This window comes from Gorilla gorilla, chromosome 11 (assembly GCF_029281585.2).
Source record: "Gorilla gorilla gorilla isolate KB3781 chromosome 11, NHGRI_mGorGor1-v2.1_pri, whole genome shotgun sequence".
Taxonomy (NCBI): Eukaryota; Metazoa; Chordata; class Mammalia; order Primates; family Hominidae; genus Gorilla; species Gorilla gorilla.
Window position 1 is genome coordinate 117,367,959 of NC_073235.2, and position 566,693 is coordinate 117,934,651.

Sequence of the window (566,693 nt, forward strand, 5' to 3'; positions counted from 1 at the left end):
CAACTGCCACCTTATAATTGCCAAGCCAAACAGTCAGGTGTGATGGCCAAATGAAAACCTTTTCCAGACAAAATATTTATTGATTGTATTCTTTCTTACAAACCAACTGATACACTCCATCAAAATATACATGTAAAGCAGAAAACAGCGAATCCAATAGAGAAGAAAAGCAACAGGGTTCCCAGCAATTGGGAAAGAAGGGGAGTCCCAGGATGAAGGTGAGGTGGCAGGTCTCACTGGCAGCCAGTCAAGATGGGAGTGGGAAGGCATGGGGGTGCCAGGAGAAGTATTTCCAGGAAAAAAAAATGAAACTATTCATCTACTGCCTGAATAGGTTTGTCTTGCAGAAAAAAATGTATTGTAAGACTGTGAGACTTTTTAGAAATATCAAAGCCATGGAAGATTTAGATATGAGTTCAAAAATTTAGACAAATTTGAAAAACTAAAATGAAGAAAAAGTTTACAAAAGTGCAATTATTGCAAATGACTTGGAAGAGCAATGAATATTTCCATAGTCATTGTGGTGAAAACCCCAGAAAGAGATTTAAATTACCCACTAGGAAGATGGGGAGAGGGAGACAGAAGGAATCTGAGTGCCAAAATCATCATCTACTCCAACAGGGAATCAATAGATGCTTAAAATGAATGAGTCAAGAAAATGCAGTACAGACATATTTACTAAGTAGAAGGTAAAATACCGAAAACTGTTACAGGAGTACTAAGTGTTTCTGGGCAGAAGTTGAGAGAGCTAGAGAAGGCATGCATTTTAGTCTAAATCTTTTAGCAATATTTGAATTTTTAAACTACATGCACAAATTGCTACAAAATAAAAAGATTTTAAATGCCAATAATCTGTTTTAAAAATCTCTCTGACATAAACAACCACCCTCCCTTTTTCTTCTTTGAGACAGAGTCTCCCTCTGTCACCCAGGCTGGAGGGTAGTGGCGTGATCTTGGCTCCCTGCAACCTCCGCCTCCCAGGTTCAAGGGATTCTCCTGCCTCAGCCTCCTGAGTAGCTGGGACTACAGGCATGCATCACCATGTCTGGCTAATTTTTTGTATTTTTAGTAGAGATGGGATTTCATCATGTTAGCCAGGATGGTCCTGATCTCCTGACCTCAAGATCTGCCTGCCTCAACCTCCCAAAGTGCTGGGATTACAGGTGTGAGCCACCGCCCAGCCAAAAAACAAACAAACAAACAAACAAAAAACCCTTTCTAATGACTACATCTGACTTCATAGAAAACCAGCATGAATATTAAAAAGACACATTTTTTTAGAAAGGTAGATGAAATAAATCTGGATAGATTTAACTACTGTTTAAATTATCTTCACATTAAATTTGCTAACTTAGCAAATTAAATACGGACGGCAAAAAAAATCATTTCCCATTCATGGTTTCAGCAAACTGCATTTCCTATTTCTGACTTGAATTCCTAATTAAAAAAAAAAAGGCTAATAAAATATTGATAAAATGCCATTCTCTTCTGCAAAAGACTAGAAGTACCACTCAAGAGGAATCAAACAATGTTTAGTACATAAGGTGAATATTAACTCATCCGATCCTAAGATAAATCCTAGATACCTTGCCAAAAAATACCTGATTATATCCAGAGCAAACACTGATTTGGTTCTTTTAACAAGTGAGTCATGTGTAGCAAGGTAGACTTTGTTGAAACACAGCAATACCCGCTAGCAAGAAGGTCTCCAACATGATGTTTCTCTTGGACAGGAAAAGTAGGGGCCTGCCTTGCCAAAAACAATACCTGTGCAATCATCTGTTTATTCATTTGGCTCTTCTACTAGAGTGTAGTAAGCCCATTGAGGACTGGAGCTACATCTTATTCACCTTTGTTCCTCCAGGTGAGCAACACAGTCTGATACCCAGTAGGTCCTCATAGTCAATGAATCAACATAGTACAAATTACTGGGTTAATTAGTATCAGATTCTTTCTCACCCTCTTAAAATGTAAAGCCAGATCTTTAGGAAGGAAAAGGATAAAATGCATATGTATCACTGCAAGTGAATCTTTGCATAGCAGTTTAAATAAGAGGATACTTACTGAAAAAGTCAAATGCCTAGTCTTTGTGCTTTCTGTTACATATCTGCAAAAGAAAGGTCAATAGAAAAATAATATCTCGGCCAGGCCCAGTGGCTCACACCTGTAACCCCAACACTTTGTGAGGCTGAGATAGAAGGATTGCTTGAGGCCAAGAGTTTGAGACTAGTCTGAGCAACACATGAGATTCCATCTCTACAAAAAATACAAAAGTTAGCTGGGCATGGTGGCATGCACCTGTAGTCCCAGGTACTTGGGAAGCTGAGGCAGGAGGATTGCTTGAGACTAGGAGTTCGAGGCTGTGGTGGGCTGTGATCGTGCCACTGCACTCTAGCCTGGGTGACAGCAAGACCCTGTCTAACAAAAACAAACAAACAAACAAACAAAAAAAAAAACAAAAAACTCAACAGACTTCATTTATTTTTCAGAATGTACTAATTTTATTTTAATATAAATGCCATAAGTGTTAATCCTTAGTTCTACAGCCCAGAAAATTAATCTGAATTTACTACCAGATGCCAAAATTTCAGCACTTATAGAAAAAAGGAAAGAATTATTACAAAGAGGATGGTAATGTCTTTAAGGCACATCATCTTATTCTACATCCCTTAGCTTTAGAAATGTGTGTGATGGGTAATCAGACACATTGCATACATAATATAGAGTTAGTCAAACACACATACACACACGTACGTACATACTTCTCACATCACAATAGGTGCTAAAATCAAAAATACAATTTCTGAATGGTGTGATGATGTCACAAGTAAATTCCAGCAATAAATGGTGCTAAAGCAGTAGTGACTTGAAACTGTGGCAAATGCAGGCAGAAAAATCACCTAGAGAATTTTTTTGAACCATATTCCTTCTTTCCACTCTCTTTCTCTTACCCTTTGATAGTGTTTTTTCGTTTGTTTTTACCCCTTCTATCCTCAACTAGAAGGGCGTAGCCTCCCAGTTGAAAATCACTTGTACTGAGCCACAGTTACTGACTGGAATATCATTAACTGGAAAATTACGTACTTCTAGTCTGCTGCAGAGGAAAGCAACACACACGTACACTTAAAAATTACTTGAGTTTTTAAGCATGGCTTAGTTTAGAAATGGTAAATGTATTCCAGCTGATAAACCAACTTGACCAATTAGATGTGGTTGTCTGAAACAAAAATTGAGAAAGATCTCAAGATCCTTTGCAGTCTCAAAAACAAAGTACAGTGATTAGTAATGTCTGCTGAGGTAGAGGTGGGGTTGCCCCAAGTGTGGGACAGACAGTCTTCCCTTATGCTTGTCCTAGAACAGTCCAGTAAGTTCATTCGAGTAGATATCAGATCAAAGGCTCTATTAAAGCATAACAGCAAATGCTTTAATAGCCTTAAAGACACAGGTGCCCCAGGGGGTAGTATGGGATAGAGAAAAAACACAGGCATTTGTTGTAGGTCCTGCCATTTGTGAGTAGAATGATCTTGGGTGAGTCACTAGTGAGTTCTCTGGACCAGTTTCCTCATCTTAACAAAATAACTTCTCACAAGCAAGATAATCTCTGAGGTCTCTACCAACAAGCAAACTGTTTCTCTTTTTTCTTTTTATGGTTAGTTTTTAACCCACAAGGTGTTTTTAATCACACAGGTAAAGTTTCACCAACTCATGAGAATCACAGCAGTCAGTTAAGGCTCCTTTTCTAATTTTTGTATTTTAGGTGTAACTACAGGTTATAATTTAAATATGTAGGCTATGCACCACATTCTGCAGAGATGGTAGCCATGGATACCGACTTAGCTTGACCTTTTAAAGAAACTTTGTCCCCTCCCACTCCAAATTTATTATAAAGATAATAATACTCAAGACCATCCTGGCCAACATGGTGAAACACTGTCTCTACTAAAAATACAAAAATCAGCTGGGCATGGTGGCAAGTGCCTGTAATCCCAACTACTTGGGAGGCTGAGGCAGGAGAATCGCTTGAACCCGGGAGGCGGAGGCTGCATGCAGTGAGCCATCGAACCACTGCACTCCAGCCTGGGTGAGACTGAGACTCCGTCTCAAAAAAAAAAAAAAAAAAAAAAAAAAAGATAATAATATAGTAATTGTTTCTATAATAGAAACAATCCAAATATTCAACACCAGGGATTCAGTTAAATAAATTATGATACATCTGGTTGATAGGATACTACACTTTTTGAAATTGTGTATAAGAATACTTAATTACATGGAAAAACATGGAAAATAAAAGCATACACAGGCTTTAATGCCTTAGTTATAAAACCTATATATGTGTGCTTAAATAGGGGGGAAAAAAAAAGATTCAGAATCCTATTTCCCTAAAAAGGAAAACAAATTCTCGGATCATCATGGCAGGCGGGAGGCAGGACTAGGTTGCAGCTCTGGACAGAGCAGCATGCAGAGGCTCACATCATGAATTTTAGCTCCAGGTTGACTGCAAGAACAAACCAGCAATCCGAGAAGACCCACAGACCCTCGGAAGGAAGAGAACTGCTCCTGCAGGACCCGGAGACACCCCAAATACTGTGAGTGCCCCAACTGTGGAAGTGGGAAAGGGAGACCCTCCTCTCCTGAACACACACCCCCACTGGAGAAGCTGGAAGTCTGTTTGTGGGAGAAGTTACCGACTTTACTTGGAGCTGAGTCAATTTGGACGGCCAAGGGAAATACAGGGGTAGAGGAAGCAGCAGAAAGACCCTGGGAGCTCACTGGGTCCCCAAACAGCCCATTCCTGCCTGGCTAAAACAGGGATCCATACCGAAGGCAGCCAGAGAAGCAGGGGCTAAAACTCCACAGGAAGAAGGAAACCTCCAGCAGAACGTTGTAAAAATTTGAACAGGGTGAGAAACCTCCTGGCCAGAACTTGGGGGAGGGCGCAAATCTGGTGTGCAGATGCCACAGGTGGGGATAGAACCAAACCCTTTTCTTTCCCAGCTGGGAGGCGGGTAGCCTGGGGCAGATTTTCAGGCCTGTCTAGCCCTCCACCTGGAAACAGACTCAGGGCTGTTCATCGGGGGACACAGTGGGAGTGAGACTGGACTTTCGATTTGCGTGGGAGCTGGGTGACACCTGTGACTGCCAGCTTTCCCCCACTTCCCGGACAACCTGCATGACTCAGGAGAGGCAGCTATAATCCTCCCAGGTATACAACTCCTAGGTATACGATTCCCAGTGACATGGGAATCTCATCCCCATCCCCAGCCGCAGCAAGACTTGCCCAAGGAGAGTCTGAGCTCAAACACCGGATGGTCCTACCCACCCTGGTAGCACAAAACAAAGGGCACACAATCTTGGGAGTTTTAGGGCCCTGCCCACTGCTGTTTCACCCACACATTACCACAGCTGATGCTCTCTGGAAAGTGCCACCTCCAGGCAGGAAGCCAACCAGCTCAAAAATAGAGCATTAAACCACCAATGCTAAGAACCCTCAAGGAGTCTATTGCACACACTGCCCTCCTCCCATCCGCCACCTCCACAGGAAAAGGCACTGGTATCCAAGGTAGAGAGACCCATAGACTGTTCATATCACAGGTCTCTGTGCAGACAGCCCCCAGTACCAACTGGAGCCAGGTAGACTTGCTGGGTGGCTAGACCCAGAAGAGAGACAACAATCACTGCAGCTCGGCTCACAGTGTGTCAGGAGTTGGTTCCTTCTGGTAGGTTCTTGGTCTCACTGACTTGAAGAATGAAGCTGTGGACCTTCATGGTGAGTGTTAAAGCTCTTGAAGTTGGCATGGACCCAAAGAGTGAGCAGCAGCAAGATTTACTGTGAAGAGCGAAAGAACAAAGCTTCCACAGCATGGAAGGGGACCCGAGCGGGTTGCCGCTGCTGGCTGGGGGTGGCCAGCTTTTATTCCCTTATTTGACCCCGCCCACATCCTGCTGATTGGTCCATTTCACAGAGCGCTGATTGGTCCATTTTACAGAGTGCTGACTTGCGCATTTACAATCCTTTAGCTAGGCACAGAGCGCTGATTGGTGCATTTTTACAGAGTGCTGATTGGTACATTTAGAATCCTTTAGCTAGACACAGAGTGCTGACTGGTGCATTTACAATCCTTTAGCTAGACACAGAATGCTGATTGGTGCGTTTACAATCCTCTAGCTAGACAGAAAAGTTCTCCAAGTCCCCACTTGACCCAGGAAGTCCAGCTGGCTTCATCTCTCAACAGGAAGCCACATCCACAGGAAAAGGTGGAGAGTACTACATCAAGGGAACACTCCATGGGACAAAAAAATCTGAACAGCAGCCTTCAGCCCTAGACCTTCCCTCTGACAGAGCCTACCCAAATGAGAAGGAAACAGTAAAGCAACCCTGGTAATATGACAAAGCAAGGCTCTTCAACACTCCCCCAAAAAATCACACTAGTTCACCAGCCAGGGATCCAAACTAAGAAGAAATCTCTGATTTACCTGAAAAAGAATTTAGGAGGTTAGTTATTACACTAATCAGGGAGGGACAAGAGAAAGGCAAAGCCCAATGCAAGGAAATCAAAAAAATGATACAATAAGTGGAGGGAGAACTATTCAAGGAAATAGATAGCTTAAGAAAAAATAAAAAATTCAGGAAACATTGGACACTTTTAGAAACGTGAAATGCTCTGGAAAGTCAGCAATAAGACTGAACAAGTAGAAGGAAGAAATTCAGAGCTCAAAGACAAGCTCTTCGAATTAACCCAATCCAACAAAGACAAAGGAAAAAGAATAAGAAAATATGAATAAAGCCTTCAAGAAGTCTGGGATTATGTTAAATGACAAAAGCTAAGAATAATCAGTGTTTCTAAAGAAGAAGAGAATTCTAAAAGCTTGGAAAACATATATGGGGGAATAATCAAGGAGAAATTCCCTGGCCTTGCGAGAGACCTATACATGCAAATACAAGAAGCACAAAGAATACCTGGCAAAATCATTGCAAAAAGATCTTTGCCTAGGCACACTGCCATCAGGTTATCCAAAGTTAACACAAGGAAAGAATCTTAAGAGCTGTGAGACAGAAGCACCAGGTAACCTATACAGGAAAACCTATCAGATTAACAGCAGATTTCTCAGCAAAAAACACTACAAGCTAGAAGGGATTGAGGCCCTATCTTCAGCCTCCTCAAACAAAACAATTATTAGCCAAGGATTTTCTATCCAGCGGAACTAAGCATCATATATGAAGGAAAGATACAGTCTTTTTCAGACAGACAAATACTGAGAGAATTCGCCATTACCAAGCCACCACTACAAGAACTGCCAAAAGGAGCTCTAAATCTTGAAACAAATCCTTGAAACACAGCAAAACAGAACCTCTAAAGCATAAATCACACAGGACTTATAAAACAAAATACAAATTAAAAAGCAAATACAAAAAACAAACAAAAAAAAAACAATGTGTACAGGCAACAAAGAGCATGATGAATGCAATGGTACTTCACATTTCAATACTAACATTGACTATAAAAGACCTAAATGCTCCACTTAAAAGAACCACAGAATGGATAAGAACTCACCAACCATCTATCTGCTGCTGAGACTCACCTAACACATAAGGACTCACAGAAACTTAAAGTAAAGGGGTGGAAAAAGGCACTTCATGCAAATGGACACCAAAAGCGAGCAGGGGTAGTTATTCTTATATCAGACAAAACAAATGTTAAAGCAACAGCATCTAAAAGAGACAAAGAGGGACATTATATAATGGTAAAAGGCCTTGTCCAGCAGGAAAATATCACAGTCCTAAACATATAAGCACCTAACATTGAAGCTCCCAAATTTATAAAACAATCACTAACAGACCTAAGAAATGAGATAGACAGCAACACAATAATAGTGGGGACTTCAATATTCCACTGACAGCACTAGACAGGTCATCAAGACAGAAAGTCAAAAAAGAAACAATGGATTTAAACTATACCTTGGAACAAATGGACTTAACAGGTATATACAGAACATTTCATCCAACAACCGCAGAATACACATTCTATTCAACAGTGCCTGGAATTTTCTCCAAGATAGACCATATGACAGGCCATAAAATGAGCCTCAATAAATTTAAGAAAATTGAAATTATATCAAGCACTCTCTCAGACCACACTGGAATAAAACTGGAAATGAACTCCAAAAGGAACCTTTAAAACCATGCAAATACACGGAAATTAAATAACCTGCTCCTGAAAGAGCATTGGGTCAAAAACAAAATCAAGATGGAAATTTAAAAATTCTTGAAACTGAATGACAGTAATGACACACCCTAACAAAACCTCTGGAATACAGCAAAGACAGTGCTAAGAGGAAAGTTCATAGCCCTAACTGCCTACATCAAAAAGATTGAAAGAGCAAAAAATGACATTCTAAGGTCACAGCTCAAGGAATTAGAGAAGTAAGAACAAAGCAAACCCAAACCCAACAGAAGAAAGGAAATGAGCAAGATCAGAGAAGAACTAAATGAAATTGAAACAAAACAAAACAAAAAATACAAAAGATAGATACAAAAACCAAAAAGCTGGTTTTTTGAAACGATAAATAAAGTTGATAGACCATTAGCAAAATTAACCAAGAAAAGAAGAGAGAAAATCCAAATAACCTCACTAAGAAACGAAACAGGAGATAATACAACTGACATCACTGAAACACAAAAGATCACAGAAGGCTACTAACACCTTTACACACATAAACTAGAAAGCCTAGAAGGGAGGGAGAGGTTCCTGGAAAAATACAACCCTCCTAGCTTAAATCGGGAAGAATTAGATACCCTGAACAGACCAATAACAAGCAGTGAGACTGAAATGGTAATTTAAAAATTACCAACAAAAAAAAGTCCAGGAAGATGGATTTTCAGCAGAATTCTACCATTCAAAGAATTGGTACCAATCCTTTTGACACTATTCCACAAGATAGAGAAAGAAGGAATCCTCCCTAATTCATTCCATAAGCCAACATCACCCTAATACCAAAACCAGCAAAGGACATAACCAAAAAAGAGAACTACAGACGGGTATCCTTGATGAACACATATACTAAAATCCTTAACAAAATACTAACTAACCAAATCCAACAACTTATCAAAAAGATAATCCACCATGATCAAGTGGGTTTCATACCAGGGATGCAGGGATGGTTTAACATATGCAAGTCATGATAAATGTGATACACCACATAAACAGAATTAAGAACAAAAAACACATGATCATCTCAAGAGATGCAGAAAAAGCACTCAACAAAATTCAACATCCCTTTATGATTAAAACACTCAGCAAAAATGGCATACAAGGGACACAGCTTAATGTAACAGCCAACATAATACTGAATGGGGAAAAGTTGAAAGCATTCCCTCTGAGAACTGGAACAAGACAAGGGTGCCTACTCTCACCACTGCTCTTCAACAGAGTACTGGAAGTCCTAGCCTGAGCAATCAGACAAGAGAAAGAAATAAAGGGCATCCAAATCAGCAAAGAGGAAGTTACACTGTCACTGTTTGCTGACGATATGATCATTTACCTTGAAAACCCTAAAGACTCCTCCAGAAAGCTCCTAGAACTGATAAAAGAATTCAGCAAAGTTTCTGAATACAAGATTAATGCACACAAATCAGTAGCTCTTCTATACACCAACTGCAACCAAGTGGAGAAGCAAATCAAGAACTCAACCCCTTTTACAACAGCTGAAAAAAAATAAAACACTTAAGAATATACCTAACCAAGGAGTCAAAAGACTTCTACAAGGAAAACTACAAAACACTGCTGAAAGAAATCAGACGACACGAACAAATGGAAATGCAGCCCATGCTCATGGATGGGTAGAATCAATATTGTGAAAATGACCATACTGCCAAAAGCAATCTATAAATTCAATGCAATCCGCATCAAAAAACCATCAAAAAACCATTGTGGAAGTCAGTGTGGTGATTCCTCAGGGATCTAGAACTAGAAATACCATTTGACCCAGCCATCCCATTACTGGGTATATACCCAAAGGACTATAAATCATGCTGCTATAAAGACACATGCACACGTATGTTTATTGCAGCACTATTCACAATAGCAAAGACTTGGAACCATCCCAAATGTCCAACACTGATAGACTGGATTAAGAAAATGTGGCACATATACACCATGGAATACTATGCAGCCATAAAAAATGATGAGTTCATGTCCTTTGTAGGGACATGGATGACACTGGAAATCATCATTCTCAGTAAACTATCGCAAGGACAAAAAACCAAACACCGCATGTTCTCACTCATAGGTGGGAATTGAACAATGAGATCACATGGACACAGGAAGGGGAACATCACACTCTGGGGACTGTTGTGGGGTGGGGGGAGCGGGGAGGGATAGCATTAGGAGATATACCTAATGCTAAATGACGAGTTAATGGGTGCAGCACACCAGCATGGCACATGTATACATATGTAACTAACGTGCACAATGTGCACATGTACCCTAAAACTTAAAGTATAATAATAATAAAATTAAATTTAAAAAAAACCAGCATCATTCTTCACAGAATTAGAAAAAAATAATCCTAAAATTCATATGGAACCAAAAAAGAGCCCACATAGCCAAAACAAGACTAAGCAAAAGGAACAAATCTGGAGGCATCACACTACCTGATTTCAAACTATACTATAAGGCCATAGTCACCAAAACAGGTACTGGTATAAAAAGAGACACATAGACCAATGGAACAGAATAGGGAACCCAGAAATAAACCCAAATACTTACAGCCAACTGATCTTAGACAAAGCAAACAAGAACATAAAGTGGGGAAAGGACACCCTTTTCAACAAATGGTGCTGGGATGATTGGCTAGCCACATGTAGCAGACTGAAACTAGATCCTCATCTCTTCACTTCATACAAAAATGAACTCAACATGGATTAAGGACTTAAACCTAGGGCCTGAAACTATACAAATTCTAGAAGATAACATTGGAAAACCCATTCTAGACATTGGCTTAGGCAAGGATTTCATGACTAAGAACCCAAAAGCAAATGCAATAAAAACAAAGATAAATAGCTAGGACCTAATTAAACTAAAGAGCTTTTACATGGCAACAGGAACAGTCAGCAGAGTAAATGGACATCCCACAGCACGGGAGAAAATCGTCATAATCTGTATATCTGACAAGGACTAATATCCAGAATTTACAATGAACTCAAATCAGTAAGAAAAAAAACAATCCCATCAAAAAGTGAACTAAGGACATGAATAGACAATTCTCAAAAGATACACAAATGGCCAACAAACATATGAAAAAATGCTCAACATCAGAAATGATCAGCAAATCAAAACCACAATGTGATACCACCTTGCTCCTGCAAGAATGGTCATAATCAAACAATCAAAAAACAGATGTTGGCATGCATGCAGTGAACAGGGAACACTTCTACACTGCTGGTGGGAAGGCAAACTAGTACAGCCACTATGGAAAACAGTGAAGATTCCTTAAATAACTAAAAGTAGAACTACCATTTGATCCAGCAATCCCACTACTGGGTATCTACCCAGAGGAAAAGAAGTCATTACTGGAAAAAGATACTTGCACACCCATGTTTATAGCAGCACAATTCACAATTGCAGAATCATGGAACCAACCCAAATGCTCATCAGTCAATGAGTGGATAAACTGTGGTGTGTGTATATATACATATACATATATGTGTGTGTGTGTGATGCAATACTATGCAGCCATAAAAAGCAATGAATGAAGAGCATTTGCTCTTCCAGCATTTGCTGGATGAGACTGGAGACTATTATTCTAAGTGAAGTAACTCAGGAATGGAAAACCAAACATAGTATGTTCTCATTGATATGTGGAAGCTAAACTATGAAGATGCAAAGGCATAAGAATAATACAATGGACTTTGGAGACTTGGGAGGAAGAGTGGGAGGGGGCCGAAGGATAAAGACTACAAATATGCTGCAGTGTACACTGCTCGGGTGATGGGTGCACCAAAATCTCACAAATCACAACTAATTTACTCATGTAACCCAATACCACCTGTACCCCAATAACTTATGGGGAAAGAAAAAGAGACAAGAATGTTAATAGTTGTTGTTCCTGAGTTGTGGATTAAGTCAATGTTTCCAAGGCCCAACTAAAAGAATAAATGTAAGGGGTGAGAGACAAGTGGTGAGGATGTGGTGAATGGAAGCTCATGTCCCCTGTCAACAGCATTCAATGTACTTTTAACACTATGAAGGCCACACAAAATAGTTTGTCAGTTTAATGGTCCCTGGATTTTGTGCCTGTTTTCTTCCTTGTGCTTTTGTATTCTGCAGAAATTCTTTTTGTATTTCTGAACTATGTAATATTTTTGTAAACAGATTTGTTTAAAAGCTCAAACATTTACATTAGTAAGATTCAGAAAAAGACCTTTATTTTTAGGTTACATTACCTTACACAGCAGGCAAATGAGGTGTGTTTTGACAAATTCGTGGTATTAATGAAAATATGAGTCTCACAAACTATGAACTAAGGCAGAAAAGATAAACATTCTTGTTTTAGGCCTCAAGTGGAGGTGGCGGAAGGGTTTATGATATTATGATAACTGTAGAAGCTTTGCCAGTGCTGTCCAAGGTGCCCCACTTCTGTGTGGAGGCCTAAGCAATCTTGGTATCCACAGTAAATACACTGAGGGGATGAAAGCTAAACATTTTAGTTAAATGAGCAGGAGTGGCTACATAGATGGGCAAACTTTACCAGTGCAGATGGGATGGTGAGAAGTCAGAAATAAGAAACTAGGGCCTGGCTCTGGTTGCTGTTCAGGCTAAAACCAGTAAAGTGAATACAGGAGGACACCCAGCAGTCTTGTGCATGGGATACAAGAGCCAGGATACTCAGGACTGACATAAGCTGTGCTATCAACAGTCACTTTTTCACGAGCTTGCTCACAGGGGTCCTGGAAGGCGAGTTGTGAATGCCTACAGTGTGCTAAGCACTTTCACACATCTTTATACTCAGGTGAAATGAACCGTATTCCCCCCTTTATCACTGATGATACAGGTTAGATTGTTAAAAAACCCATGTCTAACTTCAAAGCCGATTCAGGATCCTCCCTGGGGCTGGAGTATTAGTCATTAACCCTTTAAGCCTAGTCAAAGAACACGCTTTTCCCACTTCTCTCACATCACCATTCTAATAGAAACTTACAGGTATCAGAAAGTGCACCTTGTGCCTTAGAAAGCTACACAAATAATCAACAATCCCTAATTCATAAGAATGTCTGCAGCTTAATTAGCCAGGCATAAGACTATTAGTTGACTAAAAAAAAAAAAATTACAGCTCTTAAACGAAGACAACTTCTCAGTATTTATTTATTCATTTATTTAGTTTGATGTGCATATCTTTGAAAAGGGTTGTCTTATAAAGACATACATGAAGTTTACAATTTGTAGCTCAATCTATCTTCAAAGAAAATGGTGGCTTTTAGTAATTAAATAAGACAAGCATTAGTTCCTGCCATTTTAATGTGTTCAGGGTAGGAAACAGAATAGACAATTGTGACTGTAATGAGGTCCATGAACGTTTAGAATATGATTAATGCATTTTCCACACTGACCCATGGAAACAATAACAGCTAATGTGGCCCCACTCTCACCTGTGAATCGTCTTATTCCCACAGGAAACATCAAACCTCCCCAAATATCATCCTCTAGGCAGAGGTCGCTTAACTATTAAATTTACAAGGCAGGTGCAAAAAAAAATAAAAAAATAAAAAAAAAAGGTGGGGGGGGGGGACCGATGAAATAAAGGAAAAATTCTATTTACTAAAATTCAAGTAGCTAAACTACCTTTTAGGTGAAGTCAGTGAAAACCTTCACACATTGCTCATTTACCCTTATTTCAATCATTCTAATATACTTCCCATCTGGTTTCTATTTTTCAGCAAGTCAAAAGAAAAAACAATTGAGATAGATATGGTAAAGTATTAGCAGAGACAGAAAAATAGCTACAAAGTGGCAGCTGTCAAGGAAAAAGGGAAACAGTTATAAATTCAAGTAGAACTAGAAAATAGCCATGAGAATGTGGAAAAGCTACCAGCCTCTCACTTTTATAGAGACACAAAGGAATCAGTGTGTAATTGTTTCTTAATGACTATTCCAAACTATCAAAGTTATACTGTATTCGGAATAATCTAAGGTAATAAAGTATCTAGTACACTTTAGAATTATTTTTATTCAAAATTAATTAAAAAGCGTTATGTTAAAAAAGATAAGCTTTTGTTAGTTAATAGACTTCCTCACCAAGTCATGTTGAGCCTCATTCAACAGCACAGAATAAGCCAATTTTATACAAGACACAGATATATGGAAACACAAATAACTTTAATGATTTGTGGTAAAAAAGAAGGAAGCTTGAATCTATGATTGAAAAATAAAAAATAATTACATGTATATCTACACAGAAAGTACAATCGCAAGTTTCAAGAGCTTAACACAAACTAACTGCTGTCAAATATTTAACAAAAGCAAAGATGAAACTGCTTAACAGTCAGGGAAAAACAACAAAAAGAAGGGAGGGGTGATAAACCAAGAAAATGAATGACAAAAACTAAGCAAGAGACCTCAAAGGTGTCTTTACAATCAGGAATTCAGATGCAAGGAACAGACACAAACCTGTCTAAAATGTGACCTATGAGGCAAGAGAAAGTGACTTAAAAGTCCGTTACAAATAAAAAATGACAACCAAAATCCTGGAGAGTCTTAAATTATTTAATCCAGACATTATCTAACCCCTTGGATTTTTGTTTGGTGCTACGGTGCTCATCATTTTCTATCAGAATGAAATGTGGGACAAATGCATTACTGGTTGTAGACAGTGTTTCAGAGCTAATTCACCCAGCAAGGTCAGGGTCAAAAGGTTATTATTTTGTTCATATATTTCTTGATATGAAAAAACAACATGTCAAAGAAAGAATTAAAGCAAAATGTGTTTTCAAATGATAAACAGAATCTCAAACTTTCAAGTAAGTGCATCTTAAGATGTTGATGAACTTCAGAGATTCTCAGTATTTTAAAACTAGGGATATTCTATTCTGGTAGTTATCAAACTGTCCTCTTTTGTTCATGAGGAACCAAACTGGCAGGTCTCTCAGTGTCTCCTTCCCCAAGTCTTTAATTTTATAAGTATATTCAATGTCTAGGAAGGAATTATTAAAGAATTCTGCTTCTTAAAAAAATGTTTCAAAATAATCTAATGTATCCTTGTCGATTCGTGAATGAGAGCACCCAGAGCAGAGTAACCTCCCCAGATCTGGCCACTCTCAGGTGGTATCCTGCCCACTCACTGAGGCCTTGCCTATTTGATATTAGTAAGCCCTCCCCATACCTACTTCTATACTTACTGTATGGCCTTTTGTATGATCTGGAAAAAATCTGTTGTAAATCAAGTAATCACCAACTTCTGCCTCCATGCCAACCTAAAAACTTTAAAAAAAAAACTTTTCCTTTTACAAAGGAAGAAATTAAGACCTTCAAAATTATTTTACAAATACCAACAAAGTTTACCAGAAGACTGCTTCTTAATTTAAAGTAATGACGTTGGACTGACAATTTGCTAGACTGGTCAGACCTTTTAAAAAATACTAACATTAAAATGTGTTAGAGAAAATGCTCTAAGTATATATACGTATGTAGTAGATAAACAGAGTTATAAATTGATAGTTACAAGCAAATGTACAGAATAAAAATATGTACCATGAGCCTAGTGTTGATTTTTACCACACACACAAAAAAACCAATGTTAATGATTAAATCACGATTTCCTGATGATATACAAGATAAAAAACAGGGATAAAAGTGTAGAAACACACAACAAAGTAAATTATTAAGAAAAGAAATGAACACAATATAGGATAAAGACAATTGCAGATAGGAGAATTTAACACCTATGGTGGCACATTTAGACCAAATACTCTTTTTTCAATAAAGCCAAAATAAATTGTTTGATAATATTCTGTTTACTAAAAAAAAAAAAAAAAAAAAAAGGCAAGTTTTTTCACTGGTGGCAGGTATGGATTTTATTAAAGAATATTAAAAGACTCAAACAGTAATGATACCACTTGTCTATTTAACCAAGATTCTGGTGTCCTCATTAATCTTTGATACCCAATAATCTGAATAGAAAGACATGATAAATCAAAAACATGCCAATTTTGAAAAGAAAAACCTTTAAAAGCAATCCCAGCATCTAAATGGTAAACACAACATGAATTCCTAATCTGGCATTAGACTTTTTTTTTTTTGATTCAAAGACAAATATGAATGACTCTACCTATTTGTAAAAATGTGAACATTAAAAACAGTACAATGACTGGGCTCTCACAAACCGTGCAAATTCAATTTGAAATGTTCATCTGGTATAATATTCAGCTGTCAAGAGGAAGCAACTCAAAGGACATCACACAGTCTATAAACCAGCTGGAAGGAGCCTTCCAGACTTTGCCCTGCCGAACCCTCTCTGGGTGATAATTACACATATCTTCATAGATGATATACTGTGTGCAGAAGCGCTGATCAGAATCGGGTCTCGCATGGTATGCGACTGTATTGATGGTCTGAGTCACGTCACTGTCTGGCTTGGGCTTTCTACTGAGGATCTGGCCCCCACCTGCAGTGACGAGCTTAATAAGGTTGTCCTTTGGATGGTGTTTGAAGGTTCCCCACAGATAGAAGTAGCATCCATCAAACAGCTTTGGCAACTGAAATAATGAGAAAACATTTGTTAAAGGCAGATCAAAATACTGTATTCAAAAACACTGTATATGAATGAGGAAAATAAAAATACAGGTTGAGTATCCCTTACCTGAAACATTTGGACGAGAAGCATTTCAGATTCAGAAATTTTTTGGGTTTTGGAAAATCTGCATATACATGAGGTATCTTAAGGATGAGACTCAAGCCTAAACACAAAATTCGTTTGTTTCTTGTACACCTTATGCACATAGCCTGAAGTAATTTTATACAATATCTTCAGTAATTTTGTGCATGAAACAAAATTTTGACTGTGTTCTGACTGTGACCTGTCACATGAGGTCAGGTGTGGAATTTTCCACTTGTGGCATCATGTCAAAGCTCAAAAAGTTTTGGATTTTGGAGCATTTTAGATGTTGGATTAGGAATGCTCCATCTGTAACAATTATGAGCAGCTAAGAAGCTACTTAATGAGGTGCTGGGACAAGTTATATTTCAAGCATACTAACTGGATCAAGAAAAATACTTAGGCAAATAGGGGCTTCCTATTTACAATTTTTTCCCTAAGATTCAGTCACCATCTCAGTTCCTTTTCACTCTTCTAAAATTTTAGATATGCTTGGTATAAAGAAAAAAACAAAAACTATTCATCAAACTTTTTTCATCAGGATGTTTATGCTTATTTGGTGGGACTTAAAGCCTCCACAACTCCTAGCTTATTTGAAACAGGCTTCAGAGACACCAGGCTAAACATTATTAAATTACAAGAGTAACATCTTTTCCGTGGACTTTTATCCAATTCCGCCCATCCACATTCAGGTCCTTACATATTACCAACCTAAGGTCTCCAGGGCAGCCACCATGGGGGTGTGCCCTCCGGGGTTCCAGAAATGTATTCACAGGGCGCAAAAGATTATTGTGCTGAGGCTAGGGATCCAATTAGCTATGAAACATACTTCCGTATGCTCGTTGGAAATAAAAAAAAGTTTCATAATTCCCTTCTATGGAAATTTTCTTTGTCACTTCTAATATACTTATATATATCAAAAGGATAATGCGATATTATCCATTAAAGCTACAATATGTGGCCATAGAGACATATGGTAACTAAATCCAAGCAGCAGCTGTAAGTCTTCTTTCAAGCTACTTCCTGTATCTGAGATTTACCTCAGATTCTGAAAGGTTTATGGCAATGTTCAAGCTGCCAAAAATCCATTAACAGTATGAAATTATTACCTTCTGGATTTTACTGCTCATCGTGATCATCTTTCAGAATCAAGTGCTTGAAATATGCACAATTAAAATTTTAATCAGTCACCTGTAGCTGTTGAAAGGGCAGAAGAAGTTTTTCCTGATGGTGATAATAATAGTATGTCATAATAAGAACAATGAAAGTTGTATTAAAAGAAAAATACCAGCTGTTCTCTGTTGAGCCTGCTTCTGCGTGGACCTTCAGGAATTTCATACTTTTCTTCCTGTTCACATACTTTTCTTCGTAGACATGCTTTTACCCCTGACAAAAAACACAAGAATTAAAGCAAACTAAGTATCAAGTGAGCATTATATCTCTCTCATTAAAATCAAGCAATTTACCTAAGTGGTTTTTCTTCTTCATGGCAGTTTTTAAGTATTATTCTAAAATGCAAACAGAAATCTTACTTATGCCAAAACAAAACGTAATACAACTGGTTTTCCCACATAAAGAAAATATTTTAAAAAACTCTTTCTTTGGAGGATTAAGCCATAAGTTAGTACTGAACACTAACTGTAATTTTAATCTCCTTTCTGAAAAACCTAAGCCAGGATACTATTTCAGAGACAAAAAATAAAAGTCTACATTTCCACTCATAGCAATTACCCAAAATTAAGGTGAATAAAAAGTCCATGACACAATAACCTAAACTGAGCACTTACCATCTATACTGCTCATTTTGACAGTTATATGTCTAATCGTCTGTTAAACTGTAAGTGATTTGACATGAAGGAATGTGCTTTAGTCTATCTACAGCACCAAGCTCAGCTAGCCACACAAGAGGGGTTCAACAGTGCTTGCTAAAATAAACAAGCAGAGCTTGGAATAGGTTTGGCATGTGACAGGTACACAACTGAGGTTGCTAGTCTAGAGATGACTTGATTGGGCTTTGCAGGAAAAAAAAAAGCATTCTTTTGATGGCTTGAGTAAGTCTGTTCACAGCTTCAGGTTAAAAAGCAAAAGCAATAGAGACAGCTCAGCCTGGCACTGTTTAGAGTCATTCCACTGCTTGGCACCTGGGTGGGGAATCCCTAAGTAGGGCCACTGGCTGGCAGCCAGTACCAATTGTCTCGCTAGGCTCTAGAAATGAAAGGAACCCTTGGGATGCCCAGGACCAATCATGAAGGACATGGTCAGCTTCAGCTAGAGACAACATCTTGGATAATGCCTGTTCACCACCACGCGAGGGAACTGATGACATGTATATATATTTATCATGCTTCTGTTCTGATGGCATATAACTAAACTAAATTTGAGATTTGAAGTTGAAGGACTTGGCTATCCCAGTTACTTGTTCTGGAAGCTTCCTTGCCTATGGAAATAAAAAATGAAAACAATGTTTTTCACCGGGCTTCTGTGGATAAAATGCAAGAAGCATTCTAAAAACTAGATACTACAATGAATTATCTTCATCATAAAAACAAACCCTCCATACAATTTCCTATTTGTCTTTGAGGTTGTTTTGCTCAATACTTCATTTTATCACTGAGGGTAGGAACCATATATTATTCACTTATGCGTTCTTCAGAATTTCATACACTTTCCCACAGAACAGGAGTTTAATAGCAGAAGGTATCGGGAAAGTTGGAACAATAACTCAGGTATCCCCTTCACTGTCTAGTGTTGTTAACATAAAGGAACAAAAGTTTTTAAAAATTCACTATGGACACAGCATTGACAGATTGTATCCACACCAATAAAAATAAATAATTATATAGCACCTGTAAGAGTTCAGAGTTACACATAGTTTTGAATATCAAACTGTTACATCCTGTTATCACTTGATATCTAATGGCTTAAAATGATCAGAAAAAAATCTATGGCTGCATAAACATATACTTTAGATTGAGGATTAGACATATATGTTGGATATACTACAGTGTTTTGGAAACCTCTTGAAAAATGCTAGTGATAAAGTTTTGTCCAGCTGATCCCTACTTACTTCAACAGTAAATTGATTCCACACAGGAGCAGAACCACTACTCGGCATGTAAACTCTGCATATGCCTGCAAAAGGGCTCCTTTCTTGACTAAAGGGTGGCTAAGAACCAACAGTTAATCTGCTACCCAGAACTGTCCTGCGATTGCATCTAATATAAATTAAGATTCAGTTGTGTATGAGTAAAATTTCTTTTGACCTATGATGATTTTTTTTTTTTTTCTCTGAGACAGAGTCTTGCACTGTCACCCAGGCTGGAGCGCAGTGGCGCAATCTCGGCTCGCTGCAAGCTCCGCCTCCTGGGTTCACACCTTTCTCCTGCCTCAGCCTCCCAAGTAGCTGGGACTACAGGCACCCGCCACCATGCCTGGCTAATTTTTTGTACTTTTAGTAGAGACAGGCTTTCATCGTGTTAGCCAGGATGGTCTCGATCTCCTGACCTCGTGATCTGCCCACCTCAGCCTCCCAAAGCGCTGGGATTACAGGCGTGAACCACCACACCCCGCCAGCCTATAATGATTATCTTGAGAGCAAAAACTTATACTGGAGAACATAAAGAAATGCAATGTTTTCCAAGAGTGAGTAATGGTCCACTTTAGACTGACTCAGACTTTATGGCATAATCGGTTTTAAACTTTCTTCTTTATTACCCCACACTGACACAATAACAAAACTTCAACTGTTTCCAGGAGCCACATCTGGAGTAAGCGACAGAATTGAAAAAACTGGTACTTTCTGAGGGAAAAAAATGTGTTTGAGTCCTCTTTATAAAATGTTTTATTTATTCTAATCTTGTAACTTGAATTTTGAAAATACCTAGAATCAAATAACTTACGAGGTAGAAAAGACCCTGAAGAGCTAGTCCTACCTTCTTGTTTTAAAGATCTGCACAGTCAAGTGCAGAAACATAAAGTGACTTGCTAAGATCACTAATAGCAAAGTTAAAGTGAACCACTTCCTAAAGCAACAGACTTCCACTTCGGCACTCTTCCTATATCATATTTATAGGCCAAGTATCCCTTATCTGAAGTGTTTGAAACCAGAAGTGTTTTAAAATTCAATTTTGTTTTGGATTTTGGAATATTTGCATGTACATAATTAGGCATATCTTGGCAACAAGACCCAAGTCTAAAAAAGAAATTCATTTATGCTTCATATATGCTTTATGCAGGTAAAGCATATATGAAGATAATTTTATATACTATCTTTAATAATTTTGTGCATAAAACAAAGTTGTATCTGCGTTTAGACTGTGAGCCATCATGTTAGGTCATGTATGTTGTGCTGGCACTCAAATAGTTTAGTATTTTACAGCATTTTGGATTTTCAGATTAGGAATGTTCAAACTGTGTTAAACACCTATTATGTACAAGAGAAGTCATAATCTCTTCCCTAAGAAGAAAATTCCTGCTGTTTCCTGTCACTTTATTTCAATAATCTAATCCTGAACTTTCATTAATATTGTATGCTCTATCTCAGAGTGCTTAATTTTAAATGAAATTTTATTGCTTTATTTTCCTCTGTCAACAAGCAATCCACTATCAAATTTAATTTTTCAAGCACATTTAAAATTACATCCATGTTTTAAAGATATTAAGGATGCCACTGAGATAATCTCAATCATGGTATATCTAATAACAAGAAAACGCCCTACTCTTGTCCAGAAATTCTAAGAACTTCACATTACGTAAATTTCTGTTACAAAGTCAATGAAAGAAAAAAGGTTAATAGCTTATACATAGACAAACATGAGAAGATTCATTTTTCAGATTCAGCTTTTCCCTCTTTTCCTATTTAAAATGGCTAACCTTTCAAAGAATAACAAATGTGGGAGCAGATTTGATTGCCAGAAAGATAATAAAATATTCTTTTATATTTTGCATTTATATTTTGCATTTATTTCAATGTTAAAAGCAAAGATAATAGGTTTTTTGAATAAAACGTTTGAATGCAAAGTTGTTTCTGAAAATAATGGAGGACCAATATATTTTAAATATTAAAAAAATAAAATATTCTGGAATATTATATTTATATTATATTATATTTATTACATTTCTGGAATAAATATTAATGATTTACATGTATTAGTGAAGTGGTATTCAAAAATACTAATAAAGCAGGAAATAATACACAGCCAGAGTTTTAGCCATTTATAGCTCTTGTTAAACAAATATGAAATCACAATATTAAATATGAAAAGAAAAAGTAGAATATCATTAAGAAAATATGGAGTAAGTTGTTCCATTGTTACTTCTCTGGGTTTAAATTGAGTAGAACCTGAGCAGAATTTATTTCATTGTATATAAGTTTATTTTACACCTGTAAATACTATCAGACAGAACTCTCTTCTTATAAATTAATAGAGAACCATGAGAGCAGTATCATTTTATAAAAACTATGAATGCTATGTTACCTAATATTCATCCAATGAGCAAAATACTTTACTATAGATTGAACGTGTACATTGTGCAGTGCTCTGAAAACTTTAATTTTTCCATAATCTAGAATAAAATACTCATAAATCATAAGGCCTAACCAATCCAATGCTAAAAATCACACACCAATATTTTCTGGTCAAAGGAGAAAAAAAAAATTCTTAAAATACCAATTTATTCTATTCTGTTTTCTTTTTACTTTTCCAACTTTAAATGACCAAGGACACAACTGTTTGTTCTAAGAAAAGATCCTGACCAAAATTACTGTGATAACAGCTACCAAAAGTACTTGTATCCTTCCCCAAATCCAGCAAGAGTAGTATAGTCAATGCTCATTATCTACAGTAGTTATGTTCTATAAAGATGCTATGAACACCGATTAGTGAATAATGAACCACTGCTGTTAAAGGAAATACAGGGTTACTTTTCTGTGGGCCTGTGGCTCCAGCATTTCCATCAACTGATCAATACTTAACTTTGTTTTATGTATGTTTCTGTTTATACACATTATTTATTGTATACTGTTGACTCATTAAGATTAAACTTAGGGCCAGCAGTACTACAATTAAGGCCTTAACAAAGCTTATCCTACACAGTATTTAATATTTTCCCTGAAAGGCACATCACCATCTTCTTGAGCTTAGACACACAAAACAGCACTTCAGCACTGTATTATGAGGCCATTTTAAATAATAAAATCACCAACAAAAACACAAAAATGCAAAAAACATGGCATCAACAGACTGTGATAGGGCCACTTGTTGACAGCGTGAGAGCTGAAAAGAGGAGGCAAAGTATCACCTTGTTTGACCTCACCTGGGGACACACTTGTTTGTCAACTAAAGTTCTTCACTACTCTGTACATGTCTACAAAAGCACTGTGAGTATTGATTTGGGGATTACAAGAAAAATTTTAGCAAGTAAGAAAATTCACAAACACAGAATCCACAAACAATGAGGATTTACTGTTTATTACTTCCAATTCAGGGGAGGGAACTGAAATGCTAAGAAGTCAACTTGCTTAAAGCTGAATGCAGCCATTAAGTGGCAGAATGGGAATTTGAACCTAAATCTGCTTAGTTTTCTAAAGGCTGTGCATTTCACACTGAAATATAACTTAGTGGTACACAAGATAAACCTTGGGTATTATCTTAGCATGATGTGAATATGTCAAATGCTTAAAAGCTGCTTAAACTGAGTGTTCTAAGATGTTGTTTATTATAAAAGGTCAGAAGACTAACAACTGAACACTCCATCTCTCCAAAAGCAGAGGTTTGTCAAGACACTGAGTCTTTCCTGAATTGGGTCATTAATGCAAATTCAAATTCAACACTCACACTCAGGACATCTATGATTACCCATCATGTCAATCTTAATTTGTTAGTTTTATCTGTGTTTTATTTGGCTCTCAGATCTCTCTCCCCCATTTTTTTAATATAAAAGTCATATTCACCCAAGGTTGCTAAGCTGAATTTCTGAATCTTATAATTTTAAATTATCATAAATGTGCTTTGAAAATTGTTTACATATAATAAAAATTATACTCTAAAAAGGGCATAAATTTTAATAACCACTCATTGAATTAAAAACCTTTCTAATAAAGGTAATATAAATATTAACATTATTATACATTGAAAATGAGACTCAAAATTCTTGACTGGGTCAAAATACCATACTAGAAGCACTGCCAGTGTGCTGGAATTATGTCATATATTGTTTCTATATTAAAAATCAAATCAAAAACCATCAGGAATCCAGTGAAATGGTTAACTCAAATTCACTATTTTATATGTAATTTTTTTATTTTCCTCATTACATAAGCAGGTATTCCCCTTCCCAAATCTCCTTCCCAATGGTACTTACAGAGTATTCATAATTGTATCTTTAACTGCATATGGTGGCACAGAAAGCCGAGGACTGAACATTCTTATGATATCTACTGTATCGAATGAATGGCTAATGTCTAATTGCAGAATTAAGTAGGCTGTGCTTACGCCAGCTGCTTCTCCATTTTATGGGTTTATTTGACTGATTATTTACAAGAAACACATTAAAATGGCATCTATTGCTCCTGAAAACATGCTGGCATTAGTCAATCAACAGAATTTAACCTTAATAGATACTACAGTCCAGTAAGTATGGCATCAAGAAAAATGAGATGGCAGATACCAACAGAGCAGCATGGTACTTCCATGAGAAGGAGCCAGTGTAAGTCTTAATTCATTAAATATTCTGTTTCATGGGAGTTATGTAGTAAGTTTCTGTAAAGTAAGGCAAATCCAATGCTCTAGTTACAATGATTGAGTTAAACAAATATATTTCTCTAATATGCTTTTACTCCAAGCAACAATTTGCAGAATCCTGTGTCACCTAAGACTAACTAAGGAAGAATGAAAGTAGCTCTTTTTCTTTTCCTGAAAACAAAGGATGTTTCCAGGTCTACAACTACATTTGAAGGGTGGCAAAGTGTTTTGTTGAAGTTGCTGTTATAGCACAGAAAATCTCTAGAATTTTTTCAAAGCTGGGAGTGACATCTACTTCAAGCATTGCGACTCAAATGCCTACAAAAGCCAGGTAGATTACATAAATGTGTGAAGAACCTGGTGTGAGGTGGTAGGAAGCTATGGAGACTGTAACAAACATCATACCTAAATATATAAAAATTAATTATGTTAGACAAAACCACAGACACTCTATTTCCTTCAGCCCTCAGAGTCCTCAGCCTGCCGATTTGAAACTTTTGATGCTTTGTCTAATCAACCTCTTTTATAGATAAGGAAACTTAAGTCCCAAGAGATTTAAGTGGCTTTCTCAGTGACATAACTGAGATGAGAACTGAAATATCCTCCATGTCACAGATCAAGTTTTTTTGTTCATCTTTATTTTTTAGTTGGATCAATGTGCTTACTCAATCCGACATGCTAAGGTTGCCACTCTCTAACTTGTTATCTGAAACTGTGAGTTTCAGAATGATGACCTACTCCGTAGACAATACCACAGTTACAAATTCATATCAACTTCCTACTGAACCTTTTTTTTAAGACAAATCAATTGAGTTGATTTACTGAAAAGTAAATAAGAATGAAATGCTTTAAAATAAACTTTCAGCAATTCAAATGGTGATACATTATCAATGCACTGGAAGAATCTACCAGCCAAACATTACTTAATTAACCCAAGCCTAAATAATGACTAACATTTTAAGGTTTTATTTACTGAATAAAAGTTAAGCAATCTGCAGCAAGAATTCTTAACCTATTTTCCATTTAAAACACAGTTACATTTTAAGATTTAAACTATTTTATATTTGTAATAAACAGTTAATAAAGTCCATAATTATTCCATCAGTTTAGTAGAAAGATGAACTCTTCTACTTCCTTTTGAAGAAAAAAAAAGCAAAAATACAGATATAAGACCACATTTTAGTTAGCTTTCTTGGCTAATAATTTCCTTACTAAAATTACCTTGCATGAGTAAGTTTACGTAAACATAACTTTTGCATATGCCAGAATGATACATACTTGAAAATGTGTCAAGCCACTAACCTTATAAAATGTATGCTTTATTTCATCTTTGTTACTTTTCATATGTTCCTTTATAGTTGAAGGTTTTGACTGAAGCTATCACTTCGCAGAAACAAAGCGATGAACTACTTAGCTATTAAAACCAGAGATTCTTTTAGCCCAGGTGTATTCCTGATCATGTTCTCCATTTCATGTAAGCTTTCCTTTTTTCCTGAGATCTTATTAATTTTTTACATATAGGTAAGCAGCCCCATTTCTAAAGTACTGATTAACCCAAAGTCATTAAGGTAGCTCTGTCTACCTTAGCAAAGCCTGGAATTTTTGCATAATAATGAAGCTTATGAATTCCAGGGCTACAACACTTTTCTATAAAGAAACTTGTACTGTACAGAAGGTATTCTTTTATTCTAAATTGCTAATAACCACTCTCTCCTCCTACCTCATAAAAGCATATACATCAGTAGATGTATATTTCTGTTTTAGCTGCATGGACCACTGATGGTGGTCATGGATTTATATTAAGCTTACTTTTCCTATAATAAAAAAAGATAACACAAATGCAAGGAAATTAAAAAAAGGTGGGGTGTTCCTGAATCCACAGTTATACAAAAATGATGAGAGAATACAATGAAGATGGAAGAAAACTTCAAAATGGAGATCTGTTAAATGTCCAAAGGAGGAGACGATTATTAACTCTGCATGGAAAGCCATACTTAGAATTTTCTCACTCTTCAAATCCCAGAGTAGTAAACAGATCCACATTTTAAAGAATTTTTAGGCCAGACCTGGTGGCTCGCACTTGTAATCCTAGCACTCTGGGAGGGCAAAGCAGGAAGACCGCTTGAAACGAGGAGTTCAAGAACAGCCTGGGCAACAAAGTGAGATCTCTGCCTCAACTAAAAAGAAAAAAAAAAAAATTAGCCAGGCATGGTGGTGAGTGCCTGTAGTTCTAGCTACTCAGGAGGCTGAAGCAGGAGGATCACTTGAACCCAGGAGTTCATGGCTGCAGAGAGCTATGATTGCACCACTGCACTCCAGCCTGTGTGACAGAGTGAGGGAGGGGAAAAAAGGGTTGTTATTCTTCTGGAATTAATGGCTATTTGTAACTGAAATAGCTATGGGAATCAGAATTAACCACTTTTAGTCAATACAAAATATCCTAAAAAAAAAAATTAAAATACAGAATCAAATATCACTATTCTATATGAAAACAAATGTTGTAATACAATATGTCATTAGATCTAAACTAAAGATGTTTAAATTAGGGATGTGTGTCACTCAAGATAACAGTATGTAAGTAAAATAAAAATTACAGAATTTCCTTTGATTCTATTAAAAATCAACACCCAGACTGTAAAAGCAAAACAAGTGTTTTGCAAATGATTATATTTTAGACTTTTTAGTCGAGTAAACTATAACAGCACTAAACTTTAGTAAAAAGGGAAATCACAATAGGCAGCCTACAACAATGACAAAAATGAAAAAACAGTAGCATACTATCACTGCAATTTTTGGAAAACTTAAGTAAAAGAACAGAGAAATGAGTTTGAAATTTGAAACTTCCATAGCGAAAAGTGAAAGGACAATGAAATAAAGGCTGAAAATATAAAATAAAGGCTAAATGTTTCCATTTAAGATTTGAGATATCTCATTAAATACTGTCAACGGTCATTAAATTCTGGCTCCATATAAATATCATTTAGCAATTATTTATTTTTGACATGTTAGTAAAAATTCTGGCTATCAGCATATTTATATGTAGAAATATATTTCTTCACATGACAATATGTGTAATTTGCTATTTTACTTAATGCATTGAGAAGCAGGTTAAATTCTATTGCAAAAATATATTATTATATCATAAATTTTTCTTAGGCAAAACTTGGGTATCAATTCTAAGACCTTGTATTATGCATAATAATATCAAAATATCAAAATAGTCTCTCTTGTATTATGAATAATATCAAAATTGTCTGTCTCTATATAGGTATGGTTGAAAACCAAACACAGTCTAACGTCCAAAAATTCTCCTAATTATTAGAAAACTCATCCTCAGTGTTCTTTTGAAGCCAATATATTAAAAGTTCAAATTTTTATGTAAAAAATTCTGTTCTGATTAGGACAATCACCATATTCAAATGTATTTGCTGGGTATCCATTAAACAGGCATAAAAGACCTGTTGTATCAGATGGGAGGAATAAATACATGCAGGTTCTAATTTCCCTAATTAAGACCAAAGCCTTTCCCTATCCAATTAATCGTTAGAAAAGTGAAAATACTTCCAATTATTATTACAACTTGAAAATTTCAACGTATTAATTTATTCCTAGAGAACTTAAATTTTATCTAACAGGCACACACTATTTTTAAAACTGTTATAAACAAATAGCCCTCTTCAGTAACCCACCAATTTACTGCTCTTTCTTGGATTATTTTTTTACCCACATGCATGCACACATTTATATATTGTTGAAAGTGAAGATATAATTTTGATGTGTTTAAAATTTAAACAATTCTATTTTTCATAATCTTTTAGTCTTAATATTTATATTAAAAATATGCATTTTTTCCAGAGAGTATCTTCAAGCATTTCAGAATTTTCCTAATCTTTCATATGTAGGTTATATTCTCTACTTCTTGCTGTTAGAAGTAACACTGCAAATACTTTTTCTTTCATCTGTATTTCTTGCGTAGGGTAAATTCTCAGAACTGGGACTATTAGATCAAAGGATGTTATTTTTTTTTATTCTTAGACAATCTTTGGTGGAAGCCTTCTGTCAGCATAAAGTTGCCTAATCAATCTTAATTTATACGAATGTTTTGGTTTTTTTTAATAATTAGCAAAGTTTGTATAGAATAAAAGTTGCATTTAATTTTAAAATTCCATAGTACGCTCAGTATCCATTTAAAGAAGCAAACTTGTTAGAATTTGTTTGAAAAGAATTAATGTGTTAGCCTGATCATGAGGTTATTTATTAAATGATGATGTAATGATTGTCTTCTAGGGTCCATCTCTCTTCAGTTAAAACAAAAATGAAAAAACACTCAATTTAGCCCTTCCCCATCTCACAGACGTAAATCCAGTGTAAAATATCTGGCACATTCCTTCAGTAATTCCCTTAGGTACTGGTGAATTTTACAACTTCTACAGCTGCAATTTTATTTAAACTTAGATGAGAGTGGGGAAGAGAGAAAGATTATTAAAGAAAAGATGACAGCCATCTGTTCTCCCCTTCATAATGAGATAAGAAAAGAAGATGCAGAATTAAATTTCTTTTAGAAAAAAGGCTAAGACAGAAAAAAATTTTGAAAGCAGTGTACTAAAAGGTCAGTAGAAAACATTTTATCTTGGCCTAGTTTGCATCTTTAGGATACAGTTTCATCTTATTCATACTCTATGAGATTAGTAAGATGACTTATTTATATACCTTCTATTCTTTCATTCTTATCACCTCTTTAATACCAAAATCACCCTTGTATGAGGCCTGTGAGAAATTAGCACCCAGACTAGGACTAAAGTAGAGTCTCCCTCACCATTTTGATGTTGAAGGAGGGACTTTTCTTATCTATAGCTCCTATTTCTGTAAAATATAAAATAAGTATCATTCTGTAAAATATCTGTAAAAGAAATATAAGATAGACTGGATGGTCTGTAAAATTATGGCTTAGTCTCAGAATCCTCATGCTAAGTTCATTAATTATGGCACTGTAAGATACTCTGTATAAACAATGTAGGAAAATAAGAGATATTAACCAATTAAGACAGAACACTTCAACAGAAAACTTCTCATAGTTAAATTTGGACCCAATGGATCCAAATCTTTTGTATAATTCTTTTTGTCAAATGGTTTAGTTTATAAAATGAGTTGATTATCTATAGAGAAAATTACAAATAAAATTCTGCTTGAATCTATTTGGTTTATGAAAAATCCCATGAAAAGTTAATATGAAAGTTTCCTAATAGTTAATCCTGAAGTTTTGTCTACCAGCAAGTTAATGGACAGACTCAAACATGAGACCTAGTTTTAAAAAGTCATAAATCTTTAAAATTAATTTTGAAAGCTTTGGTCCACCTATCATCTTTTAATATAAATGGTTTTCAAATAGTTTTAAATAGCTCTGAAACATTTTTAAAAATCAAACTGAGCCAGGTGCAGTGATGTGCACCCGTAGTACCAGCTACTCAGAAGGCTGAAGCTGGAGGATTGCTTGAGTGACACCTTGTCTCTTAAAAAACAAAGAATCAAACTGAGATGCTTGACACTGAGAACAGTATAGAAACTATGAGAAATATATATTAGGAAAGAACTATTTGAAGGTTCTTGCCTTCTTTTTGTAAACCCAGTGACTATTTAAAGGAAGTATCTCAAACTTTGAATCTGTTTCTCTTTGTACTCTATATTAGAAAATATGACGATATGAGCTTCAGTAAGGGATTCCATCCATCCTTTATCCTAAAAGAACCATTGATATTAGAGGATGTTATTCACTACTGTCAGAATCACCAAATAGCACACTATTAAGTTAGTCCGAGTCCATCAGTGGTTCTATAAAGATGACACGGCCAAGATATTAAAGTGACAAAACCTACATTTCCCAAAGAAGGCATATTTTATGGAAATAAATCATGTAGCCTGTATATGTAACCAAATGCCACTTCAGCATATTCACAAGAACTAGACTCAAAAGTTAAGTGGTAAATGTCTTAACATTCAAAATTTCGTATGGCTTCTTTATTACCGCGACCTTACTATGATGAAAATCTATTTCTTCTTATAACCACTGGAAAGGTTTCTGGCACAGGTTTGATACAAAAGCATCCCTAATCATGAAACCATTTTAAATGAATTTCTTAAACACTGAGGCTCAATAAGACTTTCACAGATTTAAAAGGAAAAAGAAACTTCAAAACTAAGTGAGACAAATTAGTCCAATTACTTATACTTCTCAAACTCATCATAACTAGGAGGGACTAATTAATAGGGATTGATGAGAACAGATGGAGTGGCATTGCTAGTCACAGCCTCTTAGCTGGATCAGACTGCACTGGTTGAGACAAGCATCACAAGAAAAGAAGTGGTAGCTGTATTTGAAAATGACATGAATACCAATTGATGAAAGGAAACTGTTTTACAAACCAAATCAACTTCAAACTACAGATTAACTTAATAACATAATTAAGATCTTGATAAATCAGGCATTCTACCATAAAACCTTCAAAGCACAAAGCCATAAAACCATTTTTATAAACTAATTTTAATCCATCAGTTGCTTCATAAAGAGTTTCATTAAATATACCCACTGTTCTTTCTTAACATCTTATTTAAAAATAATTATAGTCACAGGAAGTTTCAAAGGAATGTACAGAGATGTCCCACGTACTTTTCCTTCAGTGTCCAATGTTAACATCTAACACCGCTATAACATAATACCAACAAATTGACTTCAATACGATCCATAGAGCTTATTCAGATTTCACTAGTTATTTATTTTTTTTTGAGATGGAGTTTCACTCTGTTGCCCAGGCTGGAGTGCAGTGGCGCCATCTCGGCTCACTGCAACCTCCACCTCCCGGGGTCAAGTGATTCTCCTGCCTCAGCCTCCCAAGTGGCTGGGATTACAGGCATGTGCCACCACGCCTGGCTGATTTTTCTATTTTTAGTAGAGAAGGGGGTTCGCCATGTTGGCCTGGCTGGTCTGCCTGCCTCGGTCGCCCAAAGTGCTAAGATTACAGGCCTGAGCTACCGTGCCTGGCCTGATTTCACTGGTTATAAATGCACTTGTTTGCGTAATTTTATCTCAGGTAGTCTTGTGTTACATGACCACCACTAACATCAAGATACGCAACTGTATTGCTCCCCACGTTCCTCCTCTGTAACCACTAATCTTTTGTAACTACTAATCTTTTGTAAACAATTAATAAACAAAAAAAGGTCAATCCACTGTTCTATGTTAGCCATAGTATCAAAAGTAGATATGTTAACTATTAAGGAGTAGAAAATAATCATGTATGAGCTTTCTTTTCATTTTAAGTCCCAAGAGAATCCAAGTAGAAATGTAAACTAGTGACAGCAGGGAAGGTGACAGGCAGCTCTGAAGGTGATGGTGGGTTGACTATCAGCAAGAAGAGGGGAACAGGTATACATTTTCAGTCGAGGTTGAGATAGCTGGTATAGTGACGCCAACTAAAGTAGTAAAAGGCAGTCAATTTCCCAACGGCTTCCTAAAAATACTGGATTAAATTAACTAAGACCAAAAGGGTGTTATGCAGGTAATCATAAAGGAAAAGCAATAAATTGCTTTCATTTCACAGACATGTCATGCAGTATATTTAAAACATGTGTTATTAAATTCAATATATCATTTAACAGTAACATGAATCGCTTAGGCTTAAAAGTGTACTATGTACTCCATTTACTTTTCATTGAAATAGTTGGTATTGTAGGAAAAAAGACTTTAAAACCAGAACATATGTATATACATTTACTAAGGACATCTAAATGACACCATAAATATGAGAAGCTTTTTCTTTTTTTCTTTTTTTTGAGACGGAGTCTCATTCTGTTGCCCAGGCTGGAGTGCAGTGGCACCATCTTGGCTTACTGCAAGCTCCACCTCCCGGGTTCACGCCATTCTCCTGCCTTAGCCTCCCAAGTAGCTGGGACTACAGGCGCCTGCCACCACGCCCGGCTAATTTTTTTGTATTTTTAGTAGAGACAGGGTTTCACCGTGTTAGCCAGGATGATCTCGATCTCCTGGCCTTGTGATCCGCCCACCTGGGCCTCCCAGAGTGCTGGGATTACAGGCTTGAGCCACCACGCCCAGCCAGAAGCTTTTCCAAAATGCAGTGACTAACCAGAGGTAAGAAAATTAACATCAAGTTCCTTAATCACAGGCATTAATAACCATGAAAAACAAAACTAGTCTAATTCATTTCTTAATTCTCTCAAATCCAACACTTACATTCAAATTTTAGAATCCAGCATCCATTGAGAATCCCAAGCATACACTTCAAAGTGCTTTGAACTGCATCACCAGGAACAACAACATGAGTTACTAAAATACAAAAAAAGCAGTAAGAGAAAGAAAGATATAAGCCAAAGTATTTCTTTGGCCTGCTTCTTATAACTCATCTATATTTTGTAACAATTTTTACACTTAAGTGTAAGACCACTTCTATTTAGTATCTAGATCTCTAACCTGGCCATCAATATGAAAAATCAGATCATAAACCATATATCTTAAAGCCATATTGGCAAACACAAATTTTTATTTTATTTTCAAATTACAGCTAAGGGATTATGACATTACACTGCACAACAATTTATTTGTCATTAGCAAAAGTCACAAATTTCCTCTTCTGAAATACTGTCTTGTCCTAAAATATATGCAAACCTTTAAACTTTACATTTCCTAACTACGTTGTTGTCTATAAGTAGTTTATTACTGAAAAAAAATTTAGATTTATTACAAGATGCAAAGTATACAGCCATCTCCCAATGGTTAAAACATATGTAAATTATCAAAGGTAGTTCTCCAAAAGGACCATCTATTTAACATTTTTTCTACCCCCCCTCCCAAAATTCAAAATCCTCACCTGTACTGTCAAACTCAGTATATTTTTTAGCCTTAAGAATTGCTGCAAGCTCACTGAGCATTTTCTGTTGTTCTGAGGACAGCCCACTGCCTATAAGTACAAGAGGTCCATCCCTACGCTGCCCAGTGTTCATCTGTTAATATAAAAGGAGATGTCACAGTGTTAAAGACATTAGACGACTAGACAAAGACATTAAACAGACTGTTACTTGATATAAGCTTGAATTTCATTACTTAGTTTACTCTAATAATTTTCAATAATTTCCATTTAATCTACACCCAGAACCTTTTAAATAATTTTTTTCTCTTTATTTTTCCCTCAAGAAAATGTCAATTGTGATAGCTCTCTATAGCCAGGGCATCTCATTTCTTCAATTTTAAACTGGGTCTCTCTAGGGTTTTACTTCATTCTGTCACCAGTAAGTCTTTTTCTTTTCCCAAGTAACTTAAAATATCCACTTAAAATCAGCAATTCCCTATTCCACCTCCACTAACTTGTCCCAACAGAGTTAAAACCAAACTTGGTCTGTTTAGTTTAAACTGACATTATCTGAAAAATCAAAGAATGCCAAGGCTTCTAGAACAGTGCTGACCTCAAAGACAGAAAACAAATTAGCATCAAAATAGTAACTCCTCAAAACTAGGAAAAGATAAAAACACACAAGTTAATTCAAAACTTAGGAGATCAGATCCATAAATAGTAAGAAGTCCATGCAGCTCACGACTAAGAAAGTAGTGCTGTAACAAAGACTAATAGTTTCACTGTAAAATCTAGACTTAGAATTCACAGAAGACAAAAAAGACAAAAATAAAGAGAAGGTAAGAGTGGACAGCATTAAAGCTGAGAAGTGAAAGACTCAAGGAAACAATATATGTCCATATATATATATTTCCATAAAAGTGTTTGTAAATGACAGAATTCAGCACTTAAAAGTTCAGCTCATCTTTCCTAGTCACTAAATTGTAAGATGATGTAACCACATCTAACGTAAACGCTATAAACCCTCCTCACATAGACCTAAAACCATTAAAAACCCTAGAAGAAAACCTAGGCAATACCATTCAGGACATAGGCATGGGCAAGGACTTCATGTCTAAAACACCAAAAGCAATGGCAACAAAAGACAAAATTGACAAATGGGATCTAATTAAACTAAAGAGCTTCTGCACAGCAAAAGAAACTACCATCAGAGTAAACAGGCAACCTACAGAATGGGAGAAAATTTTTGCAACCTACTCATCTGACAAAGGGCTAATAATATCCAGGATCTACAATGAACTCAAACAAATTTACAAGAAAAAAACAAACAACCCCATCAACAAGTGGGCGAAGGATATGAACAGACACTTCTCAAAAGAAGACATTTATGCAGCCAAAAAACACATGAAAAAATGCTCATCATCACTGGCCATCAGAGAAATGCAAATCAAAACCACAATGAGATACCATCTCACACCAGTTAGAATGGCGATCATTAAAAAGTCAGGAAACAACAGGTGTTGGAGAGGATGTGGAGAAATAGGAACACTTTTACACTGTTGGTGGGACTGTAAACTAGTTCAACCCTTGTGGAAGTCAGTGTGGCGATTCCTCAGGGATCTAGAACTAGAAATACCATTTGATCCAGCCATCCCATTACTGGTTATATACCCAAAGGATTATAAATCATGCTGCTATAAAGACACATGCACACGTATGTTTATTGCGGCACTATTCACAATAGCAAAGACTTGGAACCAACCCAAATGTCCAACAACGATAGACTGGATTAAGAAAATGTGGCACATACACACCATGGAATACTATGCAGCCATAAAAAATGATGAGTTCATGTCCTTTGTAGGGACATGGATGAAACTGGAAACCATCATTCTCAGCAAACTATTGCAAGGATAAAAAACCAAACACCGCATGTTCTCACTCATAGGTGGGAATTGAACAATGAGATCACATGGACACAGGAAGGGGAACATCACACACCGGGGACTGTTGTGGGGTGGGGGGAGGGGGGAGGGATAGCATTAGGAGATATATCTAATGCTAAATGACGAGTTAATGGGTGCAGCACACCAACATGACACATGTATACATATGTAACAAACCTGCACGTTGTGCACATGTACTCTAAAACTTAAAGTATAATAATAATAAAATAAAATAAAATAAAATAAAAAATAAAAAAAATTTAGAAAGGAAAATATTCAGTGTACCTTATGGATTGTTCAATCACTCTTTGATAATATTTAAAAACACTAGAGTATTTCAAAAATGCTTAAGTTACACAAATACCATAAAAATAGCTCTAAACAGAACACATTACTTCTCAATTTATATAACTCCACTTCAGCTACATTAGTTCTCTGCACAAAACACAAGAGTGAAAAAGATATCACTTCTAAATATAGCATATGATACTATTTCTACCAACCCAAGGAAAGCACCAAAGTGGGTCAAGTATTTTCCTATCATACTTTTAAAAATTTGCATAAAAAATAGAAACTGGCACTAATTTCTCACAGTTAAAGAGTGCTATAATAAAACATAAAGCAAACAGCTGCCAAAGCCACATGTCTGATTTGGGGTGAGGTGGTATGGGGGCTGGGGATTTGACTTGAATAAGCATAGGTCTCTGACCCATGAGGCTCAAAAGAGGTACAAAAAACACCCCAAAGGTTTAATACCCTGATTTTATAGAGATTAGATACTATGTTCATCAGCATTAAATTCAAAGGAATAATTAAATAGGGTACTTTTTCTTAGATAAAATCATTAGTTTTTCTTAAGTTCATCAAAAATGGGGTTAAAAAATCTAGAAAAAAAATTAAAAAGATAAACATGCTGCTTAAAATGAATCACAAACAGAGAAGTCTCAAAATGAAAGAATGATAAGGAGTTTTTTAAATTTTTAAAAGATTAGAGGTTGCTTCTCAAAGCAGATTTCCAACAGCCACTAAATTTTACTTAAAACACAAAAATTCTAAAGAGAAAGGAGAGAAATTCAAACCCCTTCCTTTAGGGAAGCAGTGAGCTTCCCTAAAGCAGCTCACTGGAGATCACTGATTTAAAGGGTTCCAAATGACGCTACCAAGCACTTGTGCTTGTTTCAGAGGCAAGTATGTATCATAAAGAATACTCTAATGCTCCTTCATGCATTCAGCACACACTTACTGAACACTCAGTATGTGCCAAACACTGTTCTCAATGCTAGGGCTACTATAGTAAACAAAAGAGCCAGCCCCTGCCCTCACACAGTTTATATTCTAGTTGAGAGGGGAAAACAACACAAGAAAATAAAAATACATTACATCAAATGAGAAATAGTATGGTACAACACACCAGGGGAAGGGGGTTAGACAGCACTGGGAGGTTGCTATTTACTATGCAACGGCACAGAGTCCTCTCTGCTAAGACGATGCTAGAGCTGGGTCTGAAGGGTGTGAGGAAGCTGGCCATGGGAACATCTAGTTCCTGGAAAAAAAAAAACTAAACAAGTGGTGCTGCACACCTGAAATGAGAGTATGTTTGGTGGACTCAAGACACAGTAAGGCAGCCCACGTGACTGAAAAAGAGTGAGTGAAGAAGAGACTGGTAGTGGCTGGGGGAAGGTACATTCCAGAGGTTCCATCTTTAAGGACTGCACATTAAGAAACTACCCTTTAAACCTGAAGGACTTGGTATCATCTTTTCCTTAGCCAAGTACCAACCATTAAGACAGTAAATAGTAATACTCAAAAGGCCATGTCTACATGACATGCCCAAAGTATAGGTCTCTTCCATGTAATAAAAACCCTCCTTTTCTGAAAGGCACTGCCACCCCCAGACTCCAAGAATACCATAAAGATATCTTTATTCTTGACACATTTAAAATAATCATTTTCCAGCTTTTACATAAAAGGAACATCAGCAAAGGACAACTTGGTTATGCTATGCTCTGTCAGACTTCAAGTACAAATGAAGAAAACAAGTCAATTTATAGTTGCTGAGTATGGTGGGACTGAATTGAGTACCGACCTAAGTTTTAAGAAATGTGAGTTCTAACTGGTCCATTAATAAAGAAAAAAACAACCTTTTTTTTTTAAATGGCTGGTTAACCCTGGGGCAAATCATAGCCTCTTTAGGTCTCACTTTTCTCATTTGTAAAGTGAGAAAATTAAACTGCTGATTTCTAGCTTCTCTTCCAATTCATTACCAAAACTATAGTTTGGAACAGATTTATAAGGCTGAAGTCTAAAGCAGAAGACGTAGGGTTTTCAAGATATGAAAGCAACTAGCTCATGAAAGCATCTATGAGAGTATCAAACTGTAGCTACCTTAGGCTACCTCCTTATCTTAAACAATGGCATCTACTACTACTCTTGTGAATGATCCTTGAACTCAGCTCCTCCCTATCTGTTACTTTCCCCCATCTGAGCAGTACTGGGATCTGGTGAGTCTACCAACTCTCTCTAAAACTCCTCTTCTTCTCTCCATCCCCACATAACTACCATCTATAATTCCAGTCCTAAGCATTTCAAACCTGGTCTCCACTACTGCAGCCTCCCAATCAGCCTTCAGTCTCTTCCCACTCCCAGCTAGCCTGCAGACAGTCCTATTTCAGTTATAAACACACTGAAGGTGCCCTATTAAGTCTAAACTCGTATCAGGGAATTTAAGGCTTTTCACAGTCTGGTCCCAACCTAGCCCTTTACCCTGAATCCCTCTTAAACACACGTCATACTCCTCTCACAGTAAATGCTATAGTTTCTCAAATTCCTGAGGTCCTTTATGCCTCCTTGTCTCTGAGCAGCTGTTCCTTAGATTTGGGCTGCCATTCTCACTTTGTACACCTGATTGCAGTGGGGAATGTTGGCTGTTACACTCAAAATCTATTGCTCACTTCCTCCACACTAACAGAAGCCCAGTTTTGTTCAGGTAGCCCCCCTTTCAAAGACTGACCCTATCCTCCAGCCCCAGGAGGGGCTGTCAAAATCAATTTCTGACAATAAGACACAGGTGAAGTCCACGGAAAGGCTTCAGGGAAAGACTTTAGTGTCTCTTTTTCAGTTGGCCACTGTCATATCTAGAATTGTGGCAATCATTCGACAACCATTAAAGGAAACTTCTTAGTGAGGACAAATCCCCCAAACTGAGGATGGCAAGGTAAAGAGATAGAAAGAATTTGGTTCCTTGATGCAACCACTAAGTGCTAAATTAAGCAAATGCAGAGCTATCCTGCATTGGCATTAATTCTATATAAAGTAATAAATTGTCTTCAAGCATTTGAGAAAAGGTTTTCTGTTACTGGCAGCCAACAGCATTCTATTAGACACTCTGCTAAAATGTTTACCCTGAAAGACTTAGGACACCTTCCTCTGTGAAATTCTCTGTATATATATATATATATACACATACGTGTGTGTGTGTGTATGTGTATATATATATAGATATTTTTTTTTTTTTTTTGAGACAGTCTTGTTCTGTTACCCAGGATGGAATGCAGTGGCGTGATCTCAGCTCACTGCAACCTTTACTTCCCGGGTTCAATCAATTATTGTGCCTCAGTCTCCCTAGTAGCTGGGACTACAGACGCGTACCACCACACTCGGCTAATTTTTGTATTTTTCATAGAGATGGGATGGGGTTTCACCATGTTGACCAAACAGGTCTCAGACTCCTGACCTCAAGTGATATACCCGCCCCAGCCTCCCAAAGTGCTGGGATTACAGGTGTGATCCACTGCACCTGGCCTTTCTGTGAAATTTTTCCTGACATCTCCTGTAGTTTCTACTTACTTTGATTCTACTGTATATTTTTATAGCTTATTTTACAAATTTATTACAATGTACAGTAAAAGTTTTTACATCTGAAATCCCTGCTAAGCTATGGGTTCCTAAGAAACAGGCATTCTTTCCACTTTATCTCTACCTTGTACCTCTCTCCTAAGCTCCAGACTTTCATATCCAATGATCTATTCGATATCTCCATTTGATGTTTTACAGACATCAAATTGGCACATAGAAGTATTGATTTCCTTCTCCATTGCAACAAATGGCATTACCATCTACTTCCCTGCTAAGGTCATACTTATTCCATTCTTTTCCCACACTTCATATGTAATCTAACCGAAAGTCCCGTTTAGATGCTCGCTAGTCTCCAGCAGTAACAAACTTCTTTCTAACCTTCCAACATACCAGCCTCATTCACTGAAGGGCCTATACACTGTGTCCTCCAGATAGTCATCTGGCAGGCTCCTCACTTCAACATTCAGGTTTCAATTCAAATCAGTGCTTTAAGGCTCCCCTCTGTGACCCTAGCTAAAGCAATGGCCTTGCAGAAGCCCACTACCTCCATCCAACGACACTCTACAACTTCTTCGAAGCACTCATGTCTAAGTGTCTGAAATTATTTTATTTATATTAGTTCAATGTTTACAGTTTGTCTCTTTCCTACCTCTCACCAGATGGTAAGCTCCTCCCTGAGAATAAGAGTTCTACCAGTCATATTCATTGTTTTATGAATGCTGCCTAAAATACAGAGCGGGCTCAGTAAGTATTTCTAGATGGTCGTACTGTGATTATGTCTTTGAATCCACAGTAGCTAATACTCAGGAAGTGCTCAATAATTGTTTGGTGAATGTAAGCAATCGGTCAAATGGAAATTTTTCTACTATGTTCCTTTCATAACCAATTTCAATAAAATATATAAATGTCCCAAAGCTAAATCCATACTTACTACTGAGCAATGGCTAGTTGAGGATGATTCATTCTTCTCTGGTAGCAGCAATAGCGATTTCATACTTTCATCGTCTGTATAATCGACAGGCCGCAGACCAAATATATTACTGGTAAAATAAGTGCAGATGTGTTTAAGTAAGTCAAATGTGTGACTCGACTCAATTTTTGAACATCCTTAATAATATACAATTTTAACTAAAATAAATTACTCAGAACTCACATTAGGCAAAAGAATCTAGAATCAAAAGCTGCTGAACTCAAAGGAGAAATGATGTAAAATTTCAGTTTGACATCAGATTATAGGGATTGTTTTTACTGAATATAGTATTATGAATTTTTCACAACTGTATTCTGCATTTTTATTCATATTAAAATATGGCTTCATAATCACCAATCAGTATGAGTGACAGACTTTCAAATGCCAATAAAAATCATTTACTATAGCTATTATAGGCCGTATAGTCTTTATAAACCAATAAAAAATTAGATAAATTCACAGGACAGAGATTTTGTTCTACTAGAAGGAAAATTATGCCACATAACAAACAGTTTAATAATATAGTGAACAGGGTACTTTAAAAATTAATTTAAACATGTATGCATACAATAACCTATAATAATCACAACCATCGCAGAACAAACTATTATGGCTCAGAGAGATACAAACTTCTCAGCATGTACTAATTCACAAGTCACAGAATGTTACGCTGGAAGAGATTTTAGAGATCCCAATTTGATCCTGTTCAAGATAAGAAAAAAAAGAGAGAAGAACAAGTTCCAATGGCTTAACTAAGGTCATATTCTCCTTGTTCAATTTCACTGAAATTAAATATTGCCCAGCCTAAAGTCTTTCAATTATAAGTAACTTGTTAAAACTAAAGGACTTCTGTCTACTATTCTGTTTCCTTACATATGGTTTCAGAATATGATTTAAATACACTATACCATGGCAATAAGTTTTCAAAATGAGCAATTCTTTTATAGCCTTCTATGTTTTTTTTAAAGATTATGCTATATTCATATAATGGCCACAGAAGTTCATGTGAAAATCCAATGTGGTAAATGGGACATGAAGTTATAAACATGGAATAATACTAATTCTGTAAATTGTATCAAATGTATAGAAAAAGATCTGGAAGGAAACAGAGAGAAACATTAGGGGAAGTGAAAGGTAGAAAAATGCCAATTCTGTTTGATGCTGCAGAGAGATCATGTAGATGAGGGATATAAGCATCTACTGAGTTCACAGACAAGGTCACTAATGACCTTGGTGAAAACTGTTTTGATGGCAGAGTGGGAAAAGAAAGCTAATGTATTAGAATAAGAAATGAACCACAGCAAATGTTTCTCTAATGACTGCAATTCGTGACTATCAGGTCCAGTTGCTTTCTTCTTTGGACAGTCCTGGGTAAACACTGACAAGTTTGTATTCTGACTCTTCTTTATGTCCAAGTCCAACAACCTTCCTCTGGCAACAGTCTTTCTCCAGCCAAGATATAATACAGTGGATTGCATTTCAGCTTTATAATTTAAAACAAAGTGACACATGTCACAGTATACATTTACAGCAGACAATCTCACGGTATTTTAAAAGAAACTCATCCACTATTCTTGATACTTCCTAATTCATTCTCTAAATTATTATGCTCATATACCAACTACACAATCTCCTCACACACATATACTATACATATGACAATCAAAAAATAGAAATCTGAGTTGAAGAACCAATGTTCTAGGTCTTAAACCACCAAGTGCAAAAATGAATAAACAAAACAACAACAACATATAATGGCCACATTATATGCCATTCAAAAAAAATAATAATAACTGCATAGCCATGATTGCACCATGGTACTCCAGCCTGAGCAAGAGATACTGTTTCAATGAAAAAAGAAAAAATGAGAAAAAAAAATCCATGCATACACTAGGACTTTTTGACAGAGACAAACATAGACCTTACACCTCAAAAAAATAAAATATAAGAGCCCAATCAAGTGCACTTTAATGCACAGCAACTGAATCACATTAGCATAGTTATTTTACACATATTTGAAAAAAAGTCCATGATGACAACATGAAAAACTGTTCAAGTGCTTCTCAAAGTACCACCATCAGCTAGGGAGGAATATAAACCAAAAATCAACCAGTAAAACATGGTCTAAGCCAGTAAGATGATTTTACAAAGTGACTACCAGAGTTCCAATTTACATTTAGGATCCTTACTATACAAAGCTTACTATGTCATATGGTCTTAAAACATGTGGTTTCTCTGCTTGGATTATGGATGGCTTCTGCTCACACACAATTCACTGAACTCTTAGCCCTCCTGTAACGCTGATGAACTGAATGGCACATTACAAGTGCTACAGATGGAAAGATAATCAGTTAACCTCAGTCCTGCATCATGGGAAATAGAGCCTATTAAATCCAGTCATGTTGCTTCTGCTTTGTCATGAACCATTAAAATTTGGAAGTAGACTAAGTTTACATGTGGGACGTTCAAAGACCATAGCAAGAGAAGATGGGGCATGTGTAAGATTTCTTATTATTTGGGCACAATAATGTGTGCTTTCTTCCCATTGATGTATTTTAACAGACTAACACTTTAGTTAGAGAATTAGTGTGAAAAATCAATTTAAAATACACAGAGGTGGATTTTATTCCCATTGTAAAACTAATAGGTACTACATACAGGAAAAGTTATGTTGAAACGTATCTCAGGAACTATTAACATGACTTATTACTAAATAGAGAAGTCAGTGATAAATACATTATTCTTCATCACTATACAAGGGAAGAAGACTCTTTTTTAGATTTACTACATCATGGACTCAAAATAGACACCAATAACTTGATTTGATATTTATTAGAATGGGTTACTGGGGAAGCTTATAAAATGGCTTTCTGTAAATACACTTAAATATAGTAAATTCTCTCTTTTCTAGCATGATTTAACCTAAAGTTTTACCAAACTAGGTGTTTTGGAGGGATACATAAGACTTAGAAAAACACTGTCCTTGCCTATAATCCTACTGAGGATAAACGTTCATTCAACAAACAGGTATCAAACTGATAAAGTATAAACCCAAACAAGTAATGAGGTGAAATAGAAGATAAGATTTAAATGGACTTGAGCCCAGGACTAGAAACTGGAATATGGTGGTTAACTGTTAAGGGGTCGTGTAGGGAATAAGCAACATGATTACTGAAATGGATGGAACTGATGGAAGAAAGCTTTCTATCAAACCTTCTAGGCACTGTGTGCTCATGTGTAGAAACCAAACACAGTATGAAAAACCAATGAAAAAATCAGGTATAAAGCAATGAACATTACAGACACAAAGTGTATGTTGCTGTGAAAATGGAAAGGCACATGTGTCTACTAGCTAAATGACATGGGTCAATGCAACACCAAAATATTTAAAACTATTTTGGAATATATGAAAATGTCGAGATCTTAACTGCTGAATTTACATCTAGTACACGACAGTATATTAATATCTTTTACATGTACCACTTTCGACAGTCAGTTCTTTTAATGCCTTATCAACAGACAGTCACGAATTCAGTGAATTGCAAATGATTATATGTAGATAATATACTTTACCTATACTGATATGGTTTCGATTTGTGTCCCCGCCCAAATCTCATGTCAAATTATAATTCCCAATGCTGGAGGAGGGGCCTGGTGGGAAGTGACTGGATCATGGGGGCGGATTTCCTCCTTGCTGTTCTTGTGATAGTGATTGAGTCCTCACCAGATCTGGCTGTTTAAAAGGGTGTAGCACTAATGACCAGGAAAATGCAAATCAAAACCATATTGATACCACCTTACTCCTGCAAGAATGGGCATAATTAAAAAATAAAAAAAAACAGATGTTGGCATAGATGTGGTAAACAGGGAACACTTCTACACTGTTGGTGGAAATGTAAACTAGTAAAACCACTATGGAAAACAGTGGAGATTCCTTAAAGAACTAAAAGTAGAGCTACCATTTGATCCAGCAATCCCACTACTGGGTATCTACCCAGAGGAAAAGAAGTCATGATATGAAAAAGATACATGCACTTGCATGTTTATAGCAGCACAATTTGCAACTGCAAAAACGTGGCACCAACCCAAAAGCCCATCAATCAATGAGTGGATAAAGAAACTGTGATGTATATATACAATAGAATACCACTCAGCCATAAAAAGGAATGAACTAATGGCATTCACAGCAACCTGGATGGGACTGGAGACTATTATTCTAGGTGACGTAACTCAGGAGGGAAAATCAAACATTGTACGTTCTCACTCATAAGTGGAAGCTAAGCTATGGGGATGCAAAGGCATAAGAATGACACAACAGACTTCAGGGACTCAGGGGGAAAAGGTGGGAAGGTGGTGAAGGATAAAAGAGTACAAATTGGGTTCAGTGTGTACTGCTCGGGTGATGGGTACACCACAATCTCACACATCACCACTAAAAAACTTACTTGTGTAACCAAATACCACTTGTTCCCAAAAACCTATGGAAATAAAAAAATATAATAAATAAATAAATAAAAAGGCTGTAGCACCTCCTCGCTTCTTCCTCTGCTCTGACCACGTAAGATGTGCGTGCTTCCCCTTCATCTTCCACCATGACTGTAAGTTTCCCGAGGCCCTTCCTGTATAGCCTGGGGAGCCATGAGCCAATTAAACCTCTTTTCCTTATAAATTACCCAGTCTCAGGTGTTTCACAGCAGTATGAAAAGGGACTAATACATATACTGAATCCTAAAAATTCGAAGGTTCTAATTTTTTTTCTGTTCCTTGACAACACAGTAAACTGGCAGATTTCACCAGTTTTTTTTTTCTAATGTACTCTTGCGCTATTCCTTTACCTATGATTTTAAATCATAATGTGGAAAATATGCTTTATAAAATCTTTAAAGATATGACTGGAGATTTTAAATTTTAAAATCTTGAACAGACAATCCAGGTGTTCATGTGTCATTGCTTTTTGCTATCTAAAATGTAGTACGAAATACTGGATGATTTGTTACTGATGTTGATAGATCCTATGTGAAAATGGATATATGTATTAATATATATAATGCATGATATACATATTGCATACATCAGAAGTAGCAATAATCGTTTATTTATTTAACACACATGGAATGAGTATATTTGTATAAACAAGTAGGGGGAAAAGTCACAAACTCTGTTTTGCAATTAGTTTGGAAAATAGTCATTATTCAGCAAGTACTTTGAAAAAAATGTAACAACAAACTTTTGGCACTATAGAAACAATGTCCTCACAGAACTCAGAGGAGGAAAGCAGAGAGGCACACAGAAAAGGTTATGCAGTCTGGTAAAGCTCCCCAGACCTGAAAGGGTAAGGAAGAAAAGCGGGTACACAAACAGAATAAGAATATCCTAGCAGACAGAAAAGTGTGTGAAGGACTTTAAGTGAGATAGCACTTAGAACTTTTTAGAACCACCAAAAAAAAAAAAAAGGAAAAAAGAGGGGAAAGGGAGAGTGAGAGAAAGAGAGGGAATGTACCACAGGAATATGAGGTACTCTCGAACTGTAAGCTATGGTCAGATTATATAAGAACAAAGAGGAGGTGTTAAAGAGTTGGACTTCCTCCCAAAGGCAATAAGAAACCCTGAACAGCTTCCTAAATCATTGTAAGCAGGTGGGATGGCATCAATGTAGCATGGTAGTTAAGAGTTGGGGTTACCGAATAAGACTGCGTGAACTTAAATTTCAGCCCTGCCACTCAAAAGTCTTATGACTTTACATGAATTACTTAAACCCCCTGTGCCTGTTTCCTCATTTATAAGATGGAAATAATAACACTACCTATTTTACAGGATTGTTGCCAGAATCAAATGAATACATCAAAAGCATTTAAAACAATACCTAGCATATACGAATAGCTCAATAACTGCCAGTATATTACTGTACTGGATTTGCATTTTTGGAAGACAGATACAGAATGAAGATAAGGGAACAAAATAAGTTATGTCTGGAGCATTAACCTCTTATCTTCATTTTCCCCAATTTTATGATACAATTGATGCATGTTTTTCATGATAATTTGGAAGTTTACTAAGGGAAAGTATAGAATTATGTCTTAACAACATTCTAAGAGTAGATTTTCATTTTCCCATATGGCACAATCTAAAGAGTATGAACCACATAACTCTGAAAATTCTTTTCCTAACTAGGAATCTTTCTGATCCTGAAGATGAGGAAAAGGAAGTACTTATGAAAGGGCTAAACTGTGGTGTTCAATGTTTCAGTTTTGTCCCAAAGGCCACATTCAGGATGCAGTATAACCTTTTAATATCCTTTTCCCCTCAGTAATAATATGGCAGACACCTGCCTACAATGGTGATCTGAATTCACTACACCACTAATAAAAGAGAGAAAGGAGAGATGGGCAAATTTAAACTTGTACTTGCATGTACAGACCATCCAAACTGCAAAAACATATGCAAAAAGGCGTTTTTACTAATACTAAATCTATCACGCATGACAGGATACCAAGAGAGTTCATGAATGAAACCCTTCATGAATAACTACAAAACCGCAAACACACAGATTTAATTTTTCAAGTCACTTTGCTTGCTATGGAGCAGGATAAAGCAGAGTAATTCAAACTAGCAACATGGGTTTTTAAAGCTATAAAACATAAATTATCTCTGGCAATTAATTTTTTAAAATTAACCTAGGGCAGTGGGACAATTAATAGGTCCAATGGTCCATGTAATATTTTCTACTTCAAAATTCAACATCCTTCCAAGGAAAACTGTTAATGGCAGATCAAGTACCACATTCTAAAATCCTACATATCCATTAAAAATAAAAAGAAAAGAAGCACATGTTATTCGCCACACACTCAAAATGGTTCTCATGTGACCGTAAGACCTGTGGTTCTAGCTTCACACTGGGATGTACAGAAGGCAGTGGGGAAGATAGATTACCAATGATGTTTTGAACAGTTATAAATACTCCCAGACAACAAAGATTATAAATCTTTTTTTCATGATCTAGGGTTAAAACAGAACTGACTTTCTTATTGTTTTAGCTCACAAAAGGTACTTTTTTTATGCAAAAAAAAAATTAAGGGTTAAATGACTTAATACTGTTATTTAAATGCAAGACATATAAAAACAGTAAGTTGCCAGAATATTAGAGTTAAATCAAAACAAAAGAGAAAGTCTGAAGTAGATATATGACTTTCCACTGTATATTCGAATCCTCCATAATTATACAGATTTAGGGCCCAAAAACATTGCAGTAGGAAAATTAATAAAGAGCACAGCCTCTATGGGAAAAAATAGGATTGGGAGACTTCACTGGTGAACTATAAAAGCTCGTTTATTTTAAAATTAAATAGTGAAGATGGCAAATAAAGAGTATCATTGACTTTAAATTCATACCACAATATGGTTAATTCTTAGCTATTCTGCCTTGCCTTATAAGGTTTCAAGATTTCCCTCCACCAATATTCAACAGGATGCTTTTAAATTCACTTGGCTTTGCAGCAGATAATACTCCATTCTTTTTCCTACGTCTAGTCTTCCACACACATTCAATGTCTAACTTATATGACTGAGTTGCTTACTGTCCCCACTTCCTGGGCTACAAAAAAAGCTCTCAGTTATCTTTATATTTTATATGTCACTACTGAAAAGGTAGTTCTTAAGCCTGGTCTCCAATATTTAAAGTCACATCTTACTTAGCACCATTCATGATACATTATTATTATTATTATTATTATTATTATTATTTGAGACCGAGTCTCGCTCTGTCCCCCAGGTTGGAGGGTGGTGGCACGATCTCAGCTTACTGCAACCTCCGCTTCCCAGGTTCAAACGATTCTTGTGTCTCAGCCTCCCGAGTAGCTGGGACTACAGGCACACGCCGCCACACCCGGCTAATTTTTGTATTTTTAGTAGAGATGGGGTTTCACCATGTTGGCTAGGCTAGTCTCGAACTCCTGACCTCAAGTGATCCACCCGCCTCGGCCTCCCAAAGTGTTGGGATTACAGGCATGAGGCACTGCGCCAGGCCCATAACTTATTAATAATGCCAGAACATGTATCAGGATAAAACCTGGATTACTTAGCCCTCTTATACAAGCCTTCCTCTCTCCCAGTGGCATCCGAGACTAACTCTATGGCTGGATTTTGTCTTAGTTTTTCTTCTCTCTCCTAGGGCTGCATTACAAAAATATTTACTCTTCTAATTCAAACTAATATTCTTACAGTAACAGGAAAGTTATAAAGTTAATCAAAATCACAACCTCAGATAAAACGTCAAAATAGGTAAAAGTTTTACAGTTCACAGGGACTTTTTTTTTTTTTTTTTTAGATGGAGTTTCACTCTGTCGCCCAGGCTGGAGTGCAGTGGTGCGGTCTCGGCTCACTGCAACCTCCGCCTCCCGGGTTCACACCATTCTCCTGCCTCAGCCTCCCGAGTAACTGGGACTACAGGCGCCCGCCACCACGCCCAGCTAATTTTTTGTATTTTTAGTAGAGACGGGGTTTCACCGTGTTAGCCAGGATGGTCTCAATATCCTCACTTCATGATCCACCCGCCTCGGCTTCTCAATCCACAGGGACTTTTTAAGGATGAACTTGATGGGATAAAAAGAAAAAGTCCATTTTCTCTTTAGTGTCTGTATTTTATTATGAATACACTGGTATATCAGAGTGATTACTACTAATAACAAAACTAGAGAGATCTCCAAAAATTACATAATATGTGAGTTATCAAAATAGATACTGTTATGCTAAGTTGGCAGGGGGCAGGATATTTCCAGAAGATATTCTATTCATGTTCCAGAGAAGAGGAAAAGTTAAAAAAAAAAAAAAAAAAGCATTCTGATTACTTTTTAGAAACTATGAGTATAATTTTGGTATCAAAATCTGAGGCAAAAAAATGAAAGATAAAAATCACAAATCACTCTAACTTATAATCATAAATGCAAAATTCCTAAAACCCTAGCAAATTCATGTAAAATTTGTGTTTAAATGATACACACCACCAAGTCAAGGTTATCCCAGGAATACAAGCATTATTTAATATTTTTAAATGTATTAACAACATCAATAGTCAAAAAAGCATAAGCTTTGGGAGGCTGAGGTGGGAGGATTGCTTGAGCCCAGGAGTTCAAGACCAGCTTGGGCAACACAGTGAGACCCATCTCAAAAACAAAAACGAAAAAAGTATAAGATCATCTCTGCAGAAGCTGAAAATCATTCAATAAAATAAAATACAGTCTTGTTAGAAAATAATAAAGGGAAGAAAGCTTCCACAGGGCAATAAAGAACATTAATCTTTGTATTTAATATGGATACTAGTATTGACTATAACTCTATGGGTCAGTACTTTTTTAAAAAAGGAAGAACAAAACAAGCAAGCCAACTATCATCATTATTGTATCATTCTGGAAGCACTGACAAATGCAATAAGAAATAGAAGTTAATAAATGATAATTAGATCTTTAGAATTAGGTGTTGACTGGATAGAAATGTACTAAATCAACAGCTCTCCTATATATCAAGAATAACAAATTATATTTATTAACACAATATCCAGTTTACTAGCAACAAATAATCAAATACTATACAGGTTGAGTATTGCTAATCCAAAAACCTGAAATTTGCAACACTCCAAAATTGGAAACTTTTTGAGCACCAACATGACACAACAAGTGGAAAATTCCAAACACAGTACTTAAAAAACCATTTTAATGCATAAAATTGTTTAAAATATTGTATAAAATTACCTTCAGGCTATGTGTATAAAATGTTTATGAAACATAGATAAATTTCACATTTAGTCTTGAGAACCATCCCTAAGATATCTCATTATGTATATGCAAATATTCCAAAATCTGAAAGAAATCCAAAATACTTCTGATCCCAAGCATTTTGGGCAAGGGATACTCAGTCTATACCTAGAATAACCTCAATTAATAGTTACATGCATGTGTATACCTACATACATATATATGAAACAGACTAAAAACTTTACTAAGATATATATAACAGAATGCTTAAACAAATGGAGACACGCAGCTTGGTCCTGATTACTTTTTAGAAGCTATGAGTGTAACTTTGATATCAAAATCTACCAGCAAGAAGTGAAAGATAAAATCACAAATCACTCTAACTTTTAAAATGCAAAATTCCTAAATAAAAACCTAGCAAACTGATGTATTCATTTAAAGAATAACACATGACATCAAGTTTATCAATCGACTTGATAGAAACCAACTTTATTAATCCACTGTATATACTTACCAATTTCAATCAACATCCTAATCGGTACTCCACTAGAATCTATGTACGTACCCAACTTCAAAACATCCTAATATGGTATTTTTGAAACAGCACAAAGTAATCAAACTTCATTTGAAAGAATAAATTAATAAATATGGCTAATTCTCCACCCCACCCCCCTCCCACCACTACTGTCACTACTTTGATCTGACTCTCATCACTCATTTCCTGGATTACTGGACAAACCTCTTAACTGAGTTCCCCCCCAGTGTGAAGGAGGAGGTTTTCAATTTAAAATCAGCACTCTGTTTAGCACACACAGCCTTTCAAAGACCCTGCCCATCTTCTCTGGCCTCTCATCCTCCTCCATCCTTTTATTCCACTTACATCACTAACGGAAGTTCCTAGAATGAATGAAGAAGCAGTCTGGCCTTGAGTACCTTAGCACCCATATCTTATCTTTCTCAAAATCCCATCCTCCCGTTCTATTTTTTCAAAACTTGGAGTTCTTCTTCTTCCAGAAAGCCTTCTGTGACTTCCTCTGGTCTTACTTTCAGCCCTAGTTGAGACTTTCATACTACTGTGAGCACCGTGCTATGAAGGCATACCTCACACCATTCTATAATCAGTGCTTTAACAGACTGTTCACTGTTCACTCCTACTAGAACAGAAGCAGGCAGACAACTGAGGAGATGATGAGGCAAAGGAGCAATGGAGGGACTATGAGAAGACTTAAGAAGAAAGGAAGGCATCTAAGAGAAAACTTCAACCTTGAGGTCATGAAGAACATAGCCAAAATGTTTATGCTAGAGCTAAAGGAGGCAACTTAGAAATTTACAGTAAGCAAAAAGGACTTTACTTCTTCAATCAGCCAAAGTAGCAAACCCTGAAGAGGGTCAGACAGAATGGTGTTTGCCCTTGCTGGTTCTTACCCTTCTTCCATGGGAAGAGTTTAGGCCTGGTTATTGAGAAAAGAGTTCCACCAAGAGTAAAAGAGATACAGTAAGCAGAGACAGAAAAAGTTTGTTTGCCAACTCAGATTCCAGAATTTGAGATGTTAATGGCTTATAAGGAGTAAGAGCTTCAGGAAGAAATAGAAGAATAGTAAGAATCCCATAGTCTCCATGCTCCAGACCCCCTTCCCATGATCTCCTTAAGAAATGGAGGAAAGGGCAGGAATAAATTTCATCTATTCTCACCTGTTACTACCTAATTCTAGAAGACAGTATCTAGAACATTGAGACAGCATGCACTTAAAAGTGAAGGCTATAGGAATTACTTTGGGTAGCCACAATCCCACAAAAAGTAACATGCCATGGATGCCAGTTGGGCAAAAGCTGCCAGGAACCAGTTCAACCACCTTAGAAAAGGCACAGATAAGGGAAACTTGGTTTTAGACATCTTGTCACACAGTAAAGGTAGTGGCAGAAGGAGGCAATTCCCATTTTCATGTCATCTGACCTTTTATCAAAAAAGAGGAAAAAGTATACCATAATCTTCATTCATTCAAACACTAATTCACTCTACAAACAAATGTGGATACAGACTACATTAGGCACTTGGCAGAACTAGGGAGGGCAGACATGATCCCTGGCCCATACAGCTTACAGCCTCACGAGAAGGGAGGAAACAGTAAGTCCTACGACTGGGGAGAAGTACCACATCAGGAAAGGTGGCCAAAAGGACAGGATAACCCAGGTGAAACTCAAATGAGAAACTGGCTACCAAAAACAAATATTCTAGACAATGCAAAGACATGTACAAAGGCTAGGAGGTAAAAGACCGTACATATTTTAAGGAAACAAAAATTCAGAAAAGCTGGTGCAAAAAATGCTTGAAGGAAAGGGGGAAAGGAGAAGCTGTGGAAAGACTGATGAGAACAGAGAGGAAAGTAGCACCAGACCATCCAGGGTCTTATAAACCATATTTTGGGATTTAGCCTTTATTTTAAAAACATTAAGAGGAAGCCATGGAAGGATTTTAAGCAAATAAATGACTTGGCCAGACTCGTGTTTTTCTGCAGGTGCTCTGGCTGCAGTATGGAGAGTGAATAAAGAAAAGTAACCTGAAAAGGAGGAGAACAGTCAGGAAATTTGTAAAGCCAATCAGATGAACAACAATGACTACGACATGTTTTTAAGAGGCAAAAAACACAGGAAAAAAGTATGAAGACCAATAGTCTGGAAAGGAAATTTTTAGAAACAGCTACCATACTCTTGTACCCTAGGATTAAATCTGTCCCTTCATCTGCCCTACTATCCTGTATCCAATATCAATCCCAACCTCTTGGGTGAAATAAACCCTACTTCCCAACTACTCAGCTGTATCAACCAGCTGTCCAACACAGTAGTCACTGGCACATGTGGTTAAAATAAAATACATTTTAAAATGTATTCCTTGGTAGCAACAGCTAATTTTCAAGTGTTCAATAGTAGAGGTGACTAGTGGCTACTGAATGTCCAGCATAGATATAAACATTTCCACCACCACAGAAAGGTCTACTGGACAGTGCTGAGGAACAGATATACCTAAATTTGCCACTTCACTAGGTAGTCCTACTTAAACCAACACTGAAGGCACCTGTGAAGGCGGACTCACTCACTGTCTCATGCCACTCCTTGTATATTAATAAGCCCTCACAGTGCAGTGACGAATCATAGTGTACAAACCACAAGACAGGCTCTGTGTTTTGGCTCATTAATCCTCACTATGCTCTGAAGAAATAGAAAAGCAGCAGGCATCACCCATGTTTTATAGGTGAGGACACCAAGGCACAGAAATTAACCTGCCTGAAGCTATAAAGTCAGTAATGGAGTCACAAATAAAAGCTAGATTCCCTAATGCCCTGACCAGTGCTCCATTCATTAAAGTAGTCATGGCTGATTTAAGAACCCTAGAATGAAAACTAGTCAGTTTCACCTGACCCAAGCAATAATTTGCTTTACCAAATAGCTTGCAACACATATGGGAGGGTCATATCGGTTAGGTCCTTACAAAGAAATAGGTCCAGGTATATGGAGACACACACAAACATGCACGCGTGTACACACACACACACACACAAATAAAAACCGGAAGAATATACACATTCCCTGAATTTGCCCCAATTATCTTATAACCTGTGATGAGAGATAAAAGAGATTAGACACATTTACTGAAACTAACAGCACCAAGGTATGGTACATTCTTGCATTACTAATTTGGTTTTCAATTATGTTAAATAGTTACCAATAAAAAATTACAACCTAGAAGCCCTGCATTTTATAATTCTTATTTGCATCTGTCACCATTGAAAACTTAATTTTTTTGTGCCCTTTTCAAACCTATAGAAGCAACAAGGGCAGAGACGCAATACCTGCATTTTCATTTCAACTACTTAATTAACTGAAAAGAATAAAATACTACATAGAGAGACATGAACCAAGTTACAGATTAAAGATACAAAATCTACATACAGCATTTGCTTGTGACACTCTTGACAATGCCAATTTTAAAATCCAGCTGCTGGCATTCACTAATGCATCTCTGTGTCCTGACACTGCAAAAAGTTCACCCAGAACCTCATGTGAATGATGTAAAAAATTTAAGAAATAATTCAACTGCCCCGGCCCAATATATAAATTCTTATATGCTTTACCTGTTGTAATAGTAAATACACAGAAAAAATAAAATGGGAATGAAATATTTAAAATAATTCCAAACTATCAGGAAGCATACAAAATAATTATTTCTACAATAACTGCTTATTAAAGTGTAAATCAATCTACAGAATATAAACACTAAGTAAATTTTTCCATTAAATGAAAGCTTCCAAAATTGACAATTGTTTCTGAATTAAGAAAGTAAATCTCCCCCAAATATGTCAGCACAGTTATCCCTATTGCTATCCATGGGGAATTGGATCCTCAACCCCTGTGATGTCAAAATGTGCAGCTGCTCAAGTTTCTTATAAAAGATGGCATAGTATTTACTTGTAAACTACACACATCCTCCCGTATACTTTAAATCATCTCCAGATTACTTGTAATACCTAATCGTATGAAATGCTGTATAAATATTTATACTATATTGTTTTACCTATATTACTTATTGTCATAGGGTTATTTTTTTTTCCCTTTTTAAACTTGTATTCTAGGTTTTTATTTAAGTTGTGAAGGTTTGTTATATAGGTAAACTTGTGTAACGGGGGTGTGTTGTACAGATTATTTCACCACCCAGGTATGGAGCCTAGTACCTAATAGTTACTTTTTCTGCTCCTCTCCCTCCTCCCACCCTCCACACTCAAGTAGACTCTGGTGTCTGTTGTTCCCTTCTTTGTGTTCATGAATTCTCATCATTTAGCTCTCACTTATAAGTGAGACCATGTGGTATTTGGTTTTCTGTTCATGCGTTAGCTTACTAAGGATAATGGCCTCCAGCTCCACCATGTGCCCACAAAAATACATGATCTCATTCTTTTTTGTAGTTGCATAGTATTCCATGGTATATATGTAACACGTTTTCTTTATCCGATCTGTCATTGATATTTCCCAATTATTTTTGATCTGCAGTTGGCTGAATCCTCAAGTGTAGAACCCAAGAATATGGACCAACTGTTTCATAAAGAGAAAGGGCATGAATGCTGATTATGAGTGCAGAATGTGATGATCACATCTAATTTTAGTTGTGAAAGTGAAGAAAGCCATCAACTTGACTATTAAAGTCTGCTTTATCACACACCTTGATTCAAGAATATAAGTCAATTTTAAAAATAATTTTTACGTTGAACTACTTACACAGCATTTCTGGAGGCTCCATAGGAAAGTAACAGCTTGACTATATCCACGTGCCCATTCTTGGCTGCATCGTGAAGTGGTGAGTCATTTTGATACCCGGTGGTGTTCACCAATGCCTTATGCTGGAGCAATAATTCCACTACCTTCAGGTGCCCATGATTGCAGGCTTCATGCTAATTAAATTTTTTGAAAAAGAAGTGAAAGAAGTGATAAGAAAGAGCAATGGATGACATTATAATATCACACTTTAGATAAATAAATGTAAACGTCAGGCAGTAAATTTATTGTTACCTAAATACTCAAAAACACTGTAAGTTGCTGACAGAGTGAAAGTTACTATTAATAATCTTTCAGTCAAGATCTGTGTAACTCATGAAAAAAGAAAGGCTATTCTCATTTGAGCCTTGGGTCAAGCACTTTTCTTTTTTTTAGAAGAAAATGTAGTTTTAAACCAACGGTAGCTCCTTAAATGTTCTACAATAAATGTAACACATTAAGAAAAAAAGGCTACATATTTAATAACAAGATGATACATAAAATCTGTACCAGTACATACACATATCATGCAACAAAGTAAGTATCCGTGAAGGAATGCTTTTAAGACAAGCTATTTGCTGAACCTACAAATTGCTGTATGGCTGCTGTTATTGATAAGAGAAATAACACGAGTAGGAATACAAAAAGAGCTTGCTGAATGACAGAAACGGCAACAATGGAGTGTTCAAAGATGACTTACATCCAAATCTTTCCTTATGTCTAATGAACTACAAACAATGCTGTTTTCTAATAAACCTCTGGCATTCTATACTTTTTAAGTACATCAATTTCAATTCATAATAAGTGATATCACACTCAACATCTGTAGGTCTATTTTTAGGATAAAGGAATCCAAATTAGGCACTAAACCCTCTAAATCACTAACCAATCTTTACAACTTGCCTTAGTGGCTTTGAAGAAAGAAATAAAATTAACCTTTCTTTGAAAAGGTTAGCCAGCCAGTAGAGTCCAACCAGCAAAGCGACTGATCTAGACTAAACTCTCCCAGCTTTCTTGCACCTAGCCTATTGAGAGTCTCCTAATTTCTGGGCTGAATTTCTAGTTTACAGGATGAAGGCATCTACTTCATTTGCTGACACTTCTGTGGCTGCATTCAAATCTCATGTTTGTCCTAATGTAATTGGCCTACATACCAATTGTTTCCAAGTATTTGTGTCATTCTGTTTCCAGATTATGCTTCACACTTTTATTTTTAGTAATAATAAGCAAAGACTTTTAAAAATGTTTAATGTAAGCAAAGATTTCTACTGCCTTATATATCTACAATTGGATAGGGTATAAGTGAGGCTAAGATAGACCCTCAGTGAGAATTACTTCCTTGTGATCACTTTCCTATACTCAGTTCCTCCGACCTCTTTTTGTTCCAAGAAATTTGGTTCCAGTGACATGCAGTGCTACAGAATGGAGCCTGATGTCAGCTGTAGCTGTTACCTCTAGACATTAGCTAAATTCTGCAGTACAGTACAAATGGATTCCTAAATCTAAAGGTAGTCTGTCAAAAGGTAACCAATTTCTCGCCTGTCACAAATGAAAAGCTAGAAGGAAAGTAATCATGTTCTCATACTTGATGAAAACAAGTTCTTCAGACTAAAAAGAGTGTATGTGGCAGAGGATGATATATAGACAACTACATAACTATAAACTATAAGAACTGTAAAACACAGAAAGAATGAGAATAAAAACCAGACAACTACCAATGGTGTCCATCCAGCATGGTCTTTAACATTTGGATCACTTCCATTTTGTAAAAGGTATTCAACAGACGGTATGTCGCCCTAGAAAAATGAACAAAACGGAAATTAAAAAGCATTAAGGAAAGAAAGGAAAATATTGAGTTTTTTTAAATGCTGTCTTCTTCAATATAAAGTAAAACTTAAATCGTTTTCTCTTAAGGCTACTGTTGATGAGTTAATAAATTATTAGGCCAGGTGTGGTGGCTCACGCCTGTAATCCCAACACTTTGAGAGGCCGAGGCGGGTGGATCACCTGAGTCAGGAGTTTGAGATCAGCCTGGTCAACATGGTGAAACCCCGTCTCTACTAAAAATACAAAACTAGTCGGGCATGGTGGTGCCAGCCTGTAATCCCAGCTACTTGGGAGGCTGAGGCAGGAGAATCACTTGAGCCCGGGAGGCAGAGGTTGCAGTGAGCCAAGATCATGTCACTGCACTCCAGCCTGGGCCACAGAGCAAGACTCCGTCTCAAAAAAGAAATTGTCTGCATATAAATTATTCTGAGATATCAAGAAGTACAGTCATGCTTGAATATAGACTACAAAATCTATTAGAAAGCCATATTCAAAATTCATTTCAAGGTACCAAATAAAGGACACTGGCCAAAGATCATGTGCTCATAATGAAGTTTTAAAAGCCATAATTTCATTTGTGAAAAAAACAATTTTTGAGCATTTGTAAATGGCTTCTGAGTATTGTCTAAAACAACCAAAACTGTTTAGCCCAGAAGACTACTCAGTGAAACCAAAGTTAAAAAACAGCCAAAAACTGCCATTTTATTGGCAGTTACTCCATCCTAATACATTGTTTATATTCACCTTATTTGTTCAACATTTTCTAGGAAGCAACAGTTGCTCTGTTTAAAATGGCAAAAAAAGAGATCAGTACCAACCTATTCAAATCATCCCACACAATCAGCATTAAATTTTTATCCCCCTGCTCCCCGCCCAGTTCAAGACTAAAATCACCACCCATTATCAACTAATACAACTATACGAAATAGAGCTTCTGTGATGTAGCCTTACAAGTCTTTTCTAACAAGTGGTTTTCAATTTCTCTATTTCTCTATTCCAGTACTCTGGAGAGCTATGCAACAATGTTGTAACAGTAGCAACAGTAGCACACTGATGCAACGGAGAGAGGAGGCAGATGAGGAAAAGTAAGAAATACAATAACTTTACTTTAGAAATCACAACCTTTTTAAATCAGATGAACAAGATCTGGGGAATAAGTGAATTAAAATGAGGCACAAGGCAAGGAAAATACTCTGAAGGCAGACAATATTAATTCGACTTTCATATTAAGACACTGTCAATTATTAAATAGCATTAAAATTGAAGACCCCTTCCAGTTTTGAACTTTCTGTGTCTTGTGTGTCATGATCCAACTAAATCCTACTATAAATGAGTAGACTTTTAAGGTCACTTTAAAGCTGTCTTCAAGTAAGAAAAAAAAATAGCTTCCCTCTGCTGCCAGCTTCCAGCGAAGGTAGACTGTGGCAAAGGAGTTCTGGGGAACTGGTCTCAGGTAGTCTGCCCTCCCACTCTTCTTTTTTATTCATTTTCCTAGAAGTGAGAGATAATAATCCTCCAGCTATCTAATACCAGGGTCTCTTAAATTTGGCCCTTCATGTAATGTGGAAAGATCTGACATCTATCATTTATATTTAATTACATATTACATTTTAAGTATCCATTAACTCTTAAAGCCTTTTTAAAAATCTTTAGCAGTAATATAAAAGATACTGCCCCTTTGTAAAACAATGTCAGGCTTTAGGAAAAAGGAGGCATTTATGCAGCGGGATGAAGGTAAAAATTTTCTTGAAATTACATTATTATCACCACTCACTGCAAATGTAACTAATCAGTTCTTTTAGGATAACAGGGCAGGGTACAGTACCTAAGTCCATGAAGATAAAGCAAAAATAACTAGCAGAGCATACTCTCAAAAAAGACTGAATAAAAAGCTATAGACAGAAGTTACATGCATAATATTGTGTTCAATGAGTTTCGTGAGTGCTTCTTTAGTGAATAAATCTCTCCCCACCCACCCCCTCTCCCAATACTTTTTTCTGAAATTTTTTTCCTCTGTTGGTTTGATAATGCAGAAATCACTAATTCTCCTAAATATAATATTTGATTTTTTTTTCTTTTTAAAAAATTTTGCTGGCCGGACACGGTGGCTCACACCTATAATCCCAGCACTTTGGGAGGCTGAGGCAGGCAAATCATGAGGTCAGGAGTTTGAGATCAGCCTAGCCAACATGGTGAAATCCCGTCTCTCCTAAAAACACAAAAATTAGCCAGGCATGGTGGCGCACACCTGTAATCCTAGCTACTCAGGAGGCTGAGACAGGAGAACTGCTTGAACCCAAGAGGCAGAGGTTGCAGTGAGTTGAGATCACGCCACTGCACTCCAGCCTGGGCGACAGAGCGAGACTCTACCTCAGAAAAAAAAAAAAATGCTTTTTATATCTAATTGTCTCTGTTTCTGTGCTCTGGGCTGTTTCTCAAATCTTCAGTTTTCTAAAAAAGTAAATTATCATGCAACATACATTTTCATATTCCTAAATTAACAAAATGACCTTAAATGCTCAATGGGTCTAAAAGGATTGTAGGTTTCAAATTAATTACCCCAGTTTCAAGAAAAAAAAAAAAAAGGGCAACATTTTCCCAGATTTCTTAACAGTGCAAATTCTACTTCTAGAGCAAGTTATCATGTATTTAGCAACTGGAGTGCAATGGCATGATCATAGCTCACTGTAACTTCAAGCTCCTGGGCCCAAGCAATTCTCCTGCCTCAGCCTCCTGAGTAGTAGCTAGGCATACATCACCATGCCCGGCTAATTTTTTTTTATTGTTTTGTAGAGATGGGGGTCTCACTATGTTGCCCAAACTAATGGACTCAAGCAATCTCCTGCCTTAGCTTCCAAAATTATTGGGATTACAGGTGTGAGCCCCTGCAACTTTTGCTTTATATTCATAACAGTTACAAATGAATGCAGGAATATCTGCCAAGATACAAATTTGATTTTTTTTCCAAAACAATCCTATAACAAGTGAGCAGATAAACTGCCAGAACCACACACATTCCCTATCTTTAACATGAAAGTACTCACACACAAAAACCTTCTCAAAGATTTCCCCATTCTAATTCTACATGGTAATGCAAAAAAAAAATATTAAAGAAGCTTAAAAAATAATATAAACAGAATTGTGAAATGGAAGAGTCTCAAGGGAATAGTCAAACAGAAACGGAGTGACAATTTAAAGAATACGAGTAGACTCTCTTTTAAGGTTGTTAGACAGTTGCTATTTTTCTTTCATGTCACCTCTTCATATTATCAAAGTGTCTTCTGTTAACATTCTCCCCACCCCCGAACTGTATAGCTGATTAGCAAACGGCTTGCTTTTTATAACCAATCTGCTTTCTCCTCTCTAGTACTTGAAAGTTTTGTCATATTTTCATCTTTCTACTTCATGTAAATGTAATGTCATGCACATAAATAAAATTATGATAATTAGATAGAGTCTACAGTAACTGGAATAGCTTGAACTGATATGAAGTAGCCAGGAAATAAATTAAGTTTTGATTCTGGCTTCTTTAAATTACTTTCAAGTACTCACTTTTGGGCTCCTCACAACTTGAAAGAATAATTGAACTTTTCTTAAACCATAGCAAAAATAATTTATCTAAGGAAAGTATTTGCCAAGGCTTATTAAAAATTTTAAATGAATTTGGTATTTTCAAGTAATACACTGAAGGCTGAAAATAAGTGTGTGTGTGTGTCCCACTGAATCTTTTATTGCTAATCTTTCAATCAAAGGAAAGATCCTTCACACATTTGTACATATTGCAGATCCACACATATGCCAGCAATATAAATTAACTTTCCAAAAACACACATAAAAACAAAACTTTTCCTTATTATAAATGTTAGCTCTTCTAAAATACCATTAATAAACATATTCATAAAAACAATACAGAACATTACAATTAAGTATAAGACAAATGACTTGCCTAGCATGGTTAAGCCTTTCCATGTAAATGAACTGACCAGGAACCAAAGACTTCCCTTCTTGGCAATTAGATGCCATTAAAACAAACAAACAAAAATGAACCATCTGGAATGAAGCTCTAAAATGTTAAATATTTCTCTAGCTTCTTAGAATTTACTGAATAAAATACAGGCATATCTCGGAGATACTGTCAGTTCAGTTCCAGATCACTGCGATAAAGCAAATATTGCAATAAAACAAGTCACACGAATCTGGTTTCCCAGCACATATAAAAGTTATATGTGCACTATACTGTAGTCTACTAAGTGTGCAATAGCATTATGTTTTTTAAAAAAAATGAACAGAACTTAATTGAAAATAACTTTATTGCTAAAAAATGGTGACAATCGTTTTGCTGGTGGATGGTCTTGCCTTGATGCTGCTGGCTGCTGACTGAGCAAGCAGGTAGTTGCTCAAGGTTTGGGTGGTTGTGACAGTTTCTTAAATCAGGACAATAAAGTATGCCACATCCACTGACATTTCATGAAAGATTTATCTGTAGCATGTGACGCTGTTTGGTAGCATTTTATCTGCATAGAACTTCTCTCAAGATTGGAGCCAATCCTCTCAAACCCTGCTGCTGTTTTATCAACTAAGATGATATAATTTTCTAAATCCTTTGTTGTCATTTCAACAGCGTTCACAACATCTTCACCAGAAGTAGATTCCATCTGCAGAAACCACTTTCTTTCTCATCTATAACAAACAATGCCTCATCCATTGAAGTTTGATCATGAGGCTGCAGCAATTCAGTTACGTCTTCAGGCTCCACTTCTAATTCTAGTTATCTTGCTATTTCTACTACATCTATAGTTACTTTCTCCACTTAAGTTCTGAACCTCTCAAAGTCATCCATGAAAACTGTAATCAACTCTTTTCCAAACTACTGTTAATGTTAACATTTGGACATCCTCCCATGAATCATCAATGATATTAATGGCATCTAGAATGGTGAGTCATTTCCAGAATCATCTGTGGAATCCCCATCTACAACAGCTATAGCCTTACAAAATGCATTTTTTTAAGTAACAAGACTTGAAAGTAAAAGTTACTCCTTGATCCATGGGCTACAGAATTGATATTTTGTTGGGAGACATGAAAACAGCATTAATGTCCTTATCTTCATCAGAACACTTGGGTGACTAGGTGGCACTGTCAATTAGTAATATTTTGAATATCTTTCCTGAACAGTAGGTCTCAACAGCGGGCTTAAAATATTTAGCAAACCACGCTGTCAAGATGTGCTCTCACCCAGGCTTTGTTGTTCCAAATGGTAAATGAGCATTGGCTTCCACTTCAAGTCACCAGCTGCATTAGCCCCTAACAAGAAAGCCTGTCCTTTGAAGCCAGGCATTGACTTCTCCTTTCTAGCTATGACAGACACAGATGGCATATTCTTCCAACAAAAGGCTGTTTCAACTTCACTGAAATCTGTTGTTTAGTGTGCCACTCTCATAATTATCTTGGCTAGATCTTCTGGATAACCTGCTGCAGTTTCTCCATCAGCACCTGCTGTTTCAACTTGCATTGTTATATTATGGAGACAGCTTTTTTCCTTCAACTTCATGAACCAACCTCTGCTAGCTTCCAACTTTTCTTCTGCAGCTTCCTCACCTCTCTCAGCCTTCACAGAATTGAAGAGATTTAGGATCTTGCTCTGGAGTAGGGTTTTGCTTAAGGAAACGTGGTTGGTTTGATAATCTATCCAGACCATTCCAACTCTCCTCATATCAGCAATAAGGCGGTTATGCTTTCTTCTCATCTCATTTGTGTATTCAACAGGGTAGCACTTCTAAATTCCTTAAAGAACTTTTTCTTTGCATTCACAAATTGGCTGTTTGGCAAGAGACCCAGCTTTTGGCCTATATCAACTTTCAACATGTCTTCCTCACTCATCATTTCTAGCTTCTTATATAAAGTAAGAGATGAGTGACTCTTCCTTCCACTTGAAAACTCAGAGGACATTGTAGGGTTGTTAGTTTACCTAAATTCAATATTCTTGTGTCCCAGGAAACAGGGATTCAAAGGGAGAGAGATGTGAGAATTCTCAGTAAGTAGAATAGTCGGAAAAGACATTTATCAATTAAGTTTGCCATGTTACATGGCCAGGGTTTGTGGTGCCCCAAAGCAATTACAATAGTTACATCAAAGACCACTGATCACAAATCACCGTAACAGATACAACAGTAGTGAAAATATCTGAAATATTGTGAGAATTACCAAAATGTGACACAGAGACACACTGAGCATATGCTGTTGGAAAAACAGCACTGACAGACTCGCTCAATGCAGGATTGTCAAAAAACACAAAAACAAAACTCTCTGCAAAGCACAAAAAAGTGAAGTGCAATTAAATGAGGTATGCCTGTAATTCAGCAGATAATTCTGATAACCTGGTCAATGGCACAATAAGTTACTGGTATTACAAAAGCAGACTTATACATACGTGGTGAGTGACAGAGGAGAAAAATAGATACTGACTCCAGGAGGTGTTTTAGAAATTAAACTCTTGAAAATATCACATATGCCAAGGCTGCTTTTGTTTCCTTTGCTACCTTCTCATGAAGCTACTATGAAGGATACATAATTTCACATACAATATAACATGACTGTGTTCAAGTATAATAAACTACAAAGTTAAACTCTAAATGAGACTCCTCACAAGGGATCTTCTCTCTCTCCAGGGGATCTTCATCACCTTTGTTATGTTCTAAGCATACCATGCCTTGTAAGTTGCATTCAAAACATTATCTATTATGTCTACATCACTAATAAATCATGGCATGCCAGCTTCAAGCCATTCTTCTATTCCACAGTAAGTCATTGCTGTGGTATAAATTATGAGTAATCATTGCCATTTTAAGAATTTGTGCTAGAGAACTTGGTAGGGGGGTGTGGGGGAAGAAAAGGGGAACGTCAGTATGGCACAAATTCTCAAGCAAAGCTGACATAATAGAAAATAAAAAATTTTCTCTATATCCTTAGTATTTTGTTTTCTATTGGGTTGGTGCAAAAGTAATTGTGGTAATAAATCAGAAGAATAAATAATGAGTATCTTAGTTTCTACTTAGGCACAAAGCTTTCTCATAAACTCTCCCATTCATGACACAGTGTTCTCAATAGCAGTTTAACATAGGTGATGCAGACATTCAAATAGGAACATGAGTTATGAAGATATTCAAATAGGAAGAGGGGTATAAAAAAGACTTACTGATAGGAGAGCAGAGAAATGATAATTTTGATTTCGGTCAGATTACTCTGGCTGTTACATAGAGAACTGACTGCAGGAAATACAAAGGGAAGTTAGGAAGCTACTTCAGTGGTGCGGTCAAAAAATTACGACCTCCAAAAATGTCCACACACGAATAATCCCCAGAACCTGTGACTATGTTACCTTACGTGGTGAAAGGGACACTGCAATGTAATTAAGTGGACACACCTTGAGATGGGGAGATTATTCCACATTTCTCAAGTAGCCCAATTTAATCATATGAATTCTTAAAACCAGAGGGTCTTTCTGGCTATGTCAGAAAGATAAGATGTGAGAAGGACTCAATCTGCTGCTGCTGGATTTGAAGATGAAGAGGACCACGAACTAAAGGAATGTGACAGTCTCTAGAACCTGGAAACAACCCTCAGCTGAAAACCAGCAAGAAATCTGGATCTCAGTCTTACCACAAGAACTATGAAGTCCCTGCCAACCATCCAAGCAAAAATGAAATGGGTCTTTCCTGGAACCTCCTGAAAACAGCTGACAACATGATTTTAGCGTGATGAGACCCATACTAGACTTCAGGTGTACAGAACTGTAAGAAAATTAATTTGCATTGCTTTGAATCACTAACTTTGTGGTAGTTTGTTTTGGCAGCAATAGAAAACTAATGCAAGTGGTAGGGGCAAGAAAAGAGAAGTAGCTGCCAGTAGGGTGGTATCTATGGAAAGGTTATGGCCAATGATGATGCCCAGAGGTAGTTTGGGGCAAGGTATTATACGATGTTCATTAATAATGTTTCCAAGCTCAGAAATCAATCAGTAAAGCCCTACCTGCAGTGGGGAAAGGTAACTAGTGCAGGAGAACAAACTCCTGCTGGGTTCTCTGTCCTCGGTGCATACACCAAGGATGCTCAGCACAAACATGTGCTCAAACTGTAGAAACTGCAAGTTTACCAACATGCTTAAGAAACAATACAATGCAAGTCTAAATAACTTTAGAGCCACTTGAAATCCTTTTCTGAAGTAGGTGGGTACAAAACATAAATAATCACCACCAAAAAAGATGCATTATCTTTTGACAGCACAAAACCTGGTCCTTCCCCTTATTTGCTTTGGCTGCCTTAAAGGTCACCAAAACTAAATTCACTCCAGCTGCAGTAACTCTTTCCTCTTTACCAACTCCTTATTCCATTTTATAGTAGCGTTAACTTTAGAGCCACTTCAAATCCTTTTCTGAGGCAGGTGGGTGCAAAATATAAATAAGATAGCAGAATTGCAATATGTGTACACATAGATTTATTCATTCTTGGCTGCAAATGAGAAAATTAGGATAGGAATGAAATGAAAACTGTTTCTAAAAAGATTGGCCAGGTATGGTGGCTCATGCCTGTAATCCCAAGACTTTGGGAGGCCGAGGAGGACAGATCACCTGAGGTGAGGAGTTCGAGACCAGCCTGGCCAACATGGTGAAACTCCGTCTCTACTAAAAATATAAAAAGTAGCCTGGCGTGATGGCAGGTGCCTGTAATCCCAGCTACTCGGGAAGCTGAAGCAGAAGAATTGCTTGAACCCAGAAGGCGGAGGTTGCAGTGAGCTGAGATTGTGCCACTGCACTCCAGCCTGGGTGACAGAGCAAGACTCTGTCCCCCGCCCCTCCCCCCACCCCCAAAAAAGAAAAAATATATAAATATATGTAAATATATTTATATAAGCAAATCTGATTTTAAGGATATGTCTATTAAAATAAAGCTAAGGCGAGAGGCATACATTCAACTCATAAAAAAATTTAAAAGGACACTATTAATTGGTGATTTTAAAAACAATAAAAATTAACGTTTAAAAAATGTACCATAACATAATCTGACAACTGGTGACAATAATTGCATTTAATAATTAAGTTCAAGGAAATAAAAATGGATTTAATAATTCCGGCAAAACTCTAAGTAAACTGACAAAACTCATATGAAGTAATCTTGAACGTATTAATAGAGAAAATTCACCCAGACAGGAGCATGCCATCATTTTATCCTGACTTAATATTCTATTACGGTTTCTTCACATGCCTAAACCAAGAGTAGGCAAACTATAGCCTATGGGCCAGTCACCCAATTTTGTACATAAGTTTTATTAGTTTGCATATTGTCTATGGCTACTTTTGCACTAAGAAGGCAGAGCTGAACAGCTATGATAGAGATTTCACGGCCTGCAAAGATGAAAACGTTTACTCTAACTGCCCCTTTAAGAAAGAACTTACAAAACTCTGGCCTAGACCCTAGGGATCCTCATTAATAAAGATAAATTATTCTTATGGTTAGAAGAAAAAGTCGCCACCAATATAAGTAAATGCTTGCCTGATAGTCCAAAAATTTCCCAGAAAGCAAAATATATAAATTACTATGTATTAGCCAGCAAAATGAACAAAAATAATCATTACACTAGCTACTTATGTCTTTAACTTTATGTTTACAATAGCTTATATGTACATATAATATACATATATATAACAAAGATGACAAAAAATGTCTAATATATAACAAAGATGACAAAAAATGTCTAATTTTGTAAGTCAGGCTTTGCAAACATCAAACTAAAACACAACCAGAGCCAAGTGCAAAAATTCAACATGTCCAAAGGATATGTGGTCATGTTGTAAGGTCCCTGCCTCACTGGTATCAGAAATAGAGTACAGTCATCCCTCAGTTATCTGTGGGGGATTGGTTCCAGAATCCCAGCAGATACCAAAATCCACAGATTCCTCATATAAAATGATGTATTTGCAAATAACCTACACAGATCCTCCAGTATACTTTAAATCATCTCTAAATTACTTATAATACCTAATACAATATAAATGCTATGTAGATAGTTGTTATAGATATTTTTTAATTTGCATTTTTTATTGTGTATTGTTATTGGCTTTTCTCCCAAATATTTTTGATTCGCAGTTGGTTGAACCCATAAACATAGAATGCACAGATACACAGAGCTGACTGTATTCCTCATTAATCTGGAAGAAAAGCAAGGAAAACAAACCAGCAGCAGCTGGGATAAGCTCAGTTTATGCTATTCCCTTTCTCCACACAGAAATACGGGAATCTTTGGACCACACTCAATGTCTACTCCATGTTCTTCTCAAATGTTTTATGTTGCCCACCAGCCTCATGTTTGTGGGCCTCCAAGTGGTTCCTCCCAGGTGTCCCAAAGTTCTCTACCCAACCAGAAGACAAAAGGATTTCCTGGGTGAATTGACTATGTACAGTCGCTGAGACTGCATAAAAGCTATCCTAATTTAGTACTAAGGTCTACCATATCATACTTTCCTAACACTTGCATGAAATCACAGAGCAAAGCTTATAAAGCTATGGTGCCTACTGCTCTATTTCACATGTAGTGTTTGTGTCAATTTCAAAGATTAACCACTGCCAAGTGTTCAGAAAACAGGCCAGGTTCCATAAAACGCTGCCACATCTTAGGTGTTGAGGCAATAATTAAAGAGAATGAACGTCAATGAACAGGTCAGTAAAAGGAACGGCTGATTGTAGCGCAAAAAGCAGCTCCTTTGTGGTGAACTGGAGGAGCCATTTCTGATAGTCAAATGTCCCGGTCATTGGAGAAATGTACAGACCACATCTTTCAACCTTCCAAATTTTGGTTGAATTTGGACGGTAAATATGGGCTTTTTTACTAAGTAAACATTGTTGCCTGTAATAACTTAGCAATTGTCTACATTCATAAAGCATGAAGACAGGTAAACAAAATGATAAAAACTGAAGGTAAAATAGACAAAAGCAAAAGCACTTGGCAAAATAAAAGCTGAAATATTCAAATATTGGTTTTCTCCTACAAGATCATGCTGCCCAGACTCAGGGGCCACTGCTCCAACTGAAGTAGAGATGCTCTCCCTGTGAATCTGGCTTCTCTGGTTCAGAGGAAGTATCATGTCTGTGAAAGGTTAATTATCCTAGTAATCCTATGCCATTTTTCACAAACTCCAAAGAAATTGCTTTATAGTTGGCCTCATTCTGAGATGGTATTTCAAAGTAAGCATCCTACCTTAATAGAAGCAATATGGAGCAAAGTCTCTCCTCTATGATTTCTTTTCACAGCCATATTGGGCAACAGCTTCATTGCTGAGGGACTAGACATCACTCGCCTGTAACTTGAACTACTTAATGTAGAAGGTGGTGTACCTGGTGAAAGACTAATGAATTCATCGGACATGTTACTGTTTTTCCTCCCTGATGTATCACCAACTTTACGTTTGCATGAAGGTGGTGAAGAACATTCAGGCAACGGTATATTTTCTGAGGGCACCGTTTGCTTAACAAAATCTCCACTGGTGCTCAGAATGCTGGTTCTACATCTCTTAGAAATGGGACTGGAAAGTCTATTGTGATGGCCACGTTTTCCATTATTTTCTAATGGCAAAGATTTCTTAGATGTAAGATAATTTTTGCAGACCTTCTCAGGAGTCACTACTTCATTCCTGCTCTTAGGGTCTGGAGACTCTATTTGCTCAGCCAATGGTAAAGAGACTTCAGTTAAACTTCCAAAACATTCAGATTCTGTCAAGGAGCCACTTGCTAGTAAGTCTATTTCACCATTTATCGGAGGACTGGAGATAACAGATGGTTGGCTACAGAAGGATACCAGCTTTTGCTTAGATTCCTCTTTGGAGTCAAATTCACCATCTTCTTTTTCTGCCTCTAAATTCCATTTTTGATTGATTTCAGCCAAAGTTTTCTTTTTTTGCTTTTTTCCAGATCTTGCAGAAGCCTTTTTAGCCGTCTCAGAAACATCTGCAGGAGGACTTGGGGAAACAAATTCATATGAGTCTTGCTGAGCACTTGCATCTTTTTTTATTGCAGGCTGGGTTTGCACTGAAGCTTTACTCACAACATATCTGACTTTCTTACTTCGAGGGCTAAACCACATTTTAATTGAATTCTTCTTGTTTCCTGCATCATTAAACAAACTTTTCCTAGGTTTATCTTCTTTCAAATCTGACAGAAAAAAAGAAAAAGAAATCTGTTACATGAAATTTATTGCTCCCACATGGAGCTCCCGAAGAATTTTGTTTACAGTTCCCCTAAAGTGTATCATCTTTTAATTATGTACTTCTTTCTCAGCTCCTAGAGTGTGAACTCTTTGATGGCAGATATTCACTCATTCAATACTTACTGAATCCGACTTTGTGCCATATCCTAGACACTGAAGATATAGCAGAGAACAAAACATGAAACTTATATTCCAAATATAGTACCCAAAAAAACCCATAAAATACAAATCTAACAGAATGTATAAGTTCTGTTTGCTAAGAATTACAAAATACTTATTAAAGAATTCTACACAAATGGAGAGATATACCATGTTCATGAACTATAACAATATTGTTAAGATGCCAATTGTTCCAAACAGATTTACAGATATAACAAATCCCAATGTAATTTCCAGTAGGCTTGTTTGTAAAACTCGACAAGCAATTATAAAATTTACACGGAAAAAGAAAGGTACAATTTGAAAGGCAAAAGACTTAGAATGACCAACATAATACTGAAGAACTGAAGTTGGAGGACTCATACTATATGATTTCAAGACGTATCTCTGACAAAATGAATAAAGGGGATTAAAGACAATAGTCATGACCCTTTAGGTATCATCTAATATTAACGTCAAGCTGTATAACCAAAGATTAGTAAGAATAAATGAACAATAACTACATATTCAAACATAATCTCTTAAGCAAAATAAAATAAACTACATACACATTATATGTTTTCACTTACATCAAATATAAAACAGCCAAAACTAATTTAATGTGTTAAGTCAGAATAGTAGTTGGTTACCCCTATAGGGAAAAGTAGTGACTGAAAGGGAGCACAAGAGGGGCTTCCAGAGTATTGTTTTTGTTCTGGGTGAGTTCAGTTTGTGCAAATTCATTAAACTATATGGTTAGAAAATATATATTTTTTCTACATATATATATATATAATACTTTTTAAAAATTTGAAAAATATAGATTTATAATAAGAATTTAAACACAAAGATTCCATTGAGGGTAGACAGAATATACAAAGATTAAGCAGAGTTTTTAAAAAGAAAAAAAATTGTCTCTATGTACACAAAGTGCCAGATTTTGTGAGAGATACTCTTCTTTACAATCACCTGCTACTTTAGTTAAGGTCATCAAGGAAGACATCAAGGAGAAGTTGATTTTTGAGCTGAGAAGTAAATGATGTAAAGGAAGCAGTCCTGTGGATCTCACATCCAATGCAGAAAAGGGATACAATGTTTTATATTGTAGAATTATCACTCTGACTGCCATATGGAGGAGGAACTTTGGAAAGAAAAGAGTAGAAACAACAGCCAATTATGTGGCTATCATCCAAGAGGAAATATATTGGCTCTGACAAGTGTTACAGTAATAGAAATGGTAAAAAGCATTCTAAAAGATCACAAGTTACCTAGACCAAGAGGCAAGAGCAAGATGATAAAATGTTCAAAAGCCCAATAGCAGAGAGCATATAAAGTTGTTCCTCCATATTATCAGGGGACTGGTTCGAGAACTCCCTTGGATACCAAAATACCCATACACTCAATTCCTGTACTCACTCCTGGAGAAGCAGAGTGTAGAAAAAGTCAGCCCTCTGTATACTTGGGTTTTGCATTCCATGAATACTGTATTTTCCATCTGCATTTGACCAAAAAAAATCTGTATATAAGTGGACCCATGCAGCTCAAGCCTATGTTATTCAAGGGGCAACTATAATAAATTTAAGGAACTAAAGGATGGCCAGTATACCTCACTTACAGAGACCACAGAAGAAAGTGATTTTTAAAGAAAATGTGGCACATATACACCATGGAATACTATGCAGCCATAAAAAAGAACGACTTCATGTCCTTTGCAGGGACATGGATAACGCTGGAAGCCATCATTCTCAGCAAACTAACACAGGAACAGAAAACCAAAAACCACATCTTCTCATTTATAAGTGGAAGTTAAACAATGGGAAGACATGGACACAGGGAGGAGAACATCGCACACCAGGGCCTGTCAGGGGGTGGGGGACAAGGGGAGTGAGAGCATTAGGACAAATACCTAATGCATGTGGGTCTTAAAACCTAGAAGACGGGTTGATAGGTGCAGCAAACCATCGTGACACAGATATATAGACCAATGGAACAGAACAGAGCCCTCAGAAATAATGCCACACATCTACAACCATCTGATTTTTGACAAACCTAACAAAACAAGCAATGGGGAAAGGATTCCCTATTTAATAAATGATGTTGGGAAAACTGGCTAGCCATATGCAGAAAACTGAAACTCGACCCCTTCCTTACACCTTATATAAAAATTAACTCAACATGGATTAAAGACTTAAACATAAGACCTAAAACCATAAAAATGCTAGAAGAAAATCTAGGCAATACCATTCAGGACATGGGCATGGGCAAAGACTTCAAGACTAAAACAATGTCCTGAAGTCTTTTACTGCAATGGCAGTAAAAGCCAAAATTGACAAATCGGATCTAATTAAACTAAAGACCTTCTGCACAGCAAAAGAAACTATCATCAGAGTGAAGAGGCAACCTACAGAATGGGAGAAAAATTTTTGCAATCTATACATCTGACAAAGGACTAATATCCAGAATCTACAAAGAACTTAAACAAATTTACAAGAAAAAACCAACCCCATCAAAAAGTGGGCGAAGGATATAAACAGATACTTCTCAAAAGAAGACATTTATGTGGCCAACAAACACGAAAAAAGCTCATCATCATCATTAGACAAATGCAAATCAAAAACCACAATGAGATATCATCTCCCGCCAGTTAGAATGGCGATCATTAAAAAGTCATGGAAACAACAGATGCTGGAGAGGATGTGGAGAAATAGAAACACATTTACACTGTTGGTGGGGGTGTAAATTAGTTCAACCATTGTGGAAGACAGTGTGGCGATTCCTCAAGGATCTAGGACCAGAAATACCATTTGACCCAGCAATCTCATTACTGGGTATATACCCAAAGGATTATAACTCATTCTACTATAAAGACACATGCACATGTATGTTTATTGTAGCACTGTTCACAATAGCAAAGACTTGGAACCAACCCAAATGCCCATCAATGACAGACTGGATAAAGAAAATGTGGCACATATACACCATGGAATACTATACACCCATAAAAAGGATGAGTTCATGTACTTTGCAGGGACATGGATGAAGCTGGAAACCATCATTCTCAGCAAACTAACACAGGAACAGAAAACCAAACACTGCATGTTCTCACTCATAAGTGGGAGGTGAACAATGAGAACACATGGACAGAGGGAGGGGAATATCACACACTGGGGCCTGTCCGATGGAGCGGGGTCAGGGGAGGGATAGCATTAGGAGAAATACCTAATGTAGATGACAGGTTGATGGGTGCAGCAAACCACCATGGCACGTGCAAACCTATGTAACAAACCTGCATGTTCTGCACATGTATCCCAGAAATTAAAGTATAGTTTAAAAAAAAAAAAAAAAAAAGCCATTTGTTCTTTCCATAGAAGCCTTTTCTTCCCTCTACCTCTTCCCCTTAATTTAGGTTTATAAACTCCCATTTTTACCTGTTTGGAGAGTCACATTTTTCTGTGAACTCACATGTATATTCATAAATAAAAATCTATCTTTTCTCTTGCTAATCGTTTTACAGTTTAATTCACAGGCCTCCATACAATGAACCTAAGAGTGTAGAGGAAAAGTTTTTCTTCATTGACAAATCATACAAGTCATCCACTTTTCTGATTTTGACGATCAACTACCTTCAAGTTGTCTTATGTTGTTTTTGTCTTTGGGATATTCATTTTCTTCAAGAAAAAAAAAAAATTGCCTTAAAATTCTCTCCCACCCCATGAAAACATAGGTAAAATCAACCCAGCCCAGCCCAGAACAGTGGTGAGCACATGAATAGACAGTACTCAGTAAGTACTAGTGAATAAATTATTTGATATTCTCTTAAATCTTTCCAAATGTTTATGTAAGAGATGTGAGAATTAATTTGAATAGCTAGAAGAAAACTTGAAAATAATTTAGTCTAATTCTTTCATTTTAACAATGAAGGACTAAAGTTAAAACAAAAAGAAGGAAGGAGTCCCCTAACTCCCAATCTGGCGCTCTATCTCTCCACACAAACTGGATTAGCAAAAGGTAATTTCAGGCCCAGAAAAAAAAAGAAAGAAAGAAAGAAAAAGAAGAACATTAGAAACGGAGGAAAGTTGGAAAAATAACAATAATCTGTTAAGATTAAAAACAATAATTAACAAATGATTTCATGCTGCCTCACAAACATTCTCCTAATTAACATAGACAATCTCCTCTGACCAACCAGGCTTCTTACAATATGTTTTGTTATTCCTATTTTAAAAAGAAAGAGAAGAGAGAGAGACAAAGAGAGAAAAAGAAACTACCCAAATTTTGTTTTCCTCCTTAAAAGTCACTCTTCATTCAAATCGAAAAGAACTCTGCATAAAACTTTACCTATATTACAGAACCAAAGAAAACTTTTAATGGAATGGAGTTCTAAACCTAAGGTACTTTAAGAAGAAAACCAGCGGCCACTAGTCTTATTCCTAAGGGATATAACATCCACCATATAGGAAATAAACATCTGATGTTATAAGGTGTTCAATCACATTTTCAAATGGTGATTATTCTTGAGAACTTTTAATACTTAAGAGATACAACATTATTTTCATTTTCTTACGTTTTGGGGAATAAATTTCTTTTCAACATTCTAATGTCTTTATTAGCAAAAGAAAAGTACATCATCGATTATTTTTCATTTCCTTTTAGTCATTTTTTATTCACATAGAACAGCTTGTTTTATTGTTTTACCAGCTTAAAATTATTAATACACCAGAAGATTGTTAATGATCATCTCAATTCTTTCAAGTTCAAAACTGCTTCTTCTGCCTATTCTTTCACCTCATATTTCTTGAGTACAAAAGTCCTATCTTTAAAAATATATTTACCTGGTAAAAGAACCTTAAACAGGTAACAAGAAATGGGAAACAGGCTTTGAAAAATAAAATAATTAGTACTTAACTCTAGAAATTTCAGACATGGTCCCTCTCTAGCAAAAGAGTAAAGATTTTCTACTCCGAAGTGTACCATCACTTCCTGCAGATGAAATGGAAGCACTACATTGAAAAGGCAGTAAAATGATAAACCTACTGAAGGCAGGAGTATATATATGAATAAGGGCAGATTCTCCTACATAAACTTTTAAATATCATAGCTGAACATGACCTGGTTCACAAAGTGTTATTAAGACAGGATCTTGGAAAGTATCAGAATGACGTATCCATTCACATAGAGACTTTATGTCTAGATTCAACAAGGTCTTTTCTTTGCAGTGGTAAGTAGATTTCAAAACCAAGTCACTTCTGATATAATCTCAAGTCTATAGGAAAGGTCAAAATGAAATGTTACCAGGATTACTTTTCAAGAAAGACTCAGGATTACAAAGACATAAAGGTTAATCCTCTGATAGTCTGTAATAACTTGTATTTGATTTTTTTTTAATTATTTTAAACACAGATGACATTTTCAATTAAAACCATGTCAAACCCTGAGGTTCTCAATGTTTGAAAAACTTTAAAAATGTAGAATTGAGCTTTTAAAGGAAAATTAAGGCTTATATATAGCAGCAACATACTCAATTGACTAAAAAACCTCAATATAAAAAGAAGAAATTTCATACTCAGGTGTACATATTTCCTACCTTATAAATGAGTAAATGAAGATAATATACTCAATGTAATTGATATGAACACAATTTTACTATTCATCTGGTAATAATAACTTTACTCAAGAAGATTTTAATTATGTATCTTGCATAACTAAGCAAGGAGTACAACAAAGATGACTGTATATTCTGAATTTTATTAGATATTCTGAATATCTAAGATAATATTCTAAGATAAAACTGTAAAAAGCAAAACACTATTGCTGGAACATAAATCACATTATTAACAGCTACCAACAATTTTTATGGGTGAATGCTTCTCAGCATGATAAATCATCATATTCATTTCATGAAGAAAAATACTGGTCCTTCCTCTGCACAGAAAATTCCTTAATGATAATATTTAAAAGAATTCTATTCTCTGAATTTCAGAGTATATCACAAAATACTGAGGAACAGAGATGCATGTGTTACTAAGGAGCCGCTTGGCCAAGTTTTTTCTTAAAATTTAATAATCAACTATAGAAAAAAGAGGCAATTAGAAAATGTGATTTAGCTATCATTAATCTACATCAAAGGATTATAATCATGTACATTGTGTGCCTTTCAAGTTATTCTCTATTATAGGTTTCACAACAGAAGTTGAGAAATCTCTTTGACGAACCAGTCCCTTATTAAAAATCAAACGAAAGTCCTTTGCTACCATCTGTGCAACATTAACGCCTTCACTGAAGAATGATTATTTTGTAAGTTAGGAAGCATTTAGTTCTATTTAAGAAAAACAACAGCAACACAGCTATTCAAACATTCATCTTCCTCTATTATAAAAAAGTCATAGCATATATGAAACACTATGTAATCGTTACAGAAAGACAAGCATCTCTCTCTAAAGCAGAAAATAGAAAAGGAAATTGTAATACTATAAAAGCATAATCAAAGTATTTTTTTTTTTTAATGTCACCAACACCGACATGTTTCACAGAACCTGACCAGCACCTGCAAGGTCTGACTTAATATGATAGGGTTGAAGAGAAAATAAAAACTTTTAAATTTAACTCCATTAGTAAAAAGAAGATTATGTTATAAAGGATAAGGTAAAATTATCCATAAATGGTTGTCAGCAAAATTTGACAATCTCCTCTTTAAAGTACACTGAACCAAGAAAAATCTGTTCAAGTATTTAGAAGCTCATTTTAGAAATATTACTACAAATTAGGCTTCTTTATCTCCAGTATACCATACACTGTGTCCATGATTTGACAAGTTCTTCCTAATTGCCCACCTTAATTACAGTAATTATATATATTATAGTAAATGCAAGTAACAAGGTTCATTTGAAAGATAAATTGTGAACTACAGGGTTTTTAAAAGAGAAAATGTGAGAGATGTTCACCATTCCACTTAATTCATCATCTTCTACACATGACCATTTAACAGAATCATACAATTTTGGAGTGACAGCTTAGGAATCACTTAATCTAATACCCTTATCCTAATGAGATCATTTTCCAATCTCCTTATTATTATAAAGAAGACCAACTGTCATTTGTCCCCAACTATCAGTTCCTGGTATATAGTTTACCTTCTAAACTTTTAGTTCTAGAAGTACTTACTAGATAATCAATTACCACAAAGGTACTGCATAAAATACACTGAACAGACAAACTATAAAGAAACAAAGGGAAATGTTCCAGAAAAAAATCTCAAATGCCCTTCAAGGCTAGTTTGTTTTGGGAAGAATTTGGGATGAAAAGTTGGGGGTCTATACAACTTATATTAAAGTAGAAAAAGCTCTACACCATGGAATTTAGAGATCTGGACAGAAGGTTATAATTCAGTATGTTTATACTCTAAATTTATTGTCATTTCCTATCAAAGTAGCAAAGAAAGATATTACCATTATAATTTTTTAAGAAGGCCTATGAATGCATAGATGTTATCATTATGAAATGAAATTATTTAAACCAAATCCTAAGAATGTATTTTAAAATTATTTTAATTAGGTCAGGCACAATTAGCTCATGCCTGTAATCCCAGCACTTTGGGAGGTCGAGGTGGGAGAATCATTTAAGCCAGGAGTTCAGGACCAGCCTGGGCAACACAGCAAGACCCTATCTCTTCTAAAAAAAAAAAAAAAATTAATTGGCAGGGTATGTGGTGGTGAGTGCCTGTAGTCGTAGCTACTTGGGAGGCTGAAGTGGGAGGATCTCTTGAACCCAGGAGTTCAAGGCTTCAGTGAGCCATGATGGCCCCACTGCACTCCATCCTGGGCAACAGAGCAAGACACTGTCTGTCTCAAAATAAATAAATGATTTTAATTAAGTTTAGTCTCTAGCATATAAATTAGCACTGCCAATTTTTATCCAACTCAATTCAACAAACATAATGAATACCTACACTTCTAACCAAAAAGTTGTGTAAAATAGAAAAACAGTAAGAAATTTACAACATAACTGCCCTGTGTAGCCTGGGTCCTCAGTTTCCTTACCTACAGAATAACGGGATTAAAGATGACCTTCGTGTTCCTAAATTTCGGATTATGTGTTATCTAAACAGTGAACTTCAACTCAGTTTAATATAAGTAACGTTGAAGGCAGCAGTGCTTAAGTCTGGTAAGGACTAAAATAATTATTCCTAATTATAATAAGGAAAACAAACACAAAATGGCCTTTGGGAAATTAATCAGTAGAATTACCTCTCCAATCTCCAACTCTACTTAGATGAGAAAGACCGCATTCTTAAAGGCCTCAGAAACTTGTTCTAAACTCAATTTTCCTAAATATCTTTAATGATGAAATATGAAGAAAGCATTTCATATTCCATAGTCCTCCAAATATAAATGATTCAAACATCACTAGCTAGAATAAAATTTCTGGAAAGGAGTCTATCTTACTCTTTTTTGCACCCCTATGGTATGCCATAACTGACAACGGTAAATCCATCAAGGGTTACCCTGCTCTCCATTTATCATCATTAAAAATGTTATATTGTTATAAATTGTGTTCCTCCCCCACCAAAATTCACATGTTGAGGTCCTAACCCCCCAGTAACTTAGAATGTGACTTTACTTGGAAATAAGGTCATTGCAGATGTAACCAGCTAAAATGAAGTGATACTGGAGTAGGGTGGACCCCTAACGCAATATGACTCCTGTCCTTTAAAAAGGGGGCGATTTGACACAAACAAGGAGAAAACCATGTTAACATAATGATGGCCATCTACAAGACAAGGAGACTGGCCTAAAACAGGTTCTGTCTCACAGACCTCAACAAAGAACCAACCTTGCATACACTTTCATCTCAGACTTCTAGTGTCTGGAATTGTGAGACAATAAATTTCTGTTGTTTAAGCCACTCAGTTTGTGATACTTTGTTACAGCAGTTCTAGCAAAGGAATACATTACTATACAGCAACTGGTGAAGAACCAAATCAAAATATCATCATAGCCACAAATCCCAAAGTAGCACTCCAAATTTCAATGCAAAGCCAATAATCCGAACAGACCACACACTCCTAAGAATCTAACAAAAGTCACTTTCACACAAACATGAACAGTTTTTATACTGCACAATTAACTCAAGAAGCTCACTGATCCCTTACCCACTTCAACTCTGAACACTGCCAAAGGTGCATGGGCCCTTGATTAAGAACCCCTGCACTGACCCTTGGTATCTACGTGGGGAGAGAAAGCTAGATCACACACCAATCTCTTTTAACTAGAAAATAAACATTGTCAGTACTGTCTTTAAATAAGAAGAGTTCAGATGAACTAATGACAGAATTTTTCTTCAGTGTGTTCTTAAAAAGGTTTACAACTACAATATCATTTTTAAAAAAGGGCAACTTTTAAAAATGTGTGTGTATAGTTACATCTGAAAGTAAGAAAAACTTCTGCACTACAGCACATTTTATCATAAAAGAATGGAGTTGAATACAGTGATGCAGATAACTAGCTGAAGGACAATTTTCATAGGTATAAAGTGATGTAAGTTCTAATTCTTAAAAATATGGACCTGTGGTAAGACTCAAAGTTTTTGCCACATTTCTTTATTTTGTATAATCAACTTCATCTTTAGCTGACAATAAGACATCATGGCAGGATTCTAAGAACAAAAGATTTAAAAACAGAAATCTAACAATTTTATATGAGCATTATCAATCATCCATGGCATCCTGCCAGTCAAGAACAGGTTCTTCTACAAACACACACTAAAATAGCATGATCTGGTCAATAAAAAGACAACTCTAATATCCAATTATGAAGATACAAAACATTTTACTTTCTTTCCATAGTTAATTAGTTCTCAGCAGAAAGCACAATGGAAAGATACATAGTTAATACACAGAGTCTAAGGACAATTTGAAAAACGTTAACCCCCACTTAAATAGAAAAGAAAATGAATATTAGATTTCTGCTCTTTCAAAATGTGCTCATCTAATTAATTCAGTCTAGAAAAGTGATCCACGGAAAAATGTCGTATTCTATCTTGGGAAAGTGTATTTAAGTGAGTTAAGTGCTATTAAGGCCAAAATCACTATTCCATATATATTCTGCAGAAGTTATCATAAATGTAAAAAGCAGGCAGTGTAAAGCAGCAAAAAAGTTCCTGGATTTACAGTCAGAAATGGGCTTTATTTCTCCAGCTTCTAGTACTAACTACACATGCGGCTGTAGGCAAGGTTATTTCACCTCTCTGGACCTTGATTTCTCAACTATAAAATAAGGGGGTTAGACTTTAATTATCTCTATGGTTCCCATCATTTCTCAAAATGATCTTCCAAAAAACCACCGGGTGTGTCACATGCATGTACCAGGGAGGCTGAGGTGGGGGGAATTCCTTGAGTGCAGGAGTTCAAGTCCAGCTTGGACAACAGAGAGAGAGACTCAATGGCTATTAAAAAAAAAAAAAAAAAAAAACCTACAGATTTTAAAATCTGAAATACGTATTCCAGAACCCCAGATAGATGTTTTATATACTTTATGAATATGAATTCATCAGTTTTTAACTGATGAATTTAACTAAGAGAGATAGGGATAGTTCTTACCTGACAGCTCATTGTCATGTAGCAAATTTCGAAGCTTACTACAAAGTTGAATCATGCTGTCCAGTTGTCTATTTATCTTCAAGTCTTGTATCCAGGCCGGGGTGTAACACACTGGACATCCAGTTCCAATGCAGTCACTTACACAATTACTTTAAAATAATTAAAAAAAAAAAAAAAAGCAACCCGTTCAGCAGAATTTAATTCCAAAAACTAAACAGTTTGAACAGAAATAAATGGAGCAGAGGTTATTCTAACATACAATGGTCAATTGTAATATCCTTGTTAAATACTGTTTTAAAGAGTAAAATACATCAAATCTAAGGTTGCTCATGTAATTTGCTATGAAGAGACTTTACTTAGCCTGATATTAGTCTGCATAATTTTCCCTACAAATAAATCTGTAGCTTCTAAAGGTTACAGAGATGTAACAGAAAGATAGAATGCCTAATGCATAGCAGTCGTGCATCCTAACTTTTTCTATCTTAACATTCCATGAAAATACCCAAAACTACTGCAGAGACTGGGAAAGACCTTTTGTTTTGTTTTGGGACTAGTATCTCAAGGCTTTAAAGTAGCTTTTGGGAAAAGATCTTTGACTTTTTCAGACAATTTTAAAACCTGTAGACTCAATTACCTGGGTTATCTAAGGACTAAAGTTTCAGAGTTAGAAGAGTTTTTCTAATTTTGGGGTTTATAGACCTTTTGCAAATCTGATGAAAATCTATACATACTCATGTAAAAAGAGGGATTCACGATCCCCCCCCACAAGCCCATCTGTGAATTCCAGAATAAGAATTCTATAAATCTCCTCCTTCATTGGCCTCACCAGATGGGTTCCAGTAGGACTGAGTAAGTAATGTAACAGTTGAAAAGCCACATCTTCCCCAAGCACCACAGGACATTCCTTGTTACAGGACCCAATCCTCTGTAGGCAGAGAGGATTCTGACTCAATATGAACCATCTTCAGACAAAACCTATGCCATTTCTAATTTTTGTATCCTTGGCTTCTAGCATGATTCCTGACAGAATGTAACTCAAAAAAAAATTGTAAAATGAATCTGTAACCCATACCAGAGCTGGAAGAGACTTTTGGGACCATCTAATTCAAAAAATGTCACTGGGGTCAATAAATGTCAACTTTCTTTAGCAAAGGATCTTCTGTACATTTGTTTGCTAGTAGTTAAGAACTCTAACTTGGAACCCCAACACAAAAAAATATGCAAAACTGATTACTCATGCAATTTAAATCACTTGTGCAATACTTAATTATCAGTAAAATACAATCTGAAATCAACTCATCAAGAACTACCACCTCATTTTTGGATGAAGAAAATGAGATCCAGTTATTTAAGTTACTTGTCCAGCACTGCACTAGTACTCAGATCAGACTAGTATTTTATATTTCTATAACATTTTATAAATTATTCCCAAATTATTTTATATACATTAATTCGGAATTCTGAAAAAAATGTCATTTTTCAGTGGATCTGTATAGCTCAGTGAGTATTTCTCAAATGACCCGTGTGTGATGTCATAAAATCATGCTGAGTAAAAGATAAATTCAAAGTACTAGATAAACCAATGAAATTTCACGTAACAGAGTATAAAAATTTATTGATATAGTTTCAGATTCCACACTGTGATGAACCTAAAGAAAACAGCACTTGTTGGCCAGGCATGGTGATTCATTCCTGTAATCTCAGCACTTTGGGAGGCCGAGACAGGAGAATTGCTTGAGCCCAGGAGTTCAAGACCATCATGGGCAACATGGCAAAACCTTGTCTCTACAAAAAACTACAAAAATTAGCCAGGCGTGGTGGGGCACACCTGTAGTCTCAGCTACTCAGAAAGTGAGATTGGATGATCACCCGAGCCGAGAAGTTGAGGCTGTAGTGAGCCATGATCGCCCCACTGCACTCCAGCCTGGGTGACAGAGTGAGACTCTTGTCTTCACAAAAAAATAAAAATAAAAAAGCACTTGTCAAGTTTTGGTGTAGTATTAAAGAAGAATAGCCACAATTATCTAAAAAAGCTACTGAAAATATTTCAATACTTCTTCCAACTACAATTATGTATAAAGCCAGATTTTCTTCAATCAAAAAAATATCACAGTAGACTGAATATATAAGTTGAGAATGTAGCTGTTTTCCATTCAGCAAGACAGAGATTTGCAAAAATGTACAACAGTGCCACTCTATTTTTTTCTTTGATTTGTTAAAATTGTTATTTTTCCTTACAAAGTGTTATTTGTGTTTGTATTAATGGGTTTATTATTTTTAAATTAATTCTTTTTTTAAAAAGTCTCAGTTTTGTACGGTAAATGCATGAACACACAAAAGCTCTTTATGGTTCTCAATTCTGAAGAATGCAAAGTGGTCTGAGACCAAAATGTCTGAGCACCCCTGCCACATGTCTTAAATTGTATCTTAGAGAGTAGATGAATTACTTTTATCAGTTGAACTGAGCTATGTCAAAATCATTTTAAAACCTCACTGCTGAGCAGTTTTAACTCAAAATCTGCATGAATAAAAACAGCTACCATAATTTTTGGCATTATATAATCAAAAGAAATCAAAACTGCACTGAATGAACTCTTTCCTATGTTCATGTCATATACACATAATCATTTTCTCTTTTAAGATGTTCTCGTGTCTCAAATCTTTTATTGGTTGTTTTAAGTCACAGAGTCCTTTAGAATCTGATTAAACGTATGGATCCCCCACCCCACCACACACACAAACCAACTTTGCATAAAACGTCATGGAGTTCATTATGCTCTAGCAGCTTTGTGACTGACCTATTGTATACAGTGAGCAAACCCATCATCCGTCAGCTGAAACAAAATACATCTGCTTGCTACAGAGTGGGGACAGGGAGTGGGCATCATTTCGTAAGCAGATCCATGGGAGGCGTTTTGGAGGCAGTGACATTTCAGCTGATATATAACTGGTAAAAAGTAAGCCTCACAGAAATCTGGCATAAGTACATTTCACGTGGAAGAAATAGCAAGTGTCAAAGTCCTGGGGCGGGAGTGAATTTGGTGTATTCAATGAGCTAAAAGGAGAAGTGCTGGAACAGTGTGAGCCAGAGGTAAATGATGTCCAAGAGGAAGACAGGTTCTAGGTCCCATACAGGGTTTTGCAGACCAGAGGGCAGTGGATTTTATTTTAACTGCAATACGAACCCACTAAAGAGTTTAAGCAGGGTAATGATATGGATATTATCGTGATTTTTCAAAGATCACTGTCAAGAATGTAGAAAATGAGGAAGGGGTGATGATGCCAAAAAGGGAAGACCAGCTATGAACCTATCACAATAGTATGAGCAGAGATAATACAATGATGGCTTGGAACAAACCATAAACTGTAGAGAATTCAGAAAAAAGGTGAAAAAATTCAAGATTCAGGACACATTTTGAGGCAGAACTGACAGAACTTAGTGATGTGGGATAAGCAACCTAGCAGTAACTGGTACCATTTACTGTGATGAAGATTACCCAGGCAGGAAAAGGCTGAAGAGGAGGATGATCAAGAGGTCAGCTCTGAACACACCAACTTTAAAATGCCTTTTCGTTCATCATCCAAACAGATGTATCTGGTAGGCAACAGGTTCCATCTCCTACCCCCCATCCTCCTGCTGGATATCCCTCATATAACAGATCTGTTTTTCCAGGAACAAAATTGGGACCCAAAACATAGCTGCCTCCCAGACAACCTTAGCCCTTGAATACACAAGGTTATTTTCATATATGCTCAAATTTCCAAATGTATTTGTTCATGCCAGACAGTAACATACTCATAACTGGAAATAATTAAAAGATTAATTCAAAGGAGACTATATTTTCCCTGTCTCATAGGCAATTAAACTAAGACACTTAATCTCTCAACTGATTTCTCCTGAACAAGAAATAAGAGATAAAAATCTAATCTTCTGACCTACAAGCCAGGGCCGTCACATGGATATAATTTCACAATAACTGTTATGCACTGAATTGTGTCCCCCAAAAAGATGTTTGAGTCTTCACCCCTCAGTTACTGTGAATGTGACCTAATTTGGAAAAAGAGGCTCTAGACGATCAAGTTAAGATGAGAACATTAGGGTGAGCCCTTAATATAAGTGGTATTCGTATGAAAAGAGGAAATTTGACACAGAGAGAAGCAAGCACTCAAGGAAGAATGCCAGGTGTACATGAAAGCAAAGACCAGAGTGATGCATCTCCAAGTCAAGGAACAGCAAAGATTGCTAGGGGAAAGGCAAGGAGCAGATTCTCCCTCACAGCCCACAGAAGGAACCAACCCTGTCATCATCTTGATCTTAGACTCCTAGCCTACAGAACTAGAGAGACAATACATTTCCGTTGTTCTAAGCCACCCAGTTTTTGGTTCTTTGCTATGGCAGCCTTAGGAAACTAATATAATAACTGTAAGACCTATACTTTCACAATTTTGAGTCTAGATTCAAAGTTTAACTGGAAAATTTAAAAACATCTATTTGAATTATATAAAAGGTATTAATTTTTTTCCTCCAATTTGGCAAAGCTGTCTACTAAGCTTTGTAACTTGGACAAGTCATCCTCTTTGAGCTTTGGTTTTCTTATTTGTAAATTAAGACACAGTTTTAAAGATCAAACTAAGATAACGTACAGTAGGTTACTTTGCAGACTTTGAAAGTTACACAAACATCAAGTACCATTATTATCAACAAGATTACATGATTGTTATCTAGTAAAAAATACAGTTGTACTATATACATCAAACCATAATTACTTACCTACAGAAGATGTGCTCACATCCTCCTAAACACACAGGCTCTCTCAGAATGTTAGTACTGTTTGAAGAAATTAAAACAATCAAGATTTGAGTCATCGTTAGATAAACATCTCACACCCAATATTTCATCCAAGGCCCAACACTACCATATTTCTCACTTTCTCAAAGCAGAAGGTATTAAAGATGCATTCATTTGAAAGGCTGTTACTCCCTGGTTAAATATTATACCATAACATACCTGCTGATTTTAAATAGTAACTACCAAACTGGGTACAAGTTGTAATACATTTTAAAATGTATTTTCTAGAAAGTTGGAGAAAGGAACAATTTTGTTCAAGTATCTCTAAACCTCTTAAGACAAAACCAACTACTGGCTGCTTCTTTCAACTACTAACGTGTATCTTCCCCTTATGATTCAAAGTGTAAACCATATACCTCAAAATGTGACCCACACGTAGAATGACCATATAACGTATCATCCAAATGAGAAAACTTCTGAGAGTGAAGAGGAGTGATAATTGAATAGGATGCTGGGACAACAGGAATAAACCAGGACTGCCCCAGACAAACCAGGATATCTACTCATTTTGACCATAAGAATCCAAGGTTTCCTAATTAAAAAAAACATGTGTTTCTTACTACTGTAAAGTAGCCATCAATTTTTCACAGATATATTGTGAAAAATGCAGCCATTCTTTCAGTTCACAGAAAGTTAATTGTTCTTTAAGCAAATGTAAACAGAAACCATCAGATTAGCAGTCTGTCTGCTGACAGAATGAAGTTCCCTGCAGTGAGTGAGCAAAGAGACACAGAAACAAAATATTTCTAATACTGTCCATCAAAATACCTGCTACATTTGTTAATCCTAACAAGGTAATGATACTAATAAATACACACCAAGACATTATACTCAATGGATGTAATGTACCCAGAGAAGTAAAGCCTTTTAAATGACGAGCACTTTTTGTGCTTGGTTTATTATACTAACTCTAAAACCTTTACATATTTACACCATTATTATTAAATTACCTCTGTACACATACCACATATCAATAAAAACAATTCTTCACATTTCTTGAAAGACTGAAAGTATCACACTGCACATCTTAATAGATATGAACATTCAAGTGAAACTGAGCTTTTCAGAAAGATTGCGAAAAACAGAGTACACACCCACAATGTTATTCTCAAGATACTGAAAATGGTGCTCACTGACATTACAAAACCTATTACTTTTTAAAAACTCACCATGTCTGATTTTTGTATCACAGTATGTAAAACGTACGGATAAAAATATGACTTGTGACTCTGCCAATTAACATGATCTCTTTTAACATTCATACTGTGTCTATAATTTTTGTTATTTGACCTACCAAACCTAACCTCCTTTTCCCCATCAAGTGTACTGAATTCTATTTCGTGGCAAGCTCCTCCTATCATAATATCCTTCCTTTACCTCTTTTATTACATCGCCCTGGCCAAACCTCCACCTTCAGGTTGCTCTCTACCTTGAAAGAAGTCCATTCAGTTTCCTAGCACGTTGGATTCCCTATCCAGCCCAGGCCAGAGTTAACTATTTCCAAGCCATCTTCACCACTACCTAATTGTGCTGACCTCTTAGACACTCATGGATGCCAATCTATAATGCTAGATAGGCCCCAGAGTCTACTTCTTTCCTGCCCACTCAGGCTGCGAATAACCGCTATTAAAAAAAGAGAAAAAAAAAAAAGGAAAGAAAGATGAATAAACTTCTCTCTATAAATTCATTTGGTAGCAACCGGGTACTGAGGCTCAGGCCTGTAATCCTAGCACTTTGGGAGGCCGAGGCGAGAGGATCATTTGAGGCCAGGAGCTTGACTGGCCTGGGCAACATGGTGAAACCCTGTCTCTACTAAAAATACAAAAATTAGCCAGGTGTGGTGGTGCATGTCTGTAATGCCAACAACTTGGGAGGCTGAGGCACAAGAATCATTTGAACCTGGAAGGTGGAGGTTGCACTGAGCCAAGATTGGGCCACAGCACTCCAGACTGGGTGACAGAGCGAGACCCTGTATCAGAAATAAATAAATAAAATTTTAAAAATATAAAAATTAGCCAGGCATGGTAGTTCACGCCTGTAATCCCAGGAACTGGGGAGGCTGAGGCACAAGAATCACTTGAACCCAGGAGGCACAGGTTGAGGTGAGCCGAGATTACACCCCTGCACTCCAGCCTGAGTGACAGAGCCAGACTCTGTCTCAAAAATATAAAATAAAATAAAATAAAAGACATAAAATTTATTTGGTAGCCTCTTCATTTTTGTATCTCTACCAAAGTCATGTATTTGATATTCTATAAATAAACAAACAAATGAATAGATGGCTATTCAAAACAATCTCTATGCTTCCTCATCTCATTAACTTTACTGGAACTTAATGGTGTAAGTTTTTTAACACCTAAATACATTTTTATCTCTTCACCAGTCATCTTACCCCTTCCTAGAGTCTAAGAGGAAAATTCGATCTCCTTTAGTCACTTTTCCTAAAATGTGCTATTCTATCTATAGTTCCCATATCTTTTCTGCCTCCCAAAGCACTAGATATTCATAATAGTTGCCTTTCTTCTCTCATCTGCATCTACACATGAACAGGTAATCTCTCCTTTGACACAGAAAAAACACTGTTTTGATCATACCTCCCATTCTACCTTCTGCTCCATCTCTTCCCTTTCTTGAACAGATAAAAGTTCTTAAATGAGTGCTCCATACCAGCTACTCCCATCTCCACACCTTCCTAGCTTTAACTCCCTCCACTCTGCTGAAACTGTTCTCCAAAGCATTTTTGGTCCCCTTCTCTCTGACCACTCTGGGAAACAGCACTGACCTCATCTTCTTTCCTGAAACCTTTCCTTCCACTGCATTTTAATATTTTTATATACATTGATCTGCCTATTTCAGCATTTCCTTAGCTGTTTTTCCTACCTCTCCATGTAGGCATACCCCCAGGATGCAGTCCATAGCCTTCCGGCTTTCTCTGGCAATACTTGACTCAACGCCTTGATTCTGTTTCTCAACTTTAAATTTCCTTCCTAAGATGACTGAACTCTTTAGCTATAGTTCTTAACCTTCACTCTAGCAATAAGGTGCTATCACATATTAGTAATGATTTAACATGTGGGAATAATTGATCAGTTGTACTAATTATTCTAATTAGTGAGTTAGAATATATATTTGTGTTGCTGTTAACGGATAAGGAAAGATAATGGAAACGTGAATGAGAAGTATGTGCACTTGTGTGTATTGGGGGAGGGAACAAGAAGGAAGTGTGTGAGCCAAGCTGAGAGAGAAGGGAGTGCCAAATTCAGTAGCACATGCCTGCAATCCCAGTTACTCAGGAGGCTGAGGCAGGAGGAAAGCTTGAGCCCAAGAGTTCAAGGCTATAGTGTGCCATGATCGTGCCTGTGAATAGCCACTGCGCTCCAGCCTGGACAACACAACAAGAACATGTATCTTTAGAAAAAAATTTTTTTTAAATTATTACAACTAGGAGATACCTATCAAGAATATAAATGCATCCAACTTTAACTCAGCTATTCCACTGCCAGGAATTTATCCTTCAGCAACACTAGATACTTGCAAAAATGAAACTTTCAAACATCGAAGATATCTAGACAAGATTCTAAAACCTTCCAGAGATTTAAGAAACAATAAAATTAAATGTCATACTTTTTTAAAAAAAAGGAATCAGGATAGCATAAGACTTCTCAAGGGTAATAAGAGATGCTACAGAACTGTGGAACGAGGCCTTCAAAATAATTATTGAAAATTATTTTGTACTTTGAATTCTACATCCACTGACTTCCACTGTCAAAGTTAACAGTAGTAAGAAAATTCATCTTTGAGAATAGTCAGGAAGTTAATAACATCTAAAATGGAAAAAAAAATAAATAGCAATATAAACATATTTGGAAATGTAGAGGTACATGCTTGTAAAACTAAAAAAAAGATAAAAGATGTTTCCGATGCATAGAACTCAGGGGTGACGAAGGATGAAGCAAAGAATGTTTTCATTAATAGTCTGTCCTACTGACTCTGTCAACTATGTTCATGTATAACTTCATTTAAAAACATTTTAAATGTAAAGGCACATGACATCAGTATCACTCCAGCACTGCTTGTTACAGCAAAAGACCACAAATAACCTAAATTTTTCCAATAAGGAAATGGTTAAATGAATCATGCAACAACTACATGGCGTTTAGTATCTGCTTCTCTGAGGCAGTACAATGCTTATATGAACATAGAACCTCTTGAAGGATACACAAGAAACTGATAATTATGAGTTACTGAAGAAGATTCACACTTATCTGTCGTTCATTTAACAAATACTGAATGGCCATATACTGTGTTATTTTAATTCTTTTCACACACTGTTTACCATTAAAAAAAATTTACTATTAAAAAGTTCTTCACAATCTGTAACACCTAAGCCATGCAACCTTTTCTCTCATTGCTCCTCAACAAAAACTCTGCTGTGGTCAGGCCAGTGTCTCTTACAACTATTATTAGCCTATGTCCAACTCTTGGATTTCAGTCTCCAGCCATCACTTCTGCAAAATTCATGCCATGTAACATCTAAAAAACAAAGTTGACTGTGTTCCACTCTTTTCTAAGGGACTTATAACCTGGCCAATTAATTATATAAACCAAATTAATATGACTTAAAAGATGTACAAAATGCTCTAAAGTTACAAAGAAGAGAGCATCTAGTTGTGGTTCTGGGATTCAATGTTGAAAACCAAATATTTGGCAGGGGGGGGTTGTTTTTGTTTTTTTGAAACAAGATCTTGCTCTGTCGCCCAGGCTGGAGTACAGTGGCATGATCACAGCTCACTGAGCTTTGAACTCCTGAGCTGAAGAAATCCTCCCATCTCAGCCTCCCACATAGCTGAGACTACAGGTGCACACCACGATACCTGGCTAATTTTTTGTAGAGGTGGGGTTTCGCCATGTTGCCCAGGCTTGAAAACTAAATATTTTGTACAGATGATCCCTGACTCACAATGGTTCGACTCATAATTTTTCAGCTTTATTATCCTGCAAATGTAATACACATTCAATAGAAACCACACTTTGAATTTTGATCTTTTCCCAGGCTAGCAATATGCAGTACAATGCTGGGCCATAACAGGAACTCATTCTGTTTTTCACTTTTAGTATGGTATTCAACAAATTACATGAGCTATTAAACACTTTATTATAAAATAGGCTTTGTGTTAGATGATTTAACCCAACTGGGCTAATGTTAGTATTCTGGGCATGTTTAAGGTAGGCTGGGCTATGCTATGATGTTTGGTAGGTTATGTATATTAAGTATATTTTCGACATACAATATTTTAAACTTACAGTGGGTTGATCCAGACATAACCCCATCTCAAGTTCAGGAGCATCTGTATTTTAACTTCCTGATTTTCTATTTCTCTTGTCTTGAAATTAGACTCCAGCCCTACAGACAAGAGATCTTAACTTTCATTTTTTCTGAGCTCCCCAGCCCACCATTACCTACCTAGCATGGTGCTAGATTAACTGCAGGATTTCAGTAAGTTCTTAGTGAATGAACCAAATGGAAGCCTATATACAAAAATGCATTTGTATTAACAATTCCATTTTATCCTTACCCTATTTTCTGTTTGATATACATATATATTAGATAGAAAAAATCCAAACAAATAAGAGAAGACATGTGCATGGTAACAGGATTTCTGTACCTTGAAAATTCAGCTACTCTACTTTTTCCCCATCTACAGTCATAGTTCTGTAACTTTACATGTAGTTGATTTAGAAAGATCAGTGTGGGGAAAAGCAAGATAGATCAGATTGTTACTGTGTCTGTATAGAAAGAAGTAGACATAGGAGACTCCATTTTATTCTGTACTAAGAAAAATTCTTCTGCCTTGAGATTCTGTTAATCTATGACCTTACCCCCAACCCCGTGCTCTCTGAAACTTGTGCTGTGTCAAACTCAGGGTTAAATGGATTAAGGGTTGTGCAAGATGTGCTTTGTTAAACAGATGCTTGAAGGCAGCTTGCTCCTTAAGAGTCATCACCACTCCCTAATCTCAAGTACCCAGGGACACAAACACTGTGGAAGGCCGCAGGGACCTCTGCCTAGGAAAGCCAGGTACTGTCCAAGGTTTCTCCCCATGTGATAGTCTGAAATATGGCCTCCTGGGAAGGGAAAGACCTGACCGTCCCCCAGCCCGACACCCATAAAGGGTCTGTGCTGAGGAGGATTAGCATAAGAGGAAGGCATGCCTCTTGCAGTTGAGACAACAGGAAGGCATCTGTCTCCTGCCCATCCCTGGGCAATGGAATGTCTCGGTATAAAACCCGATTGTACCTTCCATCTACTGAGATAGGGAAAAACCGCCTTAGGGCTGGAGGTGGGACATGCGGGCAGCAATACTGCTTTGTAAAGCATTGAGATGTTTACGTGTATGCATATCTAAAAGCACAGCACTTAATCCTTTACCTTGTCTATGATGCAAAGACCTTTGTTCACGTGTTTGTCTGCTGACCCTCTCCCCACTATTGTCTTGTGACCCTGACACATCCCCCTCTCGGAGAAACACCCACAAATGATCAATAAATACTAAGGGAACTCAGAGGCTGGCGGGATCCTCCATATGCTGAACGCTGGTTCCCTCGGTCCCCTTATTTCTTTCTCTATACTTTGTCTCTGTGTCTTTTTCTTTTCCAAGTCTCTCGTTCCACAACACCTTCAGATCAGTGCTGTCAGAGGATAACTCAGGGAAGAATTAAGTAGTGAGAACAATTTTTTTTTAAAGTTCTTACTGATACAAAATTTTCTTCGAAAAGAAAAAAAGGAAGGTAAATCCATCTGAGATTATAATACCAAGGCAGATCTATTTCTTAATAGAATGGCTGCCCTATATCTCCATGAAATATCAACTGCTATTTAATATTAGGCAAGACAGCTCCCACAATGCTCTTACATTTTAAAGAATCCTCAAGGTAATTTTAACGTGTGGACCAACATGTTGACATCCAAACGTGCAGGCTCACCAAGCCAATTAAACAATTTTTCTTGTGTTTATCTTTAGAAGAATGAAGTGTTTAACAAGTAAAGTATATGGATAACGACATGGAACCTATAGGGGATTCTTAGCGATTCATGTAAATTAACTAGGTCTTCTGGTATTACCACTTGCAAAGGCCCTTCAAATGTGATCCTACCTTAACCTAAGTTCTTTCATACATCAATTTAACATACACTAAGAAACTGTGTGTCTGGCATTGTGGCTACAAACGTGAACCTAGTTTTACTAAACATATAACTGAAGGAGACAGACATCACTCAAAATATTCCATAAATAAATAAATCTCACAAATAAATTCTAACTTGGAAGATACGATACAAGCTGAACACCAACGATTTGTGCCCTTTCTGTATGTATGTTAAACTTCATCCAGTGGACACAAATAACTATGAAATCTGCAAACTGGAGAGAACTTTACAAATCAACGAGTCCATTTTCCTCATTTTATAGATGAGGAACCAGAGTCCAGGAAAGCTATACAAATTGCTCTCTTTAGGAAGTTAACTATGTAAACCAACTGAGTATTCTGTTGTTAGGCTACTAATCACTGATTTGACCCTGTCTTAACTCTCTGTTCACCTGACCCAGTCCCAGTCCCCCTTTACCCTACAATTCTTTATAGCTAGTTATTTGCAAATAACACCCACCACCCCAGCTCCCCGCAACCTGGCTCCATTTTAAAAATCTATTCACATCTCGGCCTGGTGTGGTGGCTCGCACCTGTAATTCTAGCACTTTGGGAGGCCAAGAAGTGCAGATCACAAGGTCAGGAGTTCGAGACCAGCCTGAGCAACATGGTGAAACCCCGTGTCTACTAAAAATACAAAAATTAGCCGGGTGTGGTGATGCTCACCTGTAATCCCAGCTACTCAGGAGGCTGAGGCAGGAGAATCACTTGAACCTGGCAGGCGGAGGTTGCAGTGAGCCGGGATCACGCCACTGCACTCCAGCCTGGGTGACAGAGGGAGACTCCGTCTCAGAAAAAAGAAAATCTATTCATATCTCAATTTAAAAGCCCATGAAGCTTCCTTCCACTGGCCTTACCCAAGTACTCTTCTCAGCACTATGTTGACCTGCACGACAATTTACCCTGAACTTGTATTTATTTTATCCCTTATATTAAGCATACACTCCTTAAATTCAGAAGTAGAAAATGCATCACCTTATCACCCCTTACACAGTGTCTCAGTGATTTCTTGTTATTCTAATGAATAACCAGTGCCAGGGAGAAATCATTCCATTTGGGGATCACTGCTCTGTGAGAATGCCTCTGAACATTCAAAACTCATGAAGAAAGGCAAAAGCTGAACCTGGAGTCAGAAAACCTATCCTTTATTTCACAAATATTCATATAGTATTTAGTACATAACAGACACTGCTCAAGGCATCTTATGAATATGAACTCATTTTGTGCAGATGAAGAAAAGGAAGCACAAAAAGATAAAATAACCTAAATAATGGAGCCAGGATTTGAACCCAGGGAATCTAACTCCAGATTCCACGCATTTAACATCTACACTATGCTGCCTCAAAGTATGAGAGAATACAAAATTAAGCTTGATCATCTCCTAAACAAGAACTCAGAAAAAAAAAAATACCTATCATAAAGGTTAAAAGATTACTTTCTAACTTTTCACAAAAAGTTGATTAAAATGGCCCAAGTTACAACTGTCATAGATGTCTAATCCCACTCTCACCCTCAAAAATATGCCAAGAGGTATCTATTAATTCACAAAACAGTGTTATATGACACCTGGGGCATCTACACTGCAGCTCCTATTACCATTTCCTGCTTCCTTTAGGAACACATTATTACTGTGCTTTCTGCCAGCCTCTCAAATAATATGGTCTTCCTGTCTCATTTTTCCAAATCCTTAAATAGCTTCTTTCCGATTGTGAGGCTTGGTCCTAATATAAATGTCACATGTGGCCTCTTGAACACTTTCATCGGCTTCACCTTGAAGCCATATTCATGTTAAAGGTCAAGAAAGGATGCCCAGTTATGTACCAATCCACCCTCACCAGCAAGTAATGCCTGCTGCAAAACAGATCCATGTGCAACACAAGACAGATGTCAGCTGCAAGCTGAATGTGAGGGTAATCGGGGTAATCACTAGCCCACTGGGTAGAACTCTGAAACTCTGTAAAAGGACATACTGACACGATTTCAAATAATATGACACTGCTTTGAATGGAGGGTAGCAAATGGAAGAAGCAGACCATTCTGAGTTGCTCCTTGCCAGCAATGTCAGGAGGCTACCAGGGCAAAGGCAGAGGTAGGAACAATGCTTTTCCTCCTTGAGTAAGGTGCAGCTGGCATGCTTTTTTCACTATAGATAGTGCCAAAGTTGCAGAGACATCTACAGAGGAAAGCAAAATCATTTCTAAATATTAAAGCCCATGTAAAGGCCAGGCATGGTGGCTCACGCCTGTAATCCCAGCACTTTGGGAGGCTAAAGTGGGCGGATCACTTGAGGTCAGAAGTTGGAGAACAGCCTGGCCAACATGATGAAACCCCGTCTCTAGTAAAAATACAAAAATTAGCCGGGCATGGTGGCATGCACCTGTAGTTCCAGCTACTCAGGAGGCTGAGGCAAGAGAATTGCTTGAATCCGGGGGAAGGAGGTTGCAGTGAGCTGAAATCATGCCACTGCACTCCACCTTGGGTGACAGAGCGAAACTTTGTCTAGAAAAAAAAAAAAAAAAAAAAGGCAGCCCAGCCCATGTGATATAAAATTGTATACCAAAAAGGATTTTTAAACTTGAGACATTAAGTTTATCAAGACTTTATTGACAGTTTAGCAACTATTGCCTGTGGGCCAAACCAAGCCAGCAGCCTGTTTCTGTACAGCCCTTAAGGAAAGAATGGTTTTTACATTTTTAAGAGATGTAAAAATAAATAAGAACAAAAACTATTTGCAGGCAGAAAGGCCTAAAATATTAATTACCTGGCCCTTTACCGAAAAAATTTGCAGACCCCTACGTGAAAACATGCAGTCTAAGAGTTAAGATTCAGTTCATCCATAGAGGTTCGGATAAAAAAAAAAAAAATCAATAGCATTCTGAGCCATGCTAAAAGTCTGGGCCTAGTTACTGATGTCTGCTTACACTCCGTTGCCTCTTACTGTCTACTCACTTCAACTAGAAACTGGAAAAATATTTGGTAGGGGATAAAAAGTGAAACCGGCTCTTTTATTTTTCAGGACAACATATATTCATATATATCATCTATTTTGTCTCTCCCAAATCATGTAGCAAGCAAACACTACATTCTTTTAGATTAAGACACACATTATTTATCATTTATTCTATCACAACCACCAAACTCAATACTTTACATACATGTAAAATTTCATTTTGTTTCTTCCATAAAAGCTCCCTAAGAGATGGAATTTACTGTCTGCTTTGTTCACTAACAAATCCCCAATACCCAGAATAGGGTCTGGCACTTTATTGGTGCTCAATACATTTATGATTATTAATGAATCCTCACAAGAAAATAAGCTAATCATTAGTATTACTCATATCCGGAAAATGAGGCTCAGAGAGATGAATAACTTGGCCTACTCAATAGTGTCAAAGCTAGAACCTGAACTCAGGCATTCTGACTACAGTCTAAGTGAAGCCCTATGGTTCCACATAGGTATGTGCCAAGGGAATGTCTAACTTTCGTTGGAATATTAAGGTGTGAACTATAATGCTTCTGTTATTGCAACTAGCAGTGCCAGTTTTAAATTTCCTATTCTCAGATGACCCATGTGCTACAGGAAAACAAACACACAACTCAAATGTCTTCATGTACTCACTTATCTGAGTGTCACTTTTCTAAGAAGTGCAATGTCATTTTGTCACAGATATTGAAAGTTTTCGTCAAAGAAAATATAAGTGCAAAACTCTGACAGTTAAGTCCTTTTCATTTTTAAAGAAAAAGTTTGGCCAGGCACCGTGGCTCACGCCTGTAATCCCAGCACTTTGGGAGGCAGAGGCGGGCGGATCACGAGGTCAGGAGACGGAGACCATCCTGGCTAACACGGTGAAACCCCATCTGTACTAAAAATACAAAAAATTAGCCGGGCATGATGGCGGGCGCCGGTAGTCCCAGCTACTTGGGAGGCTGAAGCAGGAGGATGGCGTGAACCCGGGAGGCGGAGCTTGCAGTGAGCCAAGATCGTGCCACTGCACTCCAGCCTGGGCGACAGAGCGAGACTCCGTCTCAAAAAAGGAAAGAAAAGAAAAAGTTGTGTTACTTATACTTTATGCAACTAGGTAACTTAAGTTCTGCAAGTTAGAAATCAAAGGGGAAAAAAAGTCCAAAAAGGATATAAACTTTTGACAGCTACAAATAACAAAAAAACTGCCAGTGATCTTCATACAGAAATACTTAGCTGTACACACAGCAAGTGCTCAATAAAAATGCTTTTTAGAAGAAATGAAAATGAGACAAACCTTTCTTGGGTTTTACAAACCTTCTTGGTTTGTATACTAGAAAGAGCTACACGAAAAAAAGCAAGAAGTAACACTCATGAAAATGTCTTTGGACGGAATGAAAACCCTGAGAGGACTCCCATAATGTGACAGCATGAAGGAAAACAATAAACAACATCACTAAGAGCGGGGACACCAGACATACAGTCTTTTGAGCAAACTAAGAAAATGAGAAATTCCGTGCCATCTTCAATCTACAACTATGGTAGATATCCGATGCTCCATCCCATCTCACTCGAAAAAGCTGGCACGGAGAAAATGTAAAAAAGGCCAGTTTAACTTAGAGTGGCAGCTGCTTCTAATTTAGAGGGTCTCCGGGGCGGCCCGCCAGCCCAAAGCGCCACAGCTCCCGGAAAGCAGCGGGGTAATCCAGGGCCGGGTAAAAAATGCAGAAGCCTCAGCCCCACCCCAGCCCAATTCAAACTCTGGAGGCGCGGCCAGGATGAACATTTTTTTAGCCACACCTCCAGACGGTTCTTCAACCCGCTGAAGTTCAAAAACTACCGTTTCAGTTGGATTCAGGGCAAGGGGAGGCTGGTAAGTCGCCCAAAAATAAAGTGAATGAGAAGCAGAAGTTGTTAATACTATATCCCCGGGCAGGTGCTAACCGCACGCCGACCCGACTGCAGCGCGGGAACGGAAGGAGGAAACGGGAGATTTGAAAAGATTCTCCCGCCCCCAGAAACTGGGCGACCCGTGCCCTCGCAGCCACCCCCTCGAGGCTCCGTCTTTACCAACGCGAGCAGCGCAGCAGCTTCTCCAGGCGGTCGAGCGCGGCGCGACTGTGGGCCCAGGCACCGCGACCATCCGGTTCCATGGCGGGCGCGGAACGAGGCTCGTTCCCGGAGCGGATCCTCGGCTGCCGGTTTCTCGGCTGCCGATTATCCGGCATCGTCCCGCCTTCGGATGAAAGGCTCTTCGGAGAGCGGGAAGCAAGGAAGCCTCGGGAAACCACAGGGAAGCTGCAGGCCAGCGACTCGAAACCGGCCAAGCTCTTCCCGCGTCTGGGACTGCGGGCCGCCAGAGAGGCGGGGTGCGCGGGGCGGGGCGGGGCGGGGCGGGGCACGGCGGCCGAAATGCTCCCAAAATAGGGACGCGCAGGGCACAGGGGCGGGGCCGCGAGAGCCAGCCGCTGGCCGAGTGGGCGGGACCTAGGGGTGGGGCTGGAGGCTGAAACTTGCCAAAGTCCCGGCGCGTGGGACTCAGGGGCGGGGCCGCGAGAGCCGTGGGACCGAGGGGGCGGGGCCGGACGGCTGAAACTTGCCAAAGTCCCGGCGCGCGGGTCCTAGGGGCGGAGCCGTGAGAACACGCCGCGGGACAGAGGGGGCGGGGCCTGGGAGCCTCGGGGCGGGACAGGACGGTCGAAACCGAAGTCCTGGCGCGCGGGGCCCAGGGGCGGGGCCTAGGGGCCTCGGGGCAGGACAGGACGGCTGAAACCGAGGTCTCGGCGCGCGGGGCCCAGGCGCCGTGCAGTGAGAGCACGCCGCTTGACCGAAGGGGCGGGGCCTGAGGGCTGAGGGCTGAGCGCAGTCGCGAGGCTCAAGTTGGCAGGAGAGCGGGCGGGTCCTGAAGCCCCTCTGGGCTGCCTGGACGGATGAAGTCCAGGTGGAAAGCCCGTCGACGTTTCCCGGGAGCTACGACTCCAGAGACCCTCATCCGAGCTTAACCGTTGGAACAATCACAAACCCAGAAACTTTTAGCTGAGTGTTATTTATAAAAAGCGCTGTTTTGACTACTGTTGGACTTCGAAAAGCTTTGCCCACGATACTGAAGGTACCACTCTTTGTTCCTAAGAAAGCAACCTTTTCTTTCCTCTCACCTCAGCTGTGGCGTATATTGTAACTGAGTGAAAATAAGGAAAGTTTCTAATTCTAACTAGTTACAAATATCAGCTCAAAGGCATGTCTGAAAAGATCTGGTTTACTTTTAAAACATTGGTATAAAATTTCAAAAAGGGTTTTTTTTGTTAGAGAGTGTGTCCACCTTCCTCCTCCAGATCTTTCACTGATCGCCGTAATTTACAGATAAGACCTACAGAGCAACCCGTCATGCCTTCCTGCCGCGCCCCAAGTTCATTTCCAAATCCTTGCATTTTTCCTCCTAACTTGTCTCGAATGCACCCATTTTCTCTCCGTCTCTGCTCCACAACATCCCCAGTTGCCTCGTCCTCGCCTGGTTTCCTGTCGTAGCTTTCTAGCTGATATCCAAGTGTCTATCCAGGTCCCAGCCAGTCCCGAGACTGCGGTGTGGCCGCCTAAAACATTTCCAAACACAAAACTCATCGTGGCACTTCCCTTTCTTAAAACTCTTTAAAGTTTTTCTCTGCTCTTTGACTAGCCTCTTGTCAAAACCTCCTCTGGCCATCATGGTCCCAACCCCACAATGCGTTCCCTTAGGTCGTTAAAAGCCCCTGCACCTTGCTGCCTCATGGCTTTTGCACAAAGATTCACTTTGGAACCTGGAATTGGCCTCCTCTCCATTCCTCATCCTTCAGAATACAGCTGAAATATCACTCCTTAAAGGTTTTCCTAGTTCCTAGACTGGATTCTCTCAGGTGCATCATATCACCTGTGTGTGTAGATACACACACATACGATTATGTGCGTGTCCCCTTCTAGTTCAAAACCTCCAAAAGGTCAGAGATTGGCTACATGTGACTCATTTCCCAATATAGCTTCATGTGGCACATGCAGTGCTTGGCTCCAGGTAGGTGCTCAGTGTTTGTTGAATCATTGAACTACCTACCCAAGCCAGACCCAGCTTTAAGTGCTTTCCTATGTTAATACCTGCCTTAAGCCTTATAGGGATCCTATGAAATCGGCATTAGTATCTGTAGCGTCACCCCCAAATTCATATATTAAAAGTTGTAACCCCAACGTGATAGTATTTGGAGGGGACCTTTGGGTGGTAGTTAGATTTAGATGGGGTTATGAGAGCAGAGCCCCCATGATGGGATTAATGACCTTGTAAGAAGAGAGAGTTCTCTCTCTCTCCACCACATGAGGACACAGCAAGAAAGCAAAAGAAGAGGGCCCTCCCCAAAACCCAGTCATACTGGCACGCTAATCTCAGACTTCTAGACTCCAGAAATATGACAAATTTCTGTTGCTTAAGCCATCTAGATTATAGTATTTTGTTATAACAGCTAAGACAGTGCTCTTTAATAAGAGGAGACAGATGTGGCTCAGAGATCTTAATTTACTTGCCCAAGGGGCTCAGCACATGCCTGTAGTCCTAGCTACTTGGGAGGCTGAGGCAGGAGAATCACTTCAGCCCCGGAGTTCAAGGCCAGCCTAGGCAACATAGCAAGACCCCCATCTTTAGAGAAAAATAAGATTTGTAAAAAGAAAAGCATACTTGCCCAGGATGGAGGCACAGATAACAACAGTGGCAGAATATTAACCCAGATCTTTTTGATTATTAATGGCCCCAGTAAATTATATTTTTGGTCTTTTGGGGGGTTTTTTGAGACAAGGTCTCACTCTGTTGCCCAGGATGGAGTACAGTGGTACGATCTCAGCTCACAGCAGCTTTGAACTCCTGGGCTCAAGTGACCCTCCCACCTCAGCCTCCCGAGTAGCTGGAACCTGTGCAGGTGCACCCCACCATGCCTGGATAATTTTTTTTTAAATTATTTGTAGAGACAGGGTCTCTCTGTGTTGGCCAGGCTGCTCTAGAACTCCTGACCTCAAGCAATTCTTCTGCCTCAGCCTCCCAAAATGCTGAGATTACAGGTGTGAGCCACTGTGCCTTGTAGCTCCACTAAATAATGAAAACTCAAGGAGTTTAAATGACTTGGCCAAAATCACACACTTGGTTAGTTAGAATAAGCACAACTAAATAAGGCTTTATTAAATGTTTTAACTGAAACTATGATAGCACACAAACGAACCAAATTTTTTTTTTTAACTCAGAGGCACCTAAGAAGTTAGTCCTTATTAGTCCTGTTAAGCCAGTGCTTACTCTTTGTTGAGCTTGGGAGAAATCAAGTTCTAGAAAACTTAAAATGGGTCAGGCACGGTGGCTCACACTTGTAATCCCAGCACTTTGGGAGGCCAAGGCAGGTGGATCACTTGAGGTCAGGAGTTCAAGGCCAGCCTGGCTAACATGGTAAAACCCCGTCTCTACTAAAAATATAAAGACTAGCCAGGTGTGGTGGCATGCACCTGTGATCCCAGTTCCTCAGGAGGCTGAGGCAGAAAAATAGCTGGAAGCCAGGAGGTGAAGGTTGCAGTGAGGCGAGATGGCGTCGCTGCCCTCCAGCCTGGGCAACGGAGCGAGACTGTCTCAAAAAAAAAAAAAAAAAAAAAAAAAGAAAAAGAACGAAAACTTAAAACGTTAAAACCTGGAGAGATACTATGGTGTTAATGGGGTAAAGTGAGGATTTCAGGAGATAGATTGTCCTACTTATAATCCCACTTTCACTAAATAATTGTGTGATTTAAACCAAGCCTTAAGCTCTCTGAGCATTAGTTTCCTTGTCTGCAAAATGGGGATAATATTTATCGGGTAGATTTGGAGGACTATTAAATAAGATTAAATGTAAAATCACATACACCATAAGTACTCAATAAATGGTAACTGATTGAGGATGATTATATATAATCAGTACTGCTAATGCTTTATTTACTAAAGAATAACACTGAACATTTTTATCAATTATTTTTTTTATTAAGGGCACGGTTGTTTTTTTTGCGGGGGGGCAGGGGAGGCAGAGTCTTGCTCTGTCACCCAGGCTGGAGTGCAGTGGCACAATCTCAGCTCAGTGTGGCCTCTGCCTCCTGCATTCAAGGGGTTCAAGCGATTCTCGTGCCTCACCCTGCTGAGTAGCTGGGGCTACAGGCGTGCGCCACTATACTTAGGGCACAATTTAACTGTGATCAGAGTAAATGAAAATTTCACATTTTGGTAAAATGATTTGGGACCAAACACTTATAATTGGCATATTCCTACCATGCTATTAAATGAATTATGATGCAGATACAATTAGTTCTTTCTACTGTTTGTTTGCTTTTTTCCTTTCTTCTGCCATTGTCCTGTTCGTCTCCCCAGGGGTCATGACATTCGTGGCAGCTGTTTAATAGTGGCCATAATGAAACTCATAAAGAGAATAAGCAGGATTACTCTCCGATGTGCAACTTCCCATTCCATTTTCTTCCTTCCAGCCTTGCTTTTCTACAGCTTAGCTTGCTGGTGCTTTGCCTTTAGTGGAGATGAGATGTTTGTTTTGAACCAACTCTTCCTCTTAACCCTGGATCCTGAGTTTCAAGGGCAAATTCCTTCTCCCATGGGGTACATCCAACAATGTGTAAAATCCTGGAATTCTTGTCCCAGAGAAAAAGTTCTGCAGGGAACTCCAGCCATCAGCAGGGTCTCAGTAAAGCCATGGTTTAGGACATGAACAATGTCCTCTTCTTCTCACTTTAAAAAGGGCTAAATGGTATCATTTCTTTTTCAGAGTTTTCCCTGCAAGGACCTCCTGTGTACATAAAAGTTTAGACTTGTTGCTCCATTTCACTCCTAGTCTGTTCTCTTCCTAGTAAGCAGTATTCCCAAGTATCCTAGACTCAAAGTCATCCATCCCTCCCCCACTGTAACACTCTAGTCCTGGGTGGATTCTGAGGCATGCAGATAAGCTTGCTTCAGCCTTATTTACCCATCCTCCCCTCTCCAGGCCCACTTAAACCCTCATCCCCCCGACTGCTTCAGTTACCCTCTGTAGTGTTACCATGCTATGAAGGCATCTCCAGCCTTGATTTCTTTTCTGATCTTCAGGCTTATATAATGGTTTGTTGAAAACAGTCAAAATGCTGTTTTCTCTTCTGTTGTGTTATGAAGTGTTTTACAAAGAGGTAAATCTTCCTCATATTCACTTGGATAAACATATATAACAAGCAAAATGGGATATCCATAATACCCAGACTCTACTCCCAAGGAGTGTAAAGATATCTCACAAATTCTTACCTTTATATTAATTCTTCTCTGATTTTTAATTATGGTATTATGCACTGGAATAGGCCACTTCGACTTCCTGAGAGCATTCTTTTTGTCAGATACAAATTTTGTTTGCAAGCACCCCTCTATGAAGTATAGTCCCCCCCCAAAAAAATGCAGTTTGAAACATTTGATAAGGAGCAATTAAGTATGGTAATTGATGGAATAGAGCAGACCATCCCAGCATCTAGGACTGTGGTGTGTGCTCTGCACATTTGACTGAGCTTGCCTTTATATGATGCTATTAAGGTAAAGTCATATGCTTTGTGCTGTTTTTTTTCTGAAATTCAATGTGGCGTAATGATTAAGTATACGGTGATCTGGAGTCAAGCAGAACTGAATTATAAACCTAGCCTTGACATTTCCTACAATTTTGTCCATTGTGTAACCCATCTTGGAACTTAGTTTCATCTTTTGTAAATTTAGGATTAATGTATGTCAATCTCATACTCAAAGGGTTGTGGTGAGAAAGGAATTACAGTTTATGAAACTGTCCTAAACCAGAAGTGCAGCACAACCAATGGACATCCCTTTGCAATGGACTGTCCTAAACTTTAATATATATATTAAAGCTTAAAACACAATAAGTGCACAACCTATTTTTCCATTGTTAGGACTGGCATTGTTGAGTTGCATGAAGCCAGCTACACTTGCTTATGATTTCTCCTATGAAAGAGTACATATTCTAAGCAAAGAACCACTTATTCTGTGGCTATTGGAACAGAGATACTTGCAGTAGCAATTCCTATGCAAATATAATGCAATCACCTTGAAAGGAAGCTTAAATCCAATTTACTGATTGTAATCTCTTTTAGTATCATCTCAGATAAAGTATCTACCTGATTCCTAACACCATCGTTGGCATAATATTAGGACGTGACAATGCAAATGTTTATAATTTTGTTTCATTAACTTAAACATCTTTTATTTACATCATTTTGTTGCTCATTTAAGAACAAAAAAAAGCCTAAGCAATTAAAAACAGTAATTTTGTCCTATGTACTAGAGACAGCGTATATGAAGCAAACAAACCACCCATGAATATCATGATTAATGTGTATTTCAATCAGTTCAATTGTGTGTATATGTATTCATCAAGTTATTGGCTGCAGTGTACTGTACTGAAACGTTTTAGCATGCCACAGTCTCTGACTAGTACATACAAACTCAGTCCCTAGGTCATGTACACCTTGGCATTTAGTTTAGAATTACCCAAGTCTCTAGAAGCATCTAGATATTTTAAGATTGTTTTTGAAAGGATGTTAACTCCATTCTCGTGGGCACCTGCCCAATTTCTGTCACAGGCTTAAAAGTAACTAGTCTAAGGACATAGTTACATTACTATGACCCCACAGTAGTTGTTTTAAAGGTTTTGGTATCTTCTGTACTTCCTGATCATTTATCAAATTCAGTTTGACACAGATATTTCACTGGTCATTGTTTTTTGTTCAATAGACTTCAGAGTTCAGCCCATTCCACTGCCTTTTATTGCTTGCTATTTTTAAGGAGACACCTCAGTAGAAATCCTCTTTTTCTGTACAGTGTAATTACTGAAGCACATAAAGTGGTTATAACAGGAATTTATCACTTTCAGGTGGAAATACTCCCAGCCAAATAAAAGATAGAGTAGGAATGCCAGAAGCAATTTATAACAGGCTCACTGACATTTTGTGTTGAGAAGCTCTACCACTGAATAAGCATCAAGTCATAAATCTCTGTAAACGTGATTAAAGCAAGCAAGTTATACTTTGAGGGGATACTATAATAAAAGGATGCTGTGATGCAAAGCAGGAAAATTCTGTTGACAAAAATCACCAAAAACAGCTGTCAGTAAAATTTATAAACAGCTTGTTTTAAATTCTGTTGGATTCTAGCAGCTGTTTGTTTGCACATAAAATGTTCATTTAGGAAATGAGCATTGGCCCTAGTTTGGCTTCCATTGTGTTTCAAAATTCTGTAATCAGTTTAATCAAAATTCATGCAATAATTTAAATTTCATTCAAAGCACAAGTGAGAAGTAACCAATATATTTAAATATGCCTCATATACAATTTGTGTTCAATAAATATGGGAATAAAAAAAAAGAATGACTATATACCATTATCTGTAAAAGCAATGATCAATTATAACATGCATTTCAGCTTAATTTTTCTTCATCCATATATATTCTTTTAGAAATTATGCCTTGTTCATATTGGACTCATTTTACTCTTATTGGTAATAATCCTTAAGAGCCCTTCAGCAGTATATTTAGAATTTAGAACGCTGACTTAAAATTTAGTTACAATTATCAGACATAGTCTATTAAATTTCGCTCATGCCTTTAGTTACTTTTCTCACTATCTCAAAATATAGCTTACATATTTTTTCATCTGTAAAGTAGGGATAACAGAAAATACTTTACTGCTATTATATGGATAAAATAAGCTAATACACTTAGAAAAGTGCTTGGAACATATTAAGTTCCTAATAAATGCTAGCATTTACCACTGTACAAAAAACTCTAGGTTAAAGAATAATAAATTGATCAGAATTTTTTTTTAGGTAATAAGAGCATGTGTGTGTGTATATATGTATGTGTGTGTATATATGTATATATAAGTGTGTGTGTATATATGTATATATAAGTGTGTGTGTATATATGTATATATGTATGTGTATATGATATGGTTTGGCTGTGTCCCCACCAGACCTCACCTTGAATTGTAATAATACCCACGTGCCGAAGGTGGGGACAGGTGGAGATAATTGAATCATGGGGGTGGCTTCCCCCATACTGTTCTTGTAATAGTGAATAAGTCTCATGAGATCTGATGGTTTTATAAACCGACATTCCTCCACACAAGCTTTCTTGCCTGCTGCCATGTAAGAAGTGACCTTGCTCCTCATTCACCTTCCGCCATGATTGTGAGGCCTCCCCAGCCGTGTGGAACTGTGAGTCAGTTAGACTTCTTTCCTTTATAAATTACCCGGTCTTGGGTATGTCTTTATTAACAGCTTGAGAACAGACTAATACAGTATATGTATACACACACACAATACACACATACCATTTTTAGGTATTAATTTGGGAAATTTGGAAGCCGAGTCAAACCAAAAAATACTATCATAAAAATAAATATAACATTGTGTTCTCTTTATTCTTAAACCAAACACCATGATCATCTTTCCTTCCCTGATTTTACTCACATCATTGAGAAAAATATATTGCTTTGGTTATATTTTCTAGAAAAAAGTCTGTATAATCCAGATTCATCATATAATCCTAACAATCGCCCAGTAGTATAGACACCATTACCCCGTTTGACAGAAGAGGAAAAGGGACTTCAAGCTATTTAGTGACTTTCCTAAAAACATATAGCTTACAGAGAGCAGAGCAAGGAAATAGTTCCAGGTTTGCCTGACTCCAAAGCCCAAGCACATAAGTAGCACATAACCTAGTTTTAATTACGTTCAACTTCAGAAAAGGATGTTATTTAAATCCCAATCAGCTGAAATACGAGTTCATACCCATTTTCAGCACAATTATACATTGTTAATTACAGAAAAAGTTTGTTATAGTCTTTCCTCTCAGAGAATTTAGTTCCTAGTTATTAAGACTATGCAAGACACAATATAAATAATATGAGACATTATAATTAAGTGTTCAATTCTGTGATCCACATAAAGTATCACAAAAGGTCATGGGAAAGAATCCTTACAGTTGCTTAATGAAGATTGGAACGATCATGGATATCTGTGGGAGAGGTGAAAGTGGGAGTTAAGTCTTAGGTTTGAGTAGTAGAAGGGAGGAGGAAAATTATTTTAGATGGGCAAAATCATAGGAATGCAGACACACAAATGATAGGGGAACATCACTACCGGTTTGACTAGAGCAAAAGTGTTGATTGAAACATATAAAATTACTGGTTTTGTAGGTCAAAAATGGTCAGACAACAGCAATTTCATCTGGCTCAACCTAATACCTATTATATAGTAGTGATTATAGTTAGTACACAGCTAAATGTAGTAACGAACTCCTAGCATTTGGGGAAGGATCAGTGAAAAGTCACTTTCTGAGAGGGAAGCTAGCAGCTATCAATAAATAATGGCTGAGATTTTTATCTGTTCATATATGCCACCCTAAGAGATTTGGAAATATGGTGCTTAGCTATTCAAAGAAAAGCCCCATTGCGACCAAGCAAATAGAGTAAAATTAAAGCCCTGAAATATTTTTTTAAAAGCTTGCCTTTCAGGGCAACTTGAGCCAGGGAGTAAATATTAAGTCACGTTATTAATAACAACCCACATTTATATAGCTTTGCCATCCACCAGTGGTGTGTGCTAGCTGGCATGTTTAGGCTCACAAGAGCCATTTATTAAATTTTCAGGAATTTTTAGGAGTTTTCCAGCTGTTTGTTAAATGTTGTCATTATTTAAAATTATATTATGTGAATTTAGAATAACTTTTTTAAAACAAAGGTAATATTAAAAACTCACTTCCTAAATATTTTACTGCATTTACTTATTATCTATGCTCTTGAAGTTATTTACATTTTTTTATCCCTATAGTACAAATGCTGTAGTATATGATAGTGTGCTCTTGCACATCTTATCAACTTCACATTCAGTGACATCACTTTGGTAGCTTGAAATCAGCCACAGTGAGAGTATTTACAACAGGAATATCTGTGTAAGGCTTAATTAGGGCTTAATATATTCTTTCATTGATTGTTTATTCCAGACATAGATGAATAAAATGTAATAATACAGAATACATTTACTTCAGTATCTTGAAAGCAGCCATGGTGAGAGTATTTACACCAAGAATATTGGTGTAAGGCTTAATTAGGGCTTAATATATTTCATTGATTGTTTATTCTAAACATACATGAGAAAAATGTAATAATGCAGGTTACTTTTAAATATATGTCATGTCTGCCATGGCAAAAGAAATATATTATGGACTTTGGGAACTCAGGAGGAAGGTGAGAGTGGGGTGAGAGATAAAAGACTACACATTGGGTACAGTATATACTGTTTGGGTGACGGGTGCACCAAAATCTCAGAAATCACCACCAAAGAACGTATTCATGTAACCAAAACCACCTGTTTCCCAAAAACTATTGAAATAAAATAAAATGCATTTTAAAAATGTTTATAAAGTATGTCATGTCTATAGATGTTGTATTGTGAATAGGTACAAAAATTGGTGATATACATCTATATCTATCTATATAGGTAGATATAGATATAGGTATTTTTGAGAGGAAGTCTCACTCTGTCGCCCAAGCTGGAGTGCAGTGGTGCCATCTTGGCTCACTGCAATCTCCGCCTCCTGGGTTTAAATGATTCTCCTGCCACCACCTCCCAGGTAACTGGGATTACAGGCACCTGCCGCCACACCCAGCTAATTTTTGTATTTTGGTAGAGACGGGGTTTCACCACGTTGGCCAGGCTGGTCCCCAACTCCTGACCTCAAGTGATCCCCTCACCTTGGACTCACAAAGCGCTGGGATTACAGGCATGAGCCACTGCACACAGCCTAAAATTGGTGACATATTCTTTCAGTATTCAACTTGCAAGCAAGTCACATCATTGATGAACAAGTTTCACTTCTGTCTGACTCTAATACAAATATCAACCAACATATATGTTGCAACTACACTCAGAATGCTCATTGTTCAACATTTACCAGAATGTCAGTGCATCTACCTATTATGTCCGGTTGTGTCTACCCTGCCTACCACCGTGTGGAAATCTCAGGCTGTGTTTGACATTTAGTCGCAAACACAGTGCTGTTGGCACAACATGGGATCCAGACTTTGCCTCCTCTCAGGATCTGTCACTGAGCTCCATAGTGATGTTTACTGCCTAGACTCAGAAGCTTGGCATGCTGGCTGGGCACAGTGGCTCACGCCTGTAATCGCAGCACTTTCGGAGGCTGAGGCAGGCGGATCACCTGAGATCAGGAGCTCGAGACTAGCCTGGCCAACATGGCAAAACCCCATCTCTACTAAAAAAACAAAATTAGCCGAGCGTGGTGGCGCGTATCTGTAATCCCAGCTACTCAGGAGGCTGGGGCAGGAGAATCATTTGAACCTGGGAGGTGGAGATTGCAGTGAGCCGAGATCATGTCATTGCACTCCAGCCTGTGCAAAACGTGAAACTCCTTCTCAATAAATAAATAAATAAAAGAAGCTTGAAGCTTGGCATGCTCTGAGGTCATGAGCTCCTCGCTCCTTCAAGCCCCTCAACCCCTCCAGTCCAAAACTCTCCCTAGGTGCTGCCTTTACAAGGTACTCCATTTCCACACAGCTCTACTAAAATAGGGATTGTGGCTTTTCCCCATTTTTGTGTCTACTCATATAATTTAGTGCTGCCAATGCTTTCATTATTTCTCAGAAGCGTGCAAAATTGGCTCTTATGGTTTTGTGCTTTTTCCATTCATATCACAAATCCATGAGGGGCTGGTTTGGAGGAACACTTTCTACCCCACTTTTCCTTCTTTATGTGTTTCACCAACTCGCACATTATATATTTAACTTGTGTAATTTATTGTTTATATTTATTTATGCAACACCTGCTTCAAGAAAGCATCAATTGTTGTCTGTACATTGCTATATCCCCCGTACCCAGGACAGCACCAGGGATGTAATAGGTGTAGGAATGAATGAATGAGGACAGAGTGAAGACACATGCCATAATCAAAATCAGCTTGGCCCTTAGATGCTAAGGTATTATTTCCAGACCAAAATTGCTCTTTCCTCTTAGGAGAGGGCTTCCCTACTGCCCCCAGAGATTTCCAGATAACCAACCCTTTTTGGGATGGTTTGTGCCCTTTAAGTTCTCTAAAATGACTAAATTTTTCTGGCTCTTGGTGAGTATTGCTTAGGTTTGTATAGGTGGAGAGAAAGCTTCCTCTCCACCTGCTGAAGTTCCACTGCAATAGACAGATTAATAGGATAAAAAGGCATACAAATTTATTGAACATGCATAAACATAGGAAACATTTAAAATACGAGATTCAAAGAAGAGCCAGATGGTTGATACTACCCTCTTCATAATAGACAAGGAAATATGAGATATAGTCAATCGTGAAGAGTAGTAAATGATTTTCAGGGGAAATTAATGAACCCCAAGAACAATGGCCTGGGATGAAGTTTCTCAGAGTTCTGGGGGAGGTGGCAGGATGATGATGAGTGGCTGAACTTCACTGGGAAAATATGCAAATAGTCTTGTAGGTAAGTAATCTCTTGGAGCTGCCGTCAGAGAAGAGATGAAAAGCCTAGGCATGGTGCTGACTCCCAGTCAGTTCTCTTCTTCAATGGTTGAACTTTCCTGGTCATTTGATGAGATTTGTAGGAAGTGGGTCTTAAGACAATTGCATTTCTGTTGGAAAGAAGCTTCCTTAGTCAGATAAGGAAATCTTAGAATCTCTCTTGGTGCTTTGAGCAAGGAAAAAGGTCAGAGAGAGAGGGTGGTTGGGGAAGATCAGAGAGAGACCTTAGTTCTGAGGCTTATTTCTGAGGCCTTTCAGTTTTCTTTAATTCAAAGCACTTAGCTTGCCAATGGGGCATATTTTAGGGTATTGTTTTCTGCACCCCAATAGATTCAATCTACTTCTTCTCTTCCCATTGTCTGAAGAAAAATAAAACCTAGGAGTGTATAAAATCAAAAGTTTAAAAAAACTCATGTTCTTAACATGTTAGACCAGATTTCTTTTGTGAGATGGTTTGGGAAAATTCTTGATTAGATGCCTGGCTAAGGCTGAGTGTGATGACTCACACCTGTAATCCCAGCACTTTGGGAGGCCGAGGTGGGCAGATCACAAGGTCAGGAGTTCGAGACCAGCCTGGCCAACATGGTGAAACTCCATCTCTACTAAAAATACAAAAATTAGCTGAGCATGGTGGCGGGCACCTGCAATTCCAGCTACTCGGGAGGCTCAGGCAGGAGAATCACCTGAACCGGAAGGCAGAGGTTACAGTGAACCAAGATCACGCCACTGCACTCCACTTGGCCAACAAGAGCAAAACTCCATCTCAAAAAAAAAAAAAAAAAAAGATGCTTGGCTAAGAGGGGAATTAGCAGAACCCAAAGTAACTTTCCATGAGGCAAAGAGAGAAATTAAGTTTAAGCCATGGGAAGGAGGAAGAGAGGAAAGAGGGTGGTGGGGCAGAGAGAGGAATCAATATGTCATAATCATAGACTGGACTTGAATCGATTAAAAGCAGCCAGGGAAAATCCCAGGATTGGGGTGGCTGAGAACTTTAAGAACAAGAGTGCTTAATTATGGAAAGTTTTTTAGCAGAATATAGGATTGCTATGGAAACAAATCTGAAGTCTATGGATTTATGAGGGCTGGCCCCTGGAAAATGCCATGTTAGCCATGTAACTGAGTATAAAGGTGAAGATGTTTCTTGCCTCACCAGGCCTCTTTTGTACAAGTGAAGTGGCTGTATACATTATATATAGCTCATCATGATGTGATGAAAGAAAGGAGGGAGGGAAGGAGGAAAGAAAAGAAAAGAAAGGAGGGAGGCAGGACCCAGCAATCCAGAACCTGGAAATAATTGGGAAAGTAATATTGCCAGCAAAGATGGTGCCTGCTGAAAGCTCAGATTTGTGAGAGCCAGGTTTGAAATCCAATCTTTTGTTTTATCTCAGTAAGACTGGGTGAAGGCTTCTATTTTTTGGTTATGTTTTTTAATATCAGAAAAACAATACATCCTGCTCCCAAGGGGAAACGTTTTGCTCCCAAACAAGGTGGGCAAGATAGATATGGTATGAGGTGTTTCAGGTTTCTATTTACCTCACTCTCCAAACTGCCCAGCCAGCCTGTGAAATGCATGCTTATCATTCCAGAGGCAAGACATGACAGTCCTTATGGGTAAAACATATTACCTGAATTTGTTTCTGATCATATTATCTTCTCAATAGAGTTCTGTTTTCACACTCAGTGGCTTGATGTCGAAGATTTTCACATGTTTCCAGCTTATTGCTTTAGGTGAAGAAGGATGCTGTGATAACAGTAATTATAAAAACCAAGAACAGAAAAAGGAAAAATATTCTTTGTTTTCCAACTATTTTTAATGGTTAGGAGTATTTAAAAATAAAAGGAAAAATACATTTTAAAATGTATATGTTTTTAAAAGAATTTATAAGCATTTTGAGGGGGACAAAAGAGAAACAAAAGGGATGGGATAACTACTAATGAGTAGGAAAAAAAAGAAAAACTAGGGCAGCAGTGTTCTTGGAGCTGTAACATGTTTATTCAAGCCCTGGCCCTCCCATTTACTTTTTTTTTTTTTTTTAAACCATTGAAAGTTTTATCAGGTGGAGCGACCTTGGGAAGAAGAAAAAGTCTTAGCATTAAAAAGCCATTTAATGCTAAAATCTTTCCAATTAATCTCATGCATCAAATGGTTCCTGAGAGCTTATCATACGCCAGTTGCTATATTAGGTGCTGGAATTACAGGGGCGAATAAGACTGACCTGACTGTGCTTCCCTTTTATTAACTCTAAAATGGAAAAAATAATAATTGCCTTCTCATAGTGTTGCTGTGAGGATCAAATGAGAATACCTATGTAAAAGTAGTCTGTAAAGCATACATGTGAGAGGTTATTATACTTCTCTTTGTCCAAACTCAAAATAAGAGGTACTCAGCCAACCTCACATTTGTGAAAATTAAAACAAAATTATTAACTTCAATTGTCAGTGCACAATTGCCTCCGTAGAAAAAAATACCTTCTTTAAAAAACCTACCAAGGTTCTGTGTAATTCCCATTATGATCAATAGATAATGTGGCTTGCTTTGAAATTTCTCCTCTATATTTCACTTCCAAGTAGGAATTAAATTTCCTTTCTTGAATTATAGGGTACCAGAATAAATGGTTGAAGCATTGGGTGAGAATCACAAAATCTAGCTCATTCTGTCCCAGTAGGTAAACTGCAGCCAAAAAAAAAAACAAAAAACCTATAATTTAAATAAAGATGTCCTAAGACTTAAGGTAATTTTTTTTATCATACAACATCAGTACAAGATGGTAAAAAAATCCATATCTAAGGATAATTTCTTAAAATATTGAATTAAAATAACCATTTTATCTGCCCATTCAGAGGATAATTTTAATATTGGATCAAACAGAATCATAGCTCTATGTCCCCTTCTAGTCTCATTTATATACTACATGTCTTTAAATCAAATTACAGCAGTAATATGTTCATAGATGAAACAATTTTGACAAGCTTAGCTCTGCTAAGTGTTTGTAATTATTCAAAAATTGTGAAGTGTTACTTGAGTATTTCTTGAATGTCAAGTTTTACTTGTTGACAAGCCACACCAGTTTTGAAGTAGTGGTGATACCAGCTTAAAGGGTATTTGATTCATTAATCTTCTAAATAAAGTAATTAACTTTTGAAAATAAAGGATACAAATATAGACCTCGCAAGACAATAAAATAGATAAATACATCATCTTCTTTTACACAAGCTGAAATGTTTGTAGTTTTTGTCCATAAGTCAGTTCATAGATGCATTTCTCTGTTGTACTTTACCTAAGTTTATAAGTAAGCCTAGAACAAAACCACTATACATTACAACTAAAATCAAATGTATATAAATATAATAGGGCATACATACAAATATATTATTATACTAGGATATAAGGTTAAACTGACTCATTCTTAAATTTATAAGATTAAAGAGTCACAGATTGTAGAAATAATAGGAGTTTTTCTGCAGTAAATAATTGCAGATCACAACATTCTGAAGTGCAAACAACTTGGTCCATGCAAGCATGAAAAATAAACAGATCATTAAATTTGGTTTATGCGGTGTTTAAACACGAGTAATGCAGTTTTTTACTTTATAAGACAAGTGCATTTTAAAATCAATTTGTAATGTGACAAAGCTAGTAAAATAGTTTTGGTAGTGATATGATATACTTTGATAGCTTACTTCTATGCAAACATGAATCAAGACTTTCATGTTCTGTCAGAGCAACAAAGAACCTCGCCTTGCTAAGAGAGAAATATGAATTACCAACAATACACTTTTTTTTCTTTCCCTGACTACAAAATCCCAATAAAGACCAAACGATGTACTTCCTAAAGGAAAGACTTAAGGTGAAAAATGCCACCATGCTTTATGGAAAAGAAGGGAAGTACAACGATATTCCGAGTACTTGCACAGCAGCCTCTATGTTTTAAAATAACTCCGCAGGTTATGTTTTTCATGTGATACTTAGTACAAATGGTTTATTTATTAAAATACCTACAAGAGACTTCAAATAAAAATATAGTATTCATTATTTTACAAGTTTTGGCATTTTTTAATGTAAGTTGAAAATGTGAAAATCAATATTTTAGCTCACAGAAATTTAAGTACAGAAAGAATAACTTTAAAATTGTGAATTTGTTTTTAAAATGATAAACATGGGCCGGCCGGATGTGGTGGCTCACACCTGTAACCCCAACATTTTGGGAAGCCAAGGCAGGAGGATTGCTTGAGACCAGTTTGAGGCCAGCCTGGTCAACATAGTGAGACCCTGTCTCTACAAAAGAAAACTTTAAAAATTAGCAGGGTATGGTGGCATGCACCTGTAGTCCCAGCCACTGGGGAGGGTAAGGTGGGAAGATCACTTGAGCTCGGGAGGTCAAGGCTTCAGTGAGCTATGATTGCACCATTGCACTTTAGCCTGGGCAACAGAGCAAGACACTGACTCAAAAAAAATAAAATAATAAACAATTTTTAAATTGCTTTCTGACATGACTTTACAGAGGATGACAGCTCCTTTTCCATAACCCATTACTCATATTCGGCATAAGTGAAATGAAGAATATCATGAAACATTTTTTAATCACAGTTGATGAACTACATTTTACCTAATTATTTAAGTTAAATATAATTTTAAAATCTTATAAGGCATGTTTTTGTAAAGAGTAATCATTTCATATTTGGAGCTATATTACTGGTGAGATTTTCTTTAAAATAATCTATTAAGATCAACTGTAAAGTGTCTGAGGAATACAGTTTACAAATATAGCTCCTCAAGTTTCAAACTTAGCCTAAAATTTATGCCTAATACTCATGTCTATTATGCGTCTATACTAGAAGCAGAGATGACCAAAAGGTCAAGTACTAATTACCTATAGTTCATTAAAATGAACTGGGAAGATATGTACCAATATTTTTTATTCCTCACTTTTATGGATGGCATTGGCTGAATCATAATTAACAAGGCTGTTCAGTCATATACCCCTTTTCAATTACTCAAGCCAGAAAGAGACTGAAAATTCATTCAGGCAGTGGGGTTCTCTGATACCTAGACTTTTAAAAAAATAGTAATACATTGGATAGGGAAGAGATCAAGTTTCAAACCTAGAATGAAAGAGATTTGTTTTAATACACCACAGAGTAATAATACAATAAGAAATGCCTTCTGAGATTTTTGCACATTATACATGTTAGATTGGTTAAAAACTTGATTTTTTAAAACAAAAAAATAAGATTTTTTGTTTGTTTTGGTCAGAAAGTGTTCAGAAAGGTCTCTGAAATGATAAATAAGCAATTCAAAAGCATGGTTTCTGATTTCTAGGACATTCCAGGAGAAAGTATGCAGAAAAGGAAGGGCAAGCACTTTCAGAAACACCTACTCCTATTTAGGAGATTGGATGGAGTAGCATGATCATCTAAGAGAACTTCCAAGAGATGTTGATTTCAAAAGAAAAAAACAGAGTGATGGCTCACAACCGTAATCCCAGAACTTTGGGAGGCCATAGTGGGAGGATCACTTGAGCCCAGGAGTCCATGACCAGCCTGGGCAACAAAGCAAGACCCCATCTCTATTAAAATAATAATAAAAAAAAAACTTCATTCAAGGATAAGCCATAGAAGGAATATTATTTAGGCTTGAAAACCCTTATTTTGAAGAAGACTTGGGATTTTAGGTGAAGAAAATGGTGCAGGGAGAAATAGACTGAAAATGTTTGCTGGTTATATTTTTCCTTTTAAAAGGCTTCCTCCTCCAGTGATAAGACAGCTTAGGGATTGAGAACTGAGAAAAGGCCACAGAATTTGGAGCAAGTATAATTATTTCTGTCCCAAAGGTGCCTGCTCTTTCATCTTTTTCCAAATATTGAGATTCCGGATGGCTCTGGCTGATTTCCTTTTTCCGATTTTGCACAGAAGTTCCTCATGATCTGACACTATTTGGGACTGGGAAAAGCTCACTTAAGGTGGACCATCTTAACTGCTGGGCCAAAATTTTATATTAAATACTGGAGAAAGCAAATGGGAAAAGAAGGAACAAGAGGAGAAGAAGGAAGGACAAGAAGATTTTAAAATATTTGATAGCTCTTTAGCTTGAAAAAGGAAATAAAAATTGTGAAAATAAATTACATTTAATATTTAATAATATTTGGTTTATAACTGCAATTATGTATTGATTTTTACAATGAATTAAAAATGAAATCCCATAGTTTGGGAGTGTAACATTGCAAAACAATGTTTTTTTATTTTTTATTATTATTATTATTTTTTAAGACAGTCTCACTCTGTCGCCCAGGCTGGAATGCAGTGGGGTGATCTTGGCTCACTGCAACCTCCGCCTCCGGGGTTTAAGAAATTATCTGCCTCAGCCTCCCGAATAGCTGGGACTACAGGCGCCCGCCACCATGCCCAGTTAATTTTTTTGTATTTTTAGTAGAGACAAGGTTTCACCGTCTTGGCCAGGCTGGTCTTGAACTCCTGACCTTGTGATCCACCCACCTCAGCCTCCAAAAGTGCTGGGATTACAGGCATGAGCCACTGCACCCGGCCAAAACAATGTTTTTGATAGTAAGACATGACATTCTTAATCCCCATTTTCTTAAGGGCCTCTCTTAATCTTCTGATACTCAAATTATTATCTTTTGATGCTCCTAACTTGTCATCACGGCTCTTGCATTTCTCTTTAGTTGTTGAGTGGTTTAATTCTTATTTGCTTATGATTCTAATAATTCTCCATTATCACTTTCAATGACTTTAAGAAAGTTTGCATCTTGTGCAATATTTGTATTTTGAACTTTGAATTTGATGCGTTGTATTTTATATCATACTGTCCAGGTACTGGTGCTTTAAGCAATGAGAATTATAGAGGCTAATGAGAGACAGAGAGTATTCCATGTTACTTGATGACTAATTCTGTAAGTGGCCAGTTTTGTATTATGTTTTATAAATCCAGGAATTTGATTATGAAAACTCACTCTGATCTCTGAATAGTCAAGAATGGCCTGTTTCCAAACATCCTATAAATAACTAAATTTTTATATGAAAGAAACACAATCTTTTAGAAGTATGTTTTGATTTTACCCTTAGAGATTTTACCTTCCTAAACTTTGTTATATGTATATATAGGGAAAATATAACTATAAATTAAGACAATTTAAAATGTAATTATGATCTTATAATTATAGGAGACCAGAATATGCCACCTCAAAATATACTCCTTTGGCATAAGGATTATTATTTTGAGCTGATGGCATTTGAGAAGAAGCAGGTATAAGAAAAGCTCTCTGCCCTTCCTTAATTTGCCTAAAAGCAAGACATAAATTTATAAAGACAAAAGGGTCCTCTTCCTTTCTCAACCAGGAATGATTAAAGTTGATCACTGAAGACAACTTTAGAATATGTATATGTATGAATTATATAACACACACACACACACACACACACACACACACATATAAACTTAGTACATAAAAATTACCGAATGATTTAAAAGTTCCCAAGGGGGATTGAAAAATTGTATATTACTATGAGAGGTGCATGAAAAAAAAAAGATTATGAAAATTCTGGACCAAAGTAACTGCCATGTCTTTCCTCCAGACAATCTCTACGGATTGCAAACAACCACTGACATTTTTTTTTTCTTTTAGGAGTGGAGGTTTAATAGGTAGAAGAGAAAGAGAAACAGCTTCCTCTGTAGAGGAAAGGGTCCCTGAGCGGAAAAGACCTCCTTGACATTTTATTCTACCTCTCTGAAGCTTTCAAATTCATGACCATAAAAATAGCAGGCATCAGATTATGATGGAAAGAACCCTGAATTGTGGATGTGGATTCTGGGGTTTCAAATTGGGCTTCCACTCAGAGAAGTCACCATACTCAGAAATTTCTATTCAATCTTCACATCTGCTTTGCTCCAACTTAATTTGTTTGCATAAATCGGACAAATTGCAATTTGGTCTTTCTTAACGTGATTCTCTCACTTTTACTTGATTCTGCATTTATTCCTACCCCCAGCCCTTTCCCCCTCCTTTCCTCCCAAAGGGAAGAACCTTAACTCCTGCAAGAAAATCAATAGAGATATAAAAACTCATTGATAGTTTTCCTAAAGTCAGCCTACCTTCCTCTTTACCCTAAGCACTTTGCAATCCTCTTAGCCTTGCTGTATACAGCTGTAACTGATAATGAATAAGATTTAATAAATTTGGGTATTCTCCCTTGGATTTATCATATTTCCTCAATTGTAATTATTTGTACCCTTATTATTCTATAGGTTCATAGAGTCAAAGAATCCATTCTCCTTTCACTGAAGAAATTATGCAATTAAACTTGCAATTAGACTGCCCACCGCTGAGAAACTGCCTACCAGGCCCAGAGCCTCTTTTTAAAAGGCACTTCCGTAGGAAGTTCTTTATGTAGAACTAGACCTTCTGATTCTCATTCTGTAACTGTTAGACCAGTCCTGGGTGCCTGCTAATAATGTGATAGTCTGAAAAATCAACTGATACAAACATGTTATGGATCACTGGGATGGCTACCTTATAGCTGAGCGCCATCACACAATTTCATGCTAGGTCTATACCGTAGATCCTGTGTGCCTGTCTGTGGGTTCCATGTCTGAACCATGGGTTGATTCACACAACCATGGATTGAAAATATTCCGAAAAAAACTGCAATAATACTAATAATACAAACTAAAACAAAATACAGTATAACAACTATTTACCTAGCATTTACATTGTATTAGGTAATATAGGTACTCTAGAGGTGATTCAAAGTATGTGGGAGAATGTGTGTAGATTATAAGCAAATACTATGTCATTTTATGTAAGAGACATAAGTATCTGACGATTTTGGTGTCCACAGGGATCCATTAAGGGATGATTATATTTACTTTTTTTTGTTCCAAGATTACACGATATAAATTCAAGAAATACGAGATGATGGACTATTAATACATGGTGTTGTTAGATGTCAGAAATATAAACTCCATAATCCTGACTCATGTCTGAAAACTCAGCTGCTTTATCGCCCCCTCCAGGAAGTCTTTCTGTGCTCCCAAGTTCCCCTAATGAGTTCTTCCTTTATACTCTCATGTTACCTGTCCTTGCTGTGCTATTTCGCCAGTAAACAGTGGGGAGAGGATGGGGTTAGTGTTTGGTTGTTTTAGATCTAATCACTATCTCTATTGTCTTGAAGGCAAGCCCTCCTTTTCCCACCATACCAGCGTGCCTAGTGTATAGTAGGCACTCAGCGTTTGTTGAAATGAGTCTAGCTTCTGAAAGTGCTACATTCTGGCAGGAGGTGTGCTTTTAGAGAGGCACTTTCTCAGGGGCAACTCAGAAAATGTCAAACCTTTTAAACTGCTGCTTAGAAAAATCTGACTCTGGTGACATTAACCTTTTAGAAGCCATATTAGCATTTACTTGAAGGCCATGTTTTGCAATGAACAACAGGCTACATCTAAGTCTAATAACTTGTAACCTAATAACACAGATTTAATAAAAGTTTAAAATGGATTGAGAAATTATCAGAAACCATAAGCTCCCAGATTATAACTGTGTAGCAAGGAACATATTCTCTTGTTAATCTTCCACTTCCCGGTGATCTATGTTCACTTCATCATCCCTAGAATTCAGTCAGATTAGTTATAGCACTAATTCTTATGGCTTCCAGACAGAAATATTCTTCATCTGCCCAAATCCCGATGTTCACTTGTGGATCCAGGTTTCATTGCATCACCTGGTGAAAGCTTATTGAAAAAGTGACATTTTTGTTGAGAGATTTGCCTGTTTGAAAAAATGGAAAAAAACAGCAGGCTTTGAATAACAAGTAGTACAATCAAACTTAATCTGTGTCTATTAAGCCGTTATCTATACTCACCACTTTGCTAAGCCATGGAGCCTATAAAAGAGGGACAAGACACCAAACTTTATGTAGCCCTATGGCACAATCATGTTGCAAAACATTTAATAACATTGTAAAGCAGACTGTGATTGTCTAAATGAGACACAGTCAGACAGTTCTTCTGAAAGACATCTTCAGACATCTTCTGCCTTAAGAGGAAGATGTCAGCAGAGGTCTAAGGTAGTTAGCCCAAGGCAGATGCAAGACATAGATTGTTACCATGAGACAATGGACTTGGGTAGAAGACAGCCTTGGGGAACTCTGAGCAACCAAGGTAGCATAAGTGCAATCAGAAGAGGGTGAAGAATAACTTATAAGGAGAAAATGAGAGAAGAGAGAGCTAGGAGGATACTAGAGAACTGTCTTTACTTCACAGTTACTCTTCATTTGGAACAAATATGTGTCCATTAGTATTACTCCTGTTACAGTTTACTATCATTTCTTATTTATTTATTGCTCAAGGAATTTTAGGTGGGTTATAAAAAATGCAGGCAATAAAATAGGCAACTACAACTAAAACATAAAGAGTCTATCATTTCATAGAATGGAAGAAATAGAAGGAATTTTAGAAGGTCAAGACCAAGGAGCAAAATCGAACTGAAAAGTAGACATTTTAGGATTTTACACAATCATTATTTTAGAGCCACAGATCTGGGTCTGAGCTTCCTGGCAGTTAAAGAAAAAAAAGAGACATCAGTATAATATTTTAATATTGTATTTGTTTAACCCAGGGATTCTTAAGCTGGGTCCATGTAATCCTTAACAGTTCATGAACACCCTTCAAGGGGCCCATGAATATCCTGAAATTTTATCCAAAATGTCACTTATGTCAAGTTGTTTTGAGGAAAGTATCCATAATTTCATCAGAATCTTGGAAAGGTGTGTGACCCAAGATGTTATGAACCACCGAAAAAATGGTGTTTAGTTTACATAGCACTGCCACGTAATTACATCATCTGAGGCCTGGGAAGACTAAATCCAAGGTCAGAATTAGGAATCCAAGAGCCAAATTTGGCCAGGTGGCATTTTCCGAATAATGGAATCACCAGGGTTTAAAAGTCTTGAAAAATGGAAACATCTGGCAATATGGCACTCTCAATCCAATATGATAATGACTGAAATTGCTGAGAAATATCTGCTCCTGAACCAAGCAAGTGTCCTCTAGTTTAGTCCATGCTCAACACTCCCAATGGTTCCAGTACCTTTGCTCAGCTATTTCCTGACTGGCTGCTTTAGACATTTGTGTTTCAGAGTCCCAAATTAAGTAATTTGTGTAGAACTGATAACTGAATCTAGTTTTTACTACAGTTCAGAATGAATTATTTTGTCCGAGTGATTCTCAAACTATATGTCTTCCAGAAGCCTGCTGTTACAGGTTCACCATTGCTTTTTGGTACCATTTGTCTAATAATCAAGTGTTATTAACACATCTCTAAATAGTTTATGATGCGTAGTTGCCTTTTTCATGCCTTTCATGAGCATATGTACCCAAAATTTTGTATTTTATACATCTTTGCATTCATTCAGCAAGTGTTTCTTGACAATATACTATACTACTATATATTAAAAGTGCCAGGCACTTTTTAGATTTTATATATATATATGATTAAGGTCATGCGGTCAGTTGGTTGAATTTGAAAAATGATTGATTGGCCGGGAGCAGTGGCTCTCACCTGTAATCCCAACACTTTGAGAGGCTGAGGCAGGCAGATCACTTGAGGTCGGGAGTTCGAGACCAGCCTGGCCAACATGGCAAAACCCCATTTCTACTAAAAATACAAAAATTAGCTGGGCGTGATGGTGTGCACCTGTAATTCCAGCCACTCGGGAGGCTGAAGCAGGAGAATCACTTGAACCCTGGAGGTGGAGCTTGCAGTGAGCCGAAATCCCACCACTACACGCCAGCCTGGGTGACAGAGTGAGACGTTGCCTCAAAAGTAAACAAATAAGTAAATAAATAAATAAATAAATAAATATAAATTTTAAAAAGAGAAAGAAAAATGATTGATTATTCTTAAGGGTATCATTGTGAGAAAAACTCAGTGGCTTATTTGATTTGAGTTCACAGGGTATTGCCTAGCCACGTAAGCAGCCATACTCTTGCCTAGTGTATATCAATTTAGTAGAAAATAAATTTACAGATTCTTTTATTTCTTTTTTCCTAGCGTTATTGGCTGCCTGCTTTTCAAAATTATGTGATGACTTCATGGGAAAAGAGATTCACAAGAACCAGTAACAGGAAAGCTTAAATAAGCTTGGAAATCTTTAAACTTTCAATATGGGTGAGCAATGATCATTTTTAATCATCCAAATTCATAAGATTTGATCAAAGGAAAAATGTAGTGTTTTGGTGATATGCAGGAAGTATGAAATGCATGCTACTAATGATTGAACAGTACATCTTTGATATGGCAGAAAAATGTAGTTTTATTTGTTTTGTTGTTGACTTAAGGTATGTCAATCTTAAATAATGAGAGTCAGAAAAGATTATTAAGAATAGCATTTATTCCAGTGCAACGCTTAAGGATAGCCATCCAGGAGACACAACTCCAAACAAATGAGATCAGTGTTTTAAAGTGGGAAAGGTAAAGTTTCATTTATATAGGCAGAAAGAGAAATTTTAGCAGATTACATGCTTCATATGAGACCAGTGCATATGTTACAGTGATTTGATTGGTTATAGATTGCTACATTCTAAGGAAGATTACTTTATTATTTCCTAAGGATGGGTGGACAGTAATCTGAGGGACTCTAATCTCTGGCACTCTTTGGTCATAATTATTTTCAGGAAAAAAAAAAGTCAGAAGTTGCAGCTGCATGCCATGTGACTCAGACTGCATAGCCACATTTCTCTCAAAGCTCAGAATAATTTAAAGTTCCAACAGCCTTAAGTTTGAATTTCTTAATTTCACAGACTCTAGAGATCAGTATAATAAGTAAAACCTTTTCCCCTAATTAATTAAAAGATAATGGTGGATTTAATTCATTTTCATTGAAAATGAAGAGATGAGTTATTTTAATATCACATTTTAGCTCTTGGAGCAGAGAGAAAAAATATTTTAAGTTATATAGACAAATAAAATGCTCTATAGTGCAAAAGTAAGAAAAACATAGAAGATTCCCCTGAGACAAAAGATTTTGAAAAAGATTACAAGAAAAATTATTGCAAGACATAGGTATTGTTTTATTCTTAAAGAAATATGCTTTCTTACTTTATGAAACTAGTCTGAAACTGTCTGTAAATCTACATGGAAGTATACTGAATGCAGCAACTTAGAGAGATCCAGGCATTATGAATAAAGGGTGTCCAGATTTGCCTTGAATGCCAATGGATGTTAAGCTGGTAAAACTTAACTAATAATAGCAATAGCATTTATGTAATACTTTGTAGACATTTTCAGATACATTATCTCGTTTAGTTTCCAAAGTAATTGTTGGGAAAATCAGAATACATGCAGCATTATTTTACTGATAGAGAGAGGTTGGGGCAGGCCCAAAGTCACTTAATATTAAACTGCAATAAGTAAAATCCTTCTTCCTGCAGCTTAACATCACTTTATTTGGGAACAAAGTCTCTCATTCCACCAGAGTATCTTGGCTTAGCCTGAAAACCCCAGGAGACTTAACACATTGATTTACATTTGCACTAAGATGGAAATGAGCAATTAATGATCCTTTTCTGTGGGAAGACTTTGGGAAAGGGTAATGGAAAGGGTCAGGAGCCCACAACCCTTGAAAAGGTGGATGCCTTTAAGAGGAGGTTGCAGGAAGGAAGTAGGAACCCCTGAAGGGAAATCTCTCTTTATTTGCAGGTCTTGGGAGGCCACTCTCTCCTTAATTTAAGCTATGGTAGTGAATATCATATATGAAAGTACATTTGTGTTCTTGAAATCTTTAATCTGTGTTGATTCTTTGAAATAATGAATTAAGGCATAGTTTAAATTTGCTAAGTGATGTTTAACCTAAGATGTGAAGAGTAGGAGGTAGCCAGTTAAAGAGGAGGGGGAAGCAGCATATTCCAGGAAGAAGCAGCAGTATATGCCAAGGCCAGAGGCAAGAGATGGTATGATCCATTTTATTACTGTGTTCCAGAATAATCCACTGAAATATGAATTTGTGTTTTGTTTGCACAGCTTAGGCATGTGAGAAACACAAGAGGTATTTATTTTTCTCTCTCATACCCCTGTGTCTCAGTTCAGCTTTAGGGTGAATGGAGAGCTGGGGCTTGTCTTACAGAGTTAAGAAAAGTTTGTAAAAGAACATAGTCCAGCAAAGGAGATGGGCTTTGGGACTCTAAGATCAGGAACCAGACACGACAAAAACTGAAAAAGGTTCCAGATCTTGAAGGGTTGGTGATTAGAGGTTCTGGAAGCAGCAAATTTTTACTCCATCTCCTCATGGCATCCCAGGGAGGTGTCAGGGGCTCCAAGAATGACTGGACCCAACTACCAAAGCTGCCACCCTCCAAAAGGATGTCAGTGCATGAGCGTGTTACCAGGACAGGGGAAGCAAACTTACCTCTACCCATCTTGAGGTTTTCTTTTTTTGAGACACTGTCTCTGTCTGTCACCCAGGCTGGAGTGCAGTGGCGCGATCTCAGCTCACTGCAACCTCCACCTCCCAGGTTCAAGCAATTCTCCTGTTTCAGCCTCCTGGAGTAGCTGGGACTACAGGCACACACCACCACACCTGGCTAATTTTTGTATTTTTTTTAGTAGAGATGGAGTTTCACCATGGTCAGGCTGGTGTTGAACTCCTGACCTTTAGTGATCCACCTGCCTCGGCCTCCCGAAGTGCTGGGATTACAGGTGTGAACCACTGCACCTGGCCACCCATCGTGGGTTTTTAGCTGGGACTCATTAACCAAAAAGACAGATTAAGAAGAGAAAAACAGTTTATTATAATGCATGCAATGCACATCACACAGGAGAAGCCTCAACAGAGTAACTCAAATCAGTGGCTTAGAACTCTGGCTGATATACCATCTTCAAACAAAGAACAACAAATTTGTCAAGAAATGACAGGACAAAGAAAAGTGGTTTTAGGCTTCCAAGGGTGGCAAACAGTAGGAAGGTAAAAATATGTGAGGAAATGAATGAAGTAATGTTTGTTTGCAGATTTCTCTGGTGTTATCTCTAGGCTGGTTTAAGTGTCTAGAGCTGTTTCTGGTAAAGGAGAATTTATATCTTTCCTTTAGGCAGGAAAGGGGGAGGGTAGAGAGAGCTTTTCCTGCATTTGCTGCTGCTTAATTACCTTCAGCTCAAAATAATTTTTATGTAAATTAGGCATATTTTGGGGTGACATATTCTGGTTTCCTTCACCAGCAAAGCCTCCTTCCAAAGGAAATTAAGACTTGGAATATAAGCTGTGCCCTGGGTGGGCCAAAGGTAAGACCCAGTGAAACTAAGAAAGATGGAGATGGGATTGAGAGGGGGGATATATGTTTTGTTTTTCTTAGAAGCGTGCAATTGCTATAAATACTCATGTCTTCGTCCATTTGTGTTGCTATGAAAGAATACCTGAAGCTGGTACTTTGTAAAGAAAGGAGGTCTATTTGACTCATGGTTCTTCAGGCTGTACAAAAATCATGGCACCAGCATCTTCTTCTGGTGAGGGCTTCTGGCCGCTTCTGCTTATGGTGTGTAGAGATCACATGTCAAGAGAGGGAGTGAGATGGAGAAGAGGAGGTGCCAGGCTCTTTTCAACAATCAGTTCTTGCGAGAACTGAGAGTGAAAACTCACTTACTGAACTCAAGAATAGCACCAACCAATGAAAGGAGCCGGGCACATTCCTCAGCCCCAGGCTCAAAACAAACAAGCCCAGTACAAACACATCCCATCTTCCCATCTCACCACATATCGCCATATATCTCTCAAACTTCCTGAGCCCAGTACAAACACATCCCATCTTCCCATCTCACCACATATCGCCATATATCTCTCAAACTTCCTGAGCCCAGTACAGACACCACCAAGGAAGTCTCCGATAAAAGGACAGCCGTTCAAAGTTTTACTGAAAAAGCGGGAACCAAAAGAATTCCTTTGTTCCCCTGTAACTCTCAGGCTATAAAAAGCAAACACTCGCATTGTTCAGGGCCCTCTTGTATGCTGTGGAATGGAGGGACCAGGTTGGAACTTGTAGTAAAGATCCTTGCCGCTTGGCTTTGACTCTGGACTCTGGTGGTCTTCTTTGAGGAACTAATGGTCTGGGCATAACACCCATTTATGAGAAATCTGTACCCATGATCCAGACACTTTCCATCAGGCCCCAGCTCCAGCATTGGGGATCAAATTTCAACATGACACTTTTAACAAACCTTATCCAAACTATAGCATTTCTCCCCTGGGCTCCCAAATCTTATGTCCTTCCCACATTGCAATCATTCTGTCCCAATGGTTCCCACAAGTGTTAACGTATTCCAGTACCAAGCCAAAAGTCCAAAATCTCTTCTGAGACTCAAAGCAAGCTGTAAGTCTGTAAAATCAAAATCAAGTTACATACTCTCAAAATACAATAGTGCAACAGACATTGGGTAAACATTCCCTTTCCAAAAGGGATAATTTGACCAAAAGAAAGGGGTAACAGGCCTCAGGCAAATCTGAAACCCAGCAGGGCAGACATTAAACCTTAAAGACCCAAATTAATCTTTGACTTCATGTCCCATAGCCACACTAGTTCATTGGGTGGGCTCCCAAGGCCTTAGGCAGCCCTGGCCCAATGGCTTTGCTAGGCATAATCCATGTGGCCACTCTCACTGGTTAGAATCCAATGCCTGTAGCTTTTCCAGGCTAAGATTGCAGGCTACTGGTGGCTCTACCATTCTTGAACCTGGAGGACAGCAGTACTGTTTCATGCACGTCCGTGTGAAGAGACCACCAAACAGGCTTTGTGTGAGCAACATGGCTGTTTATTTCACCTGGGTGCAGGCGGGCTGAGTCTGAAAAGAGAGTCAGCAAAGGGAGATAAGGGTGGGGCTGTTTTATAGGATTTGGGTAGGTAAAGGAAAATTACAGTCAAAGGGGGTTTGTTCTCTGGCGGGCAGGAGTGGGGGTCGCAAGGTGCTTAGTGGGGGTGCTTTTTGAGCCAGGATGAGCCAGGAAAAGGACTTTCACAAGGTAATGTCATCACTTAAGGCAAGGACCAGCCATTTACACTTCTTTTGTGGTGGAATGTCATCAGTTAAGGTGTGGCAGGGCATATTCACTTCTTTTGTGATTCTTCAGTTACTTCAGGCCATCTGGGGGTATACATGCAAGTCACAGGGGATGCGATGGCTTGGCTTGGGCTCAGAGGCCTGACATTCCTGCCTTCTTACATTAATAAGAAAAATAAAACAAAATAGTGTTGAAGTGTTGGGGCGGCGAAAATTTTTGGGGGGTGGTATGGAGAGAGAATGGGTGATGTTTCTCAGGGCTGCTTCAAGCAGGATTAGGGGCGGCGTGGGAACCTAGAGTGGGAGAGATTAAGCTGAAGGGAGATCTTGTGGTAAGGGCTGATATTGTGGGGTTGTTAGAAGAAACATTTGTCGTATAGAATGATTGGTGATGGTCTGGATACGGTTTTGTATGAATTGAAAAACTAAATGGAATAACAGAAGGAGAAAAACAGGTATAAAAGGTCTAAGAATTGGGACGACTCAGGATATCTGATTAGAGAGTGCCTAAGGAGATTCAGCATAGTCCTGCTAGCAAAGATTATTTATTTACTTCAAGAGTTAAGAGTGGCAGTTTGGGGATAGCACCAGGAGATATCAGCTGTGATGGCTTGGAGAAACAGTGTAAACCGGCAGTGTAAACAAGAGCAGGGCATGTATGAGTAGTTGAGAACGGTGAATAGGAGTATGACTAGACAGAAGATAGTAGGGATGACAAGTTTTTTGGGGCACAGTCTAAGTTGGTCTGGTGTCTGGAATGAGACTGGGGCCTAATAAAAAGGAGCATCTATACAGGAGCTTAAATGGGCTGTACCCTGTAGCATTCCGAGGACAGGCCTGAATTCTGAGAAGGGAAAGTGGTAAAAGTATTGTCCAGTCCTTTTTGGTGGCTGAGCTTGGTGAGGTGTGTTTTTAAAAGACCTTTAGTCCATTCTACTTTTCTTGAAGACAGACGACCGTAAGGGATATAAAGGTTTTTTCATACGCGTCCGTGTGAAGAGACCACCAAACAGGCTTTGTGTGAGCAATAAAGCTGTTTATTTCACCTGGGTGCAGGCGGGCTGAGTCTGAAAAGAGAGTCAGGGAAGGGAGATGGGGTGGGGCCGTTTTATAGGATTTGGGAAGGTAATGGAAAATTACAGTCAAAGGGGGTTGTTCTCTGGTGGGCAGGGGTGGATCTCACAAAGTACATTCTCAAGGGTGGGGAGAATTACAAAGAACCTTCTTAAGGGTGGGGGAGATTACAAAGTACATTGATCAGTTAGGGTGGGGCAGGAACAAATCACAATGGTGGAATGTCATCAGTTAAGGCTGTTTTTACTTCTTTTGTGGATCTTCAGTTACTTTAGGCCATCTGGATGTATACGTGCAAGTCACAGGGGATGCGATGGCCTGGCCTGGGCTCAGAGGCCTGACAGGTTTCACTGAATACTAAGAGCCTGAAAAACTGCTTGGCTGATTTGACTAATAAAGGCTCATCTGTTATCAGACTGTATTGAGGTGAGAAAGCTTAACTGAGGAATTATGTCAGACAGAATGGAAGAAATGACTGCGGTGGCCTTCTCAGACCCTGTAGGAAAGGCCTCTACCTATCCAGTGAAGGTATCTACCTAGACTAAGAGGTATTTTAGTTATCTGACTCAGGGCATGTTGAGTAAAGCTAATTTGCCAGTCCTGGGTAGGGCAAATCCTCGAGCTTGATGTGTAGGGAAGGGAGGGGGCCTGAATAATCCCCGAGGAGTAGTAGAATAGCAGATGGAACACTGAGAAGTTATTTCCTTCAGGATAGATTTCCACGATGGAAAGGAAATGAGAGGTTCTAAGAGGCGGGCTAGTGGCTTGTACTATAGCATAACCTGCCTTTGCTGGTGTGTGGCGATTAGGCCTGGTGGAACCGCCATCAATAAATCAAGCGTGATCAGGGTGAGGAACAGGAAAGAAGGAAATTTGGGGAAATGGGGTGAACGTCAGGTGGATCAGAGAGATACAGTCATGGGGGTCAGGTGTGGTATCAGGAATAATGTGGGAGGCCGGATTGAAGTCCGGGCCAGGAATAATGGTAATTGTGGGAGACTCAACAAAGTGTGAGTATAGGTGAAGGAGCTGGGAAGCAGAAAGTATATGTGTCAGGTATGAGGAAGAAAATAGATTTTGGAAGTTATAAGAACTGTAGAGAGTGAGTTGAGCATAGTTTGTGATTTTGAGGGCCTCTTAAAGTATTAAAGCAGCAGCAGCCGCTGCACGCAGACATGAGGGCTAGGCTAAAACAGTAAGGTCAAGTTGTTTGCACAGAAAGGCTACAGGGTGCAGTCCTGGCTCTTGTGGAAGAATTCTGACCACGCTAACCATGCCTAGGAAGGAAAGGAGTTGTTGTTTTGTAGAAGGTGCTTGGGTTTGAGAGATCAGTCAGACACGACTGGCAGGGAGAGCACGTGTGTTTTTATGAGAATTATGCCGAGATAGGTAACAGATGAGGAAGAAATTTTGGCTTGATTGAAGTAATGGGGGCTGTCTATGAAGCTTTGCAGCAGTACCGCCTAGGTAATTTGCTGAGCTTGATGGGTGTCAGGGTCAGTCCAAGTGAAAGCGAAGGGAGGCTGGGATGAAGGGTGCAAAGGAATAGTAAAGAAAGCACGTTTGAGGTCTAGGACAGAATAACGGGTTGTAGAGGCAGCTATTGAGGATAGGAGAGTATATGGGTTTGGCACCACGGGATGGATAGGCAAAACAATTTGGTTGATAAGGCACAGATCCTGAACTAACTTGTAAGGCTTGTCTGGTTTTAGGACAGGTAAAATGGGGGAATTGTAAGGAGAGTTTATAGGCTTTAAAAGGCCATGCTGTAGCAGGCGAGTGATAACAGGCTTTAATCTTTTTAAAGCGTGCTGTGGGATGGGATATTGGCGTTGAGTGGGGTAAGGGTGATTAGGTTTTAATGAGATGGTAAGGGGTGCATGATTGGTCGCCAAGGAGGGAGTAGAGGTATCTTATACTTGTGGGTTAAGGTGGGGGGATACAAGAGGAGGACACAAAGGGGGCTTTGGATTGGGAAGAAGGGCGGCAATGAGATATAGCTGTAGTCCAGGAATAGTCAGGGAAGCAGATAATTTAGTTAAAGTGTCTCAGCCTAATAAGGAAACTGGGCAGGTGGGGATAACTAAAAAGGAGCTCTTTAAAGAGTATTGTCTAAGTTGGCACCAGAGTTGGGGAGTTTTAAGAGGTTTAGAAGCCTGGCCGTCAATACCCACAACAGTTATGAAGGCAAGGGAAACAGGCCCTTGAAAAGAAGGTAATGTGGAGTGGGTAGCCTCCATATTGATTAAGAAGGGGACGGGCTTACCTTCCACTGTGAGAGTTACCCGAAGCTCGGCGTCCGTGATGGTCTAGGGGGCTTCCGAGGTGATCTGGCAGTGTCAGTCTTCAGCCGCTAAGCCGAGAATATCTGGGAAGGAGTCAGTCAGAGAACCTTGGGCCAGAGTTCTGGGGGCTCTGGGAGTGGCTGCCAGGTGAGTTGAACAGTCCGATTTTCAGTGGGGTCCCACACAGATGGGACGCGGCTTAGGAGGAATCCCGGGCTGCGGGCATTCCTTGGCCCAGTGGCCAGATTTCCAGCACGTGTAGCAAGCTCCTGTGGGAGGAGGTTCTGAGGAACGCCTGGCCGCTGCGGTTCAGGCGTTTGGAAGTTCTTGTGTGCTGGAAATGTGGTTGGGGTTTGTCTCACAGTGGAGGCAAGGAATTGCAACTTTTTTCTATTATTGTACACCTTGAAGACAAGGTTAATTAAATCCTGTTGTGGGGTTTGAGGGCGGGAATTTAATTTTTGGAGTTTTATTTAATGTCGGGAGCAGATTGGGTAATAAAGTGTATTTTGAGAATAAGACGGCCTTTTGACCTTTTAGGGTGTAGGGCTGTAAAGTGTCTCAGGGTTGCTGCCAAACAAGTCATGAACTGGGCTGGATTTTTATATTTGATGAAAAAGAGCCTAAACGCTATCTGATTTGGGATAAAGAAAAAGGAGCATTAACCTTGACTATGCCTTTAGCTCCAGCCACCTTTTTAAGAGTAAATTGCTGGGCAGGAGGGGGAGGGCTAGTCACGGAACGAAACTGTAAGCCGGACCAGGTGTGAGGAGGGGAGGTGATAGAAAGATTATAGGGTGGAGGAGCAGAGGCTGAGGAAGAATTGGGACCTAGCTCGGCCTGGTGAGGAGCAGCCTGGGGAGGAAGGGAGAGGTCAGATGGGTCTGTAGAAAAGGAAGATTAGAAAGACTCAGCGACGCTTGGGGTTGGTACTGAGGGGACAGGTGGGAGGGAAAGAAAGAAGATTTGGGACGAGTTGCACTGGGTACAGAGACTAGGAAGGGACTGATGTGTAAAAGAATGCCTGGACGTCAGGCACCTTAGACCGTTTGCCTATTTTAGGACAAGAATTATTTAGATTTTGCAGGATGGAAAAATTCAAAGTGCCATTTTCTGGCTATTTGGAACTACTGTCGAGTTTGTATTGGGGTCAAGTGGCATTGCAGAAGAAAATAAGGCATTTAGGTTTTAGGTCAGGTGTGAGTTGAAGAGGTTTTAAGTTTTTGAGAACACAGGCCAAGGGAGTAGAAGGAGGAATGGAGGGTGGAAGGTTGCCCGTAGTGAAGGAAGCAAGCCTAGAGAAAAGAGAATAGAGAAACAGAGGGAAGGGGTTCGGGGGTTCTTACCTTCCAGAAAAGTGGGAAAAGGGGTTGGGGCACAGAGATAAGAGGTCGGGGTACAGAAATAAGGGATTGGGGTGCAGAGATATAAGAGGTTGGGGCACGGAAATAAGGGATTGGGGCACAGAGATATGAGGTTGGGGCGTGGAAATAAGGGATTGGGGCACAGAGATAAGAGGTTGGGGTGCAGAAATAAGGGATTGGGGCACAGAGATAAGAGGTCGGGGTGCAGAAATAAGGGATTGGGGCACAGAGATAAGAGGTTGGGGTGTGGAAATAAGGGGTTGGGGTGCGGAAATAAGGGATTGGGGTGCAGAGATAAGAGGTTGGGGCATGGAAATAAGGAATTGGGGGTTCTTGCCCTGTAGAAAAATGGGACTTGCCGCTAAGGGTGAAGGAGAAGGGGTTGAGGGGTACTTGCCCCTCTCCCAGAAAAGCAGAGAATGGGTAGAGATAAGGAGAGAAGGGGTTGGGGTACTTGCCCCTTCCCCAGAAAAGCGGGACTTGCCGCTAAGGGTGAAGGACCAAGGCAGGCGTCCCTGCATGGTCTGACACCCTTGAAACATGGGTGTATAATCAGAGAGGCGTCCCTGCAATGATTAAACACCAAGGGAAGCCTGCCTTCCCAGTCCGTGACCGGCGCCGGAGTTTTGGGTCCATGGATAAAATGTGTCTCCTTTGTCTCTCCCAGAAAATGAAAGGAATTGAAATTAAGAGAAGGGAGAGATTGAAGAGTGGAAAGGAGAAAGTGGTTGAGGGACAGTGAGAGAGGTTGGAGAAGAGAGTAAGAAGAGGCCGCTTACCCAATTTAAAATTGGTGAGATGTTCCTTGGGCTGGTTGGTCTGAGGACCTGAGGTCATAGGTGGATCTTTCTCATGGAGCAAAGAACAGGAGTACAGGTGAATGATCTCCCAAGGGAGGTCCCCCAATCCGAGTCACGGCACCAGATTTCATGCGCATCTGTGTGAAGAGACCACCAAACAGGCTTTGTGTGAGCAACATGGCTGTTTATTTCACCTGGGTGTAGGCGGGCTGAGTCCGAAAAGAGTCAGCAAAGGGAGATAAGGGTGGGGCTGTTTTATAGGATTTGGGTAGGTAAAGGAAAATTACAGTCAAAGGGGGTTTGTTCTCTGGCGGGCAGGAGTGAGGGTCGCAAGGTGCTCAGTGGGGTTGCTTTTTGAGCCAGGATGAGCCAGGAAAAGGACTTTCACAAGGTAATGTCATCACTTAAGGCAAGGACCAGCCATTTACACGTCTTTTGTGGTGGAATGTCATCAGTTAAGGTGTGGCAGGGCATATTCACTTCTTTTGTGATTCTTCAGTTACTTCAGGCCATCTGGGGGTATACATGCAAGTCACAGGGGATGCGATGGCTTGGCTTGGGCTCAGAGGCCTGACATACTGGTCCCACACTGCCCTAGTAGAGGCCCTCTGCAGTGGCTCTGCCCCTGTGGCAGACTTCTGCCTGGGCACCTAGGCTATCTGATAGGTCCTATGAAATTGAGGTAGAAGCTACCAAACCTCCACTACTCTTAAATTTTGCATACTTGCAGAGTTAATATCACATGTAAGCTTCCAAGGCTTATGGCTTGCACCGTCTGGAGTGGCAGCTAGAGCAGTATCTGGGGCCCTTCCAACCATGGCTAGAGTCAGAGTAGCTGGCATGCAGGAAGCAGCAACCTAAGGTGGCATCTGGCAGTGGTGCCCCAGGTGTGTACCCCAAACAATTCTGTCCTCCTAGGCCTCTGGGCCTGTGATGGGAGGGGCTGCCTCAAATATTTCTGAAGTGGCTTTTGGGCCTTTTTCCCACTGATTTGACTAGAAGCACCCAGCTACCTTTTATCTGTGCTGATCTCTCTAGCAAATGGTTGCTTGTTAACACCCTTGGATTCTTCTCTTGACAATGCTCCTTTTGTTCTCTACTACATGGCAAGACTGCAAATTTTTCAAATTTTTATGCTCTGCTTCTCGTTTAATTATAAATTCAAACTCCACGTCATTCCTTATCTCCCACATCTGATCATAAGCTGTTGAAAGCAGCCACATCACTTCTTAAACACTTCGCTGCTTAGAAATCTCTTCTGCTGGATACTGTAGATTGCCACTCTAGGGCATGCATGCAATGCATCCAAATTATTTGCTATATTGTAACAAAGGTGACCTTTGCTCCAGTTCTTAACAGTTTCTACATTTCCACCTGAGACCTCATCAGCAGAGCCTTAACTGTTTATATGTCTTTCAGCATTTTGGTCACAACCATTTAACCAGTGTCTAAGAAGTTCCAAACTTTTTCTTATCTTTCTATTTCTTCCGAGCCCCCCCAACCTTTTCCAACCTCTGCTCATTACCCAGTTCCAAAGCCTCTTCCACATTTTCAGGTATCTTAATAGGAACACCTGACTCCTGGGACCAAATTTATGTCTCAGTACATCTGTGTTGCTATAAAGGAATATCTAAGGCTGGGTACATTATAAAGAAAAAAGGTTTATTTGGCTTGTGATTCTTAAGGCTGTACAAGAAGTATGGTTCCAGTATCTGCTTCTGGTGTGGGCTTCAGGCTACTCCTGCTCATGGTTTGTAGGGATTGTATGGCAAGAGAGAGAGCAAGAGATAGGAGGAGGTACCCGGCTCTTTTCAACATCCTATTCTTGTGGGAACTAAGAATGAGAACTCACTCACTCTCCCAACAATGGCACTAAGCCATTCATGAGAGATCTCCCCCTACAATCCAGACACCTCCTATCAGGCCCCAGCTCCAACACTAAGGATCAGATTTTAACATGAGACTTGGCGGAGCCAAGCAAAGCCTATCCAAACTATAGCAGCTCACTTGGGAGATGTCAGTTGCTTAGCTTAGACTCAGAGATCCTAAGACTCTGAGGTCTGGTCCAAGCCTTTAGAATGTGAATGGCTCATACTTACTCTCCTCTCCAGAATTTGTGGGATTTCCGAAGGTTTCAGTATTATTATTTCCTACACATTCATACATTTAGAATTAGAAGTATAGGCCAAGTGTGGTGGCTCATACCTTTAATCCCAGCACTTTGGGAGTCTGAGGTGGGAGGATCACTTTAACCCAGGAGTTTGAGAGCAGTCTGGGTGATATGGTTTGGCTCTGTGTCCCCACCCAAATCTCATCTCTAATTGTAATCCCCATGTGTTGGGGAAGGGGCATGGTGGGAGGTATTTGAATCATGGGAGTGGGCCTTCCCCTTGCTGTTCTCGTGATAGTGAGTTGTCACAATATCTGGTTGAAAGTGTGTGGCACTTCACCATTTATTCTCTCTCTCTCCTGCTTCAGCATGGGAAGATGTGCCTTGCTTTTCCTTCGCCTTCCTCCATGATCATAAGTTTCCTGAGGCCTCCCAGTTATGCTTCCTGTTAAGCCTGCAGAACTGTGAGTCAGTTAAACCTCGTTTCTTCATAAATTACCCAGTCACAGGTAGTTCTTTATAGCAGTGTGAAAATGGACTAATACACTGGGCAACATAGCAAGAACTTGTCTCTATTTAAAAAATGAGCCAGGCCTGGTGGTGCATGCCTATAAGACCCAGCTACTCAGACTGAGGCAGGAGGATCCCTTTAGCCCAGAAGTTTGAGACTGCAGTGAGCTATGATCACATAACTGCACTTCAGCCTGGGCAAAAGAGCAAGATCCTGCCTCAAAAATAAATAAATAAATAAATAAATAAATAAATAAATAAATAAATAAATAGAAGGAGAAGGAAAGAAAAAGAAAAAGATTAGAAAAATCCATGCTCACAATGATTTGATAAGTTCCATATTTTTTATAGTCACAAGTAACAGAAACTCATGTAAAGATAGGCCATACAAAAGTAAAACCTGATGGAGTTGAGGAAATACTACCCCTAAACATGACACCTTAGCATTTGAGAAATCAGCAGAAGGAAAATCACCTTTACCTTCCACTCACCCTTCTCTGCTGAAGCAGGTCATAAAACCTGGAAAAGTCACCCTCTGACCTTCTTTCACTATTCTCCCCTGCAGCAGATCATAAGACCTTCATTTCTGAGGTACCCTTTCTATACCTAGAGCAAAGGAACATATTTACCTCTGAAGCACAGACATTCAGAAAAGAATCTGTACAAACAGCCTTTGCTAAGTTCTCCCCAGTTTATTACCATTAGATCATACCCTTTTTTGTTCCAGTCATATTTGCCTATGACGGTACACTCATCATCAAACCTAAGCATAAAAATACACACGTTTACCTGTTTCTTTGAGTCTTCATTTCCTTACAAAGTTTCCTGTGTTACATAAAACTTATATTAAATCATTTGTGTGTTTTTCTCTTGTTAATGTGTCTTATGTTATAGGACCCTCAGCCATGAACCTAGCAATGGATGAGGAAAAGAAATCTTTTCTCCCCCTAAACATTTATCATGTATAATGAAAACAAGAGGTAACACTCATATGCAGAGCACAAGCTCTTTTCCAAGTACCATCCTAAGTGATTTAGCTAGATTAAGTTCCATGATCTTTTTAACAATCCTATAGGTAGATGCTGTTTTTATAACAAGTATGACTGTTGGCAAGGGAAGGATAGTGGATGAAGAAATGCAAACACTGATTAGGCAATATTTTCCATCAGGAGAGAAAATGACACTGAGCACTGGTGAAGTAAGCTAAAGGTAATTGCTAGACCCAAATCAAATGCTATCATAAGAGAAGAAAAAAATCTATTATTTGTAACAAAGGTAAAACTAGCCACAGAACAACTTTTCGCCAGAGAGAGAACAGATGAAATGGACTTATTTTTGCCCCCTACCTGTCTGGGAGTCAGTTGCTTTTTGTGTATAAGGCTTTTTTGGCATTATCTCTCTTGGGCTCTCGTTGAACAATTAGGGCTTACTGACAGATGACTTTCAGCATTATTGTCAGGTGGCTGTACCAGCCTGAACTCAGCCATCATTTGGGCCTCCCGTTGATTATAACAAGCCAAAACACTGTGCAGTTGGAAATTGTAGGTACTGTTGTTCAATAGAATCTACTGTCTATTTTACAGCAAAATTATCACGAAAAGCATTCAGTAAATTAACTAGTTTGACTGCAAGGAGATTCTAGTATTATTGTATTTTTCCCACCAGGGCACCCAGGGGAGTTTGCTCATCTGTAATATTATTATTATAATCATGTTATTTCCGATGTTTTATTGCCAATGTCATGGCTGACCTTTGGCAAAATTGCAAAGTATCCAAAGTTCATTTTAAGAGTTCTTTTCAGGCATACCTTCCCCCATCTTTTTGAGAAAGGCTGCATTGTATTCAGCCTCAGGAATGCTCAGATATTCACTGAACCTCACTGGAATTAATGAAGTGTACTTCATAATATCGTTGAACACCAAAAAACATGTCCCCAGGCTTCAGCTGATCTTCCCATCACTAAATCCACTCATAAATTCCCAGTCCTTATTTGATCTGACATATCAGCAAACCTTTAAAAAACATGTGATCACATCCTTTTTTATATACCGTGTTTTTTGGTCCCATTAGCCTCCTGGATATCCCATTTCCTGGGTTTTCTTCGTATCTCACTGATAGAATTTTTAAAATCTCGTTTGTCTCTTCCTCTCCTTCTTTCCAGCTTTTAACATTGGAGGGGTCCAGTGCTCAGGCATTGGTCCTCTTCTCTTTCTCTCTACATTTACTTTTTGGGTGATCTCATTTGGTCTTATTGCTTGAAATACCATCATATGCCAGTGAGTCCCAAATTTATATCTCCTGTGTGAGCCTTTCTCCTGAGCACTAGACTCATGCACACAGACTGCCTACTTGAAAGCTTGTCTTGAATATTTACTAGGTATCTCAAACTTAAGCTGACCAAAATTGAACTCCGTATCTTCCCCAGAAAATCTGTTCTTCCTGAAGTCTTTTTCCATCTCACTTGAAAGAAACTTGATCATTCCAGTTAATTCAGGCAAAAGCTTTGGAGACATCCTGGACTCCATCTTTCTCTCATCACACATCCAACTTCACACCTCTAACTTCAAAATACATCCAAAATTCAATCACACTTGACCACTTCCAATTACCTCCAGTGTGTTAAAAGACAAATCTTGGCACATTAAAATTTTTTAAAGTTTATTTGAACAGACGACAATTCACAAATGGGGCAGCTCAAGACTGCAAGCAATTTGGGGCTCCAACAAATGGGCATAAAGGGAAGGCTTTTACAGGGTAGACGAGGCCGGGCATGGTGGCTCACGCCTGTAATCCCAGCACTTTGGGAGGCTGAGGCACGAGGATCGCAAGTTCAAGAGATCGAGACCATCTTGGCCAACATGGTGAAACCCTGTCTCTACTAAAAATACAAAATTTAGCCAGGCGTGGTGGCATGTGCCGGTAGTCCCAGCGACTCTGGAGCCTGGGGCAGGAGAATCACTTGAACTTGGGAGGCAGAGGTTGCAGTGGGCCCAGATAGTGCCACTACACTCCAATCTGGTGACAGAGTGAGACTCTGTCTCACACACACACACAAAAAGGTAAATGAGGAAGCAGGGTAAAAAAATTGATTGGTTAAAGTGATCTAGTTAGAAGTTAGTTAGATGGTTTCAGTTGGTTATGCATAAGTAATAGAATGTTCTTCTTATATATATATCTATCATATATACATATGTATATATGTATAAGTAATAGAATGTTCTAATGAGGACTTAGACTCATTATACCCACTGTGAGATAGACTTGAGATACGAAACCCGTTTGTTACCTTGCCTCCATACAGCCACACTCTAACAGGGGCCATCATGACCTTATGTGTCCTCCTAATATCAGTGTCATCTTTTTCTCTATTTTCAGAAGCCCTTGAAAGATCTGTATTATCCTTTCTCCACTGTACAGTTAATAAGATGAAAGGCCCAAGGTTCTTTTCATTAGATTAGATGTTAGTTGACAGTTTCAGATTGGTTAAGAGTGTTTACACTGAAGTAGGTTTTGGTTTGCTTAAGTGGGAATCCATGGTGCTGGAGCTGCCTCATTCTAATGGCCTCCCAATTTCTTATTGGTGCTTCCACCTTCATTCATACATCATCATCTCCTGCCTGGATTATTGCAATAACTTGGTAAATATTGTCCTTGTTTTTACCTTTATCCACTCTCTTGGTTTAGGTTCCTCCAGTAGCAGATCCTGAACAAGGATTTCAGTGTAACTTATAGGAGGTGATCTCAGGGAGCATTGTAGAGAGTAGTGCAGAGATAGGAGTAAGGAGAAAAGCCCATTAAAGATTTAGTGTTAATGAGGTGGTTACTATTGTAGACAGCCAGGCTCGATCTTGCTAGGGAACCTCTGAGAGACTGAGTAGAACATGTCTCTGAATTGTGACACCAAGGGGCACAAGAAACTTGAGACAGGGAACCCAAGTGATAGAATATCTCCCATATCTAAAGAGAACTGAAGCACTGTGCCTTTTTCTTTAATATAGGAGGTGCATGGTGTAATAACTTGTCCTTTACATTGAAGGAATGTCCTAGCTTGCCTCAAAACATGGACTATAAAAATGTCACTAATGTTCTGCAGCCAATTAAGCCAACTGAGTTCCTTTCCTTGTGGGGGCCCAGTGTGCAATGGCTGCACACAGCAGCTTCCTTGGTAGTGTACACAGCCTGTTGGTTGTATGGGTTGCTCTAAGGGACCTTGGAGACAGGCCTTTCCAATGGATGTTCATGTTTCTGACCTTGCGCTACCCCAATGTAGCTCCAAACAGGCATGCGAGGTGCCTTTGGAATGCCCCAGGGCACTGTGGCCAGGGTTCACATTGGCCAAGTTATCATGTCCATCCGCACCAAGCTGCAGAACAAGGAGCATGTGATTGAGGCCCTGCACAGGGCCAAGTTCAAGTTTCCTGACCACCAGAAGATCCACATCTCAAAGAAGTGGGGCTTCACCAAGTTCAATGCTGATGAATTTGAAGACATGGTGGCTGAGAAGTAGCTCATCCCAGATGGCTGTGGGGTCAAGTACATCCCAATCGTGACCCTCTGGACAAGTGGCGGGCCCTGCACTCATGAGGGCTTCCAATGTGCTGCCCCCCTCTTAATACTCACCAATAAATTCTACTTCCTGTCAAAAAAAATGTCACTAATGTACCCTAAATTTTCTTTTTTATTTTTATTTTTTATTTATTTTTATTTTTTTTTGAGATGGTGTCTTGCTCTTTTGCCCAGGCTGGAGTGAAGTAGCATGATCTTGGCTTACTGCAACCTCCACCTCCCAGGTTCACCCTATGATTCTCCTGCCTCAGCCCCCTGAGTAGCTGGGATTACAGGTGCCCACCACCAGGCCTGGCTAATTTTTATATTTTTAGTAGAGACTAAATTTTCTATGGTTTATCCACCTTGCAGTTCACATATGGCTTGTCAGAACATCTGGAGCATTTGCTACTTCATGCTCACTAGTTTGATTAATATAATGTCATTTAACTCGTGGACCAGCAGATTCTGTGGAGTGTCCCTTTAGACTCTATTGCAACAGAAAGCAGCAGAGTTAACATAGACCTGGGGCAACTCTCTGAACTTGCACTGCTGTCCAATCAGGTAAATGCTAAGGACTTTCAGTCCTTTCTCCTGATAACAACTTTAAAAAATTCATTTTCCAGTTTAATAGCAGCTGTGTTGATTTGTTTTGTTAGCAGTACTACATACAACATAGCAGCTATGATTAACACTACCACTTGGTCAATTTTATGGTAGTCCACTATTGTTTGCTGTGATCACCCTGATTTTTGTAGGGGCCATATCAGTGAATTAAGTGGGAATATGATGGGGTCCATCATTCATCAATCTTTTAGACTTTGAAGATGGCACAAGTCTCTGCCATTCCAACTGACCTATAGATTGCTTTTGATTTATTATTTTGGCCAGGTTGCAACGGTGATTTCAGAAACTTCCACTTGGCTTTTTCTATCACTGTGGCACTTATCTAGCTGGTGAAGGAACTAATGTGAGGCTTCTGCCAGCTACTAGGAATATCCAATTTTGCATTTATAACTAGGAAAATATTCATCTTGAAGGCCTTAGACTCATTAGACCCACTGTGAGATAGACTTGAGATAGGACACCCATTTGTCACCTTGCCCCCATAGAGCCACACTCTAACAGGGGCCATCATGACCTTATGTGTCCTCCTAATATCAGCGTCATCTTTTTCTCTATTTTCAGAAGCCCTTGAAAGATCTGTATTATCCTTTCTCCAGTGTACAGTTAAGAAGATGAAAGGCCCAAGATTCTTTTGATTAAGGATTAGTGAAATACTTACTTCATATACTTGCTATAGCATTGCAAAGACCTTTTGAAGGGGAACCTGACCTCTTCTTTCTCAATTGATGAGCCGTATGACTAAGAATTGGCTCAGATCTAGACAGCAGATAAGGGAGCATGATTTTCCATTGCAATGGCCATTGCAGTGGCCAACGCCAACCATTTGCTTTCCAGCTCTTGATTATTTATGTTTATAGAAATCAAGGAATAACCTTTATTAGTTGCTAATTTATTTAACCCCAAGGAACACCCTGGTCAATTTGCCATTACCACAGACCCCTGTGGGTCAAGTTTCCTTGGTGACATTATGGCCTGTGTCTGTTATAGTAATTATGTCAGCCTTACCTCTGATAGTTAAGTGGTGCCACCTGGCCTCTGTTATTTCAGAATCTTATAACATCTCCATTATCACTAGGAAGCTCAATTTTATAGCCATCTCCTCTCCTATCAACCCTGGTCTAGAGATGACATCTATCATCATTCATTTTTAAATGATGCCAGCACTCCCTCGTTAGTGCATTCCTTGTAGTTTTAGGGGAGTGCCTAGCCAGGTCCTTCCAGGTAAGAATCAGCTAGTGTGTTCTCAGGTCTTATGAAATGAGCCCATGTCTTTAAGACCCCTTCCTCAATACTCTGCCAAGGCAGTGCTGGCATCTCCACTATAGACCATCCTTATTTCCAGACTTCAAGGAGCCAGCCAGCAGTGTATTAGAACTGACTCCAGGCAACCTTGTCAAGGTATTATCATCTAAGTCTCAGGAGACTGTCCGATATCAATGAATTCCCTATATTCTGTCCCACCTCAACCCTCATTCCCCATTCAACACTCTCAGTTTATATATATATGTATGTGTGTATATATATATATATATATATATATATATATATATGTATGTATGTGTGTGTATATATATATGTATGTGTGTGTATATATATATATATATATATATATATATATATATCTCACATATACTCTGTTGGTTCTTGCTAATACCCACTAGCCAGGTTCTGAGACTTTGGGGGTAAATTATCTATTTACTTAAATAACAGGGACAGTAATTCCCCACTTGAACCATGCTGAGACCTGACCCCAGTCATTTGTCTAAAAGCAATGAGAGGAGGTGAAAGGAGATCTTGAGGAGGGCAAACATTGTTTTGTGAAGCCCCAGGAGAGATTTTTCAGTGGTCCTCAGGCAATGGGATGCAACAGGGAGAGGGTTGCCTATGCCAGCCAGAGATGCTGAAGAGTTAATGCCAGTAGTATTAATACAATTCTCAGCAAATAAGGGAAGGGGTTGCTTGGGACTCACCTCGTAATGGCACAGTTCTGAGGTGTATTATATACATTCTCTCAGAAAGGCCACAGCAACACTGAACTCTGTTTTCTGAAAATGGTTACCAGTTGATAATGGTGCTGAATAAGCAATATACATATGCATGGCATTCCGGGCACCTGTGCTAAGCATTTTCTAAGAATCACTCCTTTTATTCTCCCAAGGAAGGAATGAAAGTCAATAAAAAGTATATTAGCACCAGATATTTGCTCCTAAACACAGAAAATGAAGATGATTTTCTTTTTTTTTTTTTTTGAGATGACGTCTCGCTGTGTCACCCAGGCAGGCGTGCAAGCTCCACCTCCCAGGTTCACGCCATTCTCCTGCCTCAGCCTCCCGAGTAGCTGGGACTACAGGCGCCCACCACCACGCCCGGCTAATTTTTTTTTTTTAATTTTTAGTAGAGACGGGGTTTCACTGTGTTAGCCAGGATGGTCTCAATCTCCTGACCTCATGATCTGCCCACCTCAGCCTCCCAAAGTGCTGGGATTACAGGCGTGAGCCACCACGCCTGGCCTGAAGATGATTTTCAAAATGGCTTTGGGTTTATTTACATTTATTTTTGAAAATAGTATTTCATAATCTTGTTTTTACTTTTAATTTGAAGATTTAAGCTAGTCTGTAATCTCTTAAAGTGCTGGGTTCTATGAATCCTTGTCTGTGCAACAGCTAGCCCTTAACCTGGTTCATTGTTGATTTGAGGAACAAGATGTGGGAAGGTAGATGTTAGAAAGGCAAGATCATTTATTTCAAGTTATACGTGGAATTTTAAAATATTTTAATTGACCACGTTAAAATTCTATTATAAATAAAATACATATTTTATGTACTAGTATTTGAAAAATTATCAATTCAAAAATATTTATTGATAATCTGCTATTTGCCCCAAAATGTGATATAAAATATTAATTAGATACAAAATATTAATTCTTACAATCTGTGTCAGTGGAAGTTTCCAAGGTAGTTAATTCTATTTCTTTCTTTCTTTGTTTTCCTTCATAACATCATTCTAATAGAGAAATGATCCATTCTCAAGAGATTTGCAACAGAATTTTTTCTAGAGAAATGTCCCCATATCTGTGATAGAAGTTCCAGAAATTATGAAAGAAAAATTGCCTACTGAGAATTTTAGTTTTTGTTGTTACATGTTCATAAATTGTATTTTACCAGATGGTTGTCCCTCATGGGGCACCACTGAGTTATACAGGAGAGCATTGATGTTTTCTACCTCTGTTCTCCATTAGCTGCAAAAACTTGCCCCTTCACAGACTCCGTGAGAGGAAAGATACCACGGAAAGAGACTGCATACTATTTTACTTTTCCTTGGACTCTGAAAGTCGAACTTTAGCAAAGTAAACTTACCAAAGACATAGTTAAGATAAATGAATGTGTCCAAAGCAAATCGGAAAAGGGTGGAAGATTGCTCATCAAATGCTTTAAAAGAAGTCCTAACTATAATTCATTTCTTGGCCTTGGATGGCCTCTCAGGAAGTGGTGTGTTGGAGCCAGTTCTTACCTGCTCTTGCTGGTCACATGCATCTCTTCCCAGCTCTTCATTCGGTGACATCAAAATTAGCAGGTTGAAATTAGCCATAGGTGAGAAGTATTTACACCATGGAGATCTAGCAAATGTTACAAACTGACCTTTTTTTCCAGTTCTTAGACATTTACTAGCACACCACTGAGACCCATTATTTACCAAGTATGAGTGGTTTTGGTCCCTTGAAACCAAAAAACTGACTGACAAGAATCAGAGTTCTAGTTACTTATCACTTGGCCAAGTTACTTATTCTCTGCAAAGCCCATTTCCTCATCTGCAAAAAAGAAAGGATGATACCACTCTATTTACTCATCTACATTATTTTATTGTGAAAAACTCAGAATATAATAATTTTATGAGAATATTTTAAAGCTATAAGGCATCCTATAAACAAATGATGAAACAGGGATTGATGGCTGTATTTCTGAAGCATTATATTTCTCATGGGGTATATTAGCCTTGCCTCTTTAGAGAAACAGAACTAATAGGAGATATATATATATATATATATGTATTTATTGTGAAAAATTGGCTCATGTGGTTATGGAATCTGAGATGTCCTATAACCTGCCATCTGCAAGCTGGAGGCCCTGGAAAGCTGGTGGTGTAGTTCCAGTCTAAGCCTTGGGGTCTGAGAACCAGGGACCCAATGGTGTTAGTCTCAGTTTAAATTTGAAAGGCTGGAAAAGAAGGAATGCTGATGTCTAAGGGCAGGAGGAAACAGATACTCCAGCTCAAGCACAGAGTGAATTCTTTCTTCCTCCACTAATTTGTTCTAGTTGGTCTGTCAAGGGATTGGATGATGCCTACTGGCATTGGTAAGGGCAATTTTCTTTACTCAGTTGACTGATTCAAATGCTCATCTCTTCCAGAAACACCCTTACAGACACACCCAGAAAAATGTTTTAACAGCTATCTGGACACCCCTTAGAGAAGTCAAGTTGACACATAAAGTTAACCATCACATGGGGTAACTCAATTACCTGGCAGACAACTTGTTCTGAGTTCCTCCCACAAACGAAAAAAAAACAGAACAACTGCCATGAAGGCATTAATTGGAAATGTAAGATTTAACATTGATTTTATAACAGAGCTGGAGGAGTTTTACTTTATATGTCACTTAGCCAACAATTCAATAATACTGTCTTAGAAGTTTGTCTTTTCCCCAAAGCCTGTTAGATTGGGCTCTTCTTTATGGAAATTTGCCTCTCTCAGCTCCTAAGCTCTTCCCCTCCCTTCATATTATTCAAATTAGCTTTTTACCAATAAAACTTGGAGGCCAACAGGAAGCTTCTTTGGACTTTACTACTGACATCTCTCTAACAAATCTGTGTCTTTTCTTGTGATGGGATTCTCCTAACAGCTACTGAAAAACATGTTCTCTAGTTACTATATGTTCCCTTGAGAAAATATTGGCTATCCTGACAAATCAATTATACTAACTCTCTCCCTTTAGGTCGAATGAACGGAAGAAAAACACAAGGCTTATATGTGGTTCTCAAGTCTTATTCAACTCAGGGCTCAGCCACTCCTCCTAAGATGGGCAAATATGTAGATACAGGACATTTTTTCACCTCTTTTTGTTGGGCATCTTCCCCACCATGATCCTTCCCAGTCTGGAGAATATGGAATGCATAATAAGTTTTTATTGGTTCATCACAGGTATCCTGGGACACAAAGTTGTCTGCGAGAGTAGGTGCAAAGCCTAGGCTGGATCTTCAATTACCCCACACCCAGGACTCTTGTCTCCATGATCCCCTCCTTAATCCCCATTTCTGTTGTCTCTGAGGGTCATGGTCTTCTTATACCAGCTCCTACCTCAATTTCTGGAAGACTAGGGTAGAGTTTGCCTCACAGATATGCTCTACTTTGAGATGCCTATCCTTCCCACAGTAGAAACAAATCCTGATGTTACTTTCAACAGAGTCCCCAGTACTCCTTCATTTCTCTTTTTTTCTTTTTCGAGATGGAATCTCACTCTGTTGCCCAGGCTGGAGTGCAGTGGTGCAATCTAGCTCACTGCAAGCTCTGCCTCCCGGGTTCACACCATTCTCCTGCCTTAGCCTCCCGAGTAGCTGGGACTATAGGTGCCCACCACTATGCCCAGCTAATTTTTTGTATTTTTTAGTAGAGATGGGGTTTCACCATGTTAGCCAGGATGGTCTCGATCTCCTGACGTCGTGATCTGCCCGTCTTGGCCTCCCAAAATGCTGGGATTATTTTTCTTGGAAAACCAGGTATTTGTGTCTCCCTAAAATTCATAATTTGATATCCTAACCTCTTATTTGATGATATTAGGACATGGAGCCTTTGGGAGGTAATTAGTCATGAATGGGACTAGTGCTTTTAAGAGAAGAGATATGAGAGCTTATTCTCTGCTCTCCAACATGTGAGGACACAGCAGGAAGATGGCCATTTGCAAACCAGGAAGCAAACCCTCACTAGGACTGGATCTGTCAGCACCTCGACCTTGGACTTTTCAGCCTTCAAAACTGTGGGGAATAAATGTTCATTATTTAAGCTACCCAGTCTATGATAATTTGTTATAGCAACACAAGCAAAGATACCAGGGAACTGGTTCTTAGTGTTTACCTATCCTGTCAGTGAATAGCCAGGACTACACTACTTGAACATTAGTGAGTAAAGCAAACCAGGTCTGAAGCTTTTTCTGTGCATCCTTCTGGGGCTTGCTTTTCCTCTCTTTCAGAAATCTTGTGGGGAATTGGACTGGAGCTAGGAGAATGAATCATAACATGCAACCCTTGTTCCCCAAGTCTGGACTAGTAATTCTCTATGCAAACTACTTTTTTGGTTTTATAATGGAAAAGCAGCCAGAACTCTCCCTTTCTCTTTGTCCTTCTAAATTACCTTCATTAATAGTGAAATTTTGGCAAACTTCTTTCCCACATTGCTTCTGCTGCTTAGGGAATCTGAGCTTCCTCAGAAAAATTTCACTATACTTCTGCGACTACTGTCTTAGTCCATTTTGTGCTGCTATGAAAGAATACCTGAGACTTGGTCATTTATAATAAACAGAAATTGGTTTTGGGTTCTGAAGGCTGGGAAGGCTAAAATCAAGGGGCTAATATCTGGTGAGGGCCTTCTTGCTATGTCATCCCATGGAGGAAGGGCCAAGAGAAGGTGAGAGAGAGCAAGAGATCAAACTCACAGCTTCAAGCTGTTTAATAATCAGCATTAATCCATTCATACAGGTGGAGCTTTCAAGACCTAAACACCTGCCATTAGGTCCCACCTCCCAGAACTGTTGCATTAGGGATTGAGTTTCCACCTCAAGCTTTTTGGGGAACACATTAAAACCATAGCAACTCTCCACAGCTATTGGGATTATCTTTCTGACTTTGTCTCATAGCATCTGGGTTTGAATCCATATTGACAGTCTCTCTAGTTCTGGTACATGGGCTGAGGTCTTGTTTCCTTCTTCTAATTGCATAGTCAGAATTGGCATACCAGTCCTGGGAAATTCCTGTATTCCTGGATATCTGTATCCCCAGATACCTGTTTGAAGTAGTAGGAGGCATTTCAGGCCTTGAGATCTTCAACAATTCTGAATGCCAGGCCTTGAAATTCTTATTTTAATCAAAAAACCATTCCTTCAGTCCCTGTCCTAGGTGCCTTGAATATGCTTATATTTTCAGTAACATATAGCTTTGGCTTAATAGATAATTGCTGTATAGTCCTATTTCAGCTGCTGAAGAACAGAAAATATTAGATTACCAATCTCATTATAGTTTCCATGATCATTATAGTTTCCAAATTGTGGAATTTGGAAGGGTGTTCTAAGAACGGACAGTCTCCTTGAACTCTTCATTGTGAGGAGTTTAGAGTTTATCTGGAGAGGGTACACTTCTGACATTTCCATGAAAGCATCAGGTCTCATGGAATAGTCACAGAAGAAAATAACTCAGAAACAGAAACATTCTGTTCCAGCCTTAGCTTTATAACTAATTAAATGGTGTAACTAAAAACAAGCCACTTAACATTTTGTGTCTCATTTTCCTCATATATCAAAAGAAAAATAATAACAACTAGATTTGTTGTGAGACAGAATTCAATAAGGGGAAAGTGCTTTGAAAAATATGAAACTGTACCAGAGTAAGGTAATTTTATTATTTTATAGCCTAAGTTGCTTTGGTCTTCCAATTTTAGTTGAAATTGTACAATTGAAGATGAAACATCAATTTCATAGAGGGAATATAGCAGAATGAACAGTAGTAGAAAGATCAATTTAATCTAGACTTCATATTTTTATTATGTGAAATCACTTAAAAAGCAACAGCATCTTTACTCATAATTTTAGTGTAAGAAAGAAAATGTATTGCAGCAATTGCAAAGAACAGGGCCATTAATTTTATTAGATTTTTGACATCATTTAAATGTGCTCCAAAAAGGGTTATGTTTGTTTCATGCTACAGAAATGATAAACTCAAATGATAACATCACATAAACAAAATCTAAAAGGGGGAACCTCTCTTAAAAAATATTAGTACTGTTAAAAGATCTTTATAAATTTGCCTGTGATCTGTTACAAGGTACAAGAACATCAAGTAATAGTTTTTATATTTATAATTCATTATGATTAGATCATTTTTAATTCAGTTTTAAATTTTTTCTAAGTACACATTTCAACTGAATTTTTAACCTCTCCCCCTTCCTGGTTGTTGCCACAAGTTTGGAAGCCTGCAGTCAAGGTGGTGATTCAGCAACTCTTCTGCTTGCTTAAAATGATTTGAATTCCATTCACAATCACCAGGGTAAACAATCACAGTATAAAGAAATCCCCAAACAATCTTGTTTTCAGGCAGCCTTCCCATCTTAATGCCTTGTATCACTGGGATCAGAACACCTCCTCAGAGCAGCGTGGGCACGTTGTGCTATGCCAGAGTTTTTCCGTCAGGCAGGATATGCAAACAGTGTGTTTTTCCAAGTGAAATATACCGTTGTTTCCAAATTTGGTGGAAGAATGAAGTGAATAAGAAAATTTAATATGTTTATAGTTATTTTATGTCTTAAAAAATGAAGAAATTAGGCTTTATTAGTAACAAAACACCTTTTGACACTGGTGTCCTCACGTAATAACCAGTGCAGCATTTCATATATTTCGAACCTGAAAACACACATACAACAAAGGGAGAGTGCTCATATATTTTTATATTAATAGATAGGGCCATGCTGCCGGCATATTTGGAGTTCACCTGTTCAGAGCACTAGGAAACTTACTTGATGAATGGTGAGAGTACATAGAAACCTACACTTCTAATTTCTCCCCTTTTCCCTTTCCTGTCATCCAGGTTCTCAAAATTCTGAGCAATTCAGCTTTGTATATGACATTCAGCAAAACAAAAGGCCTGTAGTTAACTTACTCTACCCTCTTGAGGAGATATTTCAGGGACCATCTCATTCTTTTTTCTTTTTTTTTGAGAAGTAGTCTTGCTCTGTCGCCCAGGCTGGAGTGTGCAGTGGCGCAATCTGGGCTCACTGCAAGCTCCGTCTCCCAGGTTCATGCCATTCTCCTGCCTCAGCCTCCCGAGTAGCTGGGACTATAGGCACCTGCCACCACACCCGACTAATATGCCATTTTCATAAAGGGAAATATATGCCTTACTTTTAGACAGATAAGAGGAGAGCACAGAACCCTTCCTGTATTTGTTTATGCTTAATTACCTCTAACTCCAAATAATCCTTAGGCCAAAGAGGCATATTTTGGAGTGGCATATCTTGATCCTTTTCACTATCAATATCTACAGTGGATCAGCACATTTAACTTCCAGGTAGACACTCTGGTCAAATGATCCACCAACATTTCCCCAAGCCCTCTCCCTACTCTTCTTCCATATAGGGTGGTGAAAGCTAAATATTCTTTTCCCAGGATCCCTTAAAGCTGGAGCAGCCATATTTTTAATAGTAGATAGTCAGATATGTGCAGGGCAGGAGAGGACCCCTCCTACCAGAAATGTCTGGTGCCCATCAGGTGATGGTCAGGTGGTTGTTATACTGTCTCTCTAAAATAGTATTAATAATTGGTTGCAGCCAGTGCCAGGGAAAGGCAGTCTCCCAATAGATAGCAACACCTGAATCTGGTGATCAGCAGCTTCCTGATAAGATCTCAGGAGCTGAGCAAATGGGCTCAAGCATGCGCACCAAGAGGCAAAATGGCAGAGTTTAACTGGTAGGTGACCTTTCTCTGGGAACACTGAACAGGAAAAACGCCTCAAGTGAGCATGTGCACAACTTCAGTAAACACACTGCGCATTGGGCCCCTCTCAAGTGCTGGCAGACCACTGTGCGTGTGGACAGCCCACCCCAAGGGAAGAATCAAGGGAGAAGAGATGCAACCCCCTAAAAGCATGCCAGTGTATAAGACCCCAAGTCAAAGGTCAAACAGCGCACTTGAATCTCTTAAGATGCCCGCCTGGTGTTCTTCCAAGTATACTTTACTTCCTTTCATTCCTGCTCTAAAGCATTTTAATAAACTTTCACTCCTGCTCCAATATTTGCCTCTGTCTCTCTCTGCCTTTTGCCCCTCAAATTCTTTCTTCTCAGAAGGCAAGAACTGAGGTTGCTGCAGACTCATATGGATTTGCCACAGCTAACAACATGACATGAATTGGGGTCAATAAGGCATATTAGAAATCTTCTCTGGCTTTCATGCTATGAGAGACAGAAATGACTTGCCATCTCTTCTTCTTGTTATAATCAACATGGCTATATCATCAGAGGCAGCAACAGGCATCCTCACAACCATGAAATGCTAAGCCTGAGAGAAAGGCCAAGAGAATTGCAGAAACACTTGTTCTGACATATCAAGTTTCTGGATCAATATCCAGTAACTTCTTTCCTCCAGAATTGTTATGAAAAAAAAAAATTCCCTCTGTGAGTTGGATTTCTCTAGTATTTGAAGCCAAATGTGTTTCTTAATTATACAGCCTCTCCTTGAACAAGACAACAATAGTTTGCTGTTAGTTACACCCTACATTCCTTTCTCATCATTTCCCATGGTCAAATTAGCTTTTTAAAATATTGTACAGTAACCATTCAGGTGTCTTTTCTTACCTCTGTGAAATGGAATTTTGTATTTATTTTCTCTTACTGGAATTTCCCTTTAGGAATTCTTTCAGAAAGAACCTGTAGATAGTAACTTTTTTGAGCCTTGTATGTCTGAAAAAAAAAGTCTTTATTTTGCTCTCACACTAAATCCAGTGAGTATAGAATTCTAGATTTGAAATAACTTTCAGAACTCTGAAGTCATTGCTCTGTTCTCTAGCTTTTATTGTTAGCAATGACAAGTCTGGCTGGAGTGCCATATTCTGCAACTGCAGGAGGGACCGTCTACTTTGGTGTCTTGTTGGATCGGCCTCTCGGCAGCACAGTGTGAATTCTGCATGATGGGGATTGTAAAATTGTGGGGACCTTGAGTCTGACACTAACTTGATTTTCATTCCTTCATAGATACATGTTTGTTTTCTTTCTGAAAATCATTGAATGCTTTCTTTTATACTTAGGGCTTTGACATATTTTTAGAATGTGTCCGTATGTGTTTTGTTTGTTTGTTTTTGTTTTTTTGGTAGACAGAGTCTTGCTCTGTTGCCCAGGCTGGAGTGCAGTGGCGAGATATTGGCTCACTGCAACCTCCATCTCCCGGGTTCAAGCAGTTCTCATGCCTCAACCACCCAAGTAGCTGGGATTACAGGCATGCGCCACCACGCCCAGCTAATTTTTGTATTTTTAGTAGAGACGGGGTCTCAACATGTTGGCCAGGCTGGTCTCGAACACCTGACCTCAAGTCCACCCACCTCGGCCTCCCAAAGTGTTGGGATTACAGGCATGAGCCACTGCACCTGGCCATGTGGGTTTTTTTTTTTAACATCAGTACTCAGACACATGGTGGACTTTTTACCTGTGGAAAGTTACCTTTTCCTCCACCCTATCTCCTCCGTTTCCTAACCTTTTTTCTCCTTGCTTTTCTCTTTTTCTTCCTTCTCCCCTCTCCTTTTAAATGTAATTTTCTCCCATTTATTTCCTCTTCCTTCTCTCTCTGGAATGCTGTGGGAACATCTCAATGTATTCTCCATTCTTAACGTTTCTATTGTACTTTCTGCTGCTTCATTCTCCTGAACTTCATGAGAATCATATAGATCTCAAATCACAAATTTGAAAATGCAACTTAGCCAAAAAGAAAAATTGCATAATTTCACTACCCAGAGACAACCAATATTAATATATTAATATGTATGTTTTAGAGTATTCTGTTGATATTTGTTAAAAACAGAGTAATTGAAAACCTATTTATGTGTAATGAACATTTAGTAAGTAGCAAGTGCAGGGATGGTTGAAAGAATGATAGGTCAATTGGCCCCCTCAGTAAGTCAATCTTTATTTGTTTCCATCCTCCTTTGCTAGACTGCCTCTCTAATGAATGTTTTATTTAAGGGATCATATTTTTCATTTCTATGATCTCTACTCATTCTTTGCATAGTCACTTAGTCTGGTTTTCTCTATGAACTGTACCTTTGAATGTGAGTTTTTCGTTGAATCTTGCACCTCTAGTTCATGGTTTTTTTCCTTAAGTGTTTTATAATTCTGTTTTTTCCTCTGTGCTAGTATTTGAAAATTCTTATTTTCCTTTTTGGTGACTGTAGGTTCCATTTACAGAAGCTTGCCTTTGGTGATTTTAGGGGAGGGCAGTACCTGAAGCCAGGCTAGGCACATGGGGATGGTTTGGCATCAGAGCTTTGAGTGTGCATTCCCCCCAGAGATCCTCAGTTACCAGGACATTGGCTTCCTCCTCCATCTCTGGTACCCACTCTGTGCACCTCCTATTTGAACATTTCTACTTTAGAAAATAACACTAATAGTTGAGTTTAGACTAGGGAGAAGTCAAATTCTCTCTCACTTTTTCTTTAGTCCTGCTCTTCTTATAGAGGACTATAGGTAACAAAGAGTTACCTTTCTATCTTTCTTCACCCTTAGCACTCATACCAGGAAAATGTCTGAGCATACAGTTTGCAAGGTTTAGAAAGCAGTTATCAGAATATTGCCTGGAGAGCAATATCCATTCTTTCCACTGCTGTTCCAAACACAGTTAATTAATACCCTGATGATATTTCTATGCCTTCCCATTCTCTTTGTATTTGCTCACTTTAAGCTTGGAACATCTTTGACTTTCTCTTATTTCTCCAGATATTCTTGAACATGTTTTTTTCAATCTTGTTTGTCTGTCAACATGATCCTGTCTGTTTTCTATTACTCAGGACTTTCTGTTCCACTGATGGCACCCTTGTTTTCTAGCACTGTGATGGAAATACATTTTTTTAATAAATTACTATTATTTGGGGGCATAGATAGGCTCTCACTCTGTCGCCCAGTCTGGAGGCCAGTGGTGTGATCTAAGCTCACTGCAACATCCATCTCCTGGATGTGATCTTCCCGCTTCAGGCTCCTGAGTAGCTGGGACTACAGGTGTGCGCCACAATGCCTGGCTAATTTTTGTATTTTTTGTAGAGACAGGATTTCGCCATTTTGCCCAGGCTGGTCTTGAACTCCTGGGCTCAAGTGATCTGCTCACATTGGCCTCCCAAAATGCTGGGATTATAGGCATGAGCCACCACACCCAGCCGAAATACTTTTTTAAAGATGCATTTTCTGTTATCTAGAAGAATTCTGGACAGGAAGATAAGTGGATGCTATGATTAGTCTTGATTTTAGTAGTCTTTAGTAATCTTTTACTAATCTTTTCTGGTAATTAATTACAAATTTGAAAATGCAACTTAGACAAAAAGAAAAATTACATAATCCCACTACCCAGAGACAACCAATATTAATATATTAATATGTATCTTTTAGAGTATTCTGTTGATATTTGTTAAAACAAAAACAGTAATTGAAAACCTATTTATGTGTAGTGAACATCTAGTAAGTAGCAAGTGCAGGGATGGATGAAAGAAATTTAGAGATATGATGAGGATGGAGACAAAAAAATTTATCTGCTTTCAAGTAGCTCTTAGTTCAATGGATACAAAAAAAAAGTAAACCATTGGAGGGGCAGAGCAAGATGGCGGAATGGATGGTTCCACTTATTGTCCCCCTGCAAGGACACCAATTTAACAACTAATTACACAGAAAAAGCACCTTCATAAGAACCAGAAATCAGGTGAACACTCACAGTATCTAATTTTAACTTTTGTGTGTGCGTGTGTGTGTGTCTATGACTATTTTATTTTATTTTACTTTATTTATTTCCATGGGTTTTTGAAGAACAGGTAGTATTTGGTTACATGAGTAAGTTCTTTAGTGGTGACTTGTGAGATTTTGGTGAACCCATCACCCAAGAAGTATACACAGAACCCAACTTATCATCTTTTATTCCTTACCCCCTTTCCTCCCTTTTCCCCTAAGTCTGCAAAGTCCATTGTATCATTCTTATGCCTTTGCATCCTCATAGTTTAGCTCCTACTTATGAGTGAGAACATATGATGTTTGGTTTTCCAACAGTCTCCAGTCCCATCCAGGATGCTGCGAATGCCATTAATTCATTCCTTTTTATGGCTGAGTAGTATTCCATCATATATAAATACAGTTTCTTTATTCACTTGTTGATTGATGGGCATTTGGGTTGGTTCCACATTTTTACAGTTGCAAATTGTGCTGATATAAACATGTATGCGCAAGTATCTTTTTTGTATAATGACTTCTTTTCCCCTGGGTAGATACCCAGTAGGGGGATTGCTGGATGAAATGGTAGTTCTACTTTTAGTTCATTAACGAATCTCCACACTGTTTTCCATAGTCGTTGTTCTAGTTTACATTCCCACCAGCAGTGTAGAGTGTTCCCTTTTTCACTGCATCCACACCTACATGTATTTATTATTATTATTATTATTATGGCCATTCTTGTGGGAGAAAAGTGGTATCACATTGTGATTTGGATTTGCATTTCCCTGATCATTAGTGATATTGAGCATTTTTTCATATGTCTGTTGGTCATTTGTATATCTTCTTTTGAGAATTGTCTATTTATGTCCTTGCCTACTTTTTGATGGGATTGTTTTCATCTTGCTAATTTGTTTGAGTTAGTTGTAGATTCTGGATATTAGTTCTTTATCAGATGCATAGATTGTGAAGATTTTCTCCCACTCTGTGGGTTGTCTGTTTAGTCTGCTGACTTTTTCTTTTGCCATGCAAAAGCTCTTTAGTTAAATTAAATCCTACCTATTTATCTTTCTTTTTACTGCCTTAGCTTTTGGGTACTTGGTCATGAAGTCTTTGCCTAAGCCATCATCTAGAAGTGTATTTCCAATATTATTTTCTAGAATTTTTGTAGTTTCAGGTCTTAGGTCTAAATCATTGATCCATCTTGAATTGATTTTTATATAAGGTGAAAGATGAGGATCCATTTTCATTCTCCTATGTGGCTTGCCAGTTATCCCAGCACCATTTGTTGAAAAGGGTGTCCTTTCCCCACTTTATGATTTTGTTTGCTTTGTTGAAGAAGAGTTGGCTGTAAGTATTTGGGTTTATTTCTGGGTTGTTTATTCTGTTCCACTGGTTTATGTGCCTATTTTTATACCAGTACCATGCTGTTTTGGTGACTATGGCATTATAGTATAGTTTGAAAGTAGGTAGTGTGATGCCTCCAGATTTATTCTTTTTGCTCAGTCTTGCTTTGACTATGCAGGCTCTTTTTTGGTTCCATATCAATTTTAGGATTGCTTTTTCTAGTTCTATGAAGAATGATGATGGCACTTTGATGGGAATTGTATTGAATCTGTAGATTGCTTTTGGCAGTATGGTCATTTTCACAATATTGATTCTACCCATCCATGAGCATGGAATGTGTTTCCATTTGTTTGTGTTGTCTGTGATTTCTTTCAGCAGTGTTTTGTAGTTTTCCTTGTAGAGATCTTTCACCTCCTTGGTTGGGTATATTCCTAAGTATTTTATTATTTTTTTCAGCTGTTGTAAGAGGTTGAGTTCCTGATTTGATTCTCAGTTTGGTCGCTACTGGTGAATAGCAGTGCTACTGATTTGTGTACATTAATTTTGTATCCTGAAACTTTGCTGAACTCATTTCCTAGAACTCCTAGAACTCAGTTCTAGGAGGTTTTTGGAGGAGTCTTTAGGGTTTTCTAGGTATACAATCATATCATCAGCAAACAGCGACAGTTTGACTTTCTGTTTACCGATTTGGATAATAAAAAGACTTCCAGCAAAGAAAAGCCCAGAACCTGATGGCTTCACTGCTGAATTCTACCAAACGTTTAAGGAAGAACTTATACCAATCCTACTCAAACTAGTCTGAAAAACAGAGGATGAGTGAATACTTCCAAATTTATTCTACAAGGCCAGTGTTTCTCTGATACCAAAACCAAAGACACATAAAAAAAGAAAACTACAGACCAATATCAACTAAGGAATAGTGATGCAAGAATCTTTAGCAAAATACTATCTAACAGAATTCAACAACACATTAAAAAGATAACTCATGACAACCAAGAGGGATTTATCCCTGGGATGCAATGATGGTTCAACATATGCAAATCAATCAATGTGATACATCATGTCAACAGATTGAAGGATAAAGGCCATATGAGCATTTCTACTGATGCTGAAAAGCATTTGATAAAATTCAACATCCTTTCATAATAAAAACCCTCAAAAAACTGTGTATAGAAGGAACACACCTCAACATAATAAAAGCCATATATGACAGACCCACAGCTAGTATCATACTGAATGGAGAAAAACTGAAAGCCTTTCCTCTAAGACCTGGAACATACCGAGGATGCCCACTGTCTCCACTGTTATTCAACATAGCACTGGAAGTCCTAGCTAGAACAGTCAGACAAGGGAAATAAATAACAAGCATCCAAATTGTAAAGGAAGAAGTCAAGTTATCCTTATTTGCAGATGATATAAACTTGTATTTGGAAAAACCTTATGTCTCCACCAAAAAACATTAAAAGTGATGAACAAATTCAGTAAAGTTGCAGGATACACAATCAACATACAAAAATCAGTAGCATTTGTGTATGCAGCAACATACAAAAATCAGTAGCATTTTTGTATGCCAACAGTGAACAATGTGAGAAATCAAGAAGTAAAGAGTACAGACAACTCTGGAGGGGAAAATCTACGAATCTGATTAAAAATAGGCAAAAGATCTGAATAGACATTTTTTAAAAGAAGACATACAAATGGAAAATGTATATGAAAAGGTACTTAACATCATTGGTCATCAGAGAAATGCAATCAAAAGTACAATGAGATAGCATCTCACCCCATTAAAATGGCTTTTGTCCAAAAGTCAGGTAATAACAAATTCTCACAAGGATATGGAGAAATGGGAACCCTCATTCGCTGTTGGTGGGAATGTAAATTAGTACAACCACTATGGAGAACGGCTTAGAGCTTCCTCAAAAAACTAAAAATAGAACTACCATAAGATCCAGCAATCCCACTTTTAGGTATATACCCAGAAGAAAGGAAGTCAATCTATTGAAGAGGTATCTGCACTCCCAAGTTTATTGCAGCACTATTCACAATAGCTAAGATTTGGAAGCAACCTAAGTGTCTGTCCATCAACAGATGAATGTGTAACGAAAATGTACATATACGCAGTGGAGTACTATTCAGCCATAACTAAGAATGAGATTTGGTCGTTTGCAACAACATGGATGAAACAGGAGGTCATTAAGTATAATAAGCCAAGCACAGAAAGACAAACATCACGTATTTTCACTTATCTGTGGGAGCTTAAAATTAAAACAGTTGAAGTCATGGAGATAGAGAGTAGAAGGATAGTTAACAGAGGCTGAGAAGGGTAGTTGGAGGGTGGGGGGAAGGAAGGGACGATGGTTAATGGGTACAAAAATACAATTAGAATAAATAAGATCTAGTATTTGCTAGCACAACAGTGTGACCATAGTAAAAATAATTTGTTCATTTAAAAATAACTAAAAGAGTACAATTATATTGTTGGAAACACAAAGAATAAATGCTTGCGGTGATGGATATCCTATTTACTCTGATGTGATTAATATGCATTGTTTGCCTGTATCAAAATATCTCCTGTAGCCCATAAACATATATACCTACTATGTACCCACAAAAACTGAAAATAAAAAATTAAAGGAATATATATGTCTACTAAATAGAATGACACATGCTGTCATAGAGGTAAGCATGGACTTCCCTGGAAAGCACAGAGGACATGGACTTAGCTGAGATGATGGCAGCGCCATAAATGAAGGCTCTCTGGTGGCTATGTGGAGGAGGTGATATCGCCAGTTTTGAATAGGACAGTTAACTTGGGAAAAAAGGACAGTGTTTGGGTGATCAAGGCTTTCCAAGAAGAAAGAACAAGAAATGGAAGGTCTGTAGCCTTTGACTGGATGGCAAAAAAGGATGAGATCATGAAGAATTTGTATTACATGGTAGTAAGAGTAAAGGTATGAATGCTGTACATAACTAGGCAGTTACTTTAATGAAGGGAATTACATCATCAGAATTGTGTTGTAGAAAATGTGGTCTGTCATTTGTGTGAAGTGCATATTGGAAGAGGGCAAAACCGGAAGTGGTATGGTAATCTGGACAAGAAGGATGATGCAATAGATGAGATAAACCATCCATTCCCTTCTATTGGATAGAAGAATTTGTCCCCCTAGCTCCTGGGAGTGCTGCTGACAGGCAGTTCTCAGCTGTCAGCCCTCTACATAATTGCCTTAGCTAAATAGATTTCTCTCCTAAGGTCATTTTGCCCTCTCATGACAGCCCATATCCAATAACTGGTTAATGCAAATGAATAAAAACCCTTCCCCTTTCCTCCTGTACTAGGCAGAATTCCAAGATGGTCCCCAAGATTCCAGGCCCCTGGTATATACACACCTTCTCCCAGTTATTCAATCAGATACTAATGTAAGTATTGCTGGGAAGGAATTTTGCAGGTATAATTAGGGTCTTAAATCAGCTGACCTTAAGATAGATTATCTAGGTGAGTCTGACCTATTCAAATGAACCTTTTAAAAGAAAGCTTTCTACAGCTGGATGATGAAGGGGAAGTCAGTTATTAAAAGAAAGAGAAGGCTTTGACACAGCAAGTTGCTATCTTGAAAGGTGAAGGAGTCCACATGTCAAAGAATGTAGTAGGCTTTTAGTTGCTGAGAGAGGCTCCAGGTTGGCAGCCGTCAAGAAAATGAAGACCTAAGTCCTACAACTTCAAGAAATTAAATTTTGCCAATTGTAAGACTGAGCTTGGAAGCAGATTTTTCCCCAAAGCCCCCAGAAGAGAACCTAATCTGGCTTACACCTAGATTTCAGACTTGTTATAGCCTAAGCAGAGAACCCTGTCACACAGTGCTGGACTTCTGACCTACACAACTGTGAGTTAAAAAATGGGTCATGTTTTAAGCCACTAAGTTGGTAGAAATTTGTTTTACAGCAAATAGAAAACTAAAATAACCCTTAAACTGCTGCAGGACTTAGCCAAAATATATCGACAGGAGTTGGGGAGTACATATGGAACTGGATTGTGAGAGTGCTGGATTAAAGGGACAAACATAAAGTTGTTTATTGATTTGACAGGTCTCTCCAATATACGGGATTTAATACTTGGAAAAGACTCTAGAGTATGGTAGTTTTTCCTAGAAGCATGGAAAAGTGATGACCCACAGTAAATGAAGTATTAAATACCAGAATTGCCATAGTAGGCAATGGAAGAAAAGATTTAAGAGGCTCAGAGAATTGGACATGCTCTGAAACTGCTCCCCTCCCCAGGCAGTATAGTAAATCAAAAGCAATCTTGCATCCCAAAGAGATGGCACAGACTAGTGTAACCCTTTAAGACCTAAAGAATGCAAGAGTGATGTTCCCCTTCATATCTCCACTTAATTCACCAGTCTGGCCCCTGTAGAAACTAGACAGATTTTGGAGGAAGACAGTTGTCTACCACAAACTCTACTAAATAGTATTCCCAGCTAGGCACGGTGGCTGCTCACGCCTGTAATCCTAGCATTTTGGGAGGCCAAGGCAGGTGGATTGCCTGAGGTCAGGAATTCAAGACCAGCCTGGGCAACACAGTGAAACCCTGTCTCCACTAAAATACAAAAAATTAGCCGGGCGTGGTGGTGGGTGCCTGTAGTCCCAGCTACCTGGGAGGCTGAGGCAGGAGAATTGCTTGAACCAGGGAGGTGGAGGTTGCAGTGAGCTGAGATCACGCCACTGCACTCCAGCCCGGGCAACAGAGACAGACTCTGTCTCAAAAAATAAATAAATAAATAAATAATTATATTCCCAATTATGGCTTCTGCATCAATGTGGAATGCTTGCTATGTATTGATGTGGCTTCAGGTAAATGATATATAGCTAACAAGTTGGTAAATGTATTTTTCCCACCCCTATCAAAAACAGAATCAGGGATAATCACTGTCGTTCTTCCTGTGTATGCACGTTAAACAAATTTATATGCCTTTTCTCCTAACAAACAAGCGTAATGAGGGGAATCAGAAAACTTTTCGTTCACCGCTCACTGACAGGTGTATACGTTCACAGTCTTGCCCCAGGACTACATCAACTCTTCTTCCCTCTCTTATAATATAGTCAGGACAAACCTGGACCAGCTGGACATCTTGCAGAACATCACACTCTTTCACTTAACAGTGATACATAACATCAAGAGGCCTTTGTAAGACACCAGTAAAATGACAGATTATTGCATGTTGAACTTCCTACCTTGAAGGGGGACAACGCAAGGCTTATTAGGCCCCCCTTTTTTGTCAGAAAATTTCCACAGCTGAGAATACTGCTCCAACCCGCATACTAGGTGACAGGAAAAGCTACTAGCTTAGGGAAGAAAGTGGCTTTGTAGCAAGTCCGTGCTGTGGTGATAGTAGCCCTACCTCTTTGGCCATACAATCTTGGATTCCCTATTGTATTAGAGGTATCAGAAATGGGAAGAGATGCTCTGTGGTGTTCTGGAGTAGAGACATATGCAAGTGGGCACCAAATGTGAAAATATTTCTATCACATGTCATGCACTTAGAAAGCATTCACCATGGAGGAGGCATTAAACAATCAGACCAAAAACTCACCTAGTTGATATCAACTGATCTCTTCTTCACCCTACACTAGTGCTATTACAATGGGCATGTGAATGGGTGACCATGATGGCAAAGCTGGAGGCCATGCGTGGACCAAGCAGTGTAGACTCTCACTTACCAAGACTTACGAAGCCACTGTTGCTACAGATGCCCAATCATCCAGTAGCAGAACCTAATACTGAGTCTGTCAATATGGCACCATCCCTCAAGGAGATCAATCAGTTACTTGGTAACAAGTTGATTACATTAGTCCCCCTTCACAACACTAGGAGCAGCTATATATCCAGGTACTGATTTCCCTTTCTTGGTTACAGAGCCTAAACTGGCATTCTCATCTGAGGGTTTACATCATTTTCTCCATTTATGTGGCATTCTAACCTACATTGTGTTAGACTAAAGAACCATTTTGATGGCAAACAAAGCGTGGGAGTGGGTGTATAACCACTGGACCCACTGGGCACATTACATACCGCACCCCCCAGAAAGCTGACAACCTTATAGAGCAATAAAATGGCCTACTGAAGGCATAGCTGAAATGTCAACTCAGAGGCAATGCCTAGCAATGGTGGGACACCATCCTCCAGTATATCTCTCCTGTATGCATTTCAATGAGTGGTTCTCCACCAGGAGCAGTTTTGTCCCTGGAGGAATATTTGACAATGTCTGGAGACATCTTTTGGTTGTCATAATGTAGTGGAGTGGGGGGTCTTGGGGAGGTGAACTGGGGTGGGTTGTGTTGTACTGGTATCTAGTGGATAGAGGAAAGAAGTATACTAAACATCTTACACTTCATAGAACAGCGCCCCCCCCCAACAAAAAATTATTCCACTCAAAATATTAATAATGCCAAGGTTAAAAAACCCTGCTTTAAACCAATGACCTTTACATGATGCTGTTTCCCTACAGTTGAAATTCATTGATCTGGGACTCATGAGTTAAAAGCCAAGGAGCCCCACTGACCATCACTACCATTGACATTCTCGGGGAGTGTTTCCCATTTCTACAACTCTGGGCTTCATGAGTTTAGAGGTTTGGTTTCCAAATACACAAGAGTCTTATTGGACTAAAAGCTACAGCTGTTTCCTGGGCACTTCAGGCTCACCTTACCAAGGGAGAAGCAGGCAAGAGGAGGAGTGACTCTCTTGGCAGGGGTAATTGACCCTAATCATCATGAGGACTTAGAACCATTTTTAGTTAGTGGGGTAGGAAAAATACACTTGACTTCTACAAGGACTTACGGCTGTCTTTACTTCATGGGGCAAGAAAAATACACTTGGCTTCTAGATATCTACTTGAGCATCGTCTCTTGGTAACCGCTTCCCCAATTTTGATGTTTAAAAGGACAAGGGCAGCACTTGGGGCCTGGGAAAGGCACAGTTACTGTAGGCTTAGACCTTTGAGGATGAAGGTCTCAGTCACACCACCACGAAAAACATCGAGGCTAGCAGAATGCTACCTGAAGGCAAAAGGAATCTAGAATGCATAATAGAAAAGAGAGATGTGAGTATCAATTGTGGTCTGGAGACAAACTACAGAGATAAAGGTTATGTTTTGTTCTACTGACATTCCTCCTGTAAGTTTCTTTAGGAAAAGATGCTCATGGAATCCTGGAGGAACTGCTTCTGGAACTTATGGTGAAGAAGTGGATATGAGCATTACAGGGGACGAACTTTAGTGGATGTTGTGATGTGCTACCCAGATGCCCCTCCAGAACTGAAAAGTTTCCTCTCCCCTCTGGGAATGCTGCCAGCAGAAGGCCTTTAGCTTCCAGACATCTTAGAGACTGCCTAGGCTGAAGAGCGTGGCCTCTCTTAATGCCATACTTCTTTCCCAGACCATGTTTGATGACTTGTTGATGCAGAGGTATAAAGGCCTCATCCCTTTGCTCCAATTTAATATAATTCAGAATGGCCATCTCAACTGTAAAATTCCTTGTGGGCTGGGTTTGGTGGCTTATGCCTGTAATTCTAACTACTTGGGAGGCTGAGGCAGGAGTATCGCTTCAAGCCAGGAGTTTGAGACCAGCCTGGGTAACCATTTCTAAAAATAAAAAAAAATTAAAAAAAAAAATAGCCAGATGCAAACTACAGGCAAGTACCTGTTGTCCTAGCTATTTAGGAGGTTGAGGTGGGAGGATCATTCGAGCCCAGGAGTTCTAAGCTGCAGTAAGCCATGATTGTACCACTGTTCTCCAGCCTGGGTGACCAAGTAAGACTCTATCTCTTCAAACAAAACAAAGAACCCCAACAAACTCCTTATAGAATCTGCTGAAGCTTTTCTTGAGAGTGCATCACAGCCCAACTTTTCCCGCTGCTCAGTCCTGCTTGACTCCCTTCCCTTCAGCATGTTGCAGCCTTAAGAACCTTCTTTCTGGCTATAATCCCTGTCTCAGTCTGCTTCCTTGGGAACCCCATCTGTGGCAGATTACAAATTGAGCCAAGGCGGTAGCAATGGAGCTAGTGTAGACTTCAGGATATTTTAAGGAATAATAGCATTCACTACCAATTGGATGTAAAAGGAAAGGAAGATGGAAGACTTAATTATAACTTCCACGTTTACTTGGACAACTGGGTAGTCAATGGTGCATTCATCAAGATAACGAATATAAAAGTAGGAGCAGAGTTTGGGGGAGAAAATGACCAATTTCTTCTTGTACATTTTCATCATGTATATAAAGGAAAATGCAACAAAATAATATGTGGAAAGTTATTAGACTAAACCATAAAGTGCCACTTTTATAGGTCAAATTTGTTAAATATTGGCAATTTCAAATGGAGGAAACTAATAATTATATATTAGCTTCTACATGGGAAAATTTACTATTTTTATTAAACCTTATGTAGGTCATATAAGATTTCAGAAAGGCAATATGTGTCAGATTCAAAAGATAATCTTTTGGATAATATATCATTTACATTTAAGCTTCTGAAACAAGAATATAAGTCACATTGTTGCTTTAAGGCACATTAGGGGATCTTGATGAGATTGGGAACTTTGATTTACATCAGTTTTCTTGAAGAAGTTGAGACATAATCACCGTAAGTAGAGCTAGGAAAGGTCACAGATAACTTAATTTCTATGCGAAAGTTTTCTATAGCATGCTATCATCTGTCTTAAAAAAAAAAAAAAAAAAAACAAAAACAAAAACAAAAAAAACTAGGACACACTTGGAATCCTGTGGCATTTGTTGTCTTTCAGCAGGCTCATTGGCAGAACACAGAATGCCTTCATGTAGTTTTTAGGTGAGATCAAAACTAAATCATACTGTGGCTTCACCTTAATGGGCTGAAAAGTACACTCTTAATATACAAGTTCTTCTGAGGTTGTAACATGTAGCATTGGTTGAATATGAGCATCCAAATATTACTGATATAACTGATTCAATATGGTATTTGGGGGACTAGAATTAGAAATAGGCTCTGTGGTGCTTTTTACTGTTCCAAGCCTCAGAATATTGTTTCTATTCCTTTATTTAGAAAAGTAACCCACTAGATATATATTAATAGGATTTTAAAAATATGGCTAATCATGGCTAATACTATGTTAAAACTTCAGGTCAGTAGACCTGGAGAGATTTAAAAAAATTAGAATAGGTACATGCAGAATGAAAAACAACCACCACCTTCTTTTATTTATTATTTTTTTTCTTTTTCTTAAATTTTTTCTTAAAAAGTTTACGTTCAGAGGGTACATGTGCAAGTTTGTTACATGGGTATATTAAACATGATGCTGAGATTTGAACTTCTATTGATCTCGTCACCCAAATAGTGAACATAGTACCCAATAGGTAGTTTTTCTTTTTTCTTTTTATTTAATTTTTTTATTATCATACTTTAAGTTCTAGGGTACATGTGCACAACGTGCAGGTTTGTTACATATGTATACATGTGCCATGTTGGTGTGCTTCACGCATTAACTCGTCATTTACATTAGGTATATTTCCTAATGCTATCCCTTCCCCCTCTCCCCACCCCACAACAGGCTCCGGTATGTGATGTTCCCCTTCCTGTGTCCAAGTGTTCTCATTGTTCAATTCCCACCTATGAGTGAGAACATGCGGTGTTTGGTTTTCTGTCCTTGCGATAGTTTGTTGAGAATGATGGTTTCCAGCTTCATCCATGTCCCTACAAAGGACATGAACTCATCCTTTTTAATGGCTGCATAGTATTCCATGGTGTATATGTGCCACATTTTCTTAATCCAGTCTATCATTGATGGACATTTGGGTTGGTTCCAAGTCTTTGCTATTGTGAATAGTGCCGCAATAAACATACTTGTGCATGTGTCTTTATAGCAGCATGATTTATAGTCCTTTGGGTATATACCCAGTAATGGGATGACTGGGTCAAATGGTATTTCTAGTTCTAGATCCTTGAGGAATTGCCACACTGTCTTCCACAATGGTTGAACTAGTTTACAGTCCCATCAACAGTGTAAAAGTGTTCCTATTTCTCTACATCCTCTCCAGCACCTGTTGTTTCCTGATTTTTTAATGATCGCCATTCTAACTGGTGTGAGATGGTATCTCATTGTGGTTTTGATTTGCATTTCTCTGATAGGCAGTGATGATAAGCATTTTTTCATTTGTCTGTTGGCTGCATAGATGTCTTCTTTTGAGAAGTGTCTGTTCATATCCTTTGCCCACTTTTTGATGGGGGTTGTTTTTTTCTTGTAAATTCATTGCAGTTCATTGTAGATTCTGGATATTAGCCCTTTGTCAGATGAGTAGATTGCAAAAATTTTTTCCCATTCTGTAGGTTGCCTGTTCACTCTGATGGTAGTTTCTTTTGCTGCCACCACCTTCTTTTAAAAGATAAGGCATGGGTTCAAGGACAGAGGCAGTGACATCATTCCTCTGGGTAGGTTAGATAATAAAAGTGAGAGAGGTGGAGAAAAGTATTAATACATATGCTAGTCAGAATAGCCTAGGTTATTCTGAAGTAACAAAAACCTTGAAAATCTTCATGGCTTAAAACCACCAAGTTTAATTCTTGCTCACATTATATGTCCATTGCAAGTTGGATGTGTCTTCCACTCCCCATTGTTTTGTTTGTTTGGTTGGTTTTCCAACGAAGAAGTGGTACCAATTCTCCATGGATTTTACTACAGGATCTGCATTGAACAAGATGCTACTGCCTGTAACACTGCAAGTCATACAAAGTGAACAGAGAGTGTGATGAATTACATACTGGCGTTTAATGCTTGTGTGCAGAGTAACACACATCCCTTTTGTTAACCTTCCACTCACACTTTGTTGTCTAAAGTAAGTTCAAGGCCACAAATAACTTCAAGAGACATGAGAAAGCATACTACTACAAATACAAATATTTGGAGAGCAGTACTAATGACAAACTACTATTGCCACTTCTATTACCACTTTCTTTCTTTTTTTTTTTTTTTTTTTTTTTTTTCGCGACAGAGTCTCTGTCACCCAGGCTGGAGTGCAGTGGTGTGATCTTGGCTCACGGCAACCTCCGCCTCCTGTGTTCAAGCGATTCTCCTGCCTCAGCTTCCCCAGTAGCTGGGATTACAGGCATGCACCACCATGCCCGGCTAATTTTTGTATTTTTAGTAGAGACGGGGTTTCACCATGTTGATCAGGCTGGTCTCGAACTCCTGACCTTGTGATCCACCTGTCTACAGACTAGAAAGTAGATTGCCACTTTCTAATCTGTAGTTAGTTGAGATCAAAGAACAGCAGTGTTGGGGGAGAGGCAGATGTGAGAAATCTTGAACAAGGTGATGACAAATATAGAGTAATGAAAGAGCCATGCAGCTACAATATAGATAAGGCTTTGAGTTAGTTTCAGTTTTTTTGTTTTTTTGTTTTTCTTTTTTGAGACAAGGTCTCACTCTGTTGCCCAGGCCGAAGGGCTGTGACTTGATCTCAGTTCAACTGCAGCCTCGACCCTCCAGACTCAAGTGATATTTGAGCCTCAGCCCCCGAGTAGCTGGGATGGAATACAGGCACAGGCCACCTTGCCAAGGTAATTTTTGTATTTTTTGTAGAGGTGGGGTTTCATCATGTAGGCCAGGTTGGTCTCAAGCTCTTGAGCTCAAGTGATCAGCCCACCTGAACCTCCCAAAGTGCTGGGATTACAGATGTGAGCCACTGCACAGGGCCTTAGATAAGGCTTTTAAGTTTCAGATACACAACCAGCCTTTTCTGCAGATGCGAGAGGAACTATTTTTCTTGTATAGGTGCATAACTTCCTAGATTTTGTTGTCATCAGAAAAGAGAGAAGCTAGGATAGGGAAAGTAAAGGTTTAAAAGGAAAGTGGTGTCCTAAAAGACTTACGGAATCCATTTCTCCTTTTTTAGCAACATCTAGAAATTTATAGTTCAAGATCACTTTTTGTTTGTTTTGCCACTTCACATCTGCTATCAAGTTTATCTAGTGATTTTTTTACTTTAGTTTTTGTGTTTTTATCTCTAGAATTTCTGTTTTGGTAATTTCTATTTCTGTGTTAATGCTACCTGTATTTTAACTTATTAACAGCATATCTGTTAATTACTTAAACATATTTTTATTTAATTCTTTAAATATGTTGATAATAGCTACTTTGAAGATTTTGCAAAATACAACATGTGGGCCAACTTAGAATCTGTTTCTACTGATTGCTTTTGGTTTTTCTGAGAATGGATAAACTCTTCTATTTCTTTGCCAGTCTAGCAAATTTTGATTGAAAACTGGACATTCCAGCAACTCTGAAATTTATCATTTTCTGAGGATTGTGTTTGTTCTAGTAAATAATTAACTTTTTGTTCTACATGTTATTTTTTGTTTGTTTGTTTGTTTTTTTGTTTGTTTGAGAGAGGATCTTGCTCTGTCACCCAGGTTTGAGAACAGTGATGCAATCATGGCTCACAGCAGACTTGCGCTCCCAGGCTCAAGTGACCCTCCCACCTTAGCCTCCTGAGTAGCTGGGACTACAGGCATGCATCACCACACCTGACTATTTTTTGTAGAGATGGGATTTTGCCATGGCTAGTTGCCCTGGCTGATCTTGAACTCCTGAGCTCAAACGATCCTCCCTCCTTGGCCTCCTAAAGTGCTAGGATTACATGTGTGAGCCACTGCACCCAGTCTACATGTTGATTTTTAAAGAATGTATTCTAAATGCTATTTTTTTCTGTCTTTTTTAAAATTACAGTATTTTTTGCAGAAAAGGTAGTTTTGGTTACATGGATAAGTTCTTTAGTGGTAATCTCTGAGATTTTGGTGCACCCATCACCTGAGCGGTATACACTCATGTAGTCTTTCATCCCTCACCCCCTTCCCTCCGAGTTCGCAAAGTCCATTATATCATTCTTATGCCTTTGTGTCCTCATAGCGTAGTTCCCACTTTTAAGTGAGAACATGCGATATTTGGCTTTCCGTTCTTGAGTTACTTCACTTAGAATAATGGCCTCCGCTTCCATCTAGGTTGCTGCAGATGCCATCATTTCATTCCTTTTTATGGCTAAGTAGTATTCCATGGTGTATATACATGACATTTCATTTATCGACTTGTTCATGGTCGATGGGCATTTAGGCTGGTTCCGTATTTTTGCGGTTGTGAATTATGCTGCTGTAAGCATGCATGTGCAAGTCTCTTTTCATATAGTGACTTCTTTTCCTCTGGGTAGATACCCAGTAGTGGGATTGCTGGATCAAATGGTGGTTCTCTTTTCGTTCTTTAAGGAATCTTCATACTGTTTTCCTTAGCGGTTATGCTAGTTTACATTCCCACCTGTTGCCTATCTGCCATCATGCCCCCTCCCCTTGCCAGTCCCATCTGTCTATCTATCTGAGAGATTTATTTCAAAAAAATTGGCTCATGCGAAAGTGGAGGCTAAGAAGTCCAAAATCTGCAGAACAGGCTGGTCAATTGGAGACACAGGAAAGAGTTATTTCACCTGAGTCCAAAGGCAATCTGCTGGCAGAATTCCTCCTTCTTTGGGGGACGTTAGTCCTTTTGCTCTTAAGGTCTTCAACTGATTGAATGAGGCCCATGCACATTGTGGAGAGTTATCAGCTTTAGTGAATGTCTGGTGATTTAAATGTTAATCTCACCTAAAAATACCTTCATAGCAATATCTAGTCCTAGCCATGTTGACACATAAAACTAACCAACACAAGTCCACTCCGTGTCAGTTTGACACTGATACACATCTCCTTAAACTATACTTACTCTCCAAATAAAAATATATTTTATTGGTTATATTTAGTTACAAGATATCAAGGAGAAGAAGTTCACTCTTCTCCTTGATATCTTATAACGTTGTATTACTTGGTGTAAAGTTTACAATACTTAAATACTATAATATAAAAGTCAGTAAATTTTATGTTATATGATAAGGAGAAAAGAAAGGGAAAAAACAAAGATATCTGATACATGCCAGACACACACACACACACGAATCAATCATAATTTATTCAGTGAGTTCCTTGGTGATAAATATTGTTTGTTTCCAAATTTTGCTTTAAAAAATGCCATAATAATAACCTATCAATAAGTCAGAGTACTGGCAGGAAAGAGATGGCACACTCAAACTGGGTTATTGAGGAGAGGCTAATAAAAGTATTATTCAAAGAGACATAAAGAACGGTCAAGGGAAACAGAAAAAGTGCTAAGACAAATGCTAGTAACATTTGAGAGTCATTTCCCCTCCATTTGGCCTGAAGTTATAAGAGTAGTTACTGAAATCTGGAAAACTACTATCATTGAAGTGGTAGCTGTAGCTGTTGGACAGCGCTGCCTGATAGAAGCTGGACCCTAGGTAGAGGAATATTGACTTGGCCCAGAAGGAGGTGAGAAATAAATACCCCAAACTTAACTTTCCTCCTGCTTTCCAGTCTCTGGCTGATGCCTCCTATGGGCCAAACCTATGTCGAAGCCAGAGGAATCTAGTTAATGTAGTCCAACGGTTAATGAACTATGGCCTGCTTTTGTGAACAGAGATTTATCACAACTCAGCCATGTTCATTTGTGTATGTATTATCTGTGCATGCTTTCACCTTTCACACTATAACAGCAGTTTAGTAGTTAGAGATTATATGGCCCTCAGTTATCCTTCTGGCCCTTTACGGAAAATGTTTGCTGACCATTGACGTAGGTCAAAAAGTTCAGTCTCTCAGGCTCAGAGCAGAGTGGGGAAGGGTGGAGAAGAGATCTGGAGTGGCAAACAAAAGCTATTCAGCATAAAAAGTAATTTCACGTTATGACAGTGTGTATTAGAAGTAGATTGCTAGAAGTGTGATTGCTGGATCAATGGTAAATGGCTGTGTAAATTTCCTAGATATCACCAAGCTCACCTTCATAGGTGTTATACCATTTGACGTTGTCACTGACAACATAGGAGTGGTCCTGTTTCCCCACAGCCTGTCCAACAGAATATATCCAATATGTATAGGCTCTTTGCCTATCTGATAGGTAAGAAGCGGTATCACAATATATGGCTGAATTTGCATCTCTTATTATGAATAAAATTGAACAAGTTTTTGAATATGCAGGGGACCTTTTCATTTCTTCTCTAAACTACTATTTGTTTATGGAAGATATATATTTTTTTCATTGGAGTACAACATATTGTAAAGTGCACTACATATGTAAATATATAGCTCAATGAATCTTTTTTACAAAGTAAATATTCTCTTGTAACAACCAACTAGGTCATATTATAAACATTATATCTCTGAAGACTTCCTCATGCTCCCTCCATTTGCCCTCCTAAAATTAATCACTATTCTGTTCACCATTAATTAGTTTGAGTTGTAACGTTCTACAAACAAAATTGCATAGCATATATTCTTTGTCTGGTTTATTTAACTCATCATATGTCTGTGAGCTTTATCCATATTGTTGGTGAAGTTTCCTCTTTTTTATTCCAATATGATAACTAATTTTAGAAATACACAATTTATTTATTGATTATATTGTTAGTAGCCATTTAAATATTTCCTTTTTGCATTTAAGACTAGTACTGCTATAGACATTCATGTACATGTACTTTGGTGCATATATGTATACATTTATATAGGATATATACCTAGCATTGAACTTGTAGATCATGAAGTATGACTTTGGCTTTAGTCAGTACTGCCAAAGCTTTTCCAAATTGGTTATATCAGTTTTCACGCTCTTCAATAGTATATTAGAGTTCCAGTTGCTACATGTTCTTGCTAGTACTTGGTGTGGTCAGAATTTTACATTTAGGCCTATAAATTTTCATATCCATGTATGAAAAAATTAACTGAAGTCTCTAGCACAGTCCACTCAGAAAAATTTATTACAGATGAATTATAGATATAAGTGTGCTTCCAAAAACCCTTCATGAGAAAAGATTTATGGTCCACACCAGAGTAAGTTATGCCTTTCTTTATAATTCACTTCATTACATTATCTATTTATCTATCCATCTATCTACATTTATATCTATATAATCACTATTTCTATCTATATCTAGACATGAGTTGTGCCATTTTTATTTGTTCCAAATTCCTTGTGGTTGTAAGACTAAAGCTTTCAGTTCTTAGTGGTCACCTCACTTTCCTGCCATGTGGCCCTCTCCATGGCTGTTCACATCACAGCAGGTTACTTCTTCAAGGCCAGCCAGAGAGTCTCTGTTTTTCGGTTGGCTAAGACAGTCATGTAAGGTCACATAATCATGGCAGTAACATCCATTACCTTTGCCATAAAACATAACTGAATTGAGGGAGTGACATCCCATCATCTTTACCATATTCTGGGGGTCAGAAGCAAGTCACAGTTTCCACCTGCAGTCAACTGGAGGGCCTTATATAAGCTTATAACTCATTGGTGTATATTCACCAAAGTTCAGTTATCACAGTGGGTACACAACATCCCTGAAGGCAAGGGAGATGAGCAGCCAATCAGGGTGTTGTTCAAACTATAAGTTAATATAAGTCAAAAATAGATGATCAGAAGTCTGAAATAAACTACATAAAATATTACAAAGTCACATTCCATTTCCATACTTGTGTCAGTTTCATATCCTAAACTTATCAATTGAAAGAGGGACCCTGTAACACAGAGACAAGTCATTGTCCAACAGGAATCATACCCATTTACACGTATAACTAAACTCTGGGGAAAAGGGAATACCCAAACATTTCGAGAGCTGTTTGATGTCAGGCCTGAGTTGACATTGAAAACTGGAGACATAAAGCATCATAATCCCCATGTTAAAGTGAGGGTATACAGAAGACAGATGATAAATGGAATGCTGGCATTGGTCCAGCTCACAGTAGTGGGTTCACTGGGTTCAAAGGCTCACAAAGTTATTGTTTTCCTTGGTCCCAAGATATATAATTGGAATAGAAATGCTTGGTAGTTAATGATTTATTACATTGCAGAATAAGAGTTACTCTAGTGGGAAGAGCAAGTGGAAATTTCTAATATGCCCCTTCCTCACATGCAATATTGCATCCCAGGAGAAACAGCAGAGGACCTAAAAGATGCAGGGGTCATGGCCCCATTATATCTCCATTTAATTCACTATTTTAGCTCTTAGAAAGCCCAGATGGATCTGGAAGATGAAAGTAGATTGCTGCAAACTCAACCAAATGTTGCATTAATTGCAGTTGCTCTTCCAGAAGCATCTTTGTTAGAGCAGATTACCACAACTTCAGGTACATGGTATAAAGTCATTAATGTAGCAGTTTTATCCTTTCTAAAAATCTCTATTGGAAAGGAGGATCAGGAACAGTTTGTATTCATATGTAATAAGCATAATTTTGCCTAAGTTAACTGTTACCTAGGTTAACTGTTTTACCCTCTATCATGATATTTTCTGGAGGGATCTAGACAGATCAGCTATGTACACAACATCCCATTGGTCCATTATATTGATGGCATCATATTGGTTGGATCAGATCATCAAAAAGTGGCAAGGTAAGTATATTGGAAGACTAGGTAAGAGGGTAGGAGATAAGCATTCTGAAGGTTCAAGGACCTGATTCAATCAGTTAAATGTTAGGGATTCATTGGTCTGGGGCATCCTAGAACATCCCCTTCAAAGTAAAGGATAAATTATCACATCCTCACATCTTTCATCAAGCAAGAAAACATGATACCTGGTTTCTTCTTTGGGATCTGAGGCAGTTTATTGCATACTTGGGAATACTGCTCTGCCGGCTGTGAGTGGAACCAGAGCAGATAAAGTCTGTGCAGTAGGTCCAGATGCAGCAAGCCCTGTGGTACAGAGGCACTTGTGTTAGGGTAGCCGTGAAGTTTGTGGTAATAGGAAAATCATAATCCCAGAACTCCTAGAGTTATAGAATAAGGCCAGGTCAAATACAGTGGAGAAGTATACTCTTTTTAAAATATTTATCTTCTGGTGTGCGAGTGGTAGATACGGAGTGCGTAGCTGTGGGATATCTAAAAATAGCTGTATTAATGATTTGACTATACTACCTTTTAAAAAAGAGAAGATAAAAGGATCAGAGTTTTATTCAGTCACACAAAAGACTCTAGAGATTATGGGCATACCTCACAGATTTTTTATTGAACAATAGGGCCTCCAGGAAGCTTCAGAACTTTGTTCTTCAGGAATCTCAATAGAAGCCCAAAGGCTCCCCAATCCCACCCCAGAAGATGTATGGATGTGATTTGTCTAATAGGCAAAATGCCAGTGACATTCACAGAAGACCCACAACATTTTTGAGAAAAGTATATAAGCAAAAACATTGCCAGCATGGGCTGAAATGAACAGAAGCAGTACAAAATGCATCGCATCTCCCAATTTTCTGCTGTCTTGAACAGAAATGTCTGCATCTGTTATTTTATGTCTGCCTCATCATTGTTTGTTGGGTATCAGATAACTTGTCTTTCTGGGTTCACAAGTTCACAGATACAGAGGCGCTGTACTCCTAGAGCTGTACTTAAAGAACTACACTCAAGGAAATTCCTTCATATACTTGGACATAATTTAGATGAGGAGATACTGGACTTTCATCTGATGCCATAATGGTGTGAGTTTTACAGAGACATGAGAGATGGTACACATATTTTTCATATGGAAGAAATGAGAATCACTGGGGGCCAGAGGGAAGACAATAGTAGGTTGCTTATAAATTGAATCCCTGTCTTCCCTACCTTCTTGTATTCAGTCCCATGTGTGACTCCTTCCCCTAGAGTATGGGCTGGACTTCATTACTCTCTTCCAAAGAACAGAACATGGCAAAAGTGATGGATGCCAATTCTGAAATAAGGTTACAAAAACTATGACTTCCATCTTGCTTATGTTGATGGCTGATGCGATACCTTGGTTCTTGTCTTCTAAAAATAATTTAAACAAGAGACACCCAGCAAAGGGGGTGTAGTATAGAGTAATTTATTTCAAAAAGAAAAAGAGTATTTCAAAGGTTAGGTGCAGAATAGGCAGTATACCCTGAGAGAGAGAGAGAGGATTCAGAGCAGGACAAGACAGCAAAGACTGGCACTAGGGAGGCTCCCTTTATGGAGACCTACATGATTATTCATAAAGAGGTGGAAAGAGGTGTTACTAGTAAGCATGTTCTGGGTTGTCCTCTGGGTGCACATGCACAATAGCTGTACATGCTTGTTCATACATCGCATGTCTCATTGGCATCTTAAATCTCCACCCAGAGGTGTGCTTTTTACTATTAAAATGAGCAAATGGTCAGTTTGAGGATAGGTAAAATAAAAATGTGCATGCTCTTTAGACCGGAAAGTCCCTACTGAAGATAGCTTTGCTTGAATGAGCTCACCTACATTGCGAATGTCATTTATTGTGTGGATTGTGAAGTCACCATGGTTGCTGTGCCTCGAGAACATGGTCACTTCCTTGACTACCTATCCTGCCTCACTTAACACTCTCTTTCCCTGGTCCTCCTTGTTTGCTTGCTTGCTTTTAAGATGCCTTACAAAGAGGCCCATGTGAAAAAGGAACTAAGTGCAGCCTTCAGCCAACAGCCAACAAGGACTGAGGCCAATAAAGAATGGAACCGTGCCAACAATCATGTAGTGAACTTAGAAGCAAATTCTTCCACAGCTGATCGTTGGAATTACTGCAACTCAGATGATACCTTGATGGTAGCTTGTAAGAAACCTGAAGCAGACAACACAGATAAGCAGGGCCCAGATTCCTGACTCAGAGTAACCGCAATAATAAATGTTGTTTAAGCCACTTAATTTGGAATAATTGGTTGTGAAATCATAGGTTACTAATACATAGCACAGCATTGTACAGCTGAAGAGTTATCAGTTCAAGACCCTTCCTCATTTGACAGCAGAGGAAAATGAATCCCAGTGATAATTAAGAACATAAAGTATGCCAGTATTATGTTAGTATGATGAATGGCCTTTTTTAAAAGATAAAAAAAATTCAATCATATGGAGTTTTTTAAAATAAATTACTGAAACAATCATAAAGCTGGAGGGAATTTAGAGATCAGTTAGTAGTATCCACTTATTTTATAAAGGAAGAAACTAAAATATACTTTTAAAAATTCCCTTTTGTGATTGGCTTCTAAACTGGTTTATGAGCTACATGAGAAAACCAGGCTTATAACTTTGTAGCTCACCTTATTTTTGAAACCCAAACATTACAATCCAATTTAACCAATGACTTTATTCACTAGTCTTGACTTTTGGCAAGCTCTAAAAAATCAAATCCCCTGTCAAGGGATGAAGATTTGCCACTATTGAAGATAGTCAAAGAAATTAGCTTCAGGCTCTGAAAGCAATTTCAAGAGGAGTTCTATAACTGTTTTAAGAAATGGCAGTACTGCTGGAATAAATGTATAGTCTGTCAGGTCAGCTACTTTGAAACGGATATAGTAATTTGGATCTGTAATTTCTGCATTGTTTCTTGAAGAGTAGAAACACATTATATAACAAGTGTTCAGAAAATGATGGCCATCCATTCCACAACAACTGCAACAACAAAAATTTAAATAAAAGGTTTCAAACAGTGTTTCAGACTTTGCTCAGCCATCTGTACCTGTGATCTTGAATGTGACCTCTTTGCATTTTGTAGTTATTGACAATTTGGGTCTGTGACACTCTTACCAGGAATTGTCATTAACTATTGAATTATTTAATATTTTCCTTCAGTATCATATCTGATAGCAGAACTAGATTTACAATTATATGAACTATCTTCCCTCAGTCCCTTTCATCATTCCATATATTTCATACTTTCTGTGTGCGTATGTATCTTGATTGATATTTAAAATGTTACTATTAGAGTTTTATGACATAGCTTCTGAATTGCAAATAAGTTTTAAGTGGCTTACTTTATTCAGTTGTTTGTGGCAATCTGGAACACCAATATTGAGGAAGATTCTGTGGCTAGATCTGGTATCAGTGGGAAATAAGTCCATGTTTTGTTGTGTCTGCCATCATCAAAGACAAAGGGTAACCACATATATATTTGATGATCCTTCTTAGGATAACTGTCTTGGCCCTTATTGCAATAAAAATATCTCTAGAGTAGATAATGTTTACTAGATTGTCATCCAATTATACCTTAGAGATAATAAAAGTCCTCCATGATGTAGAAGGAGAGAGCATATTCAGCTGGTCTGTATTGGAAATGGGGGATTTCATCACGAGGGAAAATGAAACAGAATTGTTGCAAATATGGTCTAAAGATCCATACTTCAGGCGATCATGAGGTCAGGAGATCAAGACCATCCTGGCTAACATGGTGAAACCCCGTCTCTACTAAAAATACAAAAAATAAAATAAAAATTAGCCAGGCGTGGTGGCGTGCGCCTGTAGTCCCAGCTGCTGGGGAGGCTGAGGCAGGAGAATGGTGTGAACCCAGGAGGCGAGTTCGCGCTTGCAGTGAGCCAAGATCGCGCCACCGCACTACAGCCTGAATGACAGAGCAAGACTCCGTCTCAGAAAAAAAGTGTTTCTTCAGTTTGATATAATTGTCTCTTCTCACCATTTAGGAACACTGCAGAAACCTGAAATATTCATATTATTACTATGGTCTCAGGTCACTGATTTAATCTCAGCTCCATTGTGCTAAGACAGTTGATTTTCCAAGCTATGATTTGCCTGGAGGAAGGGCAGAATTTACTTTGGTCCTAGCACATGTTAGAAACCCTGGGGGGAAGTATTTTGTGGTATTCCTGGATAGTGAATACAGGAAGTAATCCTATAGTCCTCTATCCCACTCACATCTATGGTCAATGTCCAGTGTCGAATGCACAGTCAATGCCCTGTGTTTGGTTTCCACTGTCCATTCACCTATACCTGGATTTTAGAGATTGTGAATTTGATAAATCAAAGTTCCTTTCCCTGTGTATAGTAATAACTGAGTACAAGACAGTAAGCAATCAGAAAGTTGAGGACAACTAATAGAGATAAACTTGGCTCCTAAGAACCTGAATCAGTCCATGATACTCTAGGTTTATCCTAGTATTACCTGTATAGCTTCTTCTTTCCTACGTTCTCCTTTCTTTCTCCTCTCAATGGTCTCTACCTAAACCTCCTATTGATACTCCTTTCTTTTTCTTATTTTTCTACCTCACTTTTCTGTAGTCATTCAGAACTAAATAGAGTGTCGACCTCTGAACCAATCTATAGTATATTGCTGTGACCTGAATCCCATTTTCTCAGCTACCAATAAATTGCAATTCATTCCTCACAGCTTCCTGACATAACCTCTGACTGGTTCATACTAAATCTTTACTATATCCCAGAAATGTAACCTGGTCTAGACTCTAGCTCACTTTTATGGTAACTCAGTATGCCTCTCTAAGAGGACAGTTATCCTAGTTTTTTTTTTTTTCTTAAAGTTTGGGATGATATTTCAAAATTTGGGAGGAAATATTAACTGTGAACAAAGAATTTTAAAAATACCTTCATTCAAATGTCATTCTAGCTTGAAGAAACATGATGCTTTTTAACAGAATGACTGAACTTTACTTTTTTCCCCATTCAATTAAGAAAAAAGTTGAAAATTAACAAAGTATACATATTTTCTGAAGTCAAGGCTTTGCTTTGGTGTATTGGGAACTTTTCTGAACCCTTTCTATGAGAAGTAATTGGATGTGAGCATAAGATGAATTACAATTCAAATCAGTCATTGGAAGCATACTGATTGGCTCATCTAAAAGTGTAACTAATTCACTACTAGTAAATTCTCAAAACTTCTTAAAAATTCACCACTTTGGCAAATCTCAGTTTGCCAAAGCGAGGTAGAAAAAATAATTACAACTTTTTATTTCTGTTTATGTAATATAAGTGTATAATTGAGTATCAGTGGCAATTCAATTATGCTTAACAGATAGTGATCTGACATTACTAACACTACTTTGCACCATGACTACCACCTGTCCCTGCCAGTGAGAAACACCACAGACTATCACCATCTTTCTTGGAATCCTTACCAAATACAGAGTTTACTCTTAATTTTATGTAATAATCTTGTTTCTGGTGTCTGTTATGGAGCTCAGATAGAAGATAGGCTATGAATTATCTCAGTGGAGAATGGAAGAGAAAGATACACTGTGAACAGTTTATTCCTATAACATCGAAAGATAGTCTTCATCTCCTAATTATAGGAGAGATGTTAGCTATACAGCGGCAAATTGATAGCCATGCATGTCTACCCTCCCAGCAAGAGTAGAGTCCTGAGTTTGCCTAAGGGCTACCTAGCTCCATTGGAAACGCTCTGCTCCCTTGTTCAACAGCTATTTTGGTTTTGGCTAGTCTCAACTAACACACATTTAAAAGAAGTTGCATGGTCAGGAAAAGCTTTCAAAAAACTTCCAAAGTGGCATTTATGTCTGTCTCAAAATAGAGCATCAGTGACCAAAAGGATGCTTTAAAGTGAATGAAAAAAAGACTCTGAAAAAAGAGAGGGGTCTAGAAAGCAGGGTCTCTTTGAGCAAGTTGGTCTATTGCTAAATGGCCACATCTCTTCCCATTATTACCAAGAATTAAGGCTACTGGAAGAAAGAACCAAAGAAAAAAACATAAAAGGTACAGCTTGAGGGCAAATGTCAGCAAAAAGAGGGAAAGCCTGCAGGGAGAATCAAAAACAGCACGGAGGGGATAGACTATAGGAAATAATAAATAAAAACATCCTTGAGTCATAGAACTAAAAGCATTAAGGCAATAAGTGGCAAAAAAAAATTTTTAAGGAAGAAAAACTGAAAAGTAGGGCAAACTTACATGGATTTGCAGTAAAGGCAGCTGAGGTCTAGTAAAAAATGGTTCCATCTAGACATTAAAATAGTTGCAGAAGGCATATTCTGTATTACCACAACAGGAATATGGATAGAGATAGAAAGTCTCCTAAAGATGGTAGATGGACAGCTCAGATACTAGAATGAATGAGGATATTGTCAGAGAAGTAAAAGAGAAAAACTGATCTAGGAGACAGAATAAAAGTCTTACCCAAGATCCTTGCAAAAAAATCTTCCAGCGGAAGTCTAAGAACCTGTTCACTGACATTTAACACAATTTTTCCTTAAGAGAACAGATTGAAGTAACAGATATTCAACGCAAAGAATCTCCTTTATCAAATATCTGCTAAATATTGGCCCTAAGTCTGAGTAACATCTATAACTCTTCTTAAAAAGTGCCTTTGTTAGGGAGTCTCTTCGATTACTCTCTGTATCTGTATGTCTGATAGATGAGAAAGAATCTTTCTATTCTCAAATAAGGCACAAGGAAGTTGTAATTAGATTTTACCAAACTCACATATTCTACCTAGAGGAAACTAGTTTAAAAAAAAAAAAGGCCAAAATTTTCTGTGCTGGAATGATTTTAGGTCACCTTGTGTTGGAGATTGGATGGAGCTTCTAAGTAGAGGCAGATTTATCCTAAAGCTAATGATGAGAGAGCTTTAGGGCCACCTCACTTGTATGACCTCAAAACAGAAGTTAATACTTTGGGTATGATCTGGTTTTTTTGCTCTTATTTGAATGCTCTTTTTGATGTTAGAATAATCTTTATCATTCTTCATCCTTTTTGCTTCTTTTTTTTTATTTTTTTTATTTTTTATTTTTTATTTTTTTTTATTTATTTATTTTTATTGATCATTCTTGGGTGTTTCTCGCAGAGGGGGATTTGGCAGGGTCACAGGACAATAGTGGAGGGAAGGTCAGCAGATAAAAAAGTGAACAAAGTTCTCTGGTTTTCCTAGGCAGAGGACCTTGCGGCCCTCCGCAGTGTTTGTGTCCCTGGGTACTTGAGATTAGGGAGTGGTGATGACTCTTAACGAGCATGCTGCCTTCAAGCATCTGTTTAACAAAGCACATCTTGCACCGCCCTTAATCCATTCAACCCTGAGTGGATACAGCACATGTTTCAGAGATTACAGGGTTGGGGGTAAGGTCACAGATCAACAGGATCCCAAGGCAGAAGAATTTTTCTTAGTACAGAACAAAATGAAAAGTCTCCCATGTCTACCTCTTTCTACACAGTCACGGCAACCATCCGATTTCTCAATCTTTTCCTCACCTTTCCCCCCTTTCCACTCCACAAAACCGCCATTGTCATCATGGCCCGTTCTCAATGAGCTGTTGGGTACACCTCCCAGACGGGGTGGTGGCCGGGCAGAGGGGCTCCTCACTTCCCAGTAGGGGCGGCCGGGCAGAGGCGCCACTCACTTCCCCAACGGGTCGGCTGGTCGGGCGGGGGGCTGACCCCCCCACCTCCCTCCCAGACGGGGCGGCCAGCCGGGCGGGGGGGCTGACTCCCCCACCTCCCTCCCGGACGGGGCGGCTGGCCGGGCGGGGGGCTGACCCCCCCCACCTCCCTCCCAGACGGGGCGGCTGGCCGGGCGGGGCGCTGACCCCCCCAACCTCCCTCCCGGACGGGGCGGCTGGCCGGGTGGGGGGCTGACCCCCCCACCTCCCTCCCGGACGGGGCGGCTGGCCGGGCAGAGGGGCTCCTCACTTCCCAGTAGGGGCGGCCGGGCAGAGGCGCCCCTCACCTCCCGGACGGGGCGGCTGGCCAGGCGGCGGGCTGACCCCCCCACCTCCCTCCCGGACGGGGCGGCTGGCCGGGCGGGGCGCTGACCCCCCCACCTCCCTCCCGGGCGGGGCGGCTGGCCGGGCGGGGGGCTGACCCACCCCACCTCCCTCCTGGACGGGGCGGCTGGCCGGGCAGAGGGGCTCCTCACTTCCCAGGAGGGGCGGCCGGGCAGAGGCGCCCCTCACCTCCCGGACGGGGCGGCTGTCCAGGCGGGGGGCTAACCCCCCACCTCCCTTCCGGACGGGGCAGCTGGCCGGGCGGGGGGCTAACCCCCCCACCTCCCTCCCGGACGGAGCGGCTGGCCGGGCAGAGGGGCTCCTCACTTCCCAGTAGGGGCGGCCGGGCAGAGGCGCCCCTCACCTCCTGGACAGGGTGGCTGGCTGGGCGGGGGGCTGATCCCCCCACCTCCCTCCCGGACGGGGCGGCTGGCCGGGCGGGGGGCTGACCCCCCCACCTCCCTCCCGGACAGGGCGGCTGGCCGGGCGGGGGGCTGGCCCCCCCGCCTCCCTCCCGGACGAGGTGGCTGCCGGGCGGAGACGCTCCTCACTTCCCAGACGGGATGGCTGCTGGGCGGAGGGGCTCCTCACTTCTCAGACGGGGCGGCTGCCGGGCGGAGGGGCTCCTCACTTCTCAGACGGGGCGGTTGACAGGCAGAGGGTCTCCTCACTTCTCAGACGGGGCGGCCGGGCAGAGACGCTCCTCACATCCCGGACGGGGCGGCAGGGCAGAGGTGCTCCCCACATCTCAGACGATGGGCTGCCGGGCAGAGACGCTCCTCACTTCCAGGATGTGATGGCGGCGGGGAAGAGGCGCTCCTCACTTCCCAGGTGGGATGGCGGCCGGGCAGAGACGCTCCTCACTTTCCAGACTGGGCAGCCAGGCAGAGGGGCTCCTCACATCCCAGACGATGGGCGGCCAGGCAGAGACGTTCCTCACTTCCCAGACGGGGTGGCGGCCGGGCAGAGGCTGCAATCTCGGCACTTTGGGAGGCCAAGGCAGGCGGCTGGGAGGTGGTTGTAGCGGGCCGAGATCACGCCACTGCACTCCAGCCTGGGCGCCATTGAGCACTGAGTTAACGAGACTCCGTCTGCAATCCCGGCACCTCGGGAGGCCGAGGCTGGCAGATCACTCGCGGTTAGGAGCTGGAGACCAGCCCGGCCAACACAGCGAAACCCCGTCTCCACCAAAAAAACACGAAAACCAGTCAGGCGTGGCAGCGCGCGCCTGCAATCGCAGGCACTCGGCAGGCTGAGGCAGGAGAACCAGGCAGGGAGGTTGCAGTGAGCTGAGATGGCAGCAGTACCGTCCAGCTTCCGCTCGGCATGAGAGGGAGACCATGGAAAGGGGAGAGGGAGAGGGAGGGGGAGAGGGAGAGGGAGAGGGAGAGGGGAGAGGGAGAGGGAGAGGGAGAGGGAGAGGGAGAGGGAGAGGCTTTTTGCTTCTTATACCAGTATTTTTATCTGAACTTTCTTAGTTGGTTAATAAATTATGTAAGACAAAGAAGGTACCATTTATACAGTATAAGTCAGTGTGTATACTTTCTCATTATTTTTACTGAAACATTTAAGAAATGGTTACAGAATGGGTACCTGAACATCCACAACAGGCCATTTCTTTCTGTCTTGTAACAGGTTATATGTGTGGACTTTATTGAGTTCTAAAGAATTCATTCAATACCTCTGAGAACCCAGTTACCAATAACTCCCTGGCTCATATTTTCTGGTTTTACCACCTGAGAGGTATATTAGTCAGGTTTCTCCAGAAAGACAAAACCAGACATCTAGGCATCCCTCAATCCAGTCAAGTTGACACCTAAAGTTAACGATCACAAGAGAGATTGTGCGTCTTATCATATTCTCATTAAAGGAAAAAAACTCGGCTGGGCACAGTGGTTCACGCCTATAATCCCAGCACTTTGGGAGGCCGAGGCGGGCAGATCACGAGGTCAGGAGACCAAGACCATCCTGGCTAACACGGTGAAACCCTGTCTCTACTAAAAATACAAAAAAAAAAAAAAAAAAATTAGCCGGGCGTGGTGGCGGGCGCCTGTGGTCCCAGCTACTCGGGAGGTTGAGGCAGGAGAATGGCGTGAACCCGGGGGGCGGAGCTTGTAGTGGGCGGAGATCGCACCACAGCACTCCAGCCTGGGCAACAGAGGGAGACTCCATCTCAAAAAAAAAAAAAAGTCCACTCTTTTTAGAACACTTTGGACATCAGTTTGCCTGTAAATGTGTATTCTTTTTCTTAAGGAGAACTCTGAAGTTTTAAAAGTTTCAGTACCGCAAGGCGTACATCAGCTCCCAGCTCAGATTCCAGCCTCTCATTGCCCACTCTTAAAGAGTTAAGCAGTGCTACCTTGAGGAATCAGAGCAGTTCAAATGATTTCAGAGCCTACCTTCAGCCAGAAGGCTGAAAGTATTTTGGTTATCATCTGGACATTTATTGACATTGCAACTGATAGAGAATAAAGAGTGATGAATTATTGCAGACCCATCCTTTTTATATTGTTGTAATGAAAAGATTTAAAGTACTATACTGTCTAGACTAGAACATGGAGTCTTCTCAAATATTGGCAGATCTTGGAACGTTATGTGATTCAGATGTAAGGAATTACTGTCAGAAGGGATTGGGAGTTGGGGAAGGGGAAGAGGTGGTAGAGATTCAGTGCAGTATTTAGTAACTTCTTATAGAATAAAAATAATTAATTTTGTTTGGTTATTTTAATTAATTATAATTCCCCACCAGATACTCATTAAATTATTTTCTGTTTAAAAATCCCAAGTTAAATTATTTTCTATTAAAATCTCACCAGGCATTTCTTATAGGAGAAACACCTATAAGAAATACAGGGACCAGTGAATACCTGATTAATATAGTATTGCTTAAGAAAGGATGAAAGAAGGCAGAGTTTCAGAATTAACATAGTAGTGAAGGTTATATCTCTAAGACTTTTAAACTTTTGTGAAGAAAATGATTGAGCCGGGCACAGGGGCTCATGCCTGTAGTCCCAGCCCGTTGGGTGGCAGAGGTGAGTAGATCACCTGAGGCCAGGAATTCAAAACTGGCCTGGCCAACATGGTGAAACCCTGTCTGTACTAAAAATACAAAAAATTAGCTGGGTGTGGTGGCGGCACCTATAATCCCAGCTACTCAAGAGGCTGAGGCAGGAGAATTGCTTGAACCCGGGAGGTGGAGTTTGCAATGAGCCGAGATTGCGCCATTGCACTCCAGCCTGGGCAACAAGAGCAAAACTCCGTCTCGAAAGAAAGAAATAAGAAAGAAAATAACTGGCAAACATTCTTCTCTCCACCCTAGAGGGAGATGGTTAAAGTTTAGGAATTAATCATATCTGGGAGTCACTCTAAGAAAAAAATAGGAGTCAATATTAAAGGCTAATGTAATTAATTTATTCAAGTAGAACCTTCAGGCTGAAGAAGAAGGAAACTAAATGCTACTCAATATAATTATAGGACTCAGAGAAAGAGAAGATAGGGGTGTCTTGATAATTAAGAAGATTACTTTCTCGAATTTTTTTTCATCTGGTGCCCCCAATTCAGTGGATAGGTATATTTTCTTTGACCTCCTCAGCATTCTAAAAATTGGACATTTCATATGTAAATCTAGATTTCTGAAGAGAGAGAGAGAAAAATGTAGCAACACTGTCTGCATTCCTGCAAAACAGCATTTGCTGGGAGGCATGTAACAACTGTGCCCTTTGCAAAAGCATGCAAGCTCATTCTGCTTTGCCCTGATTCCTGTCTCTCCCTATTAATGACACCAAGTCCATCTCACTCATTTACATTACCTGCTTGAAGTCTGAATGCCTCAATTATGATTCTTAGTTTGGAATGCCCTATTCCCCCCAAAGTAATGAATTTTCTTGGATATGTGTTTCACTTAAAAGTTACTTAATTACGGGGATCTGCTCAACTGTATCACATACTGATGCAAATATTGAAAAAAAAAAAATCCAGCTGGGCCCAGTGGCTCATGCCTGTAATCCCAGCACTTTGGGAGGCCAAGGCAGGTAGATTGCTTGAGCTCAGGAGTTCGATACCAGCCTGGCAACATGGCGAGACCTCATCTCTACTAAAATTCAAAAATATTAGCTGGGCATGGTTGTGCATGCCTTTAGTCCCAGCTACTCAGAGGTGTTGAGGCTGGAGGATCACTTGAGCTTGAGAAGTTGAGGCTGCAGTGAGTGCTGATCATGCCACTGCGCTCCAGCTGTGATGACAGAACAAGACTGTGTCTCAAAAAAAAAATTCCGACAAGGAGCTTCCTTCTTCCCCATTAACAATGGTTCAGAGCTGTTACTCCTCACCTGTCGTATGTAGGAGACTTGGTATCCACCTGCTTCACTGACATCCCGTCAAACCCTGGGGCTGCTATTTCTTTTCACGCATCAGACTTGGATATTTATGTTAAAGAAGGAGGGGGAATGGATTCAGGAGAGGTGGAGTGTTCTGTGTAGGTGGGTAGGAATTTAGGCAGATGACTAGAAGATAGAGATGCTTGAAGGAGTGCATGTGTGTACCTGAGGGGCATGAGATGCAAAGAAACCCTGGAGGGGACCTCTTTTGCAGGACCCAATTCTTAGGTGCCTTTTCTTTCAGTACTTAAGTACAACCTTTCGCCATCTATGTTATATGTGTCTCCTGAAATTGCCCTAACCGTTTAGTAGGCAAATTTGCACTTGGCTAAATATCTAGTGTGGTAGCCTCGAGACTAAAATGATGAGTTAATAAAAGCAAAGCAGGCTTTTTTATGCTATGAATCTCTGGCACCAGTGAAGAGTGGCAGTTCTGGCTATGTCTTGCTACATACCAACCACCTCCAAAACTTAAAGCCATAAAATAACAGCCACATTATTATGCTCGCAACTCTGCTAATTGGGCAGGGCCTCTGCAGGGATGCTCAAATGGCTGAGAGGTAGAGCAGCTGACCATGTATATCTCTCTCTTATGTGGTCTCAGAGCCACTCCACATGGTCTTCTCATTTTGTCTTTCCAGCAAGGCAGCCTCAGGGAGGTCAGGGTTTCTGTATAGCAGCTGAGGACTCCAAGAGTGAGTGCAAAACTTTTATACCCTCACCTTAGAAATTCTAAAATGCTACACTCCATTGCTCAAGTAAGTCTGATGGATTTAAGATCAGAGGAATTAAACAATGCCTCTCAATGAGAGAAGCAGCAAAAAAAAATTCGTGGACGTATTCGATCTACCACTATGGCCTTCTAAGCTTACTGAGTGCACTATAACGTAGGTTTCCAGCAGTTACTGGCATTACAGATGGGTAATCCAGGGCAGAGTTGGGAACTAGGGGACTACAGGAGAACTCTGTCGGCGAACCTACCTGACCGAGACAGTAAGATCAAACCTTCCCATTACTCCTAAGAGGGAAGGAGTGCTACCATTAAAAAGGGGAATGGAGTCAGGCAGAATCATTTCTGTGGAATTGTTGTCAACATCTCACTTATTTTGCCATCACAACTAGTTTTTTGTTGTTGTTTTTTTTTTTTTTTTTTTGAGACAGAATCTCGCTCTTGTTGCTCAGGCTGGAGTGCCGTGGCACTATCTCGGCTCACTGCAACCTCTGTCTGCTGGATTCAAGCGATTCTTCTGCCTCAGCCTCCTGAATAGCTGAGATTACAGGCACCCGCCACCACGCCCGGCTAATTTTTGTACTTTTAGTAGAGACGGGGTTTTGCCATGTTGGCCAGGCTGGTCTCAAACTCCTGACCTCAGGTGATCTGCCTGCCTTGGCCTCCCACAGTGCTGGGATTACAGGCATGAGCCACCATGCCCAGCCCACAACTGGTTATTTTAAATATATGATACAATGTTGAAGAAAACTAAAAAGATTTCAGAGCAGCCAAAGCAGTAGTACAAGTTCTAGTTGGGAATGTGTATTACTTATTCATAAGAGGACTGTTCGAGGTCTCATTTAGAGAGCTTATTACTCTTACTTTACACACAATTAGAATAAATAGGTACATACACTTTTTGGTACATTAGTGGATAACAAATTTAAAGTACCTTAGTAGATTGGTAGAGAGAGATGCCTAATACTGTCAGAGGTAAGTCCACTGACAGCAACAGGAAATTACTCAGCTGTTAAGCCTAAATAGCTTCCAAATCCCAGTATCTTTCCCCTCTTTTCCATACTCTATACCCTATCATACAAAGCTCTAGGATCCGCTGGTCTTCCTGTATGGGCTCATCTTCATTCTCAATTCCAAGAACAATGGAAACTTAAATACTTAAAGAACCACTTCCCGAGGGTCAGCATTTAGCTATCTCTGGTGTGGATCTGACCCTGAAGTCTTGTCTCTGTTGTAATGACTGGGAATCCCCTTATTCCTGAGCCCCCGCTTCCCTTAATTCTCCTAACTGGGCTTCATCCTGGATTCCTGTTTTCAGGGTGTTATTTGATACCTGATGTAGAAATTCCTCCTAGATTGTGGTCCTTCCCATTCAGCGGTTAGCCACAGCACATGAATGAATCCTGTTTAGACAGTAGAGCTGTTTTACTTGGTGAAGGACATTTCTAGTGCCAGCTTCCTGGAAACTACTAGACTACTAAATATCCCTAATCCAAGCTCCCTTTGTCAGTTTTTACTCATGTTAGGAATTCGTGACCCTTCATCATGAAACCCTGTGGCTGACTGTCCAGGCCGCAGCTGAAGAACTGAGGGAATGGCCAAGTGTTGACCCTACATTTGTCACCATCTCAACATCTGGTGTTGGCACTGTCTGCTGGCTGAGCAGGTTGAATGCTGACAGTGTAGATACTGTTCCACTGCCTGTCTCCCCCATCCTGGTTGGCTAATGGCCATGCCTTCTTGATGCCCTAGATATGACCTCAACATCCTTAAATTAAACGAGCAGAAGAAAAAAAAATGAATGTCCACTGAACAAACACAACATCAAAAGAAAGTGTGGGACTATTTTGTGAACAACTAAACACCTCAAGAATAATGGTAATAGTAATGCACGTTTATCAGGCACTCTTCTAAACCTTTTACATGTATGAACTCATTTCATCCTCACAACAGCTTGGTGAGGCAGTACTATTATTATTCTCATTTTGTGGATGAGGACACCAGAGTGCAAGTAACGAGTCTAGATACACTTAGTAGAGTTAGGGGGAGGGCTAAATTTTAAACCTGGCCATCTTGCCCCAGAATTCACACTGTTACCCATTTTTTCTGAGGCCCCTATAGATGTCAGTGCATCCTAGCCCAGTATAATAACCCAAGCCTACAATGATGGTCCTGAGTCACCAAGAATATACAATTCTCTTCCAGAGGGCAGAAAGAATTCTCTCAAAACCTAATGGGGGTGGTTGAGGGGAGAGCATCAGGAAGAATAGCTAAGGGATGCTGGGCTTCATAACTAGGTGATGGGTTGATCTGTGCACCAAACCACCATGGCACACTTTCACCTATGCAACAAACTTGCACATCCTGCGCATGTACCCTGAACATAGACTAAAAGCTGAAGAAAAATAAATTATTAAAAAATAATGGCACTTTAAGGGGCCAGCTATTGTTATCTGGAAAATTAACTTATATGGGGCACTCTAAACAGTGTTGTTACTCTTTTATGGCCATTCACTTTTTCATGATGTTTACTGAATACCCGAGTCATACCACATCTTTAATTTAGACCTAAATTTTTATAAGCCATGGGTACATACACTAATATATGAGGGGGCTTGTTCATGGAAAAATGGAATTAAAAGTTCATGGAAAATAGAATTAAAAGATAAAAACAAAAAAAAAGACTTTATTTCTCAACTTGGGCTTCATCAAGTTCAAGACACCTTTCTAAGCAATACCAGCCATTTAGTCCATCCCTAAAGAACTAAGGGTCCTGGGAATTTAACCATGTCAGTGCAGTCTTTTTTATATTACTCACAAAAGAAAGGGTGCCTTCTAAAGATTTTCTAAGATAAAGGAAAAAAAAAACAAATCAGAAGGAGCCAAATCAATACCGTAAGTTTAGATGTCTGATGATTTGCTATATAAACTCTCACAAAATTGCCCTCGTTTGATGAGGGGAACAAGCAGGAGCATTGTTGTGGTGGACAAGGACTCTTTGGTGAAGTTTTCCTGGGTGTTTTCTGCTAAATCTTTAGCTAACTTTCTCAAAACACTCATAATAAGCAGATGTTTTCATCCATTGGCCCTCCAGAAAGTCAACAAGCCAAATAACTTAAGCATCCCAAAAAACTCTTGGCATGACATTTGCTCTTGAGCAGGCTATTTCTACTTTGACTGGACCACTTCCACCTCTTGGTAGCCTTGTGTTGATTGTGCTTTGTCTTCAGGATCATCCTGGTAAAGTCATATTTCATCACCTGTTCCAATTCTTCAAAGACATGCTTCAGGGTATACATATATCTGTTTGTCTGCCAAGGTGAAAGAATGCTTCAGGATCTTGATCCCACTTGTTTAAAATTTCCATTGAAAGTTCTTTCTGCATCTGATCTGGGCACAATGCTTTTGGCACTCATTGAATGGAAAGTTTGCTCGAGTTTAATTTTTTAGTCAGAATTGTGTGAGCTGAAGCAACTGAGATGTCTATGGTGTTGATTATTCTTTCTGCTGTTAATCATCAGTCCTCTTCAATTAGGGAACAAATGATTAATTTTTTCCTCATGAAATGATGTGATGGTCTGCTGCCGTGGGCTTCATCTTCAATGTCATCTCATTTTTTTTTTTTTTTTTTTTTTGTGACAGACTGACTCTGACACCCAGGCTGGAGTACAGTGGTATGATCTTGGCTCACTGCATCCTCTGCCTGCTGGGTTCAAGCAATTCTCCTGCTTCAGCCTCCAGAGTAGCTGGGACTACAGGTGTGCACCACCATGCCCGGCTAATTTTTGTATTTATAGTAGAGATGGGATTTCCCCATGTTGGCCAGGCTGGTCTTGAACTCCTGACTTCAGGTGAGCTGCCCACCTTAGCCTCCCAAAGTGCTGGGATTGCAAGCATGAGTTACCATGCCCAGCCAGAGTTTTTTTTAAAATTTGCATTGTCCATGAATTTTTTGAAGACCCCCTTTCTATTTCTGGATTATGCCAGCAACAATTTTATGTATGGCTTAGCACATTTTGATGCTATGTAATTTTTGTGTTACACAGCCTTTTAAAGTTTTTGATCAAGAATAATCAAAGTGGTATATATTAGATCCACATTTACAGCCCCAAACTGAAAATGAATTAACATTTTCCCCTGTAGCACATCCGTAGAATTAACATGATAACTATCAATTCCATTTTTCTGAAAGTTTGGCCAGGTGATTAAAATAAACTTTGTTTTTCCATTATATTTTTCAAATAAAGGAATTTCAATTACCTCACAATTAAGGCACAGTTAGTTTGTCACAGGTCATGACTTAATTGCCTCAATCTGGAATTTCCAGCCAAATTATCTCATTAGCATTCAGAGCCTTTAGGCCACTGAAAGTCTAACTAAACAAAACATGGTGTCATAAATTTTTGTCTGAGAAAGGGCAGTTAGGGGTATTAAAAACACATACAAATAGAAAAGAAACCATCCAGGACATTTAACCATTTCTTCCTAAGAAATTCCCAAGATTGACGATGTTCGAAAAGTAAGCTAATGCAGGGAAAGCATGTTTTTTTTCTGGTGTCACAGAAGAATTATAGTGAGACATTTTAACAAATATTTGGGCTCTACCCCAGCTGATTAAATCAGAAGCTCAGGGTGTAGGCCCTGGTCATTGTATAAAATTTCCCTTGTGAGTTCTGATGTGTAAAAAGCTGGAAAACACCAATCTAAGCCAGGGGCCAGCAGACTATGGTTGATGACCTGGCCACTATGTAAATAAAGTTTTATTGAAACACAGCCACATCCATTCATATTGTGTTATCTATGGCTAATTTTGGGCTACAAGGGCAGAGTTGAGTAGTTGTGACAGAAACCATGAAGCCCTAGAAATCTATGATACTATCTGACCATTTAAGAAAAAGTTTGTCGGCTGGGCGCAGTGGCTCACACCTGTAATCCCAACACTTTGGGAGGCCGAGGCTGGTGGATCACCTGAGGTTGGGAGTTTGAGACCAGCCTGACCAACATGGGGAAACCTCTGTCTCTACTAAACATACAAAATTAGCCAGGTGTAGTGGCGCATGCCTGTAATCCCAGCTACTCAGGAAGCTGAGGCAGGAAAATCGCTTGAACCCGGGAGGTGGAGGTTGCGGTGAGTCAAGATCGTGCCATTGCACTCCAGCCTGGGCAACAAGAGTGAAACTCTGTCTCAAAAAAAAAAAAAAGAAAGAAAAAAAAGAAAAAGAAAAAGTTTGTCAACCTCTGCCATAGGCTAATGTACTGATAATATTGCATTTGGGTGGTAGTATTCAGATGTGTTAAATTTGCTCAAAAGAACTGAGGAAAGAATTATGTGAAGAATTGAAGAATTAGATGTTTTCCTTCCTTAGTTATTCTTCCAGAAAGTTGAACACACTATCTCTGCTTATATCTCATTGGTTGAAACTGAGTCACACAGCCCTATCTAGCAGCAAGAGAGACTAGGAAATGTAGTCCTTATTCTAATGGCCATGTGCCCAGCTAAAATCCAAAGATCTATTATTATACTAAGGGAAAAGGAGAACACAAATATTGTGTGACTAAAAGAAGTCTCTTTCACATTGGTCTGCTTCCTATTTAAATACCACACCCAAAGTGCTGCAACAGGAACAGGAAAAAACACACCCTGAATGGGAAAACAACTAATGAACAGGTTAAGACTCCATTTGCTATTATCTCTTGTGTTAAAACATTTGATCCCTCAACTTTTTGGGGTGATATGCTCACTGATTAGCCTCTGATGCAGCACAGAAAACATTTTTCAGTCAGAAATCTCACTATATCGGGTGTGTTTGATCCAGATATCCAGAACTAATTGAACAGAGTCACCGAACATTTGCTGCCATATTGCTGGGTGGGGTGAGCATGTAATTTATGTACAAGGTAGACAGGTGAGAGCAAAAGGGGTGCTGTTAATAGTTATACTTGGACAACAGGTAAAATCTGGGAAGCTCAGACGATAGTCATTCTAATTTTGATCTACTATTTGAATGAGCATTTTAAAATATGAGAGAAAAAGAGAGAGAAAAAACAAACCTCAATGTGGAAGGCTGACCTTTGTGCCAGACAGATGTTATTACTTTAGTTGAAAAGTAGCAAATAACATCATTACTCACGATGATATAAATACACTATAATTACTTTAAATTTTAAAAGAGTATATTTTATCATTGAAAAACTTAGCTGTAAGTTTACCTAAAATTGGTGGTCTTTGTGAAGCCAAACATCATCAAGGTAGTTCATAGATACCAAAAACTTGAGAAACAGTGTCTAAAAGATAAAATTATTTTGAGAGTTGAAGGATTTTTAATATCAATATAGGATAGATAACAAAAGGCATGTCAACAAGTCTTGGCAACTCTAACTCTTAATATTTCAAAATCTACTTCCTTCTACCAAGCGACATCCCTGTTGTCATCATTATAATTGGATTCCCTTACTCCAATGTATTTGCCCCCAAATCTAGGGACCACCCTATTCCCAGAGCAAGCTTTCTAAAGCACAAACTCAGTCATGTGATTTTCCTTTCTGATATCTTTCCATGATACCCCATGCCCCATTGTCCTTCAGGGTCCAGTCCAGACAGGGCTACATAATTTGTGGGGCCCATTACCAAACAAAAATATGGGGCTCCTTGTTCAAAAAGCAGGAAAAATTGTGCCATTTAAGGTAATAAAATATAAAAGATTTTTCCTTTCTTCTCTGGTGTGTCTTTCAACTTTTCATGGTATCTTTATTTGCTATTTAATGTTCCAAGTTTAAACATTAAATATTTAAATTATTAGAATAAAATTTACCATTCTTCATATTGTGGCACTGCCAACTTTAAATATAAATATAAAAGCATTTATCTTAAATGCAAAATCACCCAAATTACACAGGTTGTGTTTTATATATGCATATGTGAAAACGCTGCACAAAACCAACTCAGCTGTTCGTATTTCACTTCTCGGTATGTGCACATCCCACTAACACTCTCTAGTGGTTACCCCACTTTTCCTTTCTTTCTATGTCATCATTTTCTACATAATACAGGCAAGTAATGTAAGAAAGGATATGATTGGGCTCCTCAGTCGGTCCTGCTTTTATTGAAGCAGCTGTGGTTTGAACAGAAAGCCTGGCTTCTCAGGGCAGTCAGTGTCCCATGTATTTAGCTGTACAGATTATGCACTTACCTTGTACATTCTTTCAGTCATGTTGTATTCCCATGCACTGTGGGTCTACCTGAATTCTGTGCTCATGGGGCATCATGTATGCTAAATGTGAATTGGACAGCAAGAAACAGCAGATACACACAGTCTGTAGTCTTTTATGACCATTTCCTTTTCCTTATCATAATGCTTTTGAGATTCACACATAGTTTAATATCAGTAGTTCATTCCTTTTTATCAATGAGTGGAATTCCATTGTATGGATATGCCACAGTTCGTTTAATCCATTCAAGAGTTGAGTGCTTGCCTTGTTTCCAGTTGTTAGCTATTATAAATAGCTACTATGAACATTTGAATATGAGTATTTGCAGACATGTTTTCATTTTCTTGGGCAATTAACTAGCAGTGAAATAGTTGAGTCATTTGGTACGTGTATTTTTAACTTTTAAACAAACTTCCAAGTGGTTTTCCAAAGTGTTGTACTAGTTCACATTTCCACCTGAGGTGTTTGAGGGTTAATAATTACTCCATGTCCTCACCTACACGTGGTATTTTCAGTTATTAATTTCTAGTGACTAGTGAAGTTCATTGTAGTTTTACTTTGCAGTTCTCTGATATTGAATTGAATAGTTTCTTAATTCCTTTCAATACTTTCAGAATGTCTGTCTTCCCTCCCTGACAGACTGTCAATCCCATGACAGCAAAGACTGCGTATTTCTTTTATCTTTTTGTTATTTCTGGACCTCTGTGGTCTTTATTAATTTAAAATATTTTAATGGGATATTTTAAAGATAAATAAAACTAGTGAGTAACAAACCTTCATGTACTCACCACTCATGTGTAAGAATCATCAAAACAAGCCCCTCATATTTCATCCACTAACACCTTTCAAATTCACCCCTCCCCTACCCACCCACACACTGAATTATTTTAAAGAAAATCTGGGACGATATCTTTCTTGTGTATCTCTAGTGTTTGGAGCAATACCCCAAAAGAGGGAGATACTCAATATTTATTGAATGACTAAATATTCTATGTATGTTTACCCTACTTTATCTTATGCTCTTACCTTAAAGACAGACCATTACTTTGAGGCAGTTAATTAATCACATGGAGCTTTTTCAGTAAATTTAAACAGTAATATCATAAGATTAGTTCCAAAACTACCAAATTGGCATCTGGTCTCTGACTGTTGTCAGAGGGATGCTAAAAGCTGAGAAATAATAAAGTTTTCTTTGAGCTGATCAACATCTTGATTACTTGCCAAGATTTTTTGGTTGTGAAGCAGTGTCTTTGGATAAATCAGCCATGAAAACAAGCTTCAGCTATGGCAGATTTCTAGCCCTTAGAAGCTGTTTATGAAACTCTGTATTAGGTTGAATACTGAATAGTCCATCACACCAATAATGGGGCTAGAACAAAATTGCTTGACTCTGGTTCGATGCTACTTTAGAACACTAAGTTGTAAAACTGGCTGTCAGAATGGAATAAACAATCAGAGTAGCCTGCAGCAGAAAACCATCAGAGCTTGATGATTGGGCTAAAATGAAGCAGATACAAGTCACATTTCTGGAGGCATAATTCACAATGTAAAAATTCTCTAAGAAACCTGCTCTTGTGCTGGTTAAGAGCTAAATAAGACTGCCTGAGATGTCAGACAGGTAAATATATCTTTCATATTGCTGTGGTGTGCTCCTACAATTAACCCTGGAACAAAATACTTCTGAATCTTCTAGAAAGTTTTGAAAAAAACAAAATGCCTAAAAGGAAGGACGTGCTTTCAAAAACATAAATTGTGTGTGAGAGCCACAGCTTTGTTTTCCCAGAGAATAGCAATTGGATCACTCCAAAAGCTTAATTAACAGGTTATATTGCTTCGTGACTTCCAGTTTGTTTCTGTTTGTTCGTCTCTAAGGTGAATCAGCCAAGGTAAGGTGTGCGCATCAGTTGAAACAATTCTTTCACGTAGTTGGCTTTTCTTGCCATGGTCTGTGAAATATGTGACAAAAAATATCACATTTTTAAAGTGGCAGTGTAACAATTTCTGTTGATCCTTATGTTGTGGTTAGATGCCAATAGCTCCACGAAGGCTACAGTTTAAAATAGCAATTATTTTAAAGTATGTCTCTTTTGTACACCACTAGGAAATTGGATTATGTTTTCTGAGCCTCCCCGGAGCATTAGCCAAAGTATATCTAAAGCTTTTCCAGTATTATAAATCATCTTTGTAGGCTCACAGATATTTTATAATGAAGGTTGGGATTTGCCTAATCTTTTTAATGTGAAATTCATGTTTCTTTTTCTCCATTAATCCCTATCCCATTTCTGTGACTCCATTCACACATTAAATTTATCTAGGCTATCAGCCAAAGTGAAGTGCTTGTTTACCTTCTTCCTAAAGCCAGTCTCTTCATCCAAATTACCCACGGTAGATTAGAACTCTATTTTGACCTTGCTACAGGAAAAGAAGTAACTCAGTTATTGTGGATCATGGGTAGGTGATAGGCTTATAAATTATCCACTTGTTTTGTTGGTTAACTTTAAAAAGGAAGCTTTTCTTTTAAGAAACACATATTAAGAGTTGTGAGAAAAATAAGGGCACTGGCTCAGGCCTGTAATCCCAGCACTTTCGGAGGCTGAGGCGGGCAGATCACCTGAGGTCAGGAGTTTAAGACCAGCCTGGCTAATATGGTGAAACTCCATCTCTACTAAAAATACAAAGTTAGCCGGGCATAGTGGCACACACTTGTAATCCCAGCTACTCAGGAGGCTGAGGCAGGAGCATCACTTGAACCCGGGAGGCGGAGGTTGCAGTGTACCATTGTACTCCAGCCTGGGCAAAAAAAGCACAACTCCTCCATCTCAAAAAAAAAAAAAAAAAAAAAAAGAAAGAAAGAAAAAAGAAAAAAAGAGTTGTGAGGAAAATAAGGTAAGACTTCTTTATATACTCAAAATGAATCAGACTATTAGGACACATTTAAAAAACTGGTTATCATGGGGAATTTGTAGTTTTCATTGTTGGATGTATGCCTATACAATTATATAATATCTTAAAAAACAGATGTCAATATATTCAATTGAATTGAATTGAAATATATTCAATTCTGAGTTCTGTCTGACATTGTGGAAACTCTCCCTTAACCTCATCCCTAAGTAAAAACCAAAAATAAGCAAATAAATAAATAAACTAAAACCACTCTAAAAAGAGCCTCAGCTGAATTATCAATACCATGTTTGAGGGGGAGAAATGTCATTAGGACTAGAATCCATTTAAAAGTGATTTTTAGTACAAAATTAGAAAAATAATTGTTATTCAAGAAGTTTGCTTTAATTTGGTAAGAGAATAGACACCATTTCAATAAGTGTAATTTAGGTTTTTAGTTACATATTATTTGGTACAGATATAGTTCTGCATTGCATAAAAATAATCACATTTCCTATCAGTTAATGTGGTGATTTTCCATTGTATTCTTTTGGTTGTAAGTAATAGAATACCCAATTTAAAAAGTTTAACAAAAGTAAGTGTCAAAGTGCTTTCAGGATTGGTTTGACAGCTTAGTAATATTATAAAGGATTCATATCTTTCTATATTTCAGCTCTTCATCCTCAGAATATTGTCTTGGACCTTAGATTTAATTAAACCTCTTGAATGTAAGGGTGTAGCTGTAGTTTAGGTATCACATGTAGAGATAACATCATCTGTCATAAAAGATGGACAGTTTCTTCCCACGTATCTTTTTAATGGGAAGGAAAACTTTTCTCAGAAGCTCCTTGGCAGACTTTCCTTTGGGTCTCTTCTGCAGGATTGGTTCACAACCCCATAACCTAGCTGCAAAGAAATTTAAAGAAAATGATGTATGACATTTTAAGACTCTGTCATTGAATGACATCTTGGCCAGGAAGGAAGAAGTGGGAAAGAGGAATGTGACAGTTGGAAAGACAACAGTTGTCTATCAATAGTTTATACCACATTTTATTACTGTTTTGGTAAAATAAAGTTAATAATAATTAAGTGTAATTTATTTAAAGTAAACTTTTGTTTGCTTTTGCGAAGGAATTTGTATCAATACATTACAGATACTTTTTATGGGAGATTCATAGATTAATTCTAACTAAACCTCTTTACTTTCTGTCATAGAAATTTTAGAAGTCTTTTTGAAAACATTCTTAGACAAAGAAAAGAAATCTTACTGTGACATTACAGTTCCAAGTCATAAAAAACAATAAGATATGATGAATCGAGAAACCAAATCACACTCTTTCAATGGAATGTGGCAAAGACCAACTGGCTAGTGAAATGACTCGGAAACAAGGCCCTGAGCATAGACAAAGACACAATGGAAACCAATCAGATTAAACGGGCATCAATGCTATAATTAGATTCTGCAGCAGATGTAGAACTGAAAACACCAGGGCACCTGTTTTGTTCAAACCGAAGCTAGATTTTATAGACACTGAGAGGCAGAGGGCAACAGCAAATCATCACTCTTCATTTGTCTTGATTCACTTGGGAGGCAACCGGATTTTCCAAGAGTGGGGTTCCATTCAGAAAAAAGTAGCAGTGATAAAGACACAACCAAAACAACAACAAAACAAAAATTTTACCTTATTTTGAATGTTCCTATTCTGAAATACTCTGAAAGCATATTTCTCTTTTCCCAGGTTTTTAGTTTTATCTAGAAAGGATACAGGCCCTCTCTTCAAAATAGACTTTGCAAAATATTACTCAAGCACACTGCATTAACAGGGATTTATTAATTCTCACGATGATTCGTTTATTGTTTCCCTCTTTTGACAGAAAAGAAAACAACTGAGAGCTGAGTTGTGTAGTAAGATGGCTTGTGTAGTAAGTCCCTAACTGAAGGAGCAGAATCTAAGGCCTCTTATATTTTTACCAAAGACAAAGGAGAACTTCAAAGTTTATACTAAGTACCAAAATGAAAATAATTCTGGCTGCATTTAATTGGGGATTAACAGAGAATGCAGAAATTATAACACATTATTAAGGAGCTATTCCACCCTCTGAAAAATAACATGCTTTTCTTACAAGCAGCAGCACAGTACATTGAAATTTACTTAAAAAAAATAAGACAACTCATCTTAATAAAAAGAGAAATGCTATTTTATTAATCTGTTAATTTTTCAGAATAAAGGCTTTTTATATTCTTCATTATTCTAAAAGTCAAAATCTCCATTTCAATAGAGCATTTTTAAGAGGAGGTGGGGGGGAGGTTCTAATGAATATTTATGCTCAAATCCACCCAGATTTGCTTGGTGATGGGACATAGAGCCTTTTAATGTGTTTGTAAAAATGTGGATGAGGCCAAGCGCAGTGGCTTATGCTTGTAATCCCAGCACTTTGGGAGGCCGAGGTGGGTGGATCACGAGGTCAGGAGTTCGAGACCAGCAGCCTGGTTAACATAGTGAAACCTCGTCTCTACTAAAAATAGAAAAAATTAGCCAGGCATGATGGCAGGTTCCTGTAGTCCCAGCTACTTGGGAGGCTGAGGCAGGAGAATTGCTTGAACCCAGAGGCAGAGGTTGCAGTGAGCTGAGATTGCGCCACTGCACTCCAGCCTGGGCGACAGGGTGAGACTCCACCTCAAAAAAGAAAAAAGTGTATGGAGCCCAACGTGAAAAACAAGATTGGCATGACAATCAAATTGCTAGAGTTGAATGTACCCTAGCAAGACACTTCAAGGGTCTTAAAATCATTATTTTCCACAGGAACAAATGGCTTTCACTTAGGAAGAATAAATTTTTTAGGTCTATTGCATAGCATGGTGACTATGGCTAATGGTAATATATCATATTTCAAGATTGCTAAGAGTAAATTTCAAATGTTTTTGCCAGAGAAAAGAAGCATGTGAGGTAATAAATATGTCAATTATATTGATTTAATCATTTCACATTGTATACATATATCAAAATATCCCACTGTATTCCACAAATATATACAATTAAGGCTTCTCAATGAAACAAATATAAATGAAAAAAATACACTTTCTTCCTTTTACTTAAACCAGAGGAAGGATCATGACTGGGAAATTAATAGTTTTAAATATGCTTCTAGTGGTCCATACTAAACTCTCTGAATGATCTTAAAAGTCATGTTAATTACCATCAGTTTAGATCCCATTGTTTTTATATTGCAGGCAGTGAAGTGACCAGATACAAATAGATCAGAAGCTCTGTTGGATTTTTGTTTCTTTGAATGTAACTTCTTTCCTCAAGTCCTTTACATAAGGTCATGGGCATACAGAGAAATATTTCTCTGCCTTGTGAAAAACAATAATGCAGTCACGATGATAACAAGTAGTTATTGTCATCTAACAAATAGATGTTGTTGTGCCAAGTGGTATTCTAGGCACTGAGAATACTGTAGTCAGTAAGACAGGGAAGCTCTCTGCTAGCTTGGAACTTCAATTCTAGAGTATAGTGGAATCAGAGAATAAACAAGTAAACAAGAGGACAAGTAAGATTCTTTTAGAGAATGATAAGTATCATCAGGAAAAGAGAAAAGAGTAAAACTGTAACTGGCAAAAGGATCCAGCTGCCTGCAGCTTGTGGAAAGAAGTCAAAATAATAACGAATTATCATAATAAAGAGTGATATTTCTTTATTATTCATGCCAGCAATGGGAAGAGTAGAAAGGAATTCCACTCTTCAACTTGTGGAGGGAACACGGGTTTTTAAAGAAAGGGTTTGGAATGCAGGAGAGGTAAGGAGGGAGCTAGGAGGTGCCAGGTGGCCTGACTTGCTCCCGTGGCTCACCTTGAATTATTGTCCCATTTGGTAAAGGAGCTGGCGCCATCGTGGGTCCTGCCAGGTCATAATAGGTCAATTCTGTAGTCACTCTTCAGTCGGGAGTGACTTCTGGACTTGAAGTAATCTTTTGTTGGAGAGAGAATTCTGGAGTTGTCTCGTCCCTATCTGGATCTGACCCCTGACACTTCTAAGGAAATATGTGACCAGATAAGAGAGCATGGTGTGTGGTTAACAAGCATCGAGATAAATAAACGTGCACAAGGCATGGGGGTATAGTATGGAAAAGGAAAGGGAGTCGAGGTTCACAGCACATTCCAAGGCTGTATTTTGAGATGAAAGGTAGCACATATGCAGTTTGTCTTAAAGTTACATCTTTAGATTTGGAGGGGGAAGAGAAAAGGGAAAAGAAAAAAAAGTTTAAAATGTAGTCTGAGGCTAAGCTGCTATACTTTTCAGTTACGAAATGGGGTAGAGTCACCAGATTTAGAGATGGAGGAGTTTCAATGGTCAGAAAAGCCTCTTAATGGTATCAGACATTTAGCATCAGGGTTGGGAGAAACTCAGGGATGGAGGCAACCGTGACCAACTGGAGAGTCTGTGTTTCATTTGAAACAAGCAGTGCCATTGGATTCCTGCAGAATCCACTTGGCATTGGGAAGAGACAGGCAATGTTGCCAGATCTGGCCTTTCAAGAAAAACTCAAATTTAGATTTCAAAAAGAAATTGCCTTTTTATATGTTGGTACCTAAGATATAGGACATTTGCCAACCAACACTATATCGCTGGTAACGGAATACAAGGGAGGTCTAGATCAGGGTGGAGGGACACCAGTGCCTTGAATCTCTGCTCTAGAACTTTCTTCTAGTCTAGAAGGCTAATCTAATAAAATAATGTGGCCTAAGATATTAATGCAGATGATAGCTTAATGTATATATCTTCCAGAGATGATAACTGACAAATTAACCAGGACTTTCCACCAATTGTGAATAATCGGGCATGCTGGAAGGAGAGACTGCTAAGAGTGGTCTGGCTGACAGTCCCTTGGATCACAACTAGGGGCCTCGGCATATTTTTCCCTTTGTAATGCTCCTCCTATGAGTAGACAAGTAAAAACAATGGGAACTAAACTGATGGCAATGAGCATGAGAATTTAAATTATTCAGATATGTTATTATGGGCCACTATAGGTATATTTCCAAATGTATTAATTTCCCAGTCATAGTCTTTCCTCTGGTTTAAATGAAAATAAGTGGAAAGAAAGAAAATGAAAATTGGATACATAGGTTCTTTGATCAAATAAGGGAATCATATGTAGATATTATCATTAATGCTTTATAAAATTAAAACATATCCTTTGTGGCAAGAAGCAAATGATATTTAGAACTAGCATTTTCAGTGATTCTCTTTTTTTAGGTTTGCTTGGAATCATTTCCCATTGCCTCTTTATCTAACTCCTTCTTCACATCTCAGCATAAATGTCAGAACTTGGCTATGATTCATGGAAAAATTATGCCACGTAGTGTTAATGCCACACCATTTCTAACTAGAGCCTTTATTTTACCAGCCATGAAGCATAAAGAATATTATAAGTAGTTCTCTATTCGTTTTTTAATGAAAAAATTTAGCAGTCTCCCATGTATTCATATAATTAAGTTCAGATTTTTTTCCATTCTGTCCTTTATGTAATCAGATGATGATTTCTTAGACATTTGACCAAGTTTTATCTTTCTTTTAATTCTGAAACATTTCAGATCCATAAAAACTGATGAAAATAAATTAGATTTTACAATATACTAAATGATGGACTATTTAAGAATTACTTAGTTTTTGGAAAACAAATTCTTTACATTAAAATATATTTAAAAACTAAAATAGCTGAACTATTTAGATTTTATAACTTACCAAAAAAAACAAAGTAGAAGAGAAAAGAGTATTAAACCTTTTAAAGGAAATCTTTCTTTACTGGGAAACCTACTTAAGAAGGACAGATGACACTGGGAAAGGGTAATGGGATCTTCTGTAATGCTGATGACAGCAATGAGGTGGTGATGGGGATAGGGATGGAAATCTCCCTTATGGTTAGGAAGCTAAGATGTGAACCAACTCATTTTGAATTAAAAATTAGAACCATCTTCTGTAAGACTTAAACACAGGAAAATCACACCAACTCAGCGTCCTTAATTGCTTTTAGTATCTCTGTTCTAGTTCATGGTCTTTCTTTCACTTTCCTATATTTTCAATCTTATGGTCAGGACAGGTGCATGCTGTTTTAATTAGCATATTCACACCCGGAATGCAACCGCTTAGAAACTACCTGCAGTCACAAAGAATGTCTCCATGGTAAAAAACAAACAAATAAAAAATAAATTACCTACAGTATGTTCCTTTTTTTCTTTTGAAAATCTTAGTGAATGTTATGTACTTTGAAGAGGTTAAAACCTAAAACTATCGATCCAGGAAGAAAAGTACTTTTTGCATAGACTTTCCTTTCCAAGAAACTGAAGGAAACTGTTTGTTCTTGAAGAATGCCATTTGGCCTTTCTCTTATATTGTCTATTTGGAAATATAATAGACTACAAGCTGTTCTTTCTGCAAAATGAGCTTGTTTTGAAGTTAGATCATAGTTCAAAGAGAGATCTTGTACAGCTCTTTCAAGAAGCGAGGACTCTGGAGGGCGAGCCATAGGTGTGGATTTCATTGCAGGATTGAGTTGCCAGGTGAGTTTAGATATTGGCTGTAGAAGCAGATATTTGAGTAACTGTACTCTTTCCAGTTTGGCTGCTGAGAACATAGTTGTTTTTCTCAAGTCACTTATAGAAAGTAAGCAAATAGCTCAGGTAACCTCTTTCTTAACTCCCAGACTTCCTGTGTACAGTCCTATAAGCTCTGTGAAAGCCACCCTCAAATCTCAATATTCAAACTACATTATGTTAGTCCGTTCTCACATTGCAATAAGGAAATACTTGAGACTGGGTAATTTATAAAGAAAAGAGGTTGAATAGACTCACAGTTCCGCATGGCTTGGGAGGCCTCAGGAACTTAGAATCATGGCAGAAGACACTTTTTCACAGGGCAGAGGAGAGAGAATGAGTGACAGCAGGGGAAATGCCACATGCCTATAAAACCATCAAATCTCGTGAGAACTCACTGACTATCATGAGAACAGCATGGGGGAAACCACCCCCATGATTCAATTACCTTCCACGGTGATATCAGTGGGATATCAGTGATATCAGATCTTGCCATTTTCAGAGTAAAATATTTGAATTTCAAGTCAAATATCTAGAATGCAACATATTGGCTTTCTATTCTTTTCCATGAAATGTATAAATTACGTAAAATATATCTTTGTGTAGAATCTGGGTTTTGGACTACACGTTTGTGACTTCTGGACTCATTCTAATTTCATTACTTAAAAATTTAGTAGGGTAAATTAGTTCCTTTCAGATAAATAACGCTAGGAGTATTAACCTTCTCCTTCATTCTCAATTTAGAAATAATGGGTTTTACTGCAATAACTTTGCACCTATCAGCTTCACAAACTGGGAAGTTTGATGGTGGGATGAACAGGGACTCACTTAACATATCTGACTTTTTAAGAGTGGATCTTTTCCTTTTGTTTTTTAGAGATGGAATCTTGCTATGTTGCCCAGGCCAAAGTACAGTGGCTATTCACAAGCACAGTCATTGAGTACTACAGCCTCAGACTCCTAGGCTCAAGCAATCCTCTTTCCTCAGCCTCCCAAATACAAGCACGACAGGTGCATGCCACAGTGCATGGCCTGTATCTTTTTCTTTGACACCTCCCTGCTGTATATGACAAAATTATTTTTAATAATTATGAAATAAAACTAATCATAGTGGCCGTGAAAGTGATGAAAACAGTGAAGATTTATCTTTTATTGAATTTCATATATAGTCACGTCAGTTAAAAATTTAAAAATTAATAAATTTAGAGACTAAAATAAATACCTTCAACAAAGGAAAACATAATGAATTGATATTTAACTAATGCATTTTTTAAAAAAGGAAAAATAATATCTACATAATGATCTGTCGCTAAATGAATAATATAGTTTCTGTGTTCAAGCCCTCTGTCAACGGCTTCAGCGAAATAGATTTTTGCATATTTAAGTTTATTAGCAAGTATAGACAGATTGCTTAATCTATCTTCACTCTTAGTTGATCTGAGGTTACTTTTTATTTTCAGTTTGATATATTTCTCTGACACAAAGCAACAGTTATACAAATAGTTAGAAAAGTCTTTAAAGTAAGGATAGTTTGGCAGAGATTTTTATAAAAATCTTATTTCACAATAAATTTCATTGCTCTCCATGTCTTTCTTTGGGATTGATTCTAGCAGCTTTCAAATGTCCCTACAGTCAAAATATTTTAAACATAAAAATTCCAAGTGGCTACTTAGAATGACAGAATTGAAGTAACAAGTTCTGTTTCTTCATTTTTGCAATCACAATGCTATCATTGCTTGTTTAAAACCTACTAGTTAGCTGGCATGGTGGCTCACACCTGTAATCTCAGCACTTTGGAAGGCTGAGGCAGGAGGATCGCTTGAGGCCAGGTATTTGAGACCTGCCTGGACAACAAAGTGAGGGCCCATCTTTATAAAAACATAAAAATAAAAATAGCCTGGTGCAGTGGCTCGAGCTTATGATCCCAGCTACTCTGGAGGCTAAGGCAGGAGGATCGCTTTGAGTCCAGGAGGTTGAGGCTACAGTGAACTATGATTGTGCCACTGCATTCCAGCCTGGGAGACAGAGCAAGACTAAGACCCTGTCTCTACAAAACAAAACAAACAAAACCAAATAAACAAAACAAATCTACCAGTTAAATGCAGAAATATATAGCTTCAGAGGTGATGGAGGTAGAAATTGCCCCCCAAGCTAGCTAGAAAGAGATTCCTAACTGTCTTCAACTTGGAATTCTGTGATGAGTTAGTTCCCCAGTTAGTTCTCCTAGTTTTACCTGGGAGTTCTCCTAGTTTTCCTTCATGAAGAATACAGTGTTTATCAAAGAATACATAATTTTTTAAAAGCTCAAATTTGCAATTTACCAATATGTTATTAAAATTTAGTAGCAACCACATCACTTCTTTAGAATTTACCCTGATGAAAGATTTTTTTTTTGATAGGAGTATTTGATCACTGTATTAGTCCATTTTCACACTGCTGATAAAGACATACTTGAGACTGGGCAATTTACAAATGGAAGAGTTTTATTGGACTTACAGTTCCACGTGGCTGGGGAGGCTTCACAATCAGGGCTGAAGGTGAAAGGCATGTCTCACATGGTGGCAGATGAGAAGAACTTGTGCAGGGAAACTCCACTTTTTAAAACTATCAGATCTCGTGAGACTTATTCACTATTACGAGAACAGCACAGGAAAGACCTGCCCCCATGATTCAATTACCTCCCACCAGGTCCTTCCCACAACACGTGAGAATTCAAGATGAGATTTGGGTGGGGACACAGGCAAACCATATCAATCACTGACTTTGTTTAGAAGTGCCTTTGCTGGAGCTTGGTGAAAATAAGTTGATCCTGTTATTATTTTTAAATTCTCTACGGACATTGTACACCAATTTTGTCTGCACTGGGGCTGACAGATCCCTTTACCCACCCCCCCTTGAGATACCACAGGAAAGGAGTTGCAAACAGAGGGAAAAACACAGATTGAGGAGGACTGTGTTTTGTACCATGCAGTCACATAACCCATCCCATAAACCTCCCTGCCCCAATTGCATGAGAGATATTAGCAAATTGTCTTATGTTTGCCCTCTGAATCAGATTTCCTACTTGTGCTGAAGTAAATCATTGTTTTTATTTGAGGAAGAGAAGATTTACTGAGGATGCTTGAGTAAATGAACTCTGGCACCCTGTACCTCATTTGGGTGAGGTTTTAGTCCTCTCATCCCTTTAGTGGCTGAATTCCAACCACTGCCTGCTGTTGGACCGAGAGTTTTAGCAACCTGTGGCTCTTATTTCAGCTCTGTCTCTGGTCCATGGGCCGGTTTATCTCTTTTTAAAGTCCAGTTATGGTTTTGTTTTTACTTCTACATTTTATCCGCCATTGTTCAGTTTTTACAGTAAAGATAGGGCCAGCAGAGCTTGGATTTAGAGCCAGTTTCTCTGTTTTCTATTGGTATGTACCTGTGAATGTATATTACTGAAACAAAACATAATGAAAATGAGGGGAGCATTTTATAAATACCCACTGGTTTATTCTTTTTAGCTTTTTACTTAGAAGCATGATTTTTATGTCTGTTAAATCTTAATCCATCTATTTATGTGATATTTCTTTAATGGAGTTTTAATATAAAAATATATATTGTTGCCCTTCTTGCTTTGTTTAAAAGATGTTTACATTTTAAAAGTTGGGAAAGCATTCAAAGTATAATTTGCTGAAATATTGTAAGGAGACATATACTTTTCCATTGCTAAAATCTACAGAAATAGAAGTCTACTTCTGTGTTGCCATTTTTCTTAAGTAATCAATTTACTAAGAAAACTCATTTATCTGTGGTAGTTTTTTACTCACTGATACATAACATAATGCCTTCACGCCTTAATTGGGTTGTTAGGTGGGATTTAAATGATTCACATATGATGCTGAACATGATTCATATTCTGTGCTATATTTTAAGAGAACAGAAAGAATAGAGCAACAACTACAAAAGCAGATGGGACAAATATGTTAGAAGCTGTTTCAGTACCTATAAGTATTGTAGAACCACCTGGCTAAAAAGCAAAAGGATGTTCATCATAATAGTTTTATATAGCATAGTTGTTGAGAACTTCTTTCTGAAAATAATGACCCCAAACAGGCTCAGCTGTTTCTTCCTCTTGTATATGGCAGTTGGGCACATATCTTATTTTTATATAGCTGCATTAGTTTTTAAATATAAGTTTAAAAGAAAAAAGGCTAGAGCATAACTTGATTTTCACATCATTTAAAAGCATTATTAGATCTCTCAAAAGACTCTTCTTTCCAATTCTAATTATACTGGCATGATTATAATACAAGTTTTCAAGGGGCATTAGTACCTGGGATCTATATTGAAGCAATACAATTTATAATTCTATCTATGGAGCCGAAGTATAATTCAAATTCAGTAAGACGTTCAAGAGTTATATATTGTTTTTGAATTTACTTCTTCAGTGAGATATCAATTATCCATAGTAGATAGAACTGTGGATCCCAACCTTGGCTGCACGTTAAAAACACCAGGGGAACTTCTAAGACTCCCAGTGGCCACACCACACCCTAAACCAATTATTTTAGATTTTCCAGGGAAGGGTAAAACCCTGGAAGCAGTATAATTTCCCCAGGTAATTTCAATATGCAGCCCAAATTGAGAATCACTGAATTAGAAAGTACCATAATGGAGAAGTATGTCTAAAATCATTTTCTTCTTCTGATAAAATGCTGTATTGTAAAGCTCAGACTTAGATTTTGTTGACAGAGGAAAGTTGAAAAAGGATTTTTAGGAATATTACATTTATTTCTTCATTTATCCATCCATCTATTTATACCTTCAGTAGCACTTATTAATTTCCAATATGTGCCAAATTGGGCCGAGTTTATAATCTTAAGTTATGGAAAATATATTTTTGAAGACAAGTTGATCGTTTCTTGTGATAATCTAACCTTAAGAGATAAAGCAAAGGAACAGTTTTCTAACAATTGGGGTTCAGGCTACAGTGAAAATAATTTTGTCAATTGGAGAGCTTGTTAACACAAGATTCTTTTCTGTTTGAGTAGATACATTAAGGGGAATGTGCTTAATGAAACCCAGTTAAGGTGATTCCTGGAATCAACAAAATGCAGAAACTTCATCTTCCCACTGTTAGGTGAAAATAGTCATCTTATTATTTATAGCAATTTTTGCTTTGAGAATTTTTGTTTTAGAAGATATACCTATGAGCAACAAAGTCTTTAAATCTGCACTCATTACTGGTTTTGAGAGCTGAAACCAAGCCGTGGCACCAAAATGTTAATGAGAGCTGTCATTTATGCAGAATTTACCATGAGTACTCTGCTAAGTACTTTTAACATCCATAAAATCTTCATAACAATCCTTTGAGGAAGATATTAGCATTATCCCCATTTTAAAAACAAGGAAACTGAGTTTATAGAGAGGTTAAGTAAAACATACAAGGTCACTGTATTAGTCCATTTTCCCACTGCTGATAAAGACATACCCGAGACTGGGTAATTTATAAAGAAAAAGAGGTTTAATGGACTCACATTTCCAGTTGGCTGGGGATGCCTCACAAACATGGCGGATGGCGAAAGGCACATCTTACATGGCAGCAGACAAGAGAAATGAGAATCAAGTGAAAGCAGTTTCCCCGTATATAGAACCATCAGATCTCGTGAGACTTATTCACTACCATGAGAACAGAATGGGGGAAACAGCCCCCATGATTCAATAATCCCCTGCCAGGTCCCTCCCATAACATGTGGGAATTGTGGGAGCTGCAATTCAAGAGGAGATTTGGGTGGGGACACAGCCTAACTGCATCAGTCACTTCCTGAGGGCAACTGGGTGTGAACCTCAAAACTAGGGGGTGAACTTCAAAAGCGGTGCTTAAGTTTAAGAAGCAAGTATTTAAATCCCTGTGTTATGCTCCCTCTCAGACCTGATGTGATTGATTTTATTTATTATTATTATTGTTGTTTTTTATTGAGACGGAGTCTCACTCTGTCACCCAGGCTGGAGTGCAGTGGTGCAATTTCAGCTCACTGCAACCTTTGTCTCTTGGGTTTAAGCCATTCTCCTGCCTCAACCTCCCAAGTAGCTGGGAGTACAGAGGCCCACGACCACACCCAGCTAATTTTTTGTATTTTTAGTAGAGACGGGGTTTTACCATGTTGGCCAGGCTGGTCTCAAACTCCTGACCTCAAGCGATCCACCCGCCTCTGCCACCCACAGTGCTGGGATTACAGGCGTGAGCCACCGCGCCCAGCCTGATTTTATGAGGGCTTATATAAGTATACACATAATTAGTGTAAATGTTGTGAGTATATATTGTCCATAGTGGAACCTTAGTGAAGAGCATAGAAATAAGGTGTGTTAGATTGTTCTCCAAATTTCTCTGAATATGAAAATCCCCTGGGTACCTGTTAACACTGTCACTTATTCCCTAGTCACTGACTCCCTGAATTAGAATCTCCAAGGGAAGAGCCTGGAAAGCTGAATTTTTTCCAACAACGAGCCCTAAGTCATTCCTATTGTAAGGGACGTTTGGAAACATTGCTCTGAGTTAAGCATTATAATCAACAAATAATGAAGGCACAAAATCTTTATACCTGAAAAAATATCTTGATATTTCTTTCAGGTGTAAAGTGCTAGATTATCATGTCTAAAGAAATAAAGATCCATTAAAAGGGAGTTGCTTGGCCAAAGAAGCATTGAAAAAGAGTTTCTGGAGGACAGAGGATGGTAGACCTCAAGGCCCACTCAGCTCTGATGAGGGAAGGTTTCCAGAGTCAAGGATATATCTTTTGAAGGTGTATCTTACTGTGGAGATGGATGTTTCAGGCTCAAGAAGCCTGATGACATTAAACATTGAAATCACATAATTATCTCAACTTGCCCTGAGTCTCTCTGCTCAGCAAGTAACCCTCTGATTAAAGCATGACTTCCTATATAGTGTGCATGAGGGGAGATAAAATTTGTTGGCTGGGGGATAGGAGTGTTCCGTTGAAGTTCTCATTGTAAATCAATAATCTGACACTCAGATTTTAGCCATCAGTGTTTTGAACTTTAATGCAAGTCCACCCATAAGAGCTGTATGCCCTTTGTGCTATTAAGTTATGATTCTGAGGCTGCAGAGATGAGGTCTGGTGAAAGTCTTGCTATTCTGTGTGAGAAAGACCTGCCTGGATAGACCTGCCATTATAACCTCTCTCCTTTGAAGCTTGTTCTCATTTGCCTCTCTGATTTCTATGCCTGTGCCCTGTAGTTCAAGGTGTTTATCTGCTGGAGGGTAGGAGTGGGGGCACGTTGGTGGAGAGGGAGGCAGGAGGAGTTAGGAAATTGGAAAAGTTCCAGAAAGTGGAGGAAAGGCCAAGGTAACATTCAGTTTATGACAAACAAAATAGGAATACGGAGCAGGATAGTAACTCTGAAAGCCATGGTATTGTTTTAAGAATGGATTTGCTGAATTTCTTTGACTTTCCTCCCTCCACCCCTTGTAGTAGATTAACAAGTCTAGCCTGGAAAACTAGAGAACGAGTTTAAGATCACAGAGTTCTCTTATAAAGAAAAGACACTCTTTGTCTTAAGGTTTGTTGTTCATTTGTAGAAGGAAGATCAGATGTAAAGAAAGCATACCTGCTTTCTATCCTTAGGATTTAAGGGAAAAAGAAAGGAGAGAAAGTAAGAGGAGAGAGGGGTGAACTCAGTGCTAATTTTCTACCTCAGGGCTTTGACCCGGAAGCATGTGTATCCATTAAATGAGCTTAATGTGGAAGGCAAGGTATTTTAAATATTCATTAAATGAGTTTAACATGGAAGGCAAGCTGCTGTAGATCTCTCTTGTACATGCCACATCAAAGTAAACGATCCTGCACAAGATGGTACAGTAAAGGAGACATTGGGTTCCGGATTGGTCACCTTCAGTTGAGTGTGGCATGGTCACTGACTTGTGAACAGTGTTCTGTCATGGATCCCACTCTGGTGAACTGGGTGACCTCTGAGCTAAGTGTGAGCTTATGTGCCTATGGGAAAAATGGAAGATGTAACAGACACTCGAGGGTGAAAATGAGTTGGCCCAGAAGCACTACCATATTGTAACTAAGTCAAGAAAGAGACCAGATCACAAGTTATGTCGGCCCCTAATCCTGACATAGAAAATATTAACCAGGGAAAAGGGGACATTGTCCACCCCAGAGACTATCAAAGGTACAGGACGCTACCCTTGGCAAACTTGACCTTTTTCTGCCCCCACTAGAATATGTGAGATCCCTTTTGTGATATAACTAGGAATTCTCCTCCAGCTACCACCTATTTCTCTGCTCCCCTTTCCCATCCTCCCTACTTTCTCTCTTATTTTTTATTCAGCTCACTCATGAGGTTTTCTTTCTGTCATTCCCCAGAAACTTTTTTTGTCAAGGTCATCCCTGAATATGTCAGATCCAACTGTCAATTTTCAGTCTTTATTTTAATCTAACTAGCAGCTGCCTGGGCAAGGTCGGCCACTCTCTCCTTTTTAGAAACAATTTCTTTTCTTGGCTTCCATGTTACACATTATTTCTGGATGCTCCTTCTCTACCTCAAAAATACTGTGCTGCCTTGGGATGCTCTGTTTAGATTGCTTCACTGATCTAGCCAAACTCATCTCCCTGCATAATCTCATTCAGGCTTGTGGCTTGAATTTTCATCTGTATGCCAGTGCCTTCCACATTATTTTTTTCTCCAGCAGAGATCTTTTCCCAAACTCCAGACACAGAGATCTATAGTTTAGTTAAAATTTCCTCTAGAATGTATGACATCTCAAACATAATGCATCTTAAACCCAGCGCTTGATTTTATCGCCTTAAACTGTCTTTGTGTCTCCAATTTTCTCATTCTCCAATAAATAACAATTCAATTTATCCAGTTGCTCAGGCTAAAACCCTTGGATTCATTCTTGACTCTCTTTATCTTATGTATTCTTCATTAATCTGGCAGCAATTTCTATCAGCCTTTCCCTCAAAAACGTACCCAGAATTTAACCTTTTTTTTTTTTTTTTTTTTTTGCTATCTCCATAGCTACCAAGTTATTCTGCTGCACTAGTTTTCTAGATTGCCCTGACTTCTGCTTTAGATCCCTACTGCCTGTCCTCCATAGCCGCCAGAGTGGTCCTTTGGGTTTCGCTGGATTATATGGTAAACAAACAAACAAAAAAAAGGCAGCAGGACTTTCTTAGGTAATTGTATTTTATTTGTTGGTTCTGCTTGTCTCTGCTAGGCTTTATTAAATACACAAGCTCTTTCCATGTTATGAACAAGACAGCAACTGGGAGCCCTACACTTGTCCTAGACTCGTCTTCTCTCAGTTCAGCAATCCCATGAGAAGGAAATGTCTCTTCCAAAATTTAAATATTAATTCAGGAATGATTGACTAACTTTGCTAGAGTCTTGTGTCAATCTCTAAACTAACCAAAGTGGTGAAGAGAATTAAGATGCTCTGGCCATCTAGAGTCATATGCACACCTAATTGCTGGGATGAAGAGGGGCCACCATAGTCACCAGCTTCATTGAGACAACCTGGAATGGGAACAAGGGAACCACAGAAATAAGAAAAGAGACTAGGGGCCAGGCATGGTGGCTCACACCTGTAATCCCAGCACTTTGGGAGGCCAAGGCAGATAGATCATTTGAGGTCAGGAGCTGGATTTGAGGTCAGGAGTTGGAGACCAGCCTGGCTAACATGGTAAAACCCCATCTCTCCTAAAAATACAAAAATTAGATGGGCATGGTGGTCTGTGTTTGTAATCCCAGCTACTTGGGAGGCTGAAGCATGAGAATCACTTGAGCCTGGGAGGCAGAGATTGCAGTGAGCTGAGATTACGCCATTGCACTCCAGCCTGGGCAACAGAGTGAGACCCTGTCTCAAAAAAAAAAAAGAAAAAAAAAAGGAAAGAAAAGAAAAATGTTGCGATAGAATTTAGGGCAGATAAAAAATATAGCTTAATACCATAATTTAATATATCATCTTTTTTGCTATAAATCAATTATTTAACCCCTTTGATTCTTGTTCCCATCTAGGGGCAGTAATACTGCACAGAGTTGCTATGAGGTTCAAATGATTTTAAACATGTAAAGTTTTTTCATAAAAAGTGAAATTTTACACTTATGTAATTGTTAGCTATTATTAAATCTAGATTAGTTCATCAGTGGCTGGCAAAATGTGAACAGATACAGAAGCTGACCTTCTGCGATTTGTAACAATAGCATAGATGTCGACAAGAGTCAATCACACAGGCTTTTACCACTTCTACTCAATGTAGTACTGGAAATTCTAGCTGGAACAATTAGGCAAGGGGAAGAAAAGGCATGCAAATTAGAAAAGAAGAAGTAAAATTATCTCTGCTTGCGGATGATATTATATGTAGAAAACCTAAAGTTTTCACATAAAAAAAATCCTGTTAGAACTAATAAGTGAGTTCAGCAAAGTAGCAGGATGGAAAGTAAACACAAAAATAAGTTAGATTTCAATACATTAGTAATGAACAATTTGGAAAAGAAATTAAGACAACAATTTTAGGCCTGGCACATTGGTTCACGTCTATAATCCCAGCACTTTGGGTGGCCGAGGTGGGAGGAACACTTGAGATCAGGAGTTCGAGACCAGCCTGGCCAACATGGCAAAATCCTGTCTCTATTAAAAATACAAAAATTAGCTGGGCATGGTGGCAGGCACCTGTAATCCCAATTACAGGAGAATTGCTTGAACCCGGGAGGCGGAGGTTGCATTGAGCTGAGATTGTGTCACTGCACTCCAGCCTGGATGACAAAAGCAAAACTCCATCTCAAAAAAAAAAAAAAAAAAAAAAGAAAAAGAAAAAGAAAGGAAAGAAAACAATTCTGTTTACAGTAACACCTACTATGATCTGAATGTTCGTGTCCCTCCAAAATTCATGTGTTGAAACTTAACAATCAGTGCAGTGGAGCTGAGAGGTGGGACATCTGGAAGGTGATTAAGTCATAAGGGCAAAGCCCTCATAAATGGGATTAATGTCTTTGTAAAAGGGGCCTAGGGGAGCTTATTTGTCTTCTCTGTCATGTGAGGACTAGCAAGAAAGTATCATCTATGAAGTGTAGGCTGCCAACAGATACCTATGAATCTGCTGGCACCTTGATCTTTGACTTTTCAGCTTCTAGAACTGTGAGCAATACATTTCTATTGTTTATAAATTATTTAGTCTAAAATATTTTGTTAGGGAAGCCAAAATGGACTAAGATAGCATCAAAAAGAATAAAATACTTAGAAACCAACTTAACCAAGAAGGAGAAAGACTTGTGCAATGAAAACTATAAAACAGTGCTGAAAAAGTAAAGATACAGGTAATTGGAAGTACATCTCATGTTCATAGACTGGAAAACTTACTATTGTTAAGATGTCAGCACTACCCAAATCTATCTATAGATTCAACGCAATTCCTATCAGAATCCCAATGACATTTTTTGCAGAAATAAAAAACGCCAACCTAAAATTCATATAGACTCTCAAGGGGTCCCAAATAGCCAAAACAGCCTTGAAAAAGACAAACCAAACTGGAGGATTCACACTTCCTGGTTTCAAAACTTACTACAAAGTGACAGTAATCAAACAATGTGGAACTGGCATAAAGACAGGTATACAGACCCATGGAACAGAATAGGGAACCTAGAAGTAAACCCTCACATATATGATCAAATGATTTTTGACTAGGGTGCCAAGTCCATTCAGTGGGGAAAGAATAGTCTTTTCAACAAATGGTGCTGGAAAAACTAGATATCCATATGCAAATGAAAGAAGTTGGAATGCAAAATTAGTTCAAAATGAATCAGGAACCTAAATGTCAGTCCTAAAACTATAAAGTCCTTAGGAAAAAAAACATTGAGTAAAAGCTTCATAGCATTGAATTTGGCAATGACATTAAAGGCATAGAAAACAAAAGGAAAAACAGACAAATGTGAACTTCATGGACATTTTAAAAAATCATGCATCAAAAGGCACTATCAACAGAGTAAAAAGGCAACTGACACAATAGTGAAAATACTTGTAAATAATATATTTTATAAGGGATTAGTATCCAGACTGTATAGAGATCTTCTACAGCTCAACGACAAACAACCCGATTCAAAAATGAGCAAAAGACTTGAATAAACATTTCTCCAAAGAAGATATAAAAATAGCTAATAAAAACATGAACAGGGCTGGGCGCGGTGGCTCATGCCTGTAACCCCAGCACTTTGGGAGGCCGAGGCAGGCAGATCACGAGGTCAGGAGATCGAGACCATCCAGACTAACACGATGAAACCCTGCCTCTACTAAAAATACAAAAAGTTAGCCTGGCCTGGTGGTGGGCACCTGTAGTCCCAGCTACTCAGGAGGCTGAGGCAGGAGAATGGCGTGAACCTGGGAGGCGGAGCTTGAGATAAGCAAAGATCGTGCCACTGCACTCCAGCTTGGGCGACAAAGTGAGACTCCCTCTCAAAAAAAAAAAAAGCAAAAACAAAAACAAACAAACAAAAATCATGAAAAGATGCTCAACATCACTAATCATTAAGGAAATGCAAATCAAAGTTGTAATGAGATACCACCTTACACCCATTAGGATGGCTACTACCAAAAAAAACCAGAATATAATAATTGTAATAATTGTTGGTAAAGATGTGGAGTAAATAGAACCCTAGTGCAGGGTTGATGGGAATGAAAAATGCTATTGTTGTGTGTGGAAACAGTATTATAAATTAAAAATATAATTATGTGATAATTCATATGATTCAGCAATTCCGTTTCTGGGTATATACTACAAAGAATTGAAAGAAGGGTCTTGAAGAGATATTTGTACATCCATGTTCATTATTAACAATAGCCAAGAGGTAGAAGCAACTCGGGTATTCATTGACCAATGAACAGATAAGCAAAATGTAGTATATACATACAATGGAATACTATTTAGCCTTAAAGAGAAAGGAAATTCTGACATATACCACAACGTGGATTAACTTTGAGAATATTATGCTTAGTGAAATAAGCCAGCCACAGAAAGACAAATACTGTATGATTCCACTTATATTAAGTAGCTGGAGTAGTCAAAATCATAAAGAAAGAAAGTATAATGGTGATTGTTGAGTTGGAGAGGGGAGAAAGGAGATTATTGTTGAATGAGTATAGTTTCAGTTTTACAGGATGAAAATAGTTGTAGAGACAGATGGTGATGGTTGTACAGCTTTATAAATGTATTTAATACCAGTTAATTGTACACTTAAAAATGATTAAGATCATAAATCTTAGGTGTATTTTACCACAATGAAATAATTAGCAGAAAGTCAACCAAAGAGTTAGTGCCTTAAACAGAGAGGAATAAAAATTATCTCGAAGATCGGGGTGGACAGGATTATTAATTACACACTTAAGCAAATACTGACTAGAATCTTTTGGAAAGAGTTCTTTGAGGAAAAATATTATCAAAGAAAAAAATGGAAGTTAAGGCTGCATAGGCAGTTAGATTTGAGTCTACCTATGAGTTTTAGCTATCTATTGCTGTGTAATACTATTGCCACAGATTTGGTGGCTTCATACAACACATGTTTATTATCTACCATTTCTATGGGTCAGGAGTCTGGGTGCATCTTAGCAGAGTTCTCTGTAAGGCTGTAATTAAGGTATTGTCTAGGGCTGAGTTCTTATCTGCATGCCAGACTGGGGAAGAACCTGTTGCCAAGCTCAGATGATTGTTGGCAGCATTTAATTGCTGGTTGTGAGACTAAGGGTCTCAGTTTCTTGCTGGCTCTCAGCTGGAGGCCATCTTTAGTTTCTTGCCACTTGTTGGCCAGAGGCTGCCTGCCATTCCTTGCCAAGGAGGCCTTTCAACATGGCATCTTACTTCATTAAAGCCAGCAAGGGAGAGAAGCTATTAGCAAGACAGATGGTACAATCTTTTGTGACATAATCACTTTTGTTATATTCTGTTGGTGTGAAGCAAGTCACAGGTTCTCTCACACTCAAGGAGAGAGAATTTTTCACTAAAAAACATCTGTACCAGGAGGTAGGAATAATTGGGGGCCATTGTAGACTGTCCATTACACTTTAACCACCTATTTCCTCTCCTTAGTACATTCACAAAAGTATAATTGAGAAAAAAAAAAAACCTCAATTTTCTCAAATCTCTGTGCTCAATAAATGATATGCTTTACATATGTAAGTTATGTTACAGATTCAGTATTCATGGAGGGATCTCAAAATGCTAGATAGGTTACACTAGTCAAGTAAGGATGTAAGCTGTCTCTTTAATAAAGATAAATTATTTAATAAGATAATTTATAGTTTAATTTCATTATCAAGGAACAGTTTTAGGAAGACCTTTATAACAGAGGAATACTTTTGAAGCTCTACCTAGGAAGAGATCAGATATGTTCCTTTTTCTTTTTTTCACATACATACTTTTATAATCTTCATTTAGATTTAGTTCTGCAGACAAATAGATGTTTAATGCTCAAAACTAGTCTTTATGTCAATGTTCCTCCCATCATTTTGTTGTCTGAAAATCGTTTTTTGGTAGGTTCCTCAGGAAAGGGTTTTGAATTTTCCCAAATTCTCATATCTTCAAAATAATCTGCTTAAAACCTTTATAATTCAGTTTCATTTTAATTAGATACAAAGTCTTTTGTTTATGTTTTCTCTCCTGATATAAATCATTACTGTCAAATAATATTATGATTACTTAATTTTCTTTCTCTAAAAACGGTCTTGGTTCTTTTTTCTGACTATCCAAAGGGTTTTTCCTTTACATTTCAATAATTTTACATGAATTTTCATCTCAGTGAAGTCCACCCAGATACACAATACATCATTTCAATATTTAGCTTTGATGTTTATTTTTTAAGGTAAGTTTTATTTCAGTCATAGTTTTTAACATGTGCTCTCTTACATTGACTGGTTTTCAAAAACAAAAGGAACTTCTATTACATAATGTTTGATTTTCCTGTGTATCTTTTAAATCTATTATTGTCTGTCAAGTCCTATCAGATAAGTTTTTAAATTAATAACTTTATTTTGTATTTTTATGGGTTCATAGATGTACATATTTATGGGTACATGAGATATTTTGATACAGGCATACAACTTGTAGTAATCATATCAGGGTAAATGGGGTATCCATCACCTCAGACATTTATCCTTTCTTTGTGTTACACACAAATTCTGTTATACTCTTTTGCTTCTTTTAAAATGTCTGATAAATTATTATTGGTTGTAGTCACCCTGTTTTGCTATCAAATACTAGATCTTACTCATTCTATCTAACTATATTTTTTTACCAATTAACCATTCCCATTTCCCCCCTGCTCCCTCTCCCCCACTATTCCCAGGGGCTGGTAACCATCCTTCTGTTCTCTATCTTCATAAGTTCAATTATTTTAATTTTTAGCTCCCACAAATAAGAGAAAACATGCAAAATTTATCTTTCTGTGCCTAGTTTATTTTACTTAATGATCTTTAGTTCCATCCTTGCAAGTGACAGGATCTCGTTCTTTTTTTATGGCTGAATATTACTCCACTGTGTATAAGTACAACATTGTCTTCACCCATTCATCTGCTGATTGACACTTAGGTTGCTTCTAAATCTTGGCTTTTGTGAAAAGTACTGCAGTAAACATGGGAGTGTAGATGTTTCTTCAGTAGACTTATTTCCTTTCTTTTGGGTATATACCTAGCAATGAGATTGCTGGATCATATCATACCTCTAGTTTTTGTGTTTAAGAAAGCTCTCCGTAGTGGTTGTACTAGTTTACATTTCCACCAACATTGTATGAGTGTTCTCTTTTCTCCACATCCTTGCCAGCATTTGTTATTATCTATCTTTTGAATAAAAGCCATTTTAAGTGGGGTGATATGGTGTCTCATTGTAGTTTTGATGCATATTTCTCTGACGATCAATGATGTTGAGCACTTTTTCATATACCTGTTTACCATTTGTATGTCTTCTTTTAAGAGTTCTGTATTCAGACATTTAGTTGTTCAAATAGACATTTTTTTTAATCGGATGAGTAGATTTTTTCTTATTGAGTTGTTTGAGTCCCTTATATACTCTGGCTATTAATCCCTTGTCAGATGTGTAGTTTGCACATATTTTCTCCTATCCTGTGGGTTGTCTCTTCATTTTTGTTAATTGTTTCCTTTACTGTGCAGAAGCTTTTTAACTTGATGAGATTCCATTTGTCCATTTTTGCTTTGGTTGCCTGTGCTTGTGGGGTATTACACAAGAAATCTTGGCCCTGTACAATGTCCTAGAGAGTTTTCCAATGTGTTATTTTAATAGTTTCATAATTTGAGGACTTAGATTTAAGTCTTTAATCCATTTGATTTGATTTTTGTCTGTGTTAAGAGATAGGGGTCTAGTTTCATTTTCTGCATGTGGATATCCAGTTTTCCTAGCACCATTTATCAAAGAGATAGTTCTTTCTTCAATGTATGTTCTTTGTACCTTTGTTGAAAGTGAGTTCATTGTAGATGTATGAATTTATTTCTGAGTCCTTTTTTATTGTGTTCCATTGATCTGTGTCTGTTTTTATGCCAATACCATGCTGTTTTGGTTACTATAGCTCTGTAGTATAATTTGAAGTCAGGTAATGTGATTCCTTCTGTTTTGTTCTTTTTGTTCAGAATAGCTTTGGCTCTTTTGGGTCTTTTGTGGGTCCACAGAAATTTAAGGATTGCTTTTTCTATTTCTGTGAAGGATGTCATTGGTATTTTGATAGGGATTGCATTGAATATGTAGATTGCTTTGGATAGTATGAACATTTTACCCATATTGATTCTTCCAATCCACAAATATGGAATATCTTTCCAATTGTTTGTGCCCTCTTCAATTTCCTTCATCAGTGTTTTATAGTTTTCAGTGTAGAGATATTTCACTTCTTTGGTTAAAGTTAATTCCTAGGTATTTTATTTTATTTGTAGCTATTGTAAGTAGAATTATTTTCTTGATTTCCTTTTCATATTGTTTGCTATTGGCATATGGAAATGCTACTGATTTTTGTACATTGATTGTGTACCCTGCTACTTTACTGAATTGTTTATCAGTTCTAACAGTTTTTTTTTATGGCTTCTTTAGTTTTTTCCAAATACAAGATAAATCATCTGCAAACAAGAATAATTTGACTTCTTTCTGACTTGGATGACTTTTATTTCTTTCTCTTGTCTGATTGCTCTAGCTAGGACTTCCAGTACTATGTTGAATAACAATGGTGACAGTGGGAATCCTTGTTTGTTCGAGAGCTTAGAGAAAAGGTTTTCAGTTTTTCTCTGTTCAGTATGATACTAGCTGTGGGTCTGTCCTATATGGCTTTTATTGTGTTGCAGTGTATTCCTTCTATACCTGGTTTTTGAGGGTTTTTTGTTGTTGTTATCATGAAGGGATGCTGAAGTTTACCAGATGCTTTTCAGCATCAGTAGAAATAATCATATGGTTTTTGTCCTTCATTCTGTTGATATGATGCATCATATTGATTGATTTGCGTATGTTAAACCATCCTTGCATCCCCGAGATAAATCCCATTTGGTTATGATGAATGATCTTTTTAATGTGTTGTTGAATTTGGTTTTGTTAAAGCAAACTAAATATGTCCTGAGAAGGACTCCATACTTCTATATTTGAGTCCTTGTGGATAAACTGCAACCTAACTTAATAGGTAGACAAGATTGAAAACCTAACTTAGGAGTATGCTCCTGTAACAATCACTGAGTCTTGGCCAGTCCCAGCAGCCATACTTCAACCACTCATACACTGCTGAGTGTTCAAAGCGTGTTCAAGTAAGGCAAACATGGAGCTGTAACCAATCCAGCTGTTTCTGTACCTCACTACCAGTTTCTGTGCGTCACTACTTTTTTTGCCTATGCATTTTTTCTGACCATGAGGCATCCCTGGAGTCTCTCTAAATCTGCTGTGATCCTGGGGGCTGCCCAATTCGTGAATCGTTCATTGCTTAATTAAACTCCTTTATATTTAATTTGGCTGAAGTTTTTATTTTAGCAGTTTGCCAGTATTTTGTTGAGGATTTTTGCATCATTTTTAATTAGGGATATTGGCCTGTAGTTTTCTTTTTTTAAATGTATCTTAGATAAATTTTTAAAACAGATTAGTGTGAAAAGAAAATCTAGCTTAGTTAGTGTGTGCTTATGCATTTTACCAAAGACTATGACGGAAAGTTTCAGGATTTTTCTGGAGTTATATCTGGTTTGCCTTTAGTAGAACTTTCCATTTGTTTCATTCTTAAATGATATATGCATTGGTTGGAGCATCTTGCCTACAATTTTTTAGCTCAAAATATTTCATGAATATCTTCTTTAATGACTGGACTGCTTTAAATAAAAGAAAGTTAAACTTCTCTGGTAATACTAAATATTTCTTTTGGGCTGATTAGTGAAGCTTCTGTCTTTGGGAAGAATTCGGTTTGCAATTCTGTTGAGTTGCTAAGAGCATTAACTTAAGTGAAGGGTTTTCCTCTTCCACTAGAAACTTTCAGTGGATCCCATGAAATAAGAACTAAAAATCTGTTTTGAGGTGTTGAAAGAGCCATCTTGGCCATAACCTGTTTAGGGCATAGACCATTTCACATTGTGGGCTTCCTTACACTGGAAATTATAGCTCCCATTTGAATGCAATAATAAAGCATAAAAATGAAAATAGATATAAACGGAGGAAAGAAATCAAATAAACAGAATAGCAAAATTATCTGCTATATTGAAAACAACAACAAAATCTCAATAAGTACAAACCACAACTCTTTTGAGTTAAAATAAATGGAAATTATTAGTAAATCTTTGTATATCTAATGACATTGTTGGTTTTCTCTGCGAGATAGTTCAGTGGAGGGGGGCGGGGGCAGGAGGTAGGAAGGTGAAAGAAGAGGATCCTTCCTAAGGATTTCTAAGGAAAGAGGATAGTCAGGGACAGAGTCTTCTTGTTTGTGCTAGAAGCAGTACTGGAGATAGCTACAGTAGACAAGGGAGCAGTTTTCAGGGCCCACAGGACCAGTGATTCTCTTGCCAAGTCAGCACAGACATAAATACAGCTCATCACTAAATTATGAATGGATTTTAAATATGTAAGTTGACATAGTCAAGTCTTTTTATGAGGGAGGGGTCTATGTCAGAATACAGTCTGTGGCATCAAATTCATTCTTTGGCTATATGATTCTGGGCCAGATAGTTGCCTTTTTCCAACCTTCAATAACCAATTGAAAGTTTGTTGTGAGAATAAGAAATGTGGCAAACTTGACCTGTATCTCACAGATAAAAAATTATGAATAAGTGGTAGGTCCTGCTATTTTAATTGTAACTTTTTCTTTTTTTTTTTTTTTTTTTTTTTGAAGAGACAGGACTCACTCTGTTGTGCAGGCTGGAGTGCACTAGTGCAATCATGGCATACTGCAGCCTCAACCTTATGGGCTCAACCAATCCTCCCACCTCAGTCTCCCAAGAAGCTAGGACTACAGATGCACACCACTGTACCCAGCTAATTTTAAAATTTTATGTAGTGTCAGGGTCTTGCTATGTACTCAGGCTGGTCTTGAACACCTGGCCTCAAGGGATTCTCCTGCCTCGGCCTTCCAAAGTGCTGGGATTACAGGTGTGAGACACCACATGCAGCCAACCTAACTACAACTGCTTTCTTACCTAGCTTTTCCACTTGTGCGATGAGAGTGATTAAGTATAACTCTGTCTCAGTGAAAGTATTTGATTTAAATAGCATTTTTATTTTCAATATCCTTGGGCAAGCCAGGCGTGGTGGCTCATGCCTGTAATCCCAGCACTTTGGGAGGCTGAGGTGGGCAGATCATGAGGTCAGGAGTTCAAGACCAGCCTGGCCAATGTGGTGAAACCATGTCTCTACTAAAAATACAAAAATTAGCCGGGCGTGGTGGCTCATGCCTGTAGTTCCAGCTACTCAGGAGGCTGAGACAGGAGAATCACTTGAACCCAGGAGGCAGAGGTTGCAGTGAGCCGAGGTCATGCTATTGCACTCCAGCCTAGGTGTCATAGCGAGACTGTCTCAAAAAATAAAAAATAAAAGAAAATCCTTAGGCAAATGCCATAGTAGGCAATAGTGTTACTAAAATAATTGTATGTCCAATGCTTGGCATTTTAATGAAATGTACTTTATGCAGAATCAACATTTTAACTTAAAATGTTGGTCATCTGCACATTTTCCCCCAGCAATTAACTTCTTTAAACTTTAAAACTAAAACAAACATGATTACAAAAAAGTTAAAGCAAAAATCCTACAAGCATTTCTAAGTTGAAATAGACCTCTTTGGTTCTTCAAAAATTTATTGAGCAGCAACAATATGTTGATATTTTGCTGGATATGGGAGGTACAATGATGAAGAAAAATAGGTCACTGTGCTTAAGGAACTTAGAATCAGGGAAGAAAGAGATATGTACAGAGATGATTTATAATGTGATATGAAAATACTTCTGCAGAGGCATGCACAAAAATGCTTTTGTAACAAAGGATAGAACAATTAACTCTGCCTGAGGCTCTCTTGGAAGTCTTCCTTAAAGATAAGGCCTAAGAGAAGTGTAATGAAGATGAAAAGGAGATTCTGGATAAAAGCTGAGTAGGGAGGGAGAAAAGGTCTTCCAAGAGAAAAGAGCAGTGTGAGCAAAGTTGCACAGAATTGAGAGAGGCTCTGACATAAATAGGAAATAGCGAGAAATTTATTACAGTAAGAGCATCAACTGCGTGGGGAAGAGAGATTGAAGTCTTGGAACCAGATTATTAAATACTTTGAAGATCAGTTAAGGGGTTTGTATTTTATTCTGCAGATTATGGAAAACCAATCTGGATTTATAAGCAAAGGCGTGATAAGATTAACCTTGAAACAAATGATGCCAGAGGAAATAGTATTCATTTCTTTGTAGCTTGTTGTCTTCTTACATTGAAAAGCTTAGGTTAATGAAACAAGCAGACTTCTGGTGTCAGGTGAAGGTAAGAGGATGGAAGCCTAGTTCGTCATTCCCATCTTTACCTAGGTCAGCATTTGCTGTTTGTCTAGAAGTCGATCAATAAGGAAGAGAGCATACTGTGCAGAAGGCACAGTATATTCTATTTTTTGAGACAGGGTCTCACTCTGTTATCCAGGCTGGAGTGCAATGGCACGATCAAGCCTCACTGCAGTCTCAGCATCCTGGGCTTAGGTGATCTTCCCATTGCAACCTCTTGAGAAGCCAAGACTACAGATGTGCACCACAATTCCCAGCTAATGTTTTTGTTTGTTTGTTTTTTGTTTTTTTAAGAGTCAGGGTTTTGCCATGTTGCCCAGGCTGGTGTGAAACTCGTGGACTAAAGTGATCCACCCACCTCAGCCTTTCAAAGTGTTGGCATTACAGGTATGAGTCACTCTACCTGGCTTATCATTTTTCCATTCTTGTGATTTTTGTACCCACTGTATAAATATTATGAAAATTAAGTTTTATGCATGAAGTAAAAATTGCCACTATCCTCAGAGGTAATTCAGGTAACTCACATTAAAAAAGTAGATTCTGGGCCAGGCGTGGTGGCTCCTACCTGTAACCCTAGCACTTTGGGAGACCATGGATGGAGGATTGCTTGAACTCAGGAGTTCAAGACCAGCCTGGGCAACATAGCGAGACCTCATCTCTACTAAAAATAAAAAATAATTAGCCAGCCTTGGAGGTGCACACCTGTAGTCCTAGCTACTCAGGGGGATGAGGTGGGAGGATCACTCGAGCCTGGGAGATCGAGGCTGCAGTGAGCTGTGATCTCTCCACTGCACTCCAGCCTGGGTAACAGAGCAAGACCTTGTCTAAAGAAAAACAACAACAACAACAACAACAACAACAAAACAAAAACAAACAAGCAAGCAGATTCTGTAGGTACTATCCAGAGTGGAAGTTCTGGGAACTGGGAATTCTCTAAACATTTCCTCTACTGCAGAGAAACCCAAAGGGATATGGGTTCAAATATTTGTTCATATATGTTCCTTAATTACATATAAAAATGTGCCATGATACTCTTAAATAGTACATACTAACAGAAAAAAAGAGGAAGAAAAATAAATGTCCAAAAATGTACAAAAACAAAACATAGCATTCTCATTCTAAAGAAGATACCCAAATCCTTCCATCGTAGTAGATTCTTTGTAATATCTGTAATATGGGACTATGTATCATCTTTCTCTTTTCTTCCCTCAGAATAAACTACCTCATGGGAAACCTCACTGTATTTCAGAAATTTAAACAAAATCAGGTTGCTTGGTTTTCATATCAACCATGCCAGCCTCTCTTGTTTCTCCTTCATTTATTTACTCGTTTAACCAACAAATATTTATTGAGTGCCACGAATATTTATTGTGTATATAGGTACCAGTTGGAGAGCCAGGAAGATCAAAATAGATCTCTGTCCTCATGGAGTTTCAAGCCTAGTGAGACAGAGAAATACTAATCACTCAAATAATGGTGCTACTATCATGGTCCAGAGCCCAGCTGGGGCTTCCCTGCCCATTGAGAGGTAGATGAGATTGGCTGGAGTCCCTGATCCATGTCCTGTGGTCAGAAGCTCCTGGCATCTCCCTGTCTCATGGTCTGACAGCTTCTGGGATGAAGCTGTCACTGTACTGCACCTCTTTCAAAAAAGGAATTAACATATCTTCATTCCAGTCTCCACAAGACACTCAGTCACACAGAGCATTTGTAAGTGTGTCTGACTTCAATGAAGATTCAGTGGTAACAGGGACCATGCACAGCATGGCTGCACAGTGAGTGAATATGCAAAAAGTATTTGAATACTCATAGTTTTAAACGTCCATTCAACCACTTCTCTTTCTCACTGGGCTTCCATCTGTTTCAGTACTTCTTAGCCTTCTGCCATCTCACTGGTTCCACATTTCTCCATGTGCCTTCTGTCCTTTTCTTTTGCTTTCTTTCCTACCATTGCTCAGAAACAAGCAGACAACCAGCCAACCACAACAAAGACAATGAACAGCAAACAAATTCCTTTTATTCTTTCATGGAGCTCGGCTATCTATTTTGTCACTTGGGACCCTAGAGACACCCACGCTCTCAGAGTTATACCTTCTACTCCAAAAGGTGTGTCTACATATTATATTCAGCAAAGACATTTTCCATCCTGAAAGAAATTGTGTTACCATCTGTTAATGTACATATATATATATATATATTTGTAGTTAGTCAGTCAGTCTGGATATATTACAAATGATGATGCATGCTCTGACAGAAAAGTAGGAGGTTGGGAGGAACAACAAAGTATATAGTATTAGAACAGCAGACCAGATTTAAACTGAGAAAGCCGGGCAGTCTGGGTTCTCTAAGAAAGTATGACATTTCTGGAGCCTGTTAGCCAGGTAAAAAGTGTGGGGTGAAGAGCATTCCCAGCAGGAGAACAGCATGTGCAAAGGTCTGGAGATGGGGAAGACTGTGGAGCACTGGAAAAAGTGGGAAGGGGCCAGCATGGCTAGATCCCAAAGGGCCAAAGAGAAAGATGGGGATGAGGGTGGAGAGGCCAACAGGGGCCAGATCAAGTGAAACTTTGCAGGCCACATGACTCCCATTTTTAGGTTCCTGTCTCTTCCCTAACAAATGAAATGACAGCATGAATGAGTTTTTCTAAACTTTGAGTTTATTGGTTTTCAAAACAAACATCATGCCAAAGCTGACAAACTTGTATAGATACACACCCACACATACACACACATACACACACACACGGTACATAAAGCACCTTTCCCCAGGGCGGTGTCACTTGCCATTATTAAGAAGTCTATCCTATAGCCATATACACGATTCTGGGTCACCCAGATAATTAGCTGAAAATTATCTTCATATTCATTTTCCCTCCACAGGAATGTTTCCTGAAAAGAAACCCCAAATATGAGGGTTTCTGAAAGAGCTTTAAAAAATGTTGCCTGCCAGCAGCACATGGATTCTCTTTTCAGGGTTTGTATCTACCCAGGTGACACACCCATTCCCCCCTCCCTTCCCCCAGAGCAAGTGATTTCTTGTTCCACCCTGCAGCTTACTATTGGCAAGGCATGGCAGGAGTGAATCTAGGTTCCGTTTCCCACCAGGGTAAATTGCCCTCTCTATTGCAATCCTTATGGAAAGGCACTTTTTCGGGTTCAGCACGTCCCCATGCATTCACAGGTACCGAAAGTGACATACACATACATTGTAAACATTGTGCCCACTGCTCTGCAAATGTTCATTTGGCCCTTAGCAGTTCACACATCACAGCAGATTCATGTATTCATGATGATGTTCATTCTGTTGTTTTCTGGAAATAAATTATGTTGTTTGCTTGCCCGGTGGCACCTGCCACAAACCATCTGACTTTTCTTCTCCACTCTTATATTTCAACTACCAAAATCCATGCCTTTTAAACTGTCTTTTTATTGAAAGTAATAAATTAAGATATTCATCTTGAGGTGGCTTCACCTTTGCATAAGATTCACCAGCATATACATTAGCATGCTCACAGTGTTGAGTATACAGGAATTCATTTCAGTAGCAACAACACTCACTGACCTTAGAAGGAAAAATTTCCCTTTATAATTACTTGTTAGTCTAACACAGTTGTAACTTTCCATACAGTATAATACTTTACTTTAAAATGAAGATATCTTGCGGAAGTGTATCTTCTGTGGCTTTTCTTCAAAGTGAAGCCATTGGTCACATGCTGAGATTGAGTTTGCTGGAAGTGTTAAGACTCCATCTGGTCATCTTGTGAGTCAACACTTATAGTGGAACCTTGGCTGCTGGTATCAGCGGTTTCATAGGACTTCTGGTCTTTGGCAAAGTTGATGAAAACCTGATTTTTCAGGGAAAATAAAGCCATTAATGCCTGGTAAGCCAAAGGAAGAAATAAAGTTAATTCATTCTCTCTCTCTCCCCTTCCTCTCTCCTAGTGCAAGCATGTATATATGTGTATGCAGGCCCCTATAAAATCCAAATCCTAGTTTTATACATGCTTGCACTAGGAGTCCTTTCAGAAAATCAAATTTAACTGGGGCTTGAAAACAGCACGTATATCTATGACCATATTTATGACTATGATTTTATTTATAATCATGTCAATCTTAAGCCATAGTTGACTATCTATAGCCACATTTCTGCATTCATATGACCTACATCAATATCTCTATCAGGTATAAACAAGGAGCCCAGCCCTGTGCCCTTATTGAATGATTGTGTAGAAATGTTGAGAGAAATTTCACTAGTTTCAAGAGTTAATGCATTAAGATAAAATTTGTATAGAAAGCCCATGTTAACACTGTGTTCAGTAAGCCAATTACTTAACAGGCAGATCTTTTCACTTTGTTTAAAGTCATTAAATCTATTAGTCATAGTTTCATCCAAAAACTATCGAGAGTCTGTATTTTGCCATGGTGCTGGTAGTTGGTCATAAGTCAAAGACTAAGTCTTCATTTTCAGGAAAGTCATGATTGTCTAAAGCCCCCATTAAAATGCCTAAAGCCCCACAAGAAGAGTTGTCCATCAAATGCAGCACCATATATTGACCCCTAAAGGCCTTACTTTCAGACCTAGTCCAATGACAGATATAATCAAACTTTCTATATGTCATGTTGGTTGAGCTGTGCAAAATTACGACAGTACAGAAGTGATAAAGGATGACCTAATAAGTTTGTAGTTATTAAATGCAAATGTAATTAAGACAGATGATGTACGTGAACGGAAAGGATTCTGCATTTACCACTTTAATTGCCTGAATTTAACAGATCTAAAGGTCTGGCACCAAATTCTAATTACCCTGTCCAACCCTAATCCAGGAAGCCAATCAATAGAAATGTTCTTTAAGAAACCTACCATGGAAGAAGGAAGGAAAGTGTTAACAGCTGTTTGTTATGCATGTGAAAATAGTGGGGTTTTTTTCTTTATGTATACATATAACTTTATGGGTACAGATGTCTTATCAAATGGAAAAGTTAATGTCTTTCACATCTATTTTTTTAATATCCCCAAATTAAGTGAGAAATTGATTAGGCTCTTTGCTAAGTTTTTCAGGTGCAAGACTAGATATTAATTCAATTAAAAACAAATTGAATGTCATTAAAAAGAAATAACCAGAATGAATAATAATATTAATATGTGACGTTGTGCACATGGATCGTGGTATATATCTTACCTCTTCCAGAGTGGTCTGACTCACTAAGAAATTTGTAATATTTAAAGCAGTCTTGTTGGTTTCCAGCAGATCAAAAATGTTTGCGACTCCTCCTGCTGTGACTGGTACATGATACTCTAGCATGCTGAGGTGCTGATCCTGTGGGAACCAAAGGAAAAAAGTTTACTTTGCAATGTCTGGTAATATTGACATGACTAGACATAACTTTACCAAGAGTTCAGGAAAATAACTGAAGTTCATTCCACAGAAAATGATGCTACAGTATAAATAACGAGTATATTTTGAAACTAGCAGCTTGCAAAGATGAGATGAAAGTTTTGTGAATGTCAAAGAGAAAACAAATTTAAAAGTTCATGAAAACTCCAAAGCATTCTATATTCATGTGAAGTTATACAGTCATTATAATCTTGCCTGGAAAAGAATTTGTGGAATGGTATTTCACATGTGACATTATGCTCAGCTCACATAAGCTTTCTCAGTGCTCCATCTTAAGAAATTTCATTTTTGTGTTAGAAGTGTTCTAAAACGCTAAAAATTAGCAGTTCCATTTATATTGGCTAAAGACAGTAGACTTCAAAAGCATTGAAGCTCCTTCAAATGACAGCTCATCCTTTTCCCAACTCACCCTAAAATTCTTTCCAATTTCTTTATTTCGGTCACCAGTATCACCATCTACTTAGTTTAATCCGTTCTTGTTGCCTTGGAGTATCTTTAACAATTTGCTTTCCTGGATATTTAATCAGTTACCAGATCTTATTTATTTTTCCTCTAAAATACCTCTCAAACTTAACCTTTTCTCTCTATTTGCACCACCAATATGATTAACTTGATGCTTATTACTCCACATCTTAGTTACTGCAACAGCCTCTTCAGAACCCCAGAAACTCTGTACACTTGACTTTCTTGCAGAAAGCAGCTGCGATAATCTTTGCTGATACTAGTTTGATTAGGATATTTTCTTATTCCAGAATCTACCCCTGTGACGCCAGTGCATCAGATCATGACCATGTATTTCAGACCCTTCTCCTCCCGCTTTGCGCATTGCTTAGCATCTCCCATTGACATGTAGTTGCATTATGTCTGTTACTGCAATTGGGCCATCTTGCCTACTTTTGCTCTCAGATTGTTGTTTTGGCTATTTTCCTTCTAGACATCTAGAAACCACCACAAATTTGTAAAGAATGGTCTGCTAGGGAGAAATCAGACTTTTTATTATCACTGCATTTGCCTTGTATAGCCCTGGTCCCATGAGGAACAGACCAGGGAGAATGTAATTTCATCACTCAGTGAAACAACACAGATTTCAACCCAGAAATCCACTAAAAGAGAAAGCATTACTACCAACACAATTTGTGCAAGAAAGATGTCCTTTTACTTTTAAATTTGATTTAAATTTAGATGATAGAAAATGAGCTTTGATAAGAATCCTGAAAGCTAGGCCGAGTGTGGTGGCTCACGGCTGTAATCCCAGTGCTTTGGGAGACCAAGGCAGAAAGATTGCTTCAGGCCAGGAGTTCAAGACCAGCTTGGGCAACATAGTGAGAGTCTGTCTCTACAAAAAATCCAAAACTTAGCAGGGCATGGTGGCACATGCCTATATGCTTGGCTACTTGGGAGGCAGAGGTGGAAGGATTCCTGGAACCCAAGAGTTCAAGGCTGCACTGAGCTATGATCATGCCACTGCACTCCAGCCTGGGCAACATAGCGAGACCCTGTGTCTTAAAAAAATTTTTTTTTAAGAATTAAGAAAACTATTCTTTCCTAGAGAAATAGAGAAGTTAGCTAAACTTGGGGAGGCTGAGGCAAAGGTATTTTATGAAGATAAAATAATTATTTTTAAAATGCAGTTTATTTTCTCTAAAGTCACTTCAAATTAACATTGTGCCTTATAATTTATGGAGTATCTTTGTGGACACTTTATCATTTAATTCTCACATCAGTTTTGTGAAGTAGATGTTACTACAGTAGTACTCCCTTATTTGTGGTTTTGCTTTCTATGGTTTGTTACCTGTGATCAACCAAGTTCTAAAACTATTAAATGGAAAAATACAAAAATAAACAATTTATAAGTTTTAAATTGCATGCCTTTCTGAGTAATGCGATCTAATTTTGTATCACCCGATCTGGCATGTGAATCATTCCTTTGTCCAGTATATTTATGTTGTGTAAGCTACCTGCCTGTTTCTATATAAGAAAAAGCATAGTGTATGCCAGATTTGGTACTATCTATAGTTTCAGGCATCCACTGGAGGTCTTGGAATGTATCACCCATGAATAGTGGGACACTCCTGTATTCCTATTTACAGATGAGAAAAATGAGGCTCACAGATTAATGGCTTGCTGGGAATCACATGGGCACAACTGGACCTCAGCCCTAGTCTTTCCAATTTCTTTTTATCATTCCACATCTGATTTCCTTTCAAAAACAATCATTTGAAATCATCTTCTACAAATTGCCTGTATATCAAAGATGTAATAATGACAAATTTTCCTGTCAAGTACATTTATTTTAATTAAGTATGGGCTATGTTAGGTATATATGCATATATCTGTGTGTGTCCATCCCATGCCTATGCATATGTGAGATGAGATCAACTGTACAATATTTCATCTAGTCTAGAACTTGAGGACTTGATTTCTAGTCAGTCCTGCTCCAACTTTTGTGGGCTTCTCTTTCAAATGAGGGGGACAAACCAGATAATCATTCTGGAGCTCTGTAGTTTTTTGGGTTTTTTTAAGAAGAAATGACCTTGGTCATATAATACCTGTCATCCCTCAGTTCCCTAATATATATAATGAGTAGATCAGCAAGGTATACAACTTGGAAACTAATACAATATGATCATAAATCCTTTGTGAGGAAGAAACAAAAATATATGTATGTGAAAGGACTGTGTTAACTTTAAGTAAGTACAAAAATATATAATTAATTGATGCTATTTGTTCATACTAAGTATGCTTTGGCATATCTTACCCATCTTGAACTAATCAATAAATTAAGATTAATAATAAAGCTGTAGTCAACTTGGAAATCACAAATGTTGCCATGACATTACCATCAAAACTAGTGAAGATCAAAAGGCAAGATAATCACTTACATTGTTGGTTTTTTGTTTGTTTGTTTTTGCTTTTGTTTTTGTTTTTTTTTTCAGACGGAGTCTCGCTTTGTCACCCAGGCTGGAGTGCAGTGGCATGATCTTGACTCACTGCACCCTCCGCCTCCCAGGTTCAAGCAAGTCTCCTGCCTCAGCCTCCCGAGTAGCTGGGATTACAGGCATGTGCCACCATGCCCAGCTAATTTTTGTATTTTTTGTAGAGACGGGGTTTCACCATGTTGGCCAGGCTGGTCTTAACCTCCTGACCTCAAGTGATTGCCCGCCTCGGACTCCCAAAGTGCTGGGATTACAGGCGTGAGCCACTGCACCCAGCCATCATCACTTACTTTTAAGTGTGTTTTTGGAAAGTGCAGCTGCATGAACTTCGTGAGGGTCTCCATGGTCACTTTGTTATTCTTCAAGTGAATTTTGACAGTAAATCCTCGTCCAAACCTAGAAAGAAAAAGTGCAAAATATGATATGAGTTACATTTTGCTGAAATAGCTCCTCTGGAATTCTAGATAATGAAACAGGACCCAAGCCAACCATTATATCACCTTTTCTTTATATAAAGACTATCATTTTGCCATAAAAGTTCAGGACATGTTGCAAACTGGAAATAGTGCACTGCTATGATTTTTTATTTATTTCTACCTCTATATAAAATCAGAGGCTTTGGGCAAAAATTGAGTTGAAAAGAAAACATAAAATCTTGGCTTTCTATGACATTCATAAATCGGCAATGGATGTCAATTTCTGCAGTTAAATACTTCCCTTTTTTTCTTATTTTTTGTGTTTATTATTATACTTTAAGTTCTGGGATACATGTGCAGAATGTGCAGGTTTGTTTCATAGGTATACATGTGCCGTGGTGGTTTGCTGCACCCACCAACCCATCATCTACATTAGGTATTTCTCCTAATGCTATCCCTCCCCTAGCCCCCCACCCCGCAACAGGCCCTTGTGTGTGATGTTTCCCTCCCTGTGTCCATGTGTTCTCATTGTTCAACTCCCACTTATGAGTGAGAACATGCAGTGTTTGGTTTTCTGTTCCTGTGTTAGTTTGCTGAGAATGATGGTTTCCAGCTTTATCCATGTCCCTGCAAAGGACATGAACTCATCCTTTTTATGTGGCACATATACCCCATAGTATTCCATGGGGTATATGTGCCACATTTTCTTTATCTAGTCTGTCATTGATGGGCATTTGGGTTGGTTCCAAGTCTTTGCTATTGTGAACAGTGCTGCAGTAAACATACATGTGCATGTGTCTTTATAATAGAATGATTTATAATCCTTTGGGTACATACCCAGTAATGGGATTGCTGGGTCAAATGGTATTTCTGGTTCTGTATCCTTGAGGAATCGCCACACTGTCTTCCAGGATGGTTGAACTAATTTACGCTCCCGCCAACAGTGTAAAAGTGTTCCTATTTCTCCACATCCTCTCCAGCATCTGTTGTTTCCTGACTTTTTAATGATCACCATTCTAACTGGCGTGAGATGGTATGTCGTGGTGGCTTTGGTTTGCATTTCTCTAATGACCAGTAATGAGCTTTTTTTCATGTTTGTTGGCAGCATAAATGTCTTCTTTTGAGAAGTGTCTGTTCATATCCTTTGACCACTTTTTGATGGGGTTTTTTTTTGTTTCTTGTAAATTTGTTTAAGTTCTTTGTAGATTCTGGATGTTGGCCCTTTGTCAGATGGATAGATTGCAAAAATTTTCTCCCATTCTGTAGGTTGCCTGTTCACTCTGATGGTAGTTTCTTTTGCTGTGCAGAAGTTCTTTAGTTTAATTAGATCCCATTTGCCTATTTTGGCTTTTGTTGCCATTGCTTTTGGTGTTTTAGTCATGAAGTCTTTGCCCACGCCTATGTCTTGAATGGTATTGCCTAGATTTTCTTCTAGGGTTTTTATGTTTAAGTGTTTATGTTTATGTTTAAGTCTTTAATCCATGTCGAGTTAATTTTTGTATAAGATGTAAGGAAGGGGTCCAGTTTCAGTTTTCTGCATGTGGCTAGCCAGTTTTCCCAACACCATTTATTAAATAGGGAATCTTTTCCCCGTGGCTTGTTTTTGTCAGGTTTGTCAAAGATCAGATGGTTGTAGATGTGTGGCATTATTTCTGAGGCCTCTGTTCTGTTCCATTGGTCTATATATGTGTTTTGGTACCAGTATCATGCTGTTTTGGTTACTGTAGCCTTGTGGTATAGTTTGAAGTCAGGTAGCATGATGCCTCCAGCTTCGTTCTTTTTGCTCAGAATTGTCTTGGCTATAGGGGCTCTTTTTTTGGTTCCAGATGAAATTTAAAGTAGTTTTTTCTAATTCTGTGAAGAAAGACAATGGTAGCTTGATGGGGACAGCACTGAATCTATAAATTACTTTGGACAGTATGGCCATTTTCATGATATTGATTCTTCCTATCCATGAGCATGGAATGTTTTTCCATTTGTTTGTGTCCTCTCTTATTTCCTTGAGCAGTGGTTTGTAGTTCTCCTTGAAGAGGTCCTTCATATCCCTTGTAAGTTGGATTCCTAGGTATTTTATTCTCTTTGTAGTAATTGTGAATGGTAGTTTACTCATGATTTGGTTCTGTTTGTCTATTATTGGTGTATAGGACTGCTTGTGATTCTAGCACATTGATTTTGTATCTTGAGACTTTGCTGAAGTTGCTTATCAGCTTAAGGGGATTTTGGGCTGAGAAGATGGGGTTTTCTAAAAATACAATCACGTCACCTACAAACAGAGACAATTTTTGACTTCCTCTTTTCCTATTTGAATACCCTTTATTTCTTTCTCTTGCCTGATGGCTCTGGCCAGAACTTCCAATACTATGTTGAATAGGATTGGTGAGAGAGGGCATCCTTGTCTTGTGCTGGTTTTCAAAGGGAATACTTCCAGATTTTGTCCATTCGGTATGATATTGGCTGTGGGTTTGTCATAAATAGCTCTCATTATTTTGAGATACAGTCCATCAATACCTGGTTTATTGAGAGTTTTTAGCATGAAGGGGTGTTGAATTTTATTGAAGGTCTATTCTGCATCTATTGAGATAATCATGTGGTTTTTGTCATTGGTTCTGTTTATGTGATGGATTGCATTTATTGATTTGCATATGTTGAACAAGCCTTGCATCCCAGAGATGAAGCCGACTTGATCATGGTGTATAAGCTTTTTGATACACTGCTGGATTCGGTTTGCCAGTATTTTATTGAGGATTTTCACATTGATGTTAATCAGGGATACTGGCCTGAAATTTTCTTTTTTTGTTGTGTCTCTGCCAGGGTTTGGTATCAGGATGATGCTGGACTTGTAAAATGATTTAGGGAGGAGTCCTTCGTTTTCTGTTGATTGGAATAGTTTCAGAAGGAATGGTACCAGCTCCTCTTTGTACCTCTGGTAGAATTCGGCTGTGAATCCATTTGGTCCTGGGCTTTTTTTGGTTGGTAGGCTGTTAATTAGTGCCTCAATATCAGAACTTGTTATTGGTCTATTGAGGGATTTGACTTCTTCCTGGTTTAGTCTTGGGAGGGTGCATGTGTTCAGGAATTTATCCATCTCTTCTAGAATTTCTAGTTTATTTGCATAGAGGTGTTTATGGTATTCTCTGATGGTAGTTTATGTCTCTGTGGGATCAGTGGTGATCTCCCCTTTATCATTTTTTATTGTGTCTGTTTGATTCTTCTCTCTTTTCTTCTTTATTAGTCTGGCTAGTGGTCTACTTTGGTAGTCTTTTCAAAAAGCAGCTCCTGGATTCATTGATTTTTTGAAGGGTTTTTCGAGTCTCTATTTCCTTCAATTCTGCTCTGATCTTAGTCATTTCTTGTATTCTGGTAGCTTTTGAACGGTTTGCTCTTGCTTCTCTAGTTATTTTAATTGAGATGTTAGGGTGTTGATTTTAGATCTTTCCCATTTTCTCCTGTGGACATTTTAGTGCTATAAATTTCCCTCTACTGCTTTAGCTGTGTCCCAGGGATTCTGGTATGTTGTGTCTGTGTTCTCATTGGTTTCAAAGAACTTATTTATTTTTGCCTTAATTTCATTATTTACCCAGTAGTCATTCAGGAGCAGGTTGTTCAGTTTCCATGTAGTTGTGCGGTTTTGAGTGAGTTTCTTAAATTTGATTGCACTGTGGTCTGAGAGGCTGTTTGTTATGATTTCTGTTCTTTTGCATTTGTTAAGGAGTGTTTTACTTCCAATTATGTGGTCAATTTTAGAATAGTGATGTGGTGCTGAGAAGAATGTATATTCTGTTGATTTCAGGTGGAGAGTTCTATAGATGTCTATTAGGTCCACTTGGTCCAGAGCTGAATTCAAGTCCTGAATATCTGTGTTAATTTCCTGTCTTGTTGATCTGTCTAATATTGACAGTGGGGTGTTAAAGTCTTCCCCTGTGATTGTGTGGGAGTTTAAGTCTCTTTGTTGGTCTTTAAGAACTTGCTTTATGAATCTTGGTGCTCCTGTATTGGGTGCATATATATTTAGGATAGTTAGCTCTTCTTGTTGCATTGATCCCTTTACCATTAGGTAATGCCCTTCTTTGTCTCTTCTGATCTTTGTTGGTTTAAAGTCTGTTTTATCAGAGACTAGGATTGCAACCCCTGCTTTTTTTTTTTTTTGCTTTTCATTTGCTTGGTAACTATTCCTCCATCCCTTTATTTTGAGCCTACGTGTGTCTCTGCACATGAGATGGGTCTCCTGAATACAGCACACTGATGGGTCTTGACTCTTTATCCAATTTGCCAGTCTGTGTCTTTTAATTGGAGCATTTAGCCCATTTACATTTAAGGTTAATATTGTTATGTGTGAATTTGATCCTGTCATTATGACGCTAGCTGGTTATTTTGTGTTAGTTGATGCAGTTTCTTCATAGTGTCGATGGTCTTTACAATACACTTGTAAAGTTAAATGCATAAAGTTAAATGCATTCTAATTTAAAGTAAGCAAGGTCTTGATAAGCAGGTCATTGGAGATTTGGTGTCATCAATAAAAATTAATGTTATTGGGGTTTTAAAAATAAATATTAAATCAATGTGCTAGCTAACTGTTTGCACCAAGAATAGAGTTTGTAAAGAAGTCACAACAGACTCTCTAAGAGCAACACAATGCCTCTTTCATCCTTTTTTTCCTTATCTTGGTTAATGCTATCTTGCAAGAAAGTCAACTTGTTATACAGAAAAGTATAAAATATTCTGAAGTTTGGAGATTAACATGGATATGTATAAATGCATATACACTCTGGTGTATACAAACTATTACATTTGATAGTAGTATGATATTTATGCACATTTCTCCAATGTATTCTTGATTAAAAGGTTTTGAATGTGGTATGAATGTTAGGTAGCTTACTGAAAGACTGTGCAAATGGCAAATGAACATGCTAGATACAATCTATGCCTTCATTTACTTGTCAAGGTCTAATTTATTATTGGGTAAACTCTAGAACTTCCACCTGAGAGTAATTTGGTTATGAATTGTTTATTATTTATTCATTTTTTCAGCTTTGGCCTTCTAAATTTATGCATTAACTAAAATACATTTATGAGTTAAATTTATGAGTTAACTAAAATATTTAAGTAAAAATTCATCAAATCCCCAATAAAATAATTTAAATTTAAGGTGAGTCAGTGACTAGCTTCCAAAGATTAGCTTGTCCATTCTAGTTTTACTACTTAGGCTGCTGAGATAATCCTTGAATCTGAGTGAGCACCATTAGATAGATGACCCAACACTATCTGTTAAACAATGCATTTGTTCTTCACCTGCTCTTTATGTGCTGCAAAGATCCAATACATTGAAACTTTCCATTCACCATAATGGCCAACCTAGTACAGAGAGCTTCACATTCTTCCATGCTAAAAGACAAAGCAGGATCATATTAGCATTCAGGATACAGAAAACTTGGGTTGAAGTTCATGAGCATAAGCATAATTGTTTCATTATGGCACTTGGAAATACTATTTTACTTTTTTTCTTTTCTTTTTTATTTTTTTGAGATAGGATGTCACTCTGTTGCCCAGGCTAGAGTGCAGTGGCTTGAACATGGCTTACTGTAGCCTTGACCTCCTTTGCTCTAGTAATCCTCCTGTCTTAGCCTCCTGAATAGCTGGGATGACAGATGTGCACGACATCTGGCTAATATTTTAATTTTAATTTTTTTTTTGTAGAGATGGGGGTCTTGAACTCCTGGGCTCAAGTGATCCTCCTGCCTTGGACCCCCACAAAGTGCAGGGATTACAGGCATGGGCCACCGTGCCTGGCCTAGTTTCTTGATTCTCTTTTAGTTTTTAGTTCTTTTAAAGGAGAACAAAAACCAATCTCTTAAAATATAAATTAAATGTCTTCAGATAGGGTTTATTACTGTTTCTTATAAAACCAAAGCCCATCTCTCTCTCACCTGGAATACCCGCTCCATCAAACCTAGTATTTCTTTCAATCTTTGATTCAAGACCTACACTTCCTTAGAAGTGTTTTCAAAATAACACTAAGCTTTTTCCATTATGCTACGTACCCCATATTCTGTTGGCTTTCCTATTTTTGGATTTATAACTAGTTGGCCTGTACTTGATTATACAGTCTCTAATTTCATGGTCTATCATAATTGGAGGTGATTTTAGGTATTACCCTGTCCACCTCTTACAAAAGCCAATGGAAATTAAATGATTGGCTCCATTGTGCTGGGGCAAACTATGATATAAACAAGTCTCTTGATAATAAGCAAATCTAATACTTTTTCTACTATATGACAATTATAATGCAAACATAAACTTAATACAAATTATAAGACAAGGCCATCCTCATAAGAGAGGCATGGATAAAATGATTTAGTGTCTCTTATACTTAGCTGATTGGAAGTGTCTGCTTCGTGGAGGAGAGGCATGTGAGCTGGTTCTGGAAGGACTGGTAAGATTAGAAGTTGGAGAGATTTTGTGAAAAGACCATTTCAGGCCGGGCGGGGTGGCTCATGCCTGTAATCCCAGCACTTTGGTAGGCCAAGGTGGGTGTATCATTTGAGGTCAGGAGTTTGAGACCAGCCTGGCCAACATGCTGAAACCCTGCCTTTACTAAAAATACAAATATTAGCCGGGCATGGTGGTGGGCACCAGTAGTCCCAGCTTCGTGGGAGGCTGAGGCAGGAGAATTGCTTGAACCCGGGAGGTGGAGGTTGCAGTGAGCAGATGTTGTGCCACTGTACTCCAGCCTGGGTGACAGAGTAAGACTCTGTCTAAATAAAAATAATTAAAAAAAAATTTCAAATAGAAAGCACAGCCAAAGAAGGGGCTTGGAGATGGGAAAGGGTATGGAGATGGGAAGAATGCAGAACCAGGAGGGAGTCATCCAGATTGACTGATAGGAGAGGGTGTTGCAGGGGAAAAAGACTGAGCATTTAGATGAGGCCATAGAATGGAGAGCCTTGCATGTTGAGCCTAAAGATTCTGAACTTTATATGACAGGCAATAGGGAGCCACAGATGAGTTAAGAGGGCCATAAGTCATGAGAAATTCGATGTTAAAAAGACTGCTTAGACCTTAGACTCCGTCCCACCACAGGATCTATATTCTCACCATGAAACCTGCCTGACTTGCTCCTACTACTATAAACATAAAATAGTTTGCTTGAACTGTGGGCATTCCTCATCTATACATATACATATATGTGTGTGTATATATTTTGTGTGTGTGTATATATATATACACACATATATATGTATGTGTATATATTTATTTATGTTATACAGGATTACCTTTTCCCATCTGTCATCCTAAGATTGTGTGGATTCGCTTTAAAGATTCCACTCAGTTTACCTGTGAGATGTGAGGATGACGGAACATTTGTTCTGTACTTCTTCTGAAATGATCTTCCAGAGGTGCCGTTTCGACTTCGGATCCATCCCAGAGCTCGGCTCATCCTTAATAGAAAGTTACAACAAAAATTTATCAAATTAATTAATTTTTGATGAAGTTCTTTTCATGAATTACTGCATTTCACTTCCCTAGAACAGAAATACTTTTCGAGGTCCTGTGACTAACTTGTTTTATACTTAATAGACTTCTTTCTGCTGCTGTCAAAAAGCTCAAAATTAATCATTTAAAATTGTCAATCTGTTTTAAAAAGTGTCTAAGTGAAGTTGACACCCTGTTACTTTACATCCGTCTCTTATGTTTCTTTGGAAAAAAATTCCACTTCAATTACTGGCAAATTCTTATATTTAATTCTATCTTGCCACATATATAAGCCACATCAACAAGATTACCACCCTGTTCCTGGTAGCAGAATTGTGGCTATGAGTGATAATATGCTATGTGAAACAGAAAGAACATAATTTGATATTTCAGTTAATTTGTTTGAGGTATATTTTTAGTTTTCTGTTACTAATTGAAATTTAACACTCCTTGGGAAATAAAAACAAGATTTATAGAAATTGCCAAGTAGAAAGATGTATGTTATTTTTCAAAGTAAATGATGTTATGAAAAATCATTCAGACATAAAATTAGAAAATGTAGCAGTAGATAATCTAAACATACAATAACAGGTTTTGACAGATGGTTAAACAAACTATAGGTCAAGATTAGGTAAAAATTTAAAAAATATACTTGTAACAAAGAATATGTACATAACTAGAGGCTTGTTTTTACAGAATGATGTAAAATCTAAAGAAAGGAATGGGTTATGTGGAAGCTAATATAGTTGAGCTCATAGAAGTGGAGAGTAGAATAATGGTTACTGGAGGCTGGAGGCATAGCGGGGAGAGGAGGATAGAGAGAGATTGGTTAATGAATACAAAATTACAGCTAGACAAGAAGCATAAGTTCTAGTGGTCTATAGGGTGACTATAGTTAACAATAATTTATTGTATATTTTCAAATAGTTTTAGAAGAAAGGATTTTGAATGTTCCCAACACAAGGAAATGATACATATTTGAGGTGATAGATAAGCTAATTACTCTGATTTGATCATTACATATTGTATACAGGAATCAAAATATCACACTGTACTCCATAAATATATATAATTATTATGTGTCAATTAAAATGGTAGTTAAATAATTTTTTTAAAAAATAAAGAAATTAGTGTTAATTTGGGGAAACAAAGGATACATTGTCACTGCTCCTGTTTTTGAAGAAGATAGCATATTTAGTAAATGCATATAGAAGAAAACTTGGTATCTTTCATGTCAATATTTCATTTTGGTTCATTAATGCATAATGTTTACATAAAATGTTTAACATTTTAAAGTACTTTACATTTGTTATTTCACAGAGGTGCCTAAAGATTGTTTTGTTCAATTTAAGGAACATTTACACAATAGAATTCCATTATAAGCATCGATTGGCAGAGATATAATGCATTATAAGCTTCTGGTATTATAGAAAGATGGGCTGTGCATCACTCTATCTGGCAGTTGAAATGATTTGATCCACTGTATGACTTAATCCCTGGAATAATGTGGTGATTTATAGCTGCATTATGATTCCTTATAGTTAAGGCTCTTTCAGAGTTTGGAGGTCCTTGAATGAACGGGATTTTCCAAAATAAGGGCAAGTATATTTTTCTGAAATAAACACCCTTTGACAAAGTTAGACTTGGGGTGCAGAATATTAACATTACTACTATGTGTAATTTATATTTCCAGGTAATCAGTTAAATTTTCCATCTCTTAAGAAAAATGTAAATGTGGAATGCATTTCTTCCCCACCCTATACCCCCCACATTCAGATGACATAGGATGGATCCATCACATCCTAAGCTAGATAACTCATATTTTAAAGTAACAAGGAAATAAAATTTTAGCACAACACATTGTCCTAAAATGTGTCTGTCCTCCATAGTAGAAGCTGGAAAATGTGAGTTTACCTACTCAGTTCCTAACAGAAAAAGAGAGATGATTTCTTCAATAGGTGGGAATCAAATTCTACCATATTCCATAACTTACTCATTTGAGTACCCTGAATTTGTTTCACTTCCCATTTCCATGCCAGTGTTTCCTTGGAAACGCACTAAGCTATTGCTTTCAGATAAAACATTTTTGAGGGCATATTGTTGTGGTAACAAATTATTTGCTGATATAAAATCCTTTATTGAGATAGTATACATAAAGTGCTTTGCACAATAGCTAGCACATAGTGAGACCTCAATAAATGTTGACTGCAATCATGATGATGAAATGTTAACACATACAATCAGATATGCTGTTCTAATTATGGAGTGGCCTGTTTAAATAATGATTCTCTTACCAGCAGTAGAATGGAAGGTTTCCCTATCAAGGCCAGTGCAGTGGATAATTTTCTTTTTGTGCCATAACTGCACATAGAGGTAGCTCTGTCCTTGAAGGGCATCAGGTGAAGTCTCCTAAGGAGTTTATGAACAGTCTGTAGGCAATAAAAGAGGAGTTAGGTTGACCTTCCTGTGCCAAAACCCTTAAAGCACTAAATGGAAAAAAAAAAAAAAGATGCTCATGAAAAGAAAATTTTATCATGGAGAATATATCTGGAAAAAAATGAAAACTCTTAAATTCAACATAGATTTTATTTTCAAAGAATCACTTAAGGATTAATAGTTTATTTAAAGAGATTCTTTGGAGGCTCATTTTCAGATGGGATTCCCTCCCCCACCAAATGTGTGTGTGTGTTTACAATTGCAGATTGAACTTTTTGCTGCATTACCACAAGATTCTCTAGTAAGGCTTAATAGAGCTGAAACAGAATTCACAAGACAGGGTTGTCACTGACTGTTACCACTGCGTCCTCTTTCTTCTTACTGAGGGGTGAGTTGTCACAAAGGCTTTCAATCTATTTAAAACTGACCCAGTATCCAAACGTTAGCACATTAGGAATCATGGGTTCTTGCAGTTATTTCTGAAGTTAAATAGTCCTGGCAAATAATGAAATCCTAGTTGAACTTAAACAACAGGTCCTCAGGATTTCAAAAGTAGAAGAAACTGCCCTAAGGGTCAGCCATCTCATTAAAATGGCAAATAGTTGCAGTGAGATCTAAAGCCACAGATTAAAAACCAAAGTGGAAACGAATCTATTTTACTTGGGCATTTTGCCGTTAACTCTATGTGTCAGTGCTAATCCAAACACTAAAAGATGTACAGGCATCACCAACCAATGCTCAGCCCAGAGCCTAATGCAAGTGTGATCCTGTATTTGACAGTTCTTAAAAGGGTAACTGAACAAACACGGGCCAAGGAGTTTCTAAAGCTAATTTCATAGGTGCATATATAATGCACATGACCAAACTAAGAGGGACTCACTGCCATTGCCACTGCCAGAAGGAAAATGACAATGTTTTCCAGGTGGTTTTGAGGGGAAATGGTGGGGCAGGGGGGATAGTGGGTGTGGTGGGGTGGGGGATGGAAGTAGAAACAATAATGGTTTCAAATTAAGTAGTTTTTCACACTTGTACTCACTTCTTTAATATCCTTTTCTGGAATTCCATGTACCCTGGCATAGAAATACAAATGTTCTTCCACAGTTACCAGGTCATCTAAGGCATCTTCCTGAGGACAGTAGCCAACTAATGAGCTGTGAGAATCAACGTGACCCAGAGATCTGAATTGAGAGAATCAAAAACACAGATGAATTTCAAAAGATTTATCCCTCCTGGTTCCCAGATGCTGGGAAGGTAGCTCTATTTTGGTCATGGTGGTCAGTGACTTTGATAAAAAGGGATAAAATAATCCCACTATCAGATTCACATTTAAACATTTAAACATTTCCACCCACCTTAATAGCTTTGTTCTCCCCTAAGGATTGAATAATATAACCACAAAATAACATTAAATGTTCATTTCAATTATTTTTCTCATTTAAGTATGTTGTACTCGCTAAATTGAAGCATTAGTTTTTCATACCCGGTCTTATTTCTGATCAGAATGTTTCCACTTGAAGGAATGATGTCTCCTGTCAGCATCTTGAATATAGTGGTCTTTCCTGCTCCATTCACTCCAAGAAGCCCAAAACACTGGTTTGAGGGAGAAAAAGAAGATATAAGCCTTAATCCAAACCAATGAGACATTGCTTTTGTATCTCTCCCTCTTCTCCCTGGGTGAAATAAATTACCGAGAAAAATAAATCTCTGGAATTATTCATGGATAGTGTAATGCTCGTGATAAAACTTTCTTTTTTAAAACAAATGGATACTATGTATTCTTTTTCCTTTAACCATCTGAATATATATATACACACACACACACACAGAGGACCTATTTTACATGTTATATCATCCCTCTATGTGACATGATAAAATACCCCACAAATAAGATCTGCTAACCCAACAAAGTAATTATATTTATACATTTCACATTATTCACACAAAATCACAACTTTACTGAATAAACTATCGCGGCAATAGTTTCTTCGTACTGTCAAATTTGATGCGTGTAGTTTGCAGCTCTGCTTGGAAAACCAAGTGGCACAGCCAGATTTGCTTTCTCTTTTCAATGCTGCCTTAATATTGCTTCTGTGAAAATGGCAAGAATATAAATAAATAGATGCAGTCCTAGGACCTCACTTCTGAAAACTGATGTCTCTATGATGTTTTTTGGGGAGGACTGGAAATGAAAGGGTGAAGACAGCACCCTGAACAGGCTTCCTGACCAAAGTCTACCCCACAGTAAGTGGACAGTAGTTTAGGAAGGGGCTCAGAACTTGCTGTGTGGTAGGACTTGTTGAATTCCCTCCGCCAAGCGGGAAGACTCATAGGGTAAATAATATTAACTTTTGCACCAACCTAATACCTGGACAAGTGTAAATTATATATACAGTCAGCCCTCCTTATCCGAGTTTCTAACCTTTGGATCCAAAGGTTTGATTGAAATATATTCAGGGGGGAAAAAAGCATCTGTACTGAACATGTACAGACTTCCTGTGTTCTTATTCCCTAAACAATACACGATAACAACTATTTACATAGCATTTACATTGCATTGGGTATTATAAGTAATCTAGAGATGATTTAAATACACAGTGGGATGTGCATAGATTATGTGCAGTACTACATTATTTTATATCAGGGACTTGAGCATCTGTGGATTTCTGTGGATTTTGATATCCTTGGGGTCCTGGAACCAATCTCCCATGGATATGGAGGGATGACTCTACATGTGTATACATATACATATATATGTGTATGTGTGTGTGTATATATATATGTGTGTGTATATATATATATGTGTGTGTGTATATATATATGTGTGTGTGTGTATATATATATATATATATGCATGTGTGTATATTTTCCCATGGAAATATTCATATTAACATTTATATTTCCAGAAAAAAAATTGTGGGAAAATAATTAAGATTTTTTTTTTTTTTTGAGGCAGAATCACTCTGTCACCCAGGCTGGAGTGCAGTGATACAACCTTGGCTCACTGCAGCCTCCACGACCCAGGTTCAAATGATTCTCGTGCCTCAGCCTCCCGAGTAACTGGGACTACAGACGTGTGCCACCATGCCTAGCTAATTTTTGTATTTTTAGTAGAGACGTGGTTTCACCACGTTGGCCAGGCTGGTCTCAAACTCTTGACCTCAAATGATCCGCCCACCTCGGCCTCCCAAAGTGCTAAGATTACAGGCGTGAGCCACTGTACCTGGCCAATAATTAAGATTTTAATTTGTCACATAGTATGCCAATGAAAAGGACAGTTAGAAACAAAACACAGTTTCTTACCTCTCCAGCAGGTATCCCAATGCTGATGTTGTTTACAGCTATAATCTTTTTGTGGATAAGTTGGTAGGTCTTTGTGAGACGATAAAGTTGGACCAAGTCAAATTCAGCTGCACCACTCTCAACTCTTAATCTCTCAGCCCGCACATCTTCATCCTCATCTATTGTCTCCCTTACATGTGAAGAATTAAATTTTCTGAAGAAAAGCCTAAAAATTGACCCAGTGATTTTACGTCAATGATTTTGAAACGACAGCATTCAATTTTGACATGTTTTGATGGGTTTTCATGTCACTAACAGTGTACTAGTCATCACTGACTTCTTTTACATTTGTAATGGATGAATTATGCTACTCAGATAACTTAAGAAATCAGTATAGACCCTCCTCACTGTATTCACTATGATATTTGTGAAACAGCTTTTGTTCTCCATGCCTTAAATGTTTACAGATCCACTGTTAAGATTTATAATTCTAATTTCAGTAATAAGGAAAGTGAGTATATGTTTGAAGGTTAGTTCCTAACAGAGGAACTAAGGAACTCCAGAATCATTAGGAAAACTCATCATCTACAAACCTAAGACCAATGATCACCTTTTAAAAAAATCCTTTCAGCCGGGTGTAGTGGCTCACACCTATAATCCCAGCACTTTGAGAGGCCGACGGATCACCTGAGGTCAGAAGTTCGAGACCAGCCTGGCCAACCTGGCAAAACCCTGTCTCTACTAAAAATACAAAAATTATCCAGGCATGGTGGTGCACACCTGTAGTCCCAGCTACTCAGAAGGCTGAGGCAGGAGAATTGCTTGAACCTGGGAGGCAGAGGTTGCAGTGAGCCAAGATCACGCTACTGCACTCCAGCCTGGGCAACAGAGCAAGACTCCGTCTCAAAAAAGAATTTTTTTTTAAATTAAATTTAAAAAGCCTCTCTTCTTTTTAATTTTAGAAACAGCATAAGATCTACCCTTTTAACAAAATTTTAAGTGCATAATACAGTATTGTTAACTATAGGCACAATATTGTACAGCAGATATATCTACTTTTATAATCATCAATAATATGAATACTATTGTTATTCTGTACTTGTTTTACTAATGTCTCACCTAGGATTTAGCCAGTATTTTAAGGTTATCAGCCCTCCAAACTCATTAAGTCCCAAACCCACCTTGATATATTGGCTAACAAATACCAAAAAAAAAAAAAAAAAAAAAAAAAATTTAAAGAAATCAATCCAGGCTTTCTTCCCAATGTCCCTGTTTCTTCTGATGAGATCCCCAAAGACCCCAACTGTAATGTTTCTTCTAATCTTCCTTATTCCAAAATCATGTAGTCAGTCTCCAAATACTGGAAATGCCTTTTTTTGTTTGTTTTTTTTTTTTTTTTTTTTTGAGACGGAGTCTCGCTCTGTCACGCAGGCTGGAGTGCAGTGGCGCCATCTCGGCTCACTGCAACCTCCGCCTCCTGGGTTCAAGCGATTCTCGTGCCTCAGCCTCCCGAGTAGCTGGGATTACAGGTGCGCGCCATCACGTCCAGCTAGTTTTTGTATTTTAAGTAGAGATGGGGTTTCACCATGTTGGCCAGGCTGGTCTCGAACTCCTGACCTCAGATGATCTGCCCGTCTTGGCCTCCCAAAGTGCTGGGATTACAGGCGTGAGCCACCGCACCTTATAACACCCTATCGTGGATTATTTTCTGCCTAGTCCTATAGGCTTTTATTCTTCTCACCTAGATTTCTCCAGGAGCTAAAACTGCTCCAGGGTCTCTGACTCTTCCATTCCAATCTGCACTCCATCTACAAAATTACACTTCTTCAAGCACAACTTGATCATGTTTCTCTCTGTTCAAAAACTCTCAATGAATGTCCATTTGTTTGTTGAATAAAGCCCAAACCATATTTCTTTACCAAGCATTTAAGAGATTCCATAATCTCCCAACCGCGTGTTAAACTGTAACTCCTACTTTTTCATTACATTTATTCTGTTCTGATTAAATTATAATACTTCTTTCTTAAATATGCTCTTAATATATTTCTCTATCTCTGCTCTTTTATTTCCTCTCATTATTTACTTAAAATTGTATTTTTCAATAGATGATACATGTACATGTCATTAAAATTTAAATGGTACCGAAGATGATAGTAAAAACTGGTCATCTTCAACCGTATATATCTCTCATCAGCAGAGGCAGTCACAATTAGAGATAGTCTATGGATATGTCTGCATAAATATTTCTTTTCTTTTTAACTTGAATGGCAATATACTTTACACATAGTTCTGAACCTTGCATTTTTAAATTAGTAAATATTAAAGACACTTCCAAATGTTACATAGAGAACTATATCATTCTTTCTAATGGCTGTTTAATGTTCTATTAGTGAATCTATGTATATAATTAAACTAGTCCCTAAATGAAGGACGTTTATGTTGTTTCTATTCTTTTGGTATTAGAAATGGTTACCATGATGAATAACTAACTTTAAACATACATAAGTCTGTGTATCTGTGACCATATATGTAAACATTCCAGAAATGGAATTGCTGGGTCAATGGCATGTGTATTTCTTCTCATTTATGATGCTGTCTTCACTTTTTCTTAGTCTTCTTTTCCCAAACTCAATGCCAACATGCTCCACACTCAACCCTCTTTCCCCATTTCTGCCTTGAAAGTGTTTTCCATTTTCCCAAACTCAACTCAAAGACTACATCTTTTGTTCATTTACATATTTTCACTTCACCACTGTACCTTAATCTATTTAAGGTTAACAACTGTGCTTATTTAATTTTATTCCCTCACTCAACAGCAATAGTTGCAGTCACATATTAAGATTTGATAACTATTTACTAGAATAAAATAGTGAATTATGCTAGAATTTTTTAAAAGTTTTTGAGCCAAACATATTTCCATATTACCAATGGAAAAGCTTAGACTATTGACTTCTTTCTCAATAGCTTGAATTGAGTTCTGTTTTAGATGTCAAACGTTATGTTTTCATTATATTTACCTGAGTTTCTTTATCAGGGATTCATTGATTAAGAGTCGCAAGGAAAAAAACATGGTGCCCTGAGAAACCAAAGCCACAAACATTGCACCTAGTTTATTCATCTCAAAGGTTTCATTTGGGTATTCCACTCCATATGCTTTTAAGAAGTCTAGGACCGACTGTTGTTGAGAAAGTTCAATCAAACCGTAGCCAAAACAGAATTGTGGGAAAATCAGGAAAATGCGCTTGAGGGTTTCAGAAATAAGTTCTAAAGTCTGAAATAAGAGAAATAAAAATAAAACTCAGTGTTAAGTTTCCAAAAAGCTGACAAAAATTTAAAACTAGATGGATGTAGACAAATAGTGAAACCTAAAAAGCTTATCTAGATTGGCAATTAATTATTTCCCATATAGGCTGAATTTGCATACAAATATTTAGTATACTAAATGGTGGATGTTTATCACTGAAATACAAGCAGAAAATCAGTATATGAGGCCACCTATAATGTTGGACCTAATCCTGGAGGCAAAATTATTTCTAGACCTGCCTTTAATCCCAGGAATGTAGGGCTAGCCAGTGTGTTGGGGTCTGTTACACGGTATCATTATGTGCCTGAGGGAGGGAGGTACTTGGTACAGTAAAGTTTTGGAACCCAAGGTAATCCCTACTTGGAGAGGGACTAAAATGCTGAAATGAGGTAGAAGAAGAGCCAACATGTCTCCAAGAGGGACAAATAGCTCATTTTCACATTATTCACACGTGGGCCAACTACTTCCACTTCATGAATTTTCTTCCTTCTCCCAGAGTATGCTTGTCTAGTCCTCAGTTCACTTCATTTCCTCTCTATTCTTTTCTGTTCAATTGCCTGACACTGTTAGTGCTTCTCTTCTCACTAATCGTAATTGTCAGCTCTGAATGGAAAGTGATGCTTACAATGAAGTAGTCTCCAATACATGATTGAAAGGGGATGAATTAGGTTTTTTCTCTATGAATGTTCAAATGAATCGAAGCTCACAGTCATATAACTAAGTCATTGTCCTTGTCACCACCATACCATAAGAATTTGTTAATGAGTAAGATGTTTAGCTGACCAATGGTTGCGTGATTTATGTAGTGCCGCACAATACATCTGATTTCACCTCTGTCACCACATTCAAGCCCTATCAGGTGTCAATAGTTTTGACACTCAATACATACAATGATAGGCATTAACTTAGATGAGGCCCAAAAAGAATTTTAAAAGCTGTAGTTTCTCCTCTCCCAAATTTAATAGAATCAAATGATACTCTTCTTTTTTATGCAGAATAAATAAAATCTTTCCACCTGGAACATGTTGAAGCTTTTGATAAATTCACTGAAATAAGGGACCTTACCGGATCATTAGGCTTTTCCTTGGAAAGAAAGTATACCACTGACAGGGAAACAATGGAATTAATGCCAAAAAACAAGTTGACACAGACATAAGTGATGAAGGCCATTCCTGTTTCATGGAAGAGCCCAGCCAGCAAGTACATCCAGGAAAATGTTGCATACCTGCAGGTTAAAAACACACAGAATTAAAATTATGCCTCGGCCAGGCATGGTGGCTCACACCTGTAATCCTAACACTTTAGGAGGCTGAGGCAGGTGGATCACTTGAGCCCAGGAGTTTGAGACCAGCCTGAGCAACTTGGCAAAACCCTGTCTCTACAGAAAAATATGAAAATCAGCCAGGTGTGGTGGCACGCACCTCTCGCCGTGGTTATTTGGGAGGCTGAGGTCGGAGGATCAAGCTGTGGTGAGCTGTGATCATGCCACTGCACTCTAGCCTGGGTGACAGAGTGAGATCCTGTCTCAGAAAAGAAATGCCTTAATTATTCTATTTTACAAAAAATAACAATTTAGATGGGCTTCCAAAGTAAAAATAACCATTAGGGATGAGTTGTCAAGCCTTCTAACTAGATCTCTCTTTCATTCCTTTTTGACAAAAAAAATCCAAAGAGTGTTTTTTAAAGACAGTAAAAAGCCTCTTTAAGAAACCTTGAGTAGTTCTACATCATTAAAACTACAAATTAATCCCTCCTGAATATGGTATTATCCCGCCTAGGCAAGCCTTTTAGGTTGCTCAGAAATATGAGTTTAATCAGTATAAATCTTATAATTTAAAGTTGAGGAAAAGTAATGACACTGTTCAAGTCTAGCTGAGCAGAAAGAGCATGCTTAGAAGCTGGCTAGCCTGTTTTGAGCAAAACCTTGAGCAATTTGGGGGGCAATTAAATAGATCTAGAGACAGAGTTCCTGCATTAGCTACAATTGCTAATTAAGGGTTACTACCATGTATTCAGGGCAGAAAGATTTGTTATGCTAAGCATTGATTATATCCGCCTGTATTACCTGTATTAGCTTAAGATAGAAACAATATTATGTGTGTGTCCTTATACATCTATAAAAAGATAAATATAAGTAAGTATACATGAATGTATATGCACTTCATAATGCTACGTATACTCATATAGTCAATACATAAATTTATACATGTATACACATTTTCTCATCATTCTAAAGCTTTCATTTTTATGTAAATGAGATCACATATGTAAATTAGAAAGCATGACACTTGGCACCCAATAAATGCTTATTAATTTAGGTATTACTATTAATAACAACATTAATTTTCAAAAGTATTATACTTTACAGTCTATGGACTAGCAAGTGCGATGTGTTGTTAGTCATCACTCATGTCAAATGAAACCCCAAGACAATTGTAATTTAGCTAATGAGATTTAGTCCTATTTGTGTCTAGGGGCATTTAATTCTATTAATTCTTCTTTCATTGCTTAATCAGCAGCTTACCCAAACAGGAGAAGCAGGAGAGATACAGCACCTAGGTTGTTTTCACTGTAGAATGCAGGTAATTTGAAAATCGCAATGATACCAATTGAAAATGCTACAGGCACCAAGTAGAAAACCTATGGAAATATTTAAAACAATGTTTAATACGTGACAAGCATTTTTCAAAAAAAAAAATCAACCCATCTAGTTTAAAACTGCAACAAGTTGACCTAGAAAAATTTGAAGAAATGAATTCTTATTTATGTTCCCATTGCTTCTAACATTCAACTTATTTTACATTGATTTCACTTTAGAATTTGTCTCCTGCAATATGAGGTTAAGCCAATCTCCATCTTTAACAGATATACAAGGAGTCCCTGGGGTTCCTGCCTCTAGGCTTTGAGACTTGGGATGGTTCAGTGACAGAGGTTCAGTGAGAAAGATAAGACAGCCAGGTATCTTGGTATTACATTCAGTCCTCAAAGTATTGATTTCGTTTTGAATGCTGGAACTCTCTCAGATGGTTGATTTCTAAAGCTTGGTTATCAGTGTGAACCACTCTGTGCAAAGCAGCAGGGCATCGGGTCCCACATATCCTCATAATCACAGGCATACGAACAAAGAACTTAGCATTTCGTTGGCAAGTAGAAATATTAAATGCTGAGGAGTTTGCAGGAAGATGGACACAATGAAGGTGGTGGTAACTTAATTTGCAGGGTGGGGAGGAATCTCCTAAATTGGAATGAGCTCCAGATATAAGACAACAGAATCCTAAAGTACTAAGTAGACCTTCACAGAAGTATGTACTTGAAATTTTCTTAACATTAAAGCTCCTGTTAAGTCCTGAGAAGTCATTACTATTCTTTTAGATTTGACTTCTACAACAAACACATTTTAGACCTCACTGGATACATTAACAAAATGGATATGCAGTTAATTACTCTCCAACCCTTTAAGCCGATGATCTTGACAGCAACTCAGACAATTTCACCATAATCACTAGGCAAATGCATACCCATCCTGGGCTTTTGGCCAACATTGGTATGTTTGGAGTCAAGAACAACCATCTGAACTTGGGACCATTTTATGCAAATGAGAGAGCTATCAATGAAATACATCCCTTCTTTTTCCTACTAATCTTCTCTAATGTGTCATTAGCAGGGGCTACTACTTCGCATTTTCCACTATTAGTTGATTAAATTTTTATAAGCTTGATTGTTTGGCACAATTAGGTAAGGATATTTTGCTGCTAAGCTTCTATTTCTCCACAGTACTGACTGTAAGACTTCAGCGTGCTTAAAATCACCTGGGGGATCTTTTTAAAAACGCATATTCTCCACACTCCCCTCCTAAGATATGGATTTAACAGATCTGGAGTGAGGCCCATAAATCTTCATTTTAAGTGCCCTAGGGAATCTGATATAGTCCACAGAAATGAGGGCAGGTAGGTTATCTTTCCTCCAACCACTGGATGAAGATAAGCCTGACTCAAGTCATTTTCTTTATTTCCTGTCTTTGTGATAACAATTTGAACAAACTAGAGTAAATAACTCTTGAATAGAAAACTGATGTCTTCTATCCAAATTGATCTTTCATTCCCTGCAATAAAGGACATAAGTTACTCACCATGTCATAAATGAAGTTTGTTACCCAGTAGCATGTCACGCCAATGCCTGAAATGTGCTGCAACTGTTTGGCTTTGGTTTGATGTTCCCTTACAACATAGGTGACAAAGCTGGCGGTGGTGACAGAGTAGCCCATCAAGATAGACAGTGCCACTAAAATATCGATTAAACTGCTGATTCTAGAGTGAGCAATAGGGAGAGGAAAACACACATAAGTTTTTGAAACTCTTTTCCTTTCAGAAAGATTCATAACTAAAACCATCAACAAAACAGTACAAGAGTTGGCTGTGACACAAATAAGGCATCCTGCAAGGCAGCCAGATAATATTTCCAACGTGACTCTACCATGATCCTAGAATAAATGTAGTTCTAGTGCATCTGAATTGACTAGGGATATTTGATAGAAAAACCTCGGTCTCCAACGGTTACAGAGTCTATGCAAGGGATATATCATTCCTGAGCATAGGAACCATACTTAATTGCTATGCAGGGAAGTTGAAGTGATGTAGCACTTATCACTTGACTTATAAAAGCAGCAAACGCTGTGAGTCTGCAGTCAACAAGCTCTACTTGGCAAGCCCACTCTACACCCTTGCGGAAACTTCCTTTTATCCCAGTCAGTGACATATTACCAGCCCTTCTAGATTGACATTCATTCAGATACAACTGTGATTTCCAATGACAGTGCTTTATACAAAGGCTCAGCTATGTCAAGGAGAAAGTAGTCATGCTAGAGATATCTGCTTACGTGGCTTGTTCTTGGTCTTGCACTCCTGCATAAGGATGGCTATACATGATGATGCCTTAAAGAAGAAACAGTTCTTCTATTAGTAGGTATTCAGTTAATCAGAAATACCAATTTTTAGATGAATAATATTCAACACTTTCCTCCTTATATTATTATCTAAACAATTTTATTTGGGGGACCTTTTTTTTTTAAAGGAAAATTATTTTTCTCCTAATCCCATTAATGCCATACAATTGGTGGCACTCACATAAAAAGAAGTTTTTCACATTGTGTTTAGAACCTTTGGGAAGGGAGCAAGAATTTGTATTTCTTATATTGCATTTCTCTCTAGTGTGTTATATTTAAATAAGTATGTCCCATTTTTTTCCTTCTATCTGGTCATATATATGTTTGTATTTCAACAGCAGTTCAGACATGTATTACATTTAAATAAGCAATTCAAAGCAGGACCAATTATTTATATGAGGATCCCTTAAAGAGCAGACAGTTACTTCCCCCATCCCTCTTTAGTGCTGTCTGTGGTGGGGAAATAGTGTAGCCTGAGTGGACTCCTCCTTCCCCTTTATTGCTTCTAAGATGCTTATTTTTCTAGAGCTCTACCAGAGTAGGGCTTGGGAACTTCAACCATACCCGAGGCCTTTTCATTGAGACATAAATGTCTAAGAGGATTCAGAGATATTAGCTGGCTTCAGAAAAGTGGTCACTTAAATCCAATACAGTCCCAAATTGCTGGGATCTCCCAGTGTTGCTTATACTTGAGTAAAAAACAAGGCTCTTTTCTTCCCTTCCTTAGGGGACCTTGGTTAGCCAAAGTCAAGAATGAGCTGTCAACAGTTTCCCAAAGGAAAACAATGTGAAGGTAAAGTGTGTACTGTCTGAGCGACTGTGGAAAAGAGTGGTAGGGGATGCCACTGAAGAAAGCTCCTAAATACTTGTTCCTATAGTGTCATAAACTAAGTGAGGGCTTTCTCACTTAACTGTTCATATAGTATTTGTTCATTGTACTAGGATGTTAAGGCCCTTGCACAGCACTGAATATTATAGATGATTCTAAAGGCAGATTTTCTCAAGTTACATTTATAATTTTCATTAAGTAGAATGTAACATCCTTTGAATTTGAGTTCTGTAACTCTTGTATATTAAAGAAAAAATATATGGTTAAAGCAAGAAACTAACAACAACAAAAACTAAGTTGATTTATAATGTTAATCACATCATTGAAGGGATATACTTTTCTTATCTTTTGTATAAATTAAGGGGCCCTTTTTAACTGAGATTCAGTTTTCCTGGGGGCTCTACTTAAACCCTAATGGTAAATTATTATATAGGTAAGGGAGAACTTTTCTTTTATTTCTGCTTTGTATTTCAGAATCAAGAAATACTGTATTTCACCAGAGGAATCCTTGCAAATACATTTTACTCCACTATGCAAAATCCTGTGGAACCAGTTTTTTATACATATTTTTAGCTGAAAGATCAAGGAAATGTGTCACAGTTGGGGACCTGTATCATAATTATCTCTGTAGGTTCTACAGCATCCAGCATGATGTCCAAAGTAGAGAGATTTGTCAGTAAATGCTTTTAAATGAACTCAAATCTTAAAATTTCAATTAATATTTTTCTCACATATAATGTATATTAAAAATAAGACATCTTCTGATGTCTCTACAGTTATAAACCTTAATTTAGATGCTTCCCATGGACCACTGCTTCTAATGCAACAAAGTAAGAATAAACACTGGAGTGGAAGGGACAATGTGTTAGTATTCTTGAAAAAGAGCCTAGTTGTATAACATTTGTTAAGGAAAACAAGCAAACCTGTATTTTTTGAGAAGAAAGAACAGAATTTTCATGTTATATTAACCACTAGAGGGAACCACATGAATAGAACAGATATTGACATTGCAAAGGAAAGCTAATTAAAAGATTTTTATTAGCATGTTAGAATTCAAAGAAAATCAATTTTATAGTTAAAGTAAAAACCCAATTCATGCAAAATCTAACAAAGATTCCTTCAAACAACTATTGTGTTAGAGGGAGGCAGTGGGAGAATAATTGGGTTGATTTTTAAAACCAGTAATATTATTACAATGGTAGATCTCATATATGCATTAAGAAACAATAAAAGTAAGTTAGGGTGATGTAGCACTTCTTCTTTGAAAGAGATCGAGTTCCTTCCAGAGAGAGTGGAAACTTACCACTTCCGTAAGTCTATTTAAGAAAAATTATTAGAGGCTAGAAGACATACTATTACTAATTTCTATATAACTCAAGCTACATCTTAAATTAGTTTTAATTAAAATAAACTTCAGTTTAGGGTCAAAATAAACTTTTATGTTTTAGAATTCTTAATTCTTTATACTCTGTAACTTAAAATGTAATGTTAGGAGCTACAACAAGCCTGCTGGAGTCTAGAGTGACTCAGATTGCCTTGGTCTAAATAAAGAGCACTAATTACAAAGGAAGCCAGAATACAGGTTTTGAAAAGCTGACCCTTCAAAAGCAGCATTGGTCTCTTGTTCTCTTTATCTTTGCAACATTTTCCCCTAGTTATTTCTGTAGTTCTTATACTTTCATTATCTGTCTCAACAATAAATGTCTTTTGCTCTGAATAAAACACCCTACTGAAAGTACGGCATCCAGTAGTATTTCACACCGGTTACACTAGACCCAATTCACTTTAGTCATCATTTAATTTAATTTACCACCTTTGACTTTGTTCTTTATTAATGCTCTAGATCTAAGGACTATCAATCTTGTATTTTCTTCTTGGTTTCTCCTGATAGGAAAATGCCAAAGCAATTGGGGAAAAAAATACTGTTTTCTCTGAAATGAAGACTCCTCAAGATCCTGTTGCTGGAATGAGTATTGAACTCTTCGGTCTACTTCTACAGTCACCAGTACATCTGGCATACACTATGATGCCCAACAGTAGGGAGATGAAAGAAATGTAGATGTTGGCATTTCTAAAAGAGATGTTGTATCTTTTTTCCTACTTAATAGACTATTAGGCTATAAATCTCAATCTTGGCCAGCAAATGTGTTTGCCAGCTTTTCTTTATTCTTTTTAATTTTTTTTTAGGATCAGCATGGAAAAACAATTTGAGCAAGGCTCAAGAAGCTGAGATGATCTTATAAACAGTAATTGAAATATGTATATTTTTTAAAAGTCTGTTTTGAATTTCAAACCTTATTTTAAAAACTATGTGAAAGCCTCTTGTGAAACTCAACTGAAGTAGGCATGGCTGAGTCCAGAGGAGCAGTGTGGAGGATTAGAAAAATAAACAGGCAGGAGTCAGACAGTCCTGGATTCAAATCCCACTTCTAGGCCTTAGAGAAATAATATAATAGTAGGGGATAATAATATTCACCCTGAAGAGTGCTGTAGGGATCATCAATATTTCATATAAAGCATGTCATATGGGCAGTGCTCAATGAATGGCAATGCTTTTGCCCAGGTATAGAACTTCTTAGTATAAAAGTTTTGTCTTTCAGAAAATTAACAAAGATATTCAGGACCGGAATTCAGCTCTGGATCAAGTAGACCTGATAGATATCTACAGAACTTTCTATCCCAGAACAACAGAATGTACATTTTTCTCATTGCCACATGTCACTTACTCTAAAATCAATCACATAATCAGAAGTAAAACACTCCTCAGTAAATGCAAAAGAACTGAAATCATAACAGTCTCTCAGACCACAATGCAATTAAATTAGAACTCAAGATTAGGAAATTCAGTCAAAACCACACAACTACATGGAAATTGAACAACCTTTTCCAGAATGACTCTTGGGTAAATAATGAAATTAAGGCAGAAATCAAGAAGTTCTTTGAAACTAATGAGAAAAAGGGAGAATGTACCAGAATCTCTGGGACGCAGCTAAAGTAGTGTTAAGAGGGAAATTTATAGCACTAAATGCCCACATCAAACAGCTAGACAGAGCTCAAGTTAATAACCTAACATCTTAACTAAAAGAACTTAGAGAACCAAGAGCAAATAAACCCCAAAGCTAGCAGAAGATAAGAAATAACCAAGATCAGAGCTGAACTGAAGGAGAGACACAAAAAATCCTTAAAAAAATCAACGAATCCAGGAGCTGTTTTTTGAAAAAATTAATAAAATAGACAACTAGCTAGATTAACAAATAAGAAAAGAGAGAAGAGTCAAATAAACACAATCAAAAATGATAAGGGGGATATTACCGCTGACCCCATAGAAATACAAACAACCATCAGAGAATACTATGAACACCTCTATGCAAATAAACTAGAAAATGTAGAAAAAATGGATACATTTCTGGACATATATACCCTCCCAAGACTGAGCCAGGAAGAAATTGAATCCCTGAATAGACCAATAACAAGTTCTGAAATTGAGGCAGTAATAAAAATCTTACCAACAAAAAGAGCCCAGGACCAGATGGATTCACAGCTGAATTCTACCAGAGTATAAAGAAGAGCTGGTACAGTGTCTGCTAAAATTATTCCAAATAATTGAAAAGGAGAGACTCCTCCCTAACTAATTCTATGAGGCCAGCATCATCTGATACCAAAACCTGGCAGAGATACCAAAAAAAAAAAAAAAAAAAAAAAGAGGCTGTGCATGATGGCTCATGCCTGTAATCCCAGCACTTTGGGAGCCCAAGGTGGGTGGATCACCTGAAGTCAGGAGTTCAAGACCAGCCTGCCCGGTAGAGACATGGTGAAACCCTGTCTCTACTAAAAATACAAAAAATTAGCCAGGCATGTGGCAGGCACCTGTAATCCCACCTACTTGGGAAGCTGGGGCAGAAGAATTGCTTGAACCCGGGAGGCAGAGGTTGCGGTGAGCTGAGATCGTGCCACTGCACTCCAGCCTGGGCGACAGAGCGAGACTCTGCCTCAAAAAAAAAAAAAAAAAAAAAAAACAAAAAACTTCAGGCCAATATCCTTGATGAACATCGATGCAAAAATTCTCAATAAAACACTGGCAAACTCCAGTTTGCACATCAAAAAGCTTATCTGCCACAAGTTGGCTTTCATCCCTAGGATGCAAGGTTGGTTCAACATATACAAATCAATAAATGTGATTTATCACATAAACAGAACTAAAGACAAAAACTGCAAGATTATCTCAATAGACGCGGAGAAGGCATTTGATAAAATTCAGCATCCCTTTTGTTAAAAACTCAAACTAGGTATTGAAGGAACATACCTCAAAATAGTAAGAGATGTATATGGCAAACCCACAGCCAATATCATACTGAATGGGCAAAATCTGGAAGCATTCCCCCTGAAAACTGGCACAAGACAAGGATATGCTCTCTCACCACTCCTATTCAACATAGTATTGGAAGTTTTCGCCAGAGCAATCAGGCAAGGTAAAGAAATAAAGGTATTCAAATAGGAAGAGAGAAAGTCAAATTATCTTTGTTTGCAGTTGACATGATCCTATATCTAGAAAACCCCATTGTCCAGCCCAAAAGCTTCTTAAGCTCGGATAAGCAGCTTCAGCAAAATCTCAGGAGACAAAATCAATGTCTCAAAATCATTCCTATACACCAACAGCAGGCAGGCAGAGAGCCAAATCATGAATGAACTCTCATTCACAATTGCTACAAAAAGAATAAAATACCTAGGAATACAGCTAACGAAGTGAAGGACCTCTTCAAGAGAACAACAAACCACTGCTCAAAGCCAATCAGAGAGAACACAAACAAATGGAGAAACATTCCATGCTCATGGATAAGAAGAATCAATATCGTGAAAATGGCCATACTGCCCAAAGTAATTTACAGATTCAATGCTATTCCCATTAAACTACCATTGACATTCTTCACAGAATTAGAAAAAAATTTTAAAATTCATATAGAACCAAAAAAAGAGATGGAATAGCTAAGACAATCCTAAGTAAAAAGAACAAAGCTGGAAGCATCACACTATCCAACTTCAAACTATACTACAAGGCTATAGTAATCAAAAAAGCATGGTACTGGTACAAGAACAGACACATAGACCAATGGAACAGAATGGAGAACTCAGAAATAAGAGCACATACCTACGACCATCTGATCTCTGACAAACCTGACAAAAACAAACAATGGGGAAAAAAGATTCCCTATTTAATAAATGATTCTGGGAGAACCGGCTAGCCATATGCAGAAAATTGAAACTGGACCCCTTTCTTACACCATATTCAAAAATTAACTCGAGATGGATTAAAGCCTTAAATGTAAAACGCAAAACTATAAAAACCCTAGAAGAAAATCTAGGCAATACCATTCGGGACATAGGCATGGGCAAAAATTTCATGATAAAAATGCCAAAAACAAAGCAATTGCAACAAAAGCAAAAATTGACAAATGGGATCTAATTAAACTAAAGAGCTTCTGCATAGAAAAGGAAACCTTCATCAGAGTGAACAGACAACCTACAGAATGGGAGAAAAATTTTGCCATCTGTCTGTCTGACAAAGGTCTAATATCCAGAGTCTTTAAAGAACTTAAATTTACTGGGGATTGGAGGGGAAAGAAAACATTAAAAAGTGGGCAAAGGGCATGAACAGACACTTCTAAAAAGAAGACATACATGCAGCCAATAAACACATGAAAAAAAGCTCAACATCACTCATCATTAGAGAAATACAAACCAAAACCACAATGAGATACCATCTCAAAATAGTCAGAATGGCTATTAGTAAAAAGTCAAAAAGCAATAGATGCTGGCGAGGTTGCAGAGAAAAAGGAGTGCTTTTACACGGTTAATAAGAATGTAAATTAGTTCAACCATTGTGGAAGACAGTATGGTGATTCCTCAGAGATCTACAGGCAGAAATGCCATTTCACCCAGCAGTCTTATTACTACATATATACCCAAAGGAATATAAATAATTTTGTTATAAAGATACATGCACATGTATGTTCACTGCAGTACTACTCACAATAGCAAAGATATGGAATCAACCTAAATGTCCATCAATGATAGACTGGATAAATAAAATGTGGTACATATACACCATGGAATACTATGCAGCCATAAAAAGGAATGAGATCATGTCCTTTGCAGGGAGATGGATGGAGCTGGAAGCCATTATCCTCAGCAAACTAATGTAGGAACAGAAAACCAAATACTGCACGTTCTCCCTTATAAGTGGGAGCTGAATGGTGAGAATACATGGACACATGGTGGGGAACAACACACACTGGGGCCTGTCAGAGCGCAGAGGATGGAAGGAGGGAGAGCATGAGGAAGAACAGCTAATGGACGCTGGGCTTAATACCTAGGTGATGCGTTGATATGTGCAGCAAACCACCATGGCACATGTTTACCGATGTAACAAACCTGCACATCTGGCACATGTACCCCTGAACTTAAAATAAAAGTTGAAGAAAAATAATAATAAAATAAAAAAGTAACCACTAACATATGTCAAAAAAGAAAGAAAAGTTTTGTCATCATATTTAGATTTGTGAACAGTATTTGTAAACATTAATTGTTTTTAAAAATTGTTTAGCCTATAGACAAGCACGTCGTTTAAAAATATTTTTCTTTGAGCTATAACTACTTGGTTGACAGCAGACATGCACGTGACATCAGCATTATTATCCTGATTTGATAGATGAGAAAACTAAATTGACCTGAAGTTAAGAGGATTATCCAGAATGTTGCATCTGGCGATAGTTACTACTTCTAAACTCCTTTTAAAGACCTGTGATTTAGATACCATAAAATACCTGCCACTGTGAAGAAACAGGATATAAAGTGCATTTTTATACAAAGAGTAACAGAAGTTGCAATACAGGACACTTTTGTGTTAGTAACTTTACCATGTCGGGCAGCATCGTATTTTGACATGTTAACTCGCAGAAGGAAATTATTCAGGCTGTTGAGGTAAGCTGGAAGGGAGTGATAGCCTTCCGGATCATACCATACCTATTAAATTCCAAAAGAAGGCAAGATCAATATTGTGTTCAAATAAATTAGGCTGTCTTAACATCTGACAGCTATCTTATTTATATTTAAAATAAGAGCATCAATTTTCCAATAATTTATTTTATCTTGGAAGATTATGCACTGTTCTCTAGAGTATTGACCATAGGCCTATAAATTTCCAATTTAGAAACAGGCAGAAATTGGGAAGAGAGTTGTTCTGTGGATAGCACTAAATTATTAGTTATTCAGGATCTCTTCTAGGCAAAGCTTGAAATAAACTGGAGAAATCATTATCTACATCCCTGTGGCAAATCCATGGGATTCTGAGACTAGAACTAAGGTATCCTGGCTGCCAATAATGGTAATAAAAACTAATGGAATAGACCAAGCTGGAGAAATAAATAAAATACTTATACACGCATGGTGTCCTTAGCACAAGATTGAAAGCCTTGACATTCCTCCACTAATTTTTGATTCCTAATTATAACCTACCAAATGGGGCGCGATTTTACCTTCTATGTCATAAACAGAGAGATTTAATATACTGGTGAACCTCAATTCAAGAAACCCAATTACTAATTCAAAATAGCAAAGTTGATTTGGAGAGAAATGATTTTATATTAGAAATCCACGTTTGTGCAAGAATATTTACTGTGTGTGTGGAGAGAGAGAAGAGAGGAAGAAAAGGAAAGCACTGAAATCCCCAGCACCACTAATTACTTTCTATATGATTTACTGTAAAAATCAGCTAAAATAGACTCAGTAATATTTATCACACAGGGATGCTGTGAGCAGAAAATTAGGTAGTTTGTGTAAAAGATGATACTCGTGGTTGGCACATAATCGTCACGAAATGGACATTAGTTCCCCCACTTTCCCAAAGACTGTGTATGTCTCTTACTACCAGATGAGAAATATGTGTAGACAATTTTAAATCCCTATGACTGCCATTGATCACATAGGTAAGAATATGCATCTGATCCCGTGACTCTACCTCATTTTAGGTATAATCTAAAAGGAAAAATAAGTGAGCAGAATTATTTATCTCCATTAAATTTGGTTAAAGTTTCCAGGTTCTTTAAGAAGCAAGGCTAAACATATACGTTTTCATTTCTAAATAGTTATGACATATACACAAGAAAAGTGCAGGTAATAAAGTATAGTGTTACCAAAAAAAATTCTGAAGGAAGTACATCCCTTAAACTATACACGGGTTGAGAAATAAGAATTGCCAGCCTCCAGAATGCCTTTTCCCTGATCCTCCATGTCCTTCCAAATCACAATACCCTCCCTTTCCCCTAACAAACGGTTGAGTTTTGCCTATAAACTCTCAAAGTTTACAGTAAATGTAATCATAGTCAATGTATTCCTTTTTGTCTTTTCTTTCCTTATTAATAATGTTTGGGAGATTTAACTTGCTTGTTATATGGAGCTGAGTTCCTTCATTTCCATTGCTGAAAGTTTTATTGAATGAATATGAAACAGTTTATTTCTATATTCTGCATGTGGGCATTTTGGGTTGCGTTTTTGGCTATTATGAGAAATGCTACTATGTATACACATTTGTACGTGTGTCCTGATGCTAATGTGTACATGTTTCCCTAGGGTACATACACAGAATTGGAACCACTGTGCCCTGGGTTATGCACAATGCCAAATCAATTGTACCCATATTTTGTTTTCACTTCATGAAAATGATTAAACATATCAATTTCACCTTCTCATTTGTATGACATTCCAGAAAAAAGATCAAAATTTACCTTGGCAAGTGTTCTATTGGCAGGGACTCCTGTTATATCAAAACGAAGGTCTTTTGTCAAAGGCAGCCCAAAACTCCAACCTCCATATCTACAGAGAGTAATAAAAATATATCTTTGGTTTAGTGGAGAAAATCTTAAATAGATCTAAAATACTTAACGAGGAGCTCAACTTTTTTTTTCTGTTAGGAACACATTTACAGTATAAAATGAATACTGCCTGACAAATATTTTACATTTCTATCAATTCTTTTTATCATATTTCAGTCTCAAGTGTACATTATAACTAGAGGCAATAAGTCCTTCTAAACAATTGCATATGTTTAGTAGTCATCCTGAAAATGAGTGGCATATAATGTAATCAATTTCTCCATCTTAACTGACCCATCTACCATCTCAAATATCTTAATATTTTAGTACTCAAATATTCCTTTTAGGTAATTAATATGGAAGTGATATAGTATCAGTTCATTTCTTTTTTCAAATGGCTCAATTTCTTCTATATAACAAATTTTCCCCTATATTGTCCCCAGACATTATACATTTTTTCTCCCTGAATATTTGAGGGCAAGCTGGGTCTTGTCAATTCATGTCAACCGCTTGTCAATTCATGGTATAAAAACGAAAAGTTGATCTTTAAAATCCAAGTAGTAATTTTAAGAATAGGTTAATTTAACTGCCTACCAAATTAAGGACAGATTAAATAAATAATGGTGCAGTCACACTAGAATAATCTTGTGACTGTCATCCTAAATGTAGTGCTATAGAGCTATATATTTTTGACATGCAAATAACATCATAGTATGTAATTCACTTTTTTTAAAGGCAGATTTTAAGACAGTTGGTTTATAATAAAACCCATTTTGTTAAAAATATTTACATGTATATCTGTGACAAAGAAACTTCTGGAAGGATATACGCCAAAATATCAATAGTGCTTATATCTGTGTGGAGAAATAATATTATTTTTCTTCTTTTTGCTTATCTGTAGTTTCTAATTATTTTTTACAATGAATATTAATCATGGATGTATATTGAGAAACAAAGGAGGGAAGAGATGGAGGAAAGAAGAAAATGGCAGCAATTGAAGGTCTACCAACTTTGTGTCCATGATAAATGCTTGGGTGGCTTAAGTACAAGCACATTTCCTTGCTACACATGAACAACACATTTTGTCCATATGCAGATATCACACTCTTAAGTTTTGAGATATTCATATTGGAACTGAGGCCAATTGTCATCAAAAGTCATGCCTTAAACCTCTCCAAGTTGGTATAAGTCAGTCAATAAATTCCCTTTGGCTTCAAGGAAAAAAAAATATGTACAAATTTAACAGTACATTTTTGAGGCCTAATATAACCAATGGTTTTCCATTTGCTCAAATAAATCCTAATTTAGAGTCATTATTTACATTTCAATATATAAGGCTGTTTAAATAAAACTGAGAATTTAACCATGTAAAATGTAAACAATAGAAATTTGTATCGATTGTCTCTAGTTTAGAAGGCAGCTACCATTAAAATTAGCAAGTAATTAAATATGTTATAAACAGAGTATTTTACCTTTTTTGGACAAACTCATTTGCAGTTGATATAAGATAATTTTCCACTCGTTGCCCAGTGAGGTTATAAATTACCTGGGATGAGTAAGTTCTTCTGTGTGGTGGGGAATAGTTAAATTTAGGACATTCCTGGAAAATAAAGTTAAAAATGAATTTTTTTCTGGCCAACGCTGTGCAAGTTAAATAGACAATGTCAAGGAGCTTCAGTCTCATGATTTGTCTATTACTGCAACTGGTAGAGTGTGATAAGACTGTCCTTTGACTCTAAAGAGCTTTGAAAAAGAAGTCATCTCACCTACACCAAGAAATTAGAACAAATAGTTATTATTCATGTAGAGCAAATCCCTATGTTTAGGACTCACTTAAAGGCCTGAAAGAACACAAGTTAACAAATGTGTGATATTTCCTTCACTGTGCTGAGGCTTAATATGTTTGGACAATAATGTTAAACATTAAGATGATAAAATTTCCTCAATAATTCTCAAAGAAGGAAAAAAATATTTGCCACAAATTGAAAATATAACACTTTTCAAGGATTGATAGCAGTGGATGAAAAGTTTATGATACATTAGTTTTAGTATGCAACCTAAGACTCAGCTTAGTTATATGTATATTAGTTAATATTATATATGTATATATGTGTGTATATATATTAGTTTGATATATATAAACTTTTAGTTTGAGATTATTTTAGATTTACAGAAAAGTCACAAAGCTAATGGAGAGTTCCTCTGTACCCTGGTCACTTTCCCTTGTGGGTACTTATATTACCAAGTATATTTGTTTAGAGCTTAGTTTAACCATTTATATTTATGCTTGTAACTTTCTTTGCTTCCTGACAACTTAATTTTTCAGTGTAGCTTCTCATGCTTCATTGCAATGAAGTTTAGTATGGGAAAAGTCTAGCACGTTTTTATAGTGCCACCTGTCTATCTCAAGAACATAAAGTTCCAGCTTGCTCTAAAGAAAATCGGTGCTGGATTTTATCTTATATCAAGTTATATCAACATGAAGATCACATTCCAGAGTGACACTGCTTTCACAAATAATTAAAAGAGAATACTCTTATGTATTCGTGTAATTTTTAAATTATACTATACACAGAGAAATGCACATGTATTATCTGTACTGCCTGATGAATTTTGACAAACTGACACACCTGTGTAACCAGTCACCAACAACCAAGACAAGATACAGAACAGGACCCATACCTCAGAAGCCCCCTCATCACACTCCCTTCAAATTACTATCACTCCCAAAGTAACAGACACAGCGTAGTTTTGCCTATTTTTATATTTTATATTAATGGAATAGTATAAATGTGTTTTCTTGTGTCTCGTTGTTTTCACTCATTATTATGATTATGAGAATCTTCCATATGTTATGTATGGTGGTCGATCAATCATTCTCATTTTGTTTATATACTACTGTGGAAATATATTATATTTGACATTACCTATTCTGTTAGTGAGCATTATTCACATTTCTGATGGGTATATAGTAAGAGTGGAATTGCAGGTCCCACAGATATGCAAATTTTTACCATTGGGATATATTGCCAAGTAGTTTTAAAAACTGTTTGCACAAAATTAAATTCCCAGAGCAGAATATGAGAGTTCTGGTTGCTGCATATTTTTGTTAACACTTAGAATTTTTCCTCTTCTTCATTTTAGCCATTCTGGTGAGTGTGGAGTGGTGTTGCTTTGTGCCTTAAATTTGTATGTCCCTGATGACTACCTTTTTATATATTTCTTGGCCATTTGGATATGCTCTTTGTACAGTGTCTCATGTTTGTTGCTAATTTTTCTGCTGTGTTATCTTTTTCTCATTGATTTGCAGTTCTTTATACACACATTTATTCTGGATATGAGTCCTTTATTGTATATTGTGAATATCATTCTCTACTCTGTGGATTTCCTTTTTACTCTCTTCATCTTTTGATGTATATATAGTATAATTTTTTTCCTCTCTCAAAAAATTTAGTACTTTATCCATATTGTATGTCTGGTATACAGAGCATCAATTATGCAAAGTGACCTCATTGTTATTAAATAGTTGGAAATAGATTTAGGGATGTTAATTAAATGACAAAATTGGTTGGAAAAAATTGAAGATCTACTGGATTTTTAATTTATTTTAATTTATTTATTTTGAGACAGGGTCTCTCTGTCACCCAGGCTGGAGTGCTATGGTGCAATCACAGCACTGCAGCCTTGACCCCGTGGGCTCAAGCCATCGTCCCACTTCAGCCCCACCAAGTAGCTGGGACTACACATGCACACCACTACACCCAGCTAATTTTTAAATTTTTTGTAGAGATGAGGTCTCACCATGTTGCCCAAGCTGGTCTCGAACTCCTGGGCTCAAGCAATCCACCAGCCTCAGCTTCCCAATGTGCTGGGATTACAGGCTTGAGCCATCACACCTGGCCAAGACTAATTTTTAAATATGCAGGGATTCCAAAAGATTCTTTTTGGGTCCCAACTCTTATTGTTAGTAACTATTTTGCATAAGAACACCAAAATGGGTTGCATTCACTGAAGATATTTTCATTATAAACTATTATACCAAGACACTTCAGTGTACAACCATGTGTCACTCTGAAGAAAATATTGCAAGAAATTTAGTTGGCAATATAGTAACTGTTAGAAACTAATAGTGACCTTTTTTCTTCAATAATCTTGAACTTCTCTAGTGAATGTGGTTCTCGTACAAGTGTGGTGAACTGATAGGCTTAGAAAACTAAGGTCCGCATCAATAGAATACAGACAGAGTAAGTGATGAATAATTTTTTTGTTTTTTCAGGAAATGATTTTTTTCCTGAAGCCTGGAGGTGTTGCTTAGAGACATATGGAGTTCTGTTCTAGACTTATACATTATTGACTTCCCAGCTGACCACTACAGTGGCAGTCTTGCTATATTTCAAATATGACAGTTATGGTCGCATTTTTTCCTGTGAAGCATACAGCCTTCTACTTAGTTCTAAATTTGAGACCAAAAATTCATTTTCGGTTGGTTTCCACAAAGACCATCATAGAATTACCTATCTTTGGAAATTGGTCCTGAGATGGATTTAAAACAGTAAGTTGATGTTCAAAGTCAGTATTTTTTGAGCTGCCCAGATCCATATTTCTGAGCTACTAGCTTCCATAAAATGAACTTATACCGATTCTTTGGTAACCTAGAGAGATCTTTCGAGCTTTCGATATTTATTCCCGTATTTTTCCCATTTCACTGAAACTGAATTCCATCTTACCTGGACATTTTCTGAGCAGGAGCAAACACCAAAATTAGTGATGGGTTCTCCACTGGTGTTCCATTTTTCCAGACTGTCTTTGTTTAAACACTGTCTGCAAGTTAAAATGATATTGCTGTGAGGTGTGTATGTATATGTGTTCTCATGTTTACATATGAACATGTAAACAAGTATTTGGTATTAAGTTCATGTGTGTAGTCACAGAACAATTTACTGATTTTTCATAACTTCAGTGTACATTGCTCCACCATTTCCAAATGATTTGACGTTTTGTGATGGGGGACAAGGGAAAGCATTTATTGATTACATAGTATTGAGACCAGTGCTTATTGAATTGTCTTACTGTGTCAGGATGGGGTTTCTTCTCTCCTTTATACTCTTTGCAGAGAGGAAGGGATACTTTAGCATAATAAAACACCAAGGTCATGTTTACATGAGTTATGTATTAATACTATCTTAGACGTTCAAATAAGCAACACTATATAGTGCAAATGAGAACTGGAGTCTCAGCTAGATAAGTATCTTAGTCTCTGTGGGCCTCAGTTCTTTATCTGTAAAATGGGATTAATAATCCACAAGATTGTGATAATTAAATGAAAATATGTATACAAGAGAGTTGTACAAATCATAAGACATCTAATATTTATTGGTATAGCATAGGATAACTAAGAAATGAACTAAAGGAGATAGACAAAATCTGTTAAACAGGGATTTCTATCAGGGTACAGCTTTCTTCCAGGCAAATAACAGACACACACACCCACATACACATGCACACACTCAAACTGGAATGCTGAAAACAACAAAAAATAGAAGAGCAAGAACCACTTACAGATCACTGGTGTTCAGACACATGTTGTCAATTCCAGGGAAGTCCCACATTGCTGAGACAAGTACTTCCGTGCTCGGGTGATAATTACTGCAATATGAAAGGACAGAAACAAATTCATGATTTTTCTACTAGTCTCCCATATTAAAATCATGCTTGAAGAAATGAAATGTGCTGTATATAGAAGGGTTTTCTTTTTCTTTTTTGAGACAGAGTCTTGCTGTGTTGCCCAGGCTGGAGTGCAGTGGTGCAATCACACGGCTCAATGCAACCTCAGCCTCCCGGGTTCAAGCGATGCTTATACCTCAGACACCCGAATTGCTGATATTGCAGGTGAGTGCCACCAGGCCTGGCTAATTTTTGTATTTGTAGTAGAGACGGGGTTTTGCCACGTTGGCAGGCTGGTCTCAAACTCTGGAGCTCAAGTAATCAGCCCACCTTGGCCTCCCAAGGTGCTAGGATTACAGGCGTGAGCCACTGCACTCAGCCTAGGACTGTTTTCTTAATCTAAGAAATCTGAAAAAAGACACAGTCTCAGGAAAAGAAAGAAAGGTATCACAGGAAAATGTACATGTCTCTATTTGGCTGCCTTCTTATTCACCTAATTGTCACATGCATCAGTGATCACCTATTGTATATGTAACATTATATTACACAGGATTCTGACATTGCTATTTAATATTTGTGAGACCAATAAAAAGTTATTTGCTGTATATTACAACAGATTTGGAAGCCATAACTAGCCTGGATTTCTTAATTAAAGTCTAGTCATTATAAATAAATATCTACTATAACTTTAGTTTTAGATGAATGCAAAAACTCTGAAAAAACTATTTGTTGGCAATAGAAGTAACATATTGCAATCAATCAAACTGTTCATTCCTTTAGCAGAATCAGGTACCGTGGCTTCTAAGTACTTTATTCTCCAGATCTCATGGCATTCATTCAGGTACAACCACACTCCTGGAAGCATTTTGGAAACATTCTTTTAGTTAACAGAAAGAAACTTACGCATAGAAGGCTGTCTGTTCGGAGGTACCATAAAGACAGGGGGAGATCTGAATCTCTGGATAACTGTTGCTGGAATTTCTCAGTGTGCCAAGGCCCATGGCAGTGGTAACAAAGACGATGGGGAGGATAACCTGAGCAATGAGACCTTTCCAGTTCCTGCGGGTGTGGTGGAACCTCTTGATGAGTATAGCCATGATCTTCTTTAGCAACAGTCCAAAGCCATCCAGCCTCTCTCCTCTTGTCAGGATTTTGTCTGATTAAGAAAAAGAGATTGGATATGGTTCTGGGAAATCTTGATAAGCAATAAAATAACTTCAGAAACTATATATAAATGGTATAATACACTGTGGTGGGAAAAGCTTTTAAAGATTTGGATTTGAGGTTCAGCAATGTTATTTCTCAGCCTTAGCCTTGGACCTTCCATTGGGAAAACTGAGAACTATAATATCCATCTCATATAGAACTGTGTGTAAAGTGATTTGAAAATTCTAATTCACTATACAAAAAATACTATTAGTCACAGGCATAGTAATTTTACATGTAATTTTAGATATCTAGAATTTCATAAATGAATATTGACCTCAAACCCTAAAGTCTCAATGCAGACTCAGTATATATTACTAATACTCAAGAGATAGTTTCTATGAAGAGACTAAATACATGTGAGACAAATACAAACTCAAACACCAACATAATCTAACAATTTGTTCCTATTGTGAGTAACTTAGTGACTGTAAGTCTAATTGGCTCTGATTCTAACATGAGGTCCAATTAATTCACACTAAGAGTAGGAAAAGGGAAATCCTCTCTTCCAGAGTACAATTCTGGTTCAACCACATATTTATTACATTCTCTTTAGAAACCTGGAATGATTATATGGCCTTTCAAAACTCAATTTTTGCCACTAGAGTTATTAAAAAAAAAGAACTCATTAGAAAAAATATCTACCATCCCCATACTTTGAAATGCTTTTCTAGTGCTGAGAAAAATTCCATGGCAGAGCAGCTATAGAGGCCATAAACCATTGCTTCCTCAATAGAGCTCTGTGGCTAATAATTTCAGCACTCCCTCTAAAAACAGGTTCAAATATAGCATTCTCTCCGAAAGCCTGCCACCACGCACACCTTCATAGGTGATAAGATGATGGTATTCATCAACTCTGCGTATATTTTAAGTTTTCCATCAGAAATTATGCAGCACAAAAAATCATGATCTTCATTTAGCTGATAAGAAAAAATACAAAGCTGCTTAATTTAAAATGAATTCCAATTAAACAGAGTGAACAAGTTTAAATGCAAACTCATATCTCTGCAAAAGGGAATTGTAGAAGGAGCTGAATATTTTCAATTAGTATGCTTTTCTGTTTCTTGAGAAATTACATGTGGATGACTTACAGGTGTATCAAATGAAATAAATGTGCTTTCTAAAAGATAATGTCAATGAAGGGAACATTTGGACTGAAGAATAGTTTCAAATTATAAGACACATGCAGAGGCACATACTTAGCCTTTGCTTCCTGCAGCAGATGACCACTTTCTAATAAAAGTCCTCAATGCCATGGCGGCCACAATTATATTCCCCAAAAGAAAAGAAATGAGAACTATGACAGAGGACAAATTAGCCTCCAGTTCCAGAATTATACAAACATCAGAGATTATCTTTCCTGACTTTGAGAGCCAGGCAAATGTTTAATTAAAAGTTCTGTTCCTAGAGATTTTTTTCTGTAAGCAAAAACTGTTGAAATGACTACTCCATGATTTATATATCATTTTACTCTATGCTTCCTTAAGTAAATGGTGTTTCCAGAGGTATAAATTAACTGTCAGAAAGAGAAGAGACAATAAAAGTTATTTTCAAAAGAGCCCAATCCCACAAAGTCGTGTCAAGCAACATGATTTTTTAAGCATATCCTATGTTAAGGACTGGGGGAGGAAATCTACTATTACAGACTCTTAGCCATCAAGTCCAAATTAATTAACTCAGAAACTCTCCCCAAAAGCAGTTTCTCAGCACCTGAAAGACTCTAAAGGTAGGTTAGACATGTTTTCCATTGAGGGTACCATAAAGAGTGGCAACTCCCTTTTTTTTTCCTTCTTTTTTTTTTTACTTTTTTTTATGACTATTGTCTCTACTTCAACATGTCTAATAACAAGGAGTGAACTACCTTACATGGTAATCTTGTCCATTGTTAGCCCCAATTACAAGAAGAATTTTAACTTGCTGAACATGAACTGAAATTGTAGAAGTTACTTCTTGAAAACAATTTCTGGCGGGGAGGTGGAATACTCATCACCATGCTATCAAGAGAGTTCTTTCACATTCTTCAAAGTACTTTTGAAATAGAGAATTCGATTTGGTTTAATGAATATTTTATATCTTAAAAAAGGAGGCTTAAATTTCCTTAGTGTTTTTTGAATTTAGAATGAAACTTTAGAGTTGAATTTTTAAAAATCAAAGTCTGTCTGTGATTTTTCTCATTTATGTCATCTATTGGAATTAAACAAAATATCCACATTAGATTCATACCATCTCTGTCTGTGAAATTGCTGCTGCTCACAGATAAATCGTCAGGAGTTGAGATGCCATTGGCATTGGAATTCCCAATTTTCTTTTGTGTTAAGTGCTCAAGACTCATAGCACTATTTTTTTGTGACTCTTTGGTCAAGTTCAGAAAGACCTAGAAAGAGAAGCCAGATCACTTCATTAACATGAAAAGTGCATGTCTTTTCTCATTTCTAAGCTTACCTTTGATTTTGAACTTTTATCACATTTACTGAGACAAATTTTTCCCATCTGACTTCAAGTGAATATTTCTGTATGTAAAAGATACGTGCTGTCTAGCTGGGGCAACATTTTATTCTCAGTCTTACATAAGAATAGTACTGAAAAAATGTTAAGCTTTTCTAATTTTGTGAAATATTTTAAAATTTTTTTTAGAAAAATGGCACATATTTCTTCAAAGGGAACAGCAAGTTATATCAGCTTGAAGAAAAAAAAGAAATATTGAGGTATACCTCCTCCACGGTGGTATCTGAAATGCCGTAGCACCCGATGTTGAGGTCACCCATGCCATTGTCGAGTGCCCGTAGGAGTGACAGGTAGGCCCCTGAGACTTTGGTGCTGAATGGAGGAAGTACATAAACAAGCTCTCCCCCAATATCCTCCTTGAGGTAGGCTTCGGGGAGATGTGATTGGATCATTGCTGTCACGGCCATGGTGTCACATACTGCATTTGCATTTAAATTTGGACTCTAAGAGAGAAAAGTAGGAATTAAAACACTCCTCTCTTTACACTATAGTGCCCCAGGCCCTAATCAGAGGGTGAGGTGATGAGCTCTTTTAGGCCACTCCACACCTGAGTCAGATCGTACATCACTGCTCTAGAGACCCCTTTGCCACTTGGGTCCCTATTCTACTGGCCCCATTCTCCCACGTCACGCTGTCCCTTCTCTGACCCTCTCCCTCTCATTTGCTCTACTCTAGCAATAATAGTCTCTTTTCTGTTGCTAGAGGGCTTTGGGTTCAGGCACATCCCCTCCTCAGGGTCCTTGCAACTGGTGGTCCTATGCCTCCAGATAGCGATATGTCCCATTCTCTCACCACCTCCAACTCTCAGCTCAACTGTCACTTTATCAAAGAACATCTTTTCTTATTACCCTAAATATTGCCCCACTCAGCATTCCCTGCTTTATTTCTATCCATAGCATAGAAATATTTACTAAAATATTTATTAATAAATATAAAAAATTACTAATAGAAATAAGTGATGTACTAATTGCCAATATATGAAATAATTTACTTATTGATTGTATCATCTGAACTCCTCACACTCAATCAGAATATAAACTCTAAGAGGCCAGAGATTTTCTTATTATCAGTTCACTGCTGTGTCACCACTGCCTGGGACAGTGCTTGGATATCATATGGCATAATGCACCTAATACATAAATGTCTGAATTAATGAGTATAATAATTAAGAGTATAACTATTAATAGCATAACATTTTCTTATATTTTGTAAGTCACAGGAGGATTAGATATAAAATAAATGCAGGTAGTTGAAAACTTCCTAATAGCATATACATCTTGCACAGTATTTTTAAATCATATGTTCTGTTAGGTGGTGCAGGGATCTTTAGCGAGCATTTTTGTTCTCCAAAAGATGTAAAGGCACCATTGACCTGTGTAAATTACAGTCCCTGCACTGCCACTTGAGGAGTACTAATCAGAAAGTGAACCCATGACTTCATATTCGTTTTATTTGCTTTTGATAAAGCAGAAAATTGAATTTTTGGCTTTCTAGGTTGAAATGTTAGGAGAACTAAAAGGCTGATTCTCCATCAGTAACCTTAAGATGTCAATCATTTTTTACCTAGCACATTGGTTCTGAATGTGCAGTCCCCAGACCAGCAACATCAGCTTCACCTGGGAACTTGATAAAAATATAATACATTCTGCACTCCCATCCCAGACCTACAGGATCAGACACTCTTGGGGTGGGGCCAGAACTCTGGGTTTTAGTCAAGACCTCCAGGATTTCGATGCTCACTCAAATTTGAGAAGCAGTAAGCTAGTATACTAATGAATTTTAGCAATGAATAAAGTTGGAGAGACTCTGCTCCTATTTCATATAAAACTTAATTTATGGTGCCATAATGAGATATATTTTCTCCCATTCCTACCTTCTTCTTGGTGAGCGTGAGGTGATACCCATCGCCAAAGGCTTCCTTGAGGTAAAATGGGGACCCACAGCACCTAAGCCCACCCTGCTCCAGGAAGGCGATGCGGTCACTCAGCACTTCAGCTTCGTCCAAGTGGTGCGTTGACAGAATGATTGTTCTGGCTTGAAAATATAGACAAGAACAACAGGGAATGAAACGTGAAAGTACAGTTCCCAAGACACACAGAGTTGGCCAGAGTAAATCCTGTGACATCTGAGAAGAGTCACATTTTATGAGCTAACTGAAAAACTGACTGACCTCAAAGAGCTTCCAAAATGATGCAAGAAAAATTCAGGGCCAGGCTCACTGGTTCACGCCTGTAATCCCAGCACTTTAGGAGGTTGAGGCGGGCAGATCACTTGAGGTCAGGAGTTCGAAACCAGCCTGGCCAACATGGTGAAACCTCATCTACAATTAGCTGGGTGTGGTGGCGGATGCCTATAATCCCAGCTACTTGGGAGGCTGAGGCAGGAGAATCTCTTGAACCCGGGAGGTGGAGGTTGTAGTGAGCCAAGATTTATGCCACTGCACTCCAGCCTGGGCGACAGATGAGAGTCCATCTCAAAAAAAAAAAAAAAAAAAGAAGGAAAAAAAGAAGAAAAACTCAGAAGGGTGTTCTTAAATATTTGGACGCATTTTTTTTCATATAAATTAACAGCAAATAATCCTTTATTATGCGGAGTGACTAAATGTTCACCATTTGTCATGTGGGCATTGGCAATTCTTCACAGTCTATTAGAATTTTGCTCCCATGGGTTCATTTTGCATTGTTTTTCTCTCTCTTTTCCCCTTTCTTCATTATGAAAAAGCAATAATTTAAGACTTTTTGAATATTCCTCTCTGATTATTCCACTCCACTCTGATTACTCCGTTGCTTCACATCCTATCAGCACTTACTTAGTCTGTTTTCAGTTTATTTTCATCTGTGTATGTTTGGTATCTCTAATTAGATTCTTAGCTCCTCTAAGCATTAAACTTTGAAACTTCTGTTGGATTTGCATGCTCTCAAAAAGGCCAGTTAAGTGCTCAACTCACAATGGGCAGTACATAGATATTAACCAATTGACCCAGAAAGTTGTCTGGGAGAAAAATCTTCAAAATCTTCAGAAAAGAAAGAGCCAGTCTTAGACTTTTAAAAGATATCATACCTGATAAATATGTACAAGCATGATGTATCTATACAAATCAATTTAAAAATTTTTAAAAAGATATCATAAACAGAAAAGTCGTCAAGTTGGTTTTTTTTTTTTTTTTTTTTTGAGACAGTATCTCACTCTGTCATCCAGGCTGGAGTGCAGTGACTTGATCATAGCTTACTGCACCCCTGCACCCTTGACCTCTTGGGTTCAAGTGATTCTCCAGCCTCAGCCTCCTGACTAGCTAGGACTACACATGGCAGCCACCACAGCCAGCTGTTTTTAGTATTATTATTATTATTATTATTATTATTATTATTATCATTATTATTATTATTATTATTATTATTATTATTATAGACAGCATCTCACTATGTTACCCAGGCTGGTCTCAAACTCCTGGGCTCAAGCAATCCTCCTGTCTTAGCCTCCCAAAGTGCTGGGATTATAGGCGTGAGCCACTGCACCCAGCCTCAGTTTGCTTTTGTATATGCCAGAGGGCAGAAGTGTGACTGTTGGGTGGAGAAGTTCTGAGAAACTACTCATACCAGTTTTGTTCTTGGATATAACATCCCATATACTTCGGCGAGAACATGGGTCAACTCCAGTAGATGGTTCATCCAAAATTACTACCCTTGATCCACCAATGAGAGCTATGGATATAGATAACTTCCTCTTCATGCCTCCTGACAGTGTTCCAACTCTCTTATGACGATGGCTATATAGTCCAGTATCTTTTAAAGTCCTTCAAAAATAATGTATGATGGTTATTTTTTACAGATATACTATTTGAGTACTGGAAACATACAATAACCCTAATTGATATGTATTCACTAAGTAACTATTATGTGCTCAGTAAGGTACAATAAACTCTTGAGGATTCATAATATAGTTTTCTATTATCACCTGGATACAAAATTAATACTCAAAAAATTAATTTTTTACAAAGTACAAAATTAATGTACTTTACAAAGTACAAAATTAATACTCAGAAAAAAACACAAAGGAATATATAATTCATTCCTTTGACAAATATCTAGAGAGTTCCTACCTATTTTGTGCCAGGCTGTGTTTTATGTACTTGGGAAAAGCAGTGAACACATAAAATTTCTATTCATAAGGAGATTATGTTCTAGTAAGTGTGTGTATTGGGAGGGATATAGGGAAATCCAGTCAATAAATATATTCTCAAGTAAGTTTTGGTGGTGATAAGTGCAATTCAAAAAAATAAAGCAGTGAATATAAGATAAGGAGTGGCTGGGACATGCTATTTTAGGCATCAATTTTATATATGGTAGTCATCTCAGAAAAGGTGACATTTTGGCAGAGACCAGGAAAGCGGTCATTTGACCAAGATTAAGTCAAATGGCCATCTAGTGGGGGTGGGTGCTGTAAGTAGAGAGAAGAGAAAGTAAAAAGCCCTGAGGCTGGAGCAGGCCTAGGACAGTCACGTGTGTAGCTAGGCCAGTGTGCCTTGAGCAGAGTGAATGTGGAGGTGAGTGGAAGGACATGAAATCAGAAGTGAGAATGGAGGCAAATCACTTAGGACCTCCTAAGTCTTGATAAGGATGTTATTGAGTATTATACTCAGCATGGAAGGAAGCCACTGGATGATTTAAATCCAGGAGTGACATAGTCTGATTTGCAGTTGAAAAAGATCACCCTGGCTGCTCTTTAAAGAACAGATTTCACAAGAGATGAGTGAAATCCAAGAATCCACTTAGGAGGCTTGGACCAGTGTAGTAGCCATGGAGATTAGAAGCAAAGGATTCGGGGCAATATGGGAGCCACAGATGAAGAGAGTTAAACAATTTCAGTGTAATAACTGGCAGGTAAGGATAATGACCTTAAATGTTTGCAATATTAAAGAAGTAGAAAAACTAAAAAGTAATTATTTCGTGAGAAAATATTTCCTATTGGTATCATTACCAGAACTTTACCAACCAAGCTATGGGTCTTTGAGAGGAGTTAGCAACTTAGGTTCTCATTCCTGTCTTAACTTGCCTTTTTACTTCCTCATGGAGCTGCTTTTTAGTCCAGTGAGGAACTTTGATAGAACCATATAGGAGAAGGTGCTCCTTAGTAGTGAGGTAACTGAACAAGACGTCGTGCTGCATACAGACTCCCATGTTCTTCCGTACCGTGTGTAGGTCTGTTTTGATATCTTTTCCATATACAAAAATGGTGCCTGCTGAGGCCCCAAACAGCCCAGTTAACATGGAACTGGAAGTGAAGAAATGATAAATTAGGTATAAGCCAAGCATTGAAGCTAGATATTAGGACTAACTATATCCAGTTGTTAGAAGGAAAAAATACAGTGTATCTTCTCAGGCAAGGGAAAACTCTGAAATAAAATGGTATTTAATGGGAATAAGAAATATTACTTTTAAGTTTTTAATAATTCAGAGTATTACATAAATGCTACATGATGATGACAAAAACAATCAGGCCTTTTTTTTTTTTTTTTTGAGACGGAGTCTCACTCTGTCGCCCAGGCTGGAGTGCAGTGGCGCGATCTCAGCTCACTACAACCTCTGCCTCCTGAGTTCACACCATTCTCCTGCCTCAGCCTCCCAAGTAGCTGGGACTACAGGCATGTGCCACCACGCCCGGCTAATTTTTGTATTTTTAGTAGAGACGGGGTTTCACTGTATTAGCCAGGATGGTCTCGATCTCCTGACCTCGTGATCCACCCGCCTCGGCCTCCCAAAATGCTGGGATTACAGGCATGAGCCACTGTGCCCAGCCATGATTGGGCTTTTAAATTCCAATTACATTCTCCCTCCTTGAGCAAACCCATGCACTTTCCTGACATCCCTTAGCATCTACAGGTTGGCATGTCTCAAATTTACATCTGTAGCCCAGACCTCATTATTCAGCTCCAGAATTGCTCTATATATCTATCAGACAATACCACTTCTCTGTGAGATTTCTTACAGGGTCCTTCAACTCAGTATGTTTAAAACCGAGCTCATGATCTTTACCTTAAAAGCCACAACCTCATTGATTTTGCCTCTTTCCCCATGTGATAAATTCATATACTGGTTGCACGAGACTGGAATCTGTAAGTCATTTTTGCACTCTCCTCCTATCTTAATCTCTTAACTACATGCCCATCTCACTGTTTTCACAGCTATCCTCATGGGACCATCACCGTCACCACCTGCCTAACCCATCACTCTAAGCTCCTAACTCTACTTCCCGCATGCTCTTTGGTCATCTCTAGTCCTTTTCTCTATACTGTGATTAGAATATTCTCACCTGGATAATTCCTCATCATCTTTCAGATAGTTAGTAAACTGGGCAATTATTTAATACCCATCTCCTCCACTATAATGTAAGCTCCATGAGGTCAAGGAAAGGTCCTGTTTTCTAAGCACTTTGTCTCAGTAACCTACTCAGTGCCTTGCAGTGCAGACTTCTGGATTAAATTATGAACAAAGGAATATGCAGTTTTCCCATATGAACACTGAAATACAAATAACATTTTTTATATTAAAGGTTTCTATTTAGAACAATAAAATGGGGGCATTCTCAACTAAAATTATAGCCTCTTCAAGAGCCTTCTCTGTTCCTTTTCTTCATTAGCCTCTTATTGCCTATTAGAAACATGAATGGAGCTGGAGGCCATTATCTTTAGCAAATTAACACAAGAACAGAAAACCAAATACAAATATGTTCTCACTTATAAGTGGGAACTAAATGATGAGAATACACAGACACATAGAAGGTAACACCACACAGTGGGGCTTTCGGAGGGTGGAGGATGGGAGGAAGGAGAGGATCAGGAAAAATAAGTAATGGGTACTAGGCTTAATACCTGAGTGATGAAATAATCTGTAAAACAAACCCTCATGATGAATTTACGTGTGTAACAAACCTGCACTTGTGCCCCTGAACTTAAAATAAAAGTTAAAAAAAAATCTGGCCTTTTTGGCATTGTATCCTCCCTGGAAAGCCAACTCTGACTTTAAACAGGCCATGCAAATAGCAGAGGCTGTATGCTCACTCATTTCATGACCTCGTTTGTCCCCTTTTATTTACAAAAAAAAATTAATTCCAGTGTTTTTGCAGTCACTGAGCTGATTCGTGATGATACTAAGTAAGATATGCAGCAACTGATCCTTTTTCTCAAACAAGGGCTCGAGCACCAGCAGCATCTTAGAGCTGACTCAGCAACTAAGTGAATGTGGAGCATTGGAGGCAAATCACATAAAAATAACTCAAAAGAATGTCACTTTAAAAACAGTTGAATCTCTTCTCCATTCTGACACAGGAAAATGCTACATAGGTGAGGAGTGAGAAAGAACAGCTTATGTTCTGCTCCTGGCCTTTTTGATTTCTGTCTGATAGCTGGTGGTTCCTTTGTTTCTTTATGAGTCAAGGCAAAGGTTTCCCGTGAAGGAGCAGCTGAGGCTAAGTGTGTTTATATGAGGATGCAAAATTTCATACTTATATATACGCCAGGTTAGAAATGCAAATAAATGAAACTGGGTGGGTGTATGAAGCAGTGCAGCTTGGTAGAGACCAGGGATGAGCCAGAAAACAGATACTCCCTTTAAGAGATCAGTTACTAATTAGCCCCAACCAATAGTCTTTACCTAAGAATATGAACTCAATGTTGTAGAATTTCCTATTATCTAAGAGGTGCCAAGAATATTTATTTTTATTAGAAACTCCCTATTTTACAAAATTGGCACTGAATTAAAAATTTTAAAAGTATTACAACCTTTGATTTTGACTCCATTCTATAGCATACAAGTTGAACCATCTTCCTCCATCTGGGAAATGTAATAACTTTATGTTTTATAAACATAGGTTAGTTTATTTTTTTTACAACTGTATTTTTTGTAATATGCTTCCATGGCAATAAGTGTCAAAAAGTTAACATACATGGTAGTAGTTTTCCCAGCTCCATTGGGCCCCAGCAATGAAGTAATATGCCCTTCATAAAAGTTCAGATTGAGGTTATCAACAGCAACTTTTGAGCCATAGATCTTTGTGACCCCATGCAGGGCAACCCCGACTGTGAGATCTTTAGGTTCAGGCTCGATGTTAGAGGAAAACATGTATTCAGGACCTGGAGAGAAATCAAGGGAAGAGTTGTAAACTCACAAGTAAGGTAATGCAGCTAGAGTTAGACTTTATCTTTATTAAAAATTTAAGACTATAAAAATATAACCCTCTAAGTAAAATAAAAAATCCAGAAACAAATGATTTATTATAGTCTTCAGCCTCCTCACTTGGTTGCAGAATGAATAAGAGTGGAGAACCAAGGTTCATTTCACCCTTCTTTGTTGGAAAAAGCAGTCCCAGAATATGGTATTATAATTATAAATTCTCCTTTATTCAACAGATATCAAATAGTCAAAAGATATGTCTAAGGCTTGGTCCTCTGGTTGGGCAGGATGATACCAAATTATAGAATAAATGCCTCCAAAGTTGTGATTTTAGAGTGATAAGACTAGTTGAGATCGCGGTTTATAGAATCCAATTCATTAATATCTATCTACACCTCCTTCAGGCATCACAAAAGGACCACTTATGTGGCCCGTACTCACTTTATAAAGATGACACGACTCACCTAGTATCAGGAAGACACAAGCTTTGAACTATTTTTCCAGTATTTGTGATGGGTTATGCTAAATTACTCAAACTTGTTACTTGGTTACCCCTTATGACTGGTGACAGATGGCTGGAGTTAGGGGTGTAGATTGTGGCCAAGGAACAAAATTTTTCTCTGTGTGAGTCTAACTGGACCACAAAGGGATCTGCAATCTTGGCCTAATTAGCACCATATGCTAACCAACTGAGCTAATGAGCCCAGAAAAAGCCACAATTTAATCCCCATAAGAGTCCAAAGACGCATGTGTAGACATTTTCATCCATGACTAAAAGGATGATAATTTTGCCATTTAGAAAAAAATAATTGAAACTACTACTCATGTAATTTCATATCATTTCTCTCATAACAAGGCATGCTATTGACCAACTTGTCTTACTGGCAGATGGGTTGGTATTCTGCATCATGATGTTAGTAAACATGAGGCCATTGCTCTTCTCAGGCTTCACCTCTGCACACCCAAATCGCTCCTTCCAATAGGAAGGAAGAATTGGAAAATACCAGGGAGCTGCCATACCGTATGTCCCTGGAATAAAAATATATCAGGAACAGTGAGTTTTAGTTGACTGTTAACATTAAGCATCAGAAACAAAACAGTAGATCCTATGTATGGTTTAGGAAGTAGTTTTATTTTTTGACACTATATAAAACTAAAAGGTGGTCTCAGTTTCCATAGTAAAGCAAAAAACGATGCTTTTTTTCCTTGTTAGTTTTTAAGGAGCTTTATTTACATTTACTAAAACTTATCTAACTGTACACTTATTGTAATGGAAAAAGCCACTATTTATCTATGAAATAAATGTCTACAAGTTGTGATTTTACAGTGATAAGACTAGGTCAGATCCAGATTCTGGGTTTCCAGCCCAGAAAAAGCCACAATTTAATCCCCACAAGGGTCCAAACAGACATGTGTAGACATATTCATCCATGACCAAAAGGATAATTTTGCCATTTAGAAAAACATAATTAAAACTGTTAGTCATATAATTTCATATCATTTCTCTCATAACAATGCATGCTGTTGGCCTACTTGTCTTATTATTGTAAGTGTACAGGTAGATAAGTCTTAGCTAATGTATAAAGTTGTGCAATTCAGTATTAGAACATTTCTGTAACTCAAAAAATTTGTCTCATGCCCATTTGCAGATAATCCCTGCTCCCACTTCACATCCCAGGCAATCACTGATCTGCCTTCTGTCTCTATCTGTCTTTCACAAAGATCTTACATAAATGAAATCATATTCTTTTATTCATTTATAACACCAAAAAATGCATACATATAAGTAGGGCTAAATGGAAAACTAAGCATGTTAGAAAGGATGACTGCTTGAGACCTAGAAGGGGGAACCCAACTTGTCTTCTTCCTTTAGAATCTGGTAAATTCTCCTTAGAATTAGGAGATTTGGTTTTTCCCTTATTATCTCTCACACTCCTATTTAGAGAGACTGGATTGATTTGACACTATTCTAAGCTTCTTAATTCACTCCATCTTTTAAAGGAATATCCGAGAGGAAATTTAGCAGTATATTATCTCATCCTGAAAATTTTTTGTTAGCTTTGGGATTTGAGTACTTCTTTTTGGAGATTATATATGGCAAATAAGATTTTTTTTTAATTAAAAAAAAGTTAAAGGCCGGGCATGGTGGCTCATGCCTGTAATCCCAGCACTTTGGGAGGCCAAGGCGGGCAGATGACTTGAGATAAGAAGCTCGAGAGTAGCCTGGCTAACATGGTGAAACCCCGGCTCTATTAAAAATACAAAAATTAGCCAGGCGTGGTGTCACGTGCCTATAATCCCAGCTACCTGAGAGGCTGAGGCAGGAGAATCACTTGAACCTGGGAGGTGGAGGTTACAGTGAGCCGAGATCACGCCACTGCACTCCAGCCTGAGCAACAGAGGGAGTCTCCATCTCAATACATATATATATAAAATATTTTTATTTTTTAATTTAAAAATTTTTTGCAAATAAAATATTAGAACATATTATTAGTTGATTTATATTGAAGTCAACCATAAAAAGCATGTATCTGTAGGAAGCACATTCATACCTGGGAAGACATTCCTGACATACCAAGCAATAAGGAAATAAATGAAAGAGTCAGCTAGGATTAGACAGCACAGCCAGCCAAATGAGGTGGTGTCATCCTGAACCGGGGAGGTGTACATATTTTCCCACTGAAGACCTAAAAAGTGAACACAAGTGTTTATTCTCCTGTGACACACAGCACAGTTGTGAAAGATAAAATCCAGTTTTAAAGAAAGGGGACCTACCAATGCCCTGTTCTTCGTATCGTGCAATGTATTGGCTTGCATAGCTGAATGCTGTTGGGGACAGCAGGCTCTGTGAAGAAAGGAAACGGCAATGATAGTTCTTGTAGATTTCATGTATTTCACCCAGAGGTATCCTAAAATACTTAAAACTTTGGACATTTGTATAGATAAAATTGATGCTCATTCTCTAAGCATATTTAAAAATACAGCAGTCCCTTACCAACCATGCTACAACTGTGAAGCAAGAGCAGACAGAATAGCAGAAAACAAAAACAGGAAAATTACAACTTGAAAACCATTCCTTAAAAAATCAAAATATACATTTGAACTCATTAAATGTTGCTCAGCAAGTAATAAAATAGGTAATTATGGAGTAATTCAGTATTAAGACTAAAATTTACCAAAAATGTTAAGGGCCAGAAGGCATTTTCACTCCATACATTTATTTCAGGTAATAGAAGTACTATGAATAAAAATATACTAAAATGTCAGTTGATTGAATATTGATAATTGCAACAAATTAGAAATTTAAATATTGTTTAAACCCAAAGTTGTCAATGCTAGATAAAGTTATTCATTACTTTTTATTTCCATAAATAGCAAAGTTTTAATATGATGAAATTTGCTTCTGCTTTCTAAATTTCAGTCAGTAATCTTAATGCTTTAATTAAAATTCTTAATTTAGTGCTTCTGAATTGACAAGGCAGGAGAGAATTTAAGGTTGATTATATGCTGTCGGTGCATTTGTCTTTACACCTTTAAGCTATATTATATGTCATGAGAACCATGAAAATTGTTCACATATGAGAATAATTCCAATACTAGAGGCTCCAAGACGTTTCAGGAATTGGTCCAGAGAGAAGTCAGAATTCTTGAAGACCTCTAAAACATGATGTATGACATTTTAACTGTTCTTTCTTTAGGAACTATTTCTTAACAGTATCACATATCATGGTTTTGTAAGCTCTTCATTGTCTTGTATGGTATACAGTGATGTAAGAAAAGCTATCATTAGGACATTAAGCTTACTTTGCTTTCACTGAATTTCAAATTAAGATAAGTGAACTTTCAGTTTGAGAATCCAAAAACAAACAAACAAACAAACAAAAATGGGTAATTTCCCACTCTGCCATTCCAACGGTTGACTTACCATGAACACTTTCAATACATAGCTCAACTCATTCTCCACTGTAACCAGAACAATAAATGGAAAGAAGGCAATGATGTAGATGAGGCTTCCGATCAGAGCTGCAATGTTGGTGTTGTTGAAGAAGACACTGATAAGATAGCTCATGGCAATAACCGAGAAGCTGTAGTCCGAAAAATACAGGAACAAAATGAACCCATTTGTTTTAGGAAGAATATTGCCAAACTTGAGTATAATGATGAGGATCACGATGGTAACCAGTAAAAATCCAACACTCTCTATAAGCCAGGCAAAAAAATGGCTGCAGGAGTTCACACCCATCATCTTCATGTACTGTAAGAAGAAAAAATGTGAGGCACTTGTTATGCTGATATTCTTCCAAATAAAAATTATTCCCTGTATTATGTCAAAATGTCATGAAAGTCTCTCTGTATATGGAACTAGGCATTTTAGTAATTTACATAAATCAAGAATTTATCCATGCTTGCTATGTGAAATATGCCTATATACACCAGAACAACTTAGATTATTTGTTCACAGAATGGCACAATATAATAAACAATTTGGATGGTGAGGGTTTAATTACAGTTCCACTTTATAATTGTTATCCAGCTGACATCTCTAGATTAAACTAATTTAGAATAGATTATCAAATTTATGGTATCCCCTGTAGAATTTTACATGATTTTGACATTTGTGCAGGCATGAGCATTTCAAACTGGTAAAAAACCATGGCTTAACTATTAGTTCAGTGTAGAGACTAAGCTCATAAAAATCCATAATTTTTTTTTTACTAAACACTAATGAACAACACAATCAGTATTGATGTTCCTGAGAGAAACAGTATACCTGATTCCTAAGAATTTAAAACACAGAACTTAAGGGAGACCTTCTGCCTTTAGCTATAGCCTTCCCATCCTTAACACTTACTGGCAGTCTAGGTCAATATTTGTCATCCTTGTTTTCCAAAAAGCCATTTATACATTCATAATAAACTCATGTATCTGAGATCCTCTATACCTCTCTCTCAATTGATATTCTTTGATACCTCAGTGATATCCCCAGAGGCCAAGGCATTCCACAAGGTAGAAAAATAAACCAGCACAATCTATTTGTGCATTAACTCAAAAGGATTCTGAAAGATTTAAAGTCCCCTGGGAACATCACACACCAGGGCCTGTCGGGGAATGGAGGGAAGGGGAGGGATAGCATTAGGAGAAATACCTAATGTAGATGACAGGTTGATGAGTGCAGCGAACCACCATGGCACGTGTATACCTATGTGACAAACCTACACGCTGTGCACATGTATCCCAGAACTTAAAGTATAATAAAATAACACAAATAAAAATAAAAAATTTAAAGTCCCCTGGACCTTGGTTTGGTTGAATTTTGTGACATGTACTTTGGGGGAACCTGGATATCCTGGTTTCTAATTTTAACAATTCATGATTAATGAGGGCCGATCACGGTGGCTCACGCCTGTAATCCCAGCACTTTGGGAGGCCGAGACGGGCAGATCACGAGGCCAGAAGACAGAGACCATCCTGGCTAACACAGTGAAACCCCGTTTCTACTTAAAATACAGAAAAATTAGCCAGGCGTGGTGGCGGGCCCCCGTAGCCCCAGCTACTCAGGAGGCTGAGGCAGGAGAATGGCGTGAACCTGGGAGGCGGAGCTTGCAGTGAGCCGAGATCGCGCCACTGCACTCCAGCCTGGGCGACAGAGCAAGACTCTGTCTCAAAAAGAAAAAAAAAAAAAAAAAAAAAAGAAAAAAAAAAAAAACAAAAAAAAACCAATTCATGATTAATGTTAAGCCTATGAACCTAGTATCCCCCCCCCTTTTTTTTTTTTTTTAGAAAAAAAAAAAAGGAACAGAAGAAATCTCCACTAACTGGCCGGGCACAGTGACTCATACCTGTAATCCCAGCTGTTTGGGAGTCTGAGGCAAGCGGATCACCTGAGGTCAGGAGTTCCACACCAGCCAGGCCAACATGGCAAAACCCCATCTCTACTAAAAATACAAAAATTAGCCGGGCATGGTGGTGGTGCCTGTAATCTCAGCTACTCAGGAGGCTGAGACAGGAGAATAGCTTGAACCCAGGAGATGGAGGTTGCAGTGAGCCGAGATCATGCCATTGCACTGCAGGTCCAGCCTGAGAGACAAGAGTGAAACTCTGTCTCAAAATAAATAAATAAATAAATAAATAAATCTCCACTAACAGCTTTATAACCCAATTTTTTCTTTTTTCAAAATCAAGGATAGTCAATGCCCCACACCCTTAAACCTAAATTTTCCAGGAAAAAAAAAAAATATATAGCAAATGCATTGGATCTTTTGCTCTACAAGCAAAATAGTGAATTTTACTTTCTGCTTTGGTAACATCACATTTCGATAACTCTGCTGCTCCAGTTGTTACCAGGGAAACAGCTACCTGGCTGCCAACAGCCTAAGCTGTGGGCTTGAAACTAATCACCACTGAGAAAGACCCTGTGACTTTCCCTCTTAACTTTGCCCTCTTTCTCACCTTCTTCTCTCCCTAATGTTTTTCTCCTCCAAGGCCCTGTCACCATTTGTAGTAAAGACTCAACCTATGCTTCCGTGGGAATGGAAAATATGGGTCAAAGTAGCATGAAGCAAGGTCACTATGGAAAGTTTCCCCAATTGCTACACATGCTATCATTGAAAACAAAACTACAGTTTGGTGTGAAAAAGACCTCAGATATCTTATTCCAGCAATTCTTTGCGTGTACCCTACCCCATTTGAAAAAATTACTGTGTCATGTTTGGCGACTATTTCAGAGATATTCACCTGTTCCAATATGATATGTTAGTCCTTTTTATTTCCCTTTCCTACTATTTGTATTTTCAGATTTTTATGCCTATTTGAATATAATCAAGTGGGGAGTTATGGAACCCATATTACTACTTCCCAAGCTGATATTTACCACAGTTTTATGTAGCCTATACAAACATATTTCCTCCCAGTGGTAACGTATGTAAGTAGGAGACAATGTCAATATATTTCCCAAGGTGGTTTATAAAATATCTAGACCATATCAAGGCCACAAAATAAAGCTGATGTCATGTGTATACACGTGTTTTTCTACCCTGACAATTGATAGATTTCTAGAAATCACTTATATATTGAGAATGTTCTTCATTCATAGACTTGTTAAAAGATAATTTGGCAGGCTTGAATACCAGGACTAAAGGTGTTTAATCACTGTAATTTTGAAATTTTTGATACTCAAGATCAGATTCCAGTCCCAGGAATTTGCAAAAGTTAGAGACTCATCATTTTGCTTTTTCCTGAAACAGGGTGAGTTAGGTGCTTCCAAAAGCATTCACTATTTAACATTCTAGCATGAAACTTCAGTGTTAAACTTCAGGATTTTATGCCACGAGGAAAACAGCTGCTATTCATAAAGAGAAAGAGCAGTGAGAGCATATAAGTCATCCATAAATTATCCAGATTCGCTGCCAACTTTGTTGTAATAAACAAGACCAAATTTGCTGATGGAAGGGGGCCCACCGAGAGCGGCTGGATGTGCTTTCTTGGATGCCATTAGTTCCTCCTCAAAGTGACAGATGTCAGGTGCCAGCTTTGTCATCAGAGAGTCACTTTTATCAAGCCTCCCAAACCTGCCAGAGCAATTCATCAATATCTGATAACCTGTTGCTCAAAGAAAACCCCTCTGCCTAGTAGCCAAAGTCTGCCCAGTTTATAGCAGAGAATAAGAAAGAGATTCTAGAAGAGTTTGGATAAATGTGTTGCCACATTCATGAGAAGCTTATGCACAGGGGTTGACGTAAATACTGTCAAGAAAAGAAATCAGAAATACTCATATATTTACTTCATAGCAATGTCTTCATTCAATTCTGCAAGAATGTCAAGTACTAACTCATAAGGAATAATAACATTTTCTACCTCAATTTCTATAATTCTATTGACAATAGACATTTATATTATTGTTTTTTTTAAGTATGATATAAAGCATGTTGTGACCATTACTGGAAACATTTCAAATTCCCACTGGTGGGGTGGATTAATGTATGTCAGGAAAGCACAAAAAAATTGTTTAATGTGAAGCACTAAGAGACTAAAAAAATCTTTGTTTAATTCTTGGTAACACCTCTGCGGCCCACATATATTTTAGGCTACCTGTCTGAACTGAGAGAATGACTCCAAAATTCTGTCTCCAACAAAATATAAGCACTGAAAGTCCCATACATGACTTACATTAGATCAAACAGATGACTCGAACTCATAAACCATGAAAATAATGAGAAAAAATATACTCTTCTGTATATGTTATAAAATCAGATTTTTATAGCTTTAGTATTTTAATTTTTAAAAGCAAAGTGCAGAACAAAACCCAATCGAAAGGCATTTTTAAAGTACTTTTTTTATACTATGGGCTTACTTTAATAAGTAAACTTATTAGATTTGTGCTAATTTATTTAACAAGGGAAAGGGATTCATGCAATCATACCATAACAAAGTCAAAGATAAGTGGCTTCACTGAGATAGCAATTAACTTGGTTTTCTTGCCAGGACTGAGAATAATTACAGAACGAAAAGGGGAGAATATTGATTTTATTTACCTTTTTGGTTTAATTTGAATGAGAAAGAAGTAGGACTTGGGCAGCTTTAGACTTTATCAGAATATGAAAAGATAGTATTAAAAAGTGACTTTGAGTTTCTGGTAACTTAAGAGATTATCTATCATCATCTGCAAATGTCCTTAGAAGTCTGTGTTACTCAAGTAAGATTCTAAGGGTGAAGGTAGCTATGATCTGGAAGAGGATTGGTTGGAAGTCAAAATACTTCAGTTCTACTGCCAGATCTACCATTAACTAGCTCCAAGGTCTTCAGCAGTCACTTCTCACTTTCTGAGCTGAACCTTACATCTTTAAAAAGGAGGAGTTTAGATGAGAACTGTGGGCAGTGGAGCGAGGCTGAGCAGGAGGCACTAGGGACATCCCACTCCTTCCACGCTCACCTCCATCAATTCATTTCACAAACACACTGTATTTCTTTGAATTTAGGACACCACTGAGGATGTGCCATTATTTTACATGCCACCAAGAAAGAAAGATTACTGCCAAATAAATCGTGACACCCTATCAAATGTATCCCAATTTCCGAGGCTTTAAAAAGGGGGGAAAATCAATGTCTTAGAATTGATAAAATATGAATAATTGAGCTCCTCTGTTCTGGCAGAGAGAGAGAGCTACATTCTGGAAATAAATGTTGAATGAAGTCTAGATGATCAGACTCAAAGGGTTTAAGAGACTGAGCCCGAGTGTATATGGCTGGTAGAATTGGAATACAAAACCTGATATTCTGATTCCAAGTTCAGTGATCTTCCACCATGTGACTTTGACCCCAAGACAAAGGTGGTTAAATTTCAAAGGTAGACGCAGGCCAAATGGAGATACAGAGCTACCAAACAGAAACTGGTTCATAGCTAAAAACAAGTCTTTTGCATTTTCAGTTGAGAAATGACTTTTCATTATGCTTTGATAATTTTTGGTGACATACATAGATGCATTCAGAGAGCATCATCTTCAAACATGAAATAATACAATGTGTGTGTATTATATACACACAGTTTTATTATATGCATATACATTTGTATATATACTGTATGCATACATGCTTCTATTTACTGTTTCTATCACAAGTAATATTTTAAAGGTAGGTATTAATTTTGAAGTAGAAATGGACTCTGTTTCTGTCACAGTTTCTATCTCAAAGATTTTCTTTACTCTGTGATGATTTGCTTCTGAATACTGGGAACCTGAAAGATAACTAGAAGGTACGGGCTTGCAATCATAATTACGGTTGAAGGCATGGATTCAAGTTTCTAAATTGGAATTAGAAAACCATTGCATACAGTCCTGAAAACAACAGGACTCAAACTAGTTGATGAGAAGTTTACCAAATTATAACTGAAATATAAAAATGCAGCTGTGTGGATCAACCAAAATTCAAACAGAAGAGGTAAAAAATATAAGTTCAAATACGGGGACAACCCTGAAAGCCTGATGCTGAACTAACAGAAATATGTAGCAGCAACTTGTATCTTATAGGGAGAAATGATCAATTGTCTAAAAGCATTGGCAAGGTAAGTCTGAAAAGGACAAGTGGATGAACGGGTTCCTCTATCCTCATTATTTCAGATTTCAGCCAGGCCTTGCAATAATTATTGGCCCCAGTTTTGAAATGTTTCACCTTTGTTTCCACTCCATGAGTGAGTATAAGAAGGGACTCATTATGGGATAAGTAGATAAAATAATTTCTACTCAAAATACAATCTAAAAATCACATAATGCTTTATCATAAATTCTAAAAAGAAGTAAGATATTTTGGATTTGGGGTTAATGATGAAGAACGTGCCCAGAAAGAGGTCATGCATCACACTCCTGGTTCTGTCTTCCATTGTGATATGGTTATTAACCCAATCAGTAGCATAACATGAAATTCTTAGTTTCTATAAGTCAGGAGTCAGTGGGAAATGGAGAAGGTAATTGAAGGAGACAAGGTATACTGGAAAGAGAATTTTCTTTGTGAGAGCCGAAATAAGCCATATGTCTGTGTCTATGTTTATAGCTCTATCTATATCTACATTTGGGTTATTTTAGTTACCATGCCAACAATCTGTCTGCCTGAACAGTTGTTATTGTTGTTATTTAAACTTCCTCTGTTAGATCCTAAGTCCTATAGGTAATTTCTTGGGCAAAAAATTACTCTAAGAATTATCATTGTACTCATATTTTATTCAGATGTTGTTTTTCAAAAGCACTTATTAAGTGACTTTTATGTCACTTTTTGAGAAAATAAAATATTGCCTTATCAGCTGCTTTTGTGATTTGTAAAAGGTTTTTCTTCCTGTTTAATTCACAAGGGATAAGTTAGGCTTTCTGAAGTTTATAAAGGCATGATGAAAATCATACTAATTGTTCTATGAACAGGACTTATTCATAACAAGAAGTGATTTTCAACATACCTCATGAAGCCGGAGGTCTTTCTCATAGACAAGCTTTTTTACAAAGGCAGCTATAAATACAACCCAGGCAACCATAAGCACAATTGGAAGAGAATAAGAGACACTGGTTAGGAAGCTGTAAGACAAACAAAAAAAGAAAAATTCAGTGACCAAAATGAATGCCATACTTGCAGAGATTATAATATATAAAGAACTCACTCTCTCTTACATTGAAGTTATGATCGTGTTTTGAAATTGAAAATAATCAGTATTACCCCATTATTTATGAAGCATGAAGCTGATTTAACCATAGGTCTGTGATTTTTTTAGTGTAATGTTTCAAGAGTAAGAAAAAAAAAAGCTCTGGATTATTACATAAAATTGCCATATTGTTTAAATTGTGTTTGAGTATGTGTCTGGGAAAATAATTACTATATAGATATAATTGCAAGGCTCAAAACCTTTATATCTAAACTAGATTCTTATCTAAAAGGCAGATTTAAAATGAGACGATGATTGGTTTACCTAACTAAAAGCTATATCTTCCAAAATTACTGTATTTATAGCTACTCTTAGGAAGATCATAGTTATTATGAAACTAAATTTCTAAAAATGAAATAAAATCTAAAGCATTCATTTGTTTTTGTTTGTTTGTTTGTTTTTTAGTAGAGATGGGGTTTCACCATGTTAGCCAGGCTGGTCTCGAATTCCTGGCCTCAAGTGATCCACCTGCCTCGGCCTCCCAAAGTGCTGGGATTACAGGCATGAGTCACTGTGCCTGGCCCAAAGCATTTGATTTAAAATGCAGACAAAGAACTTGGATTCCTCAAAGTAATGCTCTGGAAGATGCTTTATACATGGTATAGATATGTCTATTTTGATGATGTGCTCAACTAGAGAATCACTGGAAGACATCCTCAAGCCCAGATGTATTCCTCAATGTCCTGCTCATGAAGCCTGAAAGTTAAATTGGAGTGGTTCTCAAAGCACCCAAAGAGATTACTAAAACACAAGTTTCTGGGCCCCAGCCTCTGATTTATTATATCTGGGAGGGACCATCTATTTGCTTTTTAAACAACTTCCCAGGTGATACTGATGCTGCTGGTCCAGGGACCACACCTTAGGAGCCATGGTTCTGACAATTGATGCCCTTATTTGAGCTGAGGCAAAGGCAGTAGATGTCGATGAGAGATTCTAAGTTGCTCTGTTTATGTGTTGGGCTCCGCTCAAGCTTTCACTTGGAGAAAGGTCCCAAGGCCATTTCCTTTTTTAATCTACAAGACTAAAAAATTACCTCCAAGTACCCCAAGAAAAATGTAAATGTTAATGAAGCATGAGATCACTATCATTCAGTATCACTTTAGCATGCAGAAGTGTGTCATTATCAGAGAGATGAGGTGTTTTTTGGTGAGGGAGCAGTGGGAGTTGAGGCCATATTCCATTTTTGTTGTTGTTGTTTCCTGGGAAACTGTATGGCATGTGGTAGGCATTTACAGACTACTTCTTGAATGAATTTTGTTTTGGTTCAGGTACAGCCTTGAAGTGATTTCTGGATCTAGAACTAGGCAAAGGCCTTCATTCATTAACAACAAATCCCCTGTAATGTTTCTTCCAAGTGATAGTGTATTTTAGATTTGGTCTAGTATAAAGCAGGAATGTTGGTCTTATACACAGGAGGACTAGTGTAGTACCAGTTATATTATCTTGGGCAAGTTAATTAGCCTTTCTGGATTTCAGTTTTTTCATCTGGAAAGTATGGACAATAATTCCTGCTCCTACTTACCTTATGAGGTTGTTGGGTGAAACAAATGAAATAATTAATGGGAAATCACTTTATATGCAACAGTGTATATGTGTGTAAGGCATAATGAACATATTCCCATAAAGAATACAGACTGCACTTATTCTTTAAAGAAACACCCAGGTACCCACCATCCTAGGTACCAAAATTTATAAGGGGAAAAAATGAGCAGGGAACTAGATAAGAATTTTAACTTAATTGACCCCATAGATCTTTATAATTTGTGCAAGCCATTGCAGTTCACATATAGTTCAGGCAGCAAAGTCCCATCCACAACAGCCTCCACAACAGCGCAGCTAACCTTGACAGTCCACTTGATGGACTCCTTACCTGCTTCCTCATGCTACTGTTGCACCGGGTTACATTACCTCATCTCATTTATAACTCTTGAAGTAGCCAAGGGAGACAGAAGCATTGAAAGAAAGAAAAAAGAAGAGAAAAGAAAAAGCCAATACCATCCGAATTGTATATAAACTGCAATAACTGGGTTGCGTAGCATGTTCAATTCCTTTAAAGTAATATTCAGCCTCAAGCTTTTATATAGGAAGGTGAGCTTGAAAACCATAATCTGCTTATTTTTTAACCATCTACAGAGTGAAGGAAGCATTCAGTGCTACCCAACTGGCAGATTTCTCGAACATTCAAATTGAATTGTCTAAAAGCATTATTGTTACTTTCTTATTCATCTAGAAAAACCATTTTAGATATAGAAGATTCCTAGCAAATGAACTGATAATACATGACAGTTTCAGGTAGCACAATATTTATCTGAAATAGTTGATCAAAATGTGTTCAAGATTTCTTTTATCAATTTGTTTTCTTAAAATTGATCATGCGCTCAGATTTTTTAAAATCCAATTTGGGAGTTGGAAGGGATTTTAAGATCGTCTTGTTCATCCCTTTAATTTGACTAGAGGGAGGTAAGCCCAGTAGACAGTGGGGAACATCAAAATCATGCAGCAACGTACTCAGGTCTGAAGTCCAATTATTCCAATTTTAGGGCCAGAATTTTTGGAGAGCTAAGGGTTTTTATAGATGATTTGGTAAACACTTTACCATCATTGTGGTATTGATGAGCAGTTATGATGAAGCTATGCCCTATAGTGTGAACCCTTTCTCAAAACAAGCATATTACAAAAGTTTGGTGAATGTTGTTCCTTTCATCTAATACATCTGAATGAACGGACTGAAGTGAGTTCTCAGAAAAGTTGTTGATCATTAACAAGGCTGAAAGTGCACACACTTACTTGTCTTTCATGAAGCAGGGATAAGGAATTGCTTGAACCTGGACTGCTATTTCCTGGGAGTTCCTTCCAGTTTGCAATTCAATGATTGCTCTTTCAATACTATCCTGTAAATAAATAAAAGCCCTGCCATAGATCTGGTTGTGTGATGGAGAATTGTGTGGCCCTGGAGCCCAAATCTTGGTTCTTAGGCTTCTTGTGGTCTGTGCGGTCTTGAGACTCATGCGGATGGTATATTTTATGACAGGAGGAAGAAAGACATTTTCAGAGTCATAGCCTCTGTGCCAGCTTCTGTTAGAAGGAAGCTTAAAAATAACACCTAAAAATAAAATGGCAACAACAGCAGAAAGGTTATTTTATGGTTGACATTATTCATTGTTTGGAGAGTACACAGAGGGGACAGCCAAACAGTCAATTGAGTTAGTAATGTGACAGTAGGTTCAGGTTCTTAATTTACAGAAAACATGGTTAATTGGAGGTGTCAACCTCAGAAATTCAAAGCTGGAGTTTAAGAATATAATCACCAACTAAGTAGACAGATTAAATGCACCATTCTAAGCCACTTATTAATATAAAAACACTTTTAGATAAATAATGACTGATTATGAGGATGGACTCAACTTCACTCTGTAACTATGTAATCCTTTTCAATCTTAATTTGAAGTACACCAACAAAATTAGACATACTTAGAGATTATAGTTGGTTGCCTACATGAAAGGTTCTCTTTTCTAAGGACATCAGAGGACCTAAGGACCCCCACACTAGTTTTCTGAGTTCTGGATGAAAGACATGAGGAAAGAATTTGGCCAATTTTAGCACAAAGAGATGCTCAAACCCTAATAGAACAGCACTTACTTCCAAAGAGTTCGTTGCTTTTGTAGAGCCTTTTAGCCTCTCTCTCCATTTCATCTATGGTTTTTGCTGCCTGAATACGGTCATATAATACACAAGAGGAAATATTTACTGTCAGGGAAGATAGTGTGTTAAGCTGATCGATGATGTCAATGTTGTTCTCTAATTTCAGTCTTAGAATATCTAAAGAGGCAAAGCAAAAGAGACAAAAAAAAATTATGGTCTTGATTCTGGTCGTAATTAGATGAAATACTGATTTTTTGTAAATACTAAACTAGATTATAAATGACAAAAGGCTGCAGAATTTACTCTAAAAGTATCTAGTATTCTACACCAAAGAAAATGGGTCGTTATGCAAATATTCATTGAGGAGCCAAGCTAGTTACAAATACAGTAAACCTAGGTTCTAAGAAAGATACAAGATAATTTAAAAGTATATTTTGTTACAATTTAATAACAAAGAACTAAGATGAATAAATTTTTAAAAATCTATCTACATGTAGTTAGGACAAAAACTATAAACCAGAGATGCGAGTTTAGAATAAACTAAACAGAAATGCCTGCTTTGTACACGGAATGTGAATGCACAAACTGAAACAAACGAAAGTCTATGTAGAATGCATAGGATAAACAAACTGTATTATTACATAAGCTGTGATATAGAAACATTTAAGATACCTGAAAATATATGCCACATAGTTGTGAGTTTCTAATACTGTTTGACTTAAAATCTTATGTGTATATCTTAAAATTAATACTTTTGATGTCTGTATTAATCTGATAAAATGATCAGGATTTTATTTTGGGCAATTACTCTGGAATAAAGGGGACTTAATTTCTCTTCAATTTTATGATTCTTTGTGAGGAAATCAACCAGGACAAAGGGTAAATATGAAATTGCAAGTTAACAAATCATTTGGCCAATTAAATTTTTACTGACTTGATCATCATGAATACTGAGAAGGCTGTGAATATCATAAATCCCTCCTTCACAGAACCCAGACATGTCTCTTACATCGTCCAAAATAGGACTAAATTTCTCACAGAAGACAACTTCTTAAATGCATTTCTCATTAGAATTTAAAGTGAAATGTTTTACTTGATGTAGATGTTGGTGGGGGAGGGGTAAATTGTGGTTGAACAGTGGCCTCCAGCGGCCACTGGAAATCAACACAACACCAAGGAATTATTTAGAAATTCTGGTAGACAGGATCATAAAAACACTTCAAGGGGTCAGAGTCCCCCGAATTCAAACTATATAACCTCTTCAATACTAAGTTACATGTGTAATTATACAAACATAAGAGTCTCAGTGCTACGTTCATTTTAATCTTATTTTAAATTCTTAGCCTCACTTCCTAGTTCAGAAGTTAGAAATGACAAAATTTATCTAAGAACTTTGCAGTTTAGCCCTGATGTGTTAATCAAATAGTTCCTTGCCCAAATGATACTTTTAGAGAGTAAATCCACTAGTACCTTTATTTAATCAAGCTGGGTTGACTATCGTAATATGTGTACAATCATATACAATACAAATATAGGCATAATTCTTCCCCAGTGGTTTAGAACCTAAATCATTTACGTCCCAGCAGTGCCAGGGAGGGGGAGGGGCGTTTGCTCTGCTACTGCCAAATTCTGATGCTCTCAATCCGTTTCTCATACCCATGGTTGCATAGCAACAGTGAATCAGACACAGCCTGAATTAGATGTCTTGCATCCCTTAGGTTGAAGGTGGGGACATGGCAGAGGGAATGCATAAGTTTAGACAGCTTCCTTTGATCTTCTGCAGCCTCTTCCTTTTAAACGACCATGTGAGGAGGACCCAACCTTGAATAATGATTTCAGTGTATTTTCTTTTGAGTCTCCCCATTGCGTTTTTCTTGCTTTTGCTAACTCTATATCTCTTCTAATTACATTCTGGGTTAGTCAAGTGATACTGAGGCCAGTGGAGATAAAAATGTTAAATGTAGCCAGAAATAAATAATTTCATTTTCCCTTGTCCTTAAGGACTTGCCTTTCATCAAGTTACTAAAATAAAGTGCTCCCTTACTTCTAACAACCTACCTGTGATTGAAGAAAAAAACTGCATTTATATTACATTATAATAATAATAATAATTTTTTTTTTTTTGAGACAGGGTTTTACTCCTGTCACCCAGGCTGAAGTGCAGTGGCATGATCTTGGCTCACTGAAACCTCCACCCCCCAGGTTCAAGCAATTCTCCTGCCTCAGCCTCCCAAGCAGCTGGGATTACAGGCGTGCACCACCATGCCCAGCTAGTTTTTGTATTTTTAGTAGAGATAGGGCTTCACCATGTTGGCCAGGCTGGTCTCGAACTCCTGACTTCAAGTGATCTGCCCGTGTCTGCCTCCCAAAGTGCTGGGATTATAGGCGTGAGCCACCACGCCTGGCCTACATTATAATTATTGAAACTAACTACAGACACTGGGCATCCAAATAATCATGACTACTTGTAATTGTACAACTAACTGGGAAGAAGATAGGGGGGATATATCCAGGGTCTCATTTTTCTTTGAGTAGCTAGCTACAAACTAAGTACAGGAGAAAAGGGGGAAAATGTAATCATATGGAACAATGTTGTTTATATTTCCGACATGACTCATGAATAAAAGCTTTGTGAATTTGGACTCACCGAGTTCATCTATCTGTTTCAATAGTTCAACAGCATCGAGTCCCACGGAGAACTTCACAAAAACTTGCACAAAAGGGTTCCTTAGCGTATTCTAACAAATAATAATTAAAAATCAGTTTCAATACAAGAAAAATCATGTTTGACATTGTCTCTCTAATAACCACCACAGTGAAGTGCAGTAACCACAACTGGGCATTATCAATGCACTGTCTTGCAAAGGCTCACAGAGAAATCCTTGAGAAGAAAAGAGAAGACTGGGGGTTGGTAATGACTTGACAGGCTGGGCTGTTGCTTGTCTATAGATACAAATTGGTCAGCATGCACAGTGGCCAGATGTGACTACAATTATCAACATTAGAAATTTATATTCGATTTAACAGAATTTTTCCTCCTAGCTATATTATTCGTTTTTAATGTATACTATACACAATGTTGTGATTCATGGTTGAACTTTGTTCACTTGAAACAAAACTCTTAAAAATCATGATGTCTCCGTGGAATCTGACATCACAACTGATTTGTATTCAAGTTCTACTACTTCCTAGCCTGAAGCTTTTAGCAAGCACCTTTTCCAGTCTCAGGTAACCTTTTGGTGAAGTAGGTAAGAATGCCTCATCACATCAGAATAGTCCATTTCAATTATTATAATATTATTTTTGTACTGTCGTAAGTGCAACTATGTGAATATGAAAGAATAAATTGATGATAAACCTTTAAATTCTATCAATGGAAAGGCTGAAAAATTAAAAGAAAAACATAATTGCTTTAAAATATAAAGGCCTTTATAGCTATTTGCCAAATTAGAAGACATAACTTCTATCACTCTAGGAGTACTATTACCTAATATTTGTTGAGCTTTTATAATACCATGTGCTGGGCACCGTCTTATAGAGTTTAACTTGACTTTCTCACTTTGTTTACAACAACACTTTGAGGTAAGTGCTATTATTACCTCTAAGTAATAGATGACAAAGCTATGGCTAAAGAAGCTATGTAAATTCTCCTAAGGACACACAATTAATAAGGGCTAAGGGAAAAAATGAAGGAGAGAATTCAACTCAATTAAAGAAATGTTTTTTCATCATATGTGTAAATTCATGGCCTGGTTTTTATGTAAGTGAGGCTTGATTGTCCTTTTAGAGCCCCATTTGGTACAACATATTCTCATGTCCTTCTTACCAGTGTCTTTTGTTTTATTGTCATGGGGATGAATGACTAAGAAAAACATATTAGTCGAGCACATATATAATAGAATTAGTTTGCTAAATCCATAGCTACTGAGGGTTCTAAAAGCAGCTGGTGGCATGTAGACTGATGGCTAGCTATCAGGCAGCTACATGCTGTGATAACAGCCCTTTAAGATCTGTTTATCAGGAATTAGCTTCTGCATCTTGGAAAATCTGTATCAGAGCATCACTAACAAATAAAGTACTGTGTTAGTTGCAATCTGGAGACAATCCATTAAACCCTATTTCAATTCTCCCATCACTCCTTTTACAATCAATCATATGACATCTAATAATAGGTACAATGTATATTATTTGGGTGATGGATATGCTAAAAACCCTGATTTGATCAATACTAATCCATGCATGTAGCAAAATTGCATTTGTATCACATAAACGTATAAAAAATTTAAAAATACCAAAACACCAAATGCTTCCACATATGTGGTCTTCACAAGTCTGTCATTACCAATATACTAATTTTAGAGATCCATAAACTGCAGTTCACGTACTTTAAGTCACTCACCTAAGGGTTCACAGTGGCAAAGCCAGTTCTTGTGCCAAAAGCTTAAAATTTCAAATTCTGTGCATATTTACAATATTAAGTATTTTCTCAGTAATTGAAAATAATTAACTTTGTTCTGGACAGAATCAAGATCCTTCCATTAGATGATGATCCCTTTATGAACACAATCTCAGAGATTCCAGCAAATTACAGTACTTTGAAACTATTATGTATAGAACACATCCTGTTAGTTCACCACTTTAGCTAACGAAACTTTTCTTAAGAAAATCATATGTGGCTTTTTTTTCTCCTCCTGGAAAAAAAGTCTTAGGAGAAAATAGCAATGTGTTGTTCAGGAAAATATATTTGTCATGAAGTGCTATCTAAGTAGCCTTCGTTATCTGAGACTCACTAGAAAAGGCCACTTAAAATGAGCATGCTTAGAATTAGAACCAAAAATTAATAGGAAATTGTGGGGAAGACATTTGATGAAAAGTTTATGTTATTAAATATATTAAATGTCTATTTTAGAATTTTATTTAATCATTTATGATAAAATTTGGGTTGTAATTATAACTATGCATTAATTGTTAGTCAAAACAAAGACTGAATAAAAGCACCTTTGGAGTATAATTTTTCTGACCATCTCATATCATATAATATCCTCCATTCTAAGTTTAACTTCCTAAGCATGATCATACAAAAGGGCATTATTTTCCCAAAAATATTTTAGGGCTCCATTAATCTTCCAAGGACCTCTCTTTGATATGCAAGCCAGTCTCTTAAAGCTCCTAGGTTGTCACCATTCCTGCCAATTTTCTTTTCTCCAACTGATTACTGGGCTAATTCTGCTGCTCCATCTTCAGTTGCCAATATCTCTGTGATTGGAACATTTCCCCACATTATTTGCATCATCTTCAGAAATTCCTGCCTTTTTTTTTTTTTTTTTTTTTTTTGAGATGGAGTTTTGCTCTTGTTCTCCAGGCTGGAGTGCAGTGGCGCAATCTCAGCTCACTGCAACCTCCACCTCCCAGGTTCAAGCGATTCTTCTGCCTCAGCCTCCCGAGTAATTGGGATTACAGGCGCCTGCCACCACATCTGGCTAATTTTGTATTTTTAGTAGAGATGGGGTTTCTCCGCGTTGGTAAGGCTGGTCTTGAACTCCCGACCTCAGGTGATCCGCCCTCCTCAGCCTCCCAAAGTGCTGGGATTACAGGCGTGAGCTACTGCACCTGGCCTAGAGCACTTTTTCCAATTATAACTTTTGCTTCCTTAAGTGGCCTTAAACGTAAATTCAGATAAATATGTTAATGAGAACACCTTGTGTATAACATGTCAAACTGAATTTGGAATTTATTAACACATGTGTCATAAATTTCTACCATGCAATTCCCCAAGTTTAATGTTCTCTAGCCTATTGGTATTTTAGGAATTCTGGTTAAGATAGCAAAGGAGAGTAATTTAAAGGAGAGAAATCAATAACAAGCATTTTTTGTAGCATTTTAAACTTTTGAAAAACTGATTTACATCACTAGTTATGTCTCTAGATCAACTTGTAAGATGTCTTCTCTGAATTACAGACAGAGGAGCTGCAGTACCAGAGGTGAAGTTAGCCAATTATGAATATGAGTGATAGATCAGTTACCCTGTCTCAGACCTTCTCTCTGGAAGAGAGGCAATTTAATCTGTTGAATACGGAAAGTTACCCTCTTCCCATTCGCATATTGAAGGCAATTAAAATCTCAAAGAATTCAAATTCCTACTAAGTTGAATGACAGAACCATCTCATACCTGGAGCATTGGAATTGCCTGGTTTAACAGATGGAAGGAATTCATGAAAAGTGGCGACTTATCCATCCACTCTTGAGATTTTTCTCTTAATTCCGCCAGCTGTCTCAGAGTTACATTGGACTTAATGACAAAGAAACAAAAGAAGTGTGATCCATTAGTATTTTGTCTATATTTTAACAAGGTATCTTAAGACTGCTTTGTTACATAACTTCAAAAGACAGTTCTAAAACATGAAGTTAGTATAAAAAATTGTCAGAAATTTCCCACATGGTCAAAAATTTCAAATGACAGCTTTTATAGGGTCAAGTTCATTTATAAAAATTCTGGATAATTTAGGGTTTGATTCATGTCCAGAGTGAGTTTATAGCCAAAATGAAAGCCTGACTTCTGGAGTTCTTACCAGTTTTTCATTTTTACCAACGATACACTTAACTTTACTATTAAAGAAACATCCTAGTTCGAGGATAGCAGAAGGATATTCTCATGTATTGCTGCTGAGAATAGATGTTAGAGGTTTTTGGAAAGCAATTTGACAATGGCTATTAAAATAAAATACAATATCCTTCAACCCCTCAATTCTGAAGATTCATCTTATTGAAATAAAAATACTGCTACATAAAACCAATACACAAGAATATTTATTGCTACATTGTTTATATTAGCAAGAAAAACACACACACACACAAAACATTGGAAACAAAATTAATGCCCAACACCTGATGACTGGATGAGTAAATTCGGTGTTATAAAAAAAAATGTGCAATCTCTAAAAAGAATGAATTAAATTATACCTATTGAGTTGGAAAAATTTTCACAATGTATTCTTGTATGAGAAAAACTATATATAAAAAAGGATTAAAATGCAGTATCATTTTAATGCAGTGACCTCAAAGAACTCTGCTTATGAATATATGTGGTATAATAATCTATAAAGGATTGGAGTAATAGAATAAATTATAGGAAGATGCATATATGAATGCTAACATACATTAGTTTATATGAAAGGAAGAATAGGATCAAGAGAAGAGGAAAAAGGGAGGTGAGAACTAAATACAAAAGGGGGGAAAAAAAAGACCACGCTTAAAACATAAGCTCATATGCTGCTGAGGTTGTGAAGAAAAAGGAACACTTATACATTGTTGGTGGGAGTGTAAATTAGTTCAGCCATTGTGGAAGACAGTGTAGCAATTCCTCAAAGACCTAAAGACAGAAATACCATTCGACTCAGCAATCCCATTACTGAGTATACATCCAAGGGAATATAGGTCATTCTATTATAAAGATGCATGCATGCATATGTTCATCACAACCCTATTCACAACAGCAAAGACACTGAATCAACCTACATCCCTAACAATGATAGATTGGATAGAGAAAATGTGGTACATGTGCACCATGGGATACCACACAGCCATAAAAAAGAATGAGAGCATGCCTTTTGCAGAGACAGGGATGGAGCTGGAGGCCATTATCCTTAGCAAACCAACACAGGAATAGAAAACCAAAAACCACATGCTCTCACTTATAAGCAGGAGTTAAATGATGAGAACACATGGACATAGAGAGGGGAACAGACGGGTGGAGGGTGGGAGGAGGAAAAGGATCAGGAAAAATAACTAATGGGTACTAGGCTAATACCTGGGTGATAAAATAATCTGTACAGCAAACCCCCATGACAGAAGTTTACCTGTGTAACAAACCTGCACTTGTACCCCTGAACTTAAAATAAAAGTTAAAAAAAAAATCAACAAATAATTGTTTATTTAAATTGAAAAACAAAGTTCATATATAACTCAATTTATGCAAAACTACATAGGAATATATAGTCAGTAAAGCAAATAAGGTATTAAATCACAGTTTTTATAAAAATGGACCGAGATTAAATTGAATATTCTTTGATAATGATCGCTGTCCATTATTCTGTAGAATATAAAAATAATGTTATGTTCATATAATTATAGTTGAATGGCCAAGTAATGGTAAAACAGAGATTTTTCTTTTACTTTAGCTCCGTCATTTTAAAAGTACTAGGTTTATAATTCAAATAATTAAAGCCAACTTTAAAGTGAGAGGGAAATACTATTATGGTTAAATGAAGTAAATGGTAAGTATAGTTAATAATGTTGTCTTATTCGACATCTATCTTCTATATAAATGAGATGTTAAATTGTACAACTAAATATGAAGCCAAGAATCTATACTTCAGGGATTGTTTTTGTTCCAGCTAGTTATATAATGCTCAATATTACTTTTTCTAGTACAATAATTTTTACATACTTTGAAAGTTAGACACCAGTTGCAGAGGATTTTTCTGCTTTTTGAGATAAATGGAAAAATCTGAGGTCTTGCTTCAACTAACCTCATTCTCAAATGTTAACATGGTTCATTTCTCTTCAAAGGGCTCCCACCCAATCTATACTGCTTGCACATATCCAGGGCAGAAGTTGAGAATTTTACTAACAGTTTCAGAAAGCCAAGGATAATAATAATAGTAGGTAAGATAGAAAGAAATCAGTCAGCTAAAGTAAATTTGGAAGTTGACTACTTTAAAAAACATCTTAATAGTCAAAATAGAAACTGAGTTATAATGGTCAAACCTTTTCCATTATTGCCTTTGTGACTGGGTTATATGGTGCATACAAAATTCTTCCCAACAACATAGGTTTCAAGAAAGCCCAAATCACAGGTCCAGCGGGCATGTTAATGATGTCTTTATAAAGGGAGAAGCAAAATGGTGCTGGAAGGAAAAAGTGAAATAAAACCATTTAATAGATGTACTTCAAATCCATTTCCTCATGGCAAATTGACAGAGATTATTCTTATCACACCCAAAAATACATGCTCTAGTACTTCCTATATTATTAACAGATGTGAGGCATCTGGTGTCAAAGTAAGAAAGCACAGTAACAAATCTTTTTTAGGTGAGAAAGTTTAACCCAATAAGCAAGCCCAGAGTAAGTGATGGCATTTTGCCAGGAGGAAATAGAAAACGTGAAAGCCACATTTCAGAATGGCTAACAGATTCATTTCCCAGCATTTACTTTTTTAAAAAATACACAAAAACCAACCACTGGGATAGTACCAGATACATAAGAGCTGTTCAATAAATGCTTGGTGAATGAATAAAAAGATGAATAAATGAATCCAGTTGCTAAACACCCATATATTATTTGAATGAGCTCACTCATCACATTTTGCATCTCCAAGTTTATAGATCAAGTAAATGGTTTTGATGTGCCACTAGACATTTACGGTTCTGCTGCAGTCGACTATGCAACTCTACCATGTGTGATAAAAATTCTAATTCTAGAAAGTTAGGAAAAAAATTTCAACCCAAACAGATTTAAGGCAAGTTTTTATATTGTCTAGAAGGCTCAGTGATGACTGACAAAATCTAAATGTAGTATTGTAGTTAAGAGGATAGTCTTTGTAGCAGAGTACCTGGGTTCAAATGACAGCTCAGGCACTTCCAAGTTGAGCGACACTGGCCAGGTTACTTACCCTCCTTGTACTCCATTTCCCCATACTAAGATGAGTTAATGTATATAACATTCTTGACATGTGGTAAATGCTGTATAATTATTTTCTATTTTTATTCTTGGGGAAAATTAATACTTCATTTATCATAAAAAACTAAGACAGAATAGACAGTATTCTTATTGTCATTAACGGCAACTGTCATGCTTATTTTAAAGTATACTCACTGGTATTTATGGGAATTCCATATTTTGAAGCAATTTGCTCTTTAGTTAATTTATAAGTCAAAAAATCCTTGGTGTGGTTGCCTTTTGGCCTCTGGGAAGAGGGCAGCATGGCAGTTAAATATTCAGTGGTAATTCCTTGAGAACATAATGCTTGGGAGATGGTGCTAAATGATCCTTGTGGTGTGTTCATTCGGTTGCTTCTGTACATTGCCTGTGAGACAAAAATCCACAATTTATTGACACTATATGAGCTTTAGAAGCTACTGAAAACAACAGAGAAAGAGAACCTGATAATACTTAGAGTATCCTTACAGCTTCCATAATTCCTTTTATATGTGTATCCCAAATGTAAATGAAGAACAATAAACTTCACTAATTAAAGTGGCAAAAATTGTTGCTAGGTAGAAGAGTTTTCTTGTAGGTGTTTTTTTTTTTTTTCAATGTACTACGATTGAAGCTGAATGTATTATAACTACTCAATATGACAGAAGGCATTTTTCAACAAGAACATTACTGGGTGACTTTGCTACCTGTGTTAATGGAACACTTCTGGGCAGATGCATTTGCTTCAGGGATCTCATTTTGTCTAGCAGCGGATGTGTGCCGGAAGCCATCTGATTGAGAATCTCTTTTAGTCTTATGAAGAGCTCCATCATCTTTTCTACTGGCTTTTGATCTTTCCTTGGGAAAAACACCTAACAGAATAAAAATAAACGCTTTATGTGGAAAAATTGAATCCTCATGCACTGTTGGTAAGGTTGTAAAAAGGTACAGCCACTTTGGAAAACATTTTTGAAGTTTATTAAATAGTTAAATGTAAATTTAACACTCAACCTGACAATTCCATTCCTGGGCGTTTACCTAAGAGAAGTGAAAACATGTCCACACAAAGATTTGTATGTGAATGTTTATAGCAGCATTATTCAAGGTAGCCAAAAAGGGAAAACAATCCAGGTGAGTGGACAAAGTATATATTCTTAAAATGGAATACTATTTGGCAATAAAAGGAAATGAAATACTGATACATGTACAATATGTATGAAACAAAAAAATTATATTAAGTGAATGAATCCAGGCAAAAAGACCACATATTTCATGATTCAATTTATATGTAATATCTTTTTAAAAAGGCAAATCTACAGAGACAGAAAACAGATTAGAAGTTGCTTGGGCTAGAGATTAAAATGAGAGGTAACTGCAAATAGACATGAGGTTTCTTTTGGAAGTAATGGAAATGTCCTAAAATTAGATTGTGGTAATAGTTGCACAATTCTGTATATTTACTAAAAAAATCATTGAGTTAATCACGTAAAATGAGTGATTTTTATGGTATATAAATAATACCTCAATAAAGTTGCAAAAATAGATGATTTTATAAGTCATAAAGGCAAACGTCAACTACATATTTCTTCATGTATACTATTGCTCAAAAATAATATAATACGCACCTAAAAATTAAAATAAAACTGTCAAAAGGCTTACACGATTTATCAGGCTAAGTCATTTTAATCCCATAATGCTTATGTGCTACAAGAAGAAACATTGAAAATGTTTTAAAATTTTAATGTAATTTTTTTATCCTCTTATTTCATTTATTCAGGAACATGAATTGAGTGCCTGCCGTGTTCCCAGCACTGGGTGAGGTGATGGCTATGCAGTGGTGCTGAAGCTGGCACCATCTCAGTACTCACAGAACTTTGATCTATTAGGAGGAACAGATATCAAACAAGCCAATGAACCAAAGGCTGGGGCATATGAGAAGGTAGGGAGTGTTTAGCTAGGAAATCAAAGGAGACCTTTCCAAAGCAAAATCTCAAAGAATGAGAAAGAACATACCATTGGAAGAACAAGAAGAGGAAGGGCATAGGCAGAGGGGCAAAGCTGTTTGAGGTCCCTGAGAGAAAACTCGTGATATTTCCAAGGAAGTCAAAGACCAAGATTATGAGCACAAGATTCAGTTAGAGAGGTAGCTTTGTGTTCATATCTCCCACACCGCACATCTCTCAGTCATGAAGATATGGTTACCTCAATAGCAGAGCTTCCGATTCCAATCATATTTTAAAAATTAGAACCAACATTTTTTTCTATTTTCTATTGCAGTTCTGCCAGAATTCTAGGCATTCCCACATTAACGTGAAATAAATTGGCATGCCGACGTTTAACGGCTAGACTCAACAGCAAATATTTAGTTTGATATCTGCTCTGTAGAGGCATTATAAAATTAGAGTTAAAATTTTAGGTGAAGTAATAATACTAATTTCATGTCATATGCATTGTAGGTTATAGTTTATGTAAAATAACCATTGGTTGAGTTAATGGGTATTTGCTTCATTTCCCTATGGGCCAGACACTGTTCTTTGCATTTAAAATATTTCAGTGAACAAAGAGGCCCTTGTGGAACTAACATACGGCAAATACATTTTAAAAATGGGCCAAGCACGATGGCTCACTCCTGTAATCCCAGCACTTTGGGAGGCCAAGTTGTGAGGATCACTTGAGGTCAGGAGTTCAAGACCAGCCTGACCAACATGATACAACCCCATCCCTATTAAAAATACAAAAATTAGCCGGGTGTGGTAGCACACATTTGTAATCCCAGCTACTCAGGAGGCTGAAGCACAAGAATTGCCTGAACCCAGGAGGTGGAGGCTACAGTGAGCCGAGATGGCACAACTGCGCTCCAGTCTGGGTGGCAGAGAAAGACTCTGTCTCAAAAAAAAAAAAAAGTTTAAAAATGAAAATTTAATAAAATATATAGTTGGCTGGAAGCAAAACAGAAGCCAGAATAGGAAAAGGGGATTTGAGAGTGCTGTAGGTAGCATTGGTTGCATTTTAAATAGGGTGGTCAGGGTAGACCTTACTGAAAAGGTCAATGTTAAGCAAAGACAAAAAAAAAACAGCCTTGCAAATCATGTGAAGGGTTGTCTCTGGAGTTGTGCCACACAGCAACTCTGGAGCCAGGGTCCAGAAAGTAGCCAAGTAAGAAATGAGATTTTAGTGACGAGGAATCATTGTGCAGATCATAAGGCCCTTGTAAAATTTGGGGGTTTACTTGAATCAAATGGAGATCCAGTGGAAAGTTTTGAGCAGAAGGGTGATATAATGAGACTTTAAGTTTTAAAAGGATCAGTCAGGCTGCTTGCAAGGTGCTAGGGAGAGGGGTAGAGGGTAGGTGTGAAAGCAAGGGATATGGTTAGGAGACCACTGAAGAAATATAGGCGTGAGATGACAGTAACTCAGAACAGGATTATTTGTAACTAGTCCAAAACATTTTTATCCCTGTGGCTATGTCTCAAAAATATGTCAGCTATTTCCTTTCGATTGTGTTTACTACAGAGAAGGATAATTCTTCAGTGTTTTTAAGAACATGTAAATATTTTTGACCCAGGTTAAATTTGGGTGAACATAGGTGCTTAATTTTCCTATGTTTATATTTTTCTTTCGGTTATTTAGTAAATAAGTACTCATAGAGCATCTGCATATTGCAAGATGAAGTCAATGCTGACTTTACTAAGCTCTGATAACAACCATTTGTTTTTCCTTCTGGGTATGTAATGGTAGCCTCTATCTAAATTGATGAAGGAAACAGGAAATTTTTTTTTAAGAACGCCAAAAAAAGCCTATTTTTAATTAAGAAAACCCTTTTTTCTAATCTTTTTTAACCCTACCAACTTCATGTCTGTTCACTGTTAAAAAAATAATAATTGCAACATTTGCATTTAACACTTTTGAAATACAACATTTGTATTTCACAGTAACAGTGCGTATTAAATTTAATAATTGGTCTCTGATACACAAACCGAGAGTTAGTAAGGAATAATATCAGTTTCCACATCTATAAAACGTGCAAAATTGCAATAAATGATCTCTAAGGTTGCATTTAGCTTTAACATAATGCAATAATTCCAAAAGCTGAATAAATGGATCTCATCCCTCATAGTATCAGAGAACATAAATGTATAATTAAATAGTTTTATATAAACCATGAATATAAACATATTTAAGCAACAGCAACTTGCCTTGTATGTGAAGTTGTAAATGTTTAAGTAGTGCAGAAGGGTGAGTCCGATGAGGTAAGACTGCCGGGATCTCTCTAAAAGAGACAGTTTGCAGAATTCTTTCATTGCATCTTCTAGTTTGGGAGTGGTGATATTAGTATCACAGGAATGCAGCCAGAACACCTGAGAAATAATCTGCAAATGGAGGAAGAAAAATATTTCAACTGTGAATCATTCGAGAGTCAACTGTTCATTTTGTGAGGTTTTCTGTATACTCTAAATTTTAAACTAAAAAGGTCCTCAAGAATCAAACAACTTTTCATCTAAAGCACTAATTACTATTAATAAAACAATAGAGAATTAATAGTTCACTTAAGAAATAAGATGGGAGGCCGGGCGCGGTGGCTCACGCCTGTAATCCCAGCACTTTGGGAAGCTGAGGCGGGTGGATCACGAGGTCAGGAGTTCGAGACCAGCCTGGCCAACATGGTGAAACCCCGTCTCTACTAAAGATACAATAAATTAGTCGGACGTGGTGGCGGGCGCCTGTAATACCAGCTACTCGGGAGGCGGAGGCAGGAGAATCCCTTAAACCCTGGAGGTGGAGGTTGCAGTGAGCTGAGATTGCGCCATTGCACTCCAGCCTGGGAGACAGGGTGAGACTGTCTCAAAAATAAAAGAAAAAGATGGGGAAAAAAGAGACAAGGAGACATTCAGGATGGCCCCTGGATTTCTTGCCTGAACAGCTGTGTGAATGATGATACCAAGAAAGACAAGCGGTTTGGAGTAAGTTTGGGGAAAACGTTAGTTTAAGACTTTGCTCCCTGACTGGGCGCGGTGGCTCACGCCTGTAATCCCAGCACTTTGGGAGGCCGAGGCAGGCGGATCACGAGGTCAGGAAATCAAGACCATCCTGGCTAACACGGTGAAACCCCGTCTCTACTAAAAATACAAAAAATTAGCCGGGCGTGGTGGCAGGTGCCTGTAGTCCCAGCTACTCGGGAGGCTGAGGCAGGAGAATGGTGTGAACCCGGGAGGCGGAGCTTGCAGTGAGCGGAGATTGTACCACTGCACTCCAGCCTGGGCAACAGAGCATGACTCCGTCTCAAAAAAAAAAAAAAAGACTTTGCTCCCTTTAAAACCTCACTCTTAATAAATTCAAATTGCATTTAATTTTTGTAATCATTAAAAGTTATAATCTTAGGCAATATACTCTGTGGGTCCAGAGATGTAAAGCAAAGAAAAAGAGCTTCAGATCCTACAATCATGTGAATCACCCATCTTGAACAGTAATGCTCCTGTAGATAGTGAGGTATGATTACGCAAAATAAGATGTCATCTTTATTGCCACTGAGTTGAAATAAAGAGAAAAGCGTATAACATTCAAGGCCATAGGAACTTTTCACTCTTTCCTCTTGAAAGTAATAAGAATGTAGACTCTCCATTTACATGTTTTATTTACTAAAATGAACCTGCTCTATAGAAGCCAAAAACTTGATTGCTGAAATTATATCTTAGGATCAAATAATCAAAAGGTGAGATTAAAGAGAAAAGATCAATGAATATTATCTACTAGTACAGTAAAGGCAAAGCTGTTTTAATTTTTGTATGGGGGAACCAATTAAAATGACAAGAGATAGCTGCAATATTTTTTAAGGGGAACCTTAAAGGCTTTTTAGAAACTATCCAATATTGGAAAATAACTGGGCTGTGCTTAGAAATGACACACTCTGTCACACATAAGGTTTGAATGGATGAGGCCTTAAGCTCTGCAGCTCTTTTGGAAAATTTCCATGACACTTCCAGACAATGGACTTGGAAAAAGAATAAAAGATAAGACATTTTGAGTGGAAAACCCTATTACCAGCATATGAAGAAATGACATTATTCATTTTCACATCAAAAAATATTTACTACAACCACAAACTTACCCTTAGTTCCCTTGACCACATCTATTGTATATGCTATGCCTTGCTGTAGGACTTTTAAAAAGTAAAAATGAATATCCATTTTAATTTTAGTTGCAAGCAATAGTAAGTAGTCTCCATATATTTTCCCCCAATTAGGTTACTGAAGTTTGACTTTGATAGCATTTGAGTAGGTACAAATTCACCTCAGACAATGTAATTGCGACAGTAAATATAATTCTTTTTTTTTTTTTTTTTTGAGACGGAGTCTCGCTCTGTCGCCCAGGCTGGAGTGCAGTGGCGCGATCTCAGCTCACTGCAAGCTCACTGATTGAGGAAGCCATCTGGGGGTAAGGAAAAGGAAAGAACAAATGGGGCATGGGAAAGGACAAGGAAAAATAAAGAAAAAAGGGACACATAGTGATGAAATTCTTGCTTCAGAATTTTTCTTCTATCTTTAATGAGGCCTCCAGGTTTATCACTTGCATAGAAAATTCACCAGATTAGCATGCAACTTCTCAGTGTTTAACTGGTAAGCGCTCAACAAATGCTAAATGCTATTTAAATTTCTAAGAACTGCATGTAAGTACAAACACATGACACCCCACCTCAGCTCTGTTATCAGGGATGGGAATGGCCAGCAACTTGTCAATAGTCCTGTTGGACATTCCTGTTGTTCTCCTTAAATCTTCTTTCAGCTCTTCAACATTTTTAAACATTTCTAGTAACTGACCTGCAAGAAGAAAAATGTAAAAAGAAAACACATGTTGGTTTGTCAGGTCACTCTTTTTAGTACGACTAACATAGAGAAACCTTCTAGACTAAAACATACGTGCCTTCTCAGGGGCAGATGTCTCCAAGTTTGTTGCATATTTAGGATCTATTTCTATCTGATTTAGATTTGTTATTATTATTATATCATAAACCTGAGGTAACAGATTGCTCTGAGTTATAAATTTTCCTTAGGTATCTACAAGTCAAGGTTTATTTAAGGAAAATATGCTTTCCTCACGGATTTTGATCACATAATGCACTAAATAAATATCTCTCCATTTGATTTAAAATATCACACAGATTCAATATGTTTTTTAATCTGGGATCATGTAATATTGTCAATTTAGGACAAAGTTTGATAAATCCACACATAATGTCACAGAGCATTTTTCTTTAACTACAGTCACACTACAGTTATAAACGGTTTTTACAATCATTATCTCACTTTTAAATAGAATGTGTTTAACTTCAAACTCTTTTAGGACGGTGATTATAATTCTTTTATTTCTGGGTCATTTATGGCACAATAAACAATATTTAGATTTTAGCAGATTGTAATAATCATCCTGCAAATGCCTTTCCATCTAAGTATCCTTTATGCAAATATATCTTTTTTTATTTTTGAATCTAGTGCCATTCCAATTTTGTGGCTGCCCGTTGTCCAAAATTCTGAACACCTTTCCTTTCAGTATTGAGGAATTATGCAAAGAAGAAACGTATTGCATGATACCTCATGCTTGGAATACTAATAGAAAGTTCTGAATTGAGATTTCTGTAGACAGCAGTGCATCCTTTTGGTTTTTTTCCATCAGGTTATTTTCACAGAAGCAAGTAAATTTCATTGTTGCCCTTGCAGCTGACTATGGGATGCACTTTAATATAATCAGAGAAACGAAAGGTGAATGGTCTAACTAGTTAAACTTTTGAAGATCTTTTTGCTGTGAAATCAGATTTCCCTGTTTCATTCTCTGCTAGCTTTCTGTGTGTTTACTTTAGACAAGTAACCATATTTGAATGCTTCAGGTTTCTCATGTGTAAGGGCAGATAGCAAAGCGAGTTTGGTTGGGAACTTCAAAAAAGGCTTCTTAAACTGCAGCGTGAGAATCACATGCATTCTAATAAGACAAGATTTAAAATGTGGATGGGGAAACACCTGGCTTTTCAGAAGCATCTGCACTGTTATTGACATGCAGCATGGCTTCTATGATCGGTATTAACTGAGTGATATTTTCCAAGTAATTCATTTGCAGTGCCTGTTCTAGAAACCTGGAACAAAACAGAAAAGAAGAAATTCAACTAAGTATATCAATATTTTGAAAGAGATTTCACCAAGGAAGAAGACAATGGAAAAACTTACTGATCCATATTTAAATTAATTTTGCTTGGATCTCCAGTCAGCAAATCTCTCACTTTTTTAGATATGACATTGTCATGGTACAGTAAGCTAGCTGCTATTTCGGTGCCCAGCTCTGCTGCTTCGAGGAGTTGCAGATCAAACTCACTTTCTTCACACAGGCTCCCAAAGCTCGTATCAGAGAGCTGACATGACTTCTCTATCCAACTGAAAGTTTCAGATTCACAAAGAAGTTCGGTCAAGTTTCGAAGGTGAGACAGCTTTCCAAAAAGGGAAAAGAGTGGGAAATAGATTAGTTACATTTTTCTACATATATAGTAGTTGATAATAAGCAACCACAATCGATTTCCTTTAAGAAAAACATTCTGCCTATGTATGTGGTTAGTTGGCATTTGGCGTTAGTTTTATTATGAAGTACTACCCTCTGTCATTTGAATTTATTGTTCTCGTAAGAACCTGGTAAAACTTTTGGGCCTATTAGACCTGTCTTTCTCTGTGGAGTCACAGGTTTAAAAAATGGAGTTTAGTTTTATCCAGCTTAACTCACAAATACTTTGACTAATTTTATATTTTGATTTATATTTTAAATCATATGTAAGGGCACCTAAAAAGCAGGTTTGTTTTAGAACGTTTAAAAAGTATTTCTTTCTCACACCCATTAAGATGACTACTATTTAAAAAAAAAACAAAATAACAAGTGTTGGAGAAGATGTGGAGAAATTATAACCCTTGTGCACTGTTGGCGGGAATGTATACACACACACACACACACACACACACACACAGAGTGGTATATTATTAAACCTTAAAAAGGAAAGAAATTCTGACACAGGCCGTAACATGAATGAACCTTGAGGATACTATGCTAAGTGAAATAAGCCAGTCTCGAAAATGAAAGGTGAATGGTCTAATACTATATGATTCCACTTATATGATGAGGTACCTAGAGTTGTCAAATTCATAGCGACAGAAGCAAAATGTGGGTTGTTAGGGGCTGGGGAAGTAGAGGATGAAGAGTTGTTTAATGAATATGGAGTTTCAGTTTTACAAGATGAAATGAGTTCTGGAGATTAGTCGTACAACAATGTGAATGTACTTAACACAACTGCACTATATAGTTAAAAATGGTTAAGATAGTAAATGTTATGTTTATTTTACCACAATTCTTATTTTTATTTTTATTTTTTGAGACAGGGTCTCACTCTGTCACCCAGGCTGGAGTACATTGGCACGATCACAGCTCACTGCAACCTCGGCCTCCAGGCTCAGGTGATCCTCCCACCTTACCCTCTTGAGTAAGTAGCTAGGACTACAGGCATATACCTGCACTCCTGGCTAATTTTTTGTATTTCTTGTGGAAACAATGGAGTACATTGGCACGATCACAGCTCACTGCAACCTCGACCTCCAGGCTCAGGTGATCCTCTCACCTTAGCCTCTCGAGTAAGTAGCTGGGACTACAGGCATATACCTGCACTCCTGGCTAATGTTGTGTATTTTTTGTAGAAACAGGGTTTCACCTTGTTGCCCTGGCTGGTCTCACTCTTGGGCTGAAGCCATCTGCCGGCCTCAGCCTCTCTGAGTGCTGGAATTACAGATGTGAGCCACTGTGGCCAGTCAACAATTTTTAAAGGTTAACAAAAAATTTTAAAAGCCTTTCTTGAACTGCAGCATGAAGATCACATTCATTCTAATAAGACTGTATTTAAACTATGGACGAGAAGACGCCTGATTTTTTGGAAGTGTCTGCACCGTTACTGACGTTATTTTCTCTCTTAGGTATTACAGGATACTGGGTGTTTTTGTCTTTCAAAGTGCTTTAAAAAGTGCTTAAAAGGGTTTAAAAATCCCACACCCGGAGGAAAAAGAGGAAAATGAAAATCAAATAATTTCCTATCCTGTCAATGATATTCTCTCACTATCAGTTCACTGTGTTCTATGTGTTCTGAGGATATATTCCATGCCCTACATCCTGGGGAAAAAATAATATGTGCCCCTGGGAAAGAAAATTCTATTGTGCTTGGAAGCTACCCTACAGCTGTTTCTTTTAAGAAGGGAAATAAATTGGAACAACATCCTAAGAAACATGACATCCTATGTGTCATTCATTGCAGCTCAGTTTCTAATCAGAAGCTACAGTTGACCAAAATGAAGTATTTTATGGTACCGGCAAATGTTTGGGAATATTTATTTCTATATTATCAAATAAGAAAGGCACAATGATATGTCTTTAACGACAGGTTTATAACTATACGTAGGTTATAGCAATTAAATGTTGGTCATCTTAGATAGTAAATATCATTGGTCTATTTTCCATTGTACTTAATATTATAGTTGACCTCTGGGTTTGAACTATTCAAAAAATAGGTTTATATGTACAAAAATTCTACTTACTAGTATTATTGCTATGAGAGATTTTCCATTCTGGAATAGACCCAATCACTGTACCACATATAACTGCATTTGCCACTCTAGTCTTTCTTTTGATTTTCCAGCTACTAGATATGATTAAACCTGTAATAAATGGAGTGAAGCCTCTATATTACATTCTCCAGTGAGTTTTTTGTGGTAATTTATTAAATAAAAAGATAAATTCTGTTGGGCTAATATATTTGTTTTAATTGAGCTTTGAGGGTGTTGTACATTTGAATGACTTTTACCCAGTAGATACTGAAATATGTTTTTTAATTATAAGTTTGCTGTACATATGTGGGAAACCAGCAAAAGTCCATATAGTATAGTCTTGGCTTAGTGAGATAAAAGTTATAGAAGAGGACATTGGAAATCTAGCCACACTGTGGCTAATAGGCTTGGTTCTCTGAAATAAAAGTATAATTCAGGGCCAATAATGTGGAAGGCATTGAGAAGCATATCCACCAAGGAGCAACATTATGGTCATTTCGTCTTTGTTATTACTTACTACTTTATTCTGAGAACAATACAGGCATTAAAGTTCTAGAAGCTTCACAGATCATTAATCAACATAAATTCAGTGAATTAGAATTCTTTCTTCAAAAGTATGTGTCAACTTCAGATTGCAGATTTGCCAAAGCTTCATGTAGAGCCCTTCTCTCTTTTATCACGAGTAAAAGTTCAGGTTTAAAATAGAACAACGGATGACTAATGCCATTTCCAGCTGTGACTGAATTCTCCACTGCCTGATGCTTTTCAAATGTATCTGAATCAGAATCGTAAGTGACATGATGGTACTGACCTCACAATAGCAATGGGCATAAAATGATAAAGCAGCAATATTCCTGAGCTCTTGGTGGGTAAATAGAGGGAAAAATGAGTCTATTTAAAATTTTACAGGTTTTACAATAAAAATATTGTGTTATTTGTATTTCTGCCCAATACAGGAACACTCACTTTATGCATAGCTCCCTAATCAGGAAGTTATTCTTCCCATCAAAGCAACTGGAAAGAAAAAAGATAAAACAATGAAGGGAAGAGAAAACACAAAAGTTCAAGAAGAGCAGAATATTCCGGCAAGGAGAAAAAGCTGGGAAAAGTCACCAATGAATGACAGGGTTCACCACCATCTTAGGAATATCATGAATAAAGTGTTAGATTGGGCGTGCCCTAACTGATGGTCACAGGCATGATACTAATTATCAGGGTGAACAAAGCAGGGGAGTAAGAACAGCAGTAACTGTGAAACTCTAGGAGTTTGTCTTCATTCCTTCAGTGATAGGTACTGAGTGTTTCCCATGTGTCATACCCTATGCCAGGTGCTGGGGATGCAATGGTAAAGGAACAGACCTGGCAATATTCCTCATGGAGCTTGTGGTCTAGGACTGAATGGGTCCTGTCAATTTCAAATAACAGCCATGCTTGTTATAAATGATGATAGATTTTCTACTCAAAAGAAACAAATGTAGTTTATTTCCACTTCTGTGGCTTCTAGAACTTTTTCCATAATGTAAACCTGAAGGAGAGCATTATATTCAAATTGGGGATGATGTTTTAAATAATTTTTAGCCCCAGTCCCATCCTATTAGTATAAATGGTTGAGACTGTGGTGTTTCCATTTCCCTAGTGTATATTATGTGCTTCCTGGTGACTTTCTAAGTCAAGAACTGTAATTGCCCAGGGAGCATGATTACATTCTCAGTGCTCTACTTTAACACCCTCACTTTTTCATACATTCATGAATCAAGCCTTAAGCTCCTACTATGTGGGGCTTTAGGGGTGATGAAAGCATAATTTCATCAGCCTAAACTCTAGTGAGGAAAACAGACCTGACATATGCAACAAATTATAATGCCAAGTAATGAGTTCCAAAGGCCAGAAATCTCACTGTCACTGGAGATGTCATCTCATTAGAGATGTCTCTTTCTAAAATGCAAATTTCACCTTCTTCAAATTTACAACTTTCATGATCAAATTCAAATTCCTTGACGAGGAAGTCAGGATCTAGGCTCAGCCTCACCCTGCAGCCCTGTTTTCTGCCTATCACATGGGCATCTTCTGTTCCAGCTGAACACATGACTGCAGATACCCCTATACCTGTCTTTCAAGTTCATGCCTCTATCTTCTTAAACTGAGGACTCTATGTCTAGAATGCACAACTAACCTAATTCTATGCAGCCTTCAAAACTCAGAGAAAGCATTACTTTCTCTACAGAATTTCTTCTCTCCACCTCTATCCCTTACAATCCATGTTAGATATCCCGCCTCCATGCACAGAAGCCTCTATCCACCTATCACAACATTTATCTCACTGTATTACAATTGTTGGTCTGCTTTTCCATCTCCTCCAATGGATAGACAATAAGCACTTTGGAGTAAGAGGCTATGTCTTACAAATAAATAGATTAGTATTATGGGAGTACATATAATTGATAAAAAAAATGAACGGATAAATATTATAGGAGCACAGAAGAAAAAGTCATTATCCTGGCTGAAAAACAGCAAGAAAGGTGATACTCTAATATTACCGAAGAAGTGGTATTTAAACTTGTCCTTGAGGGATGAGTAGGAATTTTCCAGATGAATGCACAATTTCCTTCTCATTTGCACAAACAAATTAAGATAATGCTAAATTAAGTATATTAGAAATTTTGATGCATGTAGGAGACTAGGGCTAAAATGTAGGTAATGGTAACTAGTACATTTATTTGTAATATACATGGACATAATGTTTTGCATGCCTGCTTAATTATACCATGTTCACTATACAAGTCATCTTGCTTGCCCTGAATAAACCAGTTCTAATTTCACTTTATTCCTGACTATGTAAATCCAATTAAATAGCTATTCTTTCTAGGAAAACAGCTTTCAAATTTTAATAGGGTTATTTAAAAAATAAACTAAATTTCATGATAACCTGTATACTATATGCATGAGATAAAGAATAATAGACAAATAAGCATAAAGTTATTCCCACATACAGTTATATATTTTTTGGTTGCTTTTTCCCACATTCTCTAGTATCATAAATTTTAATATAAATTATTCATTTTAGCTTCTGATGACAACAATAAAAGTAGGGTGAACCACATTTTGAGATTTTTGTATGCTGTGAAATCTAAAACATCAGCTTTCAAAATCTACTTTTACAAATTTTAAAACAAGACATCTCAAATTAGAAATTATTATTATGAATCCTTTTTCAAATCTCTTTCAAATTATGAAGTTTAATATGATAACTATTGTTAGCCATTCCCTTATAAATGTGCATACTGTAATTAGGCTTTTTTGGGTCATTTCATGCCAAGATCTCCACTGATTAAAAAAAAATACCATTATATAACATCAAACTCTTTAAAAACTTTTTTTTTAAAGACAGGGTCTCACACTGTCACTTAGGCTGGAGCACAGTGTGACAATAGCTGACTGCAGCCTCAAACTCCTGGTCTTAAGTGATTCTTCCCACCTTGGCCTCCTGAGTAGCTGGAATTATAGGCATGAGCCACGGCATCCAGCCATAAACTCTTTTGTCACCATTTTTCTAGAGTCATAAGTAGGGCCATTATAAATCTAGAGTTAAAATAGGATCATTATTTACAAAGATCAGATTTAAAACTTAAAAGTGTATCTTGCCAAATATTATGGGAAGTGTTAAGGTTTGGTTTTTTTTTAATTTTTTTTTTTTTTTTTTTTTTTACTTTCATGGCTTACTTTTGATTTTAGGACTTCAGGAACTGGAGGAAAGTAATCTTCATAGGAACCATTGCGAAGAAAAGATTTTTTAAATCGTATTGTGGACTGCAGGAGTCTTAGATTTTCTGTAAAGGAAGGGAGAAGAGTTACTTTATGTGAATTGCAAGGTCATTTAGGAAACCAGTTTGAAAGACACCTCTATCCTGATTTATTACTAAATTTTTCCTAAGATAATAGCCTACCTCAATACAAATATAAGATGAATGAAAATTTAACCTTTATTTGAACCATGGGGACAATAGGGTTCATTATTTTAAAAATATCTGCTTAGAGATAAAAATATTTCTAGCAAAGGTGCTACATAGTTTTGGCTCTTTGTGAACTGACTATGCTTTCATTCCTGACTTTTGGATATACTATTAAGTTGAAGTATCTTGGAAAGAATAGGTTATAGAATCACTGTGATATAAATATGCCTTTCCAACCTTGATTAATTCATACCTTATAAACAAAGTCTGGACTTAAATATTTGTTGTGCTATTTGCTTGCCATTAACTCTCAGAAAACTATTTTTGGTGTAGGAAAAAAGAATGTGTGTGTCCTAGAAAATGTGAGAAAGTAGGTCTTTTCTCTCAAAAAAAAGAAACATTTGATTAAATATAATCTTTATGGTTGCCCATGTAGGCAGAAAATTGCAAATAAAGTGTGTAAGGGTAGAAAATAAAAGTAGTCTGCCACAAAAATGCCTTTGTTTATGTAATTTACACCCACTTTTAGAACTCTATATTATCATTCCTTAACATTTTTTAGCAGCTAAGATTATTAAGAGCATAGAAATGTCATGAAGGGTCATATGAACCTCTAATGACTCTGGACACTTGGAAAATTTTCCCAGTGGCCATTATCATATTATCCATTATATGGCCATTATATATTAAAGTTTATCCAGGTGGCCAGCTAGTGCTAGCAGCAGCAACAGAATAATATGATATTATGACAAGACATTCCCTTTGTATATCAAATCAAATCACCAGACTGAAACTGATGCATATGGAAACTAAGATTTTACAAATTTTCTTTCCTGTGTAAGCAAATGCCTCAAAAACTCACTACTTTAGAACAGAGGTAGAAACCATGAGCAGCATTTTGACTGTTAAGAACAGTATTACCTGGTGAACCTCTGGCCAAACTGTCAGTCACATTTCTCACACATGCCAAGTAAGGAATATAAGGACTATTTGCTGATATATTTAAGAGGGCATCTTCAAAGTTTTCCAGAATTAGGAGCCTGCAGAATTAGAAAAGAATATAGAAATTAAGACATATAAAAGTAAAGCAAAGCCGTTTTGTTGAGATCATTTTGGTCCCTGGTTGTTTGGCATTGGTTGACTTGGACATTGAAATACTATGCAGTTGGCCGGGCACGGTGGCTCACGCCTGTAATCCTAGCACTTCGGGAGGCCGAGACGAGCGGATCACAAGGTCACGAGATCGAGACCATCCTGGCTAACACGGTGTAAACCTCGTCTCCACTAAAAATACAAAAAAATTAGCCGGGCGTGGTGGCGGGCGCCTGTAGTCCCAGCTACTCTGGAGGCTGAGGCAGGAGAATGGTGTGAACCCGGGAGGCGGAGCTTGCAGTGAGTCGATATCGCGCCACTGCCCTCCAGCCTGGGCGACAGAGCAAGACTCCATCTCAAAAAAAAGAAAAAAAAGAAAGAAATACTATGCAGTTGGATGTCTTCCCTCACCCAGTTTAACTGTACAAGGGCAGCACTACTCTAGATCTTCTGAGCACTTGCCTTTTCTATGTGTACTATCTTTATATTTAATTGTTTTAATATGCCATCATAGGCCATCTTAAGGCAATTTCTAGGCACACTTACATGAAAGAAAAAGGTCACTGGGTGAGGGTTGCCAGGTAAAATACTGGACTCCCAGTTAAAGTTGAATCCTAGATAAACAATGAATAATCTTTTTTGTGTATAAGTACATCCCACGAGTCCTGCAATTTTTTTTTTACTTTTCATTTTCTAAATCTGGCAACCCCCTTCTGACTCTCCGATTCTTCTCTTGTCAACTGAAAGCTAGGGGGCTAGATGATCTGCTAGGTCCTTTCCACCTATAATATTGAATAACTAGATTTGAATTCATTTAATTTTGAATTAATGGGATCCCATTGACCAATATAAGTTCCTTTATTCTCTAATCAACCAATTTAGTGTTTCTAAATTCACCACTTTCTGGTTTCCTTTCAAAGTGATTGGCATGTAAGGAAAGGGCCTAAGATTTTTCAGGCTACATGAGTGAGTAAGGCTATGTGAATGAGTATGTGCATATTATGTGTGCTCTGTCACTTCAACTGTGAGGCTACATCTCTATTTATTTTGTAACTTCTTCCCTTAGTGTCTACTATTGAATTTTATGTAAAGATAGAATAAATGTCAATGGCTGATCTGGGGATCACCTGTTTTGAATCAAACTGTACAATACACAAATTAACTAGTCCTACTGGATGTTTAACTTAGATTTTATTAAAATGCGAGTGGGAACGATTAACCTTGGCATAGCTAGTAAATGCAGGAAAATATTTTCATCAATATTAAAGAAGACTCAGGGTGTTTAAATGTGGGTTAACAACACTGGATCCTTGAGGAACTTTAAAAGAAAAAGAAATACATGGCAAGAAAAGTATCTAACTTGGCAGTCAGAGCACAGCAAAGTGGTCAGAGGGCTGACTCATTTAAATACTATTCATAGTCTTTATATTTTTTTAAAAAGTATCCATTTTACAAGCGCTCATGCTTGTGCATAGGCATTTCCTTGACTAGAGACTCTTGGTCATACTATATTTGGTGGACTCAGACCTTAGAGATTTTAGACAGTGAGCTTCATTATTTATCAAAGCCTCCTTATAGATAGTTAATGCCATTGATCAATTCACAAATGAAGGACCAGGAGAGTGTATTCTTAGAGTAAGTTTTCTGTCCTAAATAAAAGAAACTATCTATTAGGGAAATTTCTAAATCACATTATTACTGTTAAAAATGCAACAGGAGTGTGACAGGTGACAAAACTAACCCTATTATATAGGTTATGCATGTAATATGAAGTCATGCCTACAGTCAAGTTTCATGGACTGTAGTCTACCTATGACATCAGTGAGTCAAGTCAAATCAAATCAAGCCAAGGTCTAATAATAACCAATATACTCACAGCACTTGCTCAAAAAACCCTGAGCAGGTATTTTGAAATGATAGTTTCAGAATGTTGAGGGTAGTGGGAAGCAGTGTCAGAAAGAATATTCTAAAGATAAGCTGGAATATGGGATTTGAGAATCCAAGACGTCAAAGAAGAGACAAATGAAACTATGAGAATAATTATAAATTTACTGCATCTATTTTGGGAAGAGGAGGGTAGAATAATCCATCTATTTTATTTGGCTATAGTGATAAGTAGAGGTTTCAAGATAAACATTTCTCCTCTGAGCAACTTGAAAGAATGATCCATTTAGTTTTGTATCCCATTCCCTGTTCACCCCTGACCCCATCCCCATCACAGAATATCTAGCATTTGTATTTCATATATCATACACTTGAGTTAATATCTGTGGAAAGGATAAATACATAAGGAAAAGAGATGCAGGAAGCTGCAGAGACACTGGCCATTTATCTGAGAAGTGCCCAATGAGGCATCACTGGATAAGCACACGTCGGGTCGTTCTCCTGCTTCAGTAAGGTGGTTCTCCCTTCCTCTCCTCACCTTTCCCCACGCTTCCCGATATTGCCCTTCCTTCTTTTGTGTTTGTCTTTCTGTCTGTCATCATTGTTACAACATAGAGCTATTTCCACTTGGTGCACTGCTCAACAGCAAAATACTGGCCTTATCTACTAGATGGACTGGAACAAGAGAGTTTCATGGTGTATTGTCAAGCTTAAAATAGAGGACAGTTGGGCTAGAATTGACCTTGATAAGCCATTCTCTTAGTTTCATGAAGAACATTTGATTACAAAATTTCTGAGAATAGACTTAGTATACTCCAAAATAAGATCTTATATCTGTGTGCCACAGTTTTGGCATAAATACCCAATTATTCCCTTACAACACTGGAGTAATCCTTTATACAAAATCCTACCTACTTCCCAAGAGTGCTTACCATAAAAGGTAAGTGTCTGGATGTGCACATTCATGTGCATAAGTACAAACACAAAACGATAAAAATAATGACTTTAGAACAAAAATAATTAGGAGAAAGTAGAGCTATGAGGAAAAAAGTATTTTTGAGCATCTTTCTTTAGAAAATTCCGAGCCAAAATAACTTTTTACCTTATACCAGTATTGCCACTCTGTGATTATTTTAAAGCTGGAATGGAAAGGAAGTCTGAAGATAAGAAATCCCTTAATTTCATCAATCACAACAAGAGCCAACTTAGAAGTATTGAATTCTTCCTAATAAACTGTCAACTAGCTGTCAGCAACTAACTACATTTGCTGTGGAATTTGCAGGTCTGTGGCGCTGACATTATCAATGCTATGGATGCCTCAAGGCTCTCATAAAAATACCTGGCTTCAGCAATACGCATGCAGTTATCTCAGTTTAAAGGTATTTTGCTATTATTATTTTTGATGGCTATATAGGGAATGTGTTTAAAAGACATGACTATTTGGCCGGGCGCAGTGGCTCACACTTGTAATCCTAGCACTTTGAGAGGCCGAGGCGGGCGAATCACGAGGTCAGGAGACCGAGACCGTCCCGGCTAACATGGTGAAACCCCGTTTCTACTAAAAATACAAAAAAAAAAAAAAAAAGTTAGCCAGGCGTGGTGGCAGGTGCCTGTAGTCCCAGCTACTTGGGAGGCTGAGGCAGGAGAATGGCGTGAACCCGGGAGGCAGAGCTTGCAGTGAGCCAAGATGGCGCCACTGCACTCCAGCCTGGGCGACAGAGCCAGACTCCGTCTCAAAAAAAAAAAAAAAAGACATGACTATATGAAACATGGCAGCCTGGCTAGGGTGAAATTGCCTAAGGGCTTGGTTGCTCTGGGAGAAGCACCTGGGTCAGCCACCTTAGAGGATGAGAGACATGGCGGCAGAAAGAGGAGGTAGTTGTTTATGCAAGGATTTTGGCCAGAATCTACTCAGAGGTGGAGAACTTCTCGTTAAATAATAGAAAGTTTGTAAACAACTATGTACATTCTATTTTAGAAAAAGAAAAAAATTGGTTAAACCTAAGTAATCCTGTTTTTTTTTTTTATTTGTATAGATTTCCGTTAGCACACAGATGTATCCTTTGGGACTAAAATAAAAGAATTTCAATAGTATAATTTACAGGCTAAAGCAATCTTTACCTAACAGGCAGGCCATCTCGTCTGTAAATTTGCCTTGAACTACAGAAATTTGCGTCAATTAACTACCATAAGCAACTGTTTGCATTTCTTACCATAATTATCACAGTTACTTCAGGATCTGCTTACATTAATGGTCTTTAGACAGCATGGTTGCTGCTGTTATTTCCACTGCCTATTCCCGGGACTTTATATATGCCAATAAAAGTCCCAAATTAAATTACCTACAAACAGTTTTGCCTAACTGAATACCACTGAAAGCAAACAAATTTGGCATTATCTTGTTTAAGCATAAAAAATATTTTTATTCTCTAGAAACCCAAAAAATAGTAACAAAAAATTGGAGGCTGCTATGGTATGAATGAGTATGTTCTCCCGAAATTCGTATGTTGAACTCCTAATCCCCAAGATGACGGTATTAGGAGGCTTGTTTATAAGCTGCTCAGATTATGGTATTTTGCTATAGCAGCCTGCACAGAGCAAGACAGATACTTATACACTGTTTGTGGTGAAAGAAAATTGTTGACAGCCCTCCAGCTAGATCATCCTCATAGGCATAAGGTAACCAATCCAGACATGACACATTAGATCTAGTTATGCAAGCTCGGAACTGAAAAAGAGATTTTCTTGTGCAATGCTAAAGTATCATTAAATAATATCAAAAAATAAGTTTCAACTTTACTACACTTGGACTATGCCCTTTCCTTTGCTCAGTCAATAGTTGATTTTTCTATTCCATGCTTATGTACACTGATAAGCGAATTATGTTTAGAAATTGTTTTGATTGTTTATTCAGCCAAGTTATCTACCTATTTAGAAATAAACAAAGACTTACTGTGCAGCCAGACTGCTTGGAGATAAGGTCTGTCCATCATCCTCATTCCACACATGCGTTATATTATCGGAGTCACCTAAAGTAATAATTTTTATATAGGTAAACATTTAACATGTTTGCTTAAAGATTTTTTTTCCTCAGTGAAAACCATCCCAGGTCAAATTAATGAGGAGAAAATGCAGAAATCTGCAGAATCATTCTCAAAAGAATTGTACAAAAGACATCTATGCTCTTTTGTTGGAAATATTTGTGATATTTATAGGCAATAGATGCCTACTGATCAAAATAATCCCGATGGTCAAGCATATGCATTTCTAACAAGTTCTTTGTCTGTGCATCAAGCCACTACATTATTTTATCCCAGGACCTGCATATGCAGATGATTGCTAAGTACTATAATGAAGATTGACTACCACGTGATTTGTTAATCAAATGAAGCCAATTTTAGTCTTATGGGTCACTGGATTTTTTTTTTTTGCCTTCAGTTGTCTAGAATGTAGCCTCAGGAAACATCTGCCATCACTAATCTATATTTTCTATCTTTCAAAAAGCAGCCACTAATCTCAATTGAATGCAGCTGTGAATGCAAATTGACTGATGTTAACAGAACTGTTCTGAGAGTTCTCAAATAATATGAAGGTGCATAGTGTGGAAGGCAGTCACTAAGTTTGGTCTAATGGAAACCACATATGAAGATCTAATTCAACACCATGAGTTACCCCCAGAAGTTAAATAGGTCCCTAATTCAGACTGCTGCATAAGGTTGTATCATAAAAGAGTAAGTGTGCAACAGCATTCACATAAAAATTGAAAATGAAAATGCTTTAAATGGCCCCTGCATAAATAAAAACATCATAAATCCAATACTTTAATTCAGCTCCTTTAGGGAAATGATATCACTTATTTCCCTTCTCTTCAGACTCTACTCATTCCTTATAAATAATCCAGTATGTCTCAATGCTCTCATTTTTAACATTGGCCTAATCATTTTCAATGGGATATTTTATTACCAGCTTCAATAGTTCTTGTATTGTCTCTAGTTAGTGCAACCTAAAGCCGCCTAAAAAGGTACTAGCACAAAACTATGCAATCACCCATTTTTTTGCTGGTCCTGATTATTAACTTTATTTAAATTAGTATGTGTGTAAAAAGACTATCCCAGAATTAAAAATCTCCTTGTCTGTCACCTCTATCAGTCATGTTTAAGTAACATTTGTACAGCCCCTGCTATCTGGCAGAGTGGCTGTCTCAGTTTTTTCTGTTCAGCAGAGTAGAGTTTTCCTGTGCTCTGTTCACGATGCAGCTGAATATTATTGCTCTAATAACAGTAATGCATCAGTGAGTTAAAGGGCCAAGAATGAATGGGATGCCCAGAATAAACAAACCTAATTAACAATAGTAATACCTATTATGTATTGGCATCTATATATAGAATAACTATAGATTCAAAAACCTGTTGAGATTTATGCCTTTGCAATGTAAAGGTATATAAAACTCTTTTTCTAAGATCAAATTTTGCTCACTTTGAACTCCTATGTGATGCTCAGCAAGCTAATTGGTATTTGTAATACTATGTGGTTATAGAGTTTCTCTTTTTCATCAAGCCATTAAAATAAGTAACTAATAGAAAATTAACTTTATATTATCAATGACAGACTTGACCCTGAAGTTAAATAAAGACTTTTCCCTCTGGTCACTAAGGACTATAAAGTATATTGAAAGAAATACTATACTAAACAGGCCTTAATGAAATAGAAAATGTTACAGACCCTTAAAAACTGAGATTTTACTTCTTTTTTATTTGTAAGATTAGGCATACTTAAAATTGTATTCACAGGCCGGGCACAGTGGCTCATGCCTGTAATCCCAGCATTTTGGGAGGTCGAGGTGGGCAGATCATGAGGTCAGGAGATCGAGATCATCCTGGCTAACACGGTGAAACCCCGTCTCTACTAAAAATATAAAAAATTAGCCGGGCGTGGTAGCAGGTGCCTGTAGTCCCAGGTACTTGGGAGGCTGAAGCAGGAGAATGGCGTGAACCCGGGAGGCGGAGCTTGCAGTGAGCCGAGATCACGCCACTGCACTCCAACCTGGGCGACAGAGCGAGACTCTGTCTCAAAAAATAAAAATAAAAATAAAAAATAAATATATGTACTGGGATAGACACAGCTAAAAAAATTCACAGACACAGAAATATGGTGCATAGATAACCTCTTTTTATCAGTAAGGATTTCTATCCTAAATTACATCCTAAAAATGTAATTTTATATAATGTACTATTTTGCAAAAGAGCAAATTCCAGTGAGTCACAAACATAATCTCTGCTTCCAAAACTCAGTATTTATAAATGGACCTACTATGGAGTGTATTAACTGTGTAGCAAGCATCCTAGCTGGAGCCGAGCTGAGAATTAGGTATCTTGAGATAGGAAGTTAGAAGGCAACTTTCTTCCCAGGTGTTTATTAGCAACTCTCTGTTTTCACGGTTGCTAAGGAGGCTCCTGAAGAAATCTTGAAGTGTGCTCATACTTCAGGGTGGATCAGAGATAAACATGGTGTGAGGAAAGTAGGTAGAAATCAGAATGTGGAGAGGAATGGGGGAAGGCAGTGGAAAAAATGTAGCATATGGCTTCCCACAGAATAAGTGTGGATGGGGAGCCAAGCTCCATCAGTGACTAAAAGTGTGGGCTCTTCTGAGGTTAAGCAGGTACTTGCATGTCCCAGTGAGATACCTCAGAAACAAGTATGTCCCAGAAGGTAAATGTTTAAGTGATGTTGTTCATAAAAGAGCTCCTGGGGCCTAGATTTGGAGATACACAGATCCAAGTTCTAATCTCAGTTTGGCCACTTGCTGGATGAGTAACACAGGCCAAGCACCCAGCCTCCTTAAGCTTCTGTTTCTTTGTCTATAAAATGGGATAATAACTGTATCTCACAGAGTTATTTAGATGATAAAATGAATTTCAGATACTAAAGTACTGAGCATTGATACAATAAATATTACCTATTGTGTTCTTTACTTGAAAGAGTGGTATGAAGCCTACAAACCTATCTTAACCATTATATTAGAGAGAATCCAAGCAACTCTGCTATGAGATACCACCCCACTCCAGCATAACAGAGTAAAAAACCAAGGGAGAAAGGATGTTCATTTTCAAAAATACTGCTGAACACTGTGAAGACTAAGAATGAGGTGGCCTGGGTTACGGGGCAGGTATCTGTACTTGGACCAGAGACCCCAGTGCTTTTGAACTGTAGTCACTAGTTCTGCCTTCAATGACAAGTTTAAGTTCCCTGAAAGATTCCTAGAAATACTTAGGAGGGTTTTCAAAGTCTACAAAATTTCTGCTCAAACAGGTAGGGTTTTGAAGTTAGTAACTTTTAGGAATTGACATTAATACATCTGCATTGATATTCTTGGCTTGATGAACTCACAGTGCAGGAAATTTAAAAAGAAACAAAAGGTAAGTGTATCAAATTTTATGAATAAAAATACATTTCCTTGGTGTATGTTCTTGTCTTCTTGACCATCCAATGATGTGTTTTAAGACTTGCCAAAAGCCGGGCGTGGTGGCTCATGCCTGTAATCCCAGCACTTTGGGAGGCTGAGGCGGGTGGATCACGAGGTCAGGAATTCAAGACCAGCCTGGTCAAGATGGTGAAACCCCATCTCTACTAAAAATACAAAAAAGTAGCCAGGTGTGGTAGGCATCTGTAATCCCAGCTACTTGGGAGGCTGAGGCAGAGAATTGCTTGAACCTGGGAAGCGGAGGTTACAGTGAGCCGAGATCGCGCCACTGCACTCCAGCCTAGGCAATAGAGCAAGACTCCATCTCAAAAAAAAAAAAAAAAAGACTTGCCAAAATGATTAGCACAGTCATAGACATAAGACATGGTCACAGTTAAATACTGAAAACTGAATTACATTTTTCACCAGGAAACGTGTTCTGCTCCCTGCTTAATAAGAAATCCTGCTTACTTATCCAGCTTTTGAAGCACAGGTGAGCTTTGTACTTAAAATTTTTAAAAATGTAACTTTATTACTTTACTTTATATTAATTATAAAGGATGAGTCTGAAGATAAAAAGGAAAGGGTAATAAGGCGAACCATTAAGTTCTTAAGCCTTTAAAATGCAAATATGAAAAGAAAACAGAGGAAATAATTAAGTTTGTTAGCACATTGTCTGGTTTTCTAGCCTAAACTTTTTTTTTTAAGAGTAATCCTGTTTTTCTAATGGACGTCAAGACCATCAAATTTAATAACAGTCAATCCTGCAAGCTAACCATCAATTCTGCAATTGTAGATATAAAAAATGCTCTAGACTAACAGAAAATGGCATCCAAGAGTATTGTTGGACCCTCCAGTGAGAATTCTTCAAAGCCTTCACAGGCATGCTTTCTTTCTATATGAAAATTGATATTTCAATACTATGTAATGAACAATCAGATTTTGACCTGATGATCTCAGGATGCTTATTTTGTAATCTAAAGGGAAAAGTTGAAATACGTAAAAGCTGACAAACTCAGCTGAGAAAGCATAATTCTAAATTTATTCACCAGAGATAAATTGTTAACCAAACTTGGCAAGTAGGGATTTATTCCTTACATCTCCAAACCTTTGTCTGTCTGTGTCTGTGTGTATGTAGCTGTATGTCTCCATGTGAGTGTAGACAGTACTATTCTAGATATGCCAAAGGGACATTTTGTGACTCACTACCAACATGTTATACCTTGTCTTACTGGAAAATCAAAATTTGAAAATGAATTTAAAAATACTGCAATTCACTTTAGGCATTTGTTTCAAATAGTAAGGTAGAAGTCTATTTGTTGAGGCATAGTCCCTGATTTTTTTTTCTATACCAAGTGTAAACATAGTTTTACAAGCTAACAGAGATCATTTTCACCTAACTAAAAACCCTAGAAAGCCACAGTTCCCTCTTCTTGGCCATTTCTCCCTTTCTCCACACTTTGATTAACTCAAGATCCAGATTTATTCATAGCATATGTCCCCACCTAAGAATAATATCATCTCTACATGATTACTTTCATTGCACTCTGCTTTATATTTCCAATGGGCTTTGTGACACTGAATTTAACACAGTAAGATGGAAATATAATACCTTGAGCTGGGGAGTCCAGAGTGTACAGCAGATGTTTAACAGACTTCTGGAGGGTTCTGAAACCTTCGTTAGTTGCAAAACGTGGATAAACCTTCTGCACAACCAGCAGCACACTAAGGAGTCAAAAAACAATTAAACCAGATTCTGTTCCAAGGTTTGCAGACAGAAACAAAAGGTTATTCAAGGAGAAAATGGCTACAGTATAAATTATTCTTATAACATAAAAGACAAGATGCTACTTTTTGTAATTTAATTACTTGTTTGTCTGTTCATGCACAAAATCTCAACAAAATATTCTTAACCAGACAGAGCAGTTTATGTTTCCAGGTTTCTAAAACATCAGGAATCACCAGCCTTAAAGTAATGGAGCAAGGTTCCCATCAATTTTTTTCTAAGACTTAGAAATAAGTAGTTAGGAAAAGCAACTTTCAATTAAAGAATACATCTTTTTTTAGCTAAAAAGAAAAATTAAATATTAGAAAGTATTTTCATTAAAAACCAAACCCAAATAAAGGATCTAGTTTCAGGAATAATTATTATTTAAGTATTTATAATATTTATCTTTTGCTAAACAGATAGTAATATTTTTGAAGGAGAAAATGGAGCTTGCCCTAATTAAAGACTATATTCTATCTTCTAAGTGGTCTATAGGCACTATTCCAGAGGTAGTTCAAAATTAATATCCATACTCTGTTTCTATAGCTTTTATGTTACCGATAAGATGGGCAGTCTACACTGGGGATAGAAAATCAGAAAATTCAGTTATGCTTGAGTTCATCCTGTATTTGGAAAACGCAATTAGTTTCTCAAAACATGTCTTTTAGTTCCTTTATAGCCATTAGTGCATTTTAAAGAAATATTCTTATTGCACATGCATTTCTACATTATATAAGTACTGTGATTTATATCAACAGTTGAGTCAATGCTTTAGTTAAGTAGTAGGCTTTTGTTAAAAATTTGACATTGTGAAGTTAAATGTAGTACAAATTAGCTAATAGTAATTTTTCCCTATCTGGTTTCTTAGTAAACTGAATGTGTATTCCAGCAATAGATAGTATTTGTGTACACTTTCATGGCATTCTATAATGTTTTTGGAATTTTTGAAATTTAGATTAAGATGATGTTAATTTTAGTCCCCTAGATATGAATGATAGCTGTTTAGAGAACTAAATTTTAGGTGCCATCTGGGTAGTTCCTAGCATAACATAAGGATATACATGTGGATATGTGTGTATGTTTATAAACATACATAAAAATATATGCATATATATTTTCTAACATTTAGTTTTCTAATAATTCTATAAAATCAATTTATTTGTCCCATTTTGCAGATGGGAAAACTAAAGTTGAAAAAAGTTAAGTAACTAAATAACACAAGGTTATTTAGTTAATAATAAGTACAGCTGGGGTCTCTCTATTTCAAAGTTTATGTTCTATCCACTCTATATGTTGCCTCTAGCACAAAAGCTTTGCTTCAACATGGTGGGGAGGAGGAGGGCAGAACATTTCTGCACAGAGCCCACAGGCATTTTTAACTTGTCACCCAGCTGTGTTCCGAACAGTTGGCCACAGAGGCATGGCTGTATTTTTCTCATCTCTGCTCTGTATACATGACTGGTGATACCTCAGGCATTTTTATGTTTGCCCCAAGAATCTCCTGGTTCTCAGGTGTTGGGTTACTTCCAAACCCTAGCAACCATGGAGATCAGTTAGACTGTCTCAGGGCATAAATCTTGGTCGGCCTTCAAGCCTGACCCTCTGCCTAACTCACCTGACCTATTGTCCCAAAGTAACATCTTCAAAGACTGAACATTTGACAATCTCATTAAATCTTTCAGCATTATTATCATTAACATTATTAATTAAATGTCAGTAGACTTCATTCATCTTTATCTAACAAAATGTAACTTAATAAATAATGACACCTGGGCTTCCATCTTCTCTGAAATCCTTTACACCATTGATACTTGATATTTATTTTACTTCATAGATTATTTTTCTTCTCTTCATCATATAAAAATGGAAATTATCAAAGCAAAACATCATCAAAACAAAACGTCATCAAAAACAAGTTGCTCTCTGAGTAAAGGTAATTTTTAAAAAGAGTTTTTGTGATTTATGTCTCAGCATAGCCTTCATCTCAGTAAGGCAACAATCCTGTGTGTCCTTTCATATGCTTTTCTCGACTTTTGAGATTGCTCATTTCTGCTTATCACTGTCTTAACTTTAACATTATATAATCTGATTTCAGTGGTTGGTTTATATACAACATACAATGTAAAAAAATGCTGGAGAAATAATAAAAATTCCTGTGGGGTCCATTTGTCTCTATTACTTGTTCAACAAAGATTAAGATAAACCAATGAGACCATAATGTTGTGATAAAATACAGTCATTTGTGAGAAAATTATGGCTTTTAGTGACACTGTCAGTTTTATCATAATAATAAACAGCTGACTTTAAAAAGTCCAAGCCATGTATGTAATTTAGAATTTTCTAGTAGTCACATTAAAAAAGTAAAGGCTGGGCGCGGTGGCTCATGCCTGTATTCCCAGCACTTTGGGAGGCCAAGGCGGATGGATCATGAGGTCAGGAGATCGAGACCATCCTGGCTAACACAGTGAGACACCGTCTCTACTAAAAATACAAAAAATTAGCCAGGGGTGGTGGCGGGTGCCTGTAGTCCCAGCTACTTGGGAGGCTGAGGTAGGAGAATGGCATGAACCCAGAAGGCGGAGCTTGCAGTGAGCCCAGATCCCGCCAACTGCACTCCAGCCTGGGCAACAGAGCAAGACTCCGTCTCACAAAAATAAATAAATAAATAAATAAATAAGTAAAAAGAAACAGATGAAATTAATTTTAATAATATATTTTAACTCCATAATCCAAAATATTAGCATTTCAATATTTAATAAATATAAAAATTACTAATGAAATAATTTAGGTCTTTTACTGTACTAGGTCTCCAAACTTATGGGGCATCTCAGTGCAGATGCTAAATTTTAATTGAAAAGTCTTCACCTGTATTTAGATTTCATTAAATTTACAGATGAAAAAGTAGATTCACATACCTAAGCCATTGTTAACATACTAAAAAGTATTACAATAACTGAACCAAGTATCAGTTTTTAAAATTTAAATTAATCAAAGTTAGTAACGTTACACATTCAGTTCCTTAGGCACACTAGCACATTTCAAGTGCTCAAAAACCACATTAACTAGGGGCTATCATGTTAGAAAGATCAATTATTACTGGACCACTAAAAAAAGAGTTGTTCTGACTAAATAAAAGTCAGATGCTATTCTATCAAAAAGGCAAACTATACAATGGTAGAAAATATTTGGAAACCATTTATCTGATAAACAGTTAATTTCCAAAATATAAAGAAAACATAAATAGCCAATAGACATATGAAAAAATGTTCAATCATCAGAAAAATGCAAATCAGAATCTTAATATCATTGCACAGCTGTGAGGATGCATATTATTAAATAAAAAAAAGACAAAAAGTATTGGTAAAGATATGAAGAAATCCAAACCTTCCATGCTATTGGTAAGAATACAAAATGTTGGCTGGGCGCGGTGGCTCACACCTGTAATCCCAGCACTTTGGGAGGCCAAGGTGGACGGATCACCTGAGGTCAGGAGTTCAAGACCAGCCTGGCCAACATGGTGAAACCCCGTCTCTACCAAAAATACGAAAAAAATTAGCTGGGTGTGGTGGTGCATGCCTGTAATCCCAGCTACTTGGGAGGCTGAAGCAGGAGAATTGCTTGAATCCAGGAGGTGGAGGTTGCAGTGAGCTGAGATCATACCACTGCACTCCAGACTGGGCCACAGAGGGAGACTCCGTCTCAAAAAACAAACAAAAAAACAAAAAAACAAAATGTTATGTGTCCGAAACCTTTTTTTATTTCTTCTACAAAAAAAAGGGGGGGTGTGAATATATGTGCAGAACGTGCAGGTTTGTTACATACATATATGTGTACCATGATGGTTTGCTGCACCTACTAACCCGTGCAACCTGCAGGCCAAATCCAGCCCTAAGGCCTGTTTATGTAAATAAAAGTATATTAAATACAAAAAATTTGTTAAGCTAGTAGATTTCAAGTGTTCTCACCACAAAAAAATAAGTATATGAAGGAAACGTATATGTTAAATACCTTGATTTAGCCATTCCACAATGTAGATATATATTACAACATGTGGTATGCCATAAATATATACAATTTTTGTCAGTTAAAAATAAATAAAAAGAAATACTGCTGAATTAAAGAAAATTGAAGATAAAAAATTTACCAAAAGAATACAAAATAGGCCAGGTGCTGTGGCTCACGCCTGTAATCCCAGCACTTTGGGAGGCCGAGGCGGGCAGATCACAAGGTCGGGAGTTTGAGACCAGCCTGGCCAATATGGTGAAACCCTGTCTCTACCAAAAATACAAACATTAACCGGGCATGGTGGCACGTGCCTGTAGTCCCAGCTACTCGGGAGGCTAAGGCAGAAGAATCGCTTGAACCCAGGAGGCAGAGGTTGCAGTGAGCCAAGATCGTGCCACTGCACTCCAGCCTGGGCGACACAGCGAGACTCCATCTCAAAAAAAAAAAAAAGGAATACAGTGGAGTTGCTATGGAGAACAGTATGGAGGTTCCTTAAAAATTAAAAATAGACTATCATATATGATCCAGCAATCTCACATCTGGATTCTTATCCAAAAGAATTGAAATTAGAGTCATGAAGAGATAGTAGTATTGCTGTGTTCATTGCAGCACTATTCACAATAGTCAAAATGTGGAGATAACCTAAATGTCCATCAACAAATAAATGAATAAGAAAACGTGCTATATAAACACAATGAATACTATTCAGACTTAAAAAAGAATGCATTTTGAAATATGCAACAACATGGATGAACCCTGAAGACATGATGTGAAATGATAATGCATAACCACTTAAGCCAGTCACACAAAGCAAAATACTACAAAATTTCTTGTATGGGAAGTATCTAAAATAGTTAAATTCCTAGAATCAAAGAGTCAAATGATGGTTTCTAGGGTCTGATTAGAAAGGGAAATGGGAGTTGCTAATGAACAGGCATGGAGTTTCAGTTAAGCAAGATAAATAAGCTCTAGAGATCTGCTGTACAGCATTGTACCTATAGCTTACAATTTAAAAATGTGTAAAAAGGGCAGAGCTCATGTTAAGTGTTCTTATGAAAATAAAATAATTTTTAAGTCAAATGTCATTTGCTTCATAATAATTTGAAGCTATTTCTCTTTAGGTTTTATCTTTGTTTGGGATAGAATCTCATTCTGTCACCCAGGCCAGAGAGCACTGACATTATCATGGCTCACTGCAACCTCAAACTCCCAAGCTCAAGCGATCCTCCCACCTCAGCCTCCCAAGTAGCTGGGACCACAGGTATGCACTACCATGCCCAGCTACTTTTTTATTTTATTTTATTTTTTTGTAGAGATAGTATCCCACTATGTTGCCCAGGCTAGTCTTGAACTCCTGGGCTCAAGCAATTTTCTCATGTCCACCTCCCAAATTGTTGGGATTACAGGCATAAGCCACTGCACTCAGCTTCTTTTAAGTTTTATTTTATTTTTAATTGACACATAATTGTTCATATTTATAGAGTACAGTGTGATAATTTGGTACATGTGTACAATGTGTAAAGCTCAAATTAGTATAATTAACATATCCATTGCCTCAAACATTTATTATTTGTTTATGATGAGGACATCTGAAATCCTCTTTTACCGTTATTTTGAAATATACAATGGATTACTATTAACTGCAATCAGCCTACTGTGCAATAGAACAGTAAAATTTATTCCTCCTATTTAATTGTAACTTTCTACCCCTTGATCAACCTTCCCTCATCCTCCCCTTTCACCCAACCTCTGGTAATCATTATTCTACATTCTACTATGAGATCAACTTTTTTAGGATCCACATAAAAATGAGATTATGTAGTATTTGTCTTTCTGTGCATGGCTGTTTTAATTTGTTGAGGAACCTCCATATTATTTTCCACAATGGCCATTCTACTTTACATTCCCACCAACAGTGTGCAAGAGTTTCCCTTTCTCTGTATCCCTGCCAGCATCTGTTATTGTTTTTGTCTTTTTGATAATAGCCATTCTAACTGCAGTTAGATGATATCTCATTATAGTTTTGATTTTCATTTCCCTGATGATGAGTGATGTTGAGCATTTTAAAAATACACGTGTTGGCCATTTATATGTGTTATTTTGAGAAATATCTATTCAGATCTTTTGTCCATTTTAAATTACATTATTTGTTTTTTTGCTACTAAGGTGCTTGAGTTGAAGCCATTTATTAATAAGCTATTTTCATTATTATGCAGACTCTTTTACATTTATAATCATTACTTGACAACATACTCTATTGCATAGTGCCAAAATATGCAATAATTTTATTTTAAAATTTAAAGGGAATTAAAATAGCTGCAGAACTTGGATCAGAGGTTGTTGTTAAAATAGCCACAGCACAATGTTTTTGCCAGTGTAATTTGCTCCGCCAAAATAATGCCCAGAGTATTTTTAGATCTTCTGTCTTTTACTAAATATTATTTTATGGAATTTTTGTTGTTGTTGTTGTTGATGATTTTTTAATCAAATTTCATTGAGGTATAATTTAAATACAATAAGATGCACCTATATTAGGTGTACAATTAAATGAGTTTTTTTTAAGTTGTAAAGTGATAATTTTAATTGTATAAATTTACGGGGTACAAAGTAAAGTTATAAGTTTTGACAAATACACATACATGTAACCACCATGCCAATTAAGATACAAACATTTCAATCACCCCAGAAAATTTTTCTCATGCAATTTCTCCTGAATCCACTGATCTGATTTCTAACATTATAGATTAATTGTGTCAATTCTAGAACCTTCTATAAATAGGATGATACGCTATCTACATACACAGTATATATTTTTTGTTTTGATGTTTTTGCCAGCATAATATTAATGAGACTTATTTACCTTGTATGACTCAATAATCTGCTTATTTTTATTGTTGTGTTGTATTTTAATATATGAATAAACCACAATTTGTTTTGCCATTTTGTTTATAGAGATTTGATTACCTGGCTCCACTTTTAGCTATTATCAAGAAATAAACATCAGCATACAAGTCTTCATATAGGTGTATATTTTTATTTTCTTGGATAAATACCCAAGAGTAGAATGCAGCCTCATATGGATCTACTGTTTTACTTCATTAGAAGCTGTCACACTATTTTCCAAATGACTGTGTTGTTTCCCATGCTAACTTGTAATATATGACTGCTTCAGTTGCTCTACATTCTTGCTAATACTTGGAATTAGCCATCTTTTAACATTTAACCCATTCCAGTGAGTGTGTAGTGATATCTTATTTGGGGTCTGAATATTATTTTGACTCTTTTCACTGCTACACTATACAAGTCAAATAATTCCCCTTCTCCTTTTACAGATTCACCTGTTTGCTTCCTAAGACAGAAGATAAATAGGAGGAAAAGGATCAGAGTCAAAATTCTGAGTGAGTGAAAATTTCCCTAAGAGATAAAATGAGGGTTAACATAGAGAATCAAACTTCCTAATATCTTGCTTCTTCTGTATTCCAGTTATGGTGTGTTACCATGGAAAGAGTATAGGACTGGGATTCGAATTCTTTAAGTTTAGGTCCTGGCTTTGCCATGTACTAACTGTAGAACCTTGGGGAAGCCATTTGACGTCCATAAGGATTTGTCTCCTCTTCTATAAAATGGGAATCCATTGTCTCCAGCTCAAAGCACTATTCTGAGAATCAAATGAGATTGTTTTATCAATACAAGGGCTTATTATAAGGTCTTTGAACAGATATAAGCTCTTAAAAGCATTCCAAAAGTAAAAAACAATCTCTTCTGATGCTTTAGACATACAAAATAGACTACATCATGCTATTAGTGACATATAAGAGAGGCAGCCTGGGTTCTGGAGTTAGAAAATCTAGTTGCAAACCCTTCTAGATGCAGGATCTGCAAATACTTAATTTTTAGGACTGTTAATCTAATTTATAAAATAAATACTGTTTGTTGTAAGATTCAATGTGATCATGTGTACAAACGGCTTGGTAACATGTCTAGCATGTAATAGGCACTTAATAATCGAACATCATTGATGCAGTAGTTGGATTTTTAAGGCACATTTTCAAATTAGCTATACAGGGCAATCAAAACCTAAGTACTGTCCATTAAACTCTAAATACTGGCCATGCCCAGATCTCTTTTATGAATAAAGTAACCTTTAAAGGTGTTTCTCCTGCAAAGGTTTTAAAATCTTTATAACATATATACCAAGGCTAACTGATATGCAGGCTTGGAAGGTCATTTCTAAGCTGACTACACATGAGGGAGGCCAACCTCTTTGAGGTGGCTTGGAACAAAACTCTTACCAATATGGTTGTTTTATGTTGGATGGTACCAAACAAAACTCACTGAGATATTTTATTCCTGGATAGTTTAAATGCTAGTTGCATAGAGCTCAGGTTGTCCCTGAATGAACTGGAGTCAATGCTGCAATATACTGTTGGTCCTGCTGTACACCTCATTCTTAGAAGCTCTGTGATACCCAGTAACAATACAACAGTTAGGATCAGTTCCTCGTGGATGCTTCCATAACCTTGATGACCACAGTGTATGTTTCTTCTTTGCTTAACTAATACACTCACCTTCACTGCTAAAATCTGCAATAAGAGGCTGAAGGATTATTTGCTCTGTGTTTAAATAACCCAGATAACAGTAATCATCACAGGTAACATTTTTTTAAACACTTCTTTGTGAACACTAATATTACATTTAATTCTTACATTTTCTTACCTGTTTGCCTTTCGAAGAACATCAAATAGATTGCTTAGTGATGTGTCATTCTGAAACACATTTGGAAAACTAGACAGAAGCTGCCACACAGCTTTCTGCTCTTGCACTTGTGAGAAGAAAGACAGCATTCTGACTATTTCCTGAAACACTATCTTCTGATTGTTGGGGTCACTGGATAGCTTAAAATATAAAACCACAAACAGAGTAAAATGAGACTTTAACATTTGTAATCACGTGGTTTGCTGTTTTTAAAAGCATCAAAAATCTAGATTTTCACATAAGCAATTCTTTTAGATCTTCACTCAGTTTGAAGCCAATCTTTTATTTGGAAAACCAGCAACTACTTCTAATGTTCTTAAACATAATTGTATCTTTTCCCTGTAACTCCAGAAATTGGCATAAAAGTTTGGTTAACAAAGCTGTATTTATATAAAATATTTCAAATTATATATTTGGAAATTGAAATTAAGTTCCTAAAATAATATTAGCTCTGAGTAATGTTTTTTTTTCTTAGGACTTGGTTTAGGGTTGCAGATATATCTTCCGTATACTTATTACTAGATGTTATATTGTTTGGATGGAGTACTCCTTATAGATTAGTAGAGATACGGATAGATTTTTATATATATATAAAATATAATATAATATAATATATATAAGAGCGTGTGTGTGTGTGTGTATATATGTATACATAATTCAGGAAAATGTTTACTATTATAATTACACATACTTAGTGCTATGTGATTTTGAACAATGTCTTTTTTACCACATGTTCTATTCTACATGACTGCCAATTTTGTTAAAAAAAAATTGTAAGTACTTTACATTGGATTGGGGATTATTATAACTGTACTTTTTTGTGATCTCTCATTGTATGTGGGGTTGCATTAAATGTAGATTATTGGTGTCTCATTTTTACCATTGTTGTTTAAGGCTAGTGTATGTACTATTCATAATAGCAAAGACATGAAATCAACCCAAATGCCCATCAATGATAGACTGGATAAAGAAAATATGATACTATACACCATGGAATACTATGCAGTCAGAAAAAAAGGAATGAGATGATGTCCTTTGCAGGGACATGTATGGAGCTGGAAGTCATTATCCTCAGCAAACTAACACAGGAACAAAAAACCAAACACTGCATGTTCTCACTTGTAAGTGGGAGCTGAACAATGAGAACACATGGGCACACAGAGGGGAACAACACACACTGGGGTCTGTCAGAGGTGGACAGGGGGAGGGAAAACATCCAGATAAATAGCTAATGCATTCTTGGCTTAATACCTAGGTGATGGGTTGATAGGTGCAGCAAACCACCATGGCACACATTTACCTATGTAAGAAACCTGCATGTCCTACACATGTATCCTGGAACTTAACATTAAATTAAATTTGTTTAAAGACTAATGTATGCAAACACTCCATAGTAGAGTGTTCTTGCTTCTAATGTATAATATTTTGGTGAGAGGGATATATTGTTTTATCAAAATCTAACTTATTGCTGAGGAATCACATTACCTAACTTCAGACTATACTGCAGGGCTACAATAACCAAAACAGCATGGTCCTGGTACAAAAACAGACACATAGACCAATGGAACAGAATAGCAAACCCAGAAGTAGGGCTACACACCTACAACCATCTGATCTTCAACAGAGGTGACAAAAACAAGCCATGGGGAAAGAACTCCCTATTCAATAAATGACATTGGGATAACCAGCTAGCCATATGCAGAAGAATGAAACTGGTTACACCATATACAAAATTCAACTCAATTAAAAAATATACACCTTGCTTACACCATATACAAAATTCAACTCAAGTTTGATTAAAGACTTAAATGTAAAACCCCAAATTATAAAAACCCTGGAAGACAGCCTAGGCAACACAATTCTAGACACAGGATATGGTAAATATTTTATGACAAAGATGCCAAAAGCAATCAAAACAAAAGCAAAAGTTGACAAATGGGATCTAATTAAACTTAACAGCTTCTGCACAGCAAAGAAACCATCAACAGAATAAACAGACAACCTACAGAATGGGAGAACATTTTTGCAAACTATGCATCTGAAAAAGGTCTAATATCCAACATCTATAAGGAAGTTCAACAAATTTACAAGAAAAAAAAAACAACTCCACTAAAAAGTGGGCAAAGGGCATGAACAGATGCTTTTCAAAAGAACATATACCTACAGCCAACAAGCATATGAAAGAAAGCTCAATATCACTGATCATTAGAGAAATGCAAATCAAAACCACAATGAGATGCCATCTCACACCAGTCAGAATGGCTATTAAAAAGTCAAAAAATAACAGATGCTGGTGAGGTTACAGAGAAAAGGGAACACTTAAACACTGTTAGTGGGAGTATAAATTAGTTTAAACAGTGTGGGAAACAGTGTGGTGATTCCTCAAAGACCTAAAAACAGAGCTACCATTCAACCCAGTAATCCCATTACTGGGTATATACCCAGCAGAATATAAATTATTCTGCTATAAAGACATATGCACACATATGTTAACTGCAGCACTAGTCACAAAATAACAAAGACACAGAATCAGCCAGGTGCAGTGGCTCACGTCTATAATCCCAGCACTTTGGGAGGCCGAGGCAGGTGGGTCACTTGAGGTCAGGAGTTCGAGATGAGCCTGGCCAACATGGCAAAACCCTATCTCTACTAATAATACAAAAAAAAAAAAAAATTAGCTGGGTGTGGTGGCCTGCACCTGTAGTCCCAGCTACTCGGGAGGCTGAGGCATGAGAATCACTTGAACCCAGGAGGCGGAGGTTTCATTGAGCTGAGATAGCACCATTGCCCTCCAGCCTGAGTGACAGAGTGAAGCTGTGTCTCAGAAAAAACAAAACAAAACAAAACAAAAACAAAGACATGGAATCAACCTAAACGCCCATCAATGGCAGATTGGATGAAGAAAATGTGGTACATATACACTGCGGAATGCTATGCAGCCATAACAGAGAACGAGATGATGTCCTTTGCAGGAAAATGGATGGAGCTGGAGGCCATTATCCGTAGCAAATTATGCAGGAACAGAAAACGAAATACTGCATTTTCTCACTTATAAGTGGGAGCTACATGACGAGAACACATGGACACAAAGAGGGGAACAACTGACACTGGGACTTACTTGAGGGTGAAGTGTGGGAGGAGGGTGAGGATCAGAAAAAAATAACTACTGAGTACTAGGCTTAGTACCTGGGTGACAGAATAATCTAGACAACAAACCACTGTGACATGAGTTTACTTATATAACAAACCTGCAATGTGTGCCCCTGAACCTAAAATAAAAGTTTTTGAAAATTCACAATTAAAGAAAAATTAGCTTTTCAAACTAGGTTTGAAGTCATTGAGAAAAATAAAAGGATTTTACCCATTATTCTAAATTCTGGCAGTTATATGACTGTGACAGTTTAATTATTAAACTTGTATCACAGCCTGAGTAATCTCACCTAAAGATCTCAGAGAAAACAATCAAACTTCATTTACTGTAGAGCAAAGCCATATTTTATTTATAAAGGTGTGTCCACATTAACCATAATGTAATATTTTTGGTTTAGCATTGAAATTGTTTCAACCTTTCACATTAAATAAGTAATACTACTTAAGATTAAACTTCGTGTGCAAATGTCTATGTGAGGAAAACATGCCTAAGGTAAACAAATATCCCAGTCAGCATTTCCCAGTCTACATGGGCTATAGATTTACCCTTTAATTCATGTTGAGCCACTTTGTGGATCAAAGATCTACACTCACCTGGGAGAACTGTTTGTTTAGTTCTTGGAGAGAAGACTCTAAAAGGGTCATGTTAGAAAGGCAAAATTTGTTAAAAACATTTCTTCCTAGAAAGGTCCAAGAGAAGGCATCATCCACAATGTATCCTGAATAGCTGTCACACAGTTCTCTTCGTATATCTTCTGAAGTTGAATTTTGCTTTAACAGCTAAAAGCATGTGTGAAAAGAGTAAAATAAGAGTGTTAATAAACGTAGATGTCCAAATATTCTATTCTTCAAGGAATCTAAGCTGTCTTCAAAATAGCCATTTTGAGGTCCTCCATTATAGCAGCTATTAAAATAACAATAAAGTAGATAGGGTTTACCCATGAAACTTGTAGAGCAAATGCATGAATGTGGTAAATTCTTGTCATTGTTATTATTTAAATTATTTATATTTGAATTGTTTGACTGAACTCATTTCTTGTCTCTGACCAGAAAACCTCAATGCACAGAGTCTTTGCTTACAAAAATCTTCATGCATAAAAATCTTATTCACTTTTTCTGGACATTGAGTAGCAGAAACTCAGGTGTCCTAACTCTTCATGGCACTCATAGGAAACTAGTTGTGATCTTTGGAAGACTTCCAACAGAAGGAGCTTCGAGGTCTATTCCTAGGATGAACAGTGTTTATTTACAGAAGTGTACAAATATAGATTGCTTCATTTGCAAAGCAATTCTTCCATCTAAGTCTTATATATAGAAAGAAAAAGGAAAACGTATGTGAAAATATATAATAGCAGGCATAACTACTAAAAGTAGTCATTGGAAATCATTTTCATAATGGAATCATCATAATCTCCCTATATATTTCATAATTCAGGCCAGTCACAGATACAGCAGTATTTTACCCATAATATCGATCATATTTACCATTATTAAGTTGTTTAGATATTTACAGAGCTGATGACAGTTAGTTGTCAGACTTAAGGGGTCCATCTTAATAATTAATTCTTATTACTCCATGAGGTGAGGTCAATTTCATCCTCCCCTTAAGTGTGTATTACAAAACCTACATGCTACCTTCTAGTGACTCAAATTCTAAAAGTAATGGAACAAGACAGAATCCACTTATCTAGGATGTACTATAAGTGTTAGGCCTTCTAGTCATTCATCCGTATCTCTCTTCTAACATTCCACATAAACTCACCCAAAAATGATTTCTCTACTCATTCTTGCAAGTGTTGCAGAAAGCAGTAAAGAGAAAGAAAGAGGAATCAGAGAGATTGCTGACATAGGCATCAATATATCATCCTAATTTTTACATCCCTTCCCTGCTCCAACTACTCTAAAAATATGTATCCATACATAGAAATTTCATTTTTGGCTTATCTCCCCTGGATATATAGCTCTGTGCTGCCTCACAAAATTCTGAAATTCTATTCCATATGAGAAAGATAACTTGGGAGTTTCAATATGACAAAGTAGCATTTTGGAGAATAGCATTGCTCTTCTAGATATTAAAGAATTTATCTGATCCAAGGCAAGACTGTCTACTTCTAGGAACCAATATGTAAGAATTGGAATGGAATAGAATAATGTTCTCTAATTTATACACTGTGCTTGATTGGGGGAAGCTTTAGACTGGAATTAACTGGGCATATTGGGAGACTTCTATGCCAGACAAAAAACATTAGAAACCTCAAATATTATGTAAACTAGACTTTCAATGTCTAGATTGGACAGATTGAAAGGTCCTCTATTTTGGCCAGCATGGGCAGAGTTGATGAGTGTGATGCCATTTCCTGGAGTCCGCTTTTGTGTTGGCCTTTGGCTCATTTATATAACTCAGTTTATTGAAATGCCTCAGTTAAACAGAGTATTAATTTAAGTATAACTAACAAAGTCATATTAAGTAGCAGTGGTTATGGTTACTGGAATGTTAATAAATGTTAAAGACATGTCTCATGATCAGATAAAAGAAATGGTTGCTATATAAGATATAGATATATTATTAAAAATGCTAGTGTGTGTGTGTGTGTGTGTGTGTGTGTGTGTGTGTGTGTGAAGGTGATGGGGGAAGGAGAGAAGAAAGGTGAGTGGGAGAGAGAGAGAGAGAATAGTATCTCTAATGCCAAATGTTGAAAATGAAGTCTTTTCATTTCTAAAGAGCACATAAAACAGGACTTAAATACCTATGGGACCAGCCAAATAACTTAAATATATTAATCTGGCCAGATGAAAGACAATAAGGGGAAGTAGAGATTGTAGTTACAAAGAGCACGTGTTCTGCCTAAAGGCATTCACATTCAATTTCTTAAAATCTCCGTACACACACTCACACACACATTTAGCTCACAGGCTGCCAGTTTACACCTCTGATAGAAATTGTTCATTATCTTGCAATCTGGGAAATCTTAAAGTAGATGATCTCTAGGAAACAGAGAAATCGATAAGTATGCTCTCTAAAATACGCTAAGAAAAAGGATTTTCCTACTTTGGGGCAATATTTTCCTTAGCTCTAATTTTTCCCAAGACTTGATTAGTATGGATGAGGCAGCAAATTCAAAGAGCATTATAACTTCATTTGGTCTTTTTTTCTTTCCTGCTTCAGGAAATTAAAACATCACATATTATGCCACCCTAATTTCTTACTAAGTGAAAACTTTAAGTTCAATTAAGGGACTTAACAGGGAAGTAAATAAATACTCAAGATATTAAGGAATTCAGAATGTCTTAAAATTAAGCTGTTTATTGAAGGGTTCCTAAGAAAAGAAGTTGCCTGAGATATTACCCTAAATAGGAAAGGTGCTCCAAACATCTTGCTATTTGAGAGATCCCTCTATTAACCTAAAAGGCCTATGTTGAATCACTCTACCCATTACAAAATTGAATCAAGTTACCTTTTCCAAGCCAAGAATTCGTGCGAGCACTTGACTGCCATTGAAAGTATATGTTCCGGGGATTTCCAAATCAGAACTTGGACTGGGAAATACTGTGGCTGTAATCAAAGAAGGAACAGATTAGCATTCCACACACACACACACAAATGCACAGGACCACATGAGAATCCATAAACATCACTTGTGACCTCATATACCCTACAGCAAGGATGTGCTCAAACATGCCTCTTCCATGGAAGTTTTATACTGGAAAAGTGGCAAATTCCATGAGTTTTTCTTTTCATATAAAATTGTGATGACTTTGGTCTGTTCTTGTTTTTTATCCAATCATTTAGATGTCATTTGCTTTCATTCCAGTCTGTGACATTAAACTTCATCACCAATATTATTGCCCAATAAACCGAATCATTTCTGTGCAGGCCTGGAGGATTTGAGGTGCCTACACTAGCTCCACAGATCCATCATATCCAACATCTGTTCAAAGGATCTGCCAATGCACATCTGGTGATAATGGTCTTTTCTTTTAATTATCCAATTGGGACACCAAAATCTGCTTAGAATCATAAATGCTCTCCTCAAAGTGCTTTCTGAATGATATTTTAGATCAAATAAATGGGATAAAGCAATTAGCCTGGACTACATACAGTATACTCTAATTAAGTAATTCCCAATGCATCTACATCTAGTATTATTTATTTATGATGTGGCAGAGTTTTCTGGGTTTGGAGCATTAGCTAGAAGATGACATTCATATCTATAACATAGATGTTCATTAAGCCAGTATATTGACCTTTATAAATTTAATACAGAAGTATTTTGTCATCCTCAGAGCAAAGAATCTTAATATTCAATGGTACCAGTGACTCATCAGCAGTAGGACCTAGGCTTTATTTTCGTGCCCACAGGGCTGAAGAATTTGCCATCTGATTCCTTTAGACTATGGCAATATATTTGTGAGATAACTGGCCAGAGTGAGAAACATAATCTGTGGCTACCAAGCAAAGCAAAGCTTACTGGACCATAACATTATAACCTTATTTCTATGGTGCTTTAACCTACTCAGCCAAAGACCCACAGATCATTCATAACAGAACATTAACTCCTCAAAACCATTCACCACCATGTTCCTACTACATTAACACAGGACTTTTTTTTACTTGCTCCATCAACTTGCATTGGAATGTTATTGAATATCATAAAGTCTTAAATATCCCATGGCCTTTTAAAGAAACTCCCTTTTTATCCAGAGCACCAATCATATTTCAACGTACAGGAATCTTGTTTTGTTCACTAATATATCCCCAGCCCCTAAGACAGTGGCTGCTTAGTATTAGGGACTTAGTAAATATTTGTCAATGGATGTTAGCCAGTCGTGCTGTTTTGAGCGTTTATTTTTTTTAATATGTGGCTTCTAATCAGTGTTTCTCAAGTCCACTTGCAACTGAATCACTCACACCTAAGGCTCAGAAACGCGTGTTTTGAGGGAGCAACTCAGGAAGAGTCTCTGCACGTGAAAATTTGAGAGCTACTGGCCTAGATGTGAAGCAAGTCCACAGTCACACTGAAGACTGTGATACTAAGCCTTAAGTGTGAGGAAGAAGTGTACAGCTGAAAGAGTACTGGCCTGGAAGTCCTTCTAATGCCAGCTCTGCTGTATGGCTGTAGATACAGCACTTAATTTTGTTGAGCCTCATATTTCTCATCTGTAAAATGGAAAATCTGGACAAACCTCTGAGATTCTTTCCAAAAATTTTTATTAATGGGCTTTCTAACCCATCCCAGCATCATCTAATTGCAGACAACTAAAGAGTCTAGAGTCAGTTCTGGGAAATGGTGCAATTCTCAACATGTAGGCTTTTGCTCCTATGGAGTATTTCAGTAAGAACTTAATTTCTAATTATTTTCAACACCTTTGCGTAATTGCACCGCCATACTCAGGCAACCATGAGGAACATTTAGATCTCTCAGGGCTATTCTAAGCATTCCTTCTTTGCTGGAAAAGTTTAAAGTATAAACCTTTCAAAGATTAGACCTTTACTGTTCCATAAGGCTTGTCCTAAACTCTACAGAAGAAAATAGCTTACCTAGTGATGCATGCCTTCTTTCTGGAACTTGGGTGCTCTGGAATGATAAATTGCTGTCCTTATCCAGGTTGGATGACTTTCTCAGAATCTCACTAGAGAAGAAAAAGCAAGAACTCTGTAACTTCTCCCACATTAATTTTAGTTACAGCAATGTATTATGTGGCAGATTCCAGGGCTGTCTGAGGACTTTCAAATATTTAATATAGTTTCCAGGATTTTAATGGAAGAATTCACCTAACCACACACCAATGAATATATAAGGTCTCCTACAAAGTATATTTTTATTCAGAGAAAATGGCCTAGATGAAGTTTAAAATAGTTATTTTTACTTTGATCTTGTAGAAAGAACATTTTAAAAGACATTAGAGATAAATACTTAAAATATGTATGATATATATTTTTCTTTTAAAAAGTTGATAGGTCCCAAATAAATGGGAATCCAAGAGTGCTTTGGGGACTGAAACAAAGGTCTGCTTATTTGTCAACATTAAAAGAAAAATAAGTTTTCTATGTTAAATTATAGATGGCCTTTTAAAGATTTTCAACACAGGTTCAAGGAAGAAGAGAAAGGCCAAACATTTATTGAATACCCAGTATGTGCCAGGAATTGTGGTAGATGTCATCACAGATGGCACCAAGTATAAAAGGAATAACATTAAAATAAATTTTCCATTGCATTGAATGTGTCAAGGCAGTAATAATTACATTGTGGTGCCAGGAATCCCTGTGCAACACGATCACACTAGGTTTTGGAAGAAAACATTGCTGGGCCTTCCCACAATTAGTAACCCCCTCTTTTCTAAAAATTTGCTTTTTGTTTAGTTTATTATTAAAATGGAGATGATCACATTTTCTTGAAAATTGGATGTATCTAAAAGCTTGTGCCTAAAATAAGTATGTATGTTTCAAAAATAAAATCAGTCTAAATGCCAGGATGCAAATAATTTTTAGAATTCCAAAAAGTTGGTGAATTTTATGTAGTTATTTATAAAAACCTTAAGGTACGTAACAATGGCTATAAAAAGATAATGGAAAAGCAAGAAATTCTGCTTACTACCATGGTTCAATTTGACTTCTGTTTTAGAAACAAGATCTGAATCCTAGTTCCAGGGTACTTTGTGTTTATAATTGGAAAAAGAAAAAGAAGTGATATTTGTTTTCATTCCCTAGTGTTTTTCCAATATTCTCCATAAAATGTACTTTTTGCTCCAAAAGTTCTGCATTCTTAATATATATTTGAATTATTCATGACCCTGACTGTATGCCCCTAATCTTTTTACATTCCTTATGCTGACTACGTGATGGGAAAATTGTTCAGGTAAAAATAAGAACTGACCTGAACATTTTCCCTTTTCTCAAAAAGAAGTTTTAGAACGTTTGAGAAAGTTGAGTTTACTTTTCTTTTTCTCGACTTTTTTTTTAGTTTGGCTTGAAATCCTATGAGGACTACTGAATATCAACACATTTTGAAAACAAAAGCAAAAACTGCCTTCATAAAAATTTAAGGACTAGGGACAGCAACAAAAACAAAAGGGAGGATGACAAAGATCAAAATGAGGAATGAAAGAGCAAGAGAAAATAGACTCAATAATGAATGGTGGTGAGGAAGTGGGAAAAAAAGAAAGAAGAGGCAATAGGAAACTAAGCAAGTGTGCTCTTGGAGAAGCAAAAGCTGCATCTGCTCCACAGAGGACACTTTACTCATCTTCCCACATTCAGATACGAAACCTAAAATTACTCCTACAAATAGCACTTAAACACCATGGAAAGACAAACTCATTCCCTTCTCAGCAAGCAGCTGGCTCTGCAGCCCTGAGCTTGCTCAACAGTAAAATGACTGCTCCTAGACAAGGACGCACAGCAGCTCCCATTCTAACAGCACCTTTCTCTCACCAGGAAGTGCCCAGTGTGACATGGTTGCCCACATCTTTTATGTAGCCTTAATGTGTCTTTTTTTTTTGGAAGCGAGAGTTGGATATCATGTGTGCTTTGCTCTTCCCCTTCCTGAAAATATTCTCCAGCTTCATTTTGCATTGACAAGGTGTGGTGTGACAGCACCTGTCTACTCCCATCACACATCAAAACTGTTTTCTTTAAACTCTTAAAATGGAAACCACAAAATAAATGTACAACAGAGTATGTGCATAAAAAGATGAATTAATGCTGTAAATTGAAACACAGCTTACTTTCCCCCCAAACAAAGGTAATTAATTCTATTAACTCCCTATTAAATTACTTAAAGAGGGCAAGAAAGTAGCTGCTCTTACTGAGTTAATGGCATTCCCTGAAGTTTCTAATGAGCAGGATCATGTTTACAGACAAAGCACTACATTGCTTCTTAGAACAGTGGTTGAGAAATAGCACCTTCCTGTTATTTCACACAAGCACTTAGTGCACACTTATTTCATATCTATCTGTACCTATTCCCACCACTTTTTCTATTTCAGCTGTGACATCTTTAGGAAAAGCTGCCATGTCTTATTTATCTTTATATTCCCAATATCTAGCATAGTATAGGACCATAAGATCTGATGGCTGATTAAATAAAAAGAGACCATATTGTTGGGGTGTGGCAGAAAGTACTTTATAGAGTTAGAAGATATCTTTGGAATTTCAGCTCTCTCTTCCTAAAAGATCTCAGCCATCGTCTCCCTCACCAGCAAATTAGCAATAATAACACCTACTTTGCAAGGCTGTTATGAGTATGATATGAGGTGTCTGTACCAAGAGTCTCTCTGGGACCTGTCATCATAGGTACTCATCAATATTAGCTCTTGGTCAGAGTACCCACAAAAGAAGATGTTGCAAAGACGCAACCTTCACCATCAGTATGGAGCTGGAGGCCCATACTTTAGATGTAATCCCTTTAGAATCCTAGAAACTTCAAAAGCTCTGGATACCAAATGGATGTATCCCATTATTTTATAGATCTGGAACCTACAAGTATTGACTAGTGATATGGAGTGAGGCACAGGCCCTCACCCAGAGCCGTGTAACCCCTTCCTCATTTTATGAGTTTATGTAACTTCTTTATCTATTTATGAGATAAATATTCCACCAGTAGTGTTTACCAATTTCCCCCTTTTTAGAGTGTAAGGTTCTTAAGAAAAGCCTACAGTGTATTATGTTGGCAGATAGTAGGATGTTTAGCACATGACAAGCACTGGATACTTGATAATGAGGAACATTACTTGGAACAACTTACCACTAAAGCAACTTTCTTTAAATGGCTGCGGCCTGCTCTCCATTGTTGCATATCTGATTCTGCAAGGATCCTTAGAAAAGGAAACACCCAGCCACAGCCCCAAAGTTACCATCTTACATCGTACCTACCATATTCATTCATTAACTCACCAACATTGATTACATTCTTATTATATGTAAAATAATGGGCAAGTAAAATAAGAAAACCAGGGATTATGGTACATTGATGGAATAGCTAAGTAAGGACATGTGCAAAGGAGGACTGGAACACATGACAGGGCCCCTAAATCTGAGTTAGTCCCATTTGTATTTCTTATAGAGCAATATCCTTACTCACATCCTTAATGCAAGCCTCTTGCAACCAGAAACATTTTTCCTTCAACCTTCTATTAGCCCAGTGGTTTTCAAGTGTGGATAATTCCCCTACCCCAGGGGACATTTGGCAATGTCTGGAGACATATTTGGTTGTCACAACTGTGCGTGGAGTGTCACTGGCATCTAGTGAGTAGAGGCCAGGGGTGCTGCTGAACATCCTACAATGCACAACACAACAAAGAATTATCTGGTCCCAGTTATCAGTAGTTGAGAATCAAGGTTGAGAAACCCTGTACAATGATGGATAATGGAATTATTCAACTCATCCCCATTTCCAGTCCCCATGACCAAACCAAATCAGGAGAGACAAAAATCCTATTCAGGAACTCTAAATAGTTCCAAGGAAGCCTCAGAGACTCTATCTCATACTGGATATCTCTGGGAAGCATATGAAAGTATTGCACAAAACTTAGCTGTCCACTGAATTCGGGACATAGGCCCATCTGATTCCAGAAAATTCAACCATCTGGGTGAACAAACAAAACCTGAGTCAAATCACCAAGTGGCCCATGGCATCAGTTTACTAACTTTTACTGGACCCAGCCACATGCACGGTACGATGGGCATGGCTAAGGGCCACTCCTCTAAGATACTGAAGATGTAGATTCTGCCTCAGTGACATTTATAGGGCTCTATTTTGGAGTGGAATTCAATACAGGAAACATTTTGGATTTAAGAATTCCATCATTCTGAGGAAAAAAAAACTAAACACTGAATAGATTTTACTTGTTCTCAGACATGTCTACCAATAGTTACGTTCAGGAAATGTCACATTTATATATATCGTCTTAATGGTAAAATGCATGTACTTCCACTGGGTGTCTTTTTCCTATGAGTAGGAAACGTCACTACCTGTATAAGTGGTACTGTGTGCCATGGCATAATCTATTTATAAGAGGAAATCCTATCAGGAAAGGGACATATGGCAAATCCTGGAAAGAAAATTCTGACATTATTTTTTGTCTCTAAGGGTTAGTTAAATTTGTATATGTATTTTTTCTCATTTCCCCAGAATTAGAATTACATGGGTATGTAGTGGCACCTGGAAACATATGAGATTTTCTGCAAGTCTAGTTCTGATCCCACTTCCAGATGACATTTGTCATTAACTTTTAACTGCAAATAAGGACTAAGGACACTGTAATGGTCTTGAGGCCCCCTCAGTGATTTGACGCAGTTGTCCTTCCTGGATATCCCAAACAGAAGTCACCCACAGGAGAATTTTAATTGTTTTAATTATTCATATTTCATCCTGACCCTCATTCCCTAAGGGCCATCCATACTTCAGCTATGGATATCTGTCCACATTCCAAACATATATCTCTTATAAGTGGCTCAGTTACAATCCAACAATCCATATCAGTTAAAACATTAAGATTTAGAAATGACTTAATATGTTACTGTGTCTTAGGGTTTTTTATATTCTTAGGAAAGACTTTGGAGTTAGTTATAGTATATAGTGAGTAGAGGCTAATACATTTCTAAAATTTGTCAGGCTATTATTATGGGCAGATTAGGGGGTATCCTACATGTGTCAGGAACACATAGAATATGGGGAGAAGGAGATAACACCACTGTGTCTCTCAGATGACACTGTGCAGATTATGTTCTACCTAACCATGAAACAAGCAGATTAATTTGGCAACACTGCAAGGAAATGTGTAATCTCTCCATCACAGTCAGTAGCAAAGCTGTCTGCCTATTCTTGTAAGCCAACTATGCAACTGCCTCTATTTTTCCCTTTCACTGAATTCTGGCATTCTTTCTCCATGACCTATCTCAAATATACATTCTGCTATTCTGGTAACCACCACCCTATCTGTTCTCAATGACCACACTCTTAAAAGCCTCTGAAAGAACTCTCCTGGCATCTGCCCACCCACACTTATCTCCACTTCACTAATACACTCTCCAGTAAGATCCATATTCCTCAGGCAGAAACAATGTCTTATGGTACCTGTGTAACTATTCACCATTTGTTGTCTAATATTCTGGGCACAGTGATACTTAAACAGACATTCATTACATTTACCATGTTATATAGCAGTTTACGTGTTATCTTGTCTCTCCGTCTCTCTTTCCCACTTGAACTGTAAGTTTATATAGGGTAAGACATATGCCTCATGCATTTCTGTATCTATAGTGACTTGCATAGCCTCCAGCATGCTGTATGAATTCATTATATTCTTACTGAATGAATGGTTGGGCTTACGTAATAATTAAGACATTCTTCTACTTTGTTTTTTGATAAATAAAATTTTAACCATTCTTTTTTCACTTTTATCAATTTTATTTCATAATGATCAATGTTTCTGTTTAAATTACATGTAATTATGTTCCAATTCATGTATCTCTTTGTGATTTTAACTATGTAGTAACAAAAATGTAATACTAAAACAAGCTAGAGGAAAGTTTAAAACTCTTAAATTCTTATTGCCCTTTCTTTTTACGCTGATTTTAGCTAAAATGGTTACTAAATGGTTATAAATTAATCTAAAATTAATACAAGAAGAGACCTCTACATCCTTTCTCATCTATATAACCAAATGAAGGCAAACACCTGTTTTACTTCCAGTTATCTTACACTCGTAATAATATCTTTTGGTCAGTTTCTAAGTTCATCCATATTTTTCAGTATTAAACAAAAGCCTTGGCACTTTAAAATTTGACCCGACTAAACTCTGATTAAATATTTTTTCAAGTTCTGCAGGAGCCATATAATAGGAGCAGAGGTACGAATTTAGAAGCCGCAGGTCATGAATGAGTGTCAACAGAAATAGGGAGCAAATCCACAGAGGCAACTGCCCCCAGGGTCTCAGGAAAGCTGAATCCCTTCTCCAAATAATGACCCTGTGCGCTCTAGGGGATGATCTTTGCTATTCGCCAACTGTGTGAGCAATGGCACATGGCCAGGGGCTCCCACTGTGCTGATAGATTCTGAGAGGCAGTGTAAGGAGGAAAGAAAAGGGTAAGATCTGTGATGTTGGATCATCTGTTGTGCAAATGAGCAAGAAAACCATAAACGTAATTGTTTCTTTTTTCAGACAGCTAGTTAGAGTCGATGCTGAGTACAGTGTTGGATTTTTTTTTAAACATCTCATCCTGAAGCTAATGCTTAGAGATGTATAAATTTAATAACAGAAGGCTGGTGCCAGACACAAAATCACATCAAAACACTTGGCGACTGGCCAACAAGTAGTGACTGCAGTGTGATCATGTCTTTCAGAAGAGCATTCTATTAAAAGAAACATGGTCTCACCTTTTGGTGAGACCAAAGGTGGCATTTTTTCCCCTCACTTATAGAACAGAAAAGGAAGACTGTTTTGTTTCCTAATGAGGCTATGCTGGTGAATCTTCCTTCACTAAAGGGAAGCAATTTTAGTGGAATTGTTTATCCAGTAAAATATATGCCAGTTTCATTGCACAGCTATATAAAGCATAAAAGTTAATAGCATGATGGGAAATATCATTAATGCAACTTTATTATTGTACATAATTTTATAAATTAAACTCCAATTACTTAGTAGTTTAGAGAAAATAGTGAGTATACAGCAATATACAACTTGAGCTAGATAAACTACCTGGAGGTAAAACTAAAATTAAGTAAAGCAGACATGATCAGCCATCTAGAGAATAATCAACAGATGAAAAAATACACCTGGACTTTAATCCTACTTCCAAAACCAACTCAGTGTCTCATCTCATGCAACCCCATGAATTTGGTTGTCTATAATATTAGATAGACAAATACTTCTTTAGAGGGAACTATAGTTATCTACTTCTTAGATACTGTTAATTATGTCCCTTATAGTTCTTTGTAAAATGGTAATCCAATTTCTAAATGATAGATATTAATTTTTCTCACAGCTCCTCTAATGCCTGGTTCACAAAATGTCTGTCTCAAGTAAACCTCTTTGTGAAGATTTACCTGATTACCCCACCTGAAAGCTCTCTTTCTGCTGTAAGTATAGAGGGTGTCTTGCTTCAGCTTCCCTCTGGCACTCTTCATTGTACTATCTCCTATTATTGTTATTGATTTAATGTTTTCCCTCCGCTGCTAGAACATCAGCATACATTATTCCTAATTCATCACTCACTTAGTGACAAACATAGAGACCATCAACATTGCAACAAGAAGGAATGCCATTCTTCTTCCATCCCACCTTTGCACTGATTATACAAGAGGGAATAGACACTAGCTGGCAGTGGTCTTCTTACAGAATTAATTGCACACTGGTGCTCATTGAGGTCATGCTTGTATATGCCTAGAACTGTGCCGTTCTCATAGACAATGTATCATGTCATTTCCCCACTCAAAACTTTCAGATGGCTTCTCCTTACACTAAACACACAATGTGAATCCCCTTACCTTTTCTTTCATGATCGATCCTGCATGCTCTGGTCTCTGAGGTTCCTTTTCTACGTATCCCAATCCGTTTCCTCATCCCTTGCCATGTTGCAACCATGTTAGCTGACTTTTTGCTCTTCTAAATGGTTGGGTTTGTCCCCACCTCAGGATCATTTGCTGTTTCTCGGCATGCAACACTCTCTTCCAGATATTCATATGCTGCTGCTGATTTTTCCTTGTCCTTGTTGGTCTCTACCGAAATGTCACTTCTAGCAGAGGCCTTCTTTTGACACTCTATTAAATCCCTACTTTATAATTTCTACCTGTTAACCTGCTTTATTTTCTCACTAGCACACTCATTATTATTTAATTATGCTATTTATTTATTTGATCATGCTGTTGCTTTCCCTTCCTTTAGAATGCAAAAAGGATAGAGAAATTGTTTTATTCACCTCTGTATCCCAGTGCCTAGAATGGTGCCTGGCACATAGAAGCCTCTCAGTCTATTAATCTATTTTTTAAAAGATTAATAAATGAATGAATGAACATCAGATTGTTTTAAGCATCAAGCCTAATTATTGAAACAACAAAATCAGTGTGAATCAGCATCCCAACAATTAGGGGTCCCAAGCTGTGTCTCATGACAATTCTTAACATGTTTATATTTTTTAATAAATGGGTTGCAGTTGCACTCTTAAAGTATCACCTAGATTATTTGATGACCAAAATAATGAGAATGGTATTAAAGGAGAAATTGTGCTACATGCTAGGGAATTTAGTATTAAAGTTTGGCAACTAAATATCTACGATTATAGATAAATATAGTATTGTCTTGAGAGATACTCAAAAAATATCTCTAACAGAATTGGCGCATGGTTGATTCAAGATTACAATATTGTTTTCAGTTCTGAAGACAGATAGGCTTCTGGGAGTCTTTTTAGGTTTAGAATCCCAGCAAGGAAAATTGAAGTTGTAAATGGTCAGGTTATTAATGGCTTAGATTCCCTATTCATTCTTCAACTGCTCCTTACACCATAAAGTAGAACATGCATTAACCTCATTTAAAGGTTGTCATTCAATTATGTATACTTTTAACTTTATTACTTTGAATTTCAGGACCCTTAATTTCCTTTTTTGCACTTCCTGGTTTTTATTGTATCTGAAAGTATCACACATGGTAGTACCAGTATGTGATTCTTCCAGGATGATGGCCCTGACACTTATCTTACACTTACGACATCTCATGCTTGTGATGAGTCTCAGGCAATGTGTCACTGAAAATTTAAGGTTGGATAGAGAATCTTTGAGGGATGTAAAGGAGGACTACCTTAGTTACCCATCTTACAAAGCAAATTTGAGACATTCACCCAAAGTAGATTGTACTCAATCTCACATAAACAGTTATTCCAGTTTGTACCTACTTTATTTCATATTTAGATCATCACATTTATAGACATAGAAAACAAAATTGCATATCTAAGCTTGCATGGCTTCCTGGCTATCTCAGAAGGAAAACAAGATTTGATCTCTCAGAACAATTGAACACACTTGAGAAGTGCCCCCACCTGTCTTTAAATAGTGCATCATCAATTCCTTTCCTACGAAGCAGATCTTGTGGGCCATAGGGTGTGTCTTTGCATTTAGAGTCTGTGTCACAGAGTAGGGTCTGCAGGAATGGGAAGAATCCAGTACTAGGAAGGTTTCGAGGTGCGAGGTAACCTAAAATTAAAAAAACAGTCATTACATCACTATGGCACATTTGTCTGGGAAAGAACATAAATGCAGTAACTCCACTTTGTGAAGTTACCTCCTGGATTACCACTCTCCGGGTCCCCCAACTGAGCCCCAACTCTGCAACTAACACTCACCACTGAGTAGGAGCAGTCTTGGAGGGTGTTATGTTTTTTAACTTCCCTTTTCCGGATTTGCTAATATGTATAAAAGCATTTAAAAATGCCTGGTTACCCCATGAATTCCCTTCCTGGGATTTATTCTAAGGAAATACTTACAGGTAGTTGCAAGAATGTTTGCCAGAATGTTTTAAAAATAAATCACAGTGTATCCACATGATAAAACACAAAGCAGCCAATACAAATGTTGTCAATTAATACAAAAAGTGTTTATGACACATTGTTAGTTTAAAAGAACAGATCAGAAAACAGATGAACAGAAGAGTCCTAATCTTTTAATACACGCACAGACACACACACACACACACACGTGTACTAAAAAATCCAAAAGACTGTATCACCAAAATTTGATTGATGGCTTTTTTCCTGGGTAGTGTATTTCATTTTATTTTCTTCCTTTTGACTGTATATTAACTGTGTTTTATCACAATTTACATGTCTTCTTTTGTAATCAAAGTAGGTATAAGTTCAGCCATTCTTCCAAAAACCAGGAGCTATTTTTGGTCTCTTTAAAATTCAACATTTTAATTATCCTATATACACAACTTCTTTTTCCCATTTAAAAACCAATAGTGGATGGTATGAATGAAAATGCAAATTTTCTCCAAAATTAAAGTCATACAAAACAGTAATTTTCACAGTGAGGGGTTTTGTAAACTTTAACATTTCCTTTATAAAATACAATGATGGCATACACACGAGTCATGACAATAGGCAAGCTGGGAAATACACATCTTTTCACAATTAGGTTTGCTATGAAAACACTAGATTTCTTCCTTTGGGGGAATACACAGACAATGAACTTTCAAAAAAGGCAAGTTTAGGAAAATTAAGGCTAAAAAGCAAAACTTTAATCTCCGCATGAATGTGTAAAAAAAAAAAAAAAAAAAAGAGTGCCCGTACAGGTCTGTTTTCATTTTAAAGAGAAAGGAGAAAAGTAAAAAAAGAGAGAGAGAGAAAGAGAGAATGGTAAGAGCAACACGGCCATGCATTAATCTACCAGTAGAAAGAATAAATAGGTATTTGATTCCAGTAACTTAAATATAGGTCTGTATAAAGAAAGAGCTGGGGGAAAAAAATAAAGAAGGGAAAATATGAAAGCTTGCCAGAAGAAAAGCAAAGAGGGAAAAAGAGAGATTGGAGAATGCTCTCCTGTTGACCTTAAAGATGGCGGAAAAAGCTGCAAGTCAAGGAATATGGGGAGCCTCTAGAACTTCTAACTAGAACAATCTAGAAGACAGCTTTTCTTCTAGAAGGTGCAGCCCTGCTGACACCTTGGATTTTAGCTCGCTGAGACCAAATTCTGGACTTCTGACCTCCAGAACTGTAAAATAATAAGTTTGTGTTGTTTTAAGACACTCAGTTTGGGGTAATTTATCACAGTAACTGTAGAAAAAAATAGTTTAAAAATTAATACCAGTATGAATGAAAGATTTGAAAACTCAGAAGAAATTGGAGAGAACTGAAGCCCACCAAACTATTCACTAGTTCCTTCCATGTGGACCCTCTTTGACACCAGAGAGATTGGTGCCTTTCCTAATGTTAAACCTAAGTGAAAATTGCAGTGAACCAATAATAATTTCCCACTAATGTTTTCACCGTATGCAATTCCCTGAATAAAATAGAGAGTAGCTGCTAAACCTCCTGTTAGCTTTTCATGTCATCCCTCCGAAACAAAATTTTACCACAGTGAACTGCATATGGCAAGACCTTTAAAAGTCTGCAGTGGAGGTTCACCATTCATGGTAATGCACGCTGTTACACAGATCTCCATTGTAACCTCTCACTCAGGGTATGGGGCTGCAAATGAACTTATTACTACTCTCTGTCAAACACATGGAGTGGCTGATTTGAATGGAAGATAGATGGAAGGGCAACAGAAAGATGACCAGATGACCCCTCTGCTCTATGCCACTTATCAGCATGATGGCGTGGCTGAGTCAGGCAGTACTGAAAAAAAATGAGACACTCAAGAAAAGCCATATTGCAATACAAAGACAGGGAAAGAAGGAAAAAGATGTCATGGAAAAAAAAGCTTTCGGTGACATCCAAATTACCTTTCCTGGCATTCATTACAAATTGCAAATGATTTGAGAGGAATTCGAAGGAATTTAACCCACATTCTTTGGTATGATATCTACAGAGGACAAACCTAATTTATAGGAAAATTCATCACAGAGTTTCTTTAAAAATAAACTCCCATGGTGTTGAAAGTATAGACAGTCTATGCTTTGCACAGTTTTTTGATAATGGATTTTTAACATGTTACTTGGGATCGTGCAAATGAGGAATTGATTCAGGCATGCACAAGTTTCAGCTAACAAAGTGCCATGCAGAGCATGGATGGCTTGCGTTATTTGTTTTGCCATAATCTTTTAATCAAGGCCTATACCCTCATCAATGTAAAGGTGCCTGTTGCAACAACAATAACGGTGATTTATTAAGTATCTACTGTATCCCATGTACTGTGCTAGGCATGTAACATTTACTTATGTTATTCATCCTTCCTTGACATCTATAATATACTTTCTCATATACATCAACTTTTCATAAATTCTGGAAATCATCTAGAAGTAATGTCTGAATTAAATAGAATTAAATTTCCTGTAGCTTTCTTGTAAAAAAAATGATATTTTTTCCATTCTCTTCCCATCTCAGTTATGTATACAAATAAAAAGAGCAATGGTGGAATCAAACCATTACACATTTTAAAGAGCTGCTAATTTTGACTTCAGCGCATTCTATCCTTGAAGGTGTTTCTGGCACTTTCAGTTCTGAAATTACATTCCCCTTTAAGTTCCCCAGTGCTAGGATAAAGAAAAAAGAGGAGCCTCTCTCTTTCTTTCACGAAACTTCCATGCAGCAAGCATAGGAATTGCAAAATTAAAGCTAATAATTGAGGGTCTATGTTCCCAGCCAAAGCACAAATTTAAGGACACAAGTAAAGGAAGACCATGATTGTGCAAACCATGGCAGCCCCATACAAGTAAAAATAAAAATAAAAAAATCTCAGGCAGCATTTTGAGATAGAGTGTTTAAGCAGGATAAAGTCAATGGTACCATGATTCCCAAAAGTCTCATCCCAGGATAACATTCATGCCCATCTCCAGAAGAAAAGCTATTGAAGAATCTGCCAATTTCATAGGGTCGAATTCAGAAGATGTCAGCATCATCTGGGAGTAGGGTGAGGTATGTGTTGGTTGGCAAAATCCTAAGCTGGTTATGGCTTAGTTTCTCAGGGGCCCCAGGCAAAGGCAGTGAGCAGCCAGCCACCCATGGGTGGAGAGAGGTCATTCTCATTGAATGGATACAGTCTACCTCATTGACACCGTACAATCATAACACTGACACAGTCCACGTTATTTCAAGGAGTTGAATCAAACCAAACTTTGAAACAATTTTGGGAACAAACCACCAATTAACTCAACTTTAAAGTAAATCAGATTCATTTTTCATTGCTATAAGAATGAAACTAGAATTACAAAAAGAATCAGTTCTAAGAATTTTTTAAATGTATGCTTTGGAAATAATTGTGATATCAATGGATATACGTAATGTTTACCTCAAAGGGAGATCAATTTTGATTTTCCTTTTCCTTTCCTCTCAAAAGAATCTATTCTGAACACTGTCAGTGTGACAGAATGTAAAGATTAGAGTGATGGTTCTCCAAGTTTGATCCTTGGACCAACAACATCAGTGTCACCTGGGAACTTATTAGAAATAAAAATTTCAGATCCCACCCCAGATCTCCTTAATCAGAAACTCTGGGGGTGGGGTTCATCAATCTGTGTTTTAATAAGCTCTCTAGGTAATTCTGATGCACAGTGAAGTTTGGGAACCACTGGATTAGACTGCAAAGCTTTTCATGAGAATCAGTAAATATTTTAAGCTTGTGGGCCATACTGTCTCCATTACAATTACTGAATTTTGCAATTATAGTATGAAAGCAGCCATAGACAATGGGTACCTCAATGAGCCTGGTTGTATTCCAATAAAACTTTATTTACGGAAACGGGCAATAGGCTGGAATTGGCCCACGGGCTGTAGTTTGCTGACTCCTGGAAGGATAGCCTTTCTTACAGGCATCTCCCTCCTTCTCCTGCCTTGTTCACTTCCTGTTTTCACTTTCTCCCCCATGCTTCTTTTCCTCTTCCCTCATTGCATCTAATAGACTAAATTCTTTTTCCTCTACTTCTTAATGTTTTCTTCTTTCCTTTTCACTCACTACTTCCTCTTTTCATTCAATTTCCAATTCTTCTTTTCCCTTTTCCTCCTGCTGCTGCCTTTCCTCCCTGCTCCCCTCTCTGTATTCATTGATGCAGCCAAGAATGCAGTTGTCTCTCAATGTCTTCCTTTACTTTGTCTTTTTCACCACCATAGAAGAATTTTGACTCACTTCCGCAATAAATTCAGGAGCACATTGCTCACTGGCACTGTCTAGAGGAGTGCTATTTTCTATTTATTTTATTATTGCAGAAAGTTATGCCACGGTCTTATCAGGAATGAAGATACTTCCATTTGAAATCATTAGGCTCCAGAAATATTCTGTAGCCTGTCTTGGTGACATTTGTACATATTATAGCAATGGTAGAATCGGACACTTTCCACTGTTTCATTCTGTTTTTCTCAAAACAGGTCAGAAGACAACCTAGTTGGTATTTTTATATTTCCAGGTGAAAGGCATTTAGTCTTTACCCCAGCGAAGAATAGAATGATACATTTTGGAAGGAAAATTCTGACTTTTTTAAAAAAAATATGGAGTTACTCATTTGAGAGCATTTTTTTTTTTAATTTATTTGGATACAGGGTCACAGTGACAGAACAAGCGTCAGGCCTTCTGATCGTGCAAATAATGTCTCCTTGTCAAGCACCACAACAGGGACTTAACACCATATCAAGAGTACAGAATGAGAGAAGCATATCAAAAACATCACCCGTAAACAATCAAATACCTAAATGTGAATTTTCAAAGCATAGGAAAGGAAATGAATCTTAGAAGCATATTTGTAATAATTTATTAACTTTTTTTTTTAAATCTTCTTGTAGTTTTCAAGCACATTTTGTTCTCGGTTACATTTGAAAAGACAAGTTAAATTGTAAATGATATAAACTTGGCCTTTCAAAGTAGTTCGTAACATTATATCAGGAGCCTGTAGATCTGTTCCTGTTCTCCTTCACATGCACCTTTCATTTGAGGGATCAGTCTACTTACTGAGGGGAGGTGTCCTGTCCACCACCCACCTTCAGACAAAATCAAATACACCAGTTCTTCCTGATTCCAGTCCCTCGGAATGAGGGCTTCTACACCTATGTGGCCTAGAGTGACTTCAGCCTAGGGCTGAAAACCAATATGACTTCGAACCTGCTAATAGGGACTCTAACCTAGTAAAATTGCGTCTTTTTAAGAGACTGGATAAAAAAAAAGCTATTTAAAAGAAAGAAAAAACCTTACATAGTTCTTAGCACAATGCTTCACACATTGTAAACAATTTTAAATATGTGAATAAATGTGTGGCTGTAGGAACCCCTGGGGGAGTCCGAGGAAGACTGCATGACTCAAGACTCTAACCTAATATACATCGTTATGTTTATCGTTTGTAGGACAAAGATTCAAATTGTATTCCAATGTTATAGTAAGTTCAAGGGATAATATTGCATTATATTCACATGCCTTGTAAAATAGATAGATTTAATTGATTAATAAAATCAATAATATTTATTGTTGTAGGGCCTTTCAGTATTGATTTTTCTGAAAATCTAACTAATACACATTGACATCCATAAATGTCAACCTCTGGATTTATTATCCACAAAGTGAATCCATTCGCCATCTATTCAATAATATTTACGGGCAGGTATTGTGTGCTTGGCACCAAGAAAGGTGTTAAGTAGGGTTCATTCTTCTATTTTTTGAAAAATCGTTCATCTTTTTTTAAATTTTTTTTATCATTATTATACTTTAAGTTTTAGGGTACATGTGCACAATGTGCAGGTTAGTTACATATGTATACATGTGCCATGCTGGTGTGTTGCACCCGTTAACTCGTCATTTAGCGTTAGGTATATCTCCTAATGCTATCCCTCCCCCCTCCCCCCACCCCACAACAGTCCCCAGAGTGTGATGTTCCCCTTCCTGTGTCCATGTGTTCTCATTTTTCAATTCCTATCTATGAGTGAGAACATGCGGTGTTTGGTTTTTTGTCCTTGTGATAGTTTACTGAGAATGATGATTAAAAATTGTTCATCTTAACAGTTAAAAAATATTACTCTGGGTTATTATGGAAAGACAGAAAAAAGAGAGAGTATGTGAATCTGGTTTACAAGGTCATCACAGTTTTATTAAGTAAAATGCATATAGAAATTTGTTTTCCTGAACTGCCAGAAATATTGTGTACTAAAAAGTGTATGTTTGAAAACAAACAAAAGACATTGGTTAAAAAATAAACCTTCGGCTAGGAGCAGAGGCTCACATCTATACTCTCGCACTTTGGGATGCCAAGACGGATGGATTGCTTAAGCCCAGCAGTTCGAGACAAAGCCTGGGCAACATGGCGAAACCCTGTTTCTACAAAAAATATACACTCAAGAAAGCCCACAAACTATCTCGGCATGGTGGTATGTGCCTGCAGTCCCACCTACTCCAGAGGCTGAGGTAGGAGAATCGCTTGAGCTCAGGAGTTCAAGGCTGCAGTGAGCCATGATCATGCCACAACACTCCAGCCTGGGCAACAGAGTGAGATCCTGTCTCAAATAAAATAAAATAAAATAAAATAAAATAAAATAAAATAAAATAAATAAAATAAAATAAAATAAAAAATAAATCTTCATGGTTTTGAAGGAATTTAACATACATCATTTCATACAAGCTCCATGACAATTCTGTAAGATAGGCAGGGTGAGGGTTTATGCCCATTTTGTAGATAACCTCCGAGAAATCAAGCAATTTGGTCAAAGTCCAAATAAATAATTAATAATAAACAAACATAAATAATAAAATGCCAGAGATGGATCTAGAACTATATGATAGATTACAGTAATGAAAACAACATGTTCAGCTAAGCTTCAGAATCTTGGAGGTGGAAAGAGACTGAGAATTTGAAAAACAGGTACACTTCTAGTTTTGCTGTTGAATCACTGAATCACCAGGGGGTAAATTAACCTAGGACTCTATTTCCACATCTCCCAAATTGAAGATAATGGATTTTGCCATCTCACAGGGCACAGGGAAGATCAATTAGGCAATGCTTGTGTAAGGTACTATAAGCATTGAAGACACAAGGCCCCATGGAACCATGAGTTACCATTGCTCATCGGGCTTCTCTTGCATCATTCATCTTATTTTCCACTTGCTGGCTGTGGCTTCCCTGCTCGACCTGGTCTCCCGGCTCGTGCCTTGAGCCAGTGAATGGTTTGGAGTGTTGCATGATGATGCACTTCTCTTCCTAGTAATTCATAATATGTACCTGTATCAACCGGTGTAGTGTTTAAATTACTGTGTGCTCAGTGGGTGTGGTGCCATGATACATTCTCCCTCCTTCTCCCCGGGCAAGTCTTGCTTCATAGCACAGATTCTTTTCCAAGTTCAAATCCATTGGCAAAAAGGTAGACTGTAGGTGGTAATGAGGGCTGAGGCAAGACGCCTAACCCTGAAAGCAGTGATTAAGGAGTTCCTGTACTCAAAATGTTGGCACCTGAATATGTTCAATTGCTACAGCCACAGGGAACAAGAACAAACTTTGGGTCATTTGGGTGGGTGTCCTACAATGTCGGGATCTTTCTGACATCCTCTGCATCCCTCATAGCTGCTGCCAAGTACCACAGCCAGACGGATTTTGAAAAGTACAAAAAGTGTCCCTATGGATAGGACATAGGGACATTTTTTGTACCTTGAGACTCTGGCTATGAAACTATAGGCAAGAGGCATTGGGGAAAGATCTCTGCCTTCTTTATATTGTTGGCTTATTGCTGTTATTATTTTTTAAGGGAAGCAGAGTTTTTAGAAGGCAGTCTGGACTCAGGACCTTGCTGTCTCTTTGGATGTTATCTCTTTGACCCTTTAGTGTACACTTGAATTGATGGTTAGCCCAGAAGACTCCATAACCCCACCTTCCTGCATGTCCAGACCAAAATGTAGCTCCTTCTTTTCTGAATGTTAAGGAGACCCTGCTGGGTGATGGGTTCCAAAGATCATGGCCTGGTCTATTTAAATTTTAAACAAAATGTTTTGATTCAAGGCTGGGAGACATAACAGTAACAAATACATGGCAGATAATAAACTCCCTTGTGAACTGAATCTGGGGGAAGTTTAAAAATAAAAATCTCACTCATACTTTCAAAACATTTCCACTTAACAAAGAATGTTGAGTTCTTCGCCAGGTGCAGTGGCTCACGCCTGTAATCCCAGCACTTTGGGAGGCCAAGGTGGGCGGATCACGAGGTCAGGAGTTCGAGACCAGCCTGGCCAACATGGTGAAACCCTGTCTCTACTAAAAATACAAAAATTAGCTGGGCGTGGTGGCAGGCACCTGTAACCCCAGCTACTTGGGAAGCTGAGGCAGGAGAATTGCTTGAACCCAGGAGGCGGAGATTGCAGTGAGCCAAGATCGTGCCATTGCACTCCAGACTGGGTGACAGAGCAAGACTCTGCCTCCAAAAAGAAAGAAAGAAAGAAAAGAAACAAGGAATGTTGAGTTCTACAGCTCATCTGGGGTGAGTAGGGTTTATTAGTCTTGTTAGATAAGCCTTACAGTAACTGACATTTTGCTTTTCTGAAACTTGTCTTTTAGTAACAAAGATTCACGATTGCATTTTTAAAAAATCTCCCTGCTATGGCCATTTGCAAATAGAATCCTGACAACTATTTTTCCCCTCTAAATATAAATTAATTTTTTTTAAATAGACCCCTAGAATCTCATTTCATTGTAGGACATTCTCCCTTTAAAATTTAGCCTCCTAATTCTCCTTAGATGCAGCTAACCAGGAAGATGGTTTTTAGCCTCTGGGCAGGTCTGAATTAAGCTGGGTATGCATACACTGGGTATGACCGTGCTGATTGGTCATATCAGAAAGGCCTGGTGCTGGTGGGTAAAGAGCCACTATGCTGAGCCCCATCAGTTGCAGCCCCCCCCGCTCTGAGATATTCTCCCTTTCCACAGATCCAGCAACACCACTTAGCATCCAGGAAAGGAGGGGTACCCTGGAGGAATGGTACACTGGGGGAGTGGTACTTCCTGCAGTGCCACTGCATCTGTTCTGATTGAGGAGGGAAGTGCTGTGCTCATAGTTAACTGTGTTGCTGATCACCTAGGCATCTAGGAGTTAACTCACAAAGCCTGCACTGAGAGAGCGAGTTGAGGATTTAATTCCTCTCCTGTTACTATGATCTCCAATGTGATGTTGGGGTTTGGAGGAGTAGAGTGGGGAAGCATCAGGGATTCCTCTAAACCAGACTCTGGGGCCAAATGAGTTTAGGAAACTAAACTCTATCTCCCCTTCTGGGAAAGCCAGAATATATTTGCATATTAAAGACTCTGAAAAGTTTTTCAGTAAAAAACCTGAATAACTTTGGTTAATTCCAGATTTCCATGATCTGATTACAGAACGTTTTCCTTTCCTTCTTTAAATTTTTCTCCCTGTTTTTTAGGGTAGCATTGGATAATATCCTGGGAATGAATATTCCATGGGGCACACTTTGGAAAACAGAACCTTAATCCATGATCTCACATATTCCCAGCTGAAAAGATGTTTTTCCTCCTCTCAGGAAGAAACGTCTTACATAAGAAAATATTTTGGTTTCAAGTCTTAATGTACTAAAACTTATTTGTAAACTGTCACCTTACTAATATGGCTTAAAGATGGTAATTCAGCAAGCATCTTAGTGTTTGTGCATTACTATTTGTGGGAGTCCCTCAGCAAAACCTATCTCAGACATTGCCTGAAGAAGGGAGTTTCATTGTAGAAGGATTTTAGGAGGCTTATTAAAGTACACACTCTATAATAGGGAAAAATAATGAGGGACTCAGAATGAGAACAAACAAGGATAGGAAAAAATAAAGCCAATACAATAATATGGGCCAGAGGTCTGTGTATTGATAGAGGTTGGCCACAAATTTGGATCTGGGTGTCAAAGAAATACAGAAACGTGATCATTTACCGAGTTCACAGTGTCCATAAAATAAAATAAAAATAAATAAATAGGCCAGGCGTGGAGGCTCACGCCTGTAATCCCAGCACTTTGGGAGGCCAAGGTGGGCCGATCATGAGGTCAGGAGATCGAGAACATCCTGGTCAACATGGTAAAACCCCCTCTCTACTAAAAATACAAAAATTAGCTGGGTGTGGTGGTGCGTGCCTGTAGTCCCAGCTACTTGGGAGGCTGAGGCAGGAGAATCACTTGAACCCGGGAGGTGGGGGTTGCAGTGAGCCGAGATCATGCCACTGTACTCAAGCCTAGGTGACAGAGCGAGACTCTGTCTCAAAAAATAAAAATAAAAATAAATAAAAAAATAAATGTACTGGGATAGATATAGCTTTTACTATACAGAGAGAAATCACACTTGTCAGGCACTTTAGGGCTTCACTTTAGTGAGTCAAATGTGAGAGTGTATTTACCCCCCACTACCAATGCATGGGAGCTTCAGTGAAAGTGATCCATTATTCCAGTGGCCAATCCTTAGCAGGAGGGAGATGGAGGTGTTTGCCACTTGCAGGCAAAGAGGGGGGAAAATTGAGTAATGTTCTCCCTTCGCCACTTCTAAAGGGGTCACTGCCAATTTGGGCCACCATCATCATGATACCAGTGTACAGAATACCAAGAAAGATAATGAAAACAGTGTAAAGTTCTTAGGAGTTAATCAGAGAAAATGCCCTTTTCAACTTCTTCCCCAAATCTTTGCCCTTCTAGTAACCTGAACTAACTTATGAGTTATTGCCCGGAACTATATATTGGCAAAATTTTCAGGAAGTACTCTAGTGAGTGAAGGTTCAGACAGGAGCGAGAGTCAAAAAGCATCCTCTTAATCCTAGATTTGCAAATGATTTATTGTGCAACCATAACCCTGTATCTTGAGTCAGTTTCCTCACTTATGCAGGAAAAAAAAAAATCTGGGCCATCCATCCATCACAACTGTTCCAAGTAGAAGAATCCCCTATAAAAGGAGATGAGCATGTTCAAGTATTAAGCACTTAAAATGAAGATTATGTTTGGAAATCAAAATATAATTTTGATAACCCATTAAAAGTAATGAAATGGAGAAAACAAATTTTAGTAATTACCCCAATAGAGGTATGTTACTAACAACTATCTTTTCACTTGGAAATCTGACTCAGTTATTATCACAATGAATTTTGTGTGCTATGGTGTAAAACTAAAAGCCAATGAAATTTATTGCTGGGATCATTGTATGGAAAACAAATAGACCTCATCAAGGCAGAAGCTTAGTCACTTCTTTAATTCAACAGATGGTCTATTCACTCGGGAGGCTCGAAGTCTGGTTCCAGATCCTATCACTCCTCAACAGTTTGTGTAATATTTAGGTCTTTGGTATTCATATTCCATCTATTTACAAATGATACTTGTGACAGCCCACCAGTGGAAAATGTGTGTCACAACCTTTTCTTTCCAGCAGCACTGCTGACAGGTAGCAAAACCCCATCTTCTCATCAGACTTGACTTTTTTCCTCAACCAAAGATTTCCTTACCAAGACCTCTGCCAATCGCAAAGAGACAATTTATGTGACCCGTGGCTTGCTTTGTATCCCACAACATGTTACTGGCCTTCTCCCTCCCTCTTTGCAGATCCATTTTTCGTCAAAGTTACTGTCTCATTAAGGGGAAAAATAGCAGAGAAAAATTCCCTGGTGGTATGTTCCCACGTTGTACAGTTAAAATTTATCATTAAAAATATTTTAACATAGCAATTAGTATTTGTTTTTTTTTAAGAAAAAGTTCTTTTTTTTCTGAAAAGAAAACACTTCAGAAAAATACACAGGAAAACCAAGAGATTCCGTTTTACATCTATCAGATTGGCAAAAGTTTAAAACACAAGTGTTGAGAGGATATGGAGGAATGGGAACTCTCATCCCATGGTGGGGAAAAGTAAATTGATAAAGCTAGTATGGAAAGCATTTGGCCACATTTGACAAAGTTTAAAAATGTGCCTAAGTCTAGAGAGGTACTCTAGAAAAACACACACATGTGCAAAAGGAGACATATAAAAGAATATCCATTATGGTAATAAATTGAAAGTGTTCATCAAAAGACCATGGACAAATAGATTGTGATATATTTATACATGGAGTAGATGGGTCAAAGTGAATAAACTCAAGCTGCCTAAATCAATGGAGATAAACTACACAACACAGTGCTGAGCAAAACATAATGTTGAGCCCAAAAAGCTTAATACAAAAGGATGTGTGAGTGGGATGCCATTTACATAACATTTAGACACTTGCAAAATAATACTATGTGATGTAGTCAAGTATATAAACATACAGTAAAAAATATAAAACAAGCATAAGAATGTTACACACTGAATTAGTGATAATTATTTCCTTCAGGAACAGAAGGAAGGAGGCAGGAAGGGAGGGAGAAAATGGAACCTACTAGGTTTACACAGGGGCCTCCAAGGTACCTTTAATGTTTGACTTCTTTTAAATGATAACACAAATAGATGCTGAAGCAAATATGACATCAAAATATTAGAGTCTGATAAAGTTGGGCAGTAGATACATGAAGGTCTGTTATTTTTGTGCTTGCCAATGTGTTTGAAATATTTCACAATTTTCTTAATAATGATGTATTGGAATTGCATTCGACCATTACTAGGTTTTAGTTACAAAGTACCAGAGACAGCTCATTACAACGTAAGCTTACCTACAAGCCAGTTCAAGAACAGCTTTATAACAATGCTCTCTGAGTTGCTAAATTCCATTCTCTGGTTTTGTCAATTTTGTGGGTAACTCATTTACCTAGGTTTTATTTTTTTACGCACTGTCCTCCTTGCCCTGTTTATTATGATACTAGCTGGGATTTCTCTTCCTGAGGGGTAGAGCTAATTCAGAGCTCATTAAATGCATAACTCCAAACTGTTCCATTATGTATTACCTCTATCTTCTCTCCACTGAGCATCATCTGCTATTGTGTTTACTCCATTACCGAGCTAAATTAAGTCCTTCAAGAGTTTCTCATAATCCTTCAAACTTCTGGTTGTTGGCAAACATGTGCCATTTATTTGTATTGCTTCTGAATTATTAACAAATATATTTTTAAATTGTCTCTAGGTTTCTAAAAGTCAACTCACTGTTCGATGAATGCTGTGCTCTCATTTTACATATTTGCCCATCTCAGCTGGTTTTTGGAATCCGAGATCGGACCTTTTATCTATTATTAAATTATACCTCAAATTACTTAATGCAACAGTTGTTCATAGCCTTGTGGGAAGATCACACACAAAAAACGTGAAGCACTAGATGCTCCTAACCACAGATATTCAGTCAATCCTTTCAAGGAATTTCCACAGATTAGAAAGACACAACCTAATTTATTAAAACGATACCACGTTTGCTGCCTGTGCAGTGATTGCTTTTTCTTGTGAAACGTAAAATTTGCTCAACTCCTAATGTGAATTCCCAAGATCTCTCTTCTCGCATTTTTAAAAAACAGGTTAGTCATTAGCCAGATGGCAGCTCTTGAAAGATATTCTCACGATTAATAGTAAATGATACCGCTTTATTAGTGGTTCAGTCTTATTCTGCAGTTTCTTAAGATTTTTAAAAACAATAGCCAGGGAAAACAATCCCATTCATTCCCCTTGACTCCTATAGCTTTCACTGGCAAACTCAGGCCAGCAGTCTGCCACTTGGTAGAGCAAAGTAACTTGAGATCATGTAGCATTGTGTTTAGCCTTTGTCTTCCTTGAGAGAATACTGATCTAATAGTTTCATATGATTTTACTGTATGGATGCTATCATAGAATTCTTGTTACTCTTTCACATTTCAGGTAATGTTGCCTTCAAATTCATTTTGAATCTTAAAGTCCCAGTTCTTATGCAGTCCTAGTTGATAAGTATCCCCTTTGTTGTTTATTCCTGTGTAGATATTGATCCAGTCTGTGTGTCTACACCCACAATGGAGAATCATTACTCATTCATTCATTCATTCAATCCAAACATGGCTATTGAACATCTTCTATGTCCATAATGTGGAGATACTGCTGGTGGACAACAAAACTATAACTGTTTCTACTCTTAGTGAGAATAATGAGAAATAGGAAAAAAACACAAGGTTCATAGCGGAGCGAAACAAATCCTAGTCACTCCATCTTTATTTTGGGCCATTATACCTAAGAATTAGATCTAAATTAATACAATACCTTTCAGGCAATTACTCCTCTTTTCCTAGTTTGAAACTCCCAAGACTAGACTTCTCTAAGGCAACAATAAAATTAAATCCTACCCACGGGTCCAAAAATTAAAAGAAAGTGGGATGTGAATCAGCACATGATCTAGGTAACATGGTATATTTTGCCTCTTCCCTCTTGTCCTTTTTTATGCATATTTAGTGAACCTTCAGTAGCCCCTTCTGTGTTTCAGGCAGACAGATGGCTTTTATTCTTTTAGCCTAATGATATGGAGAAAAACAGAAGGATGGGAAAAAGTCTTCAAGTGCTTCATCTGCAGAGATAACAGATACTAAAATTGCAACCCTCATACCTCTTTTCTTCCTGGTTCAATATATAGAAAAGGTGAAAGATGCAAGAAGGTGCAATATAGCACACAAGAAAATCTTCCTGTAGACAGTGGTGGATTTCTTTTTGGAAAAATGTGACTATGTGAAACAGAAGGATGAGAACTCAGAAGTCACAGCACTTTTTCCTGGCTCTAAAACAATAAAATGTAAGTGAGGGAACCTTACTAAACAGCCAGTGTTCGGTATCAACTCCTCGGTGCCTGCTGTGGAAAATATTGATGGATAAATAATAGAAATGAAACGTGGAAGATATCTGAAAGCTTGAACTGATCTCCAATTTTCAAACATCAGAATTGGTATAAGTTTATCATTGACTGCTTAGTATGCTTAAAGGAACAGTTGATTCAGGGCAAATGTCATTAATGTCTCCCAGTCCAATTATTTCTTTCCCTTTCTATTGCCCCCCTTGTTTTGTTTCACTCAGGTCAAAATGAGCTGCCAGCTTTTGCTTATTGCTCCTAGACATTCACAGATTCCCCCTGAGCATCAGACCCTTTTAATATTTCCTTTTGGTGAGGTTGTACAGTTTTTAATCTTGTGTTACTTAATAAAATGTTTAGGGAAATAAATGAACAGAAGCGTTAAATTCCAGGCAAGTGGCTTTCAACATTAAGATAGGCTGATGAAATCAGACACAACATAAAAAGCTGAAAAGAAATTAAATTTAGATATATCGATAGGATTAATACCAAAATACTGGTTGGGGATAAATAGACTAATGACTACCATTTATTGTATTCCTAATATGTTTCCCTATATGTGACATGTATTGTCTTTAATTCTTATAACAACTCGGCTAGTTGGGGATTTTCTTTGTGCTATATACGGTAATTAGAGGAATCCCACATGTAATTGAAAAAACTTTGCATCTTTATTCCTAAATCATTTTTCCTGCTCTGCTTGCTTACAGGAAAATAAGGTATATTATTAGTAACTTTAATGTAGTTACTTAAAATTCCTTTAAAAATATACAGTGATGAATTCCCTGAACTAAGGGCCAGGTGCAGTGGCTCATGCCTGTAATCCCAGGACTTTGGAAGGCCAAGGCAGGTGGATCACCTGAGGCAGGGAGTTTGAGACCAGTCTGGGCAACATAGTGAGATATCATATCTACCAAAAATACAAAAAATTAGCCGGACGTGGTAGTGCGTGCCTGTAGTCCCAGCTACTCAGGAGGCTGAGGCATGACAATTGCTTGAACCCAGGAGGCGGAGGTTGCAGTAAGCTGCGATTGTGCCACTGCACTGCAGCCTGGGCAACAGAGCAAGACTTGGTCTCAAAAAAAAAAAAAGATGCAACTGAGTCAGAAATTTATCATAGGATTTATCATAGAACTAAGACACATTCTTACTTAAATTTCAAAATGCTTTAAATATATATATTTATAAATCTAAGAAACAATCACCCTAGGCTGTTTAAGAGAGAAAAATCCCTTATTTACACTTTATAGGCTAGAAAAGGAAGACACTGTAAGAGTAAATGATATGCCGGAGGCAGCCCAGTCAGCAGCCATAAATAACAGCCACTTCTTGTCACATCCAGTGGGCTGCTCCATTGGGAAGTCAAGATGGTATCTTAAGTGCTGTATTCCACTCGATGCTCCATTTTCCTGCTTGCTGCAGTAACTGTGGTTTCATACAGAGTACTAGAACTACAAGGTAATCCTTGAAAAATGTTCTAAGTCCCTCTTTCCTCCCCCTCAGAACCGTATTATTTTAAACCTTTTCTCAACCAGTGCTGGAAAATTCTCCTGTTAGTTGACCAAAAAGTTGAAAATCACTTGGTTTATTATTCATTTTTGCTTCCTATATTAATAGTTTTATGATGCCAGTTTCTGGCCAGGAAAGACAGAAATCAATTACCCTCAGTTTCATGTTGCACATATTTGTATTCAAAAGCTTCAGTTAAAGTTTATGTCAATTGACTCTCTTTAGCCTGTTTGCCTTCACTTCTTAACAATACAAGCAAACAGGCCAGCTGCAGTGGCTCACGCCTGTAATCCCAGCACTTTGGGAGGCTGAGGCAGTCCGATCACCTGAGATCAGAAGTTCGAGACCAGCCTGGCCAACATGGTGAAACCCCATCTCTACTAAAAATACAAAAATTAGCAAGGCATGGTGGTGCACGCCTGTAGTCCCAGCTACTCTGGGGGCTGAGGCAGGAGAATTGCTTGAACTCTGGGGAGGCAGAGGTACAGTGAGCTGAGATCGTGCCACTGCACTCCAGCCTGGGCAACAAAGCAAGACGCTGTCTCAAAAAAAAAAAAAAAAAAGAAAAAGAAAAAACAAAAAGTAAAAGAAAAAGAAAAAGTAAAAGTAAAAGAAAAGAAACAAACAAAAAAATGGGGGAAGGGATTTAGATTTAGTTTCCCCCCTAAATAAAGGTGACCAAATTATTACACTGCTCCTTGGATTACTTTTAAACATTGGAATGCTCTGATACCTACTACTTTATAGTACATTACCAAACTAACACATGAAATTATACATTTAAAAGTATGTGCATATAGATATCTTAAATATATACACACACAATACATATGTTTTAGGAAGCCCAGGAGAGAATGTCAGGACAGGGAACAGAAAGAGACCTGGAAGAAAAGATTGACAATGAAGTTTTATTTCCCTATAAAACAATTAAGAGGATCTTGAATTTTCAAATACAAAACTGATATTAAAGGAGCATTGGGGATTGCGTTTTGTTACTAGAGGATTGGAATTATTCTTATTAATAGTGTTACACACACTGTATTGACCTCAGATGAAAGTATGACTCCCACTTCACAAGTCCATATGCAGTTACATATTATTTACTGAAATTGTTAATTCTTTTTTTTTTTTTTTTTTGAGATGGAGTCTTGCTCTGTTGGCCAGGCTAGAGTGCAATGGCACAATCTCGGCTCACTGCAACCTCCACCTCCTGGGTTCACGCCATTCCCCTGCCTCAGCCTCCGGAGTAGCTGGGATTACAGGTGCCCGCCACCGTGCCCAGCTAATTTTTGTATTTTTAGTAGAGACGGGGTTTCACCATCTTGGCCAGGCTGGTCTCGAACTCCTGACCTTGTGATCCACCTGCCTCGGCCTCCCAAAGGGCTAAAACTGTTAATTCTTCCTGGTATTTTAATGCTCTTTTTTCTGAACAGCCTTCCCACCCTCAGGATAAAACCCACCCCTTAGCGCTAAGCAGGACTCCCACCAGCCCTCAGCTGGTACTAACTTTCAACCATAGGCTGTCTCTCCTGCCTACTAAACTGAATCACATTGTTTATATTTTGCAATAATACTTTTATAATTGTGCTACAGGGTTCAAAGGAACATAGGCCCAGAGCAATCAATATTCTTTGTTCAAGCAATTGCCTTCTTTCTCTTCACCATTTAGCAGCCTGATGGTCTTAAGCCTGGGTGGACAGGAAGGAGGACCAGTGGCCTGTGAAGAGTCATTAAGGAGGCTGATGCATAAATATTCAAGCCTGTGACACACCATTCCACCTCACACAAGCCCCCTGCTAACTGCCAGTCCTGTCGTAGTTTTCTGGAATCCATATAACCTGTTATTTATCTTAAAGAGTTTGCTCAAGGGATCTCCTTTTCAATTACTGTAATAATAACATATGTAACAGAATGTGTTTTAATGCTTTTTAGCTTTAAAAGTACTTTCACGAATAATATCCTTTTGAGCTTCATTCACATAACCATGGAAGCTAAACATCATTTCCCTTCTTATGGGTTAGGGAATAAAAGCTCAATGATATTTGTAAGTAAACAAAGTTGGAACTTGAAATAAGAGTTGTAATTTCAAGCCCCACACTCTTTCCACGAAGTCATTCTATATATATTGTGTGAGCTGAAAGCTGATGGAAGTCTCCTCTAATTAAAACCTCTTCCCTAACTTGGCTATGTAACAGGCATTTCCATATAGCAGTGGTTCTCTGGAGATGAGTACACTTAAACCAGACTAATAGATCGTGTTACTGAGATGTGTAAGATACTGGATACCTGACATATCTATAGAAATTACTGCCTGTTAGTCAGCAACACCTAGAGTCACCCAGCAGAGAACAGGTGTTTGTGGTAACGGATAGTGGAATGTGAAAGTTTATAAGGAAAGGAGGCTGCATACTATCCTGAGTATGAGGTCATTCCTGAATATGACATCACAGTGACAGGTCAAGACATCAGGGTTCAGTACGAAGGTATCAGAGAGGGCTTGGACTCATCATGGGAGACAAGGAGAAAAGCCAGAGTGTCCGATGGTTTTAGAGCACTGATTGCATTTGGGTATCATAAGCAATTTTACGTCAAAGTCTCTATACACCAAACAAGCAGGACAGAATTTACAAAAACAAAAGAAAAAAATTAACCACACTCAGTTTCTTTTGGATGAATGTAAGACAGATTTTCATTGTTTATCTAGAGTATACTAACTATTAATAGAATTTCTATACACTTTACCATCTTGGTGCTCTCTTGGGGACAATGAGGTTGAAAACCACAGTTCAGATGGGTATACCAAGGCAGAGTAGCTCACATGACATAACAAGCAGCTTTATCTTGGGTATTCAATTCACTGAAAAGCTAAGTGGCATGTCATGCTGGGTGCCCTAGCTTTAACTCATGTGCATATTTTCCCCTTAAGCTACCATTAATCCATCAAAATATCATTTGATATGGTTTGGTCTTTGTGATTTTCAAGTTTATTATTATGAAGTTTCTCTTTCTTCCTTTTATCTTTTTTATAAAGAATATCTTTGACCTGTACCCAAGATAGCAATTTTTTTTTGAGACAGTGTCTTACTGTGTTGCCCAGGCTGGAGTACAGTGACATGATCATAGCTCACTGCAGCCCCGACCTCCTGGGATCAAGTGATCCTCTCGTCTCAGCCTCCTGAATACCTGGGACTACAGGCACGTACCACCACACCTGGCCAAATTTTTTTGTTTGTTTTGTTTTGTGTACAAACCACATCACTTTATGTTGCCCAGACTGTTCCCAAACTCCTGGGCTCACGTAGTGCTCCACCTTGGCCTCCTAAAGTGCTGGGATTACAGGCATGCGCTACCATCCCTGGCCAGCAAATGTTTATATGTGTTCACAGTTTCAGCTTACAGACTGCATTATTTCAGAACCACCCCCCCCAAAAAAAAGTGCAAATAACCCTTTATTTATCAAGTGGCAATCTGAGTCACAACAGTTGATTTTCTTATTACTCAAATTAAACAAAATATTTGAACTTGTTTTCCAGTAATTCTTCAAATCCAAAGATATAAAACTGGACAAAGAACTACAAATGCTAAGGTCAAAGACACTCTCCTACTGACCTCAACAGCCTTAACACTAAAACTTTTCAATTCCCAAGGCTGAATGGAGATCCTTAACCATCAAAAGGGGGAAACTTAGCCAGAAGCGTCTCGTAACTATTATCATCCCAACTGCATAAAACTTGATGTGTTCCTTTGAACCTAGGAACCAAGTAATGGTTACAATTCTCCATGAGGGTCAATTTACCTTACTGGCAAAGTTTTATATGTATGCCATGCCATATATAGACCTGCCACAATATGATTGGAGAAGGAACTCAAAAAACCACTGTTGAAGGGCTCGGCACAGTGGCTCACACCAGTAATCCCAGCACTTTGGGAGGCCAAGTCGGGCAGGTCACTTGAGGTCAGGAGTTCGAGACCAGCCTGGCCAACATGGTGAAACCCCGTCTCTACTAAAAATACAAAACTTAGCTGGGCATGGTGGCACACACCTGTAATCCTAGCTACTTGGGAGGCTGAGGCAGAAGAATGGCTCGACCCCAGGAGGCAGAGGTTGCAGTGAGCTGAGATCATGCCACTGCACTCCAGCCTGGGCAACAGACCCTGTCTCCAAAAAAAAAAAAAAAAACACATTGTTGACTAAAATGAGTGAATGATACAGTTCTTCGTGCCTGTGTAAGAAGCTTGTGCTATAAAGCCCAATTCTCAGTAACAATGAGCTTTCTATTCTTTTGATGCACAAGACTTTCACTGTTTTAAATGTTAACTGAAAATAAGTGAACTGAATCAAGATTTGGTGAAAAAGATTTGGTGATAGGTTACAGTGAAGATTTGTGTGGTGTTAGCCCAGGCCTGGACTCAAAACCTGGTTCCAACTCTACCACACTAAGACCTTGGCCCACTGACTTTACTTTCTCTTTTTCTTAGGGGCAAACCAGAGACAACAGCATCTACCTCAGAGTAATATTTTAGAGATTAAATGAAAACTTGTAGGTAAAAGATTTACCATTCTTCTGGGTACAGTGAGTGCTATTTCATCATGCAAAAATCTCAATTTTATAATGGGATTTATTTCAACAAGACCTGGCCTAAAGTAATTTGCTTTTATATATGTAACAATTCTGCCTCCTCCGTTTTAGCTTTACGTACACAAGGATAAGATTCTTCCTTCCATAACACGGAATGTCATTCATTCATTCATTCTATAGACATTTTAGCACTTTATATTTGTAAGTAACTGAAGTAGAATTATTGGGGCAGGGTGGGGAATGAAGAAGGGAGGAAGAAGGGCAGAAATGTTCAATAAAGCATCAACCTGCTTCCACAAGAACATCAAATACATAGGCACTTGAAGAGTCAAATAACGTTATGTTATTGCAGATTCCTAATATAAATGAAAAAATCATTATGTAGTTTTTATATAAAGAATAAAAAGTAACAGTGGTGGAAGAAGTCAGGATCTCTGGATTGAAGGCCAGACAATGACAGAGGGGAAATCAATAATGGGAAGTATTTTAAGCCATGGGCGAGATACTGTTTGCTCAGCTAATCAGTCATTCTGGCTAGCATCCATTGCTGTCAACTACGTTTATTGTGCACCAACTATTGGAGTGGGGATGGCAAACCACCATCATGACTGGCCAAAGGATCCAAGATTGTCTATACTTCATTTTAAAATACATCCAGATACAATGGGTTAAGTACATTAGTCAATTTTAACCTATAACGTAGCAACTATCAATTAACTTTTGTAGTTACTTCTAATCTACAATCCAGAGGCTGTTAGTTAACTTTTGAAGTTACCAAATCAGGCATACACAGACCAGGGATACTTCAGTCTAAATGAGAGCCTCTAGGAGAATTCAAGCCAGCGAAGCCCTTTGCATGGAAATGCTTCTCCTGTCTGTACCTTCAGTCAGTCCTGGGATGTGTTAGGTAGCATGAGGGGTGTTGGAAGTAAGGTTTTATCCGTGAAATGAAAAGTAGTCAGTTAATGTGGCTTGACTAGAAATACTGTAAATGTACCTCCATCTTTACATGAACACAGCTAAGAATCAGCAAACCCAGGCTCCTAATACCATCCTGAGTTCATCTGTAGCCTAGAAGTTCCATTCAGCCTTGTGTCCCATCACTCACCGTATGATTCTGGAGCTAATGCCCACTGCTGCTAATGTATTGTTGCGTGTGCCTCTAAAACATTCCAGCAAGGTCCTTATCAGAGTGCCTACAGGGACAAACAGCTGGGTATTTGCAGAGCTTCATGAGCAGGTTTGTGTGACTGCTTTTGTGCATGCTTGCAAATAAATATTTTCATGTGTGGCAAACTGTGAGGCTTGTTTTCACTGTAAACACACCAACTGCCAACAAGATTGTACAGGACAAAGACCCACAGAACTTACCTTTCTCTAACTACCATTATTATTATTATTATTATTATTTTATGACAGAGTATGGCTCTTGTTGCCCAGGCTGGAGTGCAATGGTGCAATCTTGGCTCACCACAACCCCCGCCTCCCGGATTCAAGCTATTCTCCTGCCTCAGCCTCCCAAGTAACTGGGATTACAGGCATGCACCACCAAGCTCAGCTAATTTTGTATTTTCAGTAGAGACTGGATTTCTCCATGTTGGTCAGGCCTGTCTCAAACTCCTGACCTCAGGTGATGCACCCACCTCGGCCTCCCAAAGTGCTAGGATTTCAGGTGTGAGCCACCATGCCCGGCCCAGTTAATTATTAATATTGTCTATTAAGATGAACCTGACAATCCTGATCCAAACTGGATCAGGATATTCTTCATGGATTGGAAAGTGCTGTCAAATATTTATTAAAATGGTTTACTGCAAATACAGATCTTTAGCTTTGATTAACACACAAATTTTTACTATGTGCTTGTCAACGGACTGAGCCTTAAGAGCAAATATAGATATGAAAAATAAAATTCTTACCTAAATGTGCATACAGGCTTCGTGTGTGTGTGTGTGTGTGTGTGTGCGTGTGTGTGTGTGTGCGTGTGTGTGTGTGTTTTGTGGTGGGTGAAGTTCAGAAAGATAGGAGAAAAAAGACAAGTATATGTACAAAACAATTTCAATTGGCATGATTCTTCTTACGCTAAGAGAGTCATGCACAGGGTATGATATTAAAGTACGAAATTTGGGCTCCTAATACAACTTGGTGGCAGACAGTAGAGTGAGCAAGTGAGTGCTAGAGAAAGTGGTACCTGCCATGTGTTTTGAAGGATAAGTTGGAGCTAACTGAGAGAATGACAGGGAGGGGAGAGAATAATATATTCAAAGGTATAAATGTAAGAAAACCCTTGAGGAGCCTGAAGTACCATAAAAGCCCCATGATAATGCAATAACTTGAATTCAGATATAAAGCAATTGGCTCACCTGGTCATTTCATTACCCTTGCAAGACAGCTGTCTGCATTTTACATGACTGAATGTTCTAGATCCCATTTATGCTGCTATGGCAGCATTTCCTTCAGCTCATTGAAAGTGGCTGGAGTGTGAAGTATGTGACAATGAGTGATGGAGAGGGGGCTGTGTAAGAGATGACTCTGAAGAGTTAGGTCATGAAAAATCTTAGGTGCCACACATTAGAGTCTAGATTTTATCCTGAATGTAATTTTGAGTTAGAAGAATATTAAGCAGAGAAAATGGCATGTACAGATTTCTGTTTAGGAAAATAACTAGCATTAATATATAAGATAGACTTAAGGAGCTAAAACATATGCATGGAGATGGGATAATATAATGAAGATCTGAACTAAGACAATTGTAGCAGAAATGGAGACAGAGGGTTTCAAGAGACATTTGGAAGGACAAATTGACAGAACTTAGTGACTAAAGGATGTGGACATGAAGGGAAAAAATGGCTGCCATCTTACTGTTTTGAATGACTCAGTAGAAGACTAATTCATTTCCCACATTAGGCAACGGCCAGTTTGGGAAAAAGGGAAGATAAAGGATTTAGTATTAAATGTGTTGAAAATGTGTAATATACCCACATTTCCTTGATTATTTTTCTTTAGGTATTGCAACTGGGTTAGTCTAGTGTAATGAAAAGCTATTAGATTCCAATAGCTGGAAGTGAGCTGGATTTGATTCATTTTTCATGAGTTGATGGGGAGACTGGAAACAAAGCTGTCAGAGGCTTAGTTTGACATTATTTGTCATCAGCTTAAACTAGAATTTTAATAAATGGGAAGAGGCAAAATTGATTTCATTAAGGAAGAGGAAATGAGAATGGAGACACCTGTTCTTGGAAAAAAGACTGCTAATTCCTGGTTAAGATCATGCATTTGTCATTAGTAATGCTGAATTATGTTAGTGATGTGACACAGTGTCTCCTGGAATGAGCTTTAGTAGCAAAAAAGGGTTAATTTTTTTTTAAACGTTATTGATTCATTGATTTAACCATTCCATTAATCATTCATGTATATCATTCATATATGTCCATCCATCCACCCCTCCCTCCCTCCCTCCATTTAACGAATATTTATTGAACATCTGCTAAATGCCAGGCACACTGAAAGAGCAGGGAGAGTTTAGGAAATTTTTAAACAGAAAGGATAAAATTGTGGTCAGAACATTCTCCTGGAGATAATATGGGATCTAGGAAACAAGATAGCAATAACTAAAGTAGATTAACACCTACTTTTTGTTGAATTAGTTTTAGCTATGGCTCAAGTTTTGCTTTATTTTTTTTTCCCCAGGCCTTATTTATGCTCAGTTTCCTTATAAACCCTATAATCTTTCCTTGCTTACGGTTTCATGAGATTCATATTCCTTTTCCTAAGAATGGGGAACAAAAGCATGTCAAAAGGAAAAGCATTACTAGGCTAAAACTACTAGGAACCGCTACATTCACAAAAATCTAGACCTTTACTAGCAAGGACATAATAATAACACAAGAGCTACATTTTACTAATTAGTGCACAGGCCAAAAAGCCTCTGAATATTTATGCTCTCAGAAACCATTTTCTCATCAATTTACTTCTGTGTGATTGCTATTTGGTTACTACTGCAGGGAGCAAAATTCTTTCAAATGTTGGTTCTATGAAGCATCTTTAGTGCCCTCTCTTTTAAAGTTCAAAAAGAAACAAAGTCCATTAACAGTGGAGGTCGCTAAAGATTTTAGGACTACCTTAGCATTCAGAGGATTTTTATCCATTGTTTCTCTTAGCACAATTTCACATATATGATTCAGTACATAAGTATAGCAACCAAAAAACAATTTGTGTCCTTTCTCAAATCTTAGGATAATTTACATTAGCAGAACTAATATAAGAACCATTGATTTCCCTTTTTCCTCCGAACACTAGACCAGTTTTTTAAAGCATGAACTGCAACAAACGAGTGGTGTTCTTTGACTAATAAGCAACTAATAGTTCAGTTTTACCCCGTGACTTAATTTTTACCTCCAGTAGCAACATGATATGTGTCAGGCCTCTGAGCCCAAGCCTGCACATATACATCCAGATGGCCTGAGGCAACTGAAGAACCACAAAAGAAGTGAAAATGGCCGGTTCCTGCCTTAACTGATGACATTACCTTGTGAAATTTCTTCTCCTAGCTCAAAAGCTGTCCCACTGAGCACCTTGTGACCACCCCCCTGCCTGCAAAAGAACAACCCCCTTTGACTGTAATTTTCCACTACCTACCCAAATCCTATAAAACTGCCCCGCCCCTGTCTTCCTTTGCTGACTCCTTTTTCAGACTCAGTCTGCCTGCACCCAGGTGATAAAAAGCTTTATTGCTCACACAAAGCATGTTTGGTGGTCTCTTCACACGGACGCGCATAACAATATGTATAACAAATACACCAGAAGACCTGGGTTCAAGTAGGAAGCTCTGCCGTTTACCAGCTGTTTAATCTTGGGCAAGTTACCTACTCATAGTAATCTTTTATTGAGCCCTTACTATATGCATCTATAGAATGCAGGCATCCTTTTGTGTGATACCACAAATTATCTTATTACATGCTATCTTATTAGTTTTATTCTTATTTTACTCCCCAACAATGCTATGAAGTAGGTTCTTTGATTGTCCCCAACTGAGGCACAGAAGAATTAACTTCCCAATGACACAAAGGTGAAGCTGAAATTTGAATTGAGTACCCTGATCAAAGGCCCGGGGGTTTGATCATTGGGCTCTACTTGCTTCTCTAAGAGTTTTGATTTTTCTCATCTGGAAATGGAAATCACAGTAATTAATCTCTCAGGTTTGGTACAAGAATTGAAAGACAAGTTACATGAAAGAAATCATTATTGTCACTATTCTGTTTTGTCAGACTCCCAAATCAAAAGCCAGGAGAGTGTTTTTATTTCAAACCATTCCTTTGTCCCCCAAATCCAGTCTCTACCATATTCTGCTACTTCCTCTTCCCAGTATCTTTAAGACTTACTCATTCTTCTCCATTTTTGTTTCTCCAATTACATTAATGAGAGTACCCACTACTTTTTATATTATAATTTCAATAACTGTGTAATTCTTTTTCTTGCTCCAGCCTTTCCTTGCCCTGATCTAGTCTTCTGACACTATCTGATTAATATGCACAAAACTCCATATTTTGACTGCCATGGGTCATTCTTCATTGCTTATGGAATAAAGATATTCCTATATCTTCACCCTGGTATTTACGACTCCGTGTCTCTTGGTCTAATTTTATAGATTCAAACTCATTTCCCAGTAGAATCTAATGGAATTTAGGAAAAAGGGGGCATTTCCTTATCTGTTAAGTATCTGATACGCTAGGCACTGCTTGTATTTGGTGGGAAAAACAGACTTAGGTATAGATCCTATGAAGGGAAGACCAGAGACACAAACATCAAATAAATGCATACTTAGTCAATTACAATTATAAAGGAGGGCTGGTGTAGGAGTGAAAACTAACCTGGTATAGAGGTTCAGAGAAAGTTCCCTGAAGCAAAATAAACCCTTCACCCCCACCTTCACGAAATTGTTCATTCTCTTCCTTTGCTTACAAAACTCCCCACTCTTCTCCATGCAAATCCAAGTATCCTATTAGTTTTTTTTGAGGACATAGCTTAAGTCTTATTTATGCTATTAAGCTTTACCTTACTTCTCTAGCCTCCAAAAATCTTTTTTTTTCTAAAAATCTTAGTGCATTGATGGTTCTTTGTTCCCGCTATCACACTTGATTATGTAATAGATTGTGGATTTTACAGTTACCGTAATTTGATTATCCATGTTTTTACCTAAAAATCCTGCGTTCTTTCCTTTTAGAGTCCATATGATGCTATAATAAATAAATATTTGCTTAACAAATAGCCGAGTGTTTTGGGGTGTGCACATCTAGGTGCTAGAAATCTATGTAACAAAAGCAGGGACTGGAATCACGGCTGTAATACATTGAGCAACCTTCCTAAAGCTTGCGATTAACCTAATCCCACTCTTGTTCATTTGCTTTCAGTTTTATTTGAGCTAAAATTTAATGCTCTTTGCACTAACATTGCAGAAAAACTGATTGCTTATTGTTCTGGGAGTTTGGCTACATTAATACTATCTAATATTAACAAATTCCATAAAAGCCCTAACGTTAAACCTGCCTATGAAATACACTGGTCCCTGTTATTTACCTTCTGGATTATATATTTAATGCCAAATTTCCACATAAAACCAAAGATAAATCAACAAAATAAAGACCTTAAATATCAGTTCTTGGGTATATCTCTGAAAAGAATGTAACCTGCGTAACGAAGTTCTATAATTTTTTTTCCCTGATTTTCAGAGCTCTGCTTATCATAAAACCTAAAGACAGCTAATTAAAGCTAACAGGATTCAGTGGAGGTAAGTCAAGTTTTCACAGGAGTTAGGTTCAATTTTGGTCCAAAATTTTTCCAGAATAAACCATGTTAGAGCTGTGTAGAGAGGTGTATGAGAGTTTAGGTATGCCATGTGGCATCCTAATTCATTTGTTTCTCTTTGCGGTTTAAATGTCAAAGTACAACACAACTCAAATGGGAGGAATTCCAGCTGATCCACACTTATCCCAGCCCCCACACCCCCTGCAATATTACTGCTCTTGAAAAGACTATGTTCAAAACAATGATTCAATGGTAGGAAGTTCATTTGCCATAGAATCCTTCTGTGTGGTTATCACAGAGCTTCTCAAACTCCAGGAGTTCCATCTCTTCTATATCCAGAATATCTAACTTCTGCCCTTTGAACATGGTGCCCTTTCAGCAAATATGACAGAATAATAACCTGCACAAAAGGCAACCACTCCAGATTGTATTCCCATTTTCCACTGACTTGTAAGTAAATTTGAACAGACTTCTTTAAACTTCCAGCCTTCAATTATTGTTGCACCAAATTCACTCATTTGTTCAACAAATATTTGTTGGGTGACTAAGTGCCAAGCAATATTCCAGAGAGTAATTCTGTTAGCTGTGCCAACAGCAAGGTGAGCATCTCTACAGACATGAGTGACTCTGTTTGACAGATAGCATAGAGAGTAGAAAGAGGATATGGGAAGTAAGAACAAATTAAATCTTGCTTCAACACTTAGTAAGGACTGTCACTAAAATCTTTGAAAGTAAATGTCTCCATCTGTAAAACAGTAATAGCTCAAAAACATTTAATGAGTGCCTCAACGTGCAGGCCCTGCTAGGTACTAGGAATTCAGTGTGGCCCAAAGCAGATAAGGACACCGCGATGATGGGGCTGAATATCGTAAGCACATTTATGCCCTTTGTTATTGCACCATTGAATCTTGTTAGGCTGTGTGGTGGTTTTAAAATGTATCCACAGAATCTTCGGCACTTTTTTTCAAAAGGTGGAGCCTAATTCCCTTAAATGTGAGTCAGGCTGAAGCACTTGTTCTCATGAATAGAATGTGGCAGTGTGATGCTCTAAGGCATTTAAGGGCAGGAGAGAAAAAGGATAGTTTCTGCCTATCTTGGATTGCTTTCTCTGGGGAAAGCCAGCCACTCTGTCTTGAGGACACTCAAGTAGCTTCAAGGCCCAGCTGGGGAGAAGCTGAGGCCTCCCACCAACTGTCAGTGCCAACGCACCAGCCATGTGAGCTATCCAGCTTGGAAACAGATCTTCCAGCCCTACTCGAGTTGTTGGATGACTGACGTCCTAGACCAAATCCTGACTGCAAACTCACGAGACACACCGAGGCAAAGCCATGTGGCTAAGTCACTCTTTAATTTCTGACCCCAGCTGGGCGCGGTGGCTCATGCCTGTAATCCCAGCATTTTAGGAAGCCAAGGCGGGCAGATCACAAGGTCAAGAGATCAAGACCATCCGGGCCAACATGGTGAAACCCCGTCTCTACTAAAAATATAAAAATTAGCTGGGCATGGTGGCGTATGCCTGTAATCCCAGCTACTTGGGAGGCTGAGGCAGTAGGATCACTTGAACACAGGAGGTGGAGGTTGTAGTGAGCCCACATCACGCCACTGCACTCCAGCTTGGTGACAGAGCAAGACTTCATCTCAAAAAAAAAAAAAAAAAAAAATCTGACCCCTAGAAAATGGAGGATGATAAATGTTTATTGTTGTTGCCACTAAGTTTTGAGGGGCAATTTGTTATAGAGCAACAGATAACTAATACAGCCTGTGATATAAACATCTGGATGGATATAAACAATTATGGTGGAAAACTTAACAAACTTCCTTTAGTTTACCTCCCATGCTGTAAAACACAAAATTAAATAACTCTTCACGGACTTCCAATGTTTCCATCACTACAGGATAAAATCTAGACTCCTAGTCTAGTATTCAAAACCCTACATGATGAAACCCCACTCAAATTGATCTCTCTCTCTCTCTTTTTTTTTTTTTTTAAGAAACAGGGTCTTACTCTCTTTCCCAGGCCTGGAGTACAGTGGCACAATCATGGCTCACTGCAGCCTCGACCTCCCAGGCTCAAGTGATCTTCCCACCTCAGCCTCCCAAGTAGCTGGCACCACAGGCACATACCACCACATGTGGCTAATTTTTTATTTTTTTGTAGAGATCGTGTCTCCCTCTGTTTCCCAGTCTACTCTCAAGCAAAACACTCTACTTTGGCTAGACTAGTCTACCTATCTTTAGCCAGTTAAGCCTGAGAGGTTCTGCCTCCAAGATCTCGATCATGCCCCTTCTGCCTCTTGAAAGCCACTTCGTCTTGTTGCATATTCACTTTTTTTCTTCCAAGCTTAATTTAATCCTGAAGTAATTCTCAATTACCCTAATTCACAGCCATCTTTTCCTTTTTAAACATCCAGTAGTTTTCATTGCCAATGCTGCCTATTTAATATTTATTTTCCTATTTGCACAATTGTTACATGTCACTATTAATCAATGAATATTTGAGTTCCCATTATGTGCAAAGTACTGTGCCAAGATCTATATTTAACACTTTTACTTTAATTATATTTAATTTTTTGTTTTTAAAAATATATTATGGCCTGTAATCTATCTTGTGTGTTTCTTCACTTTACAATTCGATTGTAAGCAACTTGAGGTCAGAACACAGTCCTGCTCTTTACAGCCCTAGGCACATCCTTGTAGAATATAAATCTCCAGAAGCATCTTTTTTTTTTTACCATCTCCACATAGGGCAGCAATTTCAAAATAATGAAAAGATTTTAACACTTCTCATTCTTCTGATATTTATGAAGCCATAAATGCAGTGTTATAAAGCTAGAGTGGGAAGTGCTTGTTTGCATGGACCTGGGTTCCCTGGGCATGTAACTCATCAATGAAATCATCTTGGAAAAGCACCAGTTCAGGAAATTGTGAACACGTCCTTCTTTAGACACTGCTCCAACAGTACTCTCTGAGAGGAGGTTTGCTCCTCTTCGCAGCTGTCCTAAAAACGTGTCTTCAATATAAGATGTGAAGAATGGTGTGAGACTTCTGATATCCTGAGGATTACAGTGAAAGACTGAGTGCTGAAAAGAAGAATAGGGTGCTGGCAGCCACTGAAAGCCTGCAAGCTCAGGTGAAAGGCAAGTTCTTCTCTGTGATTATTCAAAGAATTAAATCCATTCTGTGGTTTGTTTTCACAGTGATGAGCTGATCTAAAATTATTTTTAAGTTGAAAAGAAAGGAAAAAGTAGCTCACAAACTTGAAGTAGCATAAGAATCACCTGGCGAGTTCTTCAAAATTTAAACTTTCTGGTCCTCAACACCATCCCACTCACCACCACCTCCAACTCTACCTCCACCTCCAGATGCCAACTCAGAAAGCCTAGGGTAATACTCTGCCATTTGTCTATTTCAGCAGACATACTTAGATCACTTTGATTGAGGTAGAGTAGCTGGGTACATCTGTTTGTAAATCCCCAAAATAGAGAAAAGACAAAGAAGAAAAATATTGATAATAGCATGTGATTTCTGTATTATTTGCTCCTTAGTTTGCTCCATTTTCACTTCCCAAATTTCTCCTAAATTGTGTAAATCTTATTTTGGACAGTATGAAATTAGAGGGTTATGGCTAACCTTGCATTGAAAACCTTCATAGTACAAAGAGTAATTCTCTATTTTTAAAAGAAATCTGCATTTAAAAAATCTGAAAAGAAAATGGAGGATTGAAGGAGGGGGTGTTTAAAAAGCCTAAGGAAATAGCTAGCTCTGGTAGAGAAGTATACAGGTTTCTTTTAGCCTCAGTTACTATTTCTCTTGGGCAATCAAGAGATCATGAAAAAGAAGACCGAAGTGGAAGTCTTAACTCCAGAATTCCCAATCCAGCCACCAGCTCCTACTCCTTAAATCCATCTCCCACACAGCTGCAGGAACACCTTCTAAACTATTGTCTACTCCCAATGGTCCTATTGTATTTGTTTGTACACGTGTGTGTGTGTGTGTGCCTATGTATGTGTATTTGTGAGTATTTGGTACATGCATAGAAAAAAGTCCTAGCAAATGTACACTGAAATGTTAACAATGGTTCTCTTTAGAGGTTGAGATTATGCATGACTTCCATTTTTTACAGTATGCACACTTGTACCTCATTATTTAATTTTTAATAATTTTTAATTTATAATAATTTTTAATCATCTATAGTCAGAAAAATCTATAAACATTTAAAGATAAAACTAATTTAGTAAAAATAATTCCAGTGGCTTCTCATCACCTTTAAAATAAAGTCTAGGCCCGACGCAATGGCTCACGCCTGTAATCCCAGCACTTTGGGAGGCCGAGGTGGCTGGATCACTTGAGGTCAGGAGTTCGAAACCAGCCTGGCCAACATGGTGAAACCCTGTCTCTACTAAAAATACAAAAATTAGCCGGGCATGATGGTGTGCACCTGTAGTCCCAGCTGTTTGGGAGGCTGAGGCAGGAGAATTGCTTGAACCCAGGAGGCGGAGGTTGCGGTGAGCTGAGATTGCACCACTGCGTTCCAGTCTGGGCGACAGAGCAAGACCCTGTCTCAAAAAAATAAAAATAAACTCTAATACTTTTGGTTTGGACCGAACAGCCTTATCTTTCAGTACTCAACAAGCATCTTCCTTTTTCAGGCAAAAGAGATTCCAAATTCCTGGCACATCTAACTCTTCCACATTCTATGTCCTCACTCATGTAAGTTGCTTTCTGTAAGAAATGCAACGACACTGGTTACCTAACTGATGAACTCCTACTCATTCTTCAAGACTCATGCTAAGTCTTAGCACTGAACTCTACGTTGGAGCTAAGGAAAAAGAAAAGTTGGTAACCCCGATCCTGTTTTTACTTTGAATATTGATATTTTGTTCATCATAAGGTTTTGTATTAATTTTGATTTTGTAAAATTCTCTCTTGAACTATTATTGATCTTGATCACTGAGTTTTTTCAAACTCTCTAATTTTGTACTGCACTTGCCTTGGTCCCAGGCAGTTGCTGACTCCAACTTCCTTGCTTCTGTCTTGGACTTACCTCCACTGTGGAATTTTTCACATTGCAATAGTTTCTGATATACTTATTGCTCTCTTATAGGCTTGATTGCTATGAGGGCTCATGGCTTTCTTAATTAGTGCTTAATAGATGCAACAGGCGCCCTTTAAATATGTGATGATGGCAAGAATAAATGTGAAACTTTAACAATGTCTCTTAAAATTTCTTTCTTTTTTTTTTTTTTTTTTGAGACAGAGTTTCACTCTTGTTGCGCAGCTGGAGTGCAATGGTGTGATCTCAGCTCACTGCAACCTCTGCCTCCTGGGTTCAAGCAATTATCCTGCCTCAGCCTACCAAGTAGCTGGGATTACAGGTGACCACCCCTAGGCCCAGCTAATTTTTTGTATTTTTAGTAGAGACAGGGTTTCACCATGTTGGCCAGGCTGGTCTCGAACTCCTGACCTCAGGTGATCCACCCAACTCAGCCTCCCACGAGTGTTGGGATTATAGGCATGAGCCATGGCACCTGGCCCCATAACATCTCTCAAAATTTCTGAGCCTCAGTTTCCTCATCTGACAAATAATGACAAGATACTAGATTAGCTTCATGATACTCAAGGATAGATGCTATACTCTATACAAATATAGTATCATAAATAATACAGTATAGAAAATAATGTCCAACACTTTTATAGCTCTTACCATATAGCAGGCACTAATCTAAGTATATCAAGTTTTTGTTTAGTTTAGTTTTGTTTTGTTTTTGCTATTTACTTCTCAGATCCAGGTAAATCTGGCATTAGCCAGGTATCTTGGTGGATGCCTGTAACCCCAGCTACTCAGGAGGCAGAGGCAGGAGAATCACTTGAACCCTGGTGGTGGAGGTTGCTGTGAGCCGAGATTGCGCTACTGCACTCCAGCCTGGGCAACAGGGACAGATTCCATTTAAAAAAAATGTTATAAAGATGTTATAAATATTCAACCATTCATCTTTACTTATCGGATAGACTTGGACATTAGCACTCCCTATCTGAGAGGAGGCCCTGTCTGACAAAAGGCCCTCTGCTCTTATGAAGGAAAGAGAAAAGGAGTAAAAACCAGAAGACATTTGGTTCCCATGGCCGATTTCACTGAGACGATCACCTTTGGGAAGCTTGCAAGGTAGACCACACAATGTGGGGATGATACAGGATGGAGAGAAAATACCCTTCCTTACTCTTAATTTTTCTACTTGTTAAAATTAAGTTTTATTGTACTTCAGAGATATTTCCTATTCTCTGTGCAATTCTGTTTACTGAGCCTAAGAGGGCATTAGCTGAGAAACCTTGTCATCGTGTTAGCTGGCATTAGGGTGTGCCCATCCACATTGCATGAGAGTCAGGCCAGGAGCTGGGGGAGATGGACCACTGCCAGCAGGAGCTGTAGTCATCCCTGTGAGTGATGCAGCCGTGTCCACATCTTCGACCCCTCTGTGTGCTTCAGACAGCTCTGCACGGGACACTGGAGGAAACAGGGTCCCAATCAAATCCCAATTTCAGTTTCTATGGCTTCCACAGAATTTATCTCCATGTTGGTATGTGAAGGGTCAGTAATGTTTCCCAAAAAGCCACTTACTACAATTTGCTGATGGAGGAAGTACAGGATGGGTCTTTGGCCGTGAAATTCAAAAGCTGTTCCAAAATGTTCTGAAACTTCTTAAGCAAGAAGCAGGCTGTTAATGCTCCTACACAAAAATCTCTCCTACATATTTGGAACTCTTTCTTATTTGTGATGGAAATTCCCAGGTGGATGTAGCTGGGAAGGAGTGACGGGGCTTTATACTCATTTTCTTTCCCCCATATGGGCATTATAGACATTATTTTGATCCCATAATCAGATTTACCTGGATCTGAAAAATAAATAGCAAACCAAAACAAACTAACTCCTTGTCCCTTACCCATCTCAGACTCACATTGAGTTTTTTTTACTATCTATCATTGAGTGAATTTTGTAATCCAGTCACCCATATAAATCTTCCAAACTGTATCAGATTTTTACCTGTTGCATTGTGACTGTGTTCCCTGTTAGGAACCATGCTATACCTTGTGCGTACAGTGGTATGATGTGATTTCTGCTATTAATGCGCTATCTATCCAATAAGTGAGTCAAGACTGAAGCAGCAAACACTTAAAGACCATTATAAGCCAATACTTCAACAAGAGAGAAATAAAGGAAAATTGATTGGGGTTTGAGTGATCAGACAAGGCTAAATGGGAGCGCCCTGGATGTGAGCTTGGCTTTTAACTGGCATGCAGGGAAGATAAAAGGACATGCATCAATGTGGGAGTGAGAATGAGACGTGTGGAGGACATTCAGACACCTCCTCCTTAAGCACAGGCATTCTACTGCAGAACAGAATGAACACAAAGTTGGAAGAATCCTGATTATGCAGGTCTTGAAAGTCAGACAAAGAGAAGGTGAAACCTACTGGGCCCAAATAGTATTCTAGGGAGATTATCTGATGAAGAAACATGGAAAGAGTTGGAGTTAGGGCTTCCAGACACACACACACACACACACACGCACACACACACACACACACACACACGCACTTTCACACAGTCACAAAGCTATGGAAGCAATCCAAGCATCAGACAATGGGATCTTGAACCAAGGGGTGGCAGGAAGGATGGAAGGGCAGCAGTAACTCTGGGACACATTTCACAAATGGATTCTGACTTGCATGCCAGCGGTTATGGGAGGTAAACGAAGGGAGGAGTCATGGATGATTCAGATGTTTCTAACCTGAAAGACTAACTAGTGTTGCTGGTACTCATGAGAATGCAGAAACTGGATTGGGCAATCCACAGCAAAAGACAAATGATGATGAATTCTGAGCTCCTCAGAACAACAACAACAACAAAAACCTATGTAAATTTTTAGCCAATCAAGATAGCAAATGAAATTATTTCCTGTGGGTCCTTCAGTTTTCATCATTAGATCATGGGTGTGCTGGAGAGCAAGGTGCAGTCTGGAATCCTGCACTCATGCCCTTGTCCTCACTTCCCTGAAAACATACCACAGGAAAAGTCAGCAGCAAGAGCAAGGCCAGAACACACCTCACTCCTCTGACTTTCACAACCCTCATCAGTGAGATGCCCCAGAGGCTCTTTCAACATTAAGACTGTACAATAGCTCTTCTTAACAATTCGGGCGCTGGAGTCGTAACAACTTGCATGGATCCCACAAACCACTTGCTGATCAACAATTTCAATCCTCCTTCTCACATTTTTTTTTCCCAGAGCTACTAACAAGTAGAAAAACAACTTGAGTTCATTTTTACAGCAATGCTCAATCTATGATAGTCCTAATAAGTGGTATGAGGAAGAAAAATGAGTTATTGTAATGAACCAGACCTCAGGACCGCCATCGGTGACACCCATGACCTAGATAAAACGACCTGTCCGCAGGTATCTTATCCAAAAATCCAGGCTCCAGCACATAATAACCATGGGAACCTTGGTAAATTACTTAACACATTATTTGTGTCTCAATTTTCTCATCTTTAAAATAGGGACAATTCTATTACAAGGTCCAAAGAAATGATGTGAGTATTAACTAAGGCATGCAAAGTACTTAGCACAGTGTCTGACACATAGCAAAGTGTTCAATAAATGTTCATCCCTGTTATTACTTGTATGCATCCCTGAAGATAAAGGGTATGCTTTGGAGGCAAAAAAAAAAAAAAAAAAGTCAGGCTGAAAATGTTGGACATTCTTGCATTTACCAAAGCTGTTGAGTAACATCTGGATGGGTGCTATTTAGTATAACTCTGTGATAATATAAATTTGGATATAATTCAATTCGTGGCTGGCTCCTGCCTTCCACCAGCCCTGATTTTCACATGCGAGATGGGCTGAATTTCTTATCCGCAGAGGGCCCAGGAGTGTTCGAAAGTGACAGCCTTGAGATAGTTGGGGCTTAATGTAATGTATGGTCATATTTGCACAGTATGATTTCCATTGTACTTTTAGAGGTATTTAGGGAACAATAGAAAAACATTGCTTTTCATTAACTTCACAAAATTGTGACTCCTTATTTGACATGACTACTCTTTTTGGAGTCTACTTATCTCATTCTGTCAGGGTTTTACTGTACTTGAAAAATAGTTGTACAGTAATTAGGGACTGCTTGCCTGGACATTCATGGGTATGTGTGTATTAAAGGGAGACAAAATAAGCTTGCTGCACATTATAGCTTGGCTTAGTCTAAGTGTGTCTTGTAGAGATTTGTGCTGTTTTGTTGGCCCTTGATCCTAAGCAGGGTTTTTTGGCTTTAACATTTGCCTCTTGACAAGCTGCTGCATGTGGAGATTATAAGAGATTGAAACTACTTCAAACTTGGCACCTCAGCTCATTTCTTCCCTGTTTGAATGAGAAGAATTAGGGCCTGCCTGCCAGGCTCAAAAGGTTTTCTTTACCTGGGATTTATTCTTTGCAGAGGCTAGTTACCTAAGCCGTTTGTTGCAACACAAAAGGGAATGAGTGAAGTCAGGTGATGTCAGGAATATGTATGTTATCTGGACCAGCACCAATGGTGTCAGGGATTGCAGCTGGTTCCCGCTCATCAAAAATGCAGACTTCTCCAGATGCCCAACAATCAAAAAGACTATGAAGGGAATCCTTTACGTCACTAATTATATTTGTTCTAAATGAGTTATCAAGTCCTACAGACCTGCCTGACTCTTCTGGGAGCAGAATGTACCCACAGTATTACAGAACAGAAGTTGTTGTGGGATCCATGCATGTTGTTATGACTCCAGTGCCTGAATTGTTAAGAGGAGCTATTGTACAGTCTTAATGTTGAAAGAGCCTGTGGGGCATCTCACTGATGAGAGTTGTGAAAGTCAGAGGAGTGAGGTGTGTTCTGGCCTTGCTCTTGCTGCTGACTTTTCCCGTGGTATGTTTTCAAGGAAGTGAGGGCAAGGGCATGCGTGCAGGATTCCAGACTGCACCCTGTTCTCTAGCACACCCATGATCTAATGATGAAGACTGAGGGACCCACCATGGCTGAGTTTCATTTAGAGGTGGATTCTAGAGTTTCATCTTCACTTCTCTATTGCCCAACTAGCACTGTAGCCCACAAATGATTTTAACTCTATTAAAGAGGACCTAATTTCTATGATACTTCAGCTACAATGCTTCATGAAGAATTAGTTGGACACAGGTAGCACTGAATACTAATAGTTAGGATAACTCTAATACATACATTGGAATGCACTTACTCCCCATATTTCTTGATTTCATAATTGAGGCAAAGCAGGGGTGCTTCCAATCCTAGTTTCTAATTTTAGTTCACTTTTACAAAATGTAAATGATGCAATGTGAAAAATTAGTACTGACTACTAGATGTAAGAAATGTGAGTTCATGAGCTTAAAACAAGATTCTGGGGCCAGACTGCTTGGTTTCAAATCCTGACACCACCACTTATTAACGGTACCATCTTGGTCAAGTTACTTAAGTTCTCTGTGCATTAGTTTTCTCAACTGTGAGATGAATAATACAGTCACCACCTTACTAAATATCTGGTACACAGTATGAGATCAAGAAATATTTTTATTATGATGAATTATTGGCCAATTCTAATCTCTCAGCATAAAAGACATATATGAGAAACAAAAAAAACAAGAGCAATTTAAAAAACAGGATAAAAGCATCTAAATCCAAACTGTCATCTCAAAGTTATTCTTTCTACGACAAAAGAGGGGGAAAAGGCCAGGTGCGGTGACTCATGCCTGTAATCCCAGCACTTTGGGAGGCCGAGGCGGTGGATCACGAGGTCAGGAGTTCCAGACCAGCCTGGCCAAGATGGTGAAACCCCCGTCTCTACTAAAAATACAAAAATTAGGCGGGCATGGTGGCGGGATGCCTGTAATCCCAGCTACTCAGGAGGCTGAGGCAGAGAATTGCTTGAACCCAGGAGGCAGAGGTGGCAGCGAGCCGAGATCGCACCACTGTACTCTAGCCTGGGCGACAGAGCAAGACTCTGTCTCAAAAAAAAAAAAAAAAAAAGGAGGCAGGGGGGCAAGTAACTGCTTCTCTACCAGTCTTACATTCTCCAAATTACTCTATAGCACCTCTGATCACAAAATTACATTTTATATTCTATTGATTATAGAATGTATTGAAACTTTGGGCATAATTTTTACTTGGCTCTTATTTACCCAAATAGGAGTTTCAGACTTAGAAAAAATTTGTGTATAAAAGGGTAAGATGCGATAAATCTCATGGACAAAGAAGCGGTTTTCACCACCTTTCTTTCCTATCCCACATGATTGAATTTTGGCAAACTGTAATCTCCCTGTGTTGCAGGTTTCTCATTTGTAAAGTGAGAGGGTCACTTCTACTTGTAATAACAAACCAAAAAACTATTTTTTAGACTGAGTCTGATAAGGTCTAAGAGACTAACAAACATACTTTCAGTGTTTGAACCATCCTATAATTTTGTACTGTCCTACCGATAAACAGAAAGATAATCACTTCCTTGGCTAGTTATTATTAGAGTATGATAGTAGGTCCATAGTAAAAAGTTATTCATCTCCTCCCCGATACAATGTTTTTTCAGAGCCCTTTAGATTAGGCCTAAGAGGCACATATCGCATTATTTCTCTAGTATTTTTTTTCTTCCTAATTTAGTAGAATTATAAGAGCTTTCCACAGTTTTTTCCATGAATCTCTAATGCTATCAGGTAATATCAATTAATTTAAGACTGCTCATTCAAAGACCTTATATTTCTCTCTTGGAAGTTTTACAAGAGGAACTTTATGTAACTGAAAAGTCCTTAAAAACAAGAAATTGGTGAAAATAGGTGTTGAAAGGAGCTATTAAAATCCTCCCATCACTATTGTTAGAAAATTGATAGTTAGCATATTAAACCAGAATATTTAAGAGTATTTGTCCTACTTATATGGTATTCCTGAAGCCCATGCTACTTAAGATATGTAGAAATATATAAATGGATTATTTCTGAGACCCATGCTACTTAAGATATGAACAAACATACAAACTCCAACAGTATACGGTGCAGTCAATCTGTTATAAATAACTAATATACACATAATATGAAGAGAGCAAAATTATGCTGTTTTTATGAACAATCAAATAAAATCTCATCAATAACTCAAATGACTTGAGAAAACATCCTTTAGAAGTAAGGTACTATTGGCTGGGCGCGGTGGCTCACGCCTGTAATCCCAGCACTTTGGGAGGCCGAGGCGGGTGGATCACAAGGTCAGGAGATCGAGACCATCCCGGCTAACACAGTGAAACCCGGTCTCTGCTAAAAATACAAAAAAAATTAGCCAGGCGTGGTGACGGGCGCCTGTAGTCCCACCTACTCAGGAGGCTAAGGCAGGAGAATGGTGTGAACCCAGGAGGCAGAGCTTGCTTGCAGTGAGCCGAAATTGCGCCACTGCACTCCAGCCTGGGCGACAGAGTGAGACTACGTCTTGACAAAACAAAACAAAAAAGAAATAAGGTACTCTTTAAATGTAAGGAATTATTTATTCTAGCACCAACAGTTTAAATGCTTTCCACTAACTGAGTTGACATTTTCTTTTGAATTAGCGTATTGAGCATGATTCACGTAAATTCTGCTATGGTTCTCATCTGATTTCTTAGAACTGGGTGATTCAAAAACACTAATTATTTTTAAAAGTCACTAGCTTTTTACTCTCTTTACAAAATAATTCAGCATTGTCTTCTTTTACGTAGCAAATTACCATAATTTATGTGAAATACAATCTAATTTATAGAAATTTGATTTACAAGAAGCTTTTTAGGAGATGGCTGCTTTGTGAAGCAAGAAGCATCTGGTTTGACTTTTCCACCTCTTTTAAGAAAACTGGCTTCACAGGGAAAAAATAAAAATGAAAACAGCATTCATCAAGCCACTGGGGTTAAAACCCTCATCCCCCTCAGTTCTGAGGACTTTTCTTAGTCCTTTCTACTTTTTCATTCTGGATCCAAAAGAAAATAACGGAGTGTCGGGCATTCTGCCCATTTTAAAACTTGACAATTATTAAATGTAACTGAAAGAGCGCTAATTAGAGAACAATCTTCTCTTGAACTAAATGTGTTGACACATTTACACCACTCAAATATCAGCCCTAAAGAGAGAGAAGGGATTTGTATACTACTCTGGATTTTCATTTGTTCAGTTGATCAAATACAAGACTATGGTTTCCATTACAAAAGTAAAGAATGATATAGCAAGAGATTGCTGCTTGTTTGTACTGTGCATATCATGGCAAGATTTATGAAATGAATAATAAATGGGTCAAAATTTTATAAAGGCTAAAATATTTTCTGGCTTCTACAAGCTTCATATTTTTCTAGATAAATATTACAAACTCAACTTTCTGACTAACTTGAAAATCCAGGGTAAAAAACACACAAATTGTTCATATTAATACTTCCAAGTGAAAACACTATACAAAAAAAATTTTTTGAAATGAAACACTAAAGTGGTACCAAAATAAATTTTAACTAGAATCCAAAAATTAAGGAAATAAACAAATGTCATTTACTTACAAGTTGGTTTTGCAGTTGGAGGAAATTTGGTCCGAGTAATAGCCAAAATTATGAAAATAATGACCGGCCATAAGATCAAGACAAGTGTCCAAAGCTGCAAAATAATGGTAGAAAAAATTGTTAGTTTTATTGTTGAACCAAAGATTTTTAAAACCTGACTACAAAAAGTGTGTCACACTATAATATTTCAACACAAGCTGAATATTTGACCAACTGTAGATATTATTAATAAAAAGTGAATGAGAGTTTTTTTAATATGTAAAAGACCTGTAAATGCACAGAAGAATGATTTTTCCAGGCTTAAAACCATGAAATAACCTTCTGAAGATTTATTTTGGATCACCTCTCATGACTGCCCCAATCATGATTATATTAAAATTAACCCTGATTGGTTACTTCATTCCTTAAAAATCCTTTAGAGTTTCCCACTTCCCTATTGGATAAGACACAATGTTCTAAACAGGCCATACAAAACCCAGAATAATTTCAACCTATGCCTATTTTAGCCCTTTCAATGTCAGCATTCTATGCTCAGTCAAAAAGATGGGTGTGTGAAGTGGGTCACGACCCATAAATATTGTTGAAAAAATGAACCTAAGAATGAACCAAAAAAGAAATAATTGAGTCAATGAGTGAAGAAGTAAAAAGGAACTTCAAGTCCCATGCAGTCCCATATACTACTTAATGTCTTGTGTGTCTACTTCTATCATAGAACTTACACCGTTATAGTCAATGATTTTTTTTTTTTTTTTTTGCCCAGTTCCCAAATAAACTAGACGTTCATTTATGGTAGGGGCAGTGTCTTATTGATACCTACATTTCCACCACTCGATGAAAAATAGATGCTCAAAAACACATACTGCATTGAAATTTCTTTGGTTTTTTTTGTTTGTTTGTTTGTTTGTTTTTTGAGACAGAGTCTTGCTCTGTCACCCAGGCTGGATCGCAGTGGCGCGATCTTGGCTTGCTGCAACATCTGCCTCCCAGGTTCAAACAATCCTCTGCCTCAGTCTCCCGAGTAGCTAGGATTACAGGCACCCGCCACCACGCCTGACTAATTTTTGTATTTTTAGTAGAGATGAGGTTTCACCATCTTGGCTAGGCTGGTCTTGAACTCCTGACCTTGTGATCCACCTGCCTCAGCCTCCCAAAGTGCTGGGATTACAGGTGTGTGAGCCACCGTGCCCGGCCTGAAATTTCCATTAGAGAATTTCACTTTAAGTACTTTAGGAGCTGCTTTTCCTCCCCGTGTAGAAGTGATTCAGTTTGAAAAACACTAACTGCTTAATATTTTATAGACCTATATATAATTGGCTCCAGAACCATGAAAAACATATTCACAAGAACATTAACTGTGATATGCAAATAGTTATGGTGCTAAAACCAAACCACAGGGACAAATTTTGCCTATGCTTAATAAAATGAAACTTGGAACTGTATAGTTTTGTGGTCAGACTTATCTTTTCTCTCCCACTTTTCAGAGACAATTTGCTTCAGCCAAATCTCAAGCTATCTACCTGGAGCTCTTCAATTCACCAAAGCAATCCAGACCCCATGAATTACTGATCTACCTGGAGCTCTTCAATCTACCTGGAGCTCTTCAATTCACCAAAGCAATCCAGACCCCATGAATTACTGATCCTTAAATAACTCCTAATCTACATTTGCTACTGAAATCTCCATTTTGTGTCCAAGAGTGCTACTGTCCTTGCTGGTAGGCCTGTCACCAACTTCTTAGACTTTGGGTATAACGGTAAGTTTTCAAAAATGGAAGTTCACGAAGTTCACTATAGATCCAAGGAATCCTGAGGCACTCAGAACCATACAGATTATGGTTCAGTAGATCTGAGGTGGGGGCTGAGATTCTGTGCATTTCTAAGAAGCTCCCAGGTAAGTGATGCTGATGCAGCTGGTCCATGGACTGCACTTTGAGGAGAGTGGATCTAGATGTATGCCACCCTACCTATCTAACAGGAGTGTTTACAAAGTCCTGGAATATTTTTGTTGGAAAATTTCTTTGGGATCACCTAATCAATAGAATTCAGGGCATTTGTAAATTTGAATGGGAGAAAAAGAGATTACATTTTTATTTTCTCTAGCTTGTTATTAACATTTAGTATTTCCATTAATGATGAATATAGGCAATGAACCACAGTGTTATTAGAAGAACCTGTGACTTTGTCACTAATAGAAATTATGGATATTTAAAAATCACATTAGAGTTGTTGCAGATATCTTAAAGCGCTGTTTATACTCATTACTACTTAAAATTAGTTATGAATCCACCACTAGACCTTTTATTTAATACTGCAATAAAGAGACACACATATTACCATATCATAAACTTGCTTTTTTTTCTTTGAGATGGAGTCTTGCTCTGTCGCCAGACTGGAGTGCAGTGGTGCAACCTTGGCTCACTGCAACCTCCGTCTCCTAGGTTCAAGCAATTCTCCTGCCTCAGCCTCCAGAGTAGCTGGGACTACAGGCACATGCCACCATGCTCAGCTAATTTTTGTATTTTTAGTAGAGACAGGGTCTCACCATGTAGGCCAGGATGGTCTTGATCTCTTGACCTTGTAATCTGCCCGCCTTGGCCTCCCAAAGTGCTGAGATTACAGGCGTTAGTCGCCGCACCCGGCCAAATTTGCTTTTTTAATACTTTGATAACTGAATTTCAATATAATTGGTTTTATTTATAATCCTTTTTATTTTATTTTACATGATGAATTTTAAAACATTATTCTTAAAGGAGCTGTAGGTTTGACCAAACTGCCAAAGCCATCCTAAGGTCCTGTAATCTGATCTAACTCTTTTTTGTATTCTCTGGGTGCAGAAAGTTAGCATAACTTGTCCAAAGTCATATATCCAATTGTGAGGCAGAGCAGGAGACAAGGATCTGAATCCCAAGATACATAGGAGGCCAGGATTTTTAAAAAATAATTATCGTGCTGTTCCGAGCAGCAAATAAGAAAGCATTACAGAAAGTGTATTGCAAAAATATGAGTGCTACAGAAATGTAAGATGTGTTACTATTCTAGCCTCATCTCTGATTTATTTCAAAATTGGAGCTTGTTCTTTAAAGATCCTGAATACAAGGTATCGTCTTTATTTTACGTTTCTCATTTGAAATGTAGACTAGAAAGAATTAAGGTTAAAAAATTAATGTTTGTGGATTTATCAGTTTTGTATTTGAGGTCATAGTTATGAAAGTATTCATCTGAGTAGACTTGATGCCCCATAGCTACTTTTAGGAACTTCTATTCATTTTCTATGGCAACTTCATGAGAATTCAGTGACCGAGATCAACTAAAACAACATATCCACATTCAGATAAGGGGCATATATTGTATGGTATGTATGGTTGTCTTTTGCTTGATCTAATTGGATGATTTCATGAGGATGTTTTGGTGAGTTTTACAATTAATTTTAAACATATTTTGAATCCAGACAAAAATGCAATCTATACCAGAGACGTTTAAGGCATTTTAGACTCTGTTGTAGGCAAAAACCACAGCCAGCCTATAAGCGAATCTATTATTACAAGGTTTCCCTGGGATTTCAGGTCAGAGAGAGATTTAGAGAACATTTCTGCATACTGCATTTTAGGGGGATAATAAATACAAAGTCCTCTACACTGTGGTCTCACGAATGTTAAGGTTGACAGGTTAATCACAAAAGCAAGAAATAAATAAAATTTAAATTTTCGTAGCAGCAGTGTTGCTCACAACACCATTCTAAATATGTTCATAAGCAACCTAGAAGCAAATGCGGTGTCAAGGATTCAAACTCTAAACCAATAAGCCATGACTTTTTTCTGTTTGTTTGGAGAAAGGGATGATATATTAATTTTACACATATAGACACAGGAGCTACTGGAGATGTTTGAGGAAAGCAGTGTTTAAAGGTTTAGTATTTTTGCTTAGAGTGTAATTATTTCACACTGTCTCTACATCTCCTTGGCATTCCATGCCCCTATACTCTTGGCATCAAAGGGTATGTGCACACTAAATAGTTTATGATTCCTTAGTGGGCCAGGGCATTTTTGTCCTTTTATTTCTCCAGGATTTATTTTCCACTGAGATGTACCATTCTGTTCTCTTTTTCTTCTTCTTTTCCTGAAAAATTCAATCCAAAAGTCCGTAGGTAGGTCCTAGCAAGGTAAGTGTACATGCTAGTACTTGAGGAGCCACAGCGACCCAGTGAGGGAAGTGGGGCCTTAGAAGGGTGAAGAGGACATGGGCACTGAGGCAGTGAGATGTGGGATGTCAGAGACCAAGTGGGGTGAAGAAGGTGTCAGTGCAGGGAGACAGGACAGAGGCAGTGGCAGGCGACTGATTTCATAAGAGCAGGTTGATGATAAAAGTAGATATATCCCCCATTAGGGGAGTCAGGCTTCTCACTATCCTTCGGGGTAATTATAACAATTGGAAAAGAAGGAAACTAGAATGATCTTGGTAGTGTTAGGTTAGAATGAGCAAAATGGGCATAAACTCCTAATTTCCAAATGTATAAAGAGGCATAAAATGCAGATAAAAATGCATGTGTGTATTATTTATTATTTACTTTCTGGTTCCACAATTTGTTTCTGCCTCATTGTGTACCTTCTTTGTCCAATTCCTGAAAACACCTATTTTTCCAAAAAAAATGCTAGCTTCTTTTAGTAGACAACTGAGTTCTAGGTGTGATCATTGCTAGTGGGGTCTCAATATTTTCAATACTCGACATAGCTAAAGATGATATGTAGAAGATAAAGAAAGAGACAGATGATACAAAAGGATAGATAGTTATATAGCTTGCTTGCTTGATTGATATAGATAGGTGGGTAGATAGATTGATAGAAGGGTGATGGATTTACTGCAAAGGGATTGGCAATGAATGATGAGGACACATCCAAGAATACAGATACCAGCCTGTGGCTGTATTTAAACATTAAAATATATTTGAAAATAAAATATATTTAATTAAATAAACTAGGAATCCATGAATCTATGCTGATGGAAACAAACACATAAGTAAACATAAATAAATTGAAAGCTTAATGAGGAATAGAGTATGTACCTACAAAATATTTCTCTATAAAATGGGACAAAATGTCATCATGCACAACCTAATGTGATGAAATGGAAAAAAGAGCATAATTTCTGTGACATTCTTGCCAAAGATGAAAAATAACCTGACTCAAAAAATAAAGAAACAACCGATACTTTACAAGACAATTGGTCATGAAGGTTCAAAAGTGTCAGGGTCATGAAAGTCAAGGAAAAATTGAGAAACTGTTACACATTAAAGGAGACAAGAGCCATGAAAACTAGATGCAACAGGTAATTCTAAACTGGATCCTTTTGCCATATAAAGGCCACAGTTCCAACAACTGGTGAACCTTGAGTCTAAGGATTTGATGGTGGTATTGAGCTATGTTTACTTGTAGAAAATGTACATTAAAGTATCTGGGTATAATGGAGCACCAATTTCAAATTATTCTAGAAAAAAAGTTATTTGCACTGTTCTTGCAACATTTCTTTAAATTTGTTTTAAAATAAAAAGTTTAGAAATTATTTAAAAGATTTCTGCATTCCTTTTTGAAAATCTAGACTAATTTTTAAAAGAATGCAAGAGATGAAGAAACAGAAAAAGAGATAAAGACAAGCTTCACATCAAGAAACTCTATCCTGTTGCATGCAAGTATTGAGGTTTGGAGAATTAATGATAATGCCAGGGCACATTTCAGTGACCTTGTAGTCACTAAGTCATCAACTCAAAATTATAAGTTTAAATCTTAAGCAATTCCTTGAATTAATCAAATGTAAATTCAATGCAAAATTTTCATTTAAAGCTAATCTGCAGTATCTATTAACAAAATTGAATTATCTAGTAATATTTTCCTCTGCACCTGCTAAGAACTATTATTTCAAATATTTACAAATTTCAAAAATCTGATGTTCTAAAAAATTTGAGCAAAGCATATAATTTCAACTTAGGTCATCACTACTTTATTACGTTGTCAGAACCCTTTATTCTAATTAATGCTAGTCTATCTGATGCTATTTTTGTCTACCATTGTTATTTTCTTACCATTTTCACTAAACAGTAAAGAAAATAAGATACAGGTGAATTTTAAGTAAACAAGTCTAACTATATATTTTTAAATTATATGAAACTGAACTACTGTTTGGAGACTCTGTGAATTTAATTACTACATCTTATTATCCTAGAGCAGAGGTAACAGACTGGTGGTAGAAAGATCACATCAGACTCATGGAGGTGTTTTGTTTCTTGCACACGGTTTTGTTATTGTTTTCGATGAAATGTGAATGCCTTTAAATAGGGAAAGTACTCTCTAATTCATCACAGATGTCACCATTCCCCACTTTTTAATGAAGTGCATGGTGTAGTTTACCTATCACATTACATATTTTGCCCCTACAGACATTTGAGTCTGTGCCTTTATATTAGAGTAGCCTGAGGCTGGTTATGTCAAAAATAAATGATACCCAACAGGGCATGGTGGCTAATGCCTGTAATCCCAGCACTTTGGGAGGCCGAGGCGGGCAGATTGCTTGAGGTCAGGAGTTTGAGACCAGCCTGGCCAACATGGTGAAAACCCGTCTCTACTAAAAATACAAAAATTAGCCGAGCATGGTGGCACGTGCTTTTAGTCTCAGCTACTGAGGAGGCTGAGGCAGAAGAATCATTTGAACCCAAGAGGTGGAGGTTGCAGCGAGCCGAGATCTTGCCACTGCATGCCAGCCTGGGTGACAGAGTGAGACTCCGTCTCAAAAAAAAATTAATTAATAAAAAAAGAATGATATGATGCTGAATATCAATACAATTTCTATATTTCAATAGGATTTCTTTTGCCTCACTCCAAAAACAAAAACAAAAGGCTAAGATGAAGAGTTTTCATTCCCCTGCATAGCATCATAGTTTTGGAGAGTTTTAAGGAAATTTAGAGTATAAATATAAATATATATAAAACAGTAATCATTTAAGATTTATACATAAATACAAAAAAAATTGTTGAGCACCTACTGTGTACCAGACAGTGGGGATACAGCAATGTAAGTTTCAGTCTTTTGAGAAACAAAAAAATAATTACAGCTAATTTGCATTTCTCTATGATTAGTGAGGATGAGCATTCTTATATGTTTGTTGGCCTCTTGTATGTCATCTTTTGAGAAGTGTCTGTTCATGTCTTTTGCCCGTTTTTTTAATGGGATTATTTGTTTTTTGCTGTTGATTTAAGTTTCTTATAGATTCTGGATATTAGACCTCTGTTACATGCATAGTTTGAGAATATTTTCTCCCATTCTTTAGGTTATCTGTTTCCTCTATTGATAATTATTACTTTATTTTTGAGACCGATTCTCACTCTGTTGCCCAGGGTAGAGTGGCACGATCTCGGCTCACTGCAACCTCCACCTTCCAGGTTCAAGCAAGTCTCCTGCCTCAGCCACCCAAGTAGCTGGGATTACAGGCATGTGCCACCACGCCTGGCTAAGTTTTGTATTTTTAGTAGAGACAGGGTTTCACCATGTTGACCAGGCTGGTCTTGAACTCTTGACCTCAGGTGATCTGCCAGCCTTGGCCTCCCAAAGTACTGGGATTACAGGCATGAGCCACTACTCCCTGTTGATGATTTCTTTTGCTGGGTAGAAGCTCTTTAACTTAATTAGGTCCCATTTATCAATTTTTAGTTTTGTTACAATTGCTTTTGGGGACTTAGCCAAAAATGATTTGCCAAGGCCAATGCTGAGAAGGGTACTTCCTAGATTTTCTTTTAGGATTTTTAGAGTTTGAGGTCTTACAGTTAAGTCTCTAATCCATCTTGAGTTAATTTTTATATATGGGGAAAGGTACGGGTCCAGTTTTATTCTTCTGCATATGGCTGGTCAGTTATCCCAGCACCTCTTATTGAGTAGGGAATCCTATCCCCCATTGCTTGGTTTTGTGAGCCTTGTCAAAGATCAGTTGGTTGTGAGTACGTTGCTTTATTTCTCTGTTTCCAATTCTGTTCCATTGTTATATGCACCTGTTTTTGGACCAGTGCCATGCTGTTTTGGCCTCACATGAGTCAGAATGGCCATCATTAAAAAGTAAAAAAAAAAAAAAAAAAAATGAAAACAAAACAAAAAAAACAGATGCTGGCAAGGCTTCAGAGAATAGGGAACACTTATCTACTGTTGATGGGAGTATAAGTTAGTTCAACCACTGTGGAAAGCAGTTTGGAGATTTCTCAAAAAAACTTAAAACAAAGCTACCATTTAACCCTGCAATCCCTTTACTGGGCATATAACCAGAGGAAAAAAAGATCATTATACCAAAAAGATACATACACTCACCATGCTACTCACAATAGCAAAGACATGAAATCAACCTATGTGTCCATCAATGGTGAATTGGATAAAGAAAATGTGGTACATATACACCATGGAATATTACATAGCCATGAAAAGGAATGAAATCATGTAATCGTGTCCTTTGCAACAACATGGATGGAGCTAGAAGCCATAATCCTTAGCAAGTTAATGTAAGAACAGAAAACTAAATACTCTGTGTTCTCACTTATAAGTGAGAGTTAAACATTGAGCGCTTATGGACACACACATGGGAACAACAGACTCTGCAGAGTACTAGAGGGAAGAGGGAGGGATGGAGACATGGGTTGAAAAACTACCTATTTGATACTATGCTCACCACTTGGATGCAATATACTCATCTAACAATCCTGCACATATACTTCCCATATCTATAATAAAATTTGAAAAAAATAATTACAGCTAGTTGGAATGGATAATATGACATAGGAAGTAAAGAATGCAAGAGAAAGATAAATCAAAGAAAGCTGAGTCTAAAACATGAAGGATGAAAAAGGGTCAAACAGAAGAAATAAATATGTGTTGGATGGAGCGTAAGAAAGAAGTGGGAGTCTTTAGAGCAGAAGCAGCATATGTGTGAAGATCCACAGATGGGGAAGAGAGGGGGATAGTCCAGGAACAGAAATAAGTCCAGAATGACTGGTACGTTGAGACTTAGGGAAAATATATCTGCCATATGGTTATCCAACCTCTATTTGAATGCTTCTAGTGACAAGAAGTTTACTATGAAACTCTTCATCATTGGACAACTCATATTGTCTGATATTTTTGCTTATATTAAGGTGAAATCTTTCTTCCCGTAACTACTGCCTATTTGTCTAAGTTTGGCCTCTTCTTCCACATGAGAATTCTGTGAATATTTGAAGAGAGACAAACTCCCTTCTTCCCCTGGGCAACTTTAACAATTCTGTTAAGTACTGTTAAAAAATATGTTCCCCAGGACGAATTCTTGTTGTCAAGTGGTCTTCTTATAATTAATGTCAGCATTCAATACAATACTCCAAATGATAATAGCTAATATATATCGACTGCTTAGATTGTGCAACATGCTCTGCTAAACACAACATGCGTTATCACTTTTAACATAATAACCTCCCTTCCTCTTGCAGATGGGAAGACAGGATCTTAAAGTGACTAAATAAGCTTTTCTTCCAGAAGCCACTAAGCAGTAGAGCTGGTGTTTGAACCCAGGGAGTCTGGCTACACTAGCAGAGTTAATCACTAAATTATAGAGCTAACCCACTACAAAATGGATTACTGGCTGTCTTTGATTTGGATACTATACTTTTATTAATTGATTCTATGAGAGCACTGAAAGTCATTTAAAGGACTTTCTGTAACCTAGAACTTTTTATTGCAAACTTGAAAATAAAAATTGCTCAAACTTCCATATATAAAGTACACTATCTCTTTTTTCCTTTTTTATTTATTTCTTTTAGCATTGTCCTATAAGACAAGAATGACGGTTATTTGATGGTAACAAGAGGATTCCAAGGTTTACATTGCGAAGTAAGAGCTTGGTACCTAAGACCCAGAATAAACCTTAGTTCCCATGAGGAACCTTACTTTCCCAGTGAGGAAATAAAAATGGCTCGGAGTTCTCAATTAATTAGTCTTTCTGGTTGATATGATTTGGCTGTGTCCCCACCCAAATCTCATGTTGAATTGTAGCTCCCATAATCCCCATGTGTTGTGGGAGGAAGCCAGCAAGAGGTAATTGAATCATGGGGGCAGGTCTTTCCTGTGCTGTTCTCATGATAGTGAACAAGTCTCATGAGATCTGATGGTTTTATAAATGGGAGTTCCCCTGCACAAGCTCTTGCCTGCTGCCATGTAAGATGTATCTTTGCTCCTTCTTTGCCTTCCACCATGAATGTGAGGCTTCCCCAGCCATGTGAAACTGTGAGTCCATTAAACCTCTTTTGCTTTATAAATTACCCAGTTTCAGGTATGTCTTTATTAGCAGCATGAGGACAGACTAATACACTGGTGGACCTCACTGCCATCTAAAGAAATGACTCATCTAAAAACTGGAATCAAGAAAGTTTTGTGAAATCCATACTTATAGATTTGAACTTTAAAGATTGGTAAATTTTTTATGGTGTTTACAGAAGCAATGGATTTTTATCAGACATTAAGTCAATTAACTCCTCTATTGCTCCCATTTCTGAAACCTCTTCACCTCAGTTACTTTTTAATGGTTGACTACATTCATAAAATTTGCATGTCTACTATGTAGCAGGCACCATAATCAATAGGTAGAACTAAAATTCTCGAGCAATTAAAAGGGATTAAGGGGGTAAATGATACCAATTCAGAAGAGATAAAAGGAACTGGAACATTGATCACATAGTTGAGTAAGTTGTGCAGGACCTAGTTTATTTCAATCTGATTTAGGATTATTTTGAAATTAGGGTTTAATCCTAAATTGTTTTATTCTAAAAAATATTGTAATGCATAGACAAACTTGTCCTTAAATTCTGAAGCAAAGTTTTCCTCTTTCTCTAGTCACTGTGAAAGGTGGTAATATGAGCAAGTTGGGGATTGCAGGAGGGTATGTCAAGCTTGATCCAAAATGTAAGCCTTTAGCAAGTTGTGACAACATCTGAGTGGAAAAACTAGTTCTATCATCAACTGAGCTACAGTGTGATCCAGGAGCGAAACAGTTACTACAGAAAACAAACAACTAAAGTTAATTTCCCTTCTTTAGGTCAGAAGGCTGGTATTAGATCCCACCTCTGTTGAAATTTGAAGTCACTCCTTGATATGCCTATTTAGGAACCATCTTCTTTTTTAAAAATTTGTGATTTGGGGGTACATGTGCTTGTTGGTTATATGGGTATTACATGTGTAATGATGAGGACTAGGCTTCTAGTGTGCCCATCACCAAAATATTGCACATTGTATCCAGTAGGTAATTTCTCACCCATCATCCCTTCCCTACTATGGCATTCCCAGAGTATTTTTTCTGTCTTTGTGCCCATGTATACCATTTGTTTAGTTTCCACTTATAAGTGAGAACATATGATATGTGATTTTCTGCTTCTATGTTAGTTCACTTAGGATAATGGCCTCCAGCTCCATCCATGTTGCTGCAAAGGACATGATTTCATTCTTTTTTATGGCTGTGTAGTATTCCATGGTACTTATATACCACATTTTCTTTTTTTTCTTTTTGTCTCTTTTTTAAGATGGAGTTTTGCTCTGCTGCTCAGGCTGGAGTGCAGTGGCGCACTCTCGGCTCACTGCAACCTCCACCTCCTAGATCCAGTGATTCACTGCCTCAGCCTCCCGAGTAGCTGGGATTATAGGTGTCCGCCACCACACCTGGCTAACTTTGTATTTTTAGTAGATATGGGGTTTCACCATGTTGGCCAGGCTGGTCTCAAACTCCTGATCTCAGGTGATCTGCCTGCCTCAGCCTCCCAAAGTGCTGGGATTACAGGTGTGAGCCACTGCACCTGGCCTGCCACATTTTCTTTATCCAATCAACTGTTGGTGGACACTTAGGTTGTTTCCATGACTTTGCTATTGTAAGTAGTGTTGCAATAAACATACGAGTGCATGTGTCCTCTGGGTAGATACACAGTAGTGAGACTGCTGATTCAAATGGTAGTTTTATTTTCAATTTCTTGAAATATTTCCATACTGTTTTCCATAGTCTGAACTAATTTACATTCTCATCAACAGAGTATGAATGTTTTATTTTCTCTGCATCCACACCAACATCTGTTATTTTTTGGCTTTTTTGTTTTTTCCTTTTTTAATCTTTATTTTAATTTTTTTATAAGTTATTGGGGTACAGGTATTAGTTGGTTACATGAGTAAGTTCTTTAGTGGTGATTTGTGAGATTTTGGTGCACCCAGCACCCAAGCAGTATACAATGCACCACATTTGTACTCTTCTATCCCTCGCCCCCCTCTCACTCTTCCCCCAAGCCTCAAAAGTCCATTGCATCATTCTTATGCCTTTGTGTCCTCAGAACTTAGCTCCCACATGTTAGTGAGAACATACAATGTTTGGTTTTCCATTCCTGAGTTACTTCACTTAGAATAATAGTCTCCAATCTTATCCAGATCACTGCAAATGCTGTTAATTCATTCCTTTTTATGGCTGCGTAGTATTCCATCACATATATATTCCACAGTTTCTTTATCCACTTGTTGATTGATGGACATTTGGGTTGGTTCCACAATTTTGCAATTGTGCATTGTGCTGCTATAAACGTGTGTGCAAGTACCTTTTCGAATAATGACTTCTTTTCCTCTGGGTAGATATCCAGTAGTGGGATTGCTGGATCAAATGGTAGTTCTACTTTTAGTTCTTTAAGGAATTTCCACACTATTTTTGATAGTGGCTGTACTAGTTTACATTCCCACCAACAGTGTAGAAGTGTTCCCTGTTCACCTCATCCATGCCAATGTCTACTCTTTTTTGATTATGACCATTCTTGCAGGAGTGAAGAGGTATCACATTGTGGTTTTGATTTGCATTTCCCTGATCATTAGTAATGCTGAGCATTTTTTCATATGTTTGTTGGCCATTTGTATATCTTCTTTTGAGAATTGTCTGTTCATGTCCTTAGCCCACTTTTTGATGGGATTGTTTGTTTTCTTCTTGCTGATCTATTTGAGTTCATTCTAGATTCTGGATATTAGTACTTTGTCAGATGTACAGATTGTGAAGATTTTCTCCCACTCTGTGGGTTGTCTGTTTATTCTGCTGACTGTTCCTTGTGCTGTGCAAAAGCTGTTTCATTTAATTAGGTCCCAGCTATTTATCTTTGTTTTTATTGCCTTTGCTTTTGGGTTCTTGGTCATGAAATCCTTGCCTAAGCCAATGTCTAGAAGGGTTTTTCCAATGTTATCTTCTAGAATTTTTATAGTTTCAGGTCTTACGTTTAAGTCCTTAATCCACCTTGAGTTGATTTTTGTATAAGGTGAGATGAGGATCCAGTTTCATTCTCCTACATGTGGCTAGCCAATTATCCCAGCACCATTTGTTGAAAAGGGTGTCCTTTCCCCACTTTATGATTTTGTTTGCTTTGTGGAAGATCGGTTGGCTGTAAGTATTTGGGCTTATTTCTGGGATCTCTATTCTGTTCCATTGGTCTATGTGCCTATTTTTATACCACTACCATGCTGTTTTGGTGACTATGGCCTTATAGTAGAGTTTGAAATCAGGTAGTGTGATGCCTCCAGATTTGTTCTTTTTGTTTAGTCTTGCTTTGGCTATGTGGGCTTTTTGGTTCCATATGAATTTTAGAATTATTTTTTCTAACTCTGAAGAATGATGGCGGTATTTTGATGGGTATTGCACTGAATTTGTAGATTGCTTTTGGCAGTATGGTCATTTTCATAATATTTATTCTACCCATCCATGAGCATGGGATGTGTTTCCATTTGTTTTCATTGTCTATGATTTCTTTCAGCAGTGTTTCCTAGTTTTCCTTGCAGAGGGCTTTTGAGTCCTTTGTTAGGTATATTCCTAAGTATTTTATTTTTTTTTTTACAGCTAGTGTAAAACGGGCTGAGTTCTTGATTTAGTTCTCTGTTTGGTCGCTGTTGGTGTAGAGAAGAGCTACTGATTTTTCATTAATCTTGTATCTGGAAACTTCACTGAATTATTTTATCAGTTCTAGGAGTTTTCTGGAGGAGTCCTCAGGGTTTTCAAGGTAAACAATCATATCATCAGGAAACAGTGACAGTTTGACTTCCTCTTTACTGGTTTGGATGCCCTTTATTTATTTATCTTGCCTGATTGCTCTGGCTAGGACTTCCAGTACTAAGTTGAAGAGGAGTGGTAAGAGTGGACTTCCTTGTCTTGTTCCAGTTCTCAGAGGGAATGCTTTCAACTTTTCCCCATTCAGTATTATGTTGGCTGTGGGTTTGTCATAGGTGGCTTTTATTACATTAAGGTATGTCCCTTGTATGCTGATTTTGCCATGAGTTTTCATCATAAAGGAACACTGGATTTTGTCAAATGTTTTTTCTGCATCTATTAAGATGATCATGTGATTTTTGTTTTTAATTCTGTTTATGTGGTGTATCACATTTATTGACTTGCATATGTTAAACCATCCCTGCATCCCTGGTATGAAACCCACTTGATCATGGTGAATTATCTTTTTGATATGTTGCTGGATTCGGTTAGCAAGTATTTTGTTAAGGATTTTAGCATCTATATTCATCAAGGATATTGGTCTGTAGTTTTGTTTTTTGATTATGTCCTTTCCTGGTTTTGGTATTAAGATGATGCTGACTTCATAGAATGAATTAGGGGGTGGGGGTTCCTTCTTTCTCTATCTTGTGGAATAGTTGCAAAAGGATTGGTACCAATTCTTCTTTGAATTTGTGGTAGAATTCTGCTGTGAATCTGTCTGGTCCTGGACTTTATTTCTGTTGGTAATATTTTAATTACCATTTCAATCTCCCTGCTTGTTATTGGTCTGTTTAGGGTATCTAATTCTTTCTGATTTAAGCTAGGAGGGTTGTATTTTTCCAGGAATTTCTCCATCTCTTCTAGGTTTTCTAGTTTATGTGCAGAAAGGTGTTCATAGTAGCCTTGAATGATCTTTTGTATTTCAATGGTGTCAGTTGTATTATCTCTTGTTTTGTTTCTTAGTGAAGTTACCTGGATTTTCTCTCTTCTTTTCTTGGTTAATCTTGCCAGTGGTCTATTTTATTTATCTTTTCAAAAAACCAGCTTCTTGTTTCATTTATCTCTTGTAATTTTTTTTTGTTTCAATATCATTTAGTTCTGCTCTGATCTTGGTTATTTTCTTTCTTCTGTTGGGTTTCGGTTTGGTTTGTTCTTGTTTCTCTAGTTCCTTGAGGTGTGACCTTAGAGTGTCAATTTGTGCTCTTTCAGTCTTATTGATGTAGGCATTTAGGGCTATGAACTTTCTTGTTAGCACTGCCTTTGCTGTATCCCAGAGGTTTCCATAGGTTGTGTCATTATTGTTGTTGAGTTCGAAGAATTTTTAAATTTCCATATGATTTTTGTTTTCGACCCAATGTTCATTCAGGAGCAGGTTATTTAATTTCCATGTGTTTGCATGGTTGTGAAGGCTCCTTTTGGAGTTCATTTCCAGTTTGATTCCACTGTGGTCTGAGAAAGTGCTTGATATAATTTCAATTTTCTTAAATTTACTGAAGCTTGTTTTATGGCTTATCATATGGTCTATCTTGAAGATAGTTCCATGCACTGTTGAATAGAATGTGTTCAGCCGTTGTTGGATGAAATGTTCTGTCCAGATCTGTTAAGTCCATTTGTTCCAAGGTATAGTTTAATCCTTTGTTTCTTTGTTGACTTTCTGCCTTGATGACGTGTCTAATGCTGTCAGTGGAGTACTGAAGTCCCCCACTATTACTATGTTGCTGCCTATCTCATTTCTTATGTCTATTAGTAATTGTTTTATAAATGTGGGAGCTCCAGTGTTAGGTGCCTATGTGTTTAGGAATGTGATATTCTCCTCTTGGACAAGGCCTTTTACCATTATATAATGTCCCTCTTTGTCTCTTTTAACTGCTGTTGCTTTAAAGTTTGTTTTATATGATGCAAGAATAGGTACCCCTGCTTGCTTTTGGTGTCCATTTGCATGAAATGCCTTTTTCCACTCCTTTACTTTAAGTTTGTGTGACTCCTTTTGTGCTAGATGGGTCTCCTGAAGGCAGCAGATGTTGGTGAGTTGTTATCCATTCTGTGGTTCTATATCTTTTAAGTGGATCATTTAGGCCATTTGCATTCATTGTTGGTATTGAAATGTGAGGTACCATTGCATTCACTGTGCTTTTTATTTCCTGTGTACTTTCTTTATTTTGCTTTTTAACTTGTATTTTTGTTTTATAGGTCCTGTGTGATTTATTCTTTAAAGAGGTTCTGTTTTGATGTGTTTCCAGGATTTGTTTCAAGATTTAGAGCTCCTTTTGGCAGTTCTTGTAGTGGTGCTTTGGTAATGGTGAATTTTCTCAGCATTTGTCTGAAAAAGACTGTATCTTTTCTCCATATATGATGCTTTGTTTTGCTGGATACAAAATTCTTGGCTGATAATTGTTTTATTTGATGAGGCTATAAAGATAGGGCCTCAATCCCTTCTAGCTTGTAGGGTTTCTGCTGAGAAATCTGCTGTTGATCTGGTAAGTTTTCCTTTATAGGTTACCTGGTGCTTCTGTCTCACAGCTCTTAAGATTCTTTCCTTCATCTTAATTTTGGATAACCCGATGAAAATATGCCTAGGCAAAGATCTTTTTGTGATGAATTTCCCAGGTGTTCTTTGTGCTTCTTGTATTTGCACGTCTAGGTCTCTAGCAAGGCTGGGGAAGTTTTCTCAATTATTCCCCTAAATGTGTTTTCCAAGCTTTTAGAATTCTCTTCTTCCTTAGGAACACAAATTATTCTTAGGTTTGGTCATTTAACATAATTTTAGACTTCTTGGAAGCTTTGTTGATATTTTCTTATTCTTCTTTCCTTGTCTTTGTTGGATTGGATTAATGCTAAGACCTTGTCTTTGAGCTCTGAATTTCTTTCTTCTTCTTGTTCAATTCTATTGTTGAGACTTTCCAGAGCACTTTGCATTTCTAAAAGTTTGTCCAAAGTTTCCTAATTTTTTATTTTTTTCTTTAAGCTATCTATTTCCTTGAATATTTCTCCCTTCACTTCTTCTTTCATGTTTTGGATTCCCTTGCAATGGGCTTCACCTTTCTCTGGTCCCTCCCTGATTAGCTTAATAACTAACCTCTTGAATTCTTTTTCAGGTAAATCATGGATTTCTTCTTGGTTTGGATCCATTGCTGGTGAACTAGTGTGATTTTCTGGGGGTGTTGAAGAGCCTTGTTTTGTCATAACACCAGCATCGGTTTTCTGTTTCCTTCTCATTTGGGTAGGCTCTGTCAGAGGGAAGATCTATGTCTGAAGGCTGTTGTTCAGATTTTTTTGTCCCATGGGGTGTGTTCCCTTGATGTAGTACTCTCCCCCTTTTCCTGTGAATGTGGCTTCCTGTGAGCCAAGAGCAGTGATTGTTGTCTCTCTTCTGGGTCTAGCAACCCAGCTATTCTACCCGGCTCTGGACTAGTACTGTGAGTTGTCTGCACAGAGTCCTGTGATGTGAACTGTCCATGGTCTCTCAGCCATGGATACCAGAGCCTTCAGCTTCTCCTGTGGGGGTGTGTGATCAGGAGAGGAGAGTTTCCCTTTCCACTTCCACAGTTGGGGCACTCACAGTTTTGGAAGGGTCTCGGATCCTTCAGGAGCAGTCCACTTCCTTCAGAAGGTCTGTGTCTGATCTCAGGTCTCCGGGTCATATCCCTGGTGCTGCCTGATCTGCATCCAGTGTGAGCACGAGTTGCCGCGGGCTCCACACTGACTTTTTAAGTAATAGCCATTCTGACTTGTGTAAGGTGGCATCTCAGTGTGGTTTAAATTTACATTTATCTTATGATTCATGATATTGAGAATTTTTTCATGTGTCAGTTGACCACTTGTATTTCTTCTTTTGAGAAATATCTGCTCATATCCTTTGCCCAGTTTCTAATGGGGTTGTTCATTTTCTTTCTGTTGATTTGTTTGAGTTCTTTATAGATTCTAGATATTAATTCATTTTCAGAGGCATAATTGGTAAATAATTTCTCCCATTCTGTAGATTGTCTGCTTATCCTGTTGATTATTTCTTTTGCTGTGCAGAAACATTTTGGTTTGATTAAGTCCCATTTGTCTATTTTTGCTTTGTTGCATTTGCTTTTGGGGTCTTCATTATAAATCCTTTGCCTAGGCTAATGTCCAGAAAAGTTTTTCCAGGCTTTCTTTTAGGATTTTTATAGTTTAAATCTTATGTTTAGGTCTTTAATCCATCTTAATTTTTGTATGTGATGAGAAATAGGGATCCAGTTTCATTCTTCTGCATATGGCTAGCTAGTTACCCAGCACCATTTATTGAATAGGATGTCCTTTCTGCATTGTTATTTTTGTTAGCCTTATTGAAGATCAGTCAGATGTAGGTATGTGGCTTTATTTTGGGGTTCTCTATTCTGTTCCATTGATCTGTGTCTATTTTTGTATCAGTATCATGCTGTTTTAGTTACCATAGCCTTGTAGTATAATTTGAAGTCAGGCGACGTGATGTCTCCAGATTTGTCCTTTTCCTTAGGAGTACTTTGGCTATTCGGGCTTTCTCTTTGTTCTATGTAAACTTTAGGATTTTTTTTTTTTAATTCTGTGAAAAATGATGTTACTAATTTGTTAGGAATTACACTGAGTCTATAGATTGCTTTGGGAATATTATCATTTTAACAATATTGATTCTTCCGACTCATGAGCATGGAATGTTTTTCCATATATTGGTGTTATCTACAATTTAAAGAAATTAAACCATCACTGTTTTGTAGTTCTCCTTGTAGAGATCTTTCACCTCCTTGGTTAAATATATGTCTAGGTATTTTTTGTGCGGCTATTTTAAATGGCCTTAAGTTCCTGATTTGGTTCTCAGATATATCATTGTTGGTGTATGAAAAATGCTACTGATTTGTGTATGTTGATTTTGTATCCTGAGACTTACTAAAGTCACTAATCAGGCCTAGAAGACTTCTAGAGGAGTCTTTAGGGTTTTTTAGGTATATGATCATGGCATATACCTGTTCTTCTCATTGAACAGAGATAAGCTGACTTCCTCTTTTCCAATTTGGATGCCTTTTATTTCTTTCTCTTGCCTGATAGCTCTAGCTAGGACTTTCAGTGCTGTGTTCAATAGGAGTAGTGAGACTGAACATCCTTGTCTTGTTCCAATTCTTAGGGGAAATGTTTCAACTTTTCCCCATTCAGCGTGATGTTGGCTGTGGGTTTGTCATATATGACTCTTATTATTTTGAGGTATGTTTCATTTATGCCTAGTCTGCTGAGGGTTTTTTTTTTAATCACTAAAGGATGTTGGATTTGATGGAATGCTTTTTCTGCATCTATTGAGATGATCATATGGTCTTTGTGCTTAGTTCTGCTTATGTGGTGGATCATGTTCATTGATTTGTGTATGTTGAGCCATCCTTGCTTCCCTGATAATGGTGAATTATTTTTTCATGTGCTGTTGCAGTTTACCAGTATTTTGTTGAGGATTTTTGCATCTATGTTCAGCAGAAATATTGGCCTGTAGTTTTCTTTTTTGTTGTTGTTGTGTCCTTGCCTGATTTTGATAAGCATGGTGATGGTGGATTCATAGAATGAGATGGGAAAGGAGCCCTCCTCTTCGATTTTTTTTTGGAAAGTTTCACCAAGATTGGTACCACCTCTTCTTTGTACATCTGGTAAAATTTGGCCATGAATCCATCTTGTCCTGGGCTTTATCGGGAGTTTTTTTTATTATTGGTTTAATTTCATTACTTGTTATTGGTCTGTTCAGGGTTTCTATTTCTTCCTGGTTTAATCTTGGGGTTTAATTCTCGTTTCCAGGAATTTATTCATTTTCTTTAGGTTTTCTAGTTTGTGTGAATAGAGGTATTCACAGTAGTCTTTGATGATCTTTTCTGTTTCTCTGGTAACAGTTGTGATGTCATCTTTATCATTTCTAGTACTTATTTGAATCTTTCTTTTTTCCTTAGTCTAGCTGGTGGTCTGTCAATTTTGTTTAGCCTTTCAAAGGATCACCTTTTCATTCATTGATCCTTTCTATCGTTTTTTTTTTTTTTTTGGCCTGAATCTCCTTTATTTTTGCTGTGATCTGTGTTGTTCTTTTCTTCTGATAGCTTTTATTTTATTTTGCTCTTGTTTTTCTAGTACCTTCAAGTGTGATGTTAAATTGTTAATTTGAGAGCTTTCTGTCTTTTTTGATGTAAGCATTTAATGCTATAAACTTTTCTCTTAGCACTGCCTTTGCTATATCCTAGGAGCTCTGGTATGCTGTGTCTTTATTTTTATTTGTTTTGCATTTTTTTAAATTTCTGCCATTATTTTATTGTTTGCACAAAAGCTGTTCAGGAGAAAGTTGTTTAGTTTCCATGTACTTGTACAGTTTTGAAAGCTTCTCCTTAGTATTGATTTCCAATCTTACTCCACTGTGGTCCAAGAAGATACTTGATAGGATTTCAATTTTTTTGAATTTATTGAGACTTCCCTTTTGGACAAGCATACAGTTAATTTTGGAGACTGTTTCATGCACAGATGAGAAGAATGTATATTCTGCAGTTGTTGGGTATAATGTTCTATAAATGTCTATTAGGTCCTTTTGCTCCATAGTCCAATTTAAGTCCAGAGTTTCCTTGTTGATTTTCTGCCTTGATTATCTGTCTAGTAATATCAGTGGGATGTTGAAGTCCACCACTCTTATCGTATTGCTATTAATCTGTTTTCCTAGGTCTAGTAGTATTTATTTTGTAAAGCTGGGTGCTTCAGTATTGGGTTCATATATACTTGGGATAGTTAAATCTTCTTGTTGTATTGAACCTTTTATCATTACACAATGCCTTTGTCTTTTTTTTTTAACTGTTGTTGGTTTAATGTCTGTTTTATCTAATATGAGAAAGGCTACTCCTGCTTGCTTTTCTTTTCCATTTGTGTGATATATCTTTTTCTACCTTTTTACTTTAAGTCTGAATGCATCTTTACTCAGTAGGTGAGTCTCTTGTAGACAGAAGATGGCTGTGTCTTTTTTAAAATCCTATTTGCCATTCTACATCTTTTAAGCAGGGCATTGAGGCATTTATGTTAAAAGTTAATGTTGATACGTGAGATTTTGTTCTTGATGTAATGTTGTTAGCTAGTTCTTTTGAGGTTTCTATTGTGCAGTTGCTTTACAAGATCTGTGAGCTTTGTACTTATGTATCTTTTTCTGTGTTGTCCTTTTGTTTCTATGTTTAGAAATCCTTTGAAAATTTCTTGTAGGACCAGGCTAATGATGACAAATTCTCTTAGTGTTTTCTTGTCTGGGAAAGACTTTCTCCTTCATTTATGAAGCTCAGTTTGGCAGGATATAAAATTCCAGCTGGCATTTTTTCTTCTTTAAGGAGGCTAAAAATAGATCCTCATCTTTTCCGTTACAGGGCTTCTGCCGAGAAGTCCACTGTTAGTCTAATCAGTTGTCCTTTGTAGGTGCTTTGACTCTTTTCTCTAGCTGGCTTTAAATTTTTTTTTTTTTTTTTAGTATGGACTTTGGATGGTCTGGTGACTATATGAGTTGGTGATGTTTGGCTTGCATAAACTCTCACAAGTGTTCTCTAAATTTATCCAAATCTCTGGTAATATCTGGATGTCTACCATTCAAGCAAGATTGGGGAAATTTTCTTGAATTATTCTCTAAAATATGTTTTTCAAGTTGTTTATTTTTTCTCCTTCTCTATCAAGAATTCCAATAATGTGTAGGTTTGGTCACTTTACATAATCTCATACTTCTCATAGACTTTGTCATCTTAATGGAAGACAAACTCTTATATTATCTAGTCTTTCAGCCTGCAATCTCTTTGCTGTCCCAGGACTCTTCCCTGTCATTAACTAGCATCTCATTAGGTAAGCCTTCCTATTGCTAACCATCTCTGCTGGAATATTTCTTCACTATTTCATTATTTTTAAAGTTAAATTACAAGCCCAGCAGGTTAGCAACTGCACCTGGTTGGCTTTCTCTATTACCTAACATTTCTATTAGTACTTAATGTATTTTTCTTTACTTTCCTCTAGTATTCATTTCTTTGGCAATACAATTGAGAACTGATATTACCACAGATATTAAAAATCATCAATTTCTAAGGCCTCCTTAGCAGATATTATCTGTTCTTTGGTGGGCTAATTGTTAAGTGGGATCAGAGAATGTTAGAGAAAAAACTCAACTCCGCAGCAATAGAGAAGCATCAGGAAGTAATGGAAAGAACAAATTCATGCTTGGAGAAATCTGACTTTGAGCTTTAAATGTGCTGTGTGACCTTGGACAAGTCCCTTGAGCATTCTAGGACCCTGTAAAATTAAGTCAGTTAGATATGTCCCAATATTCCAGAATTCTGATATCTTACTTTACAAAAATAGAGAGAGAGACATTTACTCCAAGAATAATTTTGAGGGAAGTCACCACCAAAATTAAAGATTCCCTTTTTTTATAGCCAAACTAAATATTTAGCTTATGCTATTCTCATCCTGTTTCTCAGATTGTATAGCTGTTTGTAATTCTCTTCTCATTTTCTATTTTAGCATATATATATGCATATGTGTGTATATATGTATATATGTACATATATATGTATATGTGTATATATATGTATATATGTACATATATATGTATATTTATATATGTGTATATATATATAATCTCTCTCTCTCTATATATATATATACACACATATATATATATATTTATACACACACACATATATATATATACACACATATATATAGAGAGAGAGAGAGACAGACAGACAGAGAATGAGAGAGAGAGACAGGGTCAAACTTTTTTGTCCAGGCTGGAGTACAGGGGTTCAATCTAGGCTCACTGTAGCCTTGACCTCCCAGGTTCAGGTAATCCTCCCACCTCAACTTCCCAAGTAGCTGGGAATACAGGCATGCACCACCATGCCCAGCTAATTTTTGTATTTTTAAATAGAAACAGGGTTTACCATGTTGCCCAGGCTGGTCTCGAATTCCTAGGCTCAAGTCATCCACCTGCCTTGGCCTCTCAAAGGATTATAGGCATAAGCCACTGCACCTGGCTAGCATATACTTTAAAAAAAAAATTATTTATTTTTCTTTTTTTGAGACAGAGTTTCACTGTTACCCACGCTGGACTGTAGTGGCACGATCTTGGCTCACTGCAACCTCCACCTCCCAGGTTCAAGCGATTTTCCTGCCTCAGCCTCCCAAGTAGCTGGGATTACAGGCAACTGCCATCCCGCCCAGCTAATTTTTGTATATTTTTAGTAGAGTTTTGCCATATTGGCCAGACTGGTCTTGAACTCCTAACCTTAAGTGATCCACCTGATTCGGCCTCCCAAAGTGCTGGGATTACAGGCATGAGCCACTGCGCCCAGCCCCAGCATATACTTTTATAATCAACACATTTCCTCATTTATCTCCAATCTACCTTAATATTTTTACTATATCTTTGTTTTCCTTTGCTTTTTTCATGTGTAATTTGTTTCTCCATTAATAGATTCTTAACTTCTTCCCTTTTGAGTTAGTCTTCCCACCACCTTGCTTTGTGATGGAATTTCTAAAAAATATTAGGCAAAGTTGTCATGGTGGTGATGCTTCCATTTTTCTTTACCATTAAGTAAGGACTATACATTTCCTGTGTCCATAGCTTAATTTCTGTTTTTCTGTGAGTAAAAGTATATTTTGAAAGTACAATTTTTAGAATGATTATGAATGAAGAAATATAAATGCTTGCATTTTAAATTATTATTTGATGGATAACCAAGTCTAGTTCCTACAAAAACACTCTTCTCCTCAAATTCATATGTACCTTCATTTCACATTTTGTCTGTCTTCTAATTTGCCTATAATTTCTCTTTAGACAATTTTTTTCATTTTATCCCCCTTTAGATCTTTAATTCCAACTTTCCAACCTCTTATCCCTCTCTTCCTTTTTAAGTGTAATGCCATCACACATATATCCTTCCCACACGTGTCTTCAAGTCTTTTTCCCAACATGGAGAGACAGAGCTGACGCTGGGCGAAACTGTGAAGGAAATTTCTCTTTCTTTGCCCTTTCCCCCTCCACTCAGAATTGTCCTTCCTTTTCCTTTTGCATCACCATCTTCTACAGGTCTCTCTTGTCCCTCTGGTTGGTTATAATGGATTCAGATTGGCCTTCTGTATTGTCCCAAATTTTGGACTTTTTCTGACCTCACTCTGCCGTGAAGACTTATCTGTTCTGGTTTCCATTTGTTTAAGGTGCACTTAAGATCTGAATCATTCCCTGTCCCATAATGAACTAATGGCTCATGTATTCTCCCTCTCTAGGAAAAGTATAGTTACCAGAGTTTATTTAGGGGTTTTGACTAGATGGGAATAATGCAAGGTGTCATGCTTGAAAAACTTTTAATATCTGACTTGCATCTCCCCTAAATATTTCACCATGTCCAGCAAACACTGACTAAAATGAAGAGAAACCCCAAAGGAGAAAATTGATATACCTACTACTTTCAAAATGAGGAAAAAAATTTGTCATTAAAATTTCTAAAGATAAAATTTCTCAATGAAAAACAAACATCTTCACCTGAGATTTGGGTATTTTTTTTTTCCTATAACTTTTTTTACACAAAATAGAGTTGTAAAAGAAACAGACCTCAGCATTCAGATTATTGACAATAACACATACAGATTTTAGTTCCTCTGTGTTTTTGTTTTTAGCTATTGAATTTTTATCACTTACAAACTTGACTGCACGTGGATTTCTTCCTTTTACCCACAGTATCTTCTCCTGAATTTCCTTTCATTATTAATCTGCATAAAATATGACACACATTGCCTCAAATCCCTCACTAATCTATTTGCTAAGTGTGTCAGTATTATAAAGCACTTTGAAATACATTAGCACATTTGGTACTTCCCCCAATATGAGTTAGATGTGGCAGGCTTCATGCCACATCTAACTAATCATGTCACGTCTAACTCATCATGCCACATCATGGTGGGAAAAACAGTGCTTAGAGAAACTGTCTTAAGCTACTTAAGTTACATGAGGAGCAGTGGCAGGGGCCCCAACTCGCATGCTCTGACCACATGACCACATCCACACACCCAGGATCCTTTCCCTGCTTATGCCACACAGAATCAACCACATGATAATTATGGGGAGGTTTTCTTCTGTGCTTTTTTTTCCAGTTAAAAAACAAATAAAAACATGAATGAGTTTATAATTTTATATTCAAACCCCACACCCATACAATCACATGCCTTAGAATTTTAAAACCCTACCCACAAAATTCACAAGGGTAAGTGAACATCTACTTCCTCCTCTTACTACACACATCAAAACACTCAAGTAAAGTGTCAGGCACTCCAAGCAAGCCTGGAGCCAGATAAGGTGCATAGATAAAATGCTGGTTTCTGTAAACCAGCATTATTAAAAATATTATTTGCATAATATTTACATTACTCATTCAAGGCTGGGAATTACCACTTTAAAATAAAGTATATTGAATACCTTTTTGGATTTCCCCGATTTTCAAACATTCTTCTGAATATATAACAATTCCCAGAAACCAATTCCTGTCTCAATCATCCTGGGAGCCATCTGATGAGGATCTAATAGCTAACTTTGTAATTAGAACGCAAACATTAATGTAAGAGTACAAAAAAGATGTTGCAATGAGCAAGAGAAGATAGATTGTAGTAGTAAAGCTAAGTGATTCAATAATATTCTTAAAACATAGCACATATACATACTCTTGTTTGGTATTCCCAGTAGATGATTTTTAGATACTAAAATTTTTCAGTAGCTTTTCTATACTAATGGTCTTCAAACTATTTCTGTTCTGTATTTTACCTTTCAACCAAACTTTCTATGGCTTTCAGTTTTCCAGTACATTTCTTCCCGTTTATTGTACATTTCAAATAATACTTTTCTTTCCTCTATCCCATTTTTAACTACATTAAGAAAAATTCTGAAAGGCTTTTGGCTTGAAACCAGAATTCAACGTTCCAGTTCAGCCAGTAACGAGTCATGTCCTTTTTTTTTGCCCAGGGCATGTCCTGGTTTACTCTTTAATTTACTGAAATCAAAAGGCTGCTTTTGGGGGCATGTTAAGACTCGCTCCATTAGCTATAAGACAGATAGGGGGATGAATTCTAAATATCTTACTTCCTGCTTTGGAAAACGCCTTTAAACTCTTCTGTTTTCACTTCTCATTAAGATCACATTTTAGGATTACCTGGCGTATTGCCCCATGACCCATACCCCATACTCCCACACATTTTTTTTAACTCACCGGCTGCCTTTTTACACCTAGCCAATTTTTCCACACCAGGATCTGAAGCTGATGAAACAGGGAAGCCATCCTTCAAATGCCTCAAATGAGAGATTTCCTCTTCTTTTCTCTACTCCACAAATGAAGAACTGATGCCCCGTCCAACCTGCAGTATGTCAGTGTATCAGTACCCCTTTCACGGCATAGCTTCCTTGAGGGCTGGGGTAAGAAACCCACAGTTCTTCTGTTTCTGCTGGATTTTTCCCTGTGGTTAATCCTTAACCAAGAGGCACTTCTCAATCAACTCTTCTTCCAAAAGAAGGACCCAGATCAGTATCTTTGGGTGGCTTATGCTTATTTTAAAATAATATCCAGTTGCTGCTTGTTGCACGAAGTCCAGACTCAAGAGAGAATGAGCATCATTCAGATAATGCCTCACTGAAAAAAAAAAAAAAAAAAAAAAAAAAAAAAAAAGCAGCAGCTGAACCCACACCTCCTACTCCCCATGAAATTAATTGCCTATCCACACCTTAGAGAACATGTCACCTGCACTGGATGCGTCACAGGAACTAGGGGGTGGGACCCTTGCAAGGCCAGTAGGACTTGTCCTACATTCTCTTGTCTTCTTTCCTGCACACAGTGTCTGCTCTAGCAGAGGCAGGGCACAGAGAGCATTTCACAGACACTGGGCCCAGTGACTCTTTAATATTAAAGTGTCATTAAAATGATTTAAGTCAATAAGGCCAGAGCTTAGCTGCAAAGCTCTGAGCCTCAGCCCATCATTAGATATACTGGGGAAAGTATCCACCTTTAACCTAAAGTTGAATGTTTCGATTTTGGGGGAAGAAACTATGTTGTCCAGGTCCCACCTTTCATCACAATGTACTAGGTTAAGCACAGGGCAGAAAAGGAAAGGTAGGCTGTAGGGGACATAAATTACAAACTGGAGTCCCTCAATTCGTGAGTGGAGATTCACGTGTCTATTACAGGCAAGCCACATTGTTTCAGGCTCTTATAGTGAAAGGGGACACAGGCTGATCCAAGACATTTCTATTTCCTCTTTCCATGATACATTCCTCCCTCTCTAAGATCCTGCCTTTCAAAGTTATCCCCAAGTTGACATCTTCAATGAAGCCTTTTTGGATATATCCCATAGGATAGATTCTCTTGCCTTTGAATCATTCTTTGTTGCCCTCTCTCAAGGAACTTAAAGTTTTTGCATTATTTTTATTTGTGTATGTCTTATTTTTCCTACAAGATTATAAATTATTTGAGGACATGGACTATTTTATATCACAGTACTTTACATATCATTAGTATTCAATACTTGCTGCTGAATGTAATTGAATAAACTACTGGAGCCAAGGCTAGTAGGGTGAAGCTCCCCTTTGATCCTCACACCTACCCTGACTAATCCAGACTCTACTTGCAAAATCCGTTAAAGCATTAAGAGTTCTCCCTTCGCCAGGTGCGGTGGCTCATGCCTGTAATCCCAGCAATTTGGGAGGCCGAGACGGGCTGATCACTTGAGGTCAGGAGTTCAAGACCAGCCTCGCAAACATGGTGAAACCCCGTCTCTACTAAAAACACAAAAATTAGCCAGGCATGGTGGTGGGCACCTGCAATCCCAGCTATTTGGGAGGCTGAGGAGGGAGAATCGCTTGAAACCGGGAGGCAGAGGCTGCAGTGAGCTGAGATGGCGCCACTGCACTCCAGCCTGGGCAAAAGAGTGAGATTCCATCCCCCCTCCAAAAAAAGGAATCTAGCACAGGTCCTGCCTCATAGTAAGTAGTCAACTAATTCTTATTAATTGGGTAGCAATGTTTGCTAAGGACTTATTGAATCATCCTAGGAGTCCTATTATATAGAAACTGTCATTATTCCCATTTTCAGTGAAAGAACGTGATATTTAGAAGTGCCATAACTTGCTGGATTTCACCTAGTTAGCAGTGAGAACAGTGGGAACAGCAGAGAAGGAACTCGAACCTCGTTTCTGTACTGTTAATCTCTGTGCTATGTTTTCTCCAGTCCCATGTATTACACTTCACAGGAAGAGCTGAGAAACAAATGAACATCAGGGATTTTCCCTGTTTCTCTAGGCGGGTCTATAAATCACTTGTAGAGATTTTTTTGTAAGTACACGCATGAAAAATTATGGCCAAAATGAGTTCACAAAGAGTAGTTGCTCCAGGAATTCAGGAGAAGGAAGGCCGCTCTTTTAGGCTTCTTGATAGAGCCTCACGGCACTTCCCAGCCTGGCTCTTGCCAGCTTCATCAGTTGTCTCTCCACTTTCAGCCGTCCCTCCTGCCATCTGCTAGAATACTTTAGATGAGGACTGTTCACTTTCAGGCTTTGGTCATGCTGTTCCCTCTGCCCAAAATGAAATTGTGCTCATTCTCAAATGACTGACTCAAGTGTTACTTCCCCTCTGAAGCCTTTTCCAGCACTTCCACTCACCACACCCCCACCCCCGGCTGAATTAATCACCCCTTCATCTGTTTTCCCATAAAGCTTTGTTCGCACAGATAGCCAACTCCCTTATTACCTTCTAGTATAGTCGGTCTGTCTCTCTGTCCATACTCTGAGCCCCTTGAGTACAGGGACCAAGTCTCATGGAACACCACAATTTTGAGATAAATTCTGTATTCCTGAATGGTGAGAATTCTGACCCAACTAAATCTAAGAGCTGGTCTGAAGTAGTAGAAGATAAAGTTGTAGAGTCAGGGACCTAAAGCCAAAGAGGAGGAGATGTCATATTGTGGATTTAAAATGAAAAGTTCCTGAAAACTCTTCTTAAGAGATAGAGTATGATAAAGCCGATGCTGTGGGATGATGAAAATGTTAGTAGAATGAGAAACTGATTGAAGTTGAGACTTGAAACCCTTTTTTTGAATAGAAAAAACAAGTGAATTGAGTTAGTGATGATGTAAAACAGTTCAGAAATTTTAACAGCAACCAGATTATAATTTGACTCCTTTGTCTCAGCACTGGTTGTTGTGTATAGCATCAGTGACAACTTTGTTTGTTTGTTTGTTTTACCATCAACTGACTTTTACATTAAGGTGCTATGGGATACTCATTGCATACAGGACCTGATCTTTATAATAAACCTGTGAGGTCAACATTATTTTACCTGCTGTATACATGAAGATGCATAGGACAAGTAGCTTCCTGAGGTCACACAGATAATGAGTGTCAGAACAGTAATTTGAACCCAGGTTTCTGTGCCTGCAAAACCTGTTCTCCAACAGGCCCTAATAAAGCAAGCATGGGTAAGAAAACACAGCAAGTGCACACATTTAACCTAGGTGGAAATGTGCAACAAGTTGGGAAATTGAAGCTAACTCATGGTAAAAATAACAGCATCCTTCTTTTATAAGAAGGGTGGGACTCCACCCAAGGATTACAATAATGAGGCACCAGTTGCTAATACCTCATTGCCTAAGATCCACTTGCGATGTAAGAGGTTGATAGCTGATGCTATGAAGCAGGTGGGTGTGAGGAAGGTATCAGATTCAGGATTTTCAAGTTTTCAGCACTGAGACACTCCAATGATAATGTACACAAAAGAATTGTGTCAAGAAGCAACTGGTAAAAATCTGATCCACAAAACCCGAAAAGAAGACATATTTCAAGGGAGCTTTAAAAAGTCTCGCTCACTCCAAGCTGTTACAGAGCACCTTATCCCTCCAAGGTGATTTCAACGGCATGGGATTTCTCATCACAAATAACACAGTCATGTCAGGGACCAAGTTTGATAAATCAATTGATTATCTTACATTGAGCCATGTGAGTATGGCAATTTCAGGGTGATTTCCCATCTTGTGAAGAATTATTCATCCACTCACTCAGGGTGAGTAATCATTTTCTTAAACTGGTGATGTTGAATTAATTTTACTACATGTGTAGCTATAATCTTATGAGGCTAAGAAAAAAAACTGATGCCTGTAAAATTTAGAATTTTTTGGCCAACCTATTTAAACTGATGGAAAGATATAGGGTAGAGTATTCAGAAAGATCATCTCCTCCTCTTTGCAATGTAAGTTTTAATAATCAATTCTCCATTTCAAAGGAAAAATGAAAATGAAAAATAGTATTTTTTTCTTCTCAATTTATGTTTTCCCCCTCATAAAACCTTAAGCAGCTTAAAAGACAAATCTATATATTTATCTACTATCGCTTGTTTCTTCACGGAAAAAATACAACGAGCCAATTTTTGCATGTGTTTTAGTCTTTGATGACTGGCCTGTTCCCAGAGCAATTTAAAAAAGAATATCCCAATAGTAAAGGTTTCTATAGCATGCATTCTCTTGGGCACAACAAAAACTATCTTAGAAAATATTAATTTTATTAAATAAGCTAGAAAATGATCATTTCTAGCATTTTCAAATTCCAACATATAAGAAAAATAAGTCACCCAGTTATCTGTCCCCTCAATCTTGAGCAACACACAGGTTTTCTTTCCTTTTTTTTTTTTCTTTTTTGAGGTGGAGTCTTGCTCTGTCACCCAGGGTGGAGTGCAGGGGTGCAGTCTCGGCTCACTGCAACCTCTACCTCTCAGGTTCAAGCAATTCTCCCACCTCAGCCTCCTGAGTAGCTGAGATTGCAGGCGTGTGCCACCATGCCCAGCTAATTTGTGTATTTTTAGTAGAGATGGGGTTTCACCATGTCAGTCAGGCTGGTCTCGAACTCCTGACCTCATGATCTGCCCCCCTCAGCCTCCCATTTTGTATGTGCAACTACTACTGTATTACTTTGAAAGCATAAGGCTAGGGGGTAAAGGAACTAGTCAATAATTTCAATTCAAATCAATAATCAAACATTCTAATTGAGAAGTCTCATTCAAGCACTAACTGATCAGCAATACTTTTTTGTTTTTGTTTTTGAGGTGGAGTCTTGCTCTGTCACCCAGGCTGGAGTGCAGGGGCACAATCTCAGCTCACTGCAACCTCTGCCTCTCGGGTTCAAGTGATTCTCCTGCCTCAGCCTCCTTAGTAGCTGGGATTACAGGCATGTGCCACCATGCCTGGCTAATTTTTTGTACTTTTGGTAGAGACAGGGTTTCACCATATTGGCCAGGCTGGTTTTGAACTCATGACCTCAAGTGATCCACCCGACTCAGCTTCCCAAAGTGCTGGAATTACAGATGTGAGCCACCACGCCCAGCCTGATCAGTAATATTTTGGAAGCAGAGGAGAAGGAAAGGTACACGGGGAAGTGAAAGGGAACAACTGATTGGCATGTATAGTGGTAGCTGATAGCTTGACTCTTGAACAAGAGAATGTACAAATAGAGTAGGATAAATTCACAAGTCCACACTCAAAAATATCCATTTTTGTATGTGTTTATATAGATGTAAATATGTACCATACATGCTTCTTTACAAATATGTAGCTAGAGATAAAAAGTATATTCAAAAGTATGTAAAAAAATTCACAAAATTTTAACCATTAGATAAGCACATATGGATTATAAATGGGAAGAAAATGGTATATAATAAAAATGAAACATCTGGCTCTCCAGATATGCATTTTAATGAGTGTTTTAATGACAGCATGTGACAAGCAGAACATATGGCCATTATATCAGTGAAGTCTTGCTACAGATAACTGGACAGAGATTTTGAATCAAATTTTGCAGCATATAGTTTCACCCATGGTATTTTTCTAAACATATCAACTTCTAAATTAATTAACTGTGCATTCATTAATTTGTATTATAATTGGGAGCATCAAGTTTATATTTTAACCCTTTTCCAAGGGGGAAGTACTCCCATATAACACACAATAAATATATCTCAATCTAAAATAATCATGTAAGTGGCAGGAATGACGTTAATCTTCCCCATTCTGTTACTACCTGTGGTTTTTTTCTGGACCATGGAATTGTTTTGAAAGCTAGTTGTGACCTATATATAGACAATAATAAAAGAAGAAATTTGTCCAAAACACTCTGAGATACTTGCACAAACTTCTCTACCACGGAGACTTTTATGGGAAACATAATCTCATTCTCACCTACAGCTTGACCCTCAAATCATCAGCCTTCTTCCAATAATGAAAGTTCACTGCTTAGAGCCAACAACCATTTTGTGTAGCACAGGGAGCCCATGAAACAGAATTCTGTTGACACCATGGCTCTGCAGCATCAGAAGGTCATTGGCAAGATGCCACTTTGATATAGCAACTTCATTCCCTAAACTAGGGGCCATGTGAGAAATGTCAAATCACCCTGAAAGCGAAGGTACACACTTACTGCAAGGGGAGAGAAAGCCATAGGGCTTATTGAAAGAATTGTTTTGATGCACAAGGAAGCAGAGAATGTGGAGGGAAAGAGCAGAGGAGCCCTACTGACGAGATAGGTGTTGAGGCCAAGCTACCACTTTCTGAGGGTCAATTGCTTTATCTAGAAAGTGAGGTGATAATTATTCTCGGCCTACAGGTTTACTGGGGAATTAAACTAAAAGATCAAACAAATATAAATAACCTAGAGGATAGTTGAGGCCACTTCTGCCTCCCTGATTCCTGCCATCTGTGCAGTGGCTTGGATTAATACCCTATACAACCCAGATGGAAACTCATTGGTGGTGTATATTAATTGAAAGCAAAACAAAACAAAACAAAAACAAAAACAAAAAAACCACACACAAAGTATTCTGTGAGTTTAGCACACTTTTTTTTTTTTTTTTTTTTTGAGACTGAGTTTCTCTCTTGTCGCCTAGGCTGTAGTGCAATGGTGCCATCTTGGCTCACTGCAACCTCCGCCTCCCAGGTTCAAGCAATTCTCTTGCCTCGGCCTCCTGAGTGGCTGGGATTACAGGTGCCTGCCACCATGCCTGGCTAACTTTTGTATTTTTAGTAGAGATGGAGTTTCACCATGTTGGCCAGGCTGGTCTCAATCTCCTGACCTCAAGTGATTCACCCGTCTCGGCCTCCCAAAATGCTGGGATTACAGGCATGATTAGCACACTTATTAATGATTAGGGGGTGACAAGTAGTTGCATGTATATAGCCTCTCACAATCTCCCCAACTCAACCTTTTTTCTCTCCCCCTTCCATTTCCTTCTTCTCTTTACTCCATTCTTCCTCGTCCCTTTCTAGGACAATTAAATTCCTCTCGTTTCTGCTGAGTAGTTTAGAACCCTTCTCTGAAGCTATAGTGCTTCCTGACCTCCAGACTCCAGAGGAATACATTCACATCCAAGCTTCTCAGTCACTAGAATAAAAGCTGTTCTCTTTTCACTACATGAGAAACTCTGGTAGCAGCTCCTAAAGTAGTAAAAATTTCACCAACTCTTTACACTTAGTTACTATTATTATTGGCTAAAATAATGCTTGATCACTTGGAACCTTCAGAACAATGACAATCAAGGAAGATAATGAGATTAATTCCACAGCAATTATTTCAAACTCAAAGTAATATTCAATTATACATCAGGACACATGAAATACTGTCACTTTCTATTTTTTCTTATACTCAAGACAGTGTGAGGAGAAGTGTAAACCTCTCTGGGATCCCTGACATATTTTCAGGAGCCCAGAAATTCTTTTTGAAGATTGAGTATTTTGTTGCTTTCATATTTATAACACTCTTTGAAAAATTAAAGTTAGCCTACCCTGCTTCATCTGGATGACCCAGTCTGAACAATTAAGTATGAAGCAATCCATCTGTGGTAGAAATGTTTAACCTCTCTATGAATTAATAAGATTATCTAGCTTCTTAATATGGCAACGTAAAACTGACAGCAATTGTTACATAACTGCTATTGTAACTCACACTCAAAAGAATTGCTCAATTCCTTTAATGTTATAAAAGTAATATCTCTCTTTAGCAATGATATTTCCTAACTAAAATGTTTCTTTTTTTTTAAATAAAGTCTTTGATTTTGAATCATGATATGGCAAAGCAAAGTAAATACTACTTTAATTGCAGTAGGTCAGTGAGAAAAGGAGGTGAACTTAAGACAAAAATTATACATGCACAGTAGCATTGAACAAGTACATACAAATGGTTTTTTGTTTTGTTTTCTTTTGTTTTGTTTTGAGACGGAGTCTTGCTCTGTCCCCCAGGCTGGAGTGCAGTGGCGCGATCTCAGCTCACTGCAACCTCCGCCTCCTGGGTTCACACCATTCTCCTGCCTCAACCTCCCGAGTAGCTGGGATTACAGATGCCCACCACCACACCCGGCTAATTTTTTGTATTTTTAGTAGAGACGAGGTTTCACCATGTTAGCCAGGATGGTCTCAATCTCCTGACCTCGTGATCCACCCACCTCGGCCTCCCAAAGTGCTGGGATTACAGGTGTGAGCCACTGCGCCCGGCCCAAGTGTTTTTTTTTTAAATTATGTTTCAGCACAGAGCTAGCCTGCAGACTGCTGAAAAAGTCAGCAATAAATAACTTATTCATGATATTCTAAAAATTGTTTGAACATAAATGGAAGTTTCTTAGTTATAGTTTAAATCAAGAGGCGATTTCTCTTTGGAAGGTTCTTATTAAACATAAAGTCTGAACTAGCAAACAAAGCCTAAGAGTATTAATGCCATTATGTATAACATATATACACATGTATTTCCTACATTTAGAATATTCTGACTATACTAACTCTTCCTTGTAGGTTAGAGTCAACCATTTAAATATCCAAAGATATCAGGTAAATATTCACAGTTAATCCCTATGATTAAAGGGATAAAGAACAGAAAATTAGATCATGAGCAACATTGGAAAAACTCTGGGGACAAACACTTTGAGACCTGTGATGATCTTTCGATGTGTCAACTTGGCTAGGCTAAGTCTCCAGTTATTCAACCAAAGGCTAATCTTGGTGTTGCTGTAGATGTGATTAAAGTTCATAATCAGTTACCTTTAAGTAAGAGAGGATCAGCCTAGATTATCTGAGTGGGCCTGATCCAATCAGTTGAAAGGCTTTAAGAGTGGAACTGAGGGTTCCCTGATAAAGAAGCCATTCTGCCTGTGGCTAGAAGATTCAGCCCCGAAGTTCCAGCCTGCCCTTCCTGATATCCAGCTCTACAGATTTCAGACTTGCCTATCTAGCTCCCACAATTACATAAGCCAGTTCCTTTTAATAAATCTCTCAATATATATCTCCTACTGGTTTATCTTCTTTGGTTGAATCTTGACTGTTACAGGGCCCCAATGACGTGACGACATGCAGATGTTCCGCACTCATAAGGTACTGATATCTAATACATATTTTAATCCAGCAGAACTTTGTAGGTATTTAAAAACTAACATTTCATTTAAAAACATTTTTTACTTTTTAAAAAGTTTCTGGGACAGTTATGCCCGTATCCCGATACTTGAAGGGAAAAAGGCACTTGCATTAATTTTTTTAAATGGCATCTACTTCTTATGAAGTCATGTTGTTGATTATAAAACTGGGAAAGCTTTTTCAAGCAATTGCTGTAAACGTTACTGAACAATAAAGAGATTGCAATTTAGGAAAACTTCAAGCAAGACAAATGGTCTTAGCCAATGGCCATTAATGGTAGGTACCAGCATGATGTCTCAAAACATCAGACAGAACTGACACAGGGGTTACACATCCAGAGAAGAAACAGAATTTGTCACTCTAGGAGAAACCAAGGAAGATTCAGAATGAATGTGGATCCGTGATCCTCCCTTTCCCCACATCTCACCAGCAGCTTGGCCCCTGATATTCCAAGATTATAAAACCAACCCTCCATAAATCCCATTACCATCTGTTAAATTTTTTTATTTTTAATTTTTGTGGGTACATATTATGTGTATATATTTATGAGGTATATGCGATATTTTGATACAGGCATACAATGTGTAATCACATTAGGATAAATAGAGTATCCATCACCTCAAGCATTTATTCACAGTGTTACAAACAATCCAATCATACCCAATACCATTTTAAAGAGAATCATAGTGGGTGAAAGAAATGTAAGACACTAAGCATTTATACCAAAGACACTGAGCCATAATAAAGAGGTTATGTAAACTGGAAAAGACTGTTAAACTATAAATTACCAAGTTTCTACAATTGTTTTTCTTCCACATTATCCAGTAAAGCAAAATCTTGTAAAGAAGATCTGATCTAGGAGCCGGGCGTGGTGGCTCACCCCTGTAATCCCAGCACTTTGGGAGGCTGAGGTGGGTGGATCACAAGGTCAGGAGATGGAGACCATCCTGGCTAACACGGTGAAACCCTGTCTCTACTAAGAATACAAAAAATTAGCCGAACGTGATGGTGGGCACCTGTAGTCCCAGCTGTTCGGGAGACTGAGGCAGGAGAATGGCGTGAACCAGGGAGGCGGAGGTTGCAGTGAGCCAAGATCACGTCACTGCACTCCAGCCTGGGCGACAGAGTGAGACTCCATCTCAAAAAAAAAAAAAAAAAAAAATCTGATCTATTAAAAGAAGAAGTTATATTTTATTGGCACATTTAAGGCAGTGTAAATACATTTTCAACCGTGTCATAAAAGGGCTCTTTTAATGAAAGACCTGGGATTCAGAGTTTAAATGATTTCCCAAAATGTCCAGAAATATGCCTTTGATTTTATAACTGTAAAAGGCGTGAGAGTAGGGGAGTGGTTGTTGAAGATGAGTTAAGGTAGAAAAATAATGGAAGGGAGTACATGGCATCTATTCCTTTTCAGACAAACTGGTCTGGACTGAGTTTGGATCCCTGGACAGGGTTCAGAGTAAAAAACTAATAGAAATGCTTACAAAATATTTTGTAGAACTCAGTACAACTAGATTTTCTTTGATGCCCAGGTGATAAATATATAGCATAAAATTAAAATAACAAGACTGGTCTTTCTGCAAAATAAAAGTTAAGAGCCATTTACCATCAGGAACTAAGGGTCTAAGTCTTCAGACACCAAACCTTCTGGCAAAGTGCAAACGTGGAGAGAGGAGAAAACAGACAAAGGGGATCTGAAACAGTCCGGAATGGATCCTTAAGACAGCTGCAGTTTCTGAAGGTTTAGCAGTACTTTGGTAAGGAGGAAATTGATCTTCATGTCAGAATTCACCAAAGGCCTTATGTAGTGGAACTGTACTGAGGTTTGGCTTTGGCCTCATTATTTGACACAAATCTGTCTGGGACAGCCTCAGCCTTTGGAAGATGAAGAGTCGAATACCTGAGTAAATGTCATTTCAGACATCCCTGAACCTGTATGTGATTAATGGTTATGTCATCATGTATGTTACCAATATACCTAATCAGAATTACATTGTCATAATATAAATAAGACAAGTCATTTGGATTTATTATTATTCACTAAATCATTCCTTTCAAATATTGGTACAATTTCAAGATATACTTTGAAGCAAAACCTGTTTATATGTTTGTTGTATTGAAATTCTATGTCAACTGAAATATAAAGGTATGTTTATCATAGCAAGGGTAAAGATTTACTACTGTCAACTGAAACATCCCAAGATCTACAAATCTAGAAAAGGAGACTACTTGTAAAGGGTTACAGCCTACAAGGTGGCCATCCCACAGTCTGGGAAGCACAGCCTCCAGCAACGACCAGAGACAGGCACTTTGAAGGAGGAGGAGTTGGGAGAGAGCTTTATGCTGAGCTTATTGGCCAAACACACATATTCAACAGCTTACAGGAGGAGCTATGATTATTCATAAAGGTGGTCCTGACACATGTGTATTGAACAAGCATGCATATAACATATGAGCCATGTTCACTCTGGGTTGATGACTTAACATTTACGTATTTTATAGTCAGGCCCTACACATCCAAAGATCTTTTCAGGACATAAAGGCACTCAAGTGCACATCCTCTGTAAACCCATCAGAACCAGTCCTGGTTGGTGATCTTATCAGGAGAAAATTATTAAGATCAGTCTCTTGTCCAATCAAAGCTGTAGTTATGGCTTGTGAAACAGGGAGAGTTAGTTAGTCAGTGTCTGGTGGTGAGCTACAATTGTTTTAATATTGCTTATCTTGAGGCCAGTGCTTGGTTAGCTGCTAGAGAAAGAGGAAAACCTTATGGCAGTTAGAACATAGTCTATTCTTTAAGTGTAGTGGTGTGTGACTTAACCCTACCTGGCATTACCTTAGGTATTGCTACATTATTGTCACAAAGAGTCTGTTTTGTCAGTATTATGATCTCAATTTTAACATTAATGCTGGTCAGTTGTTCTGTCTAAACTGGAAAAAAAGAGGATATCATGAAGTGTGTCCAACCTCCCATGCCAGGGGTCACCTTGGTCAAGAGGGTGTTTTTCAATCCATGAGTGAACTTAGGATTTTGTTTTTATACTACAATGGTATGTTTTGAAAGCTGTTAATTTAATGTACAAGAACAATTATTAGGAATTTTGAAGTAGGTAAATAAGAAAAATATATTGAAAGTTAATACAAACATTAAGAGAAAATACACAAGCTTGTTACCTTTAGGAACACTATAGTAGTAACTAGCCTCCAAGATGGCGCCTAATGATCCTTACCTCCTGGGATAGTATCTTCCCATACTGAATAGGACTGACTTCCATAAATAATAATTGCATTAAGATTTCCAGGGCTATGTTGAAATAGATATTGAGGCTTCCAACTTCTCTCTCTTTAATTACCTTTTCTAGAAAAAGTCAGCTACCCTGTTGTAAGGACACTCAGGCAGGCTATGGAGAAGTTTGGGTAAGGAAGAAATGAGGCCTCCAGCCAACAACCAACACCAGCTTGCTAAGTTATTCATGTGCGCCAACTAGGAAGTAGATCTTTCAGCCCCAGTAAAGGTTTCAGGCAACTGAAGCCCTAACCAACATCTGGACTGCAGTCTCGAGAGACCCCACCCCCACCCCAAGCCCAAACTGTGGGATAAGACATTTTGAGTTCCTTTTGCTGTGCAGATGCTCTTTAGTCTAATTAGATCCCACTTGTCAATTTTGGCGTTTGTCATTGCTTTTAGTGTTTTAGTCATGAAGTCTTTGCCCATTCCTATGTCCTGAATGATACTGCCTAGGTTTTCTTCTAGGGTTTTTATGGTTTTAGGTCTTACATTTAAGTCTTTAATCCATCCTGAGTTAATTTTTATATAAGGTGTAAGGAAGAGGTCCAGTTGCAGTTTTCTGCATATAGCTAGCCAGTTTTCCCAACATCATTTATTAAATAGGGAATCCTTTCCCCATTGCTTGTTTTTGTCAGGTTTGTCAAAGATCAGATTGTTGTAGATGTGTGGTGTTATTTCTGAGACCTGTGTTCTGTTCCATTGGTCTATATATCTGTTTTGGTACCAGTAGCATCCTGTTTTGGTTACTGTAGCCTTGTAGTGTAGTTTGAAGTCAGGTAGCGTGATGCCTCCAGCTTTGTTCTTTTGGCTTAGGATGATCTTGGCTATGTGGGCTCTTTTTTGGTTCCAGATGAAATTTAAAGTAGTTTTTTCTAATTCTGTGAAGAAAGGCAATGGTAGCTTGATGGCGATAGCACTGAATCTATAAATTACCTTGGGCAGTATGGCCATTTTCATGATACTGATTCTTCCTATCCATGAGCATGGAATGTTTTTCTGTTTGTTTGTGTCTTCTCTTATTTCCTTGAGCAGTGGTTTGTAGTTCTCCTTGAAGAGGTCCTTCACATCCCTTGTGAGTTGTATTCCTAGGTATTTTATTCTGTTTGTAGCAATTGTGAATGGAAGTTCACTCACGATTTGGCTCTCTGTTTGTCTATTATTGGTGTATAGGAATGCTTGTGATTTTTGCACATTGATTTTGTATCCTGAGACTTCTGTTTTTAAGGCATAATCACTATTTACATTAATTCTAATATGGAATTGGGTGGTATATATTATACAAATCAATTTCAACAATAACAAAAAAATTCTTACTATTGTACTTTGTTGATAGCAATACCCACGTAGCAAGTCTTATTAGCAAGGAGTGACTGCAAAAAGCACTGTGTGGCTGGGACTTGCTGAAGAAGTAAGCATCCTGATGGGTCTTGAAACTGTAAAGACTTCTCACATGCTGCCAGCTCTCGAAACTCTCTCATCATTCTGCTTTAGGGAAAATGCTGAAATTGGTTTGTAGGCAATGAATGCAGAGATACAAGTGGAAATTAATAGAAAATTCTGTTATCTTTAAAGACAGTTACATTATGCCACTCACATATTTCTAAAATCCAATGTTTAAGGAACAAATGTGTTTCAAGTGGTGGAAATGGAATAGAACACTAGAATGTTTCAGAGACGTGCCTTTCCCCAATTGTAATATTTGTACTACAGTGAATATAGTGCTCAATTCATAGTGTCAACTTCAATTTTTACTGTCTTTTAAGACTTTTTTAGTTTGAAATAATTTTAGGCTTACAGAAGAATTAAGAACACTGTACAGTGAGTTCCCATATCCCCTTCATCAGTTTCCCCAGTGTAGCATAACCATAGTTCAATGATTGAAACCAGGAAATTAACATTTGTACAATACTGTTAACTAAAATACAAGCTTTATTCAGATTTTCCTCATTTTCCTACAACAGTCTTCTTTTCTGTTCCAGGATCCAATTTGGAATCCTACATTGCATTTAGTTGACATGTCTCCACACTCTCCTCCAAACTGTTGTTTCTCAGTCTTTCCTTGCCTGTCTTTCAGGACTTCAAAACTTTCATGTAGTACTAAGTTACTATGTAATTTAGCTAATTTGTAGAGTATATCTCAGTTTTCGTTTGTCTCATGCTTGCTCATGATTGGAGTGAGCTTTGCATTATTATTGGGAAGGATAGTACAGAGACAATGTACACTTCTCAGGGTACCGTATCAGAAGGGTGCATGATGCCACCTGTCACTATATCTTATTACCTGTGATGTTAGCTTTGAGTCCTTGATTAAGGTGGTGTCTGTCAGATTTCTCCCCTGTGACGTTACTATTTTGGAAGACATAATTTGGGGTGCAAATATCCTTTTTCTCCTTAAAATTTTACCCAAAATTTCAGCATCCATTGGTGAATCTTGCCTGAAACAATTATAACTGTAGTGTTGTAATGGTAATTCTATATTTACCACCTTTCTTCTAGAATTACTAATTGGATTCTTTTTCTGTAAGGAAGTGTTATCTCTTGTCTACCATTTGTATATTTATTCAGTTATTTATTTATGTCAAGATAAATACTTATTCTTTTTTGTCTTCCTACATGATGGGTAGCAGGTAATTTTTTAACACTGTATTTTTTAAAAGCAGTTTTAGCTTCACAGCAAAATTGAGAGTAAGATACAGAGACCTCTCATCCATCCACCACTCCCACACAGGCATATTCACCCACAGAGGAGCACATTTTTAAAAACTGATGAACCTATACTGACATATTATTACCCAAAGTCAACAGTTTATATTAGGGTTCCTTCTTGGATCTGTGCATTCTGTGGACTTGGACAAATGTATCAAGGTATGAATCTACCATTATAATACCATACAGAGTAGTTTTATTTCCCTAAATATCCTGTGTGCTCTGCCTATTCATCTCTCCCTCCTCCCAAGCCCCTGACAACCACTGATGTTTTTACTGTCTCCATAGTTTTGCCTTTTACAGAAAGTCATATTGTTGAAATCATACAGTATGTAGCCTTCTCAGATTGGCCTCTTTCTCTTAGTAATCTATACTTACGTTTCCTTGTCACCTGTTCATGGCTTGAGAGCTCATTTCTTTATAGCACTAAATAATATTCCATTGTCTAGAAGGACCACAGTTTATTTATTCACCTATTGAAAGACATCTTGTTTGCTTCCAAGGTTTCACAATTATAAATCAAGTTGCTATAAACATCTGTGGGCAGGTTTTGTGTAGACATAGCTTTAAACTCCTTTGAGTAAATACCAAGAAGCATAATTGCTGGATCATATGGTAAGAATGTGTTTAGTTCTGTAAGAAATTGCCAAACTGTCTTCCAAAGTGGCTGTACTATTTTGCATTTCTACCAGCAATGGATGACAGTTTCTGTTGCTCCACATTCTTGCCAGTTTTTGGTGTTGCCAGTGTTTTGGATTTCGGATGTTCTAATAAGTGTACAGTGCTATCTCATTTTGTTTAATTTGCATTCCCCTCCTGATGACATATGATATCATGTGGAACATCTTTTCATACACTTACTTGCTATCCATATCTTCTTTGGTGAAGTGTCTGTTAAGGTCTTTGGCACTTTTTTTTTTTTTTTTTTTTTGGAGATGGAGTCTCACTTTGTTGCCCAGGCTGGAGTGCAGTGGTGCGATCTCGGCTCACTGCAAGCTCCACCTCCCGGGTTCACGCCATTCTCCCGCCTCAGCCTCCCGAGTAGCTGAGACTACAGGCGCCTGCCACCACGCCCAGCTAATATTTTTTTTTTTTTTTGTATTTTTAGTAGAGACAGGGTTTCACCATGTTAGTCAGGATGGTCTCAATCTCCTGACCTCGTGATCCTCCCGCCTCGGCCTCCCAAAGTGCTGGGATTACAGGCATGAGCCACCGTGCCTAGCCATTTGGCCCATTTTTAATTAGTTGTTTATTTTCTTACTGTTGAGTTTTAAGAGTTCTTTGTATAATTTTGATAACAGACCTTTATCAGAGATATAGTTTCTCCCAATATGTGGCTTCTCTCGACAATCTTTTTTGCAGAGCAGAATTTTTAATTTTAATGAAGTCCAGATTATCAATTCTTTCTTTCATGGATTGTGCCTTTGGTGTCTTATCTAAAAGGCCATTGCCAAGCCCAAGGTCATCTAGATTTACTTTGATCTTACCTTTTAGGACATTTATAATTTTGCCCTTCACGTTTTAGGTCTCTGATCCATTTTGAGTTAATTTTTGTGAAAAGTGTGAGGTCTATGTCTAGATTCTTTTTCTTTTTTTCTTTTTTGGATGGATATCCAGTGTTCTAGCACTATTTGTTGAAAAGGTGATTTTCCCCAATGTATTGTCTTTGCTCCTTTGTCTGTACTGTAGTCTTATAATAGCGAATTTATATTACCACCTTCCTTCTACAGTTACTAATTGGAACTCTTCTGTAAATACATGTTAACTCTTGTCTACCATTTTTCTATTTATTCAGTTACTTATCTATATCAATATGGACTCATTGATATTTATTTTATTCTTTGGGTTAACTTCAATTATGTTTAACTAATTTATGTTGGTTTTATAAATCCAGAGTTAGAGATAGCTAAACTAGTAGAATCCAATGTGAATATTTAAGTCAAAATTCTGAAACCCAGTGTAGTCTCAATCATGTAACAGAATTCTTTAAAGAGTTGTTTCTTGGCCGGGTGCGGTGGCTTACTCCCATAATCCCAGCACTTTGGGAGGCCGAGGCAGGCAGAGCACCTGGGGTCAGGAGTTCGAGACCAGCCTAGCCAACATGGGGAAACCCTGTCTCTACTAAAAATACAAAAATTAGCTGGGTGTGGTGGCGGGTGCCTGTAATCCCAGCTACTCAGGAACCTGGGGCAGGAGAATCGCTTGAACCCAGAAGGTGGAGGTTGCAGTGAGCCGAGATAGTGCGATTGCACTCCAGTCTGGGCAACAAGAGCGGAACTCTGTCTCAAAAAAAAAAAAAAAAAAAAAAAAGTACTTTCTTAAATGTGTGAAATGTGTGTGTGTGTATATGTGTGTATTCCATACTAGATTTTCTATAAATGTTTAATAAATGTTTGCTTTTCAAATGAGTAAGTAATTTCTTATCACTGAACACTTACTAAGTGCTCAAGGCATAACAAGTAACTACGTCAGATTAAGATTATGCCCCTGATAGGCAGGGTGCGGTGGCTCATGCCTGTCACCCCAGCACTTTGGGAGGCCAAGGTGGGCGGATCACCTGGGGTCAGGAGTTCAAGACCAGCCCAGCCAACACGGCAAAACCCCATCTCTACTAAATATACCAAAAAATTAGCCGGGTGTGGTGGCAGGCACCTGTAATCCCAGCTACTCTGGAGGCTAGAATCACTTGAACCCAGGAGGCGGAAGTTGCAGTGAGCTGAGATCATACCACTGCACTCCAGCCTGGGCGACAGAGTGAGACTCTGTCTCCAAAGAAAAAAAAAAAAAAGTTTATGCCCCTGATGATAAACATTATGGAGCTTACATTTTACCAGGCTTTTATTTCATCATGAGTATACATGATCAAAGAACACGAAATTTTTCTCTAGGACATACTGTTAACATCACCACTATATCTTTTGCCAAATGTTAGTTATGAGCCTTGGTTGAAGTAATGCATGCCAAGTTTCTTCACTGTAGAATGACTATTTTCAGTAGGACACTTTGAGACTATGCAAAAATCCTGTTCCTCCTTAAACTTTTCCCACAATTTTACCCACTAAGTTAATCTTCCAGACTTTTATTTACTTGATTACTGGATCCAAAGAGTTCCAAATACTTTGACTAAATAATGGTAAAATTAGAAATCTTTGCCAAAAAGAATGTACTGGCCTAATAGAATATAAAGGTTTAAGTAGAAATATATATATATAATTTCAATCAAGCCCAAGACTTCTCCCCATTAGTAGGACGTTTTAGTTAAAAACACATGAAAGGCTTTTGCCTGAATTTACCCAGATAGTTACAGTTGAATGACTAAGACGGAAGGTTAAATGCTTTGTCAGCATTTCAAAGATGAATTTCAATATCTATTATAACATCTTTATGATATGAAATATTTTCTTTTCTGCTAGTGCCCTATTGCTGTGAATAATCAAACCATTCAAACTACTTTCTCTAATGCAATTTAAAAAAAAACTAATAAAAATTCTGAGTTTTGATTCTAGGCCAGAAGTCTGCCTGTAGTGGGGGGAAAAAAAAGGTGGGGAAGTCATTCATTGTCATTCTCCAGGAATTTTAGAAGATAGTACACTTTTAAAGCTTCTTGGAAACTCTAGATAATAGGCAGCCAATATTACAAATACAGGTTAAACAAGAGACGTTAATTAAAATCGTCATTTAGGGAAGAACATTACTGTTACCATTAATTTAATTTCTGAAACAATTTATAGATTTTACCTTTTATCACCTTAAAAAGAATGGAGAAAGATTTTATTAGAAGGCCACAGTTCATATACATCATTTTCTATGGGGCTAACATGCATCATCTCTCAAAACTCCCTCACGTTCATTGCAGTAAACACACAGCCTTTGGCAAATCTATATGGGGTAGAGTTGAGAACTTAGCGGCATCCTTATAAGTTCATAAAACTACTGTGTATAAACCTAAAGGACAAATAAGTGACATGAAGGGATTGATGAAATTAAGTGAAAAAGTGAACAAAATGTGTACACACTTCCCTCCTGCCCTCTCTGAGTTTCATACCCACTCACTCTCTCTGGCAGTCATTTTCTTACAAATGTCTAACCTAACATCCACAGCACTGTGCTTATCTCTTTGGTAGCCCTTATAGAGTTGGCATTTACATTTTTTGTGTGTGATTATCTCATTGCTCTTTGTCACCCTCATTAGATTGTAAACATTAAAATCCTTCACATATTGGCATCACAGTGTATCCCTAGGGCCTACACAGTGCTCGACTCAGTAAATTTTTGTTGAATAAACAGTATTTCCTTAAATCAATATTTTCCATTGCAGCCAATGGTGGTCAATGACACTAGGCAGGAAGAAGCTCCATTTCTGGATGACATTCGTTCACATTAAAGATAAACAAAACAGTTTATTGGTAATGACGCTGATCGCTTTTGCAAGAGCTTCCTTTCAATAAGCTATTTTAAGAAAACCAACTTATTTCCAAGCCTGGGACCTCTACTGAGAATACAAGCTTCTCTCATCACAGCAAGGAATAGAAATGCAGTGATGATCGCAGTCATTGTTGAAATGCATTAGTAGGTCTCCGAGTTGTCCCTCAAAGGACAACAGCCCAGCCTGCTAAAAGGTTTAACCTAGTTTTCTGCCATTTGATATCATGTGATAATGCCTTTTTCCACACTCTTTAATTCTCTTGTGGGATAATACTGATCATTTTAGCTTCCTACTGTCCTCTGGGTATCCTGTTTCTTTAAGGACAACAGAAAACAGCTGAAATACTTATCAGAAGTATATGGGATGGCATATGACTCCTGTTTCTATGAAAATAAAGCCTGTCCATAAACATTAGTACATCTTTAGAAATACAAATATATTAAAGAGGAAGCAAACATTTGAGTGACATCACCTCTCAGGGGAAATATTTGGGTTCTGTGAATTAAAGGGCTTCACAGAAGATTTCTGGAGTAGAATAAAAACCAAATCAGATGTATACTGGCTAAAGCCCCAGACATTCGAGGTGAAGGAGCCCTGAATTCTCTTTGAGCGCAGAAAAGATTCTTTCTGCCCTAGAAGAAGGTGACTTCTTTGGATCTCTGTTACTCTCTTCAATAACATGGATTTCATCTTGTTTCATCTGTCTTTTTTTCTCAATTGTTTATCAATTCTTCAAGTGTCTTTTCTAGGATATAAGCTAGTTGAGAGTAGGATTTCATTCGAAGTAAGGACCCTTTTAGCAAAACTGTAGGTAAAAAAGCGGTATTTACTTAATAAATTGATGTTAAATAATGGATAATTGTGTATCTAATAATAGTTCCTGTGCCAAGAACTACTTTAAGTGCCTTACACATATGTTAAGTCCTATCTTGTATCTTCTGTCTTGTAGCTGGAGGCTCAGCAATGTAGTCACTGTGATGAAAGAGTAGGCCTTTCTAGCCTGGCCAACATGGTAAAACCCAGTCTTTACTAAAATACAAAACTTAGCCAGGTGTGGTGGCACACGCCTGTAATCACAGCTACTTGGGAGGCTGAGGCAGGAGAATTGCTTGAACCCGGGAGGCAGAGGTTGCAGTGAACTGAGATTGTGCCACTGCACTCCAGTCTGGGCAACAAGCAAGACCCTGTCTCAAAAAATAAAACAAGGTCAGGCTCAGCGGCTCACGCCTGTAATCCCAGCACTTTGGGAGGCCAAGGCGGGCAGATCACAAGGTCAGGAGATGGAGAGCATCCTGGCTAACATGTGAAACCCTGTCTCTACTAAAAATACAAAAAAAATTAGCCGGGTGTGGTGGCAGGCGCCTGTAATCCCAGCTACTTGGGAGGCTGAGGCAGGAGAATGGTGTGAACCTGGGAGGCGGAGCTTGCAGTGAGCCGAGATCATGCTATTGCACTCCAGCCTGGGCGACAGGGCAAGACTCCGTCTCAAAAAAAAAATTAAAAAAATAAAATAAAACAAAACAAAACAAAAAACAGAGTAGGCCTCTCTATTGTTGAAGCTTTTTATCCCCTTTCACAGTTTCTAAAGGGACACCCATGAAGCATGAAACAATCACTTAAATCAACCCTGACAAATAATAGTGTGACAAATACCCCAGCCAAACTGCCAACATCTTTATGTCACAATATGCAAGCTGTCTAGCTCATTCCCATGAGAAATGCTACAATGAGTAAGATCTGGCTTATTCTCCAAAGAGCACTTAACTTTTGGGGGCTGATAAAATTGGCTGCTCCTTCCACTCCCACTCCCTTCACCAACAACTTTTTCCTGCTGGACTCCCAAAATGCTTACAGCAAAGTATATATCATTAGGTAGGAGATTGTAGACTTTACTTTTGAGAAAATTGATTTAACCAAAAGAAAATACTTCAAATCTTATTTGGGGAGCATCCTAGTGAGATAGCCAGACGCTCCATCCAATCACTCTGTGGCAAGGTCCACAAATTGGCAAACTGTGCCTAGAAACAGGGCTCTCAATAATATTTTATTTAAAAATGAACAGCCAGAGACCACCAGGCGACTAAGGGAAGTTTAAACTCAAAGATGGAAACTGAACAAACAGAACAGAGAAAACAATGATGAGAGAGAAAACAAATGGAAACTTTAAAATGCTTACATGATTTTACTTAAAATATAAGAGCAGATACTGCAACCATCTAAAAAAATTACAGATTACTGAGGGATCATGGCAGATGGGAGGCAGGACTAGAATTGCAGCTCCAGACAGAGCAGTGAGCAGAGGCTTGCACTGTGAATTTTAGCTCCAGATCGACTGCAAAAACAGACCAGCAATCCTGAGAGGACCCACAGAAACTCTGAAGGAAGCAGACGGCTCCTGCAGGGCCCAGAAGACACCTCAAATATCGCGAGTGCCCCAACTGCGGAAGTGGGAAAGGGAGACCCTCCTCTCCTGAACACACACCCCTACTGGAGAAGCTGAAGGTCTGATTGCAGGAGAAGTTTCCGACTGTACCTGGGGCTGAGTCAAGTTAGAGAGCCAAGCTGAGTGAAATACAGGAGTAGAGGAAGCAGCAGAAAGGCCCTGGGAACTTGCTGGGTCCCTTAGCAGCCCATTCCTGCCTGACATCACGAGGATCCATCGGGAGGGTGGCCAGAGGAGCAGGGGGTAAAACTCCACAGGGAGAAGGACTTCTTTAGCTTAACTCTAACAATGTGAACGGGACGAGAAGACTCCTGGCTAGAACTCACAGGCAGAACAGAAGCCTCCTGGCCAGAACTGCACAGGCGTGCAGACTTCACAGGCAGGGGAAAGAACTAAAGCCCTTTTCTTTCGCAGATAAGGAGGCAGAAAGCCTCGGGCAAGTTTTCAAGCCCATCTTGCCCTCCAGCTGGAAACAGACTCTGGGCTGTTGCGGGAGGTACAGTGGGAGTGAGACTGGCCCTTCAATTTGCATGGGAGCTGGGTGAGGCCTGTAACTGCCAGCTTTCCCCACTTCCTTGACAATCTACATGACTCAGCAGAGGTAGCCATAATCCTCCTAGGTACACAACTCCAGTGACCTGGGAATCTCACCCCCATTCCCCACAGTAGCTGCAGCAAAACCCGCCCCTAGCACCACACTTATCTAATGGTTCCTCAAAATTCACCCTAGTAGCCAAACACAGAGGGCATTTAATATTGGGTGTTCTAGGGCCCCATCCACCGCCAGTCCCTCTCCACACTACTACAGCTGATGCTTTCTGGAAAGCGCCACCTCCTGGCAGGAGGCCAACCAGCACAAAAATAGTGCATTAAACCACCAAAGCTAAGGACCCTCATGCAGTCCACTGCACCCTCCACCACCTTCACCAGAACAGGCACTGGTATCCACGGCTGAGAAACTCGTAGATGGTTCACATCACAGAACTCTGTGCAGACAACCCCCAGTACCATCCTGGAGCCAGGTAGACTCGCTGGGTTGCTAGACCCAGAAGAGAGACAACAAACACTACTCTTGGCTCACAGGAAGCCACATCCACTGGGAAAAGGGGAGAGTACTGCATCAAGGGAACACCCTGTGGGACAAAAAAATCTGAACAACAGCCTTCAGACATAGACCTTCCCTCTGACAGAGCCTGCCCAAATAAGAAGGAAACAGAAAACCAACCCTGGTAATATGAAAAAACAAGGCTCTTCAACACCCCCAGAAAAATCACACAACTTCACCAGCAATGGATCCAAAAGAAGAAATCCCTGATTTACCTGAAAAAGAATCCAGGAGATTAGTTGTTAAGTTAATCAGGGAGGGAACAGAGAATGGTGAAGCCCAATGCAAAGAAATCCAAAACATGATACAGGAAGTGAAGGGAGAAATATTCAAGGAACTAGATAGCTTAAAGAAAAAACAATAAAAAAAACTCGGGAAACTTTGGATAAACTTTTAGAAATGCAAAATGCTCTGAAAAGTCACAGCAGTAAAACTGAACAACTAGAAGAAAGAAATTCAGAGATCTAAGACAAGGTCTTAGAATTAACCCAACCCAACAAAGACAAATGGACTTAACAGATATATACAGAACATTTTATCTAAGAACCACAAAATACACATTCTTTTATTTATTTATTTATTTATTTTATAGTATTTATTGATCATTCTTGGGTGTTTCTCAGAGAGGGGGATTTGGCAGGGTCATAGGACAATAATGGAGGGAAGGTCAGCAGATAAACATGTGAACAAGGGTCTCTGGTTTTCCTAGGCAGAGGACCCTGCAGCCTTCCGCAGTGTTTGTGTCCCTGGGTACTTGACATTAGGGAGTGGTGATGACTCTTAACGAGCATGCTGCCTTCAAGCATCTGTTTAACAAAGCACATCTTGCACCGCCCTTAATCCATTTAACCCTGAGTGGACACAGCACATGTTTCAGAGAGCACAGAGTTGGGGGTAAGGTTATAGATTAACAGCATCCCAAGGCAGAAGAATTTTTCTTAGTACAGAACAAAATGGAGTCTCCCATGTCTACTTCTTTCCACACAGACACAGTAAAAATCCGATCTCTCTTTCTTTTCCCCACATTTCCCCCTTTTCTATTCGACAAAACCACCATCGTCATCATGGCCTGTTCTCAATGAGCTGTTGGGTACACCTCCCAGACGGAGTGGTGGCCGGGCAGAGGGGCTCCTCACTTCCCAGACGGGGTGGCCAGGCAGAGGCACCCCCCACCTCCCGGACGGGGCGGCTGGCCGGGCAGGGGCTGCCCCCCACCTCCCTCCCAGACGGGGCGGCTGGCCGGGCAGGGGCTGCCCCCCACCTCCCTCCCGGACGGGGCGGCTGGCCGGGCGGGGGCTGCCCCCCACCTCCCTCCCGGACGGGGCGGCTGCCGGGCGGAGATGCTCCTCACATCCCAGACGGGGCGCCTGCCGGGCGGAGGGGCTCCTCACTTCCCAGATGGGGCAGCTGCCGGGCGGAGGGGCTCCTCGCTTCCCAGAGGGGGTGGCTGCCGGGCGGAGGGGCTCCTCACTTCTCAGATGGGGCGGCCGGGCAGAGACGCTCCTCACCTCCCAGATGGGGTGGCGGTCGGGCAGAGACGCTCCTCAGTTCCCAGATGGGGTCACGGCCAGGCAGACGCGCTCCTCACATCCCAGACGGGGCGGCGGGGCAGAGGCGCTCCCCACATCTCAGACGATGGGCAGCCGGGCAGAGACGGTCCTCACTTCCTAGACGGGATGGTGGCCGGGAAGAGGAGCTCTTCACTTCCCAGACTGGGTGGCCGGGCAGAGGGGCTCCTCACATCCCAGACAATGGGTGGCCAGGCAGAGACGCTCCTCACTTCCCAGACGGGGTGGCGGCCAGGCAGAGGCTGCAATCTCGGCACTTTGGGAGGCCAAGGCAGGCGGCTGGGAGGTGGAGGTTGTAGCGAGCCGAGATCATGCCACTGCACTCCAGCCTGGGCAACACTGAGCACTGAGTGAGCGAGACTCCGTCTGCAATCCTGGCACCTCAGGAGGCCGAGGCTGGCAGATCACTCGCAGTCAAGAGCTGGAGACCAGCCCGGCCAACACAGCGAAACCCTGTCTCCACCAAAAACATACGAAAACCAGTCAGGCGTGGCGGCACGCGCCTGCAATCCCAGGCACTCAGCAGGCTGAGGCAGGAGAATCAGGCAGGGAGGTTGCAGTGAGCCGAGAGGGCGGCAGTACAGTCCAGCCTCGGCTCGGCATCAGAGGGAGACCGTGGAAAGGGGAGACGAGGGAGATGGAGACCGTAGAAAGGGCAGAGGCAGAGGCAGAGGGCAGAGGCCAGAGGCAGAGGCAGAGGACAAAATACACATTCTATTAAACAGTGCATGGAATTTTCTCCAAGATAGACCATATGATAGGCCATAAAACAAGCTTCAATAAATTTAAGAAAATTGAAATTATATCAAGCACTCTCTCAGACCACAGTGGAATAAAACTGGAAATCAATTCCAAAAGGAACCTTTAAAACCATGCAAATACATGGAAATTAAATAACCTGCTCCTGAATGAGCATTGGGTCAAAAACAAAATCAATATGGAAATTTAAAAATTCTTTGAACTCAACAACAATGACACAATCACACAACCTATCAAAACCTCTGGGATATAGCTAAGGTGGTGCTAAGAGGAAATTTCATAGCCCTAAATGCCTACATCAAAAAAACTGAAAGAACACAAACAGACAATCTAAGATGATACCTCACGGAACTATAGAAACAAGAACAAACCAAACCCAAACCCAGCAGACAAAAGGAAATAACCAAGATCATAGCAAAACTAAATGAAATTGAAACAAAAAAATACAGAAGATAAATGAAACAAAAGCTAGTTTTTTGAAAAGATAAATAAAATTGATAGACCACTGGCAAAGATTAACCAAGAAAACAAGAGAGAAAATCCAAATAACCTCACTATGAAACAAAACAGGAGATATTACAACTGACATCACTGAAATACACAAGATCATTCAAGGCTACTATGAACACATTTACACATATAAACTAGAAAATCTAGAAGAGATGGATAAATTCCTAGAAAAGTACAACCCTCCTAGCTTAAATCAGGAAGAATTAGATACCCTGAACAGACCAATAAAAGCAGCAAGATTGAAATGGCAATTTAAAAATTACCGACAGAAAAAAGGTCAAGGACCAGACGGATTCACAGAAGAATTCTACCAGACATTCAAAGAACTCGTACCAATCCTTTGACACTATTCCACAAGACAGAGAAAGAAGGAACCCTCCCAAATTCATTCTATGAAGCTAGAATCACCCTAATACCAAAACCAGGAAAGGACATGACCAAAAGAGAAAACTACAGACCAATATCCTTGATGAATATACCAAGTGGGTTTCATACCAGAGATGAAGGGATGGTTTAACATATGCAAGTCAATAAATGTGCTACACCACATAAACAGAATTAAAAACAAAAATCATATGATCAGCTCAATAGATGCAGAAAAAGCATTCGACAAAATCCAGCATTCCTTTATGATTAAAACTCTCAGCAAAATCAGCATACAAGGGACTCATCTTAATGTAATAAAAGCCATTTATGACAAACCCACAGCCAACATAATACTGAATGGGGAAAAGTTGAAAGCATTCCCTCTGAGAACTGGAACAAGACAAGGATGCCAACTCTCACCACTCTTCTTCAACATAGGACTGGAAGTCCTAGCCAGAGCAATCAGACAAGAGTAAGAAATAAACACCATCCAAATCAGTACAGAGGAAGTCAAACTGCCACTGTTTGCTGATGATATGATTGTTTACCTTGAAAACCCTAAGGACTCCTCCAGAAAGCTCCTAGAATTGATAAAAGAATTCAGCAAATTTCCAGATACAAGATTAATGAACGCAAATCAGTAGCTCTTCTCTATACCAACAGTGATGAAACGGAGAATCAAATCAAGAACTCAACCTCTTTTAAAATAGCTGCAAAAAACAAACAAACAAAACAAACAAACAAACAAACAAAAACTTGGGAATATAGCTAACAAAGAAGTCAAAAGCCCTCTGCAAGGAAAACTATGAAACACTGCTGAAAGAAATCACAGACAACACAAACAAATGGAAACACATTCCATGCTCATGGATGGGTAGAATCAATATTGTGAAAATGACCATACTGCCAAAAGCAATCTACAAATTCAACACAATCCCCATCAAAATACCACCATCATTCCTCAAAGAGATAGAAAAACCAATTCTAAAATTCATATGGAACCAAAAAAGAGTCCACATAGCCAAAGCAAAACTAAACAAAAAGAACAAATCTGGAGGTATCACACTACCTGATTTCAAACTCTATTATAACGCCATAGTCACCAAAACAGCATGGTACTGGCATAAAAATAGGTGCATAGACCAGTGGAACAGAATAGAGAACCCAGAAATAAACTCAAATACTTAGAGCCAACTGATCTTCGACAAAGCAAACCAAACCATAAAGTTGGGGACAGGACACCCTTTTCAACAAATGGTGCTGGGATAATTGGCTAGCCACATGTGGGAGAATGAAACTGGATCCTCATCTCTCACCTTATATAAAAGTCAACTTGAGACGGATTAAGGACTTAAACCTAAGACCTGAAACTATAAAAATTCTAGAAGATAACATTGGAAAAACCCTTCTGGACATTGGCTTAGGCAAAGATCTCATGACCAAAAACCGAAAAGCAAATACAATAAAAACAAAGATAAATAGCTGGCACCTAATTAAACTAAAGAGCTTTTGCACAGCACAAGGAACAGTCAGCAGAGTAAACAGACAACTCACAGAGTAGGAGAAAATCATCTTCACGATCTATACATCTGACAAAAGACTAATATCCAGAATCTACAACGAACTGAAATAAATCATTAAGAAAAAAACAAACAATCCCATCAAAAAGTGGGCTAATGACGTGAACAGACAATTCTCAAAAGAAGATATACAAATGGCCAACAAACATATGAAAAAATGCTCGGCGTCACTAATGATCAGGGAAATGCAAATCAAAATCACAATGTGATACTGCTTCACTCCTGCAAGAATGGCCATAATCAAAAAAATCAAAACAGAATATATGTTGGCACGGATGTGGTGATCAGGGAGCACTTCTACACTGCTGGTGGGAATGTAAACTAGTAGAGCCACCATGGAAAACAGTGTGGAGATGCCTTAAAGAACTAAAAGTAGAACTACCATTTGATCTAGCAATCCCACTCCTGGATATCTACCCAGAGGAAAAGAAGTCATTATTCGAAAAAGATACTTGCTCATGCATGTTTACAGCAGCACGATTTACAATTGCAAAATCATGGAACCAACCCAATGGTGTGTGAGTGTGTAGGTGTGTGTGTGTATATATATATATATTCCATTATACATATATAATGGAATACTATGCAGGCATAAAAGGGAATGAATTAACAGCATTTGCAGTGACCTGGATGAGACTAGAGACTACTATTCTAAGTAAAGTAACTCAGGAATGGAAAACCAAATGTATGTTCTCACTGATACATGGAAGCTAAGCTATGAGGATGCAAAGGCATAAGAATGATGCAATGGACTTTGGGGACGTGGGGGAATAGTGGGAGGGAGGCAAGGGATAGAAGGCTACAAATATGGTGCAGTGTATACGGCTTGGGAAATGGGTGCACCAAAATCTCACAAATCACCACTAAATAACTTACTCACGTAGCCAAATACCATCTGTACCCTAATAACTTGTGAAAAGATTAAAAAATTAAATTTAAAATTAAAAGATACAGTATCCATAAAACAAAAAAAAGGATGCTATACTACTTTGAAAAAACCAACAAACAAAAACAAAGTACTCTTGAAAATTAACAGTATGATATAGAAATAAGCACTTTTTTTGTTTTCTTTTTTTTCATTCTTTCTTCTTCTTTTTTTTTTTTTTTTGAGACAGTCTCACTCTGTCACCAAGGTAGGAGTGGAGTGGTGTGATCATGGCTCACTGCAACCTCCACCTCCCAGGCTCAAGCGATCCTCCCACCTCAGCCTCCTGAGTAGCTGGGACTACAGTCGCGCACCACCATGCCTGGCTAGTTTTTTGTAATTTTTGTAAAGATGGGGTTTCACCTTGCTTCCCAGGCTGGTCTCGAACTCCTGAGCTCAAGCAATCCACCAGCCTTGGCCTCCCAAATTGCTGGGATTACAGGTGTAAGCCACCATGCCAGGCCAGAAATAAACATTTAAACAGAAGCACTGAAAAGTAAAATAAAGAATAGGAATAAAATATGGAGATACTGCAATCGAGGGAAAAATCTATTTATTTAGCCAATCCAGAAAGCCTAGCATCTAAATAATAATAGTTGCTGATATAGAGACCACAGAAAACAGAAGAGATTATCATAGGATAAAATATAAATATTTTCTAGAACTAAAAGGCATATATTTTTACCTTTAAGGAGACCCATTGATAAATCTCACCTCAAGCCACAACATATAAAATTCATGAATAACAGAGACTGAGGATAGACCTTAAACATGGGGAGGGGAACGTCAGGCACCGGGGCCTGTGGGAGGTGGGCGGCAAGGGGAGGGAGAGCATTAGGACAAATACCTAATGCATGTGGGGCTTAAAACCTAGATGACGGGTTGATAGGTGCAGCAAACCACCATGGCACATGCATACCCATGTAACAAACCTGCACATTCTGCACATGTATCCCAGAACTTAAAGTAAAATAAAATGAAATTAAAATAAACAAATAAATGTCTTCAGAATGTAAAAAAAATATATATATTTTACAGTGGATCAACAATCAGTATAAAATTATCACTCAATAAAGTTATTAATGTATCAAAAGAATCATTATAGCACCAAACTTCCCAATTGCAACACTGAAATCTGGAAGAATGCATTTGAAAAGGTAATTTTTATCCTAGAATATGTACTCAGCAAAATTAGCAACTGTGAAAATAAAGATATTTTCAGTCAAAAAAAAATTAAATGTACTTACCACAAACTCTTTCCCAGGAAACTACTGAAGGATGTACTTCTTTAAAATTGAGCAGTAAATCAGGTAAGATAAAGATACAAAGAACACAGAGCCCCAAAGACGAGGGAGATGGAGAGCCTCCCGTGGATGGGGAAGAGGCGTAGTCTTGGGGCGGTAGGTGCGTTGCCAGCTCTGGAGCAGCTTGTCCCCATTACAGCAGGACAAAGTCTTAAGGAGGCCCATCTCCAAGAAGAACATGCAGATGACAAAACTGCAGTATGTTTAAAATTTCAGAGAAGGTTGGGAAAACATAAAGATGAAGAGCAACACCTGTTAAGGAAACTAAGACTACAAACTCAGAATTTAGCAACAAACCTTTGTCAGTAAGAAAAGCTCTGCAGAAAGAGAGGAAGGGCTGGCTCACCAGCCAGAGGCCAGGGACGATGGAATCACAGCTCCTAGGCACATCAAAGTTTGCTTTTCTTTTATGCTTGGATACAAGCTGAAGTCTCTTCCAAGAATTGTAGTCCATAGGATCTCTAGAAGCGAGAGCTTGGAATGCAGGCCTTGTAGGTGCTGAGCTAAATTTCAAAATGGGCATTTGAAAGCATTGTAGACAACAAAAACTCTTTAACTGTCTACTACACAGAGTGATGTTATGGGGTAGCAGGTCCCTTCATCAATATAAATTCCAGAAAAAGCAAAAATTGTGCAAGAAAATGCTCATGTGCACAACTATAATACTCACTAATAATGTCTCAGCTATGAACAATGTTTTCATAACACTATAATGATTCAATTGTACTAAAAATATAACTATATAGAAGAGTTGTATGTGTGTGCGCATGCATGTGTGTGTGTGCTAGCTGCGTGGATGTGTATCAGTGTGTGTAAGCTAGCAACATCCTCCTCTGCCATCCGAAGAGATAAGTATAAAATATCTAAAACTTTAAAAATCAAGAAATCAATACCAGAGGCATGCAATTTAGAAATATGGGGGTAAATATCAGAAGAAATAGCTTGAAGAATTCAAAGCAGTTGCCTCCAAGTAACAGGAATTGAGAGTTTTCCATTATAAGTCAAATACTTAAGTCAAATACTTTTTATTTTTAAATTATGTCTAGCCATTACTGTAATAATGATTAAACGTAAACTTTAATTGGGTATGCAGAAGTAGAATAGTCTAGAAAGAAGTCTCCCTGGGTGACATTCCTTACCTCACTAAATGTATAACCTTCAGCTGCTAGTCCTTCACCTTGCAGGCTCAAAAGCTTAATTTCACCTTTACATAAAGAGCAGGTCTGTCTCTGGGAGAAGCAGTGAAACTCATTTTAATTACAGTTATGAAATGAGGTATATCAATTTAAGACGAGACCTCATTGCACCAGTAGACAGCATGCCCATTCTGGATAAATGGTTCATTCTTTTTCTATGTTTAGTAAAGCAACATGGTTAGGTAAATGAGAATCACTGGTTTACACTAGGAAATGACTGATAAGATCTAGAAGCCCATTTGGTCACCACAAAATCTGGAGATACCTATCAAGAAAACTATACATAGTTAGAAGGTTTCTTGGAATCAAAAGAAATTCAATACATTGAATGTTTAATGGCTTCATCCTAAACTGTTAAAATGATTCCACAAGGCAGTGTTATTATCCCCTGCCCTGGATATTTGGAACATTATCTTCTTCTGAGAATAAGAAACTGATGCTCAGGAAATTAAAAAGTTTGCTCAAGGTCACACAACTAGCTTGGATTTAAATATAGGTTTGCCTAATAGATATTATTTATGTTGTGCCACATTGCCTTTCCAAAACAAACCAGAAAAAGGGAGGTCCAAGGAATAACTTTTCTTATTAAGCATTTTTTATTCTTTTTGCCATGACTAGGTCATTAACAAACCTATCTTCTAAATACAAAGGGTTAAAAATGAAAGAAAACAAGGGCAATTAATAGTTAATGAATTCCTACTATGTAAGGCTCTGCACTAGCAAATTTTCAATTCTTATCTACTTCTTTTTACACAATTTGTTTATTAAGTACATTTATGAGTTTCTATTTATTTTTACACACCGTTGTTTATTACAAATAAGTAGCAGTTATTTTGTATTATTAAACCAGACTTGAAAATTTGTGTTGTCATATTTTGGAAACTTTGTTGGTATTTTTACTTCTATGAATTTGATTGGGTAAAAACGTATCTAAAATGTCTAATGCACCTCCAATGAGTAATGCCACAGTCATTTCAGAAAATGAAAATGAAAGTAATAACATATCATATTTTGTCACCACCATTGCTCTATGGCCAGATTTTAATAAGCCCAGCTCTGTAATCTGCCTGAGCATTTATAGACCTCAGGAGGGGCACTCTGTGGCTTTGGGCTAGAAGCAGCTGAAAAGAATGTGTCTCACTCATGTAAGAACAGCGTTGAATATGGCTGTTCTGTGTGCAGGCTCACCAATTGTGCTACTTGCAGTGGGGACACTGCTCAGGGAAGGAGTAAGGTTGGCCAAGTTTGCCATTAGACATTAAGAGGGTACGTAAAATCTATCAATATTTCTCCAACCCGTTGTGAAGAAATGGAAAAGAAGACAGTAGCCAGCTACTGCATTGCCACTACAGAAAAGTAACTTTACAGATTTTATGACATTTTTCTTGCAGAAATCCAACTATATACCTTGGAAAGATAGGAAAAGGGTTGCAGGAAAGACAGAAAAATAACATTTAAGATGGTGCCAGAAATTTCACCTGCCATCCCTCTCAATATGCTGAGTAGGTGCCCAAGATGAGTACGAGCAGGAGACATAAGTCTGTTCTCTCAGTTTATCTCACTTTCTCTGAGCCACTCATAGCATGAGAATCAAATGCACTTAATAGAATTGTGGTACTGAGGTGCCAAGGATTGTTTTCTTACCACATGGTCCCTACACACACACAAGCCAACTCCTTCATCTGGTGCTCAACTGAAGAAAAAGTCACTCGTTCCAAAGCTGGAGGAAAAACTGGCAGAACTGGATTCAGCTGTGAGACAGCATGCTGTGGCCTCCAACGTGGCATTATTCTAAAAGAAGTTCAGGAGTAACTTTGACTATAAGTAGTTGTTCCGTAACTCCCACTTAAGATGTAACCCAGCCACACTAGGCTCTAAGCAGCTTCAAGATGGGACAAACCAACAGTGCCAGGCTAGTCTAGTAATTAAGGAAATCAGTAAGTTTTTTTTTTATTATACTTTAAGTTTTAGGGTACATGTGCACAACGTGCAGGTTAGTTACATATGTATACATGTGCCATGTTGGTGTGCTGCACCCATTAACTCGTCATTTAACATTAGGTAGATCTCCTAATGCTATCCCTCCCACCTCCCCCAACCCCACAACCGGCCCTGGTATGTGATGTTCCCCTTCCTGTGTCCATGTGTTCTCATTGTTCAATTCCCACCTGTGAGTGAGAACATGCATTGTTTGGTTTTTTGTCCTTGCGATAGTTTGCTGAGAATGATGGTTTCCAGTTTCATCCATGTCCCTACAAAGGACATGAACTCATCATTTTTTATGGCTGCATGGTATTCCATGGTGTATATGTGCCACATTTTCTTAATCCAGTCTATCATTGTTGGACATTTGGGTTGGTTCCAAGTGTTTGCTCTTGTGAATAGTGCCGCAATAAACATACGTGTGCATGTGTCTTTATAGCAGCATGATTTATAATCCTTTGGGTATATACCCAGTAATGGGATTGCTAGGTCAAAAGGTATTTCTAGTTCTGAGGAAGTTAGTAAGATTTTGAGATGCCATGAGGACAAAAGTCATAGTAAAGACATTAGCTATTCTAATGCATGGCTAAGACACTGCAAGTCTGAGGCTCAGCCGACTTCAAAGACCAGGAGTTCCATGTAGTCACTAGGTAGTAGGAGAGAAAACAATTCCAAGAAGAGTCAGGTCTAATTCTTGAAAATACAATGGTACTAATGGTGTGGGTAGTTCTATATTTTAACTTGTTCTATAAAGCAAAGATTTGTTTTTTGTTTTTTTTTTAAAGTATTCCCTAGTTGTATAGCAGTGTAATCTGAGAGGTCTTCATTATTTTCGAACTCTTGATAGTGGGCTCTACCAGGACAGAGAAGCTAGTTTAAAGCTATGTGTTTGCTTTCTACAGTTCAAGATGTGTAGTTTATCATTGTGGGGTCCTATCTTTGTTTGGGGATAGATCTCTCATACGTCTTTTTGGCCAAGCAGATGTAAATCAAATGCCTACTCATGGTCCTTTGATCCTTGGGATTGCTTCAGATATTGGTAATTTAATACAAATGTAAATATACTAGACTGCAATGTTAAGTAGTTTATTTCATAATGTAAAAGATGTTCTTGTGGTTTAAGAAAAGAGTACATTTCACTATACCCCTATTAGTATGACTAAAATAATAAAACCCTCGCTATATCAAGTACTGACAGAGAAATTTCTGCAACTCTCATTCAACACTAGTGAAGATGCAAACTGGTACAGCTACCCTGTAAAACAGTTTGGCAGTTTCTAAGAAAATCAAGCATATGATTATTACATGACCCAGCAATTTTGCTCCTAGGTATTTTCTGAAGAAAAATGAAAACACATATCCACACAAAAATCTGCACATGAATATTTAGAGGAGCATTATTCATAATTGCCCCAAACTAGAAACAACTCAAGTCCTTCAGCAGGAGAATATATAAACTGTTGTACATCCATATGGTAGAGTACTACTCAGCAATAAGAAGGAACAAACTATTGATACATGCACCAACATAAACGAATCCTCAATACGTCACACAAAGTGAATGAAACCAGACTCAAAAAATCAATACTATCTTATTTCACTTACATGACAGTCTAAAAACTCATAACACTTTAGGGTCAGAAAACAAATCAGTAATTGACAAGGTTTAGGGCTGAGAGTGGGATTTGACTCCAAAGAGGCAGCTCAAGGACATTTTTAGTGTAAGAGCGCTATTCTATGTCCTGAGAGTGGTGCTCAGGACTATGCATTTGTCAAAACTTATATAACTATACGACAAAAGAAGACTAATTAAAATCAAATTTTAAAAAATGTACAGATCCACAAGAAGACTTGTTTAAAATGCAGAGATTCGCTAATTCCCCTAGCAGTGTGAATGTAGATAAAAAGGTAAGGGAAGAGGTTATGAGACAAAAATGAACACGTCTAAGAACTATGGTGCCAGGCCTGGCCCAAGGAAAGGATTATCAGAAGTGAGTCCTCTGTGAGATGGTCTACACATCACTGCAGGACACAGAACCGCTAGAAAAAATGGAAGTATTTCTGTATTTAAGAATCAGCTCCAATTTATAAAAAATAAAAATAGAAAATCATTTCAGAATTGTTCATTGCTCTTTCTCTCTGGAATGCAGGCATGCAAAGAATTTCTCATGTAACAAATCTGTGGAGCCAGTGAGCACAACAAAATGTGTGTGGAATTGACTTTAAATGAACCTTGCATTTTCTCCAGCATTCCACACAATAATTTGAGAGAAAAATAATTTTTAGTAAAAATATAGAAACACAATATATTAACAGAAATAGGCAACATAATTAATTTGTAAAAGTTCTCCTCACTTCTATGGGCATTTCTATAAGTTACTGGAGGACAGCTGGTAAGAGAACAAGAAGGAAGTAGATTTCAGATGGGGACAGAATCTGAGAGGCCAATATAGCCTAAGGTGAGTAATGTTGACTGGCTACTCAGCTGGTTGAGGAATTAAGAAGCTGGAAAGACAACTTAAAGCTCATCTAAGAATCCCTCTTATTTTATGGATGAGGAAAGCTGTGGCTTAGGGATATGTAGCGGCTTACCCAAAGTCCAGAGTTACTAAATTGTAAAATCTAGTCTTCTGCTTCCAAGTCGAGAGTTTTTTTTTTTTTTTCAGCAAAAGTGTGATTTGCTGTTCTTTTCAAAAGGGGAGAATATAGACTGAAATGTACAATTTAAACCCCCATGTGACACAATGGGCAAAATGGTGTATATTTGGGAATTTTATTGAAGCGATAAAATGCAATTCTAAACAATGTCCTGTTACTAATAACTATAATTCTGTAATTTTCAGAAATCAACCAAATGGAAAAAAGTCATTATTAGTTCTCAGAAAGGATGGGTCTCTTTTCCCCACCTCTAGTAACAAGAAAGTCATATCAACACCAAGGAGACAGAGACATGAGCTCAGTGTCACAGTTGCATATAGGAATGTATAGCAGGTACTTGATTTGTTCTGGAAGGTTTGCCCTCTGACCACAACCTGTTCAATGAATTGTGTAACCAAAGCTCAATACTTGCTATGCATTTATCCATTCCTTTAACAACAACAAACAGTATTGCCCCTAGAAAGAGGGCAGACAAGGTCCTAACAGATTGGGTAAGGGGTTAAGGCCAGAAATGGCCCTCCTCCTGTGAATACTGACCCTTGCTTTCTATTTGCCATTATTTTTTGCTGATACATAATATTTATACATATTTGTGGAGTACATGTGATATTTTCTTACCTGCACAGAATGTGTAATGATCAAGTCATTAAAGGTATTAAAGGTATCCATCACCTCAAGTATTCATCATTGCTGTGTGGTGGGAACATTTCAAGTGCTCTCTACTAGTTATTTTTAAACATGAGGTACATCGTTGTCAACTATAGTCACGCTACTCTGCTGCTGAACATTTTAACCAATTACTTCTATCTAATTATATGTTTGTACCCATTAACCAACCTCTCTTCATGCCCTCTCTCCTCTCCACACACCTTTCCTAATCTCTGGCCTCTATCATTCTATTCTCTACTTCTATGAAATCCACTTTCTTTAGCTGCCACATATGTGTGAGAACATATGATATTTCTTTTTCTCAGCCTGGCTTATTTCACTTAACATGATGACCTCCATTTCCATCCACATTGCTGCAAATGACATGATTTCATTCTTTTTTATAGCCAAGTAGTATTCTATTGTGTATATATACCACATTTTCTTTATTCATTCATTCAGTGACAGATATTTGGATTGATTCTGTATTTTTGCTGCTGTGAATAGTGCTGCAGTGCAGGTATCCCTTTGATATACTGATATCCAAAAGAAAGGATATCAGTATATTGATATCAGTATTTCAAAGGGATACCTGCACTCCACTCAAATATTGGGATTGCTAAATTGCGTGGTAGTTCTATTTTTAGTTTTTTGGGAAATCTCCATACTGTTTTCCACAATGGCTATATTAACATACGTTCCCACCAACCACGTATAACAGTTCCCTTTTCTCCACATTTTCAGCATCATCTTTTGTTGTTAATAATACTCAATCTACCTAAGGTAAAATGATATCTTATTGTGGCTTTGATTTGCATTTCCTGTTGATTAGTGGTGTTAATTTTTTATATACCTGTATGTCTTCTTTTGAGAAACGTCCATTCATGTTAACTTTTTAATGGGATTCTTTGCTTTCTTACTGTTGTTTTAGTTCCTTGTATATTACGGAAATTAGTTCCTTGTTGGATAAACAGTCTGCAAATATGTTTTCCCACTCAACAGGTTGCCTCTTCACTGTGTTATTTTCTCTTCTGTGCAGAAGCTTTTTAGTTTAATATGGCCCTATTTGCCTACTTTTGTTTTTGTTGACTATGCTTTTGAGTTTCTAGCCATGAAATGTTTGCCTAATGTCTTGAAATGTTTCCCCTACGTTTTCCTCTAGCAGGTTTATAGTTTGGGCTCTTACATGTAAGTCTTTAATCTACTTCGAGTTTATTTTTGTATATGGTGAGAGATAGGAAATCAGTTTCATTCTTCTGAATATGAATCCAGTTTTGCCAGCACCATTTATTGATGAAGATATTCTTTCCCCAGTGTATGTTCTTGGTGCCTTTGTCCAAATCATTTGGCTATAAATATATATTTATGTTTTCCCTATTCTGTTCCATTTGTCTATGTGTACGCTTTTATACCAATACTATCTGTTTTGGTTACTATCACCTCATAAAATATTTTGAAGTCAGGTAGCGTGATGCCTCCAACTTTGTTCTTTTAGCTTAGGATTGCTTTGGCTATTTGGGATCTGATATGGTTTAGATTTGTGTCCCCACCCAAATCTCATGTTGAATCGTAATCCCTAGTGTTAGAGGAGAGGCCTGGAGGGAGGTGATTGGATCCTAGGGGCAGTTTTCCCCTTTCTGTTCTCTTGATAGTGAGTTCTCATGAGATCTTGTTGTTTAAAAGTGTGTAGCACCTCTTCCTTTTCTGTCTCCCTCCTGCTCAGGTCGTGTAAGATGCACCTTCTTCCCCTTCGCCTTCTGCCATGATTGTAAGTTTCCTGAGGCCTCCCCAGCCATGCTTCCTGTTGAGCCTGTGGAACTGTGACCCAATTAAACTTCTTTTGCTTATAAATTACCCAGTTGTGGTGTTTCTTTACAGCAGTGTGAAAACAGACTAATACAGGCTCTTTCTTGGTTCTGTACAAATTTTAGGATTTTTTTTCTGTTTCTATAAAAAATGACATTGATATTTTGATAGCAATTGCATTGAATCTATAGATGGCTTTGGGTAGTATGGGCATTTCAACACTGTTAATTTTTCTGATCCATGAGCATGAGATGTCTTTCCATTTGTTTGTGTCCTCTTCAGTTTATTTTATCAGTGTTTTGTAGTTTTCCTTGTAGTCATTCATCCACTTGGGTAAATTTATTCCTAGGTATTTTCTGTAGCTATTGTAAATGGGATTGCCTTCTTGATTTTTTTTTTTCAGCTAGTTCATTATTGGTGTATAGAAATATTAGTAATTTTAATTATTGATTTTGTATCCTGAGACTTTACTGAATTTCTTAGTTTTAAGAGTTTTTTGGTGGGGTTTTTGGTTTGTGAAGAGTTTTTATCACGAAGACAAGTTGAATTTTATCAAATGCTTTTTTTTGCATCTTTTGAGATGATCATATGGTTTTTGTCCTTCATTATTGTATTAGTCTTTTCTCACACTGCTATAAAGAACTACCTGAGACTGGGTAACTCATAAAGAAAAGAGGTTTAATTGACTCACAGTTTCACAGGCTGTGCAGGAGGCATGGCTAGGGAGGCCTGAGGAAACTTATAATCATGGTGGAAGTCGAAGGGGAAGCAGGCATAATCTTCACATGGCAGAGCAGGAGAGACAGCATCTGGTCTCATAGAATGAGTTAGGGGTAATTCCCTCCTCTTCAACCTTTTGGAATAGTTTCAGGAAAATTAGCATTAATTCTTTATACATTTGGTACAATTTGGCAGTGAAGCATCTGGTCTTCGGCTTTTCTTTCCTCAGAGACTTTTTATTACTGGTTTAATCTTGCTACTCATTGGTCTGTTCAGGTTTTCTATTTTTTTTTCTGATTCAACCTTAGAAGATGGTATGTGTTCAGGAATTTATCCATTTCCTCTAGGTTTTCCGGTTTGTTAGTGTATAGTTGTTCATAATAGTCTCCAATGAGACTATTCATTTCATTAATCCTTTGTATTTTTTTTTTTTTGAGATGGAGTCTTGCTCTGTTGCCCAGGCTGGAGTGCAGTGGCTCAATCTCCGCTCACTTCAAGCTCCGCCTCCCAGGTTCAAGCCATTCTCCTGCCTCAGCCTCCCGAGTAGCTGGGACTACAGGTGCCCACCAACACGCCCGGCTAATTTTTTGTATTTTTAGTAGAGACGGGGTTTCACCGTGTTAGCCAGGATGGTCTCGATCTTCTGACCTCGTGATCCACCCACATCGGCCTCCCAAAGTGCTGGGATTACAGGCGTGAGCCACAGTGGCTGGCCTGTATTGTTTTTTTAAGTCTCTATTTTATTTAGTTCTGCTCTGATCTCTATCGTTTCTTTCCTTCCACTAATCTTGGATGTGGTTTGTTCTTGCTTTTCGAGTTCCTTGAGGTGCATCATTAGACTATTTATTTGAAATCTTCCATTTTTCTGATGTAGGTATTACTGTTACAAATGTCCATCTTAGCACTGCTTTTGCTATATCCCATAGTTTTGGGTATGTTGTGTTTCAAATTTCTTTTGTTTCAATACATTTTTAAAATTCTCCCTCTTAATTTCTTCATTGACCCAGTGGTTATTCAGGAGCATGTTGTTTAACTTCCATGTATTTGTATCATTTCCAAAGTTACTCTTATTGATTGCTAGTTTTAGTCCACTTTTATTCCAGTTTTATTAATAGTGGAAAACTTCCCGAGTCTAGCAGGATGTTTACACATCTGGATGCAAGAAGCTCAGAGATTCTCAAATATTTATAATGCAAAAAGACATTCTCCACAGCACATTATAGTCAAGCTGTAAAAAGTCAAAGATAAAGAGAGAATTGTAAAAACAGTAAGAGAAAAGTATCTAGTCACCTGTAAGGGAATCTAATCAGATTAACAGTAAAGATACTTGATCTGAGAACATACTTGATGTGATTTTGATTTTGAAAAAATTTGCTGAGACTTCTTTTGTGAACTAATGTAATTTATCCTGGAGAATGTTTCATGTGCTAATTAGAAGAATGTGTATTTTGTAGCCATTGGAAACAGTAAAGGTTAAGTTCATTGGTCTAAAGTCCAGTTTAAGTTCAGTGTTTCTTTTTTGTTTTCTGTCCACATGACCTGTCTATTGCTGAGAATGGGGTGTTGAAGTACCCCACTATTATTGTACATTGTATTGGAGTCTATTTTTTCCTTTATATCTAGTAATATAATTTTTTTTTGAGGCCGAGTCTCATTCTGTTGCCCAGGCTGGAGTGCAGTGGTGTGATCTCGGCTCACCACAACCTTTGCCTTCTGGGTTCAAGCAATTCTCCTGCCTCAGCCTCCTGAGTAGCTGGGACTACAGGCGTGTGCCACCGTGCCCGGCTAATTTTTATATTTTTAGTAGAGACAGGGTTTCACTATGTTGGCCATGCTGGTCTTGAACTCCCGACCTTGTGAAGCACCCATCTCAGCCTCCCAAAGTGCTAAGATTACAGGCGTGAACCACCACACCTGGCCTACATCTAGTAATATAATATTTATATATCAGAGTTCTCTGGTGTTGAGTGCATATAAATTTATAATTGTTATATCCTTTTGCTGAATTGATCTCTTTATCATTGTATAATGACCTTCTTTGTCTTTTTAAATGTTTTTGAATTAAAGCCTGTTTTGTAAGTACAACTACTTCTGAATGCTTTTGGTTTCCATTTGTATAAATTATCTTTTATCCATCTCTTTACTTCTTTTAGTCTATATGTATCTTTATATATAGACTATCTTTTACGTATATTTTAGTCTATCTTTACATATAGACTAAAAGGTAAAGTTAGTTTCTTGTAGATAGCATATAATTGGATCATGTGTTTAAAATCCATTCAGCCAGTCTATACAATTTAAGTGGAAAACTTATTCCATTTAATTCAAGGTTATTATTGACATATCAGGTTTTATTCCTATCATATTTTAAATTGTTTTCTGAATGTGTTATATAACTTTTGTTCCTTTCTTTTCCTCTTATTGTTTATCATTATAGTTTGGTGGTTTTCTGTATAAAAGATACATTTTGTAGGGGTAACATTTCAGTCATTTCTCTTCCTCATTTTTGTGTTTGCCTGCCCAGTGTGTTTTATACTTTTGTGTGTTTCATTATGGTAGATACTGTCCTTTTGCTTCCAGGTTTAGGACTCTCTTAAGCATTTCTTGTAGGTCCTTTCTAGTGGTGATGAATTCCTTCAGTTTTTGCTTATTTGGAAAATATTTTATTTCTCATTTGTTTATGAAAGATAACTTAGTTTGGTATAGTGTTCTTGGCTGGCAGTTTTTTCTTTGAGCACTCTGAATACATCATCCCATTCTCTCCTTGCCTGTAAGGTTTCTGCTGAGAAATCCACTGTTAGTCTGATGAGATCCCCTTATAAGTGACTACATGCTTTTCTCTTGCCATTTTTACAATTCTCTCTGTCTTTGACTTTTGACAGCTTGACTATAATGTGCTGTGGAGAATATCTTTTTGTATTATAAATATTTGAGAATCTCTAAGCTTCCTATATCCAGATGTGTAAATGTCCTGGTAGATTTGGGAAGTTTTTCCACTATTAATCTATTAAATGTACTTTCTTTCTCTTTGGTTTTCTCTTCGCCTTCTGAAACACCAAAAATTTGATTATTTTATCACTTACAGTATTCCATATGATATGTAGGCTTTGTTCATTCTTTTTAATTCTTTTTTCTTTTTTTCATCTGACTGGGTTATTTTAAAAGGGCTGTCTTGAAGTTCTAAAATTCTTTCTTCTGCTTGATCTAGTCTGTCATTGAAGCTCTTTAATATTTTGAATTTTTATTTTATTTAATGAATTATTCGGTTTCAAAATTTGTCTGGTTCTTTCTTTACTTTGGTAAATTTCTTATTTATATCCTGAATTGTTCTTCAGATTCCTTTGTATTGTTTATCTGTGTTCTCTTATATCTCACTGGGCTTCCTTAATATCATTATTTTTAATTATTTTCCTGGCATTTCATAAATCTCTTTTTCATTGGAATCTGTTGCGGAAGAATTATTGCATTCCTTTGAACATGTAACAGTTCCTTACTTCTTTTATGTTTGTTAGGTCCTTATGTTGATACCCGCTCACCTAGCACAATAGTCACTTTCCCCAATGTTTCGGATTTGCTTTCATAAGGGAGGATTTTTTCCTGAATATGTATCTCTGGTGTTGGTCGGGTAGCGCACTTTGGTTTTGAGTCTGGGTGTGCGCAGTAGTGTAGTCACCATATAATTTTGGGTCAGTGGTGTCTGTTATTTCCTCAGTGTCTTAGGGTATGGTTGTTAGTGGAAGCTGTGGTGAAATTTTGCTGGATGGGGATGCCAGGTGGGCTGATCGCTTGTTCCCATTGATGGCAGTGGTTGGCTGAGAATGCCTCTCCTTGAACCTAAGGGCAGCATACACTGGCAATGGTGTTAGTGGGTTCTGGAAGGCTAATTCTTAGGCTTCCAGGTAGCTTCCTTGGGTGCCAACAGTGGTAGTAGTGGGCTGGGCAAGTGAGTGGGTCCTCAGGCCCCTAGATAGTAGGCGTGGTGTTGGTGATGGCAGTAGCAGTGTTGGGACAGCTCTTAGAATGCCAAACGGTCCGTGCTGGTTTTGGCAGTGTCTGCTACAGTCTGGGTGGACCAGTCCACAGGGCCCTGGGAGGAGTACTCTAGTGCCTATCAGTGGTGGACATGACAGAGTGATCCCTTAGCCTTGCATACTGTGCTCAGACACCAGGGGAGGCAAAGCTAGCCTGGGTGGACCTGTCCTTAGGTCCCCAGGTATGTATGTGTATGGGTACTGGCTGTGGTGAGTATTGTTGAGGTGATCCCCTGCCCCCTGTCAGAGTGCTCAGGTGGTGAAGGCAGCAGGTGTGCTGCAGCCCTGCTGCTGGGGAGGTCAGAGTTGCTGTAGGTTGGTGGCTGTAGGATGGTGGCTGGGGATCACAAGCTTCAGGCCCAGATGGTGGCTGCAGGTTGGGTTTCCTGGCTTCAAGGCACATGAAAACGTGCAACAGCCCCACTTCTTGGGGGTAGGTTTGCTGCCAGTGACTCCTGCTTCAGCCCAAGAAGTGGCAGCCAACAGCAGTGACAACTGTAGGCAGGGGATGTCAATGGGGTACCAGGGATATAGAGATACAGGGACTATTGGGCCCTAGGGAAGGATTCAGTCTGGTAGAGACTGGACTCTCAAAATCTCACCATGCTGTAGCTGCTTGGGATCTTGGGGTGTGTGGGACCCCACATGAGATCCCTTTCTGGAGCAATGCTGTCGTGCAATCTGCAGGCAGCCCCCTATGCTAATTTCAGGGCCTGCAATGGTGGAGGGGCTTTCCCATGGCTAGGACTGGAAGAGCCCATGGTGGAAATGTAGACGACTGGGGATGTCTCACCCTTTTCTCACGTTGGGGAGCTTCTCTGGGCTCCCAGCTGATCCTGCCAAACAGACTGCCTCACTTCCTTCTCTTTCCTTTTAGGTGTTTCTTGTCACTTCACTTTTGAAATCCAGTATTTACTCGCTATTTTGATTCTTCTTTATGGAGGAGGTGACTGTCAGATGCCTCTAGTCAGCCATCTTTAATCTCCTCCGCACAATTTGCCATTCTTGAGAGACTATTGTGTTAATGAACATGAGGGAGAGAGGGAGAGGGAGAGAGATAGACTCAATCCAACCAAGAACTGATCATAAATTTTTCACTTGAGTACTAACAACTATAGTTATTGGTTACATGACACTGTTTACAAAGTTTGCAATATGTAATTTTTATTCATTGACCAAATAAATGCATCACTGATCAATAAAATGTTTTTTGTTGATAGGCTTTTATACATGCTCCTTGGTCGCTGGATATTTGCAAGAGCAAAGCATCATAAAAGGACCAGACACATAATAACAGAATAGCAGCATTATCTTTCCAGAATTAACTGTTAACCATTCTTGATCAAGCTCAAGCAAGTCCAACCAGTCAGATACTTATAAAGATAACACCAGTAAAAATTTCTCCGTGTCCTTTTAAATTTTCTCCTTCCTCCTAAATCCACATATGCCTGTTAGAAAATTACTGCTGAAGGCTGGGCATGGTGGCTCATGCCTGCAATCCCAGCACTTTGGGAGACCGAGGCAGGCAGATCACAGGATCAGAAGATTCAGGAAATTGAGACCATCCGGGCCACCATGGTGAAACCCTGTCTCTACTAAAAATACAAAAATTAGCTGGGTGTGGTGGCTAGTAATCCCAACTACTCGGGAGGCTGAGTAATCTCAGTACTCGGTACTCAGTGGTAGTAATCCCAGCTACTCAGGAGGCTGAGGCAGGAGAATCGCTTGAACCAGGGAGTCGGAGGTTGCAGTGAGCTGAGATCACACCACTGCACTCCAGGCTGGCAAGAGAGCGAGACTCTGTCTCAAAAAAAAAAAAAAAGAAAAGAAAAGGAAAGAAAATTACTGCTGAAATTCCATCAATGAAAAATAATTTAAAATGATAAATGATGTTGATCAAATTAATCACCAATGGTGGATTAAGTGGTAGGAAAAGGAAGCTGAAACTCAAGCTCTGAGCTGTTTTTATATTTTTGTTTAATTTATCTTGTTTGTCTCATAAATTCTAATTCTATTCACATTCAAATATAAGCTCGCCAGAAACTGTCCTTGCTTCTCTCGTTCATTGCCATGTCTCGGTCTAACACTAATAGACATTTATTTATAGAATGAACAAATTGATGAATTAATAGGGTAAAAATCTATGATTAAGAGAAACTTCAGGTATTTATTAGGTCTTCATTTAAAAAATGAAGTGTCTTTTCTATGACTTCAATAAAATTTTTTGAAGCGGTTAATATACGAATGAAAGATATTGTCAATATAATTTCAGGTTGAGCATATTCACCTTTGGTATACATCGTCTGCACCACATTTGCTTTAAGACAGTATGACAGTTGTCTATGCCAATAATTTTAATACTCACTACATCACTCCAAGTATTAGTCCTTCTAAATATGAAATCTCATGACATTTTGACAGAAGGCTACCTACAAATGTGTCTGAATTATACATGCAAACAAACCTGAATGAATATCAAAGGCAAAGAAGATCTTTTTCTCAGAGGGCAAGAAGAGAATTCATACCAGTCTATCATTTAATACTTTGGCAAAGGCTTTTGCTAGAAGACTTTTAATGTTCTTTTCAGTATTCAATCATACAACTGTCTGAAGAGGATCTTGTGATTTGGGTAATAATTTTCTCAAACACATTTACATCCCTAATTTCTTTTTGAGCTGAGTCAATCAACATGCCATTTGGGATGCACCTGGAGGCTACTTGTTTGAGGGTTTTTTTTTTTTTGAAAGTGAGAACTATTGGACATCCATTTGCACTTGAACTGCCTGTAAATACCTCCCAAAGCCCCTTAGCTCTACAGAGGGAGAACAAAGGAAACAGCCATATTCAGTCAGCACTTTGTGATGTTTGTATTCCATAGGCTAGAGAATAGAATAGAGGAGGCACTCGACTCTTTTTGGGGTCACTGTCTGCAATAGACAGAAAGAGGCCGTTTTCCACATTTTCAAATGCTCTGCCTCTCAGTTTGCTGCAACTTCCTCCGACAGCCATGTTCGTGCATGGCACTGCCTCATAGGAGTTTCTCCTGGTTTTGCACTCATACGACAAGTGAAAAGTATGGTAAATATTACACTCTGTAATTACTTATTAAATGTTGAGCCCCAAAATCCTTTTTTTGGTTTTATTTTTTCTCCTTTCACTCATACTCAGGGTTCCTAGACCTTCAGCTCAGAACTCAGAGCCAGAACCTGCACTCAAAGCTTTAACTGCAGCTCAGACTCGGCACAGTTCTTTGGGGAGGAGAAAGGAGGCTGAGTGATGTGGTGGATGGGTAGAAATGAAAATAAAAATACAATACCTAAGCTGCTGTGTTCATACAACCAACTCCTCATCATCCATCATTACATTCAAGGATCTGTAATATGGCTCATGCCCATCTTTCTGTCTCAATGTTCCATAGGTTACTAACGTTAATTTTAATGTTCAGCCATTCTAGAGCAATCTGTCTTCCAAGATTGTGCTCTGCACTTATCTCATCCCTGTGCTTTGGTTCATGTTAATCCTGCCCCCTGAATTATATCCAGTCTATCTCAGCCCACTCTAATCCTACTGATTCTCCAAGAGCTAGTTCAAATCACCACTAGCCTTTTATTTCTGATCCCCATCTAAATAAAACAAGATTTTAAAACGGATTTAATTTTTATAGCTATATGGGAAAACACTTGGCTAAACTTCTTGAGATGGAAAGTGGTATCCAGAGGCGTAAGCCCAAAAAACAAAATGAAACCTATCCTGCTCTCTCAGGAAAAAAAGAGAAAGCTCACAAAGAGGAGGTGAAATAAGAGACCCTGCAGGGAAACAGCCAGTAAAGATATCTAGTGGCTGAGTAGCCAAAGGATATTTGAAGAATGGAGAAACCAACTTCAGATTAAAATTATTTGCAAGGAATGGGAATTTTTGTGTCAACTTGGCTAGGCCTCGGTGATTTAATGGAGTACTAATTTAAGTGTTGCTGTAGAGGCATTTTACAAATTTGGATAACATCTACAATCAGTTAGATACTCCTTTGAGTATAAGAGGTTACTTTCAATAATGTGGGTGGGCCTCATCTAATCAGTTGAAGGCCTTCCCAGGGTTGTGGGTTTTCTGGAGAAGGAATTCTGCCTTAAGACTGCAGCATTATCTCCTGCCTGAGTTTTCAGGCTGTATATATGTATCTAATGTATCTATATCTACATATATGTACATTGCAATGTATATGTATATATAATATGTATAATAAGTACATTCATATTATGTGTATATACATATGTAATATATGTATGCATTATATGTATATATTCTGTAATATATACATATAATAGATGTTTATATGTGCAATATATACATATATAACACACATATATATATAACATGTATATTGACATACAGTCATTCCTTATTATTCATGAATTCCATATTTGCTGTTTTGCCTACTTACTAAAATTTATTTGTAACCCCAAAATCAATATGATATTTTTGCAGTCATTTCTGGACATGCACATAGTAATGAAAACGCTGAGTTGCTCCTCAGGTACGTTCCTACTCAAAGCCAAACAAACAGGCAACGCTCTGCCTTCTTGTTTCAACTCTTTTTTTGAAATGGAGTCTCGCTCTTGTTGCCCAGGTTGAAGTGCAGTGGCATGATCTCGGCTCACTGCAACCTCTGCCTCCTGGGTTCAAGTGGTTCTCCTGTCTCAGCCTCCTGAGTAGCTGGGATTACAGGCACACACCACCACACCCAGCTAATTTTTGCATTTTTAGTGTTGGCCGGGCTGCTCTCGAACTCCTGACCTCAGGTGATCTGCCTGTGTTGGCCTCCGAAAGTGCTGGGATTACAGGAGTGAGCCACCACGTCCAGCCTTGTTTCAACTCTTATACTGTAAACAAGTCTCCTTTCTGTGGTATATTTAATGCCATGTTTTTCACATCATTGTGCTTTTTGTTGATTTTGCTGTTTAAAATGCCCCTCCCCCGGCACAGTGCTGAAGTGCTGTCTAGTGTTTCTAAGTGCAAGAAGGCTGTGACACGCCTTCCAGAGAAAATGTATGTGCTAGATAAGCTTTATTCAGGCAAGGATTTTAGTGCTCTTAGCCTTGAACTCAATGTTAATAAATCAAAAATATATAGAGAGTCATGCAGTGTTTAATGAAAAGCTATGTTCTGATAAATGCATCATATTTTGTTGTTTTACAAACATCATAGGGTGTGCTTACACAAACCTAGATGGCACAGGCACATTTTTATTTATATTAATTTTTCATATGGAAAACCAAACATCCCAGCACCATTACTGAATATTAATCATTTCCTCTATTTGATGTGCAATGCCAATATCAAGTGCCATATATCGGTTTTCTATATATGGTCCATTATAATCTTAGGGTACCACCATCATATAGACAGTGTGTTGTTGACTGAAACATCATTAATCAGTGCATGACTATATTAAGTAAGGTGTCTTTAAGCAGAAACACACATAAAGCAAGGTTATGTCTTGATCAATTGATGACAATGTTGTGGACAGAGAGACTCTATGAATCCAACCCTGTATTTGCCATTGTATTTCTTATTATTCATACAAGCAACCATTCAATATTTGCTAATTCAGTATTTGCAGCAACATAATAGAACATAATTACTATGAATTGTGAGTAACAATAATTGACTGTGTATCTGTATACATGCATACATGTATCTATGTCTATCTATGTATCTATCTATATATCCCATTGATTCTGTTTCTCTGGAGAACCTGAGTGATATACATGGCTACTGTCTCAAGTTGCAAACTGCCCCCCCAGTGCTCCCAAGAGAAACTGGAAAGGGAGTGGAGGAGGCAAGTGAGAGAATGAGAAGCCAGACACAGAAGTAATTTCAGATCAAGTCCCTTCCATCTGTCATTGGCTATAGCCTCCCTTGGTGGATATAAGTGCCCCCATGCACTTTCTGCTCTGGGTTAGTCCTGGCAACAGGCTTCCATGGCCCAAGCATTGTCCTCTGAGGGAGAATGCAAGGCCAAGACCACAGGAGTGAAGCAGCCACAAGCTGATAGGCCAGAGGAGGAAGTGACTAATAGATATCACAATGGCCCTAGAAGGAGGAATCACCCTTTTTCTTTGTAAACCTCCCACCCTGCTCCAGGAGCTCACCAGTGCCTGTGTATACACAGTAAATGCTGAATAAATGTTGAAAAAGGAAGTGATCTGTCCTGCTGCATTTCACTAAGATGCAAGATGCACAGGGACAAACAAAGCAGAAAATCAACCATTCTCAGGAGTACTTTTTTGATGCTTCTCTAGAGCACAGCTGTTGAAAAATATTTGTGAAAAGAAAGAGTTTTGAAAATATTTTCATGGTTACTTGACAGATAATTCCTTTTCCAGAACCATATGATATAATTAAAGTTGTTAGTCTTTTGCCAGGAAATTTTGAGAGCTTGTCCTAACAGTAAGTCAGGGAAGAAGTCATGCATAATCAAAACAGCTTTGAGAAAAACAAAATGGACTTTGACAAATCAGGAAGCTCTTCTTCTTCTTTTTTTTTTTTTTTGAGATGGAGTCTCGCTCTGTCACTCAGGCTGGAGTGCAGTGGCACGATCTCAGCTCACTGCAACCTCTGCCTCCCGTGTTCAAGAGATTCTCCTGCCTTAGCCTCCCAAGTAGCTAGGATTACAGGTGCCCACCATCATGCCTGGCTAATTCTTTTTTGTATTTTTAGTAGAGACAGGGTTTCACCATGTTGGCCAGGCTGGTCTCAAACTCCTTAACACAAGTGATCTGGCCACCTCGGCCTCCCAAAGTACTGGGATTACAGGTGTGAACCACCATGCCCGGCCTAAATCAGGAAGCTCTTCTAATCTCTCTCTCTCTCTCTCTCTCTCTCTCTCTCTCTCTCTCTCTCTCTCTCACACACACACACACACACACACACAAAGGTGACTTTTGCCATAAAAAATTTATACTCACCATAAAATTCAAATACAAGTAAATAAATAGAAGAGCAGGGAGATCTAAGCTATACTTTGAGGTATATTTTTCTACAAGGTATCCACAGAACAAGGAAAAATATTTGTGTGTAAAATGTGGGAAAATATATTTGTAGAGCTATTTACCATGGCACCTGCCTTCTGGAAGAATCACACCAGACTTATGTAATTTTCAGAGCACTGGACTCCTACTGTTTTCTTAAAACACTGTGAATAAATTTTTTGGCAGTCAAGAAGGACTAGATTATTCCATAAGGCAGTTGAAGAATTGCTCAACTGTCAGGGAGCAGTCCTATCACCTGTAGAATCAGGTCCCAACTTTTTAGCATAGCATACAAGGTCTTTCATCAGAGGTCCTCAACCTGTCTCTCTAGCCATATTTCCTGCCCCTCCCATTTCAATGCTGCTTATACTGGAGCCATCCAAGTTATTCATGCTTCCTCCAGTGGAATGGGCCATGCTCTGACATGCCTGGGTACCTTTCCATTTCCTGTTTCTTCTGTTAGGCATATAGTACCCCCTATGGCAAACTCCTACTCAGTCTTTAGGAACTAGCTCAAATTGGCTGTTAGGCAACCACTGATCATTTCACTGCAAAGGAGGTAAGTCAAACTCACCTCTGTCCTCCCAGAGTTCCTTACACATCACACCTGGTAGAACTTTTATTATATTGTATTGTAATTGTGTAGTGAGTAAGTTCCTCAAGGACAAGGACTACATCTTATTTGTCATTAACGATCTTGCTGATTGTTTCACTGCAAGGCAAACTCACCTCTGTCCTCCCAAAGTTCCTTACCCATCACACCTGGTAGAACTTATATTGTATTGTAACTGTGTAATGAGTGAGTTCCTTAAGGACAAGGAGTATGTCTTATTTATCTTTGTACCCCAGGTGCCCAGGCAAATAACTAGTTTTTTTTGTTTTTTGTTTTTTTGAGACAGAGTCTCGCTCTGTCACCCAGGCTGGAGTGCAGTGGCGCTATCTTGGCTCACTGCAAGCTCTGCCTCCTGGGTTCAAGCCATTCTGCCTCAGCCTCCCGAGTAGCTGGGACTACAGGTGCTCGCCACCGCGTCCGGCTAATTTTTTGTATTTTTAGTAGAGATGGGGTTTCACCGTGTTAGCCAGGATGGTCTCGATCTCCGGACCTCGTGATTTGCCCGCCTCAGCCTCCCAAAGTGCTGGGATTACAGGTGTGAGCCACCGTGCCAGGGCATAGCAAGTTTTTAATAGATTAATATTGTATAACCTTTCCATCTGAGGAACAATCATGATATGACATTTTTTGACAGAGACAGGTAGTAGGTGACTTATTTGTTACTTTAAGGACACTTAAGAGCAATATAGAGTAGACAAAACAACAAAAACCCTCCCAAAATAGATTAAATATTGAGAAATAAACTCAAAAAAGAGTGGAGACTGGCTGTAGTGGCTCACCTGTAATCCTGGCACTTTAGGAGGTCAAGGTGGGAGATCACTTGAGCCCAGGATTTCGAGACTAGCCTGGGCAACATGATGGCAGGAACCTGTCTCAGACAAAAAAAAGAAAAGAAAAAGTAGAAGAATGAAGAATGGTAGAATAATTAAGTAATTAAATAATAGTTTAATAATAATAATTAGTTTAATAATTATATAATATTAATTAGTTATATAGTAGTAATAGTTTAATAACAATTAAATAAAGGTTTTGTCAAAATTGAAATTTGAAGTTAAGGCTTAATTTGAGACTTGGACATGGAAATCACTTCCCAGAATTGAGCAGGTGCTAAAGAGTGGTGCCATTGTCAAGGAATGGAAAGAAGCATAACTTGAACTGTGACCTACTTGGAGAAGAGTGTGGGTGCATGAGGAAGGAGTCTAGTCAAATGCTCAATGCCTGGGAGGTTCAATGAAAGATAAATGGTGGTTCCAGTGCACAGGGAGAACCTGGAGATTGGTGATCAGGAGTAGGTAATACTCAGAGGTCTAGCCAGGCAGGTGGCTGATAGACATCAAGAAACTCTGGAAACAGGAAACAGGGTCCTAGATCTGAGGCTAGAGTTCAAGGGCAGCACTAAGCCCTTTAAGAAGGCTGACAAAGCAGTCTTAGTGAAACACAAGTACCAAACATGCTCTCAAAACAGAAACCCAGACAAAAAAAGAATACAGAATCTGGAATGAGGGCACATTATGGAACATTTATCAAGGTACAAGCCTAAACACAATTGTCACACCAAGACACAATACCAGCATGGAACTGGCGGCAGAATTGATGAGATGCTTAGTCATTGGAGCACTTCACTGAGAGCTCCTGGAATTAATCAACCAGGAATGGGACTGGTCCCAGCCAGAGTTGGGCTAAATTTCAGGGTATCAAGAGTTTAAATTAGGGCAAAGAGAGGAGAAGAAGCAGGGAGCCAAAAAGGTCAAGATAGGTTTCAAAGGAAGGTGGTGAGAGCACTCACAAGGACAACTGGGTGCTCCCTTCAGCATGCCAATGAATATGTGACGTATACAAATGTCAGCAAAGATTATGGGTGACTCAGGATGGGAGGAGACAGGGAGGAGAGAGGGTCACCCATAATCTGAAGAGGGAGGACACTTTGAGTCAGTAGGAAATGGGAAGGAGAAAAATAATACTTCAAAGAAAAGCCTAATTGATGCATAGTTAAGCAGCTCCAAAATGGCACATTGATGACTACCAGAGACGGAAAGAAAGAAGAGAAGAAGAAAAAAAATCAAGGGGAGGACTGTGGAAAAGCAGCCCAGGACACATCCATACACATTGTTCTGATTCTACCTCAGCACCCAGTAGATATTTTGATCCTGTGTAAAATATTTTAAGCAGAATTATACAAACATGATCGATTTTAATTTTCATCAAGAATGTATTTTCTAGAGCTCATTCCATTAAGCCAGTTTGATTCTTTGATCAATTTTCTATACAGCACAGTTTGTTTTTTTATTTTTATCTTTAATGTAACTGAAATTACTTTTATTGACATTGATTCTTTCTAACTTAAATATTACTCTGAGACTATGATTATTTGATTGGATTTCTTGAAAACATAATATTTTTCCAGTTATGGCTTCCACCATGTGGTTTTTCTCTGGCAGCTCTTCCTCCTAACAAGCTCAATTTCCCCACATCAAATTTGACATATCTAAACTTTGTTAAGAGTTGATTCTGATATTAGTTTTTAGTCAATAATAAACCTTACCATGTGAAGTTTTAGCTTTTTTTTTTTATGGCTTATTTCTACCAACTCTAACTTTGGCTAATTTTTCCAATGTGCTTCTCCATAAGTTTTTAATATTTAACAACTTTTATGAGGTGCAATTTCCATGACTGTAAATTTTCTTTGGGGATACGTTGACCAAAAATCTTTACTACAATATCTACATAATGGAGTACTATGCAGAAACAAGCAAAAAGGATAAGAAAGATCTCTGAGATTATTACTGTTAATGAATACATATTGTGATCTATATAGCACGTGTAGTATATAGCTATGTGTATATAGAATGTATATAGTATGCTGCCTTTTATATAGGAAAAATGAAAACAAATATATATAAAAACACACACATACACAAATATTTGCTAATTTTGCAGAAAGAGACGTAGGAAAAGTAAGCCAGAAGCTAATGGCAATAGTTATCTATATAGATAGATGGAAATGGGCCAATAGGAGTGAGAACTTCTGTTGAATATATGTTTCTGTTTTGAACCATATACAAAATGATATAAAATAAAAAGAATATGAAAAAATGAATCCCAAAATTGAATCAAAACAGAAGCAAATGAAGCTAACAAATGACCACTCCAAAAAAATTATTCATTTGCATTTAATTCCAGACTAACTCATTAGACAATTAGGAGCAACTCCTCTCAAGTGGTCTACAAATAGTGAATTCAATGAACCTAGGACTGATCGTTTGGTGGGCTCTGTGCTAATTGTTTATCCTCCTGGTGGAAGAGCAGAAGCAGATCTGCGTGTCCTTCAGTGACCAAACGGCAATTCAGCTCAGGAAATCTGTCCAAACAAACACTATGTTCTTATAATGGGAGAAGGACTAGCCCAAGATTTCCCCAAAACAGAATAAAATGGCAGAGTGGCTGGGTCAGTAGTACTTGCAAAAGAAAAAACCCTGCTTTTCCAATGTTGGAAAAATCTCAGCTTTGATCTTAGAGCAAACAAAAAAACACAGCAACCAAAGGAGCATGGTAAGGAATCTTCATAATCAAGAGAAAAAAAAACTCACCAAGCTATATGTTCAAGTCAAAAAAACAAAAAAACAAAAAAAAACAGAACACTAATCTCAGTAGCAAAGACATCATAAGCCGCCCTGTGAGAGGTTAGGGGAAAAGGAATGACAGCAGCTGGAACGGGCTTTCTCGGGCTTTCTGTGTAGGCCAGGCTGTATAACCCTTATAGGATAAAAACACGTGCACTTGATCTAGTAAGAGAACAATTATCAGCCGGGCACAGAGGCTCAAGCCTGTAATCCCAGCAGTTTGGGAGGCCGAGGTGGGTGTGTCACCTGAGGTTGGGAGTTCGAGACCAGCCTGAACAACATGGAGAAACCCTGTGTCTACTAAAAATACAAAATTAGCTGGGGGTGGTGGTGCATGCCTGTAATCCCAGCTACTCGGGAGGCTGAGGCAGAGAATCGCTTGAACTCGGGAGGCAGAGGTTGCAGTGAGCCAAGATCATGCCATTGCACTCCAGCCTGGGCAACAAGAGCGAAACTCCATTTAAAAATAAAAAAGAGAGAGAGAAAAAAATTATCTTGTTGGGAAGCAAAAGAACGTTGAAGGAACAAACCAGAAAGACTTAATTGGCCATGGTCCCCAGGGAAGAAATTCCCCATTTCTCACCAAGTGGTACCTCTGAAATTCAACCTTAAGAGGCCAGGTGTGGTGGCTCACGCCTGTAATCCCAGCATTTTGGGAGGCCAAGGCGGGTAGATCACCCTAGGTCTGGAGTTCAAGACCGGCTGACCAATATGGTGAAACCCCATCTCTACCGAAAACACAAAAAATTAGCCAGCCGTTGTGGTGCATGCCTGTAATCCCAGCTACTTGGGAGGCTGAGGTAGGAGAATGGCTTGAACCGGGGAGGCGGAGGTTGCAGTGAGCCAAGATCCCACCATTGCACTCCAGCCTGGGCAAAAAGCAAAACTCTGTCTCAAAAAAAAAGAACAAAGAAAAAGAAAAAAGAAAAAAAGAAATTTAACTGTAAGAAACAGCAAAGAGGAACTTGGCCTGTGGGTTAAATGAGTAGAGGGTGAGGGTTATGTAAAAGGAAAGATAGATTTTTTTTGAAAAATATCAAATTTGCTTCAAAAGTTAGGTTTCAAAAATTCTATATACAGATTCATTTTCCTATATTAGCCTTTATCTCAGCTTCATTTGTAAATAGTGAAAACTTTCGTGTTTTAGGGATTTATTGCAGAACTTTTTACAATTACCAACATGTTCATGCAATGGCCCTCTCTTGAACTTCACTCGTATTGATTTTAAATTCCATAATAAAGCTCCTAAATGTAGAGGATTAACTACAACATTATTTCAATTTTAATAGAACAACTGTGTAAATAGTTCTTAGCTTTCAGTGAAACGTAGATTGCTGCTTTATTCTAAAGTTCTACACTACAAAATATCTGCACTCTCTCAATCCTTTCTGATGACCTCATCCTTCCTTGCCATTTCTCCCTACAGTCTTTCACATTTACAAACTGATTTTATATATATGTATGTAGTGGCTGGTTGGCTAGTCACACTCATGCTTTAAAAGTTAATTTGAAGTCAGGTAGTGTGATGCCTCCAGCTTTGTTCTTTTGGCTTAGGATTGACTTGGCAATGCGGGCTCTTTTTTGGTTCCATATGAACTTTAAAGTAGCTTTTCCAATTCTGTGAAGAAAGTTGTTGGTAGCTTGATGGGGATGGCATTGAATCTATAGGCTACAGTAACCAAAACAGCATGGTACTGGTACCAAAACAGAGATATAGACCAATGGAACAGAACAGAGCCCTCAGAAATAATGCCACACATCTACAACTATCTGATCTTTGACAAATCTGACAAAAACAAGCAATGGGGAAAGGATTCCCTATTTAATAAATGGTGCTGGGAAAACTGGCTAGCCATATGTAGAAAGCTGAAACTGGATCTCTTCCTTATATCTTATACAAAAATTAATTCAAGATGGATTAAAGACTTAAATTTTAGACCTAAAACCATAAAAACCCTAGAAGAAAACCTAGGCAATACCATTTAGGACATAGGCATGGGTAAGGGCTTCATGACTAAAGCACCAAAAGCAATGGCAACAAAAGCCAAAATTGACAAATGGGATCTAATTAAACTAAAGAGTTTCTGCACAGCAAAAGAAACTACCATCAGAGTGAACAGGCAACCTACAGAATGGGAGAAAATTTTTACCATCTACCCATCTGATAAAGGGCTAATATCCAGAATTGACAAAGAACTTAAACAAATTTACAAGAAAAAATCAAACAACCCCATCAAAAAGTGGGCAAAGGATATGAACAGACACTTCTCAAAAGAAGACATTTATGCAGCCAACAGACACATGAAAAAATGCTCATCATCACTGGCCATCAGAGAAATGCAAATTAAAAACCATGATGAGATACCATCTCACGCCAGTTAGAATGGCGATCATTAAAAAGTCAGGAAACAACAGGTGCTGGTGAGGATGTGGAAAACAGGAACACTTTTACACTGTTGGTGGGACTGTAAACTAGTTCAACCACTGTGGAAGACAGTGTGGCGATTCCTCAAGGATCTAGAACTAGAAATACCATTTGACCCAGTCATCCCTTTACTGGGTATATACCCAAAGGATTATAAATCATGCTGTCATAAAGACACATGCACACATATGTTTATTGCGGCACTATTCACAATAGCAAAGACTTGGAACCAACCCAAATGTCCATCAACGATAGACTGGATTAAGAAAATGTGGCACATATGCTGGGCGCAGTGGCTCACGCCTGTAATCCCAGCACTTTGGGAGGCCGAGGCGGGCAGATCACGAGGTCAGGAGATCAAGACCATCCTGGCTAACACGGTGAAACCCCATCTCTACTAAAAATACAAAAAATTAGCCAGGCATGGTGGTGGGCACCTGTAGTCCCAGCTACTCAGGAGGCTGAGGCAAGAAGAATGGTGTGAACCTGGGACGCAGAGCTTGCAGTGAGCCCAGATTGTGCCACTGCACTCCAGCCTGGGTGACAGAGTGAGACTCCATCTCAAAAAAAAAAAAAAAAAAGAAAAAGAAAATGTGGCACATATACACCATGGAATACTATGCAGCCATAAAAAGGGATGAGTTCATGTCCTTTGTAGGGACATGGATGAAGCTGGAAACCATCATTCTGAGCAAACTATCGCAAGGACAGAAAATCAAACACTGCATGTTCTCACTCGTAGGTGGGAATTGAACAGTGAGAACACTTGGACACAAGATGGGGAACATCACACACCAGGGCCTGTCATGGGGTGGGGGGAGGTGGGAGGGATAGCATTAGGAAATATACCTAATGTAAACGACGAGTCAATGGGTACAGCACACCAACATGGCACATGTATACATATGTAACAAACCTGCATGTTGTGCACATGTACCCTAGAACTTGAAGTATAATAAAAAAATAAAAAATAAATAAATTTAAAAGAAAAGTTAATTTGAAGGTTCAGATTGAATCTATATGTAACGAATTGCCAGAATGGAAAAATTTCTGGATAGTCTAAAAGTATCTCAGAATCTGCAATTAGCCTGGAGAACTTATTTCCTTTTTTTTTTTTTTTTTTTTTTTGAGACGGAGTCTTGCTCTGTCACCCAGGCTGGGAGTGCAGTGACATGATCTCGGGTCACTGCAAGCGCCGCCTCCTGGGTTCACGCCATTCTCCTGCCTCAGCCTCCCCAGCAGCTGGGACTACAGACGCACACCGACACGCCCGGCTAATTTTTGTACTTTTAGTAGAGGCGGGGTTTCACCATGTTAGCCGGGGTGGTATCAATCTCCTGACCTTGTGATCCACCTGCCTCGGCCTCCCAAAGTGCTGGGATTAAAGGCGTGAGCCACTGCGCCTGGCCAGCCTGGAGAACATATTTCAATGCACAGTTTATTATATGTAGCAGGATGCTCAATTTTTGTTAAAATAGTTTCTTTAACTTCAGACACTGTAGGAATGGCTATCAAGTTACATAATGGAAAAAGTGACCTTGCGTGCAAATCATTTTACCTTCTATTTCTTCAAGGAAAGAGTTACAACAATTATATTTAATCCTCTGGCAAACAATAAAGTGTGTTAGAAATTTCTGGAACAACGGGCTATCGAGCTCAATTATTATATTTTAAATGTAATTAGTATATCACTACAAAAATAACAAGAGCCAAAATATAACAAAAAGTCAGAAAGAGAGAGAGAAAGAGAGAATTCATTTCTGAAAGATTTCACAGAGAATCAATTTGGTAGACCCAATGAAATATTCTTTATATCCTCACTTCTAAAATTCTTCTTCCACCATCTTTTAAAAGGTGATTAATGACTGTATATAGTTTATAGATTGTCGAGGCATCTTTTACTCTTCTTCTTTCTTTAGCCTACTGCCTGTCTTATTGATACTGGCTATTCACTAACTTCCACTGAAAATGATTAAAATCTGCATCATTGGAGAACAGCCGGAAAGAAGAGCATGATGAATGTGAGCTAGGACCTTTGCCAAGCAGACAACTCTGCCTCCGTGGAAGTCAAGAGCTCAGTTGGTGTGTGGGTAACTCAGAGACAACAAGGAGGTACAGGAAAGCACAGGAGTAGACACAGAAGAGTTGGTAACTCAGAAATGAGAGAGACAAAGATGCTGTGTGATGGACAGGCATGTAAAGCAGGTCCTTTCGTGTGTAAACCATAAAGGCCATTCATGCGCGATTTGAAGGAAAAGGGCTCAGGAGTTATCACTGTGTAGATCTGGGAGGCATTATGCTAAATGAAATAAGCTGGACACAGAAGGACAAATACTGCATGATCTCACTTATAGGTAGGGTCTAAAATAAAAGCAGAGAGTAGAATGATGGTTACCAGGGCATGGGGTTGGGTGATGTTCTCAAGGTATGCAAAGTTTCAGTTATGCAAGATGAATGAGTTCTGGAGATCTAATGTACAGCATGGTGACTTGAGGTACCACTACTGTGCTGTATACATGAAACTTGCTAAGAGGGTACATACTGTTTTCACCACATACAAAAACAACGGTAACGATGCGAGGTGACAGATTAGTTAATTTTCTCAATTGTGGTGATTATTTCACATTGTATGCCTGTATCAAATCATCAAGCTGTACACCTTAAATATATACAATTTCTTAAGAAGTCATCTCTGAAAAATTAGGCAGTGATGTTCAAACAATGATGGGAAGACATAGCTGGGGTTGGTACATAAGAAGTCTCACCAAAAAAAGAAAAACAAAACACACAATTTTAAGAGGTATTTCATATTTTCTCCAAACTTCTAAACATTGGGATTTTGTTTTGATGGTAAATTTAAGGTAACCTGAGTAGGCGGTCTGGACACATTCCCATCATATTTTATTTCACCTCTGTAGCATTTCCCAAAATATAGGACATCTTTGCTCTTTTGTCCCAAATTTTTTAAAATGCAAGCATTTCACCACATGCTCTATGACAATGCCTTTTTGTCCTATGGGTAGACAAATGTGAGTATGAGAAAATTTTGACATAAAACCAATAACGAGCACGAGAATAGGAGAGCCAGCAGTGTTTTTGCGGGTATTTCTTTAAGAAAGCTAACCAGCAACTAACACCTGGAGTGTACATAGTCAGTCTACGCCATTTGATTCTTCTGAATCTTTTTCCACCATTGTGGTCTTTACTGCAGATACTACTTTGAGAATGTGTCTGTGCTCTGCACTGAAGGGAGAGCCAGGTCTGTCAGCGAGCCTGTCAACATCGCTCCAGTGTGAAGACTGATCAGCCCTAGCCTTTGTTTCATAAAGAATTACAGTGATGCCTTATATAATCGAAACAACAAACTGCCTTGTTTGAAGGTCTGAAATTCCAGCACATGGGTGTCACTCTGTCTAACCTCACCTACTACTTTTCTTTGAGCAGTTTATTTAGGAGAAACCATTCCTCCTGCCTATTAAAATTATCATTTCTTAATGTTTCAGCTGACGTGTTTCCTTTAATGTATTTTTGGTGCATCTGTTCTTTCCTCACCTTGACCAAGCGTTGCCTGAGACAGAGGCTGGTGGGTGGTGGAAGTTCTCAGCCAAATGAAGATAGATCAAATGCCCTCTCCAGGTTTAAATTTTAACTAGTAAAAGAATGATGTGAGATATAATAACGCCTCCTGTTTTGTTCCTGCTTACCTGAAAACCAAAATACTTGCAGATGAAGAGGATAAAATGCAACAAGAGGGAATCAATGACTAGATTGGCATTTAAGAGACCTTGATTCAAGACCTAGCTCAGCCATTAATTAGCCCTGTAGTCGTTGGCTAAGAGCTTGATATCCAAGGCTCTCAATTTCCAATCTCTCTCTCTCCCCCACCACCCCCACTTCTGTCTCTTTTGTTCCATAGATTGCTACTATGTTGTACTAGGATGCTGACACTATGCTAGGTGGTGGAAATATACATACATGCAGGAGGTGGATTTGACAAGTCTTAGAAATTGATCGAACCTGGGGGATGAACACAGGAAGAGTCAAAGGTAACTCTCAGCTTCCATCTTGGGAAATTAGTTGGGTGTAGCAATAATCATAATGGAGAATATAGAAAAAAGTCAAAGGTTTTTCTTGTTTTGTTTGGTAAAGATGAGGTCTCACTATGTTGCCAGGCTGCTCTGAAACTCCTGGCCTCAAGCGATCCTCCTGATAGGATTACAAGCATGAGCCACTGTGCCTAACCAGAAAACACAGAAGTTTTGAGGAATAATAAAGAAGTAGAAAAATGACATGTTAATTTTAATTCTAAAGTTCCTTTCCTCCAGGGGATGTATCTCTACTTCTCTAACTCCAAAAAGAAAGAAAATTAAAGCTGTAGGAATTGAGGTAAATGTCTTATATTTATACCATTATTAGTGGATTGTTTTCACTGACATCTCATTTTTTCTCCTTTTTCATGCTAGAGATCCTCTTTCTTTCTACTTAGGTGATTCTAAGAACATCAGGAGGAGGAAGGGAACAGACTCCTATAGGGTTTGTTTATAGATAAAATGCTCTTTTCTGTATGGACTGTGTATCCAACTTGTTTCTGATTTCTCTTCCTGAGAAGTCCATCCTCCCTGGCCAAGGGAAAAGCTTTAAGAAAACAAACATGAGGCTGGGCGCAGTGGCTCAGGCCTGTAATCTCAGGACTTTGGGAGGTTGAGGAGGGTGGATCACGAGGTCAGAAGATCAAGACCGTCTTGGCTAACACAGTGAAACCCCGTCTGTACTAAAAATACAAAAAAATTAGCCAGGTGTGGTGGCAGGTGCCTGTAGTCCCAGCTAGTCGGGAGGCTGAGGCAGGAGAATGGTGTGAACCTGGGAGGCGCAGGTTGCAGTTAGCCGAGATTGCGCCACGGCACTCCAGCCTGGGCAACAGAGCGAGACTCCATCTCAAAAAATAAATAAATAAATAAATAAATAAATAAAAATAGCCGGGCTTGGTGGCTCACGCCTGTAATCCCAGCACTTTGGGAGGCCGAGGCAGGCGGATCACGAGGTCAGGAGATCAAGACCACAGTGAAATCCCGTCTCTACTAAAAATACAAAAAATTAGCCGGGCACAGTGGTGGGCGCCTGTAGTCCCAGCTACTTGGGAGGCTGAGGCAGGAGAATGGCGTGAACCTGGGAGGCGGAGCTTCCAGTGAGCCGAGATCGTGCCACTGCACTCCAGCCTGGGCAACAGAGCAAGACTCCTTCTCAAAAAAAAAACAAAAAGAAAACAAACGTGAGAAAGTGAGGAAGAAGGGACCTGCCTGGTCAATCAGACCAGGCATATTTTTCCTGGCAATCAGTGAGATAATCAACAGAATAGACCAATCACTCTCTGCTACCGAGGGTTCTAACTATTTGTTCTGAGTTACCAAGCGATTTTGTCTGATGCTTTTCTCTCTGGACTGTTATACGGTGGGGGATAGTGTTGGGACATTGAAACAAGTAGAACATGCATGAAATAATTCCCAAGAAACTTAACAAGTCAAAGCTCCTCAGGATGGAAAGTTGGAAAATTGTTACTTTAAATGATTGTTTTTCACTTACTCAACAATCGTGTTTATAATAATGGCCAAGTAGGTGGGCTAAGGCAAGAAGACAAGTAGCCACAATATGTATGTAACAAAAATGTAAGATCCCAAAAAGAGGGTTCAGAGAAAGTATTATGGTGGTTTAACAGAGAGAAAGAAAGAGAGGCAGAAGAAATACCCTTTGGGGAAAGGCGAGGATTGTCTTTATGAAGAAGACAGCATTTGACCAGAAACTTGAAATACATTGCCTGGTGAAGACAGGGGCTGGAGGGGCCATGGAAAATTGAGAAAAGAGCATAGTAACAAAAGGTTCTAAAGTTGGAAAATGGAAAGCAAAGTTGAGGGTAATACTTTTACAGTATGGCTGAAATATATGATTGACTTGGAACATGCTGGAAAAGGCTGGGATTGTGTTGGAATTCCATGTAATCTGGATGTGTCAGGGGCTCTCACTTTGTTCTGTGGTATTTGTATCTCTTCCTCACTAGTGGGGATCAGAGAAATCAGCCTTATGGCTTTGCAAACTTAAAGGCTTGTCTGCCGATAAATAGTTCCTCCACCTAATGGTTCACAGGGGAGAACTAGCACCTACCCTTCCCTTATAAGACCTATCTTGTCAGATCCCTGGGAGTTATCAGGAAGCAACTGTGACCTTCTTCCAAATCCAGCAATGCTCATCTTCCCCAAATCAACACACTCGAAGCTCCCACAGAGGTTTAAGCATTAATTTTTTTTTTTTGGTTATACACACAGAAGTGTTCATAAACACATATGTAGAGTTTGAAGCATAGTTATAAAGTAAACACCTGTATAATCATTCCCTATGTAATAGAAAATTGTAGCTCCCAGAATCCCCCACGCACTCTTTTTGTGGCGGCATTGAAGGACGCTTCCAAATTTTTTGACACCGTTGCCAATTACAAGGTGGAATCTATACCCCTTTCTCTTGTGCCTGAGGTCTGTGACTGCTTGATCAATAGAATATGGTAAAGTGGTGCTTTATGAGTTTCCAGGTCCAGGCCTGAAGCTTCCACTTCCCGCTTGTTGGGCCACTTGATCTTGAACTCAGGCATCATGCTGTGAATAATCCCAGTGAGGCTGGGCACGGTGGCTTATCCTTGTAGTCCCAGCATTTTGGAAGGCTGAGGTGGGTGGATCACCTGTGGTCAGGAGTTCGAGACCAGCCTGGCCGACATGGTGAAACCCCATCTCTACTAAAAATACAAAAAATTAGCCAGGTGTGGTGGCAGGCATCTGTAATCCCAGCTACTTGGGAGACTGAGGCAGGAGAATCGCTTGAACCTGGGAGGTGGAGGCTGCAGTGAGCCAAGATCATGCCACTGCACTCCAGCCTGGAAAAGAGCAAAACTCCATCTCAAAAAAAAAAAAAAAAAAAATCCCAGTGAAACAGGAAATTTCCTGACCCTCCCCCCGCCGTGGGCCTTGCAACAGGGGTGCCTGGCTTACTCAGCCCACAACTCTCAACCCCTTGCGGGAGGGGGAGCATGCAAGTGAGCAGGTGCAGGAACCAGGACAAGTGGAAACTCCGTGCAGCTCCACACGCAGCATCTAGGGGGGAATTACCCACAACCCCCAAAGCCCCAGAGGGGTGTGTGTTGCAGTGCACTCTTTTAGCTCTGCCATTCGTGGATAGCTTAAGTGTTGAACAGGTCAGACCCTCTACCTTTTCATGAGGGCAGAGAGTCGGTGAGACAGCTTTCTATATCCCAAGCTCTTGTCCAGCATCCAAGAAAAATCAGGTTGCCCAAATGAATTGAAGGGCAGTGAATACAGAGGCTTTTAAGTGGCTCTCAGCTGGAAAGGGGATGGAGCAGGAAGGTATTCTTCCCCGGAAGTCTAGCCATCTCCTGCTGGACTTTTCTCCAAAGTCCCACCATTAAGCTGTCCCTGTGAAGCCATCCTACTTCTCTCTGACCTTCAGCTGCTGCTTCTCTTCTCCCCTTCTCTACTCTCCGCCAGTGGAGCCTGGGGTTTTTATGAGTACAGGATGGGAAGTGGGGTGGGCCAGGGGTGGTTTTGGAAAAGACAACATTCAAGTGGAAAAACAAGATGTTCTCACATTGGGCTGCAGTTTCCAGGCTTGAGAGTCGGGCTTCGCCAGGGCCCCTGCCCTTTTCCTGCCTAGAATTTCTCTGCCTCCTGTCCCTATCACCAGGGCAAATAGAAAGGCCACATGTAAGTGTTTCAGCCAAAAGCATAGCTGAGATCCCAGCTACAGTTGTGAATGAAGATGCCTCCGGGCACTCTTGGCCTTCATGGCTTTCCGTTGAGATCCCAGACATTGTGGAGCACAGGCAAGCCGTCCCTACCGTACCCTGCCTGGATTCTCAACTCGGAGTCTGTGAGCTTAAGAAAATGTTTGTTTTTACATGACTAAGTTTTAGGGTGGTTTGTTATGTAATAATAAGAACTTTCCAAATTACTAGGGGAATTATTCAAGATACTTTCAAGCTCCTGGAAAGGTCAGAATAGCACCAACTGATAGCAACCTCTAGAGCTGGGTGGGTATATACTGGCTGAGAAATAGCCCAGCCAATCATACTTTCTTTTCTATTCTCATTATTCTGAAATTTGTGATAATCATTTCTTTGCTGTTTTAAGAAAATAGTCTTACCAACCATAGTGACATCTTTTGACAATAGAGTTTTGTCTTTTTAACTTCATCTAAATGAAATCATATTACATTAATTCCCTTCTGTCTTACTTCTTTTGCTCTACATTAAGTCTGTGAGATCCATCCATGTGAAAGCAGTTCACTTTCTAAAAGATCAGGTAACTTCTCAAAGCAGAATATTGTAGAAGGACGAAGTCCTTGGCCCCTTATAGTGCACAGGATGGAGAAGACATGATGGATTGTGCCTTCCGAAGTTTTGCTATGCCTCCCTTCTTTCTGACTGTGAAAGGAAAATAAATCTTGGGGCCACAAAATCACTAAGCTAAAGGGAAAAGTCAAGCTGGGAACTGCTTAGGTCAAACCTGCCTCCCATTCTATTCAGTCACCCTTCTGCTAACTGAGATAAATGCATATCTGACTGCTTCCTTTGGAGAGGCTAATCAGAAACTCAAAAGAATGCAACTGGTTGTCTCTCACCTACCTGTAACCTGGAAATCCCCCCCCGCCACCTTGAGTTGTCCTGCCTTTGCAGACGGAAGCAATGTTCATCTTACATATGTTGATTGATGTCTCAAGTCTCCCTAAAACGTATAAAATCAAGCTGTGCTCTGACCGCCTTGGCCGCATGTCATCAGGACCTCCTGAGGCTGTGTCACAGGCGTGCACACTCAACCTTGGCAAAATAAACTTTCTAAATTAACTGAGACCTGTCTCAGATATTCGGGGTTCACATTTTGGTAACCACAAAGGGATACTAAGTGGAGGTGCTCCTGACCTTTGATAAATCTGTGAGTGCTTGGCGCCAACTTGAGCTATCTTTTATTTATTTATTTATTTATTTTGAGATGGAGTCTTGCTGTTGCCCAGTCTGGAGTGCAATGACATGAGCTTGGCTCACTGCAACCTCCACCTCCTGGGTTCAAGCAATTCTCTTACCTCAGCCTCCCGAGTGGCTGGGACTACAGGCACGTGCCACCACGCCCAGCTAGTTTTTGTATTTTTAGTAGAGGCAGGGTTTCACTATGTTGGTCAGGCTGGTCTCGAACTCCTGAGCTCGTGATCTGCCCACCTCAGCTTCCCAACGTGCTGGGATTACAGGTGTGAGCCACCGTGCCTGGCCTTTGAGCTATCTCTATGGCTCAAACCAATAGGAAAATTTGCTGAGGCCTGGAAGCACCACCTCCAGAGAATCTCTGATCTCCCAAAATTTGGTTGAGATATAAAGTTAATTTTGCCATTCAACTCCTTTTTTTGGACATTACTTGCTTCTAACACAAGGAAGGCAAGTTTTCCTGCTTCCCTGATGATGGAAGGCAGGTAACTCCTTTATTGAGTTTGGGCTTGCTTCCAACAGGAAAGACAAGTTTGAATTTTTTCCTGCTTCTAGGATGGTAGAGAGCAGTCTTCAGCCTGAGACCCATTGCTAGGTAAGTAGATGAATTGGGGTTTGTCGCAGCTAAAGTTAAAATTAACAACGAGCTGGTCTTAATTTCTCCTTATCATTAAAGCACTAAGTAAGTTGTGCTATCATTTATTTTCCTTAATTTTTTTGTTGTTTCTTTCTGTTTTTGTTGTTGTTTTGGTCTTATTTTCCATTGGGTTTGAACAACTCTATCCCACTTGATGAAACCCAAAGGAAAGTTCCAAATTACGGGGAACAAGTCCTCTGAAGTGGCTAAATTCTGCCCCCACACCCCACCCCCAACACACACACACAAAAGGTAGTGTGGTTAGGGGAGGAGAAAAACCGCTAGCGAAAGCTAAAAAAAAAAAAAAAAGGGAAAGATTTTTTTTATTTTGACTACTTAAAGGGCTTTATTTATAAAACAAGGCGACTTTTTGCTAGCCAGGCCAAACTGAAAGAGCAATGGCTATCACCCCACGCTGCAGTTTGATAGCTAAGTTTCTGCTTTCTTTGTTTCCACTACCATAGCCCGAGTTTTGTTCCTAAATCAAGCCCTTTCTAGTTTGATACTTTGCAGTTCTGAAATAGCAGCTGTTTGTCCTAGCTGAAATATGGTAAAGCGATTTTAAAGGACTTTTTTAAAGGAGCTCAATGGTTAAAAGTCAGCTTAATTAAAAGCTAACATCAAGATGTGTGTGTTTGTATTTAAAAGGCTTTCATATTTTTGTTTTCTTTCTCTCCTAGGACCTTGTCTTTTTTTTTGAACAAAAGTTTTTTTCTTCTCAGTTGACTGAATTCTGCTTTCTTCATTTACTTCTGCTGTCTCTCCTTTCTCTTACACCCTCTGCTTCATGAGGGACCTAAAATAGTTTATAATAGCCTGGAATTCCTTAAAGAAAATGAGGAAGGCACCAGATTCCTTTTCGGAGAGAAACCTGTTTTTCCTTATGGAACCACAAGAGTGTAAACAGACAAGTTTGTCACAGCTCTTAAACTGCTTGATTTTGTATTGTGTTGCCCGATTTTTTAACTAAAATAGTTATTGCAACAGAGTCTACTCTTGGGTTTTTTTGTTTTGTTTTTGAGATGGAGTTTCACTCTTGTTGCCCAGGCTGGAGTGCAGTGGCACAATCTTGGCTCACTGCAACCTCCGCCTCCTGGGTTCAAGAGATTCTCCTGCCTCAGCCTCCTGAGTAGCTGGGATTACAGGCACCCACCACCACGCCTGACTAAATTTTTGTACTTTTAGTAGAGATGGGGTTTCATCATGTTGGCCAGGCTGGTCTCCAACTCATGACCACAGGTGATCCACCCACCTCGGCCTCCCAAATTGCTGGGATTACAGGTGTCAGCCACTGTGCCCAGCCAGAACCACTGGGCCCAGCCTACCCTTGGTTTTTTAAGGAAGAATGTCATTTAGACACTTACAAATGTCTTTGTTAGAAAAAAATTTTTAAGTGCACTGTAAAAGCATCACATGGTCTAGCCTCATAAGAATTCTCCCTTTTTAGAGACCCAAGATTTAGTGTGGGCTATGCCCAGAGCTCAGAGATCCAGTTAAAAGATAAGTAGTCCTTGTCTAAATAAAACTGGCCTCCTTGTACAATCCTGTGATAGATTTCTGTAATTTTATGTTTGATTTGGCATCCATCTTTAATCTCTTTCTACACCAGCAGATTATTTATCTCTGTATCTTGAGATGTAAATTTTGCTATCTGATTTCTCATCTAAGAGTTGTTTCCTTCAGTATACAGATTTAGGACTATTTAGCCAACAACTGGAAGGGTAATAAAACAGGTTATCAAGAGTTTGCAAATCAAAGATAGGAAAAAAAAAGAGGTCTTAGGGATCTATAAAATGTACTTTTATCAGTATGACTGATACAACTATGTATTTATGTGTTGTGTACACAATGTTTCACTACTGAAAATACATAAAAGAGCTCTAATTAATTGGCTTGAGAAAAATAAAAGCGCTTGAATCACATACTTTATCAGGAAAAAAGAAAAGACTAATCAAATGTTTTTTCAAGTTTATGTGACTTAAGTAAAATCTTTAATAAATAAGCTAATTTTAAAAGTATTGGTAAAGTAATATTAGAAATGTCTTAAGAATTTCCAGCATACATTTTTGTTTGCTTTTATTGATCAAGTAACTTCATATTTATCCCTGCCAAATACTATTGAGAGGTGACAACGTGCTAGCAGCCCTCGCTTGCTCTCAGCGCCTCCTCGGCCTCGACATCCACTCTGGCCATGCTTGAGGAGCCCTTCAGCCTGCCGCTGTACTGTGGGAGCCCCTCTCTGGGCTGGCCAAGGCCAGAGCCGGTCTGTCTGCTTGTGGGGAGGTGTGGAGGGAGAGGTGTGGATGGGAACTGGGGCTGTGTCTGGTGCTCACAGGCCAGCGTGAATTCCAGGTGGGCGCGGGTTCAGCGGGCCCCGCACTCGGAGCAGCTGGCCAGTGCCGCCGGCCCTGGGCAGTGAGGGGCTTAGCACCCGGGCCAGCAGCTGTGGAGGGTGCACCGGGTCCTCCAGCAGTGCCAGCCTGCCAGCAACGTGCTTGAATTCTCACTGGGCCTCAGCTACCTCCCCACGGGGCAGGGCTCAGGACCTGCAGCCTGCCATGTTTGAGCCCCCCGCCACACCCCATGGGCTCCTGCACAGCCTGAGCCTCCCCGACGGGTGCAGCCCCCTGCTCCGTGGCACCCAGTCCCATCAACCACCCAAGGGCTGAGGAGTGCGGGCACATGGCGTGGGACTGGCGGGCAGCTTCACCCGCGGCCCTGGCGTGGGATCCAGTAGGCAAAGCCAGCTGGGCTCCTGAGTTGTGTGGGGACTTGGAGAACTTTCATGTCTACCTGGAGGATTGTAAATGCACCAATAAGCACTCTGTGTCTAGCTCGGGGTTTGTGGATGCACCAGTCAGCACTCTGTACCTAGCTAATCTGGTGGGGACTTGGAGAACTTTTATGTCTAGCTCAGGTATTTTAAACACACCAATCAGCACCCTGTCAAAATGGACCAATCAACTCTCTGTAAAATGGACCAATCAGCTCTCTGTAAAATGGACCAATCAGCAGGATGTGGGTGGGGCCAGATAAAGGAATAAAAGCAGGCTCCCCGAGCCAGCAGCGGCAACCTGCTTGGGTCCCCTTCCACGCTGTGGAAGCTTTGTTCTTTCGCTCTTTGCAATAAATCTTGCTGCTGCTCACTCTTTGGGTCCACACTGCCTTTATGAGCTGTAACACTCACCGCAAAGGTCTGCAGCTTCACTCCTGAGGCCAGTGAGACCACGAACCCACCAGGAGGAATGAACAACTCCAGATGGGAGGAGCAAACAACTCCTGACACACCGCCTTAAATGCTGTAACACTCACCACGGAAGTTTGCAGCTTCACTCCTGAAGCCAGCAAGACCATGAACCCACCAGAAGGAAGAAACGCTGAACACATCCAAACATCAGAAGGAACGAACTCCAGACACACTATCTTTAAGAACTGTAACACTCACTGCAAGGGTACGCAGCTTCATTCTTGAAGTCAGTGAGACCAAGAACCCACCAATTCCGGACACACTATAACATGTCAAAATTTGGCATAAGGGTTACAAAACTATAAACCCAGCCCAAAACAGAATGATCTTCATTTATGTAGTGTTTTAATAAATAAGACATTGATATTGGTTTAATAAAAATAGCTACATCTTGAATTTAGTAAGACTACCGTAACTTCTAATCTTGTGGCTTTAGGCAGTCTAGTCCACATGCAGGAAGGAAGTTTGTTTTGAAAAAGGACTGTTAACACTTGTTTCAAAGCTAACCAATAAACAGAGTTCCTCCGAAAGTTAGTTTGGCCTATGTCTGGGAATGAACAAGGAGCTGGAAGGTTAGAAGCAAGATAGAATCAGTTAGGTCAGATCTTTTTCATGGTCTCAGTTATAATTTTGCAATGGTGGTTTCATAACTTTAAATTATGACTTTCAGTTTTCATAAATAATCTCAGTAAGTGATTAAAATAATTAGGTAAGTGTAATGGAATAAATACTTGTAGACAAACTTGTCATAATTTAGAATCTAAAGTTATATTAAATTACATAACAGATATTTCATTATTCGGGTATTTTCCAATAAAAATATATTGTTGGAAAACATTCTTTAAAAAAAGTGTGTTCTTTTTAAAAAGGTGAATAATTTTTGTCTAATTCAAAGTTTATTTAAAGATTATGTATAAAACAAGGTAAAAAGAACCAGGAAGTAAGAGAGATATAAATAAAGTTATAGAAATAAAGAGGTGGCCAGGCATAGTGGCTCACACCTGTAATCCCAGCACTTTGGGAGGCCTAGGCGGGCAGACCACAAGGTCAGGAGACTGAGACCATCCTGGCTAACACAGTGAAATGCCATCTCTACTAAAAATACAAAAAATTAGCCAAGCGTGGTGGTAGGTACCTGTAGTCCCAGCTACTTGGGAGCCTGAGGCAAGAGAATGGCATGAACCTGGGAAGTGGAGCTTGCAGTGAGCCAAGCTCGCACCACTGCACTCCAGCCTGGGTGACAGAGTGAGACTCCATCTCCAAAAAAAAAAAGAGGTTTTTTTAAATAAGAAAGCTTAAAGAGAAATAATTTTATATGAGAAAGAATCTTGTATGGTAAATTTTGTCCTAGAATAAAATGACTGGTTGTTTAAGAAAGAGGAATGTTCAGGACAGACGAGAAAGTCCAGGCATGTCATGAATGATCTGTGTAAGTCACAATAATAGGATTAAAAAAAAACTTTTATGTGATAAAGTTGTCTATAATTAAAAAGAAATGATAATGGTCTATCTAGAGATTGGGCTTGATGTAAAAAAATTTATACACTAAATAATTGTTAGAACAATGAAATTTTCTTAAGCAATTGATTTAATAAATTATAAGAGATTTTCATTTTTTTAACCCGAAGTTCAACTTTTATAGCCCATCTCACCATTGTTTGTTTTCTCTCTCCTTTTAAAGAGTGCTAAATGGTTATGCTCTCCTTCAACTCATCGTCAGCTCATATAAGTTTTTTTCCATGAGCTCTGTTTGTTGGGGCCTGATGTTAACAATGTTTTCTTAAAGGTCTAAATGAACTATTTTCTTCCAACATAATATTCTGTGGATTGAAGAAGGTCTTTTCTTTTGCCTTTTGGTAACTGGCATTATTATTAAGTTTTGGTTTGCTTAGAAAAAAACTTAGATTAAAAAAAAATTTTTAATTAAGGTTATTACATCCATGTATCTTTTGGTATGTGCTTTTAAAGTCCTTGTGACATTGAGTTACTGGGCTTTCATTCCTGGGTCTAAAACAGACACCAATTCCTGCTAAATCTTAAACACTAACAGCAATTAAAGCCTCATCCTCAGGTCTGGTAGAAGATGCCAATCAAAATAAACTGCATTCCTGAGACACAGGGCCAGAAATTAAAGCTATTCAACTCTTCATGGCCCAGGGACTATCATGGAAGAGGTGGGCATGTGAGATTGTTATGGCTGATTTTGAGAGATAAAATAAGTTCAGTTTCTCTATAAATTAATCATTAATGTCAAAGGCACACTGATGCAAGACCAGCATATGGGCCACTGTGTCTGACTGACAAGGTTTTCTTGAAGCATTAACCAATTTCTTAATAAAGGTTATAAAGATTATAAAAGGCTTATGGAAGTTATATCTTGTGGTCAAGATTAAAATTTTATAGATTATTTATAAAATTTTGAAAAACAAATTTCATTGGCTTCATGCTGTTTGGAAAATTAAGTCTCTCTGAAAGAATAAAGGTTTTCTCCTTTTTTTGAAATCCTTGAGTTATCACTTTTGTATAAATGAATGACTTATTTTACAATGACCTGTGATTCTGTTTTGTGATATCAAGTATTTTAAACCCTTGATATTTAACAAACTTTCCAAAATCAAATTATAAATTATATTTTTTTCTGACCTAAGTAATCCTTTAACATATTAGGTTCCCTAAAGTCCAACAAGGACATAATTTGGCTTATTTGGCATAAAAATTACAGGAAGCATTGTCAAATATGAAATGGTGTTTGGTTTTCTTTGGGCTGTATTTGTATAAATATGCTATTGGTATGTGTTCCAAAATCATGGGAAACTCCTACAATTCTGATATGACCTAGTGTACATTATCAGTAAAAATTACGATTGTTATGTGAAATTATTGTGTGCCACAGAGGTAATAAATTTCCTTGTCAATTGTGTCTTTGACTATGGCTGCCCTAAAACCTTTTGTCATCCACAGAAGATTGCTGCTTTGTTTTGATCCTCCTTAGAAGGTGGTTTTATAATCAGCTATAAAACTCTAACAGGCTCTCTTGAATGCAGGTTTCCAATAACTTTGGAGATTGTGGTATCAGAATAGAGGAAAAAACATTCAGGACTCATGGAGAGCTGAAATGTTCATGAATATCAAGCAGAACAGGAATTAACTGCATGGACTGAACTAACAGAAGATGGAATTAATCTCTTTGACTTTTTGCTTAAAACATTGCTGATCCTTTGTTTTGTTTTTCAGAGTCAAGGTAACTTTTCTTTGAGCTATTGACAGCTTTTAACAATTTAGTATACACCTATGAACAAAAATTGGAGCATATTTATTTCTCTCTACCTGATTTCTCCAGAATTTGGAAAATATTTTTGAGTATTCTTAACATGACAATACAGTTATTTGCATAAGTGCAATAAGAATCTGTTTTCATTTGTAACAGGACACAATTGGAGAAACTGGTTATTTTACCAAGGCTTTGACTGGAATGGCATGCTTTCCTTTAAGGAGTCAAACTTGACTTATGGAACCAATAAAAGCCCCTTGGAAAAATTGGCCTCATACCTTGTCTACACAGTCCCTGCATAGGGTTCATGACCTGTGGTAAGCAAAGAATGCAACTTTCTGACAGGCCTTGGAGTCCCCAAGTTTATCTTGGGACCTCAAGAGGAGAGGAATTCACCCAACTCATAGGTGTTTGATGGTACAAATCCATGGCTGGGCTCAGCTTTAAAAAAGTCTTATCTGAGGTTCCTTCTATGAAACAAAGTTCCATTAAAGCCAATTCTAAAAGCCTATGTGAAAATAATTATTCTTGCTGTACTTTATACAAATAATATGGCCAAGCATAACAAAGCAAATCAGTTCCATCATGATTTGTCTTTAGTAAAAATGGGAAACTGCAGAAAGAAAAATTGTGTTTCAAAAACTATAGTACACCAGTTGTTAGATTCCAGTTTTGCCTAATGTTTTTTAATTTTTATTATTTTATATAGTTTGGACCAAATTCTAATTCTTTCCAGTCTACAAGTCTCCAAAATAATGTTTTACATTTTTTTCTTTTCTTTTCCTTTTTCTCCAATTTTTTACCTAAACTGAAATCACTGAAAACTAAGCTGTGCTTTCTTAAAGCCCTGCAAACTGAAGCTAAACAACTTACACTTCAGCAGAAAATAACAGCATTTACATACATAAGCCACTTTCATACCTGCCTACTGATATAATGGACTTCAGAGTAATGTGGCCTATATCAATTTTCCAGGATTGTTCTTTTGTTTGTTGTTGTTTTTCTCCCTTCCTTCCAGTATCTTCTCTTCATAGGACATGAGACTTCACAACCTGCTAAAAATGAGCTTTCTAATAACTCAGGACCTATCCATCTAGGACTAAACCAACTTAGTCATAAGAGAGAAGATGAAACCTGAGACCAGAGATTCATTTTCTTCTAAAATGTTTTCTCCAAAAGACTTTTTAAAAGAAAAGGGGGGAAATGTGAAAGGCAAATAAATCTTTGGGCCCCCAAATCAATAAGCTAAAGGCAAAAGTCAAGCTGGGAACTGCTGAGGGCAAACCTGCCTCCCATTTTATTCAAAGTCACCCCTCTGCTTACTGAGATAAATGCATATCTGATCCCTCCTTTGGAAAGGCTAATCAGAAACTCAAAAGAATACAGCCATTGGTCTCATACCTATAACGTGGAAACCCCCTCCCCACTTTGAGTAGTCATGCTTTTCCAGACCAAACCAATGTTCATCATATATGCATTGATTGATGTCTCATGTCTCCCTAAAATGTATGAAACCAAGTTGTGCTCTGACTACCTTGGGCACTTGCCGTCAGGACCTCATGAGGCTGTTTCATGGGTGTGTGTCCTCAACCTTGGCAAAATAAACTTTCTCAATTAACTGAGACCTGTCTTAGATATCTGAGCTTCACATGACCAACCTTCATTCATTCTACATATATTTATGGAGCACTCAATTTATTCCAGGCTCTATTCTAGGCTTTAGGAAGAGGCAGTGAATAATGTAAAGTTATTTGTCCTTGTGGAGCTTACATTTTAATAGAGGGAGACAGAGAATAATCAAACTGATTTATGAAGACGTGGAGGAGGAGAGGAGGGGGATGAAAGAGAAGGAGAAGAGGAGGAGGATGAGAGAAGGAGGAGAAGAGGAGGAAGTGTAGAAGGAAGAGGAGAAGAATACTTTACAGTGTGGTTGAAACATATGGATTCCATAGATTATATTGATTCCATACAATTCTTAGAATTCTATGAAAGATGAAGAGGGGGAGAAGGAGGAGGCAGATAGGAAGAAAGGGGAGGAAAAGGAAAGAAAAGAAACATCAGAATAAAAGCTTATACTTATAGAGAGTGATAGAGAAGGAGGTGTTCCTCTCATTCCCAACTGTGGTTTATCTTTTAAATCCCTCTCACAATCATCCCATAATCCCTTTTCAATCTTATTCTCAACATCTGGAATCTCAATCCCCTTCACTCTTAAAACTCCACCCCTTTCCCTGTAGGGAAACAGCTGCATCTTGTATTTGTCATGGAAACCTCAATCTTCAATCAAATAGAGTAACGCAGCCCTTCCTTTGCTTAGGAGTTTCAGACTCTTAACTGGGATAGGTGGGTTCTGGTCTCTTGAAGTGAGGAAGAAGCTGAGAATCAGCAAAGGCTACTGCTGTCATCCTCCCAGGTTACCTAAAGGCAAACAAATCTCACTAGAGCAAACATTAATTTTCTTTTCCAAACAACACAATTTAATCTCCTATGGGGAAGTCATACTTCTCTTTGCAACATGGCTTTGATTGCACTGCTTGTGAAATAGCAACCTGGGACTCATTATGATAACAAGCATGTGATTACTTCCTGTGGCTGCTTGAATGTGAGGGCCACAACCTTAGTGGATAATGGCTCTCTCTGGTTGAAAAAATCCTCACATCTTTCCCAATAGCAGTAGGGAATAAGATCTCAATTCATCTCCCCACAACCTCAAGTGAGAAATTTGGACATAATTCCATATACAGAAGACATAAAAGACTTGTTTTTAAAACTCAGAGGAGAGGAATTATCATAGCTTAGCTTTAGGATGAATACTGGCATAATGATAGGATGGACCAAAATAATAATAATAATAATAAAGGAGGTAGGAGAACTAGTCAGAAAATGACATCAATTTTCCAGATGAGAAGCAATGAGCACTGAGCTTAAGTCATAGGAATAGACAGGAAAAGTCAGAGATAGACTCAAGGCACAATGCACAGGAGAAGCCATAGAGCTGTGCAACTAATTAAATACTAAGAGCAGTTGAGAGATGTCAACATTTCCAGCTTCATGACCATGTGAATTGTTGTCCTGGTAGAAGAAAGAAAAGAAAAGAAAAGGGAAGAGAAGAGAAAACAAAAGAAGGAGAGAGAGAGAGAGAGAGAGAGGGAAAGAGGGAGGGAGGGAGAGAGGGAGAGGGAAAATCAGGGTGGATGTGGGGTGGGAGAGGAAAGGGTCTATTGTGAACATGTGAAGTTTTAGATGTTCACAGACATCCTATACTGTGTCAAGGTTTCTCAATCCTTGAGGCAATGAAGATTTCTCAGAAGCAGTTTGGGAAGTTACAGATGTGGACCTTGCAGTTTGATAGATGTTGGTTTGAATCCTGCCATCACTCCTTGCTAAGGGTGTGACTCTTGGCAAGGCACTGTCTGCTCAGTGTCTTCATCTGTAAGATGAAATTAATAGTGCCTATCTCATAGAAGGATTAAATGAGAAAACTCAAGTAGGCCACTTTGAACATTTCCTGGCATAGAGAACAATATGTAAAAGTTATAAATTGTTCGTCTTTGATCATTGCTTTATTCAACCCTTCTTAAGATAAAGACCTGTTAAAAATATTCTAAATTATTTTTACATAACACATGATCACTTCCTCTTTGTTTGCCTTCACACTTCATTCAAGGTTGGTGGTCAATGACAGTTTGCAAACTGTCCCAGGCAGTCTTTCCTATGGTAATGAGACCACCAGTAGAGTGTTTAGCAAAAGTGTTTGCCTAGAGAGATCAAGAGGAGTTTGTGTAGTTTGCACTTTGTAATTATAATGAGAATTACGTCAATTCATCATACTTTTAAACCCAAAGTCTTGCCCAAAATGACTGCAGTTGTTCAACTGTGTTTATCATAGTGTTACTCTAAAAAGAAGGTACCTTATGTAAGCAAGAAGGAGTCCCCTCGCTCGTAGGTGTAAGGTGGCAAATCAATGTGCTGTGGAGGAGGGGTGTGTGAGCAAACAAGGTGTATCAGAATCGCTAGAACATATCCAAAGCTTGTAAATGAATGTAATACCTGGATGTTTACTCATATTAGAATCAAAATGTCCATCTCAGAACATGCCAGTAGCTTAAGTTTGAATGCCCATTAGTTCCTTAAAATTAAATGCAGACCAGGCAATTATCATATAATTTATAAATACTATATTTTAAGAACATTTATTTATCCAACATGTATTGAGTGCAGACCCTATTGAAGAAAGGTAGCAGACCTAGAAGAATCTGACAGGTCTTCTCCTTGAAATTTGGCTCTAATATCTTCTAGTTAGACACCTATGCCTTCCTGAGTCTAATTCTCCCCTTTAAAATGGAGATAACGAATCCGCCTTGCAAAGATGTTGCAAGCATTAAATACTGTAATGTGTTTAAAATGTCTAGAGCCATGCTTACATTAAAAAAGCAGAATTTATTCAATTAACATTATTAATGTAATGGCTGATCATTAAATAAATGTTCAATAAATAGAAATTACTGCTACCCTTATTATACATGCTAAGTACTGTAGTATGCAAGAGACAACTACAGTGCCCACAACGGACAAATGTCGCTGTCCACCAGTGGCTCCCATTCTTGTGGAGAAATGCATAATGTCCTGTAAGGTTGGTCCAAAGTTTTGCAAATTAAGAAATTCAGGTAAAGCATATTTCACAGATTTTGCTCTAAAATATATAAACTTCCTGAGACTGAGCTTGCCCTACAATCCAAAATTAATGAGACGCAATTCTATCTGAGTGATTTATAGGTATCAGATTGGAAATAGTTTCAACCTTTGACAAATACCACCAATAAAGTACTTGTTAGCTAAGACTCTGTTGACAGATCACATTTGCCTGTGGCTTGGACCAGGAGAGATTCTGCTTATATTATGGTGTTTACTGATAGGTCGTGATAACCTGATCTCAGTTCCAAAAGAAACCTGTCTAACTTTTAGCCATTCCAGTTTTCCTTTTTACAAATTTGACCCCGTAGTACAGTAAATGTAACTTTATAAATCCTATATACAAAAGAGCTATAAAAGTTCTGAAGCAGTGCTTATAATTATTTTGTTATATATTACAAGCCCAACATTTAATTAGATGTACAAAAGCACCACATAAATATTAATATTTATCTTTATCATTAAAATTCTCCTTAATAGACAAAAGGAAAATATTCACAACAATCTATATCATATTTCCCATTCTCACTGTATATAAGGAAGTCAAGGTGTAATTCACTGTTATTTTTAATGTCACATTATCTTCATGCCTTGTCATTCTTCATTAACATGTGAGGATAACTCCAGCAATACAGGCTGAACCTATTTCTGAAGAGTGTATCTTACAAGTAACCAATAAGCAATGTAATACACACAATGACTATGTGCTCCATCTCAGAAGAAATGGGAAGTGTTTTGCCATCATCAAGTGCCTATGTTAAGGCAATTAGAAGCCTTAATTCTAGCAGTGCACTTAATTCTCTTTATATATTAACGGCTAAGGCACTTCAGGTTAAAAAAGATGAATGATACTTGATTATCTAAGGGCCCTTATACAGTTGAGGAAGGAAACAGACTGACCTACTGGTCATTGTAATAGAAGATTGACTGTGTGCCCTCTATCCACGTAGATGACTGTTGACTTAAAATGAATCTTGCAGGTCCCTCCATGACACCTTTTGTAACTCTTATTGGTTCTGTGCACTTAAAGGAACAAAGCTTTCTACCAATTTCTACACATTTTAGAAATGAAGATTCACTTCGATTTTAAGTGATTCAATCGAAGTACCTATTCTCCTTTCAGATTTTTTTTTTTTTTTTTGAGACAAAGTCTCACTCTGTTGCCCAGGCTGGAGTGCTATGGTGCTATCTCAGCTCACTGCAAGCTCTGCCTCTTGGGGTCATGCCATTCTCCTGCCTCAGCCTCCCAAGCAGCTGGGACTATTTTTGTATTTTTAGTAGAGATGGGGTTTCACTGTGTTAGCCAGGATGGTCTCCATTTCCTGACCTCATGATCCGCCCGCCTTGGCCTCCCAAAGTGTGGGATTACAGGCATGAGCCACTGTGCCTGGCCTCTCTTTTCAGATGTTCTTATGCTTATCTGTGGCATCATATTGTCAAGTATTCCACCATTCCACCTACTTAATGTAAGAAAGCCATCAAAAATAATAAAATTATAGCTACCTGGAATTAACACTAAATTTTCTGAAAAAGTCTGAAGAAGCTTTATGGCATCAGTAGATTTAATGCTATGCCTTCTGTTAGGATGATTTGAATAGCTGAGGGAAATGTGTAGGAAACTTTGTTATATTCCTGTTTCAGGCATGGATTTGCTTTGTAATGTTGGACGCTTTGTAAAGCTAGGAAAGAGAGTGGCTCTTCAGCTGAAATTCTGAAATTCTAGGATTCTCAATAGAAAAAATATAAATAAGACTGCTTCCTTCAACTCCAAGGCTCTCTTCCATTACTATGAGAAAGTCGTCCCCCCAGCAGGTGAAGTGACAAACCCCTGTGCCTAGAACAATTGACTTCTTCCTGATGATTTTCTTGAAGTGCTTCTCAAGCGTGAAAAAAAAAAAAAAGGAAAATTAGCTTCTGGCTATTGCTAGCTGGATGTTGTCCAGAAATAATTGCCTAATTGTATCTCTCAGAATCCAAAAAAATGATGCCAGAAAACTGGCAGCAGAAGTAGTAGATATGAAACAGTCTGTCACTAAACTTTATTTAAATGCCTAGGCATCAAGAAATACTGAGAGGTGACAGTGTGCTGGCAGCCCTGGCAGCCCTCACTCGCTCTCGGTGCCTCCTCAGCCTCGGCACCCATTCTGGCCGCACTTGAGGAGCCCTTCAGCCTGCCACTGCACCATGGGAGCCCTTCTCTGGGCTGGCCGAGGCCGCAGCTGGCTCCCTTGGCTCATGCGGAGGTGTGGAGGGAGAGGCACGGGTGGGAACTGGGGCTGCGCGGGCACTTGCGGGCCAGCTAGAGTTCTGGGTGGCCATGGGCTTGGTGGGCCCCACACTCAGAGCAGCAGGCCAGCCCTGCCGGCCCGGGTAGTGAGGGGCTTAGCACCCAGTCCAGCAGCTGTGGAGGATGTGCTGGGTCCCCCAGCGGTGCTGGCCCACTGGCGCTGCGCTCAATTTCTCGCTGGGCCTTATCTGCCTCCCCACGGGGCAGGGCTCAGGACCTGCAGCCCGCCATCACGTAGTCGCCCCCCCACCCCTCCATGGGCTCCTGTGTGGCCTGAGTCTCTCTGACGAGTGCCACCCCCTACTCCACCACACCCGGTCCCATCGACCATGGAAGTGCTGAGGAGTGTGGGCCCATGGCGCAGGACTGGCAGGCAGTTCCACCTGCAGCCCCAGTGTGAGATCCACTGGGTGAAGCCAGCTGGGCTCCTGAGTCTAGTGGGGACTTGGAGAATCTTTATGTCTAGCTAAGGGATTGTAAATGCACCAATCAGCACTCTGTGTCTAGCTCAAGGTTTGTAAATGCACCAATCAGCACTCTGTGTCTAGCTAATCTGGTGGGGACTTGGAGAATCTTTATGCCTAGCTAACGGATTATGAATGCACCAATCGGCACTCTGTATCTAGCTCAAGGTTTGTAAATGCACCAATCAGCACTCTGTGTCTAGCTCAAGGTTTGTAAATACACCAATCGACACTGTATCTAGCTAATCTAGTGAGGAGGTGGAGAACTTTTGTGTCTAGCTCAGGGATTGTAAACGCACCAATCAGCACCCTGTTAAAATGGACCGATCAGCACCCTGTCAAAACAAACCAATTGGCTCTCTGTAAAATAGACCAATCAGCAGGATGTGGGTGCGGCCAGATAAGAGAATAAAAGCAGGCTGCCTGAGCTAGCAGTGGCAACCCACTGGGGTCCCCTTCCCCACTGCGGAAGCTTTGTTCTTTCGCTCTTTGCAATAAATGTTGCTGCTGCTCACTCTTTGGGTCCACAACGCCTTTATGAGCTGTAATACTCACCGTGAAGGTCTGCGGCTTCACTCCTGAAGCCAGCAAGACCATGAACCCACCAGAAAGAAGAAACTCCGAACACATCCAAACATCAGAAGGAACAAACTTCACGCCACCTTTAAGAACTGTAACACTCGGGGGAAGGAGCCAAGATGGCCGAATAGGAACAGCTCCGGTCCACAGCTCACAGTGTGAGCGACGCAGAAGACAGGTGATTTCTGCGTTTCCAACTCACTGGGGAGTGCCATACAGTAGGTGCAGGAGAGTGGGTGCAGCCCACCGTGCGCGAGCCGAAGCAGGGCGAGGCATCGCCTCACCCGGGAAGTGAAAGGGGTCAGGGAATTCCCTTTCCTAGTCAAAGAAAGGGGTGACAGACAGACGGCACCTGGAAAATCGGGTCACACCCACCCAAATACTGTGCTTTTCCAACGGGCTTAAAAAATGGCACACCAGGAGATTATATCCTGCACCTGGCTCAGAGGTTCCTACTCTCATGGAGTCTCGCTCATTGCTAGCACAGCAGTCCGAGATCAAACTGCAAGGCGGCAGCAAGGTTGCCAGAGGGGTGCCCACCATTGCCGAGTTAGTTGTTTCATTAGGTAAACAAAGCGGCCGGGAAGCTCGAACCGGGTGGAGCCCACCACAGCTCAAGGAGGCCTGCCTGCCTCTGTAGGCTCCACCTCTGGGGGCAGGGCACAGACAAACAAGAAGACAACAGTAACCTCTGCAGACTTAAATGTCCCTCTCTGACAGCTTTGAAGAGAGTAGTTGTTCTCCCAGCACACAGCTTGAGATCTGAGAACGGGCAGACTGCCTCCTCAAGTGGGTCTCTGACCCCCTGAGTAGCCTAACTGGGAGGCACCCCCCAGTAGGAACGGACTGACACCTCACATGGTCGGGTACTCCTCTGAGACAAAACTTCCAGAGGAACGATCAGGCAGCAGCATTTGCGGTTCACCAATATATGATGTTCTGCAGCCACTGCTGCTGATACTCAGGCAAACAGGGTCTTGAGTGGACCTCTAGCAAACTCCAACAGACCTGCAGCTGAAGGTCCTGGCTGTTAGAAGGAAAACTAACAAACAGAAAGGACATCCACACCAAAAACCCATCTGTATGTCACCATCAGCAAAGACCAAAGGTAGATAAAACCACAAAGATGGGGAAAAAACAGAGCAGAAAAACTGGAAACTCTAAAAATCAGAGCACCTCTCCTCCTCCAAAGGAACGCAGCTCCTCATCAGCAATGGAACAAAGCTGGATGGAGAATGACTTTGACAAGTGGAGAGAAGAAGGCTTCAGATGATCAAACTACTCTGAGCTACAGGAGGAAATTTGAACCAATGGCAAAGAAGTTAAAAGCTTTGAAAAAAAATTAGATGAATGGATAACTAGAATAACCAATGCAGAGAAGTCCTTAAAGGACCTGATGGAACTGAAAACCAAGGCACGAGAGCTATGTGACAAATGCAGAAGCCTCAGTGGCAGATGTGATCAACTGGAAGAAAGGGTATCAGCCATGGAAGATGAAATGAATGAAATGAAGCGAGAAGAGAAGTTTAGAGAAAAAAGAATAAAAATAAATGAACAAAGCCTCCAAGAAATATGGGACTATGTGAAAAGACCAAATCTACATCTGATTGGTGTACCTAAAAGTGATGGAGAGAATGGAACCAAGTTGGAAAACACTCTTCAGGATATTATCCAGGAGAACTTTCCCAATCTAGCAAGGCAGGCCAACATTCAAATTCAGGAAATACAGAGAATGCCACAAAGATACTCCTCGAGAAGAGCAACTCCAAGACACATAATTGTCAGATTCACCAAAGTTGAAATGAAGGAAAAAATGTTAAGGGCAGCCAGAGAGAAAGGTCGGGTTACCCACAAAGGGAAGCCCATCAGACTAACAGCTGATCTCTTGGCAGAAACTCTACAAGACAGAAGAGAGAGGGGACCAATATTCAACATTCTTAAAGAAAAGAATTTTCAATCCAGAATTTCATATCCAGCCAAACTAAGCTTCATAAGTGAAGGAGAAATAAAATACTTTACAGACAACCAAATGCTGAGAGATTTTGTCACCACCAGGCCTGCCCTACAAGAACTCCTGAAGGAAGCACTAAACATGGAAAGGAACAACTGGTACCAGCCACTGCAAAAACATGCCAAATTGTAAAGACCATCAAGGCTAGGAAGAAATTTCATCAACTAACGAGCAAAATAACCAGCTAACATCATAATGACAGGATCAAATTCACACATAACAATATTAACTTTAAATGTAAATGGCCTAAATGCTCCAATTAAAAGACACAGACTGACAAATTGGATAAAGAGTCAAGACCCATCAGTGTGCTGTATTCAGGAAACCCATGTGCAGAGACACACATAGGCTCAAAATAAAGGGATGGAGGAAGATCTACCAAGCAAAAGGAAAACAGAAAAAGGCAGGGGTTGCAATCCTAGTCTCTGACAAAACAGACTTGAAACCAACAAAGATCAAAAGAGACAAAGGAGGCCATTACATAATGGTAAACGGATCAATTCAACAAGAAGAGCTAACTATCCTAAATATATATGCACCCAATACAGCAGCACCCAGATTCATAAAGACAGTCCTTAGTGACCTACAAAGAGACTTAGACTCCCACGCAATAATAATGGGAGACTTGAACACCCCACTGTCAACATTAGACAGATTCAACGAGACTGAAAGTCAACAAGGATACCCAGGAATTCAACTCAACTCTGCACCAAGTAGACCTAATAGACATCTACAGAACTCTCCACCCCAAATCACCAGAATATACATTCTTTTCAGCACCACACCACACCTATTCCAAAATTGACCACATACTTGGAAGTAAAGCTCTCCTCAGCAAATGTAAAAGAACAGAAATTATAACAAACTGTCTCTCAGACCACAGTGCAATCAAACTAGAACTCAGGATTAAGAAACTCACTCAAAACCACTCAACTACATGGAAACTGAACAACCTGCTCCTGAATGACTACTGGGTACATAATGAAATGAAGGCAGAAATAAAGATGTTCTTTGAAAGCAATGAGAACAAGACACAACATACCAGAATCTCTGGGACACATTCAAAGCAGTGTGTAGAGGGAAATTTATAGCACTAAATGCCCACAAGAGAAAGCAGGAAAGATCTAAAATTCACACCCTAACATCACAATTAAAAGAACTAGAAAAGCAAGAGCAAACACATTCAAAAGCTAGCAGAAGGCAAGAAATAACTAAGATCAGAGCAGAACTGAAGGAAATAGAGACACAAAAAACGCTTCAAAAAATTAATGAATCCAGGAGCTGGTTTTTTAAAAAGATCAACAAAATTGATAGACCACTAGCAAGATTAATAAAGAAGAAAAGAGAGAAGAATCAAATAGACACAATAAAAAATGATAAAGGGGATATCACCACCGATCCCACAGAAATACAAACTACCATCAGAGAATACTATAAACACCTCTACGCAAATAAACTAGAAAATCTAGAAGAAATGGGTAAATTCCTCGACACATACATCCTCCCAAGACTAAACCAGGAAGAAGTTGAATCTCTGAATAGACCAATAACAGGCTCTGAAATTGAGGCAATAATTAATAGCTTACCAACCAAAAAAAGTCCAGGACCAGATGGATTCACAGCCGAATTCTACCAGAGGTACAAAGAGGAGCTGGTCCCATTCCTTCTGAAACTATTCCAACCAATAGAAAAAGAGGGAATCCTCCCTAACTCATTTTATGAGGCCAGCATCATCCTGACACCAAAGCCTGGCAGAGACACAACCAAAAAAGAGAATTTTACACCAATATCCCTGATGAACATCTATGCAAAAATCCTCAATAAAATACTGGCAAACCAAACCCAGCAGCACATCAAGAAGCTTATCCACCATGATCAAGTGGGCTTCATCCCTGGGATGCAAGGCTGATTCAACATACGCAAATCAATAAATGTAATCCAGCATATAAACAGAACCAAAGACAAAAACCATGTGATTATCTCAATAGATGCAGAAAAGGCCTTTGACAAAATTCAACAACCCTTCATGCTAAAAACTCTCAATAAATTAGGTATTGATGGAACATATATCAAAATAATAAAAGCTATCTATGACAAACCCACAGCCAATATCATACTGAATGGGCAAAAACTGGAAGCATTCCCTTTGAAAACTGACACAAGACAGGGATGCCCTCTCTCACCACTCCTATTCAACATAGTGTTGGAAGTTCTGGCCAGGGCAATTAGGCAGGAGAAGGAAATAAATGGTATTCAATTAGGAAAAGAGGAAGTCAAATTGTCCCTGTTTGCAGATGACATGATTGTATATCTAGAAAACTCCATCGTCTCAGCCCAAAATCTCCTTAAGCTGATAAGCAACTTCAGCAAAGTCTCAGGATACAAAATCAATGTACAAAAATCACAAGCATTCTTATACACCAACAACAGACAAACAGAGAGCCAAATCATGAGTGAACTCCCATTCACAATTGCTTCAAAGAGAATAAAATACCTAGGAATCCAACTTACAAGGGATGTGAAGGACCTCTTCAAGGAGAACTACAAACCACTGCTCAAGGAAATAAAAGAGGATACAAACAAATGGAAGAACATTCCATGCTCATGGGTAGGAAGAATCAATATCGTGAAATTGGCCATACTGCCCAAGGTCATTTACAGATTCAATGCCATCCCCATCAAGATACCAATGACTTTCTTCACAGAATTGGAAAAAACTACTTTAAAGTTCATATGGAACCAAAAAAGAGCCCGCATCACCAAGTCAATCCTAAGCCAAAAGAACAAAGCTGGAGGCATCACGCTACCTGACTTCAAACTATACTACAAGGCTACAGTAACCAAAACAGCATGGTGCTGGTACCAAAACAGAGATATAGACCAATGGAACAGAACAGAGCCCTCAGAAATACTGCCGCATATCTACAACTATCTGAGAAAAACAAGCAATGGGGAAAGGATTCCCTATTTAATAAATGGTGCTGGGAAAACTGGCTAGCCATATGTAGAAAGCTGAAACTGGATGCCTTCCTTACACCTTATACAAAAATTAATTCAAGATGGATTAAAGACTTACATGTTAGACCTAAAACCATAAAAACCCTAGAAGAAAACCTAGGCAATACCATTCAGGACATAGGCATGGGCAAGGACTTCATGTCTAAAACACCAAAAGCAATGGCAACAAAAGCCAAAATTGACAAATGGGATCTAATTAAACTAAAGAGCTTCTGCACAGCAAAAGAAACTACCATCAGAGTGAACAGGCAACCTACAGAATGGGAGAAAATTTTTGCAATCTACTCATCTGACAAAGGGCTAATATCCAGAATCTACAAAGAACTCAAACAAATTTACAAGAAAAAAACAAATAACCCCATCAAAAAGTGGGCGAAGGACATGAACAGACACTTCTCAAAAGAAGACATTTATGCAGCCAAAAAACACATGAAAAAATGCTCACCATCACTGGCCATCAGAGAAATGCAAATCAAAACCACAATGAGATACCATCTCACACCAGTTAGAATGGTGATCATTAAAAAGTCAGGAAACAACAGGTGCTGGAGAGGATGTGGAGAAATAGGAACACTTTTACACTGTTGGTGGGACTGTAAACTAGTTCAACCATTGTGGAAGTCAGTGTGGCGATTCCTCGGGGATCTAGAACTAGAAATACCATTTGACCCAGCCATCCCATTACTGGGTATATACCCAAAGGATTATAAATCATGCTGCTATAAAGACACATGCACATGTATGTTTATAGCGGCACTATTCACAATAGCAAAGACTTGGAACCAACCTAAATGTCCAACAACGATAGACTGGATTAAGAAAATGTGGCACATATACACCATGGAATACTATGCAGCCATAAAAAATGATGAGTTCATGTCCTTTGTAGGGACATGGATGAAACTGGAAACCATCATTCTCAGCAAACTATCGCAAGGACCAAAAAACAAACACCACATGTTCTCACTCATAGGTGGGAATTGAACAATGAGAACACATGGACACAGGAAGGAGAACATCACACACCAGGGAGTGTTGTGGGGTGGGGGGAGGGGGGAGGGATAGCATTAGGAGATATACCTAATGCTAAATGACGAGTTAATGGGTGCAGCACACCAACGTGGCACATGTATACATATGTAACCAACCTGCACGTTGTGCACATGTACCGTAAAACTGAAAGTATAATAATAATAAAATTAAAAAAAAAAAAAAAAGAACTGTAACACTCACCGCCAGGGTCTGCGGCTTCATTCTTGAAGTCAGTGAGACCAAGAACCCACCAATTCCAGACGCAATATGATCTAGATTAACAAGCTTCTTGTGATGGTTAGTTTTATGTGTCAACCTGTCTAGACTACAGTATTCAATTATTAAATCACCTTTTGCTCTAGGTGTTGCTGTGAAGCTATTTGGAATACGTGGTTAACAGCTACAACCAGTTGGTTTTGAGTAAAGAAGATTATCATTGATAATCTGGGTGGGCCTTAGCTAATCAGCTGAATCCTTAAAAGCAAAACTGAGGTTTCCCTGAGAAAAGGAAATTCCCATTAGTCGTGGCCCAAGAGTTTTCCAGCTGGCTGACCTGACCTATGGATTCCAGACACACCTACCCCATAGTCCTGTAAACCAATTATTTGAAATAAATCCCCTCCCCACCTCTCTCTCTCTCTCTCTCTCTCTCTCTCCCTGTCTCTCCCTCTCTCCCTAGTTCTTTTTTTTTTTTTTTTTTGAGATGCAGTCTCACTTTGTTTCCCAGGCTAGAGTGCAGTGTCGTGATCTTGGCTCACTGCAACCTCCACCTCCTGAGTTCAAGCAATTCTCCTGCCTCAGCCTCCCAAGTAGCTGGGATTACAGGCACGTGCCAGCATGCCCAGCTAATTTTTTGTATTTTTGGAAGAGATGGGGTTTCTCCATGTTGGCTAAGCTGATCTCAAACTCCTGACCTCAGGTGATCCACCCGACTCGGCCTCCCAAAGTTCTGGGATTACAGGCATGAGCCACCACGCCCAGCCTCTAGTTTTCTCTTTATATAAGTGTGTGTGTGAAGTGTGTGTGTGTGTGTGTGTGTGTGTGTGTGTGTGTGTCCTACTGGTTCTGTTTTTCTAGTAGAAGTCTGACATATATTATTCTTATAAACTTTTTTTGATATCTATCTATGACATATATGTGTGTGCATATATATGACATAGATTTTTATGTTTGTGTATTGAACATATCAGAACATCTATTATTGATGGAAACTTTTTTTAGGCCTGATCTTGTGAACTAAAACTGTCAATTTAGAATTAAAACTAATGTGACCAGGCATGGTGGCTCATGCCTATAATCCCAGCACTTTGGGAGGCCGAGGCAGGTGGATCACCTGAGGTCAGGAGTTTGAGACCAGCCTGGACAACATGGTGAAACCCTGTCTCTACTAAAAAACTGCAAAAAAATTAGCCGGGTGTGGTGGCAGGCACCTGTAATCCCAGCTACTCGCGAGGCTGAGGCAGGAGAATCACTGCCTCAGTGGAGGTTTCAGTGAGCCGAGATTGCACCATTGCTCTCCAGCATGGACAAAAAGAGAAAACTCCATCTCAAAAAATAAAAAATAAAAAATAAAAAATAGAATTAAAGCTAATGTATATAATACTTAACAGATGTCAGGGATGTTTTAAACATACAGATTTATTTAATCTTCACTTCAACTTTATGAGAAAGGTACAACTATTGTCCCCGTTTTACAATTAGGAAACCTAAGGCAGAAAGAATTTGAGCAACTTACCTAAGGCTATGTGACTAATAAAAGATAAAATCAAGATTCAAACCCAAGGAGCATGGCTACAGAACTAGAACCCTTAACCACTTACCTACAGTGCTCTTGGAACCCAAAGAGTGTAAAACAGCACTAAAGCATTAAGAAGTTTAGAATGGCCAACTGACACCAAGCCTGAGTTTTAGATTGGATTGCTGGAACCAGATCCGGCTAAATCTCTGATCACGCTAGTTAGTCCCAAATTCATCAAACAGGGGTCCACAATCTCTGATAGGGACAAGGGCAACCAATGTAAGTAAAAAGAACCCTTAGGCACTATGAACAAAAGTACTTCAAAAGTCATTGCACATTTAGACACATCTCTTTTCACTACTCATGGTTTTCTTTAATATTAGCCATCAAACTGGGAGAAGCCAGCGTCTTCAGGGATGTTGAAGTGCTAGACTAGCCTTTGGAAAAGCAGTGAAACCACTGTTATGTTAGAAAATATCATCATTACTGAATAGGTTGGAGAGTTTTTTCTTTTCCTAGACTTCTGCTCAGAAGTTGAAGGAAATAGAACTCTTAACTCTCACAATTGAAAATTGAAAATGTTTATTATTTTATAAAAAGTGTGGCCAATGTGTCAGCTGTGGTTATGATCACCTTCTCCATTAAAATCTAAATGACATTTATAGGCCCCCGTTCACATCTCATAAGCAGTCCAACATCCTCCCCTAAGACTTCCCAGTCGGTTTCTGTCCTTATATTCACCTAAGTGGTGAGTTCCAGCTTCCACGGAATTAGATCACTGTATGGGTTATCACACCATTCTGCCCATGCTACTTTTTCCTTTAACACATCAACTCAAGACAGGTATTTCAATCCTCTTCCATAATTGTCACACAATTTAGTGTGTGTCTACACATCTTTTCTGCCAAGAAAAATTGTGCATGACTTGGAAATGGGCAAAATACATCACTGTATGTCCTTTTACAGGTCTCGGTATGGCCTAGTAGACCCTCTGGGAATTATGTGATTTTATACGAGTGTGCACTTTTGATTTTCTTTCCCTTAACAAGGTCACTTTATAACTCTCTAGGGTTGTAGAAGATAAATAGTAATACGAAAGATTCTCATCCAAAGCAATGCAATTAAATTTGAAAATATTACTGTTAGATAAGAAATTAAACAGTTTTTCATCTATTACCAAATTTAAGCATCTTGAGTTTCTATTTATACCTGTTCTTCAATTCTCATCTGAACTAGTCTTAATAGCATACAACTTCCTGCATTAATGAATTGAATACATTTTTTACATGTTCATTTTATATTTGCACAAAAGCCATATTGCTAACTTTCCAAAAGTACACAGTAACATTCTGAACATTTGAAAAATGCAGGATATTTATATTGAACAAACATGAAAGATTTTAAATTAAATATTAAGCATCCTCTTTAGAAAACATGTTCTGTGTTTTCATCAACTCAGCCTCCAACCTCCAGCTAGGTTGTTAGGCTCCACATTCTTCTGTTGTCTCTGCTCTCCCCACCCTTATGCAAAGCACTTTTCCACATATCCCCTCCCTGTGTCCCCATTAGCAAAAAGAATTATTTTCCAAAATAAAGATCTTTTCTCCCTAAGAAGAATGGTACTGCCAATTTTGTTTATCTTGAAAGATATCTGAGTAAACAAGACTGGCAAAGATTGAGAAGGAAAATAAACTCAGGTACCAACTTGCTTCATATGAATGAAAAATCTGAGTCCCAGAAATAATTTGTTCACATATATCCAACTACCTAATTTATTATTAGAGAAAATAGGCTTTTTTTCTCTAATATAAAACATTATTTTCGAGAGAATTCAAATTAAGTATTAAAATTTAGTTATTTCAGCCTCATTAAAACTTTTGCAGTAGGACGGTGGAAGAGTTTTAATCAAATAAAGCACAAATTAAACACTGTGTACATAGTAATATTTGATCCAATTTTAAATTGTGACTTCAAAACTGAGAAGGTGTTTTCCTTTGGACGGAAAATGCTATAGATGTTCACGTTAGTAGATTAGATGTATTATTTAAACATCGAGAATTTACCATAAACGATTATGTAAAACACTATTGTTATATTATTATTTTAAGACAAAGTCTTGCTCTGTCACCCAGGCTGGAGTGCAGTGGCATGATCTCGGCTCACCACAACCTCCGCTTCTGGGGTTCAAGCGATTCTAATGCCTCAGCTGCCTGAGTAGCTGGGATTACAGGCGCCCACCAACACACCTGGCTAATTTTTGTATTTTTAGTAGAGACTGGGTTTTGTCATGTTGGCTAGGCTGGTCTCAAACTCCTAACCTCAAGTGATCCACTCGCCCCGGCCTCCCAAAGTGCTGGGATTACAGGTGTGAGCCATCACATGTGGCCTTATAATATTATTTTTGTGGGGAAAAGATATCTAAAAGAGGAGAAACTTTCCAAAATTTGTCTTTTTTTTTTTTTTTTCTTGAGATGGAGTCTTGCTGTGTTGCCCAGGATGGACTGCAGTGGCACAATCTTGGCTCACTACAACCTCCACCTCCCAGGTTCAAGTGATTCTCCTGCCTCAGCCTTCCAAGTAGCTGGGACTACAGGCGCCTGCCACCATGCCCAGCTCATTTTTATATTTTTAGTGTAGGCTAATATTTGTATTTTTGGTAGAGACGGGGTTTCACCACGTTGCCGAGGCTGGTCTTGAACTCCTGACCTCAAGTGATCTGCCTGCCTTGGCCTCCCAAAGTGCTGGAATTACAGGTGTGAGCCACACACCCCATCCAAAATTTGTCTTAAATGATTCTTTAGGAAAAATTTTCAGGTTGATGGAGAAAATATGAACAGTTTTAGTGACTTTGAAAGAAACTTCTATACATTATCAAAAGCTCTAAGAAATAAATGAAATAAATATCTGGAATATATAATAATGGTAACTAGAATCAAAAGGAAATGATAAGAGCTAAGATATGTTTATTCAATTTCACAAATATTTACATGGCTTGTTCTCTTCAGTCTTTATTGAGGCTGCCTTTGACCAAGAGTATGGAAAGTTACCTCCAGTACTCTTCCTACTTTATTTTTCCTCCTTTTCCTTCATTGTTATCACATGTACAATATGCTTCACTTTTTAAATTTTGTATTCTATTTCCTTCCCTAGAATATGCTCTCCCAAAAAGGAGGAATTTTTCTGTTTGTTGACTGCTTATTCACATCAGCTAAAACAATGCCTAGCACACAGTAGGTCCTCAGGAAATTTTTATCAACAGAATAATCATTATATCTGGCAATAGCAGAAATCAATTTTTTAAACAGACATATAAATGATATAAAAATTGACCATGAGCTAGGCCATAAAGTAGCCTCAAGGAATTTCAAAGATAATAAACACATCACATTTTCTGACCACAGTGGAATTAAATTAGAATTACTCACCAAAAGTTAACTAGGGGAAACACACACACACACACACACACACACACACACACACACACACACACAGACACATACACACACACAGAGCGACAGAAGGGGCCTGACTTTCTGGCCAGGCCAGTGGCCCATGCCTGTAATCCCAGCACTTTGGGAGGCTGAGGCAGGCAGATCACTTGAGGTCAGGAGTTCGAGACAGCCTGGCCAACATGGTGAAACCCCATCTCTACTAAAAATACAGAAATTAGCTGGGCATGGTGGCAAGTGCCTGTAATCCTAGCTAAATCCTATAATCTGGAGACTGAGGTAGCAGAATTGCCTTGAACCCAGAAGGTGGAGATTGCAGTTAGCTGAAATCACGCCATTGCACTCCAGCCTGGGGGACAGAGGGAGACTCCGTCTCAAAAAAAAAAAAAAAGAAAGAAAAAAAAAGAAGCCTGACTTTCTTCCTAGTGATGCAACTGGCTTGTGCAGGGTTGCACAGTGAAACAGCAAGGGAAATAAAGACCCTACCTTTCTCCTCCCTCTGTCTGCTCTCCTCCCTCTCCTGCCATTGATCCTCACTGGCTGAAAGCAGTAGGAGCCCATGGAAGCCAAAAAACATCACTGAAGTGGCCCATAAATGTGGGCCCCTCAGGGCACCAACCGGTGGGAAAAGTGGAGCGATATCTGCAGTGACCATGAAAACTATGCAGCACGAAATGGCGTCTAGAACAACAGCGAAATGTAAGCAAGCACACAAAGTACTTACTGATAAATAGCTGAGCACATTCTTTCTGAATCAGCATCAAAACAAGATACTGGCTGTCATTGATCCCACTTGAAATCGTGTTTGAGATCTTTGCCAGGATGTTAAAGTAAGAAAATGGGGCTGGGCGTAGTGGCTCACGCCTGTAATCCCAGCACTTTAGGAGGCTGAGGCAGGTGGATCACCTGAGGCCAGAAGCTCAAGGCCAGCCTGGCGAACATGGCAAAACCCCGTCTCTACTAAAAATACAATAATTAACTGGGCATGGTGGTGGGCACCTGTACTCAGGGGGCTGAGTGAGGCAGGGGAATTGCTTGGACCTGGGAGGTAGAGGTTGCAGCGAGCCGAGATCGCACCACTGCACCCCTGGGAGACAGAGTGAGACTCCGTCTCAAATAAATAGATAGGAATAAAAAGTGTAACAACCAGAAAGGAGGAGAAACAATGTCATTATTTATAGATGATGTGATAGTCTCAGTGTAAAACTCACATGATATGCAGATTAAATATTAGAACCGAACAGGTCTAGAGAAGTTGTATATATAAAATGAATATTTTTAAAATATATTGCATTTTTACATAACAAATTTACAATAGCAACACATATATTGTATCCATACATAAATCAAACAAGATGGAAAGATCTCTGTGGAGAAAATTATAAAACATATTAAGAGATACCAAAGTTAGACTTAAATAAAATGGAAAGGTAGACCATTTCCTGGATAAGAAAACTTTCTATACTAAAGAAATCACTTCTTCCTAAATTGACCGAGAGATTCAATATAATTCAGATTAGAATCTCCAAGGGTTATTTTGGAGAAATTGTCAAACTCATTCTCAAAATTTACATAGAAGAGCTTAGGACCATGATGAAAATATTACTGAAGAAAAGTAAATGGAAGAAACTTGCCCTACCGGATATCAAGCCTTATTATAAAGCTAAATAATTAAGACATGCCATGATATTGTCACAGGGATAGACAAATAGACAAATAGAACAGAACAGAAAGCCCAGAGACAGCCCTATGCAGAAAATATAATAAAATTGGCACTACAGATGTAGAGAAAAGGAAGGCACTGCAGGAAATAGTTCTGAAACAATTGAGTATATCCATATGGACAAAAATGAAAGTGGGTTACTACTTCACACTATATGAAAAAAATCAATTTCAAATTGATTAAAGATTTGTAAGGCAAAATATGCAACTGTTAAGAGATTATAGTTGACTTTTGAACAATATAGGTTTGAACTGCATGAGTCCAGTTGCATGTGGATTCTCTTCTACCTCTGACACCCCTGAGACCACAAGGCCAACCCCACTTCCTCCTCCTCCTTACCAGCCTACTCAACGTGAAGACGACAAAGAAGACATTTATGATGATCCACTTCCATCTAATGAACAGCAAATATATTTTTCACTTATTATTTTCTTAATAACATTTTCTTTTCTGTAGCTTACTTTATTGTAAGAATATAGTATATAATACATTTAACATACAAAATATGTGTTAATTGACTGTTTATGCTATCGGTAAGGCTTCCAGTCAACAGTAGCTATTAGTAGCTAAGTTTTGGAGGCACCGAAAGTTTTACATGGATTTTTAACTGTGTGGGCGTCAGCATGACTAACCTCTGCATTGTCCAAGGGTCAACTGTATATGAGAACATCTTCATGAACTCAGGGTAGAAAGAGATTTCCTGAGACCTAAAAATCACCAACCTTAAAGAAGACCGAAAATTAAAATTCAGGACTTTTATTCAATAAATGACACCACTATAAAAGTAAGAAAATAAGCCACAAACTGAACAAGATACGAAAGCTTGGCATCCAGGATATGTAAAGTATAGCTATGAATCAACAAGAAAATGACAGACCAATTGAAAAGTAGTCAAAGGAATGAAAGATCACAGAAACAAGCACAAAGGGCCCAGGAACATATGAAAAGATGCTCAACCTTATAGAATGAAATATAATCCCACACATGGAAGACTGGTGAAAATTAAAGATTGGTCAAATCAAGCAGTGATAACTAAGCATAACAACTGAAATCTCCCACCCACTGTTTTTAGAGAATAAATGTGGAAAGCAGTTTAGCATCATCTAATAAAATTGGATATGTGCTTATATAGCAACACACTACTTCCACTCCTGTGTCCATATCCGAGGGCTGTACATTTCAGACTGTGACTTGTAACACAGTCACTTAAAAGTCAATAGAAAGAATGGAAATATAAGAATTGAATAGAGATATCAGAATGCATTGCAATTAGTAAGGATATGTATTGTTTCCTTCACACATTATGTAGGTGTGTACATATGTGTACTGACTGAATTATGATAATAAAGATATATTTTAGGCCAGGCCCGGTGGCTCACGTCTGTAATCCCAGCACTTTGGGAGGCCGAGGTGGGCAGATCACCTGAGGTCAGGAGTTCGAGATGAGCCTGGCCAACAGTCAAGACCCCAGGGGGGTCTTGGACATCAAGACCCCATCTCTACTAAAAATACAAAAATTAGCCAGGCGTGGTGGTGCACACCTGTAATCCCAGCTACTCCAGAGGCTGAAGCAGGAGAATCACTTGAACCCGGGAGGTGGAGGTTGCAGTGAGCTGAGATCGCACCACTGCACTCCAGCCTGGGCAACAGAGTGAGACTCCATCTCAAAAAAAAGAAAAGATATATTTTTACTGTGTATCTCAGGCAAAAATCTTTGAATATCACTGTCTACAGGAAGTCTTACATATGTACACCAAGAGACAAGTAGAAAAGTATTTATTGCAGCACTATTATGTTACGTCAAGACAGCAAAAACCTGCAAACGACAAAATAAAATGGGATATATACATTGTGGTATATTTATGTAATACAGTGAACAATCTACTGCAAACATCAACATGGTTGAATCTCAAAAATGGAATGATGAGCAAAAGGAATAACCCCAGAAGCATGCCTACTGTATGATTCCATTTATATATAATTCAAAAATAAGAAAAGTAAATGTGCTATTTACAGCACATACCTAAGTAACAAAACTATAAAGAAAACCATGAACATTATTAACACAATCTACTATAGAGGTGACCTGTAGTGGGGGAGGGAGCAGGAGGAGAAACAGTCAAGGCAGAACACTAAGGTCTTCTAGGGAACTTATCAAGTTTATTTCCTAACTTGAGTGGTGAGTACATATGTGTTCATTTTATTATGACACTTTACTTTGTACATACATGCTGTGTACAACTACACATGCATGATACATGTCACAATTAAAATTTAGAATAAAATGTTACTTCCTGCTATTTTATTTAACTGCATCTCAACAGAAGTCTAATATTAGAAGAAAATTTACTACTATGGTCAATGCATAGAAGGCTTAAATGAATATATAATTTGTTTAAAAATATTTCAAAACTTAACACAGTTGGAGAAAATCAGTCATCCTAAAGCTAGCAAACCACTTTGTGACCTGTAGCAACTCAAATAGTGGTTCAAAGAACTCTGTAAGGAGAGGATACAAGGTTTACCTCAAAATCTAATTAATGTCAAGTCATTGGTATCCCAGCTCAGCATCACACTAAACACACTAATTTTTTTCTCTAGAAACATAATCAGAAACTTTAAAAAATTAATTGGATGAATAATTTTACAACTGGGGAAAAACAGAGTTAGAGAACAGCCTCAATACAGAATTATTGATATAAATGATAGCATCCAGAATACATCACACTCTGCAGTCACTAAAATCAACTGGGTAATGTGTGCTACATGAAAAGATGCCCCTGATACTATGTCAAAGTGAGTAAGTTTCAGAAAAGTTTAATGTTTTAGGCCAGGCACGGCAGCTTATGCCTGTAATCCCAGCACTTTGGGAGGCCGAGGTGGGCAGATCACCTGAAGTCAGGAGTTCGAGACCAGCCTGACCAACATGGCGAAACCCCATCTCTACTAAAAATACCAAAAAAAAAAAAAAAAAAAAAGATAGCTGAGTGTGGTGCTGCATGCCTGTGATCCCAGCTACTTGGGAGGCTGAGGCAGGATACTCCCTGGAACTTGGGGGGCAGAGGATGCAGTGAGCTGAGATTGTGCTGCTTCACTCCAGCCTTGGCGACAGAGCAAGACTACTCTCAGAAAAAAAAAAAAAAAGTTTAATGTTTTACTACTACTTCAGGCTGGGCACAGTAGCTCATGCCTGTAATCTGAGCACTCTGGGAGGCCAAGGTGGGTGGATCACCTGAAGTCAGAAGCCTAAGACCAGCCTGACCAACATGGTGAAACCTCGTCTCTACTAAAAATACGAAAAAAAAAAAAAAAAAATTAGCTGGGTGTGGTGGCGCATGCCTGTGATCCCAGCTGCTTGGGCTGCTGGGGCAGGAGAATTGCTTGAACACGGGAGGCAGAGGTTGCAGCCTGGGAGACACAGTGACACTGCATCTAAAAATAAATAAATAAATAAAATAAACTAGTACTTCAGGGTTTTCTTAATATTATATATTGGGAGATACACAAGCAAATATGTGAAAAAATCTAAACTAAACTATTAATACTGGTTGAAATTGAGACTTTTGTTTTCTACTTTATACATTTCTGAATTGTCAGAATATTATTTTGTAATGAGTCTGTACTATTTTGTAATATATATTATATACAAATTATATTATATACAAATTATATATTTAAGATATATATATATATAAACCATCAGATAACGATGATATGGAATAATCAATTTCCTGCTATGAAATAAACAGAAAATGAAATGGTGGTAGAAGACTTCAGTTTAATAATAATTAGAGGGGGCATGAGCCAAGATGGCCAAATAGGAACAGCTCCGGTCTACAGCTCCCAGCGTGAGCAAGGCAGAAGACGGGTGATTTCTGCATTTCCATCTGAGGTACCGGGTTCATCTCACTAGGTAGTGCCAGACAGTGGGCGCAGGAGAGTGGGTGCGCGCACCGTGTGCGAGCCGAAGCAGGGTGAGGCATTGCCTCACTTGGGAAGCGCAAGGGGTCAGGGAGTTCCCTTTCTGAGTCAAAGAAAGGGGTGACAGACGGCACCTGGAAAATCGGGTCACTCCCAACCGAATACTGAGCTTTTCCGACGGGCTTAAAAAACGGCGCACAAAGAGATAATATCCCGCACCTGGCTCGGAGGGTCCTACGCCCACGGAATCTCGCTGATTGCTAGCACAGCAGTCTGAGATCAAACTGCAAGGCGGCAGCCAGGCTGGGGGAGGGGCGCCCGCCATTGCCCAGGCTTGCTTAGGTAAACAAAGCAGCCGGGAAGCTCGAACTGTGTGGAGCCCACCACACCTCAAGGGGGCCTGCCTGCCTCTGTAGGCTCCACCTCTGGGGCAGGGCACAGACAAACAAAAAGACAGCAGTAACCTCTGCAGACTTAAATGTCTCTGTCTGACAGCTTTGAAGAGAGCAGTGGTTCTCCCAGCATGCAGCTGGAGATCTGAGAACAGGCAGACTGCCTCCTCAAGTGGGTCCTTGACCCCTGACCCCCGAGCAGCCTAACTGGGAGGCACCCCCCAGCAGGGGCACACTGACACCTCACACAGCCGGGTACTCCAACAGACCTGCAGCTGAGGGTCCTGTCTGTTAGAAGGAAAACTAACAAACAGAAAGGACATCCACACCAAAAACCCATCTGTACATCACCATCATCAAAGACCAAAAGTACATAAAACCACAAAGATGGGGAAAAAACAGAGCAGAAAAACTGGAAACGCTAAAAAGCAGAGCGCCTCTCCTCCTCCAAAGGAACGCAGTTCCTCACCAGCAACGGAACAAAGCTGGATGGAGAATGACTTTGACGAGCTGAGAGAAGAAGGCTTCAGACGATCAAATTACTCCGAGCTACGGGAGGACATTCAAACCAAAGCCAAAGAAGTTGAAAACTTTGAAAAAAATTTAGAAGAATGTATAACTAGAATAACCAATGCAGAGAAGTGCTTAAAGGAGCTGATGGAGCTGAAAACCAAGGCACGAGAACTACGTGAAGAATGCAGAAGCCTCAGGAGCCGATGCGATCAACTGGAAGAAAGGGTATTAGCGATGGAAGATGAAATGAATGAAATGAAGTGAGAAGAGAAGTTTAGAGAAAAAAGAATAAAAAGAAATGAACAAAGCCTCCAAGAAATATGGGACTATGTGAAAAGACCAAATCTACGTCTGATTGGTGTACCTGAAAGTGATGGGGAGAATGGAACCAAGTTGGAAAACACTCTGCAGGATATTATCCAGGAGAACTTCCCCAATCTAGCAAGGCAGGCCAACATTCAGATTCAGGAAATACAGAGAAAGCCACAAAGATACTCCTCGAGAAGAGCAACTCCAAGACACATAATTGTCAGATTCACCAAAGTTGAAATGAAGGAAAAAATGTTAAGGGCAGCCAGAGAGAAAGGTCGGGTTACCCACAAAGGGAAGCCCATCAGACTAACAGCTGATCTCTCGGCAGAAACTCTACAAGCTAGAAGAGAGTGGGGGCCAATATTCAACATTCTTAAAGAAAAGAATTTTCAACCCAGAATTTCATATCCAGCCAAACTAAGCTTCATAAGTGAAGGAGAAATAAAATACTTTACAGACAAGCAAATGCTGAGAGATTTTGTCACCACCAGGCCTGCGCTAAAAGAGCTCCTGAAGGAAGCGCTAAACATGGAAAGGAACAACTGGTACCAGCCGCTGCAAAATCATGCCAAATTGTAAAGACCATCGAGACTAGGAAGAAACTGCATCAACTAACGAGCAAAATAACCAGCTAACATCATAATGACAGGATCAAATTCACACATAACAATATTAACTTTAAATGTAAATGGACTAAATGCTTCAATTAAAAGACACAGACTGGCAAATTGGATAAAGAGACAAGATCCATCAGTGTGCTGTATTCAGGAAACCCATCTCACGTGCAGACACACACATAGGCTCAAAATAAAGGGATGGAGGAAGATCTACCAAGCAAATGGAAAACAAAAAAAGGCAGGGGTTGCAATCCTAGTCTCTGATAAAACAGACTTGAAACCAACAAAGATCAAAAGAGACAAAGAAGGCCATTACATAATGGTAAAGGCATCAATTCAACAAGAAGAGCTAACTATCCTAAATATATATGCACCCAATACAGGAGCATCCAGATTCATAAAGCAAGTCCTGAGTGACCTACAAAGAGACTTAGACTCCCACACATTAATAATGGGAGACTTTAACACTCCACTGTCAACAATAGACAGATCAACGAGACAGAAAGTCAACAAGGATATCCAGGAATTCAACTCAGCTCTGCACCAAGTGGACCTAATAGACATCTACAGAACTCTCCACCCCAAATCAACAAAATATACATTTTTTTCATCACCACACCTATTCCAAAACTGACCACATACTTGGAAGTAAAGCTCTCCTCAGCAAATGTAAAAGAACAGAAATTATAACAAACTATCTGTCAGACCACAGTGCAATCAAACTAGAACTCAGGATTAAGAAACTCACTCAAAACCACTCAACTACATGGAAACTGAACAACCTGCTCCTGAATGACTACTGGGTACATAACGAAATGAAGGCAGAAATAAAGATGTTCTTTGAAACCAATGAGAACAAAGACACTACATACCAGAATCTCTGGGATGCATTCAAAGCAATGTGTAGAGGGAAATTTATAGCACTAAATGCCCACAAGAGAAAGCAGGAAAGATCCAAAATTGACACCCTAATATCACAATTAAAAGAACTAGAAAAGCAAGAGCAAACACATTCAAAAGCTAGCAGAAGGCAAGAAATAACTAAAATCAGAGCAGAACTGAAGGAAATAGAGACACAAAAAACCCTTCAAAAAATTAATGGATCCAGGAGCTGGTTTTTTGAAAGGGTCAACAAAATTGATAAACCGCTAGCAAGACTAATAAAAAAAGAGAGAAGAATCAAATAGACGCAATAAAAAATGATAAAGGGGATATCACCACTGATCCCACAGAAATACAAACTACCATCAGAGAATACTATAAACACCTCTATGCAAATAAACTAGAAAATCTAGAAGAAATGGATAAATTCCTTGACACATACACTCTCCCAAGACTAAACCAGGAAGAAGTTGAATCTCTGAATAGACCAATAACAGGATCTGAAATTGTGGCAATAATCAATAGCTTACCAACCAAAAAGAGTCCAGGACCAGATGGATTCACAGCCTAATTCTACCAGAGGTACAAGGAGGAGCTGGTACCATTCCTTCTGAAACTATTCCAATCAATAGAAAAAGAGGGAATCCTCCCTAACTCATTTTATGAGGCCAGCATCATCCTGATACCAAAGCCTGGCAGAGACACAACCAAAAAAGAGAATTTTAGACCAATATCCTTGATGAACATCGATGCAAAAATCCTCAATAAAATACTGGCAAGCCGAACCCAGCAGCACATCAAGAAGCTTATCCACCATGATCAAGTGGGCTTCATCCCTGGGATGCTAGGCTAGTTCAATATACGCAAATCAATAAATGTAATCCAGCATATAAACAGAACCAAAGACAAAAACCACATGATTATCTCAATAGATGCAGAAAAGGCCTTTGACAAAATTCAACAACCCTTCATGCTAAAAACTCTCAATAAATTAGGTATTGATGGGACGTATTTCAAAATAATAAGAGCTATCTATGACAAACCCACAGCCAATATCATACTGAATGGGCAAAAACTGGAAGCATTCCCTTTGAAAACTGGCACAAGACAGGGATGCCCTCTCTCACCACTCCTATTCAACATAGTGTTGGAAGTTCTGGCCAGGGCAATTAGGCAGGAGAAGGAAATAAAGGGTATTCAATTAGGAAAAGAGGAAGTCAAATTGTCCCTGTTTGCAGATGACATGATTGTATATCTAGAAAACCCCATTGTCTCAGCCCAAAATCTCCTTAAGCTGATAAGCAACTTCAGCAAAGTCTCAGGATACAAAATCAATGTACAAAAATCACAAGCATTCTTATACACCAACAACAGACAAACAGAGAGCCAAATCATGAGTGAACTCCCATTCACAATTGCTTCAAAGAGAATAAAATACCTAGGAATCCAACTTACAAGGGATGTGAAGGACCTCTTCAAGGAGAACTACAAACCACTGCTCAAGAAAACAAAAGAGGATACAAACAAATGGAAGAACATTCCATGCTCTTGGGTAGGAAGAATCAATATTGTGAAAATGGCCATACTGCCCAAGGTAATTTACAGATTCAATGTCATCCCCATCAAGCTACCAATGACTTTCTTCACAGAATTGGAAAAAACTAAAGTTCATATGGAACCAAAAAAGAGCCCGCATTGCTAAGTCAATCCTAAGCCAAAAGAACCAAGCTGGAGGCATCACACTACCTGACTTCAAACTATACTACAAGGCTACAGTAACCAAAACAGCATGGTACTGGTACCAAAACAGAGATATAGACCAATGGAACAGAACAGAGCCCTCAGGAATAACGCTGCTTATCTACAACTATCTGATCTTTGACAAACCTGAGAAAAACAAGCAATGGGGAAAGGATTCCCTATTTAATAAATGGTGCTGGGAAAACTGGCTAGCCATATGTAGAAAGCTGAAACTGGATCCCTTCCTTACACCTTATACAAAAATCAATTCAAGATGGATTAAAGACTTAAATGTTAGACCTAAAACCATAAAAACCCTAGAGGAAAACCTAGGCTTTACCATTCAGGACATAGGCATGGGCAAGGACTTCATGTCTAAAACACCAAAAGCAATGGCAACAAAAGCCAAAATTGACAAATAGGATCCAATTAAACTAAAGACCTTCTGCATAGCAAAAGAAACTACCATCAGAGTGAACAGGCAACCTACGAAATGGGAGAAAATTTTTGCAACCTACTCATCTGACAAAGGGCTAATATCCAGAATCTATAATGAACTCAAACAAATTTACAAAAAAAAAAACAAACAACCCCATCAAAAAGTGGGCAAAGGACATGAACAGACACTTCTCAAAAGAAGACATTTATGCAGCCAAAAAACACATGAAAAAATGCTCACCATCACTGGCCATCAGAGAAATGCAAATCAAAACCACAATGAGATACCATCTCACACCAGTTAGAATGGCAATCATTAAAAAGTCAGGAAACAACAGGTGCTGGAGAGGATGTGGAGAAATAAGAACACTTTTACACTGTTGGTGGGACTGTAAACTAGTTCAACCATTGTGGAAGACAGTGTGGCGATTCCTCAGGGATCTAGAACTAGAAATACCACTTGACCTGGCCATCCCATTACTGGGTACATACCCAAAGGACTATAAATCATGCTGCTATAAAGACACATGCACACGTATGTTTATTGAGGCATTATTCACAATAGCAAAGACTTGGCACCAACCCAAATGTCTGACAACAATAGACTGGATTAAGAAAATGTGGCACATATATACCATGGAATACTATGCAGCCATAAAAAATGATGAGTTCATGTCCTTTTTAGGGACATGGATGAAATTGGAAATCATCATTCTCAGTAAACTATCGCAAGAACAAAAAGCCAAACACTGCATATTCTCACTCATAGGTGGGAATTGAACAATGAGAACACATGGACACAGGAAGGGGAACATAACACTCTGGGGCCTGTTGTGGTGGGGGCTGGAGGGGGGAGCGATAGCATTGGGAGATATACCTAATGCTAGATGATGAGTTAGTGGGTGCAGCGCACCAGCATGGCACATGTATACATATGTAACTAACCTGCACGTTGTGCACATGTACCCTAAAACTTAAAGTATAATAATAATAAAAAAAATAAAAATAATAATAATAATTAGGACACTAAAATTGCAGCTATCTATCTTCTTTCTGAACATGAAAGACCTTGTTCTAGTCTGTGAAGAAATAGTTGTTTATTTTGCCATGTTTGTAAAACACTGACCCAAATATTTTTCAGAAATAGCCACAGCCACACTATTTACCATATTGGCATTCCTTATTGATGGATAATGCATTATCCCTTCCTCTCTCCCACGCACAGAGCAAATGCTCTTTTTACATTATTGAGTTGACATTTGAATAAACTCTCATTTGACTGGTTTGCCCGCAAGTGCCTCTAGGTGGGTATACGGCCCTGAGGATATAAAGTTTAGAAGTTTTATCTGCCCCCATTGTACTTTCAATTTAGTACATGTCTGCTGTAACTTATTTGAACATAAAATACAGCAAAGTGAAATTATTAAGAGCTTTTCTTTTCCTTCTTTCTATAGTTAGCACTAAGAATAAAAAGTTACTAATTGCCTCAATTCTGTGAATATGATGCAATAAAGTTGCAGCACAAGAAAAAAATAAAATTTCTTTAAGTAAATTTTCTGGTAGCTGGCCCAATAAGCCAAATATCTCACAAATTTACAGACCTATGCTTTCTACATCATCACATCCCTCATCCACCCCCTTACAACTGAGAACAGGAAGTTTAAACAGTTTCAAAGCCTGAAGACTTACTTTTAAATCTAAAAAGGTTACATTAAAATGATTTCCCCCCCCACCTCCCCCCCCCAAAAAAAGCCAGCCAGGTGCAGTGTCTCATGCCTGTAATCCCAGCACTTTGGGAGGCTGAGGCAGGAGGATCACCTGAGGTCAGGAGTTCAAGACCAGCCTGGCCAACATGGCAAAACCCTGTCTCTGCTAAAAATCCAAAAATTTGCCGGGCATGGTGGCAGGGACCTGTAATCCCAGCTACTCAGGAGGCTGAGGAAGGGAGAATTGCTTGAACCTGGGAGGCGGAGGTTACAGTGAGCTGAGATCGCGCCACTGCACTCCAGCCTGGGCGACAGAGCTAGACTCTGTCTCAAACAAAGAAAAAATAATAATAAAAAAACCATCTTTAAAAAAGTACATTCTCTAACTTTAGGGAAGATAAGAAAGAAAATAGGGGCATGAATATGGCATAGTTGCCATAAAAAGCACTATTGGAGATATCTACTTCTCTAATAGCAGTATATTTCCTTGTTGAATTCTCTATTATCCAATAGTGTTTGTTCTCCAATTTGGGTACATAAACGAAGCTCAGGACATTTCTGAGTAATTTATCCCACCTATTGAAATCCGCTTCTTGTACTACTGGTATCTCTACCACAGCTTTGCCTCATGGGCAAGAAAGATTACATGTCACTCTCCCAATGTCACTGTGCCAAGCCAACTCTACCTAAAATTCTCCTGCATTCTATCCACACCATGCAATCCAGTAAGTTATTTTTTGTAGATTAGGCATATCATTAGGGAAGGTAATAATTTAGTACACGTAATGTTCATGGAGCTATTAGCTCACACCCTGTGGCTTTGGGACTGGGACACAATCTCAAGGAGGATAATGAAATTGAAACTGAGTATTGATGATTTATCAACACTGTAGGTAAGATAGTAACATAGAGGCATCACTCTTTCATAGTCTCCTCTTCTCTAATAGCAGTTGTAGCATAGATAAAACCCAGATCTTTGGAACAGCAGTTGAGAACTGGTAATAGACACATTAAAAACTGTGTAGATAAGATCAGCAAAGTCTCTTACTCAATCCCACATGCTAGGCTAGACAAGTAGCGAAAAGACGATGTACTCTGAGAATATTAAGCAATATTTATTTCCGTCTACAAGAAATAAGATACATTTCTGATTCTAATGATGTCATGATTGGACTATATTTCAAACTGGCACAAGGCTACAGCAAGGAGATCTCAAATTTTTCCAGTTTTGTATTCCCTGTTTATTTTGTCCACTGCATTTATTTTTATCTGCATTTTTCCGATTAATAAAAAGAGCAGGAGGGCTGGCTTGATTGACAGGCATCCTCGGTGCAGGATCTCCTCCTGACTGTTAAATATGCACCTCACTGCTTACAACACAGTGTTTCCAAGCTCTCCAGAACACAGCAGTCAGAAAGCCAGGAGACAACTTTCATCATTAGTAAACTTGCTGCAAGCTTTGGCAGAATGTTACAGAGTGAAAGAGCCATTAATGTTGAACTTAACTTTTTGACTGGAAAAGTCTGAAATGTAACATAGTTTACTACACAGCTTGTTTGTACTGGTACTTGGCAGAAAGTAACAAGAATACAATATAAAATGGATACATATTCAATATCTACAAGTTTGTTTAAACTATGCATAAATTAAGTGTTTGAAACTTATTACTAATGAAAATAAGGCGTAAAAAGCTTTTTTTTTGTTTTGCTACAAATCTGCATTACTATCACGCATTAAAATTCCTTTTTAATTAAATGAGTTCATTGAATTGTCTAGCAGAATGAATTTTACTGTTGTATTGAGTTGAAAGTCTGAGTTTAAAATATATCCACTGGAAACAATGATCAATAGTTCAAAACAGGCTGCAATGCCTGTGATCCCAGCACTTTGAGAGGCCAAGGTGGGCAGATCACTTGAGGCCAAGAGTTCAAGACCAGCCTGGCCAACATGGTGAAATCCTGTCTCTACTGAAAATACAAAAATTAGCTGGGTGTGGTGGTGCATGCCTGCAATCCCAGCTACTCGGGAGGCTGAGGCAGGAGAATCGCTTGAACCTAGGAGGCAGAGGTTGCAGTGAGCCAAGATCTCGCCACTGCATTCCAGCCTGGGCGACAGAGTGAGACGCCATTTCAAAAATACTGGTTCAGTATTTATCTCAATTATAAGCATCAGTTAAAATGTTTAAAATATATATATATGTATGTGTACATGTGTTTTATGTATACAGATATACACTTTTTCATATTTTTTTCTTAAATAAGCAACTTTCATCACATTTTCTTAAATGCTTTTGAAGTTAGGTGTAAGCTTTTAAGACTTTAAGACACTGCTTAGGCCAGGCGCAGTGGCTCGTGCCTGTAATCCCAGCACTTTGGGAGGCCAAGGCAGGCAGACTACCTGCGGTCAGGAGTTCAAGACCAGCCTGGCCAAAATGGTGAAACCCCGTCTCTACTAACAATACAAAAATTAGCCGGGTGTGGTGGTGCATGCCTGTAATCCCAGCTACTCAGGAGGCTGAGGCAGGAGAACCGCTAGAACCTGGGAGGCGGAGGTTGCAGTGAGCCAAGATCATGCCACTGCACTCCAGCCTGGATGACAGAGCAAGACTCTGTCTTAAAAAAAAAAAAAAAAAAAGATACTGACTTAATTCAGTAATTTACTAAATTTACCCCACTCATGCATTTGTAACTTACTGAATGCCAATCATGTGCTGTAGAAAATCATACAGGTCATTTTCCTAGATCTGGATTTCCCAAATGTGAATTTTCCAAAGCTTATTTCTATTACCTGCAACAAGAATATCTGCTTAAGGACTCAGATGAGTCTTATTTCCTCTCTCTCTATATATATATTTTAAAGTTTTGACTTGCTCAGAGCTCTTTAAGTTCTTTGGTTGACACCATTCATTAAGCTTTCATTGGTCTTTCTTTTCTCAATACGGTAAAATTAATTTCATTTTTAAGAATTTTACTTTGATATTGGCCCTCATAGTCTTTTGGTATGAAAATGTCCTTTCTCTATAAAATGTTAGTGAGAATGGATGGTGGTGATTGTTTCCTCACATTTTTCTTGTATGTAAATTACCCCAACATTTTTGTCAGTGGCGAAATTTTGCCACTCAGGTCAGTCCAGAGTCTGGGAAACATAGCTCTGTAGCTTTTCTCATTCTCTGATGTTCTTTTATTGTGTTGTAGACAATTTCTGTGATTGTGTGATTTTGTCAGAGCCTGACAGTCACATATCCTGGATGGCCATACTCAATTCCACATCCCCTACAATGTCTAGCAACTAGCACCATACTTACAACTATCTCTGTGTGTGTTACCTGAATCTAGTTAAGTTCTCATGTAAGAATACTGTGATGAGTTTTGACAGAAAAAGTCATCTTGGCAATTTTAGCAAAATGTCTTGTGAAGGAAAGGTCATAAAAGGTACCTTTCCTGGTTCCTCTGTTAACCTCTGAGATTAGACTTCAGATTATATTGACGGCCATAGACGAATGCTGTTCCTAATAGAATCTCCAAAATCATTTTACCTAATCTGTATATGATACATTTTGTGAATAATAAAGATTAGTAGATGATGTAGAGCTCTGAGTTCCTGAATTTTTTATATGAAAAAAATTAATTTGCAGAAAAGTTGTAATAGTCACTAACTGCTAACATTTTACCACATTTGTTTTGTCTCTGTGTGTGTTTGTATATTGTATGTGTATATACATGTTACGTTTGGCTGGGTGCAGTGGCTCACACCTATAATCCTAGCACTTTGGGAGGCCAAGGCAGGTGGATCACCAGAGGTCAGGAGTTCGAGACCAACCTGGCCAACGTGGTGAAACCCCGTCTCTACTAAAAATACAAAAATTAGCCAGGCATGTTGGTGCATGCATGTAATCTCAGCTACTCAAGAGGCCGAGGCAGGAGAATTGCTTGAACCTAGGAGACAGAGGTTGCAGTGAACCAAGATTGCGCCACTGCACTCCAGACTGGGCAACACAGTGAGTCCATCTAAAAAAAAAAAAAAGGGTATATACATATTACTTTAGCTAAACCATTTAAAAGTAAGTTGCAACTTCTTTACCCCTAAGTATTCAACGTGTATCTCCTAAGGACAGGTGTTCTTTTACAGAACCAGAGTAGAAATACCAAATACAGGAAATTTTAACATTATAACAAGAATATTATCTAATACCCAATCCATATTCAAATTTCATCAATTTTCCCAGGAGTATGTTTTATAGCGTCTTCCCCTTTTTGGATTCAGAATCCAATTCAATATAGTGCATTGCATTTAGTCATGTGTCCATTTAGTACGCTTTAATTGGAAGCAGTTCCTCAGACTTCCTTTTCCTTTCACAACATGGATTTTTTTTTAAGAGTACAGGATTTGGGTTTGTCCGGTTGTTTACTCATGACTTAATTCAGATTATGCATTGTTGGCAGAAATTCTACATAAATTACATTGGATCCTCTCAGTTAATCACATTAGGAGGCACAGGGAGTCCGTTGATCCTATTACTGAATGTGCTAACTGGAATCACTTCGTTACAATGGTGCCTGCCAGTTCCTGGTACTGTTTCATTCACATTTTGGAATCTGTATGTAGAATTTCAGAATAAGCCTCCTCTATTCCTAAACAGACATTAGTCTGTTTGATCAAATCTGCTAATTTCCAGAACATACCCTTCAATCCACTTCAGTCTGCCATCTACCCCCATCGCTACCCCACAATTGCTCTATCCAACATCAGCACTGATTGTCCCATTGCTCTTTATTTTTTAGTCCTTTTTTGCTAGTCCTCAGCAGCATTCAATACTGTTGATAATTCCTTTCTTCTAGAGAGACCTCTTCCCTTGATAGCCTCCTGCTTTTCTGCTACTTACTCTCTTCAGGTTCTGCTCCCTTTGCTTGGTTATTACATGTTAAAATTTCTGAAGACTCATTATAAAGTCTGCATTTCTGTAGCCTTCTTATTCTATAATCTCTATACAAACTCATCCATGCATACGGCTTTCATTACCACCTATATACATTAATAGTTCACTCTCATATTTACATCTGTAACCCCAAAACCCTCCCCTGAGCTCAAATCCAAAATAGCAATCATCTCTTCACAGCTCTACTCAGAAATGACAAAGCGACCTCAAACTGGAAATACCTAAACAAAATTCCAATCTCCTCCACAAAACCTGCCCCTTCTCCCACTCTTCCTTGTATCCGTGAAGGACATATTCAGTGAAAATCCATGAGTTATTCTTGACATTGCTTTGTTCATCACCCTTCCCACAAACCCAATCCTGTAACAAATTCTATTAATTTAACCAGGAAAATCTATCTACTTCTCCCTAAACCCATAGTCATCACCTTAGTTCCTTAGTCCAAGCCAGCATTATTTCTTTTCCAGATGACTGCAATAGCTGCCTAACTATCTCCTATCTCCCTGCATTCACTCTTGCTTCCTGTACCCCATTCTCCAAATTGTGGCTGGCCCTGGGGACTTGTGTTTTTCTCTTTTCAATCTCTCTCTCTACACACACACACACACACACACACACACACACACACACACACACACACACCCATACATTCACTGTACTTAAAACTTCTGATGTCCTTCAACCGATTTTAAAACGAAGACCCACATCCTTATCTTAGCATGATTTACAAAGACTTGCATAAAGTGGCACCTACCTACCTTCTGCAACCTCACTGTAAGCCCCTCTAACCAACATTCTCTTTCCATCAGCCAAATAAATCTGCTTGCATTTTCAGAAAGATGTCATTTTCATTCCTTACTCAGAGAATGAACACAGGCTCTTTCCTTAGCCTAATTAATTCCCAGTCATAACTCAGAACTTAGTTTAAATGTCAGTTCCTCTAGAAAGCCTCACTAGACGATATCACTACACTCACTAAACTATATGTGTTCACTGCATCACGCATCTTTTCCTCCTCACTTAAAATTAATTGTACCTTATTTATGTGAATATTTGAGTATCTAATATTTTCATTAGACCCTAAGTTCCATGAAGGCAGAGACCTTCTACCCCCAGGACTTTACTTATTGTCTGTTATGTAGCAGGTATTCAATAATAAACTAATGTGTGTGGGATTTTTTGTTGTTGTCATTTCTTTTGGAGACAGCGTCTTGCTCTGTTGCCCAGGCTGGAGTGCAGTGGCACAATCTTAGCTCACTGCAGCCTCAAACTCGTAGAGTCAAGTGATCCAACTCAGCGTCTTGAGTAGCTGAAATTACAGGTGTGCATCACCATGCCTGGCTAATTTTTATTGATTTTTTTGTAGAGATGGGGTCTTGCTGTATTGTCCAGGCTGGTCTCAAACTCCTGGCATCAAGTGATCCTTTCACTTTGGCCTAATAAATGTATACATTTTATTGAATTTGTTTTCTCATCACACGCATGTATAGTGTTTATTTACTCTGCACCAGGCACCATTCTAAGTATTTTTTAAATACTAAGTTATATAGTCCATGTTCTATTAGCCCTTTTCAAGCACTGGCTTCTATTTGCCTATCTTGGACTTCATTTTAATCAACACTACTTTAAGTTTGTGATAATAGTGCACACTCTAATTGGACAAGGTATTTTTCTGACCCTTTATAAAAGTGAACTTTTAGAAGATTTTCTTGTGAACTCTACATACTATCCTAAATTACCTAATACCCAAATTTTAAGTGTGGAGAGAGACGCTAGAACTCTGCGATGTTAATGACAAAGCATTTGCTTCAATATGATCCCATTTGTGAAATGTTTCTCTTTAAGTAATATTAATAATGCTGGAAGAAGTATGCCTTAAATTATCTCACAAATTCATTAGATGAATAATTTAATTACAGAGTAAACAAAAAATCTTCCGTAGGTTTTTTGTTTTTTTTTTTTTTGAGACAGCGTCTCGCTCTGTCACCCAGGCTGGAGTACAGTGGCGTGATCTCGGCTCACTGCAAGCTCCACTTCCCGGGTTCACACCATTCTCCTGCCTCAGCCTCCTGAGTAGCTGGGACTACAGGCACCTGCCACCACACCCGGCTAATTTCTTCTATCTTTAGTAGAGACGGGGTTTCACTGTGTTAGCCAGGAAGGACTCGATGTCCTGACCTCATGATCCGCCCGCCTTGGCCTCCCAAAGTGCTGGGGTTACAGGCGTGAGCCACCATGCCGGCCCCGTAGTTCTTATGAACCCAGAGATTCAAGTGGTAAATCTTACAGCAGTATTGAGTTCAACAAAACATGGTTCAGGACAGGCGCAGTGGCTCACCTCTGTAATCCCAACACTATGGAAAGTCCTGAGGCAGGAAGAACACATGAGGCCAGGAGTTCCAGACCAGTATGGGAAAGATAGTGTGTCCGGAATTTGTGGGTTCTTGGTCTCACTGACTTCAAGAATGAAGCCGTGGACCCTCGCGGTGAGTGTTACAGCTCTTAAGGTGGCGCGTCTCGAGTTTGTTCCTTCTGATGTTCAGATGTGTTCAGAGTTCCTTCCTTCTGGTGGGTTCGTGGTCTCCCTGGCTCAGGAGTGAAGCTGCAGACCTTGGCGGTGAGTGTTACAGCTCATAAATGCAGTGTGGACCCAAAGAGTGAGCAGCAGCAGGATTTATTGCAAAGAGTGAAAGAACAAAGCTTCCACAGTGTGGAAGGGGACCTGAGCGGGTTGCCACTGCTGGCTCAGACAGCCTGCTTTTATTCTTACCTGGCCCCACCCACATCCTGCTGATTGGTCCATTTTACAGAGAGCCGAGTGATCTCTATTGACAGGGTGCTGATTGGTAGGTTTACAATCCCTGAGCTAGACACAAAGGCTCTCCACGGTCCCCACTAGATTAGCTAGATACAGAGTGTCACACAAAGGTTCTCCAAGTCCCCACCAGAGTAGCCAGATACAGAGTGTCCATTGGTGCATTCACAAACCCTGAGCTAGACACAGGGTGCTGATTGGTGTGTTTACACACCTTGAGCTAGATACAGAGTGCCCACTGTTGTATTTACAATCCTTTAGCTAGACATAAAGGTTCTCCAAGTCCCCACCAGAGTCAGGAGCCCAGCTGGCTTCACACAGTGGATCCCGCACCGGGGCTGCAGGTGGAGCTGCCTGCCAGTCCCACGCCGTGTGCCCGGACTTCTCAGCCCCTGGGTGGTCGATGGGACTGGGCACTGGCGGAGCAGGGGGCAGCGCTTGTCAGGGAGACTCAGGCCGCACAGGAGCCCACAGAGGGGGAGACGCTCAGGCATAGCAGGCTGCCCTGCCCCGCGGGGAGGGAGTTAAGGCCTGGCGAGAAATCGAGCGCAGCGCCGGTGGGCTGGCACTGCTGGGGGACCCAGCACACCCTCTGCAGCCGCTGGCCCGGGTGCTAAGCCCCTCACTGCCCGGGGCTGGCAGGGCCAGCCGGCCACTCCGAGTGTGGGACCCGCCAAGCCCATGCCCACCCGGAACTCCAGCTGGCCCGTAAGCCCCCCACCTGTGCAGCCCCAGTTGCCGCTCGTGCCTCTCCCTCCACACCTCCCTTCAAGCTGAGGGAGCCGGCTCTGGCATTGGCCAGCCCGGAAAGGGGCTCCCACAGTGCAGCGGTGGGCTGAAGGGCTCCTCAAGTGCCGCCAAAGTAGGAGCCCAGGCAGAGGAGGTGCTGAGAGCCAGCAAGGGCTGTGAGGGCTGCCAGCACGCTGTCACCTCTCGATAGCAAGACCCTATCTCTACAAAAAAAAAAAAAAAATTAAAAATAATAAAAATAATTAAATTTGGGAGGCAGGAGGATCGCTGGAGTCCAGGAGAGCTATGATCCTGCTTCTGCACTACAGCATGGACGAAAGAGCAGAACAAGACCCTGTCTCTAAAATAAACAAACAAACAAGCAAAAGAACAACAAAAAGACGAAAGCCACAGTTCCTCCACCAAAAGAAATTTGGGAAATATTCTAAAATCATTAACTTGAGTTTCTTTAAGAATGCTAAAATTAATCCACTATATTGCCAACCCTTTCAAAAAAAAAACAAAAAACTCAAGACTCAGACAACTTCCTGAAGACTTTTATCCCCCAAACACAATGACATACTTATCGTTTCCTACTCTCAACTCTCTATGCCATGCCCTCTGGCTTTCTGGGATATGTACCATGCTGCATGCTATAGTTTGTCTCAACTCTCGTCATTTCACTATTTTCTCAAAAGAATCACAATTATTTTGGGTGGAAGGAGGCAAGATTAGAACACTCATATGTTAACATGTTTTTATACTTATTCTGGTACATCTCAAACTTTAGCATGCAAAAGAATCACCTGAGAAACATGTTAACACAAATTCCTGAGTTTCAGCAAGCAGTGGTTACGACTAGGTAGGTGTGGAATCAGGCTTGTGAATTTGCATTTTTTTTTTTTTTTGAGACAAAGTCTCATTCTGTCACCCAAGCTGGTGTGCAGTGGTGTGATCTCGGCTTAATGCAACCTCCATCTCCCAGGTTCAAGTGATTCTCCTGCCTCAGCCTCCCAAGTAGCTGGGACTACAGGTGTGTGCCACCATGCCCAGCTAATTTTTGTATTTTTAGTAGAGACAGGGTTTCACTGTGTTGGCCAGGCTCATCTCGAACTCCTGACCTCGTGAGCTGCCCACCTCAGCCTCCTAAAGTGCTGGGATTACAGGCATGAGCCACCGTGCCCAGCCGAACTTGCATTTCTTTTATGGTTTGTGTTTTCTGTCCTTTTGAAAAATCTTTGCCTAACCCAATGAATGTTAGAATTATTTGTCTTATATTTATTTTTCCCTGTTTTCTTCTACAAATTTTATAGTTTAGCTCTTACTTTTATGTCTATTTCAAGTTCGTTTTTGGTATAATATCGAGTAAGAGTTGAGGTTCATTTTTTTCCATACATTTATCAAATTGTTTTACCACCGTTGAAGTACTCTAGAATCTCTGTTGAAAATCAGTTGGACCATGTATATCCAATGATTTCTGAATTTCTCTATCTGTTCCAAACTGGGTTGAGACTAGCTTTACAGTAAGGCTTGAAATCAGGTACTATAAGACCTCCAGTTTCAAAATTGTTTTGACTATTCTGAGCTCCTTACATTTTCATATAGTTTTTAGAATAAATTTTATCACTTTCTTTTAAAAATAGCCTGCCAGGATTTTTATTATTGGTATTGCATTAAATCAACATGGAGAGAATTGCCATCTTAATAATATTGAGACTTCCAAATTATTATGGCAAATATTTTTCTTTGTTTAGATTTTTATTTCTTTAGCAAAGTTTCGTAGCTTTAGTATAGAGTTTTACGTATGGGTTGTCTATAATTATAGGGCTATTTACATTTTCTGTTTCTTCTTAGGTTCATTTTGGAAATTTCTATCTTTTTAAGGTATTTGCCTATTTTAAAGAACGTTTGACTTATTAAAAGCTCCAATTTCTATTAAGTACATTCTGTTTTATTTGCTGTAATATACAGAGAAAACCTCAGTATACATATCTCAGGAAACAGAGTGAAGAGCAAATTCCTAAATATCTCAAATAGACATTTTAAGTTACAATTTGTTCAAGTTTTAGAGTGGAAGTCATATTCAACTGCCACTAATAACCAGGAGTGACTTTTTATATCTATTCTTGTCCAGCTTTTAAAAAATATTGAAATAAGATTGTATTATTCTCCTCAGAAGGTGTTGTCTCAGGATGAAAGTAAAACGACAGGCCAAAACTGGAACTATTTTTATATATTTGAGCAAATGTGCCATTTTTACCTATTCCAGAAGACTGGAGCAGCAAATTGATTTTTTTTTAATAAATACCAAATTACTACAGACTGACATACATAAAACTAAGGAACTTGAGGAATTAAGTCAATGGTAAATGAGTGATTAGTGGCTAAATACGAGTCTGCATTGACTCATATATCATATTCAGGGCAAGATATGTTCTGCATCCTTGTTAGTTAATATTTTACATGAGTCTGATTCTACCACTATTTTAGCAATTTCCTGAGAAAACATTAGTGGATTTCTATTATCATAGCATAAAGGTAACAGGGTTGTGTTTGGACCAAGTAGTTTGATTGCTAACACTTTTAAGAACAATGTCTGGCTCCATGTAAACCTGAAATTTTAAGGAAACTTTAAAAAACATAAATCAAGGGTGGGGCATGGTGGCTCACGCCTGTAATCCCAGCACTTTAGGAGGCCAAGGCCGGTGGATCACTTGAGTCCAGGAGTTCAAGACCAGCCTGGCCAATATGGTGAAACCCTGTCTCTACTAAAAATACAAAAATTAGCCAGGCGAGGTGGCTCGCATCTGTAATCCCAGCTACTCGGGAAACTGAGGCAGGAGAATTCCCTGAACCCCAGAGTGGAGACTGCAGTGAGCCCAGATTGCACCATTGAACTCCAGCCTTCCAGCCTGGGTGACAGAGTGAGAATCTGCCTAAAACAAAACAAAACAAAACAAAGCAAAAAAAAAAAAAAAAATCAGTGACCATTTAGTAAGTATAGGGACTTGGGTCTAGTTGTCATGTAACAGAATCCTCTCATATCCCTCTATCTTCCTCCTTCTCCAAACTCTTTCTGACTCCACATCTAAAAAGAAGAACTAGAGAAAACAATGCAGTGTGGTGTGGAAGCTGTAATTTCACTGCAGGAAGTACAGAGCAATTGTTCAGAGACAGAATATTGGCCTTTAAAATTTTTTTTTTTTTAGTTGGATTTTTGCTCTTTTTGCCCAGGCTGGAGTGCAATGGTGTGATCTCGGCTCACTGCAACCTCCGCCTCCTGGGTTCAAGCAATTTGCCTGCCTCAGCCTCCCAAGTACCTGGGATTACGGGCTCCCGCCACCATGCCCGGCTAATTTTTTGTATTTTTAGTAGAGATGGGGTTTCATCGTGTTGGCCAGGCTGGTCTCGAACTCCTGACCTCAGGTGATTCATCTACCTCGGCCTTCCCAAAGTGCTGGGATTATAGGCCTGAGCCACTGCCCAGCAGGCCTTCTAGATTTGTTACAAAGATAAGAAGCTCCTATAGAGAAAATAAGTTGGTAATTAGGCAGTATGTCAGATCCTTAGCATCATGACAAGCCACAAACTGTTGTGTAATGACTGAAATAAGTTTCAAAGGTCTATCCACTTTACTATGGCCAATCAGGAACCTGAGGCAATTCAATTAAACGGCAATAGCCAATGAATAATAAAAAGTAGGTATCAGTTGCTGAAGGAGCAGACTTCTAAATTATCTCTGAAGGAATAAGGTGTATGTGACCAACCATACTAAGAAACTACAAAGGATAAAACACTACAGATACAAGTAAAGTTGAATGACCAGAAAGCATTTTATGCATACCTTTCTCAGGGCACTTATCACTTTGTTTCAGATACTTGTTTATAGGTTGGTTTCCCAAGGTGGCAATAAACTTCCTGAAGTCAGGAAAGTTATTCTTTGCTTCTCTAGCAATTAGTTCAAGGTCTAAGGCTTTAACAGGTACACAATGAATGACTTAAAAATGGATGAATAACCAAAGATGATACACAAATAGCCAACAAGCATATGAAAAGATGTTCAACATTACTAATTATTAGGAAAATGCAAATCAAAACTACAATGAGGTATTACCTCATACCCATTAGGATGGCTACTATCAAAAAAACAAAACAAAACAAAACAAAACCAGAAAGTGTTGATGATGATGTGGAAAAATTAGAAACCATGTACAAATATAAAATGGTACAGCTGATATGGAAAACAGTATAGCAGGTCCCCCTAAATTAAAAATAGAATTACCATATGATCCAGCAATTTCACTTCTAGGTATATATACAAAAGAATTGAAAGTAGGGCATTGAAAAGATATTTGTACACCCATATTTATAGCAGCACTATTCACAATAGCCAAGAGGTGAAAACAACCCACGTGTCCATCAACAGATGAATGGCTAAGTAAAATATAGTATATACATACAATGGAATATTATTTAGCCATAAAATAGATGGCCATTCTGACACATTACTACATGGATGAGCCTTAAGAACATTATGCAAAGTGAGATGTCCGTCACGAAAAGCCAAATTCTGTATGATTCTACCTATCTAAGGAATATAGAGTAGTCAAATTCATGGAACAGAAAGTAGAATGGTGGTTTCCAGAGATTGGTTGATGAGAAAATGGGTAGTTATTTTTCAATGCATATAGAATTTCAGTTTTATAAGATGAAAAATGTCAGGAGATTGTACAACAATGTGAACATGCTTAACATTACTGAACTATACACTTATAAATGGTTAAGATGGTAAATTTTACGTTATATATTTTTTACAATAAATGTTTTAAATAAATGAATAAATGGTTAAATGAATGCAGGGCTACATAAATGAATTAATAATGAGAAACATCAGGAAATTGCACCTGGCAATTTCTGGCCGGGTGTGGTGGCTCACACCTGTAATCCCAGCATTTTGGGAGGCCGAGGCAGGTGGATCACAAGGTCAGGAGATCGAGATCATCCCGGTTAACATGGTGAAACCTTGTCTCTACTAAAAATACAAAAATTAGCTGGGCATGGTGGTGGGTGCCTGTAGTCCCAGCTACTCGGAAGGCTGAGGCAGGAGAATGGTGTGAACCCGGGAGGCGGAGCTTGCAGTGAGCCCAGATCGCGTCACTGCACTCCAGCCTGGGCAACAGAGCAAGACTCTGTCAAAAAAAAAAAAAAAAGAAAGAAAGAAAAAGAAAAAAAGAAAGAAAGAAAGAAAAGCTGGCAATTTCTAATGTAGCATGTTTTATCAGTTAAAAAAGGGTAAGTGTAGAGTACTATTCCATGAAACATTTGCAGAGACGGGTATTTTGAAATTGCATAGATGCCACATGCCCTTGGCATTTGTTATACTTATCAGAAGTATCATATTTGGGACTCTGCAGTTTTAAGAGCTGTGGAAAAAACACTCAAAGGTAGGAAGACAGAAGATACCAGAAAATATGTAAAGAATTAATTATTTCAAAGAAGAGGAGGCCAAGTCCACTAAATAACAGTCTTCACATTCAGGAAGGATTATTACAGTAGACAAATTCTAATTTCACAAGTGAGATGAGTTTACATTGCAATAAGACAGATTTTGGAGGAAGCACAAAAGATACCAACGAAGTTTTAGATTTTCTATTAAAATTGAAGAATAGAATTCAAAAAGTCTGCATGTTAAGAGAAATATAACTTTGCAGTAATAAGAAAAATTATCCAAAACGTGGAAGTAAGGCAAAGGATACTGTATATCCTGGCAATGTAATATGGAGTGCTGTGTAACAGACCCACTCAAGAATTATTTAAATCTCTAGGAGAATGTAACTTTGTTTTACTGTTTTATAATGGACAATGCCTAGAATCATGTGAAATTACAGATTTCGATTCACAGATAATACTAATGGTAATAGACTTATTGCTATGTAGCACATTAATCAGTTTTACATCTAACTGCGCAATCTTATTTTGGTAGTCTGTCTTTTATTATCCATAAATATTCAGACTCTAAAATTCTCCTTTTAATCAAATTGACCATTCTAATAGTTCCCTCATTAATTAAATAATTACTTAACATACACTCACCACGGTTCTAGATGAGTCATGTTTAACTTTTTGGAAATCAGCCTTTTATATAACACTACTGCTTATGAGTTTACTAAGATAGCACCTTGGTGATTCAGGTAGTAAATTAATATAAACAAAGAAAACTCATTTATCTATGCATAATTAAAAGAAAAAAATGAGGATACCAAAACAAAGTCAGAGAGGAGCTCCCACTAGTCAAATCTAAGACAATTTGAGCATCAATTTAAATAATGAAAGTAATAGCATATGACTCAAATAATTAAAATAAGAATCTTGCTAAGTAAATGAGTGAATGAATAAATGGAGGAGAAGAGAAAGCTCTTCCTCACATTATAATGTAGAAGGAATAAAGGATACAGAGAGTCACCTTTTAAACATTGTAGTAACAGTTGATTCAGGCAAGAGTCATCAATGGATGTTAAAACTAGTGGATGAAGAATCTTTCATGAGAAATAAGATATTTACATAGTCTCAAAGGATCTCCCCATGTATCAGTTACAAACCACAATGTGATATAAACTACAAAGGGACATTCTGATACGATGCACTGAGGACAAAACTTCTGTGGTATTCTCCCCAAAATGCATAACCTATATCTACACACAAGGAAATTTCAAACTAATCCAAATTGAGGGACAACCTGCAAAATCACTAGCCAGTATTCTTCAAAACCATTAATGTCATTTAGACAGGGAAAGGTGAAGACGCTGAAGGAGAATAAAGAGCTACAACAACTAAACATAACACGTGTTCCTGGATCAGATCCTCCACAGGGAGAAAACTCTATAAAGACCATTATTGGTGGAGCCAAGATGGCCGAATAGGAACAGTTTCAGTCTACAGCTCCCAGCATGAGCGACACAGAAGACGGGTGATTTCTGCATTTCCAACTGAGGTACCGGGTTCATCCCACTGGGGAGTGTCGGAAAGTGGATGCAGGACAGTGGGTGCAGCCCACCGAGCGTGAGCCGAAGCAGGCCGAGGCATCGCCTCACCCGGGAAGCACAAGGGGTCAGGGAATTCCCTTTCCTAGTCAAAGAAAGGGGTGACAGATGGCACCTGGAAAATCGGGTCACTCCAACCCTAATACTGTGCTTTTCCTACTGTCTTAGCAAACAGCACACCAGGAGATTATATCCTGCTCATGGCTCGGAGGGTCCTACGCCCACGGAGCCTCACTCATTGATAGCATAGCAGTCTGAGATCAAACTGCAAGGCGGCAGCGAGGCTGAGGGAGGGGCACCCGCCATTGCCGAGGCTTGAGTAAGTAAATAAAGTGACAGGGAAGCTCGAACTGGGTGGAGCCCACCACACCTCAAGGAGGCCTGCCTGCCTCTGTAGACTCCACCTCTAGGGGCAGGGCACAGCCAAACAAAAGGCAGCAGAATCCTCTGAAGACTTAAATGTCCCTGTCTGACAGCCTTGAAGAGAGGAGTGGTTCTCCCAGCACGCAGCTTGAGATCTGAGAATGGGCAGACTGCCTCCTCAAGTGGGTCCCTGACCCCCTGAGTAGCCTAACTGGGAGGCACCCCCCAGTAGGGGCAGACTGACACCTCACACGGCCGGGTACTCCTCTGAGACAAAACTTCCAGAGGAACGATCAGGCAGCAACATCTGCTGCTCACCAATATCCGCTGTTCTGCAGCCTCCGCTGCTGATACCCAGGCAAACAGGGTCTGGAGTGGACCTCCAGAAAACTCCAACAGACCTGCAGCTGAGGGTCCTGTCTGTTAGAAGGAAAACTAACGAGCAGAAAGGACATCCACACCAAAACCCCATCTGTACGTCACCATCAGCAAAGACCAAAGGTAGATAAAACCACAAAGATGGGAAAAAAACAGAGCAGAAAAACTGGAAACTCTAAAAATCAGAGTGCCTCTCCTCCTCCAAAGGAATGCAGCTTCTCACCAGCAACGGAACAAAGCTGGACGGAGAACGACTTTGACGAGTTGAGAGAAGAAGGCTTCAGACAATCAAATTACTCCAAGCTAAAGGAGGAAGTACGAACCAATGGCAAAGAAGTTAAAAACCTTGAAAAAAAATTAGACGAATGGATAACTAGAATAACCAATGCAGAGAAGTCCTTAAAGGACCTGATGGAGCTGAAAACCAAGGCACGAGAACTACGTGAAGAATGCATAAGCTTCAGTAGCCGATTCGATCAACTGGAAGAAAGGGTATCAGTGATGGAAGATGAAATGAATGAAATGAAGTGAGAAGAGAAGTTTAGAGAAAAAAGAATAAAAAGAAATGAACAAAGCCTCCAAGAAATATGGGACTATGTGAAAAGACCAAATCTATGTCTGACTGGTGTACCTGAAAGTGATGGGGAGAATGGAACCAAGTTGGAAAACACTCTGCAGGATATTATCCAGGAGAACTTCCCCAATCTAGCAAGGCAGGCCAACATTCAAATTCAGGAAATACAGAGAACGCCACAAAGATAATCCTCGAGAAGAGCAACTCCAAGACACATAATTGTCAGATTCACCAAAGTTGAAATGAAGGAAAAAATGTTAAGGGCAGCCAGAGAGAAAGGTCGGGTTACCCACAAAGGGAAGCCCATCAGACTAACAGCTGATCTCTCGACAGAAACTCTACAAGCCAGAAGAGAGTGGGGGCCAATATTCAACATTCTTAAAGAAAAGAATTTTGAACACAGAATTTCATATCCAGCCAAACTAAGCTTCATAAGTGAAGGAGAAATAAAACTCTTTACAGACAAGCAAATGCTGAGAGATTTTGTCACCACCAGGCCTGCCCTACAAGAGCTCCTGAAGGAAGCACTAAACATGGAAAGGAACAACTGGTACCAGCCACTGCAAAAACATGCCAAATTGTAAAGACCATCAAGGCTAGGAAGAAACTGCAACTAACGAGCAAAATAACCAGCTAACATCATAATGACAGGATCAAATTCACACATAACAATATTAACTTTAAATGTAAATTGGCTAAATGCTCCAATTAAAAGACACAGATGGGCAAATTCGATAAACAGTCAACACCCATCAGTGTGCTGTACTCAGGAAACCCATCTCATGTGCAGACACACACATAGGCTCAAAATAAAGGGATAAAGGAAGATCTACCAGGCAAATGGAAAACAAAAAAAGGCAGGGGTTGCAATCCTAGTCTCTGATAAAACAGACTTGAAACCAACAAAGATCAAAAGAGACAAAGAAGGCTATTACATAATGGTAAAGGGATCAATTCAACAAGAAGAGCTAACTATCCTAAATATATATGCACCCAATACAGGAGCACCCAGATTCATAAAGCAAGTCCTTGGAGACCTACAAAGAGACTTAGACTCCCACACAATAATAATGGGAGACTTTAACACCCCACTGTCAACATTAGACAGATTCAACGAGACAGAAAGTTAACAAGGATATCCAGGAATTGAACTCAGCTCTGCACCAAGCGGACCTGATAGACATCTACAGAACTCTCCACCCCAAACCAAAAGAATATACATTCTTCTCAGTACCACACCGCACTTATTCCAAAATTGACCACATAGTTGGAAGTAAAGCACTCCTCAGCAAATGTAAAAGAACAGGAATTATAACAAACTGTCTCTCAGACCACAATGCAATCAAACTAGAACTCAGGATTAAGAAACTCACTCAAAACTGCTCAACCACATGGAAACTGAACAACCTGCTCCTGAATGACTACGGGGTACATAACAAAATGAAGGCAGAAATAAAGATGTTCTTTGAAACCAACGAGAACAAAAACACAACATACCAGAATCTCTGGGACACATTCAAAGCAGTGTGTAGAGGGAAATTTATAGCACTAAATGCCCACAAGAGAAAGCAGGAAAGATCTAAAATTCACACCCTAACATCACAATTAAAAGAACTAGAGAAGCAAGAGCAAACACATTCAAAAGCTAGCAGAAGGCAAGAAATATCTAAGATCAGAGCAGAACTGAAGGAAATAGAGACACAAAAAACCCTTCAAAAAATCAATGAATCCAGGAGCTGGCTTTTTGAAAAGATCAACAAAATTGATAGACTGCTAGCAAGACTAATAAAGAAGAAAAGAGAGAAGAATCAAACAGATGCAATAAAAAATGATAAAGGAGATATCATCACTGATCCCACAGAAATACAAACTACCATCAGAGAATACTATAAACACCTCTATGCAAATAAACTAGAAAATCTAGAAGAAATGGATAAATTCCTCGACACATACACCCTCCCAAGACTAAACCAGGAAGAAGTTGAATCTCTAAATAGACCAATAACAGGATCTGAAATTGAGGCAATAATTAATAGCTTACCAACTAAAAAAAGTCCAGGACCAGATGGATACACAGACGAATTCTACCAGAGGTACAAGGAGGAGCTGGTACCATTCCTTCTGAAACTATTCCAATCAATAGAAAAAGAGGGAATCCTCCCTAACTCATTTTATGAGGCCAGCATCATCCTGATACCAAAGCCTGGCAGAGACACAACCAAAAAAGAGAATTTTAGACCAATATCCCTGATGAACATCGATGCAAAAATCCTCAATAGAATACTGGCAAGCCGAACCCAGCAGCACATCGAGAAGCTTATCCACTATGATCAAGTGGGCTTCATCCCTGGGATGCAAGGCTGGTTCAATATACGCAAATCAATAAATGTAATCCAGCATATAAACAGAACCAACGACAAAAACCATGTGATTATCTCAATAGATGCAGAAAAGGCCTTTGACAAAATTCAACAACCCTTCATGCTAAAAACACTCAATAAATTAGGTATTGATGGGACATATCTCAAAATAATAAGAGCTATCTATGACAAACCCACAGCCAATATCATACTGAATGGGCAAAAACTGGAAGCATTCCCTTTGAAAATGGACACAAGACAGGGATGCCCTCTCTCACCACTCCTATTCAACATAGTGTTGGAAGTTCTGGCCAGGGCAATCAGGCAGGAGAAGGAAATAAAGGGTATCAATTAGGAAAAGAGGAAGTCAAATTGTCCCTGTTTGCAGATGACATGATTGTATATCTAGAAAACCCCATTGTCTCAGTCCAAAATCTCCTTAAGCTGATAAGCAACTTCAGCAAAGTCTCAGGATACAAAATCAATGTACAAAAATCACAAGCATTCTTATACACCAACAACAGACAAACACAGAGCCAAATCCTGAGTGAACTCCCATTCACAACTGCTTCAAAGAGAATAAAATACCTAGGAATCCAACCTACAAGGGATGTGAAGGACCTCTTCAAGGAGAACTACAAACCACTGCTCAAGGAAATAAAAGAGGATACAAACAAATGGAAGAACATTCCATGCTCATGGGTAGGAAGAATCAATATTGTGAAAATGGCCACACTGCCCAAGGTAATTTACAGATTCAATGCCATCCCCATCAAGCTACCAATGACTTTCCTCACAGAATTGGAAAAAACTATGTTAAAGTTCATACGGAACCAAAAAAGAGCCCACATTGCCAAGTCAATTCTAAGCCAAAAGAACAAAGCTGGAGGCATCACACTACCTGACTTCAAACAATACTACAAGGCTACAGTAACCAAAACAGCATGGAACTGGTACCAAAACAGAGATATAGACCAATGGAACAGAACAGAGCCCTCAGAAATAATGCTGCATATCTGCAATTATCTGATCTTTAACAAACCTGAGAAAAACAAGACATGGGGAAAGGATTCCCTATTTAATAAATGGTGCTGGGAAAACTGGCTAGCCATATGTAGAAAGCTGAAACTGGATGCCTTCCTTACACCTTATACAAAAATTAATTCAAAATGGATTAAAGACTTACATGTTCGACCTAAAACCATAAAAACCGTAGAAGAAAATGTAGGCAATACCATTCAGGACATAGGCATGGGCAAGGACTTCATGTCTAAAACACCAAAAGCAATGGCAACAAAAGCCAAAATTGACAAATGGGATCTAATTAAACTAAAGACCTTCTGCACAGCAAAAGAAACTACCATCAGAGTGAACAGGCAACCTACAGAATGGGAGAAAATTTTTGCAATCTACTCATCTGACAAAGGGCTAATATCCAGAATCTACAATGAACTCAAACAAATCTACAAGAAAAAACAAACAGCCCCATCAAAAAGTGGGCAAAGGATATGAACAGACACTTCTCAAAAGAAGACATTTATGCAGCCAACAGACACATGAAAAAATGCTCGTCATCACTGGCCATCAGAGAAATGCAAATCAAAACCACAATGAGATACCATCTCACACCAGTTAGAATGGTGATCATTAAAAAGTCAGGAAACAACAGGTGCTGGAGAGGATGTGGAGAAATAGGAACACTTTTACACTGTTGATGGGATTGTAAACTAGTTCAACCATTGTGGAAGTCAGTGTGGTGATTCCTCAGGGATCTAGAACTACAAATACCATTTGATACAGCCATGCTATTACTGGGTATATACCCAAAGGATTATAAATCATGCTGCTATAAAGACACATGCACGTGTATGTTTATTGCGGCACTATTCACAATAGCAAAGACTTGGAACCAACCCAAATGTCCATCAATGATAGACTGGATTAAGAAAATGTGGCACATATACACCATAGAATACTATGCAGCCATACAAAATGATGAGTTCATGTCCTTTGTAGCGACATGGATGAAGCTGGAAACCATCATCCTCAGCAAACTATTGCAAGGACAAAAAAACCAAACACCGCATGTTCTCACTCATACGTGGGAATTGAACAATTAGAACACATGGACACAGGAAGGGGAACATCACACACTGGGGCCTGTTGTGTGGTGGGGGCAGGGGGGAGGTATCATTAGGAGATATACCTAATGTTAAATGACTAGTTGATCGTGCAGGACACCAACATGGCACATGTATACATATGTAACAAACCTGCACGTTGTGCACATGTACCCTAAAACTTAAAGTATAATTTAAAAAAGACAATTATTGAGACAATTAGTGAAACTGCAACATTTGAAAATATTTGTGGATTAGATAATAATATTGTTAAATTTCCTGATATTGGTCATTGTGCTGTGATTATGTAAGAGAAAGTGTTTATTTCTAGGAAATGCACACTAAGATATTAAAGGGCAAAAGAGCATGTTGTCTGTGACCTACTGTCAAATGGCTCAGGAAAAAATGTATACCTCTATGAAAATATCCATATAAATACATTTATGTGTATGAATACACAGAGAGAGGAAAGAAAGAAAAAGAAAGAAAAAAAAGAAAAGAAAAGAAAAGGAAGAAAAGGAAGGAAGGAAGGAAGGAAGGAAGGAAGGAAGGAAGGAAGGAAGGAAGGAAGGGGCATACATTAGGAAATAAAGTGAATGTTGCAAATGTTAAAGAGTGAACCTAGGTAAAAAGCATAGAGTTCGTTGTACTATTCTCAACAATTTTCAGGAAGATTGAAGTTATTTCAAAATACAAATTCAAAAAAAAGTTGGATATTAGTGACTAAGACATCTAAAGAAATTGAAAGTAAATAATTTCTCATGATGTGTAAGAAAAAATATTTTTTAAATCTAGTGATAAATGTTCAATAATATTAAGCATTTATATTCATAGGTATAAAAGGAGGTTTAAACATTCAAATGATTACTATTTCAGTTGTGCCCTGAAAGCACAAGTATATGATGGTTGACAAGCAAACTTCTGCAAGAAATTTAACTTCTGGAAAAATCAATAGCAAAAAGATAACCTCAGTGATACTTCTGAGTATCAATTATTTTCACAGAGAATTACCACTAAAAACTGATGTCAGTTCAGTGAGTTTTAGGGAAATAAATGAGCTTTTCAAGCATTACATTTCTTTTAAAATACTACATACTTATTAATATATGAAAATTCTGAAGCAATTATAGTCTCAGATGGCTGAGAAAAAAACAAAACTCTCATTTTAAAGAAAACAATCATGAATCCTTTCAAAGTAAATGAAGAATATTAAAGAATAGTAGTTCATTGTTTTTGTCTTACAAGCAGGTTAGAGGAAATGCTCATTTGAGTATGCTCTGTACACACTGGCAGGTCTGACAAGAATCCTAAATTATAAAGGGAATTTGTTAATGAATTCACCACAGCCTGAATTATCTTTGTAAGGTCTTCAAGAACTGAGAAGTTGCCAGGAGACTGAAAGAAAACAAAAGTAATTGTATCTTTTAAAGAGGTGATTGAGGCAATTAACATCAAATAAATCACAAAAATAGCTTTCAAAACAGCAAAAACAATGGAAGAAAACTGTGTACAAATGAATAATAGGTAACATGTCTCTACCAAGGAAAGTTCAGACGTCATCAAATGATTATATTTTTAGCTCCCGCACTGAACTGTGAGCTCCTTGGGAACAAAGGGATGTTGTACTCAACTTTGAATAAAACACTATAGATATTAAGCAAATATGTGGGAGTGAAGAAGAAAAGGAAAAAAGAGAATGGATTAGTGGCGGAAATGGAATATATTAATTGAACATTAATGCACTACTTTTTTTGTTGTTGTTTTTTGAGACTGAGTCTTGCTCTATTGCCCAGGCTGGAGGGCAGTACTGCAATCTCTGCCTCCCGGGTTCAAGAGATTCTCCTGTCTCAGCCTCCCGAGTAGCCAGGATTACAGGAGTGCACCACCACACCTGGCTAATTTTTGTATTTTTAGTAGAGACAGGGTTTCACCATGTTGGCCAGGATGACCTCAAATGATCTGACCACCTTAGCCTCCCAAAGTACTGGGATTACAGGTGTGAGCCACTGTGCCCGGCCTAATGCACTACGTTTTGACTTATATGAAACATTAAATTCAATGCCCATTGAATTTCTACGAATTTTACTTAAACTGAAAATATAAATAAAGCATAATGTTGACCAACAATAACTAGCATATGATATTGAATAAATATACTGTTATTCAACATTCAATTAACAACCAAAAAAAAAGAAAAAAATTGTTATTGTTTTGTTGTTCTGTTTCAAACAGAAACTTCAAACTCCTAGAAAATATAATTTACAGAAATTCTATGGTTTAAAGCTAATGACAGAATGGGTGGTTTACCCTGTCAATATAAGACATACATATTTTTATTCAATATATGAATTGACCTGTAATCAAAAACTATAAACAAGCTGTAGCTAATAATCTCAGTGATCTTTTGATGAATGAGGGATATAAAGAGATGCCTTCAGTACAAAAAATTCAAGTTACAAAAGTGTAATACTCAAGACAGACTTCCTGAAACAAGTAAGTTCTCTATGAAAAGCAAGGTGAGGATGCAAATAATTTGCCTTTACCTTTCCTGAGTGCTTAAGGAAATACATCAAGTCTAAAAGGATAAATTACAACATTTTGAATTTAAGAGCTTACTTCTGGAATCATCTTCAAATATTTATAAAGTCTCCACACTACAAGATATATTATATTCTGAGCCCCTCTCTGGTGGAGATTTATCTAAGATGCTGATAGCATATTTTACACTTGTTATGCGAATATCTGGAAAAAAAATTTTGTCTTTCAAGTTATCTGTAGAACACCAGGTACACTCTGGGGAAAAAAAATAATATAGCATAAAGTGATCCTTAAATCCCAAGGATAAATAACGAAGATGTCAGGACTATGCCACGTGCTGCTAGCAAAATATTCTACAAATCTATTAATGGCCCGAGTGAAGAGAATCAAAATAATCAGACCAACTTATTTCACAGTCCATGTGAGATTATTTTGGATATACAGACATAAAATAACTATTATGAAAACTGACCAAAACACTTCTGTTGCCCCGCTTTCACAGCAGCACGTTTTTTAAAATTCACCTGTTTTTAACATGTTTTAGTTGCTACTTAAAAAGAATTTTAATATGAGCCCTCCTTCCATCTAGAGAAGACCCCCAAAATATCATTGCAATTGAAAATGGACAACTTATGATAACTCTTCCTTACTCTATACTCCTTTGCCTTCAATTTCTTAAATGTATGGTTTCAGTAATCGGAAACTCTGACCAGTGAATAGAGGAGGCAGAGAGGAAATAATAAGAATAGGAAACTAGAGACAAGAAGTGAGCATTTGTATAATTTTATTCAACCCATGACAATAAAAGATCTCTCCCTAGCTCTGAAATATCATTCCCTCATTGACAGATGACTGGCTGTTACTAACACCAGTTTGAAATTTAGGTGTGGTCTGAAATTACTAAAGAATTCAGCAATGGCCTATTAGAAGGCTTGAAACTCTTTGCTCTTTAAACCTGAACTGACAAAGCAATGACTTTCAATCTATGGACAGTCAATCCTTGTAAAAGGAGAGAGAGACTAATTGAAATCAAAAGGAAAATTTTGCTGAGTGACCAAAAAACAATTCTCCTTGTCAATTCACTAATCAAACATGGAGGTACTCTCTCTAACCTGGGATGTTGTATCTTTTAGCACATGAATTTTCTCCTAGTTTGAAAAATACGGCATTTGTTTTTAAGGCATAATCACTATTTACATTAATTCTAAGATGGAAATTGTCTGCCTAATTATTATATTGATGTTTTCTTTGTCTAATTGGGTAGGTCAAGGCACTAATTTGATTCACAGCTGCAGTATGTTTTTATAGACTTTGGTGAACTTTAATTGCTTATAAATATTGGATTACAAGACCATGAGCCTTTACTAGAATCCTGTTTAGCTCCATATGCTTTCAAACTTGACAATATGTTGTCCATTTCCTGAGAATCTTTCATTCCAAATGGCCCCAAGGGTAAGAAAGCAAAGAATAACACATATGGTTCACATAGCTAAAGTCCATTAAGAATTTTGCTGTTGACAGACCTAATGAGTTATAGTCAGGAAAAAATATTGTCAGTTATTCCTTCCTTAATAATAAAATTGAAACACAAAGACAGCACAGCTCAAAGCCCTGTAGTCTTACTGTGAACGTTCCATTTTAATAATGTGCATGATTCCATACACTGCCCTACAGTAAATGCAAATGGAAACGTAGACAGGGCAGCAGCTTGGAGTGGTAGAGACTGGCGCTGATGAAAATCTCCTGAACTATGTGATCAAAGACCTAACCAGTCTCAGGCAGAAGCTGGTCACAGCCCTGTAGCCAGGCAAACCCTCCCAAGGTTGTGTCCTACCAATGGGGGCTTGTCACTGTCCTCTCAACTTCTCCAGTGCCATCCCCAGGTAGATAATGTCAGCCCTTAATGGGCTAGTTGAAACAGTGAAGGGTAATCGGAGGTGGGAAGGAGAACCACATTTCTGCTGCTGAGTTACAGCACGGGTTTCTGGAAGCCACTTATCACACCCCACCCCCAACAGGCACTCAGATGGCCCCAAAGACAGCCATGGTTGTCCTGAAAGTGTGTCTCATCCCACTTCCCGTACTTCATCCCACCAAAGCCATCCTGGACTCTTTGATGACTAGCACTAGGTCAGGTCAATGAGATTCCAATTCCTTCCTGTTGCTTGGGCCACTATTCTAACTCAGAGTCCTGACAGTCAAGAGCATAGATTCTTCGCTCACAAAGATGTAAGTTCAAACCCCACCTCTGCCTCTTAACACTGGTAATTGCATACAAAATAGAATTTCTACTAAACCAAGGGACACACATTCATGTAAAAATTTTAACATGAGGTATTTTGATACACATTTTATAACTAAATATTGACAGTTGAACAACTTGATAGGAAGAGATTTTTGCCTTGGTTCCAATAATTTCTCCTTTTTGGTGCTTGGCACATATAGACATTATACTTTAATTTTTAAAATATGACTCTGGTTGCTGTGAGGGAATGAGCAGGAGTGGATGCAGAAAGTCAGTTAGGAGACCACTGCAACCACCCGGAAAAGAGATGACAGTGACTTGAGGGAGGCTTATAGATGGAGATGGATAGAACAGTGTTACCCATGGTTTAGAAACTATTTTCAAAGTGGAGTTGTGTTGATGGCATAGAAGTGAGAGTGAGGAAAAGTCAGTTAGCCACAAGAGCCCCTGTAAGGCAGGAGTAGGAGCTGAGGCCCACAGAGCAGTGGACAGCAGCCATGGGGGATTGTTAAGAGCTAGTAAACCCCCAAAAGGCAGGCAGCAGCATAGACCTGCCAGGAGAATGGAAGAACTCAGGACTTCCTAGAAAGATTGAGGGAGGACAGGGTTGATGGTGGATGAGTAGGGCCTAGAGATTTTATAGTAGGTGGAGTGAGGGCTCAATTCATTTTAACTAGACCCAGTGGTGAGCTGGAGTTGCCTCATATTGGCTCACAAGAGGAGATGGATAAATGTTCAGAAATTTTGCGAGTCCCATTGGCAGCTTGAAGTCACCCAGGGTTGAAAATATTTACACCACAGAAATTGGCAAATGCTACAAATCTGAGTTCTCCCTCCTCGCCATCCCCCACCAGTGCTGGTTGTTAAACATTTACCAGTACACCACTGACAAGGCTGGAAGGCCTAAGAGCTCCAGAAGATATTTGAGTTACACAATTAATTGACCGGTTCTCTCTTCCGGTGAGGCAAAGAACGCCGCACACACTTCAAAATCTAGAAGTCTTTGGAAAATTATTTGAAATGCAAGCTCTATTTGTCCTACCAAACTTCCTAATTTCTAATTATATTTTTTTAAAGCTAATATTAAAATAATATTTTTGAGCACATATTGCATAGAAAATAAAACATCATAACTAGGCTATAAAAGAATATGCTCAGTATCCAAAGAATCAAGAGTTGCCTTTATTTTAATATATTCTTCTGATAAAAGTTTTATAATATTTATGCGACCTAATCCTATTCGGATTGCATTACTAACAATAGTCTATCTTAATAATACAAAAAAATACAATTAAATGCTTTATTATAATTTCATCAAATCTTGTAGTTTTATAAGAAATTTAAAAATGATCTACGACCTTGTGGAGAAGCAAAAACAACAAAGCATATTAAATCTAGAATTATAGCTCCCAGAGATAATCAATGTTTACAATGATAGAGCATGGGTCTACAAACTACTATGTACCCCAAGGGCTGAATTCAGCTATGCCTATACTGTGGGCGATTATTTTTGCACTACAACTGAGCTGAGTAGTTGTAATAGGAACCATATAAAGCCTAAAATATTTACTATCTGGCTCTTCACAGAAAAAGCTTGTGGACCTCCAGTTATTCCTCAATTTATAGATATAATTTATAATAAAAATGGGGCGACATCATACATACTGCTTATCAACATGCTTTCCTCTCCTACTTAGCTATGCAGTCATTAAATGTTGTGTTGCATCATTTTTCAGTTTTGCAGCATTCTTTTTTTTTTTTTTTTTTTTGAGACAGAGTTTCACTCTTGTTGCCCAGGCTGGAGTACAATGGTGCGATCTTGGGTCACTGCAACCTCCGCCTCCCAGGTTCCAGCCATTTTGCTGCCTCAGCCTCCCCAGCAGCTGGGATTACAGGCGCCTGCCACCGTGCCTGGCTAATTTTTTGTATTTATAGTAGAGACAGGGTTTTGCCATGTTGGCCAGGCTGGTCTTGAACTCCTGACCTCAAGTGATCCACCCGCCTTGGCTTCCTGAAGTGCTGGGATTACAGGCATGAGCCACTGTGCCTGGCCCATTTTCTTGATATGACAACATTTATTCAGGTTGTTTCCAATTTTTTTAGGTAACAAATATACTTCAGTCTAACTCTTTTCTCTCTGATTTTTTTAAGGTAAATTTCTAGTTGTAGAATTGTTGGATCAAAGTTGGACATACAAAAGTTCAGATTTTGGTAACTTTTGCAAAGCTGCCCTACAAAGAGGAATTTCCTATATATATTACAACTGTCTTCCTATGAATTTTAAATGTAAAAGGATTGTATTTTCTGGGTGAAAATTCCCCAAGTTTCTTCCAAAATGTCAAGAATAAATATTTTTAAATATGTCTTTATAAAGTACCCTGTGTGAGAAAAAGTCAGAAAAAATTGTCAGTCTTCACATAGCTATGGTATGCTTCAAATTTTAGTCCCAAATGCACATTATGAAAATATATGCTTTGCGGAAATCTGTAATACTTACTATGCCAAAAAAGTAGTTTCAGCAAATAATTTCTCTAAGCTTCAGTTTCTGCACCTATAAAATGGGATCATACAAACTCTTCCAATCTGAGAGACTATTGAAATAATCAAATGACACATGCATAAGAAGGAAGTATCAAATTTCGTAAAGTGCAGAAGGTCCGATGGTTTACATCATTTCAACATTTCTCTTTACTGCATTTTATTCTTAGATAGTAAAATTTAATTGATACTAAGATTTTTTTTTAAATAAAGCAAATCTGTGATTGATGCGGGGGAGGATGTAGGAATGAGATAAATGTCCCCACCTGTTTCCTTTCAGAGGAAAATTTCCACAGTGCAAGGCCACTTTATCATGCTTCTGGGTGGAAGTTGCCTGAGGGTTGCAGAGTCTAGGCATGGAGCTTCACAGGCAGTTGCTGGCTCTTCTATCCATTCTCCTTTCTTTCTTCCTGAACACTAGACCTTCTTGGTCGTCCTGCTGCCTCACCGCTGATCCTTTCCTGTCTCCTTCACTGGTTCCCCCTCTTCACCTTGTCCTCTTAACATTAAGTGCTTGGGAGTAAGTATTCTCATGACGTCCAGTCGCATACCTAGAACACTGACGACTCCTGCACCTCATTCAGCCCAGTCTTCTCTCCTGAGCCCCAAACTCTCAAATCTCACTGCCTAATCAATTTCTTCACTTGCATGTCTAATAGCATCTTAAAGTTCATATATAAATCCATACTCGCCAGGCGTGGTGGCTCACACCTGTAATCCCAGCACTTTGGGAGGCCAACGTGGACAGATCGCCTGAGGTCGGGAGTTCAAGACCAGCCTGGCCAGGATGGTGAAACCCCATCTCTACTAAAAATACAAAAATTAGCCGGGCATGGTGGCAGGTACCTGTAATCCCAGCTACTTGGGAAGACAAGGCAGAAGAATCTCTTGATTGAGGGAGCAGAGGTTGCAGTGAGCCAAGATTGTGCCATTGCACTCCAGCCTGGGCAACAGAGCAAGATTCCATCTCAAAAAAATAAAAAAATAAAAAATAAAAATAAATAATAAAAAAAAAGGGGCCAGTCACGGTGGCTCACGCCTGTAATCCCAGCACTTTGGGAGGCTGAGGCAGGTGGATCACAAGGTCAGGAGACCGAGACCATCCTGGCTAACACGGTGAAACCCCGTCTCTACTAAAAAATACAAAAAAAAATTAGCCGGGTGCGGTGGCGGGCGCCTGTAGTCCACGCTACTCAGGAGGCTGAGGCAGGAGAATGTCAGGAACCCGGGAGGCGGAGTTTGCAGTGAGCAGAGATCACGCCACTGCACTCCAGCCTGGGAGACAGAGCGAGACTCCGTCTCAAGAAAAAAAAAAAATCCAAACTCCTGGTCTGCGCCCCACTGCCCCCAACCGCTCTACTCACGGCCTTCTTCTCAGTTTCAGGCAACTCCATCATTCCAGTTGCTCAGGCCCAAAGCTTGGAAGCCATACTTACCTCTTCTCTTTCTCTCACACCACACGTTCAATCCATCAAGCAATTGAGTTGGCCCCACCTGGCAGCGTATCTAGAAGCAGCCCGCTTCCCACCTCTCCAGCACCCTGGTCTGAGTGCCATCCCTCTTCCTCTGGATTGCTTTAATTATCAACTGCTTGTCTTCCTTGACACTTACCTCTCCCCCTACTCACATACACAGTCTATTCTCTGCAAGGCAACCAGAGTGATCCTGATAAAATATTTGCTCTAATAGTGTTCTTCCACTCTGGCCATCCGTTGAGCTCAGTAAAAACAAAAGTCCCCACAGAGGCCCATGAGTTCTCTTCATGGGCTGCCCTCACATGGCACCTCTCTGACTGCCTGCCCTGGTATTTTCCCCTCCATGGACTCCACCCCAGCCATCCTGGCCTCCTCCTTCATGGTCCTCTCCACACCAGCTTCCCTCTGACCTGAGGGCCAGTGTTCTAGCTGCTCTCCCTGCCTCCTCCGGGTAGAAGGCCCACCTAGTTAAAGCTGCAAGCCCCATCCCTGACTCTGTATTCCTTATCCTGCTGTTTTTCTTTTTTTTTCTTTTTCTCTTTTCTATATTTCCTCTCTTTCTTTCCTTTCTTCTTTTTTTTTTCTTTCTGCCTTCCTTTCTTTCTTTTCCTCTTTCTTTCTTTCTGCTGGTACTTACTTTCTACCACATAATATAATTTCCTTCTTTATAGTTTATTATGTGTCCTCCCTTCTCTAGAATGTAAGCTCCATGTAGATGGGGAATCCTTATGTTGTTCAATAGATTAAATAAATTAACAAATAGCTACATACTCACTTGGCAATCCTGAGACTGTATCAAGATCATGGTTAAGACAGAACTAGGCCAGGTGTGGTGGCTCATGCCTGTAACCCCAGTACTTTGGGAGGCCAAGGCAAGTGGATCACCTGAGGGTCAGGAGTTCGAGACCAGCCTGACCAATACGGTGAAACACCGTCTCTATTAACAGTACAAAAATTAGCCAGGTATGTTGGCACATGCCTGTAATCCCAGCTACTTGGGAGGTTGAGGCAGGATAATTGCTTGAGCCCAGGTGGCAGAGGTTATCGCACCACTGCACTCCAGCCTGACAGAGCAAGACTCCATCAAACAAAACAAAAAAAAACAAAACACTAAAATTTAGGGGAATATAAAACAAAATAAAGAACATGAATTAAATAATATTTTAAAAGACCCCACACTATAGATTAAGCCCCCAAAAGAAATTTATTCAAAATGAGTAAAGAAGAAAATGGAAAACGGGGTAGAAAAGACTCATAGTAAACTAGAAATCAGAAAACCATCAGAGAAGTCTCTACTCTGCCACTTCTTAACAACATTACCTAGTGGCAGCCAAAGTTATAAGTAGTCCACATCATGAAATACTTTAGAAGCGTATGTTTTTTAATCCATAAACTGGAAATAACCATTTACTAACTTTCTTATCTCAAAGAGTTATTGTCAGGCTTGTAGGTAAACATTCCTTGTAAATTGTAAAGTGCTTTATAAATATGAGTTATTTTAATGTGCTGGTATTAAAACACTGGCTTAGGTTGGCCTTTTTTTTTTTGGCTCTTAATTGGCAATTGGCAGTTAGCACATAAAAAGCCCTTGAGTAGTTTTCATTTAGGAGAAGGAAAATTGATCCCTTTCTACTTTAGCTCTCTCAGTAGACACAGAAAAGCAAGTCGGGGGTGGGAGGGGTCTCCCGTGAAATAACTGCTTTCTGCCAGAGTCCCAGCAGCACAGCAAAATGCCTACAGCCTTTTTCTTAATTGGGAAAAGAAAAGCGTGAAACAGTCCCAAAGAGTGAATATGTACAACAGTTGCATAAACGATGACAAAGCATTTTTTAGTAAAGTCTTAAATGAAAAGCCTTTTTCTATGTTAACTCTTAAATCATGTTATTTATTTTTATTAATAAAGATATCAATTGACCAGCAGTTGACGTCTAAAATATTTAGCAATGACTAGATAAGGAGCAAGGATCTGCTGTAGTGTACTTCATTTATTTCAGGCTTGCTTTAAATTTGTTTTATGAGTCTGATAACACTAAAATAACTTGAACACGAACGTTTTAAAACATATTAAAAGCTCGATGAAGAAATCTGTAAACAGAGATAAATAAATATGTGAAGATCTTGTAAGCTGCTCCTCTGGCATTTATAGTTCTATACTCAAAAAAAAAAAGACACTCTTTGCAGTTGTGCCAGTGCCCTCTAGCGGTCATTGTGGTCTCTACAGTTTTTTAAAGTCATTCCCGGCCTTCAAAACGCGCTGACCACCTCCCATTCTACCAGCCAGCCAAGAGGAAAAAAAAAAAAAATCAGCCAACCAATAGAATAATCAATTTTTTATAATGCTAGAGACTTAGAAAAAAACACGCAGAATAAAATAAAGAAAAATCATACATCATGGTTAGAAATACAGCTTTGTACATTAATGGAATCTCAACATTTTGAAGAAAGAAGATTCCATCTCGTGGTTCTTTTCTTTTATGGTCAAAGATGGAGTTGAGAATTTTATAAAAGCTGTGGACTTTCTTCTCAGAAAAAAAAAAATGTGCCACCTGTAATCTCAGCACTTTGGGAGGCTGAGGCACGAGGTCAGGAGTTTGAGACCAGCCTGACCAACATGGTGAAACCCCGTCTCTACTAAAAAATACAAAAATTAGCCTGGCATAGTGGTGCATGCCTGTAATCCCACCTACTCAGGAGGCTGAGGCAGGAGAATCGCTTGAACCCAGGAGGCAGAGGTTGCAGTGAGCTGAGATCGCACCACTGCACTCCAGCCTGGGCAACAAAGTGAGACTCCACCTCAAAAAAAAAAAAAAAGTTCATGTACCTATAATTTCAGGGGTTCATGTAACACCTGAAGGCCTTGCATCCTAAATTAAAGGCTTGGGGTTTTATATACCTCTACACATCCCAGGTTCCATAGGTTAAAAATCCTGTCTGAAATGGTGAGTTTAAAAATCAATTTGGAGAAGGACATGTACAGAATGACTGTATGCAAAATAATACTGTATAGTTTCTATGTATATATAGTAAAAATATGCAAACTATGGAATAATGAACATTGAATTCATGAGAGTTGTTACCCCTCAGAGCAAGAAAGGGTAATGAGATGGGGAAAAATGAAGGTGGCCTCAGTTATGCTTATACTGCATCATTTATTCAGAAACTATTGAAGCATATATGGCATATTATTTTAATAAAGCTTGGTGGCAGATGTATAATGAATTTTCATTATTTTATTTTCCATTCTTATCTATAAAGTTGGTATATACCCCAAAATTAAAAGGTTTCATTCAAAAAACTGAAATTATTATAAGATCTAATTCCATTGTCATGTAAAAAAGGTTATTTTTCCAAAACATCCAAATGTAAGTTCGTGTTCTGAGAAACATATTTAATTCTCTCTTGTATAAAATCACCCAAGCTTATTTTCAAATACAAGCTAAAATGTTAATATTAAAAAGCAAACCATTGTTCTCTTCACAGAGTCCTCAAGTAGAGAAGCCTTTATTTTTATGGCCATAATTTGATTTCTTGATAGGGAAAGAAGAAAAGGAGAAAATTCTTCTGAAACTAATGTTATATTGGAACAAAATTTATTATCGATCCATATTCATTCTACTACCAGATATAATGAAAGTTTGGATAAGGTATTATTCTTTCTGGGGATTTTATGTATAGCAAAGTCAGTGTGAAGCTGACTATGTCATTGCTTGAGAGTCTGAACCTAATCGCCACTTAATTGATTCATGCTTGTAGCTGCACTGCTGCATAGCATCCCAGAGTGCGCAGATGCTACCTGTCAGGTGCATCCCATCACAATGCAAAGCAGCAGGTCTTGTGCCTGCCTTGATTTAAATGGAATGCTGGAGGAATGAGGCAGCCCAGGCAATCTGGAAGGCTGGTAGGGAAGAGGATCAGCTTCTGTTTCACCTCCCCATTGATAAAACTGACAGATCCCAGGCAGGCCTGAGGAGGTAAATTATGACCATAACATTAGCTAACTGTGGGGTAATATACACTGCTGGCCTATGGGGTCAGATCAAAGCTCCAGTCCTCCCTGTCCTCGACACCTAAGGAGAAGCAACATTCATTTCTGAGGATCTTTATTGGGCCACAGTGTTGAGGCAGAGCGTGGAACTTTTAATGTCATGGTAAGAAAAGGAGGCAGAAGCTTATTCTCTGGCTATGCTCTCCAGTTGGATTAGGGATTTTAGAGACTCTGTCATTTTGGACTTGTCTTATTAAAATGATGTCTCCACCAGCTGCCGCTCTAGCAATTAAGACAGGCCTGCTTTCCACCTAGTAATGAACTCCTCCAACGGCCTTTTCTCACCAACCACCCACACCCCACTTCCTATTGCCACAGGAAGGCCTGGCCTGGGGTAGAGTGTCTAGGTTTTGGGGGTGGGGAACCATCCCACCCATATTCTATTTTTCTTTGGATTTCTCTTTTTTTTTTTTTTTTTTTTTTTGCTAGTAGAGTGAGATCTGGAGGAACTTCATTTAGGCCTCTGACAAAAGACACATAGGAATGTTTTCAGCCCTATGTAGTCCAGCACAATTCGCCAGGTCTAGGAATTCCAAAAAGGATTTTGGCACCAAACCCAAACAGTAATAAACAGTGTGCACAGGCCAGGCCTCACCATCAAGGCATGTATTGTGTCTCTTATGGGGAATCTAGTAGACATGGTTGTGACTGTAAGTGGTTTTTTAGGGATTTGGTGATCTTGAGTCCTGGCCTAATATCAGCTCAGAAATGATATTGGAACAGTGTAGAACTAGGGGAAGGTTAATAGGCAAAATGAAGATGGAGACATCTTGTATGAATCACCATCTCACGGCGTGGAACTATCAACTTGGCTTTTCCAAATACATGATGTTTCTGAAACCTCTGAATTACATCTCTGAATATTTGGATATTTAAGCTATTTTGATGCCTTGCTTACATTTAAGCTACCTTCCAAAGCAAATTCTATCCATCCTAATTGCTTTCAAACCAATCTTGCCTTAAAAATATTCCTACAAATCAACTGGTGTTGAATACTGATATAAGTAAATACTCTCCTTTAGACTAGAAAACCAGCATGTTTCATCACCAAATTTTTAAAAAGCAATTAATCTTCTCTTACCCATATTGAATAAGAATTCACTTTAAAATTTCCTTCTCATTAGGCAGAGCTTGACATTTAACAATTCTCACGTTTCATTTTCAGAAGTAAATGAGTATGCTGCAGTTAACCTGAGAGTTGATTCATAGTTAGGAATACAGGGAGTAACGTGGGGGAAATACCTCCTTTCTTTAGCTCAGGGGAACACACTGAGTGGCTGTAAAGTTACCCACAGTGCTATCCATATCGACTAGATTGTAGTCAAGTAAGGGCATACGATCAAGGTGCCATCAGGACCTAAGCAATATTCATGATCTCTGACAATATGGATCATGCACTGAAATTCTACAATTGTCCTTAGAGAAAATCAAAAGTTTGTAGCACCACTTTTACCACAGAACATTTTTTCTTGTGGAATGGGGACAAAAAAAAAAAAAAGATTCATGGAAAGGATTTGGTCTCTGAATGCAGGTGAACCTGAATTTGAATCCTAGTGTTTGTAAGCCCTGACTATGTAATTTTGCTCATGGCCTGGTGCCTAGCAGGTGCTCAACAAGTCTTTGTTTTCTCTGAAACAGATCTGTATTTGTATCCTTTTTTTTTTTTTTTTTGAGGTGGAGTCTCACTCTGTTGCCCAGGCTGGAGTGCAATGGCATGGTCTTGGCTCATTGCAACCTCTGCCTGCCTGGTTCAAGGGATTCTCCTGCCTCAGCCCCCCAAGTAGCTGGGATTA

At 38.3% G+C, this 566,693-nt stretch overlaps 2 protein-coding genes, 1 long non-coding RNA gene and 1 other non-coding gene across 7 annotated transcripts; 2 read left to right on the forward strand and 2 right to left on the reverse strand.

Moving 5' to 3' along the window:
* Window positions 1-14,353: 14,353 nt before the first annotated feature.
* On the reverse strand, window positions 14,354-97,858 carry BARD1 (BRCA1 associated RING domain 1). Of its 2 annotated transcripts, XM_004033163.5 has the most exons (11): window positions 97,189-97,858; window positions 84,873-84,929; window positions 80,102-80,250; window positions 68,365-69,314; window positions 57,003-57,083; window positions 55,252-55,424; window positions 40,199-40,307; window positions 33,488-33,620; window positions 32,854-32,946; window positions 18,155-18,252; window positions 14,354-16,747 (listed from the first exon to the last, which is right to left on the reverse strand). In XM_004033163.5, the coding sequence occupies exons 1-11, from the start codon at window positions 97,344-97,346 to the stop codon at window positions 16,415-16,417; spliced, it is 2,334 nt and encodes a 777-aa protein (XP_004033211.1). In that variant the 5' UTR covers window positions 97,347-97,858; the 3' UTR covers window positions 14,354-16,414. The 2 variants fall into 2 exon arrangements, with proteins under 2 accessions (XP_004033211.1, XP_004033213.1); XM_004033165.5 differs by lacking the exons at window positions 80,102-80,250; window positions 84,873-84,929 and having other exon boundaries at window positions 97,189-97,486.
* LOC129532165 (uncharacterized) lies at window positions 97,781-263,315 on the forward strand. Of its 3 annotated transcripts, XR_010129696.1 has the most exons (6): window positions 97,890-98,227; window positions 121,769-121,885; window positions 124,928-124,990; window positions 134,759-134,854; window positions 254,357-254,422; window positions 254,933-256,295. It is a non-coding gene; the product is annotated as an uncharacterized lncRNA (long non-coding RNA). The 3 variants fall into 3 exon arrangements; XR_008677803.2 differs by lacking the exons at window positions 124,928-124,990; window positions 254,933-256,295 and adding an exon at window positions 256,350-263,315 and having other exon boundaries at window positions 97,781-98,227; XR_010129695.1 differs by lacking the exon at window positions 124,928-124,990 and having other exon boundaries at window positions 97,891-98,227.
* Window positions 138,988-139,122, forward strand: LOC115933852 (small nucleolar RNA SNORA70). The gene has a single exon (XR_004069698.1). It is a non-coding gene; the product is annotated as a small nucleolar RNA SNORA70 (small nucleolar RNA).
* ABCA12 (ATP binding cassette subfamily A member 12) lies at window positions 227,049-426,429 on the reverse strand. The gene is made up of 53 exons (XM_019021763.4): window positions 426,123-426,429; window positions 399,853-399,946; window positions 358,095-358,248; window positions 348,603-348,694; window positions 346,519-346,616; window positions 343,658-343,843; window positions 339,875-340,053; window positions 330,998-331,110; window positions 325,879-325,954; window positions 320,871-320,989; window positions 319,720-319,826; window positions 313,600-313,856; window positions 313,396-313,508; window positions 312,077-312,201; window positions 309,583-309,756; window positions 306,094-306,258; window positions 305,564-305,774; window positions 304,457-304,596; window positions 301,860-301,979; window positions 298,338-298,428; window positions 295,688-295,867; window positions 294,835-295,150; window positions 291,808-291,922; window positions 284,794-285,123; window positions 283,644-283,713; window positions 283,421-283,555; window positions 281,751-281,897; window positions 280,642-280,828; window positions 277,753-277,971; window positions 276,297-276,493; window positions 274,574-274,734; window positions 272,907-273,143; window positions 272,419-272,569; window positions 269,893-270,145; window positions 268,885-268,971; window positions 268,053-268,146; window positions 264,798-264,925; window positions 263,239-263,326; window positions 261,373-261,478; window positions 253,564-253,618; window positions 252,817-252,994; window positions 251,212-251,327; window positions 249,753-249,912; window positions 248,401-248,654; window positions 245,405-245,609; window positions 243,585-243,694; window positions 243,141-243,282; window positions 241,963-242,097; window positions 239,531-239,634; window positions 237,488-237,580; window positions 232,073-232,178; window positions 228,631-228,768; window positions 227,049-227,295 (listed from the first exon to the last, which is right to left on the reverse strand). The coding sequence occupies exons 1-53, from the start codon at window positions 426,189-426,191 to the stop codon at window positions 227,188-227,190; spliced, it is 7,788 nt and encodes a 2,595-aa protein (XP_018877308.3). The 5' UTR covers window positions 426,192-426,429; the 3' UTR covers window positions 227,049-227,187.
* Window positions 426,430-566,693: the final 140,264 nt, after the last annotated feature.

Coding starts and splice junctions, on each gene's coding strand:
- BARD1 (XM_004033163.5), bottom strand. CDS start 97,346: ATGCCGGATAATCGGCAGCCGAGAAACCGGCAGCCGAGGATCCGCTCC. Junction 80,251..84,872: donor TGTGAGCACATCTTCTGTAG/GTAAGTAATTAT, acceptor ATTATTTTAAAG/TAATTGTGTAAGTGACTGCA. Junction 33,621..40,198: donor CAACTAGCCATTGCTCAGTA/GTAAGTATGGAT, acceptor TTATATTAACAG/ATGAACACTGGGCAGCGTAG.
- ABCA12 (XM_019021763.4), bottom strand. CDS start 426,191: ATGGCTTCCCTGTTTCATCAGCTTCAGATCCTGGTGTGGAAAAATTGG. Junction 272,570..272,906: donor CAGATACCACCGTGGAGGAG/GTATACCTCAAT, acceptor TTCTCTTTCTAG/GTCTTTCTGAACTTGACCAA. Junction 253,619..261,372: donor ATACGATGCTGCCCGACATG/GTAAAGTTACTA, acceptor TTCTTCTTTAAG/GCATCATCATGTATAGCCAT.